Source organism: Podarcis cretensis (assembly GCF_951804945.1).
Source record: "Podarcis cretensis genome assembly, chromosome: 11".
NCBI classification, from domain to species: domain Eukaryota; kingdom Metazoa; phylum Chordata; class Lepidosauria; order Squamata; family Lacertidae; genus Podarcis; species Podarcis cretensis.
This window is the reverse complement of record NC_137180.1, coordinates 22,448,275-23,024,990: the sequence shown is the minus strand read 5'-3', so window position 1 is coordinate 23,024,990 and position 576,716 is coordinate 22,448,275. Positions and strand designations below refer to the sequence as shown.

At 42.2% G+C, this 576,716-nt stretch overlaps 7 protein-coding genes and 4 long non-coding RNA genes across 27 annotated transcripts; 7 read left to right on the top strand and 4 right to left on the bottom strand.

The window, feature by feature from the left end:
* The first annotated feature begins 12,645 nt into the window (after positions 1–12,645).
* On the top strand, positions 12,646–20,450 carry LOC307226848. 2 transcript variants are annotated; one of them, XR_013843579.1, is made up of 4 exons: positions 12,646–13,024; positions 15,368–15,425; positions 17,829–19,202; positions 20,028–20,450. It is a non-coding gene; the product is annotated as an uncharacterized lncRNA (long non-coding RNA). The 2 variants fall into 2 exon arrangements; XR_013843580.1 differs by having other exon boundaries at positions 12,647–13,024; positions 15,368–15,419; positions 17,824–19,202.
* A 1,291-nt stretch (positions 20,451–21,741) lies between these two features.
* On the bottom strand, positions 21,742–121,282 carry EPB41L4A (erythrocyte membrane protein band 4.1 like 4A; the record flags this gene model as incomplete). Of its 6 annotated transcripts, none has more annotated exons than XM_079995515.1 (23): positions 120,520–121,268; positions 119,653–119,943; positions 84,494–84,598; positions 76,209–76,260; positions 75,637–75,715; positions 73,635–73,732; positions 72,442–72,562; positions 69,006–69,093; positions 67,132–67,220; positions 66,238–66,301; positions 55,050–55,141; positions 51,247–51,324; positions 45,835–45,956; positions 41,514–41,592; positions 39,397–39,480; positions 37,304–37,417; positions 36,841–36,918; positions 34,252–34,371; positions 28,669–28,716; positions 28,498–28,566; positions 24,611–24,721; positions 23,638–23,719; positions 21,742–22,265 (listed from the first exon to the last, which is right to left on the bottom strand). In XM_079995515.1, the coding sequence occupies exons 2-23, from the start codon at positions 119,749–119,751 to the stop codon at positions 22,137–22,139; spliced, it is 2,001 nt and encodes a 666-aa protein (XP_079851641.1). In that variant the 5' UTR covers positions 119,752–119,943; positions 120,520–121,268. The 6 variants fall into 6 exon arrangements, 5 of the variants coding, with proteins under 5 accessions (XP_079851641.1, XP_079851642.1, XP_079851643.1 ...); XM_079995516.1 differs by lacking the exon at positions 120,520–121,268 and adding an exon at positions 120,368–120,451; XM_079995517.1 differs by lacking the exon at positions 120,520–121,268 and adding an exon at positions 120,113–120,200.
* Positions 121,283–133,277: 11,995 nt separating this feature from the next.
* On the top strand, positions 133,278–270,733 carry LOC307226845. Its single transcript, XR_013843573.1, has 2 exons — positions 133,278–133,366; positions 266,984–270,733. It is a non-coding gene; the product is annotated as an uncharacterized lncRNA (long non-coding RNA).
* On the top strand, positions 186,534–250,731 carry APC (APC regulator of WNT signaling pathway). 4 transcript variants are annotated; one of them, XM_079995259.1, is made up of 17 exons: positions 186,534–186,948; positions 189,305–189,349; positions 212,395–212,547; positions 215,500–215,584; positions 216,118–216,319; positions 218,505–218,613; positions 220,486–220,599; positions 221,144–221,227; positions 227,235–227,339; positions 232,188–232,286; positions 233,201–233,579; positions 234,609–234,704; positions 236,020–236,159; positions 237,271–237,348; positions 238,089–238,205; positions 238,686–238,900; positions 240,094–250,731. In XM_079995259.1, the coding sequence occupies exons 3-17, from the start codon at positions 212,413–212,415 to the stop codon at positions 246,668–246,670; spliced, it is 8,535 nt and encodes a 2,844-aa protein (XP_079851385.1). In that variant the 5' UTR covers positions 186,534–186,948; positions 189,305–189,349; positions 212,395–212,412; the 3' UTR covers positions 246,671–250,731. The 4 variants fall into 4 exon arrangements, with proteins under 4 accessions (XP_079851385.1, XP_079851388.1, XP_079851386.1 ...); XM_079995262.1 differs by lacking the exon at positions 189,305–189,349; XM_079995260.1 differs by lacking the exons at positions 186,534–186,948; positions 189,305–189,349 and adding an exon at positions 200,552–200,742.
* SRP19 (signal recognition particle 19) lies at positions 260,604–266,347 on the top strand. Its single transcript, XM_079995908.1, has 5 exons — positions 260,604–260,736; positions 262,410–262,485; positions 263,586–263,657; positions 264,079–264,190; positions 265,193–266,347. The coding sequence occupies exons 1-5, from the start codon at positions 260,696–260,698 to the stop codon at positions 265,324–265,326; spliced, it is 435 nt and encodes a 144-aa protein (XP_079852034.1). The 5' UTR covers positions 260,604–260,695; the 3' UTR covers positions 265,327–266,347.
* A 770-nt stretch (positions 270,734–271,503) lies between the features above and the next one.
* Positions 271,504–288,264, bottom strand: REEP5 (receptor accessory protein 5). Of its 2 annotated transcripts, none has more exons than XM_079995879.1 (5): positions 287,947–288,264; positions 286,202–286,295; positions 274,732–274,870; positions 273,370–273,538; positions 271,504–271,875 (listed from the first exon to the last, which is right to left on the bottom strand). In XM_079995879.1, the coding sequence occupies exons 1-5, from the start codon at positions 288,062–288,064 to the stop codon at positions 271,826–271,828; spliced, it is 570 nt and encodes a 189-aa protein (XP_079852005.1). In that variant the 5' UTR covers positions 288,065–288,264; the 3' UTR covers positions 271,504–271,825. The 2 variants fall into 2 exon arrangements, with proteins under 2 accessions (XP_079852005.1, XP_079852006.1); XM_079995880.1 differs by lacking the exon at positions 287,947–288,264 and adding an exon at positions 286,552–286,598.
* A 1,542-nt stretch (positions 288,265–289,806) lies between these two features.
* DCP2 (decapping mRNA 2) lies at positions 289,807–312,928 on the top strand. Of its 2 annotated transcripts, none has more exons than XM_079995705.1 (11): positions 289,807–289,979; positions 298,217–298,368; positions 300,046–300,173; positions 300,539–300,637; positions 302,186–302,338; positions 303,790–303,902; positions 304,035–304,145; positions 307,787–307,919; positions 308,204–308,305; positions 308,997–309,048; positions 310,285–312,928. In XM_079995705.1, the coding sequence occupies exons 2-11, from the start codon at positions 298,314–298,316 to the stop codon at positions 310,440–310,442; spliced, it is 1,104 nt and encodes a 367-aa protein (XP_079851831.1). In that variant the 5' UTR covers positions 289,807–289,979; positions 298,217–298,313; the 3' UTR covers positions 310,443–312,928. The 2 variants fall into 2 exon arrangements, with proteins under 2 accessions (XP_079851831.1, XP_079851830.1); XM_079995704.1 differs by lacking the exon at positions 289,807–289,979 and adding an exon at positions 295,599–295,822.
* An 837-nt stretch (positions 312,929–313,765) lies between these two features.
* Positions 313,766–529,120, bottom strand: MCC (MCC regulator of WNT signaling pathway). Of its 5 annotated transcripts, XR_013843519.1 has the most exons (20): positions 528,869–529,120; positions 503,672–503,919; positions 489,993–490,204; positions 399,797–399,910; positions 391,014–391,156; positions 383,100–383,242; positions 371,558–371,721; positions 365,957–366,163; positions 347,821–347,967; positions 347,389–347,478; positions 342,850–342,998; positions 339,738–339,878; positions 338,247–338,347; positions 335,749–335,932; positions 329,458–329,692; positions 328,944–329,150; positions 328,529–328,626; positions 320,988–321,110; positions 316,416–319,911; positions 313,766–316,351 (listed from the first exon to the last, which is right to left on the bottom strand). XR_013843519.1 is itself a non-coding variant. In XM_079995390.1 (19 exons), exons 1-19 carry the CDS (start codon positions 529,021–529,023, stop codon positions 319,731–319,733), a joined length of 3,042 nt encoding a protein of 1,013 aa, XP_079851516.1. In that variant the 5' UTR covers positions 529,024–529,120; the 3' UTR covers positions 313,766–319,730. The 5 variants fall into 5 exon arrangements, 4 of the variants coding, with proteins under 4 accessions (XP_079851516.1, XP_079851517.1, XP_079851518.1 ...); XM_079995390.1 differs by having other exon boundaries at positions 313,766–319,911; XM_079995391.1 differs by lacking the exons at positions 503,672–503,919; positions 528,869–529,120 and adding an exon at positions 491,441–491,468 and having other exon boundaries at positions 313,766–319,911.
* On the top strand, positions 329,699–333,981 carry LOC307226865. The gene is made up of 2 exons (XR_013843620.1): positions 329,699–332,931; positions 333,041–333,981. It is a non-coding gene; the product is annotated as an uncharacterized lncRNA (long non-coding RNA).
* On the bottom strand, positions 371,732–380,083 carry LOC307226919. The gene is made up of 3 exons (XR_013843697.1): positions 379,412–380,083; positions 376,684–379,155; positions 371,732–372,738 (listed from the first exon to the last, which is right to left on the bottom strand). It is a non-coding gene; the product is annotated as an uncharacterized lncRNA (long non-coding RNA).
* Positions 529,121–540,668: 11,548 nt separating the features above from the next.
* Positions 540,669–574,509, top strand: YTHDC2 (YTH N6-methyladenosine RNA binding protein C2). 2 transcript variants are annotated; one of them, XM_079995305.1, is made up of 31 exons: positions 540,669–540,982; positions 543,962–544,052; positions 544,915–545,111; positions 546,446–546,645; positions 547,569–547,735; positions 549,037–549,139; positions 550,303–550,459; positions 551,186–551,293; positions 551,455–551,600; positions 552,347–552,482; positions 553,271–553,397; positions 555,114–555,179; positions 555,598–555,776; positions 556,369–556,465; positions 556,556–556,643; positions 556,731–556,811; positions 557,639–557,721; positions 558,210–558,315; positions 559,661–559,780; positions 560,161–560,433; positions 561,907–562,033; positions 563,481–563,686; positions 564,236–564,431; positions 565,361–565,470; positions 566,768–567,060; positions 568,537–568,599; positions 569,266–569,443; positions 570,594–570,797; positions 571,830–572,012; positions 572,309–572,412; positions 572,819–574,509. In XM_079995305.1, exons 1-30 carry the CDS (start codon positions 540,781–540,783, stop codon positions 572,387–572,389), a joined length of 4,368 nt encoding a protein of 1,455 aa, XP_079851431.1. In that variant the 5' UTR covers positions 540,669–540,780; the 3' UTR covers positions 572,390–572,412; positions 572,819–574,509. The 2 variants fall into 2 exon arrangements, with proteins under 2 accessions (XP_079851431.1, XP_079851432.1); XM_079995306.1 differs by lacking the exon at positions 568,537–568,599.
* Positions 574,510–576,716: the final 2,207 nt, after the last annotated feature.

Here is a 576,716-nt window from a genome sequence, read left to right as displayed (position 1 = left end):
AGTAAAAATTGACAAGAACTGAATTCTACCCTTATAACAATTACATCAGTTGGACTACAAACAGCAGAGATAGTCTGACCTCAAAGAAAGCTATTAATAGTAGATGTGATTACAGTGGTACATTGGGTTACATACGCTTCAGGTTACATACACTTCAGGTTACAGACTCTGCTAACCCAGAAACAGTACCTCGGGTTAAGAACTTTGCTTCAGGATAAGAACAGAAATCGTGCTCTGGTGGCACGGCGGCAGCGGGAGGCCCCATTAGCTAAAATACAGTGGTACCTCAGGTTACATACGCTTCAGGTTACATACGCTTCAGGTTACATACGCTTCAGGTTACAGATTCCGTTAACCCAGAAACAGTACCTCGGGTTAAGAACTTTGCTTCAGGATGAGAACAGAAATCGTGCTCCGGCGGCGCAGCGGCTGCAGGAGGCCCCATTAGCTAAAGTGGTGCTTCAGGTTAAGAACAGTTTCAGGTTAAGAACGGACCTCTGGAACGAATTACCATAAGTACTTAACCCGAGGTACCACTGTATTGATATCTAATTGCAACCTATTTAAGAAATAATAAGAACTTTGTATGGACTGTATATATTTGGTGCACCAAGTAAAGAGAACAACGGGCTGTATACACCTGGAACTAAACTTCCTCTATGTTAGTGCCTGGCACAAGAAGAAACACCCCCTTCACTTTTGCTGAGGGGCCTCCAGCAGGATACTTGATTATAGATTGGTGCTCCCTGAGCATGCAAGCTTTGGGGTGGCATCCACATTAAGTTATTGCCATCAAAATGACAGCCTGTTTTGTTCCTCACTTAATCCATATTTAACCATTCTGGGGGAAATCCAAAAAGTGGAACCATTTGTAATAACCATGTGAGTTGGAAGTGATGTTATATTAGGTGACCGAAATGATTTCTCCAGATATGAATGGTGAGAATCAACTAGGAAGAACCTTTTCAGCTATCTAGCTGAAAAGAAAATATAACTATCCCTAGGCTTTTTTGTTACTTGAATTAAGGGTTATACTTTCTTCGTTTTGGTTATTGCTGCAGAAATCATTATCATAATGAATGTCCCTTTCATCTGGGAAATTTGTGAGTACCGGAAAACAATACAGAAGCTGTGGTACCTTTCCACACAAAAAAGAAAACTGGCCTCAACTTTTTATGCAGCCATCAGCTAAAAAAAGGGCTTCCTAGTGGGATAAATTGGCACGTTGATTCCTGGACATCATGCACCCCACCTGCTCATTGGTTCTTAAAATGTATCACCTTGACTGTTTGCAGTAATCCCATCGGTTAAAACACCAGGCTTCTTGCTACTTGCAAGCTGATATGTCAGTTCCTGTAACAGGTCCTTATTAAGGCTGGCAGTGCTCTCCCTTTCCTCAAAGAGCTCTTCCTCTATCCCAGGAATGCCATATGCCTCTTTATTTTTTATTTTTAGCAGAAACCTATTGACACTGAGCTACCCATCCACCTGGAGAAAACATGATACAGTAGATGCCAAAACAACAGATGGGCAAGGCAACAGGAACCTAAGAACTTGATTAAGATGCCATGTGGTGTCCAGAGATGCTTCCAATAAAGGTAACAGCAATACACTCTATAGAAAGGTGTTGATAGCTCTTCCCACAGTGTAATGGGTTAAAGCAAAACTGAGATGCAGAGTGTGCAATATTTCGATAGCGATATGTAAATTACAAAGAAGAAAGTATACTGCTTCTGAAAATATAACTGCATTTGCTAGAACAATTGTAATACACTCATACCTCGGAAGTCGAACAGAATCTGTTCCAGAAGTTTGTTCAACTTCCGAAAAGTTCGACTTTCCAAAGCGCAGCTTCTAATTGGCTGCAGTAAGCTCCTAATAAAGAAAAGTTCCAGGGTGGCAACAGAAAGCAAACTAAAATTGCTTTTGCAGTTCATCAGAACTATCCAGCAATATCAAGTTATAGGAAAACTGGTGCTATTAAAAGTAACTCTACTTGGTTAATTGATTTGGCAACTTCCATGCACATGATGTCGTATGCTATTTCCCTCCTCCCCCCCAAAGAGTTAAATGAGATTCAGGTGAGGGTCATATGCCTTGTCAATCCCAGCAGGTATATAACAGGGAGACCCAGCCTGCCCAGGCCATTGGTCTGGAAAAAGTCAACAAGACTGCCTGGCCTGTTCTGGACAACCTTTGAGATCAGGATTATAGGCAGTATTTGGCGGAATAAGTTCATGAGCAGAGCAACTTCCACTTCTGCAATGGGACTTTCCTTCCTCTCTTCCAACCCTGCACGCACTGTCCCCGAATCTGGGTTTGCGGAACAAAGGATTTAGGGGGATAACGGTGGGAAGAGAGGGAGGAAAGTCCTACTGTTGTGGTCCACTCATGCAATTATTTAATTGAATATCACCCTATGTCTGCATGTCGAGCTGCTGTTAAAAGCACAGCTACAATGGCCACTTGAAAACACTACTTGGGCAGAAGGTGGAATCTTTTAAAATCATAGGCTACCCACAACCAGTAGCATTTGGTGGGGGGAGGCACTTAGCATATCTCCCAGTGCTGACATCACTGTGGCTTACAAGAAGGTAGAGGAGGAAGGAGGTGAGGTTGATGTGGTGTGAACACACTGGCATGAGTACCAGTTTGGCTGCACCAAAAAAACCACACATTCACTGTTTTGTGGGGCCACAATGGAGCAAAAATGTGGTAACAAAGTATGGATCCACATGGATACTCAGGATTTTTGCATTGGGCTACCCCAAACTCACCATCAAATCACATATCATGTCTGTGGCCACAGCATGAACCACAAAAATCATACATCCACTGTTTCGTTCAGAATATTTTTTTTCTTGTTTTCCTCCTCTAAAAACTAGGTGCGTCTTATGGTCTGGTGTGTCTCGGGGAGCGAAAAAGACGGTACTCAGTTTGTGGGGATGGCACAGAAAGCGAGGTTTGCGACACAAAATCAGCATACCACTTTGGCACCTATTTGGAGTCATTCAGAGAAGATTGCAATTTTTGGCATTAACTTGTGATCCTGAAGGTGATGGACCGAAGATGAGCAACCCTGCATAACAGGCAGGGTAGAGTGGATCCATCAGGACGGGAGGCTGAGAGGAGAAAGGGAAGCTCCCAGGTGAGAGCTGGGAGGTTTCACTCTTCTGCGTGTGGAATAACTGTGATAAAGAGCTTAGTATTATTATCCTCTTTCCCCCCTTTTCTTTTTTTCCTTTCTCTCTTTTTTCTTCTCTCTCTTTCTCTCTTTGCTTCTTCCTCATCTTTATCTCTTAGATTAGTTGTGCTTTTTTGTATTTTATGTTGAAAACTTTCAATAAAAATGAGTATTAAACAAAAATACTTGACAATGTTTTTCTTTGCTTGATCCAAAAGATTTTTAGACTTATGGAGACACCTGGTGGTTTCTCAACAAATCTGGGAGTACAGAGAAAAGAAAGATTACTCCTGGTGCCTGATCTCTATATAGTTGAGCCTTTATTATTTTAAAAAACTGATCCCTATAGGACTGAGTTTCAGACTGCAATTCTAAGGCTATAAACTTATGTACACAGTGGGGATTAGACCCCACTGAATTCTGTGGTAAACATCATAAACCTACATAAGAACAGAACGAACATCATTTACATGTAAAAATAACATTAATAATGTAATAATATTTTTACTAAGGCCAACTGAAGCCGTGTCAGGTGTGTCTGTTCTCATTTGGGAGCAAGCATTTTAAGTTTGATACTGATACGCAGATACACAGATACACACATATGTTAGATGTTAAAAGTTAAGGCAGAACAAAAGTTGCAGGAAGGGAGAGAACAAATATACGTTCCAGGGCATGATGTCTGCTTTCTGTAAGTCAGCCATCAACTTTCTCAGATACGTGTGGGATTTAAACATACCCTGTGCTCTGATTTTATTAGAGTTCAACTTATTACACAGTATCCTGAGATGATAAGGTATTAATGATTGGCCTGGTTACATTATCTTGAGGCTTGCTTCTGCTAACAATCTTGTCTACTGAGAACAAAGGAGAGCTGATTTTGCAGAGACCTGCTATTTCTAAATGCAAAACAGAGAGGAAAGCCTTTTGTTGATTTATTATGATTTATTATAATTATAATTACAATAATTATTTATAACACTGGTCAACAACAAATTTGTTGTCTGCGTTTTTTCAGCTGATTTAGGATGAATCTGATGCACTGAATCCAAAAATCACATTGGTTTTGCTCAATCAGGTCAAGTTTTTGAGCTATGGCCACATGTCTTTTTTTACGTTTTTGTTCACATGTACGCTTGTGTGGAGCATTTTAGAAGAAGTTGGTGGGGGTAAAATGCCTTGTCAAATAATTGTTTTGATTGGAAATGATTATTTTAATGACAAGAAGTATTCAGGTCCAATAGTTCTGGGTGATTATGTCGAAAAGGGATCAGTTTGAAGTCATAAAACCTCGAAATCTTCCATAAATTGGTGTGGCTAAGCATAAAGTTGGGGGATCAAAACTAAGTTAATGGGGCAGCCGCCCCATGAAGTATCCTGATCTTCAATCAGCATGTCGTCCTGTAGCTCATTGTGATGAAATTCCAGTGCCTATCTTCGGAGAACTTCCTGACATTAGTGACGAAGATGCCTCCAGTGTTGAAGGACATGAAGAAGAAGAAGTGGTTCTTGAAGATGATGCTCCACATCCATTTTCCCAAAAGGAGTTGAATGATCTAGTTCGCGACCTCAGCTTGTCAAAGGACTCTGCCGAACTGTTGGCATCCAGATTGTAGGAAAAAAACCTCCTCTCTGACAGTGCTCGCATCAGCTTCTTCCGCAACAGGCATCAAGAGTACCTCCGTTTTTTCTCGGAAGAGAAGGACTTGGTGTACTGTGCAGATATTGCGCAGCTTCTGCTCAAGCTTGGAATGCCACAGTACGAACCCAAAGATTGGAGACTGTTCATTGACAGCAGCAAGCGATCACTGAAATGTGTTCTGCTACACAACGGCAACCAGTTTGCTTCTATACCCCTGGCTCACTCGAGTACACTGAAGGAGAACTATGAAGCGGTGAAGTATCTGCTGGAGAAAATTGGTTATGATCAGCATAAGTGGTTTATTTGTGTTGACCTGAAGATGGTGAACTTTTTGTTGGGACAACTGTCTGGCTTCACCAAGTACCCATGTTTTCTGTGCATGTGGGATAGTAGGGACCGTGCTCAGCATTACACGAAGAAGGACTGGCCTGTGCGGGAGGAATTGCTCAGCATTACACGAAGAAGGACTGGCCTGTGCGGGAGGAATTGGTGCCTTGCAAAGAAAGGAACGTCATCAACGACCCTCTGGTGGACAGAGACAGAATACTCTTCCCACCGCTGCACATCAAGCTCGGCTTAATCAAGCAGTTCACCAAGGCTCTGGACAAGGATGGTGACTGCTTCATTTACTTGTGCCAGGCTTTTCCAGGATTGACCATGGAGAAGTTGAAAGCTGGCATCTTTGATGGTCCTCAGATCCGTCAGCTCATCAGAGATCCAGAGTTCGGAAACTCAATGAACGAAGTGGAACTGGAAGCGTGGAAGGCATTTGTTCTGGTAGTGAAGAACTTTCTTGGCAACAATAAGGCCAGAAACTACGCAGAACTTGTCAACAACATGCTGACTGCTTTCAGAAACCTGGGCTGCAACATGAGCGTCAAGATGCACTACCTATTTTCACATATGGACCGGTTTCCTGAGAACCTGGGTTCAATGAGTGACGAGCAAGGGGAGATATTCCATCAGGACATGAAAGAGATGGAAACCAGGTATCAGGGTCGCTGGGACGCAGTCATGATGGCTGACTACTGTTGGACTCTGAAGAGAGACCTCCGTGCTGCTGAGCATTCCAGGAGTTCCAAGAAACAGAAGTTCAAGCCCTAAAGTTTGAAAAATAGTGAAGCAACATGCAATTTACGTGTACTTACCTTTATCAGTGCCCACCATTCAGTTTACAGAAAACCTGACCTGATGGAGAGAAACGGATGCCATTTCCTGATTCAGCAGTGCAAAAATACCCTAAATCAGTTGTAGAAATCTAGACAACATTCAAAAAGTAAAAAATTGTTGCCCAGTGTAATTATTATTATTACAATTGATAAACAGAAAAATAAACTGTAATATTAATATGCCCAAGGCAGAGTAGGCCACTAAATTTTCTTAAAGTAAAGCTCACACACATTCCATCCAACATTCATTGTACTCCGTTTTAAAAGTCAAGGGAGGAGACTTTGGAACTTTTAGTTCATTCTGAAACAGAATTCTAAGAATGTTAGGTTCTGTATAACCCAGAAACCAGAGCACTTTTTTTCCACCTTGCTCTTCAGCTTTTATGTGAGATGGTTGGAATAGTGTTCTTGAAGCTACCAGCATGAGCTTGACCAAACTGTGGGAGGCAGTGGAAGACAGGAGTGCCTGGCGTGCTCTGGTCCATGGGGTCATGAAGAGTCGGACACGACTAAACAACTAAACAGCAACCACTAGCATGTGGCCCTTGAAACGTTGCCCAGAAGGGAAGGCAGCCCTCAGTCTGGAAAAGGTTCCCCAACCCTGAGATACACATACACCTGTGCTGTGCCTGCATCATATGCCTGGTTAAATACTGTAGAAAACTCATAGAATATGTTCCTGCTTCCTTCCCATCCACTTCTGCCATCCAGAGGTTTCAGAAGGCAGCAGGGCTCACTGGCTTATTCCCGAGTCATAATAAATGCAGGAGGTGAAGTGGGCTGGCATTTCAGATCCCAATATTGGTTTCAGGCTCAATAGAACAGAATTCTGCTAATTTAGATCAGCCAGCAATTGCCTGGACAGCAACCATAGTTCTTCATTCTGATGCTGCAGACTTGCTCCAACCTGAATATTTCATGTCTGAACAATGCTTACACAATAAGTATAATGTTGAGGATAAGCGCTTTATTCTTTTTGACTACTGTTTTTCAATTCAGCCCAGATAATACAGAGACTATTCCTGGAAATAATAGACGAGATTAGGAATGAATTTCCGAATATTCTGAGACTCACAAGCTCAAACCAGGTAATGTTTCTGAACTAATACTAATACTATTTCACTATTATTTGACAGTTAAGTTTCTTTATACAATAGTCTGTTAAAGACTGCATTTGCTGCAAACTCAGCAAAGTTTCAGCTTAATGTTTTACTTATACACAAAGTTCAAAAAATAATTAATATATTCAGGGGAGACAAGTTTTGCATAGCATACCTCCAGAAAGCTGCTCCACAGATTATTATTATTTTTAGTATCATTTTTATCCAATGATGATAAAAACCGTATTACTAAATCCCCAAAGAAGCATACCCGTGTGTGCATCTATTGAGTTTTGGCTACTTTATCCAAGTAAGTAAGGTTAAACAGATGTTTCTAAAGCAGTCTAATGATCTATGGCATACAATGTTCTTTAGTAAAGAGCCCAAGCTTAGTAATGCTAATTTTCCCCCTTACTGGTGTTTCTGTGAATAATTGTCTAAAATACATGTCAACTTAGTGCATTTGCTGGAATGTTGGACTAGGAGGGACCAGGGTTCAAATTCCCACTCAGCCATGAAGTCACTGGATGACAGCCCAGTCACTGTCTCTCAGCCTAACCTCCCCCACAGGGTTGTGGGGAGGGAGAGATCCATTTATGCCATCTTGAGCTCCTTGGATTAAAAGTGAGATATTCATATAATAAATGAATGAATGCCAGGGTCAGATGTTTGCAGATCTCATCATATATTCATTCTCCCCAATGGCAAACTATTACTGCATCAGCAATAGGGCCCAGTGTGGGAATGTAGGAGAGAATATATTGGTTGGATGGCGGCTAACAGATTGAGGTTGAATCCTGACAAGACAGAAGTACTGTTTTTGGGGGACAGGAGGCGGGCAGGTGTGGAGGATTCCCTGGTCCTGAATGGGGTAACTGTGCCCCTGAAGGACCAGGTGCGCAGCCTGGGAGTCATTTTGGACTCACAGCTGTCCATGGAGGCGCAGGTTAACTCTGTGTCCAGGGCAGCTGTCTACCAGCTCCACCTGGTACGCAGGCTAAGACCCTACCTTCCCGCGGACTGTCTCGCCAGAGTGGTGCATGCTCTGGTTATCTCACGCTTGGACTACTGCAACGCGCTCTACGTGGGGCTACCTTTGAAGGTGACCCGGAAACTGCAATTAATCCAGAATGCGGCAGCTAGACTGGTGACTGGGAGTGGCCGCCGGGACCACATAACACCGGTTCTGAGAGATCTGCACTGGCTCCCAGTACGTTTCCGAGCACGATTCAAAGTGTTGGTGCTGACCTTTAAAGCCCTAAACGGCCTCGGTCCTGTATACCTGAAGGAGCATCTCCACCCCCATCGTTCAGCCCGGACACTGAGATCCAGTGCCGAGGGCCTTCTGGCGGTTCCCTCATTGCGAGAAGTGAGGCTACAGGGAACCAGGCAGAGGGCCTTCTCGGTAGTGGCGCCCGACCTGTGGAACGCCCTCCCATCAGATGTCAAAGAGATAAAGAATTACCTGACATTCAGAAGACATCTTAAGGCAGCCCTGTTCAGGGAAGTTTTTAATATGTAATGCTGTATTGTTTTTAACACTGATTGGGAGCCGCCCAGAGTGGCTGGGGAAACTCAGCCAGATGGGCGGGGTATAAATAATAAATTATTATTATTATTATTATTATTATTATTATTATTATTATTATCCTTCCTCACTCATGCTAGTGAGCTAGTAGCAGAGCACATTCCCTTGTACATTGCAGGAAGCTAGTTGATGGAATCGTTTGAGTTAAGCAACCCAGTCTGGCTTGTCCTGATTGGATTGTTCCTGGTAAATCCCCTTTAGTTCCCTCTTAAAAAGAATAATGACCCAGCAGTCTTCCTTTTAAAAGTAATGGTAAAGTTTACTTACATTCAGTTCACTGTATGGTCCTAAAGGGCAGGCTTTATCTTGTAGTTACAGATACAGAGAAAAGTGGGGGTTCATCCTCTGTGAGGGATGAGCCCATGTGCTACTGGCTGAGAGCCAGCAGACAGCAAAAGGCAAAACGGAATAAGGCGGAAAAGGGAAGATGGCTGCATGACCAACCCTTTTGTAGGGTCTGCTAGGGTCACGCCCATCTACCTGGTCACACACAGGGGGAGGATGCTCCAGACCAGGTGCCACAGGAAGTCTCCTGGCTGGAGTAACATCCCCCTGTGTGACCACTCTGGGCAAACAGGAAATGCACTTGACAGCTACAGTGATGTTACATCCCACAACATTGAGAGGTGCCAAGGATCAGGCTTGCCTTATGGCCTGAATACCCTTGATCCACCACCATTAGTACAAAAGAGCTGGTTGGAGTTTTTCAGTGAAGGAACTGCATTTAGGGAAGCTTTTAATGTTTAATAGCTTATTGTATTTTAATATTCTGTTGGAAGCCGCCCAGAGTGGCTGGGGAAACCCAGCCAGATGGGCGGGGTATAAATAATAAATTATTATTATTATTATTATTATTATTATTATTATTATTATTATTAGTATTATTATGGATATCATCAAAAACTATTTTATTATACCAATTTGGGGTAGGGTGAAAAGCTGAATACTGAAACAAACAGTTTAAGAGCTGAGTCTTTGCTTAAATTAAGCCAATGTCTTGCTTAAAATGTTTTTTTTTAAAAAAAAGAAATTTGGTAGCAAACTTATGAATCTGCATTATCCCATGTCAGACCATTGACCGTAGTGGGGAAGGATACTCCAGACCAGGTGCCACAGGAAGTCCTCCTGGCTGGAGCAACATTCATTCCCCTGTGTGCCCGCTCCGGACAAACAGGAAATGTTGTATTTGACCGCTTCAGTGATGTTACATTCCACACCCAGAGGCATTGGAAATAAGGAAGATGCCACCAGTTGCAGTTATCTCACTTCACACTTGGCTTTACAGTGCTAGGCTGAGGGCGTACCAAGTGTCTGAGCTGCACAGTTTCCAGTGGGCTCACCACCTACTGCCACTCATTTCCTCTGTTCCCCTGGTAAGGGAATTTCAATGGGAGGAGCATGTTTTGGAAGCCAAGCCTGCTGAAATTCAACTAGACAACTGTTAAAGGTACTCTTTCACATCTGACCACATCACTTTCCCTCTTTCCCAGACACATAATGCATACTTAAAGTGAAATCTGGAATTTTCATGTGATCCCAAATGCTCTACCCAAAGGTCTTAATGCACCAAACTGGCTTTCTCTGTTCTAGGCCTTCCCCCCCACTCCCCAGAGTACCGAAATTTGAGTATTTTTTCCCCTCCTTCCTTGTATTGACTTATATTTCAGGACAGCAATCGCAGCGTGCAGTCAAGATATGTCCTGGTGAGAGCCTTCTCTTCCGCACATGCAGTAATAACTACACATCTCTCCAGCTCCACAAAATCAGTTGCAGAATATGTCCAGCCACACCTTTCATGCTTCAGGATGAAGAACTATGACAAGATGGTTTCTGGTGTAACCTTTATAGGAAACTGGGGCAATGGCAGTAGGTTGAAAGATTGCATCTACGCCATACGGGCTAATCTTCAAGGGGTCAGGCTGTATCTGTTGGGGCAAAACCAAATCTCTAGACACTCTCATAATATCGGAGCCCGTGTCCCGAAAAGAGTTCACAACAATTTGATTGATCGTAATAGGTGCTGTGAATTCTAAATTAGCCCAATTAACATGTGGCACTCTCGTTCCTGCTCCAGTACTCACTGGCCCCACATTAACAGCATTGGAAGTGGTTCCAGTGGTCATGGGAACTGTAGCACCAGGCGCTGCTCCACCCCCATTATTTTCTGGGAAAACTATCCCTTCAGCCCTCAACCCTTGCGACTCCACCTCCCAGTCCTCCGCTGGCTGTTGAATTACGCATACTGCGGGCGTTGACGTCAAGGCTGGGGGTCTTTTATCTTTTAGTTGGGGGCAAGCTACCTTCACATGACTGGACTTCCTGTAATGGAAACACAATCCCAAAGAAGGAGTAAGTTTAGACCGGCCATCCTCTCCTGCAGAGGAGTCCTTGGAAGGCATGGGGTTAGCCCTGCTTTGTTCTTTAACCGGAGGAGCAAACTTCCCCACTGGAGCTGACGCCACTGGTCGGTTTCCACTGGGCTGGCTTTTGTTTGCTAGATGGGACCGACTCAACTTAAAAGTGACCTGAAGCACCACTTTAACTAATGGGGCCTCCTGCTGCCACCGCGCTGCCGGAGCACGATTTCTGTTCTCTTCCTGAAGCAAAGTTCTTAACCTGAAGCACTATTTCTGGGTTAGCGGAGTGTGTAACCTGAAGCATATGTAACCTGAAGTGTATGTAACCCGAGGTACCACTGTAAAATAAAATAGAGCATGCACATCAGCAGAAACTTTTTTTTTAATAATATTTTTATTAGTTTTTAGCATACAAAATTTTAAAGACATACCACACAAATTATAACACACATATTCTTATTTGGACTTCCTTCAGCTCCTCTGATAATCCTCCGTCATAATCACATCTCCTGCAATTCTTAACTTAATATTGCCTTTACATTTCTTAACAGATCATCTCTCCCTTTCCATTTTTACAATATTTCTTAAATTACTCCTCACAGAACTTCTTGTAGACCTACAAACGTAGTCTGATCGTCACAAATACTTTTCAAATACTCTGTAAATTTAGTCCAGTCTTCAGTGAATCTCTGGTCCCACCGGTTTCGGATCCTTCCTGTTAGCTTGTCCAATTCTGCATAGTCCATTAATTTCATCCTCCATTCTTCCAACGTTGGTAATTCTTCTTGCTTCCATTTTTGGGCCAGTAATATTCTTGCTGCTGTTACCGCATATAAAAAAAGCTTGCAATCTTTTCTATTTATCTCATTTCCAACAATACCCAAAAGAAATGCTTCTGGTTTCTTTATAAATGTATATTTCAACATTTTTTTCAACTCATTATATATCATCTCCCAGAAACATTTCACCTTTTTACACTCCCACCACATATGGTAGGATGATTCTTCTTTTTTTTGCATTTCCAACATTTATTACTGACTTTATACATTTTTGCTAACTTAACTGCTGTGATGTACCATCTGTACACCATCTTCATCACATTTTCTTTTAATGCATTACATGCGGTAAATCTCAAACCCTCTTTCCATAGTTTTACCCAATCACTTAACTGTATATTATACCCAAAATCTTTTGCCCAGTAAATCATGACTGATTTTACCTCCTCATCAATCAGGTGCTATTCAAGCAGTAATTTATACATTTTAGACAGAATTTTAAAATCGTTATTCAATATTTCTTGTTGAAAGTTTGATTCTTTTTCACAAAAACCTTTTTCTTTAACATCTTGTTTGAACGTTTCATTAACCTTGAACATCAGCAGAAACTGATGTAATCTGCTTTAATCACCAAATAAATAGAAAATGACAGAATCTGGCCATAAACTGCTGCGCCAAACAAGATGTTGTGCAGTATATCCACGTGCATTTCTGCCCCTCTCCTGCTGCAAAATGCAGATCCCAAATCAAAAGAGAAGAAACGAGTTGCGCTTTACTCTGCGCTGTTCTCTCTAGGGTCCAGCAACCGTTTGAATGAGAACAGCGGGAAGAAGGAAGAGGGGGGGAGAAGTACAGTTGGTACATTCCACATCCTCCTCATGTTTCGACAAGACGGGGAGCGAGTGACCCGAGAGCGCGTTTGGTATATGCCAGACCTTTGAAACCTGTCTGGGCAACGATGGTTTCCTGCAGAAATCAATGAATAGCGCGGTCTGGCCTGGTCTTCTCTCTCTCTCCTCTCCCCGCTCTAGCAGCAATGGTTTGGCCCGAAGCGGAGGCTGTAAGAAGCGGCCGGAAGCGGAAGGGCGTCTCTTTTCCCGTTCTCGGCGCGCGCGAGGGAGATGGCGGTTGAGAGAGCCGCTGAGGGCAAATACCAAACGGGATGTTTGAAAAGCGCGGGAAGAGCTGTGGGGACTGGAGCCAACCAAGTGAGTATGGGGGGGGGGTAGGGGGCTCATATGTGTGGCAGTTGGCAAGGGAGGCGGGAAACAGAGAAGGAGCGCGGGCGGGTGAGGGAAGGTGCAGGCATGGAGGTTTCGCTGAGGGGGGGTCGAAGTGAGCCGGATTCCCACAGCCTCTGCCATTTCGTCTCTCCCTTACAAGAATCCCGTGCTCTCCTCGCGGAGATGCAGTTCCCGGCAGCACTTTTCGTAGCGCCCTGAGGAAGAAAGCGCTTCCTTTGAAGGCCGCAGCCGGCGAAAGCTTCCGTGGGGCCCGAGGTATGAGTGCGCCCCCCCACCACCAAAAAAAAAAAAATAAGCCCGACGGTTAAAAGTAAAGGCCCTACGGGCTCTTTTTTTCTTCCCTTGCGGCTGGGGAACTGAGCAAGGCGGGCATGTAGGAGGCCTCGCCGGCCCCTGAGGGAGCTCGTCCTCTCGCGCGAATGGGCGCGCGGAGGCTGCGGCGCCTTTTGGCACGTGGTGTTAGTGGGAGCACAGAGGCAGGTAAGGACGGCGTAGCGTGGCCGCCTCGGATTCGCGCCCCGTCGAGCCTCAGGAGGCGGTGTTGGTTGGGCTTGACGGGACAGGCTAGCACGAGGGGGGGGGCCATCACTTTTGGATAGGAAGCGGGGATAGTTTGCACGTGTGGCAAGTTCGCTGTGAGCGCGCAAACACGTGCACAGCAGCTCTTCTCGCGTTGCTTTCTAGAGAGAAAAGGGTAGAGGTAAATAAGATTTTGTGAGAAATAAGCCATAGAGGAAAGAAAAGTGGAGGATCTTTTTCTTACAGACAGGCATATAAAAAATCAGTATGCTGAACTGCAGGAAATGTCTCCAGCTCTGTAATGTAGGTAAGCTGTGTGTACAGTGGTACCTCGGGTTACAGACGCTTCAGGTTACAGACTCCGCTAACCTAGAAATAGTACCTCGGGTTAAGAACCTTGCTTCAAGATGAGAACAGAAATTGCACCGTGGCAGCAGGAGGCCCCATTAGCTAAAGTGGTACCTCAGGTTAAGAACAGTTTAGGTTAAGAACGGACCTCCAGAATGAATTACCATATTTTTTGCTCTATAAGACTTACTTTTTCCCTTCTAAAAAGTAAGGGGAAATGTGTGTGCGTCTTATGGAGCGAATGCAGGCTGCATAGCCATCCCAGAAGCCAGTACAGGAAGAGGAATCGCTGCTTTTGCTGCGCAGCGATCCCTCTTGCTGTTCTGGCTTTTGAGATTCGGAATATTTTTTTTCCTTGTTTTCCTCCTCCAAAAACTAGATGCGTCTTATGGTCTGGTGCGTCTTATAGAGCGAAAAATACGGTAAGTTCTTAACCCAAGGTACCACTGTATAGGCATGCAGGTGCAGATCTTTCCTTGCTTGCTTAGTTTTGGTTGCTTTGTGTCATCTTGCCTTCAGTGTTGCCCGTTTGTTTTAGTTGCTAATGAACGTGGTGTCAGAGAAGGCATAAAACAAATCCCCACCTTGCAGCTTTTTCCTAAGCTAGGAATTGTTCCTAGCAGGCTTGCTGTATGTGGGACATTTCTAGCTTTGTCTGCCTGTGGCTCCTTGAAAGTCTTATGTGTAGCTTACTTCTTTGTGTTCATTTTAAGTTTTTTACAAATTTAAGTGTTCCTGTCTGTATGAAGACTTGACGCTTCAGCTTGACTGCAGTCCCTATTTTCACAAAGCGCAAAGGACCAAACTGGACATGACACAATTAACAATTACCTGAATGTTGTTTTTTTAAAGTAAATTGGTGCAGACACCTGAGCAGTGGATAAGGGAGGGACCCCCCACAATGCAGTGACATAGAGTGTAGTTCGCTCCAAAAACTAATCTCATGCCAGTGCTTGGTTAAATCAGCCTCTTTACAAACTTCAAAATTACTGGGTTGTTATCCCTGGCATATTCCATATGTTTACTAAGACACACTGTATACTAGTACAGACAAAGCTTTCTCTGATTCAAGGAACCTGTGGGAAAAAAACTGGTGTATATGCACTTCTCTAGCATTTTCGCTCTTCCTTGCAACCACGTGTATTGATGACGGTGTAATTTGCTAGTTTGCTCAGAAGTACATTCCACTGTTTGGGACGGACCCTGAAAAGGGACTATTGCTAAGGGTGAACTCCACAACCACTTTTGCAAGTGAAACTTCCTGGGATTAATGTGACCTTATGTGCTAAATGTGCACTATGCAGGTTCCCTCTTATAAGATTGCATTATGTAGTTTCTCTCTGTAACTGAAGGACTGTGTGGGCTACTTTTAAAGCAAAACTATTTGCAGTCATACAAAAATGGCTGGTTCATTGTATCATTGTTTTTTTAATTTTTCAGGTATAGGCAGAACCCACACAGTTTTGATGAAACATTTCACTTCAGAATATAGGTATGAGTACATTGTGTTATTCTATCTTTATACATTTCTTTAGCGGTCTGAGAAGCCCTCTTGAGGGTCATTCTACACCAAATCACTTGGTGCCATGTGCTCTCAAAACTCAGATTTTCTTCCCAAAAAATTATAAGTAGATACCTATGAGATAACCTCAAATTATTTTTTTAAGATTAATCTGAGTTGTGAGAGCACAACTGAGTATTAAAATACAGTAGGTGATTTGGCATGGAATGACCCCAATAGTAATCATGTTCACGTGGTTTTCACATTATACTTATATGGTTGCTATACATCTTATTTACTGTGCACTTCAGAGTTGCACAGATTCTTTGGGTGTTTGCCTTTTCTGTGCCTTCTGCCATGGCTGAGTAAACACGTTGACTTTCCACCTCAGTGTGATCACTGGCTATGTTCACCCTGGCCTAGGCACACACTTTGACATTGATCCACATATTGCCTCATGTAATTTTGCCTTTGTGTTGCCCATTCATTACTTTCACTAGTGAATGTGGTGTCAGAAAAGGCATATATTAACCTTAGCTGTCATACTACCAGGAGTTGGTTATGTACCTTCTCTGTATTTCAGCTAAAACACACCATTTGTGTTGGGGGGGGGGTCATTCCATGTCATTTCAATGAGGGCATGTCACCCTCCATCTCGGATGTTGATGAAATTTGGTGGTTGAAAGAAACCCTCTTAATTTTTTCCTCTATCTCAAATGGTTTTAATTTTATAGCACTTCAAAGTTTTGTTAAATTTGTGTTGTCTGTCCCTCTTGAGACCTTCAGCACAAGATACCCTTGTGCACATTTCCCCCCCTCCATAACCATTGATCAGGTCTCTTTGAAATTTTACACAGAGCTCAATGATGAGATTTCAGAAAAAAATACACCAGCACTCAAGATTTTATAAATGCCTAAAAACTTTTATAAATGCACTTACCATAACAGATTATGCTATTATCACAGTTTATTACCTTACAAGTTCAATGATCCTCAGTTTCTTTGCTGTAGCCTCAGTATCAGCTGCAAGATTTTCATTTTTTTCTTCCATCAACACCATACACTCGTAGGGAAAGAAGTATCTCTTGCCAGTTATTGTCTGTGGGGGTTGTACAATACCAAGCATGTGAGGAAATGGTTTTACGCAAGAATTGTCATGGCTAGGCCAGCAGAATGAAGGCGAAGGTCCATTTGGGTGAATAAATTTTACAAAAGCATCTCGATCGTCTTGATTATTTTCCGATACCATTCCAAAATACCGCAAATGATCATACTTGCAAGTTACAAAACATCCAAGATACAGATCATCAGCATTCACAGGAAGTTTAGGGAGGCTCCTCAAGTTGAAAGTGAGGAAGGGTTCTTTATCAGTGCTCATTCTTCTTGCTTCAGTTGTGCCTGTAGAATTCAGTGATTTAAAGTTGTGGAAATTGTGAGTTCCAGGGAGTGTCTGCATGTCTCTGAAACAGGTTTCAAGGGAAGAGGAGATTATGTCTATGTCTTCCCTTGCAATATAATGGAATTTTACCTTTTAAAAAAAATCACAGAAATCAAAAAAAATATTTTTGGAGTAGTAATCTGCTTTTCAAGGGATCTCTGAAGACTCTTCTAGCTAGACATTTTGTAGTTCCACCAATACTGTTGCATACTGACTTGCCATGACTAGTGGCAAAGAAAGACCACTGTGCATTTATTTGGAAATCATCTTGATGATGACAGAGATTTAGGAAGTTGAACTTATTTTTGTACTGTGCTGCACAGCTGTCACTAAAGTAGTGTATCTGATGAGAGGAAAATTATCTTTTATATATTTCAAAACTATTGAGCTTTGTATACCATGTTTATAATGCACTACTACAAGATGCAAAGTACAAGAATCCAGAGGTCCAGTGGTACCCTTGTACCTCATCTTGAAGCCTGCATACAATTCTTGGAGGTTGCCCAGTATTAGCCGCTTCCTATGATACTCTTTTCCAATTCTGACCACATCTTTCATTCCTGGCTTTATTCTAGACTTCTCATCACTGTGATAAAAGTTTAGAACCTTGCTTAGTTTCAGATGGAAGTTTTTTTCCACCTCTGGGATCTGGTTTAGCTAAAATTCCTCTTCCTTTAAAAAGCTTCTGTGCCTGGCAAACTGAATCACTGGGGAACAATTTTTTCATTTTCTGTTGCATGAGAGTTTTCAACTGTTCTTATATGTTCTTTCGATGCTGATTTCAAATCTGAAATTGATTTTTGTGTACATGCTATAGTTATCTTCCGATTTCTGACTTTTGCCGATATGTCATATTTACACTGGGGATAAGTGGACAATGACACATTGATGTACCCTAACCAACTTACTTTTCCTTTATTTTTATAGTTTTGTAACCTAAATATTTGTATTTTTCAGATCAGACCATGGCTTCTTCAAAATGTGTAAACAAGCCTGATGCCTTTTGTTATGCATGTGGCTGCTACGCACTTCCTTGTCAGAGATGCAATATAACAGCATTTGTGAGGTGTGCCTATAAAAGCTGTTTTGAAATTCCCCTTGGTGAACAAGACAAGAAATGGGCTCCGCATATTGTTTGTCACAATTGTGAGGAAATGCTTAGAGACGGGACAAAAGGAAAACGGAAGAGTGTGCCTTTTGGGGTTCCTATGGTTTGGTGAGAACCCAAGGATCACACAAGTGATTGCTATTTTTGTCTGGTCAATAAGAAGGGTATTGGCAAGAAAAACCGACATGCTGTCGCCTATCCCAGTATTCCTTCAGCAATTAGACCTATCCCGCACTCTGAAGAACTCCCAATTCCAGGTTTTAAGAGGTTTGTCTCTTCTGAAGATGAAGGAAGTGAACATGGTGAGGAAGATCATGAGGATTTTGGGAAGGTGCATTGAGAAATGGCTGTAGAATCCGAAGACAACTCATCTGAGCAGCAATCAGCCCCACAGCAGTTTGGCCAACGGGAACTGAATGATTTGGGCCTCTCCAAGAAGGCAGCTGAGTTATTAGCATCCAGGCTGCAAGAAAAACATCTACTGCACCACTCGACAAAAGTGACATATTTCTGAAAGAGGGATTTTGTGGGCTTCTTTTCAAAAGACAAGCACTTTGTTTACTGTCATGATATTCCAGGCCTTCTCTGCCAATTAGGCATTACATCATACAATTCAACGGAATGGTGCTGATTTCTTGATAGCTCTTAAGCGCAGTCTCAAGTGTGTTCTCTTGCACAACAGAAACGTGTATGGAGTGGTTCCCGTTGGTCACTGATGATGATGTGGAGGTGAAAATGAGTGAGGAAGATGAGGGTGCAAGAAGGCTGAATTTAATAAGCCCCAATGGACGCCTACGGACCTGGAAAAGCACAGAATCCAGCAGAAAAAGAAATTGAAAGTGTGTGAGCAAAAGGGGAAAATTAAGGTACAGCACCTAGTTATGGACTATGCCCCACTGAATTCAGTGGGATTTTCTTCTGATGAAACATGCCCAGCCTTAAGTTGAAAGAGGAAGAAAACATGCTTGGGCAGGATATGAACAGAAACACAAATGTGAGGAGTGGGAGCAAGGTACAGGCACAAGTGAAATAGCTTATTGGAAATAGGGTAGGTAGGCAGGGTTAAGGCACAGTGGCTTGTCCATTACATCGGCAAAATACGCATGTGTACCTTTACGTATACACCCACTTCATTCTGTTCCTGTTTTGCCAGAGTCTTGTTCTTCGCTGTTCATACACGCTCCTTATTTTTCCCATCTCCTGGGAAGCAAGGCTTCAAATCACCATGGTGAGGAGCAGGATACACATCCTGGACATGGGAAGTGCCATGAGAACAGATGATTTTGGCCCCATGACAACAACTGTCTCACCATTACTGATCATCCATGTGGGGTATAGCTATTTTAACTGCACAGAATCATGTGTGCCCCAAAACATATTAGCTGCTGCACAAGGCAAAAGCCATAGATACTTCTACACTTCTGCTTGATGAGAGAAAGTCGTCCGCCCATGTCAATGAGTTATAATAATTTATTATTTATACCCCGCTCATCTGGCTTGGTTTCCCCAGTAAGAGGTCATTCATAGCTATGGACCTGGTGATTGACCTTGTTGCTAGGGCTGCTCCTGGATCCACTGCAGCATGGCAGGCAATTTGACAAGTGGATTAATGCTCTGCTCTTCCCATGCGTTTGGTGAAACAAGCATCAGGTGGTGAAGCTATGTTAGATAATTAATAGTTCACAGTGACAAAGGTTTGATGAGTTTCTACATTAGAAAAAAATGCCAAAATAAATTTGGCTGGGGCAACCTTCACAAAAATATGGTCACTCACAGTTAGTGGACCAAATGCAAGATGTCCATTTAAATGCTCTAAAAATGAATTTAGCACCCTTTTCACATAACTGAATTGACACAGCACATAGTATCTAAATACAGGTTTCCAACATCAAGAAATTAGTTTGACATCAAACTAAAAAACAAAACTTAAAAATAAGATGGCCACCAGTTAATAACTGCTTCAAAAATTGGGGTAACCCAAATTCATTTCTTGTGGCACATTTTCTGTTTCGCTGCCAGATAATTAATAGTGGATTGTTTCTTTCTTTTGCAGGAATATGTATCTACAGCATCAGCTGCAACATGCTAGCAGAAGCCTGTATTAAGGAGAGGGAAAGTAATGTGTAAATATTACCTGTTGGATTGTGATAATTACACCTTGAAAGTAAATAGGGTGAACATGCCTTGCCCCATTGCAACCACTCACCACCAGACCACAGACAGACTCTTGTTGATGGTATATAGTTTCCAATCTATTGTTCCAGTAAGCTTTGCACACGGGGGTTTTAAAGTTAAAACATGGATGCAGATTGGGATTGAAAATTAACACCTGCCACTGAAGTATCAGTAGTTTAATATGATGTGGCTTATTCTGCTCAACTTCTGTATCAGAGGTAATTTCATGTATAGGTATAAAGAAACATCTGTACACAGCATCTGTGTACGTTCAGTTTAAAAATAAATCAATTTCAAAACACCATGGTTGCTAGATGCGTCTTTCTCATCCATAAACAGTGTGATACACACAAAAAGCTGCCACCATAAAAGTTACTAGAAGAAAAGCAAAACCAAACCAGTGTTTGTGGGCAATCCGAAGTTCTCCCCTTCAATTAAGATGTTCTGCCGTTTGCAGGAAATTAAAAATGGGAGGATCTCACAATTGTAAAACCAAGTGGACAGCACAATGAGTTAGCAGGAATAGAAAATGAAGGGTTTGGCCTTCATCCCTTGTTATTTAATCATCCAGTTTGCTTGTTTCCTTGGAGTGGAAGGATGGAGAAATGAAACCTGTACTCTTTTGATATCCAGAGTTGGTGCTATTGTAATGCCTCCCTCCTTGCCAATCTTTTCATCTGTTTCTAGGCCCTGTACTAGCAACATCTGGAGGGCCATATGCCCCTCCCTGCTCCTAAACATTGGTTGCTTAAGAATATTTCATTATATCATAGCACCTTAAGTCAAAGGTGGTGGCAACTCATTTCAAAATACTATAACTACACCTTTTACAGCTGAACACTTTTCTCTGTTCTAAACTCTATAATTTGATGCCTCATTCATAGCTCTATGAACTTCCCCAACCTGATTCCCTGCAAATATTTTTGACTTCATTCTTACGATGATATTTTTAGTCATTGGAAGGGTACCAGATTAGGGAAACCTGCTCTAGAACCACAGTAAAAGTAAAGGTACCCCTGCCCGTACGGGCCAGTTGTGTCCGACTCTAGGGTTGTGCGCTCATCTCACTTAAGAGGCTGGGAGCCAGCGCTGTCCAAAGACACTTCCGGGTCATGTGGCCAGCGTGACGAAGCTGCTCTGGCGAGCCTGCACCAGCGCATCACACGGAACGCCGTTTACCTTCCCACTATAAAGGGGTACCTATTTATCTACTTGCACTTAGGGGTGCTTTCGAACTGCTAGGTGGGCAGGAGCTGGGACCGAAAGACGTGAGCTCACCCCGCCGCGGGGATTCAAACCGCCGACCATACGATTGGCAAGTCCTAGGCACTGAGGTTTCACCCACAGCGCCATCCACGTCCACAGTACCACAGTAAAAGATCCTAAAAACATTGGCAACAATAGCATGAATCTTAAGGAACTAATTTTAGGACATTAAAAATTGGAAGGCTGCATACAAGGCAGTCTGCTTTTGTGTAACCAAGCAGGATGTAGAATTCACTGTATAAAGTTCTGATAAAATAATCAACATTGCTGTAAATAAGAATGAGATTGCTAGGCAAGTATGGGCATATGAATTACTGTCCTTACTCTTAAATTCAGAAAACATTTACTATTGCACATTTGGCAAGTACATTGCTTTTGTATCTTTGCTGATACTTCCATTTTTTGAATCAAGTCACCCAGGGCATTGTCCATGGTTAACAATTGGCTGTAACTGGTTTTTGGAACTGGAGTAATTATTATCTAAAGCCTTTACTTTCATAGATCTTCCAGTAAGCCAACAGCTGTTTTGTTCAATCCTCTGATCTTATTAGTGTTATCCTTCCGAGCGATTTGCCTCGTCCTCAAGAAATATTTCATAGTTTAAATCTTTGCTTTAATTTAGGTCAAAAATCCCATCTGTGCAGTTTAAGTGTAGTTGGACTTCTGTACCATTTGAAAATGCCAAGGAGCAGCATCCTCTCACAGTCCTTTGCTAGAAGAATCAAGTCTCTGTCTTAAGTCGTGAAGCTTGTACAATTTTTATTGTCTTTGCACTGTGCTTTCCATCTAGGTTGTTGATGGGTGCCTGTGCCTTTTCTTCTATTAGGCTGTCTTTAGATCCATTTCGCCTCTGAAGAGAAAGAAAATGCATTACTAAAAGTTCAATGCACAACCGATGAGAATTAAGCCACGTTCTGTGTTCTGGTTACAGTTCTGCAAAAGGAATTACTGTATTTTTCCATATATAAGACAATGCTTTTTGCTTTTAAAATTGGAAAACATCTTATACATGGATGGTGAATGCACAGGGGCTCTGGTTGTGGTTGTGGCTCTGACTGGTGTGGGAGGGCCTGGGCTTGGGGTTCAGGCTCTGACATGGGCGGCCTGGACTCTGGCTCTGCCTTGATTTCTTAATTTTGGGTTCAAAAAATAGGGGTTTTCTCATACAAGGGGTAGTGTCTTATACACGGAAAAATATGGTACTACAGTCGTACCTCGGAAGTTGAACAGAATCCGTTCCGGAAGTCCATTCGACTTCCGAAATGTTCAACTTCCAAAGCACGGCTTCCGATTGGCTGCAGGAAGCTCCTGCAGCCAATCGGAAGCCGTGGAAGCCCTGTTGGATGTTCGGCTTCCGAAAGAACATTTGAAAACTGGAACACTCATTTCTGGTTTTTGATCGACTCCCAGTGATCAAAATGACCAACGTTTGGGAGCCGAGGTACGACACTACTCCCAATATAAACACTGATTTACTGTAAGCAATGCAGAAAGCTTTCAAACTTCAACAAGCTAGCTAATGACTAAATTGAAATTAACATTGTAATGCATGGAATTGAGAGTGTGTCTGCGGAGGGATCCTAAATTAAATCCATTAAATTTAAATGTGGGGGCGAGGTGGCATTGGAATTGCTTGGCATTTGATTTCAGCAACATCCAAATACTGTTTGGTAAGTGTTAACAGCATATCATCCTAACAGAATCAATTAGGATGGAGGCAGATGGCACGATGGATGAGTTGGTGAATGACTAAGAATGAGGGAGTGAAGTTAGGCTAGGACAGGCATAGATGTTTTGGGACTACTACATCCCTAGCTAACAGGACCGGTGATCAGGGATGATGGGAACTGTAGTCCCAAAACATCTGGAGGGCTGAGTTTGCCTATGCCTGGTTAGGTCCTCTGCGTGCTGCAGTCCCAATGAACCACCACCATCCCTTGAGGGCATTTCAGGTGTGGTATTTAGCACTAACTAGAGTCAGACACAACAATTCTAACTATAGGAAGCCAGTGTAACTTTCACTTGTGTATGTTACTCCTATTCTAAGCTCCATTCAGGACTGTATGGGACAGGCTACTGCCAGCAGCTGAATGTAGGTCCAAGTTTTAAGGCCCGGGTCCTAGGTCACATGACCTGAGCTGAATTAGATTTGGAAGCTGCATAAGTCTCCTTTTCCTTCCACTCCCCCAAAATATGCAACTTAAAATACTCAAATTACCAACCTGGTGAGATACTGCAATGGTGGGGCACTGAGCATCTGAGGAACGGGTTACAGGTAATGGAGGTACAAGGTCTGTTTTTGAACTGAAAAAACAAATGGCAAGATGTATGACGCTTGCACGTTAAGAAAAGTTTTGGGGTTAAAAAGTTATCTGCACATGAACAGGCATCCTATCAGTGCTTTTCTCTCGGTAATAAATACAACTCAAGGGGATATATAGCTGACTGTTTCTCCTATAGCCCAGCTGGAACCCAAACAAGAACAACGATCTTTGTTAGACTCCCCAGGATAGGATAGAATTCAATTCTAACTTTGAAATGTCCTTAAGTGTTTCTAATTAAGGTTTAACTGCTGATTTACGGTCCTGTGTTCCAAGGGTTGCTTCCCATATTATACAAGTGAGGAGTGACCTCTTTTCCTTTAAGCAATAAAGGAGGAGTAGGAAGAGGCCAAGTGTTTTCATATACTGCCCTGCCCTTTCCTCTAACAGGATAGCACTTCTGATACAAGTGTATTGTGCTTCTGGATATGCAGGAAGGTCCAACATCCTGTTGGCAATGGTGTAGAACAGGCATGCCCAACTCCCAAGAAACTGATCTACTCCCACTTTAAAAAAAATGGCAGTGATCTACCCATTGGATTTACAAAAGTTGTTGAGCTTTTTTTTGTCAATCGTTCAGGATCACAAGGTCAACCTGGATCGACCTTGGGCGTCCTGCGATCAACCAGTAGATCACAATTGACCTGTTGGACAGGCCAGGTGTAGAAGAATCTAAGCAGAATGAGGAGTTAAGTAACAGGCCAAGGTGCAAACCACTCATCTCTCCCACTCAACTTTTTTTCCTGAGGAGTCAGGCAGGGAACATAAAATATTTTAACAAGTTGCTGCACAATAATTTCGTTAAATTGGAGTTGGAGTTAGGGATAGGTAGCATTTATCATTAAACCACTGGCAAATTAAATACTTGACCTACTTAACTTCTGACAGAACAGATCTCTCTCCGTCAGAGCACTGCGACCGTCGATACTGGCGATAACTTCGAGGGGAGTGGGAATGTCTGATGCGAACAGGGTCGCCTTGAGTCCTAAAGTGGAATTAACATTTCCAGGAGCAGATTAGTATCACAAGGTATTCTCATCGAAAAGAATACAAAAGTTGACAACCCTGGAAAGTTGTTTAACCTCCACGATTAAGTTCATTTGCATCAGGGTTTCCCAAACATGGGTCTCCAGCTGTTTTTTGGACTACAACTCCCATCATCCCTAGCTAGCAGGACCAGTGGTCAGGGATGATGGGAAATGTAGTCCAAAAACGACTGAAGACCCATGGTTGGGAAACCCTGATCTAGTCCAACCCCTTGCAGAAATATAAAGCTGTCCCATATGGGGCTTGAACCTGCAACCTTGGCATTTTCAGCATCATGCTCTAACCAACTAAGCTAAGCTGTGTGGTGTCAACTGTCAAGTGGAATGTTTCAAGTTATGGGAACTGTTATCACCAGTGGTCAGCAATGCTGGGAGCTGCAATCCAAAACAGCTGGAGACCCAAGTTTGGGAAGCCCTGATTTATATTAAGAATGTACAGGAAATTGATAAAATTATCACACAGAATTTCCCCTCCATACAGTAGCCTCAGTGCTAAGAATAAAAAAACCCCACAACTAAATGATCCACACCGAATAAGAAATGCTACCAATTAGTAATATTAGCATTGGTGAGCAAATGTTGCCAGCAAATATCTTGCCCTATATTCAATTTTTCCTTCCCTCTGTAGCCCATTCAAGTAGCCCATCCTTACCCTCTGACTTCTTAGGAAAGAGATATGTTTCATTTGTATTCCACCTTTCCTCCAAGCAACTCAAGGTGGTGTACACAGTTTCCTTTGGGTTAAGCTGCTTAATTGTAAGTAATGCGAGCAAAATTATTTTAAAATATATTGGGGCGTGTGTACACACACAGGCTTAGGTAGGTGTGAGTTGGAGTTGTTTGACTATGGTTCAGACATTGATGACATCAGGAGTGGATTACTGCAATACACTCTGTGTGCATCCTTTGTATTTGGTCTGGAAAGTAGTTAGTACAGAGTGCTGCAACATGATTTCTGACAGAACCCGTCAGCATGGCTTTTCTTCAGCTGGAACTCACGGAACTCAGTTCCGGCACCTCTCAGGTGGGCTCCATTGCCATTCTAAGAGAACAAGGGATGTGTACATGGTGAGTTCCGGCTCCTCTTTTTCTAGAAAAATAGCACTGTTTGTCAATATTTAACACCCTCATCATAGATTGGGACTGGCTTCTGATTTGTCACTGGGCCAAATTCAATATGATTTATGTATAAAGCCTTCAACTGGTTGGGACCTGTTTACCTGAAGGATCTCCTCAACCCATATGTCCTCAAACTAACTCGTAAGTGCCACATGATGTTCCTCCTGCACTGACAAGAAGTTGATCCTTTAGTATGACAGTCACCTGCATGTTGAAATTCCCTGTATTATTTTTGGTGCATGCTAAAAACTTTGGATGCCTACCTAGGAATGTAATTTTGACATGTGCTTTTAGTAATTGTAAGTGTTTTAAAATTACTGTTTTTATTTTCTGTTTCATAAATGTTTATGTAGCTTTTTTATTTCTTAATTGGTATTTTTACTGACTATTGTAAAGGATCGTAAACTGCACAGAGGTCTTTTGTTCCAGTAAAAGGTAAAGGTAAAGGTACCCCTGCCCGTACGGGCCAGTCTTGACAGACTCTGGGGTTGTGCGCCCATCTCACTTAAGAGGCCAGGGGCCAGCGCTGTCCGGAGACACTTCCGGGTCACGTGGCCAGCGTGACATTGCTGCTCTGGCGAGCCAGAGCCGCACACGGAAACGCCGTTTACCTTCCCGCTGGTAAGCGGTCCCTATTTATCTACTTGCACCCGGAGGTGCTTTCGAACTGCTAGGTTGGCAGGCGCTGGGACCGAGCAGCGGGAGCGCACCCCGCCGCAGGGATTCGAACCGCCGACCTTTCGATCGGCAAGCCCTAGGCGCTGAGGCTTTAACCCACAGCGCCACCTGTGTCCCACTATGTTCCAGTAAGTGGTATATAAATTTGGTTACATACAAATGTAAATTTTTCAAAATGCTATCGTGATGGATTATGGATTACTATGCACCTGCAATCAGAGTGGATTTAAGGCAGCTACTTAATGAATATTGTGTAAACGTGTTCACATGTATTTTTTCCTTTGCGGCAGACACAATCTCACTTGAAGGCCAGAGGCAAGTTACGATTCTCTCAGCCTCAATGTACTATGAAATGTAATGTGATGGTGGTAAAACTGGGCTGCTTAGAAGGCAGCAAACTGGCAAGGCAGACATATTAGGAAATCCATGTTATTAAAAATAATAATGTATGATTTGGCTAAGAACATTATGTGAGTGCAAGTGTTTTTGAAGAAGAGTTTTATGTTCCGTGTCCTACCTGCAGAAGTTTACCACTGTTTGTTTATTTCATTCTCAGTGATGTGACAGAATTGCATTGTGATGTCAAACGTGATCCCACACTTGTCAGAAGCACTTGCTCGCATCTCTACATGGAAGTCCCAAATGGGCTAATTACGAGAACGAAACGGGTGTTTGATCTGAAAGGAGCAAATGTGCTCTGGCAACTGATGGCTGTGTGCCGAGGAAGAAGGGTCAAGCGGGTCAACCAGTCACTTTAGGGGATCAGAGGAAGAGTAAATATTAAAGGGAGACTTTATAAGTGAAGGTAGCTTGGGCTGAATTTTCCCCAAAGCTGCTCTAGATTTTCAGCATTATTCTGTGTGCTGTTCAGCAAACTTGACGGGAGCATAGGGGATGCCACTGAGAGCCAAACTAGACAGGATGGTGTAAGTTCTCTGTGTAAATCCAGGTCGGTCCCAACTGCACAAGGTGGGGAGGGTGGTGGGTTTTGATGTAAACAGCACAAGGTCTGTGATGGGTAAGGAATGTGAACCCCCTTTGCTCTGTCTGTTGTTTACCTTGTTATGGTCTGCTCCCTAAGGTGATTTTCTTTCAAAGTGATATGTGGGTAAACCGTATGCAGAGCGAGTCTGCCCCTGCAGCCTGAATAGAGGTGGAAACCGTCTCTCATGTCTTGCTATGATGTTGTTTTTATGAGGATATACGCTCGGTCTTTACCACCCCTGTTATACAGAAAATTCCAAGTGGGTCTGAACCTCAATGCTTAAAATCCCTGATAGAGGAGAAGGATCCAGAGATCACGCTAAGGGTGGCCAAATTTTGCGTGGCTGCCATAAAACTCAGGGAACAAGCTGTGCTATTACAAAGACTAAGGCCTCAGATGCTAACTCTAGATAATATTTTAGAGACTAAGACCTAAACCACATTTCTAATGGCTGTCATATTCGTATTGTTTATTGTTATGTTTGATTGTTAATTTGGACTTAATTCTGTTGTGCTTTGTGTTCGCTTGGTACAGTTTGTGAATCTGGTCTGGGACCATAATAAATTTCATTTCATTCAAAGTGAGGCTCACTTCTGCCATCAAGGCTTGCTTGGGGGTGGAATTTGTGAGGGAGTGGCAGACTGCAGAGAATTAAGCTGCAAGTGGAGAAGCATTCTTAAAAGTACAATTTATTGGCAACACAACACATATACGCCTGGCTGAAATGAAAAGGAGCTCAGAAATTCACTTCTCTTTAAGGTCTGAGCGATGTTCACAGTGGATAGTGCCACATTATTTAAGAGAGAACTTTGCAGCTCTCTCCAAACGTGCATGATTCTTTCCAATACAAATCTCAGAGTTAGATTTCTTTAGCTATATACAAATAGAAACACTCCTGTTCTCTAGGAGAAAACAAAACAAAACACAACTTACTCTATTTTAGTATATGGAATCTCTCTTAATTGTTCCTCAGACATGCCAGATGGGTCCACAAGCTCCTTTCTAGAAAAGGATTGCACACAAAAAAGAAGTTATACAACCACATGCATAAAAATAGATCTGTATTGTTCCATGGAAGATCCCCATCCCTGCAGACATACTTACTGAATGTGTTTCCACAATTCTTCCTTTGCTTGCACATCTGGACTTCTCCTACATAAATGCAAACAAAAATATGTCATTTCATCAAATGCATTATCCTAGAGCTTTATGTTTTCATGACATGGGGTGGTGTTCAGAGTACAGCCACTGAAATTAACAAACACGACTAAGCTTGTTCCATTAATTTCAGTGGGTTTACTCTGAGTAAAACCTAGCTGAATATGGAAATGTCCTATTCTGACTAAGTAGCTTGAGTCTCAACCACAGTTTGTCTTCATCCAGGCAACTGTTTGACTAAGCTGCTCATAAAAATGGAGCCACTTCAGCTTTGTTTTCCCCTCCCATGTTCTATTAGCTGGAAAACAAATGGTGTTTTTTTTTGAGAGCAGGGTTAATGGTGACATCTCAGCTGACAGTCAACTAAAGTGTGTGTGTGTTTCTATTGTAATAATACCACCTTCATACAAAGACTACCCAGCACAAGAAACTGATGACCCAATTTCTCACTCTCTTTACCCCAAGGCTGTCAATGCCATGGATTATTTTAATGCTGTTTGTGTCTTTCACCTTTCTCCTCCTCCTCCTCATTCATTTTCCCCTCCCAGTGCCTTTGCCTTCCCTAAGGCAGATGCCTGATGCATTGCTTAACACTGGGGGAAGGGTTAATAGTACCTTCCAGCTCTGAATGTTGAATTGCTTTATTCTTCCTTTTGGTCCCATTCATGCAAAGCAGCAGCAGCAGCAGCTGTGTACTCCGCACATATCCCGAGGGACTGGCAAGTCCTTCTGAATCTATAATACTCAAGGCTCCAGGGAATGTGCATAAGCAATCCATGATTCACTGGGAAGGGGGAGAGAATGGCTTTGATAATGTTTATGTCCCAGCTACCATGGCGAGGGAATGCCCTGAGGCTCAGTGTGCTTGGCATGCTCACAGACCATGCTATCCACTAGATTAGGTGATATTGGTACTTCATGAAAAATGAAACTGATTCAGGTGGGCCCTTCTACTGACAGCAGCCATAGGGATAAGAGCAGAGGTGCTAAAATGGCGCCCACTAGTTGTTGGCCAGGGACGCGGGTGGCGCTGTGGGTTAAAGCCTCAGCGCCTAGGGCTTGCCGATCAAAAGGTCGGCGGTTCGAATCCCTGCGGCGGGGTGCGCTCCCGCTGCTCGGTCCCAGCGCCTGCCAACCTAGCAGTTCGAAAGCACCTCCGGGTGCAAGTAGATAAATAGGGACCGCTTACCAGCGGGAAGGTAAACGGCGTTTCTGTGTGCGGCTCTGGCTCGTCAGAGCAGCGATGTCACGCTGGCCACGTGACCCGGAAGTGTCTCCGGACAGCGCTGGCCCCTGGCCTCTTAAGTGAGATGGGCGCACAACCCCAGAGTCTGTCAAGACTGGCCCGTACGGGCAGGGGTACCTTTACCTTTACCTTTAGTTGTTGGCCATTTCAAATTCCCCCAACCACAGCCAGCGTGGCCAAGGGACAGGGATGATAGGGGCTGTAATCCAAAATCTGGAGGGCATTATAGGTTGTAAGAAAGACACCGGGGGGGGGGGGGAGATGAACTTCAGCTTTTGATTATTCTAAGAAGGTTCATCACATTCATCTGCACTCAGTGGCTTAAATGCAATGATGATGATGATCATCATTATAGAATAAGTCATTGTTCACTCCACTAAATAAGCCTACATGTGGCTCTGCAATGTAGCCCATGCGTCTTTCATGATAAATGGGCTGTTTAGTTCTGCTACTTTTACAGTGAAACCATATTGAGAAATCTGTATTTGGACACAGTGATGATACTGCATGCATGCATGCTATAAGCCCCACCTTCCCTTTCAAACCAACCTTATGTGAGTGAAAAGAACAAATGGTTAAGTTTGTGCTTATGTTTTAGGAAAACTGGGCTTTGCTGCATGTTAGCATGCTGCCAGCAACAATAATTAGCATAGACACAGTAAGGATGTAGGAGAACAGAGGCAAGGTTCTACTCGACATGTCCTGCATAGTATAAAATATTGCCATTAAGCCTCCACTGAAAAACAGAATGTAGCTGCTCTCCAGTTCCTAATGGCCTGTTCTTAGCAAGGGATGAGGACCTGTTGCTGGACTGCAACTCCCATCATTCTTGATTAGTGGCCATGCTCGCTAGGGTTGATGGGAGCTGAGTCAAGTCCAACAACTTCTGGAAGGTAGCAGGTTCTCCATCCCCACCAAGACAGCTGTTGCAAAGGGAGCAAGCAACAGATGACTGGGACCAGGATCTAATTCCAGCCACATCGCTAGTACAGCAGCACCAATCAGCATGCTTGCATACATCACTCCTTTCTCCTTTAATGTGTACAGGGAGTAGCTCAAATGAACAGTAGGCTTGCTTAGGGAGTATTCGGGCACTCAAAGACACTTGTGCATAAACTTAAAACCCTAGATGGCCTCAACTGGCACAAAACTTGTACGCTATACTCATAATTGTGATTTTCGGGCTGGTTGACTTTGCTCCACTTGCAATGCTCTTTTAGCTACAGTAACAGCTGAAGAATCCCACTAGGATCAGAGCTGATATGAGGGAGCTTCCCTCAAACCCCAAAGCAGCCCTGCACAACTTGTGAGCCACAATTCCGAAGTGCACAATGCTTGTACAGCAGACCATCAGTAGTTCAGTGAACTTCACAGTTTTCTGCCTGCCCAGGACTATAAAGACATGAGCTAAATACTCAGCTACATGGCTGGTGGTCTGTATTCAGCATGGGGAGCTGCAAGTTGTGCAGGCCTGCGGTTCTAAAAGAAATCTGTGGTGCACTGGAATTTAATCAGGAGAGAGGTATGTGTGTGGCTTTTTTTTATTCTCATTTTATTTATTTTTTAAAAGAAACTTTAACCAGCTCCTATATGCTGGTTGTGTCTGTATTACCTTTTTTTTTTGCTTGCATTTTCACCTTTATTAATAATTCAGCAAGAATTTATGATTTGCAACCAGGCAACATTTTGTGCTTTTAACTATGGATTTTTTTTTACAGCTATTCTTAATTCTAAAAAGCCCTTTGGCAACACAGATGTTTTGCTTGAACTCTTAGAAATGATCCCCACAGCACTAGAACACTGAGCTTTTTATGTTCGCTGTTGTCGTAAAAAAGAAACTTCTTTTCACCTTTCTCACCCCATTCCCAGATAAAACACAACACACGCATCCCAAACACAAACCCACACACCCACACCAGATCAGTAATATCCCTAATTAAGCAATTTAAAATCAGAAGACCAGGTATATTCAAGCATTTATAAACTTAACCCTGACTCTCTTAAAATGCATCTAAAACTTAAGTGTTTAAATGACGCTAAAGACAGCTTTCATTGTCAGAGTGATAGCAGGTGTCTCTTTCAAATGTATTTTGTGTAGCAGGGCAAGAGAAACTACAGGCAAGATTTTCATTTTGGTCACTCTGCTGTACCAAAACAGGCACGAAGCAATGCTGGTTGGCTGCTGCGGGTGGGGCTTGAGGGGGGCTTTGGTACACTCACCCCCCACATCCATCACTAACGAGAGGCTGCTGGTCTCCAGCCCTTAAGAGTCTGCAAGTGTAGCACAGAGGGTGCACTTTTACTGCTAAGTGTGTGGCTTTCCAGATTAAGGCCAATGAGCATTAATCTAAGTCAGTGTCACACAATCACTTTCTATGGCATAGCTCCACAAACCTGGATGGGGTTAGTTTAGGCGGGGTTTCCCAAACTTGGGTATCTAGCTGTTTTTTTTGAGGGGACTACAACTCCCATCATCCCTAGCTAGCAGGGCCAGCAGTCAGGGATGATGGGAACTGTAGTCCACAAACAGCTTGGAAACCCAAGTTTGGGAAACCCTGGTTTAGAGCATGGGTGGGGGAATCATCGGCCTTCCAGCTGACGTTGAGACTTAGTCTCCAAGTAGCAGGGATGATGAGACCTATAGTTCATCAACATGTGGAAGACCAGAGGCTTCTGACTTACATTGGTGAAGCTGTTCATTAGCAGAGCAAATGCTCTCCATGTCTAAAGTCCCAGATTCAGTCCCTGGCATCTCCAATTAAAAAGGATTCAGGACAGAAAATACCCCTGCAATAAGCCGTGGACAGCAGCTTTCTTACTCCCTATATCATGGGTAGGCAAACTAAGGCCCGGGGGCCGGATCTGGCCCAATTGCCTTCTAAATCCAGCCCGCGGACAGTCTGGGAATCAGCGTGTTTTTGCATGAGTAGATTGTGTCCTTTTATTTAAAACACATCTCTGGATTATTTGTGGGGCATAGGAATTCGTTCTTTCCCCCACAAAAATATAGTCCGGCCCCCTACAAGGCCTGAGGGACAGTGGACTAGCCCCCTGCTGAAAAAGTTTGCTGACCTCTGCCCTATATAGTCTTTTCATTCATTGTACCACTTTGTAATGCTTTTTTCCTATTGCATTACATTAATTTTTTCAGTCAAAGAAAAAGCCAGGAAAACTAGTTAGTTATCAGGCTGTCAAATTATAAACTCATTTATAATATTCAAATTGACCACAAGAGGGAGCCTGTGCCGTCTCGTTTAAGTAACAAGTTCATCCAACAAAATTAAGTGGAAATTTGAAACAAAAACAGAAAACCTTCCTGCGGAACAGCAGTTCTGAGGCAGAGCAGGTTTTTCTCAAAATGTACAAGACTTGGTATACTTAATTATTCTGAAAATCTGAAGCACTCTAGTCTTGCAATATGAAGGGATGTCTCTCACTTTGGCTTATGCTCTCTCTCAATACAAATGAGATGATTTGCAAATGCCGTTTAAATTATGCCTGCATGTGCATTGAGTTAAGGCAGCATTTCTGTGCCATCTTCAAGATGCAAATACATACTTTTAACACAGTTATTGATCTGATTCTCACATTTTCCCCACAGAAGTATTTCATTAGGAGAAAGGGCTGTCTTGTAGGAACTTTACATAAAGTCATGTTCTTAAACAACTACTATAGTCATGGAGATAAACTATAAGTCATGCAATCTATTTTTGGAAATGTATCTAAAGTAGGCGGGGCAATGGGGGGTGTCTTTATGAGCCCCCTTTAATCTCATCTAAGGTTACTGTCTTAGATTTGTCAAGTATGATCAATCCAAGTTAAGCACCTCACATAATAAACAGTAACTGGAAAAAGCTGAAAATAAGACTTGTTGTTTGGTTACCCCAACAGTAACCTTTAAGCAAGTTGCTTTTCATTGTGACTCATTTCATTTTGGCCGGAATTGTACCTGCAATAAGAGTTAATAGGTCTAACACATTTAGTCTGAACTGATTGTATTATGCAGCTGACAGTATTTACATTCATTTCCACTATAGATCTCTCTTCCTCCGCTCTGCAGACTCTATGCTAGATTTTGAAACTGCCATTTGTAGTTAGGAGGAACTGCATGAATGAACGTAAACACGTACATATCTGCATGTATACATTTCTCTTGTTTGGGAGGATAGATAATAAAATATGTAGCTTTCACGTATGCAAAAGTAGAGAGCTGTAAAAACCTTGTTAAAAGTCATTATTTTAGATGTATTATAACAATACAATAACAAGCGGGATTAACATACGATCGAGATCTGTGTCTGGATCGCCGGTGGTTGGGATCAGATTGGTTTTTCTCTTTTTGTCGCCTCTGCACTGCTTCCCACTGGGGACCTGAATCAACCATGTCATTCTCCTGCCGTACCCTGAGGAAAGAGTGAATGTTGAGAGTGAATATCTGATGGATCAGCGTTTTAGTGATTTTTTCACCACTTTCTGAGAAAGTACATTCAGCTTCAGCTTTGTGAAAAGCTTTTTCATGCATGCAGGTGAGAGAAAGAACATTATGAGACATAATCCAGTCCATTGATTTCAGTGGGAGATATTATATGCATAACAACATAAAAAAAAATCTGCCTTAGAGTTGGTCAGACTATTTATCTAGTATGCTATTCTCTACTCTGACTGGTAGTTCCCAGTGCCCCAGAAATAAGGTAACAGACAAGACATTGATTTGATTCCTCTGTCATATATGCATACATGTGTACACACAATCATATTCATGCTGTTTAACTTGCCATTATCACCGAAGTTAAAGTTAATGCAAGCATTTCAGCTTGCCAGACTAACAATCCCTTCTCTCTTCCTGTTCTGAGGGTTCTGCTGACCCCCAGATGAAATTTGGGGGGGGGGGCAAGGGAGGCACAAATGAGACTGGGGAAGCCTCGTGCTAATGGAAGTCGTTGCATGGACTTCTACTAGTGGGGCTCGTTAAATATTGCCTGTCGCAATTCTGTACAACTAAAAGCATATTTTTCATAAAGCAGCTTTTGTGAAAAGCCCTATGCTCTTGCCTCGTGGGATGACAAGGTTGCTAGACTGGCTCCTTGCTCATAAGCAGCTCAGCCCGTAATGGATGGACTGAATCTGGGTACAGGTAGTGTCACGCCCGTGCACGGGGTGGGGTGCAGCTGGGTACACTTGCCCTAGGCCTCAGAGGGCTCAGCTGGCTGGAGGGCCTCATCAGGGGCCTGCCGGGCTTACGCTGTCATGCTGTCAGGAGCTGGAGTCAGGCATAGGTCAGCAATAAAACAATAAAGCACCCAATGTCCAGGAAGTTAACTATTTATTCAAAGGAACTAAAACTGGGCAGGTCTAATGGTCACAGCAACTCTTCCCAGTAGATCTTGCCCCAGTGAAGCAGTTGCAAGGACTGAAGGTTCCACCTTCCCACTGCTCTCTAAGGCTCCTCCCCTGGTTCCTTCTCCAGCAGTCTTAGGCTCCTTCGTCTTGTCTCTCATTGCTCCTCCCTCTTCATTCCTCTTTGTGTTCTGGGAGTCCACGGGGGAGGAGATGTGGTCGCAGCAGGAGGGGGAAAACTCCCTGGTTTCTTCAGCAGCCTTCCTCCACTCTTGGCTACCCTCCTCTCAGGACTCTGCTTCAGCCTCGGAGTCTGAACTGCTCTCTGCCCCAGCCTCTTCCTGCTCATTAAACCCTGTTGCCTCTCCAGCTTCTGACACCTTATCCTCCCAGTCTGCCCTCTCTTATCCTTCTGATCACTTACCGTCATTCCACCACCAATCCCCTTGGGGGTTCCCCAGCCAGTGCCTCCCACCAGTCCTCTGTATCCAGCCAGTTCATGACACATGCCAAGAACTGTATTCTAACAAGACTCCTGACTCGGGTGTCAGACAAGCTCTGCACAGGCCTGGGTGGTGCTGATGAGAGGCTGAAAGCTTTCAATCTCCTCCTGATGGCTTATGAACCTAAAGGAAGCCACCATGGAAAGGGAATAAAGGCCAAGACTGTCTCTTGAGAGAGGACAAAGGAGAATGGTAGGCTGGGTTAGCCACTCTTCCCCTATACTGAGCAAGCCGCCTCTGGTCTACCAGGAAGACAGGAAAGGATGTGAAGCCGGTGCTGTCCAATGCTCTAAGGGGTTTAGGACCTAGAAACTGTGACACCCCAATATTCCATGTTTATTTGTGAAATATTAAAGTATTGAAAGGGCAGGAGTAAGAAATCCAGTTTTTACTAACACTGACAAGGGGGAAAAACCTGCTTCTACAAATTGATTAGCAAGGCAAAAACGATCCATACAGATTTATATTTAAACAAAGTGTACCCTAAGTTAGACCAGTGGTTTTCAACCAGTGTGCCATGGCACCATGGAGTGCCTTAAATGGTAGTCAGGGGTGCCTTGGGCAACACTGGCCTCTGTCCCTCTTTCCTTCCCTCCCTCCTCTGATGCCCTCTCACATCTCTGCCTCCCAAAGGTTTGTTGCAGCAGCCCTGGCTACCAGCTCCACAGGTGAATGGTGCCTCTGGGGCTGGCCGGGGAGGGTGCTTCCCAGGCCCCTGTGGGGCAGTGGGAGGAGGCATCTCTCTTTGGGGCAGGGGGGGGCAGCCCAGAGACCAGGGGCAGCAGCGGTTGGCTAGAGGGCTCCCAAGGAGAGGGGAGAGGAGATTGAGGGAACACTCCCCAAGGGAGGGTGTTTGAAAGGGTGTGAGGAGCTGCTGCCTCTGTAGGCAAGGGGTGACATAAATGGGCTCCTGAGCCCCACAGGGGTGTTGCAGAAAGAATGTAGTTGGTCAAGAGAGCTGTGAAAACAAAATGGTTGAAAACCACTAAGTTATACAATTTATTTCGAGTGCTGGCACAATTTCTTATTCACCTATGTCTCTTCTTCCGATGTTCTCTATTTGAATTTTCTGATTCACTACCACTGCTGGTATTGCAACGGGACCGTGATCTAGAAAGGAGGCAGACAAAACAATGTTCAGAAAACAATTAAACTTGTCTTATTAAATTACAACAGAAAACAATGGGAACATTTTGCTACGGAATAATAGACAAATTCTCACTGTTGCATCAGTCCTGCTATGATAAATGTTACGTTGTCCCAGTTCCACTATCCCTTTGCTGATGCACAAGGAGCTGTATCAACAGGCTTGGGAGAAGCCCGAGCTTTACAGAAGTACAACAACAAAATACTGGGATGGGGAAACCAAAAATAGCTCAATGGCTATTGAGTATGCTCAGTAGCAGTGGAATGTTCACTGTTCATTGGACATCAGCACCTCCTGCTAGGAAGAGAGGGTGCACTGGAACATTTTATTGAAGACCCAAACTCTCACCTTCGTCTAAGTGGCACTCCAGGCTCATTTTCACTCCCTCCTGAAGGATGTCTTCTTCGTGAATTAGGGAATTTTGGAGATCTGTTGCGGTCACTGGGAGAATTATAAAGCCCACTAGGGTCAAAGAAGAGTGAAAGTCAACAGATGAACCCCCTTGATTTTCACAGCAAGTATTGCAAGGACAGATTCTCATTTATTTATATTATTACTTTGTTAGTGAAGGCAAATATTGGCATTTTCTACATTGATGCATATGTCATTTTAACAGGTACATAGGTAAGATTTGGCTAAGCTAAGATGAAATATATTATGGCCTTTTTGAAACAAATTAAATATATTATTCTGAACTCTGCAAGTAAAGAACAATGGTATAGAAATGAATGTTTACGAGACACTAAACGTATTTCCGCTGATGCAATTGATTGAATCAGTCATAAAGCAGAACCGGGGGGCGGGGGGGATATTATTCATTCATAGGAGGATTTTTGCACACACACAAAAAGTCTTCAACTACACCATTTCCTTATAATATTAGTGAAAATAAGACCTGCACTGTCCACTGTCAAAAGCTCAATGGCTACTGAGCATGCTCAATAGCCAAGTCAAAAGATGTAAAGAACCCAGTTAGGAACAGAATTACAACCTTATTATCTGCATATATCATCTTCTCCACAAATATCGTTCATTAATATTCATTAAGACATTCCTAATGCCCCATAATTCCTAATGATATTAATGAATCACCAAGTATTCACAGTTCATTTACATGAAAAATATGCAAGTGGGGACATGACATAACACTTGGATCACCCAGAGTTATTTTTTTCTGGCGTCAGCTTAATGGCTTCAAGTATGTGTGCTGAAGTTTTGCCTCTCTCAGTCAATAATGCAAAAACATACATTTACTGGGCTTTATATTTTGAGCAACTGAAATGTGTTTGCGTAATGCAATCTGTAGATCTTTCTACAGACATAAATACTTGTTTACACCAATATGTACCCCATATATGAAATGAATCGTGTCACATGTTTTCGCCAGGAAAATATCTGAGGCGCTCCTATTTTAAAAAGAGCTAAACATGATGGGAAGGAGCAAAGGGATGGGTCTGCACCGTCACCATCACCCACTGTGAACAGCATGTTCCTACACATATTTGTGTTCAACCCTTATGTTATATGGAAGCGCACATGGGTACACCTAAAGCATTTTTGCACCCACACCTGTACCCACAAAGCATTAGCAAAGAAGCCTCCTTCTCTGCCCTCTCCATACAGCTACCCAGAGGTGGTGGAGGGAATGGAACAGAGATAAGGAAACAATACACCAGTGTGGTGTAGTGGTCAAGAGCGGTAGACTCGTAATCTGGTGAACCGGGTTTGCGTCTCTGCTCCTCCACATGCAGCTGCTGGGTGATCTTGGGCTAGTCACATTTATCTGAAGTCTCTCAGCCTCACTCACCTCACAAAGTGTTTGTTGTGGGGGAGGAAGGGAAAGGAAATTGTTAGCCACTTTGAGACTCCTTAGGGTAGTGATAAAGCGGGATATCAAATCCAAACTCTTCTTTATCCTTCCCCACCAACAAACATACACCTATCCCCGGGAACTCCACATAGACACATGGGAATCCATTTTCCTATGCCAACCCCGCCCCCTTCTTTCTCCTCCCCCCCCCCCTTCTCGTGACAATCCCTGGTGCTTTTTGGTCTCAACTCTCCATCTACAGGGATAGCAGTGTCAAAGGAAAAGGAAGAAGAGCTGCTGGCAGCTGCCCTTAAGGTGGAGATTAAGTTGAATGTGGGCAAGCACACTCCAACCTCTCATTTATCAGTACTTAGCAGGCAATGCCTAGGACTAGGAATTGGTTTCACACCCACACACATTTTGGATGGAAGGACAGGGCACCTCTACCATTGGCAGAAGCTTCTCCTGCCTACCCAACGCTCTTGTTTTTGTCCTATTGTCAGCACAGCCTGAATGTGTTCGGATGTCAAAAGCAGTACACTAACAGGTTTTTAAAATGTATATACTTTGCTTAGCAAAGATAGATTGGTCATATCCTTTTTCCAAGGCATCATACCACTGTACTGCTTACCTCTGTGGGCAGTTTTCTTCCCATGGTGCACTGGTTTTGCTTCTTTGGGTTTCTGGGCTGCTTTCATTTCTTAATTTTTTGAAACTAATAAAGTATAGAAAAATAAATCCCTTAAGAGGATCAAATCACAGAAATGAAGGAATACAAAGGTGTGTTAAAACTTTCTAATATTTCTTTCTATAGGTTTTGCTAAAAAGTGGGCATGCACACGAAAGTTTATACCCAGAACAAACTTAGTTGGTCTCTAAGGTGCTACTGGAAAATTTCTTTATATATAGGTTTCAAATTTGATTACCTAAAGGACCAACTTCCTCTGTATAATCCTGCCCCCAAACTGAGAAGTTTCACAGAGTCTTTTGTGTGGCGGTCTCCCTTGCTCAGGGACTTCCTTCCCTGAGAGACCCGTATGGGGGCCGGTAAACACCTTCATTTTTAATCAGGATTTTGAGCCTGCCTAGATATTTGGGCTGCTGCGAGCTATGTTGTTTGCTACACGTTGTCCACCTTGTTCATACAGTTTAAAATAAAAGAAAGGCAAATTATAATTCCCATCGTGTCCTGATGTCTGTTTTTATGAAGATTCTTTTCCTGAACATTGATATGCATAATGCTGTGTGTCTGCGTGTGTGTATGTGCACATGCCCAATATGGCTTTAAAGCAGAGTGAACTAATCCAGGATGTTAAATTGTTTGCATTAGATTTCTAAGCTATTTGTCATTTGTAGCAGACACACATTTCACAGCAGTAATGCTAAATCGCAACAGCCCTCTAGATGCGAGGATTATCTCCTGCCGAACACTTAAGAAGGGGATGAACTGGTTCAGATTTTTCAGAGAAGACTTGGGATGTGAATTTCATGTGTGATCTCTGTTCCTTAATTTATAGTGTATACAGATAGATAATTGGTTCTCTTTTCGGCAATGAACAAGAGGTTAAGCTTTGATCATTGGGCATGGAAAGCATTTCTAATGTGTTCTGTGAGAGCGATTATCAGACCTGGAACCAGGTTAGACCCTCTTAACCAAATTAGCTGAAAATGATAGACAAGGGCTCCTGAAGTCAGAGTCCAAAGCTCCAATACATTTTTTGCTTTTTTCACCCACCAAGGCAGGACTACTGAAGGAGCTGCAGTCTGAATCCCTGAGGCACCACCTAGGCAGCCTTACAAGCCCCATTAGTTGATTCAGTACTTGGTCTGGTGACCTAGGGAATCATCTGGCCCTACCATTAGGCAGATGGAGAAAGCTGTCTCAGGTAGCAGATTTTTTAGGTATCATTCAGTACCAATAAATTGTTGGTTATTTCAATTTACTACAATTACTATTGTATGCACAGAGGTGGGGAGCAGAGTCTAAGCTTCCCGTCCAGAAGTAAGAAGGCCCAGACAGAATGACCTCTGGCTTCCCATCATTCCTCACAGCAGCTGCTGTTTTGTAACCTGACAGACGGATAACGTCAGGGTGTGGCTTGGCCTCACAGGACAAATTAGGGCCTCTCTTGGACCTAATCATGTCTGCAGGTTTCCTGTGCCTGAATTAGAGCTTCCATATAAGGAAAATGACCCTTCGCAACAGCAGCAATTGGTGATATCACCAAATACTACTGCTGTAAAGAGTCATTTGCATGCACAATTTCTAATGCATTTTGGTGTTCAGCTGCTATTTAACCCCTTGCTTTCGATCCATGTCTATATATGCCACAAAAGCTTATACCATGATAAAATGTGTTAGTCTTTAAAGTGTCACAAGACTCTTTGTTGTTTTATGTGAAATTCTGCGGTTATGTTTATAAAGTGAGGCATGGCTACTTAATTATAACGCACCATTAAAATGCAAGCTTTTAAAAATAAACTCTCATTCATTCTTGCATCAAAATGCAAACATGCAGTTTACAGAAGTAGACTCTAGACTAATTATTTGCTTATGAGCATTGAATAAGTCCTTCGCTAATGCGGGTCTGGGACATAGATTTTCCAAATCCAAGAAGGCTAATAGCCTGGAACCAACCTCTGGTTCTTTCTGCCTTTACAAACTTATCGGCATTTCAAATACCTTGCTTCAGACTTGCTGATTCACTTTATGGCAAAATAAAGTAATAATAATTATAATATCACTACCTTTTTATTGGTGAGGGTGCAATAATTTTTGTAGTTCCTTCATTTTCTCCAGTTAAAGTGTGATTTGTACAATGCGATCCTGAAAGATAGAAACAAATGTATTTTTACTAAATGATTTTAGTGGTTCTCTTGGACTTTGCAGCACACTATGCACCTAGACTTTTGTTGGAGTACATCTTTAGTTTTTGAGATGATTGTGTCTGCTGGGAGGGTGGGAAAGCGGACTGAGAACTATGAAGAGAAAGTAGATATTATGAAAATTTCTAACTTTACTTTTAGTGACTATCTGAAGAAGTGCGCATGCACACGAAAGCTCATACCAATAACAAACTTAGTTGGTCTCTAAGGTGCTACTGGAAGAATTCTTTAAATTTTGTTTTACCTTTGTTGAAGCAGCAGTGTAAGAAACACCAATTAGATTCCATCCATAAGGCACATTTGACCACACTTGGACTGTGGCTGAAGAAAATGTGCTGGAGGCATATTGTGCCTTTACCAGAGTTTGACAATTTGCCAATACTATATTGAAAATACCAATGACAATGTTCTCATGGGAGTTTTTAACAAAATGAATGCATTATCAGTTTGCAAATAGCTCTGTAAAAACACAATTTTCAGAATCTGTCGTATATTGGATCAAAAAGAGGTCCACTCAATCTAAGCAGCAATCATAATAAACTGAATGTCTGTTTTATACAAAAGCAAAGCTTTTCCAGTCAGACACACCGTGCATTATTTTTATAATTAAAAAGCCTGGTGCCAGAAAACAGAAGTGCCAAATGGTGATTATTTTGTTAGGCATAATGCTAAACACAAACTAACGAATGCATGGATCAGAGTTTTTATACTCTAGTTTTTAATTCCTTCTTCATTTTATTTTTATAGTGCTAGACTGTTCCATCTTGGTGGAATTCTGAAGTAGTGCTGAAGTTCCAATTCTTGATCATAGTAGAAACATTACTGAGCAATGAGTAAGCTTTGGTTGCCTGTAAACATTAACCACTGTGGTCAAAGAACGACAATTTATTGACACTAACATAGACCTTCCCAACATTAATGCAAAGCATATTGGAAATCATGCCAGTTTTGTTAGTGGGATGTTAAGAAGGGATAATACCCCACTATAAAACATGTAACCTATATTTAGGATGTCCAAATCTTCAAATAAGCTTACTGGATCGAGTTGTTAGATGCATGTTTGAGCATTTCATTATACACCAGATAAAACACTCTGTTATAAAAGCCTACTGTCATATGGCCTAATAAAATAAGTATATACTAAACACGCAAATATAAAAGATATCAGGGGCATTACACGACAATATCTGAAAATCTAAAAGATGTAATCTTATAACTAGTTTAACATATGATCATACAATTTTTTATGCAAATCACATAATCCAACACTGTGCACGTGAAGCCCTTAAAAATAATTAAAGCCCCACCAATCAGCTAGCTGGCAGGGGGCTGGTTGCGGCATAGCTTGAAGCCAGACCCCTGCTTCTCCCCCAAATGGCGTAGCAACAGATTAGTAACATTTTTGAAAGTGTTTCATGCACAGAGCCCCAGCTGTTGAACAGGAGAGGTAGACTGCACATGCAGTGTGTATCTGAATACATGATTCCCTATCCAGATGTATATATTGAAATTTCTATGCCAATTATCATTATAGCAGTACAATGAAAAACAACCCGCAGCAATCTAACCGTGGCAATCTAACCGTGGCAATAGCAGCAGTAAAGAAGATTGCAATAATCCAGTCCTGAGGCTACCAGAGCATGGAGTTCTGCAGCCAAGTTATCCCTGTCCAAACAGGGCCACAGTTGGTTTACCTGCTGAAGCTGGCAGAAGGCAGTGTTGGACAGCAAGGCCACCATGCCTCATGTGACAGCAGTGGCTCCAGGAGGGCTCTCAAACTATGAACCTGCTCTTAGGGAGCATGACCCCCATCTAGAGAAGGGGGCATACAACTCAACCAGGAGCCTTAGAAATAAGAGGCTTGATTCACAGGCAACCAAACAGTTGTGGACTTTAATATATTGGGTTCTTGTGCTTGTTAGTCAACATGCTACTGTTCCTTTATGTAAAAAACCAAGCAGAATTCTGGGGGAAGAGAGGGAAGCTTGGACTTATGGGAGAGTTGAGTCCTCTTTTACGCCTCTGTTAAACGGAAGGAAAAGTTCTGTTGGGAAATTAATTTGTTCACATCTTCCTTGACTGGAGTGTAACACATCCACCTCCATTTGTGAGGGGTATGTTCACACATGTGGATTTTATCTGGTTGCTTTTTCGCACCATTATTTTGGCATGCGGCCGTCAGGTCAGTCAACCATATCAGGCTTTTTCATGAGTGCTGCAATGGTACGCCTTTACAAACACAATATTCCAGTAATTTTCTCATCAGAACATTGAAAATCCATATTTAGCACTTGGAGGTAATCCATAAAACTAGAATAATTGATAAATTTGGTCCATTTAAACAAAAAGAAAATTTGAATTTCTCTAGAACTGTGATTATATTCTCTAAATCTAATGTAACAGGTTAGTTTAGCCATTGTTATATAATCCCATGTACATTCTTTAATTGTTGGACTTTAATCATTTGTGTACTATCAGTAATAAGCAGCAGGAAAAGATTTAAGAGGGCACTATTTACTTTCAACAATTAAAAAATAAGGAATCCCTTAGAGGACAAACTACACCTTTTGAAAAGGTCTCTTTTATACAGGTATTAAAGGTGCAGAAGCCTTGACTTCTTTTATACCTGGTCAGTCTACCACCGCTAAAGGAAAACATTACAAATGTGTGTATAGTCCATTAGAAAGCAGTTACATTGCTTCTTTAATAATATGACTTGTAGTATTTCTCATTGAATATATTGAAACTTTACCTTGTCCCTGACACACATGATCTGCAGAGTGGATCAAAAGCAGGTAGCTTTTGTTTAATAATTCAAATTATCAGTGAAATATTATATTTATTCTATTCATTATTCACTTAGTTAAAGTTGTGCTTGCGGAAATACCCTCGGAAGAAGACAGGAAGTGTAACGCTGCTTGAACTGTAAGCAGAAGCGAAGCAAGAAACAGCATAGCTGATAGCTCAACAACGTCAATGTTACGCTGCCCTATATTATCCCAAAATAACAAGCTGTTTCCAGAGGAAGCTGATCTCTTGTTTAAACCAGAAAAATGTGTGATAATCTGTAAGGAAAGGAGTGTCTTCCTGATACAAATACGCACCGCAAATCGCTTCTAATTTCAGAGAAGCAGAACTACAGTCTCTCCCTAGGTTACATCCAAACCTAGAGGGTGGAATAATGTTACTGCTGGAAGCACTAACTTCTGCTAGACATCAAAGAGACCATAAATAATGTGGAATATTCCTGGACCATGCAGCTGCCCAGCTCTTCTGAACTCCTTGCTTTAATAAGGTGTTTTTTGAGAAATCCCATGAGCAGAACTTGTCAAGATTTCATATCCAGGTTTCCCCGCCCATTATTTTTAAAATTCACTGTGGTATTTCTCTACTCTTTATATAACTATTTAAATAAACATGTGTGGAAGTTATTAGCATTTAAACTAGATGCTTTATTTTCAATGGGGTTTTCAAAAGCACTCAGTACCAGCTGAATTCTCCTCCCATCAACTGCGAAGCTGGAATCTCTTGCTTCAGTTAACTTAAGAGCCAAACTCCATATGAATGTTGGTCACATGTTTAAAGAATGTGCTTAACCTAGCTGCTTCTGATTTAGAGAAAAAGCAGCTGCAGGGGCCTATTGGGGGGGGGGGACTTTGTATATGGTGATAAATTTTTTTGAATATTTTTGGAGATTAAATAAAAATGATGTGAAAAAATATTGTTTTGTTAATCGTATAATATATAATAATATATAATATGATTGTTGCTGTAGTTTTTATGTTAGCTTATTTTCAGCTGCTGTTTCATTAATAGTGCTTTATAGATTGCAATTGTTCTACTGATGGTTTGTTAATTATTTTAACAAATTATTTTATATGATTTGTTCTATTATGTTGTTGCTTTTTTCGTTTGTAAGCCGCTTTGAGAGAGAATTGAATAAAAAGCGGTATAGAAATACAGCAAATCTAATCTAATCAAAAGCTTTCTGCTGAAAATTGTCCCCAGTCTGTCTGTTATTTGCCCCTGAAGGTGCTGTTTACCGCAAACAGAACCAAAAATAAGAGGAAAATTTGGAAGGAGTCTGAAACTAGTCAATCAATTGTAGTTTTGTAACTGACTCTAAAGTATTCCCTTCTGTTTAAATCTCAGTGTAATAGGAACTGTGTTCAGCAACGCTTACCAATCTGTTGTGTTTTTGATGCTCTTTTTGGATAAGTTTTACTACGACTTCTTTCAACTGTTTGGTCAGGTCGAGGAAGCTGGATAGAGATGTCTTTGTTCATTTGCAAAGCTGTTCTCCCACTAGAAAATGAAACAAAATGAGTCAAGTAGGTTTTCTGTACTTCAAACAATTAAAAGGAAAAATGTGGCCCATTGTCCTCACAATATAACAACTTCCTTCACCCCCTCCCTTCCGCTGCCCTGCAAGTTTTCCAGTTTAATCTTGAGGTATAACTGAATTCCCTTCCATTTTCCTGTATGTGTGTGTGTTGAAGTGGCACAGCGAATCTGTATTTTGTACTTCCTTAACTTCCATCTTTGTTTGGGCCAGCTAAGCACTAAGTGAATCTCTAGCAAGCGCTCTTGCTTCCCTCTACAAGATAAGTAACAAAACATCTCCCAGCAATAAGTCTTGAAAGTGCATAAAACAGATGCTTAAAGGAGGTAGTTTCACTACTCCTCCTAGTAGCTGGAAATGCCAAAGATTGCAAGGCATGTGCTCTGCTACTGAGCCTTGCTCACCTGTAAGGTGTTGGGGTGTGCAACTCAAACCAGGACCTGCCACAGGCAGTCTCCAATGCCTTCACCCCTGCACCAACAGCATTCTAGTCCTTAGAGGAAAACCAGGCAGATTAGGCTTCATGGATCAAGAGCGGTAATAGTCAAATTTAGACTTCGTCATGAGGTCTCAGTGGGGGTTAAAACAATTTTAAAATACATTGAAGTCAGTAAAAGCGAATTACGATCAATATAATAGAGTGGGTACTAAAATATTTTATGTATCAAGGCAGGGTAAAAATGTACCTGAAGGAGCGTCTCCACCCCCCATTATTCAGCCCACCCACTGGGGTCCAGCTCCGAGGGCCTTCTGGTGGTTCCCTCACTGTGAGAAGTGAAACTACAGGGAACCAGGTAGAGGGCCTTCTCGTAAGACTCAGGTGAGTCAGCAACAAGCTGATCACTGCGTAATTTAAAAATGGGGTTGTTTGGAACTCTGTTAGAATATGGAACTTGCTAGCGCAAGTTAGGAAGGATGTGATTAAGCAATATATCCTCTCCTGCCTCCCTAATCATCCCCACAAATTTCAATAGGGAAAAAATGTAAGGTTCTGTACTTAGGAAGGATGAACCAGCTGCACAAATACCAGGGTAGTTGAAGTCTCCCTTAGAATCATATCTCTCTTTTTTGAATGTTTGGTAATCTGCTCTAGGAAGGCATCACCCAATCCTTCAATCTGACTTGGAAGTCTATAGCAGACACCCACAGTAAGGTCACTGATGTTTTCCTTTCCTAATTTTGTTATCCACATACTCTCAATCTGCCTTCCATGCTCCAAGTCATGGAACTCTACACAAGTGTACATATCCTTTATATATAATGTTATTCCTCCTCCCTTCCTGTTTGGTCTATTCCTTTTGAGTCTTATCTCACCAGGTTTCAGTAATACCTATGAATGAAAACACCCTTGATGTTCTATTGTGTGTTTATTGGACTGATAAGTCCTGTCTCACTTGCTCAATGCTTGATTACCAACCTTGGCAATCCTGAACTCCCAGCTGTGGCTGGTACTGGAGCTTGGCCAAAGCTTGACAAAACACTGACACCCTCCCAAGAACAAAAGCTGCTGTTGAAATCTGCTGACTGGAAGTGAACAAGGGTGGAATCATACATCCTCTAAAACCATGGCCGCTACCAAACTCAAAGATCACATGGATAAACCACTACTTAATCTGGTGCATTTGTGTGAACCAGCTTCCTGTGAACTGGCGGAGATTCTCACCACACCAGTGGAACCACTCTTGCTCAGCACTAAATCACCATTAAATCTTTCTTGTGCAACCATGTCTCTAGAATACTATGTTCTTAACTTGACCAGAAGCAAAATAGGTCAAAGCAGTTATTCTTGTAAATAGATGTGCAAACGTGAGAACAGCAGCAGATTAAGCTTTCCTCTTTAGAAATGACAAGTTGCAGAGACTAACAGTGCCACTTCTAAATTAGCTGTAAAATTAACTATTACCTTAAATATATACCGAAGTTAAAAAGTGTTCCTTCCTTCTTTGTAAGCTCATCACCTTATATGAATCTACTTACAGTGACAGCCGGCCCAAGAAAACCAATGGATGGCTTTTAAGAAACCTCAGGGATCTTAATTCAAGTCTCATGTTTACAAGGCTGGCTGCACAGTGCTACTGAGTATTGTTTTGTTTTGAAGCAAAGCTAGTTGGTATTTTCCCCAAAGGAAATTATATTAGAACCCCCACAAAATGCTTCATCTGCTGAGAAGAAAAGAACATAGCAAAGGAAGGTGTTATTTAGTGTGGTCCTATAGAAGCTGTTCCCAATCCGTTGCCCTCTATATGTTTTGGACTACAATTTCCATCAGCCCCAGTTAGTTGTCATCTTCTAACGTATCAGAGGGTATCAGGAACGGAAATGCTGCTTTATAACACAGCCTACATCTTTAAAAATATATGTAGGATACTGCCATTGAATCCTTAAAACTAACTTAATAGAATATTTATCTGCAACAAAATGTGCATTCAGCATTTGCCCAAACTGATCAGATAAGTGGCTGCTTCAGGGGGAGAAAGAACATGAGAGAAAAGTGTAAGTATCAAATGTAACAAGAATTCCAGTAAATAGGAAAACACACTATATTCCATTTGCTTCCAGAACTGCTTATTCACCATATAGACCAGAGATGGCTAACCATTTTGGCCTTGAGTACTGTCCACATGCACATACAAACAAAGTGCCAGGGACTGGACTGAGGAGGAATGGTGGAGACCGCCTGCCCCCACTCCCACTCCTCGACCTTCCAGAGAAGAGGAAGACAGTATGGATTAACAATAGCGGTTTGCAGAAGGTCACGGCTCTGAGACAGAAGAGGGGCAAAGCTGGGAGATAATGGGAGAAGAGGAGGGGGGAGAAGCAGGGCCAGAGCAGCTGTCTGGCACATTATCACTAGAAAGCATTCCTGACCCCCTTCTCCCAGAACCCGGTGAGCAGTGAAAGTAGGAGAGCAGAGAGCGAAGAGGCAAATGGCCTGGTGCTGTTGACAACTGAGAAGAGAAGGAGGTGGCGCTTACTCAGAGTAACATCAATACTCCTAGAGGCAGCATTTCTAAGCCCCTCTCTGTGAATATTGAATAAAAGACTTGGTAAGAGCTAATTGTCTATTTATTATTGGCAGCCTACTGTGGGGTGGAGGATCTGATTCCATGAAGCCTGACACAAAGAGGCACAGAGTGTTTTCTCAAGCAATAATTAGCAGTTTTCTCAAGCAATAAATGTCTCCTTTAATTGTTATACACAAGCTAGGCCAAATCTAGCATCAGCATGGTATCTTATCCAGTGCTCTTTAAAAAATAAAAAAAAATAAAAATGGTGCTGGTTACTCACCATGAAGTTGGCACAGCAAACGCCACATTCAACATTTGGGGGGGAATATGTGCCGGTACTACGTACGCTTGAGTACCCCGATAAAAATAGCACTGAATCCACAAATAATGGAAAAAAGGGAGCCTGCTCACTGTTCTTTTTTTAAAAAAATAATAAAAACAACAACAACAAATCTCAACACAATAAAATCATGTATAATAGAGCACTGGAGTGGGGAAAATTCCCAACTGCTTCCTCAATTAAAATATAATTATAATATTAAAACAGAAAATATTACTGGAATGGCAGGACACTGTTGCAAGACACAAAATAGGCCCAAGATCCACCAAATCCAAACACTTTCATGCCGGAGAAGTCCAGTGTTAGTATAAAAAAAATTGGGAACAGGTTAGTCTAAAATGTCAAGATTTAAATATCAAGCAAAAAGTTCTGCAAATGGCATTAAGAAAATGTTTTAAAACAAGGAGCCATTTCGCAGCTAATGTGCTCTTGTTTTTCCTGTCGCACAATAAGATCTGATAACATTATTTCCGCTTCAACAAAAGCAAAATTCATGGACTTGCCAAGCTTTCTTCTTGAACAACCATTAATGGTGCAAAATACAGCACTTTCCCAGCAATAATTCCCAATTGCCAAAACATCTGCAGTTGAATGATTGAAAAACATCCAGGTGGATTTGTTTAATGAGTGAAGAGCAATTATACTGTATGCAAAGAAAAAGTAATTACTGACGGACTCGTATGAATAGGCTCTGCAGGGACAGGTTCTGTTTTACCAACAAAATGCCAGAAGGCAGCCAAAGAAGAAAACTTTAAAAATTTCTCCCTAAGCATCCCAACATTTGCTTTGACACGTGTGCATTTCATGGGTTTACAATGTGTACATTTAGTTGTGTAAGCAAGGAGCTTATCAGAAACTTAGCTTTATATACCTTATTTTTTTTAATGCCTATTTGCTTGTTAGCCAGAAAATATAAACTGCTAATCCCCAGGTCATTTAAAGCCTTGGTTACAAGTGGTGGACTTCATTATTTATGAAGGTTTAGTGTACATGCAAGCTGCTAGGCAGTTTCAATTTGACCCATTCACTTATGCAGAGCCAATGCTTTGGGGGGGAACCTGCTGATTTTGATTGGCCATAGACAAGTTATGCGGGGGACTTGGGAAGACAAAAGGTATGCAAATGATAAACCAGATAATCATGAAACAATCTACATTTAAAAAACTGCAGCCTTGCAAGACAAATATCAGGTAAAGGTAAAGGGTAAAGGGACCCCTGATCATTAGGTCCAGTTGTGACCGACTCTGGGGTTGCGGCGCTCATCTCACTTTACTGGCTGAGGGAGCCGGCGTACAGCTTCCGGGTCATGTGGCTAGCATGACTAAGCCGCTTCTGGCGAACCAGAGCAGTGCACGGAAACGCCGTTTACCTTTCCGCCAGAGCGGTACCTATTTATCTACTTGCACTTTGACGTGCTTTTGAACTGCTAGGTTGGCAGGAGCAGGGACCGAACAACAGGAGCTCACCCCGTTGCGGGGATTCAAACCGCCGACCTTCTGGTTGGCAAGTCCTAGGCTCTGTGGTTTAACCCACAGCTCCACCCGCGTCCCTACGCCAAACAGGGCATACCACCCCAGACCATGGTCAGTGATGATGAGAGCTGTACTCAAAGAACATCTGCAGGTACACAGATTCCCCAACAGATTCTGCACAACTGATCGAAGCATATTCTATTTTTCATGGAACCACACACTTCATCTATTATAATAAGAGGTGGAGGTAGATGAGCTCAGGGAACCCATTTTTAAGCTGTGCCTATAATTTAACAGCTACTCCAGAAAGAAGTAAGGAACAAAAATACACAGTGAAGGATACCTAAAATAATAATAAGATCATAAACATAAACATGTAAAAAAAGAGAGCTTAGTATGAAGGTTTGGCATCATACTAACAAAGTTTCCTTACCTATACCGGTGCTTATAGCCAAGAGGCCCAAGTTTGCCAAGTTTTCTTGATAGAGAATTGGATTCATTTTCTGGCATTCTGTATCAGTTTTAAAAATAAGTTAATTAAATATGGTACAAAGCTATGCAAGAGAACATAGACTGTCTGCAGGCTTCTCTAAGTGACAACCCTATTACAGGCAATTTTATAAGACTGAAGATCTGCAGCTAGAGGGAAACCCACTATATTTGTTCTTTTCCTATTTAAACAAATACTCCAATTTTTTTATTGTCGTCCTTTTTAAAGCTAGAGAAGCATGACCAGGAAAATGTAGTTATGCTTACATTCTGTTGATCAGTACCAACCTAAGTCATAAATGATTTCAAGAGAGCATAAGCACAAGTAACTTTCTAAGATGAACATTACTTCAAAGTGTATCCTCTGGAATTTAAAGCTTTTTGCTCCGTTGGACGGTAAGCTGTATCTAAACAGAACATAAATACTAAAACAGTGCATTGAGATCCCACGGCTGAAAAGTTGTATATTAAGACTTCTATAAATATGGGGCACAATTCAGTCAAAGTTAAAAACGTCAGTGTTAATAACTTTACAGTGCTGCAGTCCTGCACACAGTTATCCCTAGGTAAGTCCCATTGATATCAACAAGACTCAAGTACAGGTAATTTATGTGCTGGATTGCTTCAGATTCTGCCTACCACACTGATCTCAAGAGCATTTGCACGAAGACCGAGACTTTACTGATTCTATGAAACTAAGAAAGACCCTTCCTATATCTGTCTCATGAAAGTTCTGAGAAGTTTCACAAATTCTATCTCTTGAAATTATGTAATATGCATAATAGAATATTTCACCCACTAGGTGGGGCCACACCATTTTTCAATGCTATAGGTACTATTTGCTTGTAGGGCTTTATAACAGAGATTAGAAACTAGCTGTTCAGAGGAGCAAGCTGGGAGCTGCTCTCTCTACTTTTAGTGAAACAAGTATGATCTTCACAGTAACAACATGTATAGGTGCACAATGGAGCTTCTTTGGTTTCAGATGGCACTTAATGAGTGTGAGCGAGGGTGGGAAACATTTTTCAGCCTGAAGGTCCTATTCCCTTGCCCCTAGGGGGCTGCATATCACTGGTGAGAGGAGTTGGAGGCAAATCACAGAATTGGAGAGTTGGGAGTGATCCCAAGGTTCCCTAGTCCAACCTCTTGCAACGCAGGAATCGCAACTAAAGCATCCATGACAGATGGCCATCCAATCTCTGCTTAATAAACTTCCAGTGAAGGAGAGTCCACAACCTTCCAAGGGAGACCGTTCCACTGTCCATCATTGTGGGCAGAGCAATGGGTGTGTTTCTTACAAAAACCAGTAGTATACACAGACACCTTTCTCCATCCAGACAAGCAAGAGGGATCATCACAGTTCAAAGAGATATCCCAGCTACGTGGAATCACAAGGAGGGACATGAAACAGGACTATTGATGGTGGCAGCTTGGGGAGGGGGCATTGTCTAGGGAGACACCTGATCGCTGGATAGAGAGGTCGGGGGAGCCTGCATTTATTATTAGTGTTATTTCTTATTATTTCAATTTATATACTGCCCTTTATACAAAGATCCCAGGGTGGTGTGCAACAATAAAAACACATTACAGAACTTCAGTGATAAACACATAATAAAAAGCATACTGGCAGACAGCCTAATAATAAAATAGTCAAAGGTCATAGATTATTTAATAGCCATAGGCCTGAGTAAAAAGGAATGTGGTCATGTGGCCAGCATGACTAAGCCGCTTCTGGCAAACCAGAGCAGCGCACAGAAACACCATTTACCTTCCCGCTGCAGCGGTACCTATTTATTTACTTGCACTTTGATGTGCTTTCGAACTGCTAGGTTGGCAGGAGCAGGGACTGAGCAACGGGAGCTCACCCCGTCGCGGGGATTCAAACCGCCAACCTTCTGATCGGCAAGTCCTATGCCCTGTGGTTTAGATCACAGCGCCACCTGCGTGTAGACACCTATATATATATATCTGGTTGAAGATGTAATGGCCCTAATGATTATCAGAGCTATTAAAAAATGAAAGGAAAGAAAAATAATATTTTAAGGAAAACTGCTTCTCTTTTTTGCATTAAAAGTTCTTGCAAACCTCAGTCAAAGCAGACAAAGCTGCTAAGTGAAATTTGGGGTCAACTTTGCATGCTATGAGCAATACCAAAAGAGGTTAGCAGGACACAACAACCTAGTAGCCACTTAAGACCAGGAAATGAGCCAGAATGGCAGTTAGTGGTACAATTTTTAAAAAATTATCACTCATCCTGTGAGCACACCAAGTCAACAAAATAAGTTGCACTGTAATTCTCTTCCAGCGAGTACTGAAGATGCATAGTTTAGTCATCCTGGATAAGGGAGCATGTGACACACACACACACACACACAAAACGTGTGTGTGTGTCTAAAGTGTGTGTGTCTAAAGTTAGAAAGAAATGCGAGAAAAATTAAAAGGCCCAAACTAGTTTGAGACAATTTCATTTTAATTGCTTTTAAGTTTTTTCTTTCCAGTATAAGTATGCTGGTTGAACTTCAGTGAGCCTTTTCCATTTGGTTGTTTAGACAGACAGCTTTTCTTCCATGAATGGAACCCTACCTCCTTTACCTCTGCACCCCCCCTGCACACCCTGACAATCTGTTCCTGGGGGGGTTGATGAACTCCTGGGAATGGTGTGGGCTGCAGATGAAAGGAGAGTTGGTGGAAACTGCTCCCTTTCTTGCACAAATTGGATCCAAGCCAAAGATATTTAAAAAGATACTTTGTGTGCAGAAATATTCAACTTTTTTCTTCTTCTGTAAAATAGATCAACCTATGTCAAGTTTTGGCAATTCTAGGATTCAGAAGAATTTTGCCCTAATATTCTGCTAACAAATGATCAGATAACAAAACTGTCAAGGCACTATGTAATCTCTGTGAAAGCCTATAGACTGGGACAGCGGGCATCATTGTGCCATCCATGTGTTGTTGGACTATAACTTCTATCATCCCAGATCATCAGTCATGCAGGCTGGGGCTTGTGGTCCAATCTCTGAAAGGCACCACACTGACTAATCTTGCTATAGATCAGTGTTTACCAAACTTGGGTCTCCAGCTGTTTTTAGGACTACAATTCCCAGCACCCCATACCACTGGTCCTGCTAGCTAGGGATGATGGGATTTGGAGTCCAACAGCAGCTAGAGACCCAGGTTTGGGAAACACTGCTGTAGATAGAAGAGGATGACTTATTTAGACAGGATAAATGACAGGAAATTAGTAAAAACATAACTCAAACTGATTTACTGCTCTCCTTTCATTATTCTCATTTAAAACATTGATGTTCCTTCAGAAAAAAAAAGATTTGGATCCAAAATGTGCTCTTTTTCGCATGCAGAAGGTATATTCTGCTCATTCAAAGGCTATTTAAGTGAAACTGAACCCAGATATATTCTTCCACCTCTTGTAAGAACTGTGCAAGAATTGCTATACCATTGTGTGAACTCTTGCAAATGCATTTATGGAACAGAGGCAGTGGCTATTTATCTCCCATTCACTGGTTGTTTTTTTGGATCAAATCCAGTTTGAGGAAACCAGCTAGGGCCTCTTATCTTTTATAATACAACCAGGTCAGTTAAAGAGATCTGAATATACTTGCCTTTTAACTGCAGATAAGAGCTAGCCTGAAGCTCTAAAGTGCACCGCCCTTGCACCACCCCTGCCAAGATGTGTCTGTCTTCTGTCATCGTTTAATAATAGATTCTTTACAGCTGTAGCTTACCTACCTGAAGAATGTGTGCTGCTCTACGCAGCATTTCCATAAATGCTTGCATGCAGTTTTGCTCTGCGCCTCGAAGAAGAAGGAAGTTTCATTACACTGAAATAATAAAAAGGAAGCGCTGTGAAGGATTCTTCTGATATAAAGGAATCATATTTGATAATCTAGGCACATGAACGCAGACTCTTCTTTCATTTTTAACCATGTGGAATCAGGAGAATTACACTGATGTAATTCTACCGGCTTGATGTAAAAAATGTTCTCTTAGTCATGATCTTTAAAAATGTGAATAATTTAAACCATCTTACCAAATCAACACAAATTTCAAGGATCACTTCATGTTTTATATTTCCCAACACTAACGTCACACCCACACAGCACATTTTAAGCACTCACACCAATTTAATGGCTTACCTCAAAGAATTCTGGACACTATGGTTTGTAAAGGGTACTGAGTGTTAAGAAGCTCTATTCTCCTCACTCTGCTAGAATTCCAAAGATCCCCTGGGAAGATGGATTGACTGCTAAGCCATTTTGGGAATTGCAGCTCTGTAGGGGGAATAGGGGGGACGCGGGTGGCGCTGTGAGTTAAACCACAGAGCCTATGACTTGCCGAACAGAAGGTCGGCAGTTTGAATCCCCGCGATGGTGTGAGCTCCCGTTGCTCGGTCCCTGCTCCTGCCAACCTAGCAATTCAAAAGCCCATCAAAGTACAAGCAGATAAATAGGTACCACTCCGGCGGGAAGGTAAACGGCGTTTCCGTGTGCTGCTCTGGTTCGCCAGAAGCAGCTTAGTCATGCTGGCCACATGACCCGGAAGCTGTATGCCTGCTCCCTTAGCCAATAAAGCGAGATGAGCGCCACAACCCCAGAGTCGGTCACAACTGGACCTAATGGTCAGGGGTCCCTTTACCTAGGTGGAATAGGGATCTCCTAACAACTTCCATCACGCTTTACACATTACAGCTTCCCAGCATCCTTTAGTGGTATAATAATAAAGTGGTATAATAGTGCTTTAAATGTATGGTACGGATGTGATCAAAGATTAAAGGTAAAGGTGATGGTAGAGGACCCCTGGGGAGTTAAGTCCAGTTGTATTCGACTATGGGGTGCAGTACTCATCTCCACTTTCAGGCCGAGGGAGCTGGCGCTTGTCCGCGGACAGCTTTTATGGGTCATGTGACCAGCAACGGGACATGAGTGCTAGAGCACATGGAAACACTGTTTACCTTCCCCCACAGCAGTACCTATTTATCTATTCACGATGGTATGCTTTCAAACTGCTAGGTTAGCAGGAGCTGGGACAAAACAACAGCAGCTCATCCTGTTCCACGGATTCGAACCACCAACCTTACGATCAGCAAGCCCAAGGGGCTCAGTGGTTTTAGACCACAGCGCCACCCATGTCTGTGATCTAAGATTAATCATGTTGAGGAGGGACACCATTGTGAATTAGCAGTACAAGTGGGTTTGGAGGTCATCCTATGAGTGTGTACACACCAATGATTCTTCAACATCAACTTTGTTGGACTGGTCATGTCGTTCGGAACCCTGATTATTGTCTTCTATAGCAACTACTCTATTCCAAACTTAAAAATGGAAAGTGTAATGCTGGTAGTCAACAAAAGAGGTTTAAAGACTCTCTCAAGGCAAATCTTTAAAAATGCAGTATAAACACCGACAACTGGGAAACACTGGACTGAGAGCATTCCAATTAGAGAATAGCCTTTACCAAAGACATCATGGACTTTGAAGATGCTCAAACTCAGGACAAAATGGAGAACTGTGCTAAGAGGAAGGCATGTTTGGCAAACCCTCACCGTGATCAGCTCCTGCCTGGAAACCTATGTCCCCACTTTGGAAGGACATGTGGATCCAGAATTGGCCTCCACAGTCACTTACAGACTCCCTGTTAAGACTGTGTTCATGGAAAACAATCCTACTTGGCCACAAGTGATCACCAAAGAAAGAAGACAAGTGGGTTGTCTTTGGTCCATGCAGTGGACGGCAACAAACAGACATCATAGTTTCATGGCAAACAGATACTTATTTCTAACATAGACATTGACCTCCATGATATAAAAAGTAAATGTGAAGTATATTCTATAAGAAAAACACTCGGGCCTCATTTGAATAGTAGAGTGCTTGGTATCTGGTGGGCGGGGTTTGTGTGTTTTGCTCCAGAATCAGCCCCTCCCTTCAGTGCATGTGTTCCATTATGTTCAGTTAAGAATGTCAGTACAGAGGGACCAACTGCCTCTTGTTGTTTTCTTGCCTCATGTTGTTGTTTTAGTTTCTCTCAGACATTATGTTATTTTGTTACAGTTTTCTCTAAGTTTATTATTAAAGCTTGTTTACATTTACGTGAGACACTTATTTTTCTCAAAGAAAAAACAACTCTGCTGAAGAATGGTGGAACATCCTAAACTTGGGTGAGTGAGGGGATATTCCCAGTAGGATTGATTTTGTTAACCATCACCCCCACCTCCACAACATATTCACCAAATTACAGGACTGAACCTGTTAACTCACTAAAGAACCAAAGAATGTTTACATAATCAGAAACCCTCCAAAGTGGACATTTTTATAAAGAGTACTAGTGATTAACAGTAAGGTGTGGCATGTACGCAGCAAACAAAGGTGACATTGAAGAATTATATAGTTTCTTCAAGAAATAGCACCCATCAACTGGGTGAGTTATAGCTTTTGTCTGAAAAAAAGGGGTGGGAATGCAATGCATAAGAAACATCCTATGGCATGCCATAGTCAATTTAATTCACTGAAAGCCTTCAAAGAATGCCCCTGAATCTAAGGTAAGTTACTCATTAGACAGAACACAGTTAACCCAGTCAATGAATGAAAAGCCAAGTGTGATTTATATAATGCCTAACTTTCTAAACTCCAAAGTCAATGAAAAGACTCAGAGTGACAATAATGCGGCTGAACTGCATTCTAAAATGCAGAAAGCCTTTTGAACCAGAACATTCATCATGCGTAGGATTACAGGCCTTAGTCACCCTCTCCAAGTTGCCTTCCTTTCCTGCCCTAACAGCACCTCCCCATGCTGTACGCTGGGTTGCAGAGAGATTTCAGTAACAGACACTAGCATGGTGAATGCAGCAACGAGTGGGGCTTGTGTCCAAAGAGAATACTAACAATTCTTGCCAAGCCTGTGCAAGCCTTTGGTTGCATCTGAAACTGCTTTCTTCATGGATATTGTATGCTATGGGAATTATTATTATTATTATTATTATTATTATTATTATTATTATTTATAATTTATACCCTGCCCATCTGGCTGGGTTTCCCCAGCCACTCTGGGCAGCACCCATCATCATCATCATCATCATCATCATAGAATATTAAAAACACAATAAAACATCAAACATTAAAAACTTCCCTAAACAGGGTTGCCTTCAGATGTCTTCTAAAAGTCAGATAGTTGCTTCTTTCCTTGACATCTGATGGGAGGGTGTTCCACAAGGCGGATGCCACTACCAAGAAGGCCCTCTGCCTGGTTCCCTGTAACCTCACTTCTCACAGGGAGGGAACTGCCAGAAGGCCTTCAGCGCTGGACCTCAGTGTCCAGGCAGAACGGCGCTCCTTCAGGTATACTGGGCCAAGGCCATTTAGGACTTTAAAGGTCATCACCAACTCTTTGAATTGTGCTCAGAAACATACTGGGAGCCAATGTAGGTCTTTCAAGACCGGTGTTATATGGTCCCGGCAGCCACTCCCAGTCACCAGTCTAGCTGCTGCATTCTGGATTAGTTGCAGTTTCCAGGTCACCTTCAAAGGTAGCCCCACGTAGAGAACTATTACTGATGGTTAAGTTAACCCAGGCTCTAGCTTTTGGGGCTTAAAGGTAAAGGTACCCCTGACCATTAGGTCCAGTCGTGGAAGACTCTGGGACTGCGCGCTCATCTCGCTCTATAGGCCAAGGGACCAGCATTTGTCCGCAGACAGCTTCCAGGTCATGTGGCCAGCATGACTAAGTTGCTTGTAGCGAACCAGAGCAGCGCACAGAAACGCCTTTTACCTTCCCACCAGAGTGGTACCAATTTATCTACTTGCATTTTGATATGCTTTCGAACTGCTAAGTGGGCAGGAGCTGGGACCGAACACTAGGAGCTCACCCCATCGCAGGGATTCGAACCGCCGACCTTCTCATCAGCAAGCCCTAGGCTCTGTGGTTTAGACCACAGTGCCACCCGTGTCCCATTTTGGGGGCTTAAGTATTACTTAAATGTACATAATAGCAAATAGTAGACACAGTTTTGATTAATAAACACTTTGCCTCACAGACCAGACAGACAGCATGCAACTACCTCCACACATCCCAATGGGGCTTTTCTCAAACCGCACTTTTCCATGCCACTTAGGGCATTTAAGACCCAGAGTACAGTATTATCAGAGGTTTGTAACACAGCACAAGAGTCTGTTAGTTAAGTAATAAAGAAAAGTTTTTTTAAAATCTCACTGTATAATCTCTTGGATCGATGACTTTCCCTCCCAGCAACAAGATTGGATCCCAAAGTGTTTTAAGCTGAAGTTGGATGTCAGTTAGAGAAGGCTGAGAAAGAGTGATTACAGTATCTTCATTACAGAAAGTTCAGCACAGGAACAAACCCCACTCAGAGCACAAAGCAGACCCAATTTGTTTTCATTAGTACAGAATTTGTGCAATTCTATTAAACCCCAAATTCTGCAAACTTTTTTTTTTAAAGAAAAAGGACAAGCAAACTACAGTTTAATCCTGTAAACTTACTCAGAGAAGGGTTGGGAGGAGTGATAGATTGTAGGGACCAAAACAAAAAGTCTGCCAAGCTCTGCCCAGTAGTGTAACGGCAAACAGTAAGACAGCAATGAATATGGTGAGTGAAAAAATGGGAGTGTGTGGATCCTCATCCACCACTCTGAACAACTTGTTTGGAAGATAATGCCCCCATCTGGACACAACCTAAATAGGGACACTGGTCCCTATGATCTGTCCAAGGTACTGAAGGAACTCTCACCAAATACCACCTATTTACACTTTCCATCTCTTTATTTGCAGTCAACAGACCATTTAAACATTAGTAACAATTTTATAATTGACCATTAACAACATCACTAAAATATGAATTAATACAACTGAAAAGTGCAGAATAACAATGCTAAGCTATCCAAGTATATCAACCATAAGTGGTCTAATACAGCAGGCCATATTTGAAAACTTTGCCACTTGCTCTGTGGCTGACACAAGGGAGCCATGAAGCAAAGTGATCATAAAGAGATTCAAAGACAGGGACAGACTGCATAATAGGATAATTAGGTCTTTCCTAGCCGCTTGACACAAATGTCAATAAAAAGGACATGCAAGATAGACTCCACCTCAGCGTTGTTACAAAGGCAGCATTTATGGTTCACTGAAGTTTTATTAAAATGGAAAACATTAGACCCTGGCAAAGAGAAAGCCTTCCTATATTTAGGGTTAGTTAAACATACAAATTATGGTATTCCATCTTTGCAGGGGAGGCATGGTAACCCTAGTGACTAGGGAACATGGTGCCTCTGAAGTTCCCTAGATCTCTTGGAAACCCAAAGGCCTCTCTCTAAGTGATTTGTCACCCATAAGATTCATAGTTAACAGATGAAAGGGTGCTAGACCTGTTGAGATTACCTTTTGCACCAAGCTCTGGCCAAGCTTGTTTACAAAAACCTGAACATTGCTTTAGAAACCAAGGAATTAGAGTTCAGCACAAGCCAGTAGCCAAGGCAAAATTGGTAATCCTGTTCTCCAGTCTACTTCCTGCCCTCAGATGGGACATGCAGCCCCTGGCTGTCTACTGCCTGTCCTTACCCTCAACTGAAGACTGCATCTTGGTCCTCCTTCCTTGCAAACCTTTTGTGGACCTTTCTGAGACCAAACAGATTTGACTGTGCCATCAGTAAATGGCTGCTGGGTTTACTGTTTGAACCAACAATTACCAGGACAGGAACAAGCAAAAAACATGTTTCACCTCAATCCCTATAGAGACACAATCAATTCAATTTAAATTTTCAGGGAGTGACAAGACTAAATTATTTGCGGTTCCCATGGAGGCCATGCCACATGGTGTAATCAGTAGGCTACTCTTTATTTCCAACCTAAATTGGATCTATGGTAAGGAATAAAGGGTCTGAAGTGGTATGGTAATATGGGTGGGTGTTGCCTGCCTGAATTAAACCTCGGCTGAGTAGCATATTGACCACAGGTCAATGCAAAATAGCTATTAGCCAAAGCACAAATTCCTTCCCTGATATTGCATAACTTATTGCTTGTTATATTTTCTGTTGCAGAAGCATTCTGTTGTAAATGCTTCTATGAAATATTTGAACATACTTGGAAAACCAGAATTTAAGCTCTAAAGCAAACAAGCTTTAATTCCATTCAACAAAAGACAGAGTACAATAAGGAAGGTATAGGTTTCAAGAGGTTTCATAGAATCTGCCAAGATACAGCAAAATGGGAAACTGAAAGGAACATATTGTCGAACTTCCTCTCTTCTGTAGAAATAAAAGGGGTGTGGAAATGTGGAAGCAGCATGATTATAAAAAGAGAAACTCTCAAATCTACCATCACATTTATAAATATTTCCCCAAGTTAATTCACAGGTCAAGCTCCTTTATCTTGGTCATTGATTATCTACATCTAGTGACTGCAGAATTGGGTTCTGCCAGCCTGAAGAGATAAAATGTCCTTTTTTGCACAGTGTAAGTGCAATTAATACAGAGAGACTAAAATTCTACTTTGGTGAAGGTTTGCTGCATCTCCAGCTTCTACAAGCTTGCAGCACTGAGATTAAATTTACCAAAGAATCTCATACAAGATTATTTATTGTATTGCCTTTTTATATTTCTTCTATCTGTCTTGAGGTTTTGTTTTGTTTTTTGCTCATCTTCCCTTCTCTCTGTTGCTGAGATACTATGGTGGCCTGCACCTCAATCCCAGTTGCCAGGCTTCCATTTTGATGCTGCTCATGCATTCACTGTATCAAAAGGAAACATGATGGATGAGATAAGGTGATAGCAGCAACCAGGAAAAAGCAAATTGTAAGATTGGAGCAGCAGGTCAGGCACTGGTCCTGGCTCACCTGACCACTTAATTAAATAGCTCTGTCATTCAGGATGGTCATGCTGTCAAACTGAATTAACAAAGCAATATGTTCTAGCTTTGGCTTTTGTTTGCTTAGCTAACCAAAATAAAATCCTATAAACAGCTAGATCCATCATTACCCTGAAAGTTTCCTCATCAACATGTCCCACATTATATAATATATCTAAGCAAGACTTTAGCTATTAAATCTACTTTGTGGAATTGCTTGTCTTTTTTCCATTATCTCTAAATGAGAGTTGGATAAGGGCTTTGAAATTTTCATTGGTGTTTTATTTTTAATTTAATTTGCCTGGAGGAGAAGCTATAAGTAGTAACAGCTTCCCTCAGATAATTATAATGTGAAGTTTTATCACAGCAGGAATACAAAGTGCTAAATGCAACAAACTGTTATCTTTTCTATTTGGTATTATCTGGAGAATAACCTACATTCCCCAGTCTATGTCAGTCAATATCAGCCTCCACTAAACAGATGCTGCCTAGCGATTTTGGACTCTGACTCCCATCAGCCCAGCAAGCAAGACTAAAGGTCAGAGATGATTTGGACTATAGTCCAATAATACATGTATGGCACCAGATTGGAGAACACTGATTTATATTCAAGCGATATTCAGTTTAAGATCAAACAGTAAAACTTTGCTTAAAGACATTCCATTGATTTGACATTTAAATTCCTCAAGAAAAAACAACCATGCAACATAATTTCTGAATAGGTTATTTAGCAGAACTAACAAATGTATTTAACCAAATATATTGCAATAGGATCAATGCAGACAGAACCATTAACCATGGTTTTGGAGATAGGCAGTGAACTGTAAACTCTTGTACCTGGACTGCTCCCAGCCCCTCTACTCTTGTTCACAATGACACCTGACACCTGAATAAGGGCATTCCTTGACAGATTTCCACACTGGGCCCTAGTTTGCCCACTTAACCAAGGTTAGGATGATTTTAACTGGCATTGGTAACTTTGAAGCAGAAAGTAGAATGGGTGGGACAAACTGGTGTGTGGTTCAGGGAGGGACACACAATCGCAACACCCAATCCTAATTTCTAACCAAGTTTCATGAGTACAGTGCAGAAGACATTTTTAAAAGACAGTAAAGTGTACATAATATTTTGCATCCTTGTTCTTTGAAATGCTTCCTTAACAGTATTCTTGTCAGAACTTGACATTACCAAATGCTGTCAGTTCTTTTAAGCACAACAATGAGCTCTCATTTTAAAAGCCCAGTCAGTCACCAGCCTTAAAACCAAAAACAACAATGTTTCTTTTCTAAAGCTTCCAGATTTCCCATTCATCTGGATAATTTCAAAGCATTTACCAACAAGTATCTAAGGTAACTGTAGCAGCACTTCCAAGCAATCTACCGTATTTTTTGCCCTATAGGATGCACTTCTTCGCCTCCAAAAATGAAGGGGGAATGTGTGTGCCCGAAGCCTGGGGGGTGAATGCAGGCTTTTGCTGAAGCCTGGAGAGCGAGAGGGGTCGGTGCGCACTGACCCCTCTCGCTCTCCAGGCTTCAGGAAGCTATCTGCAAGCCGTGGGAGAGCTGCGCGACTTCACGCAGCTCTCCCATGGCTTGGGGAGAGCTGCCAGCACCTGAAGCCTGGGGGCGCTCTGAGCTCAGCGCCCCCCAGGCTTCGGGCTTAGAGTAGCTCTCTGCAAGCCGTGGGAGGGCTGCGTGAAGTCACACAGCTCTCCCACGGCTTGGGGAGAGGTGCCTGCACCCGAAGCCTGGGGGCGCGCTGAGTGAGGGGGAGAGACCTGTCCTACTAATCAGGTGTGTTCCAAAGTGGGGGCGGGAATGTTAAGACAGCGAAATCCCACCGAGGGGATTTAAACAAAACCGAAGCCAGCTCTCTCTCTCTCTCTCTCTCTCTCTCTCTCTCTCTCTCTGCGTGTTGCAGCTTCGCCAAGCGCAAATAATCCGCACCAACCCTGTCAACTCGCCTCCTAAAAGGGAGGACTTACAAGCCTATTGTGTTACAGCGAAGTGAACGCTGCGTGGTCAGTCCAGAGAAACGCTCTACCTTTGTCTGCGAAAAACCAAGCCGCCCTCCCATTCCCCACCCCACTCCTGCCTTTGCCCGCTGCTTTGGCAATACTCATCCTGAACACTCCTGGAATGTTAAAGTGGCCCCTCCTCCTCCTCCCCTCCGCGCCCCCCCTTCCCGCTTCCAATAAATCAGAGCAAACAGCAGAGAAGAGGAGGAGAGGTTGCTTTTAACACTTCGCAACAATCAAATCCATGTGTCCGTGAGCCGCTGGAGCAAGTGAGCCCAGCGCAGGATGAAGCGCCTCTTCAATTCTTCTCTCCCCACAGCCAGTTACTCCAACCCAGAGCGAAACTTTACTTAACAAAACCGGGAGAATAACTAAGGGACCCCCCCCCCATTCCCCTCTCCCTGCATTCATAAGGCCACTACTGCAGGCAGAAGTTACAAGAGGAAGCAAGCATTCGCTCTGCGGTGAAGCTGGATCCAAGCCCCGGTTCTCTCGAAGAGCAAAAGGGAAGAAATGGTCGTAAAAACAGAGGCGGGGGGGGGTGAGGAAGAGCTCCAAAAGCAGAGCCCCATGAAAGTGGCCAGAGAGAAATGGAAGGACTGCATCTGTCCACCCTAGAAGAGAAAGGGCTGGAGTGCCTCTCGGAGGGTGCGCGCTCCGTTTAAAGGGAGCGTCGACCCCCTCGGAGGTGGCACGGAGAACTGCCCACCAAGAGAGTAAAGTTAAAGATTGGTTCGGGCGGAAAGGAGAGAGGGAGGAGGGCACATCCCAAGCCGGGCAAAAACCTTGCAGGGGCGCATCCAGGGAAGCAAAGCCTAGGTGCGGAGATATGCCCTGACAAAGACCGAGCAGTTGGGAGCGCACATGGAGTGCCGGGCTGATCCCTGTTGCCACCGGGCGCCGAGGGTTCCCCGTCCACCCCGCAAGCTCTTACCTCCCCTTCCGCGCCTGGGGGGGATTTTTTTTTCTTTATTTCCCCCCAAAAAAACTAGGTGTGTCTTATGGGCCGGTGCGCCCTATAGGGCGAAAAATACGGTAATCTATGCTGTGTTAACAGATTGCACAGATAAAGTCCCACTAGTCTAGTCCAGTTCACACATAATGCTAAGGCAACCATGGTTTACTGTGAACAAGCACATGTGCAGCCTCATAGAAAGAATATTGCAGCTGCTTTGCTCATCCTCTGGTCTTTCCACTGCTATACTGTGGTGCCTCGCAAGACGAAAAGAATCCGTTCCGCGAGTCTCTTCGTCTTGCGGTTTTTTTCGTCTTGCAAAGCAAGCCCATTAGCGGCTTAGCGGATTAGCGCTATTAGCGGCATAGGGGCTTAGCAGATCAGCTGATAAGCGGCTTAGGGGCTTAGCGGATCAGCTGATAAGCGGCTTAGCGGATCAGCTGTTAAGCAGCTTAGCGGCTTAGAAAAAGGGGGAGGGGGAAAAACCCGCAGGAACTCGCAAGACATTTTCGTCTTGCGAAGCAAGCCATAGGAAATTCGTTTTGCGAAGCACCTCCAAAACGGAAAACCCTTTCGTCTAGCGGGTTTTCCGTTTGCGAGGCATTCGTCTTGCGGGGCACCACTGTACTATGCTAAACTAAGCCATGTTTGGCTGAGTTTATAGGCTGAATCCTAACTCTTGGGATAGCTCTCTGTAGACAAATCATGAGCTGCGACCAATCTCCCCTAGAGTAGCTTGCATGTTTGCTTGTTCACACTAAGCCATGTTTTGTTTTAGCATTGTGTGAATGAAATTGACCTCTTCTAAGAACTTTATAATACAAGCCCCTCAAACTTAATGGACAACATAAAGAAGCCTGATGGTGAATGCATCACTTTTGTCCCCCAAATGTTTCTCCCCTCTCAATGTTACAAGTAGTATTAACAAAGCAGATAAGACACAGACCAAGACCAAGCCGTGTGTGTGTGTGTTAAAAATCACTCTGTAACTATTAGTTACATACAAATACAACACAATCCTATTCATGTTTGGTTTAGAGTGGTAAGGAATACATGTTTAACAAGCATTATTTTCAAGCTACAAAATATAAACTTACATCTTTTCCCAGAACTCTGAGCTCAAACTGAGTTTCCTTGAAGTGGACTTTTGTAATTCTAGGCCTAAGTGTTAGAAAAACACACACAAAAAATACATGACGATTAAGCCAACAGATCCATTAAAAAATTGGAACAGTTGAAGGTTTAATGACAAGTATATTCATTAATGAATTAGCCAGACTAGCTATGAAACATGCAAGCCAGTAACAATTATCTTATGAGTAGAAATATCAATCAACAGCCTATTTGACTTCTCTACAGCAGATATTCAGGAACTGCTTTCTTTTGAATGAAGTCTTGCTAGAAATGGCTCCCAATTAAAATTTTGCAGGAAGCATGTTCATCACTGGTGAAGTTTCTCTTTTTTTCCAATTTGTAGGTTGGTAGGTACCCTTTAGAGGGAAATATTTAAATACACTCATATTAAACAACTGGTCCAAATATAAACACCTCCCTCACTGAACAGATGGACTGTTTTCATTCATAGATGGGGCTAAGACCCAGCAGAGGTTCCTGCTGCGCTAACTGGAAGCTCCTGAAGGCAGAAGGAAAAGGAGATATTTGGCACACTTTCCTTCCCCTTGTAGCCCTCTGCACCGCTTCCCACAATGTTCCAGAGGGACCCCTAGCCTACTGGAGCAGCTGCTTGCGGTGCATATGCTATTAAAGGAGGGATAGAGGAATTGACAAAAATACTTCTTCACCCTACAAGAGCACCCAGTTAGCAGAGCTCCACCAAAGAGAAGGTGGACCCAACCCATTGTCTCCATGTTTCCAGTTTGAAATATACAAAACTGCTCTATGTAGAAAACATTTATAAATGGAAATACACCATGCAATCTTTGGTAATCTTTTTCTTTAAAAAATGGGACTACAAGATAGATGATACTTACCAAAAATACTTCCCAACTTGCTTTTTATTCTTGTAGACAACCACTCCTACAGGGGTCAACCCTAGGAAGTACTCTGATTTGTTTTCACCCTGCAAAACAGTTTTAACATTATACACATAAACACACACACACAATTACAGAGAGCTTCCTGTCTAAAAGATGAACTGGAGCCACTGTGAAAATAGGCACAATAAACGTTCCTTAAGTTGATGTAATGTGGTGGTTAGGAAAGGACATACAATGCAGTATGACACTGAAGATTCTTTTTCTATGTCCTGCATATTGAAGGAACCTTCAGCGTTAATATTAACAAAACTTCTGTAGCTCTGAGCTACTAATTATCTATTATGTCTCATTACTTTGAACTTTTTAAGGGCCTTACTCAGATTCTTGGTGTTGCTTTCATATTTCCTGCCCGAACACATTCTTTGTAATGAAACCCTTTTATCTTATAACAACACTTAGAATAAATCCCTTAGATTTGTAACCCATATTATTCTTCCAGCATAGTTAATTGCCTTTTATATGGAAATGCAACCACATTCTTTCATAGAAAGGCTCCTTAATCCATGGTTCTCCTAAGTATGTGTTCCAATGGATTTAGCCTCCACTTTTTTAAAAAAAGAAGAGCATGGGATTATGAAATAGAATAATTAGTGTTTTGCATTCTGTGGTGCCAGTCTTCCCTAGCCTTTTAAGGGCAATTGTTTGCCAAAAGGAGCTCTCATTTGTAGGGCAAACTCCTTTTGAAACAAACAAACAAAAAAAAAAACCAGCTTGTGATATGGCACAGAAGTCTGCTATTCAAAGCAAAAGAGGTATATACAATTTTGTGTCTGTGTGTATCAAGGCAACTACATTAACTTCAGTGGCAGGTTCAATCTTTACAATCTGAAGAGCTGCATGTATTCATTTAAGCCAAGGGCTGCTGAATTGCAGCTCTCTAGATGTTGCTGAACTACAGTTCCCATCATTCCTGCCCACCAGAGATGCTGGCTGGGGCTGACAGTGTCTGAAGTCCAAAGACATCTGTAGGGCCAAAGGTTCGCCACCTCTGATTTAAGCTCCAACACTGGCAACACATTAATTGCCTGGGGCAACTGTCAACAGTTTCACATTTAATAATAATAATAATAATAATAATAATAATAATAATACCCCACCCATCTGGCTGGGTTTCCCCAGCCACTCTGGGCAGCTCCCAACAGAATAATAATAATAATAATAATAATAATAATAATAAGATAAAACATCAAACATTAAAAACTTCGCTAAACAGGGCTGCGTTCAGAAGTCTTCTAAAAGTCAGATAGTTGATTATTTCCTTGATGGGAGGGCATTCCACAGGGCAAGCGCCACTACCGAGAAGGCTTTCTGCCAGGTTCCCTGTAGCTTCACTTCTTGCAGTGAGGGAACCACCAGAAGGCCCTCAGCGCTGGACCTCAGTGGCCAGGGAGAACTATGGGGGCGGAGACGCTCCTTTGGGTATACTGGGCCAAGGCCATTTAGGGCTTTAAAGGTCAGCACCAACTCTTTGAATTGTGCTCAGAAACATACTGGGAGCCAATGTAGGTCTTTCAAGACCGGTGTTATATGGTCTCAGCAGTCACTCCCAGTCACCAGTCTAACTGCCACATTCTGGATTAGTTGTAGTTTCCAGGTCACCTTCAAAGGTAGCCCCACCTAGAGCGCATTGCAGTAGTCCAAGCAGGAGATAACCAGAGCATGCACCACTCTGGCAAGGCAGTCATTCATTCATTCATTCATTCATTCATTCATTCATTCATTTTAAATTTGTATAATGCCCTTCATCCAAATATATCAGGGTGGTTCACAGCATAAAATATACAAAATACATCAAAAATGCAACTTACATAAACAGGATGAAGATCAACTCCATACATTTCAAGTGTCTTTGCCACTCCTAAGTAATTCAGTTCTACCTCAGCCGGAACTTGCCCCCTGTTTAATATAATAAAATATATTTTATAAAGTACAGAAAAATTATTTTAAAAGTTATGCTTGCTGAAATACTGACATAGCCGTTTCGTACATATCCCCTTGAACATGCAGATGATGTAACATATGAGCCCCCACACACACACCCTTAGCAAAATGTTCCCCTTTCCCCCTTTGATGGAGAGAAGCTGTGAACCAGGATCTCTGAGCATTTGTGTGAAGTCTGCCTCACAGTTATATCATTTGCATGTATGCCACAAACAACATATGAACCAGGGCATGAACTGACTCTTTCTGAGGCTTCTTTGTATGCTTGCTGCAGGGAAGGGCTTTCCAGGGAGCTTCAATCTCCCTTAACTATTCTGCTACTAAGTCTTATAGCAAAATATTTCACTTAGAGTGAAGATTTAATACTGTTTGTGAGAATACAATTATCCAGAGATGTGTTTTAACCAGATATATTACAGGCCGAAGATGACACCAAATTGTGAAGTCCCGTTTATTTAACAGAAATTTTTATACCACTTAATTGTAAATAAAATCTGGAAGGATCCTGAATAAGTGCTGCAGCACACATATTAAGATTCTCTAAGAACCATCAGATCCAGGGCTTTTTTTTTTCAGCCAGAACTCAGTTTCAGCACCTCTCAGGTGGGTGCCATTGCCATTATATGAGAACAAAGAGAGGCATTCATGGTGAGTTCTGGCGCCTCTTTTTCTAAAAATATATAGCACTGGTCAGATCTATACCTGAATTTCTCACGTGATAACACAGAATTTATCATTTAATATTACTTCGAACGGGGTTGTTTATTGCGTCAGAAAAGCCTTCAAAATGGTTTTTATCGCAGAATAAGAACATTCATTTTGCAGCACATTTGGTAAATGTGACTGAAAACATTCCTTGCCACTATCCCCTGCCCCCTACCCTCTACTTCCTCTTCTTCCCTCTCCTTGGCTTTTATATTAAGGAAAGCTGTTATATACCATATTGGCCCAAATACAGTGGTACCTCGGGTTACATACGCTTCAGGTTACAAACGCTTCAGGTTACAGACTCCGCTAACCCAGAAATAGTACCTCGGGTTAAGAACTTTGCTTCAGGATGAGAACAGAAATCGTGCTGTGGTGGTGCTGCGGCAGCAGGAGGCCCCATTAGCTAAAGTGGTGCTTCAAGTTAAGAACAGTTTCAGGTTAAGAACGGACCTCCGGAACAAATTAAGTACGTAACCAGAGGTACCACTGTATAAGCCACACTTTTATTCCCAAATCCGACCATGAGAAGTTAAAGCACGGCTTATATTTGCGACCTTATGGCCAAGAGTGCAGGGCAAACATCACCTGCCCAGCACATAGTTCTCCATCCTCTCTCCCAAGGCCGGGAAGGGAGAGCGTGAGGAAGGGGAAAGGCCGCTCAGAACAAAGTGCGGCTCCCCCCGCCCCCCATGCAGCCAGGAGCAGTGAGGGAGTGGCTTACATTCAGGTATTTTTTTCTTTTTTTCATTTCCCCCCTCCAATTTTAAAGGTGTGGCTTTATATTCGGGCCAACACGGTATTTCCAGCTTGCCTTCTACCCAAACTGCTGCAACAAGTCAGCTGGGGCAGATAAGCCCCTAAATGACCACTGCAACTTGCTGCACCCCACATTGCACAGTAATTTATGAATATCAGGTGGGTTACTTAAACAGATATCCTCACAATATTGTCCAAAATTAGCCTCACTTTTCATTATTAGTAAAAAAAATATTCTGCTTTGTGTTAGGTTTTTTAAATTACTCATCTTATATTACACTCATACATGAGTTCCTTACTGATCAGGAGAACAACATCCTAATTTCAGGAACTAGGTCCCAGATGTATTCCAATTCCAAGAGTGAAAAGGCCCAGGAAGCTAACAGGCTTAAAATCCTAGTTCAATTTAATTCTTGTTTTGGAGGGGAAAGAGGGAAGATTTCAAAATAACTTGTCAAAATAAGGTTAAATTTTTCCGTTAACCTTTATAAATAGCATCTGTATTCGCAGTATGTTTCAACACAATGTAATGCCAGTGTTTTTATAGAATCGCAAGTTTTTGCATAGTTTTGCACATCTCACCAGATAGTTCACCTTATTTTTCCATTCTTATATATGAATAAATTCCTTAAAATCTGGTTTTCCAGCTCACAAATTCTGCCCATCACCCATCCCTCCTGAACAAGAGACATCTCAGTGTTTTTCAGCTTCTACACGTTTTGGCATTCAGTTCTACAATCATCTTATCAAGGAGGCCTTATCTCTCTATTCATTTGGCTCCACATTCCATAACTTAACCACCTGACTCATCGCTCAAATATGTTTTTCCATCTCTCACCTTTTTGATTAAGACATGCAAGATTTTACGAAACAGCTATTGCTGACGGATGAGCTGATAAATCTTAAAAATTATAAACACTGACAACCTTTCATAAGTTAATTCTCTTGCTGATGTCTCTTTTTTCTTTCTGCCATATTTTTCTTCCTGCGCTTCTGCATCTATATAACTTTAAGATTCTCCTGCCTTTTATGTCTACCCATAATGTAAAAAGGTAAGATTAGCCTACTGGATAAAAGTCAATGGCTCATCTAGCCAGGAATCCCAGTCTCACAGTGGCTAACCAGATGCCCATAGAAAGCCTACACGCTAGACATGAACGCAACAGCACTCTGCCCACCTGAAATTCCCACCAACTAGCATTCAGAAACATAATACCTCCAACCGGGGAAGCAGAACAGAGCCATCATGACCAATAGCCATTGATAACCTTGTCCTCCATGAATTGGTGTAATAGCACCTACGGTTGTAAGCTGAAGACATAGAATCATAGTGTTGGAAGGGACACAAGGATCATCTAGTCCAAACCCCTGCAATGCAAGAATCTCAGCTAAAACATCCATGACAGATGGCCAACCTCTGCTTAAAAACCTCCAAGGAAGGAGAGTCCACCACCTCCCGAGGGAGACCATTCCACGTTGAACAGCTCTTACTGTCAGAAAGTTTTTCCGTATGTTTATTCGGAATCTCCTATCTTGTAAGCTTGAAGCCATTGGTTTGAGTCCTACCCTCCAGAGCAGGAGAAAGCAAGACTATTCCCTCTTCCATACGACAGCCCTTAAGATATGTGAAGACACATGGTAATGTACAAAGGAGACAAGATGCCAGAATTAAATGCATTGGTTATATTTATGACCATTGCAGAGAAAAACAGCTCATAAGAAAGCAGATTTAAAACAACAGTCAATAGTTCGACTCACAAAGGAACTGCTTCTTTAACGCCCTTTTCCTTGTACAGTTTTATTTCCCAAGCAACGTTAGTTTATAACCTGAATTCTTACATCAGAGTTTTGTGTATCCGTTCTACAGCATCTTCTAGTTCTTCTTTCTGGTCTGGAACAAAGCGGTATTCCGAAACATAACCTGCAATATGCTTGTATGGATCATAGTCTCCAAGTTCAGCTGTATTTAAAACAAATTTTAAATATGTATTCACTTTCCGACATATTTTACACAATTTTATTTTATTTTCCTACTTTGCTGGTTGTTAAATATATTTTCCCGCTTAATTCCTAGCAATAGTATTTTGTATCTGTGAACCCGATTTATGATATTCAGTGTCTCCCTCAGCCCTCATAAGCTTCAAAGTATGATCACTGTAACCCCATGAAAAAGTAGAGGAGATGTGGACACTCCCATTTAAAACTGGAGCTCTAGCAGTGCTTATTTCCAGGGCATACTCAAGGGTATGTAGGACCGGTACCTATTTTATAGCTGTTAATAAGTGCGGCACTTACTGTAACAGCTTCGTGGTGCGTACCAGCACTTACGTTTCTAGGAATAAAGCACTAAGCTCTAGAATGAAGATGCAAGAGTGGGAAAGATTGGATCTTAGTGATCTCTCTCAGCTTTCAAGTATTTAGCATGTTTTTTTGTATCATGGAATTCCACAAGCTATAACAATAAAATGACTCAAAATGTAAACCTATCCTAATCTATGTAATGACTTGTAACATCCTTCAAACCCCCAAAATCAGCCCTGGAAATATTATGCTGTCACAGTACAATCAAGTACAATAAAGCTTTTCACAATTTTCCTGTCATCTATTTATGAGGGTGAGTCCAAAGTACCTGAATTTGCACGAATTTAAACTGCATGCAAATTGGCTCTGCATAATCCATTTTTAATTGGGGGGGGGCGGGAAACCAGAGTCCTAGGGCACCTGTAAAGACTAGCAGATTTGTTGTGGCATAATCTTTTATGCACTAGAGACCATAAAATAGAGGGGGATATCAAGAAAAAAGGAACTACGGTCCTCAAAAACCTAACCACAACAAAGCTTTACATAGTCAAAATTATGTGTGATTGTTTGCTGCAACAGACTAACATGGCTGGTCCTCTAGAATTTATCTTGAGATAGAATCAATATATAACCCTCAGCATTCAAGTTCACTGTAATTCAGGTTTCTAAATATGACCAAACCTAAACAAAATCTAGCATTTATGAAGGGAAACACAGTACAAAGCACATACCCTGTATTGCATATGCTCCCAGCTGAGCAGCAATGTTGACAGGGCAAGGCAAGCGGCCTTGCAAGACATCTTGCTTCACCTGTAAAAAAAACTGATACCTAAAAGAAAGACAGAAAATAGAAGTAACTATACAAGTATAAGGATCCTAACATACGAATATATTGCCATTGCAGTTTTATTTAAAAGGAATATTTCCAGGTTAGCTTGGGAGAGGACAAGCAGCAAACGCCACAAACTGGATATTAAGTTTTGTTTCCTTTGAATATCTCAAATCAAACGTAAATGGAAAAGCTTGCCCAGCATGTAAACTGTGACAAAGCATGACACATGCCATGAATGCACCGCTGTGAACTTATGATGACAAAGCTAAGAAGCGGAAGCTGGCACTACAAGTAACAGCCTTGGGATACATCTGGTGTTCTAGATCAATCTGATAAAGAACTTGGCTATCACAGCTTCTTTAAAAGAATCCTGGCAACTGTGGTTCCATAAGGATGCTGGGAATTTGCACAATGCCTTACTGTTCAGTAATGTTTTCATTGAGTTGTATCCAACCAAGATCGAGGCAGAGCAGACCCAATGAAATTAATTAGCCTAAGTTAGTCATGCCCATTAATTTCAACAAGTCTGCTCTGAGTATGACTAACAATGGATACCAATCCATATATATATATATAACTTTTCTTTGAACAATGTATAATCCATCGCTTCAAAAACATTTTCCTTTTTAACAAAACATTTCACTTACGAATAAATGAACTAAACCAGAAATGCTGGTTATCTGGCCTACTGACACATGGTGACTAGATACTTGGGAAAACAGAAACACCTCAAGCCAATATGTACCAAGGATGGATGGGGAGCATGAAGCCCACCAGATGTTGCTGGACTCAAGCTCCCATCAGGCCCAGTCAGCATGGCCAATGTTCAAGGGTGGCAGGTGCTATGGTTCAGCAGTATCTGAACTGCAGGTCTGGACTAGATAAAACATCTGTACAGTTATCAAACTACTTTTACCAGGGTTAGTGGTTTTTTTTTTTTAAAAAAGGCACTTACTACACTACAGTGGTACCTTGGGTTAAGAACTTAATTCGTTCTGGAGGTCCATTCTTAACCTGAAACTGTTCTTAACCTGAGGTACCACTTTAGCTAATGGGGCCTCCCGCTGCTGCCACACTGCCAGAGCACGATATCTGGTCTCATCCTGAAGCAAAGTTCTTAACCCGAGGTACTATTTCTGGGTTAGCAGAGTCTGTAACCTGAAGCGTCTGTAACCCGAGGTACCACTGTACTGAAATTATCTCCTGTATATAACCTTATAAACTGCATTCTCATCAATGTGTTTATAGTCTTCTGTTTCCCCAATTATCTGGAATAGGGGGCCGGTGAGGCTGTAAGCCTACAGATAAACAGTACTTAGGAATACATGCACATATTACTGAATTATTGGATATGATGTGCTGTCTCCAATGCAACATGCTTTTATGCATTAAAAAAAAGCATATTAGTATGCAGACTGCATTCACTGTATCAGGGCGAAGGTTGCATGTTGAATAGGGCCACTTTAAATGCAATCCAATCAGCAACTGATTATCGTATATGTTAGAATAAAAACAAAAGCTATGGGAGAACAACAAACTCTCTGTAGAAGTAGATCCATAATGGCAAAATAAAAAGCTGATAACTACTCAAACAAGACAAAAGAAAAAACACTTCCGCAATCAGGGCAAAACTTTGAACACAAACATAAGCAAAGACAAGGGACGTGAATAAGCTGAATTTTGAATTTAACGCCATCCCTCCAACACCAGTGAGAGTTAAACATCATTTTCAAACAAGGATTTATAGCAAGAAAATTAGAGTCTTACGTTGTTCTCCATCTCTCTGTCTCTCTTTTAAAAAGGAACAATTCCTTGATGAGCTTATATAGTTATTTTACTAGATACTTTAAAAGCACCCGTTCACTCTTATTGCTAATAGTTAAAGGTTATTCATACAATACCTTGTGATTTCTTCTTTTAATTTGCATGGATCTTCTGCATAGAATTTAACACCAAAGTACAGTGTGTAGGGTGGACCAGCTATAAAAAATAAGGACATTTAATTGTGTGTGTGTGTGTTTTAAAGCACACCCTGCAATCCTAAACATAGTTAATTAGAAATCAGTTCCATTAATTTCAGCAGACCTTATTGGAGAAAGTATGCACTTGATTTTAACTTTGGATATGTGACAATGCCTAAGTAGCCATCACATTTTCCTACTCCATGCAGGCCACACAAAAATGGGAGGAATGAAAAGGAATCACTCCAAAGATTTGGAGGGAGTGGCAAAAATTTATGAGAAGCTATGCCAGATGCAATCAGCAATTGATGAGCTTCTCTGTAGCCTTATTTTATCTTCTATCTTCTACTTCCTGACTTGATTTCAACCACATTGGTATTTCTGTGCAAAGTCACCATAGACATAACATTAACCAGACATCTGCAGTCAACACTGTTAGCTTTGCAGATGCAGTATTTTCTATGCCTCTCCATCACGAAACAGTTTATGATTAACCAATTGCATATACATACTGTTTATTAGTTCCTTATGTTCTGTAAGGGTCTTTGCAGGATCCAGCCAGTACTGTGAAAAAAGTAACAGAAACCAGTGTTATTTCATTTTTTTATTGTTTAAATTTCTATACTGCCCTTCATCTGAAAAATCACAGAGCAATTTACAAAATAAAAACACAAAAATAAATAACATTGCAACAAACAAAAACAAAATTCCCCTCCCGCACACAGAGAAAGAATTTAAAAGGCCATAGATTAGCCAAAGGCATGGGAGAAAAGGAATGTTTTTGCCTGGCACCTAAAGATATGTAAATGAGGCACCAGGTGAGCCTGCCTGGGGGAAGTATTCCACAAGTGAGAAGCCACTGCAGAAAAGGCCTGCTCGTGTCTTGCCACCCTCCAGACCTCTCGTCAAGGAGGCATACGAAGAAGAACAGTTATAGCAAACTATTATAAATACATATGGTTATATAAAGAGACTTTAAAACAAAGGCGTTACCTTGCCCTGAAAAGAATAAGCTAATGTTATCCTAGAATAATTGGAGACAGTATACACCAGCTTTCTATATGGTTATGCAAAAAGTATATTGCTTGCACCCTGAAACAAACCATGAAGCCTGTTTCCTATAAGATACAAAATCCAGAATTGCGGGTCCTGCTGTCAGGGAGCAAATCAGAAGCCATTTCTTTGTTCTTTGTATACCACTAACTATGATTTAACCCCCTTCATGGATCACTGCCTTGCCGTGGCGAAGGGGCTTGAATAACTCAGAGAAGCTATGAACTATGCCGAGCAGGGCACCCAAGATGAACAGGTCATAGTGGAGAGTTTTGACCAAACGTGATCCACCTGGAGGAGGAACCGGCAAGCCACTCCAGTATCCCTGCCAAGAAAACTCCATGGACAAAGACAACAGGCATATAAAAGTTATGACACTGGAAGATGAGCCCCTCAGGTCGGAAGGTGTCCAACATGCTACTGGGGAAGAGCGGAGGACAAGTACAAGTAGATCCAGAGCTGATGAAGCGGCTGGGCCAAAGCCGAAAGGACGCTCAGTTGCGGATATGCATGGAAGCGAAAGGAAAGTCCAATGCTGTAAAGAAAAATATTGCATAGGAACCTGGAATGTAAGAACCATGAACCTGGGTAAGTTGGATGTGGTCAAAAATGAGATGGCAAGAATAAATATTGACATCCTGGGCATCAGTGAACTAAAATGGACGGGAATGGGCGAATTCAGTTCGGATGACCATCATATCTACTACTGTGGGCAAGAAACCCGTAAAAGAAATGGAGTGGCCCTCATAGTCAACAAAAGAGTGGCGAAAGCTGTACTGGGATGCAATCCCAAAAATGATAGAATGATCTCGATACGAATCCAAGGCAGACCTTTTAACATCACAGTAATCCAAGTTTATGCACCAACTAATGCTGCTGAAGAAACTGAAATTGACAAATTCTATGAAGACTTACAAGACCTTATAGAAGTGACACCAAAGAAGGATGTTCTTCTCATTATAGGGGATTGGAATGCTAAAGTAGGGAATCAAGAGATAAAAGGAACAACTGGTAAGTTTGGCCTTGGAGATCAAAACGAAGCAGGGCAAAGGCTAATAGAGTTCTGTCAAGAGAACAAACTGGTCATCACAAACACGCTTTTCCAACAACACAAGAGACGACTCTACACGTGGACATCACCAGATGGGCAGCATCGTAATCAGATTGATTATATTCTCTGCAGCCAAAGATGGAGAAGCTCTATACAGTCAGCAAAAACAAGACCTGGAGCTGACTGTGGCTCAGATCATCAGCTTCTTATAGCAAAATTCAAGCTTAAACTGAAGAAAGTAGGAAAAACCACTGGGCCGGTAAGATACAATCTGAATCAAATCCCTTATGAATACACAGTGGAAGTGAGGAACAGGTTTAAGGATTTAGATTTGTTGGACAGAGTGCCTGAAGAACTATGGGTGGAGGCTCGCAACATTATACAGGAGGCAGCAACAAAAACCATCCCAATGAAAAGGAAATGCAAGAAAGCAAAGTGGCTGTCCAACGAGGCCTTACAAATAGCAGGGGAGAGAAGGCAAGCAAAATGCGAGGGAGATAGTGAAAGATACAGGAAATTGAATGCAGATTTCCAAAAAATAGCAAGGAGAGACAAGAAGGCCTTCTTAAACGAGCAATGCAAAGAAATAGAGGAAAACAACAGAATGGGAAGAACCAGAGATCTGTTCAAGAAAATTGGAGATATGAAAGGAACATTTCGTACAAAGATTACCATAATAAAGGACAAAAGTGGTAAGGACCTAACAGAAGCAGAAGACATCAAGAAGAGGTGGCAAGAATACACAGAGGAATTATACCAGAAAGATATGGATGGCTCGTACACCCCAGGTAGTGTGGTTGCTGACCTTGAGCCAGACATCCTGGAGAGTGAAGTCAAATGGGCCTTAGAAAGCACTGCAAATAACAAGGCCAGTGGAAGTGATGATATTCCAGCTGAACTATTTAAAATTTTAAAAGATGATGCTGTTAAGGTGCTACACTCAATATGCCAGCAAGTTTGGAAAACTCAGCAGTGGCCAGAAGATTGGAGAAGATCAGTCAACATCCCAATCCCAAAGAAGGGCAGTGCCAAAGAATGCTCCAACTACCGCACAATTGCACTCATTTCACACGCTAGCAAGGTTATGCTTAAAATTCTACAAGGCAGGCTTAAGCAGTATGTGGACCGAGAACTCCCAGAAGTGCAAGCTGGATTTCGAAGGGGCAGAGGAACCAGAGACCAAATTGCAAACATGCGCTGGATTATGGAGAAAGCTAGAGAGTTCCAGAAACACATCTACTTCTGCTTCATTGACTATGCAAAAGCCTTTGACTGTGTCGACCACAGCAAACTATGGCAAGTTCTTAAAGAAATGGGAGTGCCTGATCACCTCATCTGTCTCCTGAGAAATCTCTATGTGGGACAAGAAGCTACAGTTAGAACTGGATATGGAACAACTGATTGGTTCAAAATTGGGAAAGGAGTACGGCAAGGCTGCATATTGTCTCCCTGCTTATTTAACTTATATGCAGAATTCATCATGCGAAAGGCAGGGCTGGATGAATCCCAAGCCGGAATTAAGATTGCCGGAAGAAATATCAACAACCTCAGATATGCAGATGACACAACCTTGATGGCAGAAAGTGAGGAGGAATTAAAGAACCTTTTAATGAGGGTGAAAGAGGAGAGCGCAAAATATGGTCTGAAGCTCAACATCAAAAAAACGAAGATCATGGCCACTGGTCCCATCACCTCCTGGCAAATAGAAGGGGAAGAAATGGAGGCAGTGAGAGATTTTACTTTCTTGGGCTCCATGATCACTGCAGATGGTGACAGCAGTCACGAAATTAAAAGACGCCTGCTCCTTGGGAGAAAGGCGATGGCAAACCTAGACAGCGTCTTAAAAAGCAGAGACATCACCTTGCCAACAAAGGTCCGTATAGTTAAAGCCATGATTTTCCCAGTAGTGATGTATGGAAGTGAGAGCTGGACCATCAAGAAGGCTGATCGCCGAAGAATTGATGCTTTTGAATTATGGTGCTGGAGGAGACTCTTGAGAGTCCCATGGACCGCAAGAAGATCAAACGTATCCATTCTTAAGGAAATCAGCCCTGAGTGCTCACTGGAAGGACAGATCGTGAAGCTGAGGCTTCAATACTTTGGCCACCTCATGAGAAGAGAAGACTCCCTGGAAAAGACCCTGATGTTGGGAAAGATGGAGGGCACAAGGAGAAGGGGACGACAGAGGACAAGATGGTTGGACAGTGTTCTCGAAGCTACAAACATGAGTCTGACCAAACTGCGGGAGGCAGTGGAAGACAGGAGTGCCTGGCGTGCTCTGGTCCATGGGGTCACGAAGAGTCGGACACGACTAAACGACTAAACAACAACATGATTTAACCATGACATGCAAACTGAGCCTACTTTTCTCTTCTGTCCTAGATATACACAGAAACAAAAAAGAATGTGCTTTGTAAGCATCTAACACCTGCAAAGTTTTCCAAAGAAGAAAAGTTAAAATTACAAACTAACATTATATCTGCTTTCACATTATTATTCCGTCAGCATCTTTTTGTGTGTGTGTGTGTGTGAAAGCCAAAAGCTTCTCTATACACCTCAATGGCAGTCATGATTCTCTTCATAAGGATAACAAAAAAGCACTGCTGTTACTTATTTTTTTAAATAATTATGCGGCAAATCTATCTTGGACATTGTATTAAATGAACAAGGCACTGTTAACAGAGCATTATAATGTAAGAAAGGGCAAATCACAATTCATCCCTCGCTTTAAACTGAAAAACTGATTTCAGAAGGAGAGATATAATCTCCAGGTAGAGGCTGTTAAAAACAGATTTTGAACAACCTGGAAACTCATAGCAGGTGCTTCAGCCCCTTACAGCAATAAGCATCAAGGTGCAGGATCCAAGCATACCATTTATGAGTACGTGGATATGCATTTTGTTTCAGGCCTTTTTAACGTTAATAATCTAATTGCCAAATCACTATAGGGCTCTATCACAACCAGAAACATGAAAGAACATGTCCTACAATTACAACACCCAGGCTTACCAAAATACACTATTTGCCAGCACGTCAGCTGCAAAAAGTCATGACACTGTGTAATATTTATGAGTTGCTGCAGGCTTGGTACTTACGGCACAGATTTGTTAAAGTGGGCATTTGCCCTCGGTAACAGAGAGAGAAGGGAAGGAAGGAAGGGGCACACTCCACACTAATGGTTTTGGAATGGAAATAGGATGTCACTTAACTACAGCAGAAATTTAATGTGGGAGATTCCCTGGGGGGGAGTCAAAACTACAGGCAGAAAGCTACAAAGCTACCTGATCCATCTGTCAAACATCTCATTCATAAGAAAGGAGCCATAGACAAGAAAAGCCACTAACTCGCTGCTACTAAAAGGTAAAGGTAAAGGTACCCCTGCCCGTATGGGCCAGTCGTGTCTGACTCTGGTGTTGCGCACCCATCTCGCTTAAGAGGCCGGGGGCCAGCGCTGTCCGGAGACACTTCCACCTACTTGCATCCGGGGGTGCTTTCGAACTGCTAGGTTGGCAGGCGCTGGGACCGAGCAATGGGAGCACACCCTGCCGCGGGGATTCGAACCGCCGACCTGATGAGTGGCAAGTCCTAGGCGCTGAGGTTTTACCCACAGCGCCGCCCGCGTCCCGCTCTACTACTACATGTCGCTGCTACTACATGTACCCTAAAGGTAAAGGTACCCCTGACCATTAGGTCCAGTCATGGACGACTCTGGGGATGCGCGCTCATCCCGCTCTATAGGCCGAGGGAGCTGGCGTTTGCTGCAGACAGCTTCCGGGTCAAGTGGCCAGCATGACTAAGCCGCTTCTGGTGAAACCAGAGCAGCGCATGGAAATGCCCTTTACCTTCCTGCCAGAGCGGTATCTATTTATCTACTTGCACTTGATGTGTTTTCAAACTGCTAGGTGGACAGGAGCTGGGACTGAACAACAGGAGCTCACCCCGTTGTGGGGCATGTAATTTTTCCTGGTCGCAGGAAATGGCATCTCTCCAGAGGGAGGCTCCCTTGTCTCTGTGAAATAGTTCCTCTATTCCCTCCCATGCAACAACAAACCTGCAAAAAATACCCAATATTTTCCTTGAAAGCCTCCTACCAGAGATGTCAAGCTCTTTAGTCGAGTCGGAATTTCACAGAAGGCATCAGCTATGTATGATAGCTTTCTAAACCCAAGTCCGCCTCAATTTCATAAAGACTTTGGGATTTAATTTAAAAGAGTAAAACAAGTACATGGGTAAGGGGTGCTAGATCTTAACATCTAATGATCGGCACGCTACAGAATTGGCAAAGCCAGTTTTTAAAGCTGCGGTCAAGAGCAGTGTGCTTTAAACTGTTCCAAAAATAAAAAGACACATAAGCTGAAAATTCCAGTGATGTATGACTGTACTTAAGTTTTAAGTGGGCATGGCACTGTTAACATTCTGTTGCTGTGTACCGAGTCAAATTAAGGTCAAGCACTCTGAACTTGTTTGTAAGAAGCCATTAGCTAGGTTGAAAATTATCCATTTTCATGGATGGTGTCAATCATCAAATGCTTCTGTTACACAGCCTCTCAGACATGATTCCCCCTCCCCTTTTCCACTTCCACAGAGAAGATGCTTGTTTAACAGGTCCCTTCTGCTTGCTTATCTGTTACAGATTCATCACACTGCTCTACGGTTTTCATGACACACAAGTACAACTTTGTTCTGCTATTTCACAGTGCTGTGTTTAAACTAGTTCAAACACATACAATTATTCAGGCTTCAACTCGCTTATACATGTGTAATATTATATTGCCAACCCCAGCCTGTGTGTTTCATTAAAATCATTCAATTACGTTCATCAAGCACTGCTTGTAGGCACCCACAATCATTTTCATAGGGTGGACGTCACATTTAAGCTAACAAAGGCTGCATACCAGCTAAGTCCTTAATGTGTAATTCCGTGGCTCCTTTTGTTTTGTTAAGGACAGCTAGTCTTTACTGCTACACGTCCCACAGGGAAGGATCTCAAAAGCAAGACCCTGAGATCTGCTTGTCTGCCTGGGAAATATTAATGAGGAATAGCTATTAAAACACAAATAATATGTGTAATTATTCTTATTTAATATAGAGGGTGTGTGTTTTTTTTAAAAAAAGAAACAGCAGGCATACAAAACTATTAAAAAGTTATATTAAAAATCATTAAAGAATGTCAGGAATCTCTGCTTGATTATGGCTTATGTATTCTTAATGTAATACTTCACATTGCGGGAAATCTGATTTTTAAAAAAACAATATTTCAGTCAAGCGTACATAATCAAGGTTTGTCTTTGTTTTGTTCAGTAAAATATGTAATTCATCTGAATGTATGATAAAGTACTTGTATGTTCAGTGGAAGTCTTGCACAAGGACTTTTAGTTGCTCAATGGAGCTTCTCCCTATCTCCTACCCCAGTGGCTCTGGGGGTGTCAAGAGAACCCCCAGAATAGAGAAGAGAGGAGAGGGGGAGTGTTCTATTTAACAAGCCACAGTTGAAGGACACTATTGCCCAATTCCTTATGCATTTGCCCATGTGCCTGAAGATTCACCCCATTGCTTACCAGTTTGCCCAATCTATAAGGACTTAAGAACAGCCTTGTTCAAAGATTTATATCTCCCAGTTGAAAGTTTGATTGGGCATTTCATTAAATTTTTATTAGGAGACAGGTTCCCCGGCACCTCCGGAAAAGTAGCCTTTTATGCCTTTGGTGTGGCAATTTTAAGGAGAAAGGTTTGTGGGAATGTTAAGTGAAACTCTTCATGGGGCAAACTCTTATCTGACAAAATGCTGGTTTTAACAATTATTTTAATTATGCAATGTATTTTAATCTGTTTTATGTATTTGGTTTTGTAAGTGCTTCAGCTACACAAATAAATAATATTCGTATTCATTTAGCAAGCTGGATTTTTTTGGAACATTTTAAAGAAAGCAACGTTGAACTCCACCTGATATCTTTACTCCAATCATCAATATCAAGTAAAGAAGGAAATGAGACAATAGACTGAAACTTGCACAAACGGTATGCGTAATCATGGGCAAGTTCTTGATTTTCCATCGCTCATTTACATCACTCCAATATATGATGGAACATTTAATCTTGAGTCTGGTTGAGTCATACCTATCCACCTATACACACGTGAACCTTCACCTCAGTTCAGCACATGTACCTTTCATTCAGATTCCACAAAAAGCTTAACCTAGAAATGATAGGTATCCATTCAACAGAGTCCGCCTCCCACCTAATACCCTTCTACAAGAGACTTACTAGAGGTGTGGCACCAAAATCATACAAGGGAGAGGTGGTAAGCTAGGGGAACATGTCTAGAGTTTGGCATAGTCACAAATAACAAGTAGATGACAGCTGTAAGTTTACTTTTAAAGGGAAATCTACTCAACCACTTGCTTGCTCATTTTTTAAAAAAAAACAAACACTAAAGGTTGTAATCATGCAGGTAGACCTGACACTTGTTCCTATCCATAAGAAGGTCTACTCATTTGAACAGAAAAGACCATTTCTTTTAAGAACTCCAAATAAAGAAGTGTTTATTTATGTATAACCATGTCAACTCAATTTAGGCTGGTTTAAAAATTAACTTGCTGACAAGAGTATATGCCAGTTTAAAATATGACTGGAAAGTGGTAAACAAGAAGGGTTAGCTTTAACGCTGGAAAGCCACTGTTGTGCTTTTACTCACCGTCTGGTGACTTCTGTCACAGTAGCGCAGTCCAAAGTAATCTATCTCCACGAGGTTTAAATGCCGGAATACGTAGCCTAGGACAACCGACCCTTTCGTTGACTTCTGTGGGAAAGAATGTACAGAGTCTTTTCATACAAGTGGTTCAGTCTTTTGTTAGCTGCACAGTGCCATTCATGCATTCAGTTAGCTTTGTCTACGAAAGGAGGTTGTTTTATTAGTTAGAAACAGCCTTACTGTCTTCATAACTAAAATCTCAATGACCCTTATATACTCTCTTTAGCTATTTTGCAGAAATGAGCAAATACACTTGTGTGTTACTCAGCATCGATATTTTGAGAGTCATGTATTTATGTTATCAAACTGCTATTCTGTGACCTGCCGTAGTCCTGCACTCTAGGTTTGCATATGCATGTCTTCAAAGCTTTGCCATTTCATTTTGTCCAAGCAGGAAAAAAGGAGGGGAATGGTTTGGGGCTCAACTCTAAGTTTCCCTGTAGGGTTAAAGAAATGCTAGGGCAGGTCACACATCACCTGCTTTCTCAGTGCAACGTAACACACAACTATTTCATGAGCAGACTACAGGCACGCATCACTGTCTGATATTGCTGAGGCTAATCTTTATTTATGAATCATAGAATTGTAGAGTTGGGAAGGGACCCTGTGGATCATCTAGTCCAACCCACTGCAGTGCAGGAATATGCAGCTGTCCTATACGGGGATCGAACCTGCAACCTTGGAGTTACAAGCACCATGCTCTAACCAACCAGCTGTGCAATGTCCAAGTGTCAACTGCCAACTGGAATGTTTCTAGTTATGGGAACTTTTATCACACAAATGTGGAGAAGTGCAAAATCCAAAGGATAATTATGTAACAATCTGCACCTTAGTCCAGATGGTGCAGACCAGGACTGGAATTCACAGAAACCTAATTTCTCAAGCATTTCTACCACCAGACAGAGAAATAGTTTTTATAATGAGCTAAGAAATTACTTTCCATGACAAATAAATAAATGTTACAGACTAAACGCAAGAGGGAGAGAGAGAGAAAGAGAGAAAGAGAGAAAGAGAGAAAGAGAGAGAGAGAGAGAGAGAGAGAAAGAAAGAAAGAAAGAAAGAAAGAAAGAAAGAAAGAAAGAAAGAAAGAAGCTGTTTCTAAACTTACACAATCTTCTTCATACTAAAGATCAAACTTGCTAGAGGCTTGCATTCTTAAAGGGAACAAGTTTATTTGAAATACCATCAGTAATGCTTTCAAGAGCGAACAAAGAATTGTTCAAAATGAGTCATAGGGCCATGCTTTATGGTAACAAGACTATAAACCAGAAAGGCAGGTTTCTACCAGTTTTATAAAATGACAGCTAGAACCTTCAGAGAAGATCTAGTTTTCCTTTTGACAGAAAATGAAATTGAACCATTAAAATACTGCAACGCACAAATCTGTTTTAAAAGGTGAGACCAGCTTTTATAAAGCTCTAAAACAAGTCTGACAAATCAAGGTTAAGTGGTTCTGAGTATTCATGCTGCACACAAAATATAAATATGACAAACCCCAGATCTGTAAATGTAGCAGAGGCTCAATGTCTTTAACAGGTGCAAGGCCATCAAAAGTTGACAAGCGCAAATTTCACAACACTAAAACCACAAAAAACACAGTTGGTAAACTCAGAGAAGAGTTAAAAAACATGGTAACCTGTTGCAATCAACCACCAGCGAAGGCCTGGGAACACAGACCTGCTTTAAGAAGAGACCAAAATGTCACTGAGATCCATTTTCACTAATTGTACTTCCTTGGCTATTGATCCTCCAGATCAGGGTTGGGGAACCTGTGACCTTCCAGATACCTGGAGCTGCAATCCATCAACATCTGGAGGGCCACAGGCTGCTTATCCTTGTTCTAAAGTGAGTCTTCAACAAAAAATACATGAACAGAATCGACCAAAGTTCCCTACTCGGCTGATGTGATCTTCCCCTACAAGCCAGATACCCATGCAACTTTCAGCAATACTGCCTGTTCCTACACACAGTTAATCTAAGGCAGGACCAGCCACAAATTGCAGAGTAATTGCATTATGAACCTTCCAGGTATGCCTGGGGTTTGCCAGGACTCCTGTGGTGGCAAAGGGAGGAGTGTGTTTGCATCAGCAGGAGAGAAATTTTGCAAATGGCACCCTAAAGCATATCGCTTAACCCCTTAGTCCTCATTCCCAACAGAAAAGTAAACCTCAGTACACATGATTAAGGTGCTTTTGTTCACTTCATTCCTTGTTGCACGTTCCAGATTTGAGCCTTTGAGTAGGTTCAAAAATTCAGTTCTACAGCATACCCACAACTCTTAGTATGATTAAACCTTATGACAGATATAGTTAAGCACATAAAAATAACTGATCTAAGGGAATGATAACAAGGCTAGACCACAACTTGCAGACTGCATGTTCAAGCAAATAGTTTTAATTTAATAATGGTTAATATTGCAAATATTTACCAAGACAAGGAGCTAGAGCTTAATTAGCTGGATACATGTTCAAACAGAGAATAAACTAATAGACATTTATATGTATATTTGTTTCTCCTGCTGGCAACTCGTCTCCCAATATGCATAGATGTTAACAAAGAAAACCGCAGTGCGAATACATCCATGATTAGAATCTGCTTTACACACTAAGGATAATCATTTAGTTCACATTTTCATATCTAATCTCTTACTCCACAATCCAGTACTTAATTTAATTTTGCTAGACCAACCTGGTAGCATCCAGCTGTTTCAGACTGCAACTTCCATCAGCCTCAGCCAACACGGCTGTGAAAATAAATCTAGCCAGATATTTTGACTGATGTCAATATGTCCTGTAGTGTTTTTTTAAAGATTGTATTAACGCCTAAAGTGGGGAATGAACAGTTATCTTAGCTATAGAGTCATAGAAATGTAGAGTTGGAAGGTATCCCGATTATCATCTAGTCCAACCCCCTGGAATTATTTTGTGGGGAGGGGGGATAAATCAGTTCTGCCTCTTATTAAGTATGTCTCCTTCTTCCAGGAGGTTTGCTGATTATTGAAATATACACAACGCAAATATCAAGAGACTTCTTATTTGCTTTCAATAACCTTTCCTTTAACTTGTGAGAGCATAGTTTCATCCCTAGAGGCAAATCATCTACTCCAGAAAAATTCACCAGCAATTAGTAAATAATGGAGAAATGATCCGTCCTAAACAAACCAACACAACGGCCCACTTGGCACCTAATGAAAAACCCAACCAGGGTTAAGGATGAATGAGCAACCGTGCAGGTACACAGAATGAAAATCGTGTCCACGTCACTCCTTGGGATGTGGAGTTTGCACAGTTACATTCCAATCACACTCAGTGGAATTTGTTTCTCTCCCCCCCCCACTTTTGTATTGCGCCAAGGCACCGTGTCAACTCATTTTGAACATCTCTCATTTTCAAAAATGTCCATAAGACACAGAGGATAGGGATGGTCAGTACGAAAAACAGAACACAAAATCCAGCTGGAGCACATGAAATGAGTTGCATAGTTCTGTGGGTCTAGGTATATGTAGGAAAGCTACTTAAACACCAGGTAGCTTCCCTACATATTTTTACTTTGAAATGACAATTGCTCTCACATGCATCTCGAGGACTGAGATGCTTTTAATTAATCAACCAGGACCTCAGCTCACTTAAGACTTTTGAATGCTTAACCTCTTGTGATCACGTTCAAGATTTCTTTATTCACAGAGCTAATGAAAAATGCATTACCCTCCAACACTTAGACCAACAGACTCTTGGGGTTAATTAATAAAACGCTCTAGGCAAATCTACCCTTTCTTTAAATGGATTAGGGTTTGTTGTATTCTGTAAACCTTATCAGTTATTTGAATATATTGTTTTATTCAACAGATATAGAAGGAGATCTAAAACATCAAAAAATGCCCTTAGCAGTGAAATACTAACATTGTTTCGGTAGATATATATTTGATAAATAGACACAACAGCTAATTAATGCCAAGAGGCCCACACACCCATTGATTGTAGGAAAAGAAAACAAACAAGCAAACCTGGGGAGCCATCTAGGTCTACTTTTAATTACGGTTATAGGCTTGTTTTCAGGAGACTGTCCATGAATACTTTGTATGCCTAAAGTATTTTTCTTGGAATAAGTTGCAAATGCCACTGACTAAGAACCTTGGTTTGTGCACAGGGCAAAAATAATTTGGGAATGTTTTCACACAGAATACCGGTAACTACATTGGAAGCAGAGTTAGTGAAAGCAAAACTTACAAAGCAGTCACTACCAAGGGATTCACATGTTTTGTCCTGACACCAAAGCCTCAACCAATAATCTGGTGTTGAAGTGTGCTGGGATTAGAAATGTGGAGGCCCAGAATTGGGGTGCAAAAAATAGGAGGAATAACATTTTTTTTCCCAGGGGGGGTTTTCCAGGACCTTCACATTTCTAGCCAGGAGGAAGTAGGATTTTTCCCATTTCTTTGCCAGGGGATCTCTAATAACAGCTGGAATAGGAGAGGACAGAGGATGAGGAAAGAGCTGCGAGTGAAGGGGAGCCCTTTCTCCATCCTCTAGACCCATTAGGAAACTCAACAACCTGCTATACCTAGTGTGGAAAGTGCAACTGAATGGGACGCAGCTGAGGTCTGCCTAAAGCAGCACCATCCATCCTGGGCCTGCCCATAAAAAGAAAGTGAGTGACGGGGAGTGATGTTTGTTGTTCCAGGAACCATTGTGAGACTTCTGTGGGTGAGTTGGGAGTTTGTTTGGGCCCTGGGTGAGAATTTGGAGGCTGAGATGGAGAGCGTGTCGGAAGGAAAATGAGTTGCATCAATGTAACATTTTTATACGTAACTGTGTATTTTTGTAATATTTTGTTTAATTTTTGTCCGTTGTTGCTTCAGTTTTTTGTACACTAAAGATATTTTTAATACATTAGGCGGTATAGAAATTAAATAATCAAATATGATAATAGTTACTGGGACCATTTACTGAAAAAAAGTATCACTTTAATTGAAAATTCACAGACAATTTAGTTCTTTCAGCAGGAGTCCCTTATCCCAAACATTAATTTAATATGGGGTTCATCTGTACAGCTCGGGTGAGACTAGCTTTCCTCAAAGTGATAGTATTTTAACCACCAAATCTGAGGGGGCCCATGAAACACACCAAAACAGAGGGAGAATTCAATTCACTGTGAAGCTTATAAATCAAGGAAAACCTGGATTGAAACCCCGCTGACAAAATGTTATGACTACAGATTACTACTTGAAGGAGGAACCTATATGCAGCTACGGAATGTTTCAATCAACGTTCTAAACAGATTTAAAGTAGGAAATTTCATATAACTCCTTTCCTTTAATTATCTGTTAAGAGTCCTTAATTTTGCCGCCTCTTGTTAAAAGGAAAGACTACCACAATATTTGGTCTTAATGGTTCTCTTTCCTTCTCTACATTACTAAATCAAGTATATCAAGGAGTCTTTCTCCACAAGAGCAGATTTAAAGGTAGTAATGACTTCTGCATGATGAAGAGAGGGCACCTACTTACGGAACACAAATATATATATAAATAAACTGCGTCTTTATTTTGCAACTGAAGGTCAATAGCTTGTCATAAATTACAGCTTTTAAACCAGGGCATTCCATGTTTTATATGTCTTACAATGTATATAAACTGATGAGACAAAAACATAAATAAGAATTTATCCATTGAGACTGAAGACTGCATGATACAACATGATACATCATGTTAATTAACCACATTTCTCTCTGCCCTCCTGAAGACTGCTTCAGATACACGCTTACAAGAACAAAGCCTGCAAATTTTCCTAAGTGTGTACATCCAAAGCATAAATTCCATAGGGCTCCTTTTCACTGGTGTATGGCTGAAAGCAGGTTTCTGGAAAACCACAAACATCGTAAAACAGGCTATCACAAACACTGGGGGGTGGGTGGGCTAGGCAAGCACAACAATTTTCCAAGGAAGGCCAAATGTACGTAAACCGAGAAATATTTGCAGCGTATTTTCCAAAAGGAAGCTGTCCAACTTCTATCACAGCAGAATATGCTACTGGCCAGTAGATACATATAAAACAACAAAATATGTTCTTGAAAATGATCTCTAGACATTTCCCCCCCATTTAATGCTTACAAATTAATTCAAATATGATCTATATTCTATGTGCTTTCAGAATCAATAACATCATTTCATTCAGTTGTGACCTTACCAGCAACCTAGCCTGCAGTAATTTTATTAAGCCAAACCATCCTGTAGTTATGTCAAGACCGATTATTTTCATGGCAATGCACAGCTACAAAAATGAGGAAATAGCAGCACAGAAGAGTCCATTCCTTCTTCCCTCTGTCTTTCCTCTCCCATACACTGCAATTACCAAGTGCCAGCATTGTAAATGCAAACTAAAATCAATGCCACATCAGATTTTATCCTTTACTATTAGGAACCTAGGATGTGGCTTTACACCATTGGTCTGTCTAGCTCTGAACTGTCTACACAGGCTGACTGCTGATTTCTAGCATTACCCTCCTTGATTGAACCTGGCAACTTTCACATGTGCTATATTATTAAGTCATGGCACCTTTCCCTGAAGCAGGAGACACAAACTCCCCCAGATACCCACATGTCTCCCCACAACTTACTGGCTTTGTGTTGAATATTGCACCTGTGTTGAATATTGCTAGATCACAGCCCTGCCACATCGATTCACTCCGCCCAATATTACAATTTCAACGTTTTAAATATTAAATCACACACTAATCACACATTAAAAGAAATCTTAATATTGAATATCTCTTAAATCCATACTCATACTCATAGTCAATAATCAATAACCAATACAGTTCTGACAATATGGTTCTACCATATGAAGAAAGAGATTGTCGGGGGGGGGGGGGACTATGGTCATTTGTTTACATGTTCTGGCTGAATTATAGTTCCAGGAATATTGCAGGTTAGTGCAGGTTAGTGCTATTGCTTTTGTAAGGAGGAAGCCAATTTTGATAATGATAAAGTTCAGGTTGTTCAATGAAAAGTCTAGGTATATTTACTAGGTCCTAAAACTGGTGGACACAGGTGGCGCTGTGGTCTAAACCACAGAGCCTAGGGCTTGCCAATCAGAAGGTTGGTGGTTCAAATCCCCGCAATGGGGTGAGCTCCCGTTGTTCGGTCCCAGCTCCTGCCCACCTGACAGCTTGAAAGCACGTCAAAGTGCAAGTGGATAAATAGGTACCGCTCTGGCGGGAAGGTAAACGGCGTTTCTGTGCGCTGCTCTGGTTCGCCAGAAGCGGCAGTCATGCTGGCCACATGACCCGGAAGCTGTTTGCGGACAAACAACGGCTCCCTCGGCCTATAAAGCGATATGAGCGCGCACCTCCAGAGTCGTCCGCAACTGGACCTAACGGTCAGGGGTACCTTTACCTTTAAAATTGGTGCAATTCCTTTATCAAATGCAAGTATAGAAGCTGATGCATGGCTTGTGCTTCTTGATTCACTTTTCTTAACTAATCTGCTGCTCTGTATTTGCTTCAGCACAGGTATCTGTCAGAGTCATTACTGCCCTTGCAACAAGTCTTAGGCACACGAGTGTACTCCATCTTTAAAATGGGTAAGTTGTAAAAGCCTTTCTAAACAGGCTAGAATAAAATATTCATTGTAGAAATATGTGAGTCCTTGATATTGTAATATGTTACATACAGGCATGCTATCTCTTTGAGGGTTGATGTCTGTGGATGTGATCATATGCTTGAGTGATGGCTCTACACTTATTTCTAGTTCTTGTGTTATTTTCGTAGCACATTGCACTAGTCTGGATTATGACAGTTTGACGGAGTCTCATCATTGGGGGTGGGGTTGAGGCCTGTCTACCTTTTGAGTTAGAAGTCCACTCGATTTCATTTCACTCCAAATTTATGCATTAAGTTCTGGGAAACCTATTTCCACAAATACACATTACCTGAAGAATGCTCAGCTGTATCCCCATATCGGTTGCATCAGGTGAGCATACCTTTAGTAAACTGAAACTCATAAAGGATTACTTAATATCTACCACAGGGAAAGAAAGGTGATACCACCTTATTATACTTTCAGCACAATATAAGCTTGCTAGCTAGCCAAGCCTTTTTTGACAGTTAAATTTATAAGTTTGCCGAAAACAAGGAACAAGTCATTCAAGTAGGTTAAGTTCAAATATTAAATGATTAGTTATTATAATAAAAGACTTCATGGTTGAATTACTCATTTTTAATTCTAGTAATTTAATTTTAGCAATTGTCAATGCTTATAGAAACTACAATGGATTGCAATTTGCAGGTGTTGTAAGCAATTCCTTGTACATTCCAATAAAGAACCTTTGTGACTCTAGTGGACTGGTATTCATGTTTATTAATGATTTTATCATCATGAAATGCCACCTATTAAACTATGATGAATATGTTGTGTTATTCCATGCAACTATGGTATATTTTCTACGTGTAGCTTGGGAGGTGGGGCGGGAAGAGAAAGGCCCCAAGACTACGTTTTGCCCTGGATCCCAGGTTCTTTCTCTCTCTCTGCAGCCCTGTTTGTATGCACATGTGCTAACAGTTTAATATTGCTGCTATAAACACAAGCTTAACGTGCATTACAGCTGGTGCAGATGTTGGCACTCTTCATCTTAAGCACTTGTGAGCTGTATAGTGGGTTTCCCATCATATTTATCCAGATTTAAACCCTATTAAATTCAACAGGACTTGTTCCCAATGAATATGCTTAGGATTAAAACCTTGAATTGCACTTATATTTTTTTACTGGGAAGTAAGCTCAATTAAACAGTGGGATTTACTATCAGCTAGGGATATAAAGAGCAAGCTCTTTAGTTTTTCAATAACTTGGGAGGGTAATAGATCCATCTCCCAATATCAGGGTGCTGCACAGAAAGCATGTTTATTCCCTAAGAGCACACAGCACAACTTTGGTTATTTACTAGATAAGGACTTCAAGCGCATACAGATGCACTTACTAACTGGGGCCACGGTTATTTTCCGTTGTGGATTAGATTTGGTTTCCCTACAGCTTTACTCACTAAGCATACTTGCTATGAATTCAGTGCTGGTTTCCTCCCCTCCTGAGTGACAGGGGGCTGGCTTTTAAGAGAGACCACCTACAGTACCTGGTAACATGCCAAGCGCTGGCTGGCGCCATCAGTCAGCTGCAAGGCAACACTTGGGGTACCCGATGGCACTGAGGAGGGCTGTTCTTCTGACAATCCTCAGCCCCTCCTTTACATCTAAACCTTAAACTCTGAACCCACTGGGACCCTCCCCTGGATCAGAGTCCTCTAGCTCCACAAGTCCCTCCCACTTCTCCTCCTTGTCCAACCAATCCCATAAATATGTTCCCACAGGGCTCATGACAGCCAGTTCCATGCACAGATCCATTTTATTAGATGAAAGTGGCAGTGTTATAGTAGTAAAGTCTTGATGAAAAGTCTTCTTTCCCTTCCTGACAAACAGGTCCAACTATGCCAAACTTAAACTGCAAAGTCTTGCGTGACGGAAAACGTGAAGATGAAAAAAAGCAACACAGGAACAGAAAGAAAGTCCTTCCATGCCAACATGCAAACAGCAAGGGAACAAAAAAAACAAGCGCTGTTGTTGTTAACGGTTTCCAATAATCATAAATCCATGTATTGTACATGTTTTCAGATGCAGTTTGATAGTATGTTTTTAAATGTGCTTCCTGAGTGTTAATGGAGGGGAGATTAGAACCCTTTTGTATGTACACAAAGGGAAATGTATGCATGTTTTGCCTTCCCATCTACCCTGGTGTGCAAGAAAATGAGGCAGGAAGTTTGTTTACTTTTCATTCAAACATCTTTTCAAATCGTTCACAGTGGCATGTTATTACAGCAGACAAGTGGGGGGTTTTTCACACCACATTCTTTTGTATCCCTAATCTAAGGGAACAAGGTTATAGTGCTTCAACCCAGTCAACGAAGTGCCATACCATTTGCTTATCAAAACTTTTGTATCCAATATGCTTGATGTGCAGCAGTTTTATTAAAGGAGACAGCAACTTCCTCACAGGCATGATAATTCCACATCATGCAAAACATAATGAGCCAGCATAGCTACGACTGAACTGATTACATTAGTCTTAAATTTAATCGCAGACTGCCCAAAACAGTTAGCCGTTGTTACTCCATTGTAAATTGGAAGACACAACCATTGTTCAGAAGACTGTTAGCAACTGTTGAATGACCAAAGGTAACAAGTACAGGTGACCCACTCAATCACATCATGCATAAACTCCCCCCCTCCCCACTAAAAACTCAAAATATATTTTAACTATATAGAGAGCTTCAAGTAAACTTTTTAAGAATTCCTAATTTTACTGTAAACAAGCATCAATCCCTTGCCCTATTACTATCAAGTTTAGTGAAGAGAAATTACACAGCAAATAAGTTTGTATGTAATTTGTGAGGAAATAGGGGTGAGAACAAGAGAGAGAAAAAGCAAACTGAGCACATTTCTTGAGAAAATTCATTATACAGCACTTAAACATGCTGGTCTGCAATTTGCAAGTTTATGAGAGTTTCTGCATTTATAATACATTCCCTCATCACGGGGAAGAAATGAAAACCTTATGAAAGGAATAATTACGAGTGTATGAGTTCTGTTCATAATACTGAGCAATAAGAAATGTCAACCCAATTATGAAACTATGGAAGCAAAACTTGAGGAGAAAATACAGCAGTGGCTCAACTGCTGCACAGAGAATCCTTCAAATTAAACCACTAAATTAAATGGGTATATGGAGTGTTAGGGGAGGGGTAGCACTTCTGTTGGGGGATTTGTCTGACTTCACCCCCAGAGGTGCACTCCATTGTCTCTCGAAACAGACAGATGCCTATGATTATGATGATGATGATGATGATGATGATGATGATGATGATGCCAGTATGGCATTAAATGAAACTTCTACAACTTTAAAACTAAGCTTTTACTTTAATTACCATATGGCTAAAGAATTGTATAGCCACCCAAGCTCACGAAACTGATGAAAATATTTTTATAATCTGTTTCTTGATGATAATTAACCGTGTGATGTAGATAAGAAGCATTGTTTAAGAAACTAAACGTAAAGGCAAGATGAAAACAAGAACCCAGAAACAACACTACCCGCATGGTTAACAGATTTTTCAAAGACTGCTCTTCAATCTCTTTTTAAACTTAAAAACCATATTAGACTAATCAAATCATAGAACTGTAGAGCTGGAAGGTGCTCTGAGGGTCATCTGGCCATTAACTAACATGTAACATAATTATAAAAGTTGCACAATTATAACAATGCAGTAATCATGAGTTGTGAATTGCTACTAACAAATCTCACAGACCTTGCAACAATAGTGCATGCTACCAAAGCACAGCCACCATATTAAATACAGTAACTGCATGAACAGGAGTGGTAAAATGGTTACATGGAGCATTTAGTTGCTATTTTCTGCCATATTCTCTGCCATTGCATCTTTGTGTCAGCACTGTCCGGTCCTACCAGTTACTACAAGCTTTTCTTGCTATACTGTGCAAGATCAAGCCAGGGTTTGGTCAACTTGAGACCTAGGTCTACTTGGATACACTGTCATGAGTTCAACATCCAAACAATATATGCATTTAAACAGGCAGTGTCCATCATATTAGAGGGAGGGGGAACATTGGCTACTGTCTAATCATTCATATACTTGGAAGTATATGTAGAAACCATCTGGTCACAATTGCCCACACCATCTTAAGTTTTCTTATAATTAAGAAATGACCTCAGGCTTGGAATTCTGATCTGAGATTGCTGCATCATTATGCATTGAAGAAAAGAGAAGTACCGTATGCCCTTTCCTTTCTTTGGCACACAATTTACAAGTGTCAAATCTTCCTGGAAACAAAAAATGCTGTTGTTGATACTTCTGGATTTGTGGGCAAGGAACTCAGAGAAATTCTGATTTGTTTGTTTTCCAATGTGCCAACCAGAACACAGAGTTTTTCTTAGCTAATCCTCTGGCTGGTGGCATACTAGTGAAAAAGTAACCAGTTGTTATATTCCATGCAAAACCCTATAAATATATTAAGACCATTAACAACTAACTTATAGATTTATCCTCCATTAATTTGTCTAACCCTCTTTTAAAGCCATCCATCCAAGTTGCTGGCCATCACTGCCTCCTGTGGGAATGAGATAGTTAAAGTATGGAACAATGTTCTGGGCTAACCATCTGTGGACATGACGAATGAATTATGGCTTCAGCAAGCAGCATTTTGCAGTCATTTTGACTCATAGCACATTATATGCATGGCTTTTCAGGCTTCTCTTTCCAGAAACGGTAAAAACATCATTTCTTTGCTCAGTGCAGGAAGTGATGGCTGAAACATGACATGGCAATTCACACCTCGTCATGGTTGAGAACAACCTGGAACATGGAATTGTGACACAAAATTTTTACTTTTTTCAGTGTGTTAAAGTCAAAGTCAATTACAAAACTGTGCACCATTATTATTATTATTATTATTATTATTATTATTATTCTCAATAAAATACTTCTCTTAGCTCATTGCTGTTGGTCTGTAGAGCACCTTGCATGGGCACTCCACTATCTTGATTGCTGAACCCAATTACTCACACTTAGTTCCCTTAAGTTTGTTGTTGTTGTTTAGTCGTTTAGTCATGTCCGACTCTTCATGACCCCATAGACCAGAGCACGCCAGGCACTCCTATCTTCCACTGCCTCCCGCAGTTTGGTCAAGTTTGGTCCCTTAAGTTTAAAATGTGCTAATTCTGGGACAGCCTCCTCTGGAAAAGAGCCAGGACAGGTCCCCCAGTACAATAGTTGAGATAAATACCCTCCAGTCCTTCATGTTCTGGAAGAGCTTATTCCCTGAACATGGGGAAGTAGTTTGCAGACGTGTGTAGCAGGGCTGGGCAACGTCTAGGTTTCAATATTATGATATATCCCCAGCTTAACATGTCTGAAATATGGATGGAGCTATGTAGAGGCATTGGCTGACTTCACAGTGTTTCCCGTATTGTGATTTTTGCCGGCGCCTGTTCTTGTGATTCACTGCTCCTTGCATGAGGCAGGGAAGAGCAGAGCCACAGGGGCTGCAGGAATCAAGAGAAGTATTGGCTGGCTTCGTGGTTCTTTCCCACATTGCGGTTTTTGCGTAGCACATACACACATTATATTGCCTGGTCAAAAATTGCTAAATCTATATATGAGGAGATGGACTTCACACCCAGCCCTAGTGTGTAGACATACTTGTCCCAAGCAAGTATGCTAGTACCTGGAAGTGTCTTAGAGGGCATTCCCAAAGAGTAACACTTGTCGTGGCCTGAAGAAGGCATCTCCTCTACGTACCTGGATGTGTGGACTTATAAGTAAATGGTGTTGCTGGGAGGCCCATGTCTCATCATGAAAACTATGGGTGCCACAATTACACAAAAATCACTTGAAAGTCTAGTCACTCCCCTCCGCCCCACTTCTCCTATCATCTGCAGAGAACTGCATTAACATTGGGCATTTCTCATCTACACCAATCTTGCTTGGAGGTGCCAATCTTTCCAAGGGAAAAGCCTGACAAGTACGAAAGAAGCATACATACGGGACATTCCCTGCAAGATACATTTAAATGACCTGACATAACTCAAGTCGGCCTTTTTACCTCCAAGTTGTACCTTCACCACCCACTGTATCTGCTTTCTGAAGACCTACATAGCTGACGATCCTTACAGGGAAACTTCAGCAATTTCTTCCACTGAAGTTATTTTACAAGCAGAAGGAATGAGAAAGCAACTGCCAGACCTCCTTATGCCAGGATCTTACTTATGAAAGAGAATGGAGTGCCCTGGCTTGCCTTTTATCCTGCTGCTGGCATTGGAAACTTTAAAGGATACAAGATAATAGTTTCAAAAACAGACAAAGAAGATATGGGATTCTGGCTTGAAGTTATTTCATGGTATTTAGCCATTGTTAATTCCGTCTCCTTGACCAAAGAACTGGCAGCACACTAGATATTCCAGATTAGCTTGCAGTCTTGCTGCTTCTACTTTTGAACAAAGAAAGCATAGAGCAATATGAATTATCTGTGTCATAGGCTAAGAAAAAAAAATACCCGGCACCTTTTAAAGGTTTTATGCTTTTCAAGGCATCTGCTTTTGTATCCCTTGTCTGTATGCCCTTCCAAATATTATTATTTTCAGTTGACTTATGAGCAATCCTGATTCCTATTCATTTCAGTGCATCTGGGAAGAGGGAGGCGGGATCCTGCAATTTTCACACAAAGAATGTTCCAGGTTTCTTTAAGCATCTACATATGTTTGCTTGCCTACATTTGTGTCACTTTTTGCATATAAGAAAGTCCACTAGCGTTTGTGGGTAGCTAAATTAATTGTGTTCGTGGGGTTCCCCTAATGCATGGTCTATGATATAGCCCCTACATCCTTTAATACAGCTCTTGGTTTTGGGAAGCATTCATATATTTACTACTTGGCTTCAATAATATCATGCAAGAGGGTTAATCTACCGCAACAATTATCACCAGATTGGAAGCATGGGGGGAAACTGCCATAGAAGAATTCTTATGCCATGCCCTCAGTGAACTTCTTCTCAGTTATTCTGTATTTAACTTAGGGCTTACCCAGGTGATAGAGAATAAATGCTCCCCATCAGATGCTATCATCTGCACAACAGGTCCAAAGCAATTATTCAAAGATAATTCTTGATAATAGCTCAGTTGGTAGAGCATGAAACTCTTAATCTCAGGGTTGTGAGTTTGAGTCCCAAGTTGAGCTGAAGATTCCAGAACTGCAAGGATTGCGCTACATGACCCTCATAGTCCCTTCCAACTCTACAATTCTCTGATACATGTTATTACAGTGGTACCTCGGGTTAAATACTTAATTAGTTCTGGAGGTCCGTACTTAACCTGAAACTGTTCTTAACCTGAAGCATCACTTTAGCTAATGGGGCCTCCTGCTGCCACTGCGCCGCCAGAGCACAATTTCTGTTCTCATCCTGAAGCAAAGTTCTTAACCTGAAGCACTATTTCTGGGTTAGTGGAGTCTGTAACCTGAAGCGTATGTAACCTGAGGTACCACTGTACTAAAGGGAGGGAGGAAAGCTTTGCAGGTGGACGGACAAGATATGCCAGCAAGGGAATATTTTGCAACTTTAAAAATATCCCTTCCCTAATGGTAACTTTGTAGTGTTACACATATGCACATTCATGCTTGCAGCCCTGCAGTCAGTTTAGTCATCAATCTAAGCAATTGCAGAAAACTAGGAACCTGATCATGAGACTGAATAAAAAAAGCAACGTGGGAACTGGCCTTAAGGTCCCATGACAAATCAGCTGCAATAGAATTTATGGAAAACTCCAAACACCCACACAAACCACAGTCCAATTCATCCTGTCTCTCTAACAATGGCATAGTTTTCATTATAATTTGAAGAAAACTGCTATCATACTGGCTCTTCAGAGAACAGGTGGCTAATAATTAATTTTAAATACAGAGGTTAAAGAGATACACAGAATGCAAAACACTCCATTTTACTCTCTTGTTAAGGATGCAATTTAAGAGCAGAATCTCCATTTTAAAAAATCAGTGGTGCAGTTAAGCTTAACTCTCATTTTTGACACCAGAATGAAGACCAGTGTGCATGTTAATACAGCTTAATTAAGAGCAGATTTTTACCATTTTAAGACAGAAGCAGCTGCTACTGACACTGATAAAGAAATGTTTGCCTCTAAGCTATGCTCTCTAGTGCTGTATACATGGGAACTAATTAAAATTTGCTTTCAGAAAGAAGCTTCTTGACAATCAAAGCCATTTGTTGCATTTATTCAATAATACTGAGTTTATAATCCCCTCTGTAGGATTGTATGATATTTTTCTAAGTACGTACAATGAATTTCTTCTGATTTTGCTTTCCATGTCCCCCATAATGAAAAGTAAAACACAGAAACAAAAAAACAATTTTGTTCTCACTTGCCTGCAAGTAGATACAGGCTGTGAGGCACACAGATCATTTTTTTAGCCTTTAAGCTCTACAAGGAAAAGGAGAGTGGAACCAAAAGGTACTTTTCTTTTCCATGAGTTTTGACAACTTTCTCTATGGAGAAGGTATGATACATATTTGAGAAGAGGCTGTTTGCCTGTTCACCTGTTCCACAGAGAAGTATGCAGAGTCCAGAGAAAGAACTGAGTAACCTTTCCCCATCCTTGGGACCCCCTGGGAAGTTCACAAACCTACTGTACCTTAAACGGGTGTGGATATTCAACAGAATGTATTGAATATGTATATGAGCTAGTTCTCCATACTGCTGACCTAGAAATAATGCAAGAAGGATCCAAAGGAGGAAAAATTTGTACATTTCTAAATATTACAGTGGTACCTCAGGTTACATACGCTTCAGGTTACATAAGCTTCAGGTTACAGACTCTGCTAACCCAGAAATAGTACCTCGGGTTAAGAACTTTGCTTCAGGATGAGAACAGAAATCGTGCTCCAGAGGTGCGGCGGCAGCAGGAGGCCCCATTAGCTAAAGTGGTGCTTCAGGTTAAGAACAGTTTCAGATTAAGAACAGACCTCCGGAAAGAATTAAGTACTTAACCCGAGGTACCACTGTATTCTAAAAACAAAACAAAACCCAGTGCGTTCCTCCCCAATCCCAAAAAAGTATTTGATCAAAAGTGGAAGTATTATTCTCTCTTTTTTTTTTTTCCTTTTATATATATATTTTTATTGGTTTTTACATTTTTCACATTATCACATGTATATAATCACAAAATAAATTCCCGATTACCCCCTCCCCCATGACTTCCCCCAACTTCCCTTTCTGGTTTATTACATACTAACTTCTCCTGCTTACTGACTTATCCCTCAATGTGATCATCTTTAAATGAAACATTGTATTTTCTGAACATTTTAACCTCATCTTTGTGTTTCTTAATTTGTTTTGTTGATTGTAAGTGTTTAGTCAAACCCTGCAAGTGAGTCCATTTCCTTACATTGTTTCTGTATTATTCTCAATGTGATTGAAAGAAGAAAAGCTTCACGAATCTGCATTACTATGCAAACTGTCTTAATACAACTATCCAAGAGGTCTCTGAGTCCTCTGATAAGCATTCTTCCAGGCAGGAATAGAATAACAGAATCTTGGAGTTGGAAGGGATCCCTGGGGTCATCTAGTCCAACCCCCTGCAATGCAGAAATCTCAGCTCAAGCATCCATGACAGATGGCCACCCAACCTCTGCAGAAAAACCTCCAAGGAAGGAGAGTCCACCACCTCCCGAGGGAGCCTCTTCCACTCCTGAACAGCTCTTACCGTCAGAAAGATTTTGAATGCTTAGTCGGAATCTCCTTCCTTGCAACTTGAAGCCATTGGTTCCAGTCCTGTCCTCCAGAGCAGGAGAAAACAAGCCTGCTCCCTCCTCCATGTGACAGCCCTTAAGATATTTGAAGATGGCTATCACATCTCCTCTCAGTCCCCTTTTTTTCCAGGCGAAACATACCCAGCTCCTTCAAGTGCTCCCCATAAGGCTTGGTTTCCAGTCCCTTGATCATCTTGGTTTCCCTCCTCTGCACACATTCCAGCTTGCCAACATCCTTATTAAATGGTGGTGCCCAGAACTGGACACACTATTCCAAGTGTGGTCTGACTAAGCCAGAATAGAGTGGTACTATTACCTCCCTTGGGGACGCAGGTGGCGCTGTGGGTTAAAGCCTCAGCGCCTAGGGCTTGCCGATCGAAAGGTCGGCGGTTCGAATCCCTGCGGCGGGGTGCGCTCCCGCTGCTCGGTCCCAGCGCCTGCCAACCTAGCAGTTCGAAAGCACCTCCGGGTGCAAGTAGATAAATAGGGACCGCTTACCAGCGGGAAGGTAAACGGCGTTTCCGTGTGCGGCTCTGGCTCTGGCCAGAGCAGCTTCGTCACGCTGGCCACGTGACCCGGAAGTGTCTCCGGACAGCGCTGGCCCCTGGCCTCTTAAGTGAGATGGGCGCACAACCCCAGAGTCTGTCAAGACTGGCCCGTACGGGCAGGGGTACCTTTACCTTTATTACCTCCCTTGATCTGGACACTATACTTCTGTTGTTGCAGCCTAGAATAGCACTTGTTTTTTTTGTTGCTGCAGCACACTGTTGACTCATGCTAAGCTTGTGGTCCACCAAGACCCCCCTAGATCCTTTTCACATGTACTGCTAGTAAGCCAGGTGCCCCCCCCCCAGCCTATACTTGTACATCTGATTCTTCCTGCCTAAGTGCAGAACTTTACATTTTTCTCTATTGAGATTCATTTTGTTAGCTTGCGCCCAGTTCTCCAGTCTGTTACGGTAAATTTGAATTCTGATTCTGTCTTCAGCGGCATTAGCTACTCCTCCTAGTTTGGTAATTAATGAGTACTCTTTGGGTTCGATCAGTCAACCAGCTACAAATCCACCTAACAGTTACCTTGTTCAACTCACATTTTACCAGATTCATCGTGAGAATATCATGGGGAACTTTGTCAAAAGCCTTACTGAAATCAAGACACACTATGTCCACAGCAATTCCCTGATCCACCAAGTTTGTAATTCTATCAAAAAAAGAAATCAGATTGGTCTGGCATGACTTATTTTTGAGAAACCCATGCTGGGCCTTAGTCAGCAAAGTATCCTTTTCTATATGCTCACAGACCGACTGTTGAATTATTTGTTTTAGGAGCTTCCCTGGTACAGTGGTAGCTCTAGTTACGAACTTAATTCGTTCCATGAAACAGTTCTTAACTAGAGGCGTGCTTTCGCTAATGGGGCCTCTTGCTGCTGCTGCGCCGCCGGCACACGATTTCCGTTCTCATCCTGGGGCAAAGTTCTCAACTCAAGGTAACTCTTCCAGGTTAGAGGAGTTTGTAACCTGAAGCATTTGTAACCTGAGGCTTTTGTAACTCGAGGTACCCCTGTATTGATGTCAAGCTCACCGATCAGTAGAAGAGGAGTGTTGAGTGCTCTAGGCACACCAGTTCATAAAAATTTACAACTGTAAGCTACAGCATGACTGAATTCCTGTACAGATCTCTGCCATTTAGACTAGCAAGATCTGCTGTCAGTAGCAGAGTTCCAATAAACGATGATTTCTCCAAAACTCCCACACTATCAATGTCATCATCCTTGCACCATCATTCCCTTTTCGCACACACTTTAGTGCCAAGCTAGTCCGGTTATCATTAAAGCAACTAAAAATCACCTTTTTTTGTTATTTTACAGTGAATAGCAAGGTGTGGGACCTGAATCAGGACAAAGGGGATTAGACGCTCTAACCCTTTAACCCCCTGCTATGGTTTTAAACTAGATCAGGTCCCCATTCCTGTTATTTGCATCAGGAAGAAAGCTGCTATTAGTGCCAATGGGAGCTTTCCTCCAATACAAATAGGTGTAGACTGCCAGTCTTGGTTGTGCCCATGATCTGTATCATAGCACGTTCTCCACCATTCATGCAGTTGCTCTACACAGGAAGATCCTATCTCAACAACTCTTGTAAGTTATCCCTTTAAAAGGGCCTATAAACATAGAGCACATGCATGCATTTTTAATAAAGTCAAGAGCCGTATCAAGAATACTTTCAGTATTCAGTGGGCAATCTGAAGACCAATTAAGAGTACAGCTGTGATTTTATGCATACTGACTGGGGAGCAGGGGTGCCAACTTTAATAATATATTGCAGGGGCCCAGGTAAGCCCCGCCCTGCAAAATCGATCACATGCACATACTCTATTTGAATGGCAATGCCCATTAACTTGGGGGGGGGAGCGGCTCCCTCAAATATTTTATTGGGGGAGCCGAAGCCCCCTCGGCCCCTAGGAGTTGGTTCCTATGCTTGGGAGCGACTCCCATTCAAATCAGTGGGACTTACTTCTGATGAAATACACACAGGATTGGGCTGCACGTGCAGTTTAGACATCCAGATTAGACAATGGATTTCAACTTCGGAAATGAGTGAGATCATAAATTAAATAGTGAATTTTGCTCTGCTACCAACTTCTCCAATGGCTTAGAAGTACCTAGATCAAAAGCAGATGGTAAACCACACTGGATTTCGACAGGCACAACATTTCACACTAACCCCTTTATAATATTCTTCATTGCAAAACACAGACAATGGGTTATGTTGTTTGTTTTTCATTCTGCATTTGACTGATCTGTTCAAAGTGGAAACTTGCATGAAAGGATGCTGATCTTAGCTAGGGCTTTTAGAGTAGAAATAGCAGTAAATTAAGGGAAAGTGAAAAGATTCTCTGAAGAAAGGCGTTACACGAAGGGAAGGGAAGATAAAAGACACTGTCTGCATTTAAAACTATTTTCTTCTTGCACCTTGAGAATATATTACTACATATAATTAAAAGCTTTCAACCAAACATCCACGGCTTTGCATTTCTTTTCTTGAAAATATCTGAAGAAGGTGAGACTTAAGAATTTCAGAGATTTTGTTTAAACTTCAAAGATTTTGTTTGGGGAGTTTTGTATTTTTTGTTTTTCTCACTGGGATTGATCCAAGTCTATTGTGGCCCCGATTTTACATCTGCTCTTTGAAGACGTTTCCACCACATGTCAATACTTCTGTTTCCATGACACTGTCACATCTTACTTCAATTGTGCAAATGATTCTGTGCATATCTTCAAAGGTAATCTCATCAGACAGAGTTCTTCAGAGGCTTGCTAGGCAAAGATGTTCTCTCTTTTTTTAGATAAAAGAAAACATCTTTGTTCAGAAGGTCCCCAGGTAAACATATTCAGATGGATCACTTTCCGATGCACCACATTCAAAACTTCTACCAATGGTGTCTAGATATAGAACTGACCTGAAATGAATTAACACCAGAAATTAAATATTCCTCCATCTATGGCTAAGTGTAAATTTTCATTTTGCTCAGAGTGCAAATATGTATGCAACTATATTTGTCATCTAAACTAAGTGCATCAATGTATACATGTCTGCCCAAAACAACTAAAGCTGTTTTGGACAACCTGTGGTAAGGAAACAGAATATCACCAGCAATTCTTGCCACTAACCTCCACATGTTGACCATTGTTTTGGAAACAAAAAAACTATATGCTCATAAACTGTACCCAGAATGGATCTTGCCATAAGATTGGGTTAGGGACACTGCAGTCACATGCACAAATATGCATTTACATCTTGTAACACATGTAGCTTTGTTCACAAAGGAACAATGCTGGAAATTAGGAGCAGGAACAGCAAATATTATTCTGTACTCCCTTTACACATTGACTTTACACCTACTTATAAACTTCAAGGAAGAGCCATAGCTCAATAATAGAGCACATTTTTCACATGAAGGAAGTCCGTAAGAGCCTCTTAGAAATAACCTAGTTCATACTAGAAAAGACCTGATTCACACCACTATGTCCAGCATGTTCGTACCATTAGTACAGGTTTTCCAAGCCGACGCCTCCACCCAGTAAGAAAGCTTCCAAAAGGAGAGCTATATCAAGATCCAGCCATTACACTATTTTGCTTGGAGAACGGAAATGCACATTTGGCCCTTAAGAAACAAAATTAACTGAATAGCAGCTTGAGAATCTAAAATGACCACAACAATTGTGCCAGCACTAAAGTCAAATGGTAAGGAAAGACTGCAGAGCTTACAAGCACACTGTAAGGCACTTAAACAGTATCGTTATCTAGTTCTTGTGATTAATTGACTGCTGAGTGTTCTTGCTGAGGGCAAAGTGTTTGCAAAACTCGACCTTGCCAAAGCATATTGACAGCAAATTATCAATGCTACTGTTACTGATTCCCAAGCAATCATCACTTTCCTAAGGAGTTAAGAATCTTCAATTCCAGGTACCATATTTTGATACTGTACCACTCATTGGATTAAGAAAGGATGGACTTCCAAAGTCTCCAGAAAGTCTCCTGTTTTGTTTTGATAAATTAGGTATCCACACTTTCATTTTTAAATGTTTCTAGTATTTACCCTAACTGATGTGCAATTGATGATGCACCAAGTTGAAAAGCAAACTAAGAGTTACTTAATTTAGAACTACTCTATTCTGAATTTAAAAATGTAAAGTGTAATGCTGGCGCTCAACAAAAGAGCTTTAAAAACTCTCTCAAGGCAAATCTTTAAAAATGTAGTATAAACACCAACAACTGGGAAACACTGGCCTGTGAGCACTCCAATTGGAGAACAGCCTTTACCAAAGGTGTCATGGATTTTGAAGATGCTCAAACTCAGGATGAAAGGGAGAAACATGCTAAGAGAAAGGTATGCTTGGCAAACCTTCACCATGATCAACTCCTGCCCAGAATCCTATGTCCCCACTGTCAAAGGACATGTAGATCCAGAATTGGCCTCCATAGTCACTTACAGACTCACTGTTAAAACCGTGTTCATGGAAGACAATCTTACTCAGCCACGAGTGATCGCCAAAGAAGAACACTTAATTTATACCACACTTTCCTTCCACAAAAGGCAACCCTTGCTGAGTCATCACTGACTTCATTATCTGCTTGGAAAGTACTTCCTTAGAGTTGGACTCCCTAGTATGAAGGTACTTTCCAGAGTGCTAACAAATTACAGGTATTGACCTTTAATTTTATGCTGGTATATTACAATGAGCAGAAACCATTATTCCTTAGTGCTGACCTTTCCCGATATTGGAGTTATTGGAGGTATTTGGTGTTATACTGGAACATGCTTTATCAGATGCACCAATTGTTTACCATTCAAGAACGATGTCATTCACTAAACAACTATGTACAAAGAGCCCTTACTGTTATTGCAGAGCCTGGATAGCTCAGCTGGTTAGAGCATGGTGCTGATAATGCCAAGGTTGCGGGTTTGATCCCTGTATGGGGCAGCTGCATATTCCTGCACCATGGGGGACTGGACTTGATAAACCTGAGGGTCCCTTCGAACTCTAAAATTCTATGATCTATTCATGACTTCTACTGTTATCTCTATGGCACGTAGAGAGGCATTTTCCTTTTCAGTATGCATTAACAGAAACAAGGTCAAACACAAAAAGTTAGGAAGGAAGCCAAATAAGTTGCTATTTCAAAAATATTTAGGAAAGGCTGGGTATGTTCACTAATGATGCAGATCAAGACAGATTCACTAAACAGCAACATTTGACTTGGCAGGATGACAAGGCTAAACTCTGTGAAATGCAATTCTTCAGTTATGCATTAAGCATTCTTTTTCTTAACACGCTTCTCCTTAAAATAAAATAAAGTATGTGAAGAGATCATACAAATGAATACTAATTCAGAGAAAGGGTCTAGTTTCTAGAAAGACTTCTCAGAACATTCTCCTACTGTGCTTCTTCAGTGTACCCTGAAGGTCAAAGTATACATGACACTGGACTTCTGCAATGGAAACTCCCAACATCTATTTACTGTATTTTATAAAATGGAACTGTGGAAGGGGATAACTCTAGATCAGGTCCATGACAAGGGGGAGAAACCTAACCACTGATTCTCACACCAATTCCCTAACTTAATTCACCTTGTCTGAAGCCATTCATTGTGTAGGGAATTTATAGTCTTAATCTCTCATGCTTGTCAGTTTTCTCCTCTACGGCTAAAAGCATCTAGGAGTTCAGAATCGAAATCAGCATGGGAGCAAAGAATTAGAACCTTACCCACAGCAACACAACCCCAGTTGAAATTGTTCTTCCCCCTTGTTTCTTACTGTGATACAAAAGGGGACCGGGAGTGCCAATGGTAAAACATAAATGTTGTATGTGGTTTTTGAACCTCATCTCATCTGCTTTCTGTCTCTATAACTACCTCATTCATAAACACATTGTTTTGGAAGTAAGCTCTACTAATTTGTATAATCAATATTTTTTGTGGAATTTATCTCCTCGAAAGTGTTTTGAAGATTACAGCCAGCGACATCTTTGTAACACAGTCATGATCTTTCCTCTTTCTTTGAATGGAAGCAGGGACTTTTCTGCAGTTGCTCCCTGTCTGTCGAATGATCTCTTTGAGGTTATGTGGCAATGCAACTTCCTTTTCAGATTTCAAAAATAATGGAACACATTTTAATTTAAAATAGCCTTCAGGCATGGCTACCACTATTAGGCTGTTTTTTTATACATCCATATTTTTCGCTGTTGTTAAGCTGTGACTGTACAATGATTTACTGTGACAGTATTTTGATGTTTTATGGTGTTATAGGTCATAACAAGCATATGGAGAGGCAAGGTGGAAGCTCAAATTAACATTACGTGGCTACTCAAATGCTGCCACCAGTCTCTCTAAAGTCTAAACTGTAATGAAGCGTAAGACTGCAGCATAATTTTTTTAGAAATTTTATGTCCAGAAGACATTTCATTACCGGTAAGTACACCTATAGCGAGCTCCATTTGTACTACTGAACAATATTAGCAGTAATCTCAGCAGACTAACACTTTCCTTTCATCGTCCATTTCACTTCTTCAACTTTTATGACTAATTTGCATGTGTTCATTAGAATGTATTTACTTTCCCTCCTACAAATCAGCAATTGATGATCCAACCGTACCAGTGACTACCTTGCCTTTGACTATGAATATTGGGTACGGGGGGAGGGGGGGAGCAATCTGTATTAAGACTGGTATTTTGTTTTTCAAAAGAATGATAGAATAACTTCACAAGTATTTGGAGCATGCATAAAACAACATAGACAGCCAAACCTATCCCAGATGTTGGCGCATGAAGTTCTACCGAGGAAGCTGAGATTCTGAAAGGTGCCTAACTCCCATAGGCACACATTGCCTATACAAAAATGAAAATGGTCTGCTTTACTTTTCATCTCTACCAAGGCCAGGTTCATACAACCACTTCAATGCATAGCAGCTTTTGTTCATCTCATACAGAGTGCTTGTGAAGCAACCAAAACAGTGAGGAGATACTGCAGAGGTACCCACACAACATCAGTATCACGCAACCACGAACTTGGGCAATGTATCAACAGGTAAGAGGCCATGTTGGCTCTGCTGGGACACCTGAGCAGTCCAGAGACTTTCCTGCTTTTCCTTAGCCCCAAGACCATCCAGGTAAATGAAAGTGACACCAGCTTTGAGGGAGAGGTTCCACAGCAGCCACTTCTGGGTTGTGTGTCATGCAGATACCTATCTGAGCCAATATTATCATTGTCCATAAAGCTTTTGTGGCGTGCCAAGCACAGTTTGGTTTTATCACATGTCAGTTGGTCATTCAAGACCATCCTCAATAAAGGTTTGCACAGTAACACAGGCCTCAGCATTCATCTTGCAGCATAAATCCAACCTGCTAGAGAGTCCCTTTTATGCTTAGTTCCTACAGACAGTAGGTGAGGTGGTATACCTATGTCTTGATTGTACTGTTTCACCTGTACGTGTATGTTCACTGTGCTCCTATGTAGAAAAACATTATTCAACATAGAAAAACAGATGTCAGGAAGAGGGGCTCTAGCTTAATCTTCTCCCTGTCATTTGTATGCCTGGGGTCTACCCACACCAACATACCCTCCAACATTTCTCTGATGAAAATAGGAACATCCTGTTTAATAATATTTATACCCTGCCCATCTGACTGGGTCACCCCAGCCACTCTGGGAGGCTTCCAACAGATATAAAAACATAATAAAACATTAAACATTAAAAAACCTCCCTATGCAGGGCTGCCTTCAGATGTTTTCTAAAGGTTGTATAGTTACTTATCTCCTTGGCTTGGGGGTCACATAACTCCATACCCTCCAATGAAAATAGAGACATCCTACCATACCCTTCAACATTTCTCTGATGAAAATAGGGGTGTCCTAAGGGAAAGCAGGCCATTCCGGGATCAAATCAGAAACCAGGACAGCTTCTGTAAATCCGGAACTGTCCCTGGAAAACAGGGGCACTTGGAGGGTCTGGACAACCGCTTGCAAACTCCTATTAGCTGGGCCAGACACTGCCCCTACTAGTGGAGTCTAACTGGAAGTAGAGAGAGCAACCCTATACCCTTGCCTCTCTTTCCTAAGATGTTAGCATGTTTAGTTAGCAGGTCCCTACCAGGCCACAGCCCAATCAGGGAGTGACTCTCAATTTGATAAATAGGAATTTCCTTCCATGAAAGTCAAAAATTCTGTAGTAACATCTCAGCAGAGGCAGGCCTCAAAAGTTAGGGTATCTCTACTAAGTACTGATTGCATCAGCACAAGCTTTTTAAATCAGAAATATGAGGCTTTAATTCATTCTGTTCCTTGATTATATGAAATATGTATTGGAAAATAGCATCTTTTTTTAAAAGGCTTTCTAATTTTGGCATGGTAGCAAGAAATCTCAAACTTTAATATATTTCTATACATATATATGAATGATATAGTATCAGGCCTTTCCACATTTCTGTTATTCATCTGGAAAAGACCAAAAGGGACAAAAGATCCTGCAAATCTTTTCATAAATTAACCATTATTCGAAACGACTGTCATTATTTGACATAGATTACTAATTTTTCCTGCATCTTTACAGATGAGACCAGCAATTTTGAAATTCTCCATGGAATATCTATATAATGAATGAGTACTGAGACACTTTATTTTCCCAGGATGCATCTAACTAAATTAATGAAACTGGCATGACAGCATGACAGAAACCCATTAATTTTTAAATGAAGTTACCTCCTGGTCAGCCTGAGGTTTGAGCTATAATGTTATTGGCTCAGGCTGTTATACTAGCTTTAATGAACAGTAATTTTCTAATGCAAGCAAAAAACATAAGAATTGTGTTTTTCTAAATCTAATAATCTTCCTTTTGCTTGCCTAATTTCAACTTTTGTAGTAGCAGCAGCAAATTTAGGTTGCATACAAGACGACTCCTTCAAAATAAATTATATTCAGCTTTGTCTCACTGAAAATTGCAAAATTGCAAAGCTACAACTTTGGAATTATAATTATTAGAAACTCCTTCAAAATAAATTATATTCAGCTTTGTGTCACTGAAAGTTACAAAATTGCAATGCTACCAACTTTGGAGTTATAATTATGAGAAAACATACTTAAATTAACTTGGGGGGTAGGGGACTCTGATTCTCCTGTGCTTGAGAAAGAATTATTAAATGACAAAAACTATACATTGTATTGTATTTTGCAATTTGATTGCCGAGGCAGTATTTGTACAACAACCAAAGAAGATGTGGTAACTTTCATAGCTTTATGCTGTCCCCTTATGGCAGATATATGGTCTTATTAGAAACATTCTGCTTGCAATTTTTAAAGTGTAATTAATGTTTATTTAGTTGGTAGTTGTGTAACACAGGGCTGTTCTCTAGGAGTCCTACAATCAGCTTTGCGATCAAGTTTTTAAACATGCAAAATTGTTAAAAAGAGCCAATAAAAAATTAAGCTGTCAGATCAATAGATTAAAAATAAAATACCATCCTCCTCGGGGTAGCGAGGAAGCTTAAGAGCTACCCAAAGTTGAACTAACATAAAGCCTTGACTTGGCTGCATCAAATTACTCCAATCACCCAGGTGAAGAGGAAAGTCTTAGCCAGGTGCTAAAAACATGTCTGTGGTCAAAGCCACACTATACATTTAAAGTACCGTACATTACTTGGCCCCAAAGAGTCCTAGGAACTGCAATTCGTTCAGGGTGCCGAGAATTATAGCTCCTAGGATTCTTTGGAAAAGGCCATATGCTTTAAAACAGGGGTTAGCAACCTTTTTCAGCTGTGGGCTGGTTCACCATCCCTCAGACCATGTGGGGGGCTGGACTATATTTTTGGGAGGGAAATGAACGAATTCCTATGCCCCACAAATAACCCAGAGATGGAATTTAAATAAAAGCACACATTCTACTCACGTAAAAAAACGCTGATTCTCGGACTGTCCGTAGGCCCGATTGAGAAGGTGATTGGCCCAGATCCAGCCCACGGGCCTTAGGTTGCCTACCCCTGCTTTAAATGTATGGTATGGATGTGAGCAGTGACAGCACCCAACAGGCTTTGCTTGCCATTGAGGTTGAATCCTGACAAGACAGAAGTACTGTTTCTGGGGGACAGGAGGCGGGCAGGTGTGGAGGATTCCCTGGTCCTGAATGGGGTAACTGTGCCCCTGAAGGACCAGGTGCGCAGCCTGGGAGTCATTTTGGACTCACAGCTGTCCATGGAGGCACAGGTCAAATCTGTGTCCAGGGCAGCTGTTTACCAGCTCCATCTGGTACGTAGGCTGAGACCCTATCTGCCTGCGGACTGTCTCGCCAGAATGGTGCATGCTCTGGTTATCTCCTGCTTGGACTACTGCAATGCACTCTACGTGGGGCTACCTTTGAAGGTGACTCAGAAACTACAACTAATCCAGAATGCGGCAGCTAGACTGGTGACTGGGAGCGGCCGCCAAGACCATATAACACCGGTCTTGAAAGACCTACATTGGCTCCCAGTATGTTTCCAAGCACAATTCAAAGTGTTGGTGCTGACCTTTAAAGCCCTAAACGGCCTCGGTCCTGTATACCTGAAGGAGCGTCTCCACCCCCATCATTCTGCCCGGACGCTGAGGTCCAGTGCCGAGGGCCTTCTGGCGGTTCCCTCATTGCGAGAAGCAAAGCTACAGGGAACCAGGCAGAGGGCCTTCTCGGTAGTGGCGCCCACCCTGTGGAACGCCCTTCCAGCAGATGTCAAAGCGATAAACAACTACCTGACATTCAGAAGACATCTTAAGGCAGCCCTGTTCAGGGAAGTTTTTAACGTGTGATTTTACTGTATTTTTGGTTTTTATGGAAGCCGCCCAGAGTGGCTGGGAAGGCCCAGCCAGATGGGCGGGATATAAATAATATATTATTATTATTATTATTATTATTATTATTATTATTATTATTTTGGTCATAAACCTAACTCACCATATTGTCTGGGCTTTTTCAGGGGGAACACACAGCAACTCAGTTCCAGCACCTCTCAGGTGGGCACCATTGCCATTCTAATAGAATGAGAGAATTGTTCATGGTGAGTTCCGGTACCTCTTTTTCTAGAAAAATAGCACTGCATATACAGTCGTACCTTGGAATTCAAACAGAATCCATTTGGCTGCAGGAAGCCCCATTGGATGTTTGGCTTCCAAAGAACGTTTGCAAACCAGAACACTCACTTCCTAGTTTGTGGCGTTCGGGAGCCAAAATGTCCAAGTACCAAGGTGTTCAGGATCCAAGGTACAACTGTAGTCTTTTGGGGTTTTTAAAAGATCATGTTACCTTAAGTTGTAATTGTATAGTTATAACAATACCACTTGGGCCAGAAATACGCTGCTACCTTGTACTAGCCTTTGCTGTCCTCCATGTTGGCTGAGGCTCATGGGAGCTGTCGACAAATACTTCTGGAGGGCATCAGGTAGCTTTCGTCACAGTTTGCCACCTCTTCAGCTGCAGCTAACTTCCAGCTTATGAGACTTCCAGCTCTTCTGGGCCTCTGCCTTCAATTCTCTTAAGCCTCTTTCACCAACAAAATAATACTCCTGCTACAACAATTGTTTCGGCAGCAACAATTGCCTATTGTTACTGGTACACCCTTGTTTGGAGTCTGCCTTCCCAAAGGATGATCCCATCCCCAGCAACCAAAAACAGACTGCAAGTGTAGCTGTGTGTAGCTGTTCACTTAACAATGAGAGGACTTCTAATATCATAGGTCATGGTTTGGTAAGTTAGTGGTGGAGTTGAACCATGAGCTGTGCAGCACCTTCTCATCCTGCTGCCATCAGTTTTGGGTAAAAAAACAGTGGTTCAGCAAACTAGCAGCAGTGGGTGGGGGGCTGGAGGGGATGGTAAATCCCACAGTAATAAGCCATTCCTGCTTCTGCACAGACACCTTTCCAGTCTGTAGGAAGTTCTCAAGAGCTTTCATGCTCCAGCTTACCAAAATAATTCAAAGGGTTGCAGCTGCATCCTTGTCTTTGTTGAAAAACTGTTTAGGGCAACCAAAGTGCCAGAATTGGTGCTGAATGCGTTCCCCATTTGCAGCAGCATTGTTGAAACCTCTCCACTGGGCACAATCTCACAGAAGTTCAAGGACTGAATAACAAAAGGATAGCTGCAATTTGAAGCCCAGCAGATATTATTGATGTTTTGTCTGAAGCCTTTGATGATATTCAATGGCAGCTCTTGCTCTTGAGGTGCAAGGCCACTCTTGGCCCAAAGCTGAAGAACGCTGGACTTCCAGGTGTCCAATGTGCCTGTCTCCATATCTTCCAGAAAAGCAACTATTTGGGATACTTTGTCATCCTCATATTTCTTTCCCTTTTTATTATTTTGGTTTCAGCTCATTTTACCACTCAGCACACACTCAGTTGATACGTGACACCTGCAACACCTATTAGACTTTAGCATTATCACACACAAACCAAAGTACACCCACAGATTGAACATTGCGAAGGAAGTACCAGTAATTATTGATCAAGCTAGGTATCTTTCTGGCAAGCCGGTTCACCATTACTGATCTTCCCACTGAGAAACTCCCAAGAAGGAATTCCTGAGGTCCTAGGAACAGAATTTGAAAGCCGCTAAGCAAGAGCCATTTTAACAATAAGGCAGGTTGTTTTCTAGAAAGCGGGTCCAAGAAACCAGTAAAATAACTAGGCTAAAGGTCCAAAGCACATGGCCCTGGGAAAATGAGTGGAGGAAGCACAAAACCTTCAGAATGGATAAAAAGTCCTCCCAGGTTACACAAATACCTGTGGCTGACACCAAGGGTTACTTAAATCCTAACCAGACAGCTCTGACAAGCAGTAATTCCAAAAATTTTACTCTTGAGACAGACCACATTGCTACCTCTTTTTCTTCTCCTCTCCTGCTAGCAACTTATTTCACTTCCTAGTGCTCCTTAATTGGAATGCAAAAGCTACAGTGATATAGAAAAGGATGTCAAGATCTGCTACAGACACAGGAGTACAGCAAAAGTCTTCCTGCAGGCAACTTGCAACCACCTGTGGACAGGCACATAAGCATCAGTGCTTTCAAGTCAATGTCTTTGGAGAGCGATCTAGGAAGTTTTCTGTTTACTGTGGCCAGTGCATCTAAGTAAACTTTATTACGTCTGTGATCTTTAGCAGATTTATCCAAAAGCAAATCCCATGGACATCATTGGATCTAATCCTCTTTTACACACAAGCAGCACAGCAGCTGCTTTCCCATAGTGCAATACTATAACTCTGGAGGGAACAGTGTCTGTACTAAGCAAACACACAAGTGGACTTGATGACTTAGGTCTACAACTTTGTTCTCGCCCATGCAACAAGTTATGCCCATATGGTTTCACACATCCTTTCTTGCAGTGTGGAACTTCACAGCAAAGAAACAGTAACCAGACTATATACCACACGTGTGTATCTATACAGTTGTGGAGCTTCATGCTCCAGCACCGGGGGGCAGAGAGCAGGCGGGGGCGTGGCGCGCATCCTGGGGGTGTGGTGCACTGCCTGCGGGGGTGTGGCGCCCAGCGTGGGTGGGGGGCAGCACCAATGGCACCCCACCGGGATCATGCTGCTGGGGACGGTGCACTCCCCCCACAATCCTCTTCCTCCGCTAGGGTGTCTATACATGAGTATATCCAGGTTGCAAGGTGGCAATCCTCTTTGTCTTTCTCATTCACATATACTTAGTCTCTGCAATGTAATTCCAATGTAATTCCATTTGCGAACCATATTGATATGACCTAAACCATTGACCCCATTCATGTGTTTGCTTAATTCACACACTATAATTCCAATTATACCATACCAATAACAAACTTAGTTGGTCTCTAAGGTACTACTGGAAGGGGGGGAATTATTTTGTTTCGACACTGTAATACTATACAGCAGGATGGAGAATCAGATCCCAAGCCATGGGGTGGGGGAATAATGTAATCTGCAATTTGGATGCATATCTTCAAGTCTTCTCAGTGCAGAAACAGAAGTAGCAGCTACAGATTCTCTCCCTTTGTTCTGTCATGTGTCCCCACCTCCCACTCCCAACAGTACAATGGTACCTCAGGTTACAAACACTTCGGGTTACAGACTCCGCTAACCCGGAAGTAGTACCTCAGGTTAAGAACTTTACCTCAGGATGAGAACATAAATCAAGTGGCGGCAGCAGGAGGCCCCATTAGCTAAAGTGATACCTCAGGTTAAGAACAGTTTCAGGTTAAGAATGGGCCTCCAGAACAAATTAAGTTCGTAACCAGAGGTACCACTTTACTTCACAGCAAAAGGGGCAAGGGGCAGAGGCCAAGACCAGGAGAGGTCTGCTTTATCTCCAACTGTAGCAAATGATTTAAAGCTATGTGGGGTGTGCCAGATATAAGATGGCAACCCAGGGGTTTTTATTTCCAAGTGAGCAGATGTCATTCTGCTGATGTACCCCCCACTTTTCAATACCATAAGAGTGAGCTGCAGTTCCTTCAGTCTACTGACATGTGAAGTCACCATCAGATAGCTCAAGCCAATCGCATGGTGCCTACCATTTAAATGGTACATTTGTAGGCAGCCTAAAAAATGATCAGAACCACTAACAGATCTACTTTAACTTTGCATGCTTGCCTTGCCTTTGCCCAGTTTGCTGGCCCAAGTCTTCAAATTACTGCACCTATCCCAATTTCTCAAAGCATCCAGAAATCCCTCAGGTAGCTTCGACAACATATTTTTATTGCATTTGGGCCCATGTCCACTCTTCCCAATTCCCTCTCCCCATGATACTCAAATATTTCAGTAAATAACTTTTGTGTAAATCATGTTCTCACACTTCCCTTGCACAGCACCCAGATCCTTTCCCCACAGTGGCCCTGCAGTGCTAGCCTGGAGCACTGATTCAAAGAACCACTGGTTTCATATTAACAAAAGGTCAACAGGTGAACTGGCTAACAGGTGAACTGCCTACATAACACAATACAAATAAAGTCTATATCCCCAAGAAACAATTAACTCTAACTACTAAGAGTTATGAAAATTGCATCCATTGTAGTATTGTGACATTAACAAACGTGTTACACTTGTTTAGAATAAATTGCTTTTATCATGAACCACTTGAATTTTTACAAATATGAAGTTCAGACAAAACTGCAAGTGTTTGTAAAACAACAACATCCCTACAATTAGCAACCAACTTGTAAACTATTTGCAATGTACGCAAGGTAGATAACAACCTTTAACTTGCCATAGTTCTCCCCTGCTCCCCAGATTATGCTCTTCTGTGCTGCAAGGATACTATGTTGCAGGGATGATGCCTCTATTCTGACATTTCAGTATGACATATTCTCTAGACTTTAAACACCAGGAATGAATTAAAAATAAATCACTACATTCTTTTATACTTTTCTAATGTAAATCTGCTGAACTAGAACTCATTACTAGATAGATTAGATAGACAGATTAGATAGATATGCCACTATTTTCAAAACGCAAAGAAATACAAGGCTGGTTCCACTCAAAACCTCAATTTTTAATATCTGTATGATCCACTTATTTAACACATATTGGTCATAGTTTTAAAGTTTGCCCTTAAATCATCTTAGATGTACCCCTAAAAACAATGCATAAAGCGACCTTTAGGTGTTCAACTAAGATTCCTACATTAAAGTCACAGGATCAGCAAATACAAATGAATCTAGCATCTCTTAGCATAAAAACCTATTGTATACATAAATCCCGCTGAAATTAGTGAGACCAAATTCCTAATAGTTCTTCTTTCACTTAACTGAATGCCAAAATTTTCCAACTGCCACAGACAGCTTCAGTTTCAAGCAGTTTTATACTTAAGATAACCTCTCTGTTTACAAACTTGTGTAAAAACAAGTCAAACTGAATTCTTGTTAAAGGGCTATTTCTTATAGTAAGTTGCTTGTAAATGGACAACTTCACTATTATAAACATGTAGCCCTTTCTTTAGTCCTAACTCTAGCACATGCACAGTAATGTTGTTGACCCACTAAAAGAGCCAAGAGAATACAGTACAGCCATATATACTTAGAATTCCTAGACAATCGCCTTCTCTCTCCCTCTAGAAACATTCACATAAAATTATTGCCCGTCAGGAGAGAAGATTCATTACTAGTGAAACATGGCCTATCAGCATTCAGTTCTATAAAACAGAATGCACAATAAGTATTTGAATGACTTAAGAAGTAAAAAAAAAAAAAAACCCTAGAAAACAATGAGCATGTATAGTCTTCCTCCCCAAGCAGAAATACTGACCCAATCCCATAGAGACTGTATTTGAACAAGACCCACAAATGCCTGTTTAGAGAACTGGTTCCTATAGCTCTTGTGCTAATGACCACCTAAAATCTGAGTTATAAGCATTTTAGTAGGCAAGTAAGTATCAGTAAATTCAATAAATAAATAAATCCAAAGTTAAAGCTTTTTTACAGCCGTCCTTTTCAACAGGAGCATGGAGCACATAGCAATATAATTAAGGTTCTTCTTGAAATCACTAAGAATTAAAATGTGCTTAAAAGGAGCTGGTGAGTAACAGACTCCTCAGCAGGTGCAGACTAGCACTCTGAGCCTTTCAAAAGCACGCTTCTTATGCAAGCCTCAAGTATAATTTTATTAGGCAAACCCTGAAAATATCTTTGCTGATCATGTATATATTTCAAAGTGCCTGTGTAAGATCTGTGATTGCTAAGCACCCTTGCAACTCCTGAAAATCAGAGCGCAAAGCAAAGTATATAAAGCAAAGAAGTCATCCAGGAAAACATTTTCAAAAGATCTCACCCCGCTAGTATATAAACCTCTGTGACAAAGTTACCGAAGTGTTATTTCTCCTTTTATTAAATTCTATAATATTACATCACTTCACATTCTTCATACACACTACCCAAGTCACAAGACAACTGGTCGACACTTAAAACCCTGCTGTTCACCTTCAAGACTTCTATGTTCCTCTTGGTTTTTACTCTTCCAACTTCGTCTTGGGTAATGGAATGTGATGCAAAGTTAAATACCATTTGACATGTCTATTTCCTGGTCGTTAGAAGCCAGCCTGTTTTGATAGGCACTCTCTGAGAACAGTATGTTTCCATGTAGATTTGCCCCTTATTGCTCAACTCCAGACAAAGCATTTCAAGCACCACTGGCAAGCGTCCGGGAAACCCCAATGAAAACAGAGCAGGAGGCAGACACCGCTTACCTTTATCCCTTGCTGCTGGGTGGTTAAGGTCAACTTGGATTCATCCAGAAGCAGAACTTCACAATAAAATTCCTCCGGGACTGCGCAGAAGCAGCCCATGGCGGTCTCCGTGCTTTGATGTCAGAGGGCAAATGCGAGCAAGAGATGAAGGCAAGGGGGCGGGCAGCGAATTAACTCAGCGCCGGCGAACAATACATGATATGGCTCAGCAACCCTGAAGAGAGCAGGTTTTTCTTTGGCCTTGTCAAGTTGAGGAGGCTCCAGCTTCACATATGGCGAGGGAGCTAAATGCTAGAGGAGGAGGGAGAAAAAAAAAGAATCCTGTTGAGACATCCCACACAAAAAAAGTCAAAGTTCTTCTTGCATGTGGAGGGGGGGGGGGGACATTGGTTGCTAGGCAGCAGAGAGCGAAATTCAGGAATTAAAAGTTTCCACAGGTTAAAGTTTGCAGTCCAAGTACCTCTCAGACCCCGTGGGCTTCTTTGTTCGAGGTTCAGCCATGATAAACCGCTGACCTTTGGAGCACAGGAGCCCTATGGGTAAAAGTAGCCCTGCTGTGGGCACCCCAACCCGGGTCAGGGGAAACACGACCTCCCTCAAGGCGCCTATGCAGCCCTTCAGCCGCCCTCCTTTCTAGCCTCCAGAACTTGAGACATGACATGTGCCCGGGCGCGCGCTCCTCCTACTCCTCCTCCTCCTCTGTCTCTCTACACACCGGCTGCCATAGCGCGCCCCAGCCATATTCCCGGGGCGAAAGCTTGAGTAGCCGCGCATCCCACCTCCCCGGCTTCGGCGCCGCTCCTTTGTGTAAAGCGCTACAAATAGAGAAACCACCCCTCCCTTCCGCACGCGCGCACCCCGCGTTACCTTGCAGCGGGCCAAGAAAAAGCGGCAGCGGGCAGCTCCACCCTGACAGGGCGTGGGGAGAGCGAGGCGCCGGACTGGGCGCAGAGCTGCCCGGGCAGCAGCAGCAGCCCGCGCGCGCTTTCCAGTCAGCTCCCCAGTCTTTCTCTCAAGCGCTCCTTCCACGGAAAGGAAGCTCCGGGCGCTCTCGGTGTCTGACGCGGCCACCTGAAAGAGACCTCCGGGGTTGGGGGGGGGGGGCTTTTTTATTCGGCTTCTTCTTCTCCCTCAACTCCGCCCGCCAAAGTTGGGGCTGGAGAGCGACGCTGGCGGCCCCGAGCGCGACGGAAGCGCCACCTGCCTCGCTGCGGCTCGCCCCTCAGGAGAAGCCGAGCGCTGCTGCCTCGCCGCCCGGCCCTCCTCTCTCTCTCTCTCTCTCTCTCTCTCGCTTGGACGAAGCTCCGCTCCCCCGCCGACTGGCCAACCTTGCCGGGCCCAGGAAGGCGGGAGGCGGGGCAAGCAAGCGCGGCGGCTGTTCGCTCCCAGGTCCTGACAGGGCTGCGGCGCGCGCGCTATCCCCGGGGCAGGCAGGCAGGCAGGCAGGCAGGCAGGTCGGGGTCGCCGGTGAGCCGAGCCTGCTCGGTGGTCTGAGCTGCTGCCCTTGCGGCGTCTTCTGCTCCTGCTTCTTCCCCTCGGCGTGGCTCAGCTGCTCGCCACCTCGGCGGTGTCAGTTTCCAGGTCGGCTGCCCAGCCGGCGTTGTTTCGCTTCCTTTTCCCTCCGCCCTCCTGCTCCTGCCAACCTTTCACCTTCCCTGCCGGCAGCAGCGCCAGCTGAGGAGGCGGCGGCGGCGGCGGCGGCGGCGAGGCTGCTCTGGAACAGCAGTGGCCCCTGCTGGGCGATTCGGGGGAACTGGACTCCGGCGCTGGGGCTGTCGCCGCACAACCCTTAAACCACTTGCATGGATTAAGCAAGGCAAGAATCGCTGGTTCCCAGGGGCAGGGGAGACCCGGGAAGTCTCGGGGCTCCTTGAAAACCCACCAGTTTATTACAGAATAAGCTTTTGTGGATGCTTCACACAATACATTTCTCAAGTCTTTTCAGGTGCCGCAAGATTCTGGGGTTATTTTTTGCAGCTGCGCCTTTGGAGCATCTCATCGAGGGTTGCTTTGAGGGACAGAGGCAGCATTTGGTGGTGATCCTTGTTCTGGATGAATTGCAAGTTTGAAACCGTTCTTGGAAATTTGCCACCAGAAGCATTGTAAAAAAAGGCAGAGCAGTAACATTTGCCACTTACATGGCATTTTGAGGATGGAACTGCAGTTAGGTTCCAGTGGGCACAATACTCTGGGAGTTTCTCCTGCCATGTACTGCTCCATTGAAATGAATGGTCCCCCTTTAAGTCCCATTGATTTCCATGGGAAGTTTAAGCACAATTGGTTTCAATAGGAGAAAGATAACTCCACAGAGATTTCTTTGAGGGTCGCCAGTGTGGTGCCTGTGAGCATCCTGGCGCCCACAAAGGGCTTTCCTGGTTGGCATCCCACTGAAATTAAACTTGGAAAAAAGCCCATGACCCATAGAATCGACAGCAGTATGTGCTTGGTTATGGGGTATGTGTGTGTTGCTACTGACAGTTGCCCCAGTTTCTAAACTGTGCCCACAGACCTAAAAAGGTTGACAAGTTTCTCTCTTAGGAGCTTTAAAACATCTATTTCGAAAGAAATATATTTTCATAATTTGGATATCACCTGATTACTGTATTGTACTTTGAGAGTCATGCACTCAGACTTCTTGCAAGGTATTGCACGTCCTATACATTTGAAAGTGCATTAGTTCCCAAACATGAATATTAACTTGGCCAGTGGCCAGGTCTTTTAATCTTTATTACATGACACTAGTTATATTCTCTGATATGCTTTAACTGCTGAAAACATCTCTTTATTAGAGGTGCCCTCTCAAGTACAGTGATCTCAGCCACACTCCTTAAACAATTTCCAGGCTTTTAAGTGTGTACCATATTTTTCGCTCTATAAGACGCACTTTCCCCCTCCTAAAAAGTAAGGGGAAATGTATGTGCATCTTATGGAGTGAATGCAGGCGGGAGGCTCTGCTCAGCGCTCCCTTTAAAGAGCCACGTGGAGCGTGTGTGCGGCTCTTCAGGGCTTTTCTCCCTCTTTAAAGGGAGTGTGGCTCTTGGGGGAGCCTTAGCCGCGGGCAGCGTCTCCCAGGCAGTGGATGAAGGCTCCCCTTGCCCTGGAGAGGCTGTGCGCGGCTATCCCATAACCCAGGACAGCCAGCGGGATTGCTGCGCAGTGATCCCGCTGGCTGTTCTGGCTTCTGGGATTCAGAATATTTTTTTTCTTGTTTTCCTCCTCCAAAAACTAGGTACTTCTTATGGTCTGGTGCATCTTATAGAGCAAAAAATACGGTATATTTTATTGCTTGCTGCTACCCAAAAGATTTTTGAACATTGCTTTTAAATGTTTGGCAAATGAGGGGATTAATACACTCCTTAAATAACATGAAATTAACTATATATTCTTTTTGGTGTTTTGCACTGTGGGTGGGAGAACATTTCCATGTGATGCTGAGCATTGCACAACACCCCTTTTCTCTTGTTGACACTGAATTTACTGCAAGTTACAAATCTGTTCATTGTTTTAGATAAACCATATGTTAGCTGAAGAGACTCTTGAGAGTCCCATGGACTGCAAGAAGATCAAACCTATCCATTCTGAAGGAAATCATCCCTGAGTGCTCACTGGAAGGACAGATCCAGAAGCTGAGGCTCCAATACTTTGGCCACCTCATGAGAAGAGAAGACTCCCTGGAAAAGACCCTGATGTTGGGGAAGATTGAGGGCACAAGGAGAAGGGGACGACAGAGGACGAGATGGTTGAACAGTGTTCTCGAAACTACCAACATGAGTTTGACCAAACTGTGGGAGGCAGTGGAAGACAGGAGTGTCTGGCGTGCTTTAGTTCATGGGGTCACGAAGAGTCGGACACGACTAAATGACTAAACAGCAACAACAAAATGTTAGCTGACTTTAGCACCAGTAAAGCAGAAGGGAGAGTGGTTATTGTGTTCTTATTTATAATGTGACTTACAATCTCTTTATTGGTGTAATTGTTCTGGGGCTAACACTCAACGTCATCCTTTCCGGGGTGCTGGCATCCACTTGTGGAGATGGCAACTTGAGGAAAACATATTCTCTACCATGATTTCACTTAGCATGATCATCAGCAGGGAAAGGAATAGGAGTGTGATATGCGTCTTGACATGAAATGCACAATAGAGAATGATATGGTGAGGAATAATACATTGCTGCTATATGTGTTGTAGCAGCAGCTGCAGCAAGGTGTATGTATTGCACATATGTGGGAATTCCTGGCAGGATAGATCACTGGCAGAAGGTCAACATGCAGAACTATCCAATGTCATTGCTATTTGGACTCATAGAAGCTACTGTATTGTGCGCCTAGAAAATAAGGTAAGTTAGTCTTCTTAAAATCTATGAAGACCGTGTAACTGGGGAACAATGGAGCTCATTCTTCATGCATGGGAAATAGATTCCATTGTTTCAGTGTCTTATTTTAAGAAGCAGAGTACAGGCTTCTGTATTTAGAAGCTGCAGAACGTAAATGCACATCATGCAGTTCCATAAGCACAACTACTGTAGGTAGGGAATAGAACTCTAGAGCTTTGGCTGACACATGGCTAATGAACCAAATGCGCACAACAGTGCTGCTCTGCATCAGCATGTCATCACCTGTCCATATATAATGTTGCCTTGTGCAGCTGCTCCCAAGACATTTGCATTTCTCGATGGGAGTGTTTGTGTAGGATCTACACTGTAGATGGTACCTAACAGGCCACTGAGAGGTTACTGCCTCACCTTACCCCCAAGGAGAAAAGGAAATAGGTAAAAGAACATGCATTGCTTCAGCACACTGCGTTTACAATAAACATCCTTCTCTGAGTGCACCAAAAGGAATGCAAGAGCTTGCTTCTACTTGAAGACAGTCAGCAATCAGTCTGTAACATTTTTGGATGCATAAAATAGACATAAACCAAAGAAACTTTAGAATTCTTGATCAGGTTGGTGACAAGTGATTAACAACTTTAAAAAATACAAAAAAACCAAAACCCCACAAAACACTAGCAAAGCATACATTTGTTAAGGCACCTTGAAATATTTTTTGGAAGTATCCTACAATACTTTATGAATCTAACATGGACATTGCCTGTCATATTTTTGTCTTCCTGAAATTTTATCATGGGAATGCTATGTAGTACAAGCCCTGCCATGTCAGAGAAGAGGTAACCATCAGATTCACCATGCTAGCAGAGGTTGCTGCAATTCTGCTGGCTTCTGCCACTGAATCAGCACAATGTCACATCATGTTGAAGGACAATGTTAAACCTGTTCCAGGAACAGGGCACAGTCCCATAAGAGATTAATTCTATGTGTTAAAATCATTTCACTAGGGTAAAATAATTCAACTTTAAAGATGTTTTTAACAAAGTAAAGGAAGATATAGCAATAGCAAGAAAAAGATGAATGTTTAAGGCAAACAAATGAGAGAAGAGGCACAGACCACTAATACAGTCACCAGAATACAAAGTCCTAACAGTGTTTAGTTTCCAGTTGTTTGAAGTCTAACTCAAAATTAGGCAGAAACTAATAGATTTGATTTGGTGATGGGACGGAACAAAAGGAGATATATATGGCCAGACCACCTTTTGCATTCTTTGACTGTTTTTATTCTCAGTTGTCTTATTTCCAGTCTCTCAAATACATGGCATAAAAGCATTTTGATGGAATTGGTTATGGTAATTTAAACTTGTTGCTAGATAACAGCAACTCCCTTTCCAATTTCTAAGGCTTTCCAATCTTTCAGTTATACTGTATATTATGTTTTAGACAATATTTGCAATGCTAACAGCAAATATTAACATTTTAAAAATATTGTTTAACATACAGCTGTAAGGTTATTGTTGTTTTTTGTAAAGTACCAATTTCCGTTTTTATTCCTACTACTAATATGTATTATGTACTTAAGGTGTTAGCAGATACCAGCTGAGAGGAAGTTATATAGAATTGATTTCAAGCTGTAGAGTTCTTCCAGCCAGAAAACATCTCGATTAGCCAATAAGGTGTCGCAAAGCCTTCAGGTATTCTTCTTAAATGTGTTCATTACTTGTCATTTTCACATATTCATAATAATGCCAATATGGCCCATCACATGTGTGTGCGCGTATGAAAGTTTAGCTGCAGGGGAAACATTGCAATGAATACTTTATGTTAGTACTGTGTTTTCAGTTTATGAACAGAGCTACATTCTAACGGAATGCCAAAAGCACATAGCTAAAATGCCATTTCATTTTATGACTTTTCAATTTATATATATCCAGTTATGAAACAGTTAGTGGAATGAGCTTTATATTATACTGTATATATAATTTTTGCATTGAAGCCCCTGGGACTTCCATTCTGTAACCCTTGTAATTATTTAAATCTAAATATAACGGCAAATAATTCTCAATGCTGACATGTTTTTATTTCATTACTTCCATCTGAAAATATGCTATTAACTGACAAAGTTGTGATGAAGATACATAAAATCTGGAAGGGAAAAATTGGATTTATTAGCCCCCACCAATTGCCACAAAACTTACTTTATTTTAAATGAGGCAAGAGTATGCAAATTTTCTCATACAAAGTGTTTCAGCAGCAGTTGTTCAACTGATTAATTATTTTGCTGGCAAGGAATAACTGAAAAACCACAACTCAAAAGCAGGGTTTGAGATGTTACATTGCAAAAGCTGAATGGATTTGTAGCATGCCTATTTGCTCAAAAGTGAGGGGTCCTGGATTCAGAGGAACCTGTGTGCAAGTGTGCATTGGATTGCAACCATGACCTTAAAAACTGCTATCATCTCATATTTGAGATCATTTTGTAATTTACAGGAAGTGAAAGCAGGAAATTACAGTGCATGACATTCATGTTTCTGATTTTAACTAGTCTTTTAGAACACAAAACATGATACAGTGGTACCTCAGGTTACATACGCTTCAGGTTACAGACTCCGCTAACCCAGAAATAATGCTTCAGGTTAAGAACTTTGCTTCAGGATGAGAACAGAAATCGTGCTCCGGCGGCACAGCGGCAGCAGGAGGCCCTATTAGCTAAAGTGGTGCTTCAGGTTAAGAACAGTTTCAGGTTAAGAACTAGACCTCCGGAACGAATTATGTACTTAACCCGAGGTACCACTGTATAGATAAGAAGTATCTACCTGTATCTACCTGTATAGATATCTACCTGTATAGATAAGAAGTATGCAACCCTCCAAGCCTCTCTATCTGGTCTTGACTCTCCCCATTTCCCCCTCTCTCACCAGGCCAACACCCCTCACATGCCCTGATTCAGAACTTCCTTGAATGTTTTTGCCTAGCTGGAATGCATCCTTGAACTCTTTTTTTTTTAAAGAATAATTTTTTATTAACCGACCAATCACATCAAATCAAACCAAATTACATAAATTCCAAATTACACAGCCGAATTTTAAATTTTTGTTGTGGGTACCCATATTTCAAGTTCTGAAGGGGATCCAATCAACTTCTTGCTTCTTACTGCTGTTTTAATGTCCACAAATCTAACCTTATGATGTTCACAGTACTATCCAGTCCTTTCTTATTGTTTTTCCACATCTCTTGTTGTTATTTTCATATATTTTTCCTTTCTCTTTGTGACCTCTGATAGTCTCCGCAAGCTGGTTAGAACAGTTTGTAATCCTGCGTGGATATTATTTTTTTTATCCAGTAGCCATATCCAGACGTTTTCCATTAAACATCACTTCCATACATCAAAACAGTCTTAGCGTCATTAATCTTCACCAATCTGCCTCCTTTCTCAAAACCTCTGAGAAGATTCACCAGGAATGCAGTCTGAAAATAAGTCCGTTCTTCCTCCCAGCTATAAATCCTTTGGCATGATGGCGACTCCGAATTAATTGCTGCGCCATTCCCAAAAGCTCTTATTGCTTCTCGATCTCCATAAAGCATACTTTTGGTTAAAGTTTATCTCCACACAGACCTTAATCATCCTGCTTGGATCAGTTCAACCAACGATTCTAATGAGGAGGGGTTCTTGTAAATCACATAGAAGGAAAATAAAAAAGGTTCCCCCCCCCATTCAGTCCCGTTGTCAACATACCCAGCCTTTGGTGTATCTTCATCATAAAATATTCCTGTTTCTCCAACCCGTCGTCTTCTTTCGCAGAGTTCACTTAAATTAGCAGACTTCACTCCCCTTCTTCACTTGAAATATGTGCATTTGCTTCTTTTGTAATTAATTATTCCAAATTGCTGCAGCTAGTGTGCGATCAGAGACAGCGTCCAGGAGAGCCGAGGTCTACACGGGGGCATTCTGCCTAGGGCCCTCACCCCCTTCTTTCGAATTAGGGGGTGATTTATGGGCACAGCAGGCAAGGGCGGTGTTCCCCATTTCCTTGGGGCAACAAGGGAGGCTGCCTACTCCCATAACAGCCTCTTAATTACCCTGTGTGGGTCTGAGAGATGGTATTGTCGGCCATCTTCCAATGCGCCCCTAGTGGCCCCCCACATCCTTGAACTCTTTTGCTTGTCAGGATGCAGGATTGAGAGAGGCGTGGATGTGTGTGTGCGAAGGTAACATTTACATTTGTTGCTCTGCCAGTTTTTGCCTCTGGCCCGCTGCCCACAACTGACATGCAGACCCCAGAAGGGACTGTAGCCTTCAAGCTGGGCTATATACCTGCAGGCCAAACTTGGCTTGACAAAGGTCTCAATTTGACCTGCAAGGCCAACAGTGGTGCCCATCTGCCTGATACCAGACATCAAATGTAAGGTGTGGGTCAGGTAAGGATGTGGCTCAGCCGACTGTGCAATTGAGTTCTTCAGAAAGCAGGACTGAAGTCACTGCCTATCTCCTGATGTGCAGCGAGTACAAGCCTGCCGAATTGGTTGGGCAACTGAGTTTTCCATGAGGAACTTGATTTTTTTTTTTTATACATATTTATTGAGATTTTTTTAAATACAAAATGCAAAAATAATAAACAATATAACATGTATCATAACACATTTTTCAGAACTGCTTTGGACTCCCTCACGTCTCCCACTCCCACTTACATCATTATAATTTTTTTCCAGCAATTTAGCATCTTATTTATGTTCTTAAATCTTGTTCAGTTAACTTAATCTAATCTCCGAAAATTTTGTGTTTCCCTCAATCTCACTTATCGTCAAATTCAAATCTGATTCAATGGTAGGCAATTATTTATGATCTAGCATCCTTCTTAGCATTCAACCAAATTACAATACTTTTGTAGATAAATCTTGAATTTCTTCCAGTCTTCTTCAACCCTCTCTTCTCCCAGGTCTCGAATTCTGCCAGTCATCTCGGCCAGTTGCATATAGTCCATCAGCTGCATCTGCCACTCTTCCAGTGTGGGTAGATCTTGAGTTTTCCAGCTCTTAGCGATGAGTATCCTTGCTGCCGTTGTTGCATACATAAAAAATGTTCGGTCCTTCTTTAACACCTTCTGGCCGACAATGCCCAGAAGGAAGGCCTCTGGTTTCTTAGTGAAGGTGTACTTAAATACCTTTTTCAACTCATTATATATCATTTCCCAGAAGGCCTTCACTCTAGGGCAAGTCCACCAGAGGTGAAAGAATGTTCCTTCGTGTTCTTTACATTTCCAACATTTATTATCAGACAAATGGTATATTTTGGCAAGTTTAACTGGGGTCATGTACCATCTATATATCATTTTCATTACATTTTCCTTCAAAGCATTACATGCAGTGAAGTTCAGCCCAGTGGTCCACAACCTTTCCCAGTCCTCAAACATAATATTATGCCCAATATCCTGAGCCCACTTTATCATAACCGATTTAACCATTTCGTCTTGTGTATTCCATTTCAGCAGCAAGTTATACATTCTTGATAATACCTTAGTTTTTGGTTCTAACAATTCTGTTTCCAACTTCGATTTCTCCACCTGGAACCCTACCTTTTTGTCATTTTTAAAAACTTCTTTAATCTGAGCGTAATGTAACCAGTCTCGCACTTTATCCTTCATTTTCTCCAAACTCTGCAATTTCCAATTATCTCCGTCTTTTTCTAATATTTCCCAATATTTTGGCCATTTGGCCTCCATATTGGGTCTTTTTCGGGCCTTAGCTTCCAGAGGTGAAAGCCACCTCGGAGTTTTGTTTTCCAGTAAGTCTTTGTATTTTGTCCAGACATTAAAGACTGCTTTCCTGACAATATGGTTCTTGAAGACCTTATTGATTTTAACCTTATCGTACCATAGATATGCATGCCTCCATGAGGAACTTGATTGCTCATTCAGTCCCTGTTTCATTTTAATATATCACTCAATGGAACCATTAGGAAATGTCTGGAATTTGAATTACAAGATATATATTTCCCCCCCCCACACACACACACTCTTCCACAAATTAATTGCAGACTTTTAAAATATTTGGTCTCTGTAATGACTGGTGGCTGTGAAAATGTATAATCCAATTTGTATTGCCATATGGCCCCACAAATGGCCAGCAAAACATAAAGCACAGGCACTTCACACCTGTCCTTCTGCAGAAGGTTTTTGAAAGCTCTACATGCCCTTAAAAGTCTTCTGCCAATAAGTACATTTTTATTTACTGTTCTGCATACTTAGTCCTAGTCTTGGTGTTTACTTCAGGTAGCACATCAAGAGCCCTGAAGAATTAGAAGACAGCCATGCCTGGATCACTGAGTAGTTATTTATTAACGAACAGAATGAAAGCAGTAAGAATCTATCTGTGCCTTAAAATATCACCAAACCAATCTTAGATTATTCGCTCAGCAGTAACACTTTCTTAGCTGATTTTTTTGTGACAAGTGAAGATTATAGTTATGAATTAATAGTGATCCGGTGCTATCTGACTCATATTTCTCCGGAGTAAGCTACTACAGTCATACCTCGGGTTACAGCCGCTTCAGGTTGCATTTTTTCGGGTTATGGACCACCGAAACCCGGAAGTACCAGAACGAGTTACTTCCAGGTTTTGGCGGTCGCACATGTGCAGAAGCGCTGAATCGCAACCCGCACAGATGCGCAGATGTGGGTTGTGAACGCTGCGGGTTGCAAACGGGTTGCATCCCGCACAGATCAGGTTCGCAACCCAAGCATCCACTGTACTTATCCACCCAAACATCACTGCATAATGTAGACATTTCCACTTTTCTTTTCTTTTCTTTTTAATGGATCTTTGTGTTGCTGCAACCCAAGGCTGGCTTTGTGAAATGCATGGGTAGGCAAACTAAGGCCCGGGGGCTGGATCCGGCCCAATTGCCTTCTAAATCCAGCCTGCGGACAGTCTGAGTATCAGCATGTTTTTACGTGAGTAGAATGTGTCCTTTTATTTAAAATGCATCTCTGGGTTATTTGTGAGGCCTGCCTGGTGTTTTTACATGAGTAGAATGTGTGCTTTTATTTAAAATGCATCTCTGGGTTATTTGTGGGGCATAGGAATTTGTTCATCCCCCCCCCCCCCCAATATAGTCCTGCCCCCCACAAGGTCTGAGGGACAGTGGACCGGCCCCCTGCTGAAAAAGTTTGCTGACCCGTGGTGAAATGTAACAGTGTTTTGCTCACTGACTAGCTAAGTTTATGTGAGATAGCCAGGAAAGATGGCTAGGAAGACATGCTTTAAGTGCTGCAACAGACCTACTGATTTGTACAAAAAGGCTAAGAGTGCCAGAAACAACTTCTGGCTCTAAAGGTTTTAACAATTTGCAAAATGCCATGAAGCTTTGAAACCATTTCCTATTATACTGACTACAAATCATGCTCACACTGTGGGATAACCAGTCTCATATAACCAACATGCTAAAGTCTAATTAACACATGAAGGGGTTAATACCATAGAATAAGCTGTCCTGCCAGGCTTAGTTACGTCCATATCTCTTACTTTAGGAGGAAATCAAACCTATTGTTCCACTTTCAGTCTTCTTGAGAAGCTCAGGTATAAGGAGGTCTGAGCTGGTTGCTCCAGTTCAGACTGCGCAGCTCTCACCAGCCGCTCTTGAGCTCCATTAATTTAGGAGCTTTCACCACTGTAATTAAGCCAAGTTTTGCTGCCTGTGCAACTTTTTCTGAATGCTGTTTGGAAAAGCACATGAATCTGACCTTCGGGGAGTTTATAGATACACCATTTTTAACTTACCAGACGTGTGGTATTTTTCTATGCTAGAGGAAGAGGGAAGTTTTGGAATTCACAGTGAAAAATTTTAAAGGTTTAGCAACCTATATTTCAGCACTTTACTTTGCCACATATTTTGTGATTTTAAATCTCTGCTGGGTTCTCACACCAAACGCTGCCCAAAACTTAACATTTAACATTTTTTTCTTGAACCAACACACACAATGTCAAAAACAAAAAATCTCACTTTAGAAATGTCTTTACGTTATCATGCAAATCAAACCAGGTGAAATAAAATAAACATCTCTGAAATAAACTCCCCGATACTGTGTGTTCTATCTCTCAGGCAATCACATCTAAATAGGCTATTGAAATCAAACACTATCTCTTGCTCTTGAGCATTGCCTACTTATCACATTGCCAGAGTACATTGTACATCTGCAGATGAATGTTTATTTCCTCCCAGCATGGTGATTATGCCATACAGCTTGGAGAACACATCATCTATGTTATTATGCCTGGGACTAATTGCTTTTTCCCCACAGCTGCTTTGGGGTACGTAAACATTTAGCTGTCCGTGATACAGTACAAAATTATCACATTTCATCTTTGCGGTGGAAACATTCAACAGAAAACCCTTTCACAATGTGTCCAAAAGACACAGATGCAGACTGAGAGCTAAAACAGATAATGCAGTCCTGTTGACAGTTCCTGGTGTTTCAGGGAAGGCATACAGCACAGTGGTACCTCTAGTTACGAACTTAATTCATTCCGGAGGTCCATTCTTAACCTGAAACTGTTCTTAACGAGAGGCGTGCTTTCACCAATGGGGCCTCTTGCTGCCGCTGCGCTGCCAGCACACGATTTCCGTTCTCATCCTGGTGCAAAGTTCTCAACTCGAGGTAACTCTTCCAGGTTAGCGGAGTTTGTAACCTGAAGCGTTTGTAACCTGAGGCGTTTGTAACTCGAGGTACCACTGTAGTCTCAAGTACTGTGGTACCTTGGGTTAAGAAATTAATTCGTTCCGGAGGTCCATTCTTAATCTGAAACTGTTCTTAACCTGAGGTACCACTTTAGCTAATGGGGCCTCCCGCTGCCGCCGCGTGATTTCTATTCTCATCCTGAAGCAAAGTTCTTAACCCGAGGTACTATTTCTGGGTTAGCAGAGTCTGGAACCTGAAGCGTATGTAACCTGAGGTACCACTGTAATGAACAGCGTACCATTTCTGGAGGTGAGAATTCTGAAAGTCCTGGGAAACATCTGGTATCAAGTGACAAAGCCTATGGAAATGACAGGCACAGACCCTGCCATCAACCTAGGACCTAGTTACAGTGGTGCCCCGCAAGACGAATGCCTCGCAAGACGAAAAACCCGCTAGACGAAAGGGTTTTCCGTTTTTCGAGGCGCTTTGCAAGACGAATTTCCCTATGGGCTTGCTTCGCAAGATGAAAACGTCTTGCGAGGCTTGCGAGTCTTGCGAGTTTTTTCCCTCCCCCCCGCCCCTTTTTCTAAGCCGCTAAGCCGCTAATAGCGCTAATCCGCTAAGCCGCTAATAGGGATGCTTTGCAAGACAAAAAACTGCTAGACGAAGAGACTCGCGGAACGGATTATTTTCGTCTTGCGAGGCACCACTGTATACAAGAGGGCACCTCACCCACACACTTGAGCCCTCATCTATCTGCTGTGGCACCTAAGCCTATGTGTGCTTAATCAGAATGAAGTCTCGCTGAGTTTTTTGAGAGAGGATGAGAGGGTTGGACAGTGTTCTCGAAGCTACCAGCATGAGTTTGACCATACTGCGGGAGGCAGTGGAAGACAGGAGTGCCTGGCGTGCTCTGGTCCATGGGGTCACGAAAAGTCGGACACGACTAAACAACAAAAAGTATACATACACACAATTTCAATGTCTCTTGCGCTGTGGGGTCCTAGGCACTCTGGCTAGGCTCCAGAGTTTGGGGGAGGTGTGAAGCCCTCACTTACTTTTCCCCCCCCCACCCCCAGGGACAGCCCAATCTCACCTTCAGAGGAATACAATGAGCTGTGAGTACTTCATGCAGCAGACCAGAAGTCTTGTCCACACAATTGCATCCTATTTATTATTTATAATATTTTAAAACTTTTTAAATAAGCCAAGTATTTGCAAAGCAACATACATAAAAAATAACTGCATGTTACATTAGGCACAACAGCTAGCAACTGTGCACCTATGAGAAAGCTGCTCTGAATGTCACAAATATTAAGAGAAGGCAGACATATTCTCAAGACCCTCTTAAAAGCCTGCCCTGAAGGGGACAGGTGTAAGTAAATCAGAAGAGACTTCCATAACTGTGGGGCAGCCATCAATAAACCCCCATTTCTCATGCACAGCAATTCCCATAGTTCCCAGGGAAGAGGAACTGAGAATTGTAGCTCTGGGAGATAGCAGGAACAAACAGCTGTGCACAGAGGGTCCACAGACCATAAATCTGCTGGTTATCTGGAACTTCCAAAAATCAGGGGCGGCATACCAGTGAATAGCAGTTGCTTGGAAGCAACAGTGAAAGTGGACAATTGCTTTCATGCTGTCGATGGGATTCCCAGAGGCATATGATTGGCCACTTTGGAAGCAGAATGCTGAGCCAGGTGGAAATATTGTCTTATCCAGCAGAGCTCTCCCCATGTGAGTCAGTTAAGCTATTTCAATTCTTTCTGATTTGAGTGGAAGAGGATTAAGTCATATTTTACGGTGGTCTCACTGATAGCAAATGCCTGCTAAGTGGCTTTATCATTCTATGATATCTGCTGACCTGACTTGTTTTTGTCTACTAATATTTTTGAATTTTGTATTTGTTTTGTATTTTGATGCTGTTTTTTAACTTTAGACAGCTGTAGATTTCCCTGAAATTTAAAGATGTTGTACAAGCCGTACATCAGAGAACTCATACAGTACTTTAAAAAATATATACCTTTTTTATCTTGGTAGCTGTCCTTGTAAATAAGAGGTGGGAATGTTGGCTTGCTTTCAGTTGCTTCTGGCAGTGAATACTGCACTGACAGAATATCATGACTTCATTCTCATAGTTGGCTGGAATGGCCAGTTTTAAATCAATATGAAAATAATGCCTCTTTGTCTACTGGACAAAGTAGCTAGAAAAATCACTCATCTGATGAGCTTTGTCTGTCAGGATCTTGGGCATGTATGAGCATAAGATTCAATAAACTCCATGTGGAAGGAAATTATAATGAACTCAGTTATTTCATAATTTAATGGACAAGGAACAGCTGTCTGAGAAGCTAAAGACATTAAATGCCAGCTGTATATTGGCTGGAGTGCTATTTACATTTTTGTTGTGGGATAAACATCAACCTTTACAAAAATTAGGAACAACACATGTTTCTATGACATTACCTAATGTAATCTAATTGACAAAAACAAAATGCAGCCATTTTATTTTCAGTCAGGAGGTACCATTACTGTATGTAAGATGTGAAATTCCAGAGGGTACTGTACTCTTAGAATGTTATTAATCTGACACATTATCTGGAGCTTGATACACTATGTAAACATTCAAGATCTTGCATGGAAGTTTAGTAGAGAAAAGATTTTTAAGCAGAACACCTAATTCAAAGTCAGGAAGCTTTAAAAAGCATAATTGTAAAATCTGCGTGGTAATAATAATAATAATAATAATAATAATAATTTTTTATTTATACCCCACCCTCCCCAGCCAAGATCGGGCTCAGAGCGGCTTACAAGCAATAATAAAAACAAGATGAATGATTACAACTTGAAAACAAAAATAAAATACAACATTAAAATAATGGAACATTAAAATATTAAAATGTAGCCTCATCGCAGGAGGAGAAGAAAAAGAAAAAAGAAGGAGAGGGAGGGAGGGAATCAAATTGGCTCCAAGCCAAAGGCCAGGCGGAACAACTCTGTCTTACAGCCCCTGCGGAAAGAAATCAGATCCTGCAGGGCCCTGGTCTCATGAGGCAGAGCGTTCCACCAGGCCGGAGCCAGAGTTGAAAAGGCCCTGGCTCTGGTTGAAGCCAATCTAACTTCCTTAGGGCCTGGGACCACTAGAGTGTTGTTATTTATGGACCTTGAGGCTCTCCGTGGGGCATACCAGGAGAGGCAGTCCCGTAGGTACGAGGGTCCTAGGCCGTGAAGGGCTTTAAAGGTCAAAAGCAGCACCTTAAATCTGACCCTGTACTCCACCGGGAGCCAGTGCAGCTTGAAAAGCACTGGGTGAATATGCTCCCATGGCAGAGACCCCGTGAGGAGCCTCACTGCAGCATTCTGTACCCACTGGAGTTTCTGGGACAGCTTCAAGGGCAGCCCCGCGTAGAGCGAATTACAGTAGTCAAGCCTGGAGATGACCGTCGCATGGATCACTGTGGCCAGGTCGGGGCGGGAAAAGTAAGGGACCAACTGCTTGATGTGGCGAAGGTGGAAAAATGTCGCCTTGGCTGTTGCTGTAACTCGTGCCTCCATGGAAAGGGAGGCGTCAATGATTACACCCAAACTCTTAACGGAAGGCAATGGCACTAATTGGGCCCCCGCAAGAGAAGGGAGTTGGTCCCTCATCCCCATGCCATCCCGACCTAGCCATAGGACCTCTGTCTTCGAAGGATTTAGTTTCAATCGGCTCCCACGAAACCATCCAGCCACAACTTCCAAGCATCTGGTCAGTGTGTTCGGGGCCGAGTCGGTGTGGCCATCCATCAGCAGATAGAGCTGAGTGTCATCAGCATATTGGTGACAGCCCAGCCCAAAGCTCCGGATAATCTGGGCAAGGGGGCGCATAAAGATGTTAAAAAGCATCGGGGAGAGAATTGCGCCCTGCGGCACTCCACACACCAAGGAGTGGCGCGACGACATTTCCCTCCCTAGTGCCACCCTCTGTCCCCGACCAGAGATAAAAGAGCACAACCAGTTACGGGCTATGCCCTGTATCCCCACGTCTGTGAGGCGGTGGTCCAGAAGATCATGATCGACCATGTCAAAGGCTGCTGACAAATCTAAAAGGATCAGCAGTCCTGACCCGCCTCGATCCAGTTGTCTACGGAGATCATCTGTTAGGGCAATCAGAGCCGTCTCCGTCCCAAAACCAGGATGGAAACCGGACTGAAATGGATCTAATGCCGATGTTTCCTCCAGAAACCTACCAAGCTGTTCAGCAACCGCTCTCTCAATTACCTTACCCAGGTATGGAAGATTTGAAACTGGGTGGTAATTGGATAGGTCTAAGGGATCTAATGAAGTTTTCTTTAAGAGTGGACACACCACTGCTTCCTTCAGTTCCCCTGGGAATGTCCCCGTGTCAAGGGACAAATTGATAATTTCAACCAGGGGGGTCCGCGCAACATCTGGACACTCCCTAATCAGCCAAGACGGGCACGGATCAAGGAGGCAGGTGGTGGGCCTACCAACTTGGAGGAATCTATCCACATCAGTAGGGAGTATCCGATCAAAATGGTCCAACACTGGACCTGAAGTCAGTCGAGGGGCCTCCAGTTCAGTCACTGTATCTAAATTGGCAGGGAGGTCACGGCGGAGCAATAGGACTTTCTCCGCAAAAAAGCTCATGAATGCCTCACAGCTGTGGGTGGAATTTGTGCTTAAATTTGGTTGTCCTCCTAAGGACGTTATTGACCTAATTATTCTAAAAAGTTGTGCCAGGCGAGAGCTAGCGGATGCAATGGAAGCTGCAAAGTAAGATTTCTTAGCAGCTTTCAAAGCCATCTCATAGGCTTTCATAAGCGTCCTATAAGATGTTCTTGAGGCTCCGTCACGAGTCCGTCGCCATACTCACTCTAGCCGTCTGAGATCCCGCTTCATTTTCCGGAGCTCCTCAGTAAACCAAGGGGCCCGGTTTCGACGGGGTCGCAGAGGGCGATCTCATCAATGGCTGCCAAGAGCCGGTTATTCCAGTCCTCAACAAGGTCATCTAATGAGTCGCCAGGAGGAGCAGGGTTCCACAAGGCTTGTCGGAATCTATCAGGATCCATCAGTTTTCGCGGACGAGCCCAAATAGGTTCGCCACCCGAGCCGGGGAGGAGCGGGAAGTCAATCTTGGCTTTCAGAGCATAGTGATCAGACCATGGCACTTCCATAGCGGGGAGCATGATCACATCTATGCCAGCCCCAAAGATCAGATCCAGCATGCGGCCTGCTTGATGAGTGGGGCCCAAAACAAACTGGGAGAGCCCTAGTGTTGCCATGGAAGTCACTAGGTCCAGAGCCTGTGAGGAGGGAGCGGCATCGGCATGGATGTTGAAGTCTCCCAAAACCAGTAGGTTTGGGAACTCCAAGGCCCAGCCCACCACCACCTCCAGCAGGACTGACAGGGTGGCTGCAGGTGTGCTGGATGGTCGGTACACCAGCCAGACAACCAAGCTCTCCTTGGTGCCCCACACGAGACCAATACATTCAATGCCGGAGATCGCCAGTGATGGCAGTGCTCTGAAAGAGCAATCCTCCTGGAATAACAACGCTACTCCTCCCCCCCGACCCACAGTCCGCGATTGATGGAGGACAGAGAAACCTGGGGGTGTTATCTCATGTAGGGAGACTACTTCGCCTTCCCGTACCCAGGTCTCCGTCACGCAAGCCAGGTCAATCCCCTGCGAGACAAAAAAGTCACACATGGTGGTGGTTTTGTTGCCTATGGACCTGGCATTGCACAGCACTAATGACGGAGGTGTGTAATCCTTGCTCTCCCTACCCTCATCCCTTGGGATGGGGCGTAGATTGGAAGGGGTTCGAGGATCACTGCATCTCGAAACCCTTCGCTGATAGAGATATCTAGCCCCACCGCCATTCCTCCCTAGCCCTTCAATTGTGGAAATCCCAGATCCCATACTAGCTTCCCCAATAGATGGTAACATCCACTCAATAACAAGTCATCCTTGGGCCAGGACTCCTGGGTCAAAATGGTATGGGAAAGAGGTGGAGGTCTGATAGGGTAAGTATCCCTAGAAGCTAAAACCCAACCAACCGCACCCCAAGCTGGGGGGACAGTCCCATGGTGTTTCATTAACTCTCAATCCCCCTCTCCCTCCTGGGTTAATTGGAGGATTGTTGGTTCTATCTGTGGCTGTGGAAGTATTATTGAGGTATGTGTTATAAAATGTGGATCACTGGCCAACAAAGAGCCAGATTCGAATTCGGAAGATCTGTCCATCCTGTCTCGCCAAGAGTACAGTAGAGAAGGCTGATCATTCTGATAAGTTTTTGGAACATTAGGCAAAGGTCCAGATGTAGACTTGGTGCTGGATATCTCCAGATTGTCAGCAACATAGAGTTCTTTAGGTGTTGTTGCCATAGAAATGTCGGAGGTGCCAAATTCTTCATCTAATTTGGTGTCGTTTGAAAAGGGAACAGGGAGTTGCACTCCTGTCTTTCTAAGGGATAAAGAGCTGTTGGACGTCTTCAAATATTGTGCTCTAGGCTCTACTGTCCTTATATTTTGGGTAGAAATCTCAGTCTTTATACTCATTAGCCTCTTCTTCAGGTCTTGTAATTCTAGGCTTACAAAGTTCTTTTCTTCCTTCGGGCAATTAGTATTTCTAGTGTTGAGCTTGGTTTCCTTTATCCGCATTAGCTTTGACTCTATGCAAGGGACCAATTGCCTCCTAGTTTCATCCTTAAATACCCTCACTGGGCGGAGAGAATGGAACCACCATAGGGTGTCCTTTATCTCCATGAGTCGAGATGGGAGGGTTGATGACCTAAAGGTCATAAATAGGCGCATGGTGTTTCTCAAGGTAGGCAGGAAGTGGAAATTTTCTAGATCTACATTTCGGTAATGGTAATTCAGGAGCTGAGACAAGGACATAGTAATTTGTCTGCAGTTCATCCACCTATGAGTGTATCGGTGAATCTCAAGCATTATCTGGTTCGTTTGCAAGACTTGACAGGACCTCACTTCATCCATAGTTTGAGTTGGTGAGTTTTAACAGAGTCATTTCTTATCATCCTTTTAAACTCTTGGGCATTTAAAGGGGAGGAACTAGTATCCAATTGTTTCTCAGTGTTAACTATTCTAGTGAGGATTTCATCCAGTCTTTGGAGAACCAGAACCATAGTTTCTGCAGACAACATGCAAATCTCTTGGTAGGGGTGCATATCCCGAATTGGTTGAAAGCAGGCTCCTCTAATATCTTGTTCTAGAGGCATGGGTGGGTCAGCGTTAGGAGTGGGAGGAATACCTCCTGCTCCTGCTCTTGCCCTCTTGGATGGATTAGCTTTTTCTGGGAGGATGGGGGTCGGGTCATTGACATCCTCCTTAAGGGGGGGTGAGGTTCCCCCAACGTTGTTACTCACTGTTTGTTCTATTTGCTCCGTTTTCTTGGTTTCCTCAACCCGCTCTGTTTCTGAGCCAGGGCAGATGTCGTTGGCTCTCTGCCGATTCTTTGTTTTAGACGAATTGTGAGTCTCAATAATGGTCTTCTGGCTCTTTGCACCTCGTTTTCTCCTTCCGACAGGTATTCTTGGTAATAAAATCAACATCGTAATTCATTAAAAGGCTGGGCTAAATCAGATAGTTTTAGCTAAATACTTTAGCTTAGCTTTAAACTAAATCCTGAGGGGGAAGGAGACAATATTACAGACAACAGAGGAACACCTGGTACAGATTCACTGATGCACATGAAACTGAGGCAGTGCTACAGAAGCTGCTAAAGAGCAGGAAACTACAAGAAGGAAGCAGCTGGAGGGAATGACTTGTGGTTTCAGTTGTCTCTATACTAATGCACAGAGTATGGGAAACAAGTGAGACTAATTTGAGCTCTTAATACAGGATGGCAAATATGAGATTCATGATTGGAATGTAGAATGTAGAGATAACCTGTTCAAAAGGAATAGACCAAACAGGAAGAGAGAAGGAGGAGCATTATAAAAAAAGTGTAAACCCTACACAAATCTGGAGTGGAGTCCCTAAGACAGTTGGATGGCATCTTGTATGCCTCCTTCTGGCAACTCCTGCCACCAAGCTGGTGCCAAATGTATTGCTCTGCTTTCCTTTGGACTACATCAGTGAGGCCCGGGGGGGGGGGGTATTGTTGTCTAGGCAGCCTAGGGCCTCCATACACACTACCCAGACCTGTGACCCAGAAAGGTCACTTCAGTGCTGCTAATGCAGCAAAACCAATGTGGGAGGCAACACTTGTGAGTTGCCATTCTTTTCAGCCACAGCAGGTGCTGTGATTCTCCAGCGGTTTGCCTTCACCCCCTGAAGTGTGTCTCATTGTCTCTACAGCCAGACAGATGCCAACGACAAGGTGCAACAGTTTGCTTTTAATGCATGATTATAGGCCATACTTATTTACTATAATTACATAATTACTTATTTACTAATTACTTATAATTACTTATTTACTATAATTATTATAATTATTTACTTATTTACTTATTTGCTATACTTATTTACTCTTAAAACTGGAAAAAGCAAAGCAACGGTTTTATACACTTGTTGTTGTCTGGATTGTGCCAAGCTGTAGTCACTGGATATCATATGTAGATTGTATTATAATAAGTGCAAAAATAAAAATGAGACCACCTTTTCTAGATGAACTGGTAGTTTCCCAGTATGTCTCAGTCTAATTTCTCCTCCTTAAATGTAGATGAGTTATAAGTTACACTCAAGATTTCCAAGGCCTCAGAACTGTTCCAAGAGTTCTCTTGAAGGAATATTTATTGTCATTTCAAGTAAACTGTGTGCTGCACTACAAGAAGAACTATTTAATTGGTGTCAATAATTTATATTCTGTGACTTCCTAGACTGGTAGTAGTTAGAGGGCTTCTTTCATTAATGCAGTTAGTTTGATTTATGTAGACTACCAACTGTGATTTCCTTTGAAACTACTCATTATAGAATGACATTCCAGGATAATTTGAGAGTATTAATAATTTTATAAATGTTAGGGGCGCATTTTTTTTAACACCATATATTCATACCTTCTCATTGCGATGGGGAACTTTTGACACACTTTGAAATCACTGCCAAATCTTAAGGTGAAATGTTCAATTGTGTTTAAAGCACCTTTTGCAAGCTCTTACTATGGTAAAGTATTTTGGCCAGAATCCAAAGAGCACCTCCTGCACATGCTTGAAGTGTGTCACAAATACACAAGGACTTTACCAGTTTTTCTTCAGCCCTTGGTGCTGCATCCAATTACACTTCAAAGTACGTTGGGCTGCAGTGAGAAGAGGGTCTGCAATAAGAAAGGGTGTGTTTCCCTAGCCCAGGGATAAGGTAATCTGCAGCCTTGTTGTCATGAACGGGCTGGACCCAGAAGAATGGTGGGAGGCACCATAGAATCATAGAATCATAGAATCATAGAGTTGGAAGAGACCACAAGGGCAATCGAGTCCAACCCCCTGCCAAGCAGGAAACACCATCAGAGCACTCCTGACATATGGTTGTCAAGCCTCTGCTTAAAGACCTCCAAAGAAGGAGACTCCACCACACTCCTTGGCAGCACATTCCACTGTCGAACAGCTCTTACTGTCAGGAAGTTCTTCCTAATGTTTAGGTGGAATCTTTTTTCTTGTAGTTTGGATCCATTGCTCCGTGTCCGCTTCTCTGGAGCAGCAGAAAACAACCTTTCTCCCTCCTCTATGTGACATCCTTTTATATATTTGAACATGGCTATCATATCACCCCTTAACCTCCTCTTCTCCAGGCTAAACATGCCCAGCTCCCTTAGCCGTTCCTCAGCTGGGGAACTCCCAAAAGGCTCAGAGCCCAGGGATTGGTGATGGGACAATGGTGAGTGGTCAAAGGAAGAAGATGGATAAGACTGGGAGGAGGAGGGAAGAGGTAACAGAGTTTAGTGAGAAGGGAGAGTCTGTGGTAGAGAGAAGTCCAGAAACAGAAGCAGAAGAGAAGGGAGGCCAAGAGGGAGAGATGAGTTGGTCTGGGGAAGAAGCGAGTGTTTCTCCCACTCCTGCTGCAACAAGTTCCGCCCCGCTCCAGTCTCCCAGAACCAGGAGAAACATGAAGCAGGAGGAGGAAAGGCAGGCATGCCAGTGTAGTTTCACATTGCTTGGGAAAGACCCCAGAGAGGAGGAGATTTAGGCAGCTGTGGGAAGGTGAGGACCTTCAGTCTCCACAACTGCCTCCTAGGGGCAAGACCTACCAAAGAAAAGTTGCTATGCTTATTAGGCCTGGCACTCCTAAGCAGATCCTGTTTCTTCTAATAAAGTGTTAACTTCATGTTGTGTGGTTTGTTGCTGGCTCGCTCTTGACACTTGTGCATGCTGTTGGGCTACAACTCCCATCAGCATAGCTAATGCTCATGGATGATGGGTGTTGTAGTCCAACAAGGTTCCCATTCCTTGGGATTCCAGCCATACAAAGCTCTCTGGTTGTCAAACCAGAGCAACTGAGCCAATGGCAGGCAAAAAAGCAGCTGATTCACTTTTAGGAATAACAGACACTCACCGTGACATTGGAATGCCTGTTGAAGCCCAATCCTACCACCGCGCAAATTAAAATAGCAGGACTTAAGATAGGCAAAGCAAGTATACAGAGAACCAACCAGAAGTGGTTGCATAGAAGCCTTCAAATTTGGCATGTAGCCCAGTGAAAATGGGGATCTAGAGTACAGAGACCTATAAAAGGTGAAAATATACCGTACTAGAATTTTCACCCTCAGTGAGTTTGAGCATCTGCCAAGATTGTTAATTCTAGAGGGTAGTCTCTTAAGCTAGGGACCTGGAAGTAGCTGAGCTATAGCACCTGGTTATCTGAGCCTGTCTTACGAGCAACGTAACTGGGTAGGATGAAAGGGATCTGCTATGCTGTTTTTGTTTCAAACTTTACAGATTGTGGATAAAATGGAGTGTTTCGGGAGGTGGCAAAGAGATATCTCTAAATTTGTCTGGCAGGGCAAAAAGCCCAGAATTAAGTTTAAAATCTTAACTGATGCAAAAGAAAGAGGGGGGTTTGCCCTGCCGGACTTAAGGTTGTATTATGAATCAGCAGCATTCTGCTGGTTGAAGGATTGGCTGCTTCTCGAAAACACTGATGTTTTAGATTTGGAAGGATTTAATAACAGGTTTGGATGGCATGCATATTTGTGGTATGACAAGGTTAAAATTCATAAGACTTTTAAGAACCATATTGTTAGGAAAGCAGTATTTAATGTCTGGACAAAATATAAAGACTTATTAGAGAACAAGACCCCAAGGTGGTTGTCGCCTATGGAAGCTAAGGCTCTGAAAAGACCCAATATGGAGGCCAAATGGCCGAAATATTGGGAATTACTAGAAAAGGATGGAGATAATTGGAGGTTGCAGAGTATGGAGAAATTAAAAGACAAAGTGTGAGATTGGCTACATTACGCTCAGATTAAAGAGGTTTTTAAATTGGATAAAAAGATAGGATTCCAGGTGGAAAAATCAAAGTTGGAAACGGAGCTGTTAGAACCTAAGACTAAAGTACTTTCCAGAATGTATAATTTGCTGTTAAAATGGAATACACAAGATGAAACGGTCAAATCGGTTATGATAAAATGGGCACAGGACATTAGGTACAATATTATGTTTGCTGACTGGGAAAGGTTATGGACCACCGGTTTGAAATTCACGGCATGTAATGCCTTAAAAGAAAATATTATGAAAATGATATATAGGTGGTACATGACCCCAGTCAAGCTTGCAAAAATATACCATTTGTCTGATAATAAATGTTGGAAATGTAAAGAAACTGAAGGAACATTCTTTCACCTCTGGTGGACCTGCCCTAGAGTTAAGGCTTTCTGGGAAATGATATATAACGAGTTGAAAAAGGTATTTAAGTATACCTTCCTTAAGAAACCAGAGGCCTTTCTTTTAGGCATTGTCGATCAGAGGGTGCTAAAGAAGGACCGAACATTTTTTATATATGCAACAACAGCAGCAAGGATACTAGTCGCCAAGCACTGGAAAACCCAAGATTTACCCACACTGGAAGAATGGCAGATGCAACTGATAGACTATATGGAGTTAGCAGAAATGACCGGCAGAATCCGAGACCTGGGAGAAGACGCAGTGGAGGAGGACTGGAAGAAATTTAAGGACTATTTACAAAAATATTGTAAATTGAATGAGTGTTAAGAAAGATGCAAGATTACAAATAATATGGCACCATTAAACTAGTCGAAAGGAGTATGAAGATAAGTTAAAATATAAGAAAAAGCTATATTTTGGATAAATATTATGTCAAAATTAAGTTTCTAAGGTTTGGCTCAAATTATCTAAAATTAGGGATACAATATTTGAAAGTTACAAAATAAGAAATTGAAATAAGGTGATAAATTGCTGGATAAAATTTGATAAACCTGGAACGCAGGAACGAGGGACGCGAGGAAGTCCAATGAAGTGAAGAAAGTATGATTATGTCACTTTGTTTGTTTGTTCTTTTTATTGTATTAAGAAAACTTTTAATAAATATCTTAAAAAAAAAAAAAGGATGAAAGGGATCTGCTGTGTACGAAAGACATTTTGCATTGTTCCTTTCTACCAAGAGATTGTACCAGACTATGCTTACAAAAACTCCTAAACTGTACAGGGGTAGGGGCATCATTAGAATTGCTTGTTCCTGGAGACTGGCTGATAGAAATGATTTTTTGGGTAGCTCTGTTTTTTCTGCTGATATGGCTCATGGTCTTGTGATCATCTCTGAACATAAAGAGAGCCTCACTCAATTGGAACAAAGGCCTTTTCTAGCCCAGCAACATCCTGTTTCCTAGGTACCTATGAAAAGACCACAAGCAGGATATGAGGGAAGGCTGCATACCCTCCAACATTCCTCAGAGAAGATAGGGACATTTCTCACTCACTCCAACTGACCCTCCTCAACTCCCCATTAACCCAATCAATTTGGGTGATTTCATTTTATTCAATACTAGCTTAAAACCACATTTAGCGCAAGTAGTTTCCAGTGTGCTGTTTTGAACACCAGGTGTCTCTCTTGTCTCAAATTCGTATGTTAACAGCAACAGAATATTAATATGGCAGCATATTATCCAGCCTTGCCCAAGGCCAATATTGTGGTATAACGTTTACTCTCTTGTCCTGTTCAGCACAGATCTTTCCCAACATTAACTGAAAATGGACTCCCTGCTTTATTTCTTCCCGTTGAGCATAGCTGAAGGATTAGTGATGATTGCTCCTTGAGAACCAACTCTCAATTGCCCCAGCACCATTTTCTATTCCTACAAACGGAAGGTTTAAATTACTGGTTTCCTCTCGGAATTTTTTCCCCTTTTAATTTTTCTGAGTAGCAAAGTAGCTAAATTCCCCTGCCAAGAACAGGCACTGGGAGACAAGAGAGACTATTCAAGTGGTATTACATCGCCTGTTCAACAGAAAGCAATAAAGCAGGTGGAATTTGTCAGGAGGACATTTTCAATTAAAGCTTCCATAGCACTTTACCTGCCCAGATTGGACATCCCAGTGCTGAAATTGTCCTTAACTCTTTGCCACAAAGATGGAGCGGGGGACACAGAAAACACCAGAATACAACAAATGGACAACCGCATTTGACACACCAAGGGAGGTAATGCAGAATCAATGTGCAATGAGCTTTTATTTTGGGAATGAAACCATTTTCTCAAAAAGCTCTTTTCAGAGGACAAATAAAGAATAGAACTAGATTGTGTATGGACCACATAGAAAAAACAAATGCCAGGTCTCTGTTGAGTCTAAAATAAAATGTCATGTCTATGCAGCCTGAACAAAGGATGGCAATTCTATAAAGGAGAGTGAGAAGAAGCTCAGAAATCCGGGTTTCAGAAAGCAGGTATTTCCTTTCCAGAGGACATGTGTAAAGAGTTCCCTGAGTGAATCCATTGCCCCATTGAGTTGCAAATTAATGGTCAACAGTTCTGCAATTCTTTGGGAATGTCTCCATATAAACCAAACTTTTGCTACTTCATTGGGCTGCTCTCTTTTTCTGCTCTCTGAATATTCTCAGGAAGTTCTGCGTAGTTCATGCAGCTCCTACAGTCAGAAATTCCTTTTAGCTGCAACAAATGTAAAGCAAAGGTGAAACACAGTGCAACTCATAGCTTTAAGGCACATGGGGGCAGGGAGGGAAAGCAACCAAATAATGCTCTCTTGTCCACTTGCAATCCTTTCTACTTCCTTTCACAAAAGCATGAAAATGGAGGGAGGAGCAGCTGCCCAAATGCATTTTCTTTAAGCATTAGCAAGTGGATTAAAGCAGTTAGGAATTGGTGCTGTAGCAGGGAAGACAGGATTGTGGCACCACCCTTAAAACAACAATGCATGGAAGATACATTTTTATCTTAACAGTCAAGGGACAAGAATTTAAAAGAAAGGCAATTTGTGGAAGGCTACCCTGGGGCTGGTCTGAGAGATTTGGCTGCCAGAGGCAAAATATGCAGATGCCAGACCCTCCAAGTGTCCCTATTTTCCAGGGATGTCTCTGATTTAGAGAAGCCATCCCAGTTTCTGATTGGATCCTGGAATATCCCACTTTTCCTTAAAGGTAAAGGGACCCGACAGGGGACGCAGGTGGCGCTGTGGGTTAAAGCCTCAGCGCCTAGGACTTGCCGATCGAAAGGTCGGCGGTTCGAATCCTTGCGGCGGGGTGCGCTCCCGCTGCTCGGTCCCAGCGCCTGCCAACCTAGCAGTTCGAAAGCACCTCCGGGTGCAAGTAGATAAATAGGGACCGCTTACCAGCGGGAAGGTAAACGGCGTTTCCGTGTGTGGCTCTGGCTCGCCAGAGCAGCGATGTCACGCTGGCCACGTGACCCGGAAGTGTCTCCGGACAGCGCTGGCCCCTGGCCTCTTAAGTGAGATGGGCGCACAACCCCAGAGTCTGTCAAGACTGGCCCGTACGGGCAGGGGTACCTTTACCTTTACCTTTAAAGGGACCCGACAGTTAGTCAGTTAAGTCCAGTTGCAAACAACTCTGGGGTTGCGGCGCTCATCTCGCTTTACAGGCCGAGGGAGCCAACATTTGTCTGCTTCCGCAGACAGTTTTTCTGGGTCATGTGGCCAGCATGACTAAGCCACTTCTGGTGAAGCCAGAGCAGCACACGGGAACGCTGTTTACATTCCCGCTGGAGCGATACCTATTTATCTACTTGCACTGTGTGCTTTTGAACTGCTAGGTTGGCAGGTGCTGGGACCGAGCAACGGGAACTCACCTCATCGCGGGGCCTCAAACCGCCAACCTTCTGATTGGCAAGTCCAAGTTGGCACAGTGGTTTAAACCACAGCGCCACCCGCATCCCTACCACTTTTCCTTAGGATGTCCCTATTTTCATTGGAGAAATGTTAGAGGGTGTGGAGTTATCCAATCCCTGAGACGTCTGAAGGCAATCCTGTACAGTGGTACCTCGGGTTACATACGCTTCAGGTTACATACGCTTCAGGTTACAGACTTCACTAACCCAGAAATATTACCTCGGGTTAAGAACTTTGCTTCAGGATGAGAACAGAAATCGTGCTGTGGCGGCAGCGGGGGGCCCCATTAGCTAAAGTGGTGCTTCAGGTTAAGAACAGTTTCAGGTTAAGTACAGACCTCCAGAATGAATTAAGTACTTAACCTGAGGGACCACTGTATAGGGAAGGGTTTTTTAAAAAATAATAATAAAGGTTTTATGTTTTTCTATGTCTTAATATGTGTTGGAAGCTCTCCAGAGTGGCTGGGGCAATCCAGTAAGATGTGTGGGGTATAAACAGTAAACTTATCATTGTGGACTGGGACATCCCTATTTTCATTGGAGAAATGTTGGAGGGCATGAGATGCTGCCCCACCTTCTCCACAGAACACACATGTATTCAAAACAAATAAAGAGCCCATAATTGAAGTGGGGGTTCTAGTCTGCATATGAAAAAAGATGGGAGTATGATAAACATTCTGAGCTGCACAATATTGTTTTGTTGGGCAGGAGGAAGTGTGATCAAGGCTAAATTTGTGCCAGATCTAGTAGTCGCCAATTAGGGAAGAAGAGATGAGGGGATGAGCTGAACCTCTAGATTTGAATGATCTGCTGATTAAGGACAACTTTCATTCCACGTGAAAAACGTTACAACAGCCATTTATTTAATCCAAAGCAGATTGTAATTTACTTGCAGTAAATCGTCACTTTATTCTCAGGACAAGTGTGTTTGCTCAGCCTGTGGAAGAGAGAAAATGTTTCAGAAGCAGGTTAGAAATTACTATTCCAATCTTCTCAGGCCTTTAAATGCTCTTGCATAAGTATTTGTAGTCAATATTGTCATTACAGGCAATATTGCCTTACAGATCAGTAAGTTCTGACAGGCAGAGCGGAGGATGAATTATTCAACGCCTTTATCAATGATAAGGAGAAAAGATAGGAAGTTTCACCGGATTTGCCTGCAAGATTACAAATAACACAGGTTTTCACAATGGTAGACAATGATGCAACGACACACACAGATGAGCAAAACTCAGTCATGTGGTACAATTGACCCATTACATTAACAGATAGGTAGCCGTGTTGGTCTGCCATAGTCAAAACAAAATAAAAAAATTCCTTCCAGTAGCACCTTAAAGACCAACTAAGTTAGTTCTTGGTATGAGCTTTCGTGTGCATGCACACTTCTTCAGATACACGTGTATCTGAAGAAGTGTGCATGCACACGAAAGCTCATACCATTACATTAACACACTGTTAAATATAGCAACATTCCTAGGTTATACATCTAGCAGAAAGAATTTATGAGAAAAAATTACATGATTATTGGATTGTTAACAACTCATTCAGAGATAGCTGATATGGTGTTCTCCACATGTTGGACTACAAGCCTCATCCTTCCTTGACCATGCTACCTGGGGCTGATGGGAGTTGTAGTCCAAAGATGTTGGCTTTCCCTGCCTTGTTTGGTGATGCAGAAAAAGAATATATGTGTGTGGGAGAGAGAGAAAGAGAGAGAGAGAAACAGAGAGATCTCAAGTATCAAGGGAGAATTGTAGAGCATCTTTCAGGAATTCCTCTTTGTCTCCCATTGTTTTTCCAACTTGGTGCACCAGAAGTAAACGCAAGAGGGCACTCTTGAGTAATGCTTTGAGATAGTTCCATGATGCTAAGGCAAATACCATATCAAATGTGTTAGGCCCAGTGTATTAAGAACTTCATAGCTGTGTTGGGGGGTAAAGTAGTATTTGGAGGGCAGGATCCTACGGGGTAAGAAACTGGGGGGGGGGGGATTGGTTCTCAGTCCTTTGCACTATTTGACTATGAACTTGCTTAGGGTCTTTGCCAACACTCTCCTACATATATATTGCCCATCGTTGTAAATATTGCTCAGTGGTTTCTTGGACTTCTCAACATTATAGGAAAATATTTATTTGTGCTCAGCATACCAAGGCCAATAAAAAGATGTTTAGCCATAGCAGCAACAGTTACAGCAGTTGTATTTGAGTTTTGTTTGAGCTCCTTTTCAGGATGTTGTATTGATTCCTCCTAAATATTAGCCCAGCACTCTTTGAATGGATTTCTTCGTTAGACAAGGCTAATGCCAATATATGGTAATCTCAGTTCTATGCATGCCATGCAGTAGAGACAACAGAGCAACAATAGCTTTATAAGCAAAATTTAATGTAGCAACTGGAGATAGAGGAGGAATCTGCCCTACTCAGATTTCAAAGCGGACTTACCTGATCCAAACCAGGTAGATCATGACCTGGATTAGATCACTGGTCCACTGGCAACTCAAGCTATGTGAATATTTAGAGTTTGGAAAAATGATGGAGGTAATTAGAGGTCAACCCATACAAAAAGCCAAAAAAAGATTGGCTATGTGTAAGAGATTACATGAAAAAAACATTGTGCATAAACTATATCCTGGTTTTGTTTTGATTAGTTCATGTAAAGAGTACAAGGGAAAGAGAAAGAATTGGGAGAATAAAACAAAACAAATAAATAACACTGTAAGAAAAGGATTTGCAAAAGGAAAGCTGCAGTGAGGTGGTGGGAAGTCACGGGTGGAAAAAGATTTGTACGGGAAAACAAGTATTAAGTTAAGAATCTATGTTGTAAAGAAATCAAGTATATAATGTATGTGTACAATTTATATTCAATAAAAAATTAATAATTAAAAATAAATCACTGGTGCACTTCAGATGGCATCTGAACCCAAATTAGCCAGACTTATTTGTTAGGCAGGGCAGTCACATTTTTCAGTGGGGTATTTGGAGACGAGGGGCATAGCACCAACCAATTTCTATTTACTCATTGGTGGAGAGGATGTGAGGACCTGGCCAATGGAAGAGAAAGGCCGTGACCTTCCCTCTCACCCTGCCTCCATGTGGAGAGTGTGTTAACTTACTATGTGCTATGCAAAGGTCAAGTCATATCCTCCAAAATGCCACTGAGGAAAACCGGGATGGGCGTCTTTCTGGACCTCACTGTCGTGGAAGCCAGGAGACTCGTGCAAGAGCATGGTTCCTCAAAATGGGCGCGTTTTGGGGCCATGCCCTCACGGGTGCCAAAATGGGACATCGTGGGGTCCAGTAAGAAACTGGGATGGCTTCTATCAATTCTGGGATGTCCCACGTAAAGCAGGACAGTTGACGGGTATGTCAAGTTGATAGATACCACCTGAAAAAATAGACTTTCCATACTACATGTTTTGGGAATAGCAGAGAGAAAATAAATACTTTGGGGGTATTTTGTTTAACTCTTCCTTGAGGGTCCCTCCTTCTGGCCTTGCTCCTGATCTTTAAATTGTCCTTCCTGAGAAAACATGTTTGCAAAATTGGTAGGAGAAATTTGCTCTCTACTTCCCTTGCATATGAAAAGAAGGGGGACCAGGTTTCATCAAAGGTGTCTTTATAATACCTTTTGCTACCCTTCTCAGTTGCTCTGAAACAGTCACATCTCACACCATCTCTTAAAGCACATTACTTTCCCAAAGAATCCTGGGAACTATAGTTTAATCCGTCATAGAGCTATAATCTAAGGTTACCAGATTTTTTCAATGAATCTGGGGACACTTTAAATACATACATACTACACGTTTGGGACGTTGATGCTGCAGTGATGGCGGTGGCAGAGGGGTGGCCACCGCCTTGACCTCAACTGCCATGTTTCCCCTCCCTCCAAGGCTTCTATCTCCTTTCTCCATGAGCCTGGGCAGCCCCTGAGTTGTTGGTTCTTCAGTGGTGGGGGGGGGGGGAGCAGTGTGCAGTGGGTCAGGCATGGAAGGTGGAGAAGGAGGGCCAAGAGGGCAGCAGCTGTGAGGCTCAGGCAGCGTGATGCCTCCTTTCCCATCAGAGCAGCCCCAATCCCATTCCTACTTGCATGCAAGCAGGAGGGGGCGGGGATCCCTCAGCTGGGAGAGGAGGCTTCCGGTTGCCTAACTGAGAGATCCCTGCCCGCTCCTGCTTGCACGCAAGCTTTGATAGGCAGCGTGAAGCCTCCCTTCACAGCTGAGAGATCCCTGCCCCAGCCCTGCTTGCATGCAAGTAGGAGTTGGGAGGCTGCTCCAATAGACAGCATGAAGCCTCCCTTCACAACTTAGTTGCTGAGGTCAGGGAAGGCGGAGGCAGCCCGGAAGCTGCATCTTAGAGCTCCTGCACCACCATCATATGGGGACTTCCGAGCAGCTCCTAAAGCCAGCCAGAGCCAACTGCTCCGGGCTGCTGAGACTGCCGCTCCTGCGTTTCCCGGGGACATTAGATGAAATCCGGGAACATTCCGGGGATGAAATTTGTCCGGGAACTTATTCGCAAATCAGGGACTGTCCCCGGGAAACGGGGGCGTTTGGTAACCCTACTATAATCTCCAGCACCCTCAACAAGCTACAGTTCCATGCATTCTTTGGAGGAAGCCATGTGCTTTAGATGTGCTCCAAATGTTTGGTGTGTAAACCACCACAGGGAGGGAGACTGAATGGGGTGGTATAAAGCTAAACACATATGAGGGCTGCGCAGGTGCATCTGTCTGCAAGTTGTGATACAGGGCTGTGGGTTTGCTGTTTGTAGGAGTCCTATTCTGTCTGTCTCCACCTATGCTCAATTGCACATGTGTACAGTGGCGTAGCGTGGGGGGGTGCAGGGGGGCCGGCCGCACCGGGCGCAACATCTGGGGGTTAGGGTTAGGGGGCGCAAATCCACGGGTTAGGGGGCGCAAATCCACGGGTTAGGGGGCGCAAATTACTTGCCTTGCCCCGGGTGCTGACAACCCACGCTACGCCACTGCATGCGTACATAAACACCCAAAAAAATCCACAAAGACCTGAAGTCTCTGGTTATCTCTTCGCCCCAATGACTCTAAATCCAGCACTGCTCCTTGAACTGTCTGACTATCTGGGGAAGTAGGACATGTGTAACTATATTTGTAAGATTCAGAACCAACATATGTATGTTGTACTCATACGTTGACAAAGAAAGCAAATATGCAGATACAGTAGATTGAAACATCTGTCTTAGATAAGAAATGAGATTAGAATAATCTGATTTAAAACAGCACCAATAAGCCAACAGAAATAATTTATTATCTTTTGAAGGATTTCTAAATAGATACCGTTCTGTTGACCCTACCTTCAACTTCAGCCCCCTACTATCAACTTCAGAAGGATTATATCAGAATAAACTCATTGGTTGTTACTGCTTGAAGGCAGACCACTGTTACCTAGCAACTAGGAAGAGTGCAGCATTGTGCAATTAACTCTTTCAGGTCTTTCGGAGCACAGCCTTGAGGTTTCAGAATCGCTTACAAGCTCAGACATGGATCTGTGCATTAGGAAAAGTTGACCTGATTTTGTTATCATGAACACGGGAGGTGAGCCCACCGTGAGACCTGGCTTTCATGAGAAATCCTGGTAGGCTGGGTTAACAGGCTCCCTTTTGCAGGCAGCATCAGCGTGCTCTCTTGATGTGACACCTGTCATATTGCATTATGTCAGATGCTGGAGAAATCACGTCGAAAATAATAGAAGGTGAAACTATTTCCTGGTTAAATGCAATGCGACACTTTACACTTTCAGGTTTTCATCATAATTGGTTAAGCCTCAGAATATATTTAGCATCGTAGCCACAGGGTATCCTTTGTGTAAGTATGAACAAGCAGATCAAGAAAGTGGGGCACTTTATACCAGGCATGTGAGGATTACAGAAAATCATTCCAAGTAGTGATGCATGTCCCTGCTTAATTTTGTTGCTGCTTGTTTGCTGGCTTAGATTTGCCATTGCTCTACAAAGGAGCTCTGTGTCCTTTCAGGACTATCAAGATCTGCCTTTACCCAAATCATGTCACTCAAAGCCTGCAAATCTGTGTTCACTTACCTGGGAGTAAGTCCCACTGAACTTGATGAATTTAATGGGACTTACTTCTGTAGCCACAGGGACGCGGGTGGCGCTGTGGGTAAAACCTCAGCGCCTAGGACCTGCCGATCGTATGGTCGGCAGTTCGAATCCCCACGGCGGGGTGAGCTCCCGTCTTCAGTCCCAGCTCCTGCCCACCTAGCAGTTCAAAAGCACCCTTAAGTGCAAGTAGACAAATAGGTACCGCTTTATAGCGGGAAGGTAAACGGTGTTCCATGTGCTGCGCTGGTGCAGGCTCGCCAGAGCAGCTATTGCACGCTGGCCACGTGACCCGGAAGTGTCTGCGGACAGCGCTGGCTCCCGGCCTTTAGAGTGAGATGAGTGCACAACCCTAGAGTCAGACACGACTGGCCCATACGGGCAGGGGTACCTTTACCTACCTTTACTTACTTCTGTAGCCACGGGACGCGGGTGGCGCTGTGGGTTAAACCACAGAGCCTAGGACTTGCCGATCAGAAGGTGGGCGGTTCGAGCTCCCATTGCTTGGTCCCTGCTCCTGCCAACCTAGCAGTTTGAAAGCACGTCAAAGTGCAAGTAGATAAATAAGTACCACTCCAGCGGGAAGGTAAACGGCGTTTCCGTGCACTGCTCTGGTTCACCAGAAGCGGCTTGGTCATGCTGGCCACATGACCTGTGGCTGTACACCGGCTCCCTCGGCCAATAAAGCGGGATGAGCGCCGCAACCCCAGAGTCGACCACAACTGGACCTAATGGTCAGGGTCCCTTTACCTTTTTACTTCTGTAGCCACATATAGGATTGTGTTCTGAAAGACCTTCCTGAACAACTACTGGTTCACTATGTAAAAAATATTTTCAGGTTTCCCCTTATGTTATCATTCTGTATTTCACAAGAATGGTGTGTGTGTGTTCTTCAGCAGTCTTTTCCTGCTATCTTTAATGTGCTTTTTACTTTTAAAACGACTGTATTTTAGCACTTTCCGAGATCACGGGGGAATATCTTCCTATCCCAGTCAGGCATTTATATATCAGGATACAGGAGTTGCCCAGGAGCAGCTTCCATTCCTCACACCCAGCATTCTAGAGCGCTGTAAAGAATAATAAAAGTGTCATGATTTATATATTTGCTCCTTCTAGATAATACTTGCCTCAAACATGCTAATATTTGATTAATGTGCACTTTCTTTTGACATCTTAGCTGAAAAGACTAAGCCTTAAATGAACAGATGGTGCATTAAATTGAATGATAAGAAGGAAGAGTTAAAGGGCTTTGAACAGGAAAAATGCGAGAGAGAACGAAAACTATGAATTTCTCTCCATTAACAAGGACATGTGAATATATCTTTTTCTAGTTCTCAAAAGGGAAACTACTCTTTAATTGCTGGATTTCAGTATTCGCAGCTGTGTGTGGTAGAACCTATTTTTAATGAGTCTTGGAACAAAGCATGTTTGGTACAAAGCATATAATTAAGTCCTCAGATCATCTTCTTCTGAAGTGCCATGTCCTAACCTCAGAGAATGATGGTTGTGTACTCAGTCACAGGGCCACCTTCACATCTTAGTCCATTCAAAAGACTCTCAGCTGGTGTCCTACTGAGAAGTATGGGAACATGTCATTATAATCTAGGTCAGTCTCCTTGTAGAATCCTTCGCACCTTTAATTGCACCCAAAATGTTGACTTTGCCTTGGCTAAGATGGAGACACTCCCACTCACCCCCACAGCTATAGCTACAACTTGATGCCTGGCTTTTCACACTGAACCAGTTACCACCCTCTTAGGGTTGGCAGCCCCACATAGTCCTGCCCAGTGATTATTATGTTCTTCCTTAAACTGCCTGCAAATAAAATAAGGCAGCTGAGTGGAAGGTGTTTGCAGAACTCATCCACATTCTCTTAGTTTCCCTCTGCATTTTCGAAACATGTGCTGGTGACTCTCTAACTTGACCCACAGAGAACATCTGCAACTTAGTGGTAGAGCATCATTTGCTTTGTATGCAGAAGGTTTTGGGTTCAATTCCCAGTATTTCCTGGTAGGGCTGGAAATGTCCCATGTCTGAAACCCCTGAAAAACTTAGCAGTAGCAGTAGTAGTAATTCTATACTGTCCTCCATCCAAGGAGCCCAATGCCAGGAAGAGCCTGTTGCTGAGACAAGGACTCAGCTGTTTATAGCTTTTCTTGCCCATTACAACCCAATGGCCAGCCTGCATGAAATGTCCCTTTAAACAGGTGTAGTGAGGCAATACTTTTCAGCTTTGGCATAGAGGTGGGGAACTGGGGGCTGAATGCAACTCTCTAAGCCTTTATCCAGTCTTCAGGACTCTCCCTAGGCCAGGGTTTCCCAAACTTGGGTTGCCAGCTCTTTTTGGACTACAACTCCCATCATTCCTAGCTAGCAGGGCCAGAAGTCAGGGATGATGGGAACTGTAGTCCAAAAACAGCTGGATCCCAAGGCCATGCCCCAACTCTCGTAGCCACACCCCTCATTGCCCCTGGTCAAATTAAAGTTTGGAGACATTTCTAAATCCAAAATGGTGGGTTGTTTGCCAGGTGGTTATACATAATGTGATATATCAGGTTCTATGGGTCCATTTGGATTTTCTATATACAGTATGAAGGTGGTTATTGTTGGAGAAAGCCACATATTCTTCAACCCATGCTTCTTTCACCTGTGGATTGGGGCTGCTTACAAACAGGTAACTACTACAAATTAGACCGGACAAGCTTTCAGAATTAGAAGGTTTTATTGGTTGCTTGCTCAAGTGAAGAATTTCAATCTTTTAAATCATAGGTTGCTGTTATTAGGTTGCTGTGTTTTTAATGCATGCTCTGTCTTTTTCATTGTTCTTATTTTACTACTATATTATTATTATTTTAATTGTTTACTTGTTGTCCTCCTTGAGAGTATTTGCATTGGAGAGCAAGATAGAAATTTGCTACAGAATAAAGTAACTGTTTTTTCCCTATTATAGTGTACAGTGGTACCTCGGGTTACATACGCTTCAGGTTACATACGCTTCAGGTTACAGACTCCGCCAACCCAGAAATAGTACCTCGGGTTAAGAACTTTGCTTCAGGACGAGAACAGAAATCGAGCGGCAGCAGCACAGCAGCAGCGGGAGGCCCCATTAGCTAAAGTGGTGTTTCAGGTTAAGAAGAGTTTCAGGTTAAGAATGGACCTCCGGAACAAATTAAGTACGTAACCAGAGGTACCACTGTACTGGACTAAAGAAGCAGGTAGATTTTCCTGATACTGTTCCTTGGCCGGGATATAATTTGAGAAGCCCAGGACCTCCCATAAAGAAGTCAATTTATTTATAAAATGTCATTAAAAAAACGGTATTCAAATCTTCCTTTGTAAACATCATGTTAGTAGCCATCCTACACCGCTGTAAAACAATTTTATGATGCCACTTTGCAGAAAAAAATAATGAACGGTATTATGTAAACACTAATTGCTGGCAATAACTCATTTTCCCTACTATTCTGATTATGAATTAAATCAGTTCCTGAATCCTAAAGGCAAATGAATTATTCATGCATATACATTCCGTAGTTATTTTCATTAAGTCAGGATGCTTAATCAGTTTTTTGCTGTGGAGGAGAATATTGGTTTGATGAGCTGAGGAATATCCTTTGATACAACGTTCACATTCATTACCGTACGCATGCACAACATTGTCTATTGCTGAGTTAAAAATGACTGTATAATGCCCTACTTCTAAATATCAATGAAACCCAGAGTATTCAGATATACATTAAGCATTCAGACACCAGGCTCATAACAGTATCTGTACTTACCTTTTGTAGTAGTATTAGAATGAACAATATGGAAAGAAGGCAGGCTAAGGCTACAGTCCCAACCCACTTACCTGACAGTAAACCTCATTGAATTCCATAGCACTTACTTCTGAGTAAACATGGTTAAGACTGTGTTGTAAGTTACAGTTCTACTAAAATTAGGAAGTTGTGCCTAGAATTTAAATTAAAGCTAAAAGCATGCAATCACATATCCTTTTTAGGTTTGCTTCAACAACTGGGGTGGGAAACCTATAGTCTTCCTGATGTTGTTGGGCTACAAATCCCATCATTCCCAGCCAGCATGGCCAACAGTTTGGCCAAATGGGAGTTGTAGTCCAGCAAGATCTGGAGAGCTGTAGGTTCCTCATCTATGATGTGGGGAAAGGCAAAATCGTATAAACGAAGTGCTGTTCTCTCATTTGTTAGCCTTATTGAAAATTGTGTTATATAATACAAGTGCACTGCATCAGCATCCAACAGTTTCTATACAGTGGTACCTCGGGTTACATACGCTTCAGGTTACAGACTCCGCTAACCCAGAAATAGTGCTTCAGGTTAAGAACTTTGCTTCAGGATGAGAACAGAAATCGTGTTCCAGCGGCGCGGCGGCAGCCGGAGGCCCCATTAGCTAAAGTGGTGCTTCAGGTTAAGAACAGTTTCAGGTTAAGTACGGACCTCCGGAACGAATCAAGTACTTAACCTGAGGTACCACTGTATTACATTTTCAACACCTACATTTTGTGGGGATTCTAGTCTGTGATATATTCATGAAGCACCTCTTCAGAATAGGAACCTTGGAAGGCCATGAAGACCTCACATATGGCTCATCCCAGGAAGCACCTCTAGTCTTCTGTTGTAAAAACATAAGATGGGCCCAGCTGCATCAGAAGAAAGGGCCGTCTATTCCAGCATCCTGGACAGGGGCCAGTCTGATACTGATGGGAAGCCTACCATTTCTTCAATCTGGTTTCATAATTCTTATTGATACTTGAATCCACCTATTTCAAAGACAAAAGATACTGTCAGCTGTATAATAAAGCCAATGTTCAGTAGTGTGCAGTCAGTGGACTAGGGGGACTAGCCTAGTCCACTAAATGTTCCCAGAAAATTGGATTATTAAAGTATTAAAGCCTGGTGTCTCCTTCCCAAAGCCTGGGAAGCTTCTGCCCAGCTCAGGGACGGAGGCACAATGCTCACACACATTATGCTTGTGCCCTCCAATCACCCCCACAAGCTGGTGCCTCTGGCCCTAACTGTTCCCCTACAAGAAATTTCACCATACACCACTGGTATTATTCATGCTTTGGGGGCAGAAATGCATTTAATTTCATTTTTCTCCTGGCTTCCATCACCATCATCATTTTATCTGTATGTCGCCTTTCCATAGTTAAAACCATGCTCAAGGAGGCTTACAAGATGACAAGATTTACATAATTTCAAACATAACTAAAGTCATAAACAATAACACAACCAAAGTACACAACCAAATTGAAACTACAGTGGTACCTCGGGTTACATACGCTTCAGGTTACATACACTTCAGGTTACAGACTCCGCTAACCCAGAAATAGTGCTTCAGGTTAAGAACTTTGCTTCAGGATAAGAACAGAAATCGTGCTCTGGCGGCGCGGCAGCAGCAGGAGGCCCCATTAGCTAAAGTGGTGCTTCAGGTTAAGAACAGTTTCAGGTTAAGAACGGACCTCCGGAACGAATTAAGTACTTAACCTGAGGTACCACTGTATTTACACATAAACATTCTAGTAAGATCTAAAAATAAAGATACAGAGACTAATATTAATAGCATCAACTACTGCTCTTAACAAAACACCCGAAACAATACCACAGCCCAATAGTCTGTTCAGCAGTTTTTGTAGCTGGAGTCAGTCAGTCAGGGCCCCACCCTCCCAGACCAGGTGGGAAAAGGCAGGGAGGCAGGGAGCAGATCTTCCAGGGCTCGCAACCACACAATGTTTTAAATAAATATACTGTCAGATCTAGGGTACCAGATTCCAGTTAGTGAATGGTAGAAATGAATAAACGGTAGTAGTTAGATAATGTTTGGGATATGGAAGGAAAATACAAGCTGCAGAACTGTGCCAGACATGAAATTTCTGGCTTAGCTTAGTATATATATTGTGAATAAGACACAAAGAAGGTCTGCACTGTGCCATCTTAAAAACATTTGACTCCTAATTCAGTTGTAACAACACGAACAGGAAGCTTTTTATTAGCAAACATGCTTGTTCAATTAAATCATAGAAAAGACAAATGTGGCATTTTTCCAAACAGCTTTTGAACGCTGGGTTCCAAGCTGACAAATGAGTGAGTCTATTTCCAGTAGGAAAGGCTACAAGTGAGGATGTTGGATTAAAATAAGACCAATGAAAATTCACAGAGAAAATGTCCCTTTGAGAATGCACCGGAGATTCAATTGTATGGACATTTCATTCCATTAGCGTCTCGCTTCCAGAAGACAATGACATCAGAAGAGCAGTAAAGCACAGAGCCCGTAAGGCTATCAGCTGGGCTGCTAGGAACCACTGTCAGGAGTAATCTATCACACCTTAGTTATTTTTCAAGACTGTCTGAAAAAGTAAGAAAGGGGTTGGGTGTGGGGTGGGGTGGGGGGATTGCTAGCACCAAGGACAAGGTCAGCTGCGGATAAAACTATAATAAGTCCAGGTACAGCCCATTGAAAGCAACACAATTTTACAGATGCAGTGCTTTCCCTTCTGGGCACATTAATCATGGCTTCACGTTGCTTCCACAAGCTGCAGCAGAGACTTGATCAAATGTAAAGCATTGATGTTGCTGCCTACGTATGTTAACTTCTTAAGACATTGTTTGGTTTGGTTTTTAATTAGGTCACCGTCAAGCAAAGCGGTTGCAATGAAATGTGTGTAGTAGCAGAATAAAAGCACAGGAGTCCTTTAAAAGATGCACCATAGGGTTCAATGCCCTTTGATTTCATTGATTCCATACTGAGCTGTTGCCCAGACAGCTGCTTTCCACTATGCTGCTTGCATAATTTAGCATTAAAGCAGGTGTGGGAAACAAGCCCACAAGCCAGACAAACATGCTTGCATCAGATTTTTCTTCAACAATCCTTCCACAATCTGTCATTTCAACTATGGTGCCAACATGCTGACCCCACTAATCTTCCACGATGCTGTCTGGACATCTGCAGATGAGCATGGGGATTGGCACCATCTTTGGGTAGCTGTATTTGAAAGTGCTCATAGGTCACGCCTGCACAGATTGTGCTCTCCTAAGGCCAACACAGCCCACCAGCTGAGATCACAGCAACAGGAGGACTGTCAAGGTCCAAGAAGACCACAAAGTACGTAGCTGACTTTAACTTCATGGAACTAAATCATGCAGGTCTGGCTTAGATGCACCATAGGTAAAGGTAAAGGTACCCTTGACTGTTAGGTCCAGTCGCAGACAACTCTGGGGTCGTGGCGCTCATCTCGCTCTATAGGCCGAGGGAGCCGGCGTTTGTCCGCAGACAGCTTCCGGGTCATGTGGCCAGCATGACTAAGCCACTTCTGGCGAAACCAGAGCAGCACACAGAAACGCCGTTTACCTTCCTGCCGGAGTGGTACCTATTTGTCTACTTGCACTTGATGTGCTTTTGAACTGCTAGGTGGGCAGGAGCTGGGACTGAACATCCCTGTTGTGGGGATACGAACTGCCGACCTTCCGATCGGCACCCCTGCGTCTCAGATGCACCATACTTCACTGTATAAATGCATGTGTTTGAATTCTTGCCTTTTACCCAGATTTTGGAGTTTTTTAGCTGAAGACCTCACTAGTTTTTTTTGAACCAAACACAATGCTCAGCATAACGTAACCATCTAAATCTACAATTCTATGGTTCTGCTATGTTCAGAGTCCCTTTGGAATACTGGAGCTGGGCCCAGGCAGCCATATCAGGTGAGAATTAAGGTGTAGAAAACGTATTCTCCAAGTTGTAGGTACATAAATGATTTTTCACCCTTGAACGTTACATTTCAGTTTTGACTTGCACATAATCCCAGTCCTACTCTAGTAAATGTGCTCCATTAACACATTAATGTGTACTAATATTGGCAGTGACATGTGGTGAAATTTATTGCAGGGGAACAGTTAGGCACCAGTTTGTGAGGGTGAATGGGGGGCACCAGTGTAATGTGTGTGAGAGCATGGTGTCTCCCTCCCTGAGCTGGGCAGAAGCTTCCCAGGCTTTGGGAAGGAGGCACCAGGCTTTAATGCTTTAATAATCCCATTTTCTGGGAACTTTTAGGGGACTAGGCCTAGTCCGCTGACACCACACTACTGAATAACACATTTGTATATTTGGATTATATGCAGAATTCTAAGTAAATCTGAAATATTATTCCTCACTAAATAGATAAGGGATGGGAAATGTCATGCCCAGGGGCTAAGCGCAGTCCTTCAAGTCTGCCTTTCTGGCCCCCTGGACTATTCCCATGCCACCCCCCCTCCCAAGGCCCCACTCCCCATTGGCCTTGATTTACACTCTCCTTCAGTTTTTTATCTAGCTGAAACGTGTCCTTGAGCTCTGATAACACATTTTGCATTCCTCGATAGAGTATTGAGAGAAGTGTATCAAGTGTGCAAAAACTAGCATTCTGTAAAGGTAAAGGTAAAGGGACCCCTGACCATTAGGTCCAGTCGTGACCAACTCTAGGGTTGCGGTGCTCATCTCGCTTTATTTGCCGAGGGAGCCGGCGTACAGCTTCCGGGTCATGTGACCAACATGACTAAGCCACTTCTGACGAACCAGAGCAGCGCACGGAAATGCCGTTTACCTTCCCGCCGGAGCGGTACCTATTTATCTACTTGCACTGGCGTGCTTTCAAACGGCTAGGTTGGCAGGAGCAGGGACTGAGCAACGGGAGCTCACCCCGTCATGCGGATTCGAACCGCCGACCTTCTGATTGGCAAGTCCTAGGCTCTGTGGTTTAACCCACAATGCCACCCACGTCCCTTAGCATTCTGTACAAAGGCTAAATATACAGTTGTTGATCTAGCCACTCTTGTCTCTGGCCCCTGCTACCACCACTGCCATGCGGCCCCCCTGGAAGATTGCTCAGAAGGAAATGTGGCCCTCAGTCCGAAAAAGGACCTCTCCTCCCCCCATCCCTGCTATAGATGTATGGATGGTGATCAAATTGGAAGAAAGGAAACAAGTTAAACTGAAATATCCTTTCAGAGGGTGATACTGAATATTAGTCATACTCAGTGAAGAGTAAGTAAATTCAAGGGACTTATGTCCCTTGATTTCTATGGGACTGCTCTAAGTATGATTAACACAGAATATTCTCAAGTACTTTTTCTCACTAGATGATCAGTTAATACCCAGTTTCCATGCTCTCTTCAACACTTCATTGTAAGTATTAACATACCAATGTCCTGTTTCTTGACTGAGAAAATTCATGCCCTTACGACAGCCACCTAATTCCAATCTAAGCACGAACCCTTAGCATTGTACTGCCTGTCAACCAGGGACAGGAAATCTCAAGGGGAATATTTATGAACTTATTTAAATACTAATGTTGGTAATCAGGAAACAGCAGGATGTAGGAGATACTACATAGCAGGAGTTCAAGTGTAACAGTGCCCTATTTTAATTGATTACTTACTTATTTCAGTTAGCAAAATGGTTGCTCCTTTTGCCCTGCCAACTTCTAGCCCAGGCATAGGCAAACTCCGCCCTCCAAATGTTTTGGGACTACAATTCCCATCATCCCTGACCACTGGTCCTGTTGGCTAGGGATCATGGGAGCTATAGTCCCAAAACAGCTGGAGGGCCGAGTTTGCCTATGCTTGTTCTAGCCTTAAAATATATATTTTTAAAAAATATACAGTATAGTTTCCAGTGAAACAATGCTTATTTTATTTGTTGTATCAAAATGTTAAAATTTAGCAAATTAAATAAAGCTTTGACTAACAGATTTGTGGGGCACGCCTACTTTTTTGGTGGTCTAATAGCTCAGTCGGTTAGCATATGGTACTGGTAACGCCAAGGTTGCAGGTTCTATCCCCACTGCAGGGGGTTGGACTCAATAATCGTCAGGGTGCCTTCCAATTCTATTATCTCTATGACAAGGCAGCTTCCTTCCTGCTAAAGGCTCCTTTGTCTTTATAGCCATATAGCACAAATACATTTTGCAGGTAAAATGCATGCTATTCCTGAAATCCACATTTCGCTTGGGAAAGCTGGACCTGCTGCAGAGATTTTGAAGAAACAAAAATCTTGCCCCAGATGCGATCCACCTGCTGAGAGTGGCTATTAAGGAATATCTCTGCAGCATTCACAATGGCAAAGAATAGACAGCACATTGCTTCTCTAATAATACCCTTCTCTGGAGTGTAAGCTCTGCTTCGAAGATACTCTCTCCACAGGAGTCCATAGACTGAATTAAACAGGTGTCGGCCAGTGCATAAGTAGGGACAGCAGTGTGTCTATTTCTGGAGATTGCTTGGATACAGATGAATGGCCAGGGTTTAAGACAGCGTCTTTTAGAAGGGCAAAAGAACTGTGAATTTATCGTCAAGTTACATTTACAGCTAGAAAGCAAAACAGCAAGGGCACTGCCTGGTCTATCCCATTTCTGGCTGCAGGTTTAAAGGTATCCTCACACTCAAACAGTGATACAGCAGGGGGCTGGGAGACAGCTAGGCTAGAACCTTCCCCCAAACATGCTAGTTGGTGCTGTTTTTGCTATGCTGCTGAAATGCTGAATATTTCATCCTTTCAATTGCAGTCTGAAAAGGTGCAGCTGTGCAAAACTTGCAACACATGAAGGCTCTTACAGTTTGCTTCTGGGCCAGTTCACATTGAAGTACAGCTGTTCCTTGGATTTCAAACAGCTTAGTTCTTGAACATTTTGGCTCCCTAACATCACAAACCCAGAAGTGACTGTTCCGGTTTGCGAACTATTTTTGGAAGCCGAAATCCAATGGGGCTTCTGCAGCTTCCAGTTGGCTGGAGGAGTTTCCTGCAACCAATCAGAACTCACGCTTTGGTTTTCGAACGTTTGGAAGTCAAACAGACTTCCAGAATGGATTCTGTTCGACTTCCAAGGTACGACTGTATAAGCATGGAGAATTGAGAAACACTGGCCTGCGAGCGCTCCAGTTGGAGAATAGCCTTTATCAAACGTGTCATGGACTTTGAAGAAGCACAAACTCAGGACGAAAGGAGAAACGAGCTAAGAGGAAGGTATGTTTGGCAAATCCTCACCGTGATCAACTCCTGCCTGGAAACCTATTCCCCCACTGTGGAAGGACGTGTGGATCCAGAATTGGTCTCCACAGTCATTTACAGACTAACTGTTAAGACTGTGCTCATGGAAGACAATCTTACTTGGCTACTAATGATGACCAAAGAAGTAGTTTGCATGATTTTTATGCTGAAATGTGGGCTGGGTAAATGTTGTCCACAATTCAACAGGCACTGAAGTGATGGATGCAACTGTGATGGATGCAACAACTACCTAGATCTGGGTCGTCGTCCCCGTCGTCCCCCTCCCCACATTTCTGCCGATATAGGCTGACATGTTACCATCTATCTCACAAAGGATTCTGTGTGCGTTAGTGGTAAAATGTTTTATCGCAGCAGGGCTTGGATTCTCAGGAAGCAATTGAACAATCACACTGCAGGTCAACGTGCACAGCATTCTCAACCCAGTTGCAAAGGTTTCTGCACTGCCCCTTACCTGGGCTTCAAACTTTAGCTTAATCGTTTCGGAGAAGCAAGAAAAAGAGCCAAGAGGCGTGTTTCAAAGCAGTTTATGATACAGTTCCTGGCAATGAGGAATCAGCAAAGCTGCAAGGAATGAAGCCTCAATGAGGCAGTCCCTCCCCTCTTTCAGGTTCTTTGTGATTTCCCCCCCAGTTTCCAGGTTCTTTGTGACACAAAATAAGGTGTGCTTCTTCAGAGGAACAAAGTAGCTTTGAAATATTTAACTGGATGGGAGTCTATAAAGAGAGCAAAAAAACAAAAAACCCCAACTCTTTATAGAATGCCGCAGACTTGTAGCAATCATCAGAACACAAAAACTTACAGTTTATGTGTTTTGAGGTCACATTTTGACAGCAGTGCTTTCTTCCCTGCTGTGTGCAGCTTTTCCCCATTCCAATCAGAATCAAATTGCATCACTCCCTTTCTAGGTGTCCCTTAAAGAAAGAAAAAACAAAATGTGTGTGTGAAAGTGAATGCCCCTGACTTGGCATTGTATGGTATCTTGATTTAAAAATTTGGAAGTTTAACTTTGGATGGTGTGGTTCAGAAGGTTATAATAAATCAAGTTAATCTATCCAATCTACCCACCCCATACGGTGGCATCCACACAGTTAGATACCTTAAACATCATTGAAGTCAATTAAAAAAAAGTGACTCATGCAGATGCCCCATTTCAATCTGCTCAATTTAGTCATGTCTAATAGTATGCGGGTGGCACTGTGGGTTAAACCACTGAGCCTAGGACTTGCCGATCAGAAGGTCGGTGGTTCGAATCCCTGTGACGGAGTGAGCTCCTGTTGCTTGGTCCCTGCTCCTGCCAACCTAGCAGTTCGAAAGCACATCAAGTGCAAGTAGATAAATAGGTACCGCTCCGGAGGGAAGGTAAACAGCGTTTCTGTGTGCTTCTCTGGTTCGCCAGAAGCGGCTTAGTCATGCTGGCCACATGACCCAGAAGCAGTACGCCGGCTCCCTTGGCCAATAAAGCGAGATGAGCGTCACAACCCCAGAGTCGGCCACGACTGGACCTAATAGTCAGGGGTCCCTTTACCTTTACTATATTTAGCAGAGAGGACAATTTTTTGTCAAGAGTCACAGCAGAAGGGAGGGAGACTCCACAGCTCTGACCCCCTGCCCCCCTCCCCGCTCCAAAATACCCCCCCCCAACATGACTATGAGGCTTAGGGAGACATTTCTGTTGGCACCAGTACAGACTGCTTTTCTTGTAAGAACCACATATAATCTGTGGCTGTAATTAATTACAGAAAAACAAGAGGTCTAGCTGTATGCTCCACGTTAAGCATAACTTGTAGTTTCCCCCTTAAAACACTTCTCATAACTGGGGCTGAGAAGACTTAAGATACAATGCCAATCCTTTGGAGGCAATGGCTTGGCTTCTTATTTTGCACAAAATTGTTTTTCTTCATATAAAACTAAACCCAGAAGTCAATGAAGACACTAAGACAGGAGAACATTCTTTGGGATTACTGTGATAATGGTATTTGGGGATATATTGTCCTATAGTAGGGATGGGAATGAGTATGCAAGCCCTACCACCTCCCAGTTGCTGTCCCCATTGCCCTCCATAAGTTGGAGGAATAGCTGCTGAAACAGAGGCCTTTTTTTCTATCCTAGTCTCCTTGAGCAATTTAGAACCCAGTCTTCCAAGGTTCTAAATCTAAATTACACAGGAGGCCTACAGAACAGGTGCCTCATGGCAAGACGTTCATCTCCAACTTGCGAAAGACTATCAGGATGGCCATGGAGGTGGCATGAAGATCATATTTTCTTTCTTTCCCGGGATTCTAATCAGGAGCAGGAGAGGGTGGTTAGAATGCTTGAATGGAGTTATTGTTATATCTATGTTCTGCTATGTATGTTTCATTATTGCTACTAATTCTGAAGCATGTTTAACTGAAACACTAGTTTTTTACACCGCTGTGATTACCAGAATTCAGACCTCCATGCTGTCCAGGCCAGTATTTTCTTCATGCATTCTGCTTCTGACATGCACTTATATGGAGGGAGCACACACATACAAACAATTTTGGTTTATCTTCTACTTCTTGGCTTGCTCATACGAAACCATATATTTTAAAGGAATTCCTTGAATTTTATGGATTTGGTGCAGCCTGAATCTTTGAGTTTAGAGGCTAAACAAACACAACAGACTGCAACACATATTATCTGCATCTAACCCAGTACCTCACAGGAAGGCTTCGCTGCTATAAATAGCATTGGGATAGGCACCACAGCTGAATGCTGCATTCCACTCCATCCCATCAGTATGGTTAGTAATAAGGACAGTTTTTATGTAGGATTCAGTTTTGTGCACTAGCATCTGTTGTGTTTGTTTTTTTTCTTCCTTTCTGTCGGTGTAATTTTGCAAGGTTCTGTCTATAATTTCCCCTTCCAGATACAACAGGATGTAAATCTTATGCTTTGTTATTTCGGCTATTGCAATTACTGAAACAAGGTGCAAACCAGCAAAAGTTAAGACCACTATCCCTACTGATTTTATTCCAATAAGAGGATAGCTATAGCAGTCTGTTGCAGCAATAACAATGAAGTATGGTAATAGTGGAGCATTCTGAGCTTCCATGTTCAGAACATTTTTGGGACTTAACTAGATGGGTAAAGAAAAAGTGCTTTGCATGTTCAGATCCAGAAAACTCCCTCCTAAATAAATTCACACTTGACTCAAATTTTTGGTTTTTGGCAGAATTTAGGCCACAACTTTATTGATTACAGAAAGTGACTGGTTGCATAGGCTCTGGTTCAACTAGCTTCCTGCCATGCAGGTAGCGCTGATCCATGGTTCCAGCATAGGTCAGCCAAGGGTGAACACCTGGCTAAGTGGAAAGCCAGGAACAAGCTAACTCCGCCACCCAAATGTCTCCCTGGACTCAGGCACAGGCACAACCCCCTCTCAGGGGTTGACCAAACCATCAAGTCCCTGGATTCCTTTAATGGAATACCCTTCACATAGGGAGAGCGTTCTCCCATCCCTATCATCTGAACCAAAGCCTATCTGCAACGTTACAAGTTGTGACAATTTGCTACGTGGCAGGCGAAACCCAAATGGCAACAGCCAATTAGCTAAGTGGGGAAAATTCCTGCCGTGTCCCTGTCCCAACGACAGACGACACACAACGGCATAGCAAGGTCAAGCGCAAAGCCCTAAAAGTAGGGAGAGGTGGGCGGGTGTTCCGAATGCACGCGATGAAAGAGTAAGCTCTGGGTCACGTGCACGGGCATAAATAGGTCCCTCGAACTCTTTGGACTGCGTCCCATTGGCCAGATTGCACCCAGCTTCGAGGGACCTACCAATCGGGTGCTGTAGCTGGCTAATCATACCCACCCACAACACAGGGTATTGGTTTTCCAGGTCTCACCACAATACGTGCCCTCTTTAAGGGAAGACCCGATTTACTGTATATGCATCATATATGCATTATAACACTGTGACACCAGTTCCGTTTTTGCCAACGTGATTTCTCATACCAAGTTTAAAACTGAAACACTTCTTTGATGTGTCTAGATACAGCCTTGGTCTGAATGATAATAGCTTAATAGCCTTGGTTTCCCCAAGTGCTGTTGGGACTACAGCTTCTATCATTCCTGACCCTTGGGTAAGCTGGCTGGGAGCTGTGGCCCAACAGCATCTAGGAACCAGAGGTTGAAGAATGCAGGCTTAAAGACGAAGTATAGGGGGCACAGACCCTCCGAGTGTTCCTATTTTCCAGGGACATACAGAGGCCATCCAGGTTTCTGATTTGATCTCAGAATGTCCCATTTTCCCTTAGGAGATCCCTATTTTCATCAGAGAAATGTTGGCAGGTATGGTAGGACATTCCTATTTTCATCAGAGAAATGTTGGAGGGTATGGAGTTATGCAACCCCCGAGCCAAGGAGATAAGTACTGTATTTTCGCTCTATAGGACACACCGGACGATAGGTCGCACCTAGTTTGGGGGGGGGGAGGAAACAAGAAGAAAAAAATTCTGAACCCCAGAAGCCAGAACAGCAAGAGGGACCTGGCTCCTGGGATAGCCTCTTGCTGTTCTGGCTTCGGGAACAGCCTGTGAAGCCTCCTGCAGAGGCTTTGCGCAGCCACCCCCAAGCTAGAACAGCGAGACAGAGCGCTGCGCAGCGCTGTCTCCCTGTTCTGGCTTTGGGCTTAGCCGCGCACCCTGCATTCGCTCCATAAGACGCACACACATTTCCCCTTACTTTTTAGAAGGGAAAAAGTGTGTCCTATAGAGTGAAAAATACGGTAACTATACAACCTTGAGATGACATCTGAAGGCAGCCCTGTATAGGGAAGTGGTTTTTTGTTTGTTTGTTTGTTTGTTTAAAGATTTATGTTTTATGTTGGAAGCAGCCAAGAGTGGCTGCGGCAACCCAGTCAGATGGCTGGGGCATAAATAATAAAATTATGATCATCATTATTATGGAATAGGACGTCTCTATTTTCATTGGAGAAATGTTGGAAGGTATATGGGCATACTCTCTGGTGGCCAGAGCACACTTTGTAAAACAATTCAATGGCACCTCCTCTCGGATGAGGAGGGTATGGGGTGAGCCAGATTGTGTGTACATTCTCCATGAGGCCCGGAAATGGCCTGTTTTCACACACATTAGCCACTTAACTTGCATTCCCCTTAACATATATATACCATGACAGCACTGATTCTCTCATACGATCATCATGCCTCCTCTGGCTGCTGCCTGGTTGGCACTGGCTTGTGATAGAGCCTTGGCGGTTTTCCCTGGGTGTGGAATGCCCTCCCGGGTGAGATGTGTCTGGCTTCCTCATTACTGACTTTCAGGATAGATTTTAACATGCATCTGTTTACCTAGACATTTGATGGCTGATATATAATAGAGAGGACATGCAGTCACTTTTAAATGCTTTTGAATGTTGCAAAATGCTTTTAAATGGATTTTTAATGTTTTAAATCTGCTTTTACTTTATTTTAAAATGTACTGTTTTAACATTTTGATGTTTGCCACCCCTGGGGTCCTCTGGGTGGAAGGGCGGGATACAAATTTAATAAATAAATGAACAAAAGCATTCTGGGTGGGGTAAAATCCTATTTCTAGCTCTCTGCTACCCGCCTATCAATTCTTTGAAGGAAACCGAGTGTGCTGACACGATTCTTTCTAAAAGAATTCCCAGGGAATTTTGAAGCAGTCAGCATTAATAACTGTGTCAATGACAAATTTGTGGATTTTAAAAGGAAGCATATTATTCGCAATGGCAGCATTTTTTATCATAGGCCTTAATGACATGGCCTCTAGCATCTATCCATTGCTAAAACCCTTAAAAAAAAAATTAAAGTCCAATGGAAAGAAGTCCAGCAAACGCCATTCTGAAATGAATCATGGTTGGTGCAAAAGTACTAATTTTTATATGCTTCTTCATGCAAAGTCTTGTTTAGGGTCAGTATAGAGAAGAAAGTGGCAATATTTTTCACAACTGATTTCCACCTTGATGAGCTTCTTAGTCCTTTTTTAATCCATCTGCTCTCTTTCTTATAGCATTGGTTGCTAGAGTGACAAAACATTAAAATCTGCACTTCAGGCTAAAACAGCATTTTTCCGTTGTGTCCTAATACGAGCAGAACCCTTGTCAAAAGAAATGGCATGACTTATTTTTGCACAAAACCAGACAACATCTCCATGATTTAGATATCCAAACTGCTTTCTTAGGAGACTAAAGCCTAACTCATACTAGGCAACTGTTCTAACAGTAGCATGAATCATTTCCTTGAATTGTTGCTTTCTGAAGCATGTCCAACAGCAGTGAAAAAATAAGACATTCCCTTTTCAGCATAGCCAACATCACCTGCCCATATAGTATATGCTGAATCTTAACTGGTGTTAAGTATCAAATGCTTGCAAATCTGAATATATTTTCCTTTAAAGTTTCTTCCCCCCACTGTCACAGGCCAGGAGTCAGTCTGCCTGCTGAACAGCAGTCTGAAAAGGGAAGGAAAGACGGAATGACTCTACCTACAGCTGATCAGCCTTCTTAAACAGCTCTTCTTAAGGACTCAGAGGCGAACATGCTGATGAGAACCAGTTGGCTCCAGCCTTCTTAAGCAACTCTTCCAGCAGCAGTCAGATGCTGAAAACAGTGTTTGTAGTTCCTGGGCCTACCTTGCTGCTTCCTGTTTGTCTTGACCCTTGACCCCATGATCATTGGATTCCCTGACACCTGGACTGTCTGATCACATGGATTGCTGTTTGCCCAATCCTAGGACTGGACCTGATTTGGGAATACAGTGGTACCGCTAGATGCGAATGGGGCTCCGGAACGGATCCCGTTCACATCTAGAGGTAAACATATCTAGCGACGGCACGTCTGCGCACATCGCTTTTCGCCACTTCTGCGCATGCGCGTGACGTCATTTTGAGCGTCTGCGCATGCACAAGCGGCGAAACCCGGAAGTAACGCGCTCCATTACTTCTGGGTTGCCGCGGAGCGCAACTCAAACGCGCTCAACTTGAAGCAAATTTAACCCAAGGTATGACTGTACTGACTTTGCCTCCAGGCAAGTACACCTCAGAGCAGGAGTCAGCAAACTTTTTCAGCCGGGGGCCGGTCCAATGTCCCTCAGACCTTGTGGGGGGCCAGACTATATGGGGGGGGGGAATGAATGAATTCCTATGCCCCACAAACAACCCAGAGATACATTTTAAATAAAAGCATGCATTCTACTCATGTAAAAACACCAGGCAGACCCCACAAATAACCCAGAGATGCATTGTAAATAAAAGGGCACATTCTACTCATGTAAAAACACGCTGATTCCCGGACCATCCGCAGGCTGGATTTATAAGGCAATTGGGCCGGATCCAACCCCTGGGCCTTAGTTTGCCTACCCATGCCTCAGAGACTCTTCTCGTTGGCTGGCCTCCCACTCCACTGAGCTCTGCACGTTGTTGTTTAGCATCAGACTATGACACCCACCCTCCATGGAATGGCTATGAGGAGCTCAAAAAAAGCCGCTATTTTTTATTACCAACAGTTTATTGTTATGCCTGAATCTGGGCAAACTATGGTTAATCTTAACTATTGTTCCTTGGGCGGGGGGGAAAGGCAGCTTTTTAACCAAAGGCATGAAGTTGGTGTGCTTCAGTGACAACTAACCAGTTTCCCCCCCAGTTTTGGGCATAACCACCTGCTGTTAATAGAAGCTCCTCGTGGCCACACTAGAAGAGGTGAGGGTGGGGGAAGCATACCTGTGTGAGGCTTGCTACTGCTCATTCCTGTAATGATATGCTACGTTTTATTGTCATGTCCGCGCACTGTCATTGTCAGGGTGCCATGGACTGGCTGGATGCAGAGGGAACCCCCAGGGGAAGAAGGCTCAGAGCTCAGGTGGTAGGATGACAATGGGTGTTCAGAGAGAGCAGGAGCAGACTGGGAGGAGGAGGTGTCAGAAACAGAAGAGGTAACAGGGTTTAGTGAACAGGAAGAGAATGGAGCAGAGAGCAGTCCAGAATCAGAGACAGGAGTGGGGGGCAGGAGACAGAAATGAGAAAAGCTGCTGAAGAAACCAGGGAATCTCCCTCTGTGCTGTGACCCCTCTGGCCTATCAGAACATGCAGAGAAACGAAGGGGGCAGAGCAAAGAGAGGCGAGAGGCCAGAAGAAGAAGAGGAGGAGGAGGAGGAGGAGTTTGGATTTGATATCCCGCTTTATCACTACCCAAAGCAGCTAACATTCTCCTTTCCCTTCCTCCCCCACAACAAACACTCTGTGAGGTGAGGCTGAGAGACTTCAGAGAAGTGTGACTAGCTCAAGGTCACCCAGCAGCTGCATGTGGAGGAGCGGGGAAGCGAACCCAGTTCACCAGATTACGAGACTACCACTCTTAACCACTACACCACACTGGCTCCAGAGCCTTAGGCTCCTAAGGAACTGTAGAAGGTGGGGACCATCAATCCTCACAACTGCCTCAATGGGGCAAGACCTACTGGGAAGAGTGGCTGTGATCTCTGGGCTTGCATTGTTTGAGCTTCCTTGAATCAAGAGTTAACTTCACTGACACCAGTGTTTTTTATTGCTTTCCTACTCCTGACTCCTGAAACAGGGACTGGCTGGACACTAAGGAGTGGTGGCTGGATAGCAATGAGTGAGCAATGGGAGAAGCGGGCTTGGAGATTGACTTGGAAGCAGAGGCGGAGCTAGCTGCTCCGGCACCCGGAGGCGGGGCTAGCCGCCCACAGGGCGTGACAAGCATCCCAGAGAGGTGGGGCGGCAATGTTACCCACCCCCTCAGGGATGACACCTGGGGCGGACAGCACCTACCGCACCCCCCTTCCTAAGGTTACCAGACATCCCCATTTCCAGGGGACAGTCCCTGGATTTACAAATCAGTCCCCATACAAAATCCATTGAAGTTGAAAAGTGTCCCCGGATTCATTGAAAAACATCTGGTAACCTTTTCCCCTTCCTCCGCCAGAGCTTGGAAGGAGGTATCAGTGATCTGGAGGAGCCTGTCACAGCCAGAAGACAAGAGGCAGAGGCAGGAGAAGCTTCAGGACTGGAGAGTGAAGAACAGGTAAAGAAGGGGGGAGAGATAGGTCAGCCTGGTATAAAGCCAAGGGCTTCCACATCACCTCTTCCTGTTCCACTGCCTCCTAGGACCAGCTGAGAATTGAAGAGCAAGGAGCAGAAGCAGGTTACAGTGGTACCTTGGGTTAAGAACTTAATTTGTTCTGGAGGTCTGTTCTTAACCTGAAACTGTTCTTAACCTGAGGTACCACTTTAGCTAATGGGGCCTTCCGCTGCCGCTGTGCTGCCAGAGCACGATTTCTGTTCTCATCCTGAAGCAAAGTTCTTAACCCGAGGTGCTATTTATGGGTTAGCGGAGTCTGTAACCTGAAGCGTATGTAACCTGAAGCATATGTAACCCGAGGTACCACTGTATATGCTAATGCAGTCTTCACCTGCTTGCACATAGCTTGGGTGGGGAAGATAAATCAGCTGAAGTCAGGAGGGGGGGGGAGCTCTCTGTTGCCTCGGCGGCTGCCTCATCAGGTGTACACCTAGGAGTAGCTGAGATGGACATGCCTTCTCCTAACTTGTAAGGGTACTTTTGGCAATAAAGAGTTAATTCCTCACGCTGGGCATTCCTTGCCTGACAGCACCATGACAGTCCTAGAGAGCTACTTGAAATGCCAGAGCAAATTGCCACCCAGCCTTCACCAGCTAATTCCAAGTTTAGCAGAATTCCCTAGCTCCACATAAAGCATCTTAATTAAATCTGATGTACCTGTGACATTAGTAGTTAGAGCATTTGCTTTTGTAGCACTTGCTCAGACTATTAACCTGCATGCATACCAATTAATTTTTTTCTCGTAGGGCTTTTATTTGTAAATATTCCAGCCATGGCAAACAAATGAGGTTAGCAGTCTGCTCTTTGATGATCACACTGAAGAATATGTGTGACTCACTATTAAGAAAGGCAATATAAATGTCTAGCTGGTAGATTTGTGGTTTACGTTCCCCAATGTGTTCTGTGTGGTTCACACTAGTGAATTCCAGCTTGTGTGGATCCAATCAGAAATCAATCTGAATAATATATTAGGCACATCAGATAAACTAGTTCTCTTTAATGCATAGTAAACATCCATTTATTTCATTAGACAACTCTTCGCCCTTTAGTTAAGAATCCATGAATGCAATTACTCTTAAAAAACAGCAAATAATAAAGTAACTGAATGTTAAATGAAGATGCAAAACTAATTGAATATGAACTATAGAAGGTGAGGGATTTATTGCGGGCAAGGGAGGGTAGAATCTTGGAACACCTTAAAGACTAATGAACTCATTGTGGCATAAGCTTTCATAGCCCAAAATACAATTTGTCAGGTACATGAATAGGGAAGTGCTCAACTAAGTAGGTAGGAATGTATATCTTGAGTACAGATACAAAAAGAAAAATGTTTTAACAAAGTGACACTCAAAGCTAAAGGATTAAAGAGAGACTGCATTTGTACATCACGATAAGCTACTGCTAATGGCATTACATACAAAATGGGGGTCATGTTTTGTTTTGTTCCAAACAAACCACAACCTGAAGCCAAGGTTTGTTCTTGGCTTAGCAATCATGGTTTGGAGCAGGGGTCAGCAAACCTTTTCCTTTTTCAGCAGGGGGCCGGTCCACTGTCCCTCAGACCTTGTGGGAGGCTGGACTATATTTTTTTGGGGGGGCGGAATGAACGAATTCCTATGCCCCACAAATAACCCAGAGATGCATTTTAAATAAAAGCACACATTCTACTCATGTAAAAACACCAGGCAGGCCCCACAAATAACCTAGAGATGCATTTTAAATAAAAGGACACATTCTACTCATGTAAAAAACACGCTGATTCACGGGCCGGATTTAGAAGGTGATTGGGCCGGATCTGGCCTCCGGGCCTTAGTTTGCCTACCCATGGTTTGGAGCAAAACATACTACAACCTCCAAGCTGGAAATAAAAATAAGGCAAAGATTGCCATTTGTTGCTCCCACTGACTTGTGGGGAGAAGCAAAGCAGGAGCAATCTGTGCATTCATGGTCAACCATTATCCATGGCTTACCACAATGTGAAAACTCAGACAGTGTCAGCATTTCCTTAATTTAGCCATTATTTAATATGGTCTTTCTCTGAGTAGCCACCACTGAATACAAGCTGGAAAATGAATGGGTAGGTTCAAACAACATCGTACTAATGCTCTCTGAAAACATGAAAATGACCTAAGAGCAAGAAATTGAGTAAGTGGGTATGCTGGCACTCATGGTTAAAACCCTTTAGGTTAGAGTTCACAATACATATATAAACATCTGGATCCTACCTTAAATCACAAACCATAAAACAAGTTTCTGCCATTCTCTCTCTCTCTCTCTCTCTCTCTCTCTCTGTGTGTGTGTGTGTGTGTGTGCAAGGAAAGGGAACATGCTAGGCTAGAAAACTGCAAGCCAGCACATGAAAGAACTGAGGAAATGAAGTTGGACCATAATATTTTCAAGGAGTGCAGTATATCATTCTTTTTTTTAAGCTGCTCAGACCTGACATAACTCGTGTGCTTTGCATTTTACTGCGAATTGGGAGTCAGTGAAGATATATTGCAGCTGGCATCTCTCCAGGTTTGGGAGCTATGAAGAACTGATGCAAAGCAGCTCTACACAACACATCCAACATGTCCTCTAGCCTGGTTCCTTGTTCAAGGTGATACAGTGATTTGGAAAATATTTTACAACATTTGTTAGACGGAATGGTAAGGACTCCCTCGTTTTATTGCTCAGACTAATTTGAGGGCCAATATTTATTCAATAACATCCTCAGCAAATACAGGAGTTCATTTATTGAGGTGGAATTCACAGAGCTCGTTTACACAACATGGCAAGCCAAATTAGGTTTCCTGAAACTCTGCAAATGTGTGGGCACCCAAAAAGGAGCCTGGGAACACTTTGCTCCTCAGTCATTTTTACTGCTGCACTGCACTGATCCTGCTGAAGTTTCATTCCAATTCCAATACAGTTAGTTAAATAGATTATATTATTATTTTTTAAAGAAAATAATATAATGTATCTGAAGGCAGGAGGAGTTCAAGTTTGGATCCAGTCAACTTCAGAACTACAGTGGTGCCTCGCAAGACGAAATTAATTCGTTCCGCGAGTTTTTTCGTCTAGCGAATTTTTCGTCTTGCGAAGCACGAAATCCCATAGGAATGCATTGAAAATCAATTAATGCGTTCCTATGGTCAAAAAAGGGACGCGGGTGGCGCTGTGGGTTAAACCACAGAGCCTAAGACTTGCCGATCAGAAGGTTGGCGGTTCGAATCCCCGTGACGGGGTGAGCTCCTGTTGTTCGGTCCCTGCTCCTGCCCACCTAGCAGTTCGAAAGCACGTCAAAGTGCAAGTAGATAAATAGGTACCACTCCAGCAGGAAGGTAAACGGCGTTTCCGTGCGCTGCTCTGGTTTGCCAGAAGCGGCTTAGTCATGCTGGCCACATGACCTGGAAGCTGTACGCCGGCTCCCTTGGCCAATAAAGCGAGATGAGCGCCGCAATCCCAGAGTCGGTCACGACTGGACCTAATGGTCAGGGGTCCCTTTACCCTTTATGGTCAAAAAAAGTCCAAACAAAGCCAAATTTGGTACAAAAAGAGTTTATTAACTGCTCTTTAAAGTCACACATACTGTAAAGAGCATTTCAAAAATTGAACGAACAATAAATTAAGTTTCTAAACATGACAGAAAAACATTTAAAAATCAACAAAGTGTACAGTACATTTTCTAAGACTCTGGGGGACCACTCGAAGAAGATTCCTCTTCCACTCTTTGCTTCTTGCTGAAGAACCTGTCCATGGTCTGCTGCTTCATCCGCCTTTTCAGCACCTCCCTGAAAGATGACATGACCCTCGTATCAAAAGTGTTCGCAAGGTCACGTGTCAGGTCCTTGTCAGGGTGGTGCCACTGTGCAAAAGCCTGCACATCTTTCCACTTCTGGCAAATGTCCCTCAGTTCTTCTCCATGCCTGACCACGCTGTGGATTCCAGCTCTTGTCTTGAACCGGTCAAACCAACCTCTGCTTGCCTTGAAGACTTCTGGCTCGCCTGAGGTTCCTGGCTGTTCCCGGACGAGGTCTGCGTGCAAGGCCTTGGCCTTCTCACAAATGACGGCCTCAGTCACTGTGTCCCCTGCACGCTGCTTCTCTTCTAACCAGATGAGCAGCAACTTCTCGACCTCCTCCAGAACAGCTGGGCGGTTCTTCACGATCCTGGTTGACTCCCTTGGCTGCATCAGTCGCCAGGATCTTCTCCCTCATCTTCAGGATGGTCCCGATGGCCGATGGATTCCTCCCGTACTCCCTGGCGAGGTCCGTCACACGCATTCCGCCGTCGTGCTTCCGGATGATCTCCTTCATTTCCAGCGTCACCTTCTCCTTCTTCCTCTCGCTGGTCTCTGCAGCAGCAGTCTTCTTGGGTCCCATGGCAGCACAGCTCCTACCTTCGTAAACTCACACACACACAAAAAAAAATCAGTGCTGTGCTTCAAATCCAAAAAATTCAAAAGCACCCAGCCACCCACCACACAGAAATTCAATCCCAGAACCAAGTACTTGAATCCCAAACACCCCAACCCAAAATCCAAAAACCCCCCAAAAAGTTTTAAAAGTTTAACTTACCAATTGGATGCAAAAAAAGTTCTGGAAAAGCTTCAAAAATCACCAAAGTCTTCAAAAACCTCAACTGTTCCCCCAGCCACCCACCCACCACACAGAAATTGCAAACCCCTCCCCAACTGTTGCAAACCCCTCCCCAACTGCTCCCCCAGCCCCTCCCCAACTGCTGCAAACCCCTCCCCAACTGTTCCCCCAGCCAACCAGCACACAGAAATTCAAACTCAGAATTTTTTTTAAAAAAAACACAACATGGCCCAATGGTCACAAAAAAACATAAAAATGCAGGAAAAACCCCCACAAGCTCCCAGATTCCTGCAAAAACCTCCCCAACTGTTCCCCCAGCCACCCAGCACACAGAAATTCAAACTCAGAATTTTTTTAAAAAAACAACATTTTTTAAAAAAAAAAAAACCCCACAAGCTCCCAGATTCTTGCAAAAAAAAACCCAACACCATGTCCTTGAATCCCAAACACCCCAACCCAAAATCCAAAAACCACAAAAAAAAGTTTTAAAAGTTTAACTTACCAAATGGATGCAAAAGAAGTTCTGGAAAAGTTTTGGAAAAGCTTCAAAAATGAGCAAAGTCTGAAAAAAGGCTACCAAACCGCGTGCTAACAGTTGCTCCTCGAAGTCAAGTTGCAACTGCAGCTGTTCAAAGCAAAGCACCCTTGGTTTTAACGGTTTTAAGACAAAGGAAACAAAGTCGCAAGACGTTTTCGTCTTGCGAAGCAAGCCCATAGGGAAATTTGTCTTGCGAAGCAACTCGAAAATGGAAAACTCTTTTGTCTAGCGAGTTTTCCGTCTTGCGAGGCGTTCGTCTTGCGGGGCACCACTGTATCACACTACAGTGGTACCTTGGGTTACATACGCTTCAGGTTACATACGCTTCAGGTTACACACTCCACTAACCCAGAAATAGTGCCTCATGTTAAGAACTTTGCTTCAGGGTAAGAACAGAAATCGGGCTCCAGCGGTGCGGCGGCAGCAGGAGGCCCCATTAGCTAAAGTGGTGTTTCAGATTAAGAACAGTTTCAGGTTAAGAACGGACCTCCGGAACGAATTAAGTACTTAACCCGAGGTACCACTGTAAATCAAAAGATGGTCTTGATTCCTAATGCCTGGAAATATTGTTCCACTAAACCAGAATGGCTGTCCTACTTCCCTTCTCCCCTGAAAACCCTAAGCAACACCTCCCAAAAAGGTGATCTTGGAAGACACCTATGGATCCAGTGCTTTGAACTGGCTAAAAGCAACTTGGGCTGGTTACCTGCTAATAATCAGTGGGAGTTACTTTTAATTAGGCATATAGCACATCTGCCATAGAAGAGCAGGTGACAAAGAACCGTTACAGAAAGTGGGATTTGCAGCAAATTTATTTAAAAGTGTCAGGAGTCAGGCACTGCAACTGTAAGCATGCTTTCTCAATCCATAACAGGGGCTCAATCCATAACAGAAGTGTTTAGAATTGCAGCTTGACTTCCAAGTACATATCTTTGAGGTGAAGATGACTGAAAATAAAGCAAATTACAGAATGCTGAAAAAAAATTATTGCAATCTCATATGCACTTACCTGAGAGTAAGCCCCATTGAACTCAACAGACCTTACTTCTGGGTAGATTCTGAGAGATTGTGCTTTTAGTAAACTTAATGAAAATTATTATTATTATTATTATTATTATTATTACACCCCGCACATCTGGACAAACATTTAAATGCAATATAGCATTGTGCCAATTTGTACATTCCTATTAATGGTAATTGCAATATGTATCTGGCTGGCTCTTAATCTCCAGGATATACTGTACTCAATCTTATTATCAAATGTTGCCTCCCTTTGTCAGTCCAACAGAAGGCTTTAAAAAAACAACAACAACAAAACCAGAAGCAGAGCCAAATGGTATTTCAGTAGATTCCCTGCAGGACTGGCTCAATTGTTCTTTTTTAATTGTGGGCCAGTCCTAATCAGTGCCAAAGAACTATTGGCATATTGAGTAATGAGGCTACTCAGAGTGCTCTGTTACCTGCTCAATAATGATCATATTAAAAGGTAAAGGTACCCCTGCCCGTACGGGCCAGTCTTGACAGACTCTGGGGTTGTGCGCCCATCTCACTTAAGAGGCCAGGGGCCAGTGCTGTCCAGAGACACTTCCGGGTCACGTGGCCAGCGTGACATCGCTGCTCTGGCGAGCCAGAGCCGCACACGGAAACGCCGTTTACCTTCCCGCTGGTAAGCGGTCCCTATTTATCTACTTGCACCCGGAGGTGCTTTCGAACTGCTAGGTTGGCAGGCGCTGGGACCGAGCAGCGTACACTTTAGCATATTTCAAAAACCAGGAGGCTTAAAGAACATTTTGCTTCTATCTGAAATAAGAAATAGAAATCTCCTTGGTAAATAACATGGTGTCTTCTCTGTTTCCCCTTTCTGCTGTTTATACCTATTCTGATTTACTGTATTAATCTTGTAACACATACATTATTCTCTCGCAGTTGTTTTCTTTAAAGTTACGAAGTCAGCACAACGCCACAGCTTCATTTTATGATTCTGTTATTTATATACCTCAGATGCAAGTGTCATCATGCAACGCAGGTTTGACACTAAACAAAAATTTGGTGCAAATGAAGTGAATTGCATCACTATTTGCAGGTTGACCAAAAGAAGGTCCCTGCATTTTGCATTTAAGTTTATAAGCAAAACCCAATAATGGGCAGCATGGGTGGTGCAGCAGTGCTCAGCTAACCTTCAGTTGGTTGTGTCACTGGGAGGTAGATAGGGAGAGCAAAGGGGTGGCAAGGTGAATGTGATGCACCAGTCAGTCTGGCACTCCTGCCAATTTGTGTACCACGCCAATCTCGGCATTGCCTTGCCTCCTCCCTCTCCCTTCTGGTAAACCGCAGTGATGCAACCAACCAGAGGTCAGGTAAATGCCACCATCCAACCATTCCACCTGCTACTGGCAAAACCTCCAACTTACAAAATATGTGCTTTCTGTTACGTATCTTGTTTTAGTTTTTTTCTGGATCAACTATGGAAATCAACTGTGTTAAGTACAGTGGTACCTCGGGTTACAGACGCTTCGGCTTACAGACGCTTCAGCTTACAAACTCCACTAACCAGGAAGTGGTTGCTTCAGGTTAAGAACTTTGCCCCAGGATAAGAACAGAAATCGCACACCAGCGGCGCAGCGGCAGCAGGAGGCCCCGTTAGCGAAAGCACGCCTCAGGTTAAGAACCGTTTCAGGTTAAGAACCGACCACTGGAATGAATTAAGTTCTTAACCCGAGGTACCACTGTATCTTTGCAGCCACAAAGTCTTGCAGGGTCCACTTTGGTTGTCCATCTGTTATATAATTTAAAAGTGCATGAATTATCTGCAAATAACAAAGGTTTTTTTAAAAACAAAGTTAATAACAATTTTTGACCAGAAAAAGCAAAAATGCAGGACAAGCCCCACATCATATATCCTTAACTCACAAGTATCGCCAAATCTTTCCTGTACCAGTACAGTACTGTGGAGTCTAAGACCCTGAACATCAGTTTTGGTTGAATCAGTCTTAATTTTAACTCTAAAGAAACACAACATAAAGATGCGAAAGCAACTTTTAATTGATTGAGCTGAATGGGACACCCCAACGCCCTATTTTATTTGTTGCAGAGATCCTGAACATCCAATTTACAACAAATCAGACCTAATATTCCAGGTAATTTTAAGTGTGAGCAGGGTACAAAAGGACGTTGAATAGTTGTTTGGTACATTTATTATTATTTTTTGGCTGTATTTTAATATTTGCCAAGTTTCTTGAATACTTTCTCGTTGCTCTTTAAACATTATATTAAATGTATGCTATTTTCCAAGAGGTAAAGGTAAAGGTAAAGGGACCCCTGACCATTAGGTCCAGTCATGACCGACTCTGGGGTTGCGGCGCTCATCTTGCTTTATTGGCCGAGGGAGTTGGTGTACAGCTTCTGGGTCATGTGGCCAGCATGACTAAGCCACTTCTGGTGAACCAGAGCAGCGCATGGAAACGCCGTTTACCTTCCCACAGGAGCGATACCTATTTATCTACTTGCACTTTGACGTGCTTTCAAACTGCTAGGCGGGCAGGAGCTGGAACTGAGCAACAGGAGCTCACCCCGTCATGGGGATTCGAATCGCTGACCTTCTGATCAGTCCTAAGTTGTAGCCAACTTCTAATTTGGCAATCTCTCTGAGAAGACTGGATATAGTGAAGAAAATGCCCAACATGCAGTATATAGCTCATTTAAAATGCATTGTTACGTTTCCCCCCTCCTGGCAGCACAGTGCATACATCCAATTTACACTTCTTGCTATGTTTTAAAATGGTAATGATTAGGAATACGCATCCAAGTCAAAGCAGCAAAACCCCACCCCGGTCCTCTCACACACCACACTGTGTATATATAGGATAATATCTATGAACACATGGTGTAGCATAGATAAAAATATTTAACAATTTACATTTACAGAAAATATTACAAGCTGCTTTAAAGAAAAAGAAAATGTAGGCAGCAAATGAGAGGTGCTGGTATGAATCTGTATTTGCTGTGCTTACCAAACTAGGGTGCAATTTAGATCCCCTAGAAGCCAATTATAAAATCCTGTGAATTTAACATTTAAATTGGATGTTAAAGTTAAATGGATCTGCACTGCACCCTATTTTTACAAATCAACACTTTTTTGTACCAAAAAACAAAAACCTCAAGCAAAAGATTGCCAGCTGTGAACAAAGAGACAAAGAGTGTTAAACAATAACTTCTTTGATAGCTGCAAATATGTAGAAGACTATCTATAAACTTGTAGGGGGCAGTAACTATATTTAGCAGCTCTGAAATAAAGCCTTGATTATAATACCGTAGCTTCTAATGCCATTACTAAGAGAGCACACTCATAATAAATTAGGCAGGGCAATCAGACTTCCAGTCGTTATTAAAACCACAAATGTCTGTGACTCACTTAAGAATTATTAATGGTGTTTACAGCCTCTAAGCACATGCTGTCAAATGATGGTGCAAATAATAGAAAGAAAAAAAGTTCAATATTACAATGTCATGCATTTGGGAACAACTAAGCATTTTTATTATGCCTGGGTGCTTCATTAGTTCAAAATAATAGAGGTCAAAAGGTCCCAGGGTATCAGATAATCATGATGACTAAGTGTGATGTAGCTCTAAATACAGTGGATGTAAATCCTGGATGCATTTTGTGATGTGTTTTTATTTGTGAAGAACTGATGCTTTCTTTGTATTAGCATTAGTGAGACCACATCTGGAATATAAGATACAAGGTATAGTTTTTGGGTTATTCGTGTTCAGAAATAATTCATTTTAGATGGAACAAAAGGATTGGAAATGGTTAATTTAAAATGGACTGAAATAATAAAATTAATAGAATGTAATACAAATTGATTGAAAAATTACGTTTGGTGTATTTAGAAAGAAAACGGTTGTGGGTCGTTTTATCGTTGTTTTGATTCCTCAACTGTAACTGAATGTTCTCCAATCCCATAGTGACTGCCCAACATATTTCCATCTTTTCCCCCACACTATTTCCCCTCCTTTAGCTTTTCCAGACCACAAATATGCATTTTGGCATTTGGAAAATTTGGAAAAACTGAGGATCAAATTAAAGCATGTTCAAATGAATGACTGAGGCAATAACACTGGGAAAATAGATTGTGGATTGCCCTAGAAGGATCCAGAAAATAGATGGGCACAAACTATGAATAGTTCAGAAAAATATGGAACTAACTAATTACTAAGGCTTAGAGTGTTGGTTTATGGAACTGTTATGTTGAGACAGAGGTCCTTGACAATAACACAAAATTATATTTGAAATTAAGACTGGAAAAAGAACCTAGATATTTATTTAAATATGTATCTTGCTTCATGTCAAAATACTTGAGGTTGCTTCACACATTTAGATATAAATGTAAGGTATTAATATGACAAACTATACATAGATACCAGTGAGAGCCAGTTCTGCATAATGTAATGCATGAAAAACCCTCAGATTAACATTCTGTTCTGCAGACATGGACTCAAACCTTTTGAAACACAAGGGTGTGTGAGTGTGAAGGGAACCAAAACCAATTCAACCTTTCTTCTTTGTGTCAAGCTTCTGGTGTTTGTTTGGTTAGGGTCGCGATCCTATACACTTGTACCACTTGTACCAGGAAGTAAACCTCACTGAACTCTGTACGACTTCAGAGTAGGCATATGTCAGTTTCTGCTGCAAAACACATGATAGCCTTTGTTCCAATACATGAAGTGGCCAGTGGAGGGTGCATCTGAAAGTCAAACTACATTTTCAATGTAGCATTACAGTGGTACCTCAGGTTACAGACGCTTCAGGTTACAGACTCCGCTAACCCAGAAATAGTACCTCGGGTTAAGAACTTTGCTTCAGGATGAGAACAGAAATTGTGCTCCGGCGGCAGCGGGAGGCCCCATTAGCTAAAGTGGTACCTCAGGTTAAGAACAGTTTCAGGTTAAGAACGGACCTCCGGAACGAATTAAGTACTTAACCCGAGGTACCACTGTATGCACTTTCTGCTGTCCTTTGAATCCACTGCTGCCCTTAAGGGGGAAACCAGGCCCTCACAGGATGTGTATGTTCTGCAATGCCTTCATCTGGGTGCAGGTTGTATATATGTCTAAATAAAACCATATATCGTCATCATCATCATCATGGCTTTTTTTCAGCTTGAACTCAGTTCTGGCACCTCTCAGGTGGGCACCATTGCCATTACAGTCAAACCTCAGTTTTTGAAGGTAATCTGTTCCGAAAGCCCATTCGACTTCTGAAATTTCCGAAAACTGAAGATCAAAGGGCTGGTTGCAAAGTCGGGGGGGGGGATGAAAAATGCACCTTGTAAGCCATTTGACTTCTGTGGCGTGTTCGAAAACGAAAGCATTCACTTCCAGGTTTTTGGCATTTGGCTTCCAAAACATTCGGCTGAGACTTTTGACTGTATAAGAGAACAAGGAGTTTGTGGCAAGTTCTGGCACCTCTTTTTTTTAGAAAAACAGCACTGATGATGATGATGAGGATGATGATAGTACTGTAATAATTTATTGAATTTATATACTGCCCTATACCCAAATGTCTCAGGGCGGTTTACAGCATAACATCAGAATATAAAACCACAAAATACATAATCAAATAAAAACAAACAACCCCATAACACCCCCCAACACATTTTAAAAGGGCGTAGGATATCAATCAAATCAACCAAAAGCCTGGTTTCAAGTAGGCCGTTTTTGTCTGTCACCTAAAGGTGTATAATGAAGGTGCCAGGCATAATATTAGGGTACCCCCCCCCATTTGACTGGGTTGCCCCACCCACTCTGGGAGGCTTCAACAAATACAAAAGCATAAAAGTTATTCTAAAAGTTGCCTAGTTATTTATCTCCTTGCTGCAACGCAGCAACTTCGCTTTTGCCGCTCCCTGCACGTGGCTTCCCCCTCTATACCCTCCCAATCGCTGCAGAAGCGCAGACCGACTAAGCATGCAGCATTTGCAGCCGAGCTCCAGGCTGGCTCCTCCTCCCTCCCTCCGCGCGCTGTCAAGCAAGGGAGACAACCAAGCCCCGCCCCTTTCCCAGCTGCTCGCTCTCTCTCTCTCTCAGCAGGTGTGAAAAGCGAACGCCACGCTCTCCCGCGCAGGCGCGCCGAGCTCCTTTCTTTCCCTCTGGTCTCCCAACAAGCCGGGATTCCCTCGACCGCGCGTGCGCTCGAAAGCAGTCTCTCTCTCTCGCTCTCGCTCTCGCTCTCGCTCTCTCCCCCTCCCACCCCGAAACAAGATGGCGGCGGGGAGGCTGGCCGGGAAGTTGGAGTGAGGGGGGCGGTGACGGGCAGCAGGTTACCAGTGTGGCGAGGGCAAAGGCCGCAGGCGGGCCGGCACCGACACCGACCGAGGCGCGAGTGGAGGGGAGCCGCCTTCTCGGGGATGAGAAGCCGGGGCGGCGGCAGGGGGACCAGCTCCCCTCTCGCCTGCTGCTGCCGCCGCCTGTGAGGAAGGGGAGCGTGTCCCCCCCACGGCCTTCCCCCGCGCCCCGGATGTGTGGGCGGCCGCCTCCCAGCTTCGTGGTGGGGCCGAGTCCCCCGAGCGCCGGCCGCGACGGAGGCAGCGGCGGAGTCCCGGGAGGGGCGGCTGCGGCGGCGGCGCTGCTGCTGGGTGCGGAGGGCGAAGAGGCGGGCAGGTGAGTTGAGGCGCGGCGGCGGCAACGGCAGCAGCACACCTGGCCAGAGCCAGTACACCGGCTTCGATGCCTTTCTTCCTCCTCCTCCTGGCCTGAGCCTTGCCAGTCAAAGCAGGTCGGGGATCTGGGGTCTTTGAGGGTCGTTCGGCCTTCCCCCCCCCACTCCACGGGGCATCAGACACCATTGCCCCATTGTCTGGCTGACTTCTTGGAGCCCTACTTCTTCAAAACCCTGCCCTTTTACTATTTCGAGCCAGAGCCCCATGTAAGTTAAAACGACCTTCTGTGGCCCGTGGGTCTTCTCCCTAAGGGATCCCCACCACTTGGAGGTGAGGGTGTCTCATGCCCTGTTTGTGGGGGCACTATAGGAAATGGGACACTGGTGCCTACAGGCCTGTGTTCCCTATGTTCTCTTTAAGTGGGTAGGGCTATTGTTGGTGGCCGCTGTTGGGAAGAGTGCATCACAAAAAGGGTAAAAGTTGCATGGAGTTGTTTGCAACGGGCAGACGGGTCCCAAAGACCCCAAATTGCATCTGCCTCTACGTTCCCTTGGCAAAAGGAGTAGAAATTGGAGCAGTTGCGCTTTCACGGAGTTTGGAACTGAGTGGTTTGGATTGTGACAACTGCCGATTTGCTACAACCAGTCCTATTGGAACTCTGTGCAGTTTGTTCACTGAAGTTATCATCCTGTTTTATTCCTCTGCCCATTAAGCCCATGCTTTGTTGTTGTGAAGTAGTGGTTTTCAGCTGAATTGGGGATGATACAAACATTCCAACCGCCACATGGGGACTAGTGATAAATGCTTCTGCATTATAGAGAATCTCTCCAAAACTGTGTGAATGAGCAGTATAGTGGCAATGTAATTCAGTGTTAGCAAGTGTAAAATAAAGCACATTGGGGCACAAAAACCAACAGAAAAAATCCTATGTGCTGGTAGGGGTCAGAACTATCCAGAAATGAAACCTTGGGGTTATGGGGGATAGCATGATAGATATGCTGAATTTTACTTCAGGGATCATTAAAAAAGTGAATGAAACAAAAACACCCTGTAGCTTAATGCTATTATATAAAACTGGTGAGAATATGATTGCTTGCTGCAGCTGAAGGAGGATATTGAATATCTGGAAAAAGGCAACCAAAATGAGCAAGGGGGTGAAGCAACTCCCCTGTGAGGAAAGGTTATAACTTTGGAGCAACTTTGCTGTCTTTAAAAGAAGATTAGACAGATCAATGGAGGATGAGTGAATGTGAATGACTACTAGCTATAATAGCTATGGTGGGAGACAATATGCCTCTGAATGCTTGGGAATCTCAAGTACAGTGGTACCTCGGTTTACGAACTTAATCCGTTCTGGAAGTCAGTCCTTAAACCAAAACCATTCTTAAACCAAGGCACACTTTCCCTAATGAGGCTTCCCGTCACCAGGGCCCTTCCACTGTTCGGATTCTGTTCTTAGACCAAGGTAAAGATCGCAAACCGGGACTCTAATTCTGGTTTAGTGGAGTTTGTAAACCAAATCGTTCGTAAACAGGACTGTTCTTAAACCGAGGTACCACTTTACTGCCCTGAGATCTGTGGATGAAGGGCAGTATCCAAATTTAATTAGGAAAAAAAGATGGGTGGGTACTGTCAAACTCTGGTCCTGCTTGTAGGTTTCCATAGACATCTTGTTGGCCATGGAATCAGTATGCTGGACCTTTGTTCTGAGCTCTTACATTCCAATGGGAACAGGGTAACACTTGTATACTACACTCGCCATTGTGTAGGCTACCCAAATTGCCTACAGTAGCCTCCATGGTGGTCTTGTATATTCTTGGTGGCCCTTCAGGCAGGTGTGCAGTCTCGAACCAAATGAGTCAATCTACATGATCAACATTTATTCAGTTTAAGTATTTATCACTTTTTATGGTCAATCCTTTAAATCAGGCTTCCTCAAACTCGGCCCTCCAGATGTTTTGAGACTACAGTTCCCATCATCCCTGACCACTGGTCCTGCTAGCTAGGGATCATGGCAGTTGTGGGCCAAAAACATCTGGAGGGCCGAGTTTGAGGAAGCCTGCTTTAAATGGATCTTCCAGCAAGGGGAAATATTTTTGATATAATTTCAGAAAGGCTAGTGCTTCAGTAAGAACAGTGAGTACTAGTTAACCTCATGGAAGGTTTCCTCATTCCAGTGTCCCCTAGATGTTTTGAACTGCAACTCCCATCAGCTCACCCAAAATGAGCAGTAGCCAGGGTTGATGGGAGTTGTAGCTTAGCAGCTTCTGTGGAACCTCGGATTCCCATCCCTGTTATAGAACCAGCCAGTCATTGTGTTGCTGTTAATTGTTCTGGTTTTCCCCCCCTCTACTTAGATTTCAGACTGTATGGAGGCTGGAGCAATCTAACTTTTCTTCTTGGTGAGTGCATCTCAGTGGATTTACCTTTGCTTGCATTTTCTTTGGAATAATTGTTCCTGTATATTGTTCCAGGAATGGTGCTCTTACTCCTATAAGATACATGTTTTTTGTAGTTTGTTGGTGGGAATTCTGAGAAACACTAATGAGTCTATAAATAGGTTGCGGCCTCTAGCGTTGCTAGCAGTTGAAGAGTGTTGGTGACTTGTAACCAACTATGCCACTTGTAGGCAGATACTAACATGTTAGCTGAACATTGGACTTGAGTCTAAATTCACTTTGGCTGTGGCAGTTTATTATGTTTGTTTCCTGTTTTGAAAATTGAACTTTTGTTCACCTGCAGGAAGTTGTTATGAGGATCAGTGATAGATTTTACGATAACTGCTCATTATGCTGCTATGCTGAACTCTTGTGAATAATCTGCATAATACCTTCTCCATATGGCTCCCCACTTCTTCATGGCAACTATGTGTACCGTATTTTTCGCCCTATAGGACACACTGGCCCATAGGACGCACCTAGATTTGGGGGGGGGGGAATAAAGGGGAAAAATTATTTTTCCCCCCCAGGCACAGGGCTGGGGCGGGGGAAGCCTGAGCTTCCCCCGCCCCCAGCCCCCAGAAAGGGTCCGAGAGCGATGGCGAAGCTGTGCGCAGCTTTGGCATCGCTCTGGGAGCTTGCCGGGCTGGGGGGATAGCTTCCTGAAGCCTGGAGAGCAAGAGGGATCGGTGCGCACTGACCCCTCTTGCTCTCCAGGCTTCAGCGAAAGCCTGCATTCGCCCCATAGGACGCACACACATTTCCCCTTCATTTTTGTAGGGGAAAAAGTTCATCCTATAGGGCGAAAAATACGGTATCTAACCCAGATTGCTATACACAGCTGACTGTGCCCCCAAATACCCCAGTAATAAGATCATTAAGTTCGCAGATGATACAACGGTGGTTGGTTTAATTACGGCTGGAGAGGGGGAGACGGCCTATAGGAAGGAAGTTGAGCAGTTGGGGGAGTGGTGTAGGAAAAACAACTTACTGCTTAACTTAAAGAAAACAAAAGAGATCATTGTGGATTTTAGGAAATGTAAATTGAATATTCAGCCACTTATTATTGAGGGGAAGTGCGTGGAACAGGTCTCAGTGTTTCGTTTTCTGGGAATGGAGTTGAGAGACGACCTAACCTGGGGAGAGAACAGCAAAGACCTGGTGAAGAGAGCACAGCAGAGGTTATATTTTCTGAGAATCCTCCGGAAAAACAATCTCTCAAAGGACCTGTTGATGGCATTCTACCATTGCACTGTGGAGAGCGTACTAACTTATGGTCTGTGCGTGTGGTTTGGGAGCTGCACGGCCAGGGAAAAAACAATGCTATCCAGGGTTGTAAAGACTGCAGAGAGAATTATTGGGTGCACTCTTCCCACCTTAGATCAAATCTATGCTGCCAGGTGCCATAAGAAAGCGGCAGAGATAGCACATGATAGTACGCACCCCGGAAATGATCTCTTTCAGCTTCTGCCTTCTGGAAGAAGGTATAGGGTTATAAAGGCCAGGACTAGCCGCCTGAAAAACAGTTTCTACGCTAATGCAATTCTGGTTCTAAACGCAGCATAAGGGGTCTTTATAGTATAGTGTATTTTAAAATGGGGTTTTAGAGTTTTTAGGGGTTTTTGAATGTTTTATGTAGTTTTTATGTAGTTTTTATGTAGTTTTATGTAGTTTCGTGGTAGTTTTATGTAGTTTTTATGTAGTTTTATGTAGTTTTTCAATTTCATTGTTCCGCAAGGGACAATGACAATAAAGATATCGTATTGTATCGTATCGTATACTGATCCTTGCAGTTCCAGTAAGGCTTTCTTACCACTCACAATTACTTTCAGGTCTTGCGTGAGAAGTTTCTACACTAGCAGTGTGGAAGGCATCTGTTACAACTATGAAAGCTTTCCTGATTGGGAAGCTCCACATAGCAAGCTGAATTAAATACTACATTTGGGTATATAGAAGTAACCTGTGTGGAGAAGGTAAACTGTAGATTGGCCTTTGTGGACCAACATTTGCACGATACGCTATTCCTACTAATAGCGTATACATAATTGCCACCCTTGGCCTATTTATCAATTGATTTCAACTGAATTTTATCTCTGGAAGTAAGCTTTATTTCAAAGAAACTTTACACACAAGTGTATCCAATCACAGTTTTATTCAAAGATACCTGTGGATAGTGAGATATGCGCTGTTCTCTACTATTCTATCTCCCTATCCATTTGTGGGAGAGAGAGATTCTTCCTCGGCTCCAATATATGTTGTACTTTGTACTGAAAAGACAGAATTCGGTATGGAGTATTCAATAACTGTTAAAGACTAAAATATTAAAGAACTAAAATTACATGATTAACTTTTATTCAAGTAGTGGAAAAGTATTATATTTGAGACAGATAATTTCTACATAGTTAAAACTTCACTTTTTAACATTTTGTAAATGCCATGCTTTCAGTTTTACTAATCCTAGTGAGTCAGGAAACAAGTTTAGTGGAGATCACAAGGTCCCTTAGCATATTATTATGCTTGGACTTCTGTTTCCTCCTGATATCCTTCTTCTCTTCCTCTTCATAAAGGCTGCATTGCAGATAAATTTATCCCAAGGGAGTAGTTTAATAACTGAACAGACTATTTTAGGGTACAAATTAACTGATATGAAACTTCCAAGAATGTACAGGTATTCTTAATTTCTATAAATTGAGAATTTCTGGGTTCCTAGAAACATTATTGCGTTTGTGGAATGACTTACACTTGCACAATGAAACATTCCCTCCTCTCTTAGCCCTTTACCTCCCATCCTCTTCAAGTGTTAGGGGACCCTGTCCCAGCAGATGTGTGTGTCTGTGGAAGAGAAATGAGAGGAAGGTCCATTGTGTGAGCATAAGTCATTCCACAAGCTCAGTGCCTTCATTGGCTATAACCTCATTGTTTAGCATTTTGTAGAGAGCAGGACAATGGTGACAGGAATAGAATTGTGGAGTTGGGAAGGGACCCTGTGGATCATCTAGTCCACCCCCACCCCGCAATGCAGGAATATGCAGCTGTCCCATATGGGGATCAAACCTGCAAGCTTGGGATTATCAGCACCGTGTTCTAGCCAACTGAGCTAGCTAGGCAAAAGCAGTGAAACAAAGACTTGGCTGTATTGCATTTTTTATTGACTTTGTTTTGTATGGAGATGTGTGGTTCCGCTTGCATTGGTAATGCCATTTTTTTAATCCACACTTCTTCCGTTTGCTTTTAAAATTCTGTACTGTTTTTGTACTTTGGATTTGTAAAAGAGCCTTTGCAGAACTGGTCAGAAGTGCCTGGAAACCAAATTAAAGCATATTGCAGTTTCTGCACCAGAGGATTGTTGAATGAAATCTTGCCCACCTTCTAAATTGTTTGTGAGGCTTCTGTTCCCTACTTTGTAAAACACACACTGGATATTCTTATCTGGCCGCTGTACCTCTTTGTGCTATTTTTTTCCCCTCCAGCTGTCCCAGCTCCTCTCCAACCAGCAGTTCTCGTTCTCCCTCTTCATCTCCCTTTCTCTACCACCTTCCAGTCTGAGGCAATGGAATATGCAGCATTAATTGACTCAGTGCTTCACTCTTCTTATTTAACAATCATTTTTTGATTTGCACTTGGGAATTATTGAACCTTGCTTGTTTATAAACCTGTTAGCAATGATATATGAAACCCAATCTGTGCATCCTTCCTTCTGTAACCCCTATTTTTCTGAGGTGAGGTCTCAGTTTTCCTGACTTTTTCATAACTCTGTCATCTGAGAGCGCCATAGTCTAGTTTTAACCAGAATAATGGAGTTATGGTCTGGCTTTCATTTAGAGTTGTGTGTGCTCATTAATGGACTTCTGAGGATGAGCTGTATAAGACATTGTGTGAAACTTCTAATGTGGAAGAAGGAAAGTCTCCTGTGAAGGAAAGGCTCTCAACCTTTGAAGGCGCAGGCCTGAGAGAAGATTTGAAGGAATTACTGAAGGGAAGCTTGGGGATAGGAAAATGATTTGCTTGCTCAAACAGTAGAAAGATTTGAGCATTGTGTGAGAAATTGGCAAAAGTATCTATGTGGTTTGTTGTGATTTGTTTCTGTGTGTGGTATGTGTGCTTACTGCTACATGTGACAAGATGGTAATTTAGTGACAAACTGTCAGTTTGATAGGATTTTAGTATCCCTTTAAAATGCTGAAATAAGTAAAATGAAAGAACATTGTATATGGCTTATTTGTTAATTCTGAATGTAGTGTTTAGTGTAATAGAATGTATGCAGTTTATTTATCTAGCCTACTTAGAACCTAGGTTCTGTGTTCAAGTCAAAACCAAAAAATTGTGTTTTGTTTACTTATACTGTACAGTCATACCTCGGGTTAAATTTGCTTCAAGTTGAGCGCATTTGAGTTGCGCTCCGTGGCAACCCGGAAGTAACAGAGTGCATTACTTCCGGGTTTTGCCACTTGCGCAGGCGCTCAAAATGATGTCATGCGCAGAAGCGGCGAAAAGCAATGCGCGCGTGCGCAGACGTGCCGTCACTAGATACATTTACCTCTAGATGCAAACGGGGCTCCAGAACGGATCCCGTTCGTATCTAGAGGTACCACTGTAGTTGTAAGTTTCTTAGCTTTAAAGGCATCTAATAGTGCAGTTCTAACAATGTCTACCCTGAAGTTCTATTTAATTCAACATGTCTACTCCCCTAGTTGGTTACCATCACCACATCTTCTGGTAGAAAATTCCAGTTTAAGTATACTTTGTGTGCAGTACTTCATTTGGGTTATCATGAATCTTCTAGTATTCAGTTTTAACCGATGTCTTTGGGTTCTAGTAGTATGAATTTCTGTGTCCATTGAATTTACACTATGCATAATTTTTTAAAAACCTTAATCTTGTGATCAATTTATTTCCAGGCCACGTCAGTTTCACAAGCGTTTGTTCCATAAGTGTGCTTTGTCCTACCTATTTCTTGGTCATTCTGCAAATATAAAAAGAACAAGTTAACATTCATATTTCTGAACATATTTTTCTTCACGTAGTGCATATATGCCTTTCACTATATTTTTGAAGCAGAATTCAGAGAAGTTCAGAAACCAAAGGATAATGATAGTCTTATTTGCATGTTATTCTGGGATGTAAGAATCAAGTTTGTTTAAAGAACATGGACCAAAGGAAATCCTCAGGCATGCCTACTTCTCTGAACATGTGGCCCTCCAGATTTTGTTGGACTTGCACTCCCATCTGCCCTGACTGGCTTGTTAGGGATGTCAGGAGTTTTAATCCTGCAACATCTGGAAGACCCCAAATTTCCCATTCCTGCTTGCTTTTTCTGAACTTAAAAGTCCTAGATATTGTAACCCTCCCTCACAGTAGAATTGCTTTGGCTGTTGGTCATTTTGGTTGCTGTTTCCTGAGTTTTCCATTTTGAGACATGCTGACCCAAACTTTAGGCACCATAGATCTATATAAAAGCATTACAATTTTAGAAGATTGTAATCCTTTTCATAATAATCCCAAACATGGAATTTATCTTTTCCTCACCTGCTGCACATTGGGTCAACGTTTTCATTGAACTATCTGTTTTGAACCCAAGATTCTTCTTCTTGGTTGGTCATCACCACCTTTGACACACTTCATCTATTTATGATTTTTTTGCCCCAGTATCTGTCACTTTTTGGACTTGTTTTCATTGAGCTGCATTTGCCATTTTACTGCCTGTTTATCTTATTTTGGAGAAAGCCTTTTAGAGAGCTCTTTATAATCTTTTTTTTTGTTTATCATTGTGAATAAATTGATGTAATCTGCATCCATTCACTTACCTTAGCACCCAAGCCCTAGTATTGCAGCTTCAGGTTTTTCATTTTTGATTCAGTTCATACAACATTCCAGAATAAAGATATAAATTCTATATATCAAGAAAGGTAGTACTTACTGGTTACCTGCATTCCCCCCTCCCCATTTGTATAACATACTTTGAACATAGTGAGAAGGGAGTACTCTTACTATGATAATACCACTTGTCAGAATAGGCATGGTATTGCTTAAGTACAATTAACTATATATCCCAAAGAAACACTGGATTCAAGACTATAGTGTATTTTATGGTTTTATGTGGAATCTTTGTCACTGTTGTCTAAAAAGGCCTGCTATACCTACCCTTCATGAAAATGAACTATAGTTTGTTGCAAATAATTTGGTAGAAATTTGCTTTGGGATTTTTTGGGTGAGGAGAAGAGAGATAAATTCAGTAAGCATAGCCTAGACAAATTGTTCTTGACAGCCACCTTGAAAGCTCTTTAGAATGGAAAGTATGTGATACAAATATGTGCTTAGATTTTAAAAAGTCTTAAAAACAAAAAAAGGTTCACGAGTACATTTGCCTGGAAGTAAGCCCTTTGAATTTTATTGGAATTTAATGCCAAGGGAAAAGATTTAGGGTTGCAACCTAACGTCATAATGCTACAAATACTTTCCCTAGCTGAACAGATCCAGTCCGTTCTTTTAATTGTAATCCTGTTGCAGCAATTTAATGTATGATAACAGGTATGTAGTATTTCACTAATATCCCTGGTTTTATGCTATCTGAAACGTCTTGAGAGTAGCATATAAGTAACTTATCTCCAGTACTGTATACATCCCCCCTTCCATACATTTAGTGCTCTGCCTTGTGGACAATTACCTATATGGTTCTTCTGATCAAACATATTGGGTGGGCTCTGAACTATGGTGAGTGTCACATTTTAGTGTTGAACTAGTGCACAACCCTTGGGCACAAATTGCTTTCACTGCTTCATTTGAAAGAGCTAGGATATGCAAACTGAGATTTTATTTTTTTAAATCTGACCGTTTTCAGTGCTTCATATTAGCTGAAAATGATAGTATGGTTGGGCCCCAGTCTTGGGCTCTTGTCCATTGCCTGACTTTGTTGCCTTCTAGAGCCAGGCTTGGCATCAGCCGTTCTACAAATACACACTTTGTGGGGGGCAGTGTGAATTTGAAACTTGGGTCATACATGGGGCAGGCATCTTTGCGTAGATTAGAAGTCTAAATGTTTGAATTGCTTCATGCTAACAACATTAATTCTTTGCTTTTATTGGGCATGCTAAGAATTGGTTTTCTGTTAGACTTGTAAGATGTTGAATTAATATGGAATTGAGTATTTCACAAAAGTTTAGATGCCAGTTCAAGTGACAGCCCACTAATTAAATGTCATTGTTAGACCTTGAGAACTGGACTTGGTTCATGAAGCTTTTTCCAAAAAATGTTTCAAGTGCAATAACTTGAAAAGAGTGAAGTGAATGGGAAAGGAGTGCTTGTCATCCTCTTTAAGCAATGAATTTGTGTACTGCTTTATTTGCATGAAAAAGTAGATTTCTGTACATGACTGTCTTTATACTGCTCTCAGTTTTTACTGGGAAACAAAATGTCTTAATTCTTCAGCTCTTAAATAGTGTTTAGTTTGGTTCACAAAGTCTTCAGTAACGTTCTATTAACTTTGTAAGCATGCACAATAATAAAGATCAAGGTTAACTTTATTTCTGTAGTTTCTTGTAGTAGAGTGATGTTGTGGCTTTATTTAAATTAAGTTTTTAAATTAAGAACAGTTTGATTCTGTGGCATTTGCTAAGCTGCAGTGAAGACTTAGACAATATGTTTCAGGTCATAAATGTTCAGTGTTCACATTTATGGCATGTCTAAAAGAGATGAATAAAAGGCTGTTTTGATCTTTCAGAACTTCCTTTATTTGAAAATCCTGTGTAACAAACTGATATTTGAACTTTTAGTGTATTGTCCTCTGTAATGGTCAGTAGAAGAATCGTACTACACAGAAGTAGAATTCTGCACTTGTGACTTTATTGTCAGTATCTTCATATCAATTCATTGTATTGATTTGATGCGCCTTTAGTATTCTACTGTATTGGATTAATTGAGTGATGTAGCATTTGTGTGAACCTGTGATAAGATGGCTGCTGTGTCTCAAATGGCTACTGCTGCAGAGCAGAAAATATATAATATTAAAAGATCCACTTGGTTGAAAGAAAGTTGTCTGTACTAAGCTATAGGAAATTAATTTTAACTTGTAATACTGCTTGCAAGTCTTTAGAAGCACCTGATACTTAGAGATAATTTTGGCAAAACATAGCAGATTTAATCTGCAAAAGAAGACCATGCTAAAACTTTTTAGAGGTTTTGTTCACAATTAGGTGGTATAAAAATTCTGCTTAATGCTGAAGAAGACTTTGGGTTCTTTCAGGATAATATTTTTATTCATGTTTAAACAAGCCAATCTATTGGAAACTAGTTATTGGAAACTAGTTATTGGAAACTAGTTATCTATTGGAAACTAGAGCCAGTGTGGTGGTGTGGTTAAGAGCGGTAGTCTCGTAATCTGGGGAACCGGGTTCGTGTCTCCGCTCCTCCACATGCAGCTGCTGGGTGACCTTGGGCCAGTCACACTTCTTTGAAGTCTCTCAGCCCCACTCACCTCACAGAGTGTTTGTTGTGGGGGAGGAAGGGAAAGGAGAATGTTAGCCGCTTTGAGACTCCCGAAGGGGAGTGAAAGGCGGGATATCAAATCCAAACTCTTCTTCTTCTTCTTATAGATATTTAGCTGTCCCCCCCCCTTATTTTTAATCTTAGAGGAAAGGAGGTGTCTTCTTCTGATTTCTCTGCTGCTCCAAATGCAGCCTCCCATAATTGTTTCTTCAGGTGAAGAGTCGTATGCAAATTTAATAAATAATCATAACCACAATTATTGTTTGGAGAGCCCAACCTCCAGAGAAACTTTACAAGGAAGGGAAGGAAGATTCAGCAAACACCCCACCTTCTTACAGGGCAGTGTCCTATGACTCCTGAGAAGTCTGAATCCAACCCACTGTCTTCTAAACTGATTGTATTCTTAAATATGGGTATGTATTTGTGGAAGACAAAAATACTTGTTTGAGTTGATGAGACAGAGCAATGAAGCCCAATAGTTGCAGGAGAAGAAATACTCATCCTGTTACAGGAATCAAATGATACACAGAATGCTCTGATTCTTGGTTTACATGCTCAGCATATAGAAAGAACAAACTGTATACATCTCTCTAAAAAAATAGAGTTCTGATCATGGGTGCTGCAGTTGCCAGGTTTTGAAGGCATGATAGTAGAACTTCTGACAACCTTGTAGTAACTATTTCTCATGTCATTCCAATGTCAGAGTGTAGACATAGAGACCCAGGCCCTGGGAAACAGCCCAGAAACAAGGGAGTGGTTAATAGGAAATCAAGATCTATGCGAATGATGCTAGCATCTGTTTATTATGTGCACTTTGGACTAGATTGGCATAGAGCCCCTGTGGTGCAAAAAAACAAACAAACCCCTGCACATTTTCAGGACACAACTTGGGTATTCAGGAATGTATCCTTGCAGCATAATTATTATGGGTCAAATTCTAGCTCAATCCCTGAAGCTAAAATTATCTCCAGTTTATTTTAATGCTCATATTCAAATGGCATTACTGATGATATTGTCAGTGTGTCAGGTTCAAACAGGAAGGATATTAACACTTTCTAAGTGACTGTTCCCATAGTTCTTCACAAATTATCTGGGTTAGAGACATATCACAAATTATCTGGGTTAGAGAATCAGGAGACACAACATATTCTTATGTCCTGTGTTCAGTATGTCAGTTAATAACCTGTTTAGGTTTTGCTATCACCAAAACTAGTAATTGTTCATATTTTCACTCTTGCAGTAATTAGCAGTATCAGCTAAAGTAGATTGTATACGTGAAAGCTGCCTGAGATTAAGGAAGCAGTACTGGAGAACATCCGGCCCTAAATTTACCTCTTATCCTATGAGGTAACATTCTGGGGGAAACAAACTAGTCTACAGATTTCCTTTCTGAACTTGGGGAAATGTCCAGAGCCTTTTGTTAGAATAGTGACTTTTCCTTTGCTCAGACAGTTTTTAAATATTCAATAAGATGCGGGCTGGTAGTGTAGATTGGCATAATAATACGAAAACAAATTATTTAAGTAACCTGAATTGCAGAGAACTTAACATATTTTGGATACTTGCATGATTTTTGAATGTAAACAGTAACCTACATTCATGATTTTTGAATGTAACAGTAACCTACTGCCTATTCAGACAGGAAGCAGGATGTGCTGCTGGCATTAATCACTGCTTCTCTCTAACAAATGGTTCTCCAGATATATTTGTTAACAATAACTGCCTTCCTATTACATTCATAATTTCTGTCTCAAATTTAATCATCAGTTAAGACTGGCACAGCAATCCTATGCATGTTTACTCAGAAGTAAGTCCCTCTTACTCCCATGTGTGTTTGGGATTGCAGCCTTAAGCTCCCTATGTCATGATCCACATTACCTTCATTTTTCTTGTGTGCATATGCATACATTATGCATTGAGGCATGTGTTGTGGCTATTGTGCGAATACAGCAGGCAGCATCCTTTGCAAAGTAATTTTCTTGTTATAAAAATGTTAGTATGCAAGTTGTTTGGGTGGAAAGCCACCTTAGTTTCTGTGAAGTCATGTTCTTTTGCTAAATCCTAAGTATTATATGTATATATTATCAGCTGTAAACTATAGCTGAAATTTGGAATGAAAATGCTTTTGCAATTGACATGGTTTTCCTGCTGGACGCCTCCCCTCTGTTTTAAAATGTGTTACCACTAGGGACATAGACTTGGAGGTCTGGATGGGACTTGAAGGTCATCTTGTTTGACGCTCTACCCTAAAGCAGAATCTTGCAGTTTGAATTGAAATGGACTAGACAGCGCCTAATGATCAGTAATGGAAATGGATCTGAATTAAATTAGCCCTCTCTGCTATGATGTGAACTGATTATTTTCCATAGCTTCAATCAAGGGTATATGTTATCAATACTGTTAACATATACATATTAGTCTTGATGAATCACTTGGCATTGAGGGCAGAAAAGCCAGTCATCACACAAAGAGAAATTGTTCAGTTAAACGAGAATAAGTGAAATTGATTTTGGGCATGTCTCTCTTTCTCTGTTCTCCCCCTGACCCCATTCCACTTTCTGTATTCCCTCTCTGCTCAGGAAAGGTGGTTGTCCTTTCCCATTCTCATTGACAAGTTACCCCTCCCTTCCCTTCTGCTAGATTGTCCAGACAGCAAATTGACAAGAGCTGGGGTGGATCGGAGAAAAGAAAGCAGGGGATGTGAACAAGACTATGTTATATTCTCTGATGTGATCAGGGCCATTGGCTGGGTTGGGCTGGGTGAACACGTGACTGGAATGTGGCTGTATTGGCTCTGGCTTTAGCACAGACAGTGAATACAGGAAGGTACTGGGTGTTGAAGACTGAATGGAGGTGCGGTCGGCGTCGGAGATGGGGTAGGTGAAATGTTAGGGTTGTACTCCTGTTGGAAATGAGCACTGAGTATTGGTGTCTGTAAGGATTCTCCCATCTGGCTAGTGAATGACATTTGTCAGGAAAGGTAGCCTGGTTCTCTGCCCATGCATTCGCTTCTTAGCTTTTGCAGAAAGAACTAGGAATCAAGTCCTAGGATTCTGATCCATGCTTTTGACAGAACGAGAGGATATTGCGATGGCGAGCTTTGGAAGCGATAGAAAAAGGACGCTTTTGTAGCACGGAAATGGTTGTTCTAAAGGTTTGACATAGAAACAAGGAGAAAATAGTATCTTAGGAGACGGATAAAGGGCAACAAAGAATGAAACATTCATCGCTTAGAGGAATGAGCTGAGCCCATTGAAATCCTCCCTTCTCCTTCTCCTCCTCCCTCCTGTCACAGTAGCAGCAGCAAGAGAAAGGGACACAAAGCAGCAGAGGAGATGCCTTGATTTGAATCTAACAACCCCACAATGCAAGGGCTGGAGGGGGAGGATGAGGAAGGTATTGTAGAGAATGGATTATTGTAATTTTGAAATGTTAAGATTTGCTTTTGGATGGCCTGCATAATATTGCAGAGCCATGAAGACTCCCCGCTGGAAATGCTGTGAAATCCCAGTGCCTTTGTTAGTGACATGATGTGTTGCTGGCATTTCTGCGGTTTACTGCAGTAGCTTTTGCTCCTTTACTGAAAGGGGAAAAGCTGCATAGAGACGAGAGGTTCTGCTGCACTGCTGCACCCAGGAATGCAATAGAGCAGTTGCCATCCCTGCAAAAGCAAATTCCGAAATGTTAAAAAATAAAGATGAAAGGGAAAAGGAAAGACCAGTATTTGTCATCTGCCTGAAGCTTTTGACTTGATCTATTCATCATCACCATAAGAGATTCTGAGAGTTATTCAGTCTTGGATACTATTAGTAATCTTAATAAATTATGTATGAAGTAGTGCTCTTTTCTTTCTTTTTTCTCGTCAGATGCAGTTTTAAATGTAATAATTAGGTCAGCTTTGATGCATCACTGTGGAGGAAAAATGGCTATTTTATTTGAGCATCAGCAGAATTAGAAGTAATCTAGCAGAACAATGATTAAAGTATAATAAATTATCAATTCATTTTCAGCAGTATAAGTTGAAGGTAGTACTTTTGGGATGATTTGCTTTTTTTGTGGATCAGCCCCAAAATTCTTGAATAATTGTGTGTTGTATTTACTTGGTGCTCCCAAATGCTAAAACAATATTTTAGTATTTATAGCAATTGTTTTTAAATTACTGTACACTTTAATATTCTGCTTTGCCACATTTCAAAGAATATCAATTATTGTTCTTGCTGGCTGATAAAGATAATATGGATTCAAAAATTATATATAGCAAGAATGCCATTTTCTACTTAGTATGTACATTTTTTAGTGAAGTCATCAGCTTCATTAGTGGACTATACATTTTAAATTTATTATTTAGTGTAATAGGCCTGTGAATACTTGGACTTCCTTAAAATTTATATAAATATATTCAATTTCAGATCAGCTATATGGAACAGAATAAGTAATCATGATGGGTGCCCACATGAGAGATGCATTCCATTAAATATTTTCTTAACAATTCATACATAAGGACATGAATAATCACTAATTAAAATGAGTATGTGATTAGAAGAACAAGCTTAAGGTTCTTCTTGTAGAATTATTAGTCCCATTAAATAACTATAGGTGCTAGGAGAAGAAGACAAAAATCTTGGACAGCAGTGGTAGTGCAGAGGCTCCTTTTGGATTGTTCTTCCATTATTGCTTTAAACTGGGTACGTGCAGAGAATCTTCTCTTTAAAATGGCACAAGGATTCAGTTATACTCTGTATACTCCCTAAAGTTGAGCCTACATAATAAGCTGGTTCACCAAATTTCACTTATCTTGTAATGATGGATATGACAGAGAATTTATGATGTGTTTTCAATATACAAAAATACAACATTTTTGATAAGTCTTTGTGATGGGTATTTAGTTTACCATTCTGCCATTATTAAAGGATCCAATCTGGAAGAGATAAATCAATTTATTGCCGAAACAGATTGCTATATGGTGGCAGGCTGGATACTATACAGAATAAGTGCTGATGAGCCTTCTAAATATAAACTGCTTCCTGTTGTTTGACATGTGAAGGTCACTATGTTGGGTCACTTGTGATTCTGAAGTGATGTTGTTTGTAGTGACAAGTCTTATTTAAGACAATTACTTGTTTTCCAATAAGTGATCCATGCCTTTTAAATGGGAAATAGAAGTGCTTAGAACTCTTTCCTGAATCTTGTGCATAACTGTCCCACTTTGTGTTTCTCGATTAAGACAATACTGCATGGTGTTCCAGGTGCTCTTGAAGGAAACTGATTTTTTAAATCAGGGTTTCCCAGACATGGGTCTCCAGCTGTTTTTGTACTACAATTCCAATCATCCTTGCCCACTGGTCCTGGTGGCTAGGGATGATGGGAGTTGTAGTCCAAAAACAACTGGAGACCCAAGTTTGGGAGACCATAGTATCCTTCTGCAGCAGCTGTCTGAGTCAGGGGTAGGTGGCACTGCTTTGTGGTGGTTCCAGTTCTACTTGGAGGGCTGTTTCTACTTGAAGGGCTCTTTGGCCCTGTGAAACCTTCAATGTGTGGTTCACTTTTCTCACCTATGGTGTTTTAACATCTTACATGAAACCACTGATTAGGGTTACCAAGAGTTTTGGAGTACGTTCTCACCAATATACTGATGGCACACAGCTCTACTTCTCCTTTACATCTGTAGGTGTGGCAGTGGATGTGCTGGGCCACTGTCTTGCCTTGGTAATGGACTGGAAGAGAGCCAGTAAACTGAAGCTCAATCTAAATAAGACTGAGGCACTGTTAGTGGGCGGTTCCCTATACCAGATGGATGGGAGGTTGCCAGCTCTTGATGGGGTTACACTCCCTCTGAAGGAGCAGGTCCATAGGTAAAGGTAAAGGTACCCCTGCCCGTACGGGCCAGTCTTGACAGACTCTGGGGTTGTGCGCCCATCTCACTTAAGAGGCCAGGGGCCAGCGCTATCCGGAGACACTTCCGGGTCACGTGGCCAGCGTGACATCGCTGCTCTGGCCAGAGCCAGAGCCAGAGCCGCACACGGAAATGCCGTTTACCTTCCCGCTGGTAAGCGGTCCCTATTTATCTACTTGCACCCGGAGGTGCTTTCAAACTGCTAGGTTGGCAGGCGCTGGGACCGAGCAGCGGGAGCGCACCCTGCCGCAGGGATTCGAACCGCCGACCTTTCGATCGGCAAGCCCTAGGCGCTGAGGCTTTAACCCACAGCGCCACCTGCGTCCCACCATAGTTCATAGTTCGTGGGTATTTCTGGATCCTCTCCTGTTGTTTGAGGCCCAGGTGGCTTCAATAGCATAGAGTGTCTTTCATCAACTTCATCTGGTGAGTCAGCTGCAGCCCTGTCTGAACAGGGATCGCCTAACGTCTGTCGTCTATGCTGTGGTAACCTAGGTCAGATTACTGCAATGAGTTCGGAAACTTCATCCAGTGCAGAATTTGGTGGCCAGGTTGCTCACTGGGATAAGACAGTTTGAACATATTTTACTGATCCTGGCCCAACTGCACTGGCTGTCGATTAGTTTCTAGGCCCAATTCAAAGTGCTGACCTATAGTTTTGACCTATAAAGCCTTAAATGGCTCAAGACCGCAGTACCTCTGAACCTACCCAGACTCTGCAGTACCTCTGAACCTCTGAACCTACCCAGACTCTGCAGTCTTCATCTGAGGCAATTTTGCACGTACCTCCTCCATGAGAGATCTGGAGGGTGGTGGCATGAGAACAGGCCTTTTTTGTGGTGACTTCCCATTTGTGGAATACTCTCCCCAAGGAGGCTTGCCTGGTGCCTTCATTACATAGGTGCCAAGTCTTTGGCTGATTCTATGGGCTTTTAAATGTGTTCGGGGGTATTAGTTTGTGTTTGTTTTTGTTTTATTATGTATTTTGAATTTTTATAATGCGAAGCGCCCTGTGGTCTTCGAATGAAGGGTGGTATACAAATTTTATAAATAATAAAATAATAAAAAATGCTCTGACAAGCCCATCTTTTATCCAAACTCATTTCACAGGTGTCTGAATAGCTTGTAGTAGCTTTGTTTTTCATAACTATGTTTAAAGAAGTTTACTTCCTTTGCTTGGCATATGCACTCACTGAAGCAACATTTGAGAACCCCTTTAAATTAGCTTTAAAACCAAATATTGTAGAATTTGGCTCTATTCATTTGATTAAACCTTACACCCCTGCCCGCTGTGTGAGAGCTCTCCCACTATTTGTGCCAGAAGAGAGAGGCAGAGAGAGAGAGCTAATGAAGCACCTATTGTGTGCTTCTGGGAAATAACCGACTTGTGTACGGATGCTACCCAGCGAGACACTGTCAGTCATGGGATAATTGTGAGAAATGAGACCCTGCAGAAGCAGGATCCTTTGCATACACGATGTTCCCTCATTGCACAATGCAGCAGTGGGTTAGGGCTGCTCTCACTCTGGATGCATTCTTTTTCCCATGAGTGAAGCAAGAGACAGCAGATCCTGCTCCCAAAGGAGAAGTAGGGACGTAGCAGCAGTTGGATTCCATCAGGTTATCTAGATCAGAGGCATGGGGAAGATTTTTTTGTCCAATGACATATTCCTTCAGTCTCCCAGGAGCCATATGCTAACAGTGGGTGAGCCCTGAGGCAAAAGAGATTAGATCAGTGTTTCTCAAACTTGGGTCTCCAGTTGTTTTTGGATTACAACTCCTATCATCCCTAGCGAGCAGGACCAGTGGGCAGATATCATGGGAATATTGTTGGACAGTGGATGCTGTGTTGGTCAAGGAACAGGGGCGTGGCCATATGGCTAAGAAATATGTACAGTAAAGTGGTTTTGTTTAATTCATAGTTTTGTTAGTCTGAGGTCTTCGCTGTGGTATAATTGACAAGTCTAGTATGATTTGTCTGTTGTGGACTTCAGTCTGATGCTTCCAGTGTATTCACTGCTTGCAAGGTCTCAGAACTTTAATATGGCAAAAGTGCAAACAAGGGTAAAACCTAATGGTATTGGGGGCCGCTGTTCCGTCTGAGGTTTTTTAACAGCCTGAAGAAATTTATTATAAGTGGTAACCATGCTGAAATGTACTAATAATGCTAGTACAGTCAAACCTCGGATCCCGAACGCCTCCGTTTTGGAACATTTCGGCTCCCGAACGTCAAAAACCCAGAAGTAAATGCTCCAGTTTTCGAACCTTTTTTGGAAACCGAATATCCAACGCAGCTTTCACTTGAGTGCAGGAAGCTCCTGCAACCAATCAGAAGCCGTGCCTCGGTTCTCGAACATTTTGGAAGCCAAATGTCTTCTGGAACGGATTACGTTTGACAACCAAGGTTTGACTGTGCTGGCATTGAAAAATTATTGCTTGCATGGCTAAACAAAGTTCAACAAATTATGGATACCCCATAAACACAGCATCTCATTTAAAAAAGAACTTGCTTTCATGCAGTAAGTTATAGTGTATTCTTGTGCAATATCTAGCTGTCCTCTTGTGAGTGAGAGAATACAGAACACCAATGTTTAGCTGATTGTTTGTTTGCTTTTTTAAAAAAATATTACCATAATAACAATGATTTATGAAATTCACCAGTTACCATCCAAAATACAATCAAAAGGATGACATTTGTTCTTGTTAGTAGAATTCTTACAGGTTGCATCCCTAATTTGTTAAATATATTTTGATTAAACAGACTATGGAGCTAGTAAAGCAATACTGAGACTTTCGATCTAAAAAAATGTAGTATAAACACCGACAATTGGGAAAAGCTGGCCTGTGAGTGCCTCAGTTGGAGAACAACCTTTACAAAAGGTGTTGTGGACTTTGAAGACGCACAAACTCAGGATGAAGGGTAGAAACGTGCTAAGAGGAAGGCAGGTTTAGCAAACCTTCACCATGATCAACTCCCACCCGGAAACCTATGTCCCCACTGTGGAAGGATGTGCGGATCCAGAATTGGCCTCCACAGTCACCTACGGACTCATCATTAAGACCGTGTTCATGGAAGAGGGACGCAGGTGGCGCTGTGAGTAAAACCTCAGTGCCTAGGACTTGCCGATCGTCAGGTCGGCGGTTCGAATCCCCGTGGCGGGGTGCGCTCCCATTGCTCGGTCCCAGCGCCTGCCAACCTAGCAGTTCGAAAGCACCCCAACGTGCAAGTAGATAAATAGGGACCGCTTTACAGCGGGAAGGTAAACGGCGTTTCCGTGTGCTGCGCTGGCTCTCCAGATGCAGCTTGTCACGCTGGCCACGTGACCCGGAAGTGTCTGTGGACAGCGCTGGCCCCTGGCCTCTTAAGTGAGATGGGCGCACAACCCTAGAGTTGGACACGACTGGCCCGTTCGGGCAGGGGTACCTTTACCTTTACATGGAAGACAATCCTACTTGGCTATGAGTGATCTTCAGAAGAGAAGACTTGAGACTTTTGGTTCCTTTCCCAAATCTTCAGGTTGAGGTTATAGCTGTGTTTTGCTTCACACTTTGTGTGATATCTACTTCTGTTACTCATGAGCTGACACTGCATAATGGCAAGGCAATGAATCGATGGGGGAATTGCGAATGTGAGAACAGCAGAATTTGTTAAAGCTGGCCTGGTTTGCATAAACATTTGCTTGTATTGCTGCTTCTTTCTTTCATTCATTTCCTTTCTTAAGTCTTGTCTATACAAGATTTTAACAGGTTTAATTTGCTTGGTATTAGTAGAGGGTTGGTTGAATCCAGAATATCCTTTGTGCCAGAGCTCATGATTAAGATTGATTGCTTTATTTACAATTTGTATTATATCTAATCCTATGTCATAGGCTTAGGCTGGATTGCCCTTGACTTGCATGGTTTTCTGTATCATGCCAGAGCTAGCTTCAGTGTTCCCCATACTCTCAATCTTCATCTTTCTTTAGTCCTCCTCCTCCACTCATCCCTTCTAGAGACATTTTAACAAAATATTGCCAGGGAAATATTCAACCACACTTCAACTTCAGCCAAGGAGAACTGCTGTCTCTCTTCTCACCTGTCATTCTTTTCCCAGATTCCTTTTGTAGCTCAGTTTGTTTCCCCCTTGAGAATATTGGCTGATACTTGGCATTGTGAAAGCAGCTCTTGCCACTCATGGATGAAAACAAACAAACAAATGGAACTAACTTGACAGGTTTCTGTCCAGTTATGTAAATGCTACAGTGGAAGGGGCATGGTACTGCATTGATTAAGGGATGCAGTGATGAATCTACCCATCTTTGTGCAAGGCGAATATAACTATAGATTTAGGCCTGTGTCCAATACACTCTTTTTATGGAAAGTATATTTTACACACAGAGAGAGACAGAGAGAGAGATTGAGAGAGAGATTGATTGATTGATTCTTGGTAACACACCTCATCAGCCTGCTTCAGTCTGACTTGTGACCTAATTATAGCTTTGTAGGCCCTCATGGATGAGCCTCATCTCATGATTGATAATACAGTACAATATTGCTCCGAACTTTTCCAGCACTTTGGACCATACGATTCGTTAAAATCACATTTTTCTTGGGATTTCAGGGCTAGTTCCCCAGTCATTTCTTTTCTTATAGAAGCAGTTGGTAGCCTCCAGCCTACTAGGCATCCCTGTCCAGCCCACCAAGGTCCTGGTCATTGCCCTCCCCAACACCCCATCCTAAAGGCAAGGGAAGCAGTTTCCCCTGAACAAATGATCAGTGGGTGATAACAGCGGCTGGCAAATCATTGGGAGGGGAGGTTAAAAGTCTCCCTGTGATTCCCCCTTCCATTACTCAGCTGTTTGGGAATCAGCTGTGCCACAGCAAAAAGAAGGGTTGCTCCAGCATTTCCCAAAGATTCCTGATGGATTCATCTTTTGCACTGTGTAAAGGGATTGTGTGTGTGTGTGTGTGTGTGTGTGCGCGCGCGCAGCAAGGAAATGCAGTATGCAGGCTATCCAGGAAGAGCAGCTGGTGGAGTTTCCTCTGTGCACTGAGAAGAAAAAACAGTGAGAGGGGGGAGAGAGATTGAAGGAGAGCCTGTATTAAATCTGTGTGTGTCTATGTTAAAGGGAGTGTGATGTCTGACCCACCCACTATTTAAATGCAGCCCCCAATAGCTTTGCACTGGGGCCACCCAAAAAGTTCACTGCTCTTAAGTCTGCTCAGAAACAGTCTGCTTAGATATGGGCAAGATGCTGTGGGGTGTGTTCCACAAGGCTCTGTGTTCGTTCCAATCTATGTTAAATCACTTGGAAAGATCAACTGTAGCTGTAGAGTAGAAGTGGGAAGCCTCCAGTCCAGGGACCAAATGTGGCTCTCTAGGACTCTTGTTAGGAGCTTGGTATTCTCATTAGGCCACACCCACTTATCACTGACCCTGCTCCATGCCCTCCTCAAGTGCTTTTGCCTGGCTGAAATGTATTGTTGGTGGTGATAAATCCTCTTCCTTGACTGGATGGTGGACAGAAAAATGTGGATATTAGTGTAGAAAACAATATGTAGCATGCTGTAGAGTCACATTCACTCACTTTTTGCCTCTGGCCCCACCCACTGTTGGTATGAGGAGTTGGGACCTTAGGGCTGAAAGGGTTTCCCACATTTGTATTAGAGGGACGCGGGTGGCGCTGTGGTCTAAACCACTGAGCCTCTTAGGCTTGCTAAGCAGAAGGTCAGCTGTTCGAATCCCCGCAACGGGGTGAGTTCCCATTGCTCGGTCCCAGCTCCTGCCAACCTAGCAGTTCGAAAGCACGTCAAAAAGTGCAAGTAGACAAATAGGTACCGCTCCGGCGGGAAGGTAAATGGCGTTTTCATGCGCTGCTCTGGTTTCGGTGTCCCGTTGCACCAGAAGCGGCTTAGTCATGCTGGCCACATGACCCGGAAAAACTGACTGTGGACAAACGCCCGCTCCCTTGGCCTGTACAGTGGTACCTCGGGTTACATATGCTTCAGATTACAGACTCCACTAACCCAGAAATAGTACCTTGGGTTAAGAACTTTGCTTCAGGATGAGAACAGAAATCGTGTGGCGGCGGCGCAGCAGCAGCGGGAGGCCCCATTAGCTAAAGTGATGCTTCAGGTTAAGAACAGTTTCAGGTTAAGAACGGACCTCCGGAATGAATTAAGTACGTAACCAGAGGTACCACTGTAAAGTGAGATGAGCGCCGCAACCCCAGAGTCGTCTGCGACTGGGCTTAACTGTCAGCGGTCCTTTACCGTTACCTTTTATATCAGTATGCAGATGTTCTGCATTTCTGTGACCAAATATTCAGGACCTGCTGACTGTGCCTAGAATGGCTGCTTAGAGGTGATGTTCTTGTGATGTAAGGGCAAACATTCTGAAGCTGACTCTAGACAAGTCCAAAGTGATGCTGGTGGGGCACTGGCAGTGACTGGCTTGGAAGATGTTATATTAGGTTGCAGTCTGCTTATCTGAACAGCAGAGCTTTGGGGTTCTTCTGGACCTGGCACTCAGCAGATCATATTATCAGACACTTTAAAAAATGAACTAGAGTTGGAAGAGACCATAGTTATCTGAGCTTGAACATAAACAAGAAATGAAAGAAGCTTTCATTTCATACTCCTCATGCATGAATGAGAAGTGGGGAGGGGCAACAATAAACCATAGTTAATTTGTGATCAGACCAGAGCAGGGGGGCTCATATGAAAATAGGTGGATTCTGAGATACTCTGATCTCAATCCTTCAGAGGCTTTAGAAGTTGATACCAGCTCCTTGAATTGGGTGCAGGATTAACTGGAAAGTCAATGCAGTTGTTCCAAAGCTGGCTGACCTTGTACCAGCCTTGCTACGTCAGTTAGGTTGGATATGAGTGGCGGCAATGAGCATTGCCTGGAGTTTCTGAGCTATCTTCAAGATCAGCCTTGTTTAAGATGCTTTAAATTAAAGAGGTTTGGGGAGCATACAGGCGCTTCTGGAGGTAAGGTTCTGCGTGATTCTGCTTCACTAAGTATTAACCCTGGGAGTTCTTTGCTGATTGAAACCTAATAAACACATGGTCATACGCAAATGGTTCAGCATAACTAACCTGTTAAAATCATATTCTGTCTTTACTAATGTCTACAATTTGGGGGATGCGGGTGGCACTGTGGGTAAAACCTCAGCGCCTAGGACTTGCCGATCGCATGGTCGGCGGTTCGAATCCCCGCGGCGGGGTGCGCTCCTGCTGCTCGGTCCCAGCGCCTGCCAACCTAGCAGTTGGAAAGCACCCCCGGGTGCAAGTAGATAAATAGGGACCGCTTACTAGCGGGAAGGTAAACGGCATTCCGTGTGCTGCGCTGGCTCACCAGAGCAGCTTTGTCATATAGGCCACGTGACCCGGAAGTGTCTGCGGACAGTGCTGGCTCCCGGCCTATAGAGTGAGATGAGCGCACAACCCTAGAGTCTGTCAAGAATGGCCCGTATGGGCAGGGGTACCTTTACCTTTACCTTACAATTTTGGACGTAATAGTGTGATAATTCTTCTAGGCATTTCTGAGGTCAGCAATAGGACTTCTTACTCTTTCCGCTGCGCCTACTAGCTGTCCTGAGCACACCCAGCCCAAGGAGGACAAATGGGTGGTAGTTTAATTCTGTATTGAGAAAGCATGAACTTACAGGAGCTTATGAGGCGTACTAAACACGCACACACATGTGCTTCTGGTGGCCAGGTGGCTGGTGCCCCTGGGCTTGTGCTCTGAGCTGGACTGTTGGAGTAATGGGTGGCCATGCCTACACCCAAGCTTAAGTACTCTTGCCAGGTAGCACAAGGGTAAGCAACCTGCAACTTCTACACAGAAGTTGTCCCTGTGCCTGCCTCTTCAAGACCCTCCTGATCCCAGTGACAGTGGGGAAGGGGATTCTGCCCCAGCTTCCTTCAGGCACTATCTCTCCCTCAGCTCTTGGTGCAGACCCCTCCTCATCCTCTGGCTCCCGCTCCTGTCTTGCAGGAAGCACAAAAAGCCATAAATAGCCACCCCTTTCTCCTGGATCAGCCTCTGGCCCCACCATCTCTTCCACCCACTTCTTGGAGCCCTGCCAGTCCCTGACACTAGCCATCTCCCACACTGCATTGCATTGTGATCCAGTTTGGGGAGCGTCAGTAAACTGGAAACCAAATGGCAATGAGGAAACGCATGCTACAAGGTTCTCTGCATTTGGGCTTTAGCATTGAAAATAAGGTCCAACTTACTACTTAACCTTTGTGGCAATGCATTTATCATGATTTGGAACCAATCAAAATGTAATTTTGTATTGCTGTGTGTGTGTGCGCGCGCACACAAAGGCTGGGAAAGCAGCAGAACTCCTATAATTCGTATTGACTTCAATTAGAACTTCCTCGTAGAAAGCATTTTTCATGTCACTAAACAAAGCTTCTTAAGGTTTAGAAATAAGTGAATAGGGTAGCCAAGTTTAAAGTGGTTTATGTGATTATATGTTCAGTTTAAAAATCTTCCACGAGTTACAAAAAATACTATATTCAGCTGGGAAATGAAATAGCATGTTCTAATTATTTCTCTGAAAAGTCAACATTCAAAGTTCACAATACATTTTGGGGTACAAATGAACCAAAACAAATATTTCTTCTTGTTCTGCCGTAGGTCCTGGGGTAGCCCAGAATGGCTGCAGTGTCATATGATCAGCTGTTAAAACAAGTAGAGGCATTAAAAATGGAGAACTCAAATCTTCGACAAGAACTGGAAGATAATTCAAATCATCTTACAAAACTGGAAACAGAAGCATCCAATATGAAGGTATAAAGATCATTTGACTTTAGTAAAAATTTGAATTGTCCCACAAATATATCCTATATAAGTCACCTTGTGCATTGATATTATTGTCTCCTCCCTTCTAGAATACAATTTATTTATCATTAAAAATATCTGTACTGCACTATTTCTTACAAAAGTTCAAGTCAATGCTCATCTTCTGCAGGAGAACAATGCATTGTAGAGGAATCGCGTAGGATACATCCTGAATATGGTTGCATGATATCTGTAGTCAAATAATTTTATTTATTTATTTAAGAGCAGTATTTTAAGGCTATCATTTTTGGCTCAAGTTTCACGGAGCTGGGAAATTGGAAGTTAAGTCTTATGCTTTAAGAGACATGTCCATGATCAGAAATGATGTTTTGGTTACTTAACAATTTACATTCATTGCACCCACGTTTTCCCTTAGTTTTTCATGCTTAGTGATTTCTTCCCATCCATCTTTTTGTGTGTCTATAAAAGGCCAGTGTACTTTTTCTTTGTGTGCAAGAATAATAATTATGCTTTTAGAACTTTTAATATAATTCACAAAACAATATTTTGGATTCTAGTATGCATGAATTAGTTTTCTGCTTTCCTTCCAAAAGCAGAAAATATACCACATTTCTGCTTTATATATTGCACTGTGAAAGCATTCAGAAACATCAGTTGGGCACTTTCTGAAAAATAACCATACAAAACAGTAATAACCATTGTGGATAAGACATGCAGAGATTTTTTGCTTTGTTTAAGAACTTCATTTCTAATTCTAAACAGAAGCATTCCATAGATGGGTGATCCTCCATGAAGGAAATAGCTGAGGGGTATTTCTTTAATTATTTGTTCATGGATTCATTGTATCTACTCGTTCTTCTGAAAGCAGAAAGCTAGGTCAAATAAGTTTTGAATCCTGTGAACTTTTTGCCCTGTAGCCATGCTTTTCAATTTGTTTTACTTATTGGTAGAGCTTCTATTATAAATAGAAAATCTTCCAAACATCTTATCTAGCAGTCTACCTGAATATAGGCCATTGAGCATTAAGGGCCTGAAAGCTTAATGGACTCTCTTAATCCATCATACACCCGTCTTCCGTTTGTTATGTTCTTTTGTTCTTAATACTGTTTTATTACCCATTCACTTTTAATATAGATATTGCAAATTGTACTGTTTGTGTATACAGGCACACTAATAGCCTTGTACCTGACATTGCTCAGGATTTCTAAGAAACCCAAAAATCTGTGAAGTTTTGAAAGGTTCAGTCTGCCATCTTGATTCAAAATGGCATCAAATTGTATCCAAACATAGATGGGAAAAAACGTTTTCCTTGATCTTGGGAACCATCATGCAAAAATTGGCTACCATATCTTAAGAGGTGACTTAAGAGGGAGGAGCAGCCCTTGCTGAGGCGCTAACTGGTGACATAATTTAATGTTTCTCCTTGCCACAGGACTTTAATTGCTTTGAGTGGTTGTTATATGCAAGCATATGATTAAAGCTACACAACTTCTGACTCATTAATGTACCCAAAAGTAAGCTTGTAAAATTAGATCTTAGGGAGGAAATTGAAGGTGGTTTTACTGAGGACTCTGAGGAGGCTTCCAATATAAAAATGGCGAAAGGAAGCAACCACTCTCAAAAAGGCACGAAAGGGACTGCTAATATGGAGGACGATCAATACCCACATAAATAAAATCAGAAAAGTTTTCTGGTCTAACTGGGTAGTGGCTCTTGCCCTATTTGAGAGAAATTTGAAACCTTGTTTGTGCAAATAGCAAGCTTAACCACAACAAAAAATGAAGCTATGAATCTGGGTTTAAGTAATTAATCAGAAATACACTTGCTGCAAATGATGACAGATGATTTGGTGTTAAGTTAGAGGAACTTTCAGACAGAGATAGAGGGGAAAATCAAATTTAGAGAATTTCCAGAGAACAAGGAATTGGGCTCATAAACCAGTTTATAATACACTGGCTGCATACATTGAACCTTAATAGCAACTTTCAGTGTGTGCTGGGAGGCAGTAGCCGGGTGGGCAAGGTCCTGTGAGATACAATTGTAAAATTTGAACACTACAGAATCAAAGACTAGGTCCTTCAGTGTAGTCAGTTGTGGACCTACATTTTGGGGGCTTTTCTGAAGCTTGAACTGTCGTGGGGGCGCCTTCGCAACCAGCAACGAGGTCTGCGTAATCATGGTTATCTTCTTCAATAGGGTGGTTCCACAAGAGATCACTATACCTTTGCAACATCTGTGCTACTAACTCTCAAACTTTGGGATTGTTGAACTATATACAAATAATAATAATAATTAGTTGAGAGTCGTCCAACTCAAATTGGGTCTACTAGAGCCATTTTTTAAAGCAATGTGGACTAATGTTGCTTTTGGGGCCCCTCCGGGATTAGGAGCCCTGAAGCTTAAACTTCATTAGTTTCATAGTAGATCCGCCCCTGTGTGTAATGGCGCATCTGCCTTGTGGAATATGCTGCCCTTTGAAGTTAGACAGGCTCTGACCTTACAATATTTCACTAGATACTAAAAGCTCCCCCTTTCTGCATGCTTTCCTCAGTTAAAAGTTGACTCTCATGGAGTATCAGATTTCTTTTGGAAAACTGTTTTTTCATCTGTATTATGTATTATGTTTTTATTGTACACTGATGTATTGCTAATGTTTACTGGTCCATAATTTGTTTCAAATAAAATAAAATTATAATCAATTTTGGGTGAATCTCTTCTGTTTATAATTCGCATGAGTAGTACTGAAATTTCAAGTACTTTTTTGAACCCTTAATTGTAAAACTGTTTACTAAAAGTTTCGGCAAAAGCAACTAACCAGTTTTGGCCAAGGATGAGGGAGAAAAGTTTAGTTTAGAAAAAACATTGCTGTTGGAGTGGGAGATGTTACAGAATAGTAACTTTTTGGTATCTTACTGTGGTGTACTGCTTCTTATTTTCTAGGAGGTGCTGAAACAGCTGCAAGGAAGTATTGAAGATGAGGCAATGGCTTCATCTGGACAGATTGATTTGCTGGAACGTCTTAAAGGTAAACTTGGAAAAACACAGCCAGATTTGCCAAACAAAAGTTGTCAGTGTAAATAATTGTTTATATTGGATCAGAGACTACCATATGGGTCTTTAAGTATTTTTGGCCACATAAACTTGTTAAACATTCATACCTGAAGTGGGTGCTACCTAAAAATATGGGCTTTACAGTTATGAAGCAGGCATGCCAACGGCATTGCAATATCTCCTTTCTCTTGCAACTTTAATTTTTTAAAAATAGTTTGTTATAAGGATAAAGTTACACCTTGATTAAAATTTCATAGGGCTGCAAGGCTTCTGATGAAGTTGTTTTGGGTAGAGGGGGAATCTAACTCATAGACTACCATTTGATTATCCTGTTTGTTGATTAATAATAATCTCTGCCAATTCTGACTATAACATTTTGACTTTAGAATTTATTAGGGCATTTGTTACCTGTTCCATCTATTAAGAGGAGAAAAGGTCATTTGAAAAATTAAGATGTAAATGGCTTTTACATATGTTAGATATCTGGCACTTTTTATTTCCATTCAGAATTGAACTTGGACAGCAATAACTTCCCTGGAGTGAAGTTAAGGCCAAAGATATCCATGCGTTCGTACGGAAGCCGGGAAGGGTCAGTTTCTAGTCGATCAGGAGAGTGCAGCCCTGTTCCCATGGGATCGTTTCCTCGAAGAGGTTTTATGAATGGAAGCAGGGAGAGCACTGGTTATTTAGAAGAACTGGAGAAAGAGAGGTAATGTTTTATATCATATTATGTGTTTTATGAAAAATACTTCAATTTTAAAAGTCCCCCTCTCTTCTTTGGGTAGGGGACAAGACAAAATATTTCAAGTCCTGTGTCTTGCCTGGTATTCTGATAATTCTGAAGAAATCATGATTCCATTTCTACAAGTCTGGGAATGCATGTTGAAACAAAATATTCACTAGTGCTTTGCAGAACATCTGGTTCATTTGTCCACCAGCATGAGCACAATCTGCTGCTCTGCTCATAGATCTCTGTATTGAACAAAAGCTACCTATGCCAACCTGTGTGCTTGATGGGAAGGATATTCTGAAAGCACATCAACTCCACGTTTCTCTCCTTAATCGGTATTCATGGAGAGGTGACTTATGTAGGCACTCGCCTCTTCCTTCCAATAATCTGTTTAGCTGGAAATCTAGACTCAGAGTTGCTCCCCATAGACCATAGGATGTTAATACATACAGTTCATTAACTTATACGAGAGCATTTCAGAATATGCATATGTTTTAGTTGTTAATGACGTGTTTCATTCTTAATTGCGGTTATCAAGGGCTTGGATCCAGGGGTGAGCATGCATGAGCAGAAGGTGTGTGAGGAGGGGTCCCTTGACTGAAATCTCTCTCATAGTTGCATGTTCTTACACATTGTCATATAGCATTATGGATGGTCCTCCATTCCTCAAGGGTGGCTTTTCAGATATGCAGGGGTCAGCAGAGGGAGGACAAGGGGAACCAGACATTGTGCAACCATGAAAGTACCTTCTGCTTACGCACAGGAATCTTTGGATGCAAGCTAGGAATTTCGGCATATTCTGTATTTGTACTTTGTTGGCTATGGGTTATAGTAGTAGACAAAATTCTTAGTATTAGTGTCTGTGTCGCTTTACAGTATAATGTAGTGTGTAAGATAAGAACAAACATCATTCCAAGAGACAACCTATATAATAATCATAAAGTTTGTAACATTTTATATTCTGCCCCTCCACCAAAGATTTTGAGCACAGATGGAGTATTTCCATTTTATTCGCACAACCCAATGAAAGAGGTTAGGGTAATAATAGCTTGCTAGGGTCAGCCAGTCGCTGTGAGGATTTTAATCTAGGTTCATTTCATGCAAAGCTAACACTATCTCATATGCCACATTGATTCTAAATTATAAACTTGATTTTGTTTTTCTTGAACAGTTGAAGCATAGATATTTGGCAACTGAAGTTATTCATTGCTGTTGATCTTGTTGCATTAATAGTTATTTCTATGATGGTTTATAATTAGATACTACAATATATAATACAAGGTACAACTCAAGGCCCTTGCCCAGCTGCCTCCTCTGACAGAGGTTCTGAGAGTGGCATCAAGGGGCAAAGGCCTCCTCGGTTGTGGCCCCCTGTCAATGGAATGCTCATCTGAATTATGCTTGCCTGACTCCAGAATTGATTTATTTTTTGTGCCAGGTTAAGCCGTTCCTCTTCGTCAAGGCATTTCATGGAATGTGTTCCAACTGTGTCAAGGATTTATGCTAGTGTTATTCTGAGTTTCTTTTTTGTTTGTGTTCAGAAAAAAAAGTAGGAAATGCCTTCTGGATAGATATTTGCACAAGTGTAAAGGAAGTCAGAGGTCATGGAATCATAATGGAAAGCAATTTGTGTTGTTTTTTCCCTTAATTTTTTTCTTCCACAAATTTGAGTAAGGTCTTTTCTTTTTTTTTTCAATTGCAGTCCTTTAAAAAAATTGTCTCCATAGAAATGATTTTATGTATGCTTCATATAGCTTTCCCTCTAATAAAGGCTGCAAATTGAACACTGAGAATTATGAAAGCACATTTATAAAGTCAATTAACTTTATTTGGTTATTCCATTTAAAATGTGTACTTTAGTTGAACTGGCTCAGCAGGAGGCAATTTGACTCAGAAGATTTGTGTCAAACCCTGAGCATTTCATTTCTTGTTAGATACAATACAGCAGAGATGATTTATGACTAAAAGCTATGGCACCCCCGGCTATTGTATGTCCTACATAAAATGACAATGTTCTCCAACCCATTTCACCATTGTACGCACAGAAGTTGCATTTCTTTCAACTTGATGTTGAAGAGACAGTTTTTCTACACCTGTTACCTTTTCAGCAATTGGACAACTTCTGGCAGAATTTAATGACTAACATTTGCTTCTTCATTTATAGGTCCCTCTTGCTAGCTGAGCTTGAAAAGGAGGAAAAAGAAAAGGACTGGTATTATGCTCAGCTTCAGAATCTGACGAAGAGGATAGATAGTCTTCCTCTTACTGAAAACGTAAGTGGTAATTGTAGCGACATATTCAGCCCAATACAATCAATATAAATTCAATTCCCAACACTGCACAAGTGGAAGCAGCTCACAAAATGAATCCTTACCACAGTCTCCCCTGCAGCTCTCAAGAAATCTTTTGCAGAGGTGGGGTGGGGTCCCACCAAACATTGTGGGCTGTGGCATATGGGGCTGCAGTGAAAAGACAGAATTGCCCCAGTTCAGATGGAAGCATCTTTGGACTCCACAGGCGCAAAATTATTCTGCCCGTTTTTAGGCAATTGACTCCTCCAGCTTCAGCAACACATCCATGATTTTTGATTGACTTCTTTGGAGATGCTTTTCAGAGAGCACAAGAGGCTGTAAAGTGGGGCGGGGAAAACATCACTTTTGCGAGCTCCATTTTTCTTCTTAATCAGTTTTTCTTAAAGTTTTCACAATACAATAAAATAATGTCTAGAACAGATAGAATTGAAAAGACAAGAAAGAGAGAAATGGGGGGGGGGGGGGAGAAAAGAACACACAGATAAGAAACACCAAGGATAAAGATGGGGGAAACTTCTGATTCTCTGTCTGCTGGTTACCTTAGAAAAGGTCTATTTAAGGCACTCAGTCTACTCCGCTTTGTTAAACCATACTTCTTTATTATTAATAATAATTAGCTTTACATCCATTAGTTCCCATCACCATTCCTCTGTATTGGATAATAGTAATTTTTTCCATCCATGTCCATATTAGAATTTCTCCACTGTGGTCACATATTGGAGCATTTTGCTTGTGCAACATTGGTGTTTTAAAAATTAACTCCTGCGCAAAAGGCCACACATACTTAAAGAGAATGGGGTAAAAGTGAGAATTTATACAACCATACCAGTACCAGCTTCCGTTTGCTTTTAGACTAATATCAGCATACAAGGGGGAAATATCAAGCTACCTGGTCCCTCTTCCCCCTTGTCTTCCACGTAGGAGTCTAGTCTAGATCTTTTTTCCAGCCTTATGCAGTGTATCATTAGCTTATTTGGCAGTCTTCATGTTAGCATTAATAAAATTGCTTCTCGGAATGATTTACAATGGAACTTGATGCCAAACTGCAAAAATAATTAGTGTGCATTATAGACTTAGTTATGCTTTGTTGGGGAATTAGCCAGTTGTATGTGGATGAGCAGTCACCGCTATAGGGGTTCAGAGTTACGTGTTTTCTCTAAATCTGTATGCTTCATCTATATCCAAGAATTGTGACATGATACTTGGTTTATTGAGATCTGACTTTTAAAAAGTTCCTAGCCTTCATGGCAGGAGCTAAAATATAAAAATGTGAAAGGCTGAATTTGTATGCAAGGTCTCAAGGCATCCTTGTTTTTCATTTAAATTTTAACTTAATATATCTCAAGTATTCAGTATTAAAACAATCAAAGGATGGGGCTCTATGGACTGTATAGCTTCTTATACTTCCCACATTCCACAACCTAAAGACAGGTGAGACTAAAAAGAAACTGTGTGAATGGGAAGAGGATTCCTTACCTGACTAGTATTCTTCAGTATCTGTCCTTCCAACATCCCAAGAAGTTTCAAAAAGGAAAGTAGATGAATAAGGGACCTTCAAGCTTGCAGATATTGGGATGGTATCTTACTACATTAGGGAAGGGAGTTAAGAAGTCAGCAAAATGCATGCAAATATTTTAATTGCCTTTTACATCTTTATAAGATTTTCTTTTTTGAATGGCCTCATTCTGCCAATGTTGCAGTCTTTGTCATATTGGGCAAGAGACATTAATGAGGTGGTGTTCTAAATTATAGACATAGGATCTTCATTTTTAAATTAATTGTTATTATATGAATGGTTTATCAGCAACATAACTGAATGTATTTTGGTTCTAGTTCTCCTTGCAGACAGATATGACTAGAAGACAATTGGAGTATGAAGCAAGGCAGATCAGGGCTGCTATGGAAGAACAGCTAGGCACTTGCCAAGACATGGAGAAGAGAGCACAGGTAATTATATAACAAGGTTTTACAAAATTTGAAAGGGTGTCTGTGCCAACAGTAAACTTAGTTAGCTTCCATAAAACTATAGTGCATAAATTTCTGACTGCCTCACCAAATAATATTTCTCTGCCTGTAGCAGGGGTAAGGAACCTATGTTCACTCATGGGGCGGGGTGCATGCCGGGAGCGGGGCAGAAGCAAAAGCAGAGGGGGTGCACTTTCTCCTTCATCCTTGCACATGCATCCATACATTTTCACTGTCTTGCAATGCACACACTTCATTCTCTCTTCCCTCCTTAGCCCTGCTTCCCCATGCAGGCTTTTGAAACACTCCCATTTGGTACTAGTGGGGGCTTTTATGAAACCTAATTGCTTCATAAAGGTGGGGGATCAGCCTTCATGGGAAGGGGAGAATTAACCCTTTTCTGTCTAGCATAGATCCTTTACAAACAGGCACCTTTTGATAGTAACGCGGCTTTTTAAAAGTTTGATTGCTGTGGATGGGTAGGCAACAAGGTTATAAACCTGTATCTGAACTTCATTTTTCCAAGGTGAGAGTTGCTAGAATTCAACAAATTGAAAAGGATATTCTACGTATAAGACAACTCTTGCAGTCCCAAGCTGCTGAAGCAGAGGTTAGTATTTATTTCCTGCCCTTTATTTATGTACTGTACATGCATTTTTGAAACAAATAAGTAGACCTGACTGAACAAGGAGCACCTTCTGTATAAATACCGTATTTTTCGCCCTATAGGACGCACTTTTTCACCTCCAAAAATGAAGGGGAAATCTGTGTGCGTCCTATGGGGCGAATGCAGGCTTTCACTGATGTGCTGAAGCAGAGCACTCCGCGCTTCGGGCAGATATCCGTGGCTGGGGGGGGGGGGGAATAAAATTTTTTTCCTTTATTTCCCTCCCCAAAAACTAGCTGCGTCCTATGGGCCGGTGCGTCCTATAGGGCGAAAAATACGGTAACTAATAACTCTTTGTGGTTACTCACCTGTGGCTGAGCAATATTGTGTTGCTTTAGTCAAGACAGCAGTTTCCTTGTTTAAAGAACTCGTATCCTGCTTTTCATCTTCAAGCGTGACGTATTCAAGGTAGCTCATATGATCCATCACTAAAACAGATCAATAAGAGATACATTACAGTTTACTCTTGCTTTAAAGCTACATGGCATCAGTCATAAGAGAGAAACTCAAAGTAGCCACTGCTCAGGAATCCTAGACTGGCCATGAGATCAAATAAATTGTGCTGTTGGTGTTTTTATCTTCATTTTTTAATGAACCCTTTCGGCCTCTGAGAGAGAAAATGCTCAGAGTTCAGGTATAGATGTGTACAGAATTTTTAATCTCTATCACCTATGGTCTTTTTAATTATTGTGAGAGTTTGGAACCCTTTGCTAGCTATTGTATTCCATGTCTGAAGTTTTATAGCTTTTGTAGTGAGGTCCTGCCAAAATATGTACAGGAAGTTGCATTCAGTTGCAGGGCAGGTAGAGACACAAGTGCCAGTGCCCAATTGAGACTCCTAAAGTGCACTTGTTGGCACCTCTTTGAGTTAGTCTACTCCTTCCCAGGGACGCGGGTGGCTCTGTGGTTTAACCCTAGGACTTGCTGATCAGAAGGTCGGTGATTCGAATCCCCACAACGGGGTGAGCTCCTGTTGCTCGGTCCCTGCTCCTGCCAACCTAGCAGTTCGAAAGCACGTCAAAGTGCAAGTAGATAAATAGGTACCGCTCTGGCGGGAAGGTAAACGGCGTTTCCGTGCGCTGCTCTGGTTTGCCAGAAGCAGCTTAGTCATGCTGGCCACATGGCCATGCTGTACACTGGCTCCCTCGGCCAATAAAGCAAGATGAGCGCCGCAACCCCAGAGTCGGTCACGACTGGACCTAATGGTCAGGGGTCCTTTTACCTTTACTCCTTCCCAAAGTGGACCAGGTGATGAGCTGATAAGCAGTGACTCCAAGCCTGCTGGATTGACTGTGCAACAGAGTTCCCAGTGAGCAGCTGTTCTCTGCAGAAAGCAGGCTTGAAATCACTGCCTGCCAGCTGATTGACAGTAAAGTCAAGCTTCACTTGGCTTGGATTTACTTTTATAGTGCAGTACAAAGGAAAAATTGGTCACTTGATATCAGGTGATTGGCAGGTGGGTAGGGCTCTGCCCATCTGTTATAATGGCCTGCTAGGAAGAAACCCAGGATCTGGCTAGCAGGTTGTATCCAGTTCCCAACTCCTTGTCTACGTTACCTGGTAATTGTTCTGCGAGGTTTCCGACAGACACATTTCCCACCCTATCTGGCAATATCAGGGAGCCAATATGAGTTTGGTTTTGGTTTTTGCGTGAAAGCATATGCTCTACCACTGAAATACTGCCTGTCCCAGTCTCTAAGCTATGGTAGAAGATCTGGAGTACTACATGTGTTCATTTCTCTTTCCTTCTTATCTCATGTCCAGATTTCCTCCTTTCACTCCCATTCACCACTTCCCCTTACATTTCAGGCTCCAGTACTTTTCCTTTTAGACATCTGTCCAATACTGGACTGATTTCGCAGACTTGGCTGTTTTAAATTGACTGTTCCCTTAGCTTTTATTTTAGTGATGCTATACCCATGATTGATTATTGTTTTTGGTGGTTTTGATCTTCTTTGTTGTAGATTTCTATTAGATCTGTACAGGTTTTTTGGTGTGGCAGCGTTGTAGGATGTTTTCTTCAGCTGCTTTGGATATAAGTGCTTTAAATAAATTATGGCACTAACCATGATTAATTTCAAATAAGAGTTTGCAAACTTTTAGCAGACGATTGAAACTAATTATGTTGGCTTCATGCCTGTCAGACATACTGCATACTGCATCCTGGTTAGCTGTAAAAAGTGAGAGGGGTGAGATGCTGGGTTCAGTAAAGCAGCACTTTATAAAGATAGTTACATTTTGCTGAAAATGAAACTTATAGATGACTAAATAATGGAATTCAGTGATTTGAATATTTGTTAAGATAGTTGCTAGACAGCCAATTTGGCTTGGAAAACACTAAGAGAATTAAGATTCCCTGTGTTACTTGTATTAGATCTCCCTGACCACACATCCCAAGATACAACAACATGATTTGTGTGATTAACTGGGCTGGAAAATTATTTCTTGTTTCTTGCTACCAGCCTTAATTTTTAGGTGTCGACTGTGCATGGGTATGTAGGAATACCTTTTCCGTGTCTTTAGTAGCAGATTCTTAGTCTGCTGTGACTCCCCTCCTCCCTTTAAGCTGGTAAGATGGTCTTTGTCAAACTGTGTTTCTCAAATTCCGTTAACCAAAAACTTTTAAAAGGGGTCTCCCTCAACACAGAAATGCACACATAAAATATATTTTCTATGTTTGACCCACTGTCCCCTCCCCCCTCCCCAGTAATTAAGCTTGAAAAATGACTTTAATGCAGCTGATAGGTATTTTTATATAAAGATTATCTCTTGCTTTTTCTTTATTATTTGGTTAATTAGCATATTTTGTATGTTTGATTACTCCCCCACCCCCGCCAATACAAAGTTTCCCTCCCAACTCCCTTTTGCTTTTTCGTGTTGTTTTAATCGTGTTCAGCTTAGTTCTGCCGCTTGCTATTTTCAGTAGATTCTTTCTTAACGTTGGAAGGCATGCTTGCTTGACAGATGTCTTGGTGGGGGAGGGGGGAGCAGGAGAAAGCCGAGAAGGCTTACTCTGAAATGTAATTGATTAATTTATATAAATGTGTTTCCATCACTGTGTAATGTCATATGCAATATAAGCGTAGCTCACATTTAATAAAAACATAAGAGCATAAGAAGGGCCATTCTGGATCAGACAAAAGGCCCATCCTGTTCTGACAGCTGCCAGCTAGATTCCTGTAGAAAGTCTGTAAGCAGGATGTGACTGCAAAAGCACTCTTCCTACTCGTGATTCCCAGCAACTGGCAATAATCCAGGGATGCCAACAGGATTTCCTGGACCTGTCTGCTGTATGTGGATTAGGGCCCCTACACTCCCCCTCCCTGTCTCACAATCCAGTGGCAAGAACTGCTGCATATGTACTTATATTTACTTAGCCTAGCCTAGCTTATTTCACAGGGCTGTTGCAAATCTAAAAAGTTTGGGAGGGGAGGGAAATGTACAAGTTGCTGGATAAAAAAGCAAGATGCAAATATATGTCAAACAGCACATAGTTAAGCTGCGTAAAACACTCACATAGGAGGCAGTGAAGGGCACCAATTTGCCTGGCTTTCAAAGGGAATTAAACAAATTCATGGAGGATAAGGCTATTCTCTGGCTCCACAGTTGCTTGAATACAGTTTGCTGTATTCCCAAAGGACGGGGAGGGTTTCATTGTACTTTCAGGCATTTCATAGAAAAGGGATTGGCCACTGTGAGAAGAGGATGCTGGGCTAGATGGGTCATTGTCCAGCAGGGCTTTTCTTAAATTCTTCAGTAATGTCATTCAAAGGTAATGTAAAGGAAGCCAGAAAAGAATCTTCCTTGCTTTAACTGCAATGTTTCATAGGCCTGATGTTTACAAGATGGGTGGGGTATAAATATTATTATTATTATTATTATTATTATTATTATTATTATTATTATTATTACCCAAATGGGAAAATCTTTTTTGCCAACCCTTATATATGATAACCGGCCAAAAATACTTTTAAGTATGTGGATATCTGAACTACCAACTCTCAGCCTGGCCTACGTCACAGGGCTGTTGTGAATATAAAAAAGGGAAGGGGAAGACAGTGATCACAGCCTTGAGCTCCTGGGAAGAAAACCAAGATACATACGCAGTCAACTTGCATCTTGTGCATATTTAACTTGTGCAATTTCAGCTTTACATGCTCCATAGTCGGCCTGCTGAAATTGCACAAGCAATTGGGAAGCTTTTAATGTTTGATGTATTACAGTATTTGAATATTTTTTTGGAAGCCACCCAGAGTGGCTGTGGAAGCCCAGCCAGATGGTCGGAGTATACATAGTATTTATTTATTTATTTATTTATTTATTTATTTATTTATTTACACACTGGGTTTTCTTGGCGCAGAAAGAGCTTTTAAGTTCTCAGACTTGCTTACCGAGCTCTGGGAAGCTCTTGCACAGGCTCTGGGAGTCTCTCACAAAATCTTAGCAGTGGTGCTGCCTGCCAAGTGCTGAAGCATTAGAACTGCCTACGCATTTTGTGCTCTGACTTCCTTCAGAACTGTCCAGTTGACTTTGTTTTAAAGCACTTGTATCCCCCTGTTGGCCTTGCTGCCCCTGTAGCAGAAGGAGAACATATCCATGACTACTAGCCACAATGGCCAGCTTTATCCTTCATGAATTCATCTAACCCTCCACTAAAACCATCCAAGTTGGTAGCCATCACTACAGCATGTGGAAGTGAATTCCATAATTTAACTATGTACTGTGTGAATAAGTACTTCCTTAGTCTCTCCTAAATCTTTCAACATTTAGCTTCAGTGGAGGTCCCTGAGTTCTGACTTTTATCATGGATGGAGGGGGAGAAAAAGAATGAACATACAGTGGTACCTTGGGTTACATACACTTCAGGTTAAGAACAGACCTCCAGAACGAATTAAGTTCTTAATCCGAGGTACCACTGTACTGGATTATTACTGTAGATTATTTTGTGTCCCAGTTTATTCTCTAATAGCCCCATGTTCAATTTAATTATTGCCATTAGCTTCAGCCATAGAACCGCACAGTCTAATACAGCAGTGAACTTCTTGAAATGCACATGGCCATACAATGTTTGTAGGCGATAGGGATCTAACCTTTTTTTATAGTGGGGCCAGTGATTCCTTTAAAACTGTTCTATAGGGTTTTTTTTCATAAGGGATGTATAAATGAAGCTTCAGACAGTAAAAAACTGAATAAAGGTGTATCTCCTGTTCTGTATGGTGTTCTTTGTGCATTTGAGTCACTTTTAAAAATAAAATTTCACAACCTTTAACTTTCATTACCTTTAAGATGGTATGAAAAAAATCTGGGTTTTATTTTCTATATATTGGTTTGCCTTTTTAATAGGAAAAAGCACTGTTACGTTGCCCAATTTTATTCATTGAGTTGCAGAACGATTAGTCTGGAGACAAACCACTTGTCTATATTTCTTTCACGTTAAGATGGATGCTCTGACATGTGTCATACTATAACTAAATTGTGGAAAGCTTCCAAATAGTACAAAACGGGTGTATTATGTGTATTTTGGGCTATCCACCCAGAAGGTGTTTCTATTTGATTGCGAAGCGTAAGTAATATTTTAACTGTTCCAGTCATAGCCTCCAGTAAGTGCATAGATCATGTGACATTGCAGAGGAGACAGTTGTTTGCTCCAATTCTGTTACATTTCTGATAGTGATGTGAGCACAGCTGGTGGAGGATGGTGTTTTGTATCTCACAGCAAATCCTTTGTCTTCTAGAGCTATAATCCTCAGAGGACATGCTTCACTTTCATCCTGCAATTTTGCTAAGGCGGTCGCTCTCGGCTGCTAATTATTGAGGCTAGAGGTTATGAAAAATAAAGCATAGTTCAGTGGTTCGTGAAGCTACAGCATTGACGTGTTCACAGTTTTAAGCTTAAAGTGGAAGCATACTCCATTTCTGTGCGTAATGTCGCAAACTCTTACATTGACAGAGGACACCTCCAAGCAAGCACGATGCAGGCTCGCATGAAGCTGAGAGGCAAAATGAAGGTCAAGGAGCAGCAGAAATCAGCGTGGCAACTGCTGGCAGTAGTCAGGTAAAGTCAACATTTTATTTATAAGTAATGCTTCAACATATGGTGCTTGGGGAGGTGGGATATAGTGATTCTGCTATGGCAGTATAATTGTGCGCGAATGGATTCCTTCAGGTGCACTAAATCAGAAAAGGCTTTGTGCTGGAGGAGATGAGTGCTCTTTAATCTGTTACAAAGGAATGTACCATATAGATAGAATTTAAATGTTCTACACTGTAAGCAAGTACAAATCTTGGTCAGATTGCTATTGTGTGTAAATTTAAGGGAAAGGAGCCTTGCATGGCTATCAAATTCATGTTGATATAGCCAGGTTTTCAAGTTAAAATGTGATTAATACAGGGAATTTTCTTTGATACTATTTTAAAATGGCTGCTAATTCTGCATTATTTTTATGGCTTCAAAGTAGAAGCTTATGATTATAAATTTGGGGGGGCGGGTTGTGGAAGGCAGTGTTATAAACCACTAGAATAATAAATTATCATCAGTCAAATTGATCATTTATATTGGAAGCAGATATATTTTTCATTATTTCCTGCTGTTCCTTTGCTATGTATATAGTAATATGATTGTTGTCCAGTTGTGTTTTCATCATGTGGAATATTTTAAACATTCATTTAGACTGACATACAGTTTAAACCTGATTTGCTCTGATTTAAAACCAATTAAAAAAATGTTCTTGTAAATAAGATACAGCATAGCCTTGTATGGGACCTTAATGTGGATGAACTCAGGAGGTGATGAGAAAAGTGTCTAATAGCCAGAGAGCTTGGTATGAATAACCCTGGTGCTTTAGAACAATTCTGACTTTGCCTCATAAAAAATTGTGCTTATAGTATTAATCTTATTTCCCCACCCCCCTAGCTTTATGGATATGAGTCATTCAATCCATCTTGCTATGAGACATCTGGGGGATTACCTCCTTTTTATGCAAGGCCAGGGGGGAAAGGCTTAATGGATTGGGCACCAGTATTTCATTTCTGGAGCTATGGTCAACCTACCTTGTGGCAGAGGATATTATTACTAGAAGGCAAAATAAAATAAAATGAAATACCCTGGTCAAGCCCAGACATTTTTTTGATAGTCAAATGAATATTATACTTGATGATTTGGCTACCATAGTATTTTTCTTTCTGCATGACTGCACTGTTCTGCATGCACTCTGCTGCATTTAGGGAGAGCAAATGAAATTCGCTGAAATGTGGATGCTCCTAAGTTAGCTAAAGGATAGAAGTGAACTTCATTTTTACAAGAAAAATCCATTTGGCGATGTGTTTCAATGGAGAGAAAATTAAAATAAGAATAAAAAACTGCACCGCGTGAGATGAGAATAGAGTTGAAGACAGTAGGATGGGAATGTAGCAGAACTAGCTGTGTTGATGAGAAAAAAATAAGAGTATATTCAAGCAGGATCAGAAAGGGTTGTGGCAGAAGTAGAGTGAGTGTCCAATAAGAGATGGGGATTGGTACATTCCAAGGACTCCTGTTTGCTACTATTTTAATAGGTTTGGGGTATATTTAACACTGGTTCTGTCTTCAGTAGGATTGGTTGCAAAATACAGTTCAGCATAATTTGGGTCTTTTGTCAAATTCAGGGCTTTCTAACAATTTCTGGAAGAACAAATTGATTGGTCATCTTCATAATTGCCAATGTTTAAGCTCTATAGTTTATCCAAAGCAGGTTTGATTATTATAAGGAATTTAGTATTAGGTTCCATGGACACATCATTGCAGCTGCAGTGCTTTCGCTTGTGTGCTTTTCCAGCTATTTCTGTGGCAGAAGACAGCTTAGTGTAAAGACTCTCTTCTCTTGCTCTCTCATAATCACTGCCTTATTCATAATCATTTTTTCCCTTATTTACACAACCAGCTTTACTGTATCTTTTTCATATTTTTTCTGTCCTTCCTTGAATTGTTACATTTTTTTTAAAAAAAAGGGTTAATATGTTCCAGTAGCTGGGTTGATCAGCCTGTGTCCCTCTAGATACTGAAAAAGGACAGCTCCCATAATCTTTGGACCATTGGCTAACATGACTGGGACTGATGGGAATTGTAGTTCAACAACTGCTGTTAGCCTAGAAGACCCACCTATATTTGAAGTAATGGTGAAATATTTGTATGGGAAGGCTTTTCATGTGCCCCTTGGAGCAACTGTATGTGTAGAGCGCCATCCTTGGGCCACATAAATATAAACACTTCTATTAAATAATCTTTTAAATATATATGCAGTCTGTGAGGGCCTTGACTAGCAAGTGTCATTTACAAACCAAAATATTAGACAAGAACCTTGCTATTTCAGTGAAGTCTTTGGATTTGAATTCTACCCGTCACAATTTTAAAAAAAAATTGAGTAAATATGCTACTGCTTTGCCATTCCCCTGGAATAAGCAGTGCTTATGCAGAAAACATGAAAAGAATGCTTCTGAGCACGGAGGCTGCCAGGAAGGAGGATGAGAGGAGCAAATTGCCTTTGGACCAAGCACAGAATTAAAAAGTCCACTGATTAAAGTCTGTCCCACTTTTAGCTCTATACTGTTGGACCAAACAGCAAAGTGGCAAACTGCACTATCTGTTGCCCTGTTGCTACTTCAGCTCTGAACTTTCTTTCATTCCTGGAAAATACTCACTAATGCAGGCAGCTGGCCAAGCTTGCAACCGTTGAGGCAAAAAGAACACAATAAACACAGGTTTCCTAATATTGGGCTTGGTTACCTTGGCTGGAGAAATGCATGATGCACCCCCAATCCCTTGGGAAGTGGTGGGGGAGGTGTAAAGCCCAGATATGAGTGTGTTATAATCATTATGCCCACTACCCTTTTATATTACTTCTGCCATCATTGTACAGGCAACTCCCCGTTTGCATGGGGGTTGTGTTCTGAAACACCATGTGCCTTGGCAGGGCACGTGTAAGCCCATTCCACCGCTCCTTCTGGGGCCAAAAACTGTGTGTGTGCTGAACGCGTGCAAGCAGGGAGTTATTTGTATTCAAGTTGGATGTGGAGTGGATCTTTAGGGGCTGCATGTGCTTCCTTTCCACCATTTCTGGATTTCTTTTAATTTTGAAACAGCAGTAGGAATGTAGAGGAAGGTAAACATGGCCTGACTTGCTTATGTGTTGAGAGTAAGATCTGGATCTGGGTGGAGAACCTCTGTCCTGGGGGCCTAATCAGACCTGTCAGGTCAACCCTAACCCTGCCAGGCAGTTGCAGCCAGGCCACACCCACCAGCCCTATACCTAATGACAGGTTCAAGGCAGGTAAACAACCTTCCTCTCCTGAAAGAGGTCTTCAGCTGCTGCTGCTGCTCAGCTAATTGGCAGGGCCTGGAAAGTCCTGTGCAAAGGGCTGCACAATGGGGTCTTGCCAAGTGATTTGCAATGGGCTCCTTAAGAGCCTGCATCTAGCTGATTGTCTGGTCTTATGGTGCACTTTAAAAGGCATTTTACATTTCCCTGTGTGGTTTCACTTTGTTGTGACATCAGGTGATTGACAAGTGAGTAGTCCTAGGGTGGGCGGGCAAATAATGATCAGGTCTGCAAGCTGAAACCTTGCATAAAACGGTTTTAGAGTGCCCTAGTAAGAGCCCCCATTCCACTTGTCTCCCCAAAAGAAGAATATTAGAGGATCCCAGTGTGATTAATAACTGCTGCATCTCATAGGTGGAAGGCAAGAAACACCTTCATTCTGATAATAATGATGATAATAGTAATAATAATAATTTTATTATTTATTCCCCACCCATCTGGCTGGGGTATAAATAAAAACATAATGAAATTCTGCTTGGAAGCCAAAAGCTTCCACCCTTGCGTCCTGTCCTCCTAATAGCCAAATGTTTGGTATTCACAATGATCTTTTGGGTGCTTGTACATGGAAAGGTTAATGGGATTTCTTACCCAAGTGGCTTTTCCTGGAGTGAAGTACTGATTAAATGGTAAGAGGATATTATGACCTTTGCCACATGATCTATCCTAAGAAAACTGGGATGCAAGTTACTAATCATTTAATTGATGTGCTCAGTATTGAGTCCCCCAGATTAAATTAAGTTGATTCCTATTCAAAATTAGTAGAAATAGGATGTATATACTATATACAAATGTAAGCTTCTCACATTTATGGAGAAATGGTCTCCCTACTACAGAAACTTTGAAAAGGGCACCTTCATTGAGTTTTGCAATAATTTAAACTTAGTTGATCATCTAAAAGCCAAATAGTAAATAAACTAAACATCCTTTAACTGGACAGCAACCCAGCAAATGCTATTATGTCACAGTCACACTTAACTGATCACCCCTAAATGAAATTTGGGTAGTCACTTCATTGCCTAAAGGGAGAGGAGAAAGAGAGAGAGAATGCAATTGGTATGACTAAGCGCATCCCTAACATTGAGAGGGGTTGGTAGTGCAAGTGAAGGAGAAAAGAGCAGTAATGCTGAAATTGTGCTTGAAAATGCCACCTGGGAGCTGAATACCGCTGTGAGAGAGAATTGTGTTGGTTGGCCCAGGGGCTATGGTTAAGGGAATGAAATATTTCTCACAAAAAAAATGTTACTTTGTGAGTGCAGCACTTCCTATTCTCGTACCCTCCAGTGTAAACGGTATGGTTACATTGTTAACAATAATTTAAAAGATTCTATTTTTGTCATTGCTGGCAAAATGGCTAACCGCTTGTTGCTTTTGTGACTCAGGTCATGATGCAGCTTTCCCTCCTCTGGCACAATTAGATTTTTACAGAGTTGACATGTCAGCTTAGTTTAACCCTATCTTCTAAATCGTGTTGCCTTCTAAAATGCTGAAATTTTTAAATGATTTTGTGTTATGCTAATGCTTTCATCGCCAATTGTTGATTAAACTCTTAGGGTTCAGCTGCTCGCATGGACCATGAGACATCAAGTGTTATGAGTTCTAGCAGCAGTTACTCTGTTCCTCGAAGACTGACAAATCACCTAGGTACTAAGGTAACCAAAGTTTGTCACAGGCTATTAATGCCACATTTTACACTTAAAATATGTTACTTTTGAGAAAGGGTAGTAATATTGATAGTCCCATTGAAGGAAAAAGGGGTTAGATAAAATAATTATAAAGTGTTGTGGTGTTATGGAAATTTGATTTGAAACCAAGCTGAATTTGAGTTTGTTGGTGCCTCTGGTAACCTCTCTCTTACATCATAGATGTTGGCTCATATTATGGATGTATTGTTGCTGCAAGTTTACCTTTGACTTGAACAATAAACTTACATTGATTGATTGATTGATGTTCCCTTTCAAACCTGTCTGGCAACCTCCAATTAGCTGATCTTTTTCTGTCCAACTGGGCAGTCATTTTGCAGGGAAAGTCTCATGCTGCTTTTGAAATATTATTGTGGCCCTTGAGATGGTTTCAGCTGCCCAGTATATACTGACGCATTGAGTGTGTCAGATGACCTTGTCATGTACAAAATCTAACAAGTCTGTCAATCTTTAGTAATTTCTTCAGCATTATAGAATGGGAGAATCAAAGCAGCTGCCACAATGCTATTACTAGTATTTCATGATGTGGCAATAGATTGCTGCTACATTAACAATATGAGGAGGGTGTCATTAAGCTTTTCTGAAAATGCATAGTTGTTTATGAGTGCCCTGTCTTGTTTACAGACAAGAGTAACACATAGTGAATCCTCCACTAATTTTGGTGATACAGTTTGTACCACTATGTCAGCATTATTTTATCTGCCTAAGAATAGTGCAATACAGAATCTGTAATGTTGAGAGTTGTTAACTTAGGCCCAAAGGCTTAATTTATCACCAGTTCATCAAAAATTCTCCTGGTGGCATATGCCATGGCTTATACTTTAAAAAATGGTAACATTTTTTAAAAATTGCTTGTTTTGCAGGTTGAAATGGTGTATTCATTGCTGTCCATGTTGGGTACTCATGATAAAGATGACATGTCACGAACTTTGCTAGCCATGTCTAGCTCCCAGGACAGCTGCATAGCTATGCGCCAGTCTGGATGTCTTCCGCTCCTCATTCAACTTCTGCATGGCAACGATAAAGACTCAGTGTTGTTGGGAAACTCCCGGGGTAGTAAGGAGGCCCGTGCCAGAGCCAGCGCAGCACTGCATAATATCATTCACTCGCAGCCTGACGATAAGCGAGGCAGGCGAGAAATCAGAGTCCTTCATCTTCTAGAACAAATCCGAGCTTACTGTGAAACGTGTTGGGAATGGCAGGAAGCACACGACCAAGGCATGGACCAAGACAAAAATCCAAGTATGTCACTGTGTTTAAAGCTTTTACTTGAAAACCAGCATGAAGTGTTTTTTCATGTTATGGCTTCGAATCTGAGTTCTTTGTAGAACAAGCAATTTCAAGCAAGCTGTGTGAGAGATGAGACCTCTGGTTATGATGGGCAAATCTGCCCACTATAGCCCATGTCGCTTTTGCTTGGTTTTCCTTTAATTCCACTCTGTTGCTACTTTAATCTTGCAAGGGAAGAAACTTTGCAGCAACATAACTGGCGAAGAAGGAAGACTGTAAGAACTGTAGTTGGCCTGGGGTGAAGGAAGGCAGGAGGGGTAGGCAAATTCCCCTGTGATAACATTCCCCCATAATGCATTAGGGCTCCTAGACCCAGATTGGCCCCAAGCCCTTCCCTGTGACACATACTGAAGACTCCTCTCTTTACCTTGGCTTTTGACAGTTATTTTTTGTGAGCCACCTCCTCTGCTGAATTTATAGTGCTCTGCTCCAATTTTCCATCTGTTCTATATGCTTTAAAATTGTTCTGATTTTCATCTGTTTTATGTTTTTATACGTTGTTATGCAGCCCGTTGTTATGTAACGTTGTTATGTAGTCTCACGGTGAAGGGCAGGTAATCTTATAAACAAATAATTAAAAAAAAGAGGCCCGAGTTCTTGTGTGGCGTTCCATGTATATAAGGAGGGGAAACCTTTTTGGCTCTGCAGGCCAGATCCTGGTCAGGTTTCCCCTCATGAGCCAAATGTAGTAGGTGGATGAGGACACCCATTTGTCAATCACCTTGTATGCTTTATTGTTGCTTTGAAGTCAATCTGTCAATCACCTCGTATGCTTTGTTGTTGCTTTGAAGTCCAGAACGACTACACAGTTTTGCAGAATGTAGAAACTGTTTATTTCATAATTGTGTAGGGTCCCCCCCCCCATAATTAGGTTGCCTTTCAGGTGTCTAATAAACAGCCTCTCTAAACCTCTGTAAGCTTTGCTTTGTTAAATAACTAATTGATGAAGTAAATAGTAATTATTTTCCTTGTTCTGACAAGTGCCGGCTCCAGTTGACCATCAGATCTGTCCTGCAGTGTGTGTTCTTATGAAGCTTTCATTTGATGAAGAGCACCGTCATGCGATGAATGAACTTGGTAAGAGTGGAGCAAAAAGTATCGAGAGTATATGCTCAAGATCACATTACCTCTAACACATCACATTACGGATTAGTTAGAGCTTTAACAACCTGATGGTTTCCACAATCAGGAAGATAAAATGTTAGATTTTCTTCACCCTTTCAGTACATGAATGCTTATTGATTTAAAATTGTTATCTAGGCTCTGGAGAATGCTGTAGCTCCTTCTATTTAGATAATTTATTGAGCTAGGTATCTTTATCCCCAACCCATTTGTTCCATAGCTACATAGCATATACAGTGGTGTCTCGCAAGACGAAAAGAATCCGTTCCGCGATTCTCTTCGTCTAGCGGTTTTTTCGTCTTGCGAAGCAAGCCCATTGACAGCTTAGCGGATTAGCGCTATTAGCGGTCTAGCGGCTTTTAGCGATCAGCTGTTAAGCGGCTTATCAGCGGAACAGCTGATAAGCGGCTTAGCAGCTTAGGAAAGGGGGGGGGAGCGAAAAAACCCCGCAGGAACTCGCAAGATTTTTTCGTCTTGCGAAGCAACCCTATAGAGAAATTCGTTTAGCGAAGCGCCTCCAAAACGGAAAACCCTTTCGTCTAGTGGGTTTTCCGTCTTGCGAGGCACCACTGTATGCAGGAAGAAACAACAGTGGTGCTGACAAGAGTGGTTGTTAGCAGCATACATGTTGCTTTTCTTCGAGTTGTGTTCACTTGCGACATTTGCATATAAGACATAGGGGGGAAATTCATCTTTGAATGCTTAAAGAGTGTTTGTTATCCAAAAAATGCAATGTCTACAGATAGCAGGTTTTTTCTGATTTGGAGCAAATTGATTTGCTTTCTTTGGATTCTTAATACTTCCATGAAATGCTCCCAGTTCTTTAAAAACAATTCTTAGTTGCTATAGTATGGGTCCCTTGTAACCATCCCCTTGCTTTGTCTTTGGCCTTGGAAAATAAATGCCAATAATTATTTAGAATAAATTATTCAGAATATTTAGTATAAAATTACAGTGGTACCTCAGTTTACAAACTTAATCCATTCCGGAAGTCCGCTCTTAAAATGAAACTGTTCTTAAAGTAAGGCACGCTTTCCCTAATGAGGCCTCCCGCCGCCGGTGTCCTTCCACCATTCAGCTTCTGTTCTTAGACCGAGGTAGAGTTCGCAAACCGGGACACTACTTCTGGTTTTGCAGAGTTCATAAACCGAATAGTTTGTAAACAGGGCTGTTCTTAAACTGAGGTACCACTGTACTTAGAATAAATTATTTAGAATAAATTGTTTAGAAAAATAATTCTTTCTAACAAAAATTTCAACTATGTTTATAGGAGGATTGCAGGCCATTGCAGAATTGCTTCAAGTAGACTGTGAAATGTATGGGCTTACTAATGACCACTACAGTGTCACATTAAGACGATATGCTGGAATGGCTCTGACAAACTTAACTTTTGGAGATGTAGCAAATAAGGTAAGTTAATTTTTCTTTTGCTATTTAATAGTTTTAATATTAAGACTTTCAGCTTTTCAGCTGTTCTGTATATAATGGGCTGCTGTCATTAACTTCAGATGGCCGTGATACAGCTGAGCATGGAACAGAAAAATGTAGTTCTGCTTATTTCTTGATATTCCTCAGCAGACATTGACACAGCCACAATAACACAATTATGCTCTGTATTATTATCCTATGCACTATGACTATTGTTAATTAATATTTTAATATTCTCCTTTGCTGCTTTTTTAAGGGTATTTTGTATAGGTCATGAAATAGTTGACTATATTTTTACATCTGCACTTTATTGTAATTCTTGAACCTGCCACTATTTGGAAATTTTAATCCATCTTATGTTCTGATAAGCCAATTAAGTCTTTACCTGGAGAAGGTAGATTTGGCCATGGTCATTCATGCCCTAGTCCACTCTAGGTTGAACTACAGTAATTTGTTTTATGTGAGACTGCCATTGAAGATTGTTCAGATACTTCAATTTATCCAGAATGGGGCTATTGGGGTTTTGGAAGGGTCAGAGATGATCAAAGCATATTGCTCTGATTTTGTACCAATTACAGTGGCTCACTATTTGTTTCCAGGCTAAATTCAAAGTGCTGCCCTTGATATTTTAAAGCCCTAAACTGGCTGGGCCCTCCACTTCCCATATGAAAGAGAATTCCATTCCACTACAAAGGGTCTACTCTATTTGTGTGCCTTTGCCATCTCAACTGTTGTGAGGAAAGAGTTTTCTCAGTTGTTATGCCCGGATTATGGAACAGCTTGCCTAAATAAGTGTACATTGAAGACCGTTTTAGTCCAGCTTGTGCTCAACCAACTCTGCTTCTTTTATGAATGTTTTAAATCACTGTTATTTATTATTTTGTTCTTTTGCTGTGGATTTATATATTTACTGTTTTAGCTTTATGAGCTTTAGCTTTATGAGTAGCTGTGAGTGCACTTAGAGCAGAAAAGTTGGATAATAATTTTTATGTTGTTTTCTGTCCTTTAATTCTGCTTGTAAAGAAAGTAACTTGTGACCTGTCAACATACTGCGTAATAATTTGTTTCATTATCTCCCTCTCTCTTTAATCAGGCTACATTGTGTTCTATGAAAGGTTGCATGAGAGCCCTTGTTGCCCAGTTAAAATCTGAAAGTGAAGATTTGCAGCAGGTAAATCTTACTTGTAGAACTTTTATCCTACTGTGTATTGCATAGTTTTTTTATTTTTTTCATTAAAGAAACTTGATTGGGGCATCTTGATAGAACTGTACAACTTCTAATGTTAAGTGGGATTAGGCAAAGCCCAAGTATTTTATGTGTTCCTTAATGTAATACAAGTTGATCCACATAGTCTGAAAGTTCTTAATTTACATGTATTTTATTTGTATGCAGCTTTTCCACCAAAAACAATGCTCAGAGTGGCTTAACAACAATGAAACAGGGATGCATTTCAAACAAATGCTACAAAAGCAGTTACATAATAACATAGCAAAACAATACCAGGTATAATAACAAGATTACTTGAAAGAAAAAAATAACAAGATCACAGCATCTAATAGCAAAAGTAACAAGGGAGCTTCACAGCTTCACCAATCTTCCCATGATGTGCTCACAGGGTGGGGTAGCTATAAACACCCCTCCAATTTGTAATTTTACCACAGATACATAGAACTTGGAAAGAGTCATTCCAAAATATTCATCAGAATATTTGAAATCATATGTAGAGTAGAATTTGAAATTAAACTTTGGGCTACTGAATTGAATTAAATTTTAAAATGAAACCCAATAAATTAAATAGCTTATTATCATGCAAATCATGCACCCTAAACTGTTTCAGCAAATATTAAAGGGTAGAAAACAGTAAAGTTAATAAAGCAGATTGAGCTTTTTTATTTTTCTATTTTGTGCAGGTGATTGCAAGCGTGTTGAGAAATTTGTCTTGGCGAGCAGATGTGAACAGTAAGAAGACACTTCGTGAAGTTGGAAGTGTGAAAGCACTGATGGAGTGTGCTTTGGAAGTTAAAAAGGTTACCGCAAAACCACATTTTTCAGTATTTTAAGTATATGAAATTTTTTTTTGGTTTCCTTATTCATAGAAGAAAAGTGTAATTATTCCTTCCAACAGCAAACTAAAATACCCACTAAAATTGAATGGTTTTGTTAGTAACATTGGATACAATCCTCTGTTTAGGCAGAAGTAATTCCCACTGAGTTCAGTGAGGCTAACTCACTAATAATTAACACTGGAGTGCCATTCTTTTATATGCAGCAGACAATGAAGTTGTTACCACTATCAAAATAAACACTAACTAATTGGTCTCACTAATGGAACTGCAACAGGGCCCCCCCCTCCCCCCAGTTGTGCCCCCTCACATTGTGCTCATGTTTATAATAGTGTTGGATTCCTCTCTTGATTATTATTTTTTTACCAGTGTCAAAACATTAATTTGTTTGGTTTAAGGTTGCATTTCAGCCCTCTTAATTCAGTGCGCTTGCTCTCTCTGCAGGAATCTACCCTAAAAAGCGTACTGAGTGCTTTATGGAATCTGTCAGCCCACTGCACTGAGAATAAAGCTGATATATGTGCTGTGGATGGTGCTCTTGCCTTTTTAGTTGGCACACTGACTTACCGGAGTCAAACAAATACTTTAGCTATCATTGAAAGTGGAGGGGGAATACTGCGTAATGTCTCCAGCTTGATTGCTACAAATGAGGACCACAGGTAAGTGTGCCATCTAGTTACCTAAGCAGTAAGCCATGCATTTTATGCAGCAGATGACATTTACTGGAAGGAGGCAGAGATTATGAGCAAAGTTATACTTGGTGTTGTTGTATGCTGCTACATAAATTATTGCTACAGTGTTATTGTTAGAAGCTCACTGCTCTGATGGCTGCAGCTTAATAATTTTCTCTGGAACATAAGTAAGCATTTTATTTGGTAAGAGATTCCTGCGCTGCTTGTGATAAAAAATGGTCCCTGTTTTGAATAATGTGATTTGTACAGCACAAATCAACTTTATTTTAGTTTGTTAGTGTGGGATAAGCCTATTTAAAAGTAGGGATGTTCTTAGCTGAAACCTTGGCTGGAATCCAAGGGGATGCATTCTGCAGTCACATATGAATGCACACATCTTTCACTGCAGGTGGAACACTCTCAGAAAAGCTATCCCCATTGGTAATAGACCATTCAGAGTGACATCCCATGCAAGTGTAAGGGTCTGTTCCCAGAAGGCAAGCTCTGTGTGTGCATTTGGAAAAGCTTTATATTGTATTGAGTCTCCCCCAGTTTGGAGGTTTGCTGAATTCTTTGGTGGCCTTGTCCCCTGTTCCAACAGGGCACATGGTTTTGGAAAGTGGTTTGGGGGCAGCAACATTTAGGGGCTCTGGGATATTTTGGAGAGGGAAGGGAGTGCATACTATGGAAAATGGGAAGCTTCTAGAAGCTTCCTTTAATTTTTTTTTTAATTTTTTTTAATTCTCAGCAGTGCTATTGGATTGAGCACTGGTAGGAGAGGAACTTCCTGCTGCCATCCTGGCAACTTTTAAGCTGTTTTTAAAAACTGAAATAAAAAATGGGGTGGGGCGGGGGGGGAAACCCCAGGAAGCCATCTCTGTCACTGACAGAAACTTCCTTCCCCCCTGAAACATTACCCAAAGCAGAATAAAAGTTTCTGTTCCAAGCTTGCCATTTGAGCCCAGGTGACAAATTGGGAGCAACAGTGTCAGTATTATCCTACAAACAGTTTCTGTACACAAATAGTCGTTATTAGATCCTGGTCTAAAATTGAATTTATACTAATGCCTATTTATAGGATTTTGGACAACATTATTAGCAGGAAATAAACAGAGACACTTTTTTGTCTTTCATCTTGTTAAAGTGATTCCCTCCCTCCCCCCCTTTTTTTTTAATTCCAGGCAAATTCTAAGAGAGAACAGCTGTTTGCAAACCTTGCTGCATCACTTGAAGTCTCATAGTTTGACAATAGTCAGTAATGCATGTGGAACCTTGTGGAACCTCTCTGCACGGAATTCAAAGGACCAGGAAGCACTGTGGGACATGGGAGCTGTTAGCATGCTCAAAAATCTCATACATTCAAAGCACAAGATGATAGCCATGGGCAGTGCTGCAGCTCTAAGGAACCTAATGGCAAACAGGCCTGCGAAATATAAAGATGCTAACATCATGTCTCCGGGTTCAAGCTTACCATCTCTTCATGTTAGAAAGCAAAAAGCACTGGAAGCAGAGTTAGATGCTCAACATTTATCTGAGACCTTTGACAATATTGATAACTTAAGTCCCAAAACATCTCATCGTAATAAGCAAAGACACAAACAGAATCTGTACAGTGAATATGTTCTAGATGCTAATCGACATGAAGATGGAGTTTGCAGGTCCGAGAATTTTAATAGTGGCAATGTAACCGTACTTCCACCATATTTAAACACTACTGTACTGCCTGGCTCTTCTTCCTCAAGCAGAGGAAATACAGAGAGTTCTCGGTCTGACAAGGACAGGAGCTTGGATAGAGAGCGTGCAATGGGATTAAGCAGCTATCATTCAGCAACAGAAAATTCTGGGAGCTCCTCTAAACGAATGGGAATGCAGATCTCTACTGCTGCAGCCCAGATTTCCAAAGTGATGGAAGAAGTAAATATGCATATTCCACAAGAAGAGAGAAGCAATGGATCTGTAACTGAAATGCACTGTTTGCCAGAAGATAGGAATGCTTTAAGAAGAACAGCTGCTGCCCATTCCCACACAAATACCTACAACTTTCCTAAATCTGAGAACAGGACATGTCCTGTGCCTTATGCAAAAGTGGAGTATAAGAGAGCTTCTAATGATAGCTTAAATAGTGTCAGTAGCAGTGATGGGTATGGTAAAAGAGGACAGATGAAGCCTATTGAATCTTACTCTGAAGATGAAGAGAGTAAATTTTGCAGTTATGGACAGTACCCTGCTGATTTAGCCCATAAAATACACAGTGCTAACCATATGGATGACAATGATGGAGAGCTAGATACTCCAATAAACTATAGCCTAAAATATTCTGATGAGCAATTAAATTCTGGAAGGCAAAGCCCATCACAAAATGAAAGATGGGCAAGACCTAAGCACATAATTGAAGAGGAAATAAAGCAGAATGAACAAAGACAGTCCAGAAGCCAAAGTGGAGCATACCCTGTATACACTGAGAGTAGTGATAATAAACACATGAATTATCAGTCAGCTTTTGGACAGACAGAGTGTGTATCTCCTTTCAGATCAAGGGAATCTAATAGTTCAGAACAGAACAGAGTTACCTGCAGTCACGGAATAAATCCAAAAGCGAACCAGTCCATATGTCCAGTTGATGATTATGAGGATGATAAGCCAACTAACTATAGTGAACGCTACTCTGAGGAGGAACAGCATGAGGAAGAAGATCATCCAACTAATTATAGCATAAAATACAATGAAGAAGAACACCATGTAGATCAGCCTATTGATTACAGTCTCAAGTATTCAACAGACGTTCCTCCTTCCTCACAGAAGCCATCTTTTTCTTTTTCAAAGAGCCCTTCAGTACAGAGTACTAAAACGGATCATATTTCATCAAGTAGTGGGAATACATCAACCTCGGCTGGCTCAAAGAGACACAACCAGCTTCACCCAAATTCTGCTCAAAGTAGAGCCGGTCACACCCAGAAGTCTGCGTCCTGCAAAGCACCCTCCATCAACCAGGAAACAATACAGACCTATTGTGTAGAAGATACACCGATCTGTTTCTCAAGATGTAGCTCTCTGTCATCTTTGTCATCAGCTGAAGATGAAACAGGACGTGAACAATCCACACGGGCAGGAGATACAGATAACTCTTTGAAGATAGCGGGGATGAAAGAAAATAGTAGGAGTCTGTCTGCAGCAGGTACTGTAAATGAAACCTCTTCAGCCTCACAACACATTAGAACAAAATCAAATAGACTTCAGGCTTCTAGTCTATCCCCTTCTGATTCGGCAAGACACAAAGCTGTAGAATTTTCCTCAGGTGCCAAATCTCCTTCAAAAAGTGGTGCGCAAACGCCTAAGAGCCCACCAGAACATTATGTGCAGGAGACTCCACTTATGTTTAGTAGGTGTACTTCTGTCAGTTCCCTGGATAGTTTTGAGAGCCGTTCGATTGCTAGCTCTGTTCAGAGCGAGCCTTGTAGTGGGATGGTGAGTGGTATTATAAGCCCAAGTGACCTTCCAGACAGTCCTGGGCAAACAATGCCACCAAGCAGAAGTAAAACCCCACCCCCTCCACAAGCAACCCAGGTAAAGAGAGAAACAGTCAAAACAAAAATACCCACCACTGAAAAGAGAGAGTCTGGGCCAAGGCAAACAGCTGTAAATACAGCTGTTCAAAGAGTACAGGTATTGCAAGATGCAGATACTTTGTTACATTTTGCTACAGAAAGTACACCAGATGGATTTTCTTGCTCATCAAGCCTAAGTGCATTGAGTCTTGATGAACCGTTTATACAGAAAGATGTAGAGTTGAGAATAATGCCTCCTGTACATGAAAACGACCATGGGAATGAATCGGAACTTGAACAGCCAAATGACACAAAGGATAATCAAGAGAAGAAGACAGAGAAGCCCACAGAGACTGAAAAGGATATCCTGGATGATTCAGATGAAGATGATATTGAAATATTGGAGGAATGTATTATTTCTGCTATGCCAACAAAATCTTCACGTAAAACCAAAAAGCCTTCACAGATAACTGCTTCAAAAATACCTCCACCTGTAGCCAGGAAGCCAAGCCAGTTGCCTGTGTATAAACTTCTCCCTTCTCAAAGCAGATTGCATTCTCAAAAACATGTTAGTTTTACACCTGGAGATGATATGCCACGTGTGTATTGTGTTGAGGGAACGCCAATAAATTTCTCAACGGCTACATCGCTGAGTGATCTCACAATAGAATCACCACCCAATGAATTGGCTAATGCAGAGACAGGTGGTACATTGATGGAACCTGCAGAATTTGAAAAGAGAGATACCATTCCCACAGAAGGCAGAAATACTGATGATGCTCAGAGAGGGAAAAAGTCAGCTGGGACTACTATTGCATTGGATGATGACAAAGCAGAAGAAGGTGATGATATTCTTGCAGAATGCATTAATTCCGCTATGCCAAAAGGGAAAAGTCACAAACCTTTCAGAGTGAAAAAGATAATGGATCAAATCCAGCAAGCATCTACATCCTCATCAGTAGGTGCCAAAAATCAGCTAGAAGTTGAGAAAAAGAAACCAACTTCACCAGTAAAACCCATACCCCAAACTAATGAGTATAGAGCACGCTTACGAAAAACCACAGAGCCAAAAAGTAATTTTAGTAGTGAAAGAACCTATACAGACAACAAAGAGACAAAGAAACAAAACCTTAAAAATAGCTCAAGGGACTTCAATGAAAAACTTCCAAATAATGAAGAGCGTGCAAGAGGAAGCTTTGCATTTGATTCCCCCCATCACTACACTCCAATTGAAGGAACTCCTTTCTGTTTTTCACGTAATGACTCTTTGAGTTCTCTAGACTTTGACGACGAAGTGGATCTTTCAAGGGAAAAGGCAGAACTGAGAAAGGGGAAAGAAAGGGAAATTAAACCTAGTACCAATGCAGAACATCAGTCTGCAAGCCAGCAATCAAGCAGTAGAATGCAAGCTTGCCAAAAACACACTCCAGCAGGAAGAAAGCAACCCAAAACTCTGGTGCAGAAGCAAACTCCATTCTCTCAGTCATCCAAAGATATTTCAGAAAGGGCTGCAGCTTCCGATGAGAAAACACAAAATTTTGCAATAGAAAATACTCCTGTTTGCTTCTCTCGCAATTCTTCTCTGAGTTCTCTCAGTGATATTGATCAAGAAAACAACAATAACAAAGAAAGTGAACCCAGAGAACACATGGAACCATCTGATGCACAGATAGAACCAAGTAGACCACAAGTTTCTGGCTACGCTCCTAAATCATTTCATGTTGAAGATACTCCTGTGTGTTTTTCAAGAAACAGTTCCCTCAGTTCCCTTAGTATTGACTCAGAGGATGATCTTCTACAGGAGTGTATTAGTTCTGCCATGCCTAAAAAGAAAAAGCCTTCTAGAACAAAATCAGACAGTGAAAAAAATAGCTCTAGAAATATGGGGGGCATTTTGGCAGAAGACCTGACACTAGATTTGAAGGATATACAAAGGCCTGATTCAGAACATGGTTTCTCACCAGATTCAGAAAATTTTGACTGGAAGGCTATTCAAGAAGGTGCTAATTCTATTGTTAGCAGCTTACATCAAGCTGCTGCAGCAGCATCACTGTCTAGACAAGCCTCATCAGACTCTGATTCAATCCTTTCATTAAAATCTGGAATTTCCTTAGGATCACCCTTTCATCTTACACCCGACCAAGAAGAAAAACCTTTTACTAGTAATAAGGGTCCAAGAATTATTAAACCTGGGGAGAAGAGTACACTGGAAACAAAGAAAGTAGAATCTGAAAATAAAGGTATCAAAGGAGGAAAGAAAGTGTATAAAAGCATGATCACAGGTAAAGCTCGTTCTAATTCAGAACTTACAAGTCATTTGAAACAGCCTTTGCAAACCAATATGCCCTCAATCTCCCGAGGTAGGACAATGATTCATATTCCTGGAGTTCGAAATAGCTCCTCAAGTACAAGTCCAGTTTCTAAAAAAGGGCCTCAACTAAAGAGTGCAACCTCCAAAAGTCCAAATGATAACCAGACTTCTACTAGTTCTCCCAGAGTAGCCAAACCATCTGTAAAACCTGAGCCAAGTCCTATATCCAGGCAGCCATCTCAACAGGGTGGATCAAGTAAAGGACCTTCTAGATCAGGATCTAGAGATTCCACACCTTCTAGACCACAACAGCAACCCTTAACCAGACCTCTGCAGTCTCCTGGCCGAAATTCAATTTCACCCGGCAGAAATGGCATAAGTCCCCCTAATAAACTCTCCCAGCTGCCACGGACATCTTCTCCGAGTACAACTTCCACTAAGTCTTCTGTTTCAGGAAGAATGGTATACACCTCTCCAGGCAGACAGATGAGCCAGCAAACTGTGGGAAAACAAACTGGGTTGCCCAAAAGTACCAGTGGTATTCCCAGAAGTGAATCTGCCTCAAAAGGATTGAACCAAATTTCTGGTATCAGCGGATCAAACAAGAAGTCTGATGTGTCTCGAATGTCATCGGCCAAATCTAGTGGGAGTGAATCTGATAGATCTGAGAGACCTGTTTTGGTCCGCCAGTCAACTTTTATTAAAGAAACTCCAAGTCCCACTCTAAGAAGGAAATTGGAAGAGTCTGCCTCGTTTGAATCTTTGTCACCTTCCAGACCAGACTCTCCTACACAGTCCCAAACACAGACTCCAGTTTTAAGCCCATCCCTTCCTGATATGTCTTTATCTACTCATTCAGCCATCCAAGCTGGTGGTTGGCGAAAGTTACCTCCTAGCCTGAGTCCTTCTTTGGAATACAGTGATGGGAGACCAACAAAACGGCATGACATAACTCGGTCTCACTCAGAGAGTCCTTCCAGGCTGCCAATTAACAGATCGGGGACTTGGAAGCGCGAACATAGTAAACATTCCTCATCACTTCCTCGTGTGAGCACCTGGCGTAGGACTGGAAGTTCTTCCTCAATTCTTTCGGCTTCTTCAGAATCCAGTGAGAAGGCAAAGAGTGAGGATGAAAAGCAACATGTAAGTTCTTTTTCTGGACTCAAGCAATCTAAAGAGAGTCAAGCGCCCACAAAAGGTACTTGGCGGAAGATTAAAGAGAACGAAATTCCTCAGATAATGACAAGTCCTCCTCAGAATTCCTCACCAGGTGCTACCAATGGTTCTGATTCAAAAACTCTCATTTACCAGATGGCACCTGCCGTCTCAAAGACAGAAGATGTTTGGGTGAGGATTGAGGACTGCCCTATTAATAATCCTAGATCTGGAAAATCTCCCACAGGGAACACGCCCCCTGTTATTGACAGTGTTTCGGAGAAAGGGAATGTGAATAGCAAAGATCTTAACGGAAAACAAAGTGCAGGGAATGGGAATGTCCCTGTTCGTACTGTGGGTTTAGAAAACCGCCTGAATTCATTTATTCAAGTAGATAGTCCAGACAAGAAAGGAACGGAAACGAAACCTTTGCTAGGCAACCCTGCCCTTGCCCCAGAGACTAGTGAAAACACTGTTAATGAACGTACGCCATTCAGTTCCAGCAGCTCAAGCAAACACAGTTCGCCCAGTGGTGCTGTTGCGGCAAGAGTGACTCCTTTCAACTACAATCCAAGCCCCAGAAAAAGCAGCGTGGATAATAGTTCCAGTTCCACTCGGCCATCGCAGATACCAACGCCAGTGAATAACAGCACAAAAAAACGAGATTCAAAGACTGAAGGTACAGATTCAAGTGGTGCCCAAAGTCCTAAGCGTCATTCTGGATCCTACCTGGTAACTTCTGTTTAACAAAGAATTTTCATGTGTTAATGCTATATGTGAAACTTTTTAATAAAACTATACAAAGTTGGGTTTTTTTCTTTTGTAAATAGCTTTGATTCTTGTAGAGGGTCCTTGTTCTGGAAGCCATATTTGATATTCTTTGTCTTCACTAATAATATTTGAGGGAGTCCCAATTTATTATTTAGCAATAAAATTGCTAAAGCGATTATATTTGTACAGTATGTTTTACATATATTTAATTAACATCCCATACCTTTAATTGTTTAGGTGGGGTGGGGGTGGGGGTATTCAGGAAAGATGAACAGAGATTAAAAGAGAGAAATCTATTGCTATATCACTCATTTCTAGATTTGCAAAATGACTAAACTACATCAGGGAGAAATTGGTATTTATGCAAAAAAAAAAGTATTTGTGAAGCCACTTAACCTTATAATTAATCATGTGGCTGTGAAATTCACAGTAATATGGTTTCTGCTGAACAAGCCTGTTTTTTCTGCATGGATAGAACTGATGGTTCATTTTCTGAAAGGATGATAAACATTTCTGTGGTCACATAATGTGCATAGATAGTTATGGTGTAATGATTTACCTTTTGGTTTTGTGCTCCAAAAAAAGAAGAAAAAAAGGAAAATCTGTGTATGTGTAACACTTGAACAAAATTATTTTACCAGAACTAGATTTTAACTGACAGTAGGTAGGACTTTTGCTATGCTGTAACTTGTTGTATATTCTGGTATTTGAGGTGAGATGGCTGCTCTTTTATTAATGAGACATGGGTGAAGTCTCAACAGAACTAAATGAACGTTTCAGAATAAATTATTGCTATATGTACATTTTGTTGTGTGTTAATTTTTGCAGTACATAAGAAATCGATGTTTTAGTATTTTTGAGGAATATTCGTATTATGTATTAATGCACTTACTCAAGGCTTGTTGGGGATAATCTATATTACATTGAAGTCAGTAGAAATATTCACATCAATTTTAATGGATCTGGATTGCACCCATTGCCTGATACAGACACTGGTACTCTTCCAGTTTATAGTTGCTGTTAATAGACTCATGTATATCTACGGCATTCAAATCAAGCATTGGTGTTTTCAGTTGAGATTTTAATTGGTTCCAGGTACAGAAAGAGGCTTAAAGTAGTACTTCCACATATATATATACATATACATACACACACAGCTTAGAGTGCTATTTGGTGTACAAATAAGAGTTTTTCAGCTTTGAAAAAAATGGGGGAGGGGGTTAAGATTGGAAGCTTATTTCAAGTTTGTGGCATTTAAATAATAAAAAAGAAATTGGGTAATACTTTGAGACTAATATACTAAATGCAAGTGTCTTATTAGAAAATAAGATTTGTACATTAAACCACACTAACTTTGGTTTAACTCTAACTTTGTATTCACATATGCTTTGTCTTAAGAGACCTTCATTAGACTGTTTACAACAGAAGTACTCTGCTAAACTTAAGTGCCTCTATTCAAAAATAGCAAAATGCGTGTGCACGTGATTACAGTAGTAAGCAAGTCAGTTTTGTGTCTCAGGCTGGTTTTCATTATTAAAATCGTACATGTAATTGTTTAATAGAAGGGTTCATAATCTGCTGGCAAATGTCCTCAGATACGCCATCTTAACCGTTGACATTGGGGCGGGGGTTCTTATCGTACGACACACTAGAGAAAGCGATCTTGTATCAGTTATAGTTTTCCAAAACCTGTTAAACTCTATATTAAGCTAAAATGATATTAACAAATAACATGCATTTTCAATCAATTAAGTGGTCCAGTTGAAACATCAGACTTAAATCATGATTTACATTAAGAGGGCACAATGCAGCAAACCTAGGGCCTACTCACTCTCCCCTATCCTCTGGCATGGGTGCAAGGAGGAAATATGAAGCTTACACTTTTGCTTTTGATTAGCCACAGCTTAAGTGCGATATCCAAATCCTAAACTGGTAAATCTTAACTATGGTTAGTGAAAACAAGCCAGCTTTGTAAACTGTGTTTTGAAGTTGGCTTGTTTCCTCTACCCATTATTAAGACTATTTACATCATTAAGACTATTTACACATTGACTGGGTTTGGCTGTCTAAAATAGAAATGACAATTTCTGCATTCTTCATAGCAGAATGCAAGGCCAAGGCTTTCTGTTGTTCATCCTTGTAACTGTAAACCATGGTTTAATATTAGATGCAAACACCTAATTTGACTCCCCCCCCCTTTAAAAAATGGCACATAGATTAGCCGATTAATCCAAAAAGGCTTTTAAAAAGCCGGTTTACAAGAGAGTAAAAATAAGTAAGCTTACAAGTGGGATGTCTCTTAATAAAAATTATTGTTTAAGAAAATACACACCTCCCTATTCCTGATTCTCTATCAAGACTATATGGGTGGGATTCACCTGACAAACCTCATCAACGGAAGCCCCACACAAGGGCTTACATCAGGCATGGCCAAACTTGGCCCTCCAGCTGTTTTGGGACTACAATTTCCATTATCCTTGACCACTGGTCCTGTTAGCTAGGGATGATGGGAGCTGTAGTCCCAAAACAGCTGGAGGGCCAAGTTTGGCCATGCCTGGCTTACACAATGGGGCTTCCCCCCCCAACCCACATGCCCCCCCAGTTGGCTCGGGTGTGTGTGTCACGAGAACCCCCAGAACAACATGCACGTGGAAGGGAGCGGGAATTGATCGGTCTGATAAACTGATTCACTTGTGCAGGCGAACATTCGTCTTAGTGTGACATTGAATTCCACTCTATGTGTATTTATTACTTATACTTTTTGCCTTATTAAATGGGCATATATAGTGGGCATACCATATTGGTAGACTATCTTATGTGGATTGATCCCTGCCTATCTTAAAGTTTTTATGATACATTTATGTATCTGTTTCGGTGTAACTTATGTACCACATCCAATATGGATTAATCAATAGGATCAGAATTTGTTCATATATATGATTCCCTTCCATTTCCCTTCCCACAGCTGTTAAAATGGGGAGAACAGCTAGGGGAAAGCCCACCAAAGGGGTTGCATGTATCCTCTGTTGTTGACTACCAGGCTTGAATGGCTACTTGACGTCACTGATGCTCTTAAATTTGTACTTGCTAATTACTGCTATTTTTACTTCTAATGAATTTAATCACTAGTTTATAGGTCTGATGCACCACACAGTATGGCAAAGCCAAGTCAAGAAACTCAAAGCATCTTCTTTTCAATTCCATTTGACTCTCCTAAAGCTTTTCTGCTTCCACTCTGAGCTTTGGAACTGAAATTCTCCATTCCTTTGATAGCTGTGAGTCACTGTACAAGCCAAGAGCTTTCTTTTCTGTAATTAAATTCTGACTTCAACTGAAATAAAATGAAATTAACTAATAATTTGATAATATTAATTTCATCTTTTTTTAAGCCCAGGAAAACCATAAATGTGCAAAGTGTCATGTTCAACTTTTTCTTTTTTTACAATAAGTGTACCTTTAGTTTCAATGTACGCGGCATACAGACATATTTATTTTAAGGCTGTGACCATATCTGTATTTTAAGCCTATTATTGCCCATACCTTTCCTTTTAAGATTATTCATTGAACTGTGATTAACTTGAGTCTTCAATGAAATAATTTATTGTTGCAAGTTATGTACTTTATACTTTTTCAGAAACCTGTAAACTATGCTTTACTGTTCATAATGTAATGTCAGTATTCTGATACATTTTCATTTCTCTGACAAACCCACCGTGACTTAAGATCTCTGAGGTAGTTGTTTTCAAAGTAGTATCTCTGACTTTTGACATGTCTGAGAAGTTAACTTGAATTTCTATGTATATTTTTAATGTATGAAAATGAAAAAATTAAAATTTGAAATTTTGTGTTTAACAGAAATTAATTCATAACTGTATAGTTGAATGACTTCAAGGTTAGAGTTCTCAGTTTTTCGGTGTTGCTCATGGGTCATGTACATAAAAAGCTTCCAAAGTGAGCATGTTCAGTCCAAAAACCTTTATGTATGTGTTACATGTAAATATACAGCAAACTGCCATTAATAAAATCCAAGATATTTAGGTGTGTCTTTAATAAGTCACCTTAATTCCTTCTTAAGCCAGGTATCATTGTATAGACAAACAATTGCAAATTCAAGATTGGCTATAGTTTGCTCTGCTTCTGCTTTGTGTTAGGTGTCGGCAAGAATGGATATTTGAACAGAATTAGACTATGTAAAATGGAATCTGAGGATGATAAATAAATTCTATTTGATAGGGCAAGATAGTTAACAAACCCAGTGGAGATCTTTGCTTAACATGTCAACTTTCAGAGCTAGTCTCAATCTTCAGGGCAATATTAATTTTACAGTGTCTGTATTAGCTGTCAAGCAAGTACACTTTTTGAGTATACATACCACATTTTCACAGCTTAGAGTTAATAAATGTGTATGGACAATACATTTGTCACTTGTCTGTCGCCCTCTTTAAAATGTTCTTCTCTTGGCCAAAAGGTAGTGAGTGACAGCTTTTAAGTGGAGAATCCCGTGGTGGTTTTTTTATATATAAAAACAACAACAATCTTTTTGATGTAGCCTCTTTAAGCTTCTTGATGGTGACCTTTATGATGTATCCTCAATCTTGAGCCAAGAAGGGATGTTAAAGGCCCTGTACACAAACCGCCTCCTGAAAAAGGGCTAAAATACTAACATGGCCAAATGCTTTTTCTTTTTTTAAAAAACAAACCAATAAATAAATAAACATCTGTGTGAGTCTATGACTTTGTAATTAAATTGTTCGCATATTAATTTGTTCCTGGACTTTATTTTTAGAGCAGTTTTCACATTTTCCTTTCAGTTTCTCTTCTCCAAACCGTGATTCAGTAGCTGCATGTTTAGTTGTGCATGCTTACACATCACAGCTCCTTGTCAATATGCCTTTACTATCATTTGTTTATTACAGTGAAATATGGAATTAGACCTAGAATTAGATCCATTAAAGATATGAAGATGCCAACAGAAATGGAACAGCGTATTGCCCTAAAACACTGTTAGTGGGACGCCATATTGCATTTACCTTTTTTCTGATGCAAGTAGGTTTGCCCATTCATGCTAATGGGAGATATGTGCATGCTTAGCATTATAATCTTTGCACCAGGGTTAAACTTGGACCTCACAATGTGTGATCAGATAATTCCTAGATGTTTTCAATTTTGCTTCCTGCATTCTATTTTACTCAAAACCTTTTTGCAATTTAATTCTTATTTCTGAAGTTCTTGCCGTTCCTCTCCGCTTTATGTCATCTGAAGTTTTTTCTTTCTTTCTAAATTATGTGTTTTACCATAAAACCAACATACAGTCTGATTCCACCTGTACCACAATTTCTTATATACCAACAATTTTACAGTGAGGTGTAACTTGTTTCATTTTAAATGCATTCTTTCAGCTTAAATTGTGTTGATTTAAGATTTTGAGCCACTGACAGATGTTATATCAAAGGTCTTGTTAGCATAATCCTGTGTTGGGGTTTAAAATGAAAATTTTGCTTTGTTCTGTATCCCCTGACTCTGAAGAGCATGGCTTCAGAACTCCTGGAACAGAACACAAAATGGGAAAAAATCATCTTCAAATACGGTTCAATGTTTAGGAACTTGTGTTATACAGAGCCATAATACTGGTTCCATCTAGTCCAGTATTGTCATTGGTGACCTATCTGCAGTCGGTATTTTAGACGAGGGTCATTCCCAACCTTACCAGGAGATTGAACCTGTGAGCTTTCTGTAAGGTAGGTGTTCTATCATTCAGCTACAGCCTTCCCAGGCTCTGTTGCTGGAAATGGTAATAACTACAATCTAGGCAGAATTCAGTGGGAGAGATTTAAGCATGTGTGTATTTCTTCCATTGAAATCTGTGGCAGTCTAATATTTAGGCTAGATCAGTGGTTTCCATACTTTCCCCCCATGGACTAGAAAATTGCTGAGGGTCTTTGCAGACCACTTATTTTTGCTTTGTAGGTGCTAGGTGCTGTATGGTTTTTAAATGTATCTTTACAGAAACACCATTGAGGTCATGGTTCACAGACCACTGGGAATCCCAAGATAATGTCTCAATGTTTGAAATTTAAAAAACAAACCCTACAATTTCAGTATTAATATTAGGCATCAACTATAGCTGATGTGCAGCATTTATATTTAAAGCCTGATGACCTTTGCAGTAAACATTCACACTGAATTTAAGTCCACTACCAGAAAGCTGGATTCATTTAACATATCTCAAACACATTCCACCCCACTTACCCTTTTCTGAGATTCCGCAGTCCAAGGAACATCCTTTCCCTATGACCCACACTCTGTACACTCCCTCCCCACTATTTTGAATTCTAATGTCAGGATGAGGTTGCGAGTTCCCAGTATGCTCAGGTTTGTTGTGCCTACAGTGGTACCTTGGTTTTTGAACGCCTTGGTACTCGTACGTTTTGGCTCCCATACGCCGCACACCCAGAAGTAAGTGTTCCGGTTTGCGAACTTTTTCGGAAGCCGAATGTCCGACACAACTTCTGCTTGACTGCAGGAACCTCCTGCAGCCAATCGGAAGCCGCATCTTGGTTTGTGAACCAACGGATTAAGTTTGCGAACCAAGAGTGGTCTTCAAATCCTTAACCTGCAGGGAAATCCAAACAATTGCCACTATTACATCATTCCCTTCCAAAAGATAAAAAATTAGTTATTAATTTAATGTAGCGTTGAGGTTTTTTTAATATCTCGAGGTTCTGGAGCTCTCATAGCTTTTCCTCCAATCAAGAAATATGCCGTCTGTGCACATACAAATGTAGTTCTGTTTGGAATCAACTAAAGACTCAGCTGTATTTTTCAGGACTGATCTGCTTTTTGTTGGGAGGTGCCACCACTCTGTCTGCATAATCCCTTCCTGCCCCATCTGTTAACTGATCCGTGTTACAAGCTTCTCTTAGCCATTCCTGCCAGATGAATGAATGATAATGACCTCCTTAGGCAATTCAGCGCTTTCCAATACTCTTGATGGGTGTTTGTATGTGTTGGGAAAACTAGAGAGCAGAGCCTTGCACACCCATTCTTCTTACAACAGATTGTTTTCAGAAAGCTTAACCTAAAATATATAGTCTGTCTGTACATGGAGTATACTATTCTCTGCTTGTTAAGGGCTACTTCCCATGTTACTTTTCCCTATTTGTGTTTTGAGAATTCTAGGATACAGAGTTGCCTGGAAAATGGCTGAAGGCTTGTACAGTCATACCTCAAAAGTTGAATGGAATCTGTTCCAGAAGTCTGTTTGACTTCCAAAATGTTCGGAAACCAAAGCACGGCTTCTGATTGGCTGCAGGAAGCTCATGCAACCAATTGGAAGCCGTTGGGTGTTCGGCTTCCAAAAATAGTTTGCAAACTGGATCACTCACCTCCAGGTTTGCGGCGTTTGGGAGGCAAAACGTTTGAGAACTAAGCTGTTTGAAAGCCAAGGTACGACTGTAATGTGAAAGTGGTCTGATACGGTTCTGCAGTAGCAAGGAACTTTGCTAGATGTATACCTCAGACTCTGTCAAACATGTATATGATAAGCCCTGCTGTGTTGACGAATAAGCACGGGACGCCTTCGCCTGGTGGCTCTGTGGCCCATAGATTGCAGCAAAATACTGGGCAAGGTCTTGCCCAGTATCTTATCTGTGTGATGGGCTCATGGGAAAAAGCTGTCCCATGAGCCCTTTCTGCAGGGGGAGGGGAAAGCCTAGATAAGGCTGCTTTCCCTGGAGCTCATTTTGCTTTGAGAGCTTCCCGCCCGCTTGCCCTCGGATTGAGCAATTTTGGGTTGCCAGTTGATAGGGCCGGAAATGTTTTTTTCTCTCAACCTGATTGGCACTTGGTTGGGGATTTTTTAGTCTTTCCCACAGTGAAATATGGCTTTCCTTTGTTAGGCAGTAGAACATTGTATGAGGGCAGAAATTGCATTGGTCAGGATCAATATAGTATAGTGGGCACCCCTATAAGGGACCTGAGGGGAGGATTGACCACAGCAAACCCAAGCGAGGGTTCGATATCTGCCTGGTTGGAATCTGCACCCTGGTCCCACAGTGAGACCTCGTTTGCTTGGCTTACACCACAGCAAGGTTCAACATTGGCTGACTCCCATCATACAGATTTGAAGTGGTCCAAACCCAGTGGATCCATTCTATCAACATGGGCTTATGGAATGCTGAACTGATCCTGGGACCCAGTGCCATACCAACCTTTGTCCTGCCTGCTGCCGTCAATAAAGATTTGGCCTGATTTTATCCCATCACCATTGTACAGTTATTTTGCTGCTCTTATGGGTCACATAATGCATCTGCCTGGGCAAAGACATGGCCAGATTTTGGAACACTGTTGAGTTTTAAACACATTTAAAAGAACAAGTACAGGGAGATGTTGTTATGGTAAGCAGCTCTACGATGCATCATAGTAAAACATGCAAGTATTTTAAATTAATGCTTGCTGTTACATGATACATTCCAGATTAGATTTGATAAAGAATCTCAATTTTAATTCAGATCAGTTTCGGTTGAGCACAACTATCCCCATCTAAAGAATTTGGCATGTGCCTCACTTGCTTAAGCATTCTCATTTCTAAACCTTTTTGAAAGCACAACTACAACTAAATCAGCATGTGTGTGCAATGATAAAGAATTGAAACACGATAACAGCTTACTAAAGATGGAACATGGTTGTAAATTTGCCAGTTAAATGGTTAGAGAAATATGACTTGTGCAGCACACTCGAATTACTTTAAGATCCACACAGTTACCTTGAGCCAGTTCATTTGGATCAATTGTACATTTTCTTGATACAATTGTATTTAAAATCAGTTACGTTTCCAAACCTAAACTAATTGCTGATTTCATTCCTTACCAGTGCTGTTGCTCCATTTAATGATTAATGAATGAGGAGGTTGGGTGACTCTTGGGATTTGCCCTGGCTGTATGCAGGCAGCGGTATGATCATCAATGTACACAGCTGGAGCAGTAATTGCCTGTTGAGACTTGCAGGGCACAGTTAATGTGTTTCTATTTGGATATCAAAACATTAACATGTTATTGGACAGGGATTATACTGCTTGAATCCAGGTCGCCTTAAAAGGAGCAGAATATTTGGAAAACTACACTTGATAGATCTGCTATTTGCATGGCTTATCAGCCTTTTGCATTTCCCCTGAAAATTAAATCTTCCCTTGCATTTTAAAATGTGTTGTACATCTTGGTGAGTCTCCAGCATAAGTGTATGTAACAATGATATGCAGTCACACAGGACCAGAAGTTCCTGTCTTGTCTCCTCAGTCAAAATGTTAATTCATATCTTAGTCTTTTCCTGACTTGATTACTATTGTCGCGCTTCAGTCTTCCTGCCTCTCTCCATAATTTTGTCGCATCCATGGCTATTCACCTCTCAGCGTTGCTCAGGCCACACAATACCTACACTCTTTCTGGTTGTTTCCTCCCCACATGTTTAGAGTAACATGTACCATGTGCATCTATGGCACTGTATAAACAAGTCAACAAAGGCAGAGCACAATCAAGTATCAATAAATGAGTATGTAACAAAGTATACTGGAATGAAAGCATTGAAGAAACTAGAGGGCAGTAAGTAGAAAATGTATTCATAAAAGTAGCAGGTGGGGACTTTGATCTAGAGATTTCAGCTGCAAAAGTGAAATATATTTCTGCTCTGGGGGGAGTTGCTGATACACCCCAGGGGGGTCCCAGAGGATCCTGACAGGGGTGGGAAGCCTTTTTCAGCCAGAGGCTTGGATTCTCTCATGAGCGACTTTCTAGGTTCTGCATGGCAGCAGTTGGCAGGCCCAGAGAAAAAGTGAATGGCACAACAGATGAGAGCTACTTTTGTACAGTGGGCTACATTATAGCCTTGCAGAAGATACTACACCCCTCTCCACATCTCCATCAGGTAAGCAAGAGGTACTGTCATCACAGTTCAAGGCCACATTCAGTCAGGTATAAGCATTCAAGGAGAATGAGAAGCAGGACTAATATGGCCTGTGGCTCCTTAATGACTAATGTGCACTGCTGAACTTTTGCAGCAGGGAGACTGCTGTACAGTTGTACCTTGGATCTCAAAGACCTTGGCTCCCAAACAAATTGGCTCCCTAACGATCAAAACCCAGAAGTGAGTGTTTCAGTTTTCTAGCATTCTTTTGTAACCTGAACATCCAGCATGGGTTCCGTGCTTTGGTTTCCAAACGTTTCGGAAGTCGAACGGACTTCCGGAACAGATTCCGTTCGACTTCCAAGGTACGAATGTACTGTATTATCGGGATCTAATCATCTGGGAAGCCTACATGGGTATAACGATCTCCCTGCTGCAAAAATTCAGCCCTATGTAACTGGAAAAGTAAACACGCATCTGTAAAAGAATAGCTTTCAGAAATAAGGTGGCTGTGTAAATTTACTTGGAAAAATCTTCGTTCTGACAAAATCAATGCGAAAGGTGGAATTTATTTATTTTTTACTATTGAATTTAAAAGAATAGCTTGGATGGTGTGCAAAGGCACAACAGGCATTGCTCTAAATGACTGACTGGATATTATAGAGAGTCGTAAATGAGAACCATGCCAGGGAAATACGTATGGGAAGGCATAAAGAAAGGAGAAAGGGTGACCCTTCTGTGGTTTTGGATTGTAGCCAGGGAAATAAAATTTGTGTTTTCTTCTTCTTACATGAATTGTAATATTTTGTGCATGTTGAATAACTGCATATAATAAAACATCTGTAAAGACAGCACTCAGATTTAAGAAAATATTGCAATAAAACTTCCAGCTGACCGGGAAAACACAGTTAATATTGAGTCTTGTAGCACCTTTAAAGGCTAGCACATTTATTATAGCATGGTCTACAAAAAACCTATGCTATAAATGTGCCGAGTCTTAAGGGTGTAACAAGACTCTTTATATTTAACAGAGTTTGAGGTCTAAGTATTTGCAAAAACTGCATTGCAACGCAGAGCAGAGAGTCAAGTATATGCAGTCTCTGCTGGGAAATGCATTTGGAATTTTAAAGCAAACTGATGTATCTTCTCTGTTTATGTAAGCTTTAAATGCAGCCTTTGATGTTCTGTATCCTGCCCTGACATGTATTTTTAAAAATGTAATTTTATCTAAGGTTTCACTGACAATTGGCCTGACTGACAACTGTAACATACAGCCAAATGTTAATGTTACATTCTCAGCATAGCTGAACCTTTATATAGAACCAAAGCCAAAGCAGATTGCAGCAGCATGAAACAGTGGGGCGTATCCCACGTTTCCCCAGTGTCAGCATTATCTGTTAGCATCTTAAGCAGCAATTACAGTTTACGCAGGTGTGTCTAGTGACATTCCTTTGTAGTAGTTCTATTAATATTTGATGACAAAGACACTATTGCTGCATTGACATAAAGCACGGGCAGAGAAGTGAAATTCATACATGAAGCCTTGCTATGAATGCAAATTAGGTCTGCTTGGTTCCCTGGGGGAGATCCTTGAGGCTGAAATCATATGCACAGTTACTCGAGACAAAGTTCCATTGAACAGATTAGATTTATGACTGAGTAAAAAATACATAGGATGACACTGTAAGAGCACTAAAGAGCTCATCTGCAAAAGTTTTCCATTAGATATTATTTTATGGCATGTTGTAAAACAGGCCAGAGAGGCCCCTTTTATAAATAAAACTTACACCCAAAAAGAGTGGAATGTGTTAAACACTTGTGAACAATATTTTAGACCTGAAACCATCAAATTTACCCATTTGTGCCATCTGGAATGGAATGGCCTGGAACACCAACTTCCTATCTATCTATTTATTTATTATACCACCCTTCATCCAAGGATCACAAGGTGATTTATAATACAAAAACAGAAAAATACATAGCATAGTAACAAACAAAACAATAATACCTGCCTACACACAGTTTAAAAGGCAAAAGGTTGGTTGATTAGCCAAAGGCCTGGGAGAAGAGTAATGTTTTTGCCTGGTGCCTGTTTAAACCAATCAAATTCAGAAGCTATACATGGATAAATAGGATTGATGCAATAAGCCACGAAATGTCTCCAGAATACACATTCCCATGCACATTCTGGACAATAAACAGCATTTAAAAAAAAAGAAAAATGGCCTTGATTGCCAGTCAAATGCTAACCAAACCAACCAAGTTCATAAGTCACTTTGGAACAGATGGGAATGATGCTATATCTGATGCTCTGCAATACTGCTTATCCCCCACCTTACTAACCAACAGAACCATCCTTTTCTAATGCCAACCACCCTGCAGTGGCACCTACCCTTGGAAAACTAGGCTTGTATCCAGCGATGTTGTCCTATTAGTGCAAGAGGTTCCACCTGTGCAATGAAACTTCCTCTCCTATCCCACGCTCCAATCTGTTCTGGGAGGATCCCAGACACAACCCCTAGAGAACATGCAAAGATTATAAGAAATAGTTCCCTCAGCCAAGAGTGTTTTATTACAAGCCATAGAAAAGGGGTAGCTAGCCCACATCACACCAATAAGTTTTGGCTGCCGGAAATGTGTTCACACACACACACCCCCCCCCAATCCTCTGAATCTGTGATGCCAATTTTTTTATGGTGTCCCAAATTAATTAACCTTATATTACTAACTACTCCTGTAGAACCCCCCTCCCTACAATACCGTGGTGGCAAAAGGTTCTTTTTGTGGCCCTATCTTTAAAACAAAAACCAAAACCCTGACTTCTCTTGAAAGTAACTCGCGGTGATGCTGAAACGTGTTGTGCGCCATCCAACCCACCCTGCAATTTATCCATTTAAAAAATAAATAAAAACGATTTAAAACAGCGTAGAATAGATGATGGGCATAGAAGCCAACTCCTAGGGGATGAGGTCCCTTCGTCCCCCCCCAAAAAAAAATATTTGAGGGGGCTGCTCCCCCCCCCCAGTTGATGGGCATTGTCATTCAAATAGTGTGCATGTGCTGCGTCTTGTTATCGATTATGTAGGGCGGGGCTTACCTGCCTCCCCCCCCCCAAAAAAATCTTATTCTACTTGGCACTCTTGGTGATGGGAAAACCTTTCGGAAAGCAGACTTGAAACCTGCCGCCCTCGCCCATCCTCTCCCCGCAGAGTTTCTTGTGTCTGGATGCAGCCCTCGCTCCGAGGGAGGTTCTCTCTGTCACCTTCCCTTCCCGAGCCTCTCTATTCAATAATTTTATTTTAATAATAAAAGAGAGATTTCGGTGCAGCCCGCGGCTTCTCCTCCCAAGACCTCGTGGTTTTGCGCCTCATATAAGATCCCCGAGTGGCAGCGCCCCCCACTCTTAGGCTGCGGCATTTCTATGCCCACTTACATGGGCGTAGCCAGGATTTATGTGGGGGGGTGTGCGTGTGTGTGCAGAACCTCAGATAAGTATTTTGTATTGATTTACTTGATTTTTTGGTGGGGGGAGGGGGGGCAGCTGCCGCTCCCTGCGTCCCCTCGGCCCCGCCTATGCCCACCTCCCCCAGAGTAAGCCCCATTCAATTCAGCGGGGCATATGGCGGCACTACGCTGCTTGCAACTATCTTGACTTCTATACTGTGCTTCTATCTAGCCACCCGCCGCTACGCTAACATTCTGATTGGTCCGCTTTGTTTCCCACTCCCGCCCACCGAGGGGGAAAAAAATAGAGGAAGCGGTGGCGAGATGCTAATTTTCTTAAGTCTACGGTGCAACTTCAATTCTCGCGAGGCGGTAACCTTTTCCCTCTACAATTCTCGCGATACTTAGAACCACTGGCCTCCCATTGGTTCGTCCCCAAAGCCGGGACGCTCTCTCTCTCTCTTTCTCTCTAGCTTACTTTGCTTTTGAATGATAGTCCCGTGATCCATTAGCGAAGGGCAACGTTAGCGGTGGTGAGGGCGGGACGTCCGGTCCTGTCTCTTCCATCCCCCTGTTTCCCGTCTCCCATTGCGGCTCGGCCAAACTTCCGCTGAGCTGTGCTTTGAAGGCCCGGCCCGGTCTGCCGGCGGCGCGGACACAATGGCTTGGGCTGCGCCCTCTTTGCCCAACGATAAGTCTCGGTAACGATAAGTCCGCGGTGCTTGTGGTTCTTTCTGTGGCGGCTCCCCGCCATTTCTGCCGGCTGTGGGTTAGGGACCCCGAGGGGGGAAGGTGGTTATTATAAGTGGCCGCTATTCTCCTGGCGGTGTCGCCGCGCCTGGTGCTCGACGGCTGTGGCAGCCCTTGGATAAAAAAGCGTATTTATAAGTAATTAGAACCGCAGGATAACTGTCTGCTGATAAGCCGAGCGACCTGGTTCCCAACCTCTTTTTTTGGCCGTGCCCCACCTAAGCATCTCTAAAATCGTGATGCCTTCCTTTCCCCTCCCGCCCCCGTGACATAAAATTCTTATTATTCAAAAAGTGAACTCCTATTCACGTGGAGGAAGCCTAAAAGGCCATTCACTTGTTGATAACTCATTCTCGAATTGCCCCCCCTTAAAAATCAAATTGTTCACCTGTGGGCGTGTGCCCCACGCTGGGAACCACGGTATTAGACCATAAGGGTTTTCGTGCATTAATTAATGCACTTTTTGTAATTGGGGAAGCAAAATAATGTTTCGGAATCAAGAGCCGTACTTTCTTGAATGGTATACGTGGAAGTAAGCATCCTCTTAGACCTTTTGCAGAACTACGTCCTGGCTTTAACACAAACATGCATATGGAGATCCTTCCCACTTCTTTTTCTTCATATGCATATGGAGATCCTTCCCTCCTCTTCTTCTTCTTCTTCTTGGAGATCCTTTCCACTTCTTCTTCTTCATATGCATATGGAGATCCTTCCCCCCCCTTCCTCCTCCTCCTCCTCCTCCTCTTCTTCTTCTTCTTCTTCTTATTATTATCATTATAAGACATGTATTTCTATGGTTATAATGCTGTTAATTTGCTGCAGTTCACTTAAGGATGTATTCAACTTGTGTTAGAGATGGGCCCCTTTAAGATGATGGCTCACACTGGCAAGTTTTATGGGCACTTAAAACAATATAAGTGGAATACATGGTATATATTGTTGCAGTACAGTTCTTGTTCAGAGTGTCCACCTGGCCCATGTCTAGCATTCTCTGTTCCATCCACACTCCCTTATTTTCAGGGTACACTGCAGTTGCCATTGAGCAAGCTCAATCCTAAATAGGTTGGTTTGAGGTTTCCCCATTTTTTAAATACTTCTGTAAACTTTTTGTCCTGTGAACCACCTGAGACCTGCAGGGATAAGGCGGTATACAAATTAAATTAATAAATTAATGAATTAATAATTTAGGTTCCTCTAATCTTGCCAATACCACCTTCTTGTATGTGGATGGTGCTGTTTTGCTAATAAGGCTAACATTTGGATATCTGATTATTTGCTGTATCGAATATAATGTGTCTACTGCCTGGTTAAACAAGAGATGCATTTTTAGTTGATTTAATTTTATTCTTACTCAATTGATTAGTTAACTATTGCAGCCTTTGGGGGTGGTAGCCAAAGCCTTTAGCTCCATGCCTCATATTTGCAATCAAAGTGAAGGGGAAAGTGTATTTTCTTTAAAAAGTTGATCATGCCATTGTCTGGCAGCTGTAACTCCACTTTAGTTGGCTCAAGGCAGGAACTTTAAAGTTGAGTCTCATGCTGAGTCTTGGAGTGGGGTACAGCACTAAATATTCTAAACATACACCAGCAGCTTTCAACTTGTGTTGCTTTTCTCTTGGTATAGGTTCATCTGCATATATCCTGCCTATATAAATAACAAGAAGACAATAGCAGAAGGAAGAAGAATACCACTTGATAAAGTAATTATGGATTGGGGAGGAGCGGGTTACATTTATTTATTTAAATATGTGTAAAACACACTTTCATTGGATATACAATATGGGGGTGTTCAACCTAAAAACATAATACAGCAGTAATAATGTTGGGTAAAAGAATTGGTAACATTAATAAAACTGGTTGGCAAAGAAATTATAAATTTAGTTATATACCCTTTTTATATATTGGAGCAATTATACCCAGCTTTCACCCTTCCGGTATACAGCCTGAGCTGTTTATGTATTAAATTAGTTATATACATACCATGCATAAAAATAATTTGTAGAAAGGTGGAGGAGGGAATTAATGATTGTGTACATTTTTAAATATATACAAATACCTAAAGGATTTACTACTCCCTTCCTATCGAAGAGCCTTTATGCTCGCGAGATTAAATGCTTTCCCCTCAGCAGATTCTCACATACTCCATATCAAGCCTGTTTGTGTGTCTGCAACAAAGAAGTACCAGATTCAATGGACCACATTCTCTTAGATTGCCCTTTACATAGCAGACCTCGCCAACTGATGCTGAGTAAAATGTTGCTTCTCCGGCCCACAACTCTGAGAAGAAATCAAATGAGGTTCCTCCTAGCAGATCAGGGCAAAGATACCACTGCTCTGGTAGCTTCCTTTTTAGCTACAATTTTACCCGAAAGGGTTTCCATCCCTTTGGGAAATAGCCTGGGTGTAGCAGAACATCTAAGTGCACACCACCACAGTGTGACCCTATAACACTTGACAGCTTCACCCTTTTCCTTTTAATTATCCTAGTGATTTGAAACACTTTATATTGTGATGCCAATAAAGGTATTTGATTTGACATTTTTAAAATTTATTTACCAGAGACTGAAAGGGCTATGTCAGCCCCACCCCACCCTGTATTCTTAATAGTTGTGTTTCACCAGCTCAGAACATTTGGTTCTTGCCACAGTACTTTAATATCTCATGTTGGTGCAAAGTAATACTTACTGAACTCTTCATTGAGCATTTTTTAAAGTTTATACACAAGAAAAGCTTTATTACTTGGAGTAATCAACCATTTTAGCTGCACCTGATAGTAACTAAAAATGTCTGACTCTTCTAGGCAGTTGAAAATCCAACATCTACAGAAATTCAAGATGTATGTGCAGCAGTTGGACTTAATGTGCTTTTGGAGGTAATAATAATGTTTAGTTCTCAATGTAATTGGAAAATATACCACAGGTATACATGTCTGTCCACTTTAGTTTTATTTATGTTTTTTTTGTATTTACTAGTTGCTTGTTTTTACAAAGAGTAAAAATATGTGTACTACAAAAAAGTGTTCATGTTTTTAATGGTAATCAGAGGTGCTTAGATTGGAAAGCACCTTAAGAGTAAGCTATGAGCTATGGGAATAATGGCCTACCTTATGGAACTTGTGTTTACGAAAATAATGTGTGAAAAACTTGTGCAAACTAATTGTTCAGTCTTGAGCATCTTTACTCAGAGTTTAGTGTGGGTCTTAGTAGTAAGTGGACTTCATATTGCAGTCATAGTATGCATGTATTTTTAAGTAAGCCTGGTTATAAAATGGTAACCTTTTCCTCAAATGCTAGAAAAACAAAATGTATCCCAGGGAGTGGAACCGTGATGCACAGTATAGAGGAAGAGTGCGCATTCAGCTAAAGACAGAAGATGGCAAACTATGTCAGCCTCAGTTTCCAACACGTGAGTGAGATTAGCTTTCTTAAATTATAATTTTTGAACTAAAGACACCTAAGTTTAGGTACCCAGAAGGTGTGTGTGTACATGTAGGGGTGGGGAGTCCTTCAAAAACCTTCCTTACAAAAAGGGGCTGCTAGAGGTAGGACTGCAATCTTATAGCCATATGAGACCACCCTCTGCTCCCTAGGGAGCACTGTTTTCCTAGTAAAAACTATACATATACTCAACTACCAGCACCTTTCAGTACAAGAGGCCCCTTCCCCATCTCTCTGACTTGATTTAGGCTTAGTGTATTTTCATCTGCACAGTATTAAAAAAAAAATTCTATCAATGCAAATGGTAGACCCATGAAACAATGTGAGGCAGTCGCCTCAGACAGCAGGATCGCCAGGGGCAACAGTTCCCGATGTAGATATTTATTCCCTGCCCCCTTGTTCCTGATATAGAACTTCCCTCAACCCTTCTTCCCTGGCAGAGAGGGGAAAGCTATTTTGTGGTTTGCCTCAGGTGCCAAAATGTCTTGGGCCAGCTAGAGCCCTTGATCATTTTCAAATACTTCTGTAAGCATAAGTCTAAATGCAGTAGACATACCTTAAGTTACTGTTCTGCTACCTTACTCCAGCAGGATCCCAGTTTTCTTTGTGAATGGAAGGGCCCCTTCCATTCACAGAGGGCTCTTTCACAGCCAAACCGAACCATGTTACTTGAGATGGGTTCTTCTTTTTTATTGTAGCGAAGGAATGTGTGTGCAACCCACCCATGTTTTCTTTGGCTGTGCCCACTCTTGCCATTACAGCCCCCAGAAGGTTAGTTATGAGGGGTTGTGACCCTTGGGCTGAAAAATGCTCCCCATTTCTGCTTCAGGTGACTAGTTTTGGGTGGTTTCCTGTGTAACTTCCAGTTACCTTGTAAATGCAGCAGCGGTGGTGGAGAATGGAGGGGCTTTTTCGTTGCGTCTTCTCTCATTTTTCCTTTACCTCTGTCGTCCCGTCCCCCCCCTTTTAGGTAAGGCAGTGATGCTATATGCAGCAGAAACAATTCCTAAACTAAAAACAAGGACACAGAAAATGGGAAGCAGTGACCAAAGCCTACAGCAAGGAGAGGGAAGTAAAAAAGGTAAAGGAAAGAAGAAGAAATGAGTGTGGCTGGTACATATGCAATGTATTAAGATGAATATAGATCAAGGGGATTATTGGCATCTGAACTGAAAGTTGGAGAAACAAATGGGAACTGTCAAAACTTTCTGGACTGGACTTCATTTAACTTTTATCTAATGCTACAACAGATCAATTGGAAATATATGGAAACATCTACTTTAGTATTTATACTGAAAATGTTGTCTATTAATGTGCAGAAACACGTTAAAAATGGATACAGTCAATACTTCATAGAACTGATTGACCTTGATATGGTCCAGATTGGTAAAGATAACAGAGGAATAGGTTAATTCAGTGTTGTATGAGGCTTCTAAACTGATTATTCTCATTATTAAAATAAACAGCTCTTTGAATCAAACCGCTTAGAAAGCACGGTTTTAAAACTTCCTCAGTCTAAGATAACTGATTTTAATTGGTATTTTAATTTTACATCTGAATCACTCTATAATGGAGCTAGGCAATCTGAAGACCCCTCATGAATGAGGTATGTTGTAACATTTGTTTAGACTACTTGTATAGTATTTGAATAGTCTAATGAATGTGGAACGCAGACTACAGTCAGATTTGCGTATTAAACAATAGTCAGAAGTTTATCCAATTTGTAAAAATGTATTTAATTCTAAAATATTTATGGGGTAAAGTGTAAACTATTTTGATGTTGCTTCTGCAATGTTCCTGATGGTTTAGCATATCTGTTATTATGCTTTTAGAGCATGATACATAATACTATAAAAAAATTCACTTTTAAGAAATTATTGTAATTGGATTAATCCCAAAGTACCTTGGGCCAATATATGTATACTCTTTCTGCTTAAATGAACTTGGTTACCCAACTGCTACCTGAGACTAGCATAATATCATGATAATACAAAATTATGACACATTTAAGTTGGTGAATTGTTTAGCCAAAAGTCATGAATTCTTAACAGGATTCGAGTAGCGATACTGTGGCAGAGAAGTGTAAGTTCCTGTCATATCAAATATATTATATTTTATGCACATAGTGCTGCTCCTTTGTTCCAGTTTGCAGCTCTCGTGGTGCTTTGTGTCATTCAGCCAAATCGTCTTCAACTTTTCAGAGTTGAGCCCCACCTTTAGACCAAATATGTATATATTTTTTACCATATTTGTATGGTTCTAGCGCTGCTGCTGTGACCTGCCTTAAATGAGGCTGCAAATCAATAGTGGGTCCTAACCTACCAGTTGAAGACCAGTAGTTTAGTCCTCAATATCAGAACCCACAGAGTGCATGATTTTAAATTTGCAAAATGTGAAGGTTTTGCTAAATTCCCCTAGATGGCAGCAAGGTTAAACATGACTTGCTCAGTGGAAAGCATGCTGTTGAACTTGCTCTCTTTTAAGTTTCCTTAGAGCATTTTTTAAAAATTGCCTTCTAGCCTAGTCTTGTCTTTAAATGACTTAAGTCATATCATGTTTGCAAATACTGCTTTCTTGCTGTTGTCATATTTCCAAAATGTCAGGGTGACACAAAGGACTTCTTTATACATTATTTTACAGAAAGTAATTTGTGTAGGAAAAAGTATGTAAATTGCCAAGTGGAGGGATTTATGTGTTATTGGAAGAGGCTTCAACACTGTGCTTTTACAGCAACTCCACAATTCTTGACTTAAAGGCCTAGTTATAGAGAAACATTTTCGCCTGACGCCCGAAGATACGTAATGAATGTGCCAAGCAAGCCTCCCTGGGAAGAGCATCCCACAAGCAGGGAGCCACCACAAAAAAGGCCTTTTCTCATCTTGCTGCCCTCTGGATCTCTCGCAGAGAAGGTGCACATAGTAGGACCTCGGATGATTTTTGTGGCATCCGGGTTAATTCATATGGGGAGAGGTGGTCCTTGAGGTATTGTGGTCCTGAGCAGTTTTAAGGCTTTATAGGTAAAAACCAGCACATTGAACTGGGCCTGTAAACTAATTGGCAGCCAGTGCAGTGCTCAAACCGTCTTGCCCCGGTGAGCGACCTGGCTGCCAAATTCCACACTAGCTCGAGTTTCTAATGTGTTGCAGTAATGCTGCTGCTTAGCTGACAGAACAACCTAAAATGCTGACCCTAAGAATCTGTTGGTGGCATTTTTTGAAATCTGTTTTCTGGGCCACCTGCTATATCATTCCCAGAATTCAACTTCTGACGCACATTCAGAGGCTTCCTTGTGTTTGCTGTACCTTCTGCATCTGTATTTAAAGTGTGCTTTGCAGCTTTGCATCTATTTAAAGACTTGCCAGAAGCATTCTGCTCAAGGGAGTTTACAAAAAAAGAGCAATCAGACTACATAAAACATCCAATGTCATCATTTAGTGTTATACTAAAAGAACCAAGCACATTTAAAATATACAGTGAGAACTCTATCCAAGTCCGTAGAATTTATAAAATGAATCCAAATATTTGTCTAAAGAAGGGATGTTTTGCAGTGATGGCTGGACATGGGATTACAGTTTCATGGTACATACCATCTCTTGCTACATTGAGGTCAAAGTCAAGCAACATTCATCATGAGACTTTTTTACCATTTCGGTTTCATGTCACATGACGAATGTGATGATTCACATGGTGGAAAACTGGTGATTTTACTACATTAAAAATTAAAATTAGAATGTGGGGTTGAGCAAAGTAGCGTGGTTGCTGTCTGTCTGTTAGTCTTGCTTGCATTCTGTTTTGTAAGGAGGGGAGAGTGCTGTTGAATTCAGGTCCTGCTTGTGAGCTTTCTGTAGGCATTTGCTTGTCAACTGAGAACAGGGTGCTGAACTAGATGGGCCACCGGACTGTTCAGCAAAAGCATATGTTCTTAAGGATTTTTAAAAAGGGTTCTCCCCCCCCCCCCCCCGTCTCTTCTGCCCAAACGTCTTGAGGACTTGTGTTTCAAGTGCAGCTTACAGGGCTACCATAAGCTATGGCTGCTTTGGCCTCTTAAAAAGAGCATCAGCAGGGAACTGAACATTATTGGACTCTGGATAAATAGTATATTTCAAATTCCTTTCACTTTTCCCCAATTGTGTTTAGTATACATATCACTCTCCCATTTTATCTCTTAATCAGAGGGGTTAAAAGCAAGAGGGCTGCCTTGGTCAGCTCTAAAGCAAAGGAGAGGAATAAAATGTTCCCCATAAATGCAAATATTTTATCCCACAAAAAGAGATATGACTGAACATTGATGGTATAAACTATTTGAAACCCTCCACACTTCCCTCTACACCCACTAGTGAATTTTCTTAGCCCTTTTTACTGTGCAGATGAAGAGCTCAACTGTGAAGATTTAGCCAGGTGAGTTTTTGCAGTAGTATATTGGAAGAAAATGAATTTTCGCATAATTCTTAATTCCTCTACATGCAGTGTGAATATAGTCTGTGAAGAAATGTAAAAATCACATTAGGTTAAGATACTGTTCTTTATTTGTTTGCATTCTTCTACGTACATTACATCTTCAGCACAAGCTGGTAAGGTATATTAACTTTTTCAAGCACTTGACAATAATTTTTGTGTGTGGATCCAGAGCTGCCCTTTTACAAACAGAACACCTCCCATTTGTGGAAGGGACTGAGATCTGTCAGACATACCTACTGCAGGAGGGTGGATGGGAGAGATGGTCTTAACTTATTTTCTTCTGCAAGCCCCCCTTGTGTCTACCCCCTAGTTCTGAAGGGTCCCTGAACCTTCACTAGCAGATTTTGGGGAGGTACAGGTGGCTGTGAGGGGACCCTCTTCTACAATGGCTCAGAGCATCCTCTGGCTACATCAGGTTTGGTGCAGTTTTTTGTATGTGATGGATACATTGATGTAAGGCTGCTGATACTTCTATGTTTACAAATTGAAGAGATACTTTCAATGTATATATAACTAGATTTTGTTTCTATGTGAGGATAAATCATCTGAGCTTCACAAATTTACACTTGCTTGCACCTTGCCCTACAATCTATCTAATATGGCAGCAATTTAATCAGTTCAGCTTCCACATAAAGTACTCAAAAGCACGTAAAAATGCAATAGAAATAAAACATTACAGCATGCAAGACTGCTCTGCAGCTAAAACGTTAGCATCTTCTGACTCTTTCAATAGTTTTAAATGCTTATGAACAAACATGAAGCCCACCAGTGTGGACTTATTTTGTCATCAGTTTCAGGGTAGTTTAAAGCTGGCACAAATAATTTCCAAACTAGAAACATCTGCTAAGGGTGGACGCACTAGCTAAATTGTTCCTCTGTTGTTACACAAGACCTTTAAACTGGTGTTTCACGTTTGTAATAGGCAGTAGCAGCACTTTACAGGTCTACTACCAGAATGGAACAAACTTGATTGAGAAGCATATACATCAACCAAGTGTTAACTACCAGCACATCATTCCTTAAGGATGTAGGGATGCACATTACCTCACCCCTTCACCTGCATTCTGTACATATGTATATCATGTGCTTGCTTGGATGCACATCCAAAGCATTTGTATCAAACATGAGGTTTAAAATACAGTACTCTGACTTTCCTTTGCTGCTAAATCTCGGTTAAGTCAAGGGGCAAGTCCTTTCCCTCCACATCTCTCTACCTCTGTGCTGATTTGGCATTAAGTAGTGCTACCGTTCGGACACTGGTCACCAAGAGAAAAGCAGTGCAATTGGCTTAATTAGAAGATATGGTGGTGAACACTAGCTTTGATAGTATAGAGAATAGGCTTGTTATGACTCTTACATTTGAAAATGAAACCTTGGTAACAGGAACAGTCTGGCTACCAAATAGGCAGAAGCTGGTTATTACCATTCTGTCTTGCTTGCAAGGGCATGTGGCTGTTCCTTGGTAGAGGCAGAATGCCAACCTAGATGGCTGTTTTGACTGAACCAAGCCAGGCATTACATGTATTGATTAGTTTCTTTTCTACAAAGTTGCAGGGAAGCTCTTTCGATTTTACGTGCAAAGCAGATTTCAAATAACCACCAGTAACACTCTGTGCCGAGCCCGATAGGAAGGAATGGATGCTGAAGAGGGACAGCGTTTGGTAGAGTATATCAGGGTGCTTTCCAAAACGGGGTTTAAAATCACGTCCAAACAGCAGTTTAAAAAAAACAACAACGTATACAAATATTAAAGAGGCCTGTTTTGGCCGATACCCTGTTCACTAAGTTCTGTTGCAACCACTTCGATGCTTAGTGTTGGTATGACTTGCTTTGCTTCTTCAACTGTCCCAATTAAAAATCTCATGTGTAATGATAGCATTTATTTATGCGATACCTTCTTTCCTCATTCTTTCTTTGTCACATAGGTGTTATTTATCCCAGACACAATATCTCCGTTTTTGTCTCATTACCTATAAATTCTTTTAAAATTATCCTAGATATTTTTCAAATCTTCAGTATTTTTTCAACGTCTGCCTCTTGTGGATACTACTCTTATCTTTCTTTTTTAAACAGTCACATGTGTAGTAACCCTAACAATAGGTGTAAATCTACCTGTTTTTCTTTATAAGAATGCATCATCATCCTTTGGTTCCACTGGCAAGCCTTACCTAAAAAGAAACAAGCAAGGCTTTTTAATGCCTAGAGAGAATAACTGAGAAGGGCCCAGGAGCACCTGCTAGCTGCCACATAGTGAGACCTTGGTTATTGTGGTTTTTGTTGTTGTTGCAAATATTCATGAGCATACTTCAGCGTACATCACACATGTGCAGTAGGAGGCTCCACTGCAGAGCAGCTATTCCACAAAGGCCACAGGATAAGGCCCAAATGAGTGTACAGACCTCGGCATCATTATCCCACTTCCTTTTCACATACATCCATTCGGTATGTATATTCAACCATTGCAACTCTGGTCATAAACAACAAAGTGTTCTTCGCGGTGTTTTAAGGACAATTCCCATAGATACACACTCTTGACGAAATACTGCAAGTTACAAGCAGTCTGTGCAACGATAAGGAATATTTGTGTTCAGCACCATACATAACCAGTCTTCACTGTTTACAACACGGTTAGAGGTGTAAGTGTAAGAATACACATTAACATAAGGCTTTTTGATTTTTTTACCTTCTATATGCAGAAACACACTGGCATGAAAAGCATTTGTCATTACGCTTTGCTATCAAACTACATTACAGTGGGAACCTGTCAGATATGCAACAGAGCTTTTACCATGGACATTGCATGCACAAAGAAACAAAGTGTAATAATGGTCAGAACCTGGGGCATACTTTATTTAAAGTTTACGTTAACTGCAAGACAAGACAGTATTGAAAGTCCCTTCTCTGCTCAGGGGATGAATAAACTAATCTGTAAGCTTTAGATGCTACCCACTGCACTGGTTTTAAATAAAAATGCTTACTTTCAATACAGAGAACTGCAAAAGCAAGCAATCTTACAACACATTCCTTTAATAAAATAAAAAAATGTTTACAAGGCAACAAGATTCAAATTACTATATCACAGTCCCCAGTAACATCAAGCTGCATAAGGGAAGTGATGAGGAAACTTATCTTCCAGTTAACCGTTTTAAGTGCTCTTCTTCTCGTCACCCAGTAAATTTATTGTTGCTTTTTTAGCTGAAAGAAGAAGAAGAAAGTGGCATTTATATATCGCACAACAGTATTTCTCTGGCCAGCTTACAATAAAACAAAAGTAAAACCATTTAGCACAAAGAGAGCCATAACAATGTATCATAAAAATAGCAGAGATAAAATCTATGTAGAGATAAAATCTCACAGCAGCACCAAAATGTTTGCTAATCTTGAAAGATTAATAAGACTCCAAAAAATCGGTAGATCACTAAAAAAAACCCCCACAACCCTTAAAATCAGGAAGCCTGGGGAAACCAAGAGGTGTTTACCTGGTGCTGAAATGATCACAAATGCAGTGGACATTCCAAAAGAGGTGCCACCCTCTTTGGTACATGCCCACCATATCTTGTTTGGCAAAGACAAAGGAGCTTTAATTATAATGGCATTGCTGAATTACTATTGTTCAGCAGCTGGAATTATCGCAGCTCTGGAAATGCCCTCCACATCAGTATTCTGAGTTATGGGTGTGCTTTTTTTTAAATGGCCCAGTGCTAAAAACTCTGCAACCTGTCTAAATTAAGCAGATTTGCATATATTTGCATACTATTGTTTATCTTGCTGCTGTTATTCACGCAGAACAACAAGGTGGCTGAGGAAACCACACCTGTCCTGTGGGACTTCTGCTGAACCCCAACATTTTCTCCCCTCCCATATTTGAGATTTCATAAGGTATTTTCTGTGCAACTCAAAGACTCATGGGCCACACAGCAGGGATGGGAACCTGTACTCCTCCAGATGGTGTCGAGACAACAGTTTCCATCATTCCTGACCATTGGCCATGCTGGCTGAGGCTGATGAGAGTCCACAACATTTGGAGGGCTTCACTCCCCTGGGTTAGAGACTTTGTCTTTGAAAAACGAGTAGGGATTTTCAGCATCAAGTACCTGATTCGGTGCTTATTTGATGCAATCCCAGGTGTCCATGAAATTTGCCACAACTGCTCAGGTCAAAGCCAATGCTACTCACTATGGTCAAAAGAACACAGACACATCCCATCAAGAGCTACTTGGGTTTTATTGTGTCTCTTCCTTAACATAATATGGCAGTAAATCGTATGATTTAATTCAAATAAAACAGACCCACATGCCATAGTAGAGAGCCAGTGTGGTTAAGAGCGGTGGACTCGTAATCTGGTGAACCAGGTTCGTGTTCCCGCTCCTCCACATGCTGCTGCTGGGTGACCTTGGGCCAGTCACACTTCTCTGAAGTCTCTCAGCCTCACTCACCTCACAGAGTGTTTGTTGTGAGGGAGGAAGGGAAAGGAGATTGTAAGCCGCTTTGAGACTCCTTAGGGTAGTGATAAAGCGGGATATCAAACCCAAATGCTTCTTCTTAGTACATCACACCGCATCACTTCTCTCTCTCTCCCTCCCCCCCCCCCACCTTTGTTCAAAACCAGCTGCATATTCACAATTATCCACAAAGTAATCTAGCCAGGGCAGAAAAATTATTGGAATAAACTGGCCCTATAGACCTCACCTTCTTTAGTAATGGTGTCTGCTGTCTCTGCAGCTTTGTCTTTCAGATCCTTTACTACGTTATCCAGCTGAGCCTCATGCTTCAGGAAGAAGGGGCGGATAATTCGGTGGTAAAGCAGCTCTGCCCCATTTGAGGGACTTGGGGCCATGCACCATACCAGAAATCCACACTGCAAAAAAAAGGGGGGGGAGGAAAGAACCAGGAAACCAGATTTTATCACACTGCCTATCATTAGTGGCATAAAAAGATCTGTAATCCTCATGTCAGGACAAGATGGCACAGCATATGATCCAAGACACAGAGCTATAAGTCCAGAGTCCCCGTGTTTGAATTTCACTTCTGCCATGGCAATAGATCATAGAATCATAGAATCATAGAGTTGGAAGAGACCACAAGGGCCATTGAGTCCAACCCCCTGCCAAGCAGGAAACATAAGCATGTCTGGTGCCTCTGCTTCGCCCCCCCTCCCCCCCAAAATACAGGGCTGTTGTAAGGATTGCAGTAAGGTAATGTAAGGTAATGAAGCACTTTGAAAACTCTAAAGTGCTGTATAAATACTACATGTGTGGTTCACATTTGATAACCCATGCAAATGACACTTATTGCAACATGCACCTAAGAGTTATTTGACACAGTCCTATGCTGAAGCCAATAAGCAGAAAGAATGCCTGTTCAATCCTATATGAAACCTCCAAGACCAGTGACTAATATTATGAATATTAGTTAATGGGAAGCAGTAGCAGGAGAAGACTCCTGCCTTCACACCCTGCTTGTAAGATGCTTCCTAGATGCAGCTCTGTGGCCACTGTGGGGAACAGAATGCTGCTCTAGACAGGCTTTTGCTCTGATCCAGTAGGTCACTTCTTAAAACCTAGGGAATAAATTGGTATGTCTGTACAGGAGGTGGTATAAAGCAAGCGCCTGCATCACGGATTTTAAAAGCCAAACGTAAGAACCGAAAAGAGTCTTCTTGGATCAGACCAACAGCCCATCTAGTCTATAACCTTTTGTTCTCATAGTAGTCAGCCAGATATCCCAATGAGAAGCCCACAATCGGAAGCTGGGTGCAACAGCACTTGCCCTGCTTGTGATCTCCAGCCTGTATTCAGAAGCACACAGCCGATGATGGAGCCAGAACACAACCTTCATGGTTTGTTGCCTTTAAGAGCCTTATTCTCCTCTTTAAACCTATCTAAACTGGTGGCTATCACTACCCTCTTGTGGCAGTGAATTCCATAGGCTGACAACGCACTGCTCCAAAATTTTCTGCAGGCTACAGTTGAGGGTGCTCTGGTCCATAGGGTCACGAAGAGTCGGAAACGACTAAACAACAACAACAGTTGAGGGTACAAGCAAACATACCTTAATCATGTAGTAGAAAGGGAACCAGGAGAGAAAGATGTCAGAGAAAAATTCTGCTATGCTGAAGACGCCATACACAACCCAATAGGTCAGCCACTGTGTGTCGTCATCTTTGTTAGGGCTTTCAATAGCCTTGATGCTGAAAGAAAAACATTAAAAGGGTAAGTCAACTCATTCCCTCTACAACACATACACACATGGTCACAGATCTACCCCAGTTGTTGTCGCTGTTGATTAAATTTGTATACCACAATTCATCTCTAGATCTCAGGGCAGTTCACAAACCGAGTGCTCGCAGGCAAAGCAGCTGTCCTAGGTTTCCTTTTTTAGCATTATCTTTACAGTTACAGCTACAATCTTCTATAACATCTGTACTAGGGATACGAATGGGCTGCAAAACTGAACACATTCTACATCAATTTCCCACCAAAATCTGGTTTGCTAATAACGATCCTAAAAACAACCCTAAATGGTGGCGGTAAAATAACGTAGCAGATAACAATCACTTTTTAAACCCTGTTGGCAGAACATGGAGGAAACATCTTTTTCTCTATGGCAGCCTGGGGCAGTGGGGATACGTTATGCCAGCTCCAAGGCTGGCATAGCCTTGCAGGTGGTTTGAGGAGGTGGCATCCTGTTTGAGGCACATGATAATGATATGGTTGTGGTGGTATAAGCTACTGTGTGCACCAGTTTAGCCATACACATGATCAGGTAGCAAAGTTGTACACTTAAGTTCCAGTGATACCATGAAGATAAAACACACTTTGAGCAAGGGTAGATTCCACATGTTTCACAAACCTCAGGGGGTCCACAGCCCAGGAGGCACTCTGAAACGCTCAGATGCAGGAAGCCCAGTGAGAATGTACTCTCTCCCCATTATATTGAAAGGCTACCAAACACCTTGGTGGATTATGAAACATCAAGAGCTATTGAGAACCGCTCACATTATACGCTGTCAAAGCCAAAACTGCTGCTGCTGCCTCTTAAAGGTGAATAATTATTTTAATGATCACTTATGCTAAGTTATTCTGTTGGAAAACACTGTTCTTTTTCAAGACCAGACAAAGCCTGTAATTATGCCATTTGCTAGTGTTAACATATCCATTAGATATGAAAACCCAGTGCAAAGTGAAATCAAGCTGTTTCGAAGTTCCTACCAGGATACAGGAAAAAGACTTGCACCTAACTGAAGTGAGCCAATAGGATTTTGGGGATGTGGCAGTGCAGAGATTTATCTAAATCAATGTGACACTCCAGAAAATGGTTTCAAGACTAAATGTGTAGCTGTACCATATAGTTTTTCTTAGGCTGTTTCCTGTTGTATTAAGATAAATGTAGGCGTGGGAGTTTGGTGAGGCAGCTGTCAGTTGCCTCTGGCCATCTTGTCAGAACAGCTTTTCTGCTTCAAACACCACAAGAGCTTTCTGCCACAAGAGCTTTCTACAGGTGTTTGCTTCTTACTGCTATCCAATCATAAACTTTTTCCATTTCTTGCCATCTCCCCCATCCCCCCGCCCGAAAGGTATATTTGAACATAGCAAATACTTGTAAACACCTGCCCTTGATGGACCAGAAGGGTAGGTAAGATTTGAAGAGACTCTGAGACCGACTTGTAATATATATGTTTGACCTACAGAAACATGTAGCACTTCAAAAACAACAGAAGTTAGAAACTAGAAGAACAGGTTTTGTTCTGGGGGGAGGAGGGGGGTAAGAGAGAATGAATAACCCATCTGGACACTAAATTTCTACTCTGCAATTGGGAAGAAATGTTTAAGTTCCAGTGCTTCTGGGATAACAAACACATCCCACAATAATCTTTCCTGCTGTAAGAAGATAAAGGGCAGTGCAACGACCTTTCCCCCCACCCTCTGGGCAAGTACCACCACTCTCTTTTATTCTGTCCCCAAGATATGACTAACGTAGATAAGGAATAATATTTTAGTGATGTCTTGAAAGAGTGATCAGAGGGAGGATTTTCCTACTAGGTCAGTAAAAATGGGATGGGTCAAAAATGCTTTGAAGTGAAGCCACTTGTCTGCTGACCTGGGGCAAGAAGTGGTTGCCACTGAATCAGTTTTAATACGTTTGCCAAAGAAACATTTTGTTCCATTTTAAGTGCCTAAATCTCCCAGGCAGAGATCTGCTGAATCAGGACTTGGCTGAAGCTGTCAATTTATACCTCCAGCTCTATGGAGATAATCATATCCCAAACCAATTTCACTGGTTTTTCACTGGGGCTGAATGTACCAAGCACAATATGCAAAGCCTAATTTGGTTGAGCAAATGAGAATAGAAATTGGAGGTTGCTGAATTGTGTTCAGGAGGCCTTGGGGTGGGGAGATTTTGAAATTCAAATTAAAAGACTCTCACTAACCTAGATTTATTGGCAGGTTTCTTGAAAAGATGAGTTGGAATTGTCACACTGTTCTAACAACTTGACCCTCGAGAACAACTATCCAGTGTGCCCGAAGCAAATGTATTGTATATATTATGATCTCTAAGAAGACAGAGTAGATTGAAAGCTGGGCTATGCCCAAACAGTATGATGCAATGCATTATAACTGCAGGCTTGTTTTTAATGTCAAGCAGTTACTTAAACTATAGCGTCCATTCCGAAACTAATTCCTTCCAGATGTTTTGGACTTCACTTCTGACCATCCCCAACCTCTGGCCATACTGGCTGGGGCTGATGGGAGCAGCAGTCCAGAATATATAGTGGGCACTGGGCTGGGGAAGTCTGGACCGTAGCAACGTATATGAGGAAGCAGAGCATGATGCAGGCTTTCATCTGAAAAGATCACAGCCATGTGTTTTATCATAAGATTGGTGATCCACCATGGATGCCATTTTTTCCTCACTTTAGGTAAGGCAAGTTTGAAGACTGCTGTCAAATTTTCCAGTACCATACGCAGAATTCAGCACACTGAACAGGCACAAACAAACAGAGCTTCCCTTTCAATCCTTACCCAGTTTGCACATTGTGGTAAACTGTAGTTAACGGTTACTGTGAACACATTGATCTGGGCTGATCTGCCCCGTCCTGCTACCACACAGGGAAAAACATGCCACTGTCTCTGGCTTAGCAATTATGTCCAAACCAGGAATTATTATTGTGGGTGAGACATTGTATTATTGTATTATTGTGGGTGAGGAGGTCCCTAGTGGGTGAGGAGATCCCTGGTGAGAATCTCTGGGGTCATGGTTCGTTTCTCTCAAACAAACTACAAGTAAGCCAAGAACAAACATTGGCTACAGAACGTGGGGCCAGCCACCTGTCAAATTTATTTCCAGAAGATAATCATCTACAGCACGGGGACGTCAAAGCACCATGCAGTGTTTGCAAATAACCCTGCATAGTGCTTTGAAGCACCGGTGAAGCCTAGAGTTACCACCCATCAGCTGACAGGCAGTAACACCAAGCCTGCTTCAGGGATTGTCTTTGCAACAGAGTCTCCTTGTGCAACTGATCCAGTGGGCTTCCAGTTACCGCCTATCAGCCGAAAGGCAGTAGCTGATCGATTGTTGGGTGCCTGGGAAGCCCTATGTTCAGCTGAGCACCAACCACAGAGCTGCTTTCTGCAAGGATCAGCTATATGACCAAGTTTCCCATGGGGAACTCAGTCAAGTTGCCAATTCAGTGGTTTGGAAAGAAGCGAATGCCATGTCGAACAAAGAAGGAATTTTTTCTTTCTTTCCAAAGGAGGCACTGAATGCAGGACTCAGAAAGCCCTTTGCACAGTGCTTCCAAGGTGCCTGGCAGAGCAAGACCTCCCAGCCTTTGCCTCCCTTCACCTGGTGACATTAATTATAGGACAGGTGGCTGCAGCTTGCTTAAAAATATCCTGGTGGGTAAAATGAGGAGAGCTGGTGGACTGGATTAGGCCCATGGACTGGAGATTCCCCAGCCCGGTTTACCATAATGTCCAGATGAAGACAATGCCTGCAGTATGGAATTAGGCAAAGGCATTCTTGCTTTTACTGGACAGGGAAATTAATAACCAGGTTCAAAGAAGCTTTGATGCAGCCTAACATGAGAAGCCACATAGGCATGGGACACTATCAGCCCATGGACTTTTATGGGCAGCTGTTGTTTTAGTAGAGACACAGTGAACTTAGCAGAACGGTTTCTGGCTGACTTGAGAATACTGCAAATCAACAGCAGAGCACTGAAAAGCGTGGAATAAATTTCTGTTGCAAGAAAGAGACGGAGGGTATCTGGCTTTCCTTACAAGTCCTTCCCATGGGGCATTTACTCCCCCCCCCCCAACAGCACAATGGACAAGGAGGCAAAGTCACAAGAGTGACTTGAATAGTGTGGTAAAGGTGACCCAGGGATAATCACACACTCTCAGCCTAATCTACCTGATACACAATGGTCCACACATTTTGGCTAGCCTCAGATGGGCTACAATTTAGTAGAAAAGCCACAAGTGGCCCCTTGTTCCTAACCTTATGCAACACCTCTGCATGAGTCCTGCATGAGCCCTGCTCCCTTCTCCCAGCTTCTAGCAAGGATCTGGAAAAGGACAGTCCTTGCAGTTACACTGAGCTTCAGTTGATTCCCACACATTTTCCTGGCTCCCGCGTTTGCAGCAGGGGCTTACGTTTGCAGTGGGCAGACGAGGCATTGAGTGGGTCCACTGCCTGGGTGGATAAGGCACTCAGAGTAGACAAGGCTTTTCTCTCTGGAGCTAAAAGGAAAGGCTGGTGTTTGTTTTGGTGCTGGGTGGCTAAGGTGCCCTAAGCACCTCTGTCATCCAACCCCAAAGAGCAAGCTATGGCCTTTTGTCTCTGCTGAAGCAAGGGGTGGGATTGTCATATGTTGTCATACGTGTGGAGGAAAACCTTAAACAGAGTTCAGGAGAGTTCCCAAAAATAGACCAGAGGCAATAAAACTTCATTCAGCAGAGCTTTACGTGTGCTGAAGGCAAATGTAGCGTAATGGTTATCATATCCAATACAATCAGGATTGGCTCAGTCCATACAAAATCCAGTTGCAGCATTTATAAACTTAACTCAGAATAAGACTAAACCTTAACACTAAGAAACACCACACCAGAAGGAAGGAAGGAAGGAAGGAAGGGGGAGGGGGGGGAGAGAGAGAGAGAGAGAGAGAGAGAGAGAAAGAAAGAAAGAAAGAAAGAAAGAAAGAAAGAAAGAAAGAAAGAGAAAAGTAAAGACCCAGGGTCCTTTTGGCCTATATTTATAGTCAGCATGACTCTGCAGAATAGAGATATGAGAACCAGTTCAAAGCAGCTTCCCATAAGATATAACCCAAACAATCATTAACTCTTCTGCCTCTGCTTCTCTCACACAGAGAAGCTTCTAGTAACTTTTTGTATTAATCAGAATAGAAAAGAATAGGAAAGATCTTTACAATGTTTTCTGCACTAAGAAATGCAAACTGAGAGGGATCTTCCATCCAGTTGTGATACAGCCTCTAAAATTTCACTTCCAAGCAGGAGATAAAAGACCAGGACTCCTTTCCTCACCCTTGAAAAGGGAAAGGCTCCTCTTGTCACGGCAAGCATTCTGGGTGGTATTGCGGACCTTTTCTTATTAAGCTGGTTATGAAGAGCTCCTTGGGTAAGGTTACCAGACATCCCCGTTTCCCAGGGACAGTCCCCGGATTTACAAATCAGTCCTCTGACAAAATCCATCTATTTAGTAGCAAGTTGAAAAGTGTCCCCAAATTCATTGAAAAAAAATCTGGTAACCTTATCCTTGGGAGAAAAAGCAGGGTAACAGACGTGATAGACTGCTTCTGTCCTCTCCCAACCTACAGGAATAATTGTGGATCTACATGTGCTGTTTCTAAAGAGAGTTTGCCACAGAAATGCTTCAGAATTTACACGATTACATTCATTTGCAGCCCTTTTGCAAAACCAAGTAGGAATCCCTTTTTCCTCTAGTGCTCTGACCCACTTTCTTTTCTTTTCTTTTCTTTTCTTTTTTTTACTGTTACTTACATTAGTCTACACATACTTTCCCTCTGGTGTTCTATGTAGGTCATAAACATTCAAATACCTTTGAGATGCTAAATGAACTTTCAACTACTTTCAGTTTTGCCCAGTTATTTAGGCAGAGCCCAGCAATACTACGAAAAGAAAAGAAGGCTGATGCAATTAATGGAAAGTGATTTACCAGATGTGTCTGGAAGTCTGCAAAGTTCAGTCTTATGACAATACATGTGTTATAGAAATACAAAATTAAACCAGTGGGACAGGGTTCCCCAACTTAATTCGCCTTTTGCCCTTGCCTTGTACGGAGACGCTGGTCACCAATATAATTCAATTATTCACAATGAGGTGAGAAGGAACCTGAAAAGTCCAACAATGAATAAAAATATGCAGCATGGGAGATGTCTGTGCTGTTGGCTAACAGCTTTAGCACATGACCACAAGAGCAGAACGCAGTACAGTACCTAGGAAAATAAGATAGAAGGCAGAAGAGGAAGGTATGAAGGTATGAATCTACTTCTATTAAGACTGTGCCCCCCCCCCCCCGCACCATACATGTAAAACACATGACTTCTCCCAAAGAATCCTGGGAACTATAGTTTACATCTAAGAGACCTTTAAACTACAGTTCCCAGCATCTTTGGGGGGGAGCCATGTGTTTTAGATATAAGATGTGGATGTGACCTGCATGATCTGTAATTCTCTGGCATCAGCATAGGCATCTGCTTTAGGCACAGTGTTAGAAACTGAGATATGAAAGCTGGGAGCTAAATGGCACCTTCAACCTAGGTGCAACAATGGAATGTCTTTTTAATAACAAGAATACAAATCTGAAAATGAATAAATTGCAGCTAAAATATTATGTTCATTTTTCACATGGTCTAGTCCTTCCCCTGTTCTCCCCTCCTAATATTCTTAAGAGGCTCTCTCCTCCAGTCTTCAGGGAGTAGCTGGTAGTGGGGAGGCAGAAAAAGGCCCTCATTTCCTTCCGCTCTGCAGTTTTAATCTGAAATCTTAGGCACAGTACTGCGCCCAGAGCTCAGAAACTGAACACCCTAATGAAATTCCCTGTCGCATAATGCGCCTAGAACAATGGGAGTTTCGAACACTGCTTAGACAGTGTTCTGCTTAGATTGCTTAAAACACTGCCCATCGATCCATTTAGCTCACTGCAGTCTACAGCAGCAGCGGACAACGTATGGCCACATATGGCCACCTGCCTAGTTTCAAAAGAGAGAATTTTAGTCCTGTCTGTTACATAAAGTGTCTGAAACCCCAGGGAGATGTGCTGGAAGGTAACCAGCTTAGCACAGTCTCACCATAAGAGAATACTTTCCACAGACTTCTGCTATGGAACTCCCAAGATGAAGCAAACCATGTTGCAAGGCTCCGGCGAGCTATTTGCAGTTATCTTCACATTGTCAAAGTGACAACATAAAAACTGTTTGGTCCGGCAAAGCATGGACGAGTCAATAACTAGGATCATCCAGATGGCAAGTTGAGACTTAGCGAAACTTAAAACACCTTGGAAAACACAAGCACAGATATTTAGGAAGGCATTGTGTTAGCCTTTTCAAAGCTGAGCGTCCTGCAGTTTTGTGGTGTCGGAATTTTAAAAATCCTATTGCTTAACCCACTGCCGCTTTAGTTTCTCATGTACAATGGAGATCTCACTGCATCTTCACTAAACATATTAGCCTGTTGATTTTTTCTACTCCCAGGGCAAGCACTGCACTCTGAAAGTGTTGTGTGCTATTATCAGACCCACAGGCAACACATCACAGTGACAATTGTGCAATTAGCCTAACTGTGCAACTAGGCTACTTGGAAGCAATCTTCCAACTATGTGAAAAAAATCTATCACTAGATTTTTGCCCACGCTTGTCCAATGTAAACATGTCAATTCACCAGATTGCTACAAGAAGCCCTCCAAAAACAGGAAGTGTGCATCATTGGATGATTTGTATTTGTGGGAAGGGACAAGGAACATTCTAGAAATGACAGGGGCCACTAAGGCTATCCCTATAGCAAATAACTACTATGCGAGAAGCAAACAGATTTTAAAAATGTGTTTGACATGGAAGCACCCACTGGACTTTACTGACCCTTTCTACACACAAGGTTTCATACAACTAGCTTATAAGCCTATGCTAGGAATCTGCAATTTTAGAACTTCTGCCAGATTTAAGAATGTATAAGGGAAACTGCCTCTGCCTCAAGTTAAGACTTTGGTCTGCAGACTTCTCACCCTGCAGGATGCCGAACTGTAAGCCAGTTCAGGCATGACAGGTACCTTGGTTCTCGAATTTAATCCATTCTGGGAGTCCGTTCAACTCCCAAAAGGGTTCGAAAACCAAAGTGTGGCTTCCAATTGGCTACAGGAGCTTCCTGAACTCAATTGGAAGCCACATCTGACATTCGGCTTCTGAAAAACGTTCACAGACCGGAACACTCACTTCCGGGTTTGCAGCGTTTGGGAGCCAATTTGTTCAGGAGCCAAGCCGTTCGACTGCCAAGGTACCACTGTATCTCAATGACACTACTGCCTTTGGAGTGTACAGAATCACATTTGAGCCTGGAGTTGGTCTGTGCTCATATGTTTGAGTGAACTGGGGGCTGGAGAGCACATGTGACCACCGAGATTTGTGTGACGATGAAGGCACATTTTCAAGTTATCACCACTACAAGAATCTCCATGGTTGCGTATTATCATTCCATATGGAGATTCTGGTTCAAACAAACACCACCTTGGTACAAAGCCCACCAGAAGCTCTTTCCTCTCTCTCTCAACTCACATGGGGATTTTCATTATTTACCAGTCAACTCTGGGGGACTTCTGTTTTACTTTCATTTCTAACTACTGTATGTTTCCTATCCTACTTGAATGTCCAAGTGAATCCAATGTGAACATACACATTAGAGGATTTGCATGTACACATGCAAGCTTTTTGCTACTTTTATTAACCTTACTCATCATGAAGCCACATAATGGGAACAGCATTGATACCGTTATCAAATAGCATGCGGAGAATACTGCACTGAGCACTGGGAAGAGAAAAGCAGAATATACAGGTATGGCTATCACTGAATTACTGGCACTGGAACCTGTGAGGTGACTGCACTGAGAAGCATCACACTGCATTTCAGGCAATATGAATGCTCTGTTTTGGGATATTAGATCTGCAAGTGACCCATTTATACATGCAAGTCACTAAGTAACAAACAAGCACATGTGAAATACTGATGCAAATCTATATAGTTTTGATTTATTTATTGTATGTATTGTGTTTGTTGCATAGTTCTGTATTAATAGGCATCAATGCTGTTCGCTGCTTAGGGGCCTCCAGGCTAAAAAGTGAGAGAGGTGTGTGTATAGATACAGTGGTATCTCAGGTTACATACGCTTCAGGTTACATACGCTTCAGGTTACAGACTCCACTACCCCAGAAATAGTACCTTGGGTTAAGAACTTTGCTTCAGGATGAGAACAGAAATCGTGTTCCAGCGGCGCGGCAGCAGCAGGAGGCCCCATTAGCTAAAGTGGTGCTTCAGGTTAAGAACAGTTTCAGGTTAAGAACAGACCTCTGGAACGAATTAAGTACGTAACCAGAGGTACCACTGTATCTAAAAAAGTGGAGTGTGTGTGTGTATAGATATATCTATCTATATCTAATCTATATCTATATTTATATCTACACACACTCACACACACACACACACCCCATGTCATACTCACACTCTTATAAAGATACTGAGTACTTCCGCGGACAAAAAAAGTTACAAATAAGACAGGAGCTGACCGAGATACTGTTTATGAACATAAGCAGACAGATTTATAGGAAACATCCCTTCAATATATATGGTCAAACTAGATTTGATTTAGGAGATCTACAACTGAATCTTCTGGTGTTGAGGATAGCTCAGTCAGTAGAGCATGAGACTCTTAATCTTAAAGCCATGAGTTTGAGTGCCAAAGATTCCTGCATTGCAAGGGGTTGGACTAGATGACCCTTGGGGTCCTTCCCAGCTCTACAATTCTCTTATTCTATGCTGTCTTCTTTGTTGTTGTTAAAAGCGGCTGGGCTGGAGGATCTGAATTGACCACAGTGTGGGAGGAAGGCTTTAACTTTTCCCATTATGTGATTTCTTAATCGTAAATCTATAGCAATGGTGCTATTATCCCGGTGGGTGGGGGGTTGTGAAGAGAGAACACATGGACCCACATTGTCTCACCCAACTTCAGTTGTCTGAGAAGTGAAGCAAGGCTAATGGGGAAAGCTCTCTTTGATCTGTGCTGGCAATTTCACACATACAAGTTCTCACTTGATGTCGAGGGATAAAAAGACGCACATGTGAAAAAGCACCTTTAGCTTTTCCAGAACATACAGGTGCACTTAAGACAGGGCACTCACATGTGAAATTCTCACCATCCTTTCCCAACGCAGTGCTCATTTCACAAGAAGATTGCAAAACTGCAGTCTTATCCATAACGTTTAAGGCGCGGCTCTCATCCTAATCCATACCAGCTGTTAACATTCAGCCTTCAGTCAAGTTCCCATTAGATGAGCCCAAGGTTGTGGCAGCCAACAAAATGCCCTGTTCTTATGTGTATTAAGGCTACATCTTGTAAAGAAGGGGAAGACAGTCTAAAAACCCCTGAAATAATTGCTTAGCTTTGGCTGGATCGAAACTTCTCTTGTTTTAAAAAAATAGGAGGCCCACACATTTGCTCAAATACACCCCCCTCCCCCGGTTTTTCAAAGTGACATCATCAACATTTCAGGGCACAGAGCCAAAATTTTCATTGCAACAGAAATTGTCAAGGTAACCTTTCCTTCCAGACAGAGTTCTATTATTTCCAAAAGCTTTTGTGGCATTAAGATGCCTAAATCGTGCAAACCCATCACCCACATCACAGTCCATCTGCTCACTCCTCCGACTCCAATGAGTTCTGATTCTACAGCACAGGGCAATGGCAAGATTGGGAGTTTGGGGTCAGCCTACTGAGTGAGGCAAAAGCTTCTCACTACAGTGGTACCTCGGGTTAAATACGCTTCAGGTTACATACGCTTCAGGTTACAGACTCCGCTAACCCACAAATAGTACCTCAGGTTAAGAACTTTGCTTCAGGATGAGAACAGAAATCATGTTCCGGCGGCACGGCAGCAGCGGAAGACCGCATTAGCTAAAGTGGTGCTTCAGGTTAAGAATGGACCTCTGGAACAAATGAAGTACTTAACCCGAGGTATCACTGTACTAAGCTCTAAGGATGCTGTAGCCCTATCCCGGGAGGGGCCTGGCAAGTTCTGAAATTGCCTTAAGAAAAAACCCAAAACAATTCCTTGAAGGTTTGGCAGCCACTTGCAACCTGGCAAAAAAAAAAGAGGGAGGGAGGAGGAAAGGAAATCTATAGCACATGGCCCACCCTCTCCAAAGTTACCAGTTTCAACAGGCAGTTCCAGTACACAGAAAGAGGAAGAGGCTTCTCTCTCCGAACAACTTACGAGATGTATGCAGGATAAGCGAACCCAATCAAGTTGCAAAGGAGAGACGCTCCATAACCGAACACCAGATAGATGGCTAGCGCGGCACCAATGGCTGAGAAAGAAAGCAGAAAGTCAGTCAGGGTGGAGAGGAGCCCTCCCTAGGCCCACAATAAAGCAAAGGCTTGGTTATATAAAGATGGAAGTTTCCTCAAGGGCTGAGGTGGGAAGGAAATGAATGAATTCCTTCCACGGGGCTCAACCCACAACCACCACAGCCCCCAACGTAAAGCTGGAGAACCGGGGCACCACATCCTGTCTTCTGTTTACCGTGAAGTTTAAACCTCATGGGGGTGGCGGGAGAAGCTAACCTGTGATACTGAAAGGGTACATGGCAGATCCGAGACACAAAGCGATACTTAGTCCAGCCCAGACACGTCAGCTAGTCAATTACCATCTTGTGGGAGTTTCTTTCTCTTTCTTCCCCTCCTCCTCCTCCCCCGAATTTCTCTGAAGGCACCAGTAATTTCCCTCCAAAGGCATCAAAAGTAGGGCTGGGGTTCCCCTTCCTGCTTCTGTCGAGGCACAGTAATACATACAAAAATCTGGTGTGGTGGGTTGTTGTTTTTTTACCAACATGGCATAAGAGCAAGAGAGATGAAGCAGGAGGCGGGGGAAGGAGCTGGGCTGTTGTAACCTGAGACCAGCCCGTTTTTACGGCTGCTGGACATTCAATCCCAAGGGCTGAGACTCCCGCACCACCTCCTGTCCCCCCCCCCTTGGACACGGTGCCTAATATGTGCCTTCTCCTGCCATAAATGTCGCCCAAGAGGGAGAGGGAGAGAGGCAGGTGCCGAGGCCCAGAATCTCCTCCTCTTCTTTTTTTAATATTTTGTTATTGGAAATTTTATTTACAACAGAACACAAACCCCCCACCCCCCCAACACAGAAATCCACCCCCATCAGAGACAACCATAACAAACAACAAGCATAGTATACAACAATACAAACAACCAACCAAATAAAAGACTTCCTTTATCCTGTTTCTGGCATCCTTATTTACTTCTTATAAGCTGTTTCCTTTATGAATAATTATTAAGATTTTTCTAATTATAACTCAAATAACCACAAAGTCTCCTGCAGACATTAATCGAAACAAGTCCAGGTATGAATTTTAGGGCACTGTTTTGTGACGTATTCTGTGCATTCCCCCCATGCTTTTTGAAATTCTTGTCTAGTATGATTTCTAATTGCAATTAGAGGCCCAGAATCTCTTTGCCCCACTACCCAGGACCCCTGGCATCCTAGCGGGGGGGGGGGGGGGCGGGGGACGGAGCTTTCACTCCCATTATTGCAAAGCAAGCCAGGGTGGAGAATGCGTGGGGGGGGGCACTGGATACTCCCTTATTATGCAAAGCGTCTGTTTCAGTGCTAAGAACATTTACGGGCTGCTTTGCATTTTGGCCTTTGAATCGGCGTTGAGATGCCAGATGCAAACGCTTCAAAACAAACGAGAGGATTACAAATAAATAAATGCAGGGCCGTCGGGGCCGTAACAAAACAAAGGGCTTCTTTCCTCTCTTTCAGAAACAACCTCCAGTTTCATCGTTTTGGAGAACATCGCAGGATCACAATGGCCCTCGTCGACGTGATGTTTGGTTGTGGGTGGAGGAAGGGGGAGAACAGCGCGGGTCGCAGGGGAGGTTTTGGAACAGAGGGAGGGAAAAAGAGAGACGGCATCCCGGAGATGAGACGCCGCTCCTTACCAATGGCGATGAAGGACCTGTTCACGCCAGTCCTGTTCTCGATTTTTTCCAGCACGGCTGTTAGGCAGTTCTTCTCGTGCAGGAACTTGTCGAACCTCTGCCTCATGGACGCGGTCATGGTGGCGGGACCCCTTCCCTCTACGCTGGACAGGAGAGACAGAGGAGCCGAGGGAGCAAGAAAGCGGCTCTAGTCTCCTGCAGGCGCAATGCAAATGCAAAGCGCTTCTCAGCAGCTGGCGACGAACCCGGGCCTGCTTTGCTCGCGGAAGGAAAGGCGGAGAGACGTCAGGAGCAGCAGCGGCATCATGGGGGGCAACGTCAGCACAAGCCCGGCCCCGAAGCCCGCCCTCCGCCGCTTCGCCTCGAGGCTCTGCAAAGGAGCCACACCCAGGCTCGGCCGAAGCGGCTCGGGGCTTTCGCGTGGCTGGGGAGGCGGGGAGCCCGGGTAGAATGACCCACGCAGAAAAGGCGCAGGAGAATAGCAATAGCACACACCCCACCCTGTCGTTTGGAACCCCACGCATCGGCCTTTGCAAATCGAGGCCTTGTAAGAACGAGGGTGCAGGGGACTTGCTTATTTTTAGCAGCTTGGTGTTTTCTGTCTTTTCTGCCAACGTGCATGAGAGAGAGAGAGAGAGAGAGACGGCGCACAGCCACACCCACGCGTTCACATTCAGCATAGACGTAAAGGACAAGGCTCCCTCCAGATCTTGGGAACTGTAGTTCACATTGCTACAGTTCCCAGCACTCTTAACAAACCACAGCTCCTAGGATTGGGGCAGGGGAGCCAACTGGTTTAAATGTGTTTGAATGTATGGTGTGCGTCAGGAGTGCCAACTTGAATACAAAATTTGGGGCAGCAGGGGTAGCTGCCCCCCCCATCAAGTAAATAAATAAAAATAGTTAACTAACTGACTGATTGCAATGCAGATAACTCGGTTCTGCCCTTGCCCCAACATAAAGCCTTCTCCCTCACCTAAAATAAATACTGGCTACACCTATGGGAAGCAAGTAAGTCCCGCCCTACATAATCAATCACATGCATGGCGCACTCTATTTGAATGGCATTGTCCATCAACTTTGGGGGCGGCCTTCTCAAATATTTTATTTGGGGGTGGGTGAAGGGCCTATGAATTGGCTCCTATGGTGTGCATGTCACCTCAGTCTCCCTGCCCCCCCTTTAATTCACTGTCCCCTCTCTCCTCTTGCTTTAATATCCATCCCAATTAAGAATTATGGTCAACCTGAAAGCTTGACTGCTATTTTATAATGTTTTGCTTTGACCAAGTAAAAGGTGTTGACTGATTGTGCTTTCTCCCCTTTCCAGACCAAGAAACAGTACCTTTACTTTTAATGTATTATGTAAGGTACAGTACTGTATTTTACATAATACATTGGCTCTCATTGAAGGGTGCTGGTCATTTCTAAGGGATAAACAAACTGTTTCTACATCCACTCTTTCCTAGCCAGAAGAAAAGCTCCAGTAAATAGCTCGTCGTCGTCATCATCAACTTTTATTGTGCTAGCCATAGGCCATGGCATCATTAGGAAAAATAACAAGAGGAAAAACTGCAATAACCATAAAAACCATCAGGCACCACACATACGATATAAACCACGGTCACAACTACTAAGATCGTTTGTTGCATAAAATAGAATAGCAGAAGATTCTCTAGTAAAATGTGCCAAATTAAATATCCAAATCCCCTTTGTAGTTGACCGCTATTTTATCTAGTTCTTTCCTCTTGATCTTCTTAGCTGCCAACACATACAGTGCCACTTTATGTTACAAAGTCATTGGTATCGCTCAGTAGATAGTTAAGTTTACCCCCTCTGTCCAGTTTCTTTTATAGGAAGAAGGCCTTTTTTAAAATCACCTGAAGTTGCAACTAGTTCCAGCTGCTCCACATCTAACTCGTCTGGCTGCTGAGTGGGGAGGAAAAGATGCTGAGCTTCCCTGCCTTGCGGGCTCTCCTAGCTGCCATCTTCCGGTGAGCACCGTTGACTTGGACCCTGAGTCTTCCCATAAATAGGTAGGAAACACAATGCAACAGGGCAGTCTCTCATGTGTGCATTGTGCATTTTGGAGTATATGTTTTACAGGGACTGTTTGTGTGTGCCCTAGGACTCGTTCCAGTGGGTGTTCTATCCATGTTATGTTCTATCCAATTCCCTTACTTGATTTCCATTTCTGCTTCCAACAGACATTGAGTATTCTGGGGCCACTGAGCATGCTCGGTGGACTGATTTAGGGCATTTTTGCCCACTTGTCATTTTTGTCTAAAATATTTTTTCCACTTCTGTAACCCTTGGGATTCTCCTGGGCATGGTAATACCATACTTTTCCGTGTATGAGGTGAGGGGTTTTTTAACGTTAAAATAATGGTTAAAAAATTGGGGGCATCTTATACATGGGTAAGGGACGCGGGTGGCGCTGTGGGTAAAACCTCAGTGCCTAGGACTTGCTGATCGCAAGGTTGGCGGTTTGAATCCCCGCGGCGGGGTGAGCTCCTGTCGTTCGGTCCCAGCTCCTGCCCACCTAGCAGTTCGAAAGCACCCTTAAGTGCAAGTAGATAAATAGGTACTGCTTTATAGTGGGAAGGTAAACGGCGTTTCCGTGTGCGGCGCTGGTGCTGGCTTGCCAGATGCCGCTTAGTCACGTTGGCCACGTGACCCGGAAGTGTCTCCGGACAGTGCCGGCTCCCAGCCTCTTGAGCGAGCAACCCTAGAGTCGGTCACGACTGGCCAGTACGGGCAGGGGTACCTTTACCTATACATGGGTAGTGCAGAGGGGTGGCGGTGGATTGTTTCCTTCCGCGAGCAGTAGATTGTCACTGGCATTAGTGCTGGTGATTTGTTGCTGTGGCAATGGCTGCTGTCGATTGGCGGCTGCTGGCAGTGATTGGAAACATGATTGGAGGCTTCTGTGCCGTGTGCTATCAGAAGCGTTGGCCAGTCAGATGAGCGTTTTCAGGCATCCCCCCCCCCCAAAAAAAAAAAAGCTCAACAGCTCTGGGCAATCTCCCCCCATTTTCTAAATTTTGAGTCCCCCAAAATAGCGTCTTATACATGGGGGCGTGTTATACACAGAAAAATATGGTAACTCCCTTGTTTCACAATAGGCCCATTTTATTTAAATGTCTGTTGGCACTCATCAGCTCACAATTAGAGAGAAGGATACCATACCATAGTACAGTGGTACCTCTAGTTACGAACTTAATTTGTTCCGGAGGTCCGTTCTTAACCTGAAACTGTTCTTAACTAGAGACATGCTTTCGTTAATGGGGCCTCTTGCTGCTGCTGTGCTGCCAGCACACGATTTCCGTTCTCATTCTGGGGCAAAGTTCTCAACTCGGGGTAACTCTTCCAGGTTAGCAGAGTTTGTAACCTGAAGCGTTTGTAACCTGAGGCATTTGTAACCTGAGGTGTTTGTAACTCGAGGTACCACTGTAGTAGTTCCACAACCGCACTTCCCTTATAGTCATCTCTGGAGCTAAAGTTACAGAGTTGGGACTGCAGATATACAAAGTAGGCCTAGGTAAGAGATTGTTAGTCTGCAGATTATGCTGCATACCTTTGCTCCCCAAACTTTATTTTCCACTGATTTCTTGTTATTTTGCAACGGGGAATGTAGGTATTTTATTCCCATAGGTTATACAGTGGTACCTCGGGTTAAGTACTTAATTCGTTCCGGAGGTCCGTTCTTAACCTGAAACTGTTCTTAACCTGAAGCATCACTTTAGCTAATGGGGCCTCCTGCCGCTGCCGCGCCGCCACAGCACGATTTCTGTTCTCATCCTGAAGCAAAGTTCTTAACCTGAAGCACTATTTCTGGGTTAGCGGAGTCTGTAACCTGAAGCGTATGTAACCCGAGGTACCACTGTATTTGCTGAACTCAGTAGAAGGCTTACCTGTGTGCCATCCATTATTATTTATCCTCTGCAATTTTATGGATGATTTTCTGAAGTATTTTAAGTACTGAAAGGAAAAGTGCTTCCTTGCAAGCATCCAGTAATACGCGACAAGTATACAGTGAGTCAGCTTTTGCAGTTGAAATGGTAGTGCTTATGTACAGTCTGGAGTTTTTGGCATAAAAGTGGCGCTGCTGGATGGACTGATAGCAACTAAAGAGCCTGCTGATCCTGGCATCGTAAACCTTCAACAAGGGACATTACAGCATCACTGCTGTGTTGGAAGTACATGTTGTGAGACAGCCGGTATTTGAAAGTTGACTGCCAGTGCCGTGTATTCCTATTCAGCGTCAAAACAAAAATGATAGTTGAAATCCCTGTGGTACGCACATAGTACTGTACGCACAGAGCATCAAATATAAATGCATAATTTGGCAGAATGACTCACTGCATCATGTGTTGTTGTTTTTTGTCTTCTGTGATTCTGTGGGTTGGCCCATTTCTGTGTAGAGTTAGCATATTGGAACAAGAAGCAGAACATTATCAAGGTCTTACTTAGTATGCTGACAACTTGTTTTTACTGGTTCTGTAACGTGACATGCAAAACCTGGTGAAGAGCTCACTGTTTCCCTGTCTCCACTCACCAGCTTAATTTCTACATGTAAAGTTGCTCTGAAGTCATTTTTATACTTTTGATATGCCTTTAAGAGTGCTTTGCTCTCCTGCCTCAACAGCTGTTGATGTTTATCTCTACTCAGTGAAAAGCCTTTGTAAATGCACCTGAGGTTAAAAACACAGGAGCAGGCTAGGCCATTTTATTTCTGGTCTGTTGGAAACTTTCAACTCAACTATTTCTATTATTACTTTCTGTTATTCTCAGAATAAGGCTTATATTTCTCTACAGGCAGTGGCAAAGAGTGTTTTGGAATGTAGTGTGCTATTTTCCATAACTGTGTTCAAAAATATATATTAAAATTGGAGCAAGTGCAAAGTGGTATCTGATCAGGGATCAGCTTATTTTCAAGTAGAGCTTCAGACAGGTGTCCTTCACAATTGTGTGTGTGGCTTGTCACGGTATCCCTCTAAATGCAAAATCAAACAAGAAGCCACCCTTTGTAGGCAGGCAACCAATGAATGAAACAGTAAAGAAATAACAATGTCAGTATTCAGACTGGGCACAGGAAATTGACAGTCCAGATAACCAATTTGAAATTTAACAACTTGAGTGGCAAAGATGGGTTAATAAGCGTGCACCAAACAAGTTAGCTGAGATTAGGTCTATCTAACAGGGACTATAGCTATTGCACCATTATATAGTTTTTACTCATAAGCCATCTTTGAAAGATACTATCTTGAAGGGAGAGGGGCATATACATGAATAAGATAAAATAGTTGAATACCAGCAAATAAGGGACGCGGGTGGCGCTGTGGGTAAAAGCCTCAGCGCCTAGGGCTTGCCGATCGAAAGGTCGGCGGTTCGAATTCCCGCGGCGGGGTGCGCTCCCACTGCTCGGTCCCAGCGCCTGCCAACCTAGCAGTTCGAAAGCACCCCCGGGTGCAAGTAGATAAATAGGGACTGCTTACCAGCGGGAAGGTAAACGGCGTTTCCGTGTGCGGCTCTGGCTCGCCAGAGCAGCAATGTCACGCTGGCCACGTGACCCGGAAGTGTCTCCGGACAGCGCTGGCCCCTGGCCTCTTAAGTGAGATGGGCGCACAACCCCAGAGTCTGTCAAGACTGGCCCGTACGGGCAGGGGTACCTTTACCTTTACCTTTTACCAGCAAATACAAGTTGTTAGTGAGTTATTTTCAGGGGAACGTGTGGTTTTGTTTTTAACAGGATGGGGAATACTGAAAACGGGTTTATTTACAATCTCGTAGTTTGTAGTTTTCAGAGCCCCTGCCCCATCCTAGCCTTTTGTCTTTTTCTCAAAGGTCTGGCTATCCTTTGTTGTTGTTGTAGGCATTGTCTGAATGCTTTAAAAAAAAAAAAAAAACATGCCACCCTCTAGTGGCTGAAACTGATATAGAAATGCTTTTATGTGGGAAGTCAGCTGAGAATGCTGTGTATAGAATGCAATGAACAAATATATATTGAACTGAATATATATTTGCCCTGGATATATATTGCACTGAAATGATGCATTTCTTGTGGGTTAGGGTTAAGGAAATGTGTCGCCCACAGCAGTTAATTAATTAATTATACCGCCCTTCATCTGAAGGTCACAAAAACCCATTCCCCCGTTTTAGTTTAGTATTTTGCAGATGAGCTCAGCATGGCTTACTTCTGAGTTGACTGCACTATTGAAGTCTCTCTTGTTTGAAAGTCTCCATAGTCTTAGATAAATCTAGACATTCAGTTAGCGAAAGGTGGAATAACAAGTTCCCTTTGATGACAAGAGGAGTATTAACTAGTTGCTTGGTAAAACCACAATCATGAGTGTTCATAAAATGCTGGCTGCTCATGCTGCCTGCGGGGTGGGGCTTTCACTGTGGAGCCTCTCATCAAAGAAAAACTGTGACTAGCAGGCACATTTTTTACTCCCCTTTAACCCAGGCAGAAATGGTTCAGTTTCTTTGGAGCGACAATAATAGTTTTGTAACACTCACAGAGTGGCCCTCTATCCAGTGGCTGCAAAACAAAAACACGGGGGGAAAGTAGTTAGATAAAATTGCTATATTTTTTGGTGGCGATTCGGAAGTTTAACCTGAAATTAAGCAGTTGTTGTCTTTGGTAACTTCTCTCATTTGGACAACAGATGCTGGCAAACTGGATTTTAAAATGGCAAAGCAATATTAGAATTGGAGCTGTCACAGAGAAGCACAAGATGTGTTTTAATGCTCAGAAGCTTTGCAAAAAAATTATTTTATTAGTTTATGTTCCGTATTATATTATTAACACTGCTGCCTAACACAAGTTTGTCATGGCCTTTGGCTTGAACAATAAGCCTGTTAGATTTTTTACTACCCTTTGAGTGATCTAGCTTTATATGCGGAGCTCTGGAAGTATCAGAAAATGCATTCGTATTATGGGATAGATTCAGTAAATGGGCTTCGACATTCTCACGCTATCTATCCTAGGCCTTAAAACGTGCGTAAAATCGTAGAAATCAACGGAGCTGGAGGGGCCCAACCCCGCGCAGAATCGGGCTACAAATCTGACTTGTGTTCATATGGAGGGGCTGAGAATTACGCACGAAGCTCAGATCACAAGCTGATAAGGAGCTGGCTGGATCTGAGAAATTCTCACTTATCCCCTGAGCGTGTGCAGAGCGCTCAGAGTTCCTGGGCAACCCAAATAAGCCGGAGTCGGGCAAGGGGGAAAGAGCTTCCAGGTTACCGGGTGTGACTACCAGGCGGGTTTGAGCCCCGGCGGCTCTCAATTTGGAAATGACGCACGAATCGCACCTCGAAAGCTCCGCCCCCTTATTTTTATTTTTTTTTTAAATTTGATTTATTTATTTATTTATTTTTTAACGCGGAGCTTTAACGTTTCTTTCGTTTCCCTGGGTGCCGAACCCTTCCTCTCCTTCCTCTTTCGTTGCCCCGCCCGTCGCTCACGTTCCTTCGCCGACTTGACTGGCTATCTCCGCTGTCCGTCTTGAGCAGCGGGCAAGCCGATTAGCCCATTCCTTTCCTTTCGCCGCGGCGGTTCGTTGAGAGAAGCAAGGGTCCTTGCCTTACCTCCCGCCTACCCCGCCTCGCGCCTCTCTTTTTACCAGAGACAGAGACGATTGGCTGGCTAGCACCATCTCCTCCTTCCTACGGGACGGAAACGGCGTAGTCCCGCCTCCAACCGCCTCGCCTCGTTTCGTTTACACTCTCGCTCGCTCGCCCCCCCCCCCCACTTTTTAGGTCCGTCTCGCGCGGCGCTGTGGGCCCCGCGGAGTCGGGATGAGCCGCGCTGCTTCCCCATGGAGACCAAGCGGGCCGAGATTCCCAGCGGCGTCCTGGACGACCTGTGCAGGTATTAACGCCTCCGCCCCCACAAGCGGGGAGGCGGCTGGCTGCGAGGAAGGGCCGGAGCGAGACCTCCCGGGGGTCAGCAGCGCCCGAAGCCCCTTCTTCCTCCTCTGGGAGCTGGCGGAGAGGCGGCCGCCCTTCAGGCGGGACTCGAGAGAGACACCGCGTCGCCTTCCCTCAGTTAAAAGTCCCGCCAGGCTTAGAATCCCGCGGCTCAGAATTGCCCAGAAATTGGTGGTGCCGGTTAATTAGCTATAAGCCAAAGTGGCGGGGAGGGAGAGGGAGTCGTTGGTTGTATAGGCGGCTTTAAAGTGCGCGCGCTCTTACGACGCGTGTCTGTGTGCGAGACTATATATATATATATATATATATATATATACATATATACATATACATATACATACATATATATATATATATATATATATACACACACATACACACATATATACATATATATATATATATATATACACACACACACATACACACATATATACATATATATACACACACACACACACACACACACACACATATACACACAAGGCACAGATATATATATATTGAACGTAGCACTGAATATATGCACAAGTACACACACACAAGTATATATTGAATGTAACACTGAAATGATGCATATTTTTGTGGATTAGGGTTAAGGAAATGTGTCGCCCACAGCAATTGATTGACTGACTGACGGACGGACTGATTGATTGATTTTCTATACCACCCTTCACCTGAAGATCACACACACAAAAAAAAAAACATTCCCAAGTTTTAAAAGGGCAAGTTCATGCCGCTATGAAGTTATGGAATGAAAATTAGGTAGTCATTTTGCAGCACAAGTCAGTATAGCTACTGTTTTTGAAGTAATAATAATAATAATAATAATAATAATAATATCCACAGTGTGTTTTGACAATAGGTGGTTTTGTAAATACTGTAGTTTTGTTAGACTTTTGGTGTTATTGTATTGTACACATAGCATGTGCGGCTTGATGGAACTATTATACCTCAGCAACTATAACTTTCAGTTTAGCCTACTTCCACCCTGTACGTCTTTTACAGTGTACTGTACAGTCATACCTCTGGTTGCGTTTGCTTCATGTTGTGGATTTTTGGGTTGCAAACGCAGCAAACCCAGAGGTGCTCTATTGCACTTTGTGCACACGCAGTAGCAGCGCTCTACTTACAGACTTTTCAGGGTGTGAATGGCACCCCGAAACAGATCACGTTCGTAAGTAGAAAACAGCTCCTCAAAAGTCCTTTCTCTTTGCTTGGTTTAAGTTGTAGGAAGAAATACACATAACATTAACCAATAAGTTTAAAATATTTATTTGCATCCCCAAAGTGTTTTCGTTAAAACACTAAAACCTGATTTAAAAATACCAACCCAGCAGCTTTTCTGGGAAAATATGCACTCAACTGAGGCCACAGCTTTTATTTGATAATAAAACTAGAATTATGTATCTCAGAAAGAGCATCTCTTCATCCACCTAGTATGTATGTAAGCTTCAAACATAAAATGCTCTCTGCTTCAGCTACCTATAACACACAAAGTAAGAACCATAATGGCCAGAAGCAAGGCTTTTACACAAGTAATGCAAGCCTGTTGAACGTCTTCACTCAGATGCTTATACAGTGGTACCTCAGGTTACATACGCTTAACCCAGAAATAGTACCTCGGGTTAAGAACTTTGCTTCAGGATGAGAACAGAAATCGTGCTCTGGCGGTGTGGCGGCAGCAGGAGGCCCCATTACTTAAAGTGGTGCTTCAGGTTAAGAACGGACCTCCAGAACGAATTAAGTACTTAACCCAAGGTACCACTGTACTAGCTTTTAGGAGTGTTTGCAAGGCACATCTTTTTCATTTGGCCTTAGTTCATTAGCTTTTGTTGCTAGATTTATCTTAGTCTTGCATTGCATTTTTATCTGTTATTAGCAGTCATTGTAATACACTTTAAGTTATGAAAAGGCAGTATACAAGTGTATTAAGTAAAATTAAAAAATAAGTATTATCAAATATTACAAACATCCTGACAATTCCTGCATTTTTACAACCCTCTCAAAGCTTTCAAGTGAAGTTCATGGCGGTGGTGCTGAATCATGGAGACCTGAAAGCATTTGAAGGTCCTATGTAAACTATAGTATTTACTCATCTGCATGAAGCTTAAGGATTCTAATCTCATGGTGGCTGATGGGAGTTTGTCACTAAAATGTCCCAGATCTTGAATACATGTCTTGAAACCTATGTGTGACTTCTTTTTAAATATGTGTGGTCCTTTTCAAATAAACCTTTTTGACTTTGTGCTTGCTGTGTTTGTAATTTAGGAGCTCTTTGTGCTTCAGATGTTTCAGTAGCTAGTTCATAAAATTATTTTCCCCCTCCCAACAGTCGATTTATTCTGCACATTCCCAGCGAGGAACGGGACAATGCCATCCGAGTGTGTTTTCAGATTGAGCTTGCCCATTGGTTTTACTTGGATTTCTACATGCAGAACACACCAGGATTACCTCAGTGTGGGATAAGAGATTTTGCTAAAGCTGATATCCTTTCTGTATTACTGTGTCTTTTTGTAGTCTTGTGAACTATGTGTGGTGAAACTGTGTTCATGAGTGCCATCCAGGAAGCTGCCTCATACTGAGAACAGACTATTATTCTTATTTGCCCATTTAGCTCACTATTGTCTACTCTGACTGGCAGCTGCTCTCCAGAGTTTCAGATAAAAGTATTTCTCAGCCCTACCTAGAGATGTCAGGTGCCCTGGCAATTTACCTGTGTCATGAGACACTTGAGAGTAACGTCTTTTGAAATAATTCTGATTAGATTTTAAGGCAAGGGATCTCCAGAATTGGAATTTATGAAGTTCTTCACAGTAAGCACCACTGCACGTATTTATGTGTGCTTTCTGTTACTTTTTTTTTTTTAAAAAAATGTGCTTATTACACAATTTCTATGTGTTTGGAGGTGGGAATGGCACAGAATTTCACTCATTGTTAATGCAGAGTGGGCTATCCTTTCTACAGAAATGAATGGGGAAATTGGTTTGTGCAGGAGTGCCCTTTGTTGGAATGCATGCACAGCTCTGGACTGGAGGCATTACAAGTAGATTCTGTTGATTTTTGTGGTTCCTGTTGCTATGTAATGAATGCATGTAAAACTGGAAAATGCCAATCATCAGCTCATGCTTTTTCTGGGGTGGGGGTAGCATGCATTCTAAAATTACTTTAAGCTGTTGTTTCTCACCTGCCTGGCCACAGCCAATTATTAGGCTTCTTACTGCTGCATGCCAGTCTCTTAGGCAGAGGCTTTTAAAAAGAAGTGCTATGATTTCTATACTACTTTTAGACTGCAAAATTCACAAAGTGGGTGAAGCTGTAATGTTAAAACCCATTTATAGGACAGGCTAAGTGTACTTTTGGGGCGTACGGTACTCTTAGCAGCGCCCAATCTGAGGAACGCAGTTGCCATGCAGGGAAATAGAGCAGAACCCTCCCAACCCACAGAGACAATCCAGACGGAATATTCCTCTGCCCATCCACTTGCATAGGTCATCAAGAAGGGAAACAAGGCAGCTTTCTGACCCAAAAGCTGACTGTGATTAATCTATAACCAAGAGAGTGGTGTTGGACTGTTTGGCCACTGTGATAACAGAACGGTAGACTAGATGGGCCTTTTGCCTGACAGGATTCAGTGATGATTTATCAAACTGGGCCTCACGACTGCCCCTTCAGGGCATCAGGAACACATCCTACCCTAAAGGACACTGGCCAGCTTATACTGCTAGCTCTTTGATCTGTAAATTTAGCCATGTCATGTTTCTGACCCTTTCCCCTTTCACAGCTTAGGCTGTGTAGTTTTAAAGACTAGTGCCCTGATTGCCAGTTTACACATATATAGCTCTAAGGTGCTGGGGGTGGTGAAATACGTGTTTCAAATAGGTGTTTCAAACTATGAAAGCATCCCTATCCAATTTAAAGTGCCTCAAGATTCTTCACAGGCAACAAGGCAAGTGACTTAACATATCAGGTTTCTCCTCCAATTATTCCCATGACGGTTCTTAAGAAAAACCAACCCACTGGTGTTAAAGCTCAGTGGTGTGAAGGTTCCCTCGTTAATGTCAGTGATTATGATTTGCTGGGGACAAAGAAAGAAAGAAAAAACATGATTTGAGGAGTGAAAACAAGTGTCCTGGTGCAGTGAATTTCCTTGACTTTCTATACTTTTCAGTCATTGCCCTTTTTTACTGCCTCAAGGTGAAGATGTGCAGAGGGTTTTAGATGAATGGAAAGAGTACAAAATGGGAGTGCCAACCTATGGTGCCATTATTCTCGATGAGAGCCTTGAAAATGTAAGTGTGAAACTGATCTGAAGGATTTCTTTTTATGTCTTGGAAAATGGAATTAATATTAATTTAGATTTTAACATTAAAATCATTAAGTGTGACTATTTCAAAACCTCCTAAACAATACCTTTTTATGTAAATACTAGTTTTATAATTGAATAATATATGTTGTTTGAGATTCTTTCCCTCATTTAAGAGAAGAATGTGTGCTGGATTTTCTTCCTTCTCAATCATTTATTTTGGTGTATCGTTCTTGTAAATATGAAACTTTCCCAATCCCACTGGTGCTTAACACAATTTGATGCCCTCCAACTACTTCTCTTCTTCTAAGTGCTTAATTATGTCTTGAATTGACTGCTTAAATTTTGCAGGTGCTGCTGGTCCAGGGATATTTAGCAAAATCTGGCTGGGGATTTCCAAAAGGGAAAGTGAATAAAGAGGAAGCTCCACACGACTGTGCTGCTAGAGAGGTGACTGGGTTGCTTTTATACTCAAAACGATGTCTCTGACATGTTTCCATGTGCCTCAAGCGCATGTACCATATTAGTGTTTTTCTATCAGGTGGTGATTTTTCTGTCCCCTGATATATGACAAACGTGGATATAACTTTTTACGTTGTTGTTGCTGCCATTCCTATGCATTCATTGACATTCAGTCCAATAATATTGTACACAGTTATGTAAGAATTACTTTAAAGAAGAGGTACTAATGCTGTTTATATATTGGACATACATTGTGCCAAGTGGCATAAGATAGGGAAACTGGTTGTTGTAGGGCAAGGCTTGCTTTATGGACAGCCTCCTTGATTGCTTTTCCTTCTATGTAACCAATTTCCCTTTCTCATCATAAAATATAAACTTGTTTCGCTTTTCTGGTGAAAGACAAAGTGGAGGATACAGGATCGCCATGCATGTCATCTTGAGTAACTTCCCCCCAATGGGTTTTTGAGTTGCTTGCTGTCATTTTTTAAAAAAATGGCTCTTCACATTTTTAGTACTGCGAGTGAGAGACAACAGGGAATTCTGTAATCCCCTACCTGGGTAAATATTCTCTGGAATTAATATGAGGCATGAAAAATATTTTAAATTCATAGATGACATTATCTGTGTTAAGGTTTTGTATATAGCCAATGTAATAAATAGGTTATAGTTCTTCTCTTGAATAAAATTGGATAACGTTATAGGTAACTCACAGCTTTCATGCTTTTAGAATGTGTAATTTCAACTTTCCTGACCCAACCAACGCCGTATGAGTCTTACCCCCTACCTTACCCCACCCCAGGCAAGGCAGAGAGCTTTTAAGATCTCACAAGATACTCCAAAAGCCTGAAAAGTTAGAAGCTCTTTTTGTGCAGGGTTTTCCCAATGAGCATGAAGGGTATGACCTAGAACATATCCAGTGCTTTCCTGCACACTTCAAGAGAAGGTGGCTGTAAACAAACTGGATGCTTGTTTGCTAGCATTGATTTCATAGAGGAAACCCTGATGAGCTTTTAAGGATGTACAGGATTCCCAGAAACAGTTTAAAAACTGCTGAAGGGGATAGCATTAATAATAGTGGATGATTCAGAGAAAACGATTTCCAGCTACTGGAAGCATCAGATTTCTCTAAATTGTGTCTTGTATTGAGAAAATGCTTTGAGATACATGCATATAAAGCAGTATAGAAATATCTGTAATAAATAGTATGCTAAAATTGAGAAAGGATCCCTACCTACTCTTTTCATTTTGGGCTCTTCAGTATATTACAATTACCCTATTATAAAGTTTTTTATTTGTCAAAACTTGTTGTAGAGATTGTTGAATATTTTTGGATAGCTTTGCAGTGTATGTCTGATTTTTAAAAGAATCTCTTTTTAAAGCTGTAGTGAAGTGCTTGTATTTTCACTCACATATAGTTCCCCAAGTGAAAAGTATTAGTCAACTTTTTCATTACTTTGAGCTATAAAGTGAAATAACTAGTTACACAACAGCTAAAATACAAATGGAGTTTTTTTACTCTGGCCTGTGTATTTTCAGGTATTTGAAGAAACTGGTTTTGATATAAAAGATTACATCAATAAAGATGACTATATTGAATTGCGAATAAATGATCAGCTAGCACGCTTGTACATCATTCCAGGAATTCCAAAGGACACAAAATTTAATCCCAAAACAAGGAGAGAGATTCGGGTAAATAGACTTACATGCGTGGTTTTTTTTTTTTTTTGTAAGGTCTGATCAAATTATTGAGAAAATAATGATTTATGCAGGACTAAAGCAGTGGTCAAATGTCCTAAGGAGTTCTTCTCTAGTGCACCATTCTGGTATGCAGGACACCAGCATCATATTGTTGTCTGTTAGAGTCACATGGAAGTATTAATTTTGTAACAGCTAATGCATGCTGTTTTCTCATGATATATTACTTGTATGCCCCATTTTTTACTTTCATTGCTCATCGGGCCTACTTTCATGAAGTCCAAGCCCTGGGGTTGGGGGGGGGGAACGACCTGATTCCATAGGCGCTTAGCACGTTTTGAAAACTGTAGGCAAAGAACATAGAAGAGGGTCAAGGCAACATGCATATTAGGGGTGATCTGCAGTCTAAATGGTCTGGTTTGCAGATAACACTAAATCACGGCCTGGCATTATGTGTGAACCAAGCCTTTCAGCTTAACTTTTATTACCTAAGGATAAAGGTTGCCAGTTAAACAAGTTTTGTAGTTGGTTTATAAACCTTAGTTAACAATTACCATAACTTAGTGTTATGTGTAAATCTGGATGTCCTTAACCATGGTTAAGATGCCTTCATAGTCCAAAAACTGCAGAACCCTGGGTGAAGAGTGGTAACAAAATCATGACTGCTCTTAAGGCTTAGCTGCTCTCTATTCTATTCTATGATGTAAGGGACGCAGGTGGCGCTGTGGGTTAAACCACAGAGCCTAGGACTTGGCGATCAGAAGGTTGGCGGTTCGAATCCCTGCAAAGGGGTGAACTCCCGTTGTTCGGTCCCTGCTCCTGCCAACCTAGCTGTTCGAAAGCACGTCAAAGTGCAAGTAGATAAATAGGTACCGCTCCAGCGGGAAGGTAAACGGTGTTTCCGTGTGCTGCTCTGGTTCACCAGAAGCGGTTTAGTCATGCTGGCCACATGACCCGGAAGCTGTCTGCGGACAAACGCCGGCTCCCTCGGCCAATAAAGCGAGATGAGCACCACAACCCCAGAGTCGGTCACGACTGGACCTAATGGTCAGGGGTCCCTTTACCTTTACCTTTACCTTTACCTTTATTGTATGATGTACTAAACCAAAGTTTGTCTGCCAGACGCCTCAGCTTTAACCATGGCTTACTAATTATGCTTAACATTATCTACAATTAACACTAACCATGGTTTAGTGTTATGTTTGAACCAGATCAACATCTAGGAAGAAATTGCAGTACCCTGAACGTTTTTTGGCAGTTATGGGGGGGATAATCTGAGTTTTCTGTTGTAGTTGGGTGTGCAACATATAGAACTGAATTTTAATCAGTGATTTTCTAGTGATGGCAAAGCATGCTGTTTCCTGACTAGGTGCAATGTGATTTCAGATTGTTATCCCTGTCCATTATTTATGTGTAATATAAGGAATCTCTTTTCTGTGTTTCAGAACATTGAATGGTTCTCAATTGACAAATTGCCTTGCCATAGAAATGATATGACTCCGAAGTCCAAGTTGGGTTTGGCACCTAACAAGTTTTTCATGGCCATTCCCTTCATCAGGTGTGTTCAGGACGAGAGAGAGAAAAACAGTCCTTTATATTTCACTTCTTTGTTGAGGAAATTTTTATTTTTGTGTTCTAAAATTTGCCCTAAGAACTGGATGTTGCTGACCCAATATTACCTTCTCCACAGACCACTGAGAGACTGGCTTTCTCGACGGTATGGAGATTCTTCTGATAGTGACAATGGATTCTCATCAACTAGTAGTAGCACACCACCTAAACCCAACATGGAAAAAATGAGGTAACAAACTAGCTCAATTTGAAATCTACCAGTAACCTTATAGCCATTATATATAATTTTAATGAAATAAGTGATATTTCCTTGTGCAGATGAAACATTCTCTCCCTCTTGGCCCCTAAATCTGTTCTGGGGTTCCCCCAACCCTCTGAAGTCAATTTCGGATTGGTGTGGGGCGTGTATAGAGGAGCAGAAGGAGGAACTCCCATTGGGATTTTTGAGTGGGATTTGTTCCATTTGTGCATTATTTTTTAAAAATACATTAAAAAATTATTGATTTTCCAATATTGTTCCAATAGCAGCTTCATTATAACAATACCAATTTTACCCAATTAATACAATTACTAATGCCAATTATTCAACTGTCAAATTATATGATTTAATTAAACTGGCCCCCTTGCATGCTAGAGTTGATGAGTTGATTCTTCTCCTTTTTTTCTGCGTTCCAAAATTTTAATAATTTCCATTCAGATATAATAATCCCCTGTATAACAGCTACAATCTTGTGATTTCTATTCATGTTGGTATAATCGATAATTTATAAAGTTTCAAGTGAGGAACTTTAGCTGTAATCCTTATTCTTTCCTGCGTGTGACAGTTTTCTCCTTGATGTTTTCCCATCCATATATGGTGTTGTAGGCTTCATTCCTGTTGATGGTCCCCATCATACCCCAGGAGAAACTGTTATCTCACAGTTTCCAAAAGTCGCTGCATCGCTTCATCCCGTGATTTGGCTTCTAGTAAACAAGTCATCTTCACCATTTTTCCAGCCTAGGAAGAATGGTCTGAACCCAGACTGCAGATGGTTAATCCAAAAACTTCTATTCCTGCAGCTGGTAGACTCCTTTGCTCCCTACTGTTGATTTATGGCCAATTATCTCAAATACATTCCTTTGGATAATGGAGGTTAGGGAGGATTTTGCTCTAGGTTTCAAAGCATAGCATTTCTCTCCCCTGCCTTCCCTCTGTTCCTTTCTCTCACACACGCAGGTCCTATTTTGTTAAATTCCATGTTATATTCCAATTTCTTCTGTCCTCACTTGTGCAGATATTTTTAATAAAACTTGCATTCTCGGGGAGGGTTGCTGTATCATAAATGTAGAGAAAAACATTAAAGAAGCAAACTGTGGGCTCCCCTCCCTCTGTTCTCTCTTTCACCAAATGAAATCTCTGAGTCCAAACCTTTTACATCCTTGTAGCTGGGTTGTTTTTGCAGTTTCTTGTCTCATTGTCTGGCACGCGCCTGTAGTTTACTCCAATTAGAATCCAATTAACAGGATAACCTGTGCTTCCAGGAACGGGATTGGGGGGGGGGGTCACGACAGCCAGAGTGCTCCATTCACCCAGTGCCTTTGCCTTCCCTCTCATTCCATGGGGAAACGAGTACCAGACTGCCAGGCAAACTGCAGGAGAGAGCCTGGTACCTCTTTCAACCAAAGAGAAATGCAGATAATGAAATTCCCCCATTGTTATTGGTGTTGGGAGAGAGTCCATTCCTGGCGCACTGGAAACAGGAAGCCGCCATTTGTGCAATTATTTAGCTGAATATCACCCCAAGCATTGTCTATACCACCTAAATGGAGTGAAAGAATGATGGAATGTTCTATGAATAATGTTCTATTTTACAGAAGTGTTAACCAGTATAGATGTTGGAGGAAAAAAGACTTGCAGTACAATCCCATACATTTTTAGCTCAAAGTAAAACCTATTACAGTGGTACCTCTGGTTATGAACTTAATTCGTTCCGAAGGTCCGTTCTTAACCTGAAACCGTTCTTAACATGAGGCGCACTTTCGCTAATGGGGCCTCCCGCTGCTGTTGTGTGACTACTGCTCGCATCCCGGGGCAAAGTTCACAACCAGGAGCATCTACTTCTGGGTTAGCGGAGCTTGTTACCCAAAGCATTCATAAGGAGGACAGTATGTAACCCGAGGTTCCACTGTATATGCAAAGGGCTTATTCTGAGGGAAAGTGTATGTGGATGCTGAGAGTACATAACTATCATCATTAGCATTATCAACAGCAGTGGTATTAATACATTTGGCATCTATGTAAGTGGTACTTTAATTAGAACAGATTTGGCTGGTCCTTGCCCCGGAGGACTTGCAGTCTAAACATAAGCAGAAGGAAGAAAATGGAGGAAGGGGTAAACAGTGCCATTATTTCAATATTTCAGCCTAGTTACAGTAGGGTATCAGGACAAGGTAATTGTTCCAAAGACCCTCCAGAAAAGTTTTGAGGAAGGTTTTGAAGGGAGCAAGTGAGGCACAAGGAATAGCAAGGGCTGAGTCATTTCAGGGGACAGGAGATTTCTCGACCACTGAGCAGTGTGGATCAAGAAGAGCAAAAGATGTGTTGGGCTGTTAAGACAGAAGGACTAGGTAGTTCTATGGCTATAGGACTGCAGTCTTTACAACCTAAATTAAGATTGGTTATGGCTTGTTGCTTGGCAAGACATCAGTGAAATTCTTTGAAAGCAGCAAATTCTTGAGTTGCCGTACCAATAATTAGGGGCGACTGAACAGGTGTTTGGTAAACTGACATATGAAATGTAACAGCCTTCAGAATTCTGAATCAAATGGCAGTCTACAAATCAAACAGAATCACAGACAAGTTCACCTACAGTTCATTGCAAGTGCTGAATATGTATGAATGTGTAGTAGTTTAAAATACTTCCAGGTACCGCTGTATGCTTGTATCGTGGGTATTCAATAAATGCATTAAACTGCAGGAAAACGTTATTCAGTGATGTGGCATTTTGGTTCACTGGCCCTTCCCCCCCCCCCCCCCCCCGGGACACAAATTTAACAAACAGTGTTTACATGCAGGCTTTACAGTTCCATATTGGAAAGAGACATCTGCAATAAATCTCATATTGTCTTTTCTTTAAACCACCACTTTTAGCCACTTGGTTCCAGACATATGAGAATGGACACTTTTGTATGGACAGTGGAGCAATGTGTCTGCCTCTGTGATACATGTGGGTGTTTCTGTGATTTGCTGATGATGTGGCAAAATAATACAGTGCACATAATGGTAAAATTTCCACAAGCCTAACTTGGTCACAGCTTTGTAGAGATGAACAGATTGTGGAATTGGCCACACATGCCCCAGGACCTGCTAGTGAAGGGCAGGTAATGAAGTGAATAATATACTCTGCATCCCTCATTACTTGGTATGTACTGTAGTTGACATCTCTACTGGTCCATCATGTGTGTAGAATTGCAAGCATGTAAATGATCAGTGAATCCTTAGTTGCTCCAGTGCCATTGGCATCATTTGATGAGTGCTGCTCAATGAATTTTTCCTAGTGCAGTGGTGTGTTTTCTGTTAATTGCTATCAAGGCCCCCCCCCCCCCGGCACCGTATTGTACCTTGTCACTATAAGCTTTGACAAGCAATGAATCTGAGTGGACTGAGAATCATGCATTTGTCAACAGCAATCGCCGCTTTGCAGTACCTTTGAAACAAGCAGTAATGCCCTAAAGAGGAAATCTATAACATACTGTCGCAATGGTTAATTGGCAAATATAGTCTCATGTAGGGAATACCTAAGCAGTTCGAGTTAAAGCTGTTGTGATCATAATCTGCTGTTGATCTTTTCTAAACAAGCCCCCTGCTCCCCCCTTTTTTTGATTGATTAGATCCAAACTCCATTATAGCCAGCCAGTGGTTACAGATGGTCCTTTAGGAGATCAGTGGACGAAACAAAGGCAGTTGCAGCAACAGAAGCCATATAACAATCATTTTGAGACGTCTGATGCGTTAAAACTAAAGGTGAGTTTCTTTTTAATACATTTTTGTGCTAGCTCAAATTCTGTGAAACTTGGTTTTCTGTGTACATGAGGCATTTTAACTTTCAAACTTCACAAGCTTGTGTCTTAAGGTAATAAGACTGTATATATTAATTGGAGAATTACTAAGCATATGCACAGTACTTTAATCGTCTGCAATATAGTTACTAAATTTCATTTAGTTTAATATATGCACAAGCATACAGTATGCGGCCATGGATTTTTAACTTCAGTTCCTTCTTTTTCTTTGTGTGGTGGTTTGCTCAGAACCCACGTAGCAATGGTAGAAAGCAATACCAAGACACTCCCAATCAAAAGAAGAAAACTAACGGAGTGCAAAGTCAGCCAGCTAAACAGAACCAAACTTTGGTAAGTTGTTTAACGGTAAATAAGAAGTGTAAAGAACATTGAATGGTCAGCAGTGCTGTAGAATTACAGAGGATATCAAGAAGATTGCAGTGATAGCTGGAGCTGCAGGTGCCCTCACAGTATGAGACAGGCTGTGGACAGATAAAACGTTGGCTTGGACACTGTCAGCTTCTGGGCTTTTGCTGCTCTTGAGACCTGTCCCGGATTTTGGCTGAGATTAAAAAGGAAGTGGGGGAGTGTCCTCTTGTAACTTTATTTGGATTTGCCCAGAAGTAGTTGAGAAGAGTCTCTTGTGCTTCCTATTGGTAAACTGCTACTCAAAAGTAATCCTGGGGAGGATAGCAAAAGTTGTAATGGATTCATGTGTGGCTCAGTTAGCTAGAAAAGAATGCAAAGTCAAGGGGTTAGAGCTTGCAGTATGAGTTGCCACAGGACATACATATGCTTTCAGATTTCTGTATGTGGTGAAAGACCATTGGGTTGTGGTAACCTTCCATGAAGTTAGTTTGGCCTGCAAAAGAGATTCTTCTTTGTAGCTTTCAAGGTATAGCAACGTAATTCTGCATTTTTTTAATATATCTATGTGGTAAGAGGCATCTCTTCTGCACTCTTCATCCATTGCCAGATAGATTTAAAACAAAACTCAAAACTAATACAAAACCCAAACTCATACAGTTATCTTCTTAACCAGAAATGTGAAAAGAAGTTACATCCCAGGAGACTTCAAGATAATTTTGAAACAGGTAAGTATGCGTATGCTACGTTCTGAAGTTAGCACTTTTGCTGGTTATTTTTCACTGTGCATTGTATCTTAAGCAACACATAACACTCTGGTTCAGATCTCAAACCACTTAACCATGGTATATAGGGCTAGGCACTAGTCATGAGTGCAGCTATGCTTGCTAACCAGGATACAATACATGGTGGTTTCATATCTTGGTTGGCAACTAGGGAACTTCACCCCACCAAAAACTTCATTTCCTTTGGGGTCATGTTGGGGTCATGTTTTAAGGGATGCTTGCTGGTAGTGGACCTAGCCAGAGTCACCCACCTTTGTAGTGGTGATCTTGAGAGTCTCTTCACCACACACACACACACACACACACACAGCCAGCCCTCCCTCTCTCACACATACACACCCACCCACCCACCCACCCACAAACACTTCTCTAGTGTTAATTATTAACTGGGGGGTAGAACACTCTCCCCCACCCTTCATACCATCTACACATTTTCTCCACTTCATTATGATAAATCCTAACCCTTTGTGGGGGAAGGGGGGAATTCTCATGCAGCTGCCAAGGGAAGATCTAACCCTTCCCATGTACTGCAATTCCAGTGAACCCCCGCACCACAAATGTGGCAATTAGTTTTTTTATTTATTTAAAAGCCTCCCATTGTTCCTATCACACGGAAGCCCTACACTGCAAGCCGCAGAAGAAATAGTACCTCCTAATTCTTGGTAGGCACTGGGCCTTTTTGTCCTATAAAACTACAGAAGTAAAAACCACACGACTTAATTCATAGCTTGGATGTGGGAGATTTTGGTAGTGGAGACCAATTGTATATGACCTACTGTTGTTCAGAAAGTCACATGTTGAACCTCGACCCATGATCACATCCTGATTCAGCTTATCTGCCATATGCAAGAGTCACTTGTGCAACCAGAGTATTCTTCAAATGTCTGTATGTTGAAGGAAGATATATATGTTACTGATTTTTTTTCTACGTTTCTCTGACAGTCTTTTTGGCTAAAAGGCAGTATATAAATGCTATAAATAAATCACATCAAATGTAGATTGTTCCAAGTGTTCTTTCCTGCAAACCTGTTTTAACTTAACAGTTTTTAATAAGTGGCCAAATAATTTGAAACATTCTTTAGTAATCTGTATGTACTGTTCTTTTTTAATCTGAATAGTAAGACTATTTCTGACACTTGCCGCTGCTAAATAATTTGTTTTATCTTTTTTTAAATCCAGAAGCAGCATATGACATGTGTTGTGTCAATGAAGACCAGCTCTTAGAACATGGACAATCAGGGTCATGCAATGGCCACTGCAAATTCACTTTCTCCTCACGAGCTTTTCTGAGCTTCAAGTTTGACCATGACGCTATCATGAAAAGTTTTGACCTTTGATGGTTGTTCATTTGCACAAGTCTGCCACAGACCTGGTGCAAAGTAGCTGAGCAGGTTTCTTAAATCCAGCCTTTACCCTTTCTCAGGTTTAAAAGCAATGCAGGGACCTAGTGATGGGCTGGAAGGCTTCTCATCGCAATATGGGAGTGACACCATTGCAGTGTTGCACTTTAAATGCAGTATAGCTTTTACCTGCAGAGGGGAAAAAATGCTTTCCAGTGTTTCATTTGCTAGTTCCTAACTATGCATTAGAGGGCATTTTTTTTGCTGTGTGTTTAGATTTCAGAGAAGTATTTTATTTAACCCTAGTGCTATACTAACCTCTTAAGTGTTTAGATTTGCTCTGATGTACAATAATTCTTTGGTTTCCAGTATGTCACAACAGGGTGGCAACTGGCCTGAAACTTCTGAGGACACAACTGTTTTGTATTCTGGATATAGTTAGACCTTTCATGACTTTGTATGCTAAAAGGCAAATTTCTCTTTTTGCTAGTTCAGGATCCTCCTCCCTCGAATCTTCTGGCTTTTGAAACCATTTGATTCTCTTTTGCACTGTACCTGGTTCTTTTTAAAGGCATGTTTGAAAATGGTAATAGTATAATGAAAAGCTGAATTCTGCTCAGAGATTGCCTCCCCCCTCCTCTCCAGTTCCAGTAGGATTGGGTGGTGGTGTTCAGCTATGGTAAACCTGGTTTTCTTGATCTGATTTTGCTGTTTCTGCCATTTTGGAATAACAGCAACTGGTTTGAATATGCAGCATGTTAAAATGTGGATTTGTGTGTGTGTGTGTGGGGGGGTAATTTTACTGTATAGAATGTAAACTAGCCTTTTTAAAGTACTGCAAGGAGAGAATTCAAAGCATGTTCAGGACAGCACATGATATTCAGCCTAATGAGTTTTGTTTTGTCATTGTACTGTTCTATTCTGTTATATTTTGACCAATATCTTTCTAGTTCAACATTGAGTTTGGTGTCAACACAATAGTTGCAACAGTTTTAACGTTTTAACAATTTTAACAAGAATGCAGCAAGGAGTGCAAGAGAAAGGCATTTAAGTTTTTATTTTAACAAAATGTACAGATTGCTTAATCTAAAAAAAATCTTGAATGGTTTACAAAACGACGTCCCATGATTGTTCTGAAGGCATGACTGTGAACATAACTTACCTACAGAGCTGCTGCTGAATTTCTCTCTTTCTCTCCATATCCTGCCTTTACCTTGGCACTGTAGAACAGCTTGTAATAAGTGTTTGAGATTTCAAAACCAAACTTCCAGCCTACCTGGGTTAAAGTTTGGGAACTGAGTAAACCATTTATAATTTTGTATAGTGCCTCTTCTCTTGCAAAATCTGTATAATCTCCCTTGCTGAAGGACTGTTAAGGAAAGTATAAACTTTGTGAGTCTCCATTTTGCCTGGGAAAGAAACTCAAGTCTGTCAAGACTGGCCCATACGGGCAGGGGTACCTTTACCTTTTTAAATCAGGTTTTACAGGCCATTTTAAATATTGCCGAGTGACAGATTTGGAGTAGTTACATGCCTGCCGCATCTATAATTTATTCAAATCAGCAAATTCACTGGATCTGCTAATCTGTTAAGACAGTTGAAAGGTTGGTGATGGAAGGAGACGCATCTTTCCCCCTGTCCACCTCTATTTAGAGGGGAAATTTTTGGTCAGTATTTAGTGCAGTTTGACTTTTTATAGCAATAAAAGTGCCTAACTTGCTAACTTCTCATTCATGGCAAATTGCATTTTCAGACTGCTTGTGCCAATCTTCTTCTGATATGTAGCTTGATTTCCCAGGAATATTACTCTTTATGCTGCTTCCTTTTTGGTACACCATGGAACTCTGGCACAGTTATGTGAATTTCAGATATGAAATGAATTCCTTCCTGACAAACACTTAAATCACTGTAGTAGCAGTGAGACAAAACATCTAAAGTGAAACAGCTTTGTGTTCAGAGTGTGCAAGTTCTGCCCTAATGTCTGGATAGACAAAGTGTAGCTCCCATTTTGCAATTCTTTAGCAAAGACAGTGTCAGGCTTCTTGATGGATAACTTCAGAGAAGCTATAAAAGACTAACTTGGGTTTGTTAAATCTAGCCTTAAAATGGGTTGCAAGTAAACATGGTAAATATGCAATAATTTTCACTTTTACAAGGTACCATGTTTCATAAAGTTGTGTTCCTTAATTTTATTATCATGTATTAAGAGTGTCTGAAAATAACTGTTTTATGGATTCCTGGGTGTCCTGCACTGTGAACATTTCAGGTTGTTTACTTTTAATTTGTTTGTATGGTATGAGTTTTTTGTTTTGCTTGCAAAGTGTTTAAATGAATCTTTTTATACGTGTGTATTCCAAAGTCCAGGCATATGGTTTACATAGATTTCTGTAAAACAATGAAGAAAAGGCAGTTTGGGAATTGTGAATTTTTGTTTCTCTGTGGGCATTTTAAAAGATGGGGGAATAAATGGATATGTGAATTGATTTGAGATAATCTTTACAGAAAGATCAAACTGCTTGAATGTTGACTGCTGGTCTGATGTGCTTGAGGAGGTGCAACAAACTCCTCTCTGTGCTGCACCTAATTGCATTACTTGTCTGATCCTTTTGAGGTCAAATTATTTCTGCTACAAAAGCAAAGGATGCTCAGCAGACAAAAGACTTTAAACAGGATCCTTGGGGCTGCATACTGAGCTTTTGGACAATGGTTTTGTATAAATGTATGTGTGTCTGTGAGTTGCTTAGTGAAGTTTTGATTTATAGCTACTCTGTCTTGTTTTGTTTTTGGTGGCTCATGAAGTCTGTGGTTTCCGCTAGACTTGTATGCTATTGAAAGCTTTGTATTCAGTATCTGAGCTTGAGAAAGCAGAATTGAGGAGAAAGGAGCAGTTTTAACATTTAGCTGCACTTCAGTTAAGGTAGCCTTTAGGCTCAAATATTTGTGTGCTAAGGTTAGCAATTTGCTTTGCAGAATTGTAGTACTAAATACTGGTATACAGCTGTGGCAAAAATCCCTCTTGATTTTAGTTGAATTTTGGGGCTGTTTTGTATGGTTGGTTGCATGCAGGAAAAGCACAGCAGAATTTTGCAGAGTGGCCCATGGCTCATGTCAAGCTTTTGCTGTACAACCACATACTAGTGCTGGAGATTTATGAAAGGGTCCTTAGAGCAGCTTCTGACATGAAGCTTGGTGCTGCTGCTTCTCCCTGTTCCTTCCATTTCTGTCCCATCTGAAACGGAACTGTGAGTTGCAAATGTTCTGAGTCTGGCAGCTTGTGAGTTTTTCTTAGCCGGTCATGCAGAGGTTATGCATGTTCCTCCGCAGCCCAAGAAGTCTGAGCATAGCTGTTATAGTAGTTCTTAATTGTGAAACGTGCAATTCAGATGTTCTTGCTCACAGTTCCTTACACTAGAGTGCTTACATGTGACAATAATTTACTGTGCACTGTGAAGGCATCCTTACAGGAAAGTTAGCTATTACTGAAATCTTGGTATACTCTTTAAACATATGTAGCTATATCTTTTTCAACAAGGGAAAGATAAATAGGCTTAAAACCTTACTTTTTGCAGTAAGCACTGACTGATGCAATATGGCTTGTATGCATATATATTCAGCATGCATTTATGGTTGCTTTTATTTTTGATAAGAACAATGGAAAAAATAAACTCTTTAATTTGTTATTGTCAGGATCACAAAAATCCTAATGTCCTGCCTGGTTTTGAACTCTTCAACCAGTTTTTAAAATAAATATTTAATCTTTTTTGACAATGATCCAAGGAGCCACATGGCCCATTCTGTGCATTTGTGTATTTTAGTAGGCTTGGAACTGATTTCTCCCCTTCCACTCCCCTTTTTTTCCGTTTAAGCAGTAGCATTTTATGGTATATAACAAATACCTGCTTTTAAAATGGGAGAAGTAAAAAACAATCTTGTTGCGCTCTACAAAAGCAGTTCTTTGGATTCTTACTGCTGTGGTTTAAATAACATAATGAAACCTGTAACTGTGGTATAAACTATTAGAACTGTGCTTGGAAATGATGTGCAGGTTGCTGTTTGAAATGAGTTGAATGGACCAATGTTATTAAAAAGTGACATTTAATTTGTGTCATTAATGAAGCATTGATCACATCAAGAAAGGAATGTACATTTTACAATATATTTCTACAACTACAAATATTTTATATAAAGGATCAATGATGCTACCTTTCATAATGGCTGTAGCCACAGCATTCAACCACAGGCTTGTTCTTGCCCAAAACTGGTTTATTCTTTCAAGCTGAACAATTTTAATGAAACTAAATGTTCTCTGAAATAAATTTTCCTCTAACAGACTGAAAATGTGTGTTCAAACAGTAGGACTGTTCATTGCTATGTTTTGTGAAAAATGGCATTGCTACAGAAGGGTGTGCTTTTGATAGGAGGAGGTGTGCATTCGGCAATCACCTGACAACTTGTGTTATTTCAAAATACTTTAATGTACAGTGATTTGCAGCCTAGCTTTAAAGAAGAGATAGTAACAAGTCGTTCTTCATAATTTGTGAGAGGCGGAGAGCAGTGGGATAGGTATGTATTGCTTTATTTGTTATAGGCTAGGTAATATAGGTTACTTTTTCCCTAAGTTAACATGGTTTGAGATTGGTCTATTAAAAAAAGTACACTGTAAGGTGCTAAGTAAGCTAATGTGTTTATTTTTATGTTTATTGAGCAATTTGATTTTACTTATTACTGCTTTTATATTATAAAAATGCTTACTAGTAAGTTTTGGACTTCTGGATAACTTGTAAACTTGAAATGTGATTATTGTTCTGAACTGCAAAATACAGCTGGGTCATGCCTGCAATACTGATGTATAAAACATTGCAACTGGTGTTGTTGCCCCTAGGTATCAGTGTGAATTGTCAAGAGAAAGCATTTTTCTCAAAATTTGTGGAATTGCACTTGGAGCCCACAAAACAGAGCATAAAAGAATTGTCATGTGAGTTGTGTACATTCATCCATTTGCCATTAGAACAGTTAATTTTCATGTTTTCATATAAACAAATGGAAAGCTGTTTATTGTGCAAGCAGTGAGAAGGGTTCACACAATGATATATAAAATAAGAATCAGGAAAGCATTTTCCTGTCCAGAAGCAGTGACTCTAGAACCTTTGATAAAAAAGAGAAAAGGCCATGCCAGAAGGCATAATGATATTTGCATTAGAAATTTATTCAGAATATAAGAACATTTGTAAAAGTATTATAAATGCCTCTGTATAAATAAATGCAGTTTGTACAAGTCTATATCAAATAAAACAAAGTAGCTATTTTACAGCAGCTAAGGAACTAAAACTGTTGGGAAATCAATTAAAATTGTAGTTTTCCATGAAAAAATGCAAATATAAACAGCAAAGCAATACTGACATTTAATGCAAAATTATATGTTCTTTGTAAATAACTAACAGTACATTCAAGCTGGTGTAAAAGGTTTTTTTATACCTTAACCGGAAAATAACAGGTTTAGAACATGTTCCATGCAACATATGACAAACTCATCGACTTCTAGAAACCTGTTCTAATAATACAACTCAACGTGTCACATTTAGACGAAAAGGACTGAATAATTGACTAGATTTGTCATTAAAACAATCACTTCCATGTAACAATGGAATGGATAGTTCTGGAAGTTTTGTTTAGCATGACAGTACACAGCACCCACACACGTCAGGTCTGCCTGAGGTCTTGGGCACAGAGATGGTTTTTAAAACAGTTGCATAACTGAATTTTTGGTATTTCGTCTTGAGTGGCAGTGACAGATTTTTGCTTTCAACCTAAACACCTTGAACTGTATACTGGCAGTAGCCCGTGTCTGCTTTTTTAAATCATTCTAGCTTCCCTATGATGAAGTGACTGCTTGTTGAAGGAAGCATCTGATAGGCAGGAGAGCTGCTTCCCACCACAGAAACATACGAAAGCTTAAATTTAATAGACCACCCCTCCTGTGGAAGGTTCATAACATACTCACAAAAATGTTGTTCGAGAACTCATAAACTGCTGTTCCACACAAGTGCTTTAAAGTAACATTCTTGCAATATTGTACTAAAAAATAATGGATCTGTATTTTCCTGCCAATAACCTCTAACTTAAGTGTTTTGGTGGTGGGTGGGACGGTTTCCCACCACTTTGCCCCAACCAAGTACAGTTGTAGCTTGGTTTTCGAACAGAATCCGTTTCGGAAGCTGCATCGGATGTTCGGCTTCCAAAAAACATTCACAAACCGGAACACTCACTTCCGGGTTTGCGGCGTTCGAGAACCAGGTATGACTGTAATGAATTTTGGTAAAGCAGACAGTTCTGGTTATTGAAACACAGCTACACTCCCTTCCTGCAAGTGAAATTGGTGAGTACAGCACACATGCATGAATACAGTCAATCCTGCAAGAAGAATAGATCTGGTTTATCACAGCTATTGGTTAGTTAGATGTGAAGATTGTTAGCTGCCCATTTGCACCAGAAATCAAGAATTAAAACTTTTAAGATAGTGGGCAGGTATCTTACCTAATAACCGTGGCTCAAGCTCTGGGCATTTAACCAGAGTTAGTGCAGCAGTCTTAGTCCAATAAACAATTGGTACGTAGCACATTGGGGACAGATGTTTTACTTTAAAGCTGGAACTTGTAAAATAGGAAAGTAGTCTTATGAAAACCTAGAACATGCCCCAGTGAATTGGTGGGGGGACAAAGCTAAGAAAATCTTAAAGGGTGGGACAGAAGGGAGTATCGTTGCTCTTTTATATGTGCTCAAAGCCCTTGAAAAATCCATCAGGATTGATAGCAAAGAAACATCCTTCAGGACCGCAGAGGAATGTATACATTCTATAAATACCTGGTAAAGGTGCAGGTGGGAAGCACTACATGTATCTTCCAGGAGGCATTCAGGTCAGCTGAGCTGAACACCCCCATGAACCGCATAGCTTCTTTAATCAGAAAGGCTGGTTCTGTAAGATGTTTGAGCACTGAACATAAGAAAACTGGTTAGTGGGAGAGTTTAAAAAAGGTGGACAGAAAAAGTTTTGGGCTTCTTTGCAGATGATCTAAAGAAATACTTTTAAGAGTATTTCTTGATAGTCTGAAGACCTGAACTGGAATCCACCGAGATTCTATTGTTCCTGCACCATCAACTCACTTAACAGATCTGTTTCACAGAAGCTGTGGCCTGCATAGTCTTATTCAAGACAATACAGGTCACAGCTACCAACAAGCCTTGAAGATGTCACTGCTTATCCTTTAAACAGGCTAAGGTGAAGGAGTTGCTCCTAGGCCAGAAGGTCCAGTTTGGGTAGCAGTGGCCATAGCTGGAAGGTCTTTCCTCCTGGAGTTGGACAACCAAGGCCTCCTTGTGTTATACCTTGTCCTCTCCAAATCTTAATTTAGGATGGCATTAATTCATTTGGAGAAACACTAACATAGTCTGCTTGTAAACTGAATTTTGCTTAAGAAAGCCAATTAGGATGAAGGGCAAAAGATGACCAAAATTGTCCCCCTACTATACAGCTTGCCAAATGGATAGATGTGCTATACCGGAAAACAACAATGCAGCAGAAAGACAGACAACAAATCAGGTACAAATGAGAGTTAAACATGCATTACTTAACATTAATTTTCACATATTTGCCCTCTTCCTGTATGCTAAACCTTAAAAATACAGACAGACAAAACACCCCGTAGAGCAGTAGTGGCCAAAATTGACCCTCCAGCTGTTTTGGGACTACAATTCCCATCATCCCTGGCCAGTGGTCCTTTTAGCTAGGGATGATGGGAGCTGTAGTCCAAAAACAGCCGGAGGGCCAAGTTTGGCCACCACTGCTGTAGAGGCACCTGAACATTTCACCTCCTTAGTTTGAACAGGTAAAATACCACAACACAGAGGAGAGACTGCAGCAGAAATCCCAAAACCTGTCCAGAAAAGCACATATGATCAGCTACAGTGAAATTATGTGGAAGAACTTGGGACTGTTGGCTGCTTAGAGAATCAGTTGGGGGGACAGGACGTATAAAAGAGCAAGGCACCATAGAGTTGCTTGTGCCACGACTGAGACACTCCTCATTCCCAGAATGTTTGCCTAGACTCCCTCTTCCTGCCACCAATTAGTTATTGCTGCGTTTATGTCTAGAGAAGAACAGAGGCTAGAATATTAAAGATAGTTTTAAAAGTTATACAAGGAACTGACTAAGGCAACCTGCTGCACTCCCACTGATAACGATGGGTTTTACAGGGCCGAACTAGCATCATCATAACACGTGACTTCACCTAGCTTTTCAGGGAGCACCGCCCTACATTCATTTGATTAGGCACATTCCTTACAACCTAAACCATGTTCAGCCTCGGAACTTGATGATTTGATTATTCTGACACTGTACAGCAACTGCATCTACTTCCATTGGGAGGGGGGAATGTACAATTTTGTACCACCTCTACCTGGATCAGAAAAACAGTTGGATTGCCTGCTTTGATTCTGCCGGTATGTCTAGAAGAGAGATTGAAACGGCATAGCACCCTCCTGATAGATGGAGGGTGTCAGGCACTGGGTCAGCATATTCAAAGCTCCTTTGAATTGCCTCTTCCTTTTGAAATACTACTCCCCTTTTAAAATCTCACTTGGCAGCACTAGCTGCAACGCATGCAGAGCTGGTTGGCTCCAGTCTCCTGGAGAGGAATGAGTCACAATGCTGCTTCCTTAGATGTGTCTTGCAGGGCTATGGTAATGTTTGCTTGGGCTTAATCTGTGGCCAGAGGCCAGCTACAAATAAATGTCTGGCTCTCCCCTTAGTTAAGTGTCTGAGCATTTTTCTGGAGAGAAGGAGCTAGAGGGGAAGGGATAGAGAATTGCTACCCATTCAAATGAAAGCTGCCTGTCCCATGGCCTTTAAACATTCCCTCAAAAAATGCTCGGGACTCAAACGAACGTTCTTGATGCATAAGAACAGTAGAGTGTTCGTGACCATAACAATTTGGAGAAAGAAAAAGGGAAATTTTGTGAATAAAAAAACTACATAGAACCTTGATAAACGGATACATTAATCACCAGGCACTGTCTGACATGCAGAGCCATCCAAAGCCTCACTTAAATTTTTGGCTCCTCCAGATGGCTATATATTGCCAAAGTCCTAACTCCTCTTTTTGAGGCACTGACCTCCACCTTTCCCAGATCCGCCTGTGTGTTCACCACCCAAATGAGTCTTTCCAGGAGACTAATTTGCAACTCACATGGATTCTTTTCAAAATTAAAATAAAAATCTTCCCCTCTATTTAAAGTGACGTTTCATTGGTATGGGGCCTCGAGTTCTCCTCTTCCAGCAAGGCAATTCTTTGTTTGAGCATTCTCACTTGGGTCTCGTGCCTTTCAACCATCGCCATCATTTGGGATTCCAGTTTCTTCAGCTTGTTTTGATGCTTCTTCTTTGCTTTCTCATAGGCAGCCACAAGGTTACTGTTGTAAAACAAGCATCAACAGGTCATTCTGGGGTATTTCATGTGAGAATCTCAAATCCACATCTTAGATACAGATATCTTATTTTCTGGATAGCATCTTCCCCACTTCCAACCCCAGTTGCCCATGCAACTTTTATTAAGTGGGCAGACGATTGTACAGTTTTCATTGCTTCTGGAGGCATAGATGCAAAGCTGTTGTCTGCTTAAGAGTACAGTTAGTTGCTTTATTTGCATACTGCTTTCCTGTCAACTTTCACTCAAGGTGGTTCACAAGAAACACAAGTTTCAAACAACAACAACAACAACAACAACAACAACAACAATAATAATAATAATAATAATAATAATAATAATAATAATAATTTATTATTTATACCCCGCCCGTCTGGCTGGGTTTCCCCAGCCACTCTGGGCAGCTTCCAACTGAATATTAAAAAAATACAGTGTCAGACATTACAAACTTCCCTAACAGGGCCGCCTTCAGCTGTCTTTTAAAAGTAAAATAGTTGTTTATTGGCCTGACATCTGCTGGGAGGGCGTTCCACAGGGCAGGCGCCACTACTGAAATGGCCCTCTGCCTGGTTCCCTGTAACCTCACTTCTCACAGCGAGGGAACCACCAGAAGGCCCTCGGCGCTGGATCTCAGTGTCCGGGCTGAACGATCGGGGTGGAGACGCTTCTTCAGGTATACAGGGCCGAGGCCGTTTAGGGCCGTAAAGGTCAGCACCAACACTTTGAATTGTGCTCGGAAACGTACTGGGAGCCAATGAAGATCTTTCAGGACCAGTGTTATATGGTCTCGGAAGCCACTCCCAGTCACCAGTCTAGCTGCCACATTCTGGATTAATTGCAGTTTCAAAGGTAGCCCCACATAGAGCGCATTGCAGTAGTCCAAGCAAGAGATAACTAGAGCATGTACCACTCTGGCACCTAAATAGTTCCAGTTCAGTGTCACACATAATTCAGTTGAGATTCCTGCATGGACCAAATGACCCTCAGGAGTCCCTTTCCAACTACAATTCCATGATTCTAGTGTGTACTGCCATTTGGCCAGGGGTGGGTGAGATCCTTTACCTGTTTGCTCTTTTCAAGTCATTGACGAACTCTGCAGACTGCTGGTGCCGGATTTCACTGCTCTTTGTCAGTCTTTCTAAGGCACTCACCAACTCCTGCACTCTGCCTTTCAGCTTCTTTTCTCTGAAAAGCACAAAGCGCAATTATTTATCACTACACATTTATGCATGAAGGACGAGTAGACCCAGCGTGGTGTAGTGGTTGAAAGTGGAGGATTAGGATCAGGAAGGGGTAACCTTGGTCCAGATACAGACTCTCAACCGATATCCTCCATGGGGTGGTTGTGAAGATAAAATGGGGTGGGGTGGGAAGATCTGTGTATGGCACCTTGAGTTTTATAAACGAATAAATAGTTCAAAATCACTGGTAGGGAATGCATATACACAACTGGAAGTTGCTGCTGTTGTGTAACTCTTGGAGTCAAGAAGCCAAAAGGGTGCTTACTTCCCACACTTGTGTTAACCCTCCCAAGGGTTGATGTTGTGTAAAGGAGCCACCACACAGTTTTCTCCTGTGCGATCCAAGTCTTTGCACATTAGCCCTACAATACGAGAAGCTGCAGTAGCTGGGTCTAAAGTGAAGCACTCATAAGGTCTCTCCCTGTTAACAAGAGCCATTCCCAAGGTAAAAGCGTCTCAGATGTGATCAGTACAATCATGTCTATTTTGCTGTTCTGCAGAGACAAAAGGCACTTAAGAATTCTTTCTCATCGTTCTAGCTTTAACTTGTGTTTTCGTTGCACAATTAAGCTTGTGAAAGGTTGAAATTGGCATTCAGAGTAAGGGCTCTCATATGGTTTCTCTAAGATAAGGCAACCTCTGATTTTTGCAGAGGAGGAAATGGTTCTAAGCCTGGGAGCTACGAAAAGTATTCTCTTTCCCCTTGACAAGTGAGATCAGTGGCTTCCAGGCACTCAGCAACACTGCAGAAAGACTCTGAGAGACTGGTGCCACTTTGAAGCAGATGAGAAATGAAGTTTGTGCAGGCACAATCAACACGGCTTACTGCAACCTATAAAACAAGCCATTGGGGAGAGTTTAATTAGCGCATAGTCCTAGACTGGCCTGTAGGTGGCACTGTCCCACTATGTCAGGAAGTGTGACCAAACATGCTTTTTAAAGTAGAGAGTTCAGCAAAAAAATAAATAAATTTTTTTTTTGAAAAAAAAAGATGTGCTGGAAATGCACTTAAAATAGTCATCACTAGTCAACTTGCTAAACATATAGCTAGGGGAGTGGGCCTCAATTGGCGAGATAATAAATAGTAAGATAGACAAAGAGGCAGCTTTGTGTCATATGTGAAAAATATCTAAACAACTGAGTCCTAACAACCTGGGAGAAATTTCAGTTTCTTAAAACTGCGCATGGCAATCAAAACACATTTGGATGAATATTTGTGTCTCCTTAAGAGAGCTTTCTTTATGAGGAATAGCTAACCTGTTGATGAACAACAATACCAAATGGCCATGCTGGATGAGGTTAGTGAGAGTTTGAGTCCAACAATATTATCAGTTAGTGAGCTACAGTGGTGCCCCGCAAGACGAATGCCTCGCAAGACGAAAAACCCGCTAGACGAAAGGGTTTTCCGTTTTTCGAGGCGCTTCGCAAGACGAATTTCCCTATGGGCTTGCTTCGCAAGACGAAAACGTCTTGCGAGTTTTTCCCCTCCCCCCCCCTTTTCTAAGCCGCTAATAACCGCTAAGCCGCTAATAGGGATGCTTCGCAAGACGGAAAAACCGCTAGATGAAGAGACTCGTGGAACGAATTATTTTCGTCTTGCGAGGCACCACTGTATAAGATCTAATACCCTCAGGACCTGGGTTCCACTGATCTTAGAGTTCCTTTCTATAGAACGGAAGCTAGAAGATATACATGAAGCTGCAAAGAGTGCAAGTAGTCCCAAGATTTGCTGCTTTCTGATTCCCATTCAAATTTATTTTCATAATAATAGCTTTTTACCCAAACACATGGAATCAACAACATTGAATTTATTTTATAAAGTACCCTTTCCAGATCCAGAGAACAGCTGGTTTTTATATTTTCAAAAATCAGCCACTGGGAATCATCTTAGAACATCTTTGATATAACCTGGAAAATGCATAGCACTGAGGAGAGTTGCATAACATATGGAATTTGATACCTCTTCCCAGACTCTTAAGAATGCTACCTTTGCAGTCTTTATGCTTTTAAGACCAAGCTGGCTTTTTTACTTTCCCATCCCAGCTTTGCATAACGCTCCGCCTAAAGTGTCCTGGAGAACTTCAAAGATTGCTTGATGTTTTGTCTCTCTTTTTTTGTCGGCTTAATAAAGATATTTACCTACTGTGGATTTGGGGAACTATTTTTCCGGTAAACCACAAACCTGGATTAAAGGCAAATTGTTGCCTGCTTTGGAAAAAAGTGACTCACTCTGTAGCTCCCTATTGCAGCAACCAAATGTAATTTCGTGAGTGATGGACCTATCATTCCTTTCTGTGTAGTGACATGCAACATGGAAGAATAAGGCATTGTTCAACTATAATAATGCTGTTGAACAGACAAACCTGTGTTGTACTGCGTGAGTCAGGACTACTGAGCTCAGTATCTTGCTCTGACTGGCAGTGGCTCTCCCGAGTTCAGACAAGAGCCTTTAATACCTGGAGATGCCAGTGTCTGAACCTGGGCCCTACTACATGCGAATAACATGTTCCACCTATGGTCTCTCCCCTAAGCACCGGTTCATCCTCCTGCCTGGCAATAGAAACCAAACACAAAGATGCATCAGCTACGGTCAACTCCACAAAACATTTTCATACTAATGCTGATACTTACACAGAACAACCGTTATTCAGTCCTCAATAAAGGGAATACACTATTGTTAATGGTAGATTCATGTAACTAAGTGCTTTGCATTTCTGTGTTCCTAAATAAAACTTAAATCACACTGTACAGCTAAGACATTAGCAAGAGTGTATTTCACCATCAGGACATGGTTTGGGCATCAAAGTATGGTGTCAAAGAATATATTTCTCTCCCCAGCCCCAGACATCCATTGCACAAGTATTCTCACGATAGCCGAAAGAAATCTGCAAAATTCTGTGAAGTATACCCGCTTTTCTGGAAGGTGTTTCTCAAACATTCCTCCCCCCTCCCTACAAATTCAGTAATACACACATATATTGTTCAACGCCAGATAACAAGGGTGAATTCAATCATTTGCTGAAATGTGAAATATTGTCCTGGTTTAGAGAGAGTGTGCTATTTTGCAGTTATGCAAAAATACGGTGGCCTTTTATTAGCATATGGGCATTTTCAAAGAAAGGTATGACGCATCTCAACTCTCAATAGGTTAGGGACCCCCTTTGACTAAGGAAAGGTTGAGGAAAGATGGGATTAATGAAAAGGCAGGAATCCCTGTATCCTGCAGATGGCCACGTCATTATCAGAAGTGCTCTATAGCCTCTGTTACAATCTGCCTCAGGATTTGGCACTGAACTGTAGCAGAGCCCCCACTGTTTAATGTACATGGTAATTAGGTCATGGAAAGAGCGAAGTGTGGAATAAATGCTGGCAAGAAGCTGTGAGCACAATGCTTTGGGAGGAGCAATGGGTTTGCTTTAATACACAATCTGAGTTGGCATCTGTGTGTAACTACTGCAGTCTAATTTTTGCTATCACTTTTTAATTGGCTATTGTATGTTTGCAGTACAGTACTGTTATTTCATTTTGGTTTTGCTTCTTCAAGCACTTCCGGTATCCAAGAGAGGACCAAGCTCATCAGAATCAATTGTCTTCCTGAAAAGCGACTGAACAGGTCCTAATCCCCGCAAAACGCATATGTTTTTAAAAGAGGCACATACAAAGATTTTTGTTCTGCAGCCCATTATTAGAATAGCTGTGTCTTATAACAGAGGAGTTTTTGCCAGCATCACTAAGGGCACTAGAGCAAAACAGCAAACACCCACCCAATAAAGGTCATTCTGCTGAGAAGGAAAAGGACCAGACAACCACTATTAAACTGAAAATAATTTATTATAGCAAGCAACTGTGGTGCAGCAGACAGCTGCTTTTTATTATTGGCTACTTTTGTACCCCAGACTTCTCAGAGGAATTTTAGCCTGATAAGGTAGAGCTGATTTGTGTGAGAGCTATGCAAGGTTACTGAGAGTGGATCTGAGCCTGTATTTTTGACACCCAGGCCTGATGTGTCACACCGCTAATTTACAGCTCACTGGTTTACCCTAAATGAGCCACTATCATCAGTTTTTTTGCAGTTGGCAAAATGAAGATAACAATCTACTCCACATGGCTGTTGTAAGTAGGAATAAGAGAGGCGTGTGTAGTTTTGGGGCCAGATATAATGGAAGGTTGGCGGTTCGAATCCCCTTGACAGGGTGAGCTCCCGTTGCTCAGTCCCTGCTCCTGCCAACCTAGCAGTTCGAAAGCACACCAGTGCAAGTAGATAAATAGGTACCGCTCCGGCAGGAAGGTAAATGGCGTTTGTGTGCGCTGCTCTGGTTCACCAGAAGCGGCTTAGTCATGTTGGCCACGTGACCTGGAAGCTGCACGCCGGCTCCCTCGGCCAATAAAGCGAGATGAGCGCCGCAACCCCAGAGTTGGCCATGACTGGACCTAATGGTCAGGGGTCCCTTTACCTTTGTAATGCCATCAATGAAAAGCAGTAGCAGTAAAAATTTAACCTTTTAAACATAGGGATTTCTAAGTTATTGGCAACAGTACTGCTTCCAACTCTGTTGAATGTCCAGTATAGAAGGCGGATTTCCATGACTTATTGGTCTTGCTGCTGAGGTTGTCACGAGTCTGTGCTAGCCAAGCAGCATGGAGGTTTTCGTGACCTAAGATACTATTCCACAGGGAGTTCAGCTGAAATCATTGCACTTCATGCAATTGTTCACATCATTCACCCTTAAGTGGACTGGCTTTTGGTCAATAATTATCTGCTCCAGATTTGAACTGGGGAAGTAAATCTGAATACCTTTGTATTCTCCTTGCTAAACTCAGTAATCATTTATGATGCATTTTTTTTTCAAAAAAATAAAATTTCTGTCTCTATCTCTCTCAAAAAAATCCTGTGTTGCAGATGGAGAGGGTAGACAATTACTCCCATTTACTCCTATCTGTTTCAAAGGATTGGCAGAGTTTTTGAATTTCTCCCTTCTTCTCATCCATTTTTCATAGAATCCTAGAAATCCGAGTCAACCCACCCTCACAAAAAAGCCTCTGTTAGGTCATCTCATCCTCTGCTTTGTCAGTGCATGATTGTTCCCTACAGGACATTTCTCTCATTTCCTTTTCCCTGGGGAGTAACTGCTGTAAGTGCTCGTGACCTGTTGGTGAATTTATTAAGGATGAAGCCCAACAGGCAAAATGGGGGAGTCTGCGAAGCAAATGATCACTGTCTACGTGTAGCAAGGAAAACGCACTGTAAGCATTACAAGAAGGAACGGTGCTGAACTTATTCTAGAGTTTAAGGCTGCAGTCCTGTCCTCACTTCCCTGGAAATAAGCTACACTAACCTCAAAGGGACGAGTGTCTGAATAGACATTTAAGGCTCCAACAAACAGTACGGTAGTTTTTCCTACATAGACAATTATATAGGAAAGCAATCTTACATCACATGTTTTGAAATATCAAATATCAAAATTATCAAAGAAAGCTTTTATTTCTACCACAAGAAACCACCATACAATGATATTCACTTATTTTACTATACTGCAGAAAAGTGTTGTCTATAGTGCTAGGGAAACACTAGGGAGTGCAACTCCTGAACTTTTTCTTTTCTTTTAAAGAGCAGAAGCGATGACATAATCGGCTAGAGTGCCGGGGCAACTGATGGACCCTGCTTGCTCTGACAAGTGATAATCAAGGCTTTCAATGACTCATGTAACATATCACCGTAGACCAGGGGTGGGTTTTCTGACCAGTGGGCCAGATCTTAAATCTTCCCAGCCCCTTGCAGAGAGTGATGTCAGGTGATGCTGCACTTTGAAGGCCCAGTTGTCAGAACTTCATAGCAAAGCGCAGGGCTGTTTGAAAGCCCTTTGCAAACAGCTCTGCACTACTCCTGAAACCCCAGGAAAATGGGTTTAAAGAGAAGCACTGGGCAGTTTACAAAGGGCTGGATTTTTTTGCTGTTTTGTCTACTGCACTGATTAGACTAAATCTCCATTAATGGAAAAATCACTTTATTTTATATATAAAAAAGTACATATGACGGGTACTAATCCTATAATTGTGATGATCTTTGATATATTTAGGCTGCAAACCTATGGACGTTTACCTGAAAGACAGTGGAGCTTATTTCTGAGTAAACATGCATTGGGTTATGCTGCATATGCCATACTTGTGACAGTAAAAGGTTGCCCTAAGCATGCAACAGATGAAGCCCAGTCATGGGGCCTTTTGTTAATTTTGACCAGCTTGAGGGAACATCATTAGCAAATGCAGGAGCAACAGAACTGATGGGCTTGTACCAGAGTTCCATTTGCCAATAGATACACTGCATGCTTATGAAGATGGTCTAGCATCAGGGCTGAAGAACATGCTTTGAATCCTCTTTTTGCATTATGCCTTTCTTCACTCAGTGTTTAACAAGTCTAACCCTTAACACTTCGCACCAATTTAGCTGGGAAGGAAGTTAGGCTTACAAGGTCTGTAATTTTCTGGATCCATTAAAAAAACCCAACTGGTGTCAGGTCAGATAATAGTTCAGGTCAGTGATTCCAGTGATACATTATGGAATTTACTTAATAGCCCAGCAAATTGAAACCTCTGGCGTGAATGCTTTCAAGCCGGAGCGAATTGTTTCTTTTAAATTTGTCAATCAGTTCTACAACTTCATCTTTTATTTGATATTGTTTATCAGATGCACTGCCAGCAAATGGTAGCAGCATTGCCTCTGGGCCTGCCTTCCTGCTTCCAATGTTTTCTGAACAAAACGTTCAGCTATTTGCTTTCTGAATTTTCTAAAAGGTAGTATTATTCATGGTTTAAGAAATAGCTCAATCAGCACAGAAGAGCAGATGAGTAGATGCTTTTTCATTCTTATTCAACAAGATAATGAACAAGATAATTGGAAGGGGTGGTACCTGAACTGGGATGGCTGTTTGGGGCAATCCTACACATTTCCTGGATGAGATGGGGACCTTTGTCCAGTTACTACTCTGTTGATCTAGTCCTTGTCTTCAGTTATTTTTTGTGCTACTATTAATGCAGAACCAGGAAGTCTAATTGTCACAGAGATGACATTGAAATGCTATTCCCAGATTTGCAATGTGTCTCCCTTGGGGTCTTTCATTAACTCAGTCAGCTATTCTTGTGCCTCAGGGTTTTCATGTGTGATGTGGGAATTAGCGGCAATAATTAAGCCCTCTATCTTTAGAGGCTTGAAGAAACCTGAAGGGACCATGTTGATGAGCGTTGAAGAAAAGTAAAGGAGGAAAGGTATTCTTAGAAAACCGCAGAGGGGCAAAGAAGTGCGATTGCTTGGTATCTGAATGATTTAAAGCCCCAAACGAACAATATCATGAAAATTTTGCTTACCGCCTAAGTGCATTTGCCAGTTCTGTAGTCAGTTCACTTTCACTGTAGGGTTTCAACTCAGCTAGCGTTAAAGATGCCGTGGTGCCATCTGTGCATTCCTGAAAAATAAAGCATAGCAAGTGGAGGTCGTAAAAAACCCAGAGATATGTTTACCAATAATTTGCAACACCTTCTTGCTGGATATTCCCCATTTGCTCCCAAGCACATCTTACATCTTTTCACGTTGCTTCCATTCATATAGCACTCTCACTCCTTGACTGATACCCCCTACACCTGATTATGCTCCCCATAGACGCACCTGTCTCCCCTCCTTCTCTCCTGCCCTGTGAGTGATCCCTGGTATTCACAGGAATACTGCCTAAGGACATCGAGGTTCTAATTAGTTCTCACCTGAAGACCCATGACAGCACCTCACCTTACTGGACTTGTCTTTGCTGCTGCTACTAGCTGAGCTTAGGGACCTCATCCTCTGCTCCTTTTGTTCTTCCACTTCCGATTTCAGGTGCTCGATGTGGACCAGGTATGCCTGTTCTTGAGCTTCCCGGCTGCTCAGCTTCAGCTCCAGAGCCTTCTTCTCTTTTTCTAGCAGGTACAGCTGTGCCTTCAGCTCTGCCATTTCCTCCTGGTGGGGAAGCGCAGAAGATCATGGTAGACTGCAGTTTCACACAGTTCTGCGCAACCAGGGTGCAACATTCAGAGAGTAGCTGATAATGCCGGCTCCTTAATATATGGCTATAAAGGGCAATGAATTCCATACTTTGTGTCCTCAGGCCTCTTGCTTCTAAGGCACTGGGTCTCCTTGGCCTGGTTTTTAGGGGGTGTTGTATGCTAGGATTTAATGCTTTTCAGGTAACGAGAGATGCTGCAGCTACATTTTAAAAACCAGAAACCCCGAAACAGCTCCATTCATAAGTCCCTAAATGAAATACCTTCATTGCCATGAGTTCCTGCATGAGTACAGCATTTTCTAGATCCAGCCTTTGGCTGTCTCCACGAGGCTTGACATCATAGCTGAGGGGATCAATATGGATGCTCTCCAACTCCAACATGGTCAATTTGACAGCCGCCCTGTCGTTCTTCAGCTGCTGAATGTAGTCCTTCAGCCTTTGCTCGTCCTCCTTTGTGAACTCTGTATCGCAGCTACTTGCTGTCGAACTAGTAGTGCTTGGGAGAGGGGAGGAAGTATTTAGGAAACAGTAAGTCCCAATAGCGCTCAGTATCTCGTTTGGTGTGAAAAGGAAAGAACAAAATGCAAATACCTGCACATTATTTCTTAAGCACAGAGGCGGACATGTAGAAAAGTAAAGTTGCTTTGTTTATTAGTTTTTTTAAAAAAATGTTTAAAGACCTGTTGACCTAATGGGGTGCTGTGAAAGATGTCTTTCTGCCCAAGGCCCCAGAGGGATGTTGCCGATCAAAGGTGACATTGCTGGGCTAGTGGGACCTGTTATGTCACCTATATCCTTATTGCAAAAGGGAGGGGACCAATTGTCTTCTGCCTTACACTCCTAAGTTTTAAACCCAGGCATGGTATACACGTGCAGCATAAAATGTATGAAAATGGTTCAATTTCAAACTAAAGATGAGGAATCACACTTTTAGTGTTGCCTTGTCTACATGTGTACTGCAGTCACAACACACCTCTGAAAACTAGCTGCTCTGGAAGCTTGCTAGGGTAGAAGTCTCTACCAGATGTGCTAGTTTTCTGTCTGAAGGGATTTTTTAAAAACCAACAAACCACCAATCTGGTGCCCCTGCAAAAGGGCCTATCTCACCTGTATCCTGAATTGCCACAGCCAACTCTACTATCTCAGGATTGTATCAACTGTGGTGAGGCCCCTGGCACTCCTCATCAGGGTTCAACCTGAGCCATGGGTCACCAGTGCTTGCTCCTAAAGCCAGTTTCTGATACTGTGGCATATAGTGAAACAAGTGACTTTGACGACAGAAATGCCTCTGAACATAGACTTTGTTCCCATTCTACCAAGCCTCACTTCCTACACATCTTGGATTAGGGACAGGGCTTGCAAGATACGGTTTGATCACAGGCTTAGAAACCAACCCTTGTGCTCTTTAGGCCCACCACAACCTTGGCAGCTTCTAAGCCCCGTATTACCCAACCTGCTGGCCTCTGGATGTTTTGGACTACAACTCCCATCAGCCCTAGCGAGCATGGCCATTTTACAAGCCAACGGAAAAATATATTATTATTTTTTAATGCAACATTCCTTTTTGTAGGCCACCATTTCAAATTCGGAAGGAAAAAAGAGGAGAGAGAAACGAGGCAATTTGACTCCAGTTTGTACATTAGCAGCTTTTTAAAAAAATAAATGTTAAGATACACATTGTGTAGTTTCTAAACAAGTCTAGGAGCAGACCTCATTAAAGTCTTTCCACCACTCCAGTCTTCCAAAGGAAAAAAAAGATTTGCAGAGGTTAATTGCAATGCTACTACCCATTCCTTAACATTCCACTCCTCGGCATAATTACAACAACACTAAAACAGGATAGAAACAAGCCTGCTTTTCTTACAGTCTCACACAGAGACAAAGCTGCCTGCTGTCTCCTGAGGACCTGTAATCAGCTGCTGGGTGAGGGTTAAGTCATCCATTAGCTGTGCCTGTCTGGAATGCTGGATGATCTCAGTTATCAGCAGGGGAATAAATCACTTTCTGCACTGGGTTGCAATATTTTTCCATCTTTCTTGACAAAGGGAAACACAGAGACACACACACAGCATGGTTTCTATAGCCATGCTGAACATGGCTTGCTCTTGAGGCAAAGGATGAAGGCAAGGTTCATGAAAAGGGATGGCTTAAAGCTCAAAACTATCTTTCACTTCTGAGAAGTAAGTTAGATGAAACGGCCTGTTGACATTGTAGAGGAGCTTTCCCCAACCCGGTGCCCTCCTGATCCTTGTGACTACAACTCCCATCAGCCCCAGCCGGAACGTTCTTGTCGAGGCTTCCAAGCAGACTGCTGTTCCGGAGCAACACACAGAATTGGCTGGGATCCAAAGGTTTCCCTGAGTTACTCCTTTCCACAAAGTGTCGCATTACACAGGCTTTTAAATTGCAGCTTCTTGCTGATTCCAACTGGTCTCTTCCCTCTCCTAGGGATAACAGGTAATAGGCAAAGCAGCAGCAAGCAAACAATTTTACTTGTTGTGTTTCCCTTAAATTCCGGGAGGAATTCAACACTGCTGATACAGATTTGTTTAGCAGTGTGGTAGTTTTGCTAGTACAAAAATGGCTTCTGAAAAAAGAAGGCAAAGGAAGCCAGCATGGTTCTTACGGCTGTGCAACAGATTGCTGAAGTCCCAGTACTTCCTGTTCCACAAGCTGCCGCAACCTTTATTTTCATCCTCATACTACTGCAACAGCTCTCAAGTTGGCGGGCAGAGAACTCTGAAAACCAGGCCTCCCTCTGCAGTAAAATCATGGCCGTGCTGTCTTGCTTGCCCTAAATAAAACATATGGGCTTGAGGAAAATATGAATTAATTTGGGCTCACCATCAGAGAGCGAGAGATGGGGGCAGGGGAAAAAAGAAATACACACCAAAGCTTCTGAAAAACTTTCTATGGGCTCACTAGGCAACACAACACAAGTTAAATCTTCACACAGACACAATTGTGAAGACCTAATTACAGGGGTGTGGAGAAAAGTATCATCTGACCTTAGTGGTACAGTGGTGCACTGTCCCTCAAACACACTTCAGAGGACCTCCCTGGCCTCAGAAGTTTTGAAAAAGTAGTCCCCAGTCACTAATATCTTCTTTTGGAGAAAGGCACGCAAAAGGGAAGTGGTGGTTCAACTACAAGTACACTTGAGGGAATTATTTTGGCACATTTCAGTCTGACTTCAGGCCTGGGTGTGGCACTGGAACTGTGATGACCTTTGTCAGAAGTGGAACAGGAGGAGTGTGGCCCGGTTGATTCTCATTGACCTCTCAGTAGAGATCAATACCGTTGACCACAGTATCGGTGCAGTTCTGGGTTGGGCGTGAGAGTCACAGGAAATCCAGTCCTATCTCCAGGGTGTCATTTCTAGAGAGTAGTATTGGGAAACATTGCTCAACCTTATGAAAATCAATTTTGGTGTCCACCATGTTCAGTCTTGTTCCATGTGTTGTTGACATATGAAGTCATTGGGAAATGTCCTCAGGGGATTTGGAATGAGGTGCCACCAGTCTTCTGATGACACCCAGCTCTAACATTTTGTTCCTTTTGAATCGGGAGAGGCAGCTCAGGTACCATACCGTTGCCTGGAAGTAGTAAAGAGCCGGACTGGAGATGAATCCTGACAATATGAAGGTTCTGGGCTTTTGGGTCCTTGAAGCAGGGACACTCCCTTCAGGAGAGGGTTGCACTCCCCAAGAGGAACAGCTCTTGAATCCAGCACAAGTACTCAAGGCCAGATTTGGCCTTGGTGGTTAGGAGTGTCTATTTCCAGCTATGGTCCCTTCCAGACAGAAAGACTGGCCACAGTAACCCATGTCCTGGTAATTTCCAGACAGGATTACTGTACTATACTCTATGTGGGACTGCCTTTGAAGATGGTTTGGAAACGGCAACTGGGTGGAAACCAGCAGCTACCGGGCATCACTGGCTAGGTTCACATTACATCAGTCCTACAAGATCTGCACTGGCTGCCACTTCAAGAGGCTTATGTTGACTTATGCATCCCTCAGCAGGTGAGGCCATACCTTTAAACTTTTTCTGATGCAAAACTGGGACGCACGTCTCCCGGGACATGCTCGCAGCTGAGTCGTGTGAACTGCGCCTCGCTCTTGACCCCCAAAAGGGGGCCTTTTCTTTAGTGACCTCCAGGCTATGGAATGCCCTTCCCCTCTGAGGTGCCCCTTTCATGCTTTTCTTTGGAGGGCTAAGACACACCTTTCTACCCAAGCCTTTGGAGGAAGGATGAAGTAATGTGAAGGGCAATGGTGATTTTATTTACTGCTTACATGTTTTATGAAGACCATGTGGTGAAGGGCAGATTATAAATGCAACAAACAGACTTCTCTATTCATAGTTTTTGTGAGTTTTCCAGTTTAACCAGGCATTTGATGGCTGAAATATGCTATTTATTCCTGGCAATCTTGGAATCACTGCCTGAGAAAATGTGATTGTTTTTCATGATATTGTTATTCATTTCTTTGTGCCCTCAGCTCCTTTAGAAGGAAGGAATATAAAACGATGATGATGATGATGATGATAATAAATAATAATAATAATAATAATAATAATAATGTACTACTACTACTACTACTACTACTAATAATAATAATACATTGTTGTACTCTCCAACTAAATGAGATGTCTTGTAGTGGAAAATGCCTTTGTATTGACCTCAACTATGTTCCATCTGACATGCTCTTACAACACTCATGTAAGAACTGTAAAAACTGAACTGTGTGATACACTGCGGTATAAAGGATTTATTGGCTATCACGCAAGTGCTTTCCATCTATTATTCACAATACATAAATACAGCAGGTTTAATATATCATAGAACTCTGTCTAGGTGGTACAAATTCTACATTTTATATTAGCTGAGGAAAGGTTCAGATTTCTGTCCTACTTTTGACCCCATTGATTGCCCAACTGACTGGTTCAAATAATTAAGGGATCTTCTTAATGCAGCAGATATTTTGATGATAACAATTGTCCCTTCTAGCTTCATGGCTAGGCTTTCTCCATTAGAACAATTATGATTTCTTAATATGCCACAGATTTTCTTCTTCTTTTTTCACAAAATAAATTGGCAGTCTTGCTGGGATGCTGCCAGCCCAACAAATTGAAATGCTAGCTATTATTTTTATTCACTTCACTAACAACAGCCTCTGTACTGCTTCTTCTCCCCCCCTCCCACCCCCATTTTGTTGCAGTTGCTCCCTTTTACAGTCTTTTAACTCCTTGTCACCAGTGGCTGCCCGTGCATTTGTTCCCAGTAATGTGTTCTGCAATGTGACATTCAGCAACTCATTCCTGATGCTGAAGTTAAGTCTGGGTCAACACTCCCATTACAAACTCCCATTTTGAAGAGCTTCAAACTGCAGGGGAAATTATTCACTTTGACATGAAAAGTCCTTGCCAAGGAGAAAGCCTCCCCACCACCACCACCGCCCTCAAAGTTTACAAGAGGAGTTTCAACCGCCATTTTGAGTTATTTTATCTGCATACAGTTCGGCAGACAGATTCAAATAGCTTCAATTGTTTTGCCTGGTTGTGAGTATTTTTGGTCAAGGGGTATTCATCCTTTGGCCCTACAGCAGCGGTGCAGCAAAAGCAGATATGAGTCTCGTCAGTGCCTGGATGGAGAAACATACTGAGACCCACCAAAGAAAGGCTGAATACAAATGAAATACGCAAATAAAATCGTCATTAACTTTCTATCATTTATGGACATTGGCTTTTTTGGACTTTTTAAATACTGAAGGCCACAATGCAATAAAAAAATACTTGTATAAGCCCAAGCAAGTATACATCATTAAGTCACACAATGAGAGTTCTGCCACTCACTTTTAGAGACAAAATTCAACACTGACAAGCATATTCTGATTGAAAATGAAGAAGGATTGAATAAGTGGCTCTAAAGGCAAATTCAGTATTTGGAATTTCTTATTCTATTCTAAACTCCAAGTGGTTCACATTCTGAACTGATGTTTTCTGCAGTTGCAGTCATGGAAGTTGTTGAGTTTTGCTTTTTAAAACAATAAATGCTGATAGAAAAACACTTTTTTTAAAAAACACTCATTTCTTCTAATATGAAATGAATATATTTATGAAACGAGAACACAACTTGTGGCCACTTCAAAAGTTTGAGGCAAAAACCTACCAAGTCTCTAGGCTGGAAACCTTTGCGGCCTTCACAGAATACAGGTACCTGCTTTAGGTTTCAATGAGAAGAGGGAATTGAGAGACAAAGGGCAGAGAAATCACTGAAGTAAAACAAATGGTATGAGTTTGCTCTTTATGAAATAGATCAGAATCACTCACACGCAACCAATCTACACAAACTTCTTTTTTGCACAGTGCCTGTTGAAAATCTTGAGAGAGTTCAGTCACCGAGGCACTGAAGTGATTTGTAACGAACACCAGTATAACCCAGCATGCTGATTTGAGGATAGATAGATAAGATAAATGAAAAACAACATAATCTACTTCATTCTGAACGCTAAGGCCTGGGGATTAACAGACCCAATGAGCTATGCTTACCTGGTGTGGCTATTGGATGACAGGCTCTCCCAGGGCTGCACACTGCAGCCAGTGACTGCAAACGCTCCACCGCAGCTACCGTCCAATTTCATCAGCAGGGCTTTGGCTGCGTTCTCAGCTGTCTTCCTGCAGTCATGAGCTCTTTTAAGCATTTGAGTGATGTTTTCATCACCTGTTTGGTCCCCTGTTTGCCAAGCAAATGATCAGAGCTATACAGTACTGGAGACAGGTAATAAGCATTAATATGAGTAGATGGGCTCTTAAGCTGACATCTTGTGCTTCCAACTAGGAAGTTAAATGTCTGATAAAATACATCAGGATTATAGTGGACCCACAGGCCATGATCCAAATGCAGAGCATGGTTTCTGACTCTCCTCTTCAGAAAGCAGACTCTGAGGCTGCTTGGCAACTCTCAAAGCTGAGGGAAATGAAGCAGATGAGGTCTGAGTTTTGGACATCTACAGAGAACTGCATTTACGTGCCTAAGGATCACCACTGCCATAGATGAGATCTCTTAGCAGATGCTCTCTTTTGTTATATCCTCCTCCCCGTGTATCACTTGAAGCAAAGCAACGCCAGTTGTTTCTTCCAAACTTATCCACCCATACAATTGTTCCGGCGACTGAAAATCACCACCCCTTTTTGCACCTCAGCTGGGAACCACTGTGTTTAATCATTTTTGTTTGTGTTTTATTCTCTGCATTTGTTTTGTTTGTGTGTGCAACGTTCAATGGAGTCGTTGCTGGTGCATTTTAAAATTAAAATAAACAACTTTTTGTCGTTGTAATGAAGTACCTAAGCAGGCCTTATGAAATAATGACAGTCTCCATTTCAAAGCGTGAGAAATATACGTATTAACATATTTCATCACCTTTATAAATGTGAATTACATCTCTCCTATGTTACCAGGATACAGGGAAAACAAATAGCCATTATGCATTTCCATGTGATCCACATATGCATACTGCTAATACACGAGGCATAAAGACACACTGCCTCCTGCAAACTCATCTCTACAAGCTCACACAATTAAAGGCAGCTGAAAACAGGAACTATATCCCCACTTGTACTTGCTATGACTTTGCCTGGATCACATCTCTTTAATTTTAGATGATTGTGAAAAGCTTCTTGTTCAGTCTTGTCCTTCCAGTGAATTACTTATAAAACTCACGTTAGTTTTTATTTAGGCTGATGACTGACATTTTATTGCTGCTTGTGTCTTTTATCATTTAAATTATTTTTAAATAGCTCTTTAAATTTTGCATTGAAATTTCTATCTGCGCTTAATTTTGGACTCTAATAATAGAAACACAGCATTAAAATTCCACAGATAAATGTGTTGCCTCATAAAGGGAAAAAAAAACCCATGCTCAATCCACAGGACTCAAAACAAAACGCCACCACATCTGTGGATCATTGACTCTAGTTTGCTGAAACTCATCCATCTTGTAAGACTGAAGCCAGCTGGTCATTTTGTCCTTAGGAGTTTTCACATTATATTTAAGTGGCTCTTGAGAAGCTGGTGATATAAATTAGATTTTAAAACAAGCAGTTTCCATGTCACAGCAGAGCTTGGGAAACAATTTTTTCTGGGCCCAAAGGTTTCCCCCATGCCCTACAACTCTGTATTATAAACCTCGAATTGCCATTTGGGTGAGTTGAAAATGTGTGAAATCACACATTTTTCTCAACTTCTCTACAATAACAAATAATTGCAATCTTGATGTAATTTTCATAAATGAACTAGGAAAGTGTGTAGAAAGTGGCTCACTCACTATTAGACCATGCTGTCCCTAAAGTATTGGTTGTGGTTCGTGGCACTAAAACCTGACCCAAAATGTTGAGGTATAGACAGGGTGAAAATTCACAGCAAAAGAATAATGGCAGGTCTAGGGTGAGCTCTTTTGAGGTATCTTCATCATCTTCTTACTTGTATGCTACCTTTCCACAAAATGGGTCCCAAAGCGCCTCACAACATATCAAATAAATCATAAGCAGAACTGATAAAACAGGAGAAACTATTATATCTTGGCTGTGAGTCCTGGGAGTGTTAAAAACCAACTTCTTCTCTCATACATGTGTCCAGCCATCTTTCATTAAAGCCACTAAAAATTATGCAGTTCACTTGAACGATGCATTTACAATATTGGGTTGGAAACATGTGATACAAATTAAATAGCACTTATTCAGGAATTGACTATACAAAGTATGTGGCCTCCTTCATTCAGCCTTTGATGTTCTCTTTTGGTGGGTTTGGAACCAAGAGCTTCAATCACTAACTTTCCTCAATTTCCTATACTAGACACTATGGCTATTCTCATTTGATTGCAGTTTAGTTTGGGTTAAAAATGTGATTGAAAGAAAACATACTTGATGAATTGGGGGGCAGAGGTGGGAGGGGGTTGCCTGAACTGTCACAAGATGATTGGGTGTTGCAACCTACCCTTTGAGGGCGAAGTACAATGGATTATGGAGAAAGTAACTTATTGAGTTCTTACCAACAGACCCGACTCCTGCAGCTCTGAATTGGCCAAGAATGAGGGACTGTTCACTTTCTGCCAATGCCAACAGCAGCTCATAGGCTTCAATGCACTGTTCACTGGAAACAACAAAAACGATTCACTATTTGTAACTTACGAGACAGGAAAAAGGCAATATAGGTGACTGCAGGGAAGTGATGTCTGAAATGATGTCATTTCCTCTCTGTCTGTTAGCTGGGAAACCAGAACTTTCTTGCAGCTTAGGCTTGGTGATCTTAGCCAACCCCTACCTTACGATGCTGTAAAGGGCCCTGTGATCTTTGGATGAAGCACAGTATATAAATTGATTAAATAAAAAATAAATTATTAACAGTCTGAGTTGCTAATGTGAGAAAGAAAGGGTGACATGACTGAACAACAACATAATACATTTAGACTGGGGAATTTCAGCTTTCAGTGCAGAACTCAATACTGCACTGAAGTGTAGAATGCAGAATGAGTCAAGAAGGCTTTTGTTTTCCTATGACATAGTGGAGTTTGGCCCCGTTGCCCTTTGGAGCATCAGGGAATGCCACAGTAAAAGACAGGACAACGGCTGGGATAAACTTGCACTAAAAAGAGCCAAAAGGTATTTACTTGAAATGGTTTGTTCACTGTGTTTTGCTTCGGCCTCTGGGCCTAACAGGTCATCATTTTAACTTTCCCAAGGCAACTTTCAGCATTGGCAATGTTTTACTTTGCTTTCCTTATAAGCATGTGACTTATGTTAGTTCTATGAACAATATAGATCATTTACTAAACTACCCTTAAGCCAACATTTAGGCACTTTGCTAAGTGCCATGAATGAGAATAACCTGTAAGGCAGTTAACGTACAGATGTGAACTGAATAATTACTGAATACTTGCACATTCCATCTAAACCACTGAAGTCTCTTGGGCTCACAGGTCAGAAGGTTGGGCAGTTCGAGTCCACGCAACAGGGTGAGCTCCCGTTGCTCTGTCCTAGCTCCTGCCAACCTAGCAGTTCGAAAGCATACCAGCGCGAGTAGATAAATGGGTACCGCTGTGGCAGAAAGGTAAACAGCATTTCTGTGTGCTCTGGCTTCTGTCACTGTGTCCCGTTATGCCAGAAGTGGTTTAGTCATGCTGGCTGCATGATCCAGAAAGCTGTCTGGGGATAAACACCGGCTCCCTCAGCCTGAACGGCCCAGGAGTCCTTTACCCTTTACCTAGTATCAAAGTCAAATTGGCAACTCTTCATTTTCTCTGAGGCAGTCCCCAGAGAGCATGAAATGGACACTATCTTCCTACACGCTATCCCTGCCAACTCACACTGAGTAGAGTCCTAACAAGTAATGGTGCAAGGTAAGGAAGTGAGTAGAATTAAGGCGGGGGTGGAACAGTACATTATGTGTACTTACATACCTTCAAGTCTCTTCCAGGAAACAAGCATTACATGAAAATGTACTACCTCGTTTATTTTGTCTCTTGCATTCTCTGTGCACATACCTGTATTGCAAGGCGAGCTTCAGGGCTGTGGCGTTGGACTCATATTTTCCAACCAGCATGCTCATCCTCTCCGCATTACTCTTGCACTCTTCCAGAGTTATTGTCAATAAATCATTCTGAGATTTTAAATGCTCAATGCGGCTGCGGAGAAGAAAACCATCTATAAACTTTCACAGAGCACCTACTCAGCCCTACCTGCCTTGAACATTCTCCAAATGGCTCCATCTCAAAATGTGAAAAGTAATCTGGCCTTAATCATTTTCATCCATTACTGGAAAAGGCAGGGAAGGAATAAATAATGCAAACTGCATGAACAAGTCTTACGGAGAAAACCCTTTCACCAATAAAGCCCAATGAAAATGTGGGTGGCTTTATTATGATTATATTTTTAAGAAATGATATGGAGCTGCTTATATAGACACATTTCATTGCTGTACTTTTTTTCTTACCAATGCCCACCTCGCCCTTCTGTTCTCAACCTTGCGGTTTATTTTGCTTTAAAGGAGTTCTGCAGCTGACTGGCCCAGGTAGAGCATCACATGAAAAAACAAAAAGTAGGGTTGCCATACATCCAGGCAGAAATTGGCAAAATGTCAATAACCTCTCTTTTGAGATTTTGTGAAAAAAGCAGCTCAACAACTCTTGTGTCCTTACAGCTTTGTGAGTAGCTGCCTGTACTGCATTGTCACAAACTGCTTTTAAAACTGTTCTGAGTTTTCAGCACTGTATTGGAAAAGTTTATATGATGCAGCTTTTCAAGAGCCAAGGAGGCTGCTGCTCTAAGAGGGTAAGTCAAAAGCCCTATTGAGGTCATGGAAGCAGTTATCTGTGCAACTCCCTACATCAGTGATACAATTCACTATATCACTGGTGGGGAACCTCTGGCCCACGAGCCTCGTTAAAGCCCACCAGGCCTCCCCATTTGGCCTATGAACATATTTTGCCTTACACTTAGGGAGGGGAGTGGAATTCATGGAAGACTGATTCGAAAGTGGATTCATTTGATTCAATCAGGATCATTGGGCGATGCCAGAATTTATGGCGCTGTGGTATAAACCACTGAGCCTAGGGCTTGCCAATCAGAAGGTCGGTGGTTCAAATCCCCGCGATGGGGTGAGCGCCCGTTGTTCAGTCCCAGCTCCTGCCCACCTAGCAGTTCAAAAACACGTCAAGTGCAAGCAGATAAATAGGCACCGCTCTGGTGGGAAGGTAAACGGCATTTCCGTGTGCTGCTCTGATTTCGCCAGAAGCGGCTTAGTCATGACCTGGAAAAAATGTCTGCGGACAAACGTCGGCTCCCTTGGCCAGTAAAGCGAGATGAGCGCTGCAACCCCACAGTCGTTTGCAACTGGACTTAACTGTCAGGGGTCCTTTACCTTTAAGAAGGACACCCACCTGTCACCATCTTCTGTCTGGCTCTGACAAGCAGATTTGGAATGAAATGTCTCAACAACTTTTGACCCCAAGTGCTCAAAAAAACCTGTCAAAATCTTCAGTCATTTGTGTATCTTAGGTAGGCTGACTAGGTTGGAGTTGGCACACCGACAATAGCCAGGAAACTCCAATATATATAAATAAAACACTGGTTCACAACACGACCTTCACACCAATCCAAACTGTGAACTTGAATAAACTGAACTATATCATTGACTGAGGCCTGAGGGCAGTTATGCAGTATAAGTAGCCTATGGGAAACTTCCAGTCATTCCTAAACAGGCCCTACAGGTGTACGCTCACAGGGGGAAATGCCAGAAACTGAGAAGCTTCCAGAAGCTACCTACAATGCGATTGCTCAGTTCGCAGAAGCCATGCCTATCTCTCAGTTGGGTTGCAAATGCACCGCAACGTCTTCCAAGTGACCTCAGCAAGCATTTCAATTTCAAATATTCTGATATTTTCTACTTTTAGTTAAGTATTTTTATTCATTTACTTGATTGGGGGGGGGGCACTGCTCCCCTGCCCCCTAGCTACACCCACGTTCAAGATCTTGATTAGATCATGGGTCCCCTTTCAGAACTCACATCCCTATGGATCCCTTTATGAGGAGTCGGAGGGCTGCCTCTGTCTGGTATGCTAGCAATGTTTTTTCTTCCCTTTGGGAAAGCTCAGTCATCCAGCTGCCAACAGCTGGGAGAAGTGAGCACACAGGGTTTACTGCTGCTGTACATTTTGAATAGAGTAGAGCAAATCTCCCTGGGAGCAATGAGAGTCGATGACACCCTGTCAGTCTCAGAGGGAACTGTACAAAAACAGAAAACACCACCACCATAGCTGCTTCGCTTTGAAACAGGTGTGAGGGAGGCATGCCTTCCTGCCAAAGGTGGGGTTTGCACGCAAAGTCTATCTCCTTTGCCTGTGCTATTTCAAAGGAGGTGGATGTGGAAATGATACAGTTTGGGTATTACTTCTGAGTATTTAGGTACAATACACTGCTTTGACTGTCAACAAGTACAAAGATGCCAACAGCACCTACTCATCTCCACTAAAATTATCACACTGATCTATACAAATCAACTTGAAAACTGTATTTTGGGTTCCTCTGGAGGCAACACCAGCTGTTCCTAAGACCTGCAGAATAATATGCAAATCCCAACAAATCACTTTATGGTCTAATGCTGATAACTAAATTATCTTGTTGAAAGAAAGCTATTAATTCAGATTAAACCCTCCTTTTCATCACCATATTTTTCCACATTTATATGCAGATGGCATAAGCATAATTCACACAAATCAAAATGATGGGGGTAACAAATCAAGTTAATCAACTGAAAGTAAGAGCTGATTACCATTATATGATTTTCAGATGCTGAATTTCCCCCTGCAAGGCAGCGCGATGCCTACATACATATACAAAATATTTTCTATGAATATGTAATACACAGGAACTGGCTACTGAAGAGAGTCGTGCTCTGAAAGGCAGGTTCCAAAGTGTTGATGTATAGTTGCCCTGGTAAGCTAATCTTATTTGATACTTTATTCACATTGGTCACTAGTTTTCCTATGCAGGCAAGACTCCATGACCCAGCTGAATTTCCCAATTTCTGAAATAAAATTAAAGGGGAAATCCACTCAAAGCAAAACAGAACTCTGTATATATATATGTAAACTTTACCTGTTTAACCGCTCAGTTTCCACTTCAAATTCTCGGATTTTGCTTTCAGAGATAGCAGATCCATGCGAGTAGAGGGTCTGGAAAATTTCTTGGATGTTGGAACAGTCTTGAAGAGAGTGGGCTAAGTGTTCTGCTACACTACTAGAAACCTGCAATGAAATGGGGTATTTATGGAAAACAGTTAGTGAACTCCATGCATGTTGTATTTCACAGATTTATCACCTGTAAAAAGTAGTTGTAATAGTAGTAACATCATCATCTTGAGGTTGGGAGGCAGCAGGGACTTAAAATAAACAGGAAAAAACAAACACACTGGATGAAGGGCGGCATATAAATTTAATAAATAAATGACACTAAGCCATAAACCTTGGTTTACTAAATACTGTAATATGCCAGTTGTGTACTAGTGTACACAGCCCAACAATGCCTGCATCACTCCTCAATTGGCATGTGGCTAAAGCAAAGTCCTTTATAGCATCCCAGAGCCATCAAATGGGAATCTTTTGCCACATTAAAATATCCACAAAGCAATACAGACGCTGGGTACTGTAACAAATGAAGCAGTCCAGAAAAGGGACACTTCGAGCCTTCTTTAATATCCATGTGGGACTGACTTTTTCTAGTAATTAAAATATTTGTGGGATTTATTTCTTTAAAAGTCACAGCAAAGGAGCTAACAAGCAATGCAAGTGGAAGTGTGGCTCTGCCACAGACATTAAGGCTTCGCTCTTAAGCCTGGGAATCACTGCTTGGGATCGGGATGCAAATTCTGTAACGAACAAGACAAGGGTGGCAAGGGAAAGAGCTAATCACAAGAGAACAGGAAAAGGTATAAGGGGGTGACCTGATTCTCATTAGTTAATTAATAAATTTCAGCAATAGACCGCTCTTCATTAGGAAAATCACGAAGTGTTTTACATTACATTCCTATTCTAGAACAGCAGATATTGTATAGACTGTTCAACAGGCATCAGGAGGCCTCAGAAAGGGTGCACACTGAGCTATTCAACTAAGTCAGTTCCAGAGTAGATCCATTGAGATTTATAGATGTAAAGAACTTGAGTCCACTTGAGTAACTTGACTCTACTTGATTTTCATGGGTCAACTAAGCATGACCAGGAATGGTTATCACCCATTATATCCACCAGGTACTTAAAAAGAAATGGGACATCTGCTCATTTGCAAGAGAGTAAGTATTAAATTGCTCATTTAAATTGTGTCACAAAAGTTCAGATTGAAGAACCTAAAAGCTCTTAGAAGTTCTTCCCTAACCAATCTCTCCTGAAATAAACAGGAGATTTGGGGAGGGGACTGTCCAATGTATTGCTGTCCACACTTGTGTCAGATCACAGTGAACTGTTTACTTTGCCTTCGGATTCTTCCTCTGCCATTACGTGGTCCACATCTGCACAGGTGTCAGTTAACTGCTGTTATTTTCCGCCACATCTACAGTGGTACCTCGGGTTAAGAACTTAATTCGTTCTGGAGGTCCGTTCTTAACCTGAAACTGTTCTTAACCTGGGGTACCACTTTAGCTATTGGGGCCTCCTGCTGCCGCTGTCACCAAACGATTTCTGTTCTCATCCTGAAGCAAAGTTCTTAACCCAAGGTACTATTTACAGCAGAGTCTGTAACCTGAAGCATCTGTAACCTGAAAGGTCTGTAACCCGAGGTACCACTGTATAACCTTCTGAAGTTGCTTTGCAGAATCGTGTGAAATTATGAACCACCATTCATGAATTGCTACTTTCAAGGAACCTTTTTGAGTTTTTGCATCAGTGTAGTTCGTAGCTATCCTGAAGCTGAGACTCCAATACTTTGGCCACCTCATGAGAAGAGAAGACTCCCTGGAAAAGAACCTGATGTTGGGAAAGATGGAGGGCACAAGGAGAAGGGGATGATAGAGGACGAGATGGTTGGACAGTGTTCTTGAAGCTACCAGCATGAGTCTGACCAAACTGTGGGAGGCAGTGGAAGACAGAAGTGCTCTGGTCCATGGGGTCACGAAGAGTCAGACACGACTAAACAACAACAACAACAAGGGAGTTGCAGCAGAAAAAATAGATTGCTTTCCTGTCTGTGACTCTGAGATAATAATTACAGAGAAAGCAGAATGAAGAAAAGGTGTGGCTGTGAACTTTCTTAGCTGCTAATGGTCATCAGCTTGATCAAACTGAAAAACCAAACTACTAACAGGAATCACACTAGTAATAGTAAGTCAAGAGGGTTCCAATTTCCTCTATATTTATTTGAATGCTTATGTTTTGCTTTTCTGTAATAAAATCAAACCTGAGGTGGCTTACAAAGCACAACAAAATAAAAAATAATCTTGACATTAAAACAGAATCAACAACCAGGTAAATTATAAAATAATTAGTCTTCGGATACCAAGTAAAGCTTTGCTGGATACAATCTTCTTTCTAGTATGATCCTCTTTCTAGTGCACTTCCTTATAATAATGTTGTCCAAGCATCAAACAAAACCCCTAAAGATGAGGACTAGAGATTTTGCTGCTTCACAAACAAATAATAGACAGTTGGAACAATAATGCAGTTATGAATGTTTTACACTGAAGTACTCTGCAAGAGATCAGAATTATTCTCTGGCATCAAGCTTAGGTTGTAAATCATCTTAATTTTCAGTTATTGCATGATATCCTTCTGATGTGGGTAGAATTATTTATGTGAGTGGGATTTTATCTTTATCCATAGGGTTGCTGTTGGGTTGTATTAGAACTGCAAAAATACAGCTCCCTCCCCACAAATTCATGCTGAGTCTCCTTAATAATATAATCTCCAGCTGTAAAAGCTGGTTATGGACTTCTGCCACAGAAACCAAATGCATGGCTTTGCATATTCCATGCACATGGTACAATAACAAGATACCCTTATGCTGCAACATGAAAATAAGTTCTGATCTCTTTCCTCTCGAAAACAGAATTGTATCATGTGAATATAGGTAGGCTTTCTTAATCTACATAATTTAAAATCACTGTTAAAGAACAGGAAGCAGAATATAGTTGTACCTTGGCTGCCGAACGCCTTGGAATTCGTACATTTCGGCTCCCAAACGATCAAAAGCCGCAAGTGAGTGCTCTGGTTTTTGAACGATTTTTGGAAGTCAAATGGGCACTTCTTGCTCAGATTTTCTTCATAAAATTACTTATTGGAGCTTCCTGCAGCCAATCAGAAGCCATGCTTTGGTTTTTGAACATTTTGGAAGTCCATCGGACTTCTGGAACAGATTCTGTTCGACTTCCAGGGTATGACTGTACACGAATAAACCGAAAGTTTACACAATTGAGGGGTGCAAGAAGTGGGGTTCCCCAAGGACCAGTATTGAGAACTGGACTTTCTAACTTGTTCACAAATGACCTGCTGTTGGGGGCGGGGTGAGGTTTCCAAGTTTGCTGACGGCACCCATTTGCTCAGGATGCTTAAAACAAAATTGACTGCTAGGAGCTCCAAAGGTATCTCAGTAAACTGGGCATTTAAAAAGCAAATGGAATTCAGTGTAAGCAAGGGTAAAGCAAAGCAGATTGGGGCAAAAAAAAAAGAGAGAGAGAGAGAGAGAGAGAGAGAGAGAGAGAGAGAGAGAAAAGAGGTTCTGAACTGGGACTGACTGATGAGGAAAGAGCTTGGGGACAAGGCACACAGGTGAATGAAAAGGTCAAGCCAGTATGCAGAAGCTGTGAAAAACAAACATTCCGTATTGGAGATCATTAGGAAAAGGGTCAGAAATAAAACTTCTGATATAATAAGGCCACTATACAAGCTGATGGTGCAAATGAGCTTGGACTACTGTGTACAATTCTGGTCGCGACACCTTAAAAGGATATTGGAGCTTAAAAAGGTGCATCCAAACACCCCTATAAAAGTAGTTTTCTTCCTCTCTTATCATACTAGAACCCAGGGTCATTCAATAAGGCCGAACGTTGGACATTTCAGGACAGACTTCATACAGCACCTAAAACTATGGAATTTGCCAACACAAGAGATGTAGCCACCAACTTGGATGGTTTTCAAAGGGGTATAGACAAATTCGTGACGATAAGGCTCTCAGTGCCTATAGTCACAATCACAAATACTAGTTGCTTGTGAGCACAAGTAGACAGCGCACTGTTGCAATCATGTCCTACACACGGGTTGGTCATTGTGAGTGCATTATGCTGAAGTAGACAGGTCTAATGCTAATGGGCACTTCTTGATCAGATTTTCTTTATAAGATTACTTATATATCACCATCTAATGTAAGGCTATGTACAATATATACAAATCCTTATGGAAGGATTATATGTTTGTAGCATTTATGTTTTTTTGTGGGGATACTCAGTACCAGCAAACCGCCCCCCCTCCCAGATATTAAAAGTGTGGCACTTATTGTAACAACTTCATGGTGAGTACAGGGACCGTTTTTGTTTCCCTTAAAAGAATATTATTTTAAATATATATTATTTCAATTTTTATACCACCCTTCATCCAAAGATCGCAAGGCAGTTCACGACATGAGCATAAATCCTATGTGATCATTAGCACTCACCCCTATGCTGCTGATTTCAGATCCCAGGACAGGACGGTCAGATGTTGAAGATTCCGATCTCGTCTTTGAGAGCTTTACTCGTTCAGCTATCTAGAAACGGGGGGAAAAAACCCCACCGCAAATATTAGGTGTCATATGTAGCTTTTGCACAGCTATGCAAATCCCTCCCCCTTCTTCACACATCCAGAAATTGTATGTTAAGTTGATTAATGTAAACTGGCATGTGTGTTGTGACTAACAGAGGCTTAAAATCCTTAGCACTTATCTCTCCCTGCAGCTCGAGTTTTCAGACTCACTTAGGATCCTTGTAAATTCTCCTGGCGCTCTGGCTCATGCTTCCCAGTTAATTGCACGCCTGCACAGCAGCTGCGCACAGCAAAGGCTGCATCTCCCAGATAATGAGAGGCACTGTGACAATGTACAAGGACTCACCTTGGCAATGGGGATGTCATTACTGCTGCTGCTGGTGCTCAGTTCTCCAGTGCTAGGGTTAATGGGACGGTTGGCAGGAGTAAGGCGGCCGGGACTTGATGGGCCAGTTGCCTGGACACTTTGTAAACGGGTCTGCAGTTCTCGAACCTGGAAGAACACACAATATTAAGACAAAGTCATTTGTTTTCCTTTGCACTTGGTCTGCTGAGCAGTCCTGGCTGCAGCAGCCAAACTCTGCTTTAGCCTGGGTTATTGATTTATTTGTTAAAGGAAGAAAAGCTTGAAAAAGTTCTAAAGCAAAACCTTTTCCATGGTGTCAGGGAACTGCCATCAGCTCAGAAGCGAGAAGTGGAAGAGCAGTTGTGTTAAAGGGAGCCTCCGAAGATCTTGCGAAGCAGTTCTTCCTGTGGCGAGGAAGGAAGCCCCGCCTCCAGTGGGGAAGGGGCGCAGGGATCAGAAGATGCTAGGGAGAGCCTCAATACCGAGCCTGAGCAAAGGGGAGGGGAGGCAAGTCCCCCTTTGCCAGCGCCCACGTTGTGCAGTAGGTAGGTTTGCGCACAGAGAGAGGAGAAGAAGGATGGGGGTCACATGACTGTTATGCTGGGGAAGGTATAAGGACCGCCCACTCCCAGATTCTGCTAGCGACTGAGCAGACATGGACTTGAGACACTCTGCACTGTAAGATAGTTTGTACAGATACTAAAGTCTGGAAAAGACAGGTTGGAGTCTTGCCTGTTTGCTCTCGAGCAACCACACCACCACCTGACACATTGGTTCTTCAGCTGCTACAAAGCAGTTTCTAGTACTACCAAGTTTTATGAAGCATGGACATATTTACTGAGAGCAATCTGTCTTTCTGGCCATATGAACACCTTTAGTTTGAGGTCAGATTCAATGAACACCACTGGAAGAAACACAAACAATGCATGTGGGTGGAAAAGCGGTGGATCCATTGTTGTCTTGTTCATTTCTTATATGCTACCGAGCAAGATGAATAGTTAACTCTTCATGAAAGTTGCAACGGTGAAAGGGGAGGAATAATTGTACTGGATCCCACAACTGTTATGTCCCCAGTCTTCAGATGAGTAAAATAACATGGACTTAGGCACATATTATGTATAAGCAAATATACAGGTATGTGCCACAAGAATTAGCCTTATTTAGATATACGTAAAAGCTGCGGATGTATGAATTCTTTATTTGAATTCTTTATTTCAGCTGAAGATTCCTTCCAGACCACAAACCATTTCAGGCTATTTCTCCCCGCCACATTGCATCATTGCAAAAGCGACCTGGCAGTAAGACATGGTGGGCAGGGGAGACTAATGAACCACGTAGAATCCATAGATGTGCCTCTGGAATTACCGTATTTTTCGTCCCATAGGATGCTCCGTCCCATAGGACGCACCTAGTTTTTTTGGGGGGAAATAAAGGAAAAAAATGTTTCCTTTATTTCCCCCCCCAAACCAGGTCGTGGGAAACCGAACCAGGTCGAGGAACAGCGGGATGGCGGCGCTGCGCCTCCCTGCTGTCCCCCGAGCTTGTGGGGCTGGCCGATGTCTGCCCGGCGCACGGGGCGCTCTGCTTCAGGGTGCCTCGTGCGCTGGGCTGCAGGCTGCTATCCGCAGCGTGGGAAGCCCTGCGGGGAACTCCTGCAGGGCTCCCCACGCTGTGGATGTCTGCCCGGCGCGAGGGGCGCTCTGCTTCAGGGTGCCCTTCGCGCCGGGTGGCAGGCTGCTATCCGCAGCGTGGGGAGCCCTGTGGGGAACTCCTGCAGGGTCCCCACGCTGCGGATGTCTGCCCGGCGCGAGGGGCACTCTGCTTTCAGCGCGCCCAGTGCTCCGGGAAGCAGGCTGCTATCCGCAGCCTAGACAGCCCTGCGGGAACTCCCGCAGGGCTACCTAGGCTGCGGATGTGTTCCCGAAGCCTGGAGAGCGAGAGAGGTCGGTGCGCACCGACCCCTCTCGCTCTCCAAGCTTCAGCGAAAGCCTGCATTCGCCCCATAGGACGCACCCAGATTTCCCCTTCATTTTTGGAGGGGAAACAGTGCGTCCTATAGGGCGAAAAATACGGTATGGCCAGAGTTCCCAGAAATTGATTTATGCATTCAATTTAGCAAAATGAATGCTAAACGTAAGGAGGAGGAAGAAGAGGAGGAGTTTGGACTTGATATCCCACTTTTCACTCCCCTTAAGGAGTCTCAAAGCGGCTAACCATCTCCTTTCCCTTCCTCCCCCACAACAAACACTCTGTGAGGTGAGTGAGGCTGAGAGACTTCTTAACCACTACACTACACTGGTTCTGTAGCACTATCAGCTTCACTAGGATTAACAGGTGGCAGTTAAGAAGTTTCAGTTCTCATATAATGTGCACTTCTAGCTTAGAGTTCACTCTGTTTCCCATTTCCAAAATGGTTCCATGTGTGTCAAAGGTAAAGGTAAAGGTACCCCTGCCCGTACGGGCCAGTCTTGCCAGACTCTAGGGTTGTGCGCTCATCTCACTCTATAGGCTGGGAGCCAGCGCTATCCACAGACACCTCCGGGTCACGTGGCCAGCGTGACAAGCTGCATCTGGCGAGCCAGCGCAGCACACGGAACGCCGTTTACCTTCCCACTGGTAAGCGGTCCCTATTTATCTACTTGCACCCGAGGGTGCTTTCGAACTGCTAGGTTGGCAGGCGCTGGGACCGAACGAATCCCCCTGCCGCAGGGATTCGAACCGCTGACCATGCGATCGGCAAGTCCTAGGCGCTGAGGTTTTACCCACAGCACCACCCGCGTCCCTTCTCCATGTGTGTCAAACTAGCTACTAAATCAATCTTGGTGCTTGCAAACTCCAATGCATGCTACAGAGAGCCCTCAAACCAGTAAGATGCTCACATGCACACAATGTTCTGCCCCAATGCAGGAAGACATTACAAATGAACCACGCAGTTCCACATTTGAATGTGTTACATCCGTGGTCATCTGAACCCAAAACAATAATTTACTTCCAGACCAGATCAAATGATTGGGACGATAATGAGCTTAAAGAAACACAGTGCAGTCCAGTTCGCTCATTCTTTTCTCTTGCCGCGCGCGAGAGAAGGAGGTGCCTGCGAAGAAAATCAGGGCATTATACAGATTAGAGACTTCTCCCCAGAATGTGACAAGCAAATGGATCCTCACTTTAATGGTGAGAGATAACTCACTACTCTGGTCAACTGGGGGGGGGGGGAGTCTGACTGGAGGAGCCAGTGTCAGCATGCAGGGTGGTGGGAAGCAGAAGAGAAACTGAGGATGCAAAGATTTTCAGGAGCTACTGATGAGGTGCCATGCTACCATCCTCCTGGCAGCAGGTAGTGTTCCACTAGGGTAGAGCAGAGGCAAGGATGGGGAGGGAGCCGCAGTGTGGTGCCATCTTACTGTGCCAGTCACTGCTGGGTATTCATTCACAAAAGAGTTAACAAAATCTAAGATTAAAGTAAGTTATTTAAAAAAGCAAACAAACTGTGCTTTATTTCACCATATCGAAGTACAAACATACATAGGCAGGCAACCCATTCTCAGAAATGCCTACACAACAAAGCTCAAAACAATAATAAATCTAACCAATTTAGTGCAAATGCCGAGAAGTAAATTGGAAGGTTCTTCTCAGCTACTAGGATAAATTGGCACCCCAACTTTCCATCTGTGAGCTGATTCAGACTATTTTCCCCAGCTTCATAAACCATGATTTATCCATCTGGAGGAAAGTGTCAGGATTGAATGTTCCTCCCCACCTCTCATAATAAGCTCCTGCCTTATAATCCTGGTTTATTCACCACGATTAAACCAGTTTCCTGGTTCAGATAGAACAGGGAATTGTGGCTCAACACATGCCAGGAATTGAGCACTGAAGCTGGTGCATGAAGTGAGGAGGAGTAAGGTGAAAGAGGAGCAGGCATGATGCTGGTCCCTGAATTTATGGTTTAAGAAGTCGGGAAAGATAATTTGAACTGGCTCTATGAATCTGTGTTACAGGATACTGAGCTAATGGTCTGCATATAATAAAGCAGTTTGAAATAATTATTTGTAGAGAAACATCCTAGGATGACCTCATTGCATTAAAAACCCAAAGTGATTGAAGTGTAAATAATTTATTTATACTTCAGAAGCTATAGTTAAAATGCAGCACTGCAGAGGAGATAAATGCTAGAAACACAGCAAATTAGAAAAGGGTACCCAACAAATCAGTGAAGTAACTCAAGACCCCCAAAGTTGCTGAACAACTGCATTGCTCTTATTATATGCAATTAAAAACAACAAAAAGGTATTAAAATAAAGCAGGCCTGACCTCAAAATGGCTTTAGGACTAGAAAAGGAAGGGGGGGGGGAAGCTTGCAAATGACATTTTTTGATGCAAGATTATAAGCTTTGCCCCGGACAAATACTTAAAGAAACAAATGGCCTTCTTCAGCACAGCAACTTGGGCCACAAGGGAAATCAAGAGATCATTTTTCCTGCACCACTAGCATAGAAAATAAAAGAAGAAGAAAGGAAATAAACATGCAGTCTGAAGGGGAAATTTCCTTGAAAGTCAAACTGTTTATTGAAACACATAAATATCCCTTCCGATTATAGCAGTGGACAGAATAAAGAAGTGTAGTGAGCTATAGTCCCTAAACCCAGAGGAACTTAAGTAAAAATGAGTTGTTACATATATACATAACTTGGCAGCTCATGAAGGACAGGATCCTTAGAAGCTCTACTCCGAAAAGATGATACTAATATTTGAGCTATGTGTTACACTAAGTACCCATATTTAAAAAGGATGCTTAGCATTATTCCTTCCTTCCCTTCTTCCAGCTTCATAGACTCTGACCCAGACTGGGAGAATGATGGGGACAAAGGGGGCTTAACCCAAAATTATTCCTCCTGGTTTCAATTCCCACCCAGAGCTGCTGTTTGCAGTAAAGCAACACCTTCAAGGGAAATAACATGATTTGCGGTAGGAAAATGTCATGTGAAGGAAACCCGCTCCCCACAGTTCCAATCTAGACCAGACCTTCATGCAGCTACTTTCCCCCTGAAAAACCATTACAGTGGTACTTCAAGTTACGAACTTAATTCGTTCCGGAGGTCCGTTCTTAACCCAAAACCGTTCTTAACCTGAGGCGTGCTTTCGCTAATGGGGCTTCCAACTGCCGCCGGCACACAATTTCCGTCCTCATCCTGGGGCAAAGTTTGTAACCCGAGGTACTACTTCTGGGTTAGCAGAGTTTGTAACCCGAGGTGTTTGTAACCTGAGGTACCACTGTAGTTGGTGCTAAGCACATGGATAAAAATGCACGCATGCTTAGTGTCATGTGCAACTTGTTCACATCACAACAGCTGAAATTCCCTCCTCTGCACAACTGTTAAAGATGTTGCAGCCCTCTTCTTTGCTTCTATTAGGGGCTCTTTCAGAAAGGTGTTTTCCCCCAGTCTGACCTGGAGATTTCACGGCTGGAAAGTGGAAGCCAGCCCTGTCAACTTGCAAAACTTGTGCTCGGCCAGAGAGTTCTGGTCCTTCGCAAAGCAAGCTTTGGTATGTGGTTTGAAACCAGGATTTCGGAAGGACTACCTTCTGCCTTGTGACTCTGATGCTCCACTGGAAGCATCAGAAGTATTGCTTCACGCTCTGTTACCACTGGAGTACTGAATGGTTAGTGTGCTAGCCTGGGTATTTTCAGGGGTGGCATCCAGGAGTCTTGATTGGCCCCCTTTTGATTTGTGTTTTGGTATGTTGTCAAAAGGGACACGGGGGTGCTGTGGGTTAAACCACAGATAGAGCTTGCCGATCAGAAGGTTGGCGGTTCAAATCCCTGTGACGGGGTGAGCTCCCGTTGCTCGGTCCCTGCTCCTACCAACCTAGCAGTTTGAAAGCACGTCAAAGTGCAAGTAGATAAATAGGTACCACTCCAGCGGGAAGGTAAACAGCGTTTCCGTGCGCTGCTCTGGTTCGCCAGAAGCGGCTTAGTCATGCTGGCCACATGACCCGGAAGCTGTACGCCGGCTCCCTCGGCCAATAAGCGAGATGAGCGCCGCAGCCCCAGAGTCAGTCACGACTGGACCTAATGGTCAGGGGTCCCTTTACCTTTATGTTGTCAAAAACACGGTTTTGCTGAGCTTCTGGTTTGGTTGAGTTTTGCTCCTTTCTGTTATTTTAACAGGCTGCTGGTCTTAGTATGGTCCATTAGTTTTGATTTCTGTATTGATGGCCTATCATTTTAACTGAAATCCTCAATATTCTGATATTCATTTGTACATGCGCACACACATATGGTAATCTGGATATATTTGGGGTGGCCAGAGTGGGGGAGGGAAGCTTGTTAAAATTTCAATGCTAAGTTAAAAGCCACTAACAACTTATCAAGCAGTGACTGCTAGCCATAATTATACACCATAAACAGCATTTATAACGGAAAGAAAAATATATGAGTAATATTCAAACCACACTTAGGGTGGAAAATCCTTTTTCAAGAAAGTTTAAAAATTGTAATCTAAGCAAATAATAAAACTACAGTATAGGGCGGGATTCGCTTAACGAACCCCGCCATTGGAAGCCCCTGCACAAGGACTTCCACTTGCAAAACAGGGTTTCCCCCTACCCCCTTCCTGTGCCCCCAAAATGGGCTCTGCAGGGGTTGTGATACCTCCCAGAATATAGGGGCGAGGAGAGGAGGATCACTACACCTGGAAACGTGCAACCATAGGAGCCAGCTTTTAGGGGGCAAAGGTCTTCGTGCTGCTCCAATACATTATTTGAAGGGGGCAGGCACCTCCGAAGTCATTGGGGATTGCTATTCAAATGGTGTGCATGTACCATGTTTTGTGACCAGTTATGCAGGGTGGAGGTTACCTGGGCACCCCCAATATTTTATTCCAATTGGCACCCTTGGCTGCAATGCTTGCACAGATAGAACATCTTTCATACACAGCATGATGCTGAATTCCACCCATAGTGCAGGGAGTAAGGTAAAGGACCCCTGGACGGTTAAGTCCAGCCAAAGGTGACTATGGGGTTGTGGCGCTCATCTCGCTTTCAGGCCGAGGGAGCCGGCCTTTGTCCGCAGACAGATTTCCGGGTCATGTGGCCAGCATGACTTAACTGCTTCTGGCACAATGGAACACCGTGACGGAAACCAGAGTGCACAGAAAAGCCGTTTACCTTCCTGCCGGAGTGGTACCTATTTATCTACTTGCACTTGCGTGCTTTCAAACTGCTAGGTTGGCAGGAGCTGGGACAGAGCAACGGGAGCTCATCCCATCGCGGGGATTTGAACCACCAACTTCTGATCGGCAAGCCCAAGATGCTCAGTGGTTTAGACAACAGCACCACCCGCGTCCCTTACCTTTACCTACTGGGAGTACTGTTGTTTGAAGAAGAAGAAGAAGAAGAAGAAGAAGAGTTTGGATTTGATATCCTGCTTTATCACTACCCGAAGGAGACTCAAAGTGGCTAACAATCTCTTGTCCCTTCCTCCCCTACAACAAACACTCTGTGAGGTGAGTGGGGCTGAGAGACTTCAAAGAAGTGTGACTGGCCCAAGGTCACCCAGCAGCTACATGTGGAGGAGTGGAGACGCGAACCCGGTTCACCAGATTACGGGCCTACCACTCTTAACCACTACACCACACTGGCTCTCACTGTTGTTCCTCACTGGGGCTGGGAGAGAAAGAAGGAAGAGAGGGAATTCATGGATCTAAAGCAGCAAATGTCACTGCAGCTGGCCCAATGTGTTGGTGAGAAAGTGGAAGTGATTAGGGAGGCAAGAGAGGTATTGCAGGCCAGGGTAGAGAGTAAGGAGCTGAAGAAAGCAAGCAGATCTCCCTGAGGAGCACAAAGAACACCTCCCCTGAGGCTCTGGAGGCTGTGTCACCTCTGTGAGGCCAAGCCAGCGGCAAACTTTCTATCTGTGTCAGCAGGAGCCTGACTGTGACCTTGTTCACACGCAAATCTAAGCCAAAATCCAAGAGAGATGAAATGGAAGAAATGAAATGACAGCAGATCATATACATAAGGCAAGTCAGTGGTGGTTCAGGAAGTAGCTTGCTGGCTCAGAAAAGTGAGTACACATTCTGATATATTAAATAAAAGAGTGGAACATAGCAAGAACAAGTGGTGGTGGGAAACAAGGTGAAACATCCATGGCCAACAGTACAGCTCTGAACTATGCAGACAGGAGATTTGAGGGGGTGGGTAAGGTCCACTTATAGGTGGGGAACCCACTGGTTTAGCGCACCATTTGTTAAAACCATTTGTGCAAGCAGTTTCTTCAGTTCAGAACTTCAAGGCTGGGGAAAAAAAGAAACCAACTGCGAAGGAAGGTTAAGGAGCCGTGTAGGTTAAAGAAGTGCAGAGTAGGGAGCATGGCACAATTAAAAGAGGAATGCCACTGCAAGGGAGGGTTAAAAACCCTACAGTGAGGAAGCAAGAGGAGGAAAGCAGAGCGTAAGTCTGGCTGCAGGGCTGGAGAAAAGAGAAATGATTTCTCTCCGCATAAATTTATGTTGTTGCTAAGAACTTCTTTTTTTAAGGCAGTTTGCATTTTCCATGCCAAGAAAAGGTAGCTGGGGAATGAATGGAGGGAGTGTTTTGAGGATCTAATAATCCATCAAATCTAAAAAAGAATTTGAGGAGAAAAATGTTTGCGGACAAAAGGAGGACATGGTAAAGAGATTACCCTGTTTATGGGCTTGCAAAAGAACAGAATAAAGAAAAATGGGAGATCTTAAGACTAGACAGCCACAAACACAGGATTCTTACTCACCGTATTTTTCGCTCTATAGGACTCACCTTGTTTTAGAGGGGGAGAACAAGAGAAAAAAAATCTCCCCCTCTCTGCACAGCGCCCCTTCAGTGAAGCGGCAGGAGAAACGGAGCCCCTTCCATTTCTCCGCACTCTGGAGGCTTCAGTGAAGGCAACCCGAAGCCTCCGGAGCGCGGCGGGAGCGCTCCCACTGCACTTCAGGGGCTTCACATTGCTATCGCTGAAGCCAAGGAGCCTGCATTTGCTCCATAAGACGCACACACATTTCCCCTTAATTTTTGGAAGGGAAAATGTGCGTCTTATAGAGCGAAAAATACGGTAGTTCTGGCATCAGCAACCTGCCACATGCGCACCTCTAAGGAGTGTATGTCTTATTCACAGCAGCCTTGGAGATGGCTTAGGCCCATTTTGGAGTATTGGTAACACCTACATGATTCTTCGTAGGTATCACATGAAGGAACTGATTAAATGAACTGGGACTTCCACATGGAACCTTTGCATGGGGCTGCCATGATTGCACAATTTGCAGCAGTTGTGCATACAGGCTATGCAGGGAACCACTGGTTCATACTATCAGGACACCCATGTGCACACACACACACCCCACCCAACTGTCAAACCTGTGCGCTCCTCCTGGTGACAACATGAGGTTTGCCAAGCAAGTGCTCAGGCCTGAGAACACTTCCAGGTCATTCTTAACTGTTCATCAGGTTAACACTCCACACTGCTTCCTATGGTTGCCGCCTTGGAATTGTTTCTCCAATGAGATTCACCAAAGCCCAACCAAGCAAATCACAGTGGCATAATAAGGTGTTGTCATCTGGGTCAGTAGCTAGGGTTTGTTTTGTACTATACTTAGCATTGCCTCGGCAAGCATAGAGCTGAAATAGGTCCTTCCATCTAAGACTATGGCAGGATGAATTAATGGTTTGCTGTCTTTTTTTAAAAAAATATGCTATTTAATTACAGACAAAAACCATCTCCCTGGGCAGAGAACGGCAATCCCTTGCAAGGCAGGAATCTCAACTAAAGCGTCCATGACAGATGGTCATCCAACCTCTGCTCAAAAATCTCCATGAAGGAGTGTCCATCACTTAAATGTTGTGACCCCCACACCCCACCAAGGTGATCCAAAAGTATAACATGGTAAATTGTATCTAAATATAATGTAAAATGTGACTCTTAAATTCATATGATTTTCAGTGTTTAGGTATGCAGCTGAAAAACTATACGCTAAACATCAGGTATTCTACAGTTTCTAAGTAAATACGTAGAAGACACAAACTTGACTAGAACTCTTAAAGTTGATTTCTAATGAAATTGTTAGCTACGCTTACTAAAGTAAATTTTAATCAGCAATTTCAGCAATAAGCTAGCAATAGCTGTAATTACCATACAAAAATTAGCCGAGAAATCTAAGCCTCTTGGGTTGTATCTTAATTAAAGAGAAATGTAGTTACTGCTAGTTCTCACTCCACTTTTTAATAAAGTGACAGTCAGGATCTGAACACTAATTTTAAGGTTTCTTGACCCGTATTATTATTATAGTATTATTGAACAGCTGCGATACCTTCGGTGTATCTTAAGAAATGAAAGTAGCGCTCTCTAATTCAAAGTCAATACACTTCCCAGGATTGATTTATTCACATGGGATACATGCTTCATGGATGAGTTGCCTGGAAGAATATAGCTCTCGTGTTCTATCACAATTATACTAGGCCAGAGTCACTTGAGCCTGTCTCGTTCTCAATTTATAATGCCTCAGTTATGCTCAGCATGAGGAGGACCTGTAGTTCCAAAACGAGCCGTGACAATGTTCATAAGGCGGAAAAAGTTACCTACTATTGTTTACTTTGCACATTCCCCTCGCTACATTTCTGGTCAATTTTACTTTAGAATTCAGTATGACTCTGTATATATACACATGTTTTTAATCCCTCCTCAGAGAGGCTAGATTTCAACACAGCCTCTTAGGAATTATGAGTGGCTTGCAGATATTGCGCACTTCAGCCTTCTCATAGCAAACCATATAACCACCAATGTATTATAAGTCTAAAAAAGTTTAAAAGGCCAGTTTAAAAACTAAGGCTGGTTTATTTTGTTGTGCATTTGATATTTGAAGTGCTTTGCCTCTATGATTTACAATTAGAATGCCACTTAGAAATAGAATTCCTTTGCCAATTGCTTATATGCATTTCTAGAGGTAACTAAGTTACACACACAAAGCAAATAAAACCAACTAAGAACATGAATTCACTAGCAAAAATTCTCCCCCAACCATTCTTTGCAGCTTAACTCAGAGCCCCCCCAAAAGCAACCCAAATAACCAGGTCTTAAAACTTCCAGAAGGTGGTTAGGCTTGAATTCTGAGCAAGTCTGTGTTGTAATGCCTTTTACACTCAGCTTTACAATAAAAGTGAAAATGAAACATTTTCAAAGAGCCTAGAAAACATCTAGATTGGTTAAAACAAACAAACCACCAACACAAGTTTTCATGCATGATGAGAACAGAGGAACGGCCAGTTGAACATTGTTCCCTTAAGCAGCATGTCTGTACGGTGATAGTAAAGATTGGTAAGAAAAATATGCTTAGCCTCATCCTGCTGCAAGATTCATGGGAGCACAGAGCACAGAGCCATTCCTGACCTAATACTATATATTAGGCTTCCTAAGGAGATTTGTCATGTCAGAGCTAACTTTTAGGAACTAACGTATTATTTAAAAAGCATTCAGAGGTCTTTTATAGGTGAGACACATTAGCTATTTGGTCTTATTTATCTATTCTGTGGCTATATTATACATATAATATTATATTATACATATAACCGCTTCTGCCAACCTAGCAGTTCGAAAGCACACCAGTGCAAGTAGATAAATAGGTACCACTGCGATGGGAAGGTAAATGGCGTTTCCATGCGCTCTGGCCACATGACCCGGAAAGCTGTCTGTGGACAAACATCGGCTTCCTCGGCCTAAAAGCGAGATGAGCGCCGCACCCCATAGTCGCCTTTGACTGGACTTAACCGTCCAGGGGTCCTTTACCTTTACCTTACATATATCCAATGCTTTTTTCCTTAAAAAATGTTTCGGGGTATTCTCATTTTCCTACTCATATTGAAATACTGCCCCTCAATGAGACCAAACTTAGATACACAAAATGTTTAGGGGTATGCATACCCCTGCGTCCCCCCAGAAAAAAAGCACTGCATATATTATATAATCCCCTTAGGCCATGTTAATAATTGTATAGTCCTACTCCCAATGCTAAACCTTAGGGTGAAGGGCAGACAATAAACAAATAAATAAAAACTGCAGTCAAATGTTAGACTGTTCACAATGTAATATTTGGGGGAAAGGTGCACACAATCTCCAGTATTATTGTTACTATTAATTTGATATCTCTTTGTTGGCCCATCTGTTTTGTTTGCAGACTTAAGTCACATCTGTATCTGCAATGACCGCCCAGTGTACAGACCAATAATATCTAACTGGACGTGGGTGGTGCTGTGGTCTAAACCACTGAGCTCTTGGGCTTGCTGATCAGAAGGTCGGCGGTTCAAATCCCTGCGACAAGGTGAGCTCCTGTTGCTCTGTCCCAGCTCCTGCCAACCTAACAGTTCGAAATCACACCAGTGCAAGTAGACAAATAGGTAAAGCTGTGGTGGGAAGGTAAACGGTGTTTCCGTGCGCTCTGGTTTTCGTCACGGTGTTCTGTGGACTTAACTGTTCAGGGGTCCTTTACCTTTTACCTTTACCTTACTATCTGTCAAAGTGACTCTTGTTAAGGAAAATAGTCCAACTTGCAACTAAGATGGAACCACTTTAGGCTGTTAAGCTAGTGCAAGTGTTTTCTTCCTCCTGGCAAGAAGCTCAAAGGAAAAAGAGTCAGTCTATAATTTCACTTATTCAGCTCTGTTTAAATAATTTTTAGGGGTTTCCCATGAAGAACTAAGAGATTTTATTTTCCTTGATAAAACAAATACTTTGCCTCCTACTGGTGTTTAACTGAGTTATAATCAACTATTATATTGGTCTGCATGCTTTCAGTCTGACTCTTCTTTGGTTTACATGAATTTTCAAGATTATTTATCTAAGGTCATTCCAAAGTAGAGAAAGAGGACCAGTCACTGGATGGTGTGCATTTAAACAAACACACACGCACACCCGACATGGCAGACTGAAGCGCAAGGAGAGGAGAACATTTCTAGTCTTTGGCCAGGCAATATTACCATTCAGCTTACTTGCTCTCCTAGATTTTGCATTGAGCTTACAGAGAAACTAGATCTCCCTACAGACAGAGTTGCCCTATAGAGCATTGTACATGTTATTGCTTTCCTGGAAATAAGCAGTCCACGTGTTTGCCCAAAAACAAAGATGCGTATTTTGCTAGAAGCGGTTTCTACAGGTCACAAACAACTCCAGTATTCAGGGTGCTCTCTTTGTCTATGGCTATTTTGCACAGAGGTAACACTACATTATGGACACCCTACAGAAGTAAGTAATTACCTCATTTACTAATGACCTGCAAGGGATAAAAATCCATACACATGTCATTTCTTAGTTATTGCACTGCAAAGCAGCACAATCTGTTAACTGAATGCATTAAATATCTAATTTAATTAAACCTCTAACAAGGCTCCGAAACCCCATTGAGAGCACTTTGTTTGATTACAGACACTGGGCTAAGGCAATAGCCCTATTGATTTGCTCGGCTCCAACTACTTTTATCTACCCAATTTAGTGTGTGTAAAACAAACAAACAAAAAACTAATTTTTTTTTTTTGCAAGGGCTCCTTTCCTCACCCTCTGGGGAAATAATATAAAGTGACTCTTGGTTCACGGATGCATATATAAAATATTTAGTAGGTCAAAGAAAACATTTATTTGTGTGGCAGCTATTGACTGCATTACAGATGCAGATAAACTCCCTAGTGCTCACCATTACATAGTGTGGCTGACATGGACATCTGTAATAAACAGACTCCTCTCAGGGGAAATAAACCCACTGCTCACCAAATTAGCATACAGTTCACAGCACAGGACTTCACTATTTTCCAATAACCCAAAAGAAGGATAAAGGTAGAAGTAATGATCAATTCTGTGATTACCGATCTGGAATTGTCCCTTCATATTTTAATGTCCAACACTGAAGGGAAGAAGACACTCCTCTTTGGTTACAAAGCAGTTTCTTTTGCAGTCCCAAGAAGATCCTACCATACTGCTCACCTCTCTTAGAGAGAGGTGAACAGATGTGGGGTGGGAAAAAGAACAACAGCACAGTCGGGCCAACGTTTTATTTTAAGCCATTCATTGCCATAAGTTGTGGGCATTAGACACACCCATGGGGAAAAGTTTTTTCAATGATTATAAACAACGACTGTGGCGTTTGCCCTCCTAGGTGTGTGACATCATACTGGGTTCATAAGGAAAGGGTTAAAATGACCAACCTATAGGAACCCAAGGGGAGGAGTTAGAGTTGTTAAGAAGTCTGTCTGGAGTTAGAGAAGGGAGAGGGAGGATAAGTCTGTGAGTTGGGCTAGTTTGATGTGAGAGAGTGAGAGAATCTGTTAAGAGGAATCAGTTAAACAGCTGGGATTAGAAGGTATTAGGAAGGTATAGGTCAGTAAAGAAACTAAGATTAAGAAACTGACAAGAAAAATTATCTGAAACCATAAACTTGTTAATGCTTATAAAATAAACTTGTTTATTTGGTTTAATGTTCACAACTGTCTGGACATATACATCTGCTTGTGTATTAAATTTGTTTAATAATTTAAAATATAAAATACGTTAATTGTGCGATTATATATATTTAATTAGCTATATTAACTGTGTATATTAAATTATATTGAATATATTGCAAACACTTTAATTTACGATATGGAGTTTTAATTCGGTGTGTGGCTCACTTGGGATGAAAAGTCGTCCTGAGCTACAATGACCAGCTGCAAAAAAAAAGGGGGGGGAGAGAGAGTTCAAAGCTCCCACACATTTAGTAGTTTTGTAGAAAAAGATTATTCCTTTAGGTTACCCACAGTTCTCTGAAGATATCCATAGCTATAAACTAACTTGCATTCCTTTCAACATCGTAATCCTTTCTTATTAGGCCTGCAATGACTTCCGCAACATGACTGTAGAATCAAAAACACATGGATATTTGGAAAACATAGTCACAAAAAGAAATAGTTACAAAAGCAGATTATTACATCCAATCCCTTTGATGCAAAGACAACTCAGGATTTGATGTTATTTCCTTGTCACAATTCAAAACATTTTTAGTTGTGTATCCTCTCGGCTAGCTTAGTATCTGATTAAGTGGAATGTGGTCCATGAAACCTTATAGTGTAATAAATTTGTTAGCATATAAGGTGCACCAGCAAACTTTGCTGTTTTTGCAAAAACTACCCTTCCAGAAATGTAACTTCTACATCCACATTTCTCACCTCCTGCTTTCTGACTGTGACAATCTGCTGGTCTGGTGATTAATTTTCAGCAACACCGGGGTTAGAATACCCAGCACCGTGTCAATCATGTGTCAACTGTGTGTCAGTAAGAAGACAGGTCTATATAACCAAGCTAATTTATCTAATTAAGATCAGCTGTTGGAGAACAGGGTAGAAGAAAGAAGCTCTAATAAGCATCCAAGGAAGAAAGGAATGGAGGTGGGAATAAACAGTAGAGGAATTAAACACCTGAACCTCAGAAAAACACTTGTGTACTCTTCCTCTGGGTAATGAACCTTAACTCTCCCACCAGCTGGCACAAAAGGCCATTAGACTGCCACAAGGCTAGATGGAAACTGATGATTTGTTCATGCATCTCCTTTCTGGACAGGCCAGTTTAAGACAATATATCATCTTCACTACCTTGAAAACCAGATTTTGGCTGGATCTAAACAGAAAATCTCAAAGACACAGATCTGAATTAAAACTCTTTCAAATAGGTGTTACAATCCACAGCAAAAAAATTGTCCACAGCTTTGAAGGAGAATAAGAGAGGACTGCTTTAAACGCTTTGGCCAAGAAGTGGTAAATATATTTAAGTGAACACTATAAAATGCATTCCCACTGCCAACAAGTGCTCTTCCTTGAAATGAAAAAAAGGGAAACACCCTACAAAACATCTGTGATTTTTTTCCCCATGCAAGGATACATAAATGTGCCAAATCTTCAAACACAGATGGATTAAGGCAGCTTCCCTGGAGACATCGTATAGATGCCTAAGAGTTACGGTCTCAGAACCAAGACCAGACAGGGACCTGCAACTTTCAGATTCATTTTGGGCTGCAGGAAGATGAGCATGGAATGGAACAAGCAGGGAAAGGGTGGGGCTTTAAGAGTTATAGGGTGAGGGGCAAAGGGAGGGTACTTGGAGGAATGAAGATCACACCCACACCATGCATTTAAAGCATACTTATAAGAATGGCTTTCCTCAAAGAATTCTGGGAACTGTACCCCTCACAGAGCTAGAATTCCTGGCAGATGAGACTTCCACACAGATTCATACAACTGCTTTGAGAACACTTTTAAAACGTTGCAGCTCTGGTTATCTAACTAAACAACATAGCAGGTTACACATGCAATCTGTTTCAGTAACTGAACACACACACATTAGACTGTACTGGACTGAAGCTTTGAGTGAGATGGTTTCTGCAAATGAATACTACAAGTGTGAAAATAGTGAATGACAAAGTCTAACACAGCCCAGGAAAAAAACCACAAGTGCCTTTAGAAATTAGTTTTTTGATGATCCTTGGGCAACAATAATGCATACAATCAACAAGGACTTGAGCCAGAAATGAGCCATTCAGTCACCAATTCATGACAACTGCTTCAAATTAAAAGTAAGAGAAGACTGGTTTTCTTCTAACTCAAATTAGCACAATAATAAAAACACACACTTTAGACTTCTTGTGTTCACAAGGGGAGTGGGAAGAGAAGAGTTCCGCACTGGAATATACAGTCGTACCTTGGTTGTCAAACACCTTGGTACTCGTACATTTCGGCTCCTGAACGATTGAAACCCGGAATCGAGTGTTCTGGTTTTTGAACGTTTATTTGGAAGTCTAACATCCAATGTGCCTTCCGCTATTGTTTCTGGTGCGCCTGCACAATTGGAAGGCAATCGGAAGCCGCGCCTTGGTTTCCGAACGTTTCAGAAGTCGAATGGACTTCTGGAACACAGTCTATTCGAAAACCAAGGTATGACTGTACTCTAGAAAAGGGATGGGGAACCTGTGGCCCTGCATATATTGTTGAAACAGATGAAGATCTGCTGTATCTTTCTACTAGCAAGTTTATGCACAAGCTCCCGTGTTATGTATTGCATCTTAGATACAATAAAGGGAAGCTCTTCTGGCAAAAACACTTCTCTTCATCCAGACCTTTGGCTAATTATCTAATCTATGGCCTTTTAAACTGTGGGTGGGGGTGTTATTTTGTTTGTTTGTTACTGTGTTATATATTTTTGTTTCATGTAGGTAGCCGTGTTGGTCTGATGCAGTCGAAATAAATTAAAGATTAAAAAATTGTCCAGTAGCACTTTAGAGACCAACTAAATTTGTTCTGGGTATAGCTTTGGTGTGCATGCACACTTCTTCAGATTCAGAAGTGTGCATGCACACCAAAGCTTATACCCATAACAAACTTAGTTGGTCTCTAAGGTGCTACTGGACAATCTTTTAATTTTTTATATATTCTTGTGTTTTAAGACTGTAAACAGCCCTGTGATCTTCAGATGAAGGGTGGTATATATTATTTTATTATTATTATTATTATTATTATTATTATTATTATTATTAACAACAACAACACATGCTTCAGCACATTATATTGAAATTTTTCGGAAAGTGTTATCATTTGGTATCTCGGTTGTTCAAGGAAAGGTCAAGCCTTCTATCAAGTTTTTCCAATTCAAATCTCTATACAGGTGCACCCCTCCTTCCGTGGGGGTTATGTTTGGGGCTTCCATGTGCATAGGTGAAAAGAGCCTAAGTGGGCAGTACTCTCTAAAAAGCCTCTAAACCCCTTTCTGTTGCTCCCGTCCAAAAATACTATCAAAAAACCCAACAACAACCACAACTAAAATTGTGGTCATGCATGAGTCGGTCACACGGAAACTGGGGAACACCTGTATATGATAATGTGCTGAGCAGATGAGGCTGGGCAACTGAAGAAATTCAATAGGTTGAAGAAAGAATCCATTAGAACTACACGGCAGATGAGGAAGCAAAACAGTAAATGCCTTGAGAAATGGAGCCTGGAAGCGAGGATCCTGCCTGCTCCCAACTCCTTTTATATTCTGATAAAATATTCTTAACGTTTCTATAGCGGAGTGTGGCACATAAGTGGTTATTGGCCTCACCCTTCTGCGCAATCTGTCTCGTTCCTCCCGGATGGCGTTCATGGTGGCCTTCGTCCTGTTTAGCTCCTCCTCCTTGCTGCACAGCATTGCCGTAAGGCTCTCGTTCTCTTCCCTCAAGCCCGCGAGTTCCTTCTCCCAGCGAGACCTCTCTTCAGCCAGGTTGGGATACAGGTCCCGCCCGAGCACACCTTCAATCTCTTCGACTGTCTGCAGAATATTTTAAAGGAACAATAATTCATACACGAAACACTATATGTATTATTCACACTAATGGACACATTTCAGTTTGCTCTTTTCCATTTTACAGAAGCCATTTTAATTAGCAAATGCCAGCATTGTTTTGAAGAAAAAAAAGAAGCAATTAAAAAAAATTGTCATTTTTGTTTACATCTTGCAATATTAATGGAAGCAACTGCAAACCTGTGGCATTTAGAGTGCATTAGGCATCAAACACACTGATTAAGGTGAAAAACAGGAAAGAGTGCACTTAATCCGTTGATATACAAAGTGGACTGCTGCTTTGGTGAACTAATTGAGCAAAACCAAAGCTGCAGTTGACCAGATGAGTGGTGACAACCCACTAACAAAATGTTGCAGATCACTGACTGGAGGCTTTGAGAACATTAAAAGATGCCTGCTGGATCAGACCAAAGGCCCACCTAATCCAGCATCCTTTTCTCCCAAATGCCTTTGGGAAGTCCATGCAAAGGACATGAAGGCAATACATGACATGAAGGCCTGAAACTTGCAAGGGGCTTACGTTACAGGGGTCTGCACGCAAAGTCAGAGGGACCCCCCCCAAAAAAACCGCTCTCCTGCATGACCATTTCTACCTGTCTGATGCTGCCAAGCTGAGCGGGTGAGATCGCAGGAACCTTGCAGGCTCTTCCAGAGCCCTCACAAATCTTCCAAAAGGCTGGTAAGCAAGGTAGAGAGCTGAAAAAGGTCTCCATAGCAGGAAAGCTTGGTGCAGAAAGCGCTTTTAAAGCCCTCTAGGAAGGTCACGTGACCTCTCTGATGGTTTTTCACCTGTCTCCCATCTTCTTTCAGCAACTGGTATTCAGGAACATATTGCCTCTGATACAGGAAGCAGTCTGCCGTCATAATGGCTAATCTTATGCTCCACAGATATATCTAAACCACTTTTAAAGCTGTGCACGTTAGAATCATAGAATTGTAGAGCTGGAAGGGACCACGAGGGTCATCTAGGCCGACCTCCTGCAATGGAGGAATATTTTGCCCAATGTGGGATTTGAACCCACAACCCTGAAATTAAGGTCTCATGCTCTACCAACTACATCTTATGTTAGTGAAGGATAGGATAGAAGCAGTCTGCCCCACCATAAACGTTCAGACTGAAAGGTGTGCCATACTGCCATTTAAATCTACCAACTGCACATGGCTGAGTTCTGATTTAAGGAAATACTCTGTATTTCTACTGGAAGATGTCAAAGCTGAGCAACAGAGAGAAAACTATCCAAGCCTGTAACCAAAGAGTGCTGAACCGGAGAAATCTGCAATACACTGTCTAAGCCTAAGGTGAGAGGCAGTAGCATTTTAAATAGAAAATTAGTTTGCAAAAGCAGCAATCCACTTCATAGAGTTCCTCTTTCATAGGACGAACTAGACTGCATGTGGGTGGAAATGAATAGAAGAAGCACATTTTATTTTAGTTAGTTCTTCGTTTCAAACAATGAAACCTACCATTATGTTTGCGGGAAGGTTTCTTTCTGGATTACCTTCCCAGTTTGCTCATTATTCATTATATTTATATACACATTTTCCTCATCATTTCTAATACCTAGCGAAGTTCTGAAACTAAATCCATCCACCTCCATCCTCAGAGGTTTTGGCATCCTGGATGCGTGGGTGAACTTCATTTTTGAAGTGTGACGGAGGAAATAAAACAAGAAGACTTTGGGAGAAGTAAAGAAGCAAAAGGCACCTGAATTCTTCCCCTTTGACAAGAATTGCAATACAGAGGAAAACCCAAAGAGGATGAAAATAACTTGACCGGAATAATAATGTATATAGTAACGATACTTCTACCTTGCTTCCCAGCAATGCTTTTACAAAGCATAACACATAATACCAAAACACACAGAATAAATCAATACCATTTAAAATAGTTGAAATTAAGTCTGCATGCACGGCCCAGAAGCTTCAGCTAGTGCAGAATCCTGCAGCTAGACCGATGATTACCGTATTGCCAGCACATGGCACCAGTGTTGAAAGACCTACACTGGCTTCCTTTCCACTATTGGGTCAGCCAGGTTAAAGCTTCTTGTACTAGCATACAAAGGCCTGAACAACTTGGGCTCAGAAAAGCCACTTTACCCCATATGTCCCAAGTTAAACACTGAAATCATCTGGGGAAGCGCTATTAGTGATACGCAATCGACCAGAAGCACGGCTGACACCAATAAGGAGTCATAACTTCGCTACAGAAGACCCAACTCTACGGAAGGCCTGGGGTGAGAGGAATGTTTTCATCTGGCACCTAAAGATATGTAATGAAGGTGCTAGGTGAGTCTCCCTGGGAAGAGCATCCCACAAATGGAAAGCCACTGCAGAGGTCTGTTCTCATGTGACCACCCTCTGGACCTCTTGTGGAGAAGGCACACAAAGGGCCTCAGATGATGGCTGCAGGGTCCTGGTTGGTTTCCATGAGGAGAGGTGGACCTTGAGGTACTGCGGTTCTAGGCCATTTATAGGTCAAAACCAGCACTTTGACTTGGGCCCAGAAGCTAACTGGCAGCCAGGCAGTCGGGCCAGAATCACTGGAATATGCTCAAACTGCCTTGCCCCCCAAATTTTGTATACTGTATTTTTCTTTCTCCGAGCTACTTTTAGACATATGATGAAAAGCAGGGTATAAATTTCTTAAAAGTGTGGACTGTTTCAATTCAGTGTTCCACTCAGTCAACCTGCCTGCCCTGCCCTCTTCCAAGATACTCTACTCTACCCACACACCTCGTTTTTCTGTCCCCCTACTCCAACACTCAGTTAAAATTATTTAGGCCTCGTTTTTGGTCTTGTTCCCCACCTTTTTTTTTGTACTTCTGCAGATCTTGGGGTTCCTCCAAGCTTTCTGACGTTTTCTACACGGAAAATATGAAGGCTATATAAAGGAGCTACAAGTGAATAATGAGTTTGCTATTAATATATATCAGGCATAGGCAAACTCCGGCCCGCCATATGTTTGGGACTACAATTCCCATCATCCCTGACCACTGGTCCTGTTAGCTAGGGGTGATGGGAATTGTAGTCCCAAGCATCTGGAGGACCAGAATTTGCCTATGCCTGGTATATATCCTAAGAGAGGGCAGCTTAGGGGTGAGACGGGCCTTCCTAGGCAATGAATTCAGTATGTGGGGTGCTCCTGTTTAAAAGGTTCTAATCCAAGGGAGGGGTGCATTCAACCTGTGGGTTTAATTATGCCTTCCAGCCCTCTCCATTTAGCTCATAAAGCCATTTTTGCCAAAAACCAAACCCAGCTGTTCTACCCCTGACTTCAAGTATGGAGTCAAAAGAGGGGTTTCAGTGCTTTGCAAGTTCCACTACCCCTCTTTTTTGCTTTGAGACTTTTTGTTTCTAAAAAGGAGATAGCAACAAGTAGCTAAGCTGGAGAGTCAAACTTTTTATCCTTTCCTACACAAGGAGGCTCACTCAGTTGGAGCTTAGCCTATTCGAAAAGTAGTATCTTAAACAAGCAATGCATTTTTAAAAATGTATATAACCATTCAGATAACCTATCTTGATTCAAGGCCCTTTCTGTCTGCAAAGCAGGGAAATGTTTACTTACACAAACCAGATTTCACTTCCGTCAAACATTTACCAGCGCTGTTAACACTCAGAACTAAATGTGCACTGTAAGCTGCTTCTCAGTGTGCTTTAGCTATGCAGCACTATTCAAAGTACAAAAATAAAATCACCAGGGGACTTTTCATAGCTCTGACAATGTCTCTCTTCAAATGCCAATGAAGTATGGAATTTAGGGAAGTACAGAAGGTGAGAAGAGTCTATGTGAATCATCTTTTATATGCAAACTACATGCGCTCAGACATCTCTCCCTTTAGAGGAATTTTGCAGTGTCTCTTCTATCTTCCATAATTTTACCCTATAGGCCACATTTCATATTTATTGTGAAAGTAAAGCAAATGCTAAAGTATACCATCTCAGGGATGAATTGAGAATTACTGCCAGCCCCTTACTATCTACTTGGCAGTTTCCAATGGAGTAACCACAGCAAGAAAGGGAAGGCTGCAGCCTTCCCTCTTAACCTCACATGTGGGAGGTGGAAAAGATGAAACAAACTGTAATCCCTGACTTCCAAAATACAGCATAGTAGTAAAAGAACAGTGCTTCTAACATGAACACAAAAGGATGCAAAATCATTGAACAGATTCTGCATACGAGGCCTTTTAAATGTTCTATGTGAAAAGAAAAGAGCAGTATTACATTTATTCAGACACTATTGTTATTCTTGCTCCCAGAACTGGAAAATATTTTATTGTGCTTTTTTTTAAAAACACACCACACACCACAAAACAGCCACACACCAACCTTAGAATAAGAGAACCTTAATAACCTGGCATTAAAATCTTGTACCTAAGGCAAATTCTAGGAAAATAGAGTAATATTTGAACAAGAGGTCTTTTCACCTATCCTGTTTCTCATTTAAAACCCCTTAGCAAATGCAGAATGATTTCTCTGCACTGGGATATCTCCCACAGAGAGCACGTTTGACAAAGATTGATGAAAAAGAAGAAACCAAACATAGCTTCTACAATGGAAACAACCAATGAAGACAAAACACAGTGGCTTCTTTCTAACTTTATCTATAACAGACCCATTTGCTAGAAAGTCAAATGTTACAGCTAAACCATGCATAGTTGTCGGATTGCAGAGAATACCATATGCCATCACTGTCACAATGACCATTGAAGGCCCTACACTACTGAAACCACCTAATTAAGCACACAGTAAGACAAGTATATAATATCTGAAATGACTTCAGGAATAGCTAGGTTGTTTCCAGTTCCGCCCATCCCTATGTAAACCTCTCCCCCATGCCCTTTCACCTTCACTTTAGAACCTGTTATTTCCATCACGGCCTGGCCTTCTCAATCTATCTTTCCTTCAGATTGTACTCTCTTTCTTCCTTTTTTCTGAATCGGTGCTCCCTTGTCCCTTAATTTCTCTACCTCTCGGGTCTGGTTTCCATCTCTACAGGCTAATCTAAAGCCTCTACAATGCACAAAACTCCTTGGTATGATATTGCCAACACATTGGCACTCAACAGTTAAAATGTTTGTGAATATTCTGTAACGTGACAACAGGTTAGCTTAATGACAAGAGAAAGCTCTGCAGATAAGATGTCAGGCAACAACCAGTTTTCAGCCCGTTTTTATAGGTAAGATGTTTCTGTGACTTAATTATCCTTTCAGTAAAACAGGCTTTATTGCCCAACTGTTATCGGAACTGTATGACAACATGTGCTTTGATTATCTGATGAAAGACGCCATATAGGTACAAATTATGCTCTATTATGTCAGAAATTACGTAATAAAGATTAGCAACCAGCTAATGTTTCCACACCTTAATGGCTAAATCACAGTGTTCACTGGCAGTGGTGAGCTGTTCAATGTGTCTGTCCACATCTGCCACAGACAAACTGCAGCTGCTCTTCTTCCTCCCACAGACAACATTCTCCAGTCCCGTCAGCACTCTCTGCAGTTCGGAGTTCAAGTCACTACAGGTATCTATGGGGCAGAAAGAACATGTCAGACATACATTCCAAGTCACCAATAGACAGAGTTTCCATTCAATCTTAATCTTGAGGGTGGGGAGGAGGAGGTTGCACACCTGCAAGAGGTAACTCAAATCGGCAAACATTTCTCTTCACAATCTCCCAAGCAGAAACAACATCAAGGTAATCTTGAAAGTTACTAATTTACTGTGGGGCTAACAACTAGACAAGCTTGAAATCTGCATGCTTGACTTTCAAGATCAGGAAATACTCACAAAGAAAGAAGTCTTTCACATGTGACTGAATTGGCAGCGGGATGTGTGTGTCATTTTGTGATGTTATTGGAAGCAGGAAGGAATATCTCCTTCCCTGAACCCCAAGACAGACTGCTTGGTGGCCTTCAACATTTTTTCACCATGTGGCACGGAGCATGAGTGGAGGAATTTTGTTTTGCAAACATCTTTTTTTTTTATTAATATCTGAAGCGTGGTAACTGCGTGTTGCCACAGCAGCAAGTGTGTAGATCTTGCTTCCTGCTTATGGCACATCTAGACTGTCAGTTTGGCTTCACAGTAGGGATAATGTAATGGTGAGAAGGGGCTGGACTCAGTAGCACTTAATCCTATGATAAACCATTTCTTTTTCATGGGTACGAGAGCTACACAAAATGAGATGGAAGCAACCATTTCTGATTATAGCCCAGATAAAACCTTGCTTGGAAAGTTTGGGAATGCTGGAAACGTTTTGCTATGTGCTGATCAAGAGTAATGACTTAATCTAAAAAGGTTTAACACCAGGAAGACATTATTTTAAAATGAAGTTCATACTGTCAAACATCTGCATATACTGCTAACCCATCTGCTTTCCATTGTTCTAGCCTTCATCATTGTTCTTCTGCCGATTTCTTTTTCTTGAATAATGACAGTACTGCGTTATGTCCTGCAGGGCATCTTATGCCTCTGCTTCTCAAAGAGAGCTCTGGCTCACCAGTGACTGACCACAGATAAAAACAGGGGTTATTTGCTTCCCACTGGAGACCCATATTGTTAAGTTGTGGGTTGACATAGCAGACGACACAGCGATTTCTCCAAGTAGCTCTTTATTTTGTAAGCTGGAATAGAACTGACTGCAAACAGCTCAGCCGGCCTGCTTTTATAGGAAGCCGGCTGTCAACATTGTAGCAACAACAGCCCAGCGTTTCCCGCCTAAAATAGCTGACGTGGACCTGAGTGAAAACTATCTACAGACCTGAGGGAAACTATATACAGTATCCCCCTGCTGGCCCAGGGTGAAACATCACTACATAACACCCCTCCCCACCGAGATAAGGCGTTAGTTACAATCGTAATGGTTCCCTTATATACAGCACTACGCGTAATGGTTCAATTAGGCACAAAAGCATATCGGTTACATTTCCCATACTTAGACCAACAGATCACATGTCCAACAACATAATCCTTTAAATAAGTTGGGTGCTTGGAAACTCTGCCAGACCGCCGGGGACTGGTAGCCATGTCCAGAGGGCCACACAGTTCTTGCTGAGGCTGTGGTGCGACCCTAGGTGGCGTTGGAACCAACTCCCCTGGATCCGCTGCTGTGGGTGGAGCCTCCGCAAGTGGAGTGGTCTGAGTCTGTGGTAAGTCTGGCAGACCCTCTGAAGCGGCTTGGTTCGGCTCCACGCTGGCAGTTTGCGAGGGAGGTGTAGGTGGGGCCTCGCCATCTGTACGTGTCTCTTCTTGAGCCGCAAGCGCAGTTGGGGGCACCACGGTAGTGTCCAAGTCCCCAACCCTGCGCCTAAGCTGGTCTATGTGCCGTCGCCACAAGCGTCCGTCTTCGAGTGCCACCTGGTACGAGCGAGGTCCAGTGACGTCCCCCACATAGTTCCGGGCAAAGACCTGGTTTCCTGGGACAAATGACCGTGGCGCGTTGGCACAGCCTGGGGGTTCAGCCACGGCAAAGTCCGGGTGCAGCCGGTCGAGCGGTGACCTGAGGCGGCGGCCCATAAGCAGTTCAGCAGGACTCCGCCCTGTGGCCGCATGAGGGGTGATGTGTTGCACGAACAAGTATTCGGCGACCCGCTCATGCCAGTCTCCCCGGTCCAGGCGCGCCAGTGCCTCTTTTGCCGAGCGCACCATTCTTTCCGCTTGCCCGTTGCTGGCTGGATGAAAGGATGCCATTAGGGCATGGCGGATGCCCAGTCCCAAAAGATACCGCTGAAACGTGCCTGACGTGAACTGCGGTCCGTTGTCAGAGACAAGGACATCAGGACACCCATGCGTTGCAAACAGGCCTCGCAGCACCCGGATGACGGCTTCGGTAGTGGTGGAGGGCATCAGGGCGACCTCCAGCCATTTGGAATAGGCATCGACCGCTACCATAAAGGTCCGGCCGTGAAAGGGGCCAGCCAGATCGATGTGCACCCTCGACCAGGGTGTCTTTGGCGTCTCCCAGGTGTGTCCCTTAGCTGCCGGTGGTGCAGGCCTCGACTCTTGGCACGCTTGACAGGCGGACACCCAGGCAGTGATGGCATCGTCCATATTAGGCCACCAGACGTAACACCGAGCCAACGCCTTCATTTTGACAATTCCCGGGTGGCCAACGTGCAGAGCCTCCAGGACGCGCTGACGGAGTCCCTGGGGAATCACGACGCGGTCTCCCCACAGCAGACAGCCGCGATGAGCTGAGAGTTCATGTTGTCTGGTTGCGAAGGGCTGGAACTCCGATGCAAAAGGCCCTTGTGGCCACCCCCTCCACACCCAGTTGAGCACCCGGCTGATGGTGCGATCCTGGGCAGACGCGGAGGCCACTTTGGCAGCCGATACAGGCGCTGCCGGAAGATCCTCAATCAGAACGAGCGATGAAGCTGGAGCCGGGTCTTCCACAAATGCTGGAAGAGGGCAACGGCTGAGGGCGTCGGCATGGCCCATCGATTTCCCGGGGCGATGGATGAGCCGGTAGTGGTAGGCAGCCAGGAAAACAGTCCATCGCAGCATGCGTGGCGAGAGGACCGGTGGAGTTGGACGATCACCGGCGAGGAGGCCCAGGAGTGGCTTGTGGTCAGTGATGAGGTCAAAAGTCCTGCCATAGAGGTATTCATGGAACCTCTTCACTCCAGCCACAAGTGCCAGTGCCTCCTTGTCGAGCTGGCTGTAATTCCGTTCCGTCGGAGATAGCGTCCTGGAAAAGTAGGCGAGCGGTGCTTCTCTTCCGTCTGGAAAACAGTGACTAAGGACAGCACCGATGCCAAAAGGTGAGGCGTCGCAGGCAAGGACCAGCGGCCTGGATTCACTGTACTGTACCAGCACACTGTCTGATGAAAGGAGAGCCTTGACCGCGTTGAAGGCCGCTGTCTCCCGATGACCCCAGGCCCAAGGCGTCTTTGTGCTAAGGAGTCGGTGAAGAGGCTCAGCCACTGTGGCTTTGTGGGGCAGGAACATGTTATAAAAGTTCAGCAGCCCCAGGAACGCCTGCAACTCCGTCTTGTTCTTTGGGGTGGGGGCCTGCTGGATAGCGCGGATCTTGGATGTGGTCGGGTGAAGGCCGGAGGCATCGATAAGATAGCCCAGGAACTCTACCTGTGGAAAGGCGATCTGGCACTTTCCCCTCTTTACCTCGAGCCCAGCCTCTTGGAACCTGGTCAGCACAGCACGGAGGCGCTCGAACAGCTGCTGGTGTGAGTCTGCAGACACCAAGACGTCATCAAAATATGGTACCACGCCCAGAAGCCCTTGCAGGAGACGCTCCATAAGGCTTTGGAAGATGCCAGGAGCCATACTCACCCCGAACTGCAACCGGCGGCAACGGAATGCCCCCTGGTGGGTGACGATCGTCTGGGCTTCAGCAGTGGCATCATCGACGGGCAGTTGTTGATAGGCTTGGGCAAGGTCCAGCTTAGCGAAGACCTTACCCTCACCCAGGGAATGCAGCAGGTGTTGGACAACAGGAACCGGATAAGCGTGCTGCTGAAGTGCCTTGTTGATCGTGCACTTGTAGTCAGCGCAGATTCTCACCGACCCATGTGGCTTGACAGGCGTGACGATGGGGGTTTCCCACTTGGCGTGGTCAACCGGCTCCAAAACTCCTTGGGCGATCAGTTTGTCCAGTTGTTCGTCCACCTTAGCCTTGAGAGCAAAGGGAACCCGGCGTGGCTTTAGCTTGATGGGGGCGACTTGTGGATCAAGGCTAAAGGAGATGGGCATACCTGTATATTGCCCCAAGGTGCCGTCGATTGACTGACTCCCCCTCTGCCTGGTTCCGGTGGTAGAACGCATGGCGGGCAGCAATCTTGGACGGCTTTGGTGCGTAGTGGTTGCGGAGCTTCTCTTGGATCATGCCCCATGGTGTTGCCTGGACTGCTTCAGGCGCAACCAATGCTCGGGCCGTCTCAAACACCTCAGGCCCACAGAGGCTGAGGAATAGGCCCCGCTTCCGATCCTTTGATACTGCTGTCAGCTCGTTGGCTTGGAGGTAGCAGTCGAACCGAGCGAGGTAGGAGTCCCATGATTCAGAGGCTGGCGCAAACGGCGGTAGAGGCACAAGTGAAGCCATGATTCCGATGCCGGCGTGAAGGGCGATGGATGGAACACAGTGCTCTTAGCCAGAACAGTCAGCTCTGAATTGGTTCTGTCCAGTGATTCAGCTCAGTGATTCAGCTCAGTTCAGAGGCTGGCCGCATCTGGCTGTGCTCTGATGTCCATCGATCCCATCCTCGTCGCCAGTGTTAAGTTGTGGGTTGACATAGCAGACGACATAGCGATTTCTCCAAGTAGCTCTTTATTTTGTAAGCTGGAATAGAACTGACTGCAAACAGCTCAGCCGGCCTGCTTTTATAGGCAGCCGGCTGTCAACATTGTAGCAACAACAGCCCAGCGTTTCCCGCCTAAAATAACTGACGTGGACCTGAGTGAAAACTATCTACAGACCTGAGTGAAAACTATATACAGTATCCCCCTGCTGGCCCAGGGTGAAACTTCACTACATAACACATATAATTCTGAACCTGAGCATTTTTCCATAAATGAATATTGGCTGCCTCTTACAAGGCTGGGGTTAAGCAAGATGAGGCAATTAATTTTCACAAACCTAGTGTTTTACATATTTCGCATTTTATTTTAGCACTGTATTTTATTGTTTAATTGTTTTAAACGGAGAATTATGTTTTAATTCTCTAAGGCATTAGTATGAGAAAAAGTTGCTTCTTCAAATGTTACAGAGTCCTTTTCTCCAGGAATCTACTGATAAATAATTATTAGTGCAATGCCAATTTTATATTAATTGTCTCCACATCCAGCTCAGATTTAATGGGCAAGCATTAGCAGATGTTCTCAATATGTAAATATGGATGAATTCATTCTGGCTTCTTTTGCCTCTACAGAGTAGCATCATCAAAATATATCGGGCTTGAGTTCACAATTAAGAAAACAAATCACAAAACAATTAATATCCAGATACTTATTACGTTCAGGCATGAAGCACCCCAACAGAGAAACAGACAATTTATTACAGTGCAAGTACAGTACAGGAGTGGGAAAATGTTGTGGCTACACAATTAGCATTGTAGTGAAGTGTTTTTGATCTGCATTGTCTCCTCTAAGATACACCCACAATCTAATTCAATGGACAGCCAAATACATGCTAACAGAAAGGCCATTAAAATCACAGCTGAACTTACAAAGTCCCTCCTTTTTGGATAAATGGTAGCTGAATGTGGCCCTAGAAGCATTTTTGTGCAACCTGCGGTTTCTTGATTGAAAGCACAAATAATTTTTCCATTATTTAAAAAATGTTTCTAGTTCCTATACTTGAGGATTGAAGCATAGAAGAGGCATAATATGTCTACCAGCACTGCCACGGGAGGCACAATTCTCATGGGAAGAATGTACACACAAATGTTTAATACAGGTTTGAAATTAAGGTTGCCTAGACTGTAAATTGTATTAATAGAATTAAGTTTGGTGTTCTTACATTGTTGTAATCTACCTTGGGATGTTACAGTGATGAGTGGGTAAGAAATAATATCATATATCATATCATATCATATATCATATCATATCATATATCATATCATGCTGGTCCTGGTTGCATCTGGAGGTGCTATTTCATCCAATTCCAAATCTAATTCAGCCCCCATAATCCAACTCATTGCTCCATGCGAGACTCTCTTTTCTCTGTTGCAACATGAATGGACACAGCAGAGCACAAACCCTGCACACTAGACCTTCACAGGAGTCCACAGGTATGCTTTAATTTGGAAAGAACACTGAGTAAATTGCTCAACAAATCATAATCCATACTAATATCAATGTGGATTGGTAAAAAGGAGAGCATGGGATTCTTCTGAAGTCCGTTCATGTGCAAAAAGTGCTTTAATAGCCCCCATAAAAAAATATCTCTGCCCTGTCGGCTCCACTTAAAAACCATTTCCCTGCATTAGAAGCTATTCAGCTGCAAAATGTTTGTTTTTATAAATACAGTTTCTCACAGATGCACCAAGGAGATTGCTGAGCTGATAAAAACCTATTTGTGTTGCCTGCATTCCTGAAGCGCCATTACAATTTGTACACATTTTGTCACATTTTACAAGACAATGCCTTGTCCCAAACAAGCTCTTGTATTCGAAGTTCTAGCCCTCAGGCAGCTTTCCTCCCAGGAAATAAGACTTTATAACAAGGCTAGAGAGACCCACATCTCAAGGAGAAAGTAGATTAAACCCAGTCATAGGATTTACAACATATAGCAAGGGAGATTAGCTGTTTTAGCCCTTGATGTTTTATTGCCTGTAGCAGTAGAGAGGCATATCTAAATTTACTACTATATCATGACATGTGAGTCTAGCTTCGTATGTCAATGAGGTTTCTGCATTCGTGCAATGTGCAGTTCCACCTTTTCATCTCAAGATGGATTTGCATTCTGAGTATATCCAATAGAAGGTGCTCAAAGCCGGGGGGGGGGGGCTGGCTTAAATGAATGTATCAGAGAATTTGGTGATAAAATAAAACACATACAAAATCAAGAGAAATGAAAATACATTTTTTTAAAAACTTGCAAAATTGTGTTGTGATATCCACTACCACTATTTGCAGGAAACAGATGTAGCAATCAGGGCCATCTTTACAAATTTCACTATGAGGAGCGCCAGCAATCAAGACAAGCCAAAGTTTTAATTTACACTTGTCTTCTCAGCTGTGGGAACTCCTGTTCCAAAAACTGCTAGAAAGCCCCAATGTAACATATAGTGTGTGTATGAGTGTGAGTGTGTGAGAGAGTGACAGAATGAGAGAGAAAGAACGAATGCAGCCCCTTGTTGAAATAGCTTGTTTAAGTAGCTTGACTAAATCAGTGTGCTATTTTTAAAAAAGTTTTTACATTCTGATATTCTATGGCCTTTTTATTGCTCTGAATCCTCTGAATGACAAGAGAAGCAGACTCTTAAATGTTTTAGCCCCCACTTTAATTTACAGAAGAAGAAAAGAAGAGTTTGGATTTGATATCCCGCTTTATCACTACCTGAAGGAATCTCAAAGCAGATAACATTCTCCTTTCCCTTCCTCCCCCACAACAAACACTCTGTGAGGTGAGTGGGGCTGAGAGACTTCAGAGAAGTGTGACTGGCCCAAGGTCACCCAGCAGCTGCATGTGGAGGAGCGGAGACGCAAACCCGGTTCCCCAGATTACGAGTCCACCGCTCTTAACCACTACACCACACTGGCTGTATAGAGCCAAAGTGGTTAAACTGTAGTGTAAGGCATCTCAAAATACAAGGGAGAATGCCTTGTCCTGTTATGTCATATTCTTGTCCTGTTATGTCAATTTGTTTCAGGCCAGGTCTGGAAACTGGCAAGATATGTATCATAAATTGTTCATTTTAAGACAAGCGTATCTTCACAAATCTAAACCCCCGAAGTTCATAGTTCTCCTACATCACTATATCAGTCATCTATAACCTTGCCTTGGGAAACGTTACAGTTGAACATACGGAGCCAAATTCCTTGAGTCGTCCCTAGCACCACAGAACTTAACCAATATTAATCGTGTCTGTCTAACATCACAAACAAGGGAATAAGATTACAGACGCTCTGGATTAATTTTCCCTTTACAGGAAGGTTATTCCACAGTTGAACAGCTATGAATTCTGCATGGTAAACCTTCATACTTAAGGGTGAAACATCATCAAGAAAATGGCTAACAGCCAGCCATTTTCTTTGTTCTTTGGGGAAAATGTTTCCACTTCAGTATTTCATACTGCTTCAACAATATGGTGGGGAACAATCTGCTTTTTGGTGGGTGGGGTTACAAGCCTTTTTTATCAGCATATATCTAAGTGACTCATATACTCGAAAGCAGAAATGAATGTGTGATCTATATGTTGTCCCTCTGAACTACCGTAAATTTCGCTCCATAACACGCAGATTTTTCCTCCTAGAAAGTAAGGGGAAATGTCTGTGCGTGTTATGGAGCGAATGCCTACAGATGGCGGGGGAATCTGCTGCAGTTGTGAGCAGTCCGTGGCTCGCTTTGAAACAGCAAAGCGGGTGTAAGCGGCTCCTGTCAGCGAGCCGAGCTGGGGAGGAGGGAGAGAAGCAGAGCGGGCTTGGCTGCTTTAAAACAACCCTGTCCTCTATGTTCCTCTCTCCTCCCAACTGAGCTGCTAAGTAGCAGCAAAGCTTTTCAGCCAACCTAGCCGGGAGGAGGGAGAGAAGCAGAGCTTTAAAACAACCCCGTGCTCTCTGTCCCTGCCTGCAGTGTTTTGCTGTCCGATTTTGGATTAGCTACTGTGTGTGTGTGTGCTTGAGCTATCGTTCTCCTCCTCCTGCTTCCCGTTCACTCTCCCTGCGCCCCTGCGCTCTCCCTCCGACTTTAGAATTGACACTCTGTGTCTCTCTGTGTGTGTGAGAGAGGGCTCCTTCTCCTCCTCCTGCTTCCCATTCACTCTCCCTGCCCTCTGCCTCCGACTTTAGAATTGACACTCTGTGTGTCTGTGTGTGAGAGAGAGAGGGCTCCTTCTCCTCCTCCTGCTTCCCGTTCACTCTCCCTGCCCTCTGCCTCCGACTTTAGAATTGACACTCTGTGTGTCTGTGTGTGAGAGAGAGAGGTCTCCTTCTCCTCCTCCTGCTTCCCGTTCACTCTCCCTGCCCTCTCCCTCCCTGCCCTCTGCCTCCGACTTTAGAATTGACACTCTGTGTGTCTGTGTGTGTGTGAGAGAGGGCTCCTTCTCCTCCTCCTACTTCCCGTTCACTCTCCCTGCCCTCTGCCTCCGACTTTAGAATTGACACTCTGTGTGTCTGTGTGTGTGTGAGAGAGGGCTCCTTCTCCTCCTCCTGCTTCCCGTTCACTCTCCCTGCCCTCTGCCTCCGACTTTAGAATTGACACTCTGTGTGTCTGTGTGTGTGTGAGAGAGGGCTCCTTCTCCTCCTCCTGCTTCCCGTTCACTCTCCCTGCCCTCTGCCTCCGACTTTAGAATTGACACTCTGTGTGTCTGTGTGTGTGTGAGAGAGGGCTCCTTCTCCTCCTCCTGCTTCCCGTTCACTCCCCCAGCGCCCCTGCGACTTCCAGCGCCCTGCGACTTTAGGGCCAGTTCTCTCTCTGCGTGTGTGTGTGTTTTGACCTCACTGCGCTTGTTGGGGGAGAGTGTTGGTCGCAATTTTTCTTGATTTGTCTCAGAGTGGTTACTATCATGGTTTCCTTGCCAGGGAAGAAGAAGAGACGCAGAGCCTGCTTGTTCTAAAGGAGCAAAGCCGGAGAGGAGCCTCTCCTGCATTATTAGCAGCATCCTTTTCCACCCACCCCACGCGTGCTCCTTATCCCTTGAGTTCTTTTCCTTCCCTCCCCACTTAAAACGTGGTTACAAAGCACGGATCCACACGGATCCTCAGGATTTTTGCACTAGGTCAACCCAAATTCACCATCAGATCACATAGCATAGCCATGGCTACAGCCTGCACCAAAAAGCACACGCACCCACTGTTTCATGGGGCCGCAATGGCGCAAAAACGTGGTTACAAAGCATGGATCCACATGGATCCTCAGGATTTTTGCATTGGGCTCCCCCAAACTCACCGTCAGATCACATGTCTGTGGCCACAGCATGAACCACAAAAATCATACATCCACTGTTTCGTTTAGAATATTTTTTTCTTGTTTTCCTCCTCTAAAAACTATGTGCGTGTTATGGTCAGGTGCGTGTTATAGAGCGAAAAATACGGTAAATGACCCTTCAGAACCTGCAAAATGTGGCACAACATTCCAAATCCCTCTGTCCCAAAAGTTAGAGCAGGTTATTTCAACAGAAAGTGCTAGCTGTAAGCCTAAGTTTTTGAACCAGAAAACCTGCTGGAGTTTGACAAAAGCCATCATTATCAGAGTCACTCTGACACAAACAAATGTCCTTAGCACTTCCCAATTCAGCCAAATGTTACTTTGAAACCTGCCATCTGTAGAGAAATTACACAGCTTTATGAAAGCAAGAGGCTTTGAAAGAACATTCTTTGATTATGCAGTGCTGAGAAGCAATGGATGATACAGCTACATGCAGCACTGCATAAAAGAAAACAGAAATCACCAAATAATAACCAAGGGTGATATTTAAGAAGAAACTACTGCTAAATAATCTTGTAAATTAATAATTAGAAGTAGCAAAAAAATCAGATGGACATGCAAGAATGAAAGGTTTTGTTTATATGTTTGTGACTTCTGATTTCAAACATCAGACATAGTCCCAAATATTTTTGTGAGCTTTCTAAAATTAAAGGGTCAGGACTCATCGTCTATTGAAGATGATGTAAGTTTAGCTTCCATTTCCCCCTTTTTGCTTACAAAAAGTTGCTCAGTTATGCTCTACCGCTAATACATTATTAAAAGTTTGTTATGGACATTTAATGGAGCAGTATGGAAAAACACTGCTCTAAAAAGAATATGGTGATATGCATGGATTAAGTATGTAAAGTATAAGCGAGAATAATAATTAGAAATGGTTATAAGATGTATTATCCAAAGAATGCAATAACAATATTCAAATTTAAACCAAAGGAAGTCAAGTCGTGGGGGAGGGAAGTCACGGGTGTGTGTAGGGTTTTTGTTTGTAGTGTAGGGTGTGTATATGTATTTTCTTTTGTTTGATTTTGTATCAGTATTTGTTTGTTTATCTTATTTTTATTTTCTGTATCACGTACTAATAAATAATGAAAATTAAGGTGTTTTTTTAAAAAAATGTTCATTAAATGCTTGTTTTTTTATGTACTGCTGTTCAGGAAAGCTTGAATATATACCTTTAAGTCTACTAATAGGATGCCCCACCATATCCCTTACTTTTGCTTTGAAGTTTTTTACTCTGTCTTATGAAAGCTGCTGTAATATTCTGCTACTACCATGAGAGGCATTCAAAATGTTGCTCACCCATGTCAGCTGTGACCATTGTAGACTGGTTCTCTGGGACTGAAACAGAAGTTTGATCTTGATCCAAGCTGTGTGAATCTTCATTGACCTCATGTTGACTATGACTAAGTTCTGATCGCAGTTCTGAATACTCATCTTCTTCCCTGAGGAATGAGCCACAGACAAATTATTTTTCTTTTTTTTAAAACCACCTAAGAGAAACAGCACAACTGATGGTCCTATAACCACAATAAGTAAGCATTACAAAAACTACCATGCATCTAATAAGCTACAAATATCCACAAAACTTTCGTTAGAATATGACCTCTGAAGTTCACAAAATTCACCACATACTTATTAAAAAGGGGATGATTAGGTGCATTAGACCATCTTACCAAACAGGTAGCATGGTTATTTAGATTGTTTTAGAATATTATTTCACTCTCTTATCTATCATTATACCTGACCCTTCCTTCCAGGATGTCAGGTACTGTAATTTTATCCTCAAAATCACTTTGAATGGTAGTTTAAGAATTACTCTGAAAAAACTTGTAGCACATCTAGCATATATAACGAGTAAGTAAACAACCCAATGGAATGTTCTGCGTAAAAGCACTCATTAAAATTGTTGGGAAAGTGTGTGTGTACACATACATGGCTTTGCAAAAGGCATTTTGCACAATTCCTTCTCATCTCTATGTGGCATGTGCAAGTAACATTTGGGTATCCGGGGAACTTGTCTTAAGCTCTAAATTAAATTAATGGTTGCTTAAAAGTGCTCATTATTGCTAAGATTCTGTGCAGCTATAATTGCTAGTGGTTTACCTATGTAAATAAACTGAATGGGGGTGAGGAGGGGGGAGTCTTGCAGAAGACTGTGTCTTTCTTCATGATTAAAAGAACCACATAGTGGTTTTTCCAATCACTGAAGAGGAGCTTCAATGAGTCCCTCTTCCCATTTTACAATGCTCAGAAATCATTTATTTCAGTTTTCCAGTCGCAGTAACAGCTGCAATGGATTTTAGGAGACAGAAGGGAAGAATGAATTAAGTCAAAGGAAAACAAATATGACTATTTGCTCTTCACATTGCCCTGCTTCAGTGTGAACTCAGGCATATTGAAAGTATAGCTTTTTAAACTATTTAGGAATACTGAAGCATGAGGCACCTTTTGTCCATGACGCCTAGCAAACATTCAAAATACACCAAAAGGCTAAGTTAAAATTGGATCAAAGCAGCACTTGAAGGTTCTATGCGATACATGCTAAAGTAGGCAAGAAAACCAAGCCCCAAACAGCACAAATTAAAGTACAAGATAATGAAGACCTATAAACGTGGATTAATGTTCTATGAATAAGTTAATTATTAGGCACAACACAAGCCAACAATAATTAGCTTTAGACAAAAAAACAATTACCATGCAGTCAAAGAGCTGTCTTTTTTTGGTCAGAAGGCTAATTTGTTTGCTCATTTATGTGGACTCTCTGCAATTAGCTCTTCATTTTAAAACCTGAATTACCGGTACCTCTGAGTGGTAAAGAGGATGGGCTTATCACAATGCTAACACTTACACACACAAGCTTTAGTGAGCTTCATTTGCTATTCTTCCAAAAAGACCATTTATTTATACTAAACACAACATGTGTTACATCACTTTCACAATGCAAACTTAGGTAGAGAACAACTTCAGTTCATTTCCTGAGTAGGAAAAGTATCTTATTTATCTCAGCAGATGCTATTCTTTTTAGCCTAGAGGTTTTAAATCCAAAATATGAGGCAGTATGAGCCATATAAACAATTCCTCCTCCCCACCGCAGCTTGGTGATAATTAGTATTGCAAACCAATATTTGGTTGAGGCCAAACTTTCAAACCTGGCATGTGAATTAAACCAAAAATGCATGAAGGAGAAGAGGAGGTTGCCAATTACATTTTTGTTGCTCTGGTTATTTATTGCTTATTTCATTTTTTACAAAGGACTCCTTGCCTTCCCAACGATGCAGTTGGCAAAACAGATTATTTTAATTTTTAATTAATTTCAATGATTTATGAATCATCTTCTACATGTGTGTCAAGGTGATTCGTAAACATCATAAAGAACAGGTAAAGGTAGTTTTAAAAACAACACAAAAATAACTGAATGATATTTTGCTTTCCTCTGCCTTGTATATTATTTTAATGCAACTTACATATGTTGGCCATTTTCTACTTTATCGGCTCCACCTCTTTGTGGGGACGCGTTGCGGGCGAGCCGCCAAGCCTCCCCCCTCAGCGTGGGGGGCCTCCCCTTATGCTGGGGAGTCACGGCCATGCCAGTTAGCCAAGCAGGTGGTTTGGGGGGCATGGCCAGGGCCAATTTAAACCATGGTGCGACGCTGAATCGTCCCTTTTCAGCCTCATGCCACAGATCTCCTGCCCTCCCACCCTCTCCTCAGGTTGCATCATCGGCCTTGCTATGGACTTTGGTTGGTTGCCATTGAGGGGCCTGGTAGGACTTCTTCCACTTGGCAAATTGGCACCAGCCACTTGGTCTTCGCCTACCTCGTAGCAATCGTCACAACTTTGTAAGGTTTGGCGGTTAGGCATTGGAATAGCGATGTTTGGGGATGGGAAGGTGCAGCCATCACCTGCCCCTCCGTGCTCAAGGGTATTCTGCTAAAGGAATCCAGGGGTGTGGATCTCGTCTGAAGCCTGAGGTGGGGCTAGGGCCATGCCATGACCCCAATAGAAAACCAGGGGGTGCTCAAGTCGATCCATATCGGTGGGGCTCCCGCTACTGGTGGTTTACCCTTCCAGACTTCTTGCAAGGCGGGCAGGAGCCAGATATACAGTGGTGCCCCGCAAGACGAATGCCTCGCAAGACGGAAAACCCGCTAGACGAAAGGGTTTTCCGTTTTGGAGGTGCTTCGCAAAACGAATTTCCTATGGGCTTGCTTCGCAAGACGAAAATGTATTGCGAGTTCCTGCGGGTTTTTTTTTCCTTTCCCCCCCTTTTTCTAAGCCGCTAATCTGCTTATCCGCTAAGCCGATAAGCCACTAAAAGCCGCTAATAGCGCTAAGCCGCTAAGCCGTCAATGGGCTTGCTTCGCAAGACGAAAAAACCGCTAGACGAAGAGACTCGCGGAACGGATTAATTTCGTCTTGCAAGGCACCACTGTAGTCTGTTGATGCCAATGCCTAAGCCAATACCACTCACATTCTGTAACCAATAAAGTTGTGGCCTAAATTTTGTCCATTAACATTAACATAAAATTCTGTGTCCTTGTGTCTTTATTCTCAGGAGGGAGGCTTGGAGCTTTGACACGCAATTATGTGTGTGTTTTGCATTTAAAAATATTTTTTGTGTTCCTTCCTGACAATTTGATTTAAAGTTAGGGTACCAGTCTTATTCGTGGGACGCGGGTGGCGCTGTGGGTTAAACTACAGAGCCTAGGACTTGCCAATCAGAAGGTCAGCGGTTTGAATCCCCGCAAAGGGGTGAGCTCCCGTTGCTTGGTCCCTGCTCCTGCCCACCTAGCAGTTTGAAAGCATGTCAAAGTGCAAGTAGATAAATAGGTACCACTCCGGCAGGAAGGTAAACGGCATTTCCATGCGCTTCTCTGGTTCTCCAAAAGCGGCTTAGTCATGCTGGCCACATGACCCAGAAGCTGTACGCCAACTCCCTCGGCCAATAAAGCGAGATGAGCGCCGCAACCCCAGAGTCAGTCACGACTGGACCTAATGGTCAGGGGTCCCTTTACCTTTACCTTTACCAGTCTTATTCAGAGTCAACCCTGCAAAGGAGTTGGCTTAAAGTGTATACTATATACCAGTGACAAAGATATCTTGAAATATGTGTGGATAACCATTTGCGGTCCCTAGACGTAGGTGAACAACTTCCATATTGTGCCATACAGCTCCCTCTTAACCATTAGGTGCCAGGAAAGCTTCGTTGGCTGTTCCTCTGGAGTATTCTGCTGGCACTTTGATCAGATCACAATTACCAAACCCTGCTTTAAACTACGGCAATGACTTAGAATCAGAAAGGTTTCAGAAAGAGACAGAGTTAAATGTGGTTAAAAAAGTAAGATACCTAGGGGTAAATATAACAGCAAAGAATATGAGTCTATTCAAGGATAACTATGAAAAGTGTTGGTCTGAAATTAAAAGGGATCTAGAAGTTTGGTCAAGATTGAAACTTTCCTTGTCAGGACGAATTGCTGCTATAAAGATGAATGTATTGCCAAAGATGTTGTTTTTGTTTCAGACTTTACAGATTGTGGATAAAATGGAGTGTTTTGGGAGGTGGCAAAGAGATATCTCTAAATTTGTCTGGCAGGGCAAAAAGCCCAGAATTAAGTTTAAGATACTAACTGATGCTAAAGAAAGAGGGGGCTTTGCCCTGCCAGACTTAAAGCTGTACTATGAATCAGCAGCTTTCTGCTGGTTGAAAGATTGGCTGCTTCTCGAAAACACTCGATTTAACAATGTTTTTGGATGGCATGCATATTTGTGGTATGACAAGGTTAAAATTCATAAGGCTTTCAAGAACCATATTGTCAGAAAAGCAGTGTTCAATGTCTGGATAAAATATAAAGACTTACTGGAAAATAAGACCCCAAGGTGGTTATCACCAATGGAAGCTAAGGCCCGGAAAAGACTCAATATGGAGGCTAAATGGCCGAAATATTGGGAAATAATAGAAAAAGATGGAGATAATTGGAAGCTGCAGAGTATGGAGAAAGTAAAAGACAAAGTGCGAGATTGGTTACATTATGCTCAGATCAAAGAAGTCTTTAAGTTGGATAAAAAGATAGGATTCCAGGTGGAAAAATCAAAGTTAGAAACGGAATTGTTAGAACCTAAGACTAAGGTACTTTCAAGAATGTATAACTTGCTGCTAAAATGGAACACACAAGATGAAACGGTTAAATCGGCTATGATAAAATGGGCACAGGACATAGGGTATAATATCATGTTTGCTGACTGGGAAAGGTTATGGACCACCGGTTTGAAATTCACGGCATGTAATGCCTTGAAAGAAAATGTTATGAAAATGATATATAGGTGGTACATGACCCCAGTCAAGCTTGCAAAAATATACCATTTGTCTGATAATAAATGTTGGAAATGTAAAGAAACTGAAGGAACGTTCTTTCACCTCTGGTGGACCTGCCCTAGAGTTAAGGCTTTCTGGGAAATGATATATAACGAGTTGAAAAAGGTATTTAAGTATACCTTCCCTAAGAAACCAGAGGCCTTTCTTTTGGGCATTGTCGGCCAGAGGGTGTTAAAGAAGGACCGAACATTTTTTATGTATGCAACAACAGCAGCAAGGATACTTGTCGCTAAGCACTGGAAAACCCAAGATTTGCCCACACTGGAAGAATGGCAGATGCAACTCATAGACTATATAGAGCTAGCAGAAATGACTGGCCGAATCCGAGACCTGGGAGAAGAGGCTGTAGAGGAGGACTGGAAGAAATTTAAGGATTATTTACAAAAATATTGTAAATTGTATGAATGTTAAGAAAGATGTAAGATTATCAACAATAAGGCACCAATAAGTTAGTTAAAAGGAATATGAAGATAAATGAAGATATAAGAAAAGATAAATTTTGGATAAATATGATGTTAAAATTAAGCTTTTAAGGTTTGGGTTAAATTATCTAAAATTAGGGATACAATATTGGAAAATTACAATATAAGAATTGAAACAGGGTGATAAATTGCTGGGTAAAGCTCGAAAATTTGGAACGCAGGAACGAGAGATGTGAGGAAGTCCAAAGAAGTGAAAATGTGGATATTGAAAAATTATATGTTATATTTGTTTGTTTTTTCTATTGTATTAAGAAAATTTTTAATAAAATGTTTATAAAAAAAAAATAAACTACGGCAATGACTTACCCTGATAGGTAAAGGTTGGAAAAAGGAAACGAACAGTGTAATATGTAAGTTTTTCTTCATCAGTTTAGCATATTAGAGCAAGAAATTAGGCAAGTGGCACTGGCATTTCCCCATTGCTATCTTCGCTAAGAAATTCATCTGGGGTGTTGACAGGGTGTGTGCAAAGTAATTCTCTCATGGCTTCAAAACCCAATCTAGGCATTGGCTGGTTTCCAACATTTGCTCTGCTTTAATTAGTGCTGGTAAAGCACTTTGATATCCTCAGGTGTTAGGTCCTCTGTGAATACAAGGTTTGCTAGAATTATATTTATGCTAATATTTTTGTCGCATCTACTCAAAAATAAGCAGCTGCCATTTTTATTTCCTGTACCAAAGTGAGGGCAGGGGCTAGTATTCCACGTACTTCTGATCTACACTTGGCACTGAATGGGCAGCATTCTCATCTCTCCTAAGAAATCAATCTTCTAACTTTAAGATTCCTCTCCTATGGAGCATGAATAAAGTATAATGCTTTCTGGGCAGTGAAAATATATATGAGATATTACGCAAGTGTCATGAGCCAATTAGGAGCTATCTTGAAGCGAGACACCTACAAATTCATTAGTAATTAAGGGTTTTGCAGGTAACTCATTTTGCTTATTTCAGACTTGAGATGTGATTTTTTTTTTTTTCAGGTGCAAGATCTTCTGTTACTTCAGAAGTAAAGCATAAGCTACAACTGTAAGATCTAATATCGTTCTGTGGTAATTTCATAGAGCTGATCATGAATGGAAGAATATATTCAACTTAGGAAGAAGCGTGAGGAGCTGAAGCAGCCAATATGATTAATGTTTGCAACAAAATTCCTTCAGCTCTAGATAGATTCCATAGATGAATTCTATAGCTAGTATTGCCAGAGAGGAACTTTGCAGAGAGTACTACCAGACATTCACAAATACCAAATGTATCTGAAAGCGACAGCATCACATTGAAGAGACATAGAAGAAACTCAGTGTCATTTCCATAAAGAATCCGACAAAATCTGAACCTGAACACCAGCTGGGTCCTACATTTATGCTCCAACCATCATCCCCATTGCCCTTTCCCCATAGACCTTTCAATGAAATTTTCTTTACAAATTGTGTAAAAACAAAAAAACAAAAGCCACTTTAGAAGTTTCACATATACAACCAACAAAATGCAAAGTTTAGTTTTCACAATAATGGTTTGTGGCCCACTGGTGTATCTCAAAAGGGAGGACTAGAGGTGTTTTGGCTGCAGATCTATTTACTTTGGGCGGCATAGTGTATATCTGGCTCAGGGGAGAGACGTATTACTGGATGGATAGCTCAGTCAATAAAGCGTGAGACTCATGGCTGTGGGTTTGAGCCCCACATTGGGCAATAGGTTCCGGCATTGCAGAAGGTTGTACTAGATGATCCTTCCAATTCTATAATTCTTTGACTGGGAAAGTGTATGGGGAAGCAGCAGCATACAACTGTAAGGATTAAGGGATATAAAACAAGGAAGTTTGTAAGCAGGTACATGCATGCGTATCTATGTGTGTGTGTGTGTGTGAGCGTACACACATGTATGCGTCTGTGTATATGCAACCTAATATGATTAAGGTAAAGGTAAAGGGACCCCTAACCATTAGGTTCAGTTGTGACCGACTCTGGGGTTGCGGCACTTATCTCGCTTTATTGGCCAAGGGAGCCGGCGTACAGATTCCGGGTCATGTGGCCAGCATGACTAAGCCGCTTCTGGCAAACCAGAGCAGCACACGGAAACACTGTTTACCTTCTCGCCGGAGCGGTACCTATTTATCTACTTGCACTTTGACGTGCTTTCAAACTGCTAGGTTGGCAGGAGCAGGGACCGAGCAACGGCAGCTCATCCCGTCATGGGGATTCGAACCGCCGACCTTCTGATCGGCAAGTCCTAGGCTCTGTGGTTTAACCCACAGTGCCACCCACGTCCAATATGATTAGATGGGAGCAAATATTTATCGAAGCGCAAGAAGTAGCTTTATGCTGGTGTTAGGCTGACACAGTTGATAAGGGACCACTCTACCTTATAGTAGTTCCTTGAAGTCGATCAATTTTCTTATTTAGTTCTGCGATAATGCTGTGGAGCTCCGTGATCCGTTCTTCGTAGCGAAGCGTCGTCCGCTCTTGCACATCTTCGTGCTCTCTCATGAGGTGGGACTGTTCACACTAAAACAACAGCAGCAGAATAAAGACATTCAGAGGAACAGCATGGACATAATGGGGAGCTATATGGAAACAGGATGCAATAAAATGCTTCACGTAGGACTCAGCTACATTAGTAAAGGAACAGTGATTTGAATGCGCTATAAACATGCAGCACCAGATGGCGCCAGAGAGCAGGAAATTTTAAAACGCGATTTTCCATAGCGATTTTATTTTGTAATAACGATCTAATTTCTGACTTACCTATTTATAGTGTGTGTGTGTTTTTCCTGTGTATATATCCACCTGCAGTCTCTCACAATCCCACACTTAGGAAATATAAGTTTTGAATAGGAAATTATAAAGAATAGATCTTAATTTATAGTTTCTCAAAGGGAGGTGTGAATATGAGATTATAAGCTATAAGCAACACTGCTTTTTGTATGGATTGTGTCCTTTGGTTGTTGCCAGTCTGAGTAGGAGGCAGAAAAGTTGGCTGAAGAGGGAGCAGTAAATGAGAGAGTGGGTGTCAGGGAACTGCCATCGGAAGAACAGGTGGTGGGAGGGCTCCAGGAGGATAGAAGAGATTCAGCAGCCGAAGAGGGAACCAGTAGGGGGGGAGCAGGAGCTTCCAGGGACAGGAAGTCGGAGGGGAGGCTCTGGGACACTTCCAGCGAGAACAGTGAGGAGGTATCAAGGCTCCCTTTAGCGACCCCCACCCCTCGCCGGAAGCTGTCACGCAGGGAATCTAGGAGACGCGTTTCCGTCAAGCAGCTTTTATGCTGGAAACGTTTCCGCAAGCGCCCACTGTCGGATTCTACCAGTGACTAACGGAGCCATGTCCAAGGGCTCCGCTCAAGGCAGAGCTTTGCTACGTTAAGCAAACTCCGAGGGACTAATCCTTTTACGCACAAGTAGCTCATTGTCCCATCACAGTGGGTAAAGACTGACATCTTCAAATAGTGTTCAGTTCAGAATGTGATTTTCTGTAAGTTCAACAGTAAAACTGTCTTTATAATATGCTGTGAATCCCTTTTAATGTCATGTTTGACTTCTCTCGTTTAGCTTACACAAAGAAAACATGTCATGATGCACATTACTGTACCAAATTACTCTCTGGCGCCCATGAACCCGATCTCAGGCCTAGCAAGCTGCAAGTTTCAGACATCCTTTGTCTTTGATCTGAAATAATATTTCAGACATGTCAGTGTGTGACAATTACTTTCTGTCAATAAATAAGAACTCTACCAGATTTCATCTCTCAAAGTGGTGCGCTGAAGAGATGGCTATTGCTTATTTTGACTGAAGATATACGGACTGGTGCTAATGGACTTTAGCCACAGTAGCTATCCTGGTCTCTCTCAAACCAATGGACAGCCAACATTTTTCAAAATAAACCTTATCTGATAACAGACACATACAATGAACACTGCAGTACAAGAACAAAAGATGGCACCAAATCTTTGAAGAGGAGGAGGAGGAGGAGGCATGGAAGATAAATGTATATACCCCTGCTCCCATGGACCCTTTAAAAAGCGGCTCACAATCCTCTAGTATTTGGATCTAGTTCAAAATGGGCTTGATCCTGTTGTGCTTGTTCCTTCATCAGTTTTTCTTGCAATATGTTACAGTGGTACTTCGGGTTACATACGCTTCAGGTTACATACGCTTCAGGTTACAGACTCCGCTAACCCAGAAATAGTACCTTGGGTTAAGAACTTTGCTTCAGGATGAGAACAGAAATTGTACTCCGGGGGCGCGGCAGCAGCGGGAGGTCCCATTAGCTAAAGTGGTCTTCAGGTTAAGAACAGTTTCAGGTTAAGAACGGACCTCCGGAACGAATTAAGTACTTAACCCGAGGTACCACTGTATTAAGAAAACATCTTGCTGTCCATCCTTAACCTCTTCTCCTGCCTGCAATATCCCTCCAACTACCGTATTTTTCGCCCTATAGGGTGCACTGGCCCATAGGGCGAACTTTTTTTTTGGGGGGGGGAAAGAAAAAAAAATTTATCCCCCCCCGAGCCCCAAAGAGCAAAGAAGCCATGACAGTGAGCGAGACGAATGCCGCTCGCTGTCCTGGCTTTGTTTTTAGCCTCGGGGCTGGGGGTCCGGGAGCGAAGGCGAGGTTGCGCAACCTCGCCATCGCTCCCGGAGCTTGGGGAAGCCCGAGCTTCCCCCAACCCCAGCCCCCAGAACGGGTCCGGGAGCGATGGCGTGGTTAAGCACAACCTCGCCATCGCTCCCGGAGCTTGCTGTCCGCAATCCTTGGGAGCCCAGTGGGAAGTCGCTCCGGGCTCCCAAGGCTTGCGGAGAGCTGCCCGAAGCCCGGGGTGCGCCCCGCTGTGCTCCCCGGGTTTCGGGCTGCAGGCTGCTGACCCCTCTCGCTCTTCAGGCTTCAGCGAAAGCCTGCATTTGCCCCATAGGACGCACACACATTTCCCCTTCATTTTTGGAGGGGAAAAAGTGCGTCCTATAGGGTGAAAAATACGGTAATCCTTGCATCTTATCAGATCTTTTTCTTCCCTCTTTTTCTTTTGTCTCTCTTCTTAGTAACTATCCAGGATATAATAAAGTCTTGACATTATGCAATGTTACACAGGATAATATGGGGCCAACGATTTCCTATGTTTATCCCAAATTTGTTATAGACTCTTTTACCCAATTAAGCATATGATGCACCTTGCTCCGTCTGTCTTGTTCATCATAATCCAGGCCCTCAGTGATATAGAAACCTAATTTTGTTCAATATCCCAGCATGAATGAGCAGTCTGCAATTCCTAGGAACGTAAATCTGTCAACAGGGCAATATTTGTTGATATTGGGAGCCACCAACATGACCTCTTTAAGATTTAGCTGCATGATACATGCTTTGATATTAGGAAGTTTTTAACCTGCCCAGTCTGGTTTTCAACCTCTATATTCTACTGAGTGTGCATGCTGTATAACCTTCCAGATCAGCCTTCCCCAAACTGGCTGTGCTGGCTGGGGCTGAGGGAAGCTGCAGTTCAAAACATCTGGTACCAGGTAATAATAATAATTATTATTTTATTTTATTTTATTTTATTTTATTTTATTTTATTTTATTTTGTTTTGTTTGTTTGTTTGTTTGTTTGTTTGTTTGTTTGTACCCTGCCCATTTTGCTGGGTCTCCCCAGCCACTCTGGGCGGCTTCCAACGAAGATTAAAAATACATTAAAATGTCACACATTAAAAACTTCCCTGAACAGGGCTGGCGTCACAATCGAGAAGGCCCTCTGCCTGCTTCCCTGTAGCTTTGCCTCTCACAGGGAGGGAACCGGCAGAAGGCCCTCGGCGCTGGACCTCAGCGTCCGGGCAGGTTGGGGAAGGCAAAGTCACAAGGGCTTTTTTCTTGGTTTCAAATCCTAGTTCTTCCATAAAATTTTGTCAGCAGTGCTGATACTCGTTCTACTGAGGTCGCCTGGGGCCTCAGTTCACAGTCACATTTTCTTTACTTTTTATACTCTTCTTTTTGGCAGTCAGTCCACTTCTCTTGGCCTGCAACATCACTGCTGTGTCACGAAGCATTGTCTTTCTACTCCCTCCTCCTCTCTGTTCTTAATAGTATTTTCAATCGTTTTCAAGGTACAGTCGAATCTCTGTTTATATCACCCTCTGGTTACGTAAACTACAGGATGCACGTGCGGCAAACCCAGAAGTATTTGACCGGGTTTTGCCCCCTCACGCATGCGAAGAAGCGTACCTCAAGTTGCGGGAACCTTGGGATCCTACCAGACCTCTGGAACAGATCCCGTCCGCAACCGGAGGTACCACTGTATTTCTACTTAGCAACAGATGAGTCAGCAAATTCCGGAAATGAGTAAATAAGCTGGTCACTTGAAGCACTCAAATTGCTCTCCTTTTCCTCCTTTTTGTCAGTCTTCTTGCAAATGTACGATTTCTGTAAGTTTGACCACTGAAGCTAAATATCAGCGTTTATTAACCTTGTTTTATATTGGGCATTCTCTATTTAGTGGCAATTAAAATGTTTGCCACTGCTAACATATACCTTCCAACTCCATATGTTAACTCCTTACATGATTCTTAGTAAACCTGACCAAATTGAGCAATGGTTCTATGGGAATATGATATCAAATCAAATTGTTTATTTGTACAAAAACATCTCCCTGGGTTTCGTTTCTTTTCTTTTCTTTTCTTTTCTTTTCTGTCTTTCTTTCTTTCTTTCTTTCTTTCTTTCTTTCTTTCTGCATTCCTATCATGCATGCAAGAAATCTCTATCGGGCTTCTCTGTCTTTTTCACTGTTATAAATGATGCATGGTATCATGGGTATTTACATGCACACACATGCAGACTCTTTTAAAAAAATGACAAAATATTTTAATATCACTGAAGTATTTAAAAACACATGTGGATCCAATGATAAACAAACAAAGACCTGTTTTCCAATATGCTTGTCTATAAACTGATGTCCTCCTCTCACTCTAATATAATTAGTAGCAATATTTTTGTTTCATATGGCAATCATAAATGAATGAGGCTTTGCCGCTCTTGCAGTTTGCTGCTACTTTCAGTCTTGCAGTACAAAGCAGGCTAATGCTAAATTCTACAACACATTTTCCCACTCTTCATGGTTGTCTAATTTGTTTAAAGTGGAACTGCCCAACTGAATAAACGAAAAACTAGATTGTTCCAGTCCAAAAACATAAACCTGAGCAATACACTAGTATATTGGAGTATATCTCCAATATTATCCACCACTGTCTGCAAAGCACTAACATCCTTTTTCCAAATAATCTTTCATATATAAGCACACAGAACTCTGATTTACAAAATTACCACAGAGATACTGAATTCATTTGGGGCACCAAGCCACAATTGAAACTACTGTATGGTCAATTGCTTTTCTGTATTATTTTTTTGTAGATGAACTTTTTAAATGGAAGATTTAACTATCATAAGCAGCAGCGGTTCCAGAAAAGATGGAAAGTTTGGTTATTTTAGCCTAGCACCTTCTTCTTCATGTTAGAGCCCCTTCCAAAATTTTGGCCACCATACATGTTTATAATTACACTCTTCCATAGATTTCTCTTTAAATATCGGATCATCCTTCTACCACTACACTTTCACACAGCAATTATAGGTAATTTACAATTTTACCATGTCAACACTAAAGTCCAAGGTCTTTGTTTCAGTGGTCAGTGTGTTGCAGTTAACAATATGAGGAAGGAAAGGCTATGTTGATGAGAATCAACAAATTCTTGCAAATGTAGAGCCCTTGCTTGGAACAGGGTAGAATAAAAATTAATTCCAGGCATGAAAGACATGAATAAACTTTAGTTTCTGGGATAGGGATAGGAGGGGCTCACAATGAAGGAAAGGTACTTGGAAAATCTCAAGAGCTAACAAAAAGACAAAGCAAAATATAGGGTAAAAAAAAGACATCAGGCCTGGGATATTGGTACAACAGCAGGACTGCCTTGTCTTTCGATGCAACAATGCAGCTGTATTTTTGTACTGAACTAGAAGGCCTAACCTTAACCCCCAGACTGAAGCAGCTGCATAAAGCCGAAATCAAATCTTTGAGCGATGAGAGATCCACGGCAGGTCAGGACAGTGCAAGTCATTACACGATTCAGCTGTATCTAGAAAGCCACCCAATAGTTTCTACAGCTTTCATTGCATTTTAAGCCAAGGAAGAAGATTTGGGACGCTAACAGTTATTCATTGTTGTTATCTTAAAGCTTGCACTTTCGTCATTTTTGAGCGAGGGACCCCTCAAAGCCTCACTGAGGCACAGTTTTTCTCTTGATAGTACAGACGACGTACTGTTCAAATATATCAGTGGGCAGATGAGAATGATTAAGAAACCTGATATGTAGATGTTGGGTCTGACAAAGAGAGCATTTCAAAGCAAAACTAGCACCAAACCAAAACAATATGTCAAGAACCTAGGTCAGCTGTATAATCACTCCAAGCTATTTCCTCACTCTTGTGTCACAGCAGTGATGTTCCTGGGCAGTTATTTCCCAATATTACATTCCTGGACCTATTGTTCCAATACACGAAACTAGCTATTGCAACAATACCTTAGGACACTGTTTCTGAAACTTGTGTCACCAGCTGATCTCATCATCCCTGACCACTGGTCTTGCTAGCTAGCGATGATGGAAGTTATAGTCCAGAAACAGCTGGAGACACAAGTTTGGGAAACCCTGCCTTAGGATAAAAGTGCAACATCATACACCTTCTATATCATCACAGTATGCATAGCCACAACATGTCTAGTTGCTGTTTCTTTTCTGGGAGAATTGCATATCTCCAAAAATCTCCAGTTGTGTAATGCTTCCTGGCAAAACAGTCCTTTGGAGGTTAATGAATGCTCTTTTTGATTATGCATTGCCTAACTTTTTCAGCAGAGCTGTGAGGAACAAGCAACACTCCATTAGCATGGGATTCCCAGATGTCTATTATTTGGCAATTTGATGATCTTGACATGTTTGCTCACTTGATACTGTAGCTTCCATTGCTTATAAGCTCCTAAATTCCATTTTGTAAAGAGGTTGGTGCTATTGTGTAATGGGCACAAGTGTTGTCACACAGGAAGCAAATTTGTGAATTCTGACCATATTACAACTCAGAACTACTTGGAATTCATAAAACTGAAATGCTGTTAAATTTGTTCCATACTCAGCTCTGGTGTTGTAGTAATTCCTGTTCAGCCTGATCCAGAAGTGATAATTTTATTTTTTCCTTGCTGCGAATGGGCTGCTCTGTTAGCAAATGCCTCCTTGGCTGGCTTTTTATAAGCTCTTTCAGAAATTCACAAAGGTTGCACATAACCCTGGGACAAACCATGGTTTAGCATGAATGAGAAGACGGACCTCTGCCCGGGTCCTGCTGCCGGCACACTACTGAAGTACTCTAACTTTATTTTAATATGAGTGTTGTTTTTAAAGGGTACCAGCTCATCCCCACCTTTTACAAGAGAAATTACCTAGATAATTTGTTACACACTTCGTGTGAAACCCTTTTCATGTGTGAAACCCTTTCCAGCAAAGTGTGTAACCAATTATCTAGGCAGGCTCTCTTGCAAAATGAGAAGCGAGAATTTTGAGTGGGTCAAGCAAGTCTTCAAGAAGTTATTCCCTCATAGCTGATGTTTATTTTATTTTTGGATGCCCAAGCTGGACCTAAAAACGTAACAATGGAAATTAAGAAACCAGCCCTTCGCAGCAAATTAAAATCCAGTAATGGCTTGGAATGAGTGCTTTATTATGATGCAAATGAAGCCTGGTTAAAAAGCAGTACAAAAGGGCTAGCAAATCCTATAACAGATAATTTAACCCTGCATTCCTCTTCAAGTCTGCAAACCAACGATGCACAACAAATAAAAATCAGTGTTGCTAATGCGAGACAAATATATTGAATTGTTTACTGGGGTTTTTTGCTCACGGCACACATCCCTTTGCACTAAATTGTGCTCTTTTCACTGAAAATGGTGGACCACATCTACAGGAAATATACATACGATGTTTGAGTCAGAGCAAAAACATTGGGCAGTATTCATTGTAGCACGATGCACAAGCAGAAATACTTGTGCTGAGGGAGCAAACTCCCCTCTCCTCTCCGCAACATGTTTTTTCTGGGGGTTCTGCTGACCCTCTGAAGCAGATTGAGGGGAGGTGAAGGGAGAGGTGGAAAAGCCCCATTGTGCTAGTGGGAATCCTATCCACTGTCTTTCTTTTCTCTCAAACTAGACTGTATGTCAGCAAAATAAATGTTTGTTTAACTGTTCCTGAGTGGAACTTCATGCCATTCATATTTATTTAGAAAATGTATACCCTGTTCTTCAAATGCATTTGCATCAGTTAGGATGGCTTACAACAAATAAAAACACAATGAATTAAATAAGAGAGTTGAAAAACATTCAGAAATGAGTGTGTGCCACAAGACATTCTGCCTAGTGAAAAAAAGGATGGGGAGAACAGGAAAGCTTTAACCAGTTGTTGGAAAACAGTAAGATGGGACCAAATGAATCTCATAGAGTAACGTACTTCTCAACTTGGTCATGGTCAATGAGAAAGCCCATCTCTTGTCCCAGCCAACAGTGACTCAGTCTATGATGGACACAGAAGAAGGGCCTCTCCAATAGATCTTTGGGAGCAGCAGGAAGATACAGGAGGAGACCAGCTCCTTGAGTATCCTGCAACCAAGCCATTTAGGGCTTTAATGATAATCAACATTAAGACTGTGCCCAGAAACAGGTTGGCAACCAGTTGGCAACCCTTGCATAATAGGGGGTAATATGATTCCATGAGCTTGTTATTCAGTTTGGGCCAACTGAAATATCTGAAGACTTTCAAAGGTAGTCCATGCAGAGTGCATTCCTCTAATGTAAGTAAGGTACATGTTTCTGGGTCTTTTCAGGAATGGGTGCTGGTGGCACAGCAGCCTAAGCTGAGCAAAGCTATTCCAGGCCACAGCCTCTATCTGGACATCCAGAGAGGTGTTCCTTTTACCCACTCAACAGCCTCAAACAAACTACCAATTTTCACTGTTTGGCTGTTAAAGCCTCACTTATTTGACAGCTATCTTACAACAGTGCCTTTTATCTTTTTACCGATTAAATTGTTTGAAGCCTTGAGAGCAAATACCATTTCAGCGGCTGAACAATCACTTACCTGTGCCTTTGCCAATTTCTTTTCCAACGAATCCCTTTCTCGTTCGGTTTGCTGTAGGCGTTTGTTAAGTTCCACTATGTCTCCTTTCAGAGATGCCAGTGCTGCTAAGTGGAGCTGTAACACAAAAACAAAGTGCAGCTAAAATTAAACGTAATCTACAAAATGCACCACTTCCTTATATGTATTCTGGAGCAGTATTGGTGATACAAGTGTCTGAAGCAGGGTGTGATGTTTCACACTTCAGAATTTGTAAATCAAAAAGTAGGACAAGCTATTATATGCTTTCATTTGGGACATTTCCAGCTTTACTGCTGAATACATTTGCTTATCAGAACATACACCATAAAAAACTTAAATGCAATAGAGTCTAATATAATTGGAAGTTCCAGTGCATTACTTTTTAGTGTGACTTTAAATGCAGAATTCTACGTTACTGAAGCCTTCATATACTTTGGTTCACTTTTATGCCATTTAAGTCTCCCAGCAGTCTGTTGTCTGAAGAATTCTTCAAAACCTCATCTTCAGCTGACACAACTAGAGCTAACCATATCAGACTGTTCTAACTCACTTATCTTCCACTTTCTCTCTCCCCCTTTTAAACCCTCTTCTTATGTAAGAATCTTTCAATCTCTTGTGCTTGTGAAAATTGAATAGTCACCTCAGAGTACCCTTGAATTATTATTGTTGGTTGCATGCTAAGAGTGCTACTTAAATGGTATGAAAAATACATATATATAAATGTCTGGATAAAGCAGTTCTCCACAAAATATGGAACAAATCTTAACCTTTATCCATTTAGCTTGAATACCCAATGCTCTCTTAATCTGAACCTAACATACACATCACTTCCTATTTTTTAAAGGTTCTGTCCGAAGCATATAAACTCTGGCCTTTTTCTGAGTTTATTTCAAATTAATTCTGACTTTTCAGCATTCTGTTAGGATATGAAATGCCTATTCTACCCTTCAGTATATTATTTTGCTAGCTGCAAGCATTTGCACAACACTCCATGCAGACTCAAGAGCAAAAGCCTTGCTCACGTCACACCAGCTTGACCAGACCATCAACCAGACATGGCCATCAGCTTTGGCTTTGTCAACCACAATTACCATTTATAAGACTTAACATATTCTTTACATCCTTAAAATATTTGGTATTTGGGTGCACGTGAGGATTATATGAATGAACCAAAATACTATCTTAGAGAAAAATAATATTAGTCATAGCACAGAGTTTTAGCTATAAACTTGCAACTTTGGTCAGTTTACAGATATAAAAACTCGAGGGAAACACACATTTCCCTCCACAGCTTCAAAATTGCCAGGAATTTTATATCTCTAGTACAGACTCTTATACTAGAGTCCACATTCCCAGCATGTTTAGTTCTGTCTCAGATACGTTTACGCTGGCTTGGACCTATCCACAGAACGGAAGATGGCTGGATTCTGAAGGATGTGCTCTATGGGGAGCTGGCTTCAGCTACCAGGCCCATTGGCAGACCAACTCTGCATTACAAAGATAAACCCCACAGCGTGGGAATCCCTTGCAGATGACAGCAGCCCCTGGAGACAGTCAGGTTGTGTATCCACAGCCATGACCAGAGGAGAAATGACGGCTAGGAGGAGCACAACTGGATGCCTTAATCTGCCCCAGCTGCACCAAAACATGTCTCTCCCATACAATCTTCTACGATCTTCCAACGGTTTGGCTTCACCCCCAAGGAGCACTCCTCTACCGTCTCTTCCGAAACAGATGGATGCCAACAAGTACAGACTCTACTGATACTGTCCACATGTAAAAATAGATACCTCAATCCGAAAGCTCCCAAACAGAAGACATACATGTTTTATCTGAGGGGAATTGTGTCCCATCAGACACAGAAGAGCTCTCTCTGGCTAGCTAGTAATAAAACTTAACTACAGGTTGCATGACTTGCATGAAGCTGCTACAATTAGCTTTTAATGAGCTGTGTTTTCAAGCTATGCCCTCCGCCATCCCAGATGGACGATTTAACAGGGTACCATACGAAGACAGGCTCTGCATATGTGGGCAACTGCAGGTGGAAGACATATTGCGCTATTTACTATATTGCCCACTATACAGTGGACTTAAGAGGTTGTTTCTCACCTTACTGTCCATACAGGAAAGATGTCTCTCCCTGGCAGATGTAAACACTAATAAAGTCTCCCTTTTTGCTTTGGTAGCCAAAACGATTAGAAAGGAGACCCTGAACAACGTATCAGTGTAAGGGAGACACAGAGATCTAAATAGAGACCATTATTTGTGGTGTGACACCTCTTTTGCTTGTATTCATTTTTTTATTCAGATTTGTCACAGCCAATGGCTAGTACAATAAAGTTATTTGGATTGGATTGGACTAGCTAGTAGTCTTGTATACTTCTAATCCAGTTTATTACCACATAAAGGCTCTTCTACTCGTAAGATCCCCCCCCATCAGATCTACCTGTCTCATCTGATATTATTTATCCATTCTGCCTGTTCACATTGCCTGCATAGTCTCTGTAGGCACTCAGTTCCCATTTACTCATTGCATGCTGCTTCTGAATCTGACTTGATAAATGGCCCAGATTTGACCGATGTGCCAGTCTTATCTATCCATTGGCAGAGGTTCTAACAAAATATAACACAAAGTACTGTGTCTCCCGGAAGAAAGACTTTTTAACTGTGGGGCAGGAGAATAAGAATAACCTGTGCTCCTATGCCCTGGAATATGTACAACTCAGATCTGGCATCACAACCAACACCACCATATATTATTTATAGCTATGTTTCTACAAGAATGACAAAGGAAATACAAAGAGGAAAATATAAAATAATCCAATTCTTCTCTTTGTATTCATGAACTAAATCTAAAACCATTTTCTCTCAGGAAACAATGTTTTCTGGATAGTATAACAAGGACATGTTTTGTTTAGTTGTCAAGCTACTGGTTTCTAAGATAAATATATCTTGCAAATCTCCCATGCCACACAGCTTCTAAGTCATGGTGAATGATGATACCTGCATTTTAAAAAAACATTATCTGTTTGAATTGAATTTAATGACAAAACCAACCAGCAACCTGAATACCAATTTCAATGTATGTGGTAGAAAAACACTGAAATTACTGTGTTGTATAGAAAGTTAACAGAAGTCTTATAGTAGCACATTTGGTAACATTTCTGTGGGCTTAACCGGCATTGTGAAAAGGTCAGTTTTGATTTCAAGATTGGGGGGGGGGGGATTCACGAATCTGAGTTACATTTTCTGCAGGCAAAGTGGATGTCCTAAAAGACCTGTATTGCTGCATTGTTCAAAATTGGATTTCATGATACAATTTGTTGGGTAACTTCAAATATCGCAGAAGCAAGGTAGGATTGAAGCAGTCAGTCAGCCTGGGAAATAATGGCATCTGAAATATTTTGTTGAGATGACTTCTTCCCTCAACTTTAAAGTCCAGAAAATATAGGGCAACCACAGTAAAAACAGGACCACAAAGTCAGTTAGCATAGTACCTATATATAGAGACCAAAAGCATAGTAATTAGAAATGACATAAGCGTGCATTTGACTTAGACTTGTAAAGGACACACACAATCCTTCTCTATACACACAAGCTGCTTAGCTTGTATGTCAGCCTCACAGAATTGCTCAACTAATCTCAGAACCCCTGTAAAATTTCAAGTATTTCACAAGACTATATGCAAGGCAGTCGAGCAGAAATAGCAAAAATACTGAAAGCGGCACAGATTTCTACAGGAGCATGTCTTTATTAGCCAGAGGGTCTTTTAGCAGTGGTGGTAATTGTTAATGACAGAATAACCTTCAATGTTAGTCCATGGCTATTCATTTTAAAGTTTTTTTGTTGCACACCTTAAAGACTAGCTTATTTGAAGAACCTGAGTTTCCATAGTCTACACTCCATTTCATCAAAAGCTGCAAACGATTTCACAACCAGCATTTAATATCTTATTATTTCAGTTTAAAAGAAAAATACTCTGTGGAATCTTTATCCTAAAGCAGAATATCATTTCTTCAATCAGGTTTTATCATGAGAAAGCAAATAACAGGCAATTAAATTTTGTTATACCGTATTTTTTGCACCATAACACTCACTTTTTTCCTCCTAGAAAGTAAGGGGAAATGTCTGTGCGTGTTATGGAGCGAATGCCTGCAGGTGGCAGGGGGGATCTGCTGCAGTCGTGAGCAGAGGATCCATGGTTCCCCTTCCTTCCCTCCTCCATGGTTACAAAGCATGGATCCACATGGATCCTCAGGATTTTTGCATTGGGCTACTCCAAACTCACTGTCAGATCACATGTCTGTGGCCACAGCATGAACCACAAAAATCATATATCCACTATTTCGTTTAGAATATTTTTTTTCTTGTTTTCCTCCTCTAAAAACTACGTGCATGTTATGGTCTGGTGCGTGTTACAGAGCGAAAAATACGCTAAATTGCTATCCTGTCACCTCACCATCCATCTACCTGAACCAGGGGTCAGCAACCTTTTTCAGCTGTGGGCCGGTCCACCGTCCCTCAGACCATGCATGTGGTGGGCCGGACTATATTTTTTTAAAAAATATATGAACAAATTCCTATGCCCAACAAACAACCCAGAGATGCATTGTAAATAAAAGAACACATTTTACTCATGTAAAAACACCAGGCAGGCCCCACAAATAACCCAGAGATGCGTTTTAAATAAAAGGACACATTCTACTCATGTAAAAACACGCTGATTCCTGGACCATCCGTAGGCTGTATTGAGAACGTTATTGGGCCGCATCCGGCCCACAGGCCTTAGGCCACCTACCCCTGACCTGAACTAACTTTGGAAATAATATTCCTGGGTGTTTTTTACTGCCAGACTTCTTTGCATTTTTAAACAGGAACTGGTCTAGTCTATGTTGACTACCAATATGTACAGTTAACAAGATATATCAATGCCCACAAGCTGGAATCTTCTGGTAGTGAATTCCTTAATTTAACTAAGTGCTGTGTGAAGAAATGCTTCTTCTTCCCCTGTCCTGCAAACAGCACCATTCAACTTCATTGGATAACTCATGAGTTCCAGTATTATAAGAGGGTTCTCCATCTCCTCTTTTGGCCCACAGTGCATAATTTTATTACAACTCTGTCATGTTCCCTCTTTCTTCTAAACTAAAAAGCTCCAAATTTTGTAACCTTTCTTTGTAGAGAAGTTGCTCCATTGGGCTGTCTTTTTCTAGGTCCCTCCCAACTCTACGATATTCTTAGCCAGGTATGGGTAGAATTGTACACAACATTTCAAATACGGATGAACCGGAGAGTCATTATGTCATTATGATATTGTCAGCTTAATCCCTATCATGGCAATTCCTAACAAGGAATTTGCCTTTTTCACAGCTGCTGTTAAGTGCATAATGAATAGTATCACTCCATGACTACTTTTGCAAATTGGTCTTTTCCTTGGGGGGGGGGGGGGAGATAACAGAAGGCACCAGATCCTTGTTCGGATAATACCATTCCTTTTGAGACTTGATCTATCAGGACTTTGTTCTTTAGTCACAGTAAGACAGGTATCAGCTCTGAAAATGTAGAGGAAAACCTGTGCTTCTACTACTGTTCGACAAAGGCGTCATGATGTTTCTGGTGTCTGTGCTCAGTTTCAATTTCAGCAGTCGACCTTCCCCCCGCCCCAAATGAAGGCTCTATTGCAAAGAGACACATTTCTTTAAAGTGATTGATCTATACATTAATAGTTTGCTCAGGCACTTTCTCAATTTTGTACCTTTTTCTAAAGCTAATATTACACAAAGACACACTTTTACGACACAAGTGATGAAATGAATGTAATCAAAGTCCATTTCAGCAAATACACTGACAAGATGGGAATGGGAAACCTAAAGGGTAAGCCATCTTCTAGAATTAGTGACTTGACAACTCAGAATTCCCCAAGACAGTCTTGCTGTTTGATTCCTAAAAGCATGAACCTGGAATGCTGCAACCAATTGGCCCTTTTAAGCATCCATCTGAGAAAAAAGCAAGAATTGCTTTTAAAAGGCATCATTACATCGCTGGTGATTTCCGGGAGGGGGAGCAGAGGACTTCACTAAACTGTTACTTTTGTGAGAATCTAGGATAAAAAGGTAGAAACACCAACAGATTCAAGATACAGCTCGCTCCCTGTACCTGAACAAACTAAAGTAGCTACCATTGGATTTGTTCCACATATATACGTGAGAATAGCTATATAGAAGATGTAGAAGGAATCATTTGAACCCAAGTCTAAGATACTTGATTAGCATGCATCTTACAATACATTTTGAAACGCACCTAAATTCTCGAAGTGCAAGAATGATCAACCAATGCAGAAAGCAAATGCGCAAGCCCTCCTTCCTACCTATCATAACCGTGAGTATTTTGCTAGCGCATATATCAAAATCAAATTTCTCTAGCTAAAAAATTCGAGTTCTACAATAAAAATGATCTATATAGATTCACTAATGTGTACCTGTGGACACTGCCTCTCATCCTAACCTACCTCACAGAACTGTTGTACGGAACGGGCAGACCTATGGGTACGTTCCTGAGCTTCTTGGAGAAAAAGTGTTATATAAATGCAATAAAATAAATACAGTCGTACCTCAGAAGTTGAACGCCTCGTGAGAAGAACATTTTGGCTCCCAAACGCTGCAAACCCGGAAGTGATTGTTCCAGTTTGCGAACGTTCTTTGGAACCCAAACATCTGCCACGGCTTCCGATTGGCTGCAGGAGCTTCCTGCAGCCAATCAGAAGCTGCGCCTTGGTTCCCGAACGTTTTGGAAGTTGATTAGGCTTCCGGAGTGGATTCCGTTTGACTCCCGAAGTACGACTATAAATGCACTAGGGAGTCTTGTTCTTCGCATGACAGCTTAAGTCCAGCAAGACCCTGGCGAGGCCCCCTGGCCAGCTTAGCCATCTGAGGCCCAGGACAAATGTACCTGGATGCCCAACACCCTGTGCGGGTCTGCATGCATTGTTATGTCCTGCTTCCATAATTCAGGCTGCAGTGACGTTTTCAGGAGGATGGATAGCCTTGTGGCTTAATCTCAAATTGGCAAATTACAATCCAGAAATTGTGTGTGCATACATGGCAAGACTACCAAATTACTCAACCCCGCATCTGTAAGTACATGTAGTTGCATTTGCTCACATAAACTCCTTGCTGTTTTTTCTTTCCTCTCCTCCTCCTCCATACCAGTCCACTCTTTCTCCCATTATCAAAATTTGTAAGCGTCTCTGGGAAAGTGACTTTATATATATATATCTGAAGTTACTCTTTCTACTAGGATAAAGCATCATGCACTATGACTACACTATACAGATAGAGAACTTTTGGCAGGAGAATACAGAGTATACACACAAAATAGAGATGCAAAAACTAGGTTTGCTGTTCCAGTACAAATGTTTTGCAGTATGTTGCAGAAAGTTCGTATGTTTTCAGTAAAAACAAGTTGCAAGAATTGATCTGTCTGGATGCACAGAACATACTTCTCCCCAAAAGCAAGCCGAATCCAATGTTCTCACACTCTCTTTACTTCTAAGTAGAAACAAATGGGTGAAGAACAAATGGCACAAAGCTCTGTCCTTGTAATGGTATCAAAATTAAAAATTGATTTCCTCCTTATGGCTTGCTGAGTCTTTCTGATCTGATCACAGTACTCTTGCCAAAAGCCAACAGATAAAAGGAGAGCCAGACACTCATACCCCTGTTCTAAAAGCATTTGATTCAAGCAGAACCCATACTGACCTCGAAAGAACTTCTGGCTTCGGGAATGGATTGCACGGCAGCCTCAGTCAAGGGCTGTGCTGAACAGCCAGCTCTTTCCTTTCCATCCCTGCTCAACCCTGCACTCCACCCAGTCTAAACAGCACCGTGACAAAACAGAAATGCAACAAACACCCTGCGCTAATTTGTTTTCCCCACAGAACAGGTTTTCAAGATTGCATCAACCGCTGGATCAAAAAAGCCTCTCCAATGTTTTAGAAGTAGTAAAAAATATAATGGAGACAAGCTCTATGACTCTCTCTCTCTCTCTCTCTCTAAAGAAGACTACTGCATCCACAGTGTCCAAATACATTTTTTTAGAGGGAAAAAGACTGGTGGATAGATAGGTGGAGCAACTGGAGTCCCTTAGGACTCGGTCTGGAAGCTGCAGCTGGTGCAGAACAATGCAGTCAAGTTGATGAGGGAACAGAACTGGCCACTGATCAGCTATCTGCTCACATTCAAGGTCTTGTTAACATTTAAAGCCCTAAACAACTTAGAACCAGGTTACTTGAAAGACCACTTGGCTCCTGTGGATCTGGGGAAATTTTACTCATTTTTAATTTAAATTTTAATTAATTTTAATTTTACGCATTGTACAGAATATCACAGCACAGTGACCTAAGAATGGAGATTTTCTACTGTAGCTCCTGTTCTGCAGAATGCCCTTCTCTCTGCCATACATGAAGCAGCAACCACCAGCTGCTTCAGATGCCTAAGACATCTTACCTTCTAAGCCTTATGAGGAACGGTTGAAGGAGATGGGTAAGTTTAGCCTAGAAAAAGAGGAGACTGAGATATGATAGCCATCTTCAGATATCTAGAGGGCTGTCACATGGAAGAGGGAGCAAGCTTGTTTTCTCCTGCTCTAGACAGTGCGACTCGAACCAATGGCTTCAAGTTATAAGAAAGGAGATTCTGACTAAACATCTGGAAGAACTTTCTGACAGCAAGAGATGTTCAACAGTGGAACAATTTCCCTCGGGAGGCTTGTGGATTCAACTTCCTTGGAGGTTTTTAAGCAGAGGTTGGATGAACATCTGTCAGGGATGGTTTAGCTGTGATTCCTGCATTGCAGGAGGTTGTATGTGTGAATCCCCAAATATGCTTTTTATTTGCTTTTGTGAGTTTTTATACTGTTTTGTTGTTGTCAGGATATATTTTTAACATTTTAATGAATATTGTTTTTACATTGTACATAGCACACACCTCTTAGGTATTTTTGAAATATTAAGCAGTTTAGAGGCACTTTGAAATAAATACAACAAAATTGAAAAGGGGGATGTAGGCACATTTTCCGAGCAACCCTTTTTTCAAAGAGTCAAAAGAACAAGTATCCTATACTTGAAACTGGGTTTTTCAAACACCAGGTTTTACAGTGGTTTTTAACATGATGCCAACAATTAAAAAAATACAGCAGAATGTGCATTACAGGGTACAGATTCTTGTTTGTTTTTTCAGCTCGTAACTAGCAATGCGAAATGAAATTGTGGACCAAACACCAAAACATATATACATTTCCAGTAGTTAGGTGCAAGTGGGGTGGAGGTCAGAGAAGGAAGGGGCCTGAGGTACGTTATTTCACATCTGATTGGCTCATTTGTTTTTATAAAATAAACTTTTGAAATGGGAAATTTCTTTTCTGAAGTGCTCGTTTTCCTCATGAAGTTGACCTATATGAGCCAAATATTCACTGCAACTGGGCACCTAAGAGAACTGCACAGAACAGTCATCTCTAGTGACAATTCATAATTTAGGATGCAGGTCACATAAAGGGGCAGAGTCAACGCAGGAGCAGATGGAATTGTGTAATAAGCTTGTTCACAAGCTAGTAACTTCCGAGTCACTCCAGAGCAGGTTTCAGTGTGTCAGCGAAATAAAGTTAAATCATTCAGAAGCACATACAATATTTATACCTTCTGTTCTTCATGCATTGAGAAATACAACTTACTAAGCATCACCTTGAAAATGTACAGCAGAGCTTTCCAAACTGTGTCGTGACACGTTAGTGTGTCGGCTGCAGTGTGTGGGTGTGCCGCGTGAACGCTCCCCATGCTCTTATAAGGGGTTAATTTAACCTCTGGTTTGCTAGTAAAACTGAATTACTGTGTCACAAAACGATGCACGTCTAAGAAGTGTGCCACCAACATGAGAGGTTTAGAAAGCTCTGGTGTACAGGCTTAAAATAGTATGGAAATTGTGTTGCTGTTGCTGCGTTTGCATCCAGAAAACACCTCATGAGACATGTTCCAAAAGATTAAGCCTTCTTCCCCCATTCCATAGCTTTATTTGAATAAGTATCATTGCTTCCTTACTGAACAAAACTCCTCCCTGCCCAAGGATAGGCGAAATCAACATACAACTTTAATTGGCTTTCATACTATTGTTATGCTGCACTGTAACAAGACAATTAAGAAACTCTGCATTATTATGGTGCCAATATCAATTGTCACTATAAGTAAAGGCTGGCTCACACCATAAGGTTCTTATCCATGCAAGCAGGAAATTCTAGCCATCCTTGCAATGTCTGTGATAGAAGTACTTATTCGGGTTGGGGAGAGGAAGTATTCCACAGACAGCAGAAAATGCAGCCAGGCCATGTCTATCACTACAACACAAAATCACATTTTCTTCTACTCCCGTGACTGCCTTTAACAGGACCAACACTCAAACTACTTTTTTCCTATAATCATCCTAAGGAAGTTCTAACCTGCTTAGATTTCATTGTGTCAGCGTAAGAACCAGTAAAAGAAACTGGGAATTCTAGGTCATCTGTATCACACTGTTTGGTCCAGGCCCAGTAACACAGCCTAACCATGGTTTGGTTTGCAGTTCTATCCCTCTCATTCTGGTTTATAAAAACCATAGTCTGTTGTTTGCATCCAAATTAGGCAGATCAGTTTTTTTACTTTAATATGATGCCCCACCCTTGCAATAGATCCTTTTAAAATTAGAGTATTTTGAAAACTGTTGGCATAAATCAAAGTAATTTTATAATGGTTCCATTCAGGCAACATGCCAAGTTTGTCTGCTTTTGCTTTCTGTCTGGTTCACACTCCAGTCTTTGGAAGCGGTGGCTACAGAGGTCGGGCAATAGTTTTAATGAGGGTAAATCAATTCAGATATGACATCATGGCTTGCAAACGAACTTCAAAACAAGGTTTCGGGTTTTTTGATTTGCTGGATTCCTGCAGTAATGTAAGCTGAGATATTGCAATAATTCATAGTTAAGCTTTTTGGTTGAGAGAAAAGGTGACCAGGAGGCAAAATTATAGAAGTGTTTAAAATTATGCACAGCCTGGAAGGAGGGGTGTAGAGGTAAGTTTTTCTCCCTAGAACTAGAACTCAGGAACAAACAATGAAGCTGAATGTTGAACGACTGAAGGCAGACAAAAAAAGTATGCTGTGCATAGCTGACCTATGTTACTGTATTATTCCATGTATAAGACTTGTTTTTTTCCCCTTAAAAATAATGCCAAAAATTAGGGGGCGTTTTATGGACCAGAGCACGCCAGGCACTCCTGTCTTCCACTGCCTCCTGCAGTTTGGTCAAACTCATGCTGGTAGCCTCAAGAACACTACCCAACCATCTCGTCCTCTGTCGTTCCCTTCTACTTGTGCCCTCCAACTTTCCTAACATCACAGTCTTTTCCAGAGAGTCTTCTCTTCTCATGAGGTGGCCAAAGTATTGGAGCCTCAGCTTCAGGATCTGTCCTTCCAGTAAGCACTCAGGGTTGATTTCCTTAAGAATGGGGAGGTTTGATCTTCTTGCAGTCCATGGGACTCTCAAGAGTCTTCTCCAGCACCATAATTCAAAAGCATCAATTCTTCGGCGATCAGCCTTCTTTATGGGGCATCTTATACATGGGGCCATCTCCCCCCATTTTTTAAAATCTGAGGCCCCCCAAAATAGGGGGCATCTTATACATGTGGGCATCTTATAGACGGAAAAATACAATAATTGGCCACCAACCTGGGTAGTTTTAAGAGAGGATTAGACAAATTCATGGAATAAGGGTATCAATAGCTACCTGGTAGCTATGTTCTTCCTCCACGGCTGGAGCAGTATGCTTCTGAATACCAGCTGTTGCAAACCACAGGAGAGGAGCACACTCTGGCATTCAGGTCCTGCTTGCAAGCTTCCCATAGACACCTGGCTTGCCACTATGAAAACTGGATGCTTTGGCCTAATCCAGCAGGCTCTTACATTGCATTGTTCAGAATATCTGAACAGAGCCAATGTTTTGCACAGATTCATATTCAGAATGTAAACCACAAAGAAACGGTTTCCTTGGAAACCTGGGACTAAGTTCCAAATGAGAAAAGCTTCTCACAGCAGGTGCTGGGTAGGGGGATGATTCCAAGGAGTGGAGAAAGGTAAAATGAAGGACCCCAATATATTTCCCCATTTGCTTCTCCAACTTTCTGCCACAGTACATCAAAGTCCTGCATAAGCATTGTTGAAATCCTTATTCACCTAACAACAATTTTTGTCCATCTTTGCTCCTCCAAAATAGTTTTTTTCTGAAGTTGTTCCTGCTGTTGGAAACCTTGTTCCCAGAGCAATTTTCCTGTAGAAGATTGCTCTGCATTTCCCAAGCTTCTACATGTCACACAAGGGAAACAACTGATCAAATGCATGCTTAGAGCACAGGTCCCCCCCCCCCCAGCTAGCTATGAATTATACTAATGTTCTTATCAGCAGAAGCAACTTTTCACATTTGAGTAAGAAGACTAAATGGAGTGGGAAGAATTCTTAACATGAGTGGCTTCTCTGCTTTTGCTCACCACATTCAGTCATTGCATCACACACAACAATCATTTAATAAGCCAAATATAGTCATGGACCACTTAAGGGTTTAATGGGCCAAAGTAGTAAAAAGATGAAAAAGTCAATGTAAGTCACCACTTGTAAATTATGGGCAGGGTGATATATGTTAGCACATGCCTCTCAACACTGCAAAATGTCTGCATCCTTGCTATGACCTCTCACTACATTAGAAAGAGCCCTTAAGAAACATGGTTATGTGCTCACAGTCATTGACATGGCTATAAATCCAAGTAATGTTACAGGCACATAAATCTTGAGTTCTGCAGGCTGCCCATATAGGGCCGTAAATCTTAACAAGAGAAGCACCCTGCAACACCTCTTTATCTGCTCCTGAGTATTTTGTTCATATGAACTGCTGTGAAAGAAAAACAACCATAAACTGCCCAACTGTGAGGAAATTATTTATTGTCTTGCCCTATGAACCTTTCTTCTCCATGTCAATTTATTAACAGGTGTGTCAAGCTGGAAACCTAAAGGTATGCTGCATTCTGTTCTCAGCACTGCAGATGACTGACCGACTGGTTCCTTATATGCTTCTACATCAGCACAATAAAATCTCATTTAGCCTTCTGGAATCACTGCAGCCCTCAACTTATGAAATCTGACATATCTAGAATCTGGCTGAACAGCAATAGGAAGTAGGCTGACATGCTGACAACACTGTTATGAAGGCTTCTAGAAATAAGAGTCTTGCAAATTCGAATTCATTGCTTTACATGTGGCTGGGCTATCCCTGAGTCACATACCGCACAATCCTATTCATGTCTATTAAGAAACTTACTCCCAAATGAGTGAGTTTAGGATTGCAAACTTGGCCTATTCCATGTCATTGGAAAGCTGCCTGTGGTTAAGAGTTTATTTAAATGCAAGCTTCTGCTCCCCTTTCACTGGTCCTCAGCATCCTCACCTAACACCCAGATGGATGGTCCCTGGTGCAGAAAGTTCTGTAAGCTCCCTAAATCAGGAATGGAAAACATATAGCCCTCCAGAACTTGTTGGAATACAGTTTCCACAATAGCTGACAACTGGCCACGCTGACTGGTACTGATGGGAATTGCAACTGAAGAGTATATACAGAAGACCAAAGGCCAGTAAAGTGAAGCATCAGCACAATACATACATACAAAACCAACTTCCATAATTTGGATTATTCAATAGAGGAGAACATCCAAACAGACATGTGATATGTCTGGATAAGCTTTCTAGAGTAAAAGAAACCAACAAAAAGCTTTTAGCTTGCTTCTAAAACAATATAGTGAGAATGTATGGCTAATATGAATAGGCAGGAAGTTTCAAAGCACAGATGTTACCACATTAAAAGACAGGTTCCTCACATATGCAGAATGAACATTATACGGCACTCATACAAGGGCAAGTCCTACAGACTGAAGGGTTGGGGAGGCACATATGGGGTGACACGATCCTTAAGTTAGAACTGTTAAGAATTCTATATACTAATAGTAAATACTTGAACTTGGTAACAGCCCATGCAGATGTTTGAGCAAAGGTGAGATGATGTCAGCCACTGTTGTGCAGAATTCTGCACTGACTGCAGTTTCTGGACCAACCAAAAGGAAAACCCCACACAGAGTTCATTGCATTAATCCAACTTCAAAGTTCCCAATGCCTTAACGATCCCCTGTCCAGGAATGTTCACAGCTGTTGCACAAGCCAAAGCTGACAAAAACATTCGCCAGTCCTAAGCCACCAAAGGCACCTGGGCAAACAGTAACAAAGCTGGATCCAGGCACACCTCAAACTGTGTACCTGCTTCTTCAGAGGGATGCAACCCTGCCTAAAAAGGTAAAGGTAAAGGACCCCTGACAGTTAAGTCCAGCCGCAAACGACTCTGGGGTTGTGGCGCTCATCTCGCTTTACTGGCCAAGGGAGCCGGCATTTGTCTGCAGACAGTTTTTCCAGGTCACGTGGCCAGCATGACTAAGCCACTTCTGGCAAAACGCCGTTTACCTTCCCGCTGGAGCGGTACCTATTTATCTACTTGCACTTCAACGTGTTTTGAACTGCTAGGTTGGCAGGAGCTGAGACCAAAAAATGGGAACTCACCCCGTCGCAGGGATTCGAACCGCCGACCTTCTGATCGGCAAGCCCTAGGCTCAGTGGTTTAGACCAGTGTTTCCCAACCTTGTGCCTCCAGCTGTTTTTGGACTACAATTCCCATCATCCCTGACCACTGTTCTTGCTAGCTAGGGATGATGGGAGTTGTAGGCCAAAAACATCTGGAGGCCCAAGGTTGGGAAACACTGGTTTAGACCACAGTGCCAACCATGTCCCGCAACCCTGCTAAGGCAGATAATTGGCTAATTTCTCAAGTATAGGAAGCACTCGCCCACAGAGCCTCTCCCTTGCTAGGATTCAGGATCATTTTACTTCCCCTTAACCAGACCACCATTTCATCCAGGCACCGGTTCAGGGCCCGCATGGCCTCTCCTCACCCAGTTGTTTTGGAGAAGTAAAGCTGTGTCCTCAGTATTCTGATGACATCTTGCCCCAAATCTCCTAATGACATCTCACAACAACTTCATGTAAAAGGGAGCTGAAGCAACTTCTAGAGTCGCCCCAATTCCCCATCCCTGCTCTATTGAATACAAGGAGGGATTCAGTATTAAAACCAATCAGTCTTCTGCAAGAAAGGATTATGCTTGAAATTACTAAAATAATTATAAAGAAGTGAATACATGTTACTTCTTAGTCACATCTAGTTAAACTAGCAAGAAGACAAGTTAAACTGTACTTATGCAGAGTAAATAAGTTTATTTTAGTACCTTGTTATCATTTTAGACCACACCCTTGGTCTTATTTTTACAGTGCTAAGGGTCTACTCAAAGCTAAAGTCAGTTGAAGAATCTCTGAATCACAAGCCATTCATACACTTAGGCACTTGAATATTTAACAAGCTGAGCTTTATAGAAGGTTGCTATCAGAAGATCCTAGTTTAGAGATCCATGCTAAAAATGCCTGTGCTGATGGTTTCTTATAAAAATTCCTATTCATGAGAGACCATTAATCTTACTACTCTAAAAATGGATTTCTTCTTCTTCTTTTTGCACAGGCTTTAACGACGTGAGAAAACATTCTTTTCAGAAAAGCCAGTTTGTTTGGGATCCAGAAGTCTCTCCCCCAGTATAAAAGAGTCCATTGCTACTCAGAAAGTATAAAACCTCTCATATGGAAACTGTTTGCAGTGAAATATGTAAACATCTTCAGCTACATTTCCTTGCTCTGCCCTGTGAAGTGTAGATCAAGACTGGAACTTCTAAATAGATAAAAACTGGGAAGGGGGTAGGAGAAAAAGAATGTGTGGTGGAATAATCCGCTGGGAATTCTGAAAGCTATAAATGACTCCAAATGCATTGACCAAATGATTGAAAATCGCCATTCCAGTTGACCTCTTGAACATGCATCAGAGCTGCTTTTAGACTTGAGACAAAAAGGGGGAGAGGAGCAATTGCCTTAGGTCCCAAGTAGTTAGCAGACCTCATTCTAGCAAAAGTATAAATTGAAAACACCAGTTTGACAAAAGGGGAAAAGTAGACAAAGCCAAGGAAGCGAGATCATAGCAGCAGTATAGCCTAGTGAGAGACATCATAGAAACTTTCTACTGTTGATTTTTTTTTTTTAACACCCACTCACCCACCCTCATTTACTTGGTTCTTCTACAGCTGACAGGATACAGCACTTGCAAAGCAATCTGGCAAAAATGAATGAGTAGCTTTTGAAAGATCAAATGAACTGGTATAATCCAAACCAGAGCTGTCAGAGTTTACCACAGTGACATAGTATGGCACAACAGTATAATCACATTTTTAAAATGCTAAATGAATGGATGATCATCAGTGATTTTCAATTAGATGTTTAGGGCATCAATTCTTCTGCCAATACATTCCCTAAACATTACCTCATTGCATGTGGGGTGGGGGGGAAGCATTAACATGACTTTCCTAAAGCAGCAACAAACATTGCAGCTATTATTTTTTCATTGTTTATGCCACTATTTTTTATAAGGGAGTATGTTTAAAGTGGCAAAATTATTATATTATATATCATTCATTCATATATATATATATGGCTGAAAGGTTGAAGCTAGAGTGGGCAAAACACTGCTTTTATTATAGGTAAAATATATTTCCCTCCAACAGATATACAAAATTTGGAGTCTTAGAATTGAAAACATATGTTTCAAGAGATTAAAGGGCTCTAATTCATATGTGTTGTCTTTTAAAAAGGAGTCCCCAAACGGTTAAAAAACAGTGTGAAACATGAAGCCAAGCTTCTCAACAAAGTGTCTTATTTCAATAAACCTGGCAGATTTTTTAAAAGGTGGGAATTAATTAAATAAGACCTGCATCTACATTTGAACTAGATACTATCATCAAGGGATACACAAAAGGGTCTGAGTCTCGCAGAGTAAGACAGGGGGTATAAACACAACTGGGAAAGGTTCCAATCTTCAGGACACACAAAAGGTTGTATATTATTCATAATCAAGAAGGTAGGGATGTCAGATGGGAATTGAAATATAGATACAGCTTATCTTGGTTTGAGCTTGTTCACATTTCACGCAGGCCCTGCGGTCATTTCAGAATGCCCTGTTTTCCATTATAAATTAATCATAGGAGCAGCGTAGCCTGTTGTCAGGCACCGTGGAAATGCAGGCTGGCTGACAAACCAAATTCTTCCCATCATTTCAAAACAAAAGCGTATCAGTTTATGTTCTTCTCCACGAAGCAGCTACCAAATAAGAAGGAAACATTTACCCCTCTGGGCATTAGGAATAGATCAGGTATATTTTTTGTTTTGTTTTAAACATTTCAGAGCAGCTGTGAAATGTATTTCTGCACACTGAAAAAGCTTATGTTGTAAAAGGTTCTTTTCATCTGTTATTGTTTATAAATTATCAGTAGGGAGTCAAACCATTATCAAAAAGCATGAAGGGTGTTATCCAACCAGGTTTTATTCAAACAGGCTCATTTAAATTAATGAATGTAAATATGTTGTTGTTATTGTTTAGTCATTTAGTCCTGTTCAACTCTTCGTGACCCCATGGACTAGAGCATGTCAGGCACTTCTGTCTTCCACTGCCTCCCACAGTTTGGTCAAACTCATGCTGGTAGCTTCGAGAACACTGTCCAACCATCTCGTCCTCTGTCGTACCTTCTCCTTGTGCCCTCCATCTTTCCCATCAGGGTCTTTTCCAGGGAGTCTTCTCTTCTCATGAGGTGGCCAAAGTATTGGAGCCTCAGCTTCACGATCTGTCCTTCCGGTGAGCGCTCAGGGCTGATTTCCTTCAGAATGGATAGGTTTGAACTTCTTGCAGTTCATGGGACTCTTGAGTCTCCTCCAGCACCATAATTCAAAAGCATCAATTCTTCGGTGATCAGCCTTCTTTATGGTCCAACTCTCACTTCCATACATCACTATGTTAGGTCTGCTAATTTCAATGCGTTCACACTTAGTTGAAAACCACCCAAAGGAATTGCAGGGAATGAGATTCAGCATGGCATGAGTAGCACCTGTTTGTACAACAGAGTTTCACCTTACTTTCCTCCAGTGCTATTTTTCTAGAAAAAGAGGTGCCAGAACTCACCATGAACATCTCCCTCATTTTCTTAGAATGGTAGCCACCTGAGATGAGCTGGAACTGAGTTCTGGGGAGTTCCCTCCCCTGCATGCTTCCCCAAATCTCTCTAGAAGAGTAGAAGACCCTCTGGAGTAATATTTTTGGGCATACATGGGGCTGGAGGAAAGAGATGAGGAGAAATGGAAGTCCTGTTGTACAAGAGATTGCACAAACTTGTGGACATCACTGGATGTGCAAGCTTGTGAACCTCACAAACATGGGATGCTTGCTTAAATGCTATTCAAAATGCACACCAACCAGTGGTTTCAATCCTGCACGCGAAAGAGCACCTAAGTGGAGAAATGATGGACAGGGAAAGAGTTAAACAACCCCCCCCCCACTTCACAATTCTGGTTGAAACCTACGGCACCCTGAAGGTTTTTAGATGTACATTCAAATATTTTGTACATCCAAAAGCTCTTTGTGTGAAAAGGCCCTCAGGCACACTGTCTGAATTAAGAACATTGTTTAGGTTGTTTCTCATGTAGTATACATTTAGGACAAGAAATAAAACCTTATGCTTTCAGCCCTACGCTGTTAAAAATTATTACCACACAATAGCAGAAGAGTGGAGATGGCCATTCGTTTTAGAAACTGATGTGTTAACGTTACCAGTATTATCCCCATAAAAAGCAATTCATTCGCGTCTACGTATTAACTCTTGTAGGGCAAAACTATAAACGAAACGGTGGAGAACAAAGGATACAATGTTTTATAAAGATGCTCTTCAATTATCTAGCAGAGACAAAAGGCTAAATGAGATAAGGTTGCAAACCCCCATGAGGGCCCTGGCAAATAAACGGTTCTTTGCTCAGAAATTAGATGAAGTTTGGAAAAGTGCCAACAGGTATATATATAACTTGGGGGAGGGGGGAACCATATGAACTTCAGAGAAGCGGAAAGGACAAAACCATTCATTTAAGGTGATGTAGAAGCACACAAGGTCACCTTTTTATTCCAGTGACCTGTGCGTGGTGTAACAGGAGGGTTGGTTAGCTGGAGCACAGGTGGCGTAAAACTGTCTGAACCTGACCAAACATGGCTGAGGCTGCACCAATGTCCCTATCACATGGCGGTGGTACTTTTGTAAACGCTGTCCTGCAACTCAAGCCCCAAATATCTGAAAGACAGCCTTCTTCCCTACACACCGTCATGAGTGCCGAGATCAGCAGAGGGGACCTCTTGGTCGTTCCTCCAACTTCAAGAGACTCAGGGTGGTGGTTCAGAAGAGGGCATTCTCTGTGGGAGCCCCAAAACTGTGAAGTTCCTTCCCCACAAAGGTATGTGTGGGACCTTTATAATACAGCTTCCGGAGAATGCTGAAGAGACATTTCTATACCCAAGCTTTTAACATTTAAGGTGCATATTTTTCAGACTCGCCTTATTTTTGTGGTTGTAAGTTGTTTTTAAACTGTTTTTAATATTGTATTTTAATGTTGTAACCCACCCTGGGACCTTAGGGTGAAGGTGGGAAATTCATCACCATCATCATCACTCCCCCATACAATGGTACCTCAAGTTACATACGCTTCAGGTTACATACGCTTCAGGTTACAGACTCCGCTAACCCAGAAATAGTGCTTCAGGTTAAGAACTTTGCTTCAGGATGAGAGAACAGAAATCGTGCTCCGGCGGCGCGGCAGCAGCAGGAGGCCCCGTTAGCTAAAGTGGTGCTTCAGGTTAAGAACAGTTTCAGGTTAAGAACGGACCTCCGGAACGAATTAAGTACTTAACCCGAGGTACCACTGTATATGTATATACTCAGCATTCTATGGAATTCATTTAGGCCCTGCATACACTTTTTGTTTGGGGCAGATATTAGTCTTAGTAATTTCTTTCCTCGTGAACAGCTTTGGACACACTCACTGAGCCATGCCAAAGGGAAATAGATTTTCAGGGCTTCCCTCCTCCCCTCTGGTGTTAAGGACAATCTTCCCCCTCCTTTTTACCTTTCAGCCTAAGCATGCAACATGCGAAGAGACACACTCTCAGAGGAACAACAATGTACACATACGTCTGGAGTTGCTCTATTAAAAACAAACATTTGTGAACTAATAGGGAAAGCTGTTGTTTTAATTGTCAGGATCCCTTAACTGCCACCGAATCTTAAATCTGAAAGGCTTCAGAGTTAGGAAAGGCTTCAGAGTGAATCTGTTTGAGGCGGGTGCAAAGGAAAAGCTGTCAGCCCCCTTTAACCTCAGCCAAAAAGAAAAAGGTTATTTACACCTGGTTCCTTCTCTTTTCTAGGTCTTGCTTCTTTACCTGATGACAGAGCAGCACAATTTTTCTGCCTTTATAGACACATGTATGTCTCTCTTGCCTTGCTCATGAGTCGATTCAATCTGCAGAGGTGCCAAACGGGTGTTCTGGGCCCAGTGAATTGGGGTCTCAGCACCACCTGCAAAAAAAGGCATGAAGTTGCATAAAATCTGCATATGCTTCAAACCATATGCAACTTTATGCATATATGCTTTCTTTCTTTGCAGAAGGGGCAGAGGATCCCAAAATAATTTGGTGGCAGACAGACAATGTCAATGAAGTTTCTCTCAATTTTATTTCTAGAAAATGCTTAACTTGTTGGATTTCTGCCTGTCTAATAGCTGTTAAGTGCACAGGAACGCTGTTCTCCCCCACCATAAACCCTGCAAACAAAGTTTCATAATTATGCTCCTGTAGGTCTTTCATCAATTGATCTTAAGACTAGAAATACTACATTCAGCGCAGTACAAGTGACCAGGTATGATATTTCAGCTAGTAAAAGTGGGGTGTTAAAATAGCTTTAAGATGTATAGAAACCAAGGTTCAAGTGCCCATGATAGGATAAATTCATATTGTGAAAACTATATTATACAGGCTTTCGGTCCTGCCTGCCTTAATGGAGGCAGCCCCCATGACAGCAGGGAATCGTTGGTGAACGAAAAACAAGGATGACTGAGGGTAAATCATCCTTGCAAATTCCCCCCAGGAACAGGGAGAATGGGCTTCACTTGCAGTTCATCTCGGTACCTGGCTCTTGCTCTGGCACGGAATGTGGGAGGCAGGGAGGTGCTGAGGGCAAAAGCAGTTCGCCTGGCAAAAACCCTCCTACGTGGCCATTAAGAAGCAGAGGTTCTCCATTTAATTGGCTCTTTAATTGGCTTTAAAGCACCTGCATGTGATGGGAAAGGGTTGCAACAACATACAGCGGTGCCTCGCAAGACGAAAAGAATCCGTTCCGCGAGTCTCTTCGTCTAGCGGTTTTTCGTCTTGCGAAGCAAGCCCATTGACGGCTTAGCGGATTAGCGCTATTAGCAGTTTAGCGGCTTTTAGCGGCTTATCGGCTTAGAAAAAGGGGGGGGGGGGAAACCCCGCAGGAACACGCAAGACATTTTCGTCTTGCGAAGCAAGCCCATAGGAAATTCGTTTTGTGAAGCACCTCCAAAACGGAAAACTCTTTCGTCTAGCGAGTTTTCCGTCTTGCGAGGCAGTCGTCTTGCGGGGCACCACTGTACTGACGAATATACCAGCTACATGGATCAAAGGTTTGAATTGAGATAAGATTTTCTTCAGTGTGAAAGTCGGTTGGGGAAAGTGAAGCCCGCCATTTGTTTATTCTAAGCTTCTGTTATATATTTATGATTCCGCATTTGCAAGTGAGGAGGGGACATTGAGGTAATATTGGTATTAACAAGCCAAAATGGAAACTGCATGTGATCTGAAATGAAGAAAGGAGGGGGAGGGGAAGCTCAAGTATGACGATGTGTGACTATGACTATGTAATTGCCCTCACCTCCATTTGAAAACAACAGACAAGAAAAAAAAGACTAAGATTTGTGTGTGCTACTGACAGAATGTAATCTAAGATAAAAGTTTAATTGGGCCATAAATCTCTTGCTGTAAGGAAAAGAATTTGGGGGCTGTGATAAGAACGCTGCCGAGATTCTGGGGGTTGGAAAGCAGTATTAAATATGCAGTGCATTTGAAAACTGCCCACCTTTTCCTAGGCTGAGGGGGAAATGGTGAAGATCTGTGACACGTTTTACTAGTGAGATTAGTGAGACACTTTGCCGCTGGATCTTTGATTGTCTAACCGTGGGGGTTTCTCCTGCATTGTTAGCAGGCTATGCATAATTAGCTGAGCTCTAAGCTGAAAGAGTTTGCTGGTTTGTGCAAGGCCTTATCATCATTTCTTATCGGTTAGGAGGGAGGATGGAGAGAGCAAACAAAGTTGGAGACACCTATCGTTCAGGTGAGCTGGGAAGCTGCTAAGTCTCCAACTTTTGTACTGGTATATTACCTTGTTGAAACACTTATCACGATGTTATTTCAATACCGGTAATTCAACAATATGGCAATTTATTGCACAGCCCTAATCTTCTACTTTGAGGCATTCCTATCCGCAGGCTTCATTTATGTGGAACTCTGAACACAAGGCAGATCTTTGAGCTCAGCCAGAGGAGCAATAAAGAGCAGCATTTTGCAGGTTGGACAAACCAGCAGAAATGATTTAGCTTGGTGTTCACTGACATAAATATAAGTTATGGGCAAAACTAATAGGTAAATGTTCGACTAGATGACAGGAAAGCTTCTGATTTATTAAATAGCAAAAGGCTTTTCCACAAGAGGCAAGGGTTTTTTTGATAGTTGAACAAAGCAGCACCTACGTGCAATAGGAAACAAATCCTGCGGTTAAAGGGAAATGAACAAGAACATATAATGGTTTTTCAATGCAGCATATCACTGGGTTCAACTTAATGCAGCATGCTGTTTTTAGTTTTGGTGCTGCTGCTTTTAGTTACTGATTATTGTCTCTTTCTAGTTGTTGGCTTCTTATGATTTACTTGTATATTGTTCTGAAATCAACGTTACTACAAAAAGCTGAACACAAACGAAGTAAAACCGGCTGCTGCGTTAAGCCGCATGTCAGCTGTGGGAAGGCTAAGCAGCCTCAACAAAGCCCTGCTGTGCCTGCAGCTTATGAAGAGACCCTCTCCTCAGTCCTTAGGAGGATGTCCTCTTTGGGCTCTGGGGAGGGTCTCCTCATGAGTCATGGACTTTCCAGCTCTCTCCCACCACTTCTGGGCTCACGGTGCTGCATGTGTGTGCAGTCGTGTTCAAGTAGATCGCATGCAAGTGGGGAGTTGCCTGTATGCATAATATGGTTGCATGCCTGTTAGTTTGGAAGTGAAAAGGGACCAACCATAAAATATGTGGTTTGTACATACCTAAAGGGATTCGTTAGGTAGAGCTAATTCCATCCAAGCCATGCCCCTTCACCCTTCCAGTGATGAGGGTGACAGGGCATGGACAGGACTCTCTTCCTGACACCACAACACTAACACAGTGCTGGCCAAATATATTTTGCTGTCTAAAGCATGCCCCAAATGCTCTGCTCCGCCTGCAAAGGCTAACAGTTTTGTTTTTTAAAAACTAGTTTCTGCCCATCTATACCACCTACCATGGTGCCACCTGAATCAGGTCATTCACCCTGCCGCATGGCAGGAATGGTTCTGCTATTACCATATTTTCACCAGAAATATAGTAATGAACTCAGCAAAAGGAAGAGAAAGGAGGCATACAAGATTAAAAAAAAGACTTGTCCTGACTGCCAAAAGCTGAACAAATTAGCTGACTGCAACTGTGATATTAAGTATGGTGTCTCATTAAGTTTTGTAAAGATGCCTGCAATTCAACAAACAGCAGCTACAATAAGCTAGCTAAAAGGAAGATTAAAATGAAGGTGCTTGCCTTTAAGAGGCAATTTGGATTTTCTGGCTGCCAGTTGGCCATTCTCCAAACGAGATCTCCACTGCTAGCCTGTGTAATTCAATGGTCTTCAAGGAGCAGCTTGGAAAATCATCAAATTAAGCCATTCTCCATTCTCCTACAGCCTAGGTACAAATGACTTAAGTGTAATTGCACAAGAGACCACATGTGCTGTGTGGCCTTTTAGAACTCATCTGGAATTAGTTTTGCTTTTTTTTTCCAAAGGGCCTTTCCAACCGGAGTGGAAACTGACAGAAAGACCACAGCTCCAAAATTCATTTCAGCTAAGATGAAGCCTCTGACTCAAGACAAATATGAGACAATGAAGGGGAGGGTTGGGGCAGTGGAATGGGAGACATTCAGCCAAACTATACAGGACACGATCTTTAAGAAGAAAAATAGCAGCTCTGTGAGAATGCATGCAGATTCTAAGGTGCATGCACCCATATACAGTACAGGCTCAGTAAATTGTATTGGAGATATACTGTTTACAAAAAGTTCTAGCAATTGACAATATTTTCTAGAGCCTTAGAGAGTAGTCCAGACTTCCTGAACGTAGTAGCATCCATGTTTACGACTTTGTGACATCATCCCTCAATAAAGATTAAAGGTAAAGGTAAAGGGACCCCTGACCATTAGGTCCAGTCGCGGATGACTCTGGGGTTGCGGCGTTCATCTCACTTTATTGGCTGAGGGAGCTGGCGTACAGCTTCCGGGTCATGTGGCCAGCATGACTAAGCCACTTCTGGCGAACCAGAGCAGCGCACGGAAACACTGTTTACCTTCCCGCCAGAGCAGTACCTATTTATCTACTTGCACTTTGACGTGCTTTCAAACTGCTAGGTTGGCAGGAGCTGGGACCGAGCAACGGGAGCTCACCCCGTTGTGGGGATTCGAACCACTTCTGATCAGCAAGCCCTCGGCTCTGTGGTTTAACCCACAGCACCACCCGCGTCCCTTCAATAAAGATTAGAGTGAGGTAAAAGGAATGGATTTTTGGTTGCTTAGACTTTCCCTGTCACAACACTCAAGAAGTTTGTTTCTTGAAAACCAGCAGCAAGGTATGGCAATTGTGTGAAAGGGGGAACCTGTGACCACTTACCCTTCACTGTGACAGAAGCCAGAGTGAACAGAAAGGCTGTTTACCTTCCTGCTGCAGCAATACCTATTTATCTACTCACAACTGCTTTCGAACTGCTAGGTTGGCAGGAGCTGGGACAGAGCAACGGGAGCTCACCCCATTGCAGGGATTTGAACTGCCAACCTTATGATCGGCAAGCCCAAGAGGCTCAGTGGTTTAGACTACAGCGCCACCCACGTCCCCAGCAGAAGGGAAACTGAAAACTAGACGTGGGAGAATGGAATGAAGTATTGTGGGGAAGGTCGTTGGACCGAAGCATTCCACAACATTTGGTTGTTGGTCCCAAGTATAAACAAAGTGTAGTGTGAAAGAGAAAGAGAAAGGGTGGTTGCAAAAAAGGACTTACCTTCTGCTTCCTCAGTCACCGAGATGGCCTAATTACTACAGTGGAATATGCAACGTCTGCAGTGAAAAACGCTATTTTGACACGGTAAAGATAGTATGCTGCTGAACAAATTGGACCACGCGGGTCAGTTCATACTACTGTCATATAGTATTAAAGAATGACAGTGAAACTAGAATGAAGGTCTCAGAATGAATTGCATACTCTGACTAGGAACATAGGACTTGCCATAACTAATCAAAAGGGTGGTCCATCAAGTCTGTTGTTCTGCCTCAAACTGAGACAAATAGGTGATACAGAAGCACGGACACAAAGCCAGAGAGCACATAACAAATTCAGTCCCCTATTCTAAGACTGCAACAAATGCAGTCTTCTTTTTTTGAGAAATGCTGCATACATTACACACTTATCTACACATAGGCAGCCTTTTTTTAGAAGCATACATCTTCTTCGTAACAGTTGGAACATATTGATGTTTTCCTGTTGTAAATATAGAGATCAGGCAGGTGATAAAGCAAGCATCTGTTTTCTTACACATGAATTATCCCCTCATAGGGCAAAAGAAAAGTGGAAATCTGAAGGACGTTATTTGAGTCAGGATTTAGCTGTAAAACGTCTGAGGTCAGTATACCATAACTTAGCAAGCTCAAGCTTGGGGGAATTTAAACAAGAATATTCATGAAGAAAAGGGGCTTGGATCCTGCCGCTCCCCCTTCCTCAGTGAAGTCCTCTGTGCAACCCACAAAGACACTTGAGTGTTGAGAACCAGCCAAGAGGGAGGCTGCAACAGGAGGGAGAAATTAGTGGAAATAAAAGGAGCACTTTGTGAATGTGCCTTTCTGCTCATGCTTAGTACTGAAGGATCCAACGCAGAAGATATCGCTATCAAAACCAAGTAATTGCAGCTATCTATGACAAATGGTGGCGCTGTGGGTTAAAGCCTCAGCGCCTAGGACTTGCCGATCGAAAAGGTCGGCGGTTCGAATCCCTGCGGCGGGGTGCGCTCCCGCTGCTCGGTCCCAGCGCCTGCCAACCTAGCAGTTCGAAAGCACCTCCGGGTGCAAGTAGATAAATAGGGACCGCTTACCAGCGGGAAGGTAAACGGCGTTTCCGTGTGCGGCTCTGGCTCTGGCCAGAGCAGCGATGTCACGCTGGCCACGTGACCCGGAAGTGTCTCCGGACAGCGCTGGCCCCTGGCCTCTTAAGTGAAATGGGCGCACAACCCCAGAGTCTGTCAAGACTGGCCCATACGGGCAGGGGTACCTTTACCTTTACCTTTATGACAAATGAAGTGGGATTAGAGAGCCGCACTACCAGATCAGAGAACACAATGACACATAGAATGTTGATATATGATTCAATTTGTTTATGTTTATCGCTTCTTAAAATATATAGTTTTATTTGCTGATAATTTAATTCTCTTTTAAAACTACTTAGAGGTTTTGCTCTCTCTTTTTTAAACAATCAAGCATTGAATAAATTTTACGAATGATATATTCCAGAAGTCTGGTCCAGTTCTAAAAGCAATTTAGTGACCGTAAGACTTTAAACAGGAACACTTATAGAAAGAAGAAGAAAATCCCTGGAAATGTGAATCACAGTACAGTATAGTAAGCCTGCAACTTAAGTGAATGCTTGGTTCCTGGGTACTGTTACAGAATACTTTGCTTGCAAAAACAGCCATATTCACCACATAAAAAGGCATGGTTGTAGTTACTGAAATTTGACTTGTAGACATGCCTTGATTTGTAGAACTAAAAAGTTTTATGAAGTGGTCTATCAAGACCCCACTTCTCCAATGGCTCACAGGGATGATATTTTGAGAACTGCTACTATAGATGGTGGGCTTTGGAACAAAACATATCCACTATTGCACTTAAGGAACAATGTGACCTAGATGTATTTCATGATCAAGAGCTGAGTCAGACATATTTGTACTGCTTATTAGTGTGCATACATTAGTCTTGTTAATAGTTTTTATTATTTTTATTATGCATTTTGTGCTTCATATATTGTAACTTTGTGTTGCGAATCGCCCTGAGATGGGATGGTATACAAATTTAATAAATAATAAAAAATAATATTTCAAGAATTCTACTTGGTAGTTCTTTTTGACCGTGTAAGCTACTCATTAAACCACATCACTTAAAATTTCTTGGGATGCATTGTTTCATTCAGATTTATAGTCCAAGGGTTCAGGTAAGTGAACATTTATCCAAAGTTTACTCAAAAACAGGAAATCGAGAAGCTAATTCATCATAAAGGAATAGAACAACCCTTAATTTAAATCCAAGAGGAAAACATTTCCCTGATGACCCCAAAATAATACTCCTCTACATAGGCTGGAATTAACACAGCACAATTATATTTGCCTGGAATTTGAGAAAAGGTCTCCCTGTCTACACAGTCTGTTAGGAATTGCTAGCCAAAATATAAGTCGGAGAACATATGGGACAATATGAGGCTCTCTCTTTGCCCACTATCTTAAATACTGTGTGTTCTGAGTACCAGCCAGCAGGCATGACCAGAGTTTCTGTGTTTCTCTCAAGCACACAGATTCTTTCAGAACCTCCAACTGGAAAAAAAACCAACAAGCAGAGTCAAGTTTTCATTGAAACAAACCAGTTTTTCTTTCACCCTTCACCTCTCTGAACTTTTCTTCAGTTTTCTGCTAAGAAGATCCACAAACGTTTATACGCAACACACTGAGAAACAAAACCAACAGTTGTGATGAATTTTCAACTTGGCCGCCGTCCCATTTAACGAACAGCAGGAATTAGCCAGAGAGAGAGAGACAGATGAAAAGCTTAAGTCAAAAGATTATATTGCTAGTTGAGTTGACACAAAATGCACACGTACCACATTAATTATAAGGACCAGATGAATTACGAGGAGAATGTGCACCATTACTTCTTCTATGTAACATTCACAAAAAAAGTTCATGATCTGTTTTAAGTCATGGTTTTGGAGAATCCAAAAGGGAACAGCCACATAGCATGCATAAACCCTTCCCATATGTGAATAGTGTGCAGTTTGATGCCTGAACTAAAAATGTGATATACAGGCAACCTCTGATTTGCGTGGGGGTTGGGTGCCTGGCCCCCATGCACGCTGGCAGAGTGTGTATAAGCCTGCCCCACCCTCTTACAGCCCCATTCTGTTCTGTCCCCATTCTGCCCTCTTCTGAGTCCAAAATGACACGTGTATCGGCGGTCACACATCAACTGAACACGCTGAAAATGGCCTGCTTCTGAAGGCTGTACAGAATCAAAAGAACAAGGGCCAGAAGCAGACTGGAATAGGTCTATAAAATCAGTATTATCCAGAAGTGCCTAAACTATGTTAAAATTCTTGATTAGGAAGAATAAGACAAATGGGTTTTTTTCTCCAAAGTCTTGCTTAATCATGTCAAAACCTTGACTCCTGTCCTACATGCACAAATACAAGTAAATCCATTTTTATTCATTCACTTAAAAGCACTTAAAAGTTAGCTGATCTCTGGTTTAAAAATTGTTATATTGTTTTCACTGAACAGTTTGAAAACCACTCTGGTTTTTTTTTTTAAAAAATGAATAGCAGTATGGAAGTATTTTTATTAATAAAAATAAAATAAATAATATTCAAAGAAACTCTCTAAGTGGTTTAAAGGATAGCACTTTCAATGAACGACAAGATCTAATTTGGTATTTATGGAACTTTTCTCTCTCCCAGATTTATTTGTGACCAGTCCAGTCACGTAGCTCTTTTTGTGCTGCATATTTTATAATGGCCAGTACATATATGGCCATACATGGCTTTGTTCCTAGATATGTGACTCTGCTAAGGCCAACAAAAGAAAAATATTTTTCATAATTCAGAATTCTGGTCATTTGCATTCCCCATGGTGATGCTGCCAGACATTCTAACCTGCTGTTCACATTTGATTGTGCTTCATTTGCAATTTCTACCTAATGTTGGAAAATGGAGCACACTACTGATTATTGCCAAGAATTTTTGTTTGCTGTTTCACTTATAGTGATCCTCCTCTGCCCTTTTTCTTCAAAAGACGCCATGATAACTGAAAAACAAACCAGGCCTATGCTTAGAGACGTAGTTCTATTCCAGCTCTTTTATTGACAGCACCCCAAAAAATAAAGCAGACATTTTTTTCAACAGCAGATCAGCCACCACTACAGTGGAACCTCATGTTACATACCGTCCTCCTTGCAAACGCTGCGGGTTACGAGCTCTGCTAACCTGGAAGTGGATCCTCCCAGTTGCGAACTTTGTCCCAGGATGCGAGCGGAAGTAGCGCGACAGGCACCATTAGTGAAAGCACGCCTCGGGTTATGAACAGTTTTGGCTTCAGAACAGACCTCCAGAACGAATTAAGTTTGTAACCGGAGGTACCACTGTACTTTTGAAACATGAATCTAATCATCAAAACACGCCTCTCTGCTTGTAAGGAAAATGCTCTTACCTCAGTTAAATGCTTACTCCTCCCAGGGGTGAACACAAGACGTCTATGCTCAACAAACCTTACATTTGTTTGAGCATCAAAAGAACACCAGGTGTTCGGTTCTCCTTCACGGACTTAGCTTCTACAATGCCTTTTAATCAACTAAGTGCAACTCTGTCTGAGCTTTCCTTTCACCCTCCAGCTCATCATAAATGGCTCTTGCTACTCTCAATCAGAGAGATGCTGATGTGATTGTACCTTCACCATCAAGATTAATCACATATCAATAAGAGCTTTCAGCAGCCTCCAGAACTAAAGATTATTCTGAATCTTAATGCTGCCTTAGATAACCTTCACAGAAGACTGTAGAACATCTACTTGGCATGCTAAATTTCCAGAAAAAGCAGTGCAGGAAATATCACCTGAAGTAGCCAGGGAGCTTCATAATGACAGAGGGTAACAATGATAAATTAATTTACTACCTCCCCTTCACTTCAGTGATTTCTTGGCCATATGACGAAAGCCCATTCACTGCTCAGAAAAGCTCCGCCAGACAGCTGCTTGCAGATATAGTGGTGGTGCAGAAGTAAGGTTTCTTTGCCCTCGCCACACCATAACCAAGATTACCTCTGGCATCTTGGTTAGGGAGGTTGCGACGTAGCAGGGGCTAGAGTACACTAGCAACATCCCCATTCTGTCTCTGACCCAACACCACAAACAACGCCTCAAACCCAGACAAATGGCCTCCTGGTAAGGGAGATGGAATTGTTATGGATGATTTCAACTCTGACTTTCATCTAATAAGGGCAGCCTGATCCATACATGATTACTCACAACCAAGTCTCACAGAGTTTGAAAGGATGCGCTTGCAAACATGCATAGGGCTGCAGAGTCAGCTTGTTGGCTACCTTAAACATCCCAGTGAAAAGGTGGATATACACTGCATAAATAAAATATAAAGGTAAAGGGACCCCTGACCATTAGGTCCAGTCGTGGCCGACTCTGGGGTTGCAGCGCTCATCTCGCTTTATAAGCCGAGGGTGCCGGCGTACAGATTCCGGGTCATGTGGCCAGCATGACTAAGCTGCTTCTGGCGAACCAGAGCAGTGCACGGAAAAGCCATGTACCTTCCTGCCGGAGTGGTACCTATTTATCTACTTGCACTTTGATGTGCTGTCGAACTGCTAGGTTGGCAGGAGCAGGGACCGAGCAACAGGAGCTCACCCCGTCGCAGGGATTCGAAGTACACTGGTTTATTTCCATAAGAGAGTGGAAAGCATTTTAAATGCATGGTCCTCCTAAGAAGATGGTATTTTAAGAAGAACTTGGCAGCATGGTTGTTTTGCATGCAACAGAAGCTCTCACCATATAACAGCTGTTGCAAGTGGGCACCAAAAAGGCTCGTTCTTTCTTTCAGAGTAATTTACACCCAAGACAAAAGCAGCAATCAATTTCCACGCAAGGTGAGATTTTTATTTTTATAATAAATGGGAATCCTAGACCGTTAACATGTAGAATCAAAATAGTTTCAACACACCAAACCCGACAGCATTATTAAAAGGAAACCTCTTCGTTACAGCCTTAATGTTTACTGACATGCTGTAAAATGCATACTGCGGGCTCATTGCCCCATCATTCTTGGGGGTGAGATGCAGAAATCCTGACTTCTTTCCACAGCTCATCCGTGCAAGTCCGCCTTGTTAGACTTAACCATTGCTAAGGGCTACCTGAACATCAGTATTAAGCTGGGCTCCTTATTAACATGTAAACCTAGCTAGTGTTAACTGTGTCTGGTGCCAATTAATTCTCTGTTATCAGGGCTGTCAGGAAAGATCACGTGATCCATAGTTTTAATAAACCTGAAAACAGTAGCATCCTGCACATGAAAGCTGAATTTTGTGGAACATAGTCCATCTCAATTTTTATTTTAGATAAAAATTAAAGCTTCTGGCTATTATAGCTGTGCCAAAAGCCTCAAAAACGTCACCTATAACCAGCACTGACATTTGGGTATATTTGCTTCTGTTGCTCCTGCTGCTGCTAGCTTGATTAATTCCACCTGAGACAGATTCTCTCCCCAGCCACATACAAATGAAAAAAGGTGAATCTTTCTGAAGCCAAGAGGCAGAAAGACCTTGCTTTGAAATCACAACTGTATAACTTTCCTCCTTAGCTTAAATACTAGATGGCCTCAAGCTAAGTACAAGATGCAGCTGACACCAGGTTTGGCCTCTAGTGTGCAGGTTAAAGAGACTTTCATCTACATCAATTCACTCACTCCTCTGGCTTGAATGAAGCCAAGGTAACATCGAACCATGTGACTATGTCCTGGTGCACTGCCATTCCATGTGATGATATACCGTATTTTTCGTTCCATAAGACACACTTTTTTCTTCCTAAAAAGTAAAGGGAAATGTCTGTGCGTCTTACAGAGCGAATGCGTGGTCGCTGGAGCCGAATTGCCCAGGGGCAAAAAGCAGATTATGCTTTTTTTCTTTTTCTTTTTTTGAAAGAGGAAAGTCTGTGTTGAAACAAAGCCGCCATCGGGGAGAGAGATAAGACTAGAAATAAAGGAGGCTGCCTGGGAGGGGGAAGGTAAAAGCACATGGATCCTCAGGATTTTTACATTTGGTCACCCCAAATTCATCATCAGATCACATAGCATGTCCATGGCTACAGCCTGCACCAAAAAAATCACGCACCCACTGTTTCCTGGGGCTGCAATGGTGCAAAAACAGGTTACAATGCATGAATCCACATGGATCCTCAGGATTTTTGCATTGGGTCACCCCAAATTCACCATCAGATCACATGTCTGTGGCCACAGCATGAACCACAAAAATCATACATCCACTATTTCGTTCAGAATTTTTGTTTTTGTTTTCCTCCTCTAAAAACTAGGTGTGTCTTATTGTCAGGTGCAACCTGTGATATGCCCTTGAGCAATCAACAGCTTAGATATGGCCTAAAGCCTGGTGGGGGGAGAGAGAGAGAGAGAGAGAGACTACCAGCAAGAGTGGTTAATACATCAGAGAATGTGTCCTATTCCAAAATACATTCTCCATTTCAATTCCTACATCTTATATAGGAAATGGTAACCATGCCAATGATGCATTTCCTTTTAACAACTATAATATCCTAAAAGTATATTCTTGTGACGGTGTTAGCCAATGTCCATTAAGGAACTTGGGTCTGCAACCTCAGAAGAAGCAATAATGGCCGTGATCTCAGTGAGACTGCCAATTTTATCAAAGCATGCTAACAATGCCAACTGACCTACTTACTTTCCTTGGACGAGCTAAGCCACCTGTCTGCCCGGCACAAAATCCTGGTCAGATCACATCAGCCAGAGGGTTATACACAAAGCATTTGCATATTTTCTCCACCTCTCCATGCCCATTACACAACACAAAAATTCTTTTCTCTCCGATACTGAATGAACGTATTTAAACCGCTTGTTAAAAACATCTCTCTCCTTCGCCCTCTCACCAACATTCAGCCAGCAAAGTCTTTCGTAATTGTGAAATGTATTCTGAAGAATTCTAACAGGGCACCAAAGGGGAAAATGTTCCTGAACTTGTGCAGAATCCACAAGGGAAAACAAAGAAGGGCCTACACACAAAGCTCCCCCATGCATGTGCAGAGCACACTCCCTCCCAAGGGAAAAAAAAACTTATCGAAGGGTGAACAAAAGATGTACAGGGTCCTCTCTTTACAATCCTTCCTTACCTTTCTGGGGCGATCAAGGTGTGTGGTGAACCATATGTCTTGCATGCAAAAGGTCCCATATTTAACCCCTGGATTAAGGTAGGACTGTGAGAGAACCCTGTCTGAATCTTAAGAGAGTCCCTGCCAGATAGCTAGGTGGACCAATGGTCTATGTCTCAATATAATTGCAGCTTTATATTTTTGGAATTGAATCAGTCCTTAATTCAGAACGATGAGGACTGGAATCTTGATTTATTTTTAGAGGAAAAGCTGCAGCTCCATGGCAGAGATTTTATATGCATGCAGAAGGTCTTAGGATCAATGCCTAGTCTCTTCAGGTAAGGCTGAAACCTGGAGAGCAGTCCGCGTAGACATTACTGAGCAAGATGGACCAATGGTATGATTCAGTATAAGGCAGCTCCTTATGTACCAAAATAAAGCTTAAATATATTCAAAAAACTTGGGTTATGATGAACTTTTTTTATAAGGAGAATGAAAAACAATTTATGGAAAAGTCACTCTTCTTATAGAAGGAAGTTTCTTAGTGAACTCAGTATAGAATAGCTTTGCATAGCTCTGTTTGTATACTTTTGCCTACCTCCTCTCTAGGAATAGGATTGTAGAAGTATTTTTAAATAAGCAGGGTGGCAACATAATCCAGATTCAGCATTTTGGGAACACTGTGCCCTAGAAACAGGATCCATCCCAATGAGTTTGCTGCACATTTTGAAGGAGCATTGGAGATGATGGAGGTACTGCTTTACTTTATGCCCAACATATCCAACTGCCAATGGAATTATATAATTTCAGAGTGTATACAAACAGTATTAGATGCCATTTATTCATTTATATGCCCTCAAATCAGTGGACTGAAACATGGGGTTGAGGTGCAGAAGGAGTACAAATACAGTGGTACCTCGGGTTACATACGCTTCAGGTTACAGACTCCGCTAACCCAGAAATAGTACCTCAGACTAAGAACTTTGCTTCAGGATGAGAGCAGAAATCATGCTCCGGCGGCGCAGTGGCAGCGGGAGGCCCCATTAGCTAAAGTGGTGCTTCGGGTTAAGAACCGTTTCAGGTTAAGAACGGACCTCCGGAATGAATTAAGTACTTAACCCGAGGTACCACTGTACTATACTATCATTCTGCCCGGACACTGAGATCCAGCTCTAAGGGCCTTCTGGTGGTTCCCTCACTGCGAGAAGCCAAGTTACAGCGAACCAGGCAGAGGGCCTTCTCGGAAGTGGCGCCCGCCCTGTGGAACGCCTTCCCACCAGATGTCAAAGAGATAAACAACTACCTGACATTTAGAAGACATCTGAAGGCAGCCCTGTTCAGGGAAATTTTTAATGTGTGACATTTTAATGTATTTGTTGAAAGCCTCCCAGAGTGGCTGGGGAAACCCAGCCAGATGGGCAGGGTACAAATAATAAATTACTATTACTATTACTATAGCAAATGCATCAAGCCTGTGGGATAGCTCAGCAGGTAGACTCTTATTCTTAGGGTTGCGTGTTTGAGACCCAAACTGGCCAAAAGGTTTCCTGCACTACAGGGGGCTGGACTAGATGACCGTTGGGGTCACTTTCCAACTCTACAATTCTATGATCTTCCAAGAGCCTCATTTAGTGAGTTAACAGGAAAAGACTACAAAGTCATATACAGTGGTGCCCCGCAAGACGAACGCCTCGCAAGACAGAAAACCCGCTAGACGAAAGGGTTTTCCGTTTTGGAGGCGCTTCGCAAAACGAATTTCCTATGGGCTTGCTTCGCAAGACGAAAATGTCTTGCGAGTTCCTGCGGGTTTTTCCCCCTCCCCCCCCTTTTTCTAAGCCGCTAAGCCGCTGATCCGCTTATCCGCTAAGCCGCTAAAAGCCGCTAAGCCGCTAATAGCGCTAATCCGCTAAGCCGTCAATGGGCTTGCTTCGCAAGACGAAAAAACCGCTAGACGAAGAGAATCGCGGAACGGATTCTTTTCGTCTTGCGAGGCACCACTTTATACACAAGCACTGTTTAGGTGTTTGCACTTTGATTACTTTTTTGAAAAAGTAATCTATCTCCCTCTCTCTCACACCCACCCACATATATATAATTTTATTTAATCCATTAAATTAAAAATGACAGTGCTCCTTCAAAAATGGCCTAACTCCTGCTCACCACCTCTGGTTCTAACCCAGACAGGCCCCAGGCCGAACATGCGGCTGCATTCCATCTGAACCAAACCTTTGCAACTGAATATATTTTTTAAACTGACAACTAAACTCTTAAACTGGTTACTACTAACACCTGACCACGAAGCCTCTTTTGGCTATCTAAATAGATTTAACACCTTCTATTATTCCACACTACGCAGGTGGCGCTGTGGGTTAAAGCCTCAGCGCCTAGGACTTGCCGATCGAAAGGTCGGCGGTTCGAATCCCTGCGGCGGGGTGCGCTCCATCTGCTCGGTCCCAGCGCCTGCCAACCTAGCAGTTCGAAAGCACCTCCGGGTGCAAGTAGATAAATAGGGACCGCTTACCAGCGGGAAGGTAAACGGCGTTTCCGTGTGCGGCTCTGGCTCGCCAGAGCAGCAATGTCACGCTGGCCACGTGACCCGGAAGTGTCTCTGGACAGCGCTGGCCCCTGGCCTCTTAAGTGAGATGGGCGCACAACCCCAGAGTCTGTCAAGACTGGCCCATACGGGCAGGGGTACCTTTACCTTTACCTTTACACTCACAGCTGCTGCTTCTTTTCAAAATGTGTCCATGCTAGATTCCAGCACACCTAAGAGAATTTTTTTTAAAAAAAAGGCAAAGAGAGATTGGACTCCTAGAAAAGAGGATTTACCCTCTTGAAAGATGGAACAATGTGCACTCATGGCAAAGGAGACCTTTAGAATTTATAACAAGAAAAATCTTTATAACTATTCAAGCCTTCAGACATGATCATGTGCCCTTTATCTTATCACAACTCTAGGGTCAGGAAAGAAGAAAGCATATTATGTAGAAAGGTTTAAAGAGCTGTAGAATTTTATTTTAATGTGTGTGTGGGGGGGGGGAGGATCAATCATCAAGGTATGCTTCCCCCCTACAAATGTAAATGCAGGCAGCTTTAGATGCCCAAAGTATTACTTCCAATCTTTTTTCATTCAACACAAATAACGCAGCTCTGAGATACCACAGATGCTGTATCTAGGATTACAGTGGTACCTCCGGTTACGAACTTAATTCGTTGCAAAGGTCTGTTCTTAACCTGAAACTGTTCTTAACCGGAGGTACCACTTTAGCTAATGGGGCCTCCCATTGCCGCTGTACTGCCGCCGCACAATTTCTGTTCTCATCCTGAAGCAAAGTTCTTAACCTGAGGTACTATTTCCGGGTTAGCGGAGTCTGTAACCTGAAGCGTCTGTATCCCGAGGTACCACTGTACAGTAATGCAAGGAAATGAACAGCATAAGGAAGCCAATCTGCAAAAACCTCCTTCCTATCATGTAAAAATTTGGAATGCTTGGTATCTATCTCTCTGCCTTACTTAAAGAATTCACTGGTGTCAACAAGGGGTGTTCCCTAGGGGCTGGCTCTGTTTGCTCCCACCAAGGGCGCAGGCCGGGGGGGGGGGGCAAAAACCATACCCCTCCACTCTGGCTAGGTGTATCTAGGATCCTCCTGCAAAGAAGGCTGTACTGAAACACAGTAATCTGATGCAAAGTAGCTTCATGAGTTTTCATCTGAACAATTATACTTACTATTCAGTAAAACAATGCAATCCTAACCATAATCACATGGAACCATGCAGAGAAACCTATCCATTATTTTATATAACTTAACTGTATTTGCCATAAGACTACATCCCTTTGCAAACGTTTTGGCAGCTCGCTAACACACATTCCTTCCCAAATGCCATTAAAACAAAAACAGGGCATCCCGAGGGATTCTCAACGGAAGCCCAACTCATCAGAGAGTTTTATTCAAGCCTGACAGAGAATTTCTTTCAAGTAAGTGTACTTGGGATCACAGCCAAACTGAGGAAGAATTCTAAGGGACTTAATTGACTTCTGTGTGGAGGGTATGCAGATCAGATGGGCCTGCATGAAACTACAGTGGTACCTCCGGTTACGAACTTAATTCCTTCCGGAGGTTCGTTTGTAACCCGAAACCACTTGTAACATGAGGCGCGGTTTCGCTAATGGCGCCTCCTGCTGCTGGCGCGCGACTTCCGCTCGCATTCCGGGGCAAAGTCCGCAACAAGGGGCATCTACTTCCGGGTTAGCAGAGCTCGTAACCCGCAGTGTTCGCAAGGAGAACGGTACATAACACGAGGTTCCGCTGTATTCAAATATAGGCACATGCAGTACACAACACCTGTAATTAGAAGAGCCAAAAATAAAAGCAGAATTTCCAATCACTAGTTGTATTTTCGCAGCTTCTCCAAAGCGAATGCTAAGAAAACCAGTTGCTCTGTTGTGGTTTTATTTAATATTTTTGAACAAGCATTTGCGCTGAAATCCTTAGCAACAATTACAGTGAGAAAACAGTTCTTCATCCTGCTTTTAGAATTGCTAATCTGCCTACAAATAATAAATGTCATAACCTGAACACAAAAAAACACAGTGGCTGGTATGAGCAGTAAAAAATAAAAAGGTAGCTTCATAGACTACTCGGTTTGGGAATGATGGCAAGACCTGTCTAACGCTAGTGTTTCCAGAAGCAGGGGGCAGGTTTTACAGCTCATTTACTTGGTTGCAAAGAACTCAGTGGCAGCCTGCTCCATCACCATTTCTAAGTCTGGAGGGTGTATAGCAATTGATTGATTGATAGAGATAAGACACAATCAGAGAAAGAGAGAGGGAGGGAGAGAGCGAATGAGTGTGTGTGTGTGTGTGTGTGTGTGTGTGTGTGTGTGTGTGTGTGTGTTTAAAAGCATGTAATTCTAGGGGTTTGTATCCAACAAAGTCATTCTGTCAGCACAAGGGATTAAGCCAGAAATGGGACTTCCTTTCTCCAAAAATCTGTTATTGGTGGTGAAGGGAACCCCAAAACAGATTTGGGAAGGTGAGGGCAGAGGAAGTCCCACTCCACAGGCAGAAAGTCCTTTGCACTGTGTGACTTTGTTGGATGCAACCAAATGTCATTAGCTGCATTAATACAATAAAGAGGTCTCTAGCTCTTAAATTCCAATGCAACATGAGGAAAAGGGAGGAACAACACGGGAACTGTCAAGGTGAACAAGGTATTCGAGCTAGATAAAGGTAGAATGAAAGTGAAGAGTAGATGGACTATGGAAGGTGAAATCTAACGAGTAGGGCTCAGCAAGTAAGAAAATGTGAAAACAGGAAAAGATCCTGGGCTTAAAGGAAGGCTAGAGTGACTGGAACAAAGAAGTAAAGAGGAACTGAAGGGGGAAACATAGGAAGGTGTAAGGCCACAAAGAAACTTGAGTGAGAAGGAGTTAAAATGGTCATGTTTTTAGATATTCTATCCTAGGATAACCATATTACAAATGCACACAAAATGGCAGAGCTTGGTACAACGTCCACAAATTGTACAAAAAAGGGTTACCTACAGATTATCCACAAGTCTAAGGACATTGGAAAATAAGTTCTTCAAGCAAACAAGACAGAAAGCCATTCAGTATCACACATACCAGTCTTGCTGTAAGCGCTCTGCAGACAAGAAAGCTTTGACTCAAATCTTAGAACTGTTGATGTTGCTTTTACCTTGCTTCAGTCAGTGATTGCGGTGCCTCTTTCCTTGTTTAAGAAGCAATTATCCACATGTTTGGCAGCATTTTCCTTTCTAAAAGAGGACCATGAAAGCGTGCTTTCCTCCCAGTTTAAAAGCATTTACCAACATCTTTGTGCTATGCTACACACAAAGTGAAACTTCCCTCCTAGATCTTTGCCAGATTTCTTGTTTTCCTAACGACATACCAGGAAAGGGGAAACCAAACAATGTTTGACTTTTATAGTTGCACACACATATAGAAAACATTGAGTTAAAAACCCTGGACTTATCTGCCCACTTCCTTAAGGAAATTCAACACTACCCCACCCAGCTTCCAGCATAGCAGCATACTTCACGTATACGAGACAGACAACAAAACAGGAACTGGCGGAGGCCAGCACACAGATGTTGCATATGTGAGAGGGGAATATTATGTGAATATTAATCATCAAGCAAGAGTCTGCCCTTCTGCCTAGGAGAATGCAGCCACCAGGAGTGTAAATGAGAAGGCAACAGATGTTTCAGTTTGAGTGAGTTGTGTCTAGGAAGCCCTCATTGCAAGGAGCACCTGGTTAAGTCTGCTAGATCACTGCCAACTGTGTTGGCCCCTGGGGAGAAAGAACTTGCTCCCTTCTTGCGGAGGCCAAGGCAAATTGAGGGTTTGGAAGTCTTGAATTATGATGGCTCTTTATGTACATACACAACCTTCTGCAAGCTTAGAGAGACCTCCCTTGATCGAGGGATGGCCATGTGTCCTCCTTTGCAGATTGCAATCTTCCATTTAAAGGGCTGTGTCTTTTGCAGAGACAAAACCTTAAGAAGGGAGAGCAGGGACCGTGAAGACACCCACCAAGAGTTTACTTCTTGGACAGCAGGCTTGGCAGGCACACAGATCACATCTACCCCATGGCAGTGAGATGTCCTTCATTTCTGTTTAAAGTAAAATACTTTTATATTTGTCCCTATACTAGGGTTGCCATATTACAAGAGGCAAAAATCCACACCAGAGCCCGGGTTGCCCATGCCAGAGCCTGAACCAGACATGTCCAGGAATTCCAGGACGTATGACAACCCTACCCCGCCTATAAAAGGCGACATGCACATTTTATGCAAATCTGTCTTTCGTTCTAAGTTTTAGTTAATTGTTCCCTTAAGCATCTCACTGTAATGTGAATATTGTTTTAGTTAAAGTTGTGTGCTTACAGAAGAGGAAACGATGAACCAAGATAGGGGAGGTGAGCTGTGAGACTATCACAAATTTGCATCTCCATCTGTGAATTACTATTCCCCATGCATGCACAAAGACACACACATATGGAGAGAGACCTAAACCCAATTGATTCAAAGGCAGACACATTTGCTTTATGCTTCATTACTATTTCCTAGTCACCCCATATTAGTTTCTATGCAACATAAATTCTATGCAACATAAATTATGGGACGCGGGTGGCACTGTGGGTTAAACCACTGAGCCTAGGACTTGCCGATCAGAAGGTTGGCGGTTCGAATCCCCGCTACGGGGTGAGCTCCCGTTGCTCAGTCCCTGCTCCTGCCAACCTAGCAGTTCGAAAGCACATCAAAGTGCAAGTAGATTAATAGGTACCACTCCGACGGGAAGGTAAACAGCGTTTCCATGCGCTGCTCTGGTTCGCCAGAAGCGGCTTTGTCATGCTGGCCACATGACCCGGAAGCTGTACGCTGGCTCCCTCGGCCAATAAAGCGAGATGAGCGCCGCAACCCCAGAGTCGGTCACGACTGGACCTAATAGTCAGGGGTCCCTTTACCCTTTACCTAACATAAATTGTAGTAGTAGTAGTGGTAAATAGTATCACGATTGTTGTTTTTTGCAAGAACATTAATCACCTACAGGCCTGATGTGCATACCACTTCATAAAGTCCCACCATACTTGAAATGAAACATAGTTTAAATGAAATTAAAATATGATTTAAAGAGAACAAGCAATATGCTAGTGTACATGGATGAAAAGGCTCCCCGGAGCTCCCCATCTCAGCACACTGGGGAAGAAACAAACCAGAGGTTGGCTTGGTGTTATGTGAGAACCGACATTTGTGGTTTGTTTCTCTCCTAACAAAACACAATGGTAAGCCAAGGTTTGTTTCCACTCCTCACCGCAGTGTTACAGTGGGGAAAGGAAGGCGAGTAAATGCTGTTTCTTGATCTTCAGTGAATATTCCCAGAAGAACAAGAGACAGTGTTTGCTCTACAGTGGTACCTCAGGTTAAGTACTTAATTCGTTCCAGAGGTCCGCTCTTAACCTGAAACACGACTTTAGCTAATGGGGCCTCCCGCTGCTGCTGTGCTGCCGGAGCACGATTTCTGTTCTCATCCTGAAGCAAAGTTCTTAACCTGAGGTAATATTTCTGGGTTAGCGGAGTCTGTAACCTGAAACGTATGTAACCTGAAGCATATGTAACCTGAGGTACCACTGTACTTCCAAATGCAGCACTGAGGAAATTCTCCTCCCAGCCCAGAACTCCAATGGGGAAGAAATTCTTGAATTATCTCCAAAAGTGCCTCTTTTCCCTTTATGGTAACCCTGAATGCAGCTGACATGCAGAAGAGCTGAACAATGTCGTCCATTAGTGTAAGAAACAGCCCAGGTCTTCCATGGAAGATATGCCCACCCCCTCATGGAAAATCATTAACATATATCCCACAGTATTTCTGATGTAAGCGTGATATAGTCTGGAAGAGAATTCTCCCCACCCTCATACTATTACAGTATTTCCCCTCCCCTCAATGAAGTTGACATATTCATAAACGCCTGTGGCACTGTACAATGATCTGAGTGGACAGAACGGAACAAAATCTTGTGTGCGTGCCAAACTGAAGTAAAGGGTAAAGAAAAAGCTCTCAAAAATCTTACGAAGATAAGTGAGGTGGAAATACTATTGCAGCAGCTCTGCAGAGCCATTATTTGAATTACGTTCTTCAGCAACTCCTGTAATAAAATTCAAACAGACTGGGAATATAAAACACACTGCGTAGTATTTCCTTTTCCAGTGAAATCACAGCTCAAGTATTCTTGGCTACAAAAGCAGAAATGAAAGCTTTGCACGGACTTGTCATTATGCAGAACACATGAACTTCCCAAAGATATTGAAGAGGAGGTGAAATTTTTTTGTACATGACATTATGTTTAACAGTCAACTTGGTTGTATTCTTTATCTATGTTGCTGCTTCCTTACTTGTGCATAAGTGACTTATTTGGAATGCACTCCTAGAAAGCAATCCCACCTCCTCTCTGCATGTTTACATGGAAGTATGTTTTGTTGGAATAAATGGTATCTGAATAAATATAGTTAGGGTGGTGGCGAAGGCGAAGGAATGGAATCAAAACACACATTCACACCAAGAGGAGCTTCAGTAGAACACAGACAGGACAAAAATATGCAAAAATTATCCTTATGCTACGGTAAAGCATGGAAATAGTGCCCAGTAGCCTGAGTGCCACTTTTCAATTTTCCAAGATTTTAGGGAATGTTTAGGGAAGTTTTTAATGACTGATGTTTTAATGTATTTTTAATCGTTTGTTGGAAGCTGCCCAGAGTGGCTGGGGAAACCCAGCCAAACGGGCGGGTTAGAAATTATTATTATTATTATTATTATTATTAGCTGTGCAGAACTATTATAAAAGGCTATGCAGAACTATGAACAACAACTATCCTCTAACATCCAAATTCTTAAAGCATTGCTATTCAAATGCTAAAAAGAAGTGTCATTAAATATATCCTCATGATACAATTCTCTTCCTATAGTTTGCTAAGCACTGAGGATCTTATTAAGTCTTCTAGCCTAAACACAGTAATGAAAAGAAGGCAATTTAATTCACAAGGTTAATACATCAACTGCCTCCAGAGGAACAGATGGCTCCTAGCTTTACTCATATTAAGATGAATAACACTATTAATATATTCTCAGAATTAAAAAGGGAAAGGTGTATGTAGAAGTGAAAGAGTGTGAAGTGGCAGCACACACTCTGAACATCATATATTAAGTAGGGTCAAAAAGGTGACTAGCCAGGAAATATGTATTTGAGTTATGGTGGTAGGTTGAAAGTGTTAACTCTGCGTGGTGCTACTGACAAGAAGTGAACAACATGCAAGAGACTTTTAAGGAAAAGAACTGAAAACAAGTTCAGGGACAATGGAAGAGTGCGCTGGGGGGGGGTTTAGTAAAGTCAAACTGTTGCAGAATTACAGCACCTGCTGTAGCTGTAGAGACAAGATATGGGAGAGACATGTTTTATTGCAGGTGGGGCAGATGAAGGCATCCGGTTTTACTGCTACAGGTGCACCATCTCTCTGTGCTCCTCCCAGCAGTCATTCCTCCTCTGATCATTGCTGTGGATTCATGACCTGATTGTCTGTCTCCAGGCACCTAGTCTGCAAGGGATTCCCATATGTTGGGGTTAAGGTTGCCAGCCTTCATGTCATGTTTGCAGATATCTTTGCAAGGCAAGAGTTGGTCTGCCAACAGGAAATTAGTCTTTTCAATTAACGTTTGTTGACAGGGGAAGGACTTTGTGCTCGCAGATCTATAACAGTATTTTAGAATTAAATAGTCCCAAGATTTCTCATATGAATGTTATTCTGACTAATGGAGCTTAAATCTCCCTATTGTCTCCTCAGACAGAATGTTAATGTATCACATGTTGCACAGAAAAAGGATAGTTATTTGTTCCATTAGTTTTGAAACCTCATTTACACCAGACATGAACTGGCTCAGTGGATTAAACCGTTTCTGGACTGTTTCAGATTTCAGATAGATTTCGACCAGATCAGAGTAGTTTTAACCAAGTTAGCAGAAATTTACAAAGTATGGCTGTAATTATAGGTACACAGTGCCTTCGTTCCTTTGAAGAAAACATCTGCATTAAGTACAGTTGGGGAGGGGGGTTTCAGGGTGAGCACTGCAGTGTAAAATACTATGGATAGCTGCAGTCACCTTTGCTTAAATACCACAAAACTGTGTTGGTGGTATTTGCAACATACCATCAACTATCACAAACTGCCTACGGTATGATCTAGCATTATTAAAAGCAATGGGGGTTTTGACATTGATGTTGACACAGTGTGGGCTGCAGTTCTTTTAAGTAACAGCAGATATACAACAACAAATACACTATTCATTCCAAAGAAAAATGATGCTATTGGCTTATTTATACAACGCACCATTCAAGGTATGCTTTTTCTTAATACTAGAACAACATATGCATAACAGAAAGGGAAATATAGCACATTACTCGCATCCAAAGTAGCTGTGCTAATTTGAAAGCTTGAAATAAAAACAGTAAACACCTGATGAACAGATCATTATGAAGGAATTCATCCATATGGATCTGTCATTTTCTTTTCCCCTATCCTACAGCATTACAAAAAGTTACGTAGCAGCACAGGCAAAATTAAGATTCCTACAAGGCAAGCAAATGGCCTAACAGAGTAAAGGATTCCCACCATTCCAATTTAACAACTGAAATATTCTTTACCTTTTTAAAAATCTTTACAGCACACTTCTATGCATGCAAGAAGCAATTTGCATTGAGCTAAACAGTACCTATTCACAGACAAGAGCCAGCTTGGGGGGTGCAATTTGCCCCCCAATAGTTCTTAAGGAGGGGGTCAGGCCCCCCAATATTGAGCAGTGAAGTGACATACCACATCAGAACATTGTGCGATGTGGCATAGGCATCATCAGCACATCGCACAATGTGGCATATGATGTCAGGCATCAGCCCCCTCAATGGGGGGGGGGGGAGTTGGTGCTCCTGCTCAAGCATACTTAGAGGAATGGCGGGACCAGTTTTCAGATTTTGAGGCCTCTGGCCATAATAAAAAGTAAAACAACTGTTGACACACAAAATTATTTTATCAAATCACCCCGTAATTGCTTAAACCTGCAGCTCTAATCTAGGAAGGTGTGTCACATATAAGAGCAAGCTGCAAAATGTATCAAGTCCCCCCAAAGCTAGTGTATAAAATCTGAGACCTCCTTTGGGCTTGAGGCCCAGGAGAAATCCTGCACACAGATAAGTGTGTTTGCAAAAACCTTCCATATTCAAAACTAGTCCCTTTGAAATATCAGAAAATATTAATGCTTTTGGATTTACCTTCCAAAGTGAAAATCACAGAAACTAAAGGTCTTGCTTGCTATGATATTCTAATCTGCTTTAATGTCTTCAACAATATAAATACCCTATATACTCGAGTATAAACTGACTTGAATATAAGCCAAGGCACCTAATTTTACCACAAAAAACTGGGAAAACTTACTGACTTGAGTATAACTTGGTTTACCACATCACAAACCTGGCGGTGGTGGCAGCCCGAAAGGACCCTCACTCGAGTATAAGCCGAGGGGGGCTTTTCGAGCATAAAAAAGGCTCTTAGACTTCCATTCATTTTTGTCTCAACTTTGAGGCTAGGACATGTTGGAGGGGGGAAGAAACAAAAAGAAAAAGATAACTCTATGCAGGTTTTTTAGAACTGTGAATTTTGTAAGCTTCTACTGAGGTACGTTCATATGCAAGACCAGAAATAAAGGGAGAAAGGGGAACAAAGAAGCTTTCCAATTATTATATCATTAGTTGTTGGCATCTGTCTGTTTTGGGAGAGGATGGAAGAGTGAGCGTGCACCTTCGGGGGTGAGGTCAAACCATTGGAGAGTTACAGCAACTGCTGTGGCTGTAGAGGCCAATACAGGAGAGACATAGTCTGTTGCAGCTGCGTAGATGAAGGAGTCCGGTTGTGCTGGCGCAGGTGTACCATGATGTTTCTTATTTCTGTGCTCCTACTACGAATTGTTTGAACACATTTTTCAAATTGCCTATATACACAAATTGTAAAGCTAGTACCTGAATTTAAGAAAACCAAGGTCATAATTCCTTGGCTTAAACCCTTCATCAACCCATGCAATTAACTGTGCATGCATTTACCCTTTGTTTTCTCACCTTGGTCCTCACTTTCTTTGTCATTCTCCTGCACTGCTAAAAATTAAGAGATACTAAGCTTTTTAGGGCAGGGATCTGTTTTCCTTCTCTAGGTGACCAGGTCAAGACTCAGTGTCCTTGAGTGGGTATGCAGTCCTGTAGAAATTAAAAACAACCGGTTGCACATGGCAGCTGATTTACCACCACACAGACTTATTTATCATTTCCTTGCACCAATGCTGTGTCTTTAAAACTTTTGTAAATTCCAAAATACCTCAGATTTTTTAACTTGCATTATCCAAAGCCTGAGGTTAGAGCATTGATTAGAAAAACAACAACCTATACTTTTTATATTAATGCTAGGACAAATCTAGTAAACAAAAGCAAGCAACTTTTACTCTGCCTCTCCTCCAAAGAGCTCAGGGTTGCAAAATTGGTTCTTTCCATATATCTCCATTTTGATTCTCACAACAATCTTGAGATAGGCCAGTCACTCCCCCTGCGCTAGTATCACAACACTTTAAGAACCTCCACTTTACAAACAAACTGCAACTAACTAGAGGTTGATGTACCTGGAGGCGTGGAAAAGAGTTATCATCATAATTTGTGAAAAGCTTTTCCCATATGACAACATGACATTAGAACGTCCTACACTGCTTCAGCTATGAAATCTTGTAAAGTGGCTGAATTCATACAGCTGAGAGAAGCAACTGAAGTGTCTCATAGTAGGAAGGCGTAAGTGAAATTTGATTTTAAAAGAAGTCATCAAGACATCTCTATCAAAGAAGATTAACATCAACAAAAACATGTAAATGTTTCTAGATCAGCAAACTAAGGCTCAGGAGCCGGAGCCAGCCCAATCGCCTTCTAAATCCAGCCTGTGGACGGTCTGGGAATCAGTGTGTTTTTACATGAGTAGAATGTGTCCTTTTATTTAAAATGCATCTCTGGGTTATTTGTGGGGCATAGGAATTGGTTCATTCCCCCCCCCCATATAGTCTGGCCCCCCACAAGATCTGGGGAACAGTGGACCGGCCCCCTGCTGAAAAAGTTTGCTGACCCCTGATCTAGAGGTCACTGTGTTTGTTATCCCTGTTCCAGAAAGCTTGGTGAAATCCTAAGATGAAAGGTATTTTTATTATAATCATTAAAAAAATCTCAGAAGGAAGTAAGCCAAACTCTGTTACAACTTCTAAATATAGGGCATAATTTTAGCAATGCTAATACTATTGTTGAAGCCAAAGCATATTTATAACTGTTAGCTCATAGCAGCAATGTCTGGAGCAATATGGAAGCAGCTCAAGAATTTAGGGAATTTCATGGCCTCTCCCTTGTTTTTTGTTTTTTTGTTTTTACACTACTTATTTAAAAAGTATGAAGTACATTCATAGATCTCTAAATCCTTGAATAAGAGAAAGTCTAATTGTGCTAGCTCACAGCTGCTAAGGAAGCTTCTGGTGAAGAATCAAGGTGGTTAGATTTTTAAAATCACGTCTCTCCACCATGAAAGATATACTAATTGACAATGGACTCACGTAAAGATTCATTATACAGAGGTAGGTTCCAAGATTTTGCATACTATGCAACAACTTCTGCAAAAACGACAAATTATTTTTTGCAATCTGCTATACTCTTTAAATATGATAAATAAGGCAAAATAAGGGACAGCGACTATTTTATTTTAGACAGCTTGGAACACACGGCTTCTTCCTAATATAAGCAATTATATATTTCACATAATCCCATTTTATAAAAGAATTAGACAAATTCATGAAATCAAGATGACAATATTGCCAATTGTATGTCTCTGAATACCAGTTATTTGGGATAACAAGTGGGATTTGTGCTACTGAACTCATGTTTTGCATGCGGTCTTCCCATAAGCATCTGATTGCCACCAAAACAACACAATACTTGACTCAATAGGGCTTTCATTCTATCAAGCAGGGGCCTTCCTATATTATTAGTTTTCTTCGGCCCACAGCATAAGATGGACTTCAAATATATAATTTAACACCCCAAATTTATACAGACTATTTGGAAGTAGTAATGACATACACAGGAGGATAGAAATTTGTATTATATAATTCTTTCCTTTTGTTTCCCATTTGCAACCTGATATAATGCAAAGATAACACAGTGACTCTTTATTGTAATTACAAGTAAACTTTTTTAAAAAAAACAGGACAGATATAAAATAGCTTTATTTCATATTTCCCCCTATGTTTTTCATTTATTTAACATGTTGCCAGGACCCAGTCTTCAAACAACTACTATTTCCTTCTACTTATTGGTAGTGCAGACTTACAGATATTCACTTAAAATAACATAGCTAAAATTATCACTCTGGTATACACCTATAAATCATGTATTATTTATTACATTTGCCAATTATCTACCTGCAAAGCACCATGTCTATGAAATGTAGCACTAATGAAAGCAAAATATCACCAAGAGGTTAGTACTAGTGGAATGTCAGTAGTTGATCTCTGGCCAAAACCCTTTCCACTTATTCAGGTCAATTGTTTTCTCTAGTACAGTCTAAAATGTCAGAGCGATAATAACAGGAAAATAAGCAACAGGCAAGAAATTGGATCGACCTATAGATGATCATACCCTAATTTAAAATACCATCCAATATTTTTTAATGGCCTGACTTTTCACAGTACATATTCCAAGTTCCTTCCTACCCAACTTTGTCTAGTCTACCCGTCTCATTTTGTAATTCATTTAAGGGAAAGTTGTATGGTTGAAGAAATAGAGAATAGGATAATGAAAAATACATCATTTGCAGGAATTTAGCCAAAGAATTTAGCCAAGGAAGTGGTTACAATTTTACAGCTGTAATTTCTTAAGAAGCAATATTTAAATATTTTTATGGCACAAAATGCCATAGTGAGGCATATGTACAGCTGAAAAAGAGCAAGATAATTATCCTGTAACTAGAGATAAGTTTTACAATTATGTTACAGAATTATCAGACTCATTCACAAGCATAAACAGTAATTTCATTCTTATAAAAACCCTTTGCAGTCCCTCTACAGTTTCTGTATTGCAATGCAGAATCATTACTGTAAATCTAAAAAACAGGTAAGACAAGAACACCTCTCCTGAAACATTTAAAGCAGGAGAAGTAGTAACTTTGGGAATTTGACAAGAACGGATGCTAGCATAAATCTACAGCAAAGGTTGAAGAAAGTAAGGAAGAGATCATTTTAACAGTGGCCATAGTATAGTGCTCATGAGTATATTAAAAAACCATGTACAGTAGAACCTTGGTTCTCAAACTTAATCCATTCCGGAAGTCTGTTCGAATTCCTCAAACCATTCGAAAACCTAGGCACAGCTTCCGATTGGCTGCAGGAGCTTCCTGCACTCATGGGAAAGCCGTGTCGAACGTTCGGCTTCTGAAAAAACGTTCAAAAACCGCAACCCTGACTTCTGGGCTTTCGATGTTCAGAAGCCAATTTGTTCGTCAACTAAGCTGTTCGAGAACCGAGGTACCACCGTAGTCCTTGGGACACCTGAAAACTGTTGAAAAAGTCACATTTCCTTTCCACTGATGGAGCTGCACAGTATGGTTTAAAGGTAAGGAAAGGGGAAAAAATGAGGAAATTACAAACTGGTAGAAAGATTTGGTAATCAACTTTGTTTCTAGGTGGTAGTACAACCTGTCAACAAGAAGCCATTTTAAAAATGCAACAGTATCTGCTATTTATTGAAATTAATAGCTTAAAGAATTAAGAATGGCTAATTAAACCATTTTCCCAATGTACCGAATATAAACATCATGCATACATTATACAATACCTGATTCTATCCAGCTTCCCTAAACATTTACACTAACGTTTTACAAACATGCAGTGCTCTATGTAGCTTACAATAACACAAAGCTGTTGTTCATCAAACATTTGTACTATCTGAGCTATTTGGAGATACGGATTTATTTATTTCTAAATGCAAGGGAAGTAATAGTGCCACTGTATTCTGCTCTGGTCAGACCTCACCTGGAGTACTGTGTCCAGTTCTGGGCACCACAGTTCAAGGAGGACACTGACAAACTGGAACGTGTCCAGAGGAGGGCAACCAAAATGGTCAAAGGCCTGGAAACGATGCCTTATGAAGAACGGCTAAGGGAGCTGGGCATGTTTAGCCTGGAGAAGAGGAGGTTAAGGGGTGATATGATAGCCATGTTCAAATATATAAAAGGATGTCACATAGAGGAGGGAGAAAGGTTGTTTTCTGCTGCTCCAGAGAAGCGGACACGGAGCAATGGTTCCAAACTACAAGAAAGAAGATTCCACCTAAACATTAGGAAGAACTTCCTGACAGTAAGAGCTGTTCGACAGTGGAATTTGCTGCCAAGGAGTGTGGTGGAGTCTCCTTCTTCGGAGGTCTTTAAGCAGAGGCTTGACAACCATATGTCAGGAGTGCTCTGATGGTGTTTCCTGCTTGGCAGGGGGTTGGACTCGATGGCCCTTGTGGTCTCTTCCAACTCTATGATTCTATGATTCTATTCGATGATTCAACCTTCTGCTGAAAAGCTTTAAGTAAAATGGGAAACCTAAAGGCATAGGATAAAACAATAACAAATTGACACCATCTTGGAAGCGGAGAAGATGGATGAGATACATAGGGGTCCAGATTCCCCAGTGTAAGAATGATCGGGGAAGGGGCACTCAGTCCCTCAAGCCATTAGGCATATAAGACCATTGCTAGAGGCAAAGCTGACTGATGCTCTTAACATTAATTCACTCAATTAGTACTACTTTGATTTGCCTGTTAATCTATTGAAATGGTTGTGGTAAACTCATCTGAATAATACTGAATGTTCTTTCAAACTTTATTCTTTGATCATTAAATAAGTACAGTAGATGGGCAAATAGTTGTCATTATATCCTGACTGTTGTGACATCCCCACCTCCACACCACCTTAAAAACACATCCAGGGTCCCTGGCTGAAGTGACAATTGCCAGTCATCAAGTAAACATGGAGGAAAATGAGAGCATGCATTTCTGAATGCCCAACATGAAAATTGTCACAACCCAAGTAATTACAGCAAGCGAGGGCACAAAATGCCATGGGGAAAAGGGAGGGGAGGAAACAAGAAGGTGAGACCCACTGCAGATAAATAGGCGACACAAACATGGAAGATAAAATAATTAGCAAATTCAAATTATAACTTGCATTCAGGGGTCCTGGAGAGAGTTAATGATCTCCCACTTGAACGTCTTATCAAGAGGAATTGCCTACTTTTATAAGCTAGTTTGGTCCCCAGGTCGATTCTGATGATCAACACACTCAAAGGTTACAGTAGAGAATGAGAACAAACTGAACAGAGTGCCTTGGGAATTAATTAATATTAAAGCAGGGTTAGATTTTCTTAAAAAGAAAGAAATGTCCATGTTGCTGCAGTGGTGGTTAGTCTGTTGTCTCTTGTACAAAAGAGAAAGTAATAATTTGCTTCCGTAGCAGATTTTCACCCTGTTTAGAAAGGTTCTAGCTAATTTTACATCATGTACTGTGTATCTAAAGCAAATTAGAGCTATTTTACAAAAAAAAAAAAGAGATTCATAATAGCTTTTCTGCCTCTCGTGGTGTTGCAAAATTTGCTTAGCACTTACATGTTTCATTCTGAAATGTAAACAAGCTCTTAAATCAAACCCTCCAATGTAATAAAGAGGTCTGTAGACTTTCCTAAAGTGTATTCATCCCAATTTCTTTCTGATTTGAGAGCCTAAGAGCAGTACTATAAATGAATACACACAGCCTAGCTAAGAAAAACTGAGTTTTGAGATTATCTCAAAGGATGTCTTGACAATCACTGTACTGCAGTGTAATTAATGGCTTGGATTTTATGGACCTTCATGCTCTTTAAACAATATTGTTATATTTCAGTGCCGGAACAGTACAGAAAGCATTTCAGATGACAGCCCCTAGTACAATAATTTATTTCCCATGGTGTCAGTCACAGAGCTTTAGTCTTAAAATGGGAGGAAGGAGAAGCAGGGACCTCGAGAGTCTTCTGTAGGGCACCTGTGTGTCTGGAATGTGGGCCAGAAGAATGGGTTGTGCCCTAGAACAGCAGCAGATGTGAGAAGGGGTGACTCAGAAATGAGACAAAGAGCTGATACAGAATGGGCCCAGGAAACAAGAGACTGCTGTTTATGGTAAGGAGGCAGCAGAAGAGAGGGAGGGTAAGACGAGAGGTGTCAGTCCTCTCATAAGATATCTCCTCCCATTTGCTAGTATTGCACTTGCTGGGCCTCTCACCATAAGTCAAGCCAGCTTCTATGCCCAACTGCAAACTGCAACCCAAACAACAAATCTTATGGGTGTACTAGAATAGGCACAGTTCCAATTTCCAGGTCTCAAGAAATAGTCTGAAGGCAAATGACACAGAAACTTTACAGAAGTAAAAATGGCACGCGTATCTTTTCCTTTCCCCTCGTCCTTCCTACAGCCCATGTACCCCATTCTCTCAAGAGGGTCAGGAGGGACTTCCAAATGTCATGGAGTACGACATATGAGGTTGCAGGAAGAAGGAATTGCTTCAAATTAATCTGACGAATCTTGCGCTGGTATATTGCTATACTAAACAACGTATTAAATTCATTAACAATCAGAGATAAACAGTACTAATTTTGCATTCATGATTATCATTCGCAAAAGGTTTGCTGTGATAATTCATTCTAGGATTCAAATGAATAATAAGTTTTCATGTCTTTAGATATTGGTATCAACGCAACACTCTGTGATACTCCTAAGCATCTTCAATTAGTCATCTACAACATATTTAGGAATTATATCACCCTTTTGTTCACAATGATTAATGCTGCTTTTATGCATATGCCATCTGTATATGGATGCTAATAGTGTAATAGGCTAGAAAGGTCTGATTCCAATCACTCTGATGCAAACTGAAGACTTATTAATCTAAGAATATTGCTGTATGACACTCTGAATAGAGCAACTTATCCATACATGATTAGAATCAGTTATTAGCTTTCATGCAATCTATTCTACGCAGAAAAATGGATTTACCATGAAACCCACCAATAACACAGAAAAAACAGGAATTCAGAGCAATTTCCTGGGATTAAGAGAACAGCTCATCCGTGAAAGGCGATTAGTGTATTTCTTTGACTTCCAAAAGGAATAGGTATTGAAACTCAATGGCATGAGCTTTCATAGTTCTTAAACAAACATACCCAATCAGGAGCCTAAATATGGAGGAATTGGAATGCAGCGGAGTACTCAAATATGAAAGGTAAGAGGACAAAACAGTAATGAATCTATAGGGATGTACTAAAGACATTTTTTTATTATTATTAAAACAGCCAAGAGTGCACCTGGTGGGAAATTGTGGCAACTGCTAAGCTCTTTTTCTTCTTTACCTCTCGAATCCTTCAGCTTTCACTGGTTTTGTTCAGCTTTGTTGCACTGTGCCATGTTACAGGCACCCCTGGAGACACTGTTATGTTATGTTGCTTAAGGCACACTGCACACAAAAACCAGGCTCAGGGAATGGCTATTACAACTTATTTAATTAATTTCCATACTGCCCTTCATACGAAGATCACAGCACAGTTCACAGCATAAAAATACTAAATGTAAACACAAAATACATTTTTTTTAAAAAAGAGCAAAAACAAAACAAGCCCATAACCTCCCTCCCACAAACACATTTCAAAGGCCGCTGCCTGTCCAGTCCTGAGCCTTCCCTTCCTCGGGGCCACTGCCAGGCCATGCTTGGGGCTGCTGCTTAGAAGTTGCTCTCAGCTGCTCGCTTACTGCAATCGGTGGGATTGGAAGGAAGGCTTGGGGCAGCGACCCCAAGAGAGGGAAGGCTTGGGACACGTTGGGGAGTGGCCCCCCAAGCAACTTCCATGCAGCAGCCCTGGTGGCGCACGTAAGTCTCTTCCTCTCTTCTCCCCACACGCCCTCCCTGTTAAGTGGAGTGCTCCCCACTTCATGTGATTTTAGTTATACACACGGAGTCCCACAATGTAACTCCTACGTAAGTGAGAGGGATGCCTGTACATTGAAGGGGCCAAGGAAGCCTCCCTGGGGAGAGCATTCCAGAAACAAGAACCACTGCAGAAAAGTCCTGTTCTCATGTTGCCACCCTCTGGACCTCTCGTTGAAGAGGCACACAAAGAAGGGCCTCAGAGGATGATCACCAGGCCTGGTTGCCAATGCCCATCGTAGCCCCTCAAAACCAGAATCCCTTCAGGAGGCTCTGGGACATACTTGATTTTGTGGTTGCATTCCACTTTTCCAACAACCATGCTGATCTCTGAGCAGCTAACAATAAAGAATTAAAAGTAGCAAACATCAATAAAGTAACATCAAAATATGGACTAAACTGGCGAACTCCGATGTTCAGCAGGGGGTGGTTTGGGGAGGGAGGGCTGTAATAGCAGCTACTACTTGTAAGCAAGCTGTGGTAGAAATGATTTTGCAGGTAAAACTACTCAAATGCAGCTCACCTTGGCTACCAGAGACATTTCACCCACAATATGTTGACTTTTTCTGTAACACCCTTGGGGGAAAAATAAGGAAGAACATTCCACTGCATAGTTGAGCATCCTGGCTACCACTCAGGACAATGTTTTCATGTACCTACCATGTGTACATTAGCCCAAAATGTACAACTGAAGTACAGGTAATTAAAAGACAAGTATTGCTTGTGTTTTAAGTGGTAACCTCAGACACACAACAAGCATAGAAGATGGCAATTTAACACAGTGACATTTACATTTTTCTTATTAATAACATCCGTCTCCTCAAAATTGTGATTTTCAAAATCCTCAGGCATGATTCCAAGTAAACACCTCCACTTCTGTTATGTTCACACTAGAAGCTTACCTACTGAATATTCGTAAGTGAATAATCCTATTTAGTAATGCTAAGAATAATAAAAGGTTGGCTTTTTTATTGTATTTTATTCCAATTATATATAATGTCGTCAAAAACCTATGTTAATCTCTGCCCTCCTTATTTGAGCTGGTTTAATTCTTCTCTTTCAAGCCAATGAAAACTAGAATTAATGCCCCATTATTTAAATGTACTTTGAAAAAGTGAACAGAGTGAATTATTTCCAAACTGTATAAGCAAAAATCTAGTTAATAATATCAATGTATGAACATCAAGCAGTGCAAGTGGTTTTATTAATCTCTCCAGTGTCACGGCAAAGTCACCAGCTCATCGTGCAAACTGGCACTGAGCCCACAGAAGTTCACAGAAATATACGAATATTTAAAGGACTTCAAAAACTGTGGCACGGTTTTGAGTAAAATTAACCAGTTAAAAATTGTGCCCTTGGATTTCCAACTAAGGGGATCTTTTATTATGTTGCACTGTAAATAATCTTAAAGAAATGAATTTCTGGCTGTACAGGTATAGGAATAGATTTGCTGTGGTAATCTACTATGCCTGGCATGTTACTTTCAGGCAACACATGTTCAGCCTTATTAACTATGCAGTCCATAGTGCATTTCTTAGTGCCTGGCTATTAGCTGCAAGTATTTTAATAGCATACAGATGAATTACATAATCTCTGCCATTTTTTCATTAGGAGGTCTTGAGAACAGCATTATCTGTACTGACAATGCCCCTGTGTTTGAGAAATCTTTTTATAGTGCTTCAGTTTAATGACATGCAAGCCTCAAACATTGTGTGCAACTGATAAGCAGCTCACACAAATCCAGAAAGTAAACATTCTTTGAAGTGATGTGTTTTATACACCAGAAATGCCGTATGTCTGTCACGCTAAGAATAGCATACTAGAAATGTTATCAATGAACCAGACTACAGGCAAATTCATGGATGTGATCTTGGCTTATTTCCTATTTGTGTGCCCAAGCCTAGAGAAAAAAGGCCCCCAACTGATTCTGTAATCTAGATTTTCACATTGCAGCACACATTGGAGGATCAAAGTACATGGCAGACACCTGTAACAATCTTCCAAAACTCTTCTTTTTTTAAGTGGAAAAAGTAGCCCCTGAAATTGAAATGTTTTGTGTTATGCCATGTCCTCTCTTTGGCAGCGTTATTGTGATTGGCACCCCCACCACTCGCTCAAAATCTGAAAAAATGATAATTTTATTTATTTATTTATACCCCGTCTATCCAACTAGGTTGCCCTAGTGACTCTCGGCAGCTTCCATCACATATAAAAACATAATAAAACGTCAAACATTAAAAACTTCTCAATACAGGGCTGCAGTCAGATGCCTCCTAAAAGTCAAATAGTTGTTTATCTGTTTGACATCTGATGGGAGGGTGTTCCACAGGGTGGGAGCCACTACTGAGAAGGCCCTCTGCCTGGTTCCCTATAACTTCACTTCTCACAGTGAGGGAACTGCCAGAAGGCCCTCAGAGGTGGACCTCAGTGTCTGGGCTGAATGATGGGGGTGAAGACACTCCTTCAGGTATACAGGGCCCACTAAATGTGCCCAGTAGTGCAAAAAGGTTGGCAAACTAATTTCTACAAATTCTCATACCCTTCTCTATCTTCTATCCAGACAAGCATTGTCAGAATTCCTGGGGACGGACACACACACACACACACACACACTTGGGGGGAGCATTTAAGGTATGAAGGAGAAGTTTTGAGAGCCAGACAGCATGACTTGGAGGGCAGTATTCAACCCCTGGACCCCATGTTTCTAACCCCTCTACTAGGAAGGAAAACAAATATATCCTTATGTTTTGTCCTGCAAGTGAAAAAATAGCTGCAGATTTGAGACTCTGAACACAAAAGGGCAAGGGATTACTGCTCCCTTCTCAACTACCAATCCTCTGGTCAAACTGGCAGCTTCCCACAGCTGCTTTTCATTTTTTTAAAAAAAAAAGTCACCAAGAAGATGTTACACACATCTGCCATGCATCATTTACTTACTAAACTTTATTACAACCAGTGGGAGAGTACACAGGAGTGCCAGAAATGTCTCATCTACCCATTTAAAAAAGATAGTTTATATTCACAATTCATCTAAAATGTTCACATTTTTAAACAAAGCAGATTAGATTATTTGTTTAGTTGAGAATAATTATGGTTTGATTTAAAGTACTTTCTTAAAAATTGTCTCCTCTTAACTTTGATATCTAGACTTCCTGGCTACCGTCCATGAGTTCCACCATAAAAAAAACATCCCTTACATCTATTCATTTTTTGAAAATTAGATAACCCTCTGGTTGCTACTTTTCCATCATTCATTATCTGGGCCATCTTGAAGATGCCAATTTAAAAATGGATAAATAGTGCTAATATTACATTTCATCGAAAGCAGAGCAATGCTATCTGAGCTCAGCTACACAGGGACAGATGAAGACAAGCTATACCTCATTCATTCAGCAAACTACCAAACAAAGCATCTGTAACAACATGAAGCAAAGGCAGACAGCAATCTTTGCTGACATTCTCTGCATGTATTACAGAATTGTGTGAAAGCCACAGAGTTCCATTTTCATTTCTCTTTTCCCAGCCCAAGTCAACTCAATTTGAATTTCAGCTGGCTCTAAGTCCACTACCATTTCCTTCAACGCTGTCATTTGCTCAGTTCAGTTAAAATCCATGTGTCTGCACACATACAAATTTCACACTGGACCATAGTTCTACACAGCACAGGGGTAACGGACATGGCACCCAAGGGCAGTTGCGTAGCGTAGGCTGTCAGTACGCAGGGCTGCGCAGAGGGGTGGGAGGGAGTGAAACTGATGCAGTACGCATGCGCATTCAACTGCCTAATGGAGTCTGCGTCGTCCAGAAGATTGCAGCCACAGAGATGAGAAAAGAAGAGTTGTTCCATTGTCTGGAGAGGTCCCTTCCCGGTTCGCACAGAGAAACCGTTTTCAACAAACCCTAGTGACGGAAGTACACAGCTGTATTGAGGTAGCACCAGGTGTCGAAATTTTGCGTCCCTAACAATTTTGTGCATGGGGAAACTGCCCCGTGTCTGCTCCCTGCTACACCACTGCCTGAGGGCACACAGGCAGCCTTAGAGGCCCTTTGTGTGCTCAAGGGGTCCCATCCCCAGGCCACTGAAATAATTCCTCTTTAGCCGAATGCAGCTTTTTCCAAGGCTAACTGCAACATGGAAGCCGATTTCAAGAAGCTGCAGCCGAGGAGGAGAAAGCTGTTTCATGTATGTGGCACACGCAACAGTTTCTCTGGCGTGCAAATGTGCCCAAATACATTGGAGACCCATGAGTCATAGCATCTTTCATCCATATGTGTTTCCTTTATAAGATTCAGGGCCAACAATACTACTGGGCAGAGTAAGGCATCCAGCCACTGCCTTAGGTAGTGAGCTGTAGTGGCAGCCCCACCAGATATTCCTCCTGAACCCTTCATGTGTTTCCCTCTGTTAAGAGGATAGATCTGGTCTGCCTTGCACCCTGTAAGTTGTCTTTCTGCCCTCAGCTATGGCGAAGGATAATATATTTTAGCCGGTATTGAAATAAGATTCAGCTGTCAACTCATGTGGCTTTAGCACATGGAAGGGAGACGGGAAAGAGAGAGAGATCTTGTCCTTTGCCTTAGTCAACAAAATGCCCTGTGCCTGCATATGACTGGTATGAATTGGTTAACTATTGCCGTAATAGAGAGGGTTCATGCAAAATGTTGTAAGCAAATTAATGAAAATAATGGCAGATTCTGAAAAATGCCAGTAGAATGTTCCAATCAGAATTATGAAGTTACCAAAAAAGATTCCAGCCTCTCGATAAATCTATTAGAGTCAAATATTTAATCAACCAAGGAAACACCGATGGCTGCCACATTGTTAATGGATACCAATAATTCACTTTACTGACTAGGAGATGATAATACTGTATTTACTAGAATGTAATGTGCACCTTTTTTGGCCAAATTACATCGTGAAAATTAGGTTGTGCAAAGGTACCCCTGCCCGTACGGGCCAGTCTTGACAGACTCTGGGGTTGTGCGCCCATCTCACTTAAGAGGCCAGGGACCAGCGCTGTCCGGAGACACTTCCGGGTCACGTGGCCAGCGTGACATCGCTGCTCTGGCCAGAGCCAGAGCCGCACACGGAAACGCCGTTTACCTTCCCGCTGGTAAGCGGTCCCTATTTATCTACTTGCACCCGGAGGTGCTTTCAAACTGCTAGGTTGGCAGGCGCTGGGACCGAGCAGCGGGAGCGCACCCCGCCGCAGGGATTCGAACCGCCGACCTTTCGATTGGCAAGCCCTAGGCGCTGAGGCTTTAACCTTTAGCGCCACCTGCGTCCCACAAAGTGCTTATTAGATTCATTTAAATACGGTACTAGGTAGCATATGTTAAGATTGATACTAACGGATATTTCCACCAGAGCGGTCAAATGAAGTTCCTAAAAACCAAAATGTAAAAGTAACTAGTTCAATTTAACAAACCTACCAAAAGATAATTATACTTTATAATTCGAAAAGATTTTATTTTCCAGAATCTACTAGATACTATTTTTTAAATATAACATAACTAATATTCTGAAATCTACTACACCCACAGGTGGAAAAGCATCAGCGTGATCCCTTACATATGTTTTGAGATAGTAATGTACAATCTTTGTTTTTTGTTCATTAGAGTAACTTTTCTTATACAGATAAGGCATAAAGGCAGAGAGATAAGCAACTTGGCAAGAGTCCCAATTGTTTCCATGACTAATATAACATCATTCTACTTGCATCACCAACAGCATGTGGAGCCAAAGAAAATGCTATACCACCTCCCTATAGCAGCAATGATAAGGAGTTTTCCTGAGGACTGGAGCAACTTTGGGAAGGAACTGCAGAATGGGCTTTCCCTACTTGGTTTAGGGCAGGCATCCCCAACCTTCAGCCCTCCAGTTCCCATCATCCCTGACCACTGGTCCTGTTAGCTAGGGATCATGGGAGTTGTAGGCCAAAACATCTGGAGGGCCGCAGGTTGGGGATGCCTGTTCTAGGGGAAATTACACCAGCAGGGCAGAAAGGAATGACAAAGTGTTTCCTCACTGCCAGATTGAAATGAAATCCTGGCTATGCACTCACTGGAATCATACTCCCCTGTTTTAACATCAAACACCTTGACTTAGTGGTTTGGGAATATCTGATTGGTGCTGGAATCCAGGTTGGATTACTGCTATGTGCTCTACATGATGCTGCCCTTGACATTGGTCCATAAGCTGCAGCTAATGCAAAATGCAAGAGCTCAACTGCTCATTGGTACAGAATTTTGCTACCAGGTTACTCCACTGTTGAAAGAAGCACACTGGCTGCCAATTATCTACCGAGCTAAGTTCAAATTGCTGGTTCTGGTATATAAAACCCTAATGTAGCTTGGGGACCAGGATATCTACAAGACCATCTCACCTCTTATACACCCAATCAATCACTGCACTCTACAGGAGAGGGCCTTCTTTAGATAACACCTTATCAGGAAGTCTGTTCTGTACAATATTGGAATTTGGCCTTTCATGTCATGGCACCTACCCTTTGGAATTCCCTCCCGTTGAACATTAAGACAGATGCTGCCTCTACTGTCCTTTGGGCACCTATTGAAGACCTCCATCTTTCAGAAAGCCATTTAAGTAGAGATCTTTCGCAGTCTGCATCTGTGTTCGAATTTTTAAAGATGATTCAAATTTAAATTGCTCCGAGGCCTTTTCTCACAATCGAGATGCACAAACGTTGTATTAAATAAAATGAAATAAATTATTGCTTGAGCTCCTCTGGGAGGAAGGACGGGATATAAATTTATTAATAAAATAAAATATTCCTTCAGAACTCCTAAGATTTTTTAAGTCGCATGGGACGTTTATTTTTAAAGTTATGTTTCACAATGTCAAAATAATATTTTTAAGTACTTGACAGCATAAACGGAAGGTCACTAGGTAGTGCTGATTTAGCAACCTGCAATACAAATTATATATGGATACCTATAAGCTCACAGGCATCACAATATTAGGAAAATTGGATTCTCATCTGACAACATTTTTGTGTCCTCCATTTTTTTTATCTTGGCCAATGGCATATACTCTGTTGCACTATAAGTTCATAATAGGGGCTACTGCAAAACTGCTTCAGCTTTTGGTGTAACTTTGGCTAATTATAAACTTACACAATGCCCTGACACAGTATATTGTTGTCTACCAAAAACAGGACAGACAAGCTCAACAGTACAAAATGAAGGACAGAACAATACACCCGTGACACACTATTTCCAACCTGAAATTCACACAAAACCTGTTCCCAGTTAATGCATTACAGATCTTCGCCTATACACCAAACTGCTTGTAACAAGTAACATCATGTCCTGGAAAGTGTTCAGAAACTTCAGGTTGGGATAATAAATTATATTTTGGAACTGAAAACATCCTTATGTTATCTGTCCTGATATAAGATTTGTTTTACCTTTTGGCTGTTCTAACAAGCCACATTCATTCCTTAGAGCAAAATAGGGTTTATTTAAAGCTTTGGGAATTGCAGGGAGCAATTACAGGGGAAAGCTGCATAAAGAAAGACAACATCCTTTATTCTCAACATAGTTCCCTCTCGGGGAAAATTACAATTAAAAGAATACAACTGGATCTTCACCTGAACTCTAAAACCGATGCCCAGAAAATGTTCTGTATTAATATGTTTCAGTCAAGATAGTAGGGCTGTTCAAATCAATTTCAAAACTGATATTTTAATTTTCCCTGCCCAGCCTTTTTGGAAAAGGGCCATAGTTGAGTGGTAGAACTTGTCCCGATACCCGCTGGATGAAGAAATCGAAATCAGATTATGGTTTTTGCCAAAAACTTTAATGCTTAAAACAGTACGGCAAATAATCAAGCCAAGTGTTAAAGGCACAGAAAGTGCATAGCAGAGCTAAGTGAGCTAAGACGTTGATCCAACGGTTGACATGTCCCCTGGGGCAGACATGGCTTTAACGCAGCAAGCAGAATGTTTCTTTGGACTGTACAAGCAAATGGGGATTGCTTCTGGTAGGTTGGGCTTGAGCTGTCTGTTCATGCCAGTGCTGGGGCTGAGAGATATATGGATCTATCACCCAAAACCGGTTTGAAGTTCATATTGTGATAACAGTTTCATAATTTTTGACCTGGCAATATATCACAGATCACAATGTGTGTGTGTGTGTATGCGATGCAAAAATCCTGATGCGGGCAAAACTGTGAAGCTAGCCAATGGCTCTCCATAGCTCCATCCTTATTTCAGACATCGTGATACATCAGAACATCACAATGTTTAGCTGGTGATATATCACAGTGTTGACAACCAGATACTGCCCAGCTGGCATCGGCGTCCTAGGCAATCAAGGAAGAGACAATACCAGCTCAGAACCAGAGTGAGTCTCCTTGGTAGGTGGACGCTTGGTGCTGAAAGCCAAAGCTGCAGGAGAGATTGGCATGGAACGACTGAGCAGTAACCCATTAGGTCCCTTCCCTGGGATCAGACTCCTTTTTCTGCTTCATTCCCACCCCTGCCCCGCTGCAGACAGTTCTGATGTCTCTGTTAGAATTCCTGCTCCATGACTGCAGTCATGGGATTGATGTCTTTCACATGGCGGTATATGTTATGACTGCACAGAGTGGGAAGTGACGAAGACAGGATGTTTGTGTTACTGTGTTCCGTGAAGTGGGACTGTTGTCCTTTGTTCTTTTTTTCTTTGCTGTCTGATGCTAGAGAGGGAGCCATGTTGCAGTGCTCCGTGTATGTTTATATGTAAATAAAGTAGATTAGCCAAAATGCTGGGTTGCTGAGGTCTGTTACGCAACTACGCAAACTCTGCGGATCCCTAAGTGTGCCAGTGTCGGTTGGCATTGATCGCTGTGATGTCTGGGCAGAAGAAAGCTTTTGAAGCTACCAAACGATCAACCAGGAGGGAGAGAACATGCCAGTCGGGCATGTGTCTCTGCCAGGGTCCTACTCGAGTGTAGGCTGATCTCCTGACAGTCTCATGGGGCCTTGACACAATCCTCACCCCAGCTCACTGGGTCCCTCCCAAGGATCATAAGCCTCCAACTCAAGCTCCTCCAACCAGACAGTCCAAGGGGTCTTCTCGCGACTCAGGACAGAACATCTGCTTCAAATACAGAAGGTCCCATGTTCAATCCCCACCATCCACAGGTAGAAATTGGAGAGAGCCCTATCTGAAATCCTGTAAATCCACTGCCACTCAGCATGAACATTGCTGAGCTAGAAAGACCAATGGTTTGACTCCATTTCTGATTGTCATTGTGATTTCTCCATGCACATTTTCTGTGTCTGCTTGATGACTCTTATTGCTGTGCAAATATCTTTTTGCCGTATTAAAGCGATACTGACATCCAGCTACTTGTTGATTATAAGCTAGTTGAGCCTATTGACATTCCTAATCATCCATACTAGGAGACAGGCGTACAGTGGTACCTCGGAAGTCGAATGGAATACGTTCCAGAACTGCATTCTACTTCCAAAACGTTCGGAAACAAAATTGTGACTTCCAATTGGCTGCAGGAAGCTCCTGCAGCCAATCAGAAGTCACATCGGATGTTCAGTTTCCAAAGAATGTTCGCAAACCGGAACACTCACTTCCAGGTTTGCGGCATCCGGGAGCCAAAATGTTCGACTCACAAGGCGTTTGGGATCCAAGGTACAACTGTATGCCCCCAAAGGCTAAACCAGCAAATAACTCCTGTGTGTATCTTATGTGTGAATCAGGCTACTTGTATACATAGTGGGATTACTGTAAAAGAAACTCGCTCTCAGTAGGACTGCATAATCCTAGTAAAAGTCCAGCCAACCGTCAGTTCCTTTAATGACCATGACACTACTGTCTCCCGGTGGCCAAGTAGATGTAATCAAATGTCACCAGAAAGCAAGCACATTGGGCAAGGCGAGTGGAAGCAAGAGGAGACTGAGAGAAAATAACAGAGAGCAGGAGGGTTAAGGAGAAGCAGGAGGAAAGGAGATACAACAGCCATTATGATAAAGCACCTCACATATTTCAATAAACCACACAAAAGAGATCGAGCAAAACAAAAACAGACACACACAAGCTTAACATTAGTACGGCATTCATAAATCAGTGAAGTTTAGAGCCAAGGGAGCCAGCTTTGTGTTCATGAATTATTTGCTACATATTCAATTACTAAAAAATGTGGGAAGCAGCACAGATCATGACTTCCATATATAATCCTAGACATTCGTCTCCAGTATTGAATTCCTGGGAGAAACCATCATCCCTGCACAGATACTCAACGCTATGAAAAAATATACTGGGGTGGCTAAATAAAAATCAGAAAGCTTGCTCATGATCTTAAATACATACATGTTAATCCTAATGAAAGTATTACACTTATGCTACTGCAGCTTTTTTGTTAAAGTATTATTTAACGTACAGCAACATAAGAACACAAAAATGTTAAGTATTTTCTCCAATGGATTCAAAGGCATTGTCTTCCTATCAATAATGAAACTCAAAAGCATTCACTTGCAAAGCAAGTACCAATAAGCACAGAATATAGATACAATATTGTTGCTGTAAAAAACTTGCACACACATTCAAAACCAGCCAAAATCCAAACAACCACCTGGTCTACTGCCCCAGAAATGCATTGCTGGAGAGCTCAACCTTGGCTTTAAGTCCCAACTCTGGTACTAGTGTTCTCAGCATTCATTTCTAAAGCTGCCTTAGCTGGCAGTATCTGTGCCAGGGGCAGTAGCAGGGTCACAGCCTGTGCCAAAAACCCACAGGGCATTCCAAGGCACTGGAATGTGCAGGAGCCAATGAATCAGTGTAACCATGCACACATTTTGTACTTTAAGAGATACTACCTGTTAAGCTAGGCAAAGTTAGATTGCTGTCTTGCTTGCCAAGCATAACATTCTGTTTCCATCTGCAACAGCACAAGCCACTGTCAGTGTCACCATGGCTGACACAATTTATGAAGGCCAGGCTGCACAACCATCATCCTAAGACTGCCAATGAGAATAACAGAATGAAAAGTAACCACACCGTTGGTCTACTTCTGTACACGGGTGGACCAAAGTAATATGTAATGGATTAACAGAAAGGAACCACAGCGCCCAGGTAATGAAAAAATGGATCCTTAGAAATTAGTTTGATACAATATACAAATGTGTTTAGGATTACAGTGCAAGAGACCCGTCCACATTATGGCAAGTTTTTAGGAGTTCATTCATTGAGTCATTTACACATGATGAAGGTCAGGCTTGAGTGTTATCCACAACTGCTACTACACTGATGCCAAGATGCAGTTTTTATTCTGTTTTTGTTAACTTGCAATAGGCGTCAAGCCATTCAGTCTAAACAGGATGTGCCTTCAGGTCACATCAAGACAGAACTAAGCACTCAACCAACCAGAATGCTGTATTTGATATAATAGCAGTGCTGGGCAGAATTAAAGAGTTTTGGCAAAGAATTCTGAAGCAGACTCCCATCACTTAGGAAAAAAAGGTGTCTGGTGCCTTTACACTGAACTCTCAGTTATCATCCAAGGCAATTACCGGTATTCATTTATCTTACAAAATAAAGGCTTACAAATAAAATATGGAAGCACCACTGAATCTTGGCCACCCTCTCCTCCACCTCCCAGACCAATTTCTTATCCCTTTGTCCAGCCTTGCCAGGATGCCAATTTGTCCCTTGAATTTCAGGTTTATGTTTGATGCCTTTTCTAACCGCACAAAAGCCAGAAATACTAACTCTATAAATAAACATAATCCATGTAGCTTTCATCCTCCTGCAGAATATGCTATATGAAGAAGCTATAAAGCAAACAAGCAATAAAACAAATCAAGATTGCATATCTAAAACCGACCATTTAAATGATTTTTGATATGGTATTAAAAATCAGTACTCTGTGACAGATTTTAAAGCATTTCTGAGAGACAGTGATATGCCCCGTGGCATTTTAGTAGTCATCAGATCTGGAGAGTTACAATGATGTGCAGCATACTGTGAAGGTTGACTTGGAAATAAGTCCCGGATACTTCAATGGTACTTACTCCTGAATAAGCGTGCACAGGATTTTTGTCTTAGTCATAAAATATTGGCATGCACTCAGAAATCTGACAGAAAAGAGAATACAAATTTGGAACAACTTAAGATAAACAATGCAATACTGGCCCAGCAAGAAGAAAAAACAAGAAACACTTATCAGGACTTAATTCTTCCACCACCAGGTAAAATTGTATGCATTTAAACCAAGTGTGCCTTAATACAAATCAACTGTGTCACATGATTTCTTGCTGAAGCTGCTGTCTTAATATTTTATTTTATTTCCCCCATTCTAAATTAGCTGCCATCTGCTTGATTTCAACGGGGATCTCTGCTTGTTTTACCTACTGCAGAAAGGAATGCTGTGTTGAAAATGCTGCACTCCGGAGGTGGGGGAAAGGATTCCTTAAAGCAGGATGCCAAGTTGGAGGGGGGGGGGGAGACGGACCTCTGTACAGTTGCAATCGTTTGCCCTTTACCACGTAATCCTTACAATTCAAATCTCACATCATTTCCTGGGTAGCACTGCAAGTTTGAACAAGGGCACATTCACCCATTAATGTTTAATTGCATTGCCTTCCAGAGTGGATAACCCCCCCCCCCTCCGGAAAAGGGAGACACTCTATTCGGAAAACAAAACCCAAGAAGCGTGAAAAAAAACACACACAAGGACATTTAATAAAGCAGCTTACCTCGTTCAGTTCTGCGGAGGAGTCATTTCCATATTTCATGGCAACTCCAGAATTCATGATTAGACTTTCCAGGGCTTGGCTGCTTTCTATGGATTTTAAGGTTTCCAAGCTCTGCTCCAGAAGATTCAACACCCCCTCCGTCTCTGAGCTTTTCCTGTCTTGCACATTTTGCTCTAGACAGCCATTTTCACTCAACATTTAGATAGCCTTAAAAAAAAAATTAACAATGCACAGGGTTCTCCTAAAGAGGCAAAAAAGGGAAGGGGGGGCTGGTTGCCGTTTCACAAACAATCCATTGCTGCAAGATACTCATTTAAACACTGCAGAGTGCACGGCCAGACAGGAGTGCAGACGAGCCGTAACGATCTCTCTCCTGGCTACTAAAAACTGCCTGGGAGAGCTGGGCTTCCGTCTTATGTCTTCATTCTCCCCTCGCAGCTAGATCGTGGCGGGGGGGGGGGAAGCATCTCCCAAATGAGTTCAGCGCATCTGAAAAAAAATTTGGGAGCCCCATAGGCACTCACAGCATCTAAACCCAGTCAAAGAGCGCTGGTTAGATCCGATCGGGAGGTGGAGGACAGAACAGGACACAAGACGCAACGAGCTGCTCGCTCCAAAGTTTCCCCTTTCCAAGGGAGCCTGGAGTTGTAAGTGGTTTATGATCAAACACAGCTGTCTTGCTGCTGGCTACAGGGTGCATGGAAGAGGCGGTACGAAAGGGAGGAGGGACTGAGAGAATGGGGAGGGGGGGGGAGGAAGGAAGGAAAGCAGCACATATGCTACAGAAAGCTCACTTTGGAATTGCAGGCGTCCTTTCCAGAATTCTGTGTGCTAATTGCAAGTTGCTGTGTTCCAAAGTGCAAAGCAAACCAAAGAAAGCAAGGGGAGAAGCCACCTAGTGACCTTGCTGCAGGTTCTTTATTTCCCCATTAAATGAACTTCCCCTTTTGTGATTCAGAAGGAAGCTTCCAAATAAAAAATTAACAAGTATTTAGGGCAGATCTTACTGGAATTTCCAAGTGCTTCCGTGCTGCTTTCTTCACATGAAGCCAAAGACTTAAAACACAATTATTATTTTTTTAATGACTTGTGAGGTAAGCAAGCACTTGAAAGCAGGAAACAGTGTGAAATCTGCCTTCCCTTCAAAACCCCAATTCCTACAGAAAGCAGCTCTGAAAACCTAAAATTTATTTTGATAGACTGCTTGTGTGTGGGGGGGGGGTGTTCAGAGATCCAGTTGATTTGATTTACTGGTTTATAAAGGTTTCTTCACCTTTCTTTACAAGAAGTTTCCCCAAACATGTTTCACGTGAGCTACGGTAAGTACTTTTCTGTGCACCAAAAAAGGCAAAAGCAAATGGTTTTAAAAATACATGGTGGTCTTGAAGCCACCTCTTTTGTGCTTTGATTTCAGTGCAAATGAAAAACATACTTCTCAAAATCAAACAAACCAAGTTCTTACTTGGTTGTGAGCCTTTAAGCATATGGAAACCAAAATAACACAATCATCAAAATACAACACCAAATGCATAAAATTGTAGCATCTAACTCTCCCTCTTCCCTCTTCTGATTGCACTATTTATCTTGGAAATTCACAGGGAGAGAAAAATACAAAATATAGGGAAAGCAAAGTAAGATATTTTTATTTGGTATATTATACACTGTCCTATGTGTGCTGCCTAGCTACTAGACAATTGCAGCAAGTTGCAAAATACACAAAAAGCAATAAGGTCAGCATCATATATTACTTTTTTTAAAAAGAGGCTGTCACACACACCCAGCAGGAAGTAGCATCATAATGCTTTATAAAAAGCCATAAACATGGGTGCGTCCCTCCTTTTGCTAGAGTCAAATGATAGGGTGAGAGTATCAGTACATGGACTTATACTTCTAAGGAAGTTAGATTGGCTTCGACCAGAGGCAGGGCCTTTTCAACTCTGGCTCCGGCCTGGTGGAACGCTCTGCCTCATGAGACCAGGGCCCTGCAGGATCTGATTTCTTTCCGCAGGGCCTGTAAGACAGAGTTGTTCCGCCTGGCCTTTGGCTTGGAGCCAATTTGATTCCCTATCTCCCTCTCTCTCTCTTTTTTTTTTTCTTTTCCTTCTCCTCCTGCGATGAGGCTACATTTTAATATTTTAATGTTCCATTATTTTAATGTTGTATTTTATTTTTGTTTTTAAGTTTGTAATCATTCATCTTGTTTTTATTATTGCTTGTAAGCCGCTCTGAGCCCGGCCTTGGCTGGGGAGGGCGGGGTATAAATAAAAAATTATTATTATTATTATTATTATTATTATTATTATTATTATTATTATCTTACGCAAAGGAATTGCACGCTTTAATTTCCTGTAGACTTTCACCCGTCTCCTATGAAAAAGGCACACGCTGGATGGAAAATTAAATCGCCATAACTCTAATTTTATTTAAATGAAAAAAACATATAGTATTAACATCTGCTAGAATTTGTTTTTACATTACTATTTCAGTAGAACTTTGACGAAAAACAGATACTGACCATCACCACCCTAAACAGAGATACTTGTATGTAAGGTAAAGGTAAAGGGACCCCTGACCATTAGGTCCAGTCGTGGCTGACTCTGGGGTTGCAGCGCTCATCTCGCTTTATTGGCCAAGGGAGCCAGCGTACAGCTTCCGGGTCATGTGGCCAGCATGACTAAGCCGTTTCTGGCGAACCAGAGCAGCACACGGAAACACCGTTTACCTTCCATGCCCTATTTCTATGGAAATGCTAACAAACCTAAGTTATTTGCATAAGTTGCATGTAGCAGCAGTTCAACATATCCACAGAAAGAAACCATGAAATTCACCTCTTTCACAACATCTGCACTTCGTATGCCTATCCACTACAATCCCAAAGTCTCATTCTTGATCAGTCCCTATCTGTCCAGACCTTGTTAGGATACATGTAAAATTTGTAAAAAAAAATTGCCCCTTGTATTTATGCTTAAATACATTAAATCACATTCACCACTTTACTGCCCATTGACCCAATTTGGATAAAACCGTTTGGAGCTCTTCACAATCCCTTTTTGTCTAAACCACCCTGAACTATTTCGTGTCAGCAAAACTTCACCACCTCACTGCTCACCTCTAGATCATTAACGCACAAGTTAAGAAACACAGGTCCCAATACTGATCCTTGGAGGGATCCACTTTCTACATCTCTTCATTGGAAGAACTGCACATTTATTCCTGTTCCTGATCCAGCTGCAAAGCATGGAATGGCAGGGAAAGGGCAGACAAGAGAATTGTTAATTTTGCACTCCAGGACTGAAGTAGTAGTGCATTTAAAGCAGTGTATTTGCCATAAGACCATTAAGTCCAAGGTCTAAAATTAACTAGCTGTGCCATTGCTTATAGGATGTCCCAGTACATTATAAAACACAGAGCTTCCTTTTCATCTTGTTTGTTATGGACTTGCTAGAGGAAAAACAGCTTCCCTCTGGAGGAAACCACAACTATTTTCCTGCTAGTGTCCTAAAGACTCCCCAGGTCCTGACAAATCTCACTTCCTGGTTTTAAGCTCAGCCGTACTGTAAGTCTGCATCAACAGCTAGAAGACCTCTTATCTGACCATATAATCATAGTATTTGGGCCTACATTCAGGTTGTTTTCCTATTCATTCGTCAGGTTCCAAACCTTTTCCCGAGCCTAATGACTGAAGTGGTGACCTTCACCCGATATTGTGTCACTGGACCTAACCAGATAGCACCGAAATCTTATTTGAACGCAGAAAGTAAAAACATAGGAGTGGTGTAGACAAAGGGAAATAGATGTTTGACTGAAGAAAGCACCTTAGTATCTGAAAGGCAACCATTAATCATCATGAAGAGCCAGGTCCTGAGAGAGCCATCTGCTGAAGTAGAAAATAGCTTTTCCTTAAAGTATGCTACATAAATATAAAGACAAGTCAATTAAGGAATTCAGTTTTCATCATTATGTACTATATGCATTATGAAAGTTTAACAAATAACAAGGTCCAAGATGCATAAGATGCTACCTGTTTTGATTCAATTTAATTAATATTTATCATTAACAGTTCATTAGAAATAGAGTTAAACACAAATCAATGTTAATTATGAAGTATCCATATTTGAAATTGCTCATACTGTATTGCCAGTGTAATTTAAGACTACACTCTTCATAGTTGGTATTCAGCTTGTTGTAAACTTTATTGAGTTCTGTCTAAGCACTCAACAATGTAATTTGAGCAATATTCCAACACATGTATCGATACCATATGTGCCAGTGTCAGTGGCTTACACTTCTAGGAACAGAACATTAGATTTCTGATGGGGGGCGGGACCCACAGATAGCAATCACATGTATTTACCAAAACAATGTTTTTCTCTTGTTAGTAAGAATTAGTTTTGATTCTAATGAAACTCAGAGGACCTCCATATATTCAGTTCAGTGATCATGTGTTATCCTCGTTCTTCCTGAAATGGCATGTCCACAAGGAATGAATGGAGAAATGGTCACAGTAAGAGAAGATCTCTGCCAATTAAAGACACTACTACCCATGGAGAAACGGGTTTTAAATCCTTACAACATGGACATCAGTTATGAAGAACCAACATGTGTGTTTCATTGAGTTTTTCCATTAGTACTGATCTAATCCTTTCCTGATTACCACTCGCAAGTATTTTGAAAGGAAAAGCTGCAAACTACAGGTCTCTCATAAAGGCCGTGCTCTGTCCAGAGTACAGTAACTCTCAACAAAAAGTAAGCCTCAGACATCAGGGCCTTGGAAAATAAAATGGAAAAGTAAAATATAAGGGTGGGAAATCCCATTACACTAACTGCACTTCAATCAGTTTCCTGGCCACTCTGGCACACTTGAAATACTAAATCTACTTAAAATGTCATGTCTCTGCCTAAGTTAATCTGCTTCACAGTTGGTATTAGTTTCCCTTTTCCGATATTTCATGCCACCAAACCGTTTACTAATCTGCCAAAATTAGTCCGTCCATTTCATTCTCAAATTATCTGGTATCTGTTGGACCACCACCTGTTAACAGTGCCTCAGAAAATGACGTAGAATGGCAAAACACTTCCCAGAGAAGCAGAGCAGGCTTTTTGCACCCTCTCTTGTTAAGAATGTAGAAACTATGTTTCCCTTAGATTATTCTTTTTATCCTTTTCATTAAAATGTATCATTTTGTGTAGTGCAATTATTATTGACATCTGTTAAGTTTCTCAGATTCTTGGTATGCCAACTTTTATGTATTTTAGCCTTCTCTTTCCCCCTTTTTAATAACACGAAATCCATCATATTGGCAGATACATTTAGTCAGTGGAGTGGTACCAGCTGGGTACTATCCAGTACCCTTTAGATTTTATTCATTCAACAAATATGATTGTAGTTTCTAAGTGGTTTACCAGAAAGATTAACATTATCAATAAAATCCATTGAATTCATTTAAAGGTAAGTAATATTAACAATGCAAAAGACACACACATCTACATCTCTGGATACAATGATAGATGTGGGGTTGTTACCCATTAGACACATGCAGTCAAGCTCTACCCAACCAGTTGGTTCATTTAAGCACCCCCGCACCCATGTGGGTTTGTGGTTCTCATGCTGACAGAAGAACATCTACAGGGACCTTCCTTTACATGATTTCACAGATGATGTCTCAGCTCCTCCCCTTATGTTTTCTCTCTTTTACCGCTTGAATCGATAGGTCCTCATGTCATGGTGTCTGCTCCAGGAAGTATACTGGGCTTAAGGATGCAAGCACAACAAAATAACCACCTCCCTTCTTTTTAGCACAAAAATGCACCCCTCCACCTTCTCTCTCTGGTCCCTTCTTGCACACAAACACACACACACACCACAGCACCTTGTTTGCAATGCCAATAAGCCATGAAGTTCACCTTCTCTTGCCTGACCGTATACGCCGCTTTAAGTATAGAAATATGAATACCTAGCAGCTAAAATTAGAACCTTTTGTTTTAGCTTAAAGGAATTCACTTGGGCATATCAAGCAGATTACATAACAAACTATCCACAGAACAGCAATTGCCCTTCCTGAAATTGGAATTGCTTATTTTGATTGCTTCCCACAAGGATGAAAGGAGTATCTTACCAATACGCAGCACTATGGCCATAATCATAATCTGTCTCCCTGCTGTGGAAATAGCAATGGGCTTTTGTCCTTTAAAATGAAGCAATCGCCGTGAAAGGGTTTTTCCATAAAAATGAAGAAAAGAACCACTCCTCTCAAAGGATATTTTCCTACTTCAAAACTAAAATTATTAACAACAGCTGGATCGCTAGCTAGCTTTTTAGTTAAGAACCAAAAACAACTGAGATCTGTATGAACAACTACGGGAAGCATTTTGCCCCAACCGAAAGCCATTATCCGACGTGTAAAATTTACAGAGGCAAAGTTTTCAATTTTCTGAGCTATACCACTGTTTCAGTTTGCTAAAGTGCTGTATTTTTCACTCTATAAGACGCACCCGACCATAAGACACACCTAGTTTTTAGAGGAGGAGAACAAGAAAAGCCAGCAAGAGCTGCGGAAACGCTCGCTTGGCGCGGATCTTTAAAGGTAGAGCAGCTCTTGCTGGCTTTTCCGGGAGGTGGGAGAAGGGACTGACGGGCTGCCCTCCATCCCTTCTCCCACCTCCCAGGAAAAGCCAGAGCAAGCTGCACAGCTATCGCTGCAGCCAGCAGAGCAAGAGCAAGAGCTGTGCAGCGCCTCTTGTTCTGCTGGCTTCCCAGTGAAGCGGGAAGCCCTTACGGAGCCCCTTCCGTCCCTTATCCTGCTTCGCTGGGAAGACAGCAAACCAAGAGGCGCTGCACAGCTCTTGCTCTTGCTCTGCTGGCTTCAGCGATAGCTGCGCAGCCTGCATGCGCTCCATAAGACGCACACACAGTTCCCCTTACTTTTTAGGAGGAAAAATATATATATTAATGTGCTCCAATGGAGTTATCCGCTAGACATTCTAAAGAGAAAAGATGCTAGGTTAAGAGAGCTTGAAATGATGATCAAAGAGATCAATATGAATAAATCAGTATAGCAAAAAGCTTTTGAGATTGTTGGCTTGACAAAGAATTTTACAATTTCCATCTTGTTCTTTAGATCCTCATGTCCTGAAAAGAAACAGCACTGAGGGTTTTTTTATTGTATATATATATATAGAGAGAGAGAGAGAGCGCGCCTCAAGAGTTAGAGCAATCCTATGCATGTCTGCCAACAGAAGTTCCATTGGATTCTATGGGGCTTACTCTAAGGTAAGTCAGCACCTCTCAAAAACAGCTAACATGTGCATTCTTTAAAGCAATGGTAGCTGTGATTGTGCACCAACCCAAACCTTTTCACACCCACGCTCAAAAGAAAATATAGCAGCAGCCAAGGCATTCTTATTTCATATGAAAACAGTACTTAATTGGATTTTTGAAATATTCAACATACTTCTACAGAAGTCAACAGAGTGCAACACTTCTACATGCAAGTGAGCACCAGATTTAAGGCTGGGAGGAAGCTTAAGTGGACAATTTAAGTAGACTGAGCTTCACTACAACCTGAGGAATGCTCTTGTTAGGTGTGGGGGGACTGTAGATTCAAACCTGCCTCACAACTTCATTTTTAGACTATATTGTAGGGCTATTCTAAGCACCTCTCTCAAGTGTTCAGTCTTTACACTGCCCCACTTCCTCAGACTACATACTGTAAGTGAACTCTACTCACAGCATGGAAAATTTGAACGCAATGAAATGTGTAACGTGATCTTAAAAAAAAGAAAATGTTTTCTTAAAACTTGTCTTTGCCAATACACAGTACAAAGGAGAACAATGACTGTAGGACCAGAATCTGCACAGCTCCACCCAGTTCACATTTTCAGTAAGAGAAGGTGACTCGCTTTTCCTGGAAGTCCACCCTGTGTCCAATTCCTGAAGTATGTACACCAATTCCTTCCCTGCTTTCTCTTTATAATAGCATCAACTATCCAGACTCTTTCAAGAGCTGTAAAATTTCTTTACAACTGATCCACTACAGTTAAGCACCACACATAAACATTATGCTCTGTCTTCCTTAGACATATATCAAGAGAGGTGAAAATAAGGCTTTGTGTGCCTGGGGGATAAAAATTCTGTGAGGTACATAAATTAAGTATAGTTTCCCTATACAGTACTTATTTTGCCAAACTAGTTCTGCTTCTTATTGTCATTGGCAAGACAAGGAGCAGTGTCCTGTCTCTTCCCTGGAAATCTTCCTGTGAGTTTCTATTTCTTTTATGCTATCCAAAAATACAATATAGTCTAAAAATGAAGTTGTGAGGCAGGTTTGAATCTACAGTCCCCCACACCTAACAAGAGCATTCCTCAGGTTGTAGTGAAGCTCAGTCTACTTAAATTGTCCACTTAAGCTTTAGGCTATCCAAAAATACACTTCTCTAGACTATGTGATGTGGGACTGCAAATGCTGTGAAAAATATTCTTGTGCTTTTTTTTTGGCATGGTAATTTTCCTGTTTCACAAGTTCATTAGTAACAATGAATTCTACGATTCTATGAATGGATGTCCATTGCAAATACAGCATTAGGAAAGCTTGGCAGTTTCGTTTATCGTTGTTTACTAAATAAACAGGTGAAATTAGAACATTCTCTAGGTCAAAGGTAGCCAACGTGATGCTCTCCGTATCAGTCACAACTTCCCATCAGCCACAACCATCAAGGATAATGGATTACAGTAGTTGCTAGTCCAAAACATCTGGAGGGCACCGCTAGGCTGGTCCACCCGTGAGGCTAAGGGAAACAGCTGCCTCAGGTAGGACGACACTTCCCCTTTTGTCTCGTGGCAAAACAGGCCACCACATTGATTGCCTTTATTCTAGGGACGACAACTCCCTTCATCTCTAGCTAGCAGGACCAGTGGTCATGCGATAATGGGAACTGTAGTCCAAAAACAGCTGGAGACCCAAGTTTGGGAAACACTGCTCTATGGTATCAGAAATTTATCTGATGCAAACTATCCTAATTTGCAAAGGGGGGCAGATTAAAATCCCCAATTCATTCCCCCCCCAATAAAACCAACATTAATGTCTCCAGATGATCCACAATCAAATTAAAGAAATGGGCCACATGCTTAAAACCTTTTTAAAAAAAGTTATAAAGGTAAAGGGTAAAGGGACCCCTGACCATTAGGTCCAGTCGTGACCGACTCTGGGGTTGCGGCGCTCATCTCGCTTTATTGGCCCAGGGAGCCGGTGTACAACTTCCGGGTCATGTGGCCAGCATGTCTAAGCCACTTCTGGCAAACCAGAGCAGCGCATGGAAATGCCGTTTACCTTCCCACTGGAGCGGTACCTATTTATCTACTTGCACTTTGACGTGCTTTCGAACTGCTAGGTTGGCAGGAGCAGAAACCGAGCAACGGGAGCTCACCCTGTCGCGGGGATTCAACCACCGGCCTTCTGATCGGCAAGTCCTAGGCTCTGTGGTTCAACCCACAGTGCCACCCGCGTCCTTTTTCTGTGCTTAGATGAATTGCAGAATACAAAACAGCACTATTCCTAAGCCAGATAGAATTTTTTAAAGTACACCTGCACTTTCCACCAGTAATAGGAGCACTTGCTTAAATCAGATCAATTCTTAGTCAATATCTTGCAAATAACTGGATGTTTAGCTAAAGCAGTTGTTTTGGGAGGCTGTGATTATTCAAGCCCCCTCTACTTTGTGCATTCTAAAGAGCTTATATGCTACTGGTTAGGAAACATGAAAAGCCCACATACAACCTGAAACATAATGCACATAAAACCTGAAGTTTACAACCGCAACTGAAAGCGTGCACAAAAATCACTTCTTGCTTATCTCCATCCACATGTGTACAGTATAGACACGCTCAGCTTGGTACCATGTATGTTCTTTAACAACACAAATTACAACATCAATCCACCCGCAAATGCTGGTCAAGCACCACTGTTTTCTTTGATGAAAGTTGCATTACTTCCCTATAATGGAAAAACCTCAATACCATAGCAGAGATTCAATTAAAAGCCTCAGTTAAGAGCATCTGTTATATAAATTTTAAAAAGGCTGTCAGAACAAATGCGCCTTTTACAGCGCTCTGAACCTGCCATTCCGAGCTCTGATCAACCACAAAGGCAGAGAATGACAGGTTGACCTTTCAAGCATAGCACACAAATATACTACTATCAAACATTTTTGAAATACACTTTGATGTAGTAATCTACCACTGATGTAGAATTGGCAACCATCTGCTAAAGTAGCGAGTCCTCAAAGTAGCTTAATATTTTCTCATACTCATCTGTATTTCTTTCATGATCTAGTTAAGTTGAAGAGATAGAAATACGACATCTTAAAACCACGCAGATGAGTCCTGGGCAAATCATGTCTGAAAGCCCTGAATAAAACAACGGGGGTGAGCAAGAGTCACATAAACACAGTGCATGAACCTATTTTACCTGATTCCCAGCACCAAACAAACAAGAAAACTTTCAATGCAAATAATAACTTTTATCCAAGTTTTATCCGAGTCTGGAAAGATCAAATTATCTTCCCAGAGCCACAAACAGCTGCCCATGTTCTTGGCTGGACATTGTAGCATAAGATTGTAAGTACTTCTCAAAGAGGCAGGGACAGTTTTGTATCTTAAGCCTATTTGCTAAATCCATATTCCTATAATCAATTTTCGTTTAGCTGGAGCATTTACTTGCTAATTCAAATCTGATGAAGTGGAACTACAAGTGCATATAAGAGAGCAATCTCTGAAAGAGGCATTATATTAAACCGGTATTCTGTATTCCTCTGCAGTTTCTAGTTGCCCTTTTTATTTTGTTATTAGTGCAGTTATATCTGTGGTGATGGGAAAAAGTTATGGGCAGATGGCACAAGTGTATGATAGTATATGCCAAGGCATACATGGGAGTGTAGGTACATACACATTTATGTTGCCCTTGGTCGGGGCAGACTATGGCAATATGGCACCCTGAGTGAGGACAAAAAATGCCACCCTCCAAATATTTATTTTCATTCCTTTCTCCCTCTGGCCTTCCCTTCTGCGCCCCCTTGGCTCGGTGACCTGTGCGGAAGAACCGCCTGCACCACCCTAAATCCGGCATTGCCTTGGTCTTTCTTGGACATTATAGAACACAACTGGAAACGTGGGCTACCTTGAAAGGCAGGTGCATTTTCCCACTGGAACAAATGACAACAAAAATCAGATCCTATCATCCTTGCCAGCTTTGTGTATGGGTAATGATTCACAGAAGATAAAACCACAGGCTCATGTAAATTACAAGAGTTTCACTTCAATTCTGTCACAAAATTCAGTTACGGAGGATAAACACCCAAGAATATATGCTAATTGTATGGATGCTTCCACACGCAAGGCCTACAGATTCATTTGCAACCTCTCACTCCCTGCTGGAGACAGAATTCATATCTATCATTATTGTGACAAAACCTTAAGATTCCTTTCTTGGGCAACTGCTATTGGAACAGGATTTTATTTGATTCTCCTGCTCTGGCCAGATCTACTATAAAATAAGCAATAAGCACAGGCTACCCCCATGTTTCGAGGGACGCGGGTGCTGCTGTGGTGTAAACCACTGAGCTTTGGGCTTGCCGATCGGAAGGTCGGCGGTTTGAATCCCCGTGACGGGGTGAGCTCCTGTTGTTTGGTCCCTGTTCCTGCCAACCTAGCAGTTCGAAAGCTCCGCCGACCACATGACCCGGAAAAACTGTCTGCGGACAAACTTCTGCTATCTCAGCCAGTAAAGCAAGATGAGCGCCGCAACGCCAGAGACGTTTGTAACTGGACTTAACTGTCAGGGGTCCTTTACCTTTTCCCCCCTAAACCACCCATGTTATTTCACAAGGCCGTAGATCCTACAATGGTTATGTGATGAGTGATAGGGATGCTGCACTTACAGCTGCCAGTTTTCCAAACACGACTGGCTTACACCCTTGAGGCAAACAATAAACATTACTAGCAACGAGAGAGGAAAACCTATGTATGGCATGGGTGTTGTGAAGTTTTACTTAGCCGATATCAATGCTTATTTAATATGAATATTTATTTCAAATAGGCCACAGAGCATGCATATACTTCTACCCGGAGAAATATTAAAAGTTGTAGAGCCAAGCATACCAACGCCATACCAGACAGGTGTTATACTGGACAGGGTATTTGAAGACCGAGTTAGATAGCAAAGGTGGCAAATCCATTCAAGACTCTCTTGTGGCCTTCCAAATGATGCTAGACTACAATTCCCATCATCCTTGGCCTCTACTAGCTGGTGCAGATGGAACTCCAACAGTATCTGGAGGGTCACAGGTTCCCCAGTTCTTGTTTATGAGACAGGCAGACAAGATAGGGAGATGGGCTATCAGTAAAGCAAAGACTCTGTGCCAGCCAGCAAATGGGTGGAGCTCATCCCTGAGCTCTGAGATAGTTAGCAGAGACAAAGCAGAGTGGAGAGTTTAGGATTGCAGTTGGGGATGATGTGGGCTGGAGGAAAATAGTTGCCATCTGTTAAATGCAGCAAGCCAGAGAGAAAGTCAGAGCCATGGCTGGTGTCTTTCTAAATCCTAAATTGTGCCTATGGAGGAATCCCTCTATTGTAGGCTCAGGTTATATATATGTGTAACTAAACCATATATCCTAAAGACGCCACAGTCTCTGCTGTACCTCATTTTGTGAAAGGAAACACAGATCCTAGGTAAAGTGTGCCTGGAACTCCCTGGAATCTCACACTGCTCAGAGATTGGGTGTGTGTGTGTAACAATAGTCTTTCACATAAAATGAAAACATTATTCATGGCTATATTCCAGAAAGTCAGAGCACAGACTATGAGCTTGCAATGGGAGAGAACAGCATTATTCTGTTACAGTTCATCAGAATATGTCTTTGCAATAAAATACTTACACAAACAAGGAAGTTCACATCTTATATCCTACAGAATGGCTTCCAACAGAAAGAAGCAAGGTTGAGTGTTATGCCATTTCTGCTTGCAGTTTATGGGCTTGCGAAGCCAGGTCAAATATAAATGGCATACAATGGAACAAACACAATTTTGATATTGCTGAAGTGACACAAAGTGCTTTAACGTACGATTAGATTGGAAAAAACAACAGAGATTGGATTAAGAACGATTAATGAACACAAATAAAACCAAGCTGAGAAAAAAAACAAGAAGCCAGATGAAAGAATCAACGGTATATGTAAATAGCAAGGAAGTCAACTCAGATGAAAGGTTTTACTACTCCAAGAGCATGGCAGCATGCTCAAGCGATTTTAGCAGGCTGCTAGATGAGAAAAGTAAATACAGCTTTTGCACACATACTCACAAAGCATTTGTAGAAAAAGCAAATACAAGCTGAAGAAAGGCAAGCAGATCCTAGGCAAGCGAACACAATGCTTCACTTTTAAACTACTGTATATAACAATGGAGACATCACCTTGCCAACAAAGGTTCGTATAGTAAAAGCTATGGTTTTCCCAGTAGTGATGTATGGAAGTGAGAGCTGGACCATCAAGAAGGCTGATCGCCGAAGAATTGATGCTTTTGAATTCTGGTGCTGGAGGAGACTCTTGAGAGTCCCATGGACTGCAAGAAGATCAAACCCCTCTCCATTCTTAAGGAAATCAGACCTGAGAGCTCACTGGAAGGACAGATCCTGAAGCTGAGGCTCCAATACTTTGGCCACCTCATGAGAAGAGAAGACTCCCTGGAAAAGACCCTGATATTGGGAAAGATGGAGGGCACAAGGAGAAGGGGACGACAGAGGACGAGATGGTTGGATAGTGTCTTCGAAGCTACCAGCATGAGTCTGACCAAACTGCGAGAGGCAGTGGAAGACAGAAGTGCCTGGCGTGCTCTGGTCCATGGGGTCACGAAGAGTCGGACATGACTAAACAACTAAACAACAACAAATATAACAATGGCTCAGTTCGTAACATACTAAGCCAAACCATGGCTTAGTGCAAACGTGTGGGCTCCTAGAAAGGAGAACACAGCCCACTTTCCTCCTTCAGTCCTGCTGCTGCTGCTGCTGTAGACCAAGAACAAACAGCTTGTGAGGAAGACAATAAACCATCAGCCCTCATTCCAACAGTAAGCTAAGGCAAACCATAGCTCCATTCGCAGCAGCCCACAGAAGAACCAAAGTGGCTGCAAATCAAAAGAACCTAGAGGTCAACCAGAAAATGTATGTTTGATTTCATGGAAAGTGCCTGTTTCTATAATCTATCAGTGACGAAGTGTGGCATTTGCCAAAAATATCAGCTGCAGTTAGTATGCACCCTATTACATAACTATGTAGAGCAATAAAAAAGTAAAAAAAAACCACCACAAACTACCAAGGAGATACCAGATATGGAGGATGCTTGTACTGCAGTCTTAATAAGGACATGTGAAACATGTTTTAAAATCCAGGTGCTTATCCGATGCACCAGTGGCACCAGATGCCCAAACAGGACTTTACACTGATGAAGAAACTTGCACAGCCTTTTGGTTTTGTTTTTTACCTCCCACCAACAGGTTTAGCAGTTTGAGGTTCAACTCACCAGGATGTTTTCTATGGGAGATTAGGGGAGATTGCATCTACGCTAAAGATTCATTGTTCATCGTCACACAGCTGTTTAAAACGTTATTTATTGTTTAAAGCAGTGAGAAACAGAGTTTCAATGCCCCAATGTTTTTTCCAGATGCTGGGGAGGGGGAGAAATATTTAACACTGGTCTCAGCTCAACGCCATTCATGCAATACAGTATTTAATTCCTAATTAATTCCACTTTTTAAAACATGGTGTGCTCCCAAGATGTCAAGGCCAGCAGGAAGGCAGTCTCTAAACAGCTGCATTTTCAAAGAATGAAAAATTAAATTCAGTTTGCCTTTTTAAAAAATAAACACACACACACAAACAAACACACACCGACGACAACTGTGGTACAGAATGAAAGAATTCAGACTACAGAGAAAAAGATAGTGTGTTGTTGTTTTTAAGTTCCTAAAAATGGCACAGCAAAGTAATCACCATCCAAACATCACATTATTGCCATAAACATACACCAAGGCTAGAGTAACGTTTTTCATCAATCATCTCCACAACAGAGTAAAAACAACACACTTTTTTTTTCTTGTGCTTGAACATTCTCTAGGCATTGCATAACCTTTAAAAAGCAATACAGTCTCTACCTGCAGGCTCAGAATCTTATAGGCAGACTTAAGAATAAAAGGGAGGAGGAGGGAATAGGATGGCTGGCAAATTCAGGCCCGAATGCTTAATGTTGTTGTTGTTTAGTCGTTTAGTCGTGTCCAACTCTTCGTGACCCCCTGGACCAGAGCACGCCAGGCACTTCTGTCTTCCATTGCCTCCCGCAGTTTGGTCAAACTCATGCTGGTAGCTTGGAGAACACTATCCAACCATCTCATCCTCTGTCATCCCCTTCTCCTTGTGCCCTCAATCTTTCTCAGCATCAGGGTCTTTTCCAGGGAGTCTTCTCTTCTCATGAGGTGGCCAAAGTATTGGAGCCTCAGCTTCAGGATCTGTCCTTCCAGTGAGCTCTCAGGTCTGATTTCCTTAAGAATGGAGAGGGGTTTGATCTTCTTGCAGTCCATGGGACTCTCAAAAGTCTCCTCCAGCACCATAATTCAAAAGCATCAATTCTTTGGCAATCAGCCTTCTTTATGGTCCAGCTTTCACTTCCATACATCACTACTGGGAAAACCATAGCTTTTACTATATGGACCTTTGCTGGCAAGGTGATGTCTCTACTTTTTAAGATGCTTCTAGGTTTATCATTGCTTTTCTCCCAAGAAGCAGGCGTCTTTTAATTTCGTGGCTGCTGTCACCATCTGCAGTGATCATGGAGCCCAAGAAAGTAAAATCTCTCACTGCCTCCATTTCTTCCCCTTCTTTGCCAGGAGGTGATGGGACCAGTGGCCATGATCTTCGTTTTTTTGATGTTGAGCTTCAGACCATATTTTGCGCTCTCCTCTTTCACCCACAATAAAAGGTTCTTTAATTCCTCCTCACTTTCTCCTCACGAATGCTTAATACGGTTACATAAATGTTTGACCTGGTGAAATGGCCATTGAAAGAGGCACCTTCTGAGAGTGGAAGAACCAAACGGCTGCTTGTCAATTGCAGGGAATCATGCCTTCTCAACTCTCCCTCTTCTGTAGCCAGATTTCTAAAACGAAATAAATGGCAGCTTGGAATACCCACGTGTCAAGACATATTCTTGCTTGCCACTCTCACTCTTTTTGAAAATTTAAACCGTTAAAGGCATTTTGAATGCAGAGGCACAAACAATTGAGAACTGAGTCTTCAAATGCATTTCAGGTTTAGCATTCGATTTTTATGTAAATTATCCATGCAAACTCCAGTACGATGGACAATGCAAAGCCCAGACAAAATTAGATCCTGGCACAAAGACACACAGCCTGCTTACTAATTATTCCTTTATAAAAGCACTGTCTGTGGACTGTTCAATTTTTATTTTTTCTCCCAGAGTAAAAGAATCCCAATTGGTCTTTCACAGGAAATTCAAGGGAAGCAAATTCAAATCAGATGTCAAGCAATCCTCCCCCCTCCACCAGTGATGAAAAAGTCCATTAAGCAAGATTCCAGAAATAAGTCACATGCCATTTTAAAGGAAACACTCTATTAAATCATACACAAGAAGAGACCGATGGACTGAACAGGCTGTATATTTTTGTATACATGAAATATGTTTGTATGGAAAACAAAAACAAATGCTTTTTGTACATGTAGATGAGTCAGAAAGAGAAATATTTATATCACCAAGATATTCATGCTTCTCACAACTCTAAGTCATATGAAGTTTTGAAGGCACTTTTTTTTTAAGAAGGGAACTGTAACTAGAGATTTATAATATCATTTTATTTACAAATATATAACTTGAACAAGAGTAAGATGGGAGCAGGGAAGACAATGACCCAGATATGCTCATAATTCACTTCTCCAAAGCAAAAGGCAGCAGACTTCTGCACATTTCTTACCTATTTGTTATCAAATCCCACCTTGAGTAATAGGTGACCTTCAATTTCCAGTAGACAGGAATAGCTACGCCAAAAGACACTGTGCAAATTGGTTTTAAATTTTGTTTTAAAACTGTGAGAGGGGGATTCTATTTTCATTATTTTGTGAGCTGACCAGTATTAAAGGATAGGATAAGAAATGTATTAAATTACATAAATATATAATCCTATGCATGTTTGTTCAGGACAAAGTTGCACTGAGATCAGAAAGTCACAGCCTTATTAGCAGCAACAGGACGAGAAATCCCAGTCCAGTGGTCAGCAGCCACCACAGAGCTTAAAGCTTCCTGACAAGTGAGCTGCTGCTCATCTCAGCTAAGGCCACAGCTCTGTGTATGGGTGAAACAAAATGCACAAGCAAAACTTCTCCTTCCATTCAGTGTATAGAAGTTCCTGCACACACGAGGTATAGATAAATACCTTCATAGGAAGAGCCCTGAAGCATTTTAAAATGTTAATGATGCAAATAAAGTTGAACTATATGTTCCAAAATATTGGCACTGATGATATTCTAGCTCCTATTTCCTCCCAACAGAGGAAGTGTATACTACAACTTATTAAGTTATGGCTGCTTTCTGAAGAACATCCGTAATGGCGCATGTTGCTTAGATCCACTGTTTGCCCCTCAACTAATGGCTGACATCTGCTGGTGCCTGCTTTTAGTTTGGGAATTTAAACAAATAACACCTTTTGGAAATAGGAGAGTGAAATAATTGATGGCTAGAGAAATACTAGGCCACATGTTGGACATGAAATAAAATTCTGTATTTGTATGTTTTAAAAGATTATTAAAATCCAGCAATACCTGCATTTGCTAGGCGTTTAACATACCAACTGTTACTTTGTGGTGATTTCAATGACTTACTGCAGGTACAAACTATGTTTCTTGATTCTTTACACTAGAAGGAATTAATGAGGTAACATAGGAAGAGGCTTAACTGTCTAAGAATGCCCCCTGCCAGCCACTCAGAGAAATACACTGAGTGAATGTTTACCTATACAGAATGGGAAATGAAAATGAACTATAATCAAACCAAGAAATAGAAACACTGAATGATTAAAAGTACATACCCTCCAACATTTCTCCAATGAAAAGAGGGATGTCCCATTTCATATTGATAATTTTACTATTTCTTCTTCTTCTTCTTCTTCTTCGGCGATCACTCGTAGCCGAGTAAGATTGTCTTCCATAAACACGGTGTTAACAATGAGTCCGTAAGTAACTGTGGAGGCCAGTTCTGGATCCACACTTCCTTCCACAGTGGGGACACTGGTTTCCGGGTGGGAGTTGATCACGGTGTGGATTTGCCAGGCGTACCTTCCTCCCAGCATGTTTCTCCCTTGAGTCCTGAGTTTGAGTGTCTTCAAAGCCCATGACACCTTTGGTAAAGGCTGTTCTCCAACTGGGGTGCTCACAGGCAAGTGTTTCCCAGTTGTCTGTGTTTATACTACATTTTTTTAGATTTGCCTTGATACCCACTCCCACACACATATCTTAATGGGTTGCCCCAGCCACTCTGAGCAGCTTCCAACACATATAAAAATGTAATAAAACATCAAACATTTAAAAAACTTCCCTATTCAGGATTGCTTTCAGACTGCTCGGGGGTCAGATAACTCCATAGCCTCCAACATCCTAAGGAAATAGGCACATCCTAAGGAAAAGCGGTACAATCTGGGATCAAATCAGAAACCGAGACGGTTTCTCGAAATCAGGAAAATAGGGACACTTGGAAGGTCTGAAAGTAATTCAAAGGAGCAGAATGACTTAAACCTGTAAAGATATTTTGACTGCAATCACGAAACACTTTATATTGCAATAGTGTAATAATACACACTGGACAAGAAGCTTTTGATCTCTCCGATTTCCATCCTATTCAAGGAGATCAGGGAAGCACACGTTAAATTATTTCATGTAGTCTTGCAAAAATCTTGAAAAGTAGGCAATGGTATGAGATGTGACTGGTACGAAGTCAGCATTTATGACTAATCAGAGATTCAAATTCAGGTCTCACTGATTCAAGCTTGCCAGATTTCACTCACACACAAACGCACACACAAAGCTATCTTATCACATACAGGAACACACTATGTGAAGGCAGGCAGGCTAGTAAAACACTGTGGGGCCTGGTAAGGTTTTTCTTGTTGCTAGTTACATATAAGCAATATCTGATCCACATCTACAGTGTTTGGTTTTCAGTTCAGGGCACTGCATATGCCTTAAATAGACAAATGGTAACCCATTATTTCAGTGTGAGGAGACCATTAATGTTCTTTTGGGCAGCCATCCAAAATCAATTTGCATTGCAGCTTGAAATAAATTTAACCCCCAGTGATAAGTCTTGATTTCTGTTTTTAGTGCGGATAAAAGCTACTTGTATAAGCTGAAGTAATCAATCACAATCCAAGTTAGACTGGTTATAAATAGTAGACATTCGAGTTTCAATGTGACAAAGAGAAAACACAGTTAACTGGAAAAGAGGCCCACCTTGGCACCACTGAATACAGTGGTACCTTGGGTTAAGTATTTAATTTGTTCCGGAGGTCCGTTCTTAACCTGAAGCACCACTTTAGCTAATGGGGCCTCCTGCTGCTCTTGCGCCGCCAGAGCCCGATTTCTGTTTTCATCCTGAAGCAAAGTTCTTAACCCGAGGTACTATTTCTGGGTTAGCGGAGTCTGTAACCTGAAGCGTATGTAACCCGAGATACCACTGTATTAGGAATTTGCAGGCAATATGAATTTCCATTTCTCAATAGTGTTGGGATGGCAGCAGTCTGAGAATAAAGATGGGAAGGGCACTCCTGGAAAAGCTAGCTCTGCTCAGGGGTTAACTACCATCTGCAAAAACATATTCCCCAAATGGTAGCGTAGGAAGAGAAAATATGGTTCTTGTAGGCGGTTCCCAAGCCTAATTTTGCTCATTTAGATCTTTAAGGTCCTTCACAGCTTTAGTGTCACCTTCCCCCAGATGCCATTTCTGGGTGACCCCTACCCCCAACCCCACTGGTGCTGGTGCATGGCTACTAAGTCTTTTTTTATCATTATGTGAGAACCTCGTTTCTGGAGTTTTAATTCTGTTTTTATCCTGTTAATCCATTTTAGCCCTCTTTTAATTCTGAGTTCCATACTACGCTGTGGCATCATATTTCATTATTATTTAGTTGCTGTATTTTAAAGCTTGTTTTACATCAAGAACCTTTAGTTTCAAAAGAGAAGAAATGTGTAAACCGGGAAAAAAAACAAAAATGTGACTCTCCAAATGTTGTTTGACTACAGCTCCCATTAAATAAGACACTTGTGGCTTGGATTATAAAATTTAAGGAGATCTGGTCAGATCACTGAACCTCGGTAGCTATGCTAGCATGTGAAGGAGGACTGGAAACTAAAGTCTTGGGGGCCAATGAGGTGTGAATTCTGCCTGCTGATGCAGAAATCAAACTGGAAGGAAAGAGAGAGATACATGTGCCCCGCTCTCCGAGCTAATTCTGTATTAGAAGATGTCGTGTGGCCAGTGGATACGTGGTTCTGGGAAAGAATGGCATAGTCAAGGTCCGAACTGCATAAGTAGAAAAGGCTCCCCACTTCAGACCTTTTGCCTCTCTAACTCCCAGCAGCATCTAGTTTTGTTTGTTTACATAAAGGGAAACTTCATTTCAAAGGCAGGTCCACATACACTTCCTCTCACACATGCACATCTCTCTCACACACACGTGTGTGTGTGTACACACACACACACACCCCTCCTCCCTTACAAAAATTCACATGAGTGAGCATCTGCCTTTTCATGCACGTAAAGCACACACTTTAGCGTCCGTAAGAAGTCATACAGAAAAATGTCTCAATGGCAAGCACATTTATTTATTTGAAACATTTCTTATTCACTCTTCGCTGCATATGCAATTCCACGGGCTCTTACCCTTTAAAACAAATTGACATACATCCTACAAGTACCATGAACAAGGCAGATACAAGCAGCCAACTAAAATAAACACCAGCAAGAGCGATACAGTCCATAAAAAGTCTGAACAAATTTGCACACAGGCACTCTTGTTTCTCATTCATACAATTGAATGCAGCACACTTTCTTGTGGGACTTTTTGCGGCTTCGCCCACCTGTTATGTGTACATATACACGTTCTTGTTCACCTGGCCTCTCTTCATCCAGCAGATGTATGCCAACACTCTCTTGCCGTCACACACTCAGCTACAAGCATGTGTGCATGCACTCACAAACACACCCTCAGGCACCTTCTCACTCACATATGCACATACCCCTGCTAACTTTCTTTTCTCTCATACCTTCAGGTGCATAATTTCATGTGCATTCTCTCTCTCTTACATCTGCACAAACTCTCTTGCTCAGTCACATATTCTCAACGTTGAATACATATGGAATTAGACACGCTTTCTCTGCAGAATTTTACTCATGCAGGACTCTTGTGTGCTCCTCCTCTCTTTTGTTGTCTGTGTGCATATCTGGACTCTTGCATGCACCCTCTTCCCTACATGTACACACTCCTGAATTCATATACATTCGACCACCCCTTCTCCTTCCCTCATATGCTTGCCCTCTGTCCAGCACACATAAAAACTCTTACAGATCCTCCTGCTCTCTCACATTGCAAATTCCTTTTGAGAAAGTTTCCAGTGGGCACAATCTAGCTAAGCCTGGTCATGACAAATGTACACTGCTGTACTAAAAGCTCCTTAAGTAAAAAACAAACAAACAAAACAGTAAAATATCATCATCATCATCATCATCAATATGCCACCCATGTGACTGGGTTGCCCCAGCCACTCCGGGTGGCTCCCAAGTAATGTAACTAACAAATGATTGAACATGCATTAATCAACAGCAACCAAGCAAATGAGAATGTTTAAGGTATTGGGACTTGAGGAAGACAGGGAAAAGATGAGTGCATCCTACAAAATTGTGAAAAAACGTGTGGTGTAAATAAACCAAACACAAATCCAAATGTTAGAGGGATCATAATATATATCAGACTAGCACAGAGGAGGTGGAGAGGAGTTGGTGTAAATCAGGAGTGGCTAACAAGTTGTAGGATTCCCAGCTTCAGCTAGCATATCAAGTGGTCAGGAATGTTGGGTGGTGTAGCTCAGCAATGTCTTAAGGACGACAGATTAGCCATCCCTGGTGTACATGAAATCATCCCTCTAGGTACTATTAGATTAATCTATCTCAAAAACCAAGTCTGTAGCCTAAAGCACACTACTTCCAAATTTCCACAATAAGGCACACCGCACCAAGGGATATGGCACCTTCCCCAAGTCCATAGTAGCTAAACAGCAGGTAGGGAGCACAATGGACATGTAGGGTTGGCTTCCTCTCAGCCCATGGAAGGATGTAGCACACCTAGAGTTGTGGCAATAGCAACTCCCTCGCCAAGCCCTGGTCATGTAAAACCAGCTGTGGAAGTTTGGTTTCACAACAAACCTTCATCAAAAAAGCAGCAGCTGCTCTTTTGGCAATGCCTTCATAGTGTTGCTTAATTCACTCTTTTCCATATACCATTACTTTCCAATCCATTGCCTGGCAAGGAACGCACATTCATTCTTTCATTTTTTACAGTCTATACAAATTGAGGAGCAAGATTCCAAAAGCTTGACCTGCTCAGTTGGTAACGACAACAACTCCTCTTAGGCTTTCCTTAAACAGAATTGAGAATGCATATGAGTCTTCTCTGTAGTGAGAGTGTATCAGGTTTGCACCCCAAGGAATTTTCAGAATGCAGTTTCAAGAAAACAAGAACAAAACCAATAAATAATAGACTGATTTTTCCTTCTGTACGATTCTGGCATAAAGACTTAACTTGCACATGGGCTAATTTAAATTTCTAAACAGATTTTACATGCTAGTTATTTTAGTAGTCAAATTTGAATAAATCATAGAAGCACAACCAAGTAAGTTATGGAAACAAGATGTTTTTGAATACCAATTCTCAACAACAAAGCAAGTGCTGGGGACTGATTATTTACAAAAATAAAAATTTAATGATGTTCTCTCAGATGAAAACAGCCACCTGGTGTTTTCCTATGGACTATGATTTAAAGTATTAATTACTATCTGAGTTGGGGGGGAGGGAAAAACACAAAAAATCAAGACTTTTCAGTGAACTAAAAGTGTACTCACAGTATTGGCAAGTTCCAGGTAACTTCCTCCAACTGAATTACTAAAATTGGAAGCTTGTGTAAGAAGTCTCTGCATTGCAACTTGTTGATTCATGGCATTGCCTCCATAGTCCAAGAACTTCTGCAGAGTTGAACGACTGTGCAAGTCAGGGCTCTGAAGGTCTCTAGCTCCAGAATCATATTCCCAACTTTCTCTAGCTCCCGAGAGGGTACCTAGGAAAAAGGGGAGGGGAAGGCTAGTTTATTAGAAGGAAGTGAACAGTCCAATTCCACATCTTCTCCACTTTGGTGATCACAGAAGTTGAGATCTTGAGGCAACCTTCATGATAACACCTTCCTTCCTTCCAATCTCTTCCCAAACCTCACATTTTCCATGGAGTTCTTGAGACAATGCCCTGGTCCTCGGCCCCTACTGAAATTAAATATATATAAGTAATCTGAATACATGGTTTTTCCCTGCTTAATTTCACTTCCACCATAAACTCATGGGCTGAATATGATATTTTAAGTTTCCTTTGCTCTTTTTTTCCCAGGGGCCTGTCTTCTTGCTGCTAATTTGTAATGCCCCATGCTCATGACTGATAGTCTATTAATAATAATTCCACCCTTTGGTCACAAAGGCATTCCAGCACCAATGACTCTTCTAAGAAGACCAACGCTACACCATATGAATCTTCTATTCTTCTTCAGCCTTTGTGCAACAGATACCGTTACACTTCAGAACAGACCCCTTTGCATGTTTTTAACGACCTGCACCAATCACCAGAGCAGGGTTTTTGTTTTGTTTTTTTGCCTGCCTGCTCACTTCAGCCTTCTCTCCTTTGTGTGGTCTGACTACAGACCCCAGATGGACTTGAGGAGCCTTATAATGACCCAGTTCATTCCATGCCGGTGGTGTGCATGGAAACAAACTTCTATACCAGCATCCCCCTTTGTTAACTCAGGTCCAGCAGAGGGTCAACAGGGAAGCAAATCACACCCCAAATAAATTACATCCAAATTCCACAAATTTTGATTGAATGTACTTCCAGATAAGTGATCTCAAGCCGCAGTAGAAGTATATACCTGAAGGATCACCTCTCTCCATGTGACTCTACGAGCACCCTGAGATCATCTTCTGAGGCCCTTCTTCAGGTGCCTCCTCCATGAGGGGTCTGGAGGGTGACAACACAAGAACAGGCCTTTTCTTTTCTCCCCAGGGAGGTTCAGCTAGCACCTTCATTATATACCTTTAGGCACCAGGTGAAAACCAGGCCATTGACTGATTGACTTCTGCTGCCCTTTTCAAATGTGTTGTAAAAGGGGAGATTATCAAGTTTTTATTATGTATTTTCTGTTTTTCATACTGTGATTTTATGTTGAGAATCTCTCTGAAATCAACGGGTATAGGTCGGTATACAAATTTAAAACAATAAATAAGAATAAGAATAATATATTTGACAAGGATACCTCTTGTCACCATTCAACACTTCCTCAGTTCAGAGATTTAATTACTGGGCCTCAAAACAACTACTCTGTTACTTTAATACTTTTGCAGCTAATAGAAGAGAACATATTCGGTTGAAAAAAGACTGGAAAAAAATGTTCTGCTGAGACAGTGACCTTATTAGATTAAAATGTAAGGATAAGTAGGCCATAAGCTCTTGAAGTAGCAGCAGAGAAACTGTTTTATTGAACAATTATGTGCACATATTAATAAAGCTTTACTGAGTACACATTCAACATTCTGAGCTCCCAAGCAGAAACAATCGCCACCATCACTACTATACTGTAACAGCATAATCAGCTCAGAAAAGTATGAAACACCCCAGAAATGCTAAAACTAACCACAGAAATTACGACAGTATATTGAAGTGTTGGTCGCAATTCATATCAAACTAGTAAAATACCTCCCAGTATGTTCCATAGGGAAGAAGGGAATTCTTAATAATCCCATGTAGGGTAAAGTAACCCTTTTCTAATTGCTGAAAGGAAAACCAAAGAATTAGGAACTCCAGTTTCTCCACTCCCCCAAGAGAATATTGCCCATCCTCATTTTTAACTTTTTCATGGTGTTCCCCAGTGGATAGCTCGGTTGGTTAGAGAGCATAGTGCCAAGATTGCAGGATCAATCCCCATATGGGGCAGCTGCATATTCCTGCATTGCAGGAGGTTGGGCTAGAAGATGATAATCAAGGTCCCTTCCAACTCTACAATTCTATTATCTTAATTTTATTTCCTGGTTATCTGCCAGCGCCCTTCACTCCAATGCCACAACTTCCATCTACCCTTAATGTCAGCCTCCCTCACAGCAGCTTCCTTCGCGACACAAGTAACAGCTGGATTGAGATGGGGAGACAAAGCTGTGAAAGCATGAGTTTCCAGTCCTAACTCTATCCAGAAATGTGATTTTATTTTCTTTTATTAAAAAAAAATCACATAACACCAAAGTATGTATTTAACACAACATGCAAGTTACCGTATTTTTCGCCCTATAGGACGCACCGGCCCATAGGACGCACCTAGATTTTTTTTTGGGGGGGGGGAAATAAAAGGGGAAAAAATTATTTTCCCCCCCCCCAGGCGCGGGGCTGGGGCGGGGGAAGCCCGAGCTTCCCCCTCCCCCAGAACGGGACCCAGAGCCATGCCGAAGCTGCGTGCAGCTTTGGCATCGCTCTGGGAGCTTGCGGGGCTGGGGGAGGGGGAAGCCCTCCGCCAGCCTTCTAACCAAGTCAGGGGACAGTGGGAAAGGCGCGCTGTGCCTCCCGCTGTCCCCCAAGTTTGTGGGGCTGCCGGTGGTGCGCACCGACCCCTCTCGCTCTCCAGGCTTCAGCGAAAGCCTGCATTCACCCCATAGGACGCACACACATTTCCCCTTCATTTTTGGAGGGGAAAAAGTGCGTCCTATAGGGCGAAAAATACGTTATGATAAACCTCCTTTACATGCAAGTTAAGAAACTTCCTTTACAATAAACCACTAAGAAAAAATGAGCTTATAACCCTTGAGGGGCGGAGCTTCAAAAAACAAAATACTGTATAGCTTTACCTTCCATTTTACAGGGTAGGTTAAAATACGAACTTGAATATCTTAAAAACCTAACGTAGCCATACCATCTCTTAGTAACTGTTGTGTATTGAGTCAAAGGATTTTATATCTGTATTATTATTGTCTGTATTTGCATTAGGGTAAAGTAACTGCCTTTTGGTTCCAGAGGGTACAGCTACTATTGGTTCATTTAAGCCGCTGTATTTGGATCCTCTGTCTTATTGGTTTCCTCCAAAAGGCAGGACTGTGATTGCCTGATATTGTTCCCTCCAAAATGTATCCTTTCTAGCTAGTTCCCTGTCCCTATAAATGTAGCTCTCCCCTCCTCAGGTCTTAATCTTGTTGCTTTAATAAAGAAGTGTTACTAGAGAACTGTCTCCAGCATATTATGTCAAGAGAGCTGAAATCACAAACCCCACGTCACAACAGTAACCTTAAGCATACCCACGATGATAAATTTTGCTGGGATATTTATAGGAGTGTGTTTGACTGATCTAGCTGAACAGTTTTATGTTTGTTTACAGTTATGTCTGCATCACATTTTCAGTCAAATTGATCAAATTTGCTCAAAATGATTAAGTGTGAAAGGAAACCAAACAGTGAAGTGCCGAACGATTAGTAGCAATTGTGCACCTTTAAAAAAAAAATTTTTAAATGAGCATTTTGGTTCACACCATATCAATGAAGTCTATTTTCAGTCTTCCTAAGACTCATTTAAAAAAACAGAGACTATTTTAAGATGCTGGACATAGTGCAGGATAAAGTTATTTTCAAAACAATCTAGGCACAAGTCTATATAAAATGCCTTTTCCTGCAATAAAAATACATACATCAGCTTGAGGAAACACTATTTATAAACATCTGTTTTCTCCACTACTTCGATCCTCTGGCATCAAACACATTTTCCCCTTATGGTTTTTCTTTTTAACTGAAATCAATAGCAGGTGATCTTCAGTTGTAATGGACAATTGATCACAAGGAGATGAGTGTGTTTATCACATTCTAACATTATACTGAGTGTAGGAAATAGCAACTTGGACTTCTGATGCCTGTTAGGTCATTCTGCATGCAAATGATTAGATGCAAATGATTTTTCAAGTACTTTAACACCTTTGTGAGACAAGAGTGCCTTTAAGATGTTTTCAACTGTCAGTATTTTTAGTTTTTGAACTGAGACAAAAAATTAAAATACCTGGTGCCCTGACTAATCAGGTTCATATTTTCAATTGGTTAAACCATTTTTTAAAAATAATATATAAATTAAACCAAATAGGTTAACTGGATAAAACAGATCAGTTATAGATTTGTATGATGTCAAGATGAACAAGAGCAGGGGAAAAGCTAATTCATTTATTTAAACTAATGGTGCAGCTACAGAAATGAAGAACATACAAAGAAAGAGGAAGAGAGAAATCAATAGCAGAAAACTACAAAGGGTAGTTCCAAGCACACAAAACAAAATCCTATTTCATGCCAAGCCCAATCATTCTTCTTGGGATAAATTCATAACATTTTGTGAACTACGAACAGGCCATAGCACAAAGATTGTTATTTCTTTACTAGTTCTTTACTTGTAAATACCCTGCGACTCTTTTGTGGTTGATTATGATGTCCTCCTTTCGAAGCACCCTATCGAAACTTACTAGCTTCAGCTTCACTAAAACAAGAAGGTTGAATATCGTTCTATGTTCCATAAAGTCAAGAATGTCCTACTGTAAAAATGGCAGCATCTCACAGCGAATGTAGGAGCACATGGATTACCAGAGCCAGCCCTCTACACAAAAGAGTTGTGACATAACCTGCCTTACGCATAAACAGGGTTGTTGTTTTTCAGCTGGAACTCACTGAAACTCTGTTCCAGCACCTTTCAGGTGGGCGCCACTGGCATTACAAGAGAACAAGGGACGCATTCATGGGGTTCCAGCACCTATTTTTCTAGAAAAACAGCACTGTGTATAACCACAAGTACACTTGGGAAATAACTGCGTTTTGGTAACTATGTGCACGTTAAAATATTTACTAAATATTTAGTAACCATTTTATCTATCCTGGGGGCTCACGGAATAATCTTATTTAGCTGTTCAATCTTTAATACTCATTAAGTTCATTCCATAGCCTTGGGCAAATTGCTATTTCCCAATCCCACTGAAAAGCTTGCTTCAAAGGCAAAAGTGTGTTAACTTCAGAATGACATGAGCCCTCGGAGGCCTGTAGGGTCCTGTTTGTAAAATATTTTAAGGATAATATATCCTGTATTTATAGCTACTTTGATTTGGGCACTATTTTTTGCCAATCTTGTTGAAAGCACTGTCTTATTTAGGTGGCTGAATGAGTTTCAGTTGTTGATGCCCACGGGTATTGTAAAGGCATATGGAGGGATAAAACCTACCTCCTCTGTGCTCAACTTCCCCTGAAATATCAGGTTGGTAGTTTAGGGGTGCTGTTAGCCTTATCCAAGCACTCTCAATCGCACTGGCACAAAGCACCTTTCAAAAGCTTAGGCTAATGCACCAGTTATAGCCTCTCCTGATAAAGACAGTCTAGACCAGACGTAGGCAACCTAAGGCCCAGGGTCCAGATGCGACCCAATCGCCTTCTCAATGCGGCCTACGGACAGTCTGGGAATCAGTGTGTTTTTACATGAGTAGAATGTGTCCTTTTATTTAAAATGCATCTCTGGGTTATTTGTGGGGTATAGGAATTCGTTCATCCCCCCCCAAAAAAAAAATAGTCCGGCCCTCCACATAGTCTGAGGGACGGTGGACCAGCCCATGGCTGAAAAAGGTTGCTGACCCCTGGTCTAGACCATGGGTAGGCAAACTAAGGTCTGGGGGCTGGATCCAAATCAATCTCCTTCTAAATCTGGCCCGTGGACGGTCCTGGAATCAGCATGTTTTTACATGAGTAGAATGTGTCCGTTTATTTAAAATGCATCTCTGAGTTATTTGTGGGGCCTGCCGGGTGTTTTTACATGAGTAGAATGTGTGCTTTTATTTAAAATTCATCTCTGGGTTATTTGTAGGGCATAGGAATTCATTCTCCCCCCCCCCAAAAAAAAATATAGTCCAGCCCCCCAAAAGGTCTGAGGGACAGTGGACCGGCCCCCTGCTGAAGAAGTTTGCTAACCCCTGGTATAGCTGCAGTTATTCCTGCACCGATAGCATCTCATTCAGAGTACATGGTATTGCTTGCTGAAGAAATGCAATTAGTGCAGAGCACATCAGTAAGTTGATTAATTGGAATCAGACAAATGGAATACATCTCTTCAGTTCACAAAGTGTTGTGCTGCCTTCCCATCTGTTCCTACACACAATTCAAAGTGCAGATATTGACCCTAAGTGACTGGTACATTAAGGACCAGCTTTCCTTGCGTGAAACCACCTGGGTGTCTAATGCTCTGTGTTCTGGGTCACTCTGACTTCCAAAGGAAGCTGTATTATGACAGGAAACAAGACTTTTTCAATGATGCCCTCCATTATCATATCTGCATTTCCTCTACAGGTAATCTGGCACTTCCGTTATTTTGTAATCAGTGCCTGATGAACAGCTTTTATTTCGGTTTGTTTCTTCTTTTTGGTATTTAAGAAGGTAACTCTGCTTTTAGGCTGGTATTTTATTTTAAGCTACCTTGCTATGATTTGTCAAAACAACAAGGTCACAGTGAAATCATTATTAAGCAAATTTCACTGTGATCTTATTGTTTTGACCTGTGAACCTTAGGTGAGCATACATGCTCCTTAAAGCACCTGATAAGGGAAATTAGGATGCAAACATAAGAAAACTATTTTCCAGAAACCAGTAATTGTTTTATGTTTTACCATAAGATAAATATAAAGGAATCGTCATTCTATACCCTTGTTTTGTAAGATTTCCAGCTGCATCTTCTATGAGAAAAATGATACGCAAAATCCCCACTTAATCACAACAATATCTGAACAATCAGAGAACAGCTGCAGTGCACTGAGCCAAGGCAGGAGTTAAATGCCAAAAATTGTATTAACTCCATGCATAATGGTGACTTCTCCTCATATAATGCTTATACACCAGTAAAATCCACTGCTAAAAAAGCAAAGTATGCACTGTGCTGCTAGACTTTGAGATACTCATGTAAAGAATAGGCTTAACACATGATTGAATTGCTAGAGAAAACCATGAATCACAAATCGGGAGAATTCGGAGAATTCCAGTTCCACCGAAACCAGTGGAACTTGAACATTAAACTGTGCACTTTTTGAAATAAATGGAGCGTAGATCTTTGCCCCAAAGTACAGGCAATGACCCTGTGGCAAGCATGAACCTCCACGGCCCTACCATTGGCCTCAACGTACATGGGGCAGGGACACGGAGACAGTACAGTGGAAATAATAATCACAGTGTGGGAAAGACCCTGGACAAGAGTCCTAGTGGACATTGGAAAGGCCAGGACCTTCAGTACTCGCAACAGCTTCATCGGGGCAAGACCTGGAAAAGGTTGCCGAGTGTAACACTAGGCATTGGGAGCAATTAGTCACATTGGCCTTGGGTGACTAATTGTTTTATTTTGCTGACCTAAGCCCTGGCTCCAACCCTGACAATGGATGAGTGGTGTTTTATTCTGGGCAGACAAGGGATTTAGCAACAGCACCACCAGGCCAGAGGGTTGGCTGCCCAGTATCCCCAGATTCTGAAATACAGTGGGCGAAGCAGAAAGAGCAAGGGTTCTGATGGACTCCTCCTCACCAATGGATACCAGTCCCACTCCCATCCTGCCCTTGACCCTGGCCCCAACACGTAACATCTTTGACCCACCTCAAAGACATAGAAATGCAGCAGAGGACGATGTCTGGGGGAACATCCACAAGGAGACATTTACAAAAACAAAAGCCAGATGTGACTCACAAAAATTCCACACTCCTCTCCTGCCTCGCACCCACATCTAGACCACATCCAGTCTCTCACCTCCAGAGAAGGAGATAAAAATTGCTCACAAAGCCTACAAAACAATAAAAGGGGCTGAGCTCTTGCCTTAACCCATACATACCAATGCAGGTGAGCTGGTTTGGGGAGAGAACCCTGAACAGCTGCAGCCACTCAGGCTAATGGTCTACAGACTCAGTGGGGCCCAGTCCTGATGAAAATACCTCCCAGAAACAAGAGCAGCTGCTTTTGCAAGGGGGGTAAGGGGCTTGGTCAGTGTTTCCCAAACTTGGGTCGCCAGCTGCTAGGGATGATGGGAACTGTAGTCCAAAAACACCTGGAGATCCAAGTTTGGGAATCAATAGGCTTGGTGTTAACCAATACCAGTACCTCTGCAGCTCTTCCAGCCAGCTGCCTCTCCCCCACTTACTTCTGCTTCTGTAGGAGGAATTACCAGGTGAAAGCAAGTCTTTCAAAGCAAGAACACTGGCAATTCCATAGGTAACTTTTGCATACAGAAAAGTTGCTTTCCGGGGCAATAAACTTGACAGATTTACAAACCTGAAGCCTACAAATTGAGATGCCCCTTTTTTTCTCCAACCCACCCATTATTAATGACCAGTTCACAGCTTTTATAGAGAACAAATGCTACGATGCTTCCTTTTATGTAATTATAGGATGCATAAGACAATAAAAATGCATAATAATTTATTATGCAAGCGTTGAAAGATCAGAATAATATAAATGTCCCAACTTTATCAGATTCTACTTAAGGGAAAACATTCTATTATAAAGAAGCCAAATTTATTTCAACATTGCCCCCCCCCCTCAAAAATCCATGTCATTTAGTTCCCAAGTAGCTAATTTTGAGATTTCTCCCCTTAGGGTCCCCCCGCGACAGATTTTATGTGTTTGTGTATACCTCAGTGTCCCCCTTAGTCTACTGATATCTCCCTCTTCTGCATGGCTGCTATGTTTCTAGCTACATAATAGGGGGCTCTTCCCCCTGAAGTTCAGAAAACAAAAATAAAGTGATTGCCAGCAAAGCTACAGTATGGCATATCTGTTTCGGAGGGGAGTCACAACAAATCATTTGCTTTCTATTTAATTAAGACTGACCTACACCATTACTCACACACAAGACAATTTAATGAAAACTGCACGCATCAGCTGCAGAGAACACCGAAAATGGGATGCACAGTTCTTTCAATAGGTCATTTATCTTGACATTATGCTAATGGGAGTAAAACCTTGGATCAAAACACAGTTAACATGTTTACCACCAAGTTCTTCATGTTAGATTGTTCTGTGTATTACATGACTGCCACTTTTCCCGACCAATGCTCTTCTGCAACTAAGATAAATAGTTCCTTGGAAAGTCATGTTGTCTTAATCTATTTACAGACAGGAGTGCCCGATTCAATGCATGTTTACTCTTAAGCAAACACTGCTCACTTCAAGGAAGCTTATTCCCAACCTGGGTTGTTAGTCCTGCACAGAGCAGATCCACTGAAATGGCTAACTTAGGACCTTCAATTTCAGTGGGTCTACTCAGAAGAAAGCTTAGTTGGTGATGGTAGCCATCTGAGGATAGTGCATCTACTTGCTAACATTAATTTACTCCCAGCATGGTGTGCAACAACACCAGCGATGGCATTTAAAGCATAGATAACAGAAATACAAATTCAGTGCCAATACACATAAAAAGTCAATCTGCTGTTATGACCACAAGCCTTAAAATCAATTTGCATGTTTGTTCTGTTTGAGAACCCCCAATATTCTTTTTATCCCTTGGCTCCACTAAAAAAAGGTATTACTTACCTACAAACGGTTATTCTGGAGAGTGCTGTGCATAGTAATAAGAGCTGTAATCTTATATCATCAGAAGACCAACATAAAAACTAAATGCCCATGAAATTTTACAGCCAAACTCTAAAGCAGAAGAGGGCATAGAGTTCTGAGCTACAACATCGTTGTTGTTGTTGTTGTTGTTAGCTACCCATCTGACTGGGTTGCCCCAGCCACTCTGGGAGGCTCCCAACAGAATATTTAAAATACAATAAAACATCAAACATTAAAAACTTCCCTACACAGGCTGCCTTCTAAAAGTGAAATAGTTCTTTATTTCCTTAAACATCTGATAGGAGGGCATTCCAAAGGGAGGGTGCCACTACCGAGAAGGCCCTCTGCCTGGTTCCCTGTAACTTCACTTTTTGCATTGAGGGATCAGTATATACTCTGGCAAATCACATTTCCGATCTAGTCAAAATTAGGTACTTTTAGCATTTGGCTCAATTCTACTGGACAAACATTAGCAATATGCTAACTCTACAAGCAGTTTCAGACTGTCATGGAATATCAACACATAGGATACTTTCAATGGCCTGCGTTCTATACCTGCCCTATTCTTAAAGCTCAAAAACGACCTCATTTCCACAATCACGACTCTCCCAGCCCTCCAACCTGTGCAAAAGATTTTCAGGACTGTTTTGTCTTCTTTTTTTCAGTAGGTGGCACCCTAATGCTATCTTGTCAGTTAACCCTCTGGTGAAAAGAGCTGTGTAGTTCACCAACGAACAGCAGCAAAGTCAGTGTCAATCTCATACATGATGAAACATAATTTCTAGAGAACTAAGTCATAGTTTCTCTGGAATTTTTCAACTTAAGTAGCCAGGATTAGGCACACACCTCAGAAAAAGGGCAATAGCTAGACACAGTTCAAGCTATAAAGAGCTATCACTGCAATTGCATCCCTCAGGATAAACATTAAACAAAGACTTGCACAAAAGCATAATTTTATTTCAAAGTAACTTTTGCTTACATTCTTGATACAAAATTATCACCAATACTTTTAAACAATTGGCAAATGAAGTGTATAGTTTATAAAATTATTTATAAAGTTAGTTTGAAATCGAGCTACAAAACAAAGACCATACTTTTAGCAGGCAATTATTTAGAACAAGATAAAAACAAGGCATAGGTGTGTTAGATAGATAATTTATTACGGTCAAAGCCCAGCTTGCATAACACAATGATGGCAGCGTTCCTAAAGATAAAATATACAATTAGAGCAGATTGCAGCAATAGCTCATGAGTTAAAATTGAGATATATACATACACCCATACAACTGAGATTCGGGCTACCATAAAAATTGACCCTGAGGCACCCCAAAGGGCGACTTCAGCTTTTCCCTAGTGAGCTATTTTATTCTAGAGGATGATCTGTGCCTACAAATCTGGGCGCAGAATCTGGCTACCAGCCAGGTTGTCTTGGGACTAGGAAGCTAATACCCACTTAACAAAGTTGCATTTACTTATTTATATATAACCTAATATAAAATGAAGAAATGCTTATATTCTTCTGTGTCAATAATCGAGTATCTGGGCTGTGAACTCACACAGCTCCAAGTAGGATAGCAAAATACTAACAGTTTCACATAATATACATAATTAAAAAGCTAAGACTTCATGAGAAACCAGGTTTTTTAAGAACATATGTTTTCTATTAATGAAGGAATTTTTAAGAGATTGCAAAATATTGCATCTTGCTATTATAAAATAACCCTTAACAGTCTAAACTACCTACACAGCACCAAGTATATTTTCATACATAATGGCCTTTTAAAAGGCATCCAGAAAAAAATGTGAATTAAGAAGGCCTTTCCACCAAAAAGCAGTTTATGGAATGCTTAATGTTATGTGCCCTACTTTGACATCCTATACAGGTTGAATGCATGTTCTGGACTAAAACTAAAGTACAGAAGTTGATGCTACCAGCAAGGCTGCAATCTTTGCTCCGTTTGAATGAGAGGGTATATAGCTTGAACGTACTTCCCTATCCATTGCTGACCCATCAGCTTTGGCAGGGCCACCATATCTGGACAGAGATAGCCTAACTTCTGTCGTCTATGCTCTGGAAACCTCTAGGTAAGATTACTGCAACCCATTAAAAGTGAGGATGCCTCCGAATAAACTTCAGTTCGCTTTGGAAACTTAATCTGGTGCAACATTCAGTGGCCAGGAGAAAGTTTTTCAAGCTCTAATTAAAGTTGCAAAGATGGCACCTATCCTTAAAGATAAGTTTGGCTAATTTGCTATGTAGGATCTTAGAGGGCAAAACGTTAAAATGTGCCAACAAAACTGTTATTCTGTACTTAGGTAACTACAGAAAAATGTAGATGTGATATGAATTTGTTAGAGGCAGACTAACAAACTGTAGTGCACGTGGTCCATTAGCTGATGCATGTAGCTTTTTTTCAAATCTGTATCTTTTATTCTCTAAACCATAGATTTGCACTAGGTACAAAGACAGCATATAAAAAGAAGACGAACCAGCAACAGAAACTTTCCCCATTAACTCTCTTTCCCACATAGATACAAAAGAATTGAGCAATGCCTGATACAATAGAGAAATAGGAGGGGCAGGAAAGCAGATTCAGAGTGAGTAAAGTATACCCATTCCAAGTTTTAATGAGCTAAGTCTGACTTCCATGATTAAGGGTAGTACTAGCAACACATTTAGGTGTACCCAGTATAGGTCCAAGAAAGAAACACCAAGCTGTTCCTAATGAAAACTTAAGCCCAGAAAAACAGATTGAGGCTCCATACAAATTCTGGTTCGCAACTTTTGCTGTGTTCACCCATAGGGTGCTGCAACAAATTTACTGCCTTTTGTGAAGAAGTATCAAGGCAATGCAATTAGTGTATATTTTTGTTCGGACTGTGCTAATTTGCATTGCACAGTCCAGTTGGTAATGAAAGCCGTTCCTGAGATACTTGCAGGAATCAACTTGTTCTACCTTGTGGCTATCCATGGTCTTGGAACACTTGGCCTTCTATATATTTTTATATAACTTTTTATTTTGTATAGTTAGATATTCTTTCCTACAGTAATCTGCAAATCAAGTGAGCAATCATCTAAGTTCTAAAAAGGTTTGCAAGAGGATGAGAAGTTATTGCACCCACATTTGTGGGAAGATCAGTCAAGAAGAAGTATAATAAGATGGAAACAAGGACACATCATTGCCTAACTTCACAGGTGAAAAACATCACATCAGTCTGTGACAACATACAGCATCACTGCTGATTACTTGGTGCATCTATAAAGGCATCAATTTCCTAGTTTTGTGGGACTTCAGTCAAAATGAGATTGTGTTAACTCTGGTCCTAAAACTGCAGGGTGTTTTTTTAAAAAAACCCAATAAACAACTATTAGGGGCAGAGCTGCCCAAAACAAATGCAGCCTAAGATCCTCTTTCCCAGCTCTCTATTTTCATGCAGAGAAACAAGCTGTTGCTACTTGCCAGAACCACAAGCTTGAGAACTAAGCAAGTATCAATGGGGAGATCTTGATGACCACTTCATACATTTTCCAAAGCACACCTGTGCATAGACGTAGGAAATAAATACACAGCCATGTTTAGCAAAATGTTTTACACATAGCGGTTTGTAGTGTGTTCCCAATATGTATAGTTTAAAATACATGCACAAATTCTGCAAATGATGCTAAAACAAGCATGCCGGAAAGAAAATGATTTACTCCAGTAAACTAGATCAGGCTTCCTCAACCTTACCCCTCCAGATGTTTTTGGCCTACAACTCCCATGATCCCTAGCTAGCAGGACCAGTGGTCAGGATGATGGGAATTGTAGTCTGGAGGGCCAAGGTTGAGGAAGCCTGAACTAGATGATACCACAATGTGGCCGTATCTGTGTAATCTTTACTTTTAGACAATGGAGGTATAACGAAACAACGCTTACCCAAACTGTTATTGCTGCTTGTTGGCCAGGAAGCTATTCTATCCCTTAATGTTTTCTTTTTGCAAGAGTCATCTGATTTCACAGAGAGTTCCACTTCTTCCTTCCTGATTTCTCGCACAAGCTGCATGCGGCATCGTGTGAATTCCTGAAAGGAGATCTTCCCACTTTCATCTGCGCCAAGTTGATGCATGATCTCAGCCACAGAATCCTCCATGTTCAGTTGGCGGCAAACCATCAGCAAGTCATTCCTAGAAACATGAGAGAAAGTAGAAAGGGAGAAAGAGAAGACCCAAACAATTGTAGTTTAGTACAAAGACAAGCACCTCTAGATTGGATGATTAGTAGCCAGTAATTCAAAAGAAGTTTTCAAGTCTGATAAAGTAACTTCATTCCCCCCCCCCCTTTTCTTAAAAGGAACTTTGAGATAAGATTTCAGCTACAGAAGTGATGTTTGAACCAGGGCCGTCTCTACTCAGGAGTGCAAGGGGTGCGGTGCACCCGGGCACCAACCTCTGAGGGGCACCAAATGCATACCAGTCCCTTTCAATCGGTGGCAGTGAAAAGCAATGAAGCGGAAGTCCCCATCTCCCCCATTCTCTTACTCCATAGGTAAAGGTAAAGGTACCCCTGCCCGTACGGGCCAGTCTTGACAGACTCTGGGGTTGTGCGCCCATCTCACTTAAGAGGCCAGGGGCCAGCGCTGTCCGGAGACACTTCCGGGTCACGTGGCCAGCGTGACATCACTGCTCTGGCGAGCCAGAGCCGCACATGGAAACGCCGTTTACCTTCCCGCTGGTAAGCGGTCCCTATTTATCTACTTGCACCCGGAGGTGCTTTCGAACTGCTAGGTTGGCAGGCGCTGGGACCGAGCAGCGGGAGCGCACCCCGCCGCAGGGATTCGAACCGCCGACCTTTCGATCGGCAAGTCCTAGGCGCTGAGGCTTTAACCCACAGCGCCACCTGCGTCCCTCTTACTCCATAGCATCAAACAAAAGCTCAACAACTTTGAGTTCGCCTCCCTTAAAAAAAGGGGTGCTGGGCGGATCTTTGCACCCCGGTGGCGCATATGCTAAAAACGGCCCTGGTTTGATCATACGGTAAACTCCAGTGCTTTCTTGGCAGAGCTATATAAAGCAAACCCTTGAGAAACTACATACCCGTACTTTATGTTTTGGCATTTGTAGGTGCCTTGATCATTGCAACTAAGAATGACCAAGACTACACAGAGGTTGTGAAACACAAACAAAGAAGTAGAAGTAAAACAAACTGATGTATCTTGTGCTCTAGGAGGCTTGGTTTGGTCAGAATCAAGTATACACTTCCAGAGTTAACACTAAAGACATTACTTCTGGTAAATGAGCTATCATAGCCGCTAGAAGGCTGTGAAAATTTGTGTCCCGGGTTTTTTTACTCATCTACCCATGTGCTGCTATCTGAAACCAAAGAGGTGTATTGGTTTGCCAGATGTGAAATATATTGGCATTATTTTCAGCCCTACTTTTAAAACCTTGAAATTATTAGCTGAGAGAATATGTGACTGTTTCTAAAAAAATAAAAATAAATAAAATTCTTATAATTTAACTGTATTCTTTTGCAGTTTTGTTGTTTGTTGCCCTGGACTCCTTTGGGGTTAACAGTGGGATAAAAATTTAATAAATGAAATAAAATTATAATAATGTTCTATTGACACACTTCAAAACTCTAATGCCGATCTGTTCTACAAAAGGATGTCTTAAATATTTGTTTGGCTGGAATGCGATCATACAACAAATCCAAACAGCTGTTCAAATCCAAACAAATCCCTGTTCTGACTTTTTTAAGAGTAAAGCTATATCTACTGCAACCAATTCAATGTTTACACAGGTGAATTGGGCATTTTCCTCTCCACACAATCACTCCCAAACATGAAATGACATATTACAAGTTCTGTGAACCACACAGTATACATGGGTACAACCTTTGGCCATTTCTATTACCAAATCTGCAAACAACAACAACAACAACAACATAAGATTGAAAGCTGAAAACAACCCACACCAAGACATGCAGATAAAACCAAGTCAGATGTGGAAGTTCCACCCCCCCCCAAAAAAAAAAAAAAAAATTCAGGGAATGGTAGCTTGGGAGAGGGGCTCTCTCTGTGGTAGCCTTTAAGTTGTGCAGCTCCCTTTCCACAGGGGTGTATCTAACACCTTTACAGATAGGTGCTTTATATACAGCCAGACTACTGATCCATCTCAGTATTGCCTGCCCTGACTTTCAGTGGCTCTCCAAGATTTCAGAGAGGTTTCTCTTCCAGTCCTACCTGGTGCTCCTGGGAACTTCTGGACCATGCCCCCCCCTTTTATATCTTCTGCTGCACACTTTACCTTGGCTTTGACAGCTAAGGTGTTTTTCTGAGACCTCGCTCTTCTGCTTTGTTTAACCTACACTATGCTAGCTTTGTATGGAATTGTTTTACTGGTATGATTATATTGTTGTAACTCACCCTGTGACCCTATGGCAGCTAAAAAAAATCTTACAAATAAAATGAAGGAATTTCCTCTATGCATGCCAAAAACAACTTTAGACGTGGGGGGAGGGGGGTTTCCAATGGTAGCGTAACACTATTATTTCCAAGTTTTTCATCAAGAAGCCTTGAAAACTTCACGGAATCATAGCATTGCTGAGATAGAAGGGAAGGGTCATCTAGTTCAACTTTCAGCAGCAGTTATCTCAACGAAAGCATCCAGGAGAGATGGCCATCCAACCTCTCCTGAAAACCCTCCAGAAAAGGAGAGTCCACCTGTAATGGTTGCAAGGGGTTACTTGTGCGTTAAGTTGCCTTCAGTTTTGGTTAGGTTGCCTGGGCCAACCGTGCCTTAGCTGACAGCCCACACTCCGTGGCCGGTCAGTCACTTGCAGAATCCGTCAGTGGGCATTTTTTGAACCTCTTCCAGCATAAGAGCTGTTTGACACCAAGTCTCCTCCTACTTTCCCTGCGCGGGACTCGTCCGCGCTCTCCCCACTGGTCTCGGGTGAAGGGTCTTGGAGATCTCTCTCTGAATCCTCCATCTCCCTCCCTTCTCTACCGGTGTTGCGCTGAATTCCTTCCCCCCTGCTGGTCCCCTCTCCTGCATCGCTTTGGAGCCTTGCCTCCTCCTCTCGCTCCGATGTCAGTTCCCTGACACCACCACATGGGTAGGCAAGCCCAGGGGCCGGATCTGGCCCAATTGCCTTCTCAATCGGGCCCACGGATGGTCCGGGAATCAGCATGTTTTTTCTTGAGTAGAATGCGTCCTTTTATTTAAAATGCATCTCTGGGTTATTTGTGGGGCATAGGAACTCATTCATTTTTCCCAAAAAATATAGTCTGTCCCCCCACAAGGTCTGAGGGACAGTGGACCGGCCCCCTGCTGGAAAAGTTTGCTGAGCCCTGGTCCACCACCTCTTGTGGGAGTCTGTTCAACTGCCGAATAACTTTGGTGTCCTTTTGATACTATGGGAATAACTTTTTATTTGCCAGTGCTTTTTAGTATCACCTTTTAGGTCTTATACTAGTACAGTGGTACCTCGGGTTAAGTACTTAATTCATTCCGGAGGTCTGTTCTTAACCTGAAACTGTTCTTAACCTGAAGCACCACTTTAGCTAATGGGACCTCCTGCTGCTGCCGCGCCGCTGGAGCACGATTTCTGTTCTCATGCTGAAGCAAAGTTCTTAACCTGAAGCACTATTTCTGGGTTAGCGGAGTCTGTAACCTGAAGCGTATGTAACCAGAGGTACCACTGTACTGTGTGTGGGTTTCAAAGTCTTGCCTTTCAGTTAAATTCTAACACAAGTTTACGGAGCCCTTAAAATCCATCCCAACATTAGAACCCATCTGAAAAGTATATCAATGTGGAAAAGCTTAGCTCAGAACAATTAACCTAAGCTGCCTAGAGCTATAAGCATGGGGAGCAATTTCCTGGCCTCCAACACATTACTGCTACATGCCACAAAATGTAACATTGCACTGGCTTTATAATCTTCCACATTGCCAAGACTGTCAGTCACTGTATATCATTCATATATTTTTTAAAACTCCAGTATTAATGTAGTGGAATGTACTCATAGATTTACTGCATATCTGGTTCACTCAGTGTCCATTAACCTTGCTGATTTAGTGACACAGAAAGTGTTTTCGACTCATAAATACCCATTTGAGCATGTGGGGCTGGGGGGAGGAAATCAAAGCTAATTTGCCTCTTTCAGGAAATCAGCTCTTATTTTAAAAGAACTTGCATAGCAGTATCCAATTAAAGATCCCAGAACTACAAGATGGTTAAGCCAACATAACATTCTTGCTAAGCGATAAGAAATGAAAACCGAAAGACAAACATGAAAGCTGAAACCTCAGTGGCTTTCCCCACTACTAAGGCAGGACTCCCCCAAAGAGAAGTCAAAGAATGTGAAATATGGCAATGTTCCTGCTGCAACGTATTTCAACCACCAGCTGCTACTCTGGGAAAAGTCCCAATGCTAATAGGAGTACGATGAGACAGATTCATTTCTAACACTATTAATTGATCAAAGAGATACTGGCAAGTTAAAATAGCTTCAATTCTCTGTGATGCAGACATTTAGAAGGCTCCTGGGAAGTCTGCAGCAGAGTAGAAGATCAAAATTTTGCAGCATAAACACAGTGGGAATCCTATCCACGAAAACAACATTGTCAAACTGGCTTAAGGATTTATTATTTAGGTCCTGTTTATAAAAGAACAATCCAACTGCATTCAGGGAGACCTTGACTTCTATGTAAAAACCTCCTTAGCATGTGAAACAGCCCTGTGACAGCCTCTAGAACAGGGGTCCTCAAACTTTTTAAACAGGTGCCCAGTTCACTGTCCCTCAGACACTGTTGGGACCGGACTATAATTTGAAAAAAAAAGCTCATAATCTCTGTGCTTTCTGTTCTTCCACCTTATCAGCTCTTCTTGTCCTTGGACTGAGCGGAAGAATGTCTAGAGACAGTGAATCTGTTGGCTCCCCCCCCCCCCCGTGCTTCTTCTCCTAGCTGTTCCCCATCTAGTATTTCCTAGCTTCTGCCTTCTGAACTATGTCCCTCTGCAAACCACTGTTCCAAATCTATATTCTCCTGCTCCTGGGAAGATTCAGGATCCTGATCAGGAGCAGGGGGAGGAGAAGGGGAAGAGGAAGGCTCCCACCATTCCTCCTCAGCGCAGCCCTCCTCAGCACGGTCCCTGACACCTGCCAGCACCTACTGAATATAGAGCAGCAGCACTCTGCTGTAGATTTACTAAAAGGCCCAAGGCAAGGATGTAGGGTTCCTTATGTTGCTCACAATCCCCTATGATCAAACTACACTAGCTATATACTTTAACAAAACAATTTTATTCCTTCACAAAATATACATAACATAATATTGTAATCAATTTAAATCAGGGCTTCCCAAACTTGGGCCTCTAATTGTTTTGGACTACAACTCCCATCATCCCTAGCTAACAGAACCAATGGTCATGGATGATGGGAATTGTAACATAAAACAAAGGCGAAGCAATATAGTAATTAATATTTTAACATATTTCTCTGATTATCAAATTTTTAAAAATAACTTTCTTCTAGGTGTTCCATAGTGACAGTTCGGTTTGGGGTGAGTGAGTAATTCATTAAGAAAAAAAAGCACAGGGTTACCAAAATGCTCTTAATCTGCTATCATCAGATTTATGTCTTTTAAAAAAATATAAATCTTTCTTATAGCAATTGCTGTATTGAATTTTATTTGGCAAAACCATACCAATTTCACTTCACAGTTAATGCTCTCATGAGCCAAGTTTTAATTTTGGAGGGTAGCACTTTCTTATTATTACGGTTAACCCTTTTTTTAATATATAATTTAATGTTCTAAATTTCTTGCCACCTTTACTCAGATTGTGCAGATATGCTTTGCATATTTTAAAATTTAGCTCCCAATAAAAGTATCAGCAGGAATTAGGTGGCAAATGTTCTCATTAAGATGAACCGTGCTAATTAACACCCAGAGAACAGCCACTAAACAAAGGAGATAGTCCCTATTTTCGCTGCTACTTCTGTCAGATGCACATGAATACTCTCAGCAACAGTAGAGAGAGCTTACAGGTATTCAAGTAGTTCTTTCCAAACCAATTTCACAGGCTTGTCTGGACAACCCTGCCACCACCCATCCTGCTTGAAATGTTCAATGAAGTGCATTATGACTTTAATTTGTTCTTTACCCCTCGTTTACTTTTTTTAAAATGGAAGGAGGGAGGGGAAGGTTTCATTACAATTCTCTGCATCTCGGAATGCTTTCCTCCTTCTTATTAGTCCCAATTTACACTTGCTAAGGAAGGCTCCTCAGACAAAAATGTTTGGCATGAGGCCCACATGAAGGGGAAAGCAATCTTTGAACTCAGAAAATGGAAGCAATCCAAAATAAAACAAGGGTTGCATTGTATTTCAGAAGCTTCTGCCTTGATCAACTGGAAGGCTCAAAAGAGTGCAAATGTTGATACTGGCCATGTTCAGACAATCAAATACTTCAAGGGCTGTCTTGTGGAAGAGGGAGCATGCTTGTTTTATCCTGCTCTGGAGGGTAGGACCCAAACCAATGGCTTCAAGTTACAAGAAAAGAGATTCCAACTAAACATCAGAAAGAGCTTTCTGACAGTAAGAGCTGTTCGACAGTGGAATGGTCTCCCTCGGGAGGTTGTGGACTCTCCTTCCTTGGAGGTTTTTCGGCAGAGGTTGGATGGACAGGTGGGCGAGCGCTGAACCCGCCTTATCTGTATCATTTCTGGGCTTATCAGATCCTGACCAAGGAAACTGAGGTCATTTGTAAGGAAAGTCCTGTTCAAACTCAATGCGAGCTGTAAAATGGAGAAGGAAAAGACATGCGGATAAAATACACATGACTACCCTAATCTCTTCCAAAACAGGTTTAAACAAATTACCGTATTTTTCGCTCTATAAGACGCACCAGACGATAAGACGCACCTAGTTTTTGCGGGAGGAAAACAAGAAAAAAAAATATTCTGAATCTCAGAAGCCAGAACAGCAAGAGGGATCGCTGTGCAGCGAAAGCAGCAATCCCTCTTGCTGTTCTGGCTTCTGGGATAGCTGCGCAGCCTGCATTCGCTCCATATGACGCACACACATTTCCCCTTACTTTTTAGGAGGGAAATAGTGAGTCTTATAGAGCAAAAAATACGGTATCTAGTGACAAACTGAAATATGTGAAATAAGAATCTGTACAAATATATTAGAAACCATAAGGAGGCAATGTAAAACCATTTCTCAGGTTATCAGCACAGAAGAGTAATCCTTCTTCCTCCAGCAAGCTATGTAACAATTATCATAAAAATGTGAAATTACTCCTTTCAGTGGCATCATACAGGAATAGGATCACCTATTTAAACTGCAAGAGAGTCTTTTTTAAAAAATAAAATTTGGTTAAAACACCATCTCTAAACCTGTATGCTAAAATCTGACGCACAGACCGTGAAATCGCTAAAAGCTCATAAATGTTAGCTCTCTGTGCTACACACATCAGTTCAAACAGGTTTCTTCACAAGTTCACAATGTCTTTTCCTGTATAGTAAACCTGGGGTGGCAAGTCTAAACCCATCGCAAACTAAACACATTTACTAGACCACCTGTGTGGTCCTTATGCACATACAAACTACAGCATGGAAACCCTACTATTTTCAGGTTTCAAACAGTTTTTGTGCACATAGGGACCATACAGGTGGTCAGTTGAAAATGCATAGGTCAAGTGTCCAGGCCTTGGCATCAAGATTCTGCTTCTCACACACACCCAGAGCCCAGAGTTGTTGGAAGGTGGTCATCACAGAGACAGTTAAAACTGTGTAGCAGGTTGTTTGTTGGTGTACCATCACAATGACCTTTTGATGTCATCAACCAACTGCATAGTATCAGATAGTAGAATCCAACAATCTCTTGACCAGTGTTAGAAACTGAGATGAAAGCTAGGAGCTAAATGGTACCTTAAACCTAGGTTGTGGGAGCAACAATGGAATGTCTAGGCGTGCTTTTTTTATAACAAGAATAGGTAAAGGTAAAGGGACCCCTGACCATTAGGTCCAGTCGTGGCCGACTCTAGGGTTGCAGCGCTCATCTCACTTTATTGGCCGAGGGAGCCGGCGTACAGCTTCCGGGTCACGTGGCCAACATGACTAAGCCGCTTCTGGTGAACCAGAGCAGCGCACGGAAACGCTGTTTACCTTCCCGCCAGAGTGGTACCTATTTATCTACTTGCACTTTGACGTGCTTTTGAACTGCTAGGTTGGCAGGAGAAGGGACTGAGCAACAGGAGCTCACCCCGTCACGGGGATTCGAACCACCGACCTTCTGATCGGCAAGTCCTAGGCTCTGTGGTTTAACCCACAGCACCACCCGCGTCCCAATATAACAAGAATACAAAGCTGAAAATGAATGAACTCCAGTTTTCACATGGTCTAGTCCTTCCCCTGCCCACCTCCCTAATATTCTTAAGAGGGTCTCTTCTCCAGTCTTCAGAGAGTAGCTGGAAGTGGGCAGGCAGAAAAAGGTCCTCCTTTCCGTCCACTTTGCAGTTTAAATCTGAAATTTTAGGCTCAGTACTGCGCCCAGAGCTCAGAAACTGCTCACGCTAATGAAATTCCCTGTCGCAAAATGCGCCTAGAACAATGGGAGTTTCAAACACTTCTCTTGACACAGCAGTCCTGTAGGACAAAAGGTGGAGGGAATACTTCTTAAGAATAGAAAGAACTTGCCATCAGCAGCTTTTATAAGCGCTTGCATTAAAAAAATACAGCCATGTGCTTTCTTTTTAATCTGTTGCCTAATCAAACAGGTGCAACTTTTAAATTAATTGAAGCTTCAAAGTGCAATCCTATACATTTCTCCTCAAAAGACAGACCTGTTGAATTCAAAAGAACTTACTTCCACCCAGCAAAGTGTTTATAGGATTGCAACTTTTAGTTAAGTTATTAAACACTGTAAGGTAAGGTAAGGGACCCCTGGACGGTTAAGTCCAGTTAAAGGTGACTATGGGGTTGCGGCGCTTACCTCGCTTTCAGGCCGAGGGAGCCAGCGTTTATACACAGACAGCTTTACGGGTCATGTGGCCAGCATGACTAACCCACTTCTGGCACAACGGAACACCATGACGTAAGCCAGAGCACACGGAAATGCCATTTACCTTCCTGCCGCAGCAGTACCTATTTATCTACTTGCACTGGCATGCTTTCGAACTGCTATGTTGGCAGGAGCTGGGACTGAGCAATGGGAGCTCACCCCATTACGGGAATTCAAACTGCCGACCTTCTGATCGGGAAGCCCAAGAGGCTCAATGGTTTAGCCCTCAGTGCCACCCACGTTCCTTTTTAACACTGTAGTAACTGAACACACCTAATACCTAATCATTCTCTTTCTCCCCACCATTCACTCCTTATATCCTTGATCTTTAAAAGAATCACAAAAAATGTGACTTTGCATTAGAAAGATTACTCAGGAATCCTTTTTATTCCATGCAGCATCCTCTCACTGTTAGCTTTCCTACATCCTTGTTAGAAGCCTTTTGTGGAAAAATGAAGCTCACCACTGTGACTAGAATCTAGGTTTGTTACAACCACGGACCTCCAAAGGGGTTCCTCCTACAGCAAGCTGGTTTGCCCAGTTTGCTTCCCCACAAGTTGCTCCTTATGGACGACAGTCGAATGATCACAATTTACCACTTAATTACCTATCCTGCAGTCTAGGTCTGCCTAGCAACACTGTGCAATGTATACTCTGTGGTAGCTCTGTTTCCTTAGTCTGAATTAACAAAAGCATGGGTTCTAGGTGCAGAAAAGCATTCACAGAAACATCAAGTCACCAAGTCTTACTCACAGTCCTAGCCTCTCTATTTTTTGTGCTCTCCCCTGCTCAAAATTCTGTTCGGTGAACCATTAATTTAACCTAACTATATTTCTAAAGTCCTACCAATATCACCAGGAACTGTGAAGCAGACAATTAAGAACGCCTGAGCAATTTTATTGCAGCACATCATTTTTTTCTACCAGATGTGCAAAGCTTCCAACCTGAATTCCATTTACTAATATTCATTATCTAATTCTGTTTGGCTCTTAAGTGACTCTGTATACACGATTATGACCAAGCTAAGCCTCCTAGAGCACAACATATACCAGGAAGCTTAGTTCCAGAATCCAGAGTTAACGCTCAATATGTTGCTTCTGGTGAATGAGCCACCATAGCCGCTAGAGGGCTGTTAAAATTTGTGTCCCGGGCTTTTAAAGACTCATCTACCCACGTACTATCTGGAACTAAAGAGACACATTGATTGCCAGATGCCCCAGCTCCCCTATCCCAATACATTAGGCCAACCAATACCACAAAATAGTGAGCAAGCTTTTGAGTATTACACTCCTGCTGCACTGGCTGCCGACTGGTTACTAGGTCAAACTCAAGGTGTTTCTATTAGCATACAAAACCCTCAGCAGCTGACTTGAAAGACTGCCTAAAGCCACACGCGGCCACTCTCCTGCTTCCATCTGCTCTGCGGAACTGACACTTTGACAAGCGCTATATCATGTTCATGTAAGAAATCACTTGTAAGAAATCCATCTTTTAGTGTGCCAGCACAATTTCTCTGGAACTCCCTTCCTATTTAGTATTAGACAGGTCCCTTTGCCATTTCCAAGCCTGCTTTTTTTAAAAAAAAAAAATTTAAGCCATCCTACTCAGATATGGAACTTTATTGTGCACATTTGTTTTTTAAGTCTGTTGATTTTATCAGTACTTTCTTATAAATATTCTATACTGTTTTTCATAAACTGCTTAGACAACGGTTGATGCTATCATAAAGTGGCACACCAGTTTTGTTAAATAAATAAATAGTAGTCTATGTCTTGTGGAATGGGACGCAGGTGGCGCTGTGGGTTAAAGCCTCAGCGCCTAGGGCTTGCCGATCGAAAGGTCGGCGGTTCGAATCCCTGCGGCGGGGTGCGCTCCCGCTGCTCGGACCCAGCGCCTGCCAACCTAGCAGTTCGAAAGCACCTCCGGGTGCAAGTAGATAAATAGGGACCGCTTACCAGCGGGAAGGTAAACGGCGTTTCCGTGTGCGGCTCTGGCTCGCCAGAGCAGCGATGTCACGCTGGCCACGTTACCCGGAAGTGTCTCCGGACAGCGCTGGCCCCTGGCCTCTTAAGTGAGATGGGCGCACAACCCCAGAGTCTGTCAAGACTGGCCCGTACGGGCAGGGGTACCTTTACCTTTACCTTTATGTCTTGTGGAAGCTGTCATTCCAAACAATGTACGGAGGGCAACAAGTAAGGATGGCTGTTCTAAGGTCATCTAGAAACATCATACACAATGACCCAGCTAAAAAAAAACCAATAGAGGAAAAGGTAAAGGACCCCTGGATGGTTAAGTCCAGTCAAAGGCGACTATGGGGCTGCGGCGCTCATCTCGTTTTCAGGCTGAGGGAGCTGGCATTTGTCCACAGACAGCTTTGCAGATCATGTGGTCAGCATGACTAAACCGCATCTGGTGCAATGGAACACCGTGACGGAAACCAGAGCGCATGAAAACGCCGTTTACCTTCCTGCTGCAGTAGTACCTATTTATCTACTTGCACTGGCATGACCCAGCTAAAAAAAACCCAATCATCCCCACTAGGGCTAGGCAATGTATCAATACATAGTCCAAAATCAGTTTGAAATCAACAAAGCGATAATGTTTTCATAATATTTGACACGGAGATATATCACAATGTGTGTCTGTGTGCTATGTAAAAAACACTACAATATGGGAAAAACTGTGAAGCCGGTCATCACTTCTCTCATGTTTCCTGCTGCCCCTGTTGGTCTGGACTATAAAATAACAGTTGTAACAATATGTGAAAGGAAAGCAAAAAAAAAAAAGGAAAAAAAAGTATCCATTTTAGACCCCTAAGTAGTCACAGTTGCCAATACATTATCCCGCTGCCCTCTACATAGTTACCGTATTTTTTTGTGTATAACACGCACCTGTGTATAAGACGACCCTTATTTTGGGGGGGCTCCGAATTAAGGAAATGGTCAACAGCATAACCTTATAATATAGTGAAATTAAAGTTAACATGTTACCGTTGCATGTTCCAACATTATGCTGCTGTGCAGTTGCAAATAAATGCTCTCTGCCTGAAGTAAAAATAAAGCATATCTCTTAGCAATTTCAAAAAACAAAGCATATGTAGAGTACACAAAGCAAATTATAAAACACAATTGTGAACTGGGATCATTACTGTACTCTCCTATACCATTGGCAATTAACATGGTCTGACTTTCTAATTAGAGACCTTATCTTACACATGCATACATGACTGAACACAAATTTAAGGCTTACAAAGTTTACAGAAAAATCTGGGAAAGCAATTTTGCAAATCTGTAAAAATAATTATGACGCAAAACAGAACTGTCCTGTGCAACAATGTCATGTTTTCAACGTTTCTGACACTAGCTTATATCTTGGATTGGAGCACATGCTTCAGCATTCAGGTTGCCTATTAAAATTACATGTGTGAGCTTGCAAGAAGCAAACCACTAACCCGCGAAACAAGGTGGAGAAGGGCCCCAAAGGAAAGCCAAAGGAAGGCAGAGAACAGAGAAGGGAGAAAGGAAAACCCAAACACCTGATTCTAGGACATAGAAGAATTCATTCACTGGAACTGCCCTGGAACCTTTATCTGTTCATTGTAAATACAAGAGAAAGCTTGCCTTAGGGAGGAAGAGCCTGTCTCCTAATTGCCAGAATGGGAGACTCACCATCCCCTCCAGTGTCTAGAGCAGGGTTTCCCAAACTTGGGTCTCTGTCTGATTTTGGACCACAAATCCCATCATCCCTAGCTAGCAGGACCAGTGGTCAGGGATGATGGGAACTGTAGTCCCAAAACAGCTGGAGTCCCAAGTTTGGGAAACACTGGTCTAAATCACAGGGTGGCAAGACCATTGAGAGAAAAGTCAACTCTTCAGAGCAATGCCTAGCACGTCCGTTTTAAGCAAGCAATACACACAACCCATGTGACCAAAACCATCTTTAAACTAAACCACAGTTCAGAAGCGGAGAGGCGTTTTCCCTAAGAGTTCCAGTAATTCTATTCAATGCTGAATCGTTTCCCAAGAAACTTCTCAGTTTCTGCAGTAGTCTTGTCATTTTACAATCAGGATACTAGCTTATTATTATTATTATTATTATTATTATTATTATTTGCAATCACAGCTAGAATGTCTCTTACATACATGAAAGCGAGTCATGTGCAGTTCCACTCTCCTAAAGGCCTTTCTTGCGTGTGCATAAATGTACTTGCCACAGAACATTCCTTGAACATTCAGTGGAAGAGGCTTTTAAACCATCTCTCCACAGGTTGATTTTTCCCAGCAAAGCTTTTCAACTTCCAACTCTGAGGGGACAGGCAGGATAAATAAATAAAGAACAACTGTTTATCATTTTTGCTGCCATCACTTTTTATGTATTTAAAAAAAACACCAATTGCCAAAAACATTACTGCTGTGCACTACAGTATTTGAATTTTAAACAGACATTATTGCATTTTGGTAATTTAGTTACAAAAATGTCTGTATTCTGGTAGGAAAGTATAATGTATGCCATTTGACTAGTTGTGTTCCAAATTATATTCCACTGCCAAATTGAATTCCCATCCAATATCAGCCAGCAATTATCCTTTTATCTGCCATTTTAAAATGTCAGCCTAACTATTCATAGACTGACAATTAATTGTTCTCTCAGGAGGTGCTCTTTTCCTCTCCATGTGTGGCTCTGCTACCCAGCAAGGATTTAAAGAGTTTTCAGTTTAATGCGCAGCAAAGGGTTCCCACAGCTGAGACTCCATATAACTTCATTATGTATGCAAATATATATTATTCGATTTATATCCTGCCCTTCCTCCTGAAGGAGCCCAAGTAATGGTAAAATGTTTAGAAAGAGCTACAACCAAGAACAGTTTTAAAACACTCTTTAAAACTATGAAAAAACATTCGCAACCAGTGATCTTGGGGCTACCAGGAACAGTGTCCTCCAGCCATCAAATGCCTGAGTAAACAATGATGTTTTAATTCCCTCTCCCAAAATAAAGTCAATAATGACACCTCACTAGGGAAGGCATTCCACAAACAGGGAACCACCACTGAAAAGGCACTGCTACCAGAAGTCACTGCCAACTGGGCAGTTACCAATAGCACCACCACCAATAAGGTTTCATCTCTTGATCATAGGGTCATAGATGGTTGATATTGCAGAAGGCACTCTTTGAGGTACTTAGGTTTCAAGCCACTTAGGACAGGCATAGGCAAACTCGGCCCTCCAGATGTTTTGGGACTACAGTTCCCATCATCCCTGACCACTGATCCTGCTAGCTAGGGATGATGGGACTAGTAGTCCCAAAACATCTGGAGGGCCGAGTTGGCCTATACCTGATATGCTAGTACTAACACATTCAGTTTGGCCTGGTAGCTCTCTGCCAGCCAGTGTGTCATTTTCAGGACTGGCGACACATGGTTCCACTGTGCTGCCCCAGTTATGAGCCTAACAACCGCATTCTGCACTAACTTGTCTCCATACGCTAAATAGAAGACATGTGCAATGGAAAAGTGCTTGCCTTTACCAAAAGAATAAAATGCAGTTCTTCCCTCAGCTGGCTCTGGTGGCCAAGAAGCAGCTTCACAAAGGGTAGGGAAATGACAAAAGAAGGCTAAATTAATTTCAGAGCTGCATGAATGATAGAACTGATTTTTTTAAAAAAATTAAATATTCATAACCCACAGAGTAAATTGCACGTTTAGAAGAAAAGGCATTCCAGTCACTCTCGAACTGTTCATTGTGACTGTTGGTGGTCTATCTAGGATTTACTGGTTCAGGGGTGCTCCAGAAGTTGGGCATTTATAGGTTTTATGTTTCTCTTCTCCCAATTAAACATACAGATGTCTGAACTATTTACTGCAGAGCAAAGCCAAGCCTAAAGGCTTGCATCTGGAAACAAGGAGTTAAACTAGCATGCAGCTTCTGCTGGGGCCATGACCAGGGTTTCGCCGTGTGTGTGTGCGTAGAAGCGTTCTGCGTGCTTCGCGCATGAGCAGAAGCATTCTGTGTGCTTTGCACATGCGCAGAAGCGCTCTATTTCACTCTGCGCTTGCACAGAAGCACCGCTCTAGTTGTGGTCTTTTCGAGGTGCAAATGGCACCCCGGAATGGATCATGTCCACTGTACTTTCCTCCCTAAAAAAGCTCAACAACTTTGACTTGAACCTTGAACTCCCCCAAAAAGGGGTAGATCACTGCCAGTTTTTTATTCTATAAGTAGATCACAGTGTCTTGGGAGTTGGACACCCCTGCCATAGTACAAGAAGAGATTATGTGTGTTATGTGTGTTAACATCAAGAACAACTGGGCATTAGAGCACTGCGTGAAGAATGTACATTGACTGTCCATTCTCTCTATATTTATGGAGCCAAGATAAAACCTTGGTTCATCCCAGCACCTAATCCAATCATAAGTGAATGGCATGCAAAATGTTGGCCTTGCCTTTACTGCCTTTAAGGTTCTTGCCTTGGACAAATCTGAACATCTGAGCTAACCTCCAGATTATAATCAGGGAACCATTCCAATACCCAAGAAGATATGGACTGCATGCTAGAGGATTATGCCTTTCAAACTTGCAAAAGCAAATATTCTACTCATATGTTTGACAACAGTGGCATTTCACATAAGCAAAATGCCCATTTAAAACCGTCAGCATATGTGGAAACGCTATTAAAATACTAAGGGTGAGATACAAAGATGTACGTGGTGTACTGGTGGCAAGAGATGGACACTACACGTCCTGGCCCAATAACTACTGTATTGGCCCGAATATAAGCCGCACCCGAATATAAGCTGCGCCTTTAAAATTGGAGTGGAGGAAAGAAAAAACACCCGAATATAAGCCACTCCATTCCTCACTGCTCCTGGCTACATATGGGGGGGGGGGGCGGAGCCGTTTTGCATTTCTGCCTACCCCTTCCTCACCCTGTCCCTTCCCAACCTTGGGGGAGAGGACGGGGGACTACGCACAGGGCGGGCTCCGCTTTGCTGCGCTCCTGGCGCTGTTTGCCCCGCGCTCCTGGCTGCATACCTGTCAGGGGTTCAGGAGCAGAGGCACAGGGAAGAGAGGAGATGGAGAGCGAAGGGGAAGAATCCAAGGGGAGCGTAGGAGAAGAGGACAGTGGACCGAGGGATTCCATGAGCCTCTCCAGCGAATCGGAAGATTCACAGAAGGGGGCGCCAGTGGCCAGGGGTAGGGGGTTCCCAAGGGGAATGCCCCAGGAGCAAGGGGGCAGCAGGGACTCCCAGAGCAGTAGTTGGAAATCAGGACCAGCTTCCCCACCAGAGCAGAGTGGGGGGGAAGAGTCCCAAGGATCGGGGCCAGTGCATTCCCCACCAGGGAGAGAAGATAAGGCAGGGCTGACCACACCTCCATCAGAGAGTCAGACAACGGAGGGGAGGTCAGATCCGGCCAGTATCCCGGAAGAGGGAAGCAGTGACAGAAGTAGTGTAACGGTCAGGAGGAAGGTCACTGGGTTGGCGCGAGAGGCAAGTTCAAATGTACAGGAGCGCGGGACAGCAGAGAATGAGTATTGGGAACCGGGTCCTAAAGCCCGCCGGAGGGAGGGGGAGGAGCTAAGCGACTCAGCGTCGGAAGAGTCCAGAAAGGGCAATGCCCCAGCGGGCAGGAGGACCCAGAGGAGGAGAGAGCAGCGTAAAAGGTGGAGCAGGGCTAGGATCTTAAACTGGTGTCATAGGGGAGGAGACTCAGACGGTACTTCGCCGGTCTAGGGTTTAAGACGTAGAGCTGCGCGCTGCGGCTTTGAAATGGAAACTGAACCTCAATAAAGACTTTTGTACATAACGACAGCCTAGCGTTGGTCCTCTGTGAGCTGGGACCTAGAGGCAGCTCTGACAATACCATAAAGTTGTGAATACTGTATAAGCCACACTTTAACTTTTCACAGTCGGAATTTGGGAGGAAAGTGAGGCTTATATTCAGGCTAATACGATAATCCACAAAACCCAACAACTATGTGTTGACAGCTTAACCACATACACACAAATAAAAATTCCCTTACATAATACCATCTATCAATTTCCAAACATTTTAAAAACATGTATCTTAAAACTAGCTCTACATAGCACCTCAGGTGGCACAATCGTTCAGTGCATCTGGCTGTTAACCAGAAGGTTGGTGGTTCAAGCCCACCCAGAGATGTCTGTGGGCCAGATTCCTGCATTTGTGGGGGTTGCACTAGATGACCCTTGGGTCTCTCGTCCAACTCTTTGATTCTATGATCTATGAAAATCAGACAAGCTGTAAATAGAACTGTGGATTTTATTCATTGGGGCATGTAAAAACATGACATTTCCCTCCCCTCCCCTCCCCACCATAAACATGTCACAGAAATACACATAGTGGAATTGTCTTGAGAGTCCCATGGACTGCAAGAAGATCAAACCTATCCATTCTTAGGGAAATCAGCCCTGAGTGCTCACTGGAAGGACAGATCGTGAAGCTGAGGCTCCAATACTTTGGCCACCTCATGAGAAGAGAAGACTCCCTGGAAAAGACCCTGATGTTGGGAAAGATGGAGGGCACAAGAAGAAGGGGACAACAGAGGATGAGATGGTTAGACAGTGTTCTCGAAGCTACCAGCATGAGTTTGACTAAACTGCAGGAGGCAGTGGAAGACAGAAGTGCCTGGCATGCTCTGGTCCATGGGGTCACGAAGAGTCGGACACAACTAAACAAGAACTGGGGGAGCATTTATAGGAATTTTGTTTTGCTTCTGTCCTGTGCCTCTTCCCACTAGGGGGAAAACAATGCATGTGAACAAATGAAATAACATGTATACTATCCACCTTGTATGGGTGTAGCAAGGACTTTTGTTGGGGGGGGGCAAGACTTTTGTTGGAGGGCAGAACCGATGTGATTGGTCAGTTAAATATTTATATTGTTTTACTTGATCTCAGGGGGAACATCTGCCCCCCCCTGCCATGCTCATGCTACCTTGGCTAGCAGTGCTACCTGCAGCTGTGCACACTCTGTATGAAAGTCATTATTCACAAGTGTCATATACAGGTACCCTCTAAAAAAACCCCTTCTGCTTCTATTTCTTCCAAAGTGCCATCCATTTAGATAAGATCATCAACACAACCAAATCAGGGGTCAACATAACCATTATCAAGTCTTTCACTCCTTTCAGCTCCGCCCAAGCATTGTGAGATGTTCTGGACCAGCTACCAGAAACCCACTGACTTCCAGATGTCATTGCACTACCAATCTCATCACCCTTGATCACTGGCTATGCTTGCTGATGCCAATGGGAGCTGGAGTCCAAGGAATCCATAGGTTCACAGGTACTTCACCCCCATCCCTGATCATGCAGTCTCAAGCCCTTTAGCAAGGGGGTCAGTTATTGGACAACTGGGAACAGGAAATATAGACTCCGCCTTCTCCCCGGCTGGCAGCAGGGTGTGAAACGCTACTGCTGCCACAATGCCAAGCTAAAGCATATTCCTGAGCTGAGCACAAGGGCCTTCACATTTGTGTGTAACATTGAAATTGAAAAGCTGCCTTCTCCTTTCAACCTGCTCCCTCAACATTGCTGCAAATGAACCTAATACTACCAGCTCAGCTTAATTTGAACTACAGCTCAGCATGCACAGTCGTAATGAAGGAGAAAGTGCCTTGGGGCATGAACAGAATGCCTGGAGTGCCCAAGACTATGCAGCTATAATCAGCACTTATGCATTCAGGAGTTTCCAGGGCAAAGAACGTAACTGCCTGACACCACAATAACAAAAAAAGAGGAGAGGAATAACTTGCTGGGTAGAAGTTTCTTTCGAAAGATTTAACCACTGATTTCCATAGGAAGGCTTCCAGAGTCACAGCGACCACCTTGCCAGAAAAGCCGGCACGCCACAGGCAAACTAGTAGGCTTCTTCCTGACCACAGTAGGATTAGCGATAGCTCAGCAACGGAAGAACCAGACTGAAATGTCAAATAGTAGATTTATTGCTCAGATAAGTCCTGGCGTCCAGCCCACTTCGGCTACGCAGCTCTGCTGGACTTCAAAGGCCACATTCCAAAGGCTCTGAGCAAAAAAATGCAGAGTTTACGCAGCAGCAAGAGAAAGCTGCAAAAGCTTCTTCAGAGCTTTCTTCAGTGTGCTAAAATAAAGTCCACTCAGGATATTAGCAGCTAGAAGCAGTTTATTTACAGCAGACTATCCATTATCGTCCACAGCGAACAGCATCGTGAAAAACATGTCCTCTCTCCTCAAAAGCGAAAGTAGAGAAAAAGAACAAAGACTGGAGACACTCGGAAATGACGCAGGGTCTCCCTCCTCCCAACAGTGGGCAGTGCGTACACTCTGAGCTGTTTAACCCTGTAAGCTCAGGTTCTCCTCACACCCCCTCTCGCGCTGCACCACTGTGGGGGGAGTAAGTACAGAACTTACCCCCAACTCCAAACCACCACAAAACTCCCAATGACGCTGGAAGCTTAAAGGTTTGGTGAATCCATCGGCCAAGTTACTGTGACTGGCACAATACTTCAGCCGAATCAAACCTGACTGAACACTCTGACACACATTTTGGAAACGTATGTCCAGATGCTTGGTTCTGGCCTTAAATTGCGCAGATTCAGCCAATTTCAAACAAGGTTGATTGTCTTCCCAAACCGTGATGGGCAAGCTACAATCCCCATAGATCTCTTGCACCAAGCATCTATAGAACTCTAGTTCCCGGCACAAATCTGACAATGCACTGAATTCAGCCTCAGTAGAAGACAGCGCAATGAGACTTTGCTTCTGGGACTTCCACCCAACTAGTGACTTCCCAAACTTTACCACCAACCCAGACACAGACTTGCAGTCCTGCGAATTTGCCCAGTCACTGTCCGCATAGCATGTGAGCTTCGCCTCACCTTCAGCTGGCAGCTTAAGACAGAAGTCTTTGGTATGCTGCAGGTAGCGCAGTACCCGCTTGATACCGTGCCAAGCACTCACACTGGGCTTTGACGCTTCCCTACTTAGCAGATTGGTAGCAAAGGCAATGTCTGGTCTGCTCCATTGGGACAGATACAACAGACTACCTAGAGCTGACTGAAAGAGCTCAGCATTTTCAAACTCGACACTTTCTGCTTGCTGGCTATCTTTCATGAAGTTCGTCTCCATGGGTGTCCGAACTCCTGCACAATCAGACATTCTGAACTTCTCAAGCAACTGTTCAATCTTGCCTTTCTGACTGAGCAAGAAGCTACCATCCTCAGTTCTCGCTATCTGCACGCCTAGGTAGATCTTTACTGCACCCAGGTTCTTGAGCTGAAACCGCTTCCCAAGCTCTTTGGCAAACTTCTGCACCTGTTTGTCTGCCTTTCCAATATGCATGATGTCATCAACAAAAAATAACACCAGTTCCTGTGAGTCTCCTGATCCTCTAAGGAACAAGCAACTGTCAGCAAGACTCTTCCTGAAACCTAGCTTCTCCAAAGCTTCATTCAGGCACAAGTTCCAATTCCTGGCCGACTGTTTCAGGCCGTAAATTGACTTGTGAAGTTTCCACACAGTACCTCGCTCATTGCCCTCAAACCCTGGAGGAGGAAGCATGTACAAATCCTCCTGGAGGTCTGAGTTCAAGTAAGCAACGTCCACATCAAAATGATGCACCAGCAACCCTCTTTGTGCAGCTATGGCCAAAAGCAAATGTAGAGATTCACTCCTACAGGTGGGAGCATACGTTTCCGTATAATGCAACCCCCTGCGCTGAGTGAATCCTCTCGCCACTAATCTGGCCTTATACTGCAGTTCTCCTGTCGCTGTAGGCTTAAGACGGTAAACCCAGCGGCTACCCACGGCTTTTTCACCCATCGGCAACTTCGTGAGGGAGAACACACCTAAAGACTCCATTGAGTTCATCTCCTTCTGCATCGCCTCATGCCATTTCCTGGCTTCTTCCTGAGGCAGTTTCTGAACATCTTCAAAACTCTCGGGTTCACACTGTGCCATTCCGACCCACACGCTAGTGATAGCAAACCTTTCGGGAGGTTTCCCCTTGGTCGTCCGAGCTGAACGGCGCAGCACCACTTCAGGAATCTCCTCTGACCCACTGGGGCAAGCCAGAATGTCCTTGGCATCAGAGAGCTCCCCCTCTTACTTACTGCGCCTTCTGGACTTCTCAGCCGAACCTGTGGGGGAAGATGGAGCACTGCGTTGCTCAATCTTCACAGACTTGGGAGAAGTTCTCCCCCTGCCTGCACTGGGTCTGAACTCTGAGCCTCGGCTGCAGGTTCAACCTCTTCCTCACCTTCATCGGCAGAGTCAAACAGACTCTCTGACAGGATGTCAGGGTTCCCATGTATCCTAGCCCAACCACTCTGCTCACAGAATTCAGCACTGTTGCTGAGCAGAATCCTGGACTGATCCCCTGACGGATAAGCAAACCTCCACCCCTTGGTCCCTGGCTCATACCCACAGAAAATCATCTTTTGGGACCTGGGTTCACCTTTCTTGCGTTTGGCCTTTGGTATGAGGACCCAAGCCTCACAACCAAAAACACGGAAGTAGTGCACTTTCGGTTGCTTTCCGTGCAACAAGAAGTACGGGGTGTCACCTACCACTGAATTGAACGACCTGTTCAGAACAAAGTTGGCCGTTCGCCAAGCCTCCCCCCCAAAACGCTGTGGGAGCCCGGCATCAAACAAAAGAGCTGCGGACATCTCCCCTAGAGTCCTGTTCCGTCTTTCCGCAATCCCATTCTGTTGGGGAGAGTGCGGAGAGGACAATCTGTGTTGAATCCCCTTTTTGCGGAAGAAACTTTGCAGTGCAGACCCGGTGAACTCCCCACCGCGATCGCTCTGAAAGCTCTGCACCCGTGTGGAAAACTGCAGCTCCACAGCCGCAATCCAGTCTTTGATTAGCGGTGCAGCCTCACTTTTGTGTTGGATCGTGAAGGTCCAAGAGTTCCGAGTATGGTCATCAATCAGAACCAGCGCATATTTGGCTCCGCCCATACTGGTCACAGACATGTGACCTGACAAATCTGCATGAATTAATTGAAAAGCCCTAGTGGTCACCCTCTCAGACCTTGGGTATGTGCACGTTTTTACCTTTGCAGACTTGCACGCTCTGCAATCTAGAAACTTAGCACAAGGTTTCATTTTGCACCCTTGCGTACACTCTGGGATCTTCTTCACTGACCCCCAGGACACGTGAGCCATGCGTCGGTGCCATAAGTGAGCACACGCATCATGAACTGGAACGTTGGCACTCTGTGCTTGAGCTACCTCTGTGTCACCTGTACCTGCAAAAGAAGCATTTATCACAAACAACCTGTCTTTACATTCAACACTGACTAGGTGCTGTCCATTCTTAGAAATAGAACACTTATTGTTCTCAAAACACACTTTGTAGTTTTCAGCAAGAAGGGCGCTGACAGACAGCAATGCGCAAGACAGTCCTGGAACAACAAAAGCCTGGATCGAATCCTGTAAGAAAGAACAAAACAGTGAGCCAGTCTGCGTGAGTGGGTGTTTAGTCCCATCTGCTAAACACACAGTCTTTCCAGAAGTTACAGAGGTGCAGTTCTCCAGGAATCCTGCAGATGGCACTAAGTGATGCGAAGCTCCACTGTCTATAACAAAAGTCAGCACAGCATCCTGTTGACAACTCTTGACTGCAGCCATAGAGGCTGCCAAATGTTTACATTCAGTGTCTCTGCCAGCTGCCTTCGGCTTGCCTTTCCCACGCTTTGAAGAAGAGCTCTTTATCTGGTTGCTACGGGAGACGGCCTTCGGCTATTCCTGTGCCTCGACTGGACAGTCTCTCACCAGATGGGAGGGGGAGCCACAGCGATAACAGCGGCGACGCGTAGCAACAGATCTCACAGCTCCCTCTTCAGCCATTCCTTTGTTCCCAGCACCCCCACCTTTGGGTGCACAGCCTGGGCCTGCACGCTCCCCAGCACTCTGGTTGTAGGCCTCAACATCACATGGCCCCTCGGAGACAAAGCAGCTACTCCCAGCTGTAACTTCAGGAACATGGCCAGCAGCCCTCTGGGCTCTCGGCTTCCTCCCTGCTCTCGGCTTTCTTAAGGCCCTGGTCTCTTGCTGAGCTTGCACACAGACTCCTCAGCAACTGCCATGCAGCCTGAGCCGACTCAACGCCCTCCACGTGGGGCAACAGCGAAGGGGTCACGCTTGCTTTCAACATGCAGAGCTCCCGTTGCATTCTCTGCTCCCTCTCCTCCAGCAAAGCAGCCTCATCTTCAGAAGCAAGTGGCATGGGTGGGGCCGGCTCCTTCTGGGCTATGCTCCAGAGCCCTGTGGCCAAAAACCACCCCCTTACTCTTCTTGACCAGACCTCCCAATTTTGCTGATTTAATCTGTCATCAAAGGGGACGTTGAAACTCTCCTGGAGTTCTGCCATCTCCTCCCCCGGTCCCCCCTTGGGGCTGTGGAGTACTCACGCGTACTAAACCGGCTCCGAGGATAGGCTTCTGGTGTCCCTTTGCAGCACACAGCTTGCAGCCAGCCTCCCTGCTTTCTCCCAGGCAAAGCCTCAAAGCAGGCCTTCTTCTTCCGGCAGCAAAAACAGCAGCGTCTCACCTTTTACAGCCTTTGTAAGCACACAGCATTTCAAACAGGCTCTCCACCGGACATCAAAGCAGCTTCCTCTAATTGCAATTACCGTCCATAACCTGTCAAATAGTAGATTTATTGCTCAGATAAGTCCTGGCGTCCAGCCCACTTCGGCTATGCAGCTCTGCTGGACTTCAAAGGCCACATTCCAAAGGCTCTGAGCAAAAAAATGCAGAGTTTACGCAGCAGCAAGAGAAAGCTGCAAAAGCTTCTTCAGAGCTTTCTTCAGTGTGCTAAAATAAAGTCCACTCAGGATATTAGCAGCTAGAAGCAGTTTATTTACAGCAGACTATCCATTATCGTCCACAGCGAACAGCATCGTGAAAAACATGTCCTCTCTCCTCAAAAGCGAAAGTAGAGAAAAAGAACAAAGACTGGAGACACTCGGAAATGACGCAGGGTCTCCCTCCTCCCAACAGTGGGCAGTGCGTACACCCTGAGCTGTTTAACCCTGTAAGCTCAGGTTCTCCTCACATGAAATACCCATCAACATATGGGAAAATAATATCTGGGATACAGCATCTCACCAGATAAAGGGGGAAAATTAAGGGCATAATGAATAGAGACACCTTCCAAGAAACGTGGATCCCTCTCTTGAACTATGTTAATGACCAAAAACAAGACCTTCTTATACCAACTGCTCAATATTCTCAGTGGAAGGGTTACGCCAAGTAATATGTTTGAATACTGAATGTGTAAAGTGTATGCCATGCCCCACCTAAGCATCTCTAAAATCCTGATCCGCCGCCCCCCCATTGCCATATAATTCTTATTATTCAAAAAGTGAACTACAGTGGTACCTCGGGTTAAGTACTTAATTCGTTCCGGAGGTCTGTTCTTAAGCTGAAACTGTTCTTAACCTGAGGTACCACTTTAGCTAATGGGGCCTTCCGCTGTCGCCACACGATTTCTGTTCTCATCCTGAAGCAAAGTTATTAACCCGAGGTACTATTTCTGGGTTAGCAGAGTCTGTAACCTGAAGCGTATGTAACCTGAAGTGTATGTAACCGAGGTACCACTGTGCTATTCATGTGGAGAAAACCTAAAAGGCCATTAACTTGGTCTAAATAAATTTCCAAATTGTCCCTCTTAAAAATCAAATTGCTCCCCTGTGGGGAATGTGCTTCATGCTGGGAACCACGGGTCTAGAGACAATGGATAAAACAAACACAATTAGCTGTACTGCTGGCTAAGTGTGTGATGGCTATTGTATCTGTTTAAAAACCAATAAAATATTTGTGTGGTTGGCCAGCACGCTACCCTGGGTGTGATGCTGATCCACCCTGCTGAACCCCCTGCCCAAGAAGCGTCCGTCTGTCTGTCTGTCCGGGGGCACCTCCCCTGCACCTCCGTCGTGCATGAAGCGCAACTCGCATCTGAGAAACTTGCTCAGAAGTTGAGCTGCCACTTTTTCGGCGGGTGTGCGCGAGCGCGCGCGCGCAGAGAGAGCAACCGGCTGCCCCAGCGGCTGCGGTTACCTGCTGATAAAGCCGTCGCCGTCGCCGTCGCAGGTCTGGAAGAGGCGCCTCATCCTCTCCTCCTCGCCCGTGCTGGAAGTGTCGCTGCTGCTACTCGCGGTGCTGCTCAGGCTCACCTCCACCACCACGGCCGGGGCGGCCGCTGCCGCCATCATGCGCTCTTCTCCAGGGGAGCAGGAGGAGGAGGCGGAGGAGGCGGTGGCAACGTCCGCACAAGTCCGCTCCCTCGGAATTCTCCGTCTGTGGTTCCCTCAGCCACAAGCCCGTGTGCGCGCGCGCGCGCAGATCCGTCCCTGCCCTGCAGCCGTACAAAGCGGCGCGAGGGCCACACAATGCAAACAAGGGGGTGGGGAATCCCAGGCAAGCGCTTCTCCTCGCCTCGCGCACGAATTCAGCGCGCGCCGCCTCGCGCGCCAATCAGCGGCATCCTGGCGATCCGGAGCGCCTTTGCAAGGAGGAGCAGCAGCGGCCCGCCCGCCCGCCCGCCCGCCTCAGGCACCTTCTTCTAGCGAAGGGGTCGCGCGCCTCTCGAGGGAGACGCGGGAGAAAAAGGGGCCGGAGCTTCTTCTCCGGCGTTTTGCAGAGCACCACTTGGGCTGCTGACCAGCTAGTGGCATAGAAGGAAAAAAACCGCAACTCGCGACTCAGCCCCGACGAGTTTCCCAGATTTGGCTTTGAGCAAGTTCTCTTGGTCCCCCCCCCCCAAAAAAAAATCCTAGCCTTCCTCTGAGTTCAACGCAGCATTCATTCATTCGAAGCACAAACTCTCAAAGCGAATCACAACCAAAGTGGCATCAGAAATAGAAGTCATTCTTTACCTTCCCCACATTTATTTATTTGATTTATAATACAGTACCGCCCTTCATCATAAAATCTCAGGGGGGTTCACAGAATAAAATACAGGATAAAAACAAGTAAATAAGTAAAAACAAAACAGCAAAAGAATAACTCCCCCCTTCCCACATTACCCCTAACTCCTTCCTTGACGTGCAAGGTACCCCTTGCCAGGTAAGATTGGCTAGGGCAGTGGTTTTCAACCAGTGCTGTGGCACCCTGGGGTATGCAAATATGCATGGGGTGTGTGTGCCAAACTGGATCTTTGACCTGGGTGAAATAAAACCTAGTTTCACCCCCTAGCCTCCTCCCCCCCAGCCACCACTCCTCTTCTGGCCATGGGAGTGGAACTGGCTAGGGCTGGAGCCAGGTTTTTCCCCTCCTACCCCTGCAGCCAGGGACCTGGCTTATTAGACTACAGTACAGTATAGTGTAAACATAACTTTTACATGCACTGGGAAATAAATAAAAAAATGTGTGATTACTTGCTTTATTGCGGTTGTGTGGAACCAAACTTGCAATATCTCCAAGGTATGCCTGTATACCTACATCTTAGGACAGGGGTCACCAACCTAAGGCCCATGGGCCAGAAGCAGTCCACAGAGGTTGTTTGACCAGCCCACAAGCCGCCCCAGAACCGAGTTGTCCACTCGCGCACTGCGCTAAACCAGCACAGCATGGTGCAGGGACTCACTTCCATGGTGCCGGAAATCGCGTCTGCGCATGCACAGACGCCGGAAATGGTTGGTGCGATCCAGCCCACGAAGGGATCTCCGTGGGGCCAATCCGGCCCAGGCAAGATAAATCTTGCTGACCCCTGTCTTAGGAGAACACGTCATGCATCTGTACTGTAATCCATGAATGCTTTTGTCATTAAAAATGTTAGTCTGTAAGGTATTGCAGGACATGTTTTTGTAGCAAACTTTGTATTTCTCATTCAGGTCATATATTGGATGGAGAATATTTCTCTAAAATGTCAAATAGATATGACAACATGTTTGACTATCAGGTGGTTTAATTAGGTATTAGCAGTTGGCAAGCTGGACATCTGACTGGGACTGACTGTTGTCAAGGGAGCACAGCCTGGGTCACTGCTCTCTCCCTGCTGACGCTGTGTTATAGCCCAGTGGAGGAATGTAGAAGCAGCAGCGAAGACGCACAGCATCAAAAGCAGAGTCCCCTCACTTGGGGCCTCCAGCAACCTGGCACTGGGCCTGGGTTTTGTTTACATTAATAAACATTTTCCTCAAGTACAAAAGTTTCCTCAGATCTCTTATTTGCTTCTTCTGCCAAGACACTTTGCCTGATTCAGTTCTGTTTAGCGAAATGTGCTAAACTGACCCAAAATAGTCACATTGATATTTCACAGGTCTAATCTCACTCAGTGTAAATCAGCCAAAGCCCCATAAATATCTTTTGTATTCCGAAGTGGTGTCCACTCACTCATCTCCAGCCAGCCAGAACCTGGTACATTTTATTTTCCTCAGGTCAGACAAATTATTTATTTCCTGCCCTTCACCTTAAGCTCCCAAGGCAGATTACAACATTAAAACACGTTTAATCAACCTACAATCATAAAAATAATGTCCTCTCCTGAGCCATCACCAACCCAAGTCTCTGAGGGCAGAGGAACTAGCAAGAGCCTCCCCTGAGTCAATTTTGTAAGAGACAAAAGGCCCATAAATTTCGACATACTCCAATGCTTTAGAAATGAAAAACAAGTGACTTGCTAACATCTTTGGTTTCTCTTTGATAGCACCATATTTTCAATTATACCCCATAATTTGCCATGAACTAGAATTCTACAATCTGCTATAAAATTAGGTAAAAGAGCAATTCAGATTATGGGATCCACCTTATTGTGTGGCTGTTACCACACAAATAAATGCATCAAACTATTTAAAAATGATCCACAGATGGTATTTAACTCCTAGTAAATGTTGAATTTGCAATGTCCCAAGCACAGCGGAATGATGAGGAGTACGTGCCACATACTCTATATTACTTTATTTACACTTCAAAGCTGGTAGATTACAGAAAAACATCTTGCCTCTGCCGGAGCAGAGAAAGCATCCTCTCTCCTCTAAAGCACGGAGAGAACACTGTGAGAACAGTGAAAAACAGGAAACCAGTGTACGTCACATCCAGTCTCCTTTCCCGTGGGAAAACCCAACAGCACAGACTGTGGAATGTAAACACCTGTCTCGTGACAAGCACTTCGCTGCACAGTGAAGAGAGCAGAAACCAACAGTAAATTGGCTAAGATCTACAAATCAGAATCAGATTTGTGTTGGAAATGTAAAGAAGTGGAGGGAACCTTTTTTCTCATATGTGGTGGACATGTAAAAATGTACAAGTATATTGGGAAATTGTTTATAATGAGTTGAAAAAAAAATGTTTAAAATTACTTTCCCAAAAAAACCAGAGTCCTTTTTATTGGGAATAATCCAGACAGAAATTCCTAGGTGTCGGGAAAAGTTATTTATGTATGCTAAATCTGCGGCCCATTTTTTTTAGCCCCCAAATGGAAAGTGAGCGAGGTCCCAACTAAAGAGGATTGGCAAATTAAGTTGACAGAATATGCAGATTTAACACATAGAATAAGAGGGAAAGAATTACGTATATTTAAAGAAGAGTGGAAAACATTTATTGAATATATGGAGAATGACTGTACACAGCTGAAAATGCTGGCAGCATTAAGATAAATTCAACAGTGTAAATAATATTTGATATAAAAATGGAAAACTGATTTGAATGGTTATAGTAAAATATGCAGGAATGTAGGATATGTAAAATGAACCATGGAAGGGGAAGAAGGGAAGGGCTGGTGACATCTGGAGGAGGAGAATCCAGGGGTCAGAGGTGGGGAGAGGCCAACACTCACTTGGGAGGGCTTTCTGCCCCTTCATTGCTAGATGTCACAGAAAGGGAGGGGGAGCAATCTGAGTCAGCCTCTTCTTTGCCCCTTGAGAGAATGGGTGGGGCTGTAGGGGGCAGAGGTGGCAGGAGAGTCAGAGGGAATGACTCAGATCCAAACCACCTGCAGGAACACACACTTGTAAGCAGGGCTGTCAAGCATATGCAGCGCTGGGGTGCAAAGATCCACCCGGTGCCCCCCCCCCAGTTGCCCAGTCCCAGGCATGCAGGAGGGCAGAGCCGGCCAGCTGCCTCAATGTCTCGCTGGCTTGGTCACCCCCACACTCGCAGCGCAGAGCCACCCGCAGCAGAAGACCCGCCGTGGCGCTCTAACCGACGGGCAGGCTCATCCCTGGACTCAATTCTCAGGCCCCGGACTCTCAGCCTGGCGCCCCTGAGAGCCCAGCGCCCGGGTGCCCTGCACCCCTAGTGCCTATGGGTAAGACGGCCCTGCTTGTAAGCACAGTTTTCTTGCTTGGGGCGAGTACCAGACTGGTCACATCCAGCTTTTAAAATGTCAATTTAGAGGTGGTGTATCAAGTCTTGGAATAGCGTATTAGCTACTGCCTAGACACAGGTGGCGCTGTGGGTTAAACCATAGAGCCTACGACTTGCTGATCAGAAGATCGGTGGTTCAAATCCCCGCGACAGGGTGTGTAGCACCCTGCTTGTGGTTAACGCTTAGCTGGAATGAAATATTCAACGCAGCAATAGAGAAATTAAAATAATAATTTATTTGTCAGACAAATAAATGAGAGGCACAGTGGTATATGGTTACCAAGCTCTGGCCTGGCCTCCTGCCATTATGGCCAGCACTTATATTTCCTTAACCCAGCCCCCTTGCTCCTCCTTTGGCTGCCTCTGTCCAATCAGCCTGGTTGAAATTCCTATTGGCTGTTTGCTAGAACCAATCACAAAAGATACACCCATTTCCTTTTGCCTTTTATGGGAAATAAAGCTATATTTATAATTGGCAAACAAGTAGCCATTAACCTCTACAAGGCACCTTAATTACCAAATCACCTTTGCCCCCTTAATTCTAAAATAGAGCAGATGGCTAAAACAGATGGTGGCTAATTCTATTTTAAACAGGTATCAGAGATCTTTTGTACGCATCATCAATGAAAGATCTCCTTCTTTGGAGGTTCCTTTAAACAAAAACCTGACAACCATCTGTCTAGAGTGCTCTGATGGTGTTTTCCTGCCTGACAGGGGGACTGGGCTGATGGCCCCTGTGGTCTCTTCCAACTATATGAAATAAGAATCTAGCATAAGGATTTAACATTTCTTAGTTTCTAAATCCTTTGCATAATTACATTTAAGCCAATATATTTCATACATTATCATATATAGTTTTTTTATAAGCAAAAACGTTTTCAAAGTAAGAAAAAACTTAAAAACACTTTCTTCAGAGAGAAGCCCCCCTTTCCCTAGCCAGCTACTGTTTGCCCTGTGGCTCAAGTTTAATGTGAGGCTTAATTGCAGCTTAATTGTACTCTGCAGTCAGGGGACCCTTTACCTTTACCTAGCTATGCATCTTATAACTTTGCTTACAGACTTCTAAATCTTGTGTCCTGCACTGTGGACTAAAGCCGAGACTGTGAATGAAACTTTTGTGTTCCTACAAACAAACACACATGGATATACCACCTCCTACATACCTTGAGCTCACAGACAGCATCTACACACCAAGGAACCATGCCACCAGACATGGGTCCATGGGAAAGAAAGCTTTAATGCAAGCAGAGAGGTGGGCACACACCCAGGCCACCAAAGAACAGAAGCGTGCAGAGACAGCAGCAGCCTGCTCCACTACCCACCACACACACACTGATGTAGGACCTCCCCTCATGTGGTAACAAAGCCAGAACCACAACAGACACAGGGACCTCTGTCTGTACTAGTGACAGTGGCAGTGATGGCAGCAGCAAAGAGGTCCCCAATCACAACCATGGCCTGCACTGCATCCAACAGTCACATCCCCACTGGGCAGTAATCCAGTCACCTGAAACACCTTTCATTAAGCTACAGGCTATTTCCCAAGAGGTTTTAGAGATAATAATTAGACTGTGTGTAACAGCAAACAGGTTATCCTGGCACTGAAACAGTTTCGCTACTACTGACATGGCATCATTATATTTTTTTAATCCTTGGTTGGTGTGCTTCACTGCATAGAAACAAAGAACTGTTGAGTTGGAAGAGACCGTGAGGGTCTCTAGTCCTACCCTCTGAAATGCAGGAATCTTTTGCCCAACGTGGCACTCGAACCCACAACCCTGAGATTAAGAGTCTCATGCTCTACCAACTGAGCTATATGATCAAAATCAGAGCTCTTCTCCTGCACGTGTTCTTTAATTACACCCAGAAAGGGCCTCCAGTAATCTCCTGATTGCAATTTATTTTCAGAGCACCTGCTTCTTGACAGTGATCACATCCACACCATATCTTTAAAGCAGTGTGCCATTCAACCAGTGTGCCGTGGCACCCTAGGGTGCCATGAAGGATGGTCTGAGTGCCGCAGGCAACACTGGCCTCTGTCCCTCTTTCCTTCCCTCCCTCCCCTGATGCCCTCTTGGACCTCTACCTCCCAAAGGCTTGCATGGCTGTTTGTTGCAGCAGCCCTGGCTACAAGCTCCCCTAGGGGCTGGCCTAGGGGTGCTGGCTGCCAGGAGCTGGGTAAGCAAGCAAGTAGGCAAGGGAGCCTAGTCAGCTAGTCCACCAGCCCTTGCTGTTTGGAATGGACATACAAATGGGAGACAGGGCAGGCAGGCAGGCAGGCAGGCAGGCAGGCAGGCTCTGTGCTGGCCTTTCTTGTGTTTGCTGTGTGCAAGGCTTTCCTGGAGCTGAGTGCCCAGTGCTGAAAGGGAGCCTTTCCACCATGCAGGGCTGGAAGCGCCCTCTACCTCCTCCTGAGGTAAGGTGCTAGCTAGCCTCATGTTCACCTCTGGCCAGTCTCCTTTGGGCCACTAAGGCTGGGGGCATCCTCTTACTTGTGGGTCAGTGTGAAGAGGCATCTCTCTTTTGGACAGCGGGGTGGGGTGGGAGAGTGCCTCAGAAAGAATGTAGTTGGCCAAGGGAGCTGTGGACTGGAAAAGGTTGAAAACCTCTGATTTAAAGCATTCTTGTATCACTTTAACAGCCTTGGCTTCCCCTAAATTTTTGAAACTTACAAACCCTTAACAAACAATAGGTCGCAGGATGCTTTGGGAAAATCCCAAAGTGGTATAAGACACATCATATGGAAATTGCCTTTAGTTCTTCTTGTATTTGCTTTGGAAATTTCTTAGTTAAGGCAATATTCCACATTTGTTGGTACCAATATCCCATAATGTTAACATTGTCCATCACCTTCCTACATCTCACAATGGTTAAACATGCTGCTGCAAATAGGAATATGAGAAGTTCCTTATGTATGACATCCTCCCCCACAGCGTGCAAAGAAATTGAGAAATAATGAGGCTAACTTTTTGGATGGCACAGTCTCAGAAAGCCCAAATGATGGGACTAGGCCACCACATATGGAAATATGTCCCTACATCTCTCCTACATTTTGGACCAATGGTGTTTAATAGTTTTATTAGAGTGTAGAGAGATAGTTACCACCTTTGTATTATCATAAGCCTTCTCTTTCAATCAGGCTTAGTTTGAGGAACATGGCATCTTGTCCCAATCAGCACTCCACTTGGTCTGATCAATGGCAGTACTCAAGTCTTGTATCCACAGCATTTCAGACATTAAACCACAAGCAGATTCTCAAAGGATGTTCATATCCATGTCGCTTGCAATGATGGATCTGATGGAACTAGAACCAGTTATGGGAGACTCCTGTAAGTTTCTATTAGATTTGTGTGCTGGATAAAAGTAAGCAACTTTCGTCTCTACTAAGTGTTTTGAAACCTGCTTCATCCCAACATTTATACTGTCATAATTTGTCTGCACAGTAAAAATCAGGATGTTATAAAAATGGAACGGGAAGTAAAAGTGGTGAAACCAGTTCCTTAAAGTACTGGCTGTCACACTGTCCTAAGCACTATTGCTTTGTAGGCATAAAGGAGAAGTATAAACAAGATGCTCACAAGGAGTCTTATAGGGTTTTCAGTTTAAGGAGAGGAACAGTGGGGGAAGAGGCTGCTTTTCAAACCTGCCATTTCCCCTCCACTATCCCAGCTGCTTTTTCACCTGGGAGAAAAGAAAGCCATTCCTGTGTTTTCTCTTGTGGGAAGAAAACAGATTTGGGGATGGATGAGATAAGTGAAAAAATTACAAATTAGACAGGGTTAAACCTCTCACTCTGTGGGTAGTGAGGGAGGTTCATCCATGGGCAAAGAGGTCTGCTGTGGAGGCAAAAAAAGAAACTGTAGCCTTCATGTAAGTAATATTTACCTGAGGAAAACAAGATTTACAAAGGGTATTCCTGAGTTGCCTGCAGACAAAATTGGTCCTCAGTAGTGACACCAAGAAAAGGGGTTAATAGGCGATTTATAACATATGCTTTAAACTTGGACCCCTAGTTTCAGTATTTTATTATAAAAAGTAAAAATACTTTATAGTGTGGCATCCAAAAGCATACAGAAAGTTAAGCATACAGAAAGTCCTAAAAATCTCTTTTTCCGGTGTATAAGCCCCATTGAATTCAACAGCTTACGTCAGAGTAGACATAGGATTGTCCTCTTGGTCTGTTTCAATCAAAGGAGAAGATAGATGAAAAGAGATGATACAATGAACACAGCATGTGAGCACATGAAAAATGGCTTCATGTTTCCAAATTGCAAAAAAAGAAGATCAAAGACTTTTTAGCATCTTTCAAAGCTTCGGTTACAGACACGGATTCATTTTTTATTGAGCTGGAGTTTATAGGTAACATGTTTATAGGTTTCATAACTGCTCTGGCACTAGGTGGTTTATCTATAAAGCCTTTCAAGACACAGTGCAAAGGAAACTTCTGTTATTAATGAGCATTGGCCGTGAGATGCTTATAGTTAACAGTATGTTTGTTTCTCTTATCATACTTTATTCCATACAAGTGAAATTTCCTAAGAGATAAGTGGCATAGATTTAAAGAAGAAAGTAGGTGCCAAGAAATGTTGTTAATGTATTTTGGCTTCATTAACTACAAACCACAAAACCTGGGATCCCCTTGAAACTTGTGCCAAAGTTTTGCAATCGTTTTGTGGTGTTTCACAGTGAAAGGCCCACGTTTTGCAGCACCCCACACACAAACAGAGTAATTGACATTCAAACCCAGGGGGGTCACCAAAACCCAATGTCCGATTTTCCAAACTGGCGCCAAAACATTGGCAAAAGTCCTGCAGTAGCCTTTCGTGACCAAAACAACACGTTCTGCATCGGACCCCAAAACGGAGTACTCAGCACCCTAACCCGCGGGGTCACAGGATCACCAAAAAACCTGATGCTGTCCGATTCACTCAAAACTGGGGAGGTTGTGCTGATGCATCCCCAGCTGTTGCTTTTGACTACCTGTGATATCACAAAAGGAAATGGTGGCTGCATGGGAAAAGGCAATTATTACTGGGATGGGGAACAAATGAAAGAAGAAGAAAGAGGCTTAGGGAAAGCTAGGGTAGTTGCAGATGTTTAGAAGACCAAGGTTCAGTATGAGAACTATGATGAGCCACAAAGACTCATGTTTGACTCTCACTTCTGCTCACAATAAAAGGCCGTTGGGGTGGGTGGGGAATTGTTAAGAGACACCTATTTCCCTCACAGAGCTACAATTCCCTGTGAGGAGGGTCTGACTGTTAAAACCATTCTGGAAACAGTAGCTTTGTGAGGGAAACAGGCGTCTCTTAACAAGTTTCGGCACCCCTTCAGGGTGCCAACTTAAATGAGGGGGGGGGGCATGTATGCCCCACCTCTCATAATTGATCATGTGGTGCAGTGCACACAGACCATTTGGGGAGCCCCTCAGAATTGGCTCCCCTTAAAATTTCAGATCCCAGGAATTTGGGGAGTTAAACTGTGACGGTTTAAGAGTGTTTTGAATGTACAGTGCTGATTCGGCCCCACAGTTGCTAGACTGTGGCAAATGTTTACTATACAGCCAAAAGGAGAGAGCCTCAAATCCCTTGTGTAGCGCTCACAGAACCAGAGGTGGTTCTGTTGCATGTGACAGCAGTATTGCTCCCAGCAGAGAACACACATTTTCATATGTCCTATTGGTTACCTGCAGGCAGGAGCTGCAGTTTAGTTCTGACGCTTTAATTTCGACAGGGGAAAATCTCACACTGCGCGCACAGGGGGCCAATTCCAAACAGCCGCAGATGGGATCGGGCTGTGTGTGTAAAAAAAGAATGGTAAATAGATTCAGTTAAGTGAATACAGTGGTACCTCGGGTTAAGTACTTAATTCGTTCTGGAGGTCCGTTCTTAACCTGAAACTGTTCTTAACCTGAAGCACCACTTTAGCTAATGGGGCCTCCCGCGGCCGCTGCGCCACCAGAGCACGATTTCTGTTCTCATCCTGAAGCAAATTTCTTAACCCGAGGTACTATTTCTGGATCAGCGGAGTCTGTAACCTGAAGCGTATGTAACCCGAGGTACCACTGTAAATAAAAAAAAAACTTAACTAAAATTAGAAATTGTAGAAAGATTTTGACAGATTTTTTCCTGAGCGCTCGGGGTCAAAAGAAAGCAATTTAACAACTATTGTTGAGACATTTCATTCAATAATTGCTAGACAGAGGTTTTCAACCTTTTTGAGTCCACGGCTCCTTTGACCAACTACATTCTTTCTGAGGCACCCCTGTGGGGCTCAGAAGCCCAGTTGTGTCACCCCTTTCCCGCAAAGCTGGCAGCCTCTCACCCTTTTTCAAACACCTTCCCTTGTGCCATGTTCCCTCAGTCTCCTCTCCTCTCCCCTCTCCTTGAGAGTCCTCTGGGCAGCTGCAGCTGCCACCCTGGTCTCTGAGCTGCCCCCCACCTGCCCCAAAGAGAGGTGCCTCCTCACACTGAGCCACAAGGGCATGGGAAGGGGATGCTCCCAGCCTTAGTGGCCCAATGGAGTCTGGCCAGAGCTGAACATAAGGCTACCACGTTACCTCGGGAGGCCGCAACAGCCCGGCATGGCGGAAAGGCATGCAGCTCCCAGGAAGGCCTTGCACACAGCAAACACAAGAAAGGCCACCACAGAGCCTGCCTGCCTGCCCAGTCTCCCACTTGTATGTCCATTCCCAACAGTAAGGGCTGACGGACTGGCTGGCTGGGTTCCCTTGCCTACTTGCTTGCTTACTCAGCTCCTGGCAGCCAGACCCCCTGGCCAGCCCGAGGCACCATTCACCTGGGAAGCACAAACAGCTGTGCAAGCCTTTGGGAGGCAGAGATGTGAGAGGGCATCAGAGGAGGGAGGGAAGGAAAGAGGGACGGAGGCCAGTGTTGCCTGTGGCACCCTGGCCATCCATCATGGCACCCTAGGGTGCCACGGCACACTGGTTGAACCGCACACTGCTTTAAAGATATGGTGTGGATGTGATCAGTGTCAAGAAGCAGGTGCTCTGAAAATATATTGCAATCAGGAGATTACTGGAGGCCCTTTCTGGATGTAATTAAAGAACACGTGCAGGAGAAGAGCTCTGATTTTAATCATATAGCTCAGTTGGTAGAGCATGAGACTCTTAATCTCAGGGTTGTGGGTTCGAGCCCTACGGTGGGAAAAGATTCCTGCATTTCAGGGGGTTGGACTAGAGACCCTCACTGCGCTAGAGGCCGAAGAGTATCTTGCTGCTCTCCCCCCACCCCCTCAATACATTCTGGCCACGCACGCCCTTGTTTTCTGGATTCCCCCAGCTAGGAATGTTGGTGTATTCAGGACGGCTGCAAGGCGTATAAAGAGAAATCAAGCCGCCCGGGTTGACCTAACATTATTGCCTCCTACGATAAACTCAAATCTAGGCTCGGCGTCCCAATCACCCAGACGCGCAACTTGCGTTTGGGCGCGCCCGCCCGCTCGCCCTTTCGCCGCCTCCTTTCCCCGCCCAGGAGCCCTTGACGTCATCGCGGCCCGCCTCAGGCCTTGCCCCTCCCCCCACCCCTCAGAGGAGGCGCGTCCTCCTTCCGCTTTCCCTCTCGCGTACGGGGCGCCTCCGGCCTAACCCGGCCCCCTCTAGCGGTGCCTCTGAGCCCGAGCTCCTCCTCAGCTTTCGGGGGATGTCGCGCCCGAGCAGCGTCTCCCCGCGGCCTCCCGGAGGGGGCGGCGGCGCTCCCAGCGGGGGCCCGTCCACCGCCGCCGCCTCGTCGTCCTGCTCCGGCAGCGGCCGCTCCAAAGGGCTGAAGGACATTCGCATCGACGAGGAGGTGAAAATCGCCGTGAACATCGCTCTGGAGAGGTTCCGCTATGGGGACCAGCGAGGTAACGCTTCCCCTTCCCTTCCCCCGAGGTCGGAGGAGGGGGTGGACCTGAAAGCGGCCCCAGTCGAAAGAGGCGGCTTTCTTATGGTGGGTCTTCGCGGGTCAGCGCCTAGTTAGTCCATCAGGGCGCCAGTTGTAGTCCAGAACAGGGTTGCTTTTCAGTAAGCCTATTAAAACCGAATTATTATTATTTTTTTGCAGCCCTGTGCTGAGCATCACCTGCCAGCACTAGCTCTGCTGCGTCCTTGGTGGAGGCATACAGTGGTACCTCGGGTTACATACACTTCAGGTTACATACGCTTCAGGTTACAGATTCCGCTAACCCAGAAATAGTACCTCGGGTTAAGAACTTTGCTTCAGGATGAGAACAGAAATCGTGCTCCGGCAGCGTGGCAGCAGCAGGAGGCCCCATTAGCTAAAGTGGTGCTTCAGGTTAAGAATAGTTTCAAGTTAAGAACGGACCTACGGAACGAATTAAGTACTTAACCCGAGGTACCACTGTATTAGTCTTGATCTTGCTTTTGTATGTACCTGCCAACTCCTAGAGGCTATGGGGTCTTGGCCCCCCAAAATGAAATATTTGAGGGGGCCGTCCCCCCAAAAAAGTTGATGGGCATTGCTATGACGTGACCATATTATGTGATTATGTGGGATACGGCTTATGTGCCACCCCCTATTTTATTCAAGTTGGCACCTCTGCTACAGATGTGGTGGCGTGGCTATATGCATCCATAGCGAGCTGTCTTGCCACGGGTCGGATCACTGTTCCCTCGTTTTCAGTGCTGTCTTATTGGCTGGCAGCAACTCTGTGGCCTAGGGAACTAATCTTTGTCCTTTTCCACTCTGGCACCCATCTTCAGCGCATATATGGCCCTTCCCCCCCAGATGTTGCTGGAGTTCAATTCATCGTCCCTGACCAACTGGTCATACTGGATTGGGTTGATGCCGAACTACAGGTCCCCATTGTCTGCTATAGGGTGCAGTTTACCCCATTGGCCTCTTTAGTTCAGTGCTGCTGTTTGAGATCCTTTCATTGGAGATGATGGGAGTTGAACCGGGGATCATGGGCATGCAATGCAGGAGTTGTATCACTTATGTAGAAGAGGCTCTTCCCATATTTAAGTATGGCATATACCGTTTTTATCTGTAATCTGACTTGAACCCTGTCAGGGGGAAAAACAGACTATAAATAAAATAATAATACGGCATGCATATTTTCTTTTTCATGCACTTATATAGCAAAACTCAATGAATGGAGCATAAAAAATGGTCATGCTGGATCAAACTAAGTTGCTACACTATGTTTCCAGACGCAGCAAGCTTTATACTGTAGAAAGATCACTAGCAAAGTGATGGCTAGCTCATAGTTTGTCCTCTACCTTTGGACATACCGGAACAGCAGCTAATAGTTGTAGCAATTACCATAGTTTGTGGTAGTAACTTTCACACACTAATTGTTTTAAAATATGCTTTGTGTGAAATATCTCCTTTGTTCCTTCTTCATCTTTCTTGCTGATCAAATTCAATACATTGTGTGATCCTATTCATATCCTGAAGTAAGCCTTATTACCCTTACCTCTCTCACGCTGACCTCGCCACTGTGATCCATGCGATGGTCATCTCCAGGCTTGATTATTGTAACTCACTCTACATGGGGTTGCCCTTGAAACTGACCCAGAAACTCCAGTGGGTGTAGAATGCCACGGCGAGACTCGTTACGGGGTCGTCGCCGTGGGATCACATTCACCCAGTGCTATACCAGCTGCACTGGCTCATGGTGGAGTACAGGATCAGGTTTAAGGTGCTGGTTTTAACCTTTAAAGCCCTATACGGCCTAGGACCCTTGTACCTTGTGCCTCTCCTGGTATGTCCTACGGAGGACCTTAAAGGTAAAGGTAAAGGTACCCCTGCCCATACGGGCCAGTCTTGACAGACTCTGGGGTTGTGCGCCCATCTCACTTAAGAGGCCAGGGGCCAGCGCTGTCCGGAGACACTTCCGGGTCACATGGCCAGCGTGACATCGCTGCTCTGGCGAGCCAGAGTCGCACACGGAAACACCGTTTACCTTCCCGCTGGTAAGCGGTCCCTATTTATCTACTTGCACCCGGAGGTGCTTTCGAACTGCTAGGTTGGCAGGCGCTGGGACCGAGCAGCGGGAGCGCACCCCGCCGCAGGGATTCGAACCACCGACCTTTCGATCGGCAAGCCCTAGGCGCTGAGGCTTTAACCCACAGCGCCACCTGCGTCCCTCGCCACCTGCGTCCCTCGCCACCTGCGTCCCTACGGAGGACCTTACGGTCTGCAAATAACAACACGTTGAAGATTCCAGGCCCCAGAGAGATTAGACTGTCCTCAACCAGAGCCAGGCCCTTTTCGGCCATGGCCCTGGCCTGGTGGAACGTTCTCTCATAAGAGATCAGGGCCCTGCAAGATTTGACAACCTTCCACAGGGCCTGCAAGACGGAGCTGTTCTGCCAGCCCTTTGGTCAGGGTTCAGTCTGACTCATTTTCTCTTTTTATAAGAACAAGCATGAAGGAGGTTTCCCAGCCTCCTCACAGGTCCTTATAATATCAGTGGAAACAGTTGATCGTGGCGAGTATTAACCGCTTTCAATTTTAACCTGAGGATTGTCATTTGTCCAGGTTTAACTTTAACTTTAATTTATTTGAATTAATTTTGGGATGCATTTTAATCAATTGATTGCTTGTTTTTATGCATATTGTATTATTTATATGATGTTAACCACTCTGAGCCTGACTCTGGTCAGGGAGGACAGGGTACAAATAAAATTTATTATTATTATTATTATTATTATTATTATTATTGAATTCAATGGGACTGAGTTCCATGGGAGTGAGGGAGTGCAGTTCTTAGTTTATTGTCCTTAAATAGTCATTGCTTGTTTATTCAGGGGTGATATATTTCTGCTATTTAGACATAGTTGTATGTAGGCACATCCATGTATGCTATCTCTTTCAGAAATGGAATTTCCTTCCTCCTTGACTAGTACTGAAAGAGCCTTCATTCATCGACTGAGTCAATCGCTTGGTCTGATTTCTAAAAGTAAAGGGTAAGTAAGTACCTTGCTAAAAATACTTACCCATGTGAATGGGAAAATATGCATCTTTCTGGCACAGTTTTCTTCTTCAGTTTTGAGTAGTGTCTTGAGATGGAATTCTTCCTGAGAGTCTCTGTGTTCTGTTGTTTCAAACAGTTCTGTGTACAAGTACTGCCAGGGTGTGGTGAGATATCTGTTGACTCTGTTGAGGTAGATTCATAATTTGGCCTTTGCCCAATTACCGGTGATAAGTAGTTGACCAGGTAACCATATATGGCTCCCAAGTTTGGACTGTGTAGCCATTGCTGCAGTAACTTTTCCTTCTGCGTGCTACCTGCTTTGTAAGGCAGCAGAGATTGGTTGCTGGAGCTATAATGCCACTGCTATACCAAAGTATTTGGAGCACACCAGGTTGAGGAAGGCAGTGTCTTGCTCTGAGGGGTTAGAGTTCTTATAAATTGGGCTACTAAACTGAGATATGATTGTCCCTAATGAGACTATTGTGTCAGGCAGTGAATAAATTTGAAGCATACCTACTGGAAAACAAGACCCAACCAAATCAGATTTGAAGTTAGATGTTTACTATGCCGAATGTTAAGCTATATTGATACTTTGTCTTTATGTAGGTACTTAATCCAGGATCAAAAATCTATGGTGTGTAGCATCTGAAACAATATTTCTGAGTCAGTGTAGCTGACACTGACTCAGAAAGCAAAGCAATGTGTTTAGAGTTTAATTCACATATTTGGGGAGTCCTAGCATATCTTAATGTTTTGAGAAAACTGCTTCACTGTGGGTCTTATAATTCACCTGTGTTTGTAAAGGTTACTCCTGGTGCTGAATATGAAATGATTCTTCCTTTTTTGTTTTTTAGGAAAGGTGCAAGCAGATATCTAACTGTGAAGAAAAAAGATGGCTCAGAGTTGGCACATACAGTAATGACATGTAATTTGATTCCCAACACAAAACATGCTATCAGAAGCCTTGTACAGCGATTTCCTGTCACCAATAAAGAGCGCACCGAGCTTCTACCAAAGACAGAGAGAGGAAATGTTTTTGCTGTTGAAGCTGGTGCGTTGAGTATATTCTGTTAAGAAATATAATGGTGAATTGTGAAGGGAAAATTTATTGCACATCCCAAGCTATGCTTGGAAACTCTTAGAGGTCTATGGCTTATGTGTGTATAATGACACAATTACAACAGCATAATGTTTTTGCAAATGCGGTTGCCATATAAGTGCTGGTGTGTTCATTGCATTTTGATGGTGCTACAAGAGACTTGGCATTTATAATACTACCTTGTTGCCATTTTATTTTTGGAAAGCACTGCTAGGTGGAGAATGAAAGCTCTTCACCTTGCAAGCTGTGCATTCTGATAATATGAGATACACCTAAATGTGCACTATCTTTTCAGATTAAAATGCACAAAAATTGTGGCACATCAAACCAAAGGAGACCATGACTTGGTTCCCCTATGCCCCCTCTATTAACAGAAGGTGCTGTAATAGAGCCGGAGGCTCCCATTAATGGGAGGACAGGCCATTTTTGCCAGTTCAGTATTCCCAGGCAGCCTCTTGTGTTATTTCCCATACCGTTTCTGGCAAGTCCCCCAGCCCTACCAAGCAGATTTTGAGGAAGAAATTTGAGGTGAACATTCTACCTTTCCTGTCTGTAAGCCAGGAGTATTCTGTAAGCAGATATGGATATCGGGTGGACAGTGAGAAAATGTAAACTAAGAGACAAATACAGGGCTCTTCCTGTGATGCTTCCAAAGCATTTTTCTACTTGCCTAGCCGTGTAAAAAGACCATTTTCTCTCTAGAAAACATGCATTTCTTCTTACAGTAGACTGAAGCTCAATGGTATGATCTACAGTTTTGCTGTGTTATGGAGCACTGTGGGATGCTGTGCTAAAGCCACTTCAACCCCACCAAACCCTATGCATGCAAAAAGATTGGGAGATTGTGTGGTTCAATGGCCAATGAAGAAATAGCCTTTTACAAGACTAGCAAGAACAGTCATTAACAGCTTTCACCAAAGTTTGTGACATGCTATGTTGCAGGTGTTCTGAACACCCACACCAGCACTAATTGTTGTGCGGGTGCTAAGCGGCAACCTCACGTTTGGCTGTAAACATGGGCAAAGCTAAATGTGTAAGTGAAGCATACCATTTCTAAAGATAAAAGCCTTGTTTGTGCTTAGCACTGAGCACTCCCCAATCCCTGTGTAGTGATATAATTATGTGCTGTTAGCCCGGTTGTTTACTTCCCCCTCCCCTGGGGAAAAAAATGTAATCTTGATTAGTTTGCTAGGAAGTATTCAATTTTACATACTTAAAAGACAGGGCGCGCATCTGTTTAGATTAATAGCAAGTTTGGTGCAGTCATCACTTTTGTCTTTTCTTAGAGAATAGAGAAATGAGCAAAACAAGTGGGCGACTTAACAATGGCATCCCTCAAATCCCAGTGAAACGGGGAGAATCTGAATTTGATTCGTTTCGGCAGTCTCTACCAGTTTATGAAAAGCAGGATGAAATTGTTAGAATTATTAAAGAAAATAAAGTTATTTTGATTGTGGGGGAAACTGGATCAGGAAAAACTACTCAGGTATGTATTCTAGCAGAATTTGAAATGGAAAGATCTTTTGAATTGCTTATTTACAAATTCCAAAATAGTTTAAATCTCAAGTATTTAGTTTTGTCTACTAATGGAAATACACTTTCATTTTGATGACTTATTTTTTTCTGGTTACGTATAATAATAATTAATTTTTATTTATACTCCGGCCAGAGCTGGGCTCAGGGCGGCTAACCCCAGTAAAATTACAATAAAAACATAACAGGGCCGGGAAAATACGGGTTAAAATACAATTTAAAATGCAGCCTCATTTTAATAGTAGCCCGTAGATCAAAACCATAAGGGGAGGGAAACATAAGGATCAGAGTGAGTTCAAACCAAAGGCCAGGCGGAACAGCTCTGTCTTGCAGACCCTGCGCAAAGATGTCAGTTCCCGCGGAGCCCTAGTCTCTTAGAAAGTTTCTACAACTTTGATTTCTTATGCATTTTACTATTGAAGCATCTTTTTGAAGAAAACTAATATCTACTCAGGACACTTGGAGTGGGTTTGGCTGGACCGCATTATCAGCTGGTCATAATAAATTATGTCCTGGTTCACATGTCATGCTAAGTTAAAATATTGCTTAGCAGGACTGCTTGAGCGTGTGGGTTTCCAGAGAAGAGCTTGAGCTGTTTCGCTCTTGCCTGGTCCAAGGTTTGGCCTAGTATGTTGTCTGAAAAGGTGCATGTGGTTAAGTTCTCTCTTCACCCACTGGGGGCTGTAACCAAAAGTCCTAGTTTGTACAAGATACTGAGTCAGCCTTTGGCTTTGATTGGCATGGCATAGCAGCATAAAGAACATCTTCTCCAGTAGCCTGCACAGATTGGCTCAGTATTATGTGTGAACTGGGCCTCTTGTGAGGAGGGTGCAGATTACAACTTTTTCAACGCTAATCTAAAATCTCTGTGTTCAGATTCCCCAGTTTCTACTTGATGACTGCTACAAAAACGGAATACCATGTCGCATATTTTGCACTCAGCCAAGACGTTTAGCAGCAATTGCTGTGGCTGAAAGGGTTGCTGCTGAGAGAAGAGAGAAGATTGGGCAGACGATTGGCTATCAAATCCGACTGGAAAGCAGGTCCTGCCAATATTGCTTGTAGTTTTGGATAGAAAGTGTTTTAGAAACATTTAGAAAAACGTGAGACAATGGAGCAGAAATGTATTACAGTCATACCTCAAAGGTCGAACAGAATCCATTGCGGAAGTCCGTTTGACTTCTGAAATGTTCAGAAACCAAAGTGCTGCTTCTGATTGGCTGCAGGAAGTTCCTGCAGCCAATCAGAAGCCGCGGAAGCCTTGTTGGACATTCAGCTTCCAGAAGGATGTTTGAAAACCAGAACATTCACTTCCAGTTTTTTGATCATTTGGGAGCTGGAACATTCGACTCCCAAGGCGTTTGGGAGCTGAAATACGACTGTACTTGCCAATAAAAATTTAACAGGGTAATTACTTTCTCCCCCTATTCTTTTAGCCTTTGGGGCTCTCCTTTCAGAGGTAAGGCAGGTAGCCATGAGGGGTTCCAAATGTGGCTGCTATGCTGTTTTGCACAGCTCACCTCTGATGGCACCTGCAATTCCTTTATGAACCTCCTCAAAAGTCAAAGCCATCTGCTGAGTCTCTGCCTTTCAAGTTTAAGTGGGCCCCACACCCCCAGTACAGTGCCCCATTTATCAATTGCTCACCACAGGAACGCTTGCCTGGTGTAATTTTTTATCTGCATTGGGTGAAGACCTCTTTGTCAAGGTCTTTTAGGCTCCTCCCTTTGCTCTGCTGTTTTAGTAACATTTCCCTCTTTTTCTATTCTTGATTGTTTTAATTGAAAGCCATGCTGAAACTTGTGAAGTTGAAGGAGTGGGGTTACACATTTTAAATAAAAAATTTAAATGTGTATTGCATAACGCTTCCGTGACACTATTAAACAGGGCTGCACTGTGGAACCTAAGAAATGGAAGCAAAAGAGCTCTCCAGCTCAGAATATATCAAGCATTGTAAAAGTCCATAGGTGGAAGGCTCGAAAAAAGACACTCTAATAAGCGGTTTTCAGAAGTCAGTATGTTGATCTGTTCCATGCATTCTGACAGCGGAGACAAGGGTGCATCTATCAGACAGACAGACAGTGGGTGTTTTTGCTCCCTTTCTGAATACACTACTATATAAAACATGGTTTTGTCCTGAAGACAGGAAGAAGGACTGTTGTCTCTCAGGCAAGCGGTTATTTGCAATCTTGTATCACTAAAAGTTGTAGGTCAGATAGTATTTATGCATAGTCAACAATCTTATGCAGGGCTGGATGTGATAAATTTGTGATATATTTGCAATGACTTCATATCTGTGATGTGTGCAAATACTTCTTCATAAGCTGTTTTGTATTTTTAACAGGGTCTCTCCAAAGACACTTTTAACGTTTTGCACTAATGGTGTATTACTTCGTACATTGATGGCAGGAGATAGTGCACTGTCAACTGTAACTCATGTCATTGTGGTAAGGTTGACTAATTAATTCTCACGAAAATAACAATGCCAAATTTTTGAAGTTGTGAAACTTGACGTAAAGTTCTTCTTGTTAGTTCTTTATTAAAGTTTATGCATAAATTGACACAAGGAGCACCATGATCAACTTTATAGTTTTGGAGTTGGCTGACATACGAAGGAACTTGTAGTTGAATGCATGACTTTGAGCCACTTGCTGTCAGATGTGTTTATTCAGATAACCAAGAGGCTACAAATAGCTTATGGTAGGCACATAAAGCTTGATAACTACAATTCTGAACTTGAGTTGTATCTACCTTAGTCAACAGAATACTAAAGCCTTAAATGGCTCAGGATACGGTATAGAAATTTAACATAATAATAATAAAAATAAAATAAAATAGGCCCAGTTTTTATTCAATAAAGTTGTCTTTAGTGGACAGTGAATGGCTGATTAAAAACTAAAGGAGAGCTTAACTGCCATGTCTGCTATGGTGTAAACTTGTCACCACAGAGAACTGTGGAATAATGTATGCACCAATGAACTATAAGAGTACACAGGTGTTAACATATAGCCCACAATATCAGATGTGCTGCTAGACTGATGACATGGTGAAACCTTGAAGCAAAGAATCATAGAATCATAGAATCATAGAGTTGGAAGAGACCACAAGGACCATCGAGTCCAACCCGCTGCCAAGCAGGAAACACCATCAGAGCACTCCTGACATATGGTTGTCAAGCCTCTGCTTAAAGACCTCCAAAGAAGGAGACTCCACCACACTCCTTGGCAGCAAATTCCACTGTCGAACAGCTTTCTCACAAGAGAAAGCATGAGGGGGATAAGAGAATAGGGTGGCATGTCTGCAAGAATGGCTGAGTAGGAGTTGGATAGAACATGATACCTAACCCGCTGAATAAATTTAACCTAGTAAAATGTTAGTCAAATCAGCTTACTTTAACACTTCTGCTAATATGAGAAAGATTACTGCTTCTGGATGAATGCTGTGTTAATTCTACATAGATCGCAATAAATGCCTAGCAGGTTTATTTGCAAAAATATAAAACTATTGTCAACAAATGACAAAATTTGTAATGCAGAAGTTATGTAGTATACTGTGGCAAACTTCTTAAACTCTGTTCTAAAGAGGGCTCTCCTTCTTGTTTATATTGCAGGATGAAGTCCATGAGAGAGATCGGTTCAGCGACTTCTTGTTAACGAAGCTAAGAGATACACTACAAAAACACTCATCGTTGAAACTCATACTTTCTAGTGCTGCCCTGGATGTGAACCTCTTTCTCAGATATTTTGTAGGCTGTCCAGTGATATATAGTAAGTTCAAATGCTAGTAGGAATCAGTCTACTAAATTAAGTTGAATGCATTTTCCTTAGCTTGGTGTAGTACATGTCAAACCTTGGAATCAAATCAATGTATTACTATTTTTGTTACTATTACTACTGCTACTGCTGCCTTTCACATACATGTCTCAAGGCAACATGCAAAATGCAACAAAAAACAGGTAAAAGTCACACAAATTGAGAACAGATATCTTTTAAAACAATACAAAATGGACATCCATGGCAGAGACCTATTCTTCTGGCTGAGAAAGCTTGTAACAATTGGTATACAGTTTCCTTAATCCAATATGCAAATATTAAAGCTGCATCTCTATAAGTCTTGAACTGCTTTTTTTGGTACATATTTACTATTTTTACATGGCATATGTATATCTATATACAGTCGTACCTCCGCCTACGTATCCCTCTGGTTACATAAACTTCGGGATACGTAAGTGGCAAACCTGGAAGTATATTTCTGGGTTTTTGCTGCATGCGCATGCACAGAAGTATTATACTGCCGCACGCGTGCAGAAGTAGTCCCTCTGGTTGCGGAAACCTTGGGATCTGACCGTAGCTCTGGAACGGATCCTGTCCGCAACCGGAGGTACCACTGTATAGAGAGAAAGAGATTTAGCAGTTTGAAACCTGTAAGCTACAGGTTTAAGTATGATATTGATGATTTAGCATAAACTTGATTATTTATATTCATGTCTTCAGTACCAGGAAGACCATTTGAAGTAAAAGAGATGTTCCTTGAAGACCTACTAAGAAGCACAGGCTACACAAATAAAGAGATGATCAAATACAAAAAGGAAAAACAACGAGGTTGGTATCTATATATGCAGGTGTTAGAAGGGAGATGTATCTAGAGCAAAGCAAACATTGCAAACACCCCCCCCCAATATACTGTGAAACACTAGTAAGTAAATATACATTTTCACCTTTACTCCTTTTTTGTGTATAAAACATTTTTAAATGTTCTGCAGAGGAAAAACAACAGACAACTCTGACTGAATGGTATTCTGCACAAGACAACAGCAAGCCAGAATTGCAGCGCCAGAGAGCAATACCAAATGTGGCTGAAGAATATGATCTCCTGGATGATGGTGGTGACACAGTGTTCAGTCAGTTGGTATGAATTTGTTTAAGGATTCTAATATTTAATGTTGATAGGAATTGTTATGAAACAAGAACGGTATGATCTAGGTTCAAATTTCCACCAACATTCATTTGTGTATGAAGCTCATAGTCAGCATAGTCTCCTCTGCATACACAACAGATGTGCATTTGTAGAGGTCCCCCTGACTTTTCCTGCTCTCCAGGATTTCTGTAAAGTCAGGCATCCAAGTGACTCATTACTGTTTTCATATACTATATGTTAGTGATTATGCCTATTTTTGTATTTGTGCATGGTGGGGCTCTCTCTTGCTCTCATTTTAACACCTATGTGTAATTCTGTATTGTTTTTAAATGTGGGAGTAGCATGAGTTCAGGATGCCTTGCCATCTGCAGAGGACTTTCTCTCACTTGGGCACAGTAAAAGCTACTTTTAAACTTGAGAGGGAGGGGCTGACATTAAGAATAGAAAGTTAAGACAGCAAAAAGCTCCACTATGTATATAGATCTAGGTCTTTGGTCTTTCTTTAACTTAAGAGTGTTACTTCCCATAATGTATATTATTCATGACAATCAACCTGGAAGAAATCCTTTCTGTAAAGTCGAAGAAAGGCCAATGAAGCATGCACCTAGCATGCAAGCTTTGAAACATTGAAGCCTCTTATTCTTTCAGTTTCAGGGTGAGGAAATAGCAACCGGAGATCTTCTGTTGCTCTTAGATAGCATTCAGATAAAAAGGTAATGTTGTTTCCTTATTTTCAGGCTGAAAAAGATGTCAACTGCCTTGAACCTTGGTTAATTAAAGAGATGGATGCTTGTCTCTCTGATATTTGGCTACACAAAGACATTGATGCCTTTGCACAGGTGTTCCACCTTATTTTAACTGAAAATGTCAGTGGTAAGTTTGCATTCTTAACTTTCCCTTGCTGAACTGTGTGCCTAAGCCATAAATACCTTATTTGACCTAAAAAATAATAATCCGGTCCATACCTTTTAAAAATAATATGTGTTTTCTTGGAGTTAGGCGTTTTCTGGAACTCTTTAAAATTATTTTTGAATAAGTGGACTGGGACTAATGAGCAATCACTATAGGCAAGATCCAGCCCTCTGCAGCAGGGGGCAGGGTGGCTGTGGGGGGTGGGGGTGGGCGGGGAGAATGGCAAATTTCATTGCAAATATGGAAGGTCATTGTGCAAGTGGAATGCCACAGTTGGTGTTTCTGCAATATTTGTATTTTCCCAAAGCATAGGAAGCTGCCCTGTACTGAATCAGACCATTGGTTCATCTATCTCAGTTTGTCCACACTGACTGTCAGTGATCGAACCTGCAACCTTCTGCTTGCAAAACAGATACTGTGCCACTGAGCAATTCCTTTTCCTTAAACATGCAGCTTAATCTTCTGTATATTTCCTCTGGAGCAAGTTCCAGGTAAATGTACATAGGTTTAAACCCAAAGTAACAAGAATCCATGCAAGCGACTCTTTAAAGTTGTGGACCCTGGGTTAGTTGAAATCAGTGGAGTGCATCTGCCATAATTTAAATGGATTTCCCATTGATTTCAGTGGGAACTAAGTGCAGCTAAGTTGGTATGGATCCAACCCAGAATGTTCTGAAAAGATTTTGCCAAAATAGTTTGGAGAGTTGAGCATTTGTTAAACACTAACTGTCCCCTTCTCCTTGTCCTAGTTGACTACAGGCACAGCGAGACAAGTGCAACGACTTTAATGGTAGCTTCTGGAAGAGGTTTCTTGAGTCAAGTAGAACAGCTGATTGGTATGGGAGCAAACATTCACATCAAATCATCCAATGGCTGGTAAAACAATCTCATTGCAACTTTCCCCCATTCATTTCTTTGTGTATGTGCATGTGTATGTAGAGAGAAATCGTGGATTATTGGAAATGTTGAGGGTAAATTATAAGCTGTTTTTTAAACAGCAACAAGATTATTTTGTTAGTTCCCACGCTATCTACTCCACATTGCTGGTGCTATACCCTGTATTGCCTGAGATCTGGCAGACCTAATTGTCAGAGATCCAGTCTGTTGTAATAGATTTCAGTGTTTGCTTAAATATTTGTGTGATTATGCTGAAGTAGATAGAAGAAATTTCAACAATTTATAGCTAATATAGTGGGAAGTGGGAGATTATAGAATTGTCCTTCTGCCCTACAAGACAAGACCATCACAGTCTGTTGCATTACTAAAGCAATTAGCTCCTGTCTACTAGTCTACAACTTCCCCACCCCTGAAGAGCAAAACCTCAACAAACTCAACTCTATAATGAGTGGGATACTTTTACTGCTTACTGCTGCCTTCCCACCGGGTAATCTGTGGTGCCCCCATGCCAGTAGTGGACATAACTGGTGGCATCAGTGAGTGGGGCCAGAGCAGACAGTGGGAAGAACATCCCTTTCCCCCCTCCTTTTACCTCCCTACATTCTCTTTCTGCCTGCTCCTCCATTTTCCCCCTCCTTGCCACTTGCATGGAAGTAGGCCGAGGGTTTGCCTGAGAGCTGCAGGTTTGCTCAGCCTTGATGTAATGTGCCACATGATTTTTGTCCAAAAGTTTAAAAGTCTCCCATATGAAGATTTTTTTTTTTATTTCTACAATTCATTTGGTTGGGTTTGGTAGTTTATAGTGCTATGAGTTCAACTAATAAATACAAGTTGCTTAGAATCTTGTTACTCTAAGTTTGTATTAGTTCTGCTTTTTCCAATTAGTGGAACCCTATTCATGCCTCTAATGAGGGTGGAGGACTGAGTATGTACCTACCTCTCCCACCCTCACCATGCCTTCAGTATCCACATGGTAGATGTCATGTTAAAACAGGGCTCATGCACACAGGCTAGATCTGCGTGATGATTACCGCCCTGTCTTTGAGGAAGCAGTGCATGAATTTGGCCTATGCTCTCTGACCTCTAATTTAAGTTCTGTTTTGGTCTTTGTTCCAATTTAATTTGACACTCGGCTGTAAGCAAAAATTGTTTGCAAGAATCTCCTTCTCCATGCTTCAAGGAGAATTGGGGAGAAATTATGTGCAATGTAGACATAGCCGAAGTTCAGAATCGGGTATATTTCTCTGCACAGTAAATTGAGGCGGAAGAATCTTCCGATGACTTCAATAAATAATAGTAGTCATTTAGCACTTTTCCTAGTAGCTGGAAGCACTTCCCAAACATTATCTTAGTAAATCTATATAATCAAAAAAGTCTTAATTATATCTCCACATATCAATTAGAGCTCCTTGGTTTTTAAAAGAAATAGAGCCTTTGATCAAGTCCCGTCCTCTTGGCTCTACTTCAGTTTTTGACTTTTTTTTTAGCACTGGAAAAAAATGTATTAAAGTTCTAGGCAAAGGTTTTTTGTAAGTATCCAGTGGGATTCTTGCCTCTAGTCATATGCTAATAAAATAAGATTAAAAATGCTGTCCTGAATGTAACTAACAATGATTGAAAATCTTCTTTGTTCATAGGTTACATTTTTGTACTTAAGCAAAATGCTTGTTTTATTTTTTTTTATAATTACTACAGGACAGCTTTAGACTGGGCTAAGCACTTCGGACAGACAGAAGTGGTTGATCTGTTGGAGTCCTATTGGTAATGTGTTTATTAACTCTGGAATCATAGAATCATAGAACTGTAAAGTTGGAAGTGACCACAAGGGTCATCTAGTTCAATCCCCTGCAATGCAGGAATCTGTTGCCCAACGTGGGGCTTGAACCCACATTGCTGAGATTATGAGTCCCATGCGCTACCGACTAAGCTATCCCATTGTGCTTGAGTACATGGCAGAGAACTGCCTGTACTTTCTAAAGCATGGATAGGGAACTGGATCTGGCCTGCTGATTCAAAGGCCCCTGGGTTTGTGGGAAGACTCCTTTGTTGTTTTCAGATAATAGTGGAAGTAGATCAAGGAACCAGCAGCTTCAGGAATGATATTTTAAAAATCTGCTTCCATGTTCTGCAAGTATTGCCAATTGTTTGACATGTGTATTTTTTGGTGCTTGTATTTTAGTGCCTCACTAGAGTCGGGTAATCTCGATGAAAGTTCTTTGGTCCATGCAAATGCTAGTGAACTCAGTGCAGAAGACAGAGAACTCCTAAAGGCTTATCATCACAGCTTTGATGATGAAAAAGTAGATCTCGACCTGATCATGCACCTGCTATACAACATCTGTCACAGCTGTGATGCAGGTAAATGCAGGTGTAGTGCTAATATTCATTTTAACAATCTTTTATACGCACATGCTTTAATCTGTACTCTGGCACATAGACTACTATGCACAGAAAACATTTGTTGGAAGCCAAAGGCTGTCATATTCCACATGTGAGCTTGTTAGAAGTAGAGTACTGCAATAAATTGACTTTTGTTGTCTGATCAGCAAGACTGCTCTTATTTTGCAAATGCATTTGACTATGATTATGCCCTACTCCTCTTTTCCTATGGATGGTTCTTGTAAACAGGGCCCCCATGTGTATGAATGGAGATGGGCAGGTTTTGCATCACACTAACACATTCTACATTAGTGGGCACAAGCCCCAAACTTGCCCTTTGACCATATGTAGCCCATCCCTGTCTAGGCTTAGAATCATAGAATTGTAGAATTGGAAGGGGCCATGAGAATTTTCTAGTCCAACCCCATGCAATGTGGGAATCTTTTGCCCAATGTGGGACATGATCCCATGAGTCTTCTGCTCTACCACCTGAGCTCATGATGAAAGACCAGGTGCTAAGCATAGCTTTCTCTTATTCTATTTCCTTTCACTTTGGAACTTTGTCTTAAAGGAGCGGTTTTAATTTTCCTTCCTGGATACGATGAGATTGTTGGCTTGAGGGACCGCATCCTGTTTGATGACAAGAGGTTTTCTGATAACGCTCACAGGTAAAAAAATATATGTAACTCTTATTTTGGTATATTGGTTTTACTCTTAGAAGACTGCATTTCATTCAATTCATACTTCTTTGTTATTAGGTTCCAAGTTTTTATGCTGCATTCAAATATGCAGACATCAGATCAGAAGAAGGTTCTAAAGACCTCTCCCCCAGGCATCCGCAAAATAGCAAGTATCAAATTACTTTTTAACCGTTTCTATCAATCCACACTCTTTTCACATTGACTGTTATTACAGCGTAATGTGTTGTTTCAGATTCTTTCTACAAATATTGCCGAAACCAGCATCACAGTTAATGATGTTGTCTTTGTGATTGACTCTGGAAAAATGAAGGAGGTATGCCATTTGCTTGTTTATCTATTTTTTTAAGATACTGCTTGATATAATAAGATACTGCTTGATATACCGGGGGTACCACTGTAGTCTCTAAGTAGTTTATATAAAATGAAGTTTAGCAGTTGCTAAAAATGAGGAGAAAATAAAACACAACTGTATATTGCAAAAAAACCCTCAAATTTATCTTAGACTCATGTTTAATTTTAGTTTACCATAAACTAAAAGTGTGCTGTATTGTAAACAAAACATTTAAAGAAGGATTTTATTACAATGTGTAAAATATTGTTACATGCCACCCCAGTCTTCAACTAGTGTGAGATTCCAGGGGTCTTGGCTTTCACCCAGGGTTCATGTTTTCCTCAGAAATAAGGCACAGTGGAGCCTGCAGTGTCTTTATGACTGATGTGTTTTTACACACACACACAAACACACACACACACACACACACAGATATATGCAACCTGAGTCTGCAGTGGAGGATGTTCTGCTGCAGCAAGGGTGGGACTTGATTTTTGCCAGTTCCCCAGCAGCTCTCTGTGCCCCTGAAGAGCTGCTTTGGGGATCTTTCAACAACATGGAAAGTGGAATCGGGGAAATTCACCTCCTCCCTTCTCACCAGCAGGAGCCTCAAATGAATCTCAGTGCCTTCTATAAGTGGAAAGAGAACTTCTGTTCTTGGAAGGGCAAGCCTGGATCCAGGCCAATGTATGCCAAAATCACTTCACAAAACTATTGTTAATTTACATTATTTTATCATTCAAGTGTTCATTTCACCTTGCTATTCTAAATCTACATTCTAATAAAAGTGTTTTTTCTTGAAATTTTAGAAGTCCTTTGATGCATTGAACTGTGTGACCATGCTGAAGATGGTATGGATTTCAAAAGCTAGTGCCGTTCAGAGAAAGGGCAGGTAATGCAAATATCATGAATATTTTCTTCTAAGAACAGATTACAGACAGACTATTCTTACTTTTTCAAGAAAAAAAAATATTTCTTAGAATTACTGGTATAAGATTACTTGAAACAGGTTAATTTTAATTTTTTAAAAAGCTTAAATGTTAGTACTTTTATTTTTATTTTTCAACAAAATCTTTCTTAGACTATTTCTGGAAATAATATCTTTTTGGAGTCACCTGGTTGTGCTTTTCACACTATTCACTTTGGATCACATACCAGCCCTGTGTTTAAAATTTATATTGTAGTATTCTTAAGAAGCGCATGTTACATTTCCAATTAATTTGAGCCCTTCAGGCAAAAGTTATAATGAATGACACTTCTGAAAGAGCTTATTTATGAAATCTACTTTCTACTTTCAACATCTCTTTTTCCTGCTTTGATTTTTAAAATTCTACTCTTCTATGTATTGACTTACCTTAAATAATACTTACTGTTTCTAAGGGCAGGACGTTGTCGACCTGGAATTTGTTTCCGACTTTTTAGTAGACTCAGATTTCAAAATATGCTGGAATTTCAGACCCCAGAACTACTAAGAATGCCACTACAGGTTAGTGATCTTTCTTGTATTGTTAAGTCCAAAGAGGTTTTTATAACACAGTGGTCCCACTCAACCTTCAAGCCAAACCATGACTTGTGCTAACCATAGTTTAGACTCCAAACCATGGTTTAGAATTGTTTGTTTCCTTTTAATTTCTGTCCTCCCACCAGTTTACTTGGAGCTGCAGCCTCTGGAGACTGAGAAATGGTTCAGGCTTCATGGTATTGGAAACTATTGACGTTTGCTTCCCAGCTGGTTGGGAAGAATATGCAAGAGTTCTTCTTTATACATGTCACGCTAAGCTATGCTTTATCAGGATGTGTGAACACGACCAGTACGTGGAAGGTTGCTGTTTGAAGCACTTACCATAGGACACCTCAATTTTAAAAGAGTCTAAAATAACCCATTGTATTTCTATATAATACTTGTGGAAGTTTGATCAGTATTAAGAGGTGTCCTGCACCTCTACTTCACATCATACCAAAAAGCAGCCTTGGACAATGTTGCAGTGTTGTGTCCAGTGGTAGTCACTGATGATGGTGTTGCTGGTTTTGTTTGCCTATTTGCATTCCTTTGCATGAACAACATTGTATGAGTTAGCACAGAATGTCTGTAGAATGTCACAAGCAAACATTTTTCTTTAGCTGCTTTTTATATATCAAGGCTTAAGTAGAAATGAGCAATTGATTGCACCTTAAGGTGCAATCGTAGGCAGGATTCCTTGATCCCACTGAATTTGGTGGTACTTGCTTTTCAGTAGAGCAATTATATAGGTTTAAGATAAAAATCTGCTTTTACTGCAGACTTGCTATAGTGAAAGTGTGAATATTCTTAGTTTCTTTATTTTTGTTGCAGCTTTACTACATGTTTTGGATCAGGGGTGATTAAAGCTGAATATTTGATTTTGTGTGTTTTAGTTCACACATTTTCAAATGTCAGACTGGCATAAGAGTTTGTTAAGTACTAGGGAGCAATCAGTTTTTCTCCTATGCATTTACTGAGCTAATACTTGGGGAAAAAAAGTAACTAATTAATCCTGTAAACATATACCCACTTTACTTAAAGAAATCCCATTGGAATCCAAGGCGTTTCTGAACAGACAAGTATAGAGTTGCACTACAAGCACATTGTTTAATATATCTATGCTTAATCAAGTATTCTATGTATATGTTTTAATCTACGTTTGGTTCTTGCTCCCAATTAATTTAATAATTATCTGCTTAGAGATACTGTTATGCTTTTTATTTAGATGTTTTGCTTATGCTGGTCTGTGACCGTAATAAAGTAAATTCATTCAATATAAGGACATTATATTGTGTATTCTGGTTTTTCTGAAACATGTCTTAATTTCTAGGAGCTTTGTTTGCATACAAAATTGCTAGCTCCCATCAACTGTCCAATTGCTGACTTCTTGATGAAAGCTCCAGAACCACCTCCTGCTTTAATCATAAGAAATGCTGTACAGATGCTTAAGGTGAGTAAAATAAAGCTATTCTTGTCCCTGTATTTTTATTTATTATCTGCTTTTATAATGATTCCTAAAACACTAATTTTTTGCATAACTACTGAAATTACTAGCTCTGAAAAAATTCCGTAAGCACCTTTCCCAATTTCATCAGTGCCCTACTTAATACTTCTCCTCTGAACTTTGCCCTGGAAATATCTGATCAAAAGTGGCTTTACACGAGTCTGTGTTTGAATTGTTTGTATGAAACAATTCACTTGCATTTTCAGATGAAGCCACGACAAGATAAATAGTTGCTAAGCTAATTGAAATTTGGAGTCTAGTCGTTACCCGCTTTTGAAATGTGCATTTCTTTGTACGCTGATTTTGTTTGCTCTTTTAAAAAATAGACAATAGATGCTATGGATACCTGGGAGGATCTGACAGAACTTGGCTATCATCTGGCTGACTTACCAGTAGAACCTCATCTTGGCAAAATGGTGCTGTGCGCCGTTGTTCTGAAGTGCCTGGATCCTATTCTGACAATAGCATGTACCCTTGCATACCGCGACCCATTTGTGTTACCTACACAGGCCTCTCAAAAGCGTGCAGCCATGCTGTGTAGAAAAAGATTTACTGCAGGAACATTTAGTGACCATATGGCTCTTCTCCGGGCTTTCCAGGTATTGCGAGTCTACAAAAACCCCCAAAACACTTATGATCTTTGTGAAATGTATCAGAAAGCAAGGATTAACACATCTTGAAATGCTACCTAGTGCAGTCTAGTAAACTAATGTTATTGGAGGGCAATTACTAAGCCTTTGTACACCTTGTCTGCTATGGCTGCTCTTCTTGTCTCCCTCCCTTGCTCCTTGCCACCTGCCACTTGTTCCCCTTTTACACGGCTGCTAGCTGGAAAAGCAGTGTGTGTATTGTGTGTGTATTGTCTTCCTTTGGCCTTTGCTTTATAAGACGGCTATTGCTCTAAACTAAGTCTGAGGGTGGGCTGCTTGGAGATATGCAAGCCCAGCTTTTGTGACGCAGGTGGTGCTGTGGGTTAAAGCCTCAGCGCCTAGGGCTTGCCGATCGAAAGGTCGGCGGTTCGAATCCCTGCGGCGGGGTGCGCTCCCGCTGCTCGGTCCCAGCGCCTGCCAACCTAGCAGTTCGAAAGCACCTCCGGGTGCAAGTAGATAAATAGGGACCGCTTACCAGCGGGAAGGTAAACGGCGTTTCCGTGTGCGACTCTGGCTCACCAGAGCAGCGATGTCACGCTGGCCACGTGACCCGGAAGTGTCTCCGGACAGCGCTGGCCCCTGGCCTCTTAAGTGAGATGGGCGCACAACCCCAGAGTCTGTCAAGACTGGCCCGTACGGGCAGGGGTACCTTTACCTTTACCTAGCATTGTTTTAACAATCAGAAAAGATGAGTTTCTAATTTCCATTGAGCCATGGCTTTAATCACCTGGTTCATCTCCATTTTTCCATGAATCTCTTGTTTTTAAGTTTAATTATTGTACACAGATAATGTTGGAAGCTATGCTATGGGAAAAGTATTTCCCCATCCCCTCCTTGCAGTGAGATGGATTGTTCTAATATTATGATTAAGTAAGGATTAATTAAAGTTCCTTTTATCCATGATGCTAAGGAGAAAGGTTAATAGCATACTACCCGTATTTCCTCATCTGCCCATTGATGCGGGGGGGGGGGGAACCACTTGGATTCTTCTTTGCAGAGTAGTATAGCTGTTCCTAGCAACGTTCTGGTAGTTGAACAATGTAGAGAGAAGCCTTCAAGAATTGGGTATTCCCCAAATGTGTTCTGTTTCTTTCTCACTGGCTCAGAGCACTTGGGACTTATACTACGTCAGGCTTATGCCCTGACTGTTGCAAAAAGAACTCATTCCCCACCTCTCCTGTAGTCAGATGAGATTGCGGGGACAGCAAGAGATTTTGACAGGTGGGCAGAGCAATCTGCCTGTGAATTGTGTGATATCATAGCAACACCATAGATAAATTACTGTTATTCTATAAATCAAGGCTTTCTATACTAATGATCTGAACATCGTGAAATGTGTGTTTGTCAGGGGTTGCATTCTAAATAGTCACTGAAGAAACATTAACTACTCTGAAAGTTCTTTTAAATCAACTTGTTTTGCAGGCATGGCAAAAGGCACGAAGCGATGGCTGGGAACGAGCTTTTTGTGAGAAGAATTTCCTTTCTCAGGCAACAATGGAGATTATCATAGGAATGAGAACACAGCTGCTTGGGCAACTCAGAGCATCAGGTAAAATATATATCTGTATATTTATTAACCTGAAATCTGCCCCACAAAGTCTTCAAGCTTTTTTCCTGGATTTCACTGTACTATTGATTCCTATGTATATGATCAGGGATACAGTTGCTATCTTTTGAGGTTTATTTTGGAGCAGTAATCCTACAACCAAACCTTTGGTTTACTTACACTGAAAGCATATTCCACTTGTTACCACAATTTGAGGTGTTATGCTGTTGCAGTGGATTGTAAATATGCCCCAGTTATGTGTATTTGTGGTTACACTAGTAATATTTGCTGTGTAGATTGTGTAGTGAATGCTTACTGTTCTGTTATCCTAACAAATGGCTATGTGTTGATTAGAGGGAGAACTGGTCCTATCCTTGCTTCAAGCCTCCATGTTAAAATGAGGTTTGCAATTAAGAAGTAGTGGCTGAGTTTGCTTTTTTCATCTTCTCTCCCAATTCCTTTTCCTCTTCCAGCATGTCTTTTAGACCGTAGATGGGAACATCCTTACTAATGATTATTGTAAACCACTTTGGGAGTGTTTTCCAGCTGGAGAGTAGGGTAAAAATAAATAAGCCTGATAACTCATCAAAGCTAAGAGCTAGTTTTAATTCAAAATGAGCTAATATTTTTGAGTTTGGCTCAGGAGCACAGAAAACTCAAATGAGGTATTTTAAGGGGAATTGTCAGGCGTCAGAGGATCCAACTCCCACGGCAGGTTGCCAGGAACGGATAAGACAAGGAAAAGTCCTTACCATCTACTTTTTATTCAATATTTACAGAGAGAGGATTGGAACACAGCCTCTTGGAATAATGGTGTTGTCCCAAGTGACTCTCCACCCCCTTTTTCTCCCACTTCCTCATTCATCACCTTGTCTCCTACGGGTGGTGCTGAGGACCCTTTGCTTCTGAGCCCTTTGCTCTACTACTTTCAAGGCTCGCCGGGTTCTGGGAGGGGGCAGGTCTGGAAAGCTTTCTAAAGACACTGTGTCTGTCAGCTGTCCCCCCTCTGGTGTTTCTTTTTCCTCCTCTTCCATTATTTCCCAGCTTCCCCCCTCATTTGCCTCCCTCAAACCCCTGTAGTAATTATGAACTGTCTTCTTCTCCGGAAGGGTCAGGCTGGGGAGGCAGTCTTCACCATTCCTCCTTTGCCCAGTCCCTGACAGGAATGATGTTTCTGTAAGTTTCAGCAGGCAAGATTGTGTCCTGAGTTAAATGAGAAAATGCTGTGTTTGGGTGTTGTTTGTTCTAGTGCAAAAGAACTTTTATTCTCCCATTCTGCAACCAAGACAAGATCTTTTGCAACCAAATGCCTGAGTTACACTGCTCAGAATGGTATACTGTTAATGACAGCGTGGGAGCTAAAAAGGCTATCCCTGAAATGCGTCTCTGAAGTTAATAATAGCTTTCTTAATTAGCAGGACATACATTTCTTTCTTTTTTTTCTTTCTAGGTTTTGTAAGGGCCAGAGGTGGTGGCGACATAAGAGATGTTAACACCAACTCTGAGAACTGGGCTGTGGTGAAAGGTGCCTTAGTAGCTGGAATGTACCCCAATATAGTTCATGTTGACAGAGAGAACATTGTTTTGACTGGGCCAAAAGAAAAAAAAGTTAGATTTCATCCTACCTCTGTTCTTAGCCAGCCCCAGTATAAAAAGGTAAGAAGAGATCTGGGAACCTCAGTTCTTCCGTGAGCTTTGAATGCTTTGTTTATTTAGAAACGTATTTTAAATAATAACAACCCATGACCGATACCAGTTGCTATTCTTAACGAGGAAGCAGAGAACTAGTAAAATAAGGTGGCACAAGCCTTTGCTGAGTTTCTTTGCTAAACTTGTTTTAGCACCAAATGGTATTACCTGATCTTGTTTCAGAACGTTTGTGTTGTAAAGGCTTTGTACAGCATTCCTCATGTGGACTGTGCATCCCACCTCAGGCAGCAGGATTTTACCCTTTCTTCAGGCTACCTGACCATGTACTTTTGTTTTGCATAGCTTTTTGTGTGTTTTATATGCTCCCATAGTCTCCCATACACCAATGAGGAGGTTCACAATGGTTTAGATTCAGCAATGCTGCGCATTGGGTACTCCCTGCCCATTTTCTTCAGCAGGCTGGGGAAAGTTTGCTTGCAAATGGATGTTTTAAATTGTCCCTTTTTATCGAACCGAAAGAAGCAATTCTGTTCCTTCTGTGTTACTGCCTAACAGATTCCTCCAGCGAATGGTCAAGTGGCAGCTATTCAGGCACTTCCCACGGACTGGCTCATATACGATGAAATGACAAGAGCCCACCGCATAGCCAATATCAGGTGCTGCTCAACTGTGACGCCAGTCACTGTGGCCCTCTTCTGTGGATCAGCTAGGCTGCCAAGTAATGCTTTGCAGGAGCCTTCCTCCTTCAGAGGTATAGTGCTAGAATAAGAAACATGGTTTTAATATGCATGTGTAGGTACATCTAATCCACTTGTTGACTTGTGTTAGCAGTTGTTAAGAGCTTTTTGTTTCCTGCGCTAAAGTAAAATAAACATTTTTTTAATAATGGAATGGGGAATGAAAAATTGGCACTTGTTCATCTCATTTTTCCCTCTTAAATTCAAACAGATTGTTGGGTTCTGTTCATTATTTTGAAGTCTGGAAGCAGCTTCATACATTGTTTTCTTGCAGGGAAAGCACCTCACTATTGGGAAGAAAGTGTAGATTGTCTTGCCTTTAGCAGCACTACCAAACAGTTCGTTTTCTTAATGCTTTGTTAAAATAAATATGAATGTGGTTACTGTCATATAAGCTAACCTGTTAAGTAAATGAGATAAAAGCAAAATGCAGCTGTATATTGCAAATAAAACTAAGCAGAGTACAAAGAAAGAAAGAAAGAAAGAAAGAAAGAAAGAAAGAAAGAAAGAAAGAAAGAAATGAGTTGGAGTCCCGGAAAACTTGGGTAACTGTAAGATCTTAAATGTCATGACTGTCACCACCTCATTCCAGAGAGTAAGTGCTGTCGTTGGGAAGGCCCACTTCTGTGTTGCTAGGTATCCTGTTCTCAAGTTATTTAGCGCTTTAAATGTCAACAACAAAACCTTGAACTTGCTTCAGTAGCTAATAGGGAGTGAGTGCAGATCTTACAAGACTGGTGTAACATGGCAGTCTGGGTGTCCACTAAGTCACCTAGCAGCTGCATTTTGCATTAGCTGAAGCTTCTGAACCAGGCACCAAGGTAGGAAGTTAGCAGATTAATCTTGATGCATATTAAGAATGCGTACATCTCATAATTGTTGTTGGTTTAAGTACGGAGTACAGTAAATGTTACTGTCTGAGATCTGCCTTTCTCTAATATAGTGGATGGTGTTCCTAATGACAGCAGTGATAGTGAGATGGAAGACAGAACTACTGCTAACTTGGCTGCCTTGAAACTGGATGAATGGCTTCATTTCAAATTAGACCCAGAGGTGCGTACTTCATGGTTCATCTGAAAAAAATTGAAAGGAAAAACTCAGTCTTGAGAATTGCTTTCAGCATTTTGACCTCAAAATGACTTAAAATTAGGATTCCAGGCTCAAAAACTGACCACTGAATGAAACAGAACTCTTTTCTCTCTCATTTTCAATATTGCCACCACCCAGCATCATAATCACTTTTTATAAATCTATGATGTGACCACATTAAAATATATGTTCTAGATACTGCATCTAAACAAACAAAAACCCCACTGTTGTACAGTAGGAAATGGTGCACAAAAAGGGGAGTCAAAATAAATTAAACAAAGGGATTGGAACCATTTCCATATGAAAAAAGGTTAAAATGTTTGGAGGACTTAGTTGGGAGAGATCAGCAGGGAGCTGGGGCTTGGTCTTCACCAATATGTGGAATTAATACCTAGTTGGATGGGTGGGGTACAAATAAAATTAATGATAATGATAATGATGATGATGATGATGATGATTATTATTATTATTTTAAATAAACAGCAAGGGGACCTTAGTGTGTTTTTATAACATCATACATGATGTGAAGAAAGTCGTTGGAGGTATTTTCCCCTCTCTCTCAGTTAAATTAAATTAATTGGCTTTAGATTGAGAGAATGCATAATTAACATGGTATTTGCTATCCTAAAATGTGGTGATGGCCACTGACTTAGATGACTTTAGAAGTGGTTAGATTGATCTATACGTGTCCATTATAGAGGCTACTATCTCTACAGGCTAAATGGAAGCTCCAGATTTGATGAATGTATGGAGGTTGGAGGTAGGGACGGGACACATAAACCTGTGCACTTCGCCTGGGTGGATAGAGCAGATGTTTCAACCATTTATTGATGTTGATTTAGATTAAACTCCCTCTTCCTTTGCCATTCATGTCCTTTCACTTATGTAAACGGTGCTGCAAGAAAGCCATGCAGGGGCAGTTTAATTCTGGACCTATCCCAGTTCTTCCTCTATCACTATGAGAATAATCATCCCAGTTGAAAAACTTGAAATTCTTTGCTGATGAGCATGGTTACAGATATAACAGAGGAATGAAGTATTAATTAAAATACTTTTTAAAAAAAATCTTCCAAATACTTTGGAACAAAAGGATGTTTTCAGGAATCATGTTGCTGACATCAAACTTCCTCAAAGTACTGGAGTTATCAAAACTATTTAATACACTTATAATCAATAAAGGGTTCACCAAGCGTTCTTGGAAGGGTCTCCAAGACATATATATATATATATATATATAAAATTATATATATATTTATTACAGGCTGCTAGCCTCCTACTGCAATTGAGGCAAAAATGGCATAGTTTATTTTTACGGCGCATGAGAGCTCCTTCAAAGCCCTGGTCTCAAGTTGATGAGGCAACCATACGAGCAATCATTGCTGTTTTAAGCACTGAAGAACAGTCTGCAGGTCTACAGCAGCCTTCGGGAATTGGGCAAAGACCAAGACCCATGTCATCTGAAGAACTTCCTCTAGCGTCTTCATGGAGATCAAACACTAGCCGAAAAAGCTCAGCAGAAGCAGAATTTGCAGACGATGCTTTTAATGCTGAAAGGTCAGTATCTAGTGGATAGTACTGTCCGCAGTACTGTGCTCTGTGCCTGCCGTGAATAGGAAGCACATAGTGTGCAAAGGGTTTGACCCCGTGAGGTGTCTGTATGCTTTAAAGCTCACCTTGGCCCTCCACATTTTTTGAAACTCCCAACTCCCATCAACCTCAGCTAGGATGGCCAGTGATCTGGGATGATGGGAATTGTAGTTCAGCAACATACAGAGGGCTGTTGGTTGGCCATCCCTGCTTTACAAGTAGCAAGAAGGGATGAAGCTGTAGTTTTTTCCCTAGCAGGAGAGAACCAGAGGTGGCATAAGCTCTCCTCTCTGTGTCCACTCATTGCTTGTCCCTCAGCAGTTACAAACCCACAGTTGGGTCACCTCAAACTAATACATTGCCTTTCTTGATGGAGGGAGAGTTCCTTTCTGTTCTTGACTTGTGTTTAGGCTCCTGACCTAGCCTGACAGTTCATGCCCATAGAAAGTCATATTGTGATTGTGCGTCTTTTGCAAATAGAAGTGGAATCTGAGGTTCTACGCCTGCCTAAATCTTCCTTGCATTTTTGTTGACTTGTTGCTTCCACGGACCAAAATATCTGAAGCTTTACTAAAATGCATTAGGACAAAATAGGGATAGCTGGACCGAAGCTTAATTGAGTCCCCCTCCTCTGAACTTTTCAAGATTGCCTCTCCTGCCTGGTCGGGTAAGGCCATTGAGGAGGGCAGAATTACAAACACAAAACTTTATATGTAAAAATACTTCATGGAATCCCAGTTTTATATTATGGGGGTATGCACATACTCCCTCTCTCACACATATATATGTGCACATACATACATGAGTTTTTAAAATTTTTTTAGAATATACTGCTAAAAATAAGACTTGTCATGTGTAACAGACACAAGTATGCTACTGTTCAAGCTTAACGTAATTTCAGCATCATTAAAAAGGTAATCTAATAATACTGGAACATATTCAAAACGATTTTTCATAATTTTTAAATTAGTTTTCAAACAACATTGATGGCTAACAGAGTAGTTAAAAAAATAAACAGCGTTAACAAAAAAAGCTTATTGTTCAACAATACAGTGGTACCTCAGGTTAAGTACTTAATTCGTTCCAGAGGTCCGTTCTTAACCTGAAACTGTTCTTACCCTGAAGCACCACTTTAGCTAATGGGGCCTCTTGCTGCTGCTGCGCCGCTGGAGCACAACTTCTGTTCTCATCCTGAAGCAAAGTTCTTAACCCGAGGTAATATTTCTGGGTTAGTGGAGTATGTAACATGAAGTGTATGTAACCCGAGGTACCACTGTATTTATTTCTCTGCAATATTTAAAAACAAACAGCAAGAACCACAAATATATAGGAAAGCAAAGGAGTATTTATGAAGGACTTGAGCATAATATGAACTTAGTCTTTAACATGTTTGTAAAATGTCTCTAAAACAACTTGAAAATATATAGCCGTTTTCTCTTTCAGAAATCCCCCCAAAGCAACTTTAAGCTATGATATAAACAAAGAACAGAACAATACAATATTAAGGTAACGTTCCAATTTTTAAAGCTTTTAAAAAGCACACTTCAAAGAGTACAAAGGCAATTTGACAAGAGAAAAATAAATAGACTAGATTGCTTAATAAGGAAATATAAAAATAGTGAATTGCACTGTCCCTTCTCCAGAAAGTTTAAATTACTTGCTCATATGAACTACAGGGGAAGGAAATAACAAGGCATTGGTGCTATTTGATTCTAGCAGCCATTACACCGTCTGCCTTCTCATACCTAGTTCCACAGTGATAAATGGTAACTGGCAAACGGCTGCTGTGCATTCTGCTGCTGCTGCTGCTGAATAACTTGTCTGGAAACCTGTTATCCTTGCTTGCCTGACTTTGTCCCTATGCCGCTTTTTGATGAATATTGGGTTGCTAGTATATACAGAAAAACTGCTTCCGCCTGTCGACCAGAGTTTGTAACCCCATAAGTGTGAGCAGATGGCATCTTCAGGAAACCTCTTAGAGCAGGGGAGGCCAACCTGTGGCTCTTCAAGATGCTGTCAGATTCCAGCTCTCATCAAACCCAGGCCAACATGGACAATGGTCAGGGATCATGGGAGTTGCAGTCCCAACATCTGGAGGGCCACGGTCTCCTATCAATTCCCTAGAATTGCTTGATCCCCATTAAACATGGTTTTCTGCTTTCAACTTAACAGAGTTCTAATGAAGTCTGCATCTCCAGCATTTCACCAACCCCTGAAATACAAAGAGAGAAGCATTTTGCATTCCAAACGAAGCACAGATGATAGGTCAGACCAGTCGTCTGTGAAATCTACAGACAGCAGCAGTTTCCCCAGCCCCTGTGCCAGTCCTTCTCCTCCGTCATCTGGGAAGGTACAGTAGCTGTTCTTCATCCTGTTTTAAATTTTTGGAAGCTGCTGACTGCTTGCTGAAATAATAAAATCAGACATAGTACACTGGAGCTGAAAACATTTTGAAAATATCGCTGGTTTGATTTCCTTTTCTGGAGTACATGGTTTAAGCTCTTTCAGATAAATTTGTATGACTTATTTCTTTGCCACCTTGAACTAGGAGTACCCTCTCAGATGTTTTTGTGTCTATATGTAGAGTAGAAACACAAATACCTTGGGAATCATTGAAGAAAATTAAGGGATCGGTAGATCTTAGGCTAAATCAAGAGCCATAGAAATGTTTAAAAACATAGAGTTTTAAAAGAGCTGACTGCTTTTGTATAATCCTGCTCTCTCCTCAATTCAGTTTTGGTTGACTATGGTGCTTGATTCATTCCCCTAAGAGCCAGAAAACCAGCTCTGCTTAGATACCAGAGCTGACTTCATTTGGTAAAATATGACCTGTACATTTATCCTACAAGATTTTTGGGATTCAACAAGAACTGGTCCTAAATGTATAGGCTGCTTCTAGAGACCTATTGACAGCAGATGGCAGAAGGGGCAGAGCTGCTTGGTTGTCCCTAAACTGTAGTTGTGCTAGAGATCCCAATAACATTCAACTTGATGTATTGAAACATTGCATTACTATCTTAATTTGCAACGTTTCGTATTTGCATTCCTTTGACATCAAAGATACCAACTATTGAACTACTTTCCACAAGAATGGTATGGTAATACCTTAAAAAAAATCTTTAAAGGTAATACCTTTAAAAAAAACCACAAGTATCTAATCATTGACCCGGTTTTCATATAATGCTAAGACAGACCATGGCTTAGTGCAAATGCATGAACATGTAGATTTCTGCAGACAAGATTGCAGCTGCAAGGCTCCTCTTCCAGTCATACTTCTGCCATCGTACTCGGGGCTGAACCTTAGTGTTACCTTCAGATCTGTGGTCATGATTTATCTCTTTCCAGAAAAACCACAAGTTGTACCATGGTTCTTGGTTATGTAATACCCAGCCAAAACATAGCCTATCCCCAGGTAGTGCAGCTGTGGTCTTACTGTTAATTGCTGGGACATAGTGGGTTTGAGTGTGTCCAAACATCACAAAAGGTATCTGTTTTTGCAGGGCTCCAAGTCTCCTTCTCCAAGACCAAATATGCCAGTTCGATACTTCATTATGAAAAGCAGCAACCTGAGAAACCTTGAGATTTCACAGCAGAAGGGGATTTGGTCTACAACCCCAAGTAATGAGCGAAAACTGAATCGAGCCTTTTGGGAGAGCAGTGTTGTTTACTTAGTATTTTCTGTTCAGGGATCGGGACACTTTCAGGTGAGAAATTGATACACTGAAGTTGATGAGTATGTTGCAAAATTGTTACCAGACTATAACAACATCTGCTACATTCACAACATTTACCTTTCTATAATTTGTCCTTTTCCTTCCTCCAGTGACGTAATATAGGCAACTTGTGTGTAGAGTTAATTTCTTAATTTTTCAAGGACCCAAGTTGTGATCTGACAAAGGACTGGCATTTAATAAGGCTCTGAAACCTACTAGAAACAGGCAACCTCACATGAAAAAAGGGGTTGAAATCCACCCCGGGAGTGACATTTATACAGAACTAGATCCACAATGTAATCCTCCTAACTTATTTTCATCTTCGTGGTAGTAAACAGCATTCTCAAACATGGTAGTAAACAGTATCCCCAAACTTCAGCCACTTAACATTTACATTTTCTTTTTTGTAAACAAAAAGCACCTGCGGCAACTAAGCACCTGAAGAAAAACAGCTGACTCTTATAAATGAATCTTTACCCCAGACAGTACTAAGATTCATGTGGTTTTTCAAGCAAAAAACAACCCAGAGAAGCAGCGAAGTAGCCTCATTCTGCAGCACTACACATGGCTTTATTGAGGGACATTTTGCCGCACCAAAGCATTTGAATTTGGCTTGAGATAGAAAAACAACTTCTAAAACACTGTTTCTGTTTTATGAATTAATGTATTAAGGTAAAAAAAATGCTGTGGGTTTTTTCAAGCAAAATCTGGTCAAAGAAGCATATTAAAATATTCTCCTGACACAACACACATGGTTTTATTTTGGATATCCTGCTCCCCCAAGAAATATTAGAAGTCAGCTTGGGATAAAAAGACACCCCATAAACCTATCAGGTTTTTTTCCCTACTAATCGAGAATAGATGCTATCCAACTAAGCCATACTTGGAATAAACCTACTGAGATTGATGGACTTCAGTTAATTTGTTTCAATGGTCCTACTCTGATTTGGATACCACCTGATGTGTTTAATACAGAGTAAAAACTGGTTTTATTTAGATTCTAACATTTTAAATGTGTTGTAGGGCTTTGCTCGAATGTCTTCAGAGATTGGACGTGAGAAGAGTCAGGATTGGGGTTCTGCTGGCTTAGGAGGAGTATTCAAGGTGGAGTGGATCCGGAAAGAAAGTCTTCCTTTTCAGTTTGCTCATCACTTACTCAACCCTTGGAATGACAACAAGAAAGTACAAATAAGTCGAGATGGCCAGGTATGTTGATTTTACAGCTCTGAGTACAAGGATATGCTCAAGGATGGATTACTTGATTCCCTCCGTCTTCACTGTCAAGAATATAGTTCATTTTTTAAAACCGGTAATGGCCAGTTTTATCCCACTATTTGAAATAACATCAAGATGTAAGAAATTTCCCTGTAGAGTGAAATACGTAACTTCGGCTTTGTAATTGAAGCAGCCTCTACTGAGGCTAGTTGTCATTTCCATATAGTGGTCTCCTTTTTATAGCCGGGCCTTATAACACCATCACTTTCTCCCCTTCCCTGGTGTAGGAACTGGAACCTCAGGTTGGTGAACAGTTGCTGCAGCTCTGGGACCGTATTCCTTTAGGAGAGAAAAATGCGGCTGATTGAAAATACGACGGGCAACCTTTGAGGTATACTCTCCAGATGAGAATGTGAATGAATTTGAAGGTTTTCTAACCCTGTTGGTGAAGCTTAGAGAAAGTAGTAGCTGTTCTCAAGTGGTTATTGATGCAATATTGGATAGATCCACATGTCACTAGATTTTAAGGCTAGGAGAGGGGGAAGTGGAGCTAAAATACTGCACCAGGGTGACAGCTGTGGAGGGAGGATGAAGAGTGAAAGGCCAGTAGAGCAGGCAAGTGAAGCAGAAGATTGCAAGGCCAGCGTAGTAATTTCCTGTGTTTTAAAATGCTCTTCCAGAAAAAGCTTGATGTACAGAGTGGTCACTTGAGAAAACCACATTGTCCTTTGCCAAAATTAAGCAGAAGTTTTTGTTTGACGAATAAAGACTTAAAACTTTGTCGTTCTCCTCCACAGTTCCACCTCCTGTGAAATAGATAATGTGCTAAGATCACCAGTGCACCTAAAGAAGGAAATGCCTGAGGGAAATGAGCTGCAGGCAGTCAGCAGCATTCCTCTAGCACAGACTAGATTTGATTCTGTGTTCTGGTTTGAAGGAAACAATGTGGACTGCTCTTATTTTCACTGAGAAGTTTGTTCTTTTTCATTCACTTTGAAGTTTCAAATGTTAAGACACCCAAACTCCAAATGGTGGGTCACCAAAGCAGACCAAAGCTGCTGTTGAAATTTTAACAGTGTTGTAATTTAAAGCAGTAGGTCTGGGGAAAATGAGTAATATTCATCTTGATAGAATCCTGTTCCGACAAGGCTCAAGGGAAAATAAATGGAGGTACAGCTTCGAAGTTGAAAGGGTTGGGAACACCTGCTACTAGACTAAAACATTGAGTAGACAAAGCAGTGAAAAGAGCCTCCTCCTCTCAGATTAAATCCAATTTAAATGATGAGTGCCTTTTGTCAGAAAGCTGGCTTTGGGGTGTTTTAATTTTGACTTTATTCTGTGTCCATTATGTGCTTGGAGAAATGGGCATGGATTTCCTAATTCTTTGCTTGTAGCAGGTGCATCAGGAACAGCCTCTTCAGTTTTGAAGGAAAGGAACCATTTTGTTTCGATTAGCCTTCCTCTTAAAACAATCACCAGCAACTTTTTTCTTCTTCCCAAAATTGCCTACAAGTTCCTTGTAGTGTGCCCTTTTGATTTTCTTTTTCACTTGCCATATTTCTTTTGACTTGATTTGTCTAAATAGCTCCCTCCTACATTGTGCAAATATATAATCTGTTGTACTTTGCTTGTACAGCCCCCCCCAGTCTCTTTCCTGTAGTTTCATTTTTTAAAAGCACGATGGCCAAATCAGCTTTTCTGCAGAGCATTTGAACAGGGATGGTTTAATTACTGAGCAGTCTTCTAAGTTAAGAATGTTAAAAAGGCAATTATTTGCCACAAACCACTAATAAAAGGATAAAACTACAGTGGATTAGCTTTTACATGAATTTGGGATTTGAATTTCTTGGCTTTGCATTTCATTGTTAAGGGTTTTTTACATTTTCATGTATAGATTGACTTATTTGTGATTTTTGAGCATGTGTAATTGAGTTCCTCTGTACATCTCGTCGCATTTTCTTGTTAATTTTTACTAACAAATGCCAGTAATTTACCAGTTTACCAGTTTTAACTTGGAAATAAGATGTATTTAGAATAAAGCCATTTTGTTTTTAGCTGATTGGTGTTTTGGAGCAATTTCTACAGCAGAGAGTAACCTCTTATCAAAGCACTATATCTACCAAGAATTAGTTCTTCACATCTGATTGTTAAATTGCATTCATTGTCAGGTTGTATATAGCAACAATAAGTATTCTGTTCTAGTTCTTCTTCAGGTACCATTGATATACAAACTGCAGTAACCTAATATAGCTTAAAAAGGAAATTAGGAAGAAGGCTGTCTTACATGTTTCTTCTAAATGTCTTCAAGATCAGGATTCATGTGCAGCTGTTCTCGGGTACAAAGGAAATGTGATCAGTTACATGCTTTTTTGCTATAGGCTAGATATTTCTAAAGCACAAAATAATAATAAGTTATATGAAAATATAGTGTCAGCATGGTTGGGTTGTATGTACATTCCTCCCCTAAATAAAGTTTACATGTACACAGGTTTATTATTCCTGTTAGTGAATTTCATCGACTTCTAAAAAGCTGAATAATCTTTTTCATAGTACGACTTAATTCTGCGTAAGCTTAAAGGGTCCTCCTTTCCTAGACACTACTACAGGGTTAAGCAGTCATTAAGTTCTGGACTGATAGTTCACTGTTCATTTGTCTTTCCTTATCTACCTGGGCCTTTTAATCAAAACGAAAGATGAGTAGCCAGTGAAGAATCTGGTTCCTATGATGTCTGCTCTGCTCTGGAACAGAGGTGTGTGCTCATAAATAAAGTGGCTATAGTGCTGAAAACTAGGGGAGTATGATAGGTAAAGACAAAGCTGTTTCCAAGTGTTTGGAAATCAAGATATTTCTTCCTAAGTGTACATATCAAGTTGCTATATGTATTTTACTGTCCATATGTATTTTTATGGGTTGGCCTATCTAAATCTCAAAATCCAAAAGTTCCCGGTTCCTTTCACAGCCAGTCCTCTTTCTCTGCATGCATTACAGTCAAAACGGGTCACAACAAAGATGGATAAAATATGAGTGTATCAATGAAGCTCTCTCTTCTCTAGCTCCATATACAGTGGTACCTCGGGTTAAGAACTTAATTCGTTCTGGAGGTCCGTTCTTAACCTGAAACTGTTCTTAACCTGAGGTACCACTTTAGCTAATGGGGCCTCCCACTGCCGCTGCACTGCCGCCACACAATTTCTGTTCTCATCCTGAAGCAAAGTTCTTAACCTGAGGTACCACTGTGAAGAACAAACAGTTTAATAATAACAAATGCATAGTTGAAAAGCACTGAGGCTTAGGTAGTGGAGCTAGCAGAGCTCTCCAGTGACAATGAAAGCAGCAAAAGCATGATCTGTTTTGAAGAGCTGTGGCAGGAGGTAAGAGGCAAGACCTGAGTCCCAAGGATTACAAGCGGGAACTTCAGTGAAAAAAACCTGATCTAGGTGGTATGTGGCAGTTAACAGACTATCCTGCTTTGCTCATTTAATAACCTTGCCTTGTCAACAGCCTTTATTTATTTCTTTATATTTATTAAATTTGTATACCGTTCTTCATCCATAGATCTTTGGGCAACTCACAACATAAAAAATGCAATATAAAAAACACAAAATATATAAGAAAAATAAGAAAAACAAACCCTTCTCTCAACACATTTAAAAGGGTATTGGATGTTAATCAGCCAAAGGCCTGGTTGAAGAAGGTTTTTGCCTACAGTGCATCTGGCCTTTTATAATTCTCGGATAGAGGACTGAGATTTTGGGCAGCTTCAACTGCCAGGGAGCCTCCTTTACGTGCATGGAACTTTTTTCTCAAAATCAGTTTTTACTCTTTCCGATTTGAAAATTTAAAAAACGCTTCTCCAAAAGCACTTTTCAAGCTGTGATACTTCCATGGCTAGCCCAAGCCCTTGAGACTTCTAATACAGGAAAGCATGTTTGCTTTTTTGTCCCTGCAAGCCATTCTGGAAATGCCCCTAGGTTTAATGCTGGCATCTTCTCTTGGAAGTAATTGAAGCCCCCCCCTTTTTTCTGACCCTGTTTATGAGGAGAAATGAAAAAAACAAAACAAAACTTTTGTACAGTAATGTGGAATACAAATACTCTTCTTATGGTACTATTGCACTGGCAACCAGTCTTGGTATCTGTTTGCTTTTTTGAGTGAATCTGTTCCCTGCTCTTTGCATTCTTTGGAAGGTTCTAGAATATACCGACACATTTCTAAAGCAGAAGCATTCACTCCATCTTGGGATGCCAATATTTGGGAATATATCGCACTCCAGGCAATCTGCATAATTTGGGGGTGAGAGGACCTGTATGATATCAAGCAATTGCTTAGTTATACAGAAGTTGGATGAAATAGGATCATTGGGGTCTCTGTCTTTTAGTGGTGGTCTTCATTGTACTTTGTTCAGTCACCGTGGAGCCAGCATTATGTATATTTGTACAAAAGCAAGACCCATGAAGTTAAATAGGATTAACTCCCAGCAAAGTGTGTTTAGGATTGCGGTCTTTGACAGTGGAAAAACTACCGTTGACAAAGCTAAAGGACAGAATGTATTCCACAGTAAAGCCACAAATCTGACTTGCCTCCTTGTGTGTGTGTTTATGAGTAGGGGCTTACCCACTCAGACCAATATTCTGCTAAATTAAGATGTGCATATATGATACAAACTTAAAGAAACATTCCCCAGTTGGTAATGT

Bases quoted from the DNA above. Each gene is read 5' to 3' on its own strand.
- APC (XM_079995262.1), top strand. From the start codon at position 212,413: ATGGCTGCAGTGTCATATGATCAGCTGTTAAAACAAGTAGAGGCATTA. The intron at 227,340-232,187 runs GTAAAGTCAACA...TTAAACTCTTAG, and splicing joins CAACTGCTGGCAGTAGTCAG to GGTTCAGCTGCTCGCATGGA. The intron at 233,580-234,608 runs GTATGTCACTGT...TGTTCTGACAAG, and splicing joins GGACCAAGACAAAAATCCAA to TGCCGGCTCCAGTTGACCAT.
- SRP19 (XM_079995908.1), top strand. From the start codon at position 260,696: ATGGCTTGGGCTGCGCCCTCTTTGCCCAACGATAAGTCTCG. The intron at 262,486-263,585 runs GTAATTATGGAT...TGACTCTTCTAG, and splicing joins GAAGAATACCACTTGATAAA to GCAGTTGAAAATCCAACATC. The intron at 264,191-265,192 runs GTGAGTGAGATT...CCCCCCTTTTAG, and splicing joins TCAGCCTCAGTTTCCAACAC to GTAAGGCAGTGATGCTATAT.
- REEP5 (XM_079995879.1), bottom strand. From the start codon at position 288,064: ATGACCGCGTCCATGAGGCAGAGGTTCGACAAGTTCCTGCACGAGAAG. The intron at 273,539-274,731 runs GTATGTTTGCTT...TTTTTTTTGCAG, and splicing joins CTTTCTACTACATGATTAAG to TGTGGATTTCTGGTATGGTG. The intron at 271,876-273,369 runs GTGAGGTCTATA...TTCTTCTTTCAG, and splicing joins AGACACCATTACTAAAGAAG to CTAAAAAAGCAACAATAAAT.
- DCP2 (XM_079995704.1), top strand. From the start codon at position 295,770: ATGGAGACCAAGCGGGCCGAGATTCCCAGCGGCGTCCTGGACGACCTG. The intron at 298,369-300,045 runs ATATCCTTTCTG...GACTTTCTATAC, and splicing joins AAGAGATTTTGCTAAAGCTG to TTTTCAGTCATTGCCCTTTT. The intron at 307,920-308,203 runs GTGAGTTTCTTT...TGGTTTGCTCAG, and splicing joins CTGATGCGTTAAAACTAAAG to AACCCACGTAGCAATGGTAG.
- MCC (XM_079995390.1), bottom strand. From the start codon at position 529,023: ATGATGGCGGCAGCGGCCGCCCCGGCCGTGGTGGTGGAGGTGAGCCTG. The intron at 342,999-347,388 runs GTGAGTGCTAAT...ATTTCATTGCAG, and splicing joins CTGAAATCAGCAGCATAGGG to GTTTCTAGTAGTGTAGCAGA. The intron at 329,151-329,457 runs GTATTTCATTTA...CTTCCCCACCAG, and splicing joins AGGAACTCATGGCAATGAAG to GAGGAAATGGCAGAGCTGAA.
- YTHDC2 (XM_079995305.1), top strand. From the start codon at position 540,781: ATGTCGCGCCCGAGCAGCGTCTCCCCGCGGCCTCCCGGAGGGGGCGGC. The intron at 547,736-549,036 runs GTCCTGCCAATA...TATTTTTAACAG, and splicing joins CAAATCCGACTGGAAAGCAG to GGTCTCTCCAAAGACACTTT. The intron at 572,013-572,308 runs GTATGTTGATTT...TCCCTGGTGTAG, and splicing joins AAATAAGTCGAGATGGCCAG to GAACTGGAACCTCAGGTTGG.